The sequence below is a fragment of the Gigantopelta aegis genome, chromosome 3, assembly GCF_016097555.1.
Source record: "Gigantopelta aegis isolate Gae_Host chromosome 3, Gae_host_genome, whole genome shotgun sequence".
Lineage (NCBI taxonomy): Eukaryota > Metazoa > Mollusca > Gastropoda > Neomphalida > Peltospiridae > Gigantopelta > Gigantopelta aegis.
The window spans coordinates 26,192,925-26,753,875 of NC_054701.1; the positions used below are offsets into that span (position 1 = coordinate 26,192,925).

The window sequence follows — 560,951 nt, forward strand, 5'->3', positions numbered from 1 at the left end:
GTACACGTGTACAAAATACTGGGGGACAAAATCCACTTTGGGCTTCTTACAAACATTAGGACGATAAGAAACACAATGAATATTATACAGACACTGATTAATATTCTAAACAAGAAGCAATATTTAGTGTGTTATTTTAGACGTTAAAGGAGTTTTATTAGTCGGAAATATGTTACAATGGTCGCAAATTCGTGGCAGTCTCTTTAAAGGAGGCTTCGACAGAAAAGCCATTCACTTCAATGTGATATCCCGACTGTACAGAGGCGGATGCAGTATATTTCTAAGGAGGGGTTGAAACTTTAAAAAAGGGTCCTCTGTACAGAAGTCCTCTAACATGTAATATTTAGGAATCTTCCTCAGAAAATAATCGTTTTGTTTAACGAAACCACTAGAGCATATTGATATTAATCATCGGTTATTTGATGTCAAACTTTTGATAATTCTGGCACGTAGACATTAGAGGAAACCCGCTACATTTTTTCCATTAACAGCAAGGTATCTTTTATCTTTTATATGTACTTTCCCATAAACAGGACGACATATACCATGGCCTTTGATATACCAGTCGTGGGACAAGAAAAACCCAATACAGAGAATGAAGAAGGATATGTTTTATTTAACGACGCACTCAACACATTTTGTTATTTTACGGTTATATGGCGTCAGACATATTGTTAAGGACCACATAGATATTGAGAGAGGAAACCCGCTGTCACCACTTCATGGGCTACTCTTTTCGATTAGCAACAAAGGATCTTTTATATACACCATCCTACAGACAGGGTAGTACATACCACGGCCTTTGACATACCAGTCGTGGTGAACTGGCTGGGACGAGAAATAGCCCAATGGGCCCACCGACGAGGATCGATCCCAGACCGACCGCGCATCGAGCGGGCGCTTTACCACTGGGCTACGCCCGGCCCCTACAGAGAATGTGTCCAACAAGGAGGTCCGATCCTAGAACCAAAGCACCTCAAACGAGCGCTCTACCGACTGAGCTATAGTAATTCCCATAAGGAACGCCTTGTTTCATACTATGGAATTTACTACAAGTTATTTATTTATAAGCCGATTGTTTTCTAAATTGCATACAAAACTAGTATTTGTTTTTGGTATTTCCAAAACACTTTTACTTTTCTTCTTATGTCAAACAAAACTGAAATTATTTACACAAAAAAAAACATTTTTTTGTAGGAGGATGGGATTGACTATAGATCCCGTTATCTTTCTCAGAAATACCCAAATTGATCATGATATTACTATTTTTATCATCCAACCCCAACCTCCAACACCCCCACCCACTCTGAGCCTCGCCTGTTACACCGGTATTTAAACTTTGCCCAACAGCCACCATATCAAAACGTAGTAACGTGATATTCCATATATGTCTCTAGAATATTCAAATGCTATCATTCACGTCGTGCAAAACAGATTGATCTGACACATACAGTTAAAATGGCAAATGTATCTGACAGGCAGATAATATTTCACAAATATCACTCCTGCAGTTGGCTATGAAATAATTGATTTTATTCACAGCTGTACTTATTCTGAACTCTGTCCGGTGCTAGTTTTGATTTAGTACACTAGTCTGGAAGTGGCAGTCCTCTGTGTGGTATTCCTCTTTGTGGCATTCTTCTTTGTGGCTGTGCAAGAGTGATCAAATCTCCAGTAAAGGGTTTCATCGGAAGTGGTTGTCCTCCTATAGACGAGGCACGATATATAGATTCACGGAATCATCCACTATTTTACCAAATGTCCATTCGACTCTGCATTGTGCAGAGATACGGTCAGATTATGTTAAAAAAAATTCAATACTAACTATCAACTATAAAAATGACAAACTGCGGTAAGTAAAATCTTACTTCGTTCAGGTCAATGTGATATTATGTAATAAAGGCACATAATTAGGTGACAATGTGCTACTCCCATCTGAAGTTCATGATTAAAATCATCGATATGGCTGCAGCACAGTACTTGAATATCATAAATGTTGAATGATAGATTACATTCAAAAAAGCAAAATGCATACGTCATGGCATCTGATTCATTTCCCTTCTAAATTCCAGGACCATTGGTCAGTTACAAGGTATTTTATGTCTGAATGTTGAGACATGCTGCCCTCGTTGCAACTATAGAGTTGAACAATGTTGTGCATATCGTATATTTTGAATATTTTGAAAATTAGATCTAGTTGTATCTAGTGAACATAAAAAGTAGGTCAGGAAATGCACGTGTGTGAATGGTCACACTGTCTTCATTATCAGGTATATTAATATTTGCATTTTTAAACAGCAAGAATGCTAGGTTGTTATCAGATTGACCTGGACTGTTGTTAGAACTTAATAATTATGCAACATTCAAGGTAGGAGAATGACTATCCTTCAGCTTGACTGCTATATATTAGTATTTCAGTTCAGTCTTTTTCAGAACTACTTTAAATGACACTTTCGACACATCATCACCAGATTTAATAGCAATGTTTTCACAATTTTTAAAATGTGAATCTTCAGTTGAAGTGTAGTTCTCTCGTATTTCTGTCTTCAAGATTAATTGTCTATGTTTTCATGAGATCAGCAGCTCACAGTCAGATGTAGGTCCTTGTTGATGGAAAATAATATGAAGGATCCAAAGGAGTACTGTTCAACTGTATCGGCATTGAGACCAGCTTAGCTCAAATGAGACGAATATGTGTTTCTAAACTTTCCTGCATGTTGTACCTTGCCACTGTCTAATGGTCGTGCAATGCCAGAGGTTAACAACGCATCAAATGCCACCACACATTGATGTCTCCTTTTCTTAACGTTTGCACTTTGCTTTCATAATCTGGCATAGCAATACTTGCAATATGTAACTTTTGTTGTAACCTAGACCGGTCTGACTGCACTCATATCGTTAGCAGATCAACCATGGTGAGACACCGCATTTGAAAAGCAGAGCACAGGACTAGATTTTCATCCGGCAATCCTGGTAACTTAGTAACAGTATAACTCTATCATTGTGTTATGCTGGACTATCCTTTCTTTTATGTCATATGTGTTGTTCGAGTTAATATTTAATAGAGAAAATTTGAGATGCATATTTTGAAACCATTTGCTTAAATTAGTACCTAAATAGTTATAATATGTGGGATTCCAAAACATGTTTTTAAAACTGGATAATTCTGGCGTACATTTTGGATTTGATCACAAACAAGTATCTTCGCAGGGTGCCAACGTCCTGATATGTAATCACCAATGGTATATTCATCATAAAATACCCAGAAATTTAGGGGACCAAATGGTGTAGGGTAAAGTTATTAAAAACCAAGAGTTGTAATCAATGGACATAAACACATAAATTAATACTCAAAATGTTTATATTAAAACCCTCTACACACTAATATATAATATATTAAAATTGGTGTAATAATTAGGTCACCAGAGGTTAAAGGGTCATGACATTTTGTTGATTTTAAAAACCCGACACATTGGCAATAATGGTACTACTGCTTCATGTATGAGCGACATATTTAAAATCATCTGCCTAGACAACATGTTGTTTTTCTTTCTTTCTTTTTTTTCTTTTTTTTGAAACTTCTTTTCCTTGTACCTCTTGAAATTCTAATTGCACTCTCGCTATGGCCCTGACTGTGTGTTTGGGATCAGAGTAAATTAACGTGCACGATAATTTACGCACAGTAAACCGTGAAATGAGATCAGACAAAACATTGCATGTCGCCAGCCAATAACCACGAGACACGATGTAATGAGGGAACGACCCACACAGTAACTGTAAACTAATGCCAGGGTTGGCCAACTCCGTTATGACAGTTGATAGTCTGACACTAGCATTAGTTTACAGTCACTGCGTGATTCCCCCACTCCCAACTTAGTTTACGGGTGCGCTCAGATTAACAACTATTAAAATACACCTGTGACGTCACTGTATTGTCTCAACGCTCCATTATTTTTTCAGTAATGGAGCGATGATTCCATAACTCTCCATTACTAAGAGTAATATAGATAAAATATAGATACATATAGACAGACATAAAGTCATTATCTATTGGTGTATTTTTAGTAGGGGAATATCCTCATAACTCTCCATTCCTGAAAAATAATGGGACTCGGCCCTAGCGGGTCTCGTCTCCATTATTTTTCAGGAAATGGAGTTACTCAGACATTCCCCTATACATCGGATGTATATGACGAGAACGGAGTTGTAAGAGCGCCCAGACTAGCAACTGGGCAGTCGTAGTAATCATTTACTTCTAAATAAAAAGGAGTACGTTGTGTGTAAACAGCTGTGTTCCTATCTAACCCTAACTCATTAGTTTGTTTTGTTTAACGATACCACTAGAGAACATTGATTTATTAATCATAGGCTATTGGATATCAGACATTTGGTATTTTTGACTTGAAATTTGTCCATTAGCAAGAGGTATTTTATATGCAATTTCCAACAGATAGGACAGCACATTCCACGGCCTATCGTATACCAAACATGGTTGGGACGGGGGGGGGGGGAGGGGGGGCCTAATCAGGGAATGGGTTCTGTGAAGTGGTTCGATCTTACGACGCAACCATCTCAGCGAGCGCTCAACAGACTGAACTAAATCCCGACAATATATAATGTTAATACTTTATATGGAGATCAATCCATGAAGACAGAAACAACATTTTGAAACTGTTTTGTTGTTGTTATTGTTGTTGTTGTTGTTGTTGCTGCTGCTGTTGTTGTTGCTGCTGTTGCTGCTGTTGTTGTCTTGTTGATTTTGTTTTGATTTTTTTTTTTTTTTTGGTAGGGTAAATGTTGTACAGTTTTGTGTGTTGTTTTGTTTTGTTTTTTGTTGTATTTTTGTTATCGCTAAGGGCATTGCAAAAACAATTGTCGTGTGTAGAGTTCAATCAGATAATATTACGGGAACCTCCTCGGCGGACCTATTGGATTTGTTTCCGTCCCATCCAGTGCCCCACGACTCGTATGTCAAAGAACTTGATATGTGTTGTCATGTATGTGGAAAAATGCCTATAAATGTACCTTTACTTGTAATGGAAAACATTTTTATTTTTCGGCGCCCAATTTCCTTCATTCAATCTGCATACCTTTTCCCTTTGGCATTAATCCTACGGGACATTCCAAATTTGATAGCACCAAACCCAATCCCCCTCCTGTTACCGATTCCGGTCGGGCTGCTGGTGCTCTCTTGCACCTGCCAGTGCAGGCGGTCCCTTCTCCCACCCACCCCACCCTTTTCCTGCCTGGACGGAGGAACCGTCTGAGGCCGGCGCCTGCGCCCATGACGCCCATGACGCCCATGACAGGCGTACGCTACAACAACTTGCTCTGAATGTGCATGTATGAATGTGCACATATAGTGGGTTTACTCTGAAGACTTTGACAATAATAATAGACCGTCACATGGGAAAACCTACAATTTAGCACACACAAATAAATTGTCTTATTTTTTGGTAAATAACAGGTAATAACCTTACAAAATTAAATCTCAGGTATTTGGGCTCTATCTTAATTATATCTTGTAAAAATACAGCATTAATGACGTCACGTTTTCAAAATGTAAGTAAACGGCGTCAAAATGGGATAACCTTTATTTTTTTTAGATATCTTGAAATCTGTATTAAAATAATATTAAAACAAGGGGTATGTCTTTTCGCAAAATCGACCAATACACACCGATAGGCCTACACGTAGCCCATGTACTCGGGCTAGCCTATACAGTATCCATGCTTCCCACCCTTTTTTCCCCCCTTTTTCTCTTCTGGTTTCTTTTTTAGGGGGGGTGGAGGGGGGCTTCTGGGGCAGAAATTACTAAGATCAATTTTGAAATTAAGCCAATGAGGGGTATGGGGACTTTAAAACTATATTTTTGATGCGCCATTTCTAATAAAATTTAATAAATAAAATAAAATAAATTTTTGTTATAAATTTTGGTCGCCATTTTTTGATCGGACGTTTCTAAATTTAAAATTATATCATACAGAGTTCTCAAGGTTAGCCCTAAAATTTTGATGGAGGTTAATTTCCCAGGAGGTTGGGCCAAGGCCACAGGAAGTTTGATTAGTGGGGGGACAGAGTGTTATAAGGGGCGCCCATCGTATCGGGAACTTCAGTGTGGCCGGAACAGGGGAGAGCCCCGAGGGGGGAGGGGGCAGTCGCCCGGACATTCATATCTCCCCCATCGGCCGAAACCGGCTACGCCCTATGGCCCTAACCTATTTCCGGTGGCATACCACCTACCCCCCCCCCCACCCCCACCCCCACCCCCACCCCAGCCAACCCAACCGTCGTGCCCTCCCGTCTCGGTACCCCCTGAAGGTTGAGATCCAGCGGTTGGATCACTAGGAGAGTGATCCATTAAATCCGCTGGTAACTGGCAGAGGAAAGGAAAGTTTGCGTCTGGTGGGTCTGGCAGAGCGAAAACGTATTCCGATGATCCTGAAGTCCAGAGGCGCCTCTCCGTTGACCACGGGAAACAGAAGGTTATGTCATTCACCAGACGCTGGCACTCTTTAATTTAGAACACTAGAGGATGCAAACGGGGTATAGTACCAGGTTCCACCAACTAGGATAGGAGCAGCGCACCGCCCTATTGAGTTCCGACTTCTTTTTATTATCAATAGATTAAAACCTGTATAAAATAAATTAAAACAAATTAAAACGAGCACGCTTGTAAACTATTAAATTAAAAAAATATATATAACACCAAATAAGAATTTAAAAAAGTTATGTACAATATATTCGGTCGGCGAGTAGGGGGTTGTTACTGCCAAATAACAATCCCCATTATCAACCCGAAGTAAAATCACATTCATTCTTTAATACCAACACCACAAATAGAAAAATATACTAAAAACTTTATTTTTAATTTATTTACAACATTATTTGTTAAAAATATCTTTGATTCAACTACCAAACCTGGACCTGTTGCATACCAGTCTTTTCCTAGACTCCCGTTGTTTAGTGGTGAGCCAGGAAAAGATGCTGAATATGACATCTGGAGATACGAGGTGGATTGTCTCATTGAAGCTAGGACTCATTCCTATGAACAGACCTTGCAATCTGTAAGGAAGTCACTGAAAGGAGAAGCTGCAATGATGGCGATGAAGCTTGGTACCAAGGCATCCATGTCTGAACTTCTTGGAAAGATGAAAAGTGCTTTTGGGACACTTAGATGTACTTCTTCTCTTCTTTCCGAATTCTACAGCTCCAGTCAAGGTGAGGGTGAGGATGTCGCTGCTTGGAGTAGACGACTGGAACGTATTCTATTTCAGTTGTCAGAACAGAAATCCATTTCCTCTTATGAACAGAACGAAATGTTGATAACAAGATTGTGGGATGGACTTAATCCATCATTGAAAAGTTTAGCAGGTTTTAAGTATGAGACTCTTCATGATTTTGATGAGTTGAGACTTTACTTGCGTGAGGTTGAGTTTGATTTAGATAGAAGCAAGGCACAGAGAGCAAAGGGTAACACCAGATCTGCATCAGTAAAGATGGCTGCGACTCCTGATGGCACACATTCAGAAGTTTCAGAACTGAAGTCTATGATCCGAGACATGCGCACCGAGATATCCGACATGAAACAGAATCAGCAGTGGGTCATGGGACAAGTTTGTCAACATACAGCTGCTCCGTTTCATCAGAGGTCATCACGTGATGAAAATCGTGGCCATTTCACAGGCAGAAGTCATTATCGTGTCCGTGGACAAGGTTTTCAAAATTTGTCAACTGATTTTTCTGGTAGAGGTGACAGATCCTTTGGAAGATTCCAACAGAACATGGATGAACATCATCAACGTGCTGCATCAGCTCAACGGGAAACACCGACAACTCAGATTGATCATCCTGCCTCTGATACTGAACCTGTTTGTTGGAGATGTGGCTATCCCGGCCATTTATCTTATGGATGTCGTGTTAGATTGGATCATCGCAGACGTCCTTTAAACTATCACAGGCCTATGGGAAGGGGGCTTCCATAGGTGAATGTCAGCGCCCCACGGAGATTCCTGACGGTTTAGTTGGTGATCCCAATGAAGTATATATTCAGGTGGAGAATATTTCTGTTTGTGCTTTGTTGGACACTGGTGCTAATGTTTCAATCATGTCTAAATCGTTTTATGATCAAAACCTGTCACACATACCTCTAGAGCCTTTGGATAACTTGTTGAATATTGAAAGTGCTGGTGGTGATTTCTTACCATATTCAGGATTTGTGAAAGTTCACATTTCATTATCAGGCTGTGGAATAGATGATCAAGGAAAGTGTTGTTTACTCCTAGTCGTTCCTGACACAAGGTACAACGCAAGAGTTCCAGTTCTTCTAGGTACGAATATCTTATCTCGTTTCTTGGATGACTGCAGAACGACGAATGGGACCAGATTCTTACAGAAAGCAGATTTACACACACCTTGGTATTTAGCTTTCAGAAGTATTGTGCTACAGGAGAGGGAACTGATCAAGAATGATGGACGATTAGCTTTAGTCAGGAGTGCCGAGTTGCAGAACATCATTATACCTGTTAACAGCACTGCAGTGATCAAAGGACAGTTGAGCAGACATATTGATTATCATCGAGTTTGTGCCATACTTCAATCAACCCCACGTTCAACTTTGACAGGTAATTTGGACATCACACCAACTGTAGTGAGTTACAACTGTACAAATGTAGATGAAGTTGAGGTTCATGTATCCAATGTCACCACCCACACTGTTGTTGTTGCTCCCAAAGCTTTACTGTGTGAACTTCAGCCTGTTACTATTCATGATTTGCCGGTTGGTGAATCAATGGATTCGCAAAGTATCTTGGAGCAGGTTGAAGTTGACACTGACGATCTTTCCACAGAACAAGTACAAGAAGGAGTTGATGTCATTCTGAAGTACCAGGATTTGTTTTCGAAGAGTGACAGTGATCTTGGTCACACAACCCAGGTGAAGCACCAAATTAACTTGGAATACGATTTACCATTTAAGCAACGACATCGACGTATTCCACCGGCAATGTATGAAGAAGTCCGAAGTCATCTTAGAGATCTTCTTTCTGCAGGGGTGATCCGACCTTCACATAGCCCCTGGGCATCCAACGTTGTTCTTGCTAAGAAGAAAGATGGTTCTCTTCGGATGTGCATAGACTACCGCCAGCTCAACAGCCGAACCATCAAGGACTCTTATGCACTTCCTCGAATTGAAGAGTTACTTGACTGCTTAGGTGGTAACACTTATTTTTCAGTTTTAGTTTTAGACATGAAGAGTGGATATCACCAGGTGGAACTTTAGGTTTCTTCGAATACAACAGAATGCCATTCGGATTGTCAAATGCACCTGCTACCTACCAACGTTTGATGGAACAGTGTTTGGAAGGACTAAATCTGAATATCTGTCTGGTGTATATTGATGATTTGATAGTTTTCTCAAAGTCTTTTGAGGAGCATACAGAGAGACTACAGCAAGTATTCAAGCGACTTACTGAATGTGGCCTGAAACTAGCTCCGAAGAAGTGTAAGTTCTTCAAACGCAAGGTAAAGTATGTTGGTCATGTCGTTTCTGCTCAAGGTATTGAAGCAGACCCAGCAAAGATAGAGAAGATTCAACACTGGCCAACACCCACTACACCAGAACAGGTACGACAGTTTCTTGGGTTTGCTGGTTATTACCGGAAGTTTGTCAAGGATTTTTCCAAAATAGCCAGACCTTTATCACAGCTGATGCCCAAGACTGCATCCAGGAAATACAGACACAAGAAGCCCGTACATAGCACCACGTGGACATGGGGCTCTCAACAAGATGAAGCTTTCAGGACTTTGATAACCTGTTTATCAACACCACCTGTTTTGGGCTATCCAGATTATTCCATGCCGTTTGAATTGCATACTGATGCTAGCAACCATGGACTTGGTGCCGTTCTATATCAGAAACAAGATGGTAAGATGAGGGTTATTTCTTATGCCAGCAGGGGTTTGAATTCTTCTGAAAAGAATTATTCTGCCCATAAGTTGGAATTTTTGTGTCTAAAGTGGTCAATTTCTGAGAAATTCCACGATTATTTGTATGGTCATAACTTTGTGGTCATGACTGACAATAACCCGTTAACCTATGTTTTGACAAGTGCTCGTCTTGATGCTACAGGTCATCGGTGGTTAGCTTCTTTAGCTTGTTACAACTTTTCAGTTGAGTACAGACCTGGCAGAGCTAATACAGATGCAGATGTTCTGTCTAGGTTGCCCAATGACCAGGATGGAATACAGATGGAGCAGATACCCCTGGAATCCGTGACTGCTATCTGCAATTTGGTCCATGTATCCAACCATGTAGAGAGCTTGTGTTTGTCAGAAGCTGTTGTTGATACACACGACGTGGAATTAACCGATGAAAGGTGTACCATGAATGCCAACGAATGGATACAGTCACAAAATAGAGATCCAGATCTGAAAGTAGTCGTTACAAATCTGCAGAACAACACCAGACCCGACAGAACCCAGTATATTGGAAATGGAGAAATAACAGCACTCTTGAAGAACTTCAGCCATTTCCAGTTGAGACATGGAGTGTTATATAGGATTACCAAACATGATGGTAATGAAGTTGCACAGTTGGTGTTACCTTCTGCAAGTCGATCCTCAGCATTATACAGTCTTCACAACAATGTTGGTCATCCAGGAAGGGATCGGACACTTTCACTGTTAAAGGAGAGATTTTACTGGCCTGGTATGACGAAAGATGTCCAGAACCATATAGAGTCATGTGATCGATGTGTGAAGCGCAAGACATCAACTGCATCAAGAGCACCACTGGTAAGTATTGAGACATCACAACCACTTGAACTCGTCTGCATGGATTTTCTTGCTCTTGAGCCATCCAAAGGAGGTCAACAGTATGTACTTGTTGTGACAGACCATTTTACCCGGTATGCACAGGCTTATCCGAGTAAGAACATGTCAGCAAAGACTACTGCTGAATTGTTTTTCAATAACTATGTTGTCCACTACGGCCTTCCAAAGAGAATTCACTCGGACAAGGGAGCCAATTTTGTTGGAAAACTTATGACGGAACTGTGTAACCTGTTGAACATCGACAAGTCATCTACGACACCTTACCATCCAATGGGCAATGGCATGTGCGAACGGTTCAACAGGACACTTTGTGATATGCTAGGAACTTTGGATTCCAACTCCAAGAAAGACTGGAAAACTCATATTGGACCACTGGTACATGCTTACAATTGTACCCGACATGAAACCACTGGTTGGTCTCCATATTTTCTTATGTTTGGCAGGCATCCAAGACTTCCTGTTGACTTAGCTTTTGGACTTGACATTGAACCAAGCAAGCCAAGGTCGGTATTGAAGTACACCAAGTCACTACAGAACAGATTGAAGAGTGCCTATAACCTAGCTGCGGAACAGGTCAAGAGGTCACAGTCCCGTCAAAAGAAGTACTATGACCATAAAGCCAGAGCTGCTATTTTATCCATAGCTGATAGGGTTTTGGTTAAAGTTGTAGCTTTTGACGGGAGACATAAGTTGGCAAATAAGTGGGAAGACGATGTATATGTTATCCTTGACCAACCCAATCCTTCAATTCCAGTTTTTGTTGTTGGTAAAGAGAATGGGGAGGGGAGGAAAAGGACATTACATCGTAATCTTTTACTTCCCATAGGTGCTATCTTAGGTCACGACTTACCTACACCTAAGCCACGACGGAACATCCAGAATCCGACACCTGTTCCAAGGACACGACAACGACGTCAAACCCATTTTTCGGGGTCAGAGAGTGAAGATGAAGAATTTATTCTGATACCTGTTGCTTCATCAGGATATCCGTCAGATTCAGCTGCTCATTCAGCTGATGGGCCATCTGAGGATAATGATAATGATGATCATAAGGAAGATGAAGATGATGATGATGATGAGGTAGAACAGGATACTGAAGAAGGATCTGATGAGAATAGTTCAGAGGATGAACAGGAAGAACTTTCTTCAAACCCAATATCTCTGACCAGACTTCCCTGAAGACCGTCAATCCGACTGATGTTTTGGATGAACTCCCAGAACCAGATCCAGTTGAGCTTGATGAGACGTCTCGACATTCACTTTCACCACCTTCTCCAGCTCCAAGGAGATCAAACCGAGACCGGCGGAAACCAAGGTGGATGACAAGTGAAGACTATGTTATGTCAGCAACAGTTCAGCAAGACTGGGTTGCTAGAGCTGATTATGTAACTTCACTTATTTCCCAGGGTCTACTTCCCAATGAAACTGTGGTACATGATGCACTTCTTCAGCATATTTTAGGTAAATGATGAGGACATCATTTCACGATGGTGGGAAGTATGTAGTACACGTGTATTTTAAGCATATAGGTTTTATGTAATTAATGTTTAATTTCAGGTTCTTAGAGGAGTATGTACCTTTAAGTATGGTATTTAGTATGTATTTCATTAATGTTTATTTTCAGGCTGTAACAACTACAGGTTGAACAACATATCACTATAATTAACATTTTATCACCTTTTTCTAGTATTGCCCTGTACCTGTGATATGTTCGTGTATGCTGGTCAACCACGCGTGACCACATCAGTGCAGTCAGTGTGAGCTCTTTTGGTAGCCATAGCTACAATACAAACACCCAAGCTATCTTAAAACTTTGACCCTTGTCTCTTTCTCTCCCATTGGATAATTAACACTCACATGTATCTGCATGCTTTCTTTGGACTGACAAGACAGGACAGAATTATTTAGTATTTGAAGAAACAAGTTCAGATAAGAGAGAAATAGTAGAAGTTTAATTTAAAGGTTAGTATTAATTTGTTATAGAAGATAAACTTAAATAATAATAGTAAATGCCTAATTTTCTATTCCTGGTAATGATTAATGAATAATTCAACATATAATATTTAATAATAAATCTGCCTTTTAATTATTATGGATTACAGGGCGTGACATAATGAATGTCAGCCATCTTTGTTTTCTGCTGTCAAAACTATATATTTTATGATTTAAGTGAAGTTTCTGTTTTAGTTGTTAGCTTATCTGAGTTAATAATTTAGCTACGTTTAATCAATTGTTTTTATGACGAACTACACCAAAGCATTGGTTTTGGAATGAATTAGTTTAAATGTTTTAGTTCTGAATGTATAATAGATATATGGAAACCATATACTAAACAATTGATATTATGAATTTATTTTTATGCAGGTTTCCCCAGTTGTTATGGAATATATCAACACAATGCCTACGTGTAATTCATATGGTATGTTAAGCTACAGGTTAAGTCTAATATTTATATATTTGTAATTTTAAATATACTCTTGTAATTTATATCCTTTCTTTCATAAACTCATTAATGATAAAGCTTTATTACGTCAAATAATAATTATAATTACAATCATTTAAATAACCCTATTTACTATAAATTATCTCCCCTTTGCTATAATCAATGATTATAATTGGTGGTCACGAAATGATTATTATATATATATATACATGTATGTTAACATGATTAATAATCGTGATGACAGTATTTAGGATAAAAAGGATGATGATTCATAATCATCAGAATGATAATTAATGATTAATGACGGTTTTCTATGATTTGCAATGTGTTTCATTAATATATGCCTGAATGTTTGTTTTACCTCGATAGGGATATATTTGTATTGTTTTTACCATATTGTTAACGTTTGTGTTTTTAATTCTTGCAGGGTGTGTCTTGTGTATTATGTTTACATGAATAAAAGATGATGCCCTAACCCGTAGCTGGTGTTGTGAACTTTGTTGAACCAAGCTTCACGCACAAAATACTGACTGCTACAACTATTATCTTGAGCGCCCTACCATACACACTATCAAGTTTTCTCAGCAGAGTCTGGGATGCACATCCAAAGGCCTGGGCACCATACTGCAATCTGGACACAATAAAGGCCTCAAAGACCATGAGCAGCGTTATTCTATCAGCGCCCCACGGTGTGCCTGATAGTGCCCTAAGTAAATTACTATAGATGGTACAATTACCAGTCACCTCAGTTATGTGTTCTCCAAAACTAAGATTGTGGTCAAAGATTACTCCTAGAAATTTGACCGATTGCACTTGGTTAATAATAACCTCATTAAATTTAAGTTTTAGATCACAAACTGATTTAAACTGTATTTTTTATGAAAAATAATGCTTTTAGTTTTAGATTTAGAAATGGTAACTCCCCAAGCTCTGGACCACAAAGCCAAATTATTAACATCCGACTGGAGATATTTTTGAAGGTCATCATAATTATTTCCAACTCTCCAGAAGGCAGTATCGTCTGCAAAAAGACCGATACTTAATTTAGTTTTAATACTTTTGTTTGTAGTGATAAGTGCCTCCGCCAAATCATTAATAAAAATTGCAAATAAAGTGGGCGCTATCACTGAGCCTTGTGGGATACCATTTTCTAAAGTCAAAATGGGGGGAAAACTGTTATTAACGTTAACAGCGAATGTTCTATCTTCCAAAACATTATAAATAAAAGTGAACATCGCTCCTCTGATCCCCATTTGATATGTTTTAATTAACAGGCCACGTCGCCAGACCATGTCGTACGCATTTTCTATATCTACAAACACCCCACCTACCCTGTGTCCATTCCGTAAGGCATCTTTTGCCTCGGTTTGAAGACGAACAAGGTGTTCTATGGTGGAGTGATGTTTTCTAAAACCACTCTGGAAAGTAGACAATAATTTATTTACCTCCAGAAAGTGGATAAGGCGATTGTTTACCATGCACTCCATGGTCTTGCAGACGCTTGATATTAATGATATGGGTCTGTAATTAGTAGGGAGTGAGAGATCTTTACCCATATTTGGGAGCGCAAACACTCTATGGGCAAGTAACCCTCACTCCAAATTAAATTAAATAATTAGAGGAAGAGTTGAAGTGTTTTGGTGGGCATATTTTTTAGAAATATATATCTGAAATTATCTGGGCCAGGAGCTGTGGCCTTACGGCCACCAAAAGCACCAACCAATTCCTGTAATGTAAAAGGTGCATTATACGGCAGGTCATCTTTCACTGAGCAGGGTTCTTGGGGGATGGGACTATCTTTTTCAATTTTAATTTTTTTGTTTGAAAATCTCTAGTATAATTAGTAGTAGCCGAATTGTTTTTAAAAGTAGCTCCTAATAAATTAGCTTTGTCCTGATTAGATTTACAGGACTTATCATTTTTAAGTAACACTTTATTATTACCAGGTTTCCCCTTCACCCTTTTGATCTTTGACCACACCTCGCTAACCTTTGAGTTCTTGTTTAGAGAACCACAAAACTGAATCCATGAGGCCTGTTTAGTTTTACTAATACTGAGTTTTAATTTATACTTTATATCTTTAAAATTTCTAATGTTTTCCTCAGTATTAGATTTTTGTAATAGCTTTCTAGCTTTATTTCTTTCTTTTTTTTTAATTTTGAAAGTTCGTCAGTCCACCAAGGGACTGGGTTATAATTATTTTTCATAGAGTGAGTCGGATTTGACTCTTTAGCAATATTGATAATAGCCGAAACTAAATTTTTATTAAAGGTGTCAATATTGTTATCTCTTATCTGCTCATGATCCAATCTAGCACAAAGGTGTCCAAATTTAGACCAGTTTGCTGTATTAAAATTCCACTTATTCTTATACTTTACTTTGTCTATCCAAATATTTGAAATGTTGTAAGTGGTCTTAACTGGGAGGTGGTCGCTACCCAGGTCATCCAGGACCTCCCACTCACAGCCCGCCGCCATATTACTAGAGACCAACGTAATATCCAGACAGGACCAAGTATGGTAGCAGTCAGATAAAAAAAAATTGAACTTCCGTCATTTAAACAGACCAACTCTAATTTTTCAATAAAAGTATCTATGGTACGGCCTTGTAAATTGGTAACTTTAGATCCCCATAATTTATTTTTACAATTAAAATCCCCTACAATAATTAAATTTTTTGAATAGTTACCAATTGGTGTCAAAAAGTTATTTAAATTTAGTTTTTTTACCGGAAGTCATAGGGTGAACATAATAATTAAAAATATTACTATCCCCTGTTTTAGCATGTATTGAGACTCCTACTGACTCGATACCTGGATGGGTACTAGTGGTCCCAATCTGAGAGTGGGATATACCATTCCTGACAAAGGTAGCCACCCCTCCCCTAATTGTATTGTCATTCGTAAAAAAAGAGTCCAGTATAACCGGATGGCAATAACATCTATATCTTTATTTACTTCCAATTTGTGTTTAACTCTGGTCCATTGGTACGCAGGCCTGATGTACAACCTTCTTATTATTACCTTTATGACGATATTTGATTTTATTATTATATACTACTATGTATCTGATGTATAGGTTATTATTATTACTACTATGTATCTGATGTATAGGCGTGATGAGAGACGGGGCAGTACTAGTTAGAAGAACTACTAGGAGTTAATCCACGCTAGTATTTGTCCTGTTCTCAGTAATAACAAGATCCCTGGCGTTATACCATGAAACACTACGTGTTTCAATGGCATTAGCATTGACTTTAATAGCCGGGTGATCATTCAGAACCCTGCACGCATCTCTAGAAGCCTCAATAATGTCATATAGAAACATATTTTGAATTAGGGGCTTTTGGAACCTCTCGTGTCAAACATATTCCTGAAATGACCCTAACCAAATCGAGAGCTGTAATTGGTTGATCTGAATTCAATTTATTTGATCCTGAGTAGCGCCGGCATAAGAAATGCGGTTGGTAGACTGTGTTCCAATGTTGACATTCGGAGACTCAGTCTTTCTAGCTCTGTTTGCACCAGCTGCCGAGACGGTGTGGTGCGGTGGTATCGCTTGTCTGCCCGCCGGTCGACCTGTGGGAGGACCCCTATCCGCCATCATGAGTGCAATGGGGCCCCCGGCAGTTCGCGCAGGAGACAGGTCTAGTGCACGGACTGTCTGGGGTCCTCCTGGGGTGAGCCATCCCATACCTAAAGCAGATGGGGTGCTCCCTTGTCGATCTACATTTCCTTTGGGTATGCCCCCATCTCTGGCACCTGGCGCATTTTATAGGCTTACCCTGATACGGATGCAGAGTGTGTTCCACCCCTTTCACCTTTATGGTCCCCACCCCCGGGGGGCGGGCGAGCAGGACATCCAGGTAGCCGTTATTCCATACCGTTATGTTGGTAATGGACAGATCTGGTTGGCTAATTTGACTGATTGGAGTAGGGTCCCCCCTAAAACTCCTCTCAGATCAGTCTTATCGATTTTCCTCATAGACGAGGGGTGGGGGGGGGGGGGGGCTTGGCTCTTCCCTGTTGAGTCGACCCTCCTCTGTACACAGTGTGATAGGGGACTGGATTTTCTTGAGTAGCAGGGGGTGGCCGTACTTGGCTCACACCCCCACCCTCTCTAGTAGGCCTGATATTTTTGTAAAGCTGGGAAACCTGACCCGGCACCAAAATTACCAAATGTTTGATATTCAGTAGACGATGATTAATTAATCAATTTGCTTTTGTGGTGTCGTTAAACAAAACCTTTTTTCTTCAGATATTACTAACGTTTTAGACATACATACAGCTTCTGAATAATGGGTCACTAGAATGTTCATTGTTGATCAAAAGATGGTAAAACTTGATATTTCATCTAATTTTGATGCAACTGTAGGAAGGCTAAGAGTGATTTGAAGTGAAATCGTTAGTTTGATTTCGATATTCTTCATTTTGATTCACAAACCAATAACAAAGCATGCAGCTTCTGTTTTCCGGGACTGTGAAAAGTTTGTTTTGTTTAACGACACCATTAGATCACATTGATTTATTCATTATCGGCTATTGGATGTCAAACATTTGGTAATTGTTTTACATATAGTCTTAGAGAGGAAACCTGCTACATTTTTCCATTAGTAGCAAGGGGTCTTTTATATGCACCATCCCACACACAGGATAGCACATACCACGGCCTTTTGTTATGCCAGCTGTCGTGCACTGGCTAGAACGAAAAATAGCTCAATGGGCCCACAGACGGGGATCGATCCTAGACCGACCGTACAATAAGTGAGCGCTTTACCCCTGGGTTACGTCCCGCCCCTAGGCTTGCAAAGGAGTTTTGGTGCTCGGCTGTCTTCAAAAAGGCACCTTGATAAAAAAAAAAGGCTTACTGTGCAGATGAATCGAAACAGTTTGACATAGTTTTAATCGTAACGATCTTCTAAGCGCTAAGATCAACTTAAGTGCATACGGTGGCTATGTATTTAAGGTAATCTTAGCTCTAAGATCGCTTCGTACAACGCGACCCAGGTTTGTGTTTCTCAGCAACTAAATGTGACTTACAATTGCTTCTTTATCTTCCTTTTATCTATTTTTAAAACCGACAGCGGAGTTACGCTGAAGAAAATTAGGTTCCTAAGATAACGCTGTAACTGTTGTTGAAGACATTTTAGGTTGCCAGGTCTGAGGACGCAACATTCTAGATATATAATGATGGGACAGCGAAACTGGAGTAGCCCGGGATAAAATGCACTGACAGGAATGTAAACAGGTTTTAAAGGGACATTCCTGAGTTTCTGCATTGTAAGATGTTTCCGACTAATAAAATATTTCTACGATTACACTTACAAATATATTTTCTTGTTTAGAATATCAGTGTCTGTATATTCAACGTGTTTCGGGTCGTCTTAATATTTGTAAGACGCCCAAACTGGATTCTGTCTTCAAATAATTTCGAACGTACGAAAAATAAAATGAACTTTAACCTTGTACAAATAGAAGGATCAGAAACACGTTTAATAAAAGCCACTAAAGTTTTATGCAGAAAAAATATATTTGATATGTAATTACAATCGTTAAAAAATCTCTGTTAGTCGATAACATCTTAAAAATTGCAGCAAACTCAGGAATGTCTCTTTAAAAAAGTACAACTAATCCCATGTGTTATAAAGTATATTGAACATAGGTAAAAGAAATGCGTACTCAGTTCAGTACATTAAGTACATAGATACTCCCGTAAGTACAAGGTGACCAAATTGATAAAAAAAATGAGGATGAAGAAATTGACATGGTTGAAGTAAATATAGTTCCGGCTATGCTCTTTTGAGTAGGCATCGGTTCCTGTACCTGTATACCCTGGACACAGCCACTGGTGTTCCCGTCTTGGAATCATCCGTCGGGAAATTCGGAGGATGTGCCTAAGACAGGCGAGCTTGAACCTTCAGTGGGTGTAAGCGTGTGTAAAATGGTTGATTGATAGTCACTGGTAAGGCAGTGACTGGATCCAGGGTGGACGTGCCTGAACCGTATTAGATATGGGCACGTTAAAGGGGATTAGGATCTAGGCATGTACCTATATCACAATATTTAGCGATATCTTTGCATCAGTGAATCTCTTCAGAAGTGAAAATTGCATCACCCCTATGTTGTATCTACCATGTTTATCACGTAGCTGCCAGTGACTTGACACTAAATTAATAGGTGAATGTGGGTAACCTACAATTTTTTCCTTTTCGTCTTTGTAGGTGTTACACCAAGACACATAGTGTGTTTACAGAGAGTCTGGCCCAATCAGAACGGAGATCACGTAGACCAAACCTAGCCCGATACACGACTTGTATAAAGGCGCTGTGGTGACCCCATTCAGTGCTGTCTTTACTTAGCTATTTTTATCTACATGTGCAATATCGACTAGTTGATATACATATATTATATTGTCTGTCTTCGCCGAGCCCATTCCTCAACGACATAAAAATATCCGATAGATAACCACCAGGCAACGTGAATATTACAGGTAGGAAATTTATTTTAATTAAAATGGTTTATTTTTGTTTAGAGAATTTAACATTTTGATATATATTTATTTTTTGTTTTATTTTTGTGTAGTTCGGAAGTTGGGAGATATCTGATTTAACTGTTAGTTTATATATGCGATGTGTTGTCCCACTTCAGCTACTATTTCCATACTCAAATAGGTTTATTATCGATTTAGTCTTAGAAGTGGCCCGAGTTGTTTTATCATTTTCACGAGTAGATAAACTAGCAGTGTTTGGAAAGTGGATGTCCTTGGATTTTACACCTTTAAAAGTTGTTAATTAATTAATTCGTTCGTTCAGTCGGTCGTTCGTCCATTCATTCATTCATTACATTCAAAGTAAATTTTAAAAATATTTCACAATGTGTCGCAGTATTTGATGCTCCTGCCTTCATATTGTTTACTAATCAATGAAAGGTTCGATGTAATACCTTATTGTGATGTAGCTGTGTACTTCATTTTTGCGGGTAAAACGTCGGAGCTGTCGTGTGGCATTTTTTAAAAAGCTAAAGCGAGATTTTTTTTAATGAATTTTTTTTCTGTTAATTTTTGTATATAGCAATATTAATACATTCAGTGTGTAGGTACAGCAATAAACAATTTAAAAACAAATGTGACGTGACTCCCATTTCATCTCTCCTAAAGAGACGTTCACATACGGTATCACAACCGTGTTAACTGTGGCTCGTGAGACGTTGATTTATCATAATATCTCTTGGCCATTGTTATATACAAAGATATGGTTTAAAATACACCCCTTTGGGATTTGTTGCATCCTCATTTGAAAAATCACATACAGATGTACAACATATGTTGAGAGTCGACTTAAAGATGCATTACTGGCTGCTCCAAAGTGATAACGTGCATGTCAAATCCACACCGTCCACTGAAATTAACACAGATTTCTACTTTTTAACTATGTCAGAGCAAGGACCGTACATAGCTTAGAGAGAACGGACGTTTTAAAAAAAAAAAACCTATCCTGTTTCTTTCTAGGATGTTCTTTTAAGACATGAACTCTATAGATATTCGTTGTTTAAAATATAGCCAACTTGTTTTCGCTAGTTAGATCCGTCTTGTAAATGGTATTCAACAGTCTCTCAATCAGTTAGTCATTCACTTATTCAAGAACGAACGAGCGAATGAATAAATGAAATAACGAACGAACGAACGAATGAATGGACGCAAGAATAAAATAAATGAATGTATGAACGAACGAATAAATGAATGAACGAACGAACGAACGAATTAATGAATGAACGAACGGACGGACGAACGAATGAATGAATGAATGCATGAATGAATGAATGAATGAAAGAACGAACGAATGGACGAGTGAATGAATGGCTTAACAACACCCTAGCATGAAATAGACCGGCTATCGGGTGTCACTCAAAGTTAAGTTAATGAATAAACCGATATCGTGCGGAGAGACCTCATAGTTTGTAACTCGTTATCGTAGCCATTAACACTCTTTGTTATAGAGGGTTAAATTTACCTCTCTTGTTAGTCAAGTACCTGTATACGTATATACATGTATGTGTGTATTGCGTTTTGTGTTTACGCATTCTGCCATGTAGTATTTTATAGTACGACTACAATAACAATTTAAATGAAGCCTTGACTACTCACAGGAATAAATAGTTGTACCGACGGATAGCTGCTGACTAGACAAAGAAGCGTTACAGTACAACAGGGTGTTTTTGTGAACCGCCTGCCAACGAGAACTTAACCTGTTTATAAAACCAGCCAACTGGAGCACAGTGACCACTAGGGCTATTACTGTTATTATTAATGATTATATACCATGGTGAAAATCATGTGGCGCATTTGATATGTACTCCCTCAGAATACCCCCCCGCCCTCCCCGTTCATTGTGTTACAATCATTATAAATCGCCAATTACTATTATAATACAAATTCTCTTTGAATTATTTGCACTCCCAGGGACGGAAACAATTTACGCTGACGATATTGAATATCCTCCAATTTTCACATACATATGTAACAGAAAAAAACAACAACGTTGAACAAAGAAATCATCGTATATGTGTTGGGAGATGGGTGGAAAGAGGTATGATATGGGATGGCCCTTCCTCTGTAGGGGCGGAAACATGTACGCTGACTACTTTGAGTACCCTCCAATTTTCATATGCATATGTGGCAGAAAAAGAAAAAGAAAAAGAAAGAAAGAAATGTTTTATTTAACGACGCACTCAATACATTTTATTTACGGTTATATGGCGTCAGACATATGGTTACGGATCACACAGATTTTGAGAGGAAACCCGCTGTCGCCACTACATGGGCTACTCTTTCCGATTACCAGCAAGAGATCTTTTATTTGACCTTCCCACAGACAGGATAGCACAAACCATGGCCTTTGTTGAACCAGTTATGGATCACTGGTCGGTGCAAGTGGTTTACACTTATCCACTGAGCCTTGCGGAGCACTCACTCAGGGTTTGGAGTCGGTATCTGGATTAAAAATCCCATGCCTCGACTGGGTTCCGAACCCAGTACCTACCAGCCTGTAGACCGATGGCCTAACCACGACGCCACCGAGGCCGGCCAGAAAAAGAAAAAGGAAACCATTAAAGAAAGCAATAATTATCTATTATATTACTTCACAATATTAGCTCACTCATCAAACAGAATGAATCACAGGCAACTATAAAAGGTGGTGGCGGAAAAAGAGGTGTGATTAAGGGGGTCACCTTTTATATTTGTCTGTCGTCCCATAACGCGACTCGTGGGCAGCGTGGGTGCCTAGGAAGGGTTGATACAATACGTACAATACGTATGTCAAGTTTATTGCAATGGAAATGGATTTGGTATATAGAGACATAATGTCGACAGCGTCTAGATAACCTGTCATATTAACCCATTAGCCCATTTTCTGTGCAGATAGTCCAAGCAGCTTAGGGCGTGCCCAGGACAACGTGCTTGAAGCGTAATTGAATATATACACACGATAAACACAAATATATAAAATTCATATCATCATCATCATCATCATAATCTTCATTAACTGGGTTTCTGTCACTGCTAGCTATTATGGATGTTCTCTGGTTTAAATGATGGTCAAAGTAATTATAACATGGCCAAACTGGAACAGCGTCCGTTTTGTCAGTACTCAGATGTTTCTGATAAGGGTACATTTACACTGTACAACTTGCAGGTATGAGTGGCATAATAATATTCTTCTTCTTTAATAAAGTCCAGACTTTAACGTCATGACAACGCCATTCAAATAGCACTATGTTAAAGTCTGGACTTTATTAAAGTCTAGACTTTAAGTTTTATCAGCACGTGTCCTGATTACGAACTCGATACCCTATGCGCCAATAATCACAGCACAGGGGTTAGTCTACATCAAAGTTTGTGTTGTGGACTTTAAAAAAAAAACCCACCTTAAAATATGCAAATAATTTCTTCTCATGGTCGTTAATGGTATTCACACCGTGATATGAGAAACTCGGTCTAAACGCGTTTGAGAGAATTTATAAACTACGTATTGCTGAACTTTTAGTTATACAGCTATCAACAGGAGAGGATCCGGAATTATGTGAAGAGGGGGACATGAAGGAATGCTGGCAGGACGTGCTGGATGGAAGAAAGGAAGGAAGCAGGAAAGTTTTATTCAACAACTCGCTCAACATGTTTTATTTACGGTTATATGGTGTCGGGTATATGGTTAAGGACCACGCAGATAATGAGACAGGAAACCGTCCGCCGCTCAATAGACTACATTAAGCTGAATGGTATAATGGTACCAAACAATGTAAACAAAAAACATACTGTTAGAGTGCAGTTTGCTCTTTGAATGCACGTACCATTGAAAATGTGCAAGTAATGGTGATGTATCAAGATATGCGTCTCCACAGGCTGGTGCTGGGGGGGGGGGGGGGGGGGGGGGCGTCAGGTAAACCCTGTGATTACAGGTAAGACGATCAGGGAGTAATTCGAGAATGTATAATCAATACCATAATATATGCAGATACGCACGTATGCAAGCACACGCATATACGAATTCTGTGACGCGATTTCAAAATCAGTTAAAATCTGTTTGTGCTTGTCAATGTGTCTTGGTTCCTCTTTTGTCGGACTTCGGGGAATTGAGAACGGCCGCACGTTTGAACACTGCAGTCTCGACTGACAACACAATAATGTGCACACATGCAGCATTAAGTCGTGACATGATACAAATGTATATAAAGTACTTGCATTAACAAAAACAAATAGTTTACTTTTTCATTGCGTAACTAGCAACATCAATGAGTAAAGTGGTGGCGAGATTTGCTTGGCATTTTGTAAACAGTTTGACTTGAGACTAAATACTGAATCATCAAGAACTGTCCTGGATGTATAGGCATTGTAACATGTGTTTGGCTAATTTCTAATTATTAAAACTTTAACATACAGTCAAACTCCGATCTTTCAAAAAGTTCGATCTTGTAAACTAATGTCCTGGAGCCTAATTCACAAAGGTCTCTTAGACTCTGCTAAACAACAAAGCATCCTCTTTGTAAGTCTTTTAGCATTGCACTGCGATATCGCAAAGTTGCGAGAGTTTAGTGAATTAGGCCCCTGGTCTCGGTCGAATTACTACGTAAACAAGTAAAAACAGTTTTGTGAAACTCGAAATTCGAAAATTAAAAAACTTCAACCTCTCAAAATAATTTCTTGTTCCAGTATACAGATTTAATAGGTACTTATATTTTGTACTTTTTCTTAGAAACAAATGTCTGAATATTTGATGCATTTCTGGTTAAACTTGTTAGTAATGATCGATCCCTAAGGTGGGCCCATTTGGTTATTTTTCGTCCAAGCTGGGATATCAAAGGCCGTGGTAAGTGCAATCCTGTGTCTGTGATGGTGCATATAGATCCCTTGCTACTAATGGGAAAATGTAGCAGGTTTTCTCTCCAACACTATATATCAAAATTACCAAATTTTTGACATCCAAAAGCCGATGAATAGTAAATCAACGTGCTCTAGTGGTGTCGTTAAATAAAAACAAATGTTACCTTTTATGTTTGTAACACTCTAATATGGATATTTGCCTACAATTTTGAACCTTCCAGGAAATCCCAAATGTATTTATATTTCAAATTTTGCCGAGGTTTTGTGACCTTGATGTATTAGATGAGATGCAAGTGAATAGACCTGCTGTCTACTTTCATGGCAACGAACTCCGAAGAATCTCTTTTAATCTAGAACCACTTAAAAATAATGAGCTTTCCTACGTGATTATCCACAATTTGTTGTAATTATTTTGTGCGCTGATTCACGAATGAACTAATTCGCTTTATGGCAACAACAAAATAAACTGTTTTAATTAACATCACATCGGGTATTGCGAGTTACGAAAACATTGACAACTCCATTATAGGTGAAGTTCGTACTTTATATTGATTTATGTGACGGTACATGCTCTTAATTTTTGTTTTCGCCTGTGGCGATATTAATTGTTTAAAGGGCCGTGTGCAGTTTCTAATACACACCCAGTCAGGTGCGGAGGCCATGTGGCGAGTAGTTACGTAATACCTCTGCGAGTGCGGTTTCGACCACCGTGATTTTGGCGACCAAGGCGTCAGTAAGTCTGGCGATCAAAGAGAAAAATGCGTCTCTGGGAGTTGGGGATATATCACTTGATAGGGGAGGACCGCCTTGTACCCCCAGGCGATATTCTGATTTTTATAATAAATAGCTAGGGTTTAGAGATATCTAGGAGAACTGGGAAGGCTCCAGGGGATCACGGACGTCGTCCACTGAACGATCTATATTAGTTCAGACGGGACTTTGGTAAATATATATTTCTGCTCTGTTGTATAACCTTGATGTGATTGATGTGACTTTAAATATTTTAATACTGTATTATACCAATATTCTTTAGACAGTGTCTTCGGTCATCTGACGAAGTAAATCGTAGTCTTACTGTTCTATATTTATACGAGTATTTGGTAATATAAAGCTTAGCCAGTCATCCTAGAAGACCTAGGTAAACTGTAGGTTATTGTCTTTATTGTGATAGGTACCAGTATTAATTCTGTGTTACAAGGTTACTGAATGAGTAGTTAGGGTTAATTAAAAATTAACCAGTTAGGAATAGAGCTGTAATTCCTTTATTAATTAAGTTCCCCTGGAAGCGTTTTTCAATTATCACACGTGTGGGTGTTGTGTCACGATGAAGTGATTAGCATATTGTGTAAACTAGATACCTAGAGATTAACTAATTAAGTGATCAGTTCTGGGTTGTTATTATTGTTGTTATTAATTAACTACTGCGGCAGTACATTTGTCAGCGTAGGTTAATACAGATTCCAAAGTGTATTGTGTTTTTGTTGTGTTTTCTAGTGAACTAAACGTGCTATAATAATATATACTTTATATAAGATCGTATCTCTGATCATACCTAGACGAGCCACACTCGGGTAAATACTGCTCGATACAGAGAGATCTAATAGATATACAGTTAGGAGAGATATTTATTCGGTTACGGGTATTATAGAATCCCCGTGACAATTTATAACAAGGTATTGGGAAGCACTAATGTCTTTGTACTGGACCCAAGGATGTCTAAATCTACAACCTTAATGGGTATATTAATATCATTTTAAGATAATTATCATGAATATATCTAATTAAAGTTCAAGTACGTTGTCCCTGGCACACACACATGCAGAGAGAGAGAGAGAGAGAGAGAGAGAGAGAGAGAGAGAGAGAGAGAGAGAGAGAGAGAGAGAGAGAGAGAGACCTCAGTTATCTGTCCCGGCGACTGTGTTAATTATTAATTATCTGTAAACTCGGTGTAGTGGCCTTAAACTCCCCATTAAGCCGGTACCGGGATGCGAAACCAGTTACTTACGAAAGAGCGGGGACAGAACGTAGTCCTGTAGTAAAGAGATCGCCTGGTGCCCGGTCGGTCTAGGATCGATCCTCGTCGATAGGCCCTTTGGGCTATTTCTCGTTCCAGCCAGTGCGCCACGATTGGTATATCAAAGACCATAGTATGTGCTATAAAAGATCTTTTGCTATAATGAAAAAATGTAGCAGTTTTCCTCTCTAAGACTAAATGTCAAAATCAACAAATGTTTGGCATCCAGTAACTGATGATAAATAAATAAATGTGCTTTAGTGGTTTCGTTAAACAAAACAAACATATTTTGACGAAAGAGCCTTTTATTAAGATCGTTGGTTTAATCACTAGGTTTACACGATATAGGTCGGTAATTGGTAGATACATCAACTATTGAGTAAATATTTCTAATGTGTTTTCTGCAAACACACTCAGACGTAAGTTAATGATGAATATGAAAATAAATCACAAGATTTAAGATAAAAATAAAATATTATTTAGTCGTCAATGCGAGAGACAGCTGCTAGTATAGGCCTACGTGATCCCGAACACTTAGGCCAACAAAAATGCTGACCTAATTGATTCAGAACTACTGACGATCCCAGAAATTGTATAAGAGTTATTATAGTAAACATTTAGTTTACCGTACTTCGCGGGGTTGTTAACGACGTAAAATTTATGATGAAACGTGCAGACCCGGTTGCACTACCCCGTTCCGCCCCAGTGGTAATAATAGCACTTGACGATGTCATGATATAGCAGGCTGATTGTCAAGTAGTCATTTAGAGAGAAAAATTATTTGAGAAATTGCGCGTTTCACTGAGCAAATAAACATTATAAACAAGGCATCAAATACTTTTTGTATCACACGTGGGTGGATAAATAGATGGTTGGATATAATGGCTGGAGAGAAAGAGTTGTTTGTGTTACGTCGGATTTTTAGGTGTATAACAAAGGTTAATCGCAACACTCGGTACATGTTTAAGTGAGTGATGGAGTGCGTGAGTGAGTGATGGAGTGCGTGAGTGAGTGATGGAGTGAGTGAGTCCGGACGTACGTAAGGACATGTCAGAATGAGGGAACGAGTGCATGATTATTTCAGTGAGTACATGATTGATTTATTGAAGGTCTGATTGATTGATTGATTGCCTTAGTGAGTGAGGGAGGGAGAGAGGGAGTGAGTGTTTTAATTAGCAACGCCCTCCCATCCCCCATTTTTTTTTTAATCAACCACCAAACAAACAAACAAACAAAAACAAAACAAAACAAAACAAAACAAAACAAAAACAAAAACAAAAACAAAAACAAAAATAAACAAAACAAAAACAAAAACAAAAACAAAACAAAACAAAAACAAAACAAAACAGAACGAACTAACGAACGAACGAACGAACAAACAAAAACAAACAACAACAACAAAAACCATGCTGTTGGTAAATAAAAGCTTTAGTTCTCTCTCAATCATTTGACCAATTGCAAGTGTCATCATTCAGTATTGCATTCTGAAATTCAGACCCACGTACGCACCCACCATTCTACATGAAAAGAAACCAAACCCCCAGCATATTTGATATACAGCTTCATCATTTTCAATGTCCGATGTAACTGAACTATTTCCTTCTTTCACACCTTATTTCGTTCAAAATAGGAAATACAACTGGGATGGGTATTATGCAAGTTATTACGTAGCTGTATATCACGATATGGGTTCTCTGTACCACGATACGTATTATAATATACTTATATACGAGTACAGCGTTAACAGTTGTTTGATGAAGGCTTCTCCAAAAATAAGGAGCTAAAAACAAGACACATTATGTAGTTTATTCATCTCGAAATTCGTTCCAGCCAGTGCTCCGCGACTGGTGTAAAAAAAGCCGTGGGGTGGTGCATATAAAAGATCTCTTGCTGCTAATCAAAAACAGTAGCCCATGTAGTGGCGACAGCGGGTTTCCTCCCTCAATATATGTGTGGTCTTTAACCATATGTCCGACGCCATATAACCGTAAACAAAATGTGTTGAGTGCGTCGTTAAATAAAACGTTTCCTTCTGTCATCTCGAAATATGTAGGCCTGCTCAGTGTATAAATACTGTTTATTGACCTCGGTGCACTACACAGTGTTTAGTAATGTCAGACACACCTATTTTACAATTACGGACACAGCACCAACGAGAACAAATCGCGGCCAAGAACTCGCGATATTCGACTGACAATGAACCGTAATACCAGTTGTAGTGCATTGGCTAAAACAGGAAATACCCTATTTGTGCCCACCGACCGATTTAGTACTATGAAGACCTATTTTGATTTTTCAAAAATTCCCTCGGTACAGATATGAGGTAGAGTGTGTGATTTATCCACTGAATCATAACACACCGATATTCTGGTAATACCACCCATCACCGTTTTCATGAACAAATAGAACACATATATGTAAATACAATATATATATATATATATATATATATATATATATATATATATATATATATATATATATATATATATATATAAGTAAAGGTAAATTGACGCAGTCTTCGACACACGAGTCAACTATCTGAACTGCCTTTCCAGGACAGTGGGTTAATGGTCAATCAGTTCTCAGTGGGTAATGAGACTGACGTCGGTGCAGTTGTCTTTCGCCTCTCATTACTGCTAATTTGGTTGGAAGCCGGTATCGGGGTGCGAACCCAATAACCACAAACAGATGGTTTAACCACTACGTAATCTAGACGGCAGCTGCAGACTACACAGTGTTCTGATCTGTCAAACAAATATTTATTTTCTGTTTTCTTCCTTGTGGTAGTGAATACAAGGTCATGTAAGGTTATTCTCAAGTCCTGGCACTTCACTTTTATCAGCGGCAAACAACAAAAGCGCTTGGTTACTAAAGTAGCGCACGTACGCGTGAAAACAGCGTGAATTAAAGGTGTTAACACACTATGTGCTTTTTCACTGACGCAGTAAAACAAGTGAGGCATATCGGTCACGGTATTGGTGTGGTGGAACTGTAACCTACATAATAACAGTAATACGCAAATGACTTGTCGAATGTGTCCAGAAGCACGTTTTACAAAAACATTTTATCGGAGTATCTAAATACGTGTTTTCAGTCAAAAGGAAGGAAACATGTTTTATGTATTGACGCTCCGGCTCATTTTCATGTACGGTTATATCCGGGTGCGAGGACATATGGTTAAGAAAACGAAAACAGATAATGAAATTTGGTACCGCTATATAGCGAGGAATTTGTCAAAATGTACCATCCGACGGACAGGATAGTACATCCCACGGCCTTTGTTATACCAGTTGTGAAGCACTGGCTGGGAAGAAAATTGACCCAATAGGCTCACTGACGGAATATATATATTAAAAATACCTTTTTTCTTCTTTTTTTAAAAAGTAATTCCATGGAATTACCGAGTTGGAAATGTTTTTACAATAAATAATGATTGAGACGTTTTTTTCAGTATTTAAAGACTGTCCTCAGTCTACTGACTACAAAACTTTTATGAGTACTGTATATTCAATGTGTTTCTCGTCGTCCTGCGTGTCATATTTGCAGTGGCCCAAGAGTCATTTTATTTACTGATATATATTAAACAAAATTTAAAAAAATAAATTCGTACGTATGCAATTATTAGGAGGTAAAATTGAGTTTGTACTACTGCAAATATTAGGATAACAAAAAGACATTAAAATTAAATACTCATACATTGATATTTTGAACAAGAAAATCTATCTAATGTGTAATTTTAATAATTAAAAATGCTATATTAGTCAGAAACATGTTACAGTGCAAGACTTTTTCAAATCAACACAACGACATGGCGCAATACTTATTTGCATACGCGTCAGACGAGTTTGTTGTGTTAAACTCGTCACATCCAATCAGATGGTAGTTCTACTTTGTATAGTATACATGTACAAGTAGTTAGTATACAGGAAGATGTTTTTGCGACGTTTTCACGTTTTACAGCAGTATCTTGTTATTTCCTTTTTAACTTATGTTCGTGCTCATATCCAATTAAGGTTCAAGCACGTTGTCCTAGACACACATATCAGCCAATCTAATTAAAATTAGCTCCACTATTACATGTGGATCTAAAGACAGCCAGTTGGAGCTCATGTCCACCAATCAAAACCTCACTTGCAGAATCCTGCCAGTGATTTAAAACTAACAACACTGCGTAGTCCCCAATGTCCAGGTAACATTTCGTCTGTAAATAATAATTTAAATATTGACCAATCACACTTCGCCTTTTATAACGTTATTTGGGAGCATACAAATTCAAAAAATATCGGGCGAGTCTATTTTAGTGGCCGCAGTACAGCGAACCATACCAATACGTACGGGGTGGGTTATCAGTCTTCAATTTTACATTAAAAATTATTTATTTATTTATAAAATTTAAAAAAACTAAATCAGTCTTCAGTTTTACATTAAAAATTATTTATTTTATAAAATAAAACAAGTTTTAAGGCATTCGTAATTCACACGAAACATGTCGTATACCCTCAGGATAATTCGGAATGTTTTCAAATTATTTTTAAATCACTGGCAGGATTCTGCAAGTAAGGTTTTGATTGGTGGACTTGAGCTCCAACTGGCTGTCTTTAGATCCACATGTAATAGTGGAGCTAATTTTAATTAGATTGACATATCAGCTATCTGGGCTGTCTGTCCAAGGCAATGGGTTAGTTGTTAGTTGGTTAGTAAGAGACAAGAGGGTGTAGCGGCCTTACACCTACCCATTGGGTTGGAGCCGATACCGGACTGCGAACCCTGTACCTACCAGCCTGTAGTCCGATGGCTTAACCACTACGCCACCGAGGTTGTATCTTGTTAAATGTGTTACGTTCTTCATTGATTGGTATCGCTACACTGACTTAGTGAATATATTAACTATCTAGATAACCCCACTCGTGTTCACACCTGTGCCAGTAAACATGTCACGTCATTTATCATGTCATTTATCTGACTTATCTACTTGTTGTTATTGTGTGTTTAAGCAGAATGAAAACATGTGCATAGGCATTATTTGAAACTATTGCTATTTGGATTCTATCATAACATTATTTTGACACTTGAGAGAGAGAGAGAGAGAGAGAGAGAGAGAGAGAGAGAGAGAGAGAGAGAGAGAGAGAGAGAGAGAGAGAGAGAGAGAGAGAGAGAGAGACAGACAGACAGACAGACAGACAGAGAGAGAGAGAGAGAGAGACAGAGACAGAGACAGAGACAGAGAGAGAGAGAGAGGAGAGAGAGGCAGAGAGAGACAGAGAGAGAGAGAGACAGAGACAGAGAGAGCGAGACAGAGAGAGAGAGAGAGAGAGAGAGAGAGAGAGAGAGAGAGAGAGAGAGAGAGAGAGAGAGACCCGCTGCCGCCACCACACAGGCGGCTCCTAATGAAAAAGCACTTTCCCACAAGCATAATGGTACAACCCATTGTTTAATATACCTGTCGTGGAGCACTTAGACGAGCGCTTGCTACTGAGCTACATCCAGCCTCCACTAAAAGAAGCCAAATCTTCCTGTTTCAATTACTTCTACCCATTACATGTAACATATAATTTTCTTTCTACTAATTCTGTTGCTACATAGATATATTTAAATATACACAGGTGGCAAACAACGAAATGCGTGTTTCAATGCTCGATTAGAATATGGATCGTTGTTCTGGAGTCTGAGGCCCGTAAAAGAGCGATGAGTAGTTACTTTTCTTTGATATCCTAATATAATAAAGCCTGGCTCTTTGATATCCAAGTGCGTCTTTTTAAAGAGCTGTTGGACAAAATCTGTTTCCACGGATAATGATAACAAAGGCAACAACAAAGGCAGGCAGGATGACACCTTACATTTAATTTACCTGCAGAAAAAAGGGTGTCACAAAGGGTTTCGTTTTTTGTATATAACAACCACTTAGACCTGCGCTGGTTTTAACTTCTAATATATGCTGCATGCTGCATACTCCGTACATATTTGATGGAGTACTTTGAAATTTGACACGGAACTGATTTGGTACAGTGCCACCTTCAAAGATCGTAATCCCTAAAACTTATCGATGGTGTGTTACAATATGTAAAATATGTTGTTATCGCCTGTCAAACAATGCCGACACAGTTCATGGCAGCTCTATACTATAATAATCTCGTCATTATTATCGTCTCCGTGAGGTTACTTTCGATGGGAATGTTCGACGGTTACGTAGCTAGAAAATTGTGCTTAATCATCGCCTGTTAGACGTTTTGCATAGTCATTACGACAAGTGGTCCAAAAATGAGTCCAAAACCCGTCTTTGTCAGTGGCAAGGTCTTCAATACACGTTCACATATTGCACATACTATTGAAATGTCTTTCTTTTGGAATTTTAGCTTAGGGTGTGGCGTCTTTATAAAAGAAAGAAACAAACCACATCTGGTAGTCTGTTTACCAGTGCATTAAACCTTGCAGTTCGGTTCTAAAATTGTTCTTTGTAGGGTGTTTTGGTGGTGGGGTGGGGTTTTTTGGTGGTGGGTTTTTTTTTCTTTTTCGTTTCGTTTTGTTTTGTTGTTGTTGTTATTTTTGGTTTTCTGTTGTTGATTTTGTTTTTGTTGGTGGTTTGTTTTTGGTTTTTGGTTTGGGGTTTTTCATTTTTGGAAGGTGCTGATTGACAATCGGGGGGGGGGGGGGGGACTTGGCACCTAATAGCGATTGATTAAACAATGTGTTAGAGCGCCTCTTTAGTTTCCTTTCCTTTTTCATTTAAAACTCGAACGTGAAGTTTTTGACGCTCATGAAAGTATGAATCACAGAACCGCTTTACACACTGTACGAAGGCCTTTTATACTAGCCGAATGAAAAAAGTCTCACATTTTTACGACAAATAACATGTTTTTAATTAGACTTTTTTTTTCAATAAACATTAACATTGTCTAATTCAGCATTAAAGTTTTAAATTTAATTTGATTAATTTTAAACAATAAAGAAATCAGCAAAAACTATTTATGGTGTTTTTTTAAGCATTGCTGAAAATAGTGCCAAACTGATGTTTATGATGTTTATGCAATTATAAACGTCAGTTTTCAAAGTCACATGATATTATTTGCACCAATCCCAATCTGATTAAAATTGGCTCTACTGGATCTACGAGTAAATCTAACAGCATTGCGTGGACTCCCATGTCCAGGTGACATTTCATCTATAAATAACAATTTAAATATCGACCAATTACACTTCGCCTTTTATAGCGTTATTAGGGAGTACTGTATACAAATTCTAAAAATATCGGGCGAGACTATTTATGCAATAGGCGAACTTGTTGGTCTATTTCAACACTGAAAAAAACAGAGGGGAAAGTGTAGTAATAAACTCTGGATTGTATACTAGTATAAACAGATTTTATGGCTATAATATCATGGGTTTTTTTTTTGTCTTGATGATGATGATGATGATAACTAGTTTAACGTGCCCATATACCACTAGGGTTTCAAACACGCCCATCCCGAGTCCGACCTCCGATAATATCGGTGGCCTGACTCGGGATGGAGGGGGGGGGCGGGGGGGGGGGGGGGGGGGGGGGGGAAATGGGCAGAATTTTGAAAATAGCAATTAGTAAAAAAGTTAATAGAATAAAATAAAAAGAATTGACTGCTCGGCCGAATATTTATATAATTTGGAGCATTTTAGAAGGACAGTCCAAAATTAAATAAGAGAAAGAAGAGAGGATCGGACTATTTAATAATATTAAAAGTAATTTCGACATAAAATTTTGAACGCATATCTAAAAGTTTAAAGTCCGATCGATATGTCCACGCGAGTGGCCTCGTTACGGCCGTTTTGGGTGCACAGCTTAAAGGGACGAGATGGGTTGCATCCCGTCAAGAAAACCCCTAGATTGACAGTCGATAGACGTTGAAGGTGTAGTGCTGTGCTGAAATACAGATATTGAGAAGCCGGATCCGTCTGAACGAGAGAGAGTATCAGACTAGGGTATAGTCCAGTCGTCATGGGTTGGTATAGTGGTGCGGACGGGCCCGACTCCGGAGGATACGAGATGGTATCACTATAAAGCAAGGTAAAGTCTAGAAAAAGAGTAGTAGGGGCCGACTCCGCTTCCTATTTCTTCTTAGAGTGGGGCGGTCAATCTTCCAGTGCTGCTAGGACCGGTTCGGACATGTAGAGACTAAACGCGAACAACCGTGGCGTTCTGCAGAATAGCCGTCATACGAGTCACAAAAAAACCAAGTCGACAGTCAGACGGAGAAATGACGTGGAGGCGAGGAATCTCGCTAAAAAAGAATCCAACCTGGTGGTGCAGGCTGCCGAAACGAGAAGCGTTCCAGCGTTCGATCAGTTCCAATGGCCGCATACATCCCAGTAGAAAACTTCATTTCGCTGACAAAAACAACGAAATGAAGGACCCCCAAGTCGAGCACACGAAAGCACGTGCAGTGTGCACAAGCGAAACAAACACGTCTTACCGCGTGGAGCTCCAGCTGGGAATGTTTTGTCTTGAAACGAATTTTATATAAAAATTTTAATTGTAATTAGTTTCCGGCATACTTCGTAATTCACCCGAATCATTTCGTATATCCTCGGCATAATTCCGAATGTTTTCAAATTCTTTTCAAATCACTAGCATGATTTTGCAAGTAAGGTTTTCATTGGTCGAATGAAAGGTCAACTGGACATGAGATCCAATGTGCTGCTGTTAGATCCACATGTAATTGGACCAATCCGAGCATTTGTAACAATAAAGTATTTACAGGTTGGAATTATATACTGTTAGGTAAAATTAACAACCTCAGCTTTAATCTAATTTAAACTGAACGCTGTTGCTGACGTCTGTAAACGAACATCCATCTGGGTCAAGTTAGTCTACTCTTAAAAACGTAGTCTACGCACTTCATATGCCCTCGCATGCACGTTAATCTGTTTATTCAAGTCACTGAAGTGAAATATTAAATCCATTTAAGCGGGTAAATAAGAGGTGATTGAGACTAATAAAAAAGTCCAAAGTCTAACGTCCTGAATGCCGGACAGGTTTTGGTCAGTGCTTTTACTCAAGGTCCGTAATGATTACAAAAATAAAATAGTTCCTATTCACGGCGGTGTAACTGTGGGCAATGTTTTACTTCGACAGGTCAGACCCCTCGAATATGCAGATAAGAAATATTAGCATTGGTATGGGCAAGGTAAAGGGCACTTCACCTTTAACTGTTCCAAGAATGGGCTTATAATCTCCAAATATACATTGCATACCATAAATAAGACATTGTACAGAACAAACTCATGTAAACCATACAGCTCATGCTCAGATAACATGTAGACCATTATTTATTCCGTTGATATATTCAGCAGTAAATGTGAAGTCTTGGACTTCACCGAACGATTGTTTTAACTGTCCGAATAAAAATAAAATGGGTATCACCAATAGCGTGATTCAGACTTTAGGTTATGGAGAAGCAGACAGTAACCTTGACCTTGCCACTGGAATGACGAGGCGTCAAAAGAACCTCGTCAAGAAGAGCTGGGTGTTGATGCGATCACATCAAAAAGAAAATGGCGTCGCCCTGTTCGTCCTGCTGTTTACAAGGTACCCACACCAACAGGACTATTTCCAGTTGTTTAGATGCGCGAGACTGGAAGATCTGGAAGTTAGCCCTGCGATGCGTGCGCATGGGACCACTGTAATGGCGACGATTGGTTCGTTCGTAGACAATCTTGATGACGCGGAGTGTCTGGTGGATCTGGTGCAGAAGATGGCAAAGAATCATTTGGGAAGGGGAATACCAATCACAAGTTTCGAGGTAATTAATTTTCATTTAATACCATAGACAAATATGCAAAAGTAGAATCGAATCGTTGTGTCAGTACTATTAGAACATAAGAAACTGTATCTCATATTCTGGATCACGAACTACGTGTTAGCTATTTTACTAAATTGGTTTGTAACATTATATAATGTATAAGGTGTTTAATAAAGTTTTAGACTGGTAATAGAGACATATGTAAAGTGCAGAGTTTAAATTTGAAATTGATTGTTACTCTTTGAATACGCAGGCCTACGTTGTCCTGTACAGACATACGATTTTGAATGCTGTAATGGTTTTGTCAGTTTTCCTTTGATTTAATACATACATTTTATTTTTATTACAAGAAGACATTACTACCCGTGTTTGCAATTCATCACCTCTTCTGTACTGATTTGTTTTTTCATTGTTTGTTTGCAGTATTTGCGTTCGTTGTTTAGTTATTTCCTGGAGGAGCGATTAGGGGAACAGGCGACACCGGAAATCAAAGAATCTTGGGACAGATTTCTGTTAGTGATGAACTCGCTGGTTGAGATGGAAGCGCAGAGACTTGCAGCGATGGGAGAATGCGTGTACTTCTCACAGACATAGCAGTCTTGCCGAACAATACCCCTTAGATTCGTGCAGAGATACGTCTTAGGTTATGCTAAAACCGTGCAACTAAGGTACCGCAGATGTAGCAGTCTGTTCGATTAATCTCTCCTGGACCCCGTCTTGTAGACAAATTCGACTTTGGATTTGCTATCGATTTTGTCGTGCAGACAAAAATCTTTCAGACTTTGTTATTAAAAATAACCAGAAATTCTGAATTCCACGGACATGTTACCGGAAACTTTTTTAAGAACTCGACTGTTCATCTAGACTTTCAGATGGTGCACTACAATAAATGGTTTTATGTTCGTCTTCAGTCGCCTCGCGATCTAGCCCGGCCACCTCCATAGTAACAATGCTGGATCCAGTATTATCTTTCTGATAAGATAAAACGTTAACAACCGTGTGCCATCTTTCATCTCCACAACTATTTCAAAACAAGACGTCGCTTAAGTTAAAGTTTAAAGTTTATTTTGTTTAACGACACCTCTAGAGCGCATTGATTTATTAATAATCGGCTATTGGATGTCAAACAGTCAGGATAGCACATAAAACGGCCTTTGATATACCAGTTGTGGTGCACTGGCTGGAACGATCCTAGACCGACCACTGAGCTACGTCCCACCCCTCGCTTAACAAAGCCTAGACGCTAGGACTGAGAATTGAAGGGAAATGGATAATCATTAATTGAAAGGGCATTTATTGTTTTTGTTAATACCAATACATATTATATAGACGAGCTTTTTTCTATTAATGTATTTATCAGTGTTATGGCTGCAGGATTATGTTATGGAGATAGCTGCTGTTTTTCTCTTCTGGACGGAAGACGGTCGGATGACTGTATTGTAAATATGTTCACTGTGACTGTACAGCTGTCTCTTCCCACGACTCAGTGTAGCTATGACGACAATCCATTAAATATTTCTATTTTTTATGTTAAAATAAATTTTAAATGTTTATGGCACATACTTTGTTTGTTATATTTTATCAGTGTTATTTATGCATAGCAATAATAGCTAACCTTTCTGAAAGTTTCTATATTGACTGAAATAAAATAAAAATTAAAATACAATAAAGGATGTTTTTTGTTTGTGGGTTTGGTGGAGGGTGAGCAGTTTTCTTTTGGGTTCGTATTTTGTTTTTTGTTGGGGGGGGGGGGGGCTTTCTCTATAAGACTCTAAACCGAGAATCACAACTCCCGTAAGTTTGACACGGGTCTAACAGCTACTGTTTACAAGCAATGTTCTCAAGAGTCCTTGACCAGACATTCCTTTCCCTTTTCTCCAGTTACTGAAGATTTGGGACTTAGTGCCTATCCATTCGTGCAATTTCTTCTTTTCATACTAACGTCTGTTTATTCTATTCCCCTTACTTATCTTCCTGTTGATCTGACAGGTGTTTCTAAATGTGTTATTACCATAGTACAGGGTACATGGAAACACCATGGTATTAAAGGAAGCAAAAAGTTAAAAATAAACATCAACGAAAGCTTCAGAATTTTGTCCATAGAATATTTGACATGCAAATTAATTTTCTCCAAATTTTTATTAAAATATCACCTTTTCTTTCACTTATTAAAACAGATCACAACATTCAGAAGGGACGTAAAATAGATTTCTGTAAACATTCACTTCCGTTTAGCATGCTGTGAAGTATAATATTCTATAGACCAGTGCCAGTAGGAATTTGTGTCTTTTCCTCGTTTTATTGAGGCGAACTCAAATGGTGACAGTCACGCATCAGTGAGCCCCCGTCCATTGTCAACATGTTGACACATAATTAAACCTACCTGGTTTGAAGCTTTGAAACTCAATCGAGTCGACTGCTGGGCCGTCTGCATTTGTTGTACGCGCGGCTATGCATTCAATGCGCCATTATTCCCTCTGGGCGTGTGTGTATACTTGTTAAAGTGAATGTTAAGAGGACCCCATACCGCTCGTTTGAAAGCATTTAGATTTATTACTGTCGTTGAAAACTATTGAAAGCTTTAAACCTGTATTCGCATTTGTATAAAGGTATAAAAATCAAACATTACGAAATGCTTTTCTTCTTCTTCTTCTTCTTCCTTCTTTAGAGCTTTCTCGTCTCTCACATTGTGTGGGCGGGATTCAGCTCAGTCGGTTGAGTGCTCGCTTGAGGGGCTTGCGTCGCAAGATCGAACCACCTCGTTGGATTCATTCAGCCAATTAGATTTTTTTTTCTCGTTCCAACCAGTGCACCACAGCTGGACAAAGGCCGTGGTATGTGTTTTCCTGTCTGTGGAAAAGTTCATATAAAAGATCCCTTGCTACATTAGAATTTTTTTTAGCGGGTTTCCTCTATTGACAACGAGTCAGAATTACCAAATGTTTTTTGTCTCAAAGTATAAGCGTCGGGAAATGCCAACAGCTTTGGAGGGGGTGGAGGCAATTATATATATTTAAAAATCACTTTTCAAACCAGGGGGTGGGGTGAGTAAATGTATAGTCATCCGAGTTGGGAGCCAGTGTCTCCTGCCCCCCCCCCCCCCCCCCCCCTTAGGGCACTTTCACAGATACAAAGTTGTAGCTAGGGATCAGTTAAATATGCGCTTTTAAAAATCCTACACCGCTGGGACCGTGACTGTTCGATGTTATAAGAGTAAGACGCATTGAGGTAGTCAGAGGGGTCATGCCCCCACCCCAGTGACACACCTTACATATTGACATGTCATACTTAGAACTTACTAGAATAGCAGGACTCATTAGAATACTGCGTTTGTGTGCGCCTCCCCTTCCCACCCCATATAAAATCGTGGCTGCGCCAGATATATGTCTTCTTTGAACAATACAGTAGTAAAAAGAATGGATTTTTGGAGTGACACTTAAAAGACGCACCACAATACATACAATGCATGTTAGTGTACTTTGAATATGTTATCTGTCTTCCCAACGTACATGTAAGCTGCACCCCGTTTATCTTGAAATATGTGGGTCGCGAGTACACCCATGTGAAGTATGTCCTAGCGACAAGTAGTGTCTAGATAACGAAATTTGCATTCTTAATGCCAAGACAAACACTCATATGTGGATCAGTTTATTCAGCCTACGTGTTCAAATGATGAAATTAAATAGAGTCGAATTAAATAGACTGAAGTACTAGTAGTAGTACTTTATAACGAGGGCTCACAACCACGTGTTACGAAATTGACAGTATTCACTGCTTTAATTTCTTTCTTCTCTCCCTCTCTCCCCCTCTCTCTCCCTCCCTCCCCCTCTCTCTCTATCTCTCTCGCTCTCCCTCTCCCCCCTCTCTCTCTATCTCTCTCTCTTTTAAAGGTAGGGATAAATAAATAAAATTGCAATCTTTTAGAATGTTTAAGATTTAAAAAAAAACCCATTAAAACTTGTTAATAAAAAAAAAAATCACGATTTTACATTTCGACATAACCCGTTCTCGATATGTGATGATGTTTTACATGAAGAATATACGATTTACTTGTACTTAAAGCCGCTGACCATAGCTCCAGAGGAACGTACCGTTTCTGGTTGGCTTATAATGCATTTGGAACTATCCATTAGGCCTACAAACACAGAACTAGAAACATAATACTTAATGTGATTAAAATCAGCTCCACTGGTCTTTAACTATAACCTATGGACAATAGGGCTGATTGTAAACAAAGTGTAATTTAGTGGTACGTAAAATGTATAAGGTAAAACTTATTTTACTGCCTAATATCTATGAATCAAGGCCCAATTTCACTAACACCGTAAACCTAGTTTTGCACATAAACGTAAATCTACGACTAAACCACAATTCTTATTACTGTTATAGTACATCAAATATAGTTAGAAGTATACATATTTCATTTCATTTCGTCCTTAAAATGCTTCATTTTACGTAATGATGTAATTTTCTTCATGAAATAGATGCGGAACATTTGTAAATATATTCGCGGTATAACTGCTAGTCGCAGACGTAAACTTACGATGTTTTGTGAAATTGGCCCCAGTGCTTTTAATGGTATTTTTAAAATGGATGCGCGATGCAGGTGTGGGTACCTGTGTATTCTCGTCTGCTTACCAGGATCGCTACAACTAATCTCTAAAGTGCAAATACAGTCAATTTTACTATATGAACTGCCAAGGTCAAAAGATAGAATTTCAAAATGAGTACGCAGTAACGGGTGTTAATGCGCAAATGAACCTCATTAGAGGAATTGGAGGGGGGATGCAGATTTCTGTAAGTAAAATTATTTTGCAAACGCATCAGGTTCATTATCATATTTCACTTCGTTAACACTTATTTATTTTTGAATAGCTACAAATATAATGCATAGTTAACTCATGAACATCGAAATTGTAGTGCGCTGCCAGTGGGCGTAAACAATACTTTCTCCAAAAACCCTCAACCAAAAATAGAAATGCATTGAAGAATGTACGTCACATTATGGGACTAAATCTATGGCAGTGTTTAGCTTCAGGGTCACTAATGATTTATGCATTCATTTTATTCTTCTTTTGGTTGATCTTGAGTTCGGTATAGCCTATAGACTATATATCAACCAGTCTTTGCGCCCTGCATCTTGGTGAACTGTGACTTTGTATCCATCCTCATAATAGTCCAGGATTTCGCATCTGGGCGCCCTAGCCATCAAACCACACCTATTTCCCTTCAGTTTTATACAAGAAGGTGATGAACACACATGCTCACGACGCTCAGGAAGCTAACATTCATCAATCAGGGCCCGTGCTTATAAAGATTGAGTCCAGACTCGGTCTCAAATGACGTCACACGCATGCAATTTGTATGACGTTGTCATGACATTCGTGTCTCAGACTTTATTAGAGTCTCCAGTTTAGACTCTAAACGTTTTATAAGCACGGGTTAAATCTTTTGGAGGACTGAATATATTTACACATATTTAAAATTTGTTTTTATTTTAACAGGAGTTACTTTGGTCGTCGACAAGTAATCAACAATGGGTTCTGCATCAAGCTGGTTTTGGTACATGCTGGGTTACGAGGATAACACCACGCCCGACCCCGCCACTGGGCTGACCCAGTATCAGAAGTCTCTGATCAGGAAGAGCTGGAAACTTCTCACCGAAAATCAGAAAGAAAATGGCGTCGCCTTCTTTATAGCTCTGTTCAAAGAATACCCATACACCCAGGACTATTTTGAGCAGTTCAAAGGCAAGAGTTTAGAGGAACTGAAAACCAGCACCACGATGCGCGCGCATGCCACGACTGTGATGTATTCCATTGGTTCGTTAGTGGAGAATCTCGATGACGCAGAATGTCTTGTCCAGTTGTGTCAAAAGATTGGCAGAAATCACTTCCACAGAGAGGTTTCTCTCAGGAGCTTTGTGGTAAGTAAAGATTAACGACACCATTAGAGCACATTGATTTATTAATCATCGGCTATTGGATGTCAAACATTAGGTAATTTTGACATATAGTCTTATAGAGGAAACCTGCTATATTTTTCATTAGTAGCACGGAATATTTTTATACACCATTCTACAGACAGGGTAGTACATACCACGACCTTTGATATACCAGTCCTGCTGCATTGGCTGGAACGAAGAATGGCTAAATGGGCCCACCGACAGGAGTGGATGCTAGACCAACTGCGCTTCAAGCGGACGCTTTACCACTGGGCTATGTCCCGCACCTCGGTACATCTATCAATACATACGCACACATACACGAATGCATACATGTATGCCTACATACATTTACATACATACATCAATACATCCATACATACATACTCGATAGGTGAAACATCGTATCGTGGCAAATCTGAAAGGTGCGGGCGATTCGGTGCCACAGGTTTGAGACCCGAGCAACGGCATGATACAATTTGTGAAAGGCCAGAAAGCATTTAATTATCTCTTGCCCAAAAGCGTTAATATCTATGTATGTAATAATCAAACCCGACATCAATACATACATACATACATACATACATCAATACATCAATACATACATACATACATACATACATGTATCGGTGCCACAGGTTCGAGTCCCAGCAACGGCATGGGACAATTTGTGAAAGGCCAGAAAGCATTTAATTATCTCTTGCCCAAAAGCGTTAATATCTATGTATGTAATAATCAAATCCGACATCAATACATACATACATGCATACATGCATACATCAATACATACATACATTTTATAGATGCATCAATAACTCAGAGCGCATTGTGGTTAGTCTGCAATTTGCGGGCGATTCGGTGCCACGGGTTCGAGTCCCAGCAACGGCATGGGACAATTTGTGAGGCCAGAAAGGATTTAATTATCCCCTGTGCCAGTGCGTTAATATCTATGTATGTAACAGTCAACCTCGACATACATAAATACAATATATATACATACATACATACATACATACATACACAATAAATATTAATACATACTGGTACTAGTAAATAGATACATACATACATATACGTACATACATATTATTTTAATGTCATTGCAGGATCTACAAAAAATGTTTGGGCCCTTCCTGAAGGAATCGTTCAAGAAAGAGGCAACCGATGACGTTGTGAAGGCCTGGGACCAGCTTTTAGGGGTGTTGAACTCGCTCCTTAAGAACTTAGCTACCGACCTCAAATACAACAAGTAGATGGTGTCAGCTAAGCTGAACTTTGCGCTTGCCGTTCAGATTGTCTATACAGGGTGTTTTGTACAGAACGTGTCCAGTCCATTAAAACACGGAGCTCAAGAACAGTGCAATGGTCTTTAATAGGGATGAATTTGAGAGTGTCTGGCATCAAACATTCATGTACATTGACAGTATGCAAAGCAAAAATGCAAACAATTGTGATCAAACAAAATTATGGTGGGGTTTTTTTTTTAAATAATTTATAAAATAATACATCTTTAAAGGAATATTACAGTTTGCTGGGCCACTATGCACTTTCAAGGATATTTAATGGATATTTATTTTTTAAATTTATAATAGCTAACAAGTTTATTTATTTCATCAAATTAGATCAAAATAATACCAATTGTTGTACAAACGGTAATCAGGAACTTTCACACTTAAGAGGGTCCTAGAATTTCATCTTTTCATCAATTCATGCAAATCCAAACCTCTTGGAGGCTTCATATCTTTGTTGCTTATAGTTCCAAGAACTCTAATGCCATGTTTTATACGACAACATAAAAATTATATTAACGTTTTATTATTCGAAATTAGGGGTCGTTCGTATGCTCACCAAAAAAAAAGGCATTATCACCAATATATATGGATACACCATGCAATCATTCTTTGCTCGCAACGAGTTCTGAAGGCGGGAAACGGGTAACACGTGTCTGGCCACGGTGTCATCTTCGCGTCTAGCTCCGCTTCGCACAAACTGTAGGTCTTAAAACTTAAATCATATTTTACATAGTAATTTGAATGGTTATTTATTCATTTCTTTAAATAGAACTAGGTTACTCATAACCGGTACATAAAAAGAAAATAGTCATTTAATCACATCAATCCTGTTTATGGTAGACGAGACATTTAGCTACACACAATTCTCGCTTCATTAGAAACTTCATTCTTTCTAGGGCATGTTGTTATTAAATGCAGGAGCAGATGGAATATTATTGTTTGTAGACCCGGGATAATTACATTCTTTTTTTAGGTTTCAAATAAATAATTAGTTTACAGAATATTATGTCATTCTAGTGCCAGAATTGACCTTCATTATAATATATGTACGTATACTTGAACATAAAATATATTATAGTGTTTTGTTACTGTACTTTCTATATATTGGTTATATATGTTGACTAGTGTTAACTAACAATGCACATGGTCTGTCACCATTAGTTGACTAGTGTTAACTAATAAAGAATATTATTCATCTTTATTTATGTACTTTATATGAAAAATAAAGAATACCTTTTTTCTCTATACATGTGGTTGGGAATGTTTTTATATAGATATATGAAAAACTTAATTATATGTTTAGGCATGTACATATCTGAACCTTGATATAAACACAGATATGAAACAATCATGTTGTCTAAACTTTCAGCAATCGAACAGTAACATACATTCCATTACATGTTGGATAGATCCCCTACCGTTAAACAATATATATAGTGGGGGGGTGGGGGCGATTTTTTACAACACAAATTGCACTTAATGTGTTTGTTTTAGCGTGGGCGGGCGATTTTTTAAGTCTTGTTTTATTTTAAATTAAGCTATATATCTATTTAACGCTGAAATATGGGATTTTGTTGCTTTAGATTTTAAAAATTAAAATTATAAAAACTTAATTTCTCCTGGAAGCACAATAACATTACCGATATATTTAGGAAATGATATTGTTTCAAATGTCTGGTACCATTTGTTAAAATACTGCTCCGCAAGGCTCAATGGGTAAGTGTAAACCACTTGCTTCGACCAGTGATCCATAACTGGTTCAACAAAGGCCATGGTTTGTGCTATCCTGCCCGTTCGAAACGCAAATAGAAGATCCCTTGCTGCTAATCGGAAAGAGTAGCCCATGTAGTGGCGACAGCGGGTTTCCTCTCAAAATCTGTGTGGTCCTTAACCATATGTCTGACGCAAATATAACCGTAAATAAAAAATGTGTTGAGTGCGTCGTTAAATAAAACATTTCTTTCTTTCTTTCTTTTTTATTTTTTTGGTAAAAATACAACCAGACTGTGTCGATATCATACCAGCATTATTCTGTGTTGTTATTAAGCCGACGTTATGCATGTATACTACTCAAAAGAATTTAAGGGTCAGACGATATTTTCGACATTATTTTCTGAATGTCAATTATATTAGCTAGACCATAATGTCACGCATGGTATTGTTCCATTTTGACGAAAGTGGGTCTAAGCAACCCATAACTGAATTAAAATCCACTGTCATTGACACTGTCGACTAGTTCTAATGGCGAAAACATGCTTACATTTGCACGTAAATTAGGGCGAAAGCGAAAGGTCTGCTAAGTGCCCATAACTTGCTTTTTTATAAAGCGCTTCATTTGCACGCTTTGCATGTGTATTCCATGTTCCCAATGCTGAATTTCCGTATAATTGGAGCTTGCGTTCGTGTACGGTGCACACTCCAAATTCGACAATAGTACGACGTCAACTGACTATCGAAGATCGAGGAAGGGCTATTGCTTGGCTTCAGGATAGCAATACGCAAAGAAATGTTGCTCTGAGACTTGGTGTCAGTCAGAGTGTCGTTGGCCGACTGTGGCAACGGTACCAAGCAACGAATTCTGTTCGAAATCGTCCACGTTCGGGAAGACCCCGAAGCACTACAAATAGAGAGGACCGCTACATCACCAATATGGCTCTACGTCAACGCACAACCACTGCACGCCGATTACGTGACAATCTGCGGACTGCGACTGGAACTCGAGTGTCTGATCAAACCATACGCAATCGTCTGAGAGCCAATAATCTACGCTGCCGTCGCCAGGCTGTTCGACCACCACTCCTACCACGTCACAGAACGGCCAGACGTCACTGGTGCACGCTTCATCTGCGGTGGCAACGTGTTCAGTGGGGTCGAGTGATGTTCACTGATGAGTCCAGGTTTAGTCTCCAGTTCAACGACGGTCGGGTTCGTGTCTACAGACGTCCTGAGGAGCGCTTCGCTGACGTTAACGTTAGACAACGTCACCGGTTCGGTGGTGGCAGCGTCATGGTGTGGGGCGGCATCTCTATCCACCACAGGACCCCTCTCTATGTGGTGGATGGCAATCTGAATGGAATCCGCTATCTGAATGAGATTATCCGGCCGTTGGTTCTCCCAGGCCTTCAGCAGATTGGCGGCGGGGCAGTTCTGCAGGATGACAATGCCAGACCCCACCGCGCCAGGGTGGTAACGGACTTTCTCAGACAACAAGGTATCGCCAGGATGGATTGGCCAGCATATTCGCCTGACTTGGCCCCAATAGAGAACGCCTGGGACGAATTAGGCAGGAGAGTTCGGGATAACCATGCCCCTCCGGCCAACCTTCATGATCTGGGTCAACTTCTTATGGCAGAGTGGCAGGCAATTCCCCAAGAGTTCTTCAGACGTCTGATCAACAGCATGAGGCAACGATGTGTCGAGTGTATTCGCGCCAGGGGTGGATTCACACACTATTAAACGAATGTTGTAATGTGTAAAATCCATGTTTGACAACCTTCAACTTTGACAGCATGTCATGTGACTTTCTTGTATACAGTGACGTTTATTTGTGGGTTTTTGTAAATATGGAACAATAAATTAAATTTTTGGTGTAGTTTACATCATCAATCTAATACTCTGAAACTTATTTGGTTATAAATTTTTGACCCTTAAATTCTTTTTGAGTAGTATATTTTACATGCCCGTTTCAGAGGATTCTGAGGGCTGCCTTCGTTAGTAGACTACAACAGCAACATCTGTGTGTTAGACAAATAGGCCTGTTAATAGATGTGCCATAACATTCTTTTCCTTGTAGAATTATAATAAAATTTAAAACTCAGTTTTGAGTTTACCCATGAATAGGTTAATCATGTCTTGGAAGCTACCTCCAAGACTAGAAGGAAGAAGGAAATGTTTAACGATGCACTCGACACATTTTTACGGTTATATGGCGTCGGACATATGGGTTAAGGACCACACAGATATCGAGAGTGGAAACCCGCTGTCGCCACTTCACAGACTACTCTTTTTGAACTGCAGCAAGGGATGGTTTATATGCACCATCCCACACACAGGATAGCACATACCACGGCCTTTGGTGTACCAGTCGTGGTGCAATGGATGGAGCAAGAAATAGCCCAATGGGCCCACTGACGGGGATCGATCCTAGACTGACCGCGCATCAATGGAGCGCTGTACCACTGGGCTACGTCCCGCCCCTACAAGACTAGAATGACGGATATACACTAATAAAACTCAGCCGGTAATAAGTAAAACTTTGGGAGATTTATGCATACAATACAATTACACATACATGTACATGTTTTTGCAGCTATCTGCGATTTTTGCGTCCTGAAATGTTATGCAATACCCAACCCACAACAGTAAAACATGGAATCATCTGGTCTAAATAATCCATGACGAACTCTTGAACACACTAGTACTCAACTTGATTTATTGTTCACCATTAGTCTCGAGTCGATCCCAGTTGCCCTAAGCATGTTTAACACATGTAGGTCAACCAAGGATATATCTTGCCTGAAACACTAGGGGTGGTGTGGGGTAAGGTACTAAAAAACCCTAATCATGGTACAGTAATAGTTACACACACGGTCTTTTCTAGCCAGGAGCCTTTTTATTTTCAGGTCTGAAGTTGGGACATCATGTGTCACAGGCTACACAAAAAAAAAGAAGTTTGTTTTTATAACAACATCACTAAAGCACATTCATTTATTAATCATTGGCTATTGGATGTCAAACACATGGTCATATTTGACAGTCATAGTGAGGAAACCCGCTACATTTTTTTCATTAGTAGCAACGGATGCACAATCCCACAGACAGGATAGTATATACTACAGCCTTTGATATACCAGTCATGATGCACTGGCTGGAACGAGAAATAGACCAATGGGCCCACCGACGGGATCAATCCCAAAACGACCGTGTATCAAGCGAGCGCTTTACTACTGGGCTACGTCCTGCCTCCTCACATGCTACAAATGCTGTCTAATCTTACATGCACAGAGCCTTTATATACATGATAAAATTATTTGAAAATGATGTCATTTCTTTGCTGCTTTTATTTCATTTAAAACTACAGATTAAGATATGAAACTGAACATTCCATCTCAGATGTTACTTTTAACAAAACAAGACAAATAAGCATTTTCAAACACATTTATTCTTGCTGTAAAAATTCACATGGATATGCGTACACCTCATCATTCAAAAATAATAATTTAGTGTGCAGTCACACAATGACAGTTCTATAACCAGAGCATCAGCCACTCACGGCAAACTACGAGTACAGACACTTACAGAAAAACATACACTGATGGAAAGAATTAAGGAACACATGACATTTTACATCAAAGTTAATTCACGACTAGGTATGTCTGTATAAAACACAAACGTATGTGGGACTGAATGCAACTAATATATGCTGAAAGTCAGCAATATGATCAGCTTCCTGACTATGGATGAGGATTTTGGTTTCAGCCAATATTTGCTGTTATTATTTATGTGCTCCCTTATTTCTTTCTTTCAGTATAATTTTTAAGCAAAAATCTGCTGGAAATCGTAAACAAAATATTATTCACTGGAGAAGTTATAGCTGACATGTTGTAGCCATTATTGTTAACTTATTTCAATACAAGATGTTATTAATGCAGTAAAGGGAATGCTTTCCTGAATTCACAGTGACTACAAAGTTACATTGAACTGCCAAAACCAAATATTCAATTCTTATTAGGAACCTGCTGGGTATACATGTGAAGATTTAATACTTTAAGTAAGAAATGGAGATGTTCTATTTCTAAAGCTATAAAGTCAATACTGCCCATGAATACACCAGAATATTGAACTGAGGAATAACTGACTTTAATATGTAAATCAAATCTGAAAAAAGAAAAATAAGCTAAGTTGATATAGCCAATAGTTTACACAGTGAGTGATTTACTCTGATCGCAAAGTCTGCTGATGAAATTCAAGTCTATGATGCCTTCAGTGATAACAGCTTCCATGATATACAGTTAGTGAAATACAGTTTCAATGTGGGTTTTCAGATATCACTTATTACACTCTCTAACTCTTCTTTTGAGAACATATGGAATTTTTGTCCTGGTGTCACCGTGGCCATCTAAAAAAACAAAAAACAAATGTAATAAAATACTGAAGCTGAAAATAAAGTAGTAAATAGGTCAATATAACTAGGGGGTTCATTTTTGTACTTTACTGGAGGGGGATTGCAAGTGATTTTGCACCAAAAGGGCTAACGTGATGCTAATTTATTTCAACATAAGTCATTTGTATTTGTTGTAATTTGAAATGATCTATTCTGAATTCATGTGATATCAATTCAGAACATGCAACAATAGTGACATTAATTGAATGTCTCTCAGCTGATCATTGAGACGGAATCAGTTCAGCGCTTGCCAGCATGCCATGACTGGTATATCAAAAGACAACCCTGTCCACAGGAAAAAGTATTTAAAGCTTTTACACCACTAGAGCAATTGATTTATTAATCATCGGCTATTGGATATCTAACATTTGGTAATTTTAACAGTCTTTGAGGAGAAACCTGCTACATTTTCCCCATGAATAGCAAGGGATCTTTTATATGCACCACCCCACAGACAGGATAGCACATATCACGGCCTTTGATATACCAGTCGTGGTGCACTGAATGGAATGAAAAATAGCCCAATGAGCCCATCGACAGGGATTGATCTCATACAGATCATGCATCAGGCGAGCGCTTTACAACTGGACTATGTTTAACCTCCAATTTGATAGTAACCTAATTATTGGGAGTTAGATTATTCTCTTATTATCTTATCCAAGTGTCTAAATAACCATGTTACGAGACCAAATATCTGGTTATAAATCTCCTGAGGTGTAGTTCACTGATCACAATGGATATGTTGAGATCAGTGATATAGAAAACAGAAACAAGCTTTACTACTGGTAAATATCCCTAATCCCATTTGTTAGGGACAAATAACGGCAACAAAATGCATTTTTACCTCAACATTCGTAGAACTGAGTTTTTCTTCCATGACTTGCTTCAATATAGTCAATGCAGATTTGCAGGCTGCCTTCAGTGTCATTGACTGTAAGAAAATTATTTTAAAATTTACAAAACAACAATTATCTAACACAAACTACATTCACTTGCTCCTGGACATGGCCAGATCATTTATTTCTCTAGTCAAAATGTAAAAACACACAGCTCAGGTTATTCTAGCTCTAAGATAAGATTTGAAAATACAGGCCTAGGTTAATTTCTATGACCCAGTTGACACAATATACTAGTATTATTAAAGGTTGGACATATTAACAATTGAATGAACTGCAAACCTTATGGTAAACTTCCTGTAGAGAATGCTGGGCACCTTCTGACCCTGACCCTATTGCCTTTGCATCGTATTGGATGAACGTCCCTGAGGGATCCATGTGAAATCTGGAAAACAATTCAAAAACATATTGGTCCGAATTTACGAAGCCTGGTTTTTTTTTACAGCAGGTGTTTAAGCATAGTAAATGTACGTAGTCACACTCGTGTAAGTCTAAAACAGGTGTTGAAGCATAGTAAATGTACGTAGTCACACGCGTGTAAGTCTATAACAGGTGTTGAAGCATAGTAAATGGACGTAGTCACACGCGTGTAAGTCTATAACAGGTGTTGAAGCATAGTAAATGGACGTAGTCACACGCGTGTAAGTCTAAAACAGGTGTTTAAGCATAGTAAATGGACGTAGTCACACGCGTGTAAGTCTAAAACAGGTGTTTAAGCATAGTAAATGTACGTAGTCACACGCGTGTAAGTCTAAAACAGGTGTTTAAGCATAGTAAATGTACGTAGTCACACGCGTGTAAGTCTAAAACAGGTGTTTAAGCATAGTAAATGTACGTAGTCACACGCGTGTAAGTCTAAAACAGGTGTTTAAGCATAGTAAATGTACGTAGTCACCCGCGTGTAAGTCTAAAACAGGTGTTTAAGCATAGTAAATGTACGTAGTCACACGCGTGTAAGTCTAAAACAGGTGTTTAAGCATAGTAAATATACGTAGTCACACGCGTGTAAGTCTAAAACAGGTGTTTAAGCATAGTAAATGTACGTAGTCACCCGCGTGTAAGTCTAATACAGGCTTTGTGAATTTGGCCCATTGTGTTTGGTTATATTAGTCCCCGAGACCAGCAAGCATTAATACAGCACATTTATACTGCTTACAGACTGACATAGAAGGGGAAAACAAAAACACCAAGACACCACATTTATACAGCTAATGAGGCCTGAAAAAAGGATTTCAGTATTGATTTAGTAATTTAAAAAATTATAAATGTGGTATACAATTAAGGATTGTTTGTTATTTTTTTCATGTTCATCGGGGTATATAAAAAAATATATATCCGCAAACTGTGTGAATTGACAAAGTCATTAACAACAGAAGTTTGCAGATGATTTCTTTTATTCATACCCAGATAAACGTTAAAAAAATAACAGACAATACATTAAATCTGAAACATACTTAATAATAATAATACTAGTTTGGTTCGTAAACAGTAACGTTCAATAAGACAAAGTACCGATATAAAGTGAATTCATCAGGTACTCGCATTGCCACAGTTGGACCAATGGGATATTAAATTATAATGAATGCAACGGAAATTTAATTTTTACAAAGAAAATGTAAGACTGAAAAACTAAGGTTTGGTTGCGACTAATTAGAAATACAAAAAAGAAAAATTGGCATCTTGCCTATGGCATCTTGCCTATTTTAAAAGATATGACATTCAACATCTGCAAAAAAAATACAGTCAGCACAAAATGCAATTGTATGGTAACAGATCAAAAATAATATAAATACTTACAACTGTGGTCCTTTAGAATCGATACCAGCAAATAACAAAGCAACACCAAATGGTCGACTCTAAAAAAGAAAACATTTAATTTTAATTGTAAACAATAGTCACATACCAATTAATACAGTTCAAAAAGCAGTGTTCACTTTAACCCATTTGAAATAACCCCAGAAGAGTTACTTCCCTTTAACATGTTGATTTCGTCCCCAATTAACACACAAAAGCAAGTTTATTTTAGAAAAGCATGGCTGTTAATATTCATAATTATATTAGTTGAATTTATAGGAACTTGTTTAATAAATGAATGAATTGTAGAATATTTAACGACACCACAGCATGAAAAATGCATCAGCTATTGGGAATGAATGAATGAATGAAGGAATGTTTAACAACAGGCACAGCGATTAGGTGTCAAAGGTAATGGTGACCAGCATCAGTCTATAATAACACATACTGGCCTTGACGGTGCAGTGGTCTAAGCCGTCGGTCTCAAAAGGCTGGTAGGTACAGAGTTCACATCCCCGTACTGCCTCCCACCCAGAGCGAGTACTTAAAGAGCTCAATGGGTAGATGTAAGGCCACTACATCTTCTTTTCTCTCATTAACACTCTCACCAACATCTACTAACAATTAACCAGTCATGGACAGATAGCTGAGATGTGTGCCCATGATAGCGTGCTTGAACCTTAATTGGATATAAGCACGAAAATGAAGTTGAAATGAAAAAGAATGCATGTAAATTTGTGAACTGAACACCATATATCATTACAGTTGAAGTTTGTTTTGTTTAAGGACACCACTAGAGCACATTGATTTATTAATCATCGGCCATTGGATGTCAAACATTTGGCAATTCTGATACATAGTCTTAGAGAAGAAACCCGCAACAATAGAGAAGAGACCCGCAACATTTTGCCATTAGTAGCAAGGGATCTTTCCACAGACAGGATAGCACATACCACAGCCTTTGATATACCAGTTGTGGTGAATATAATACAAGACGAACAGCTAGAAATAAAACATAAATTACCATGGCTGCAGGATCTGCATCATCATCTCCGAACGCTAGAGCTAAATTACTGACAGCCTGTGCGACACTCTCAATAGACATCTTCTCATTGTATGTAAACCAGTGATTCTGAAACATAAAACATACTAACATTAAATCTAGGTAATTATTAAAGGGACATTCCTGAGTTTGCTGCATTGTAAGATGATTCCGACTCATAAAATATTTCTATTATTAAACTTAACATATTAAATATATTTTCTGGTTTAGAATATCAGTGTCTGTATATTAAATGTGTTTCTGGTCGTTTTAATATTTGTAAGAAACCCAAACTGGATTTTGTCTTCAAATAATTTCATATATATGAAAAAATTATATTTTTGGAAATAAAATGAAATTTTACCTAGTACAAATATTAGAACGATCAGAAACACATTTAATATACAACCCCTAATATTTTATGCAGAAAAATATATTTGATATGTGAATACAATCGCTATAAAGTCTTTGTTGGTCGACAACATCTTAAAAAGTGCAGCAAACTCAGGAATGTCCCTTTAAGACCAAAAAACTGAAATCTAAAAATGGTAAACTATAAAATAAGTCTGCCTTCAAATGAAAGGGTGGTATTAAAATAACATTTTCATCACAACTTTCAACAATGAACCGTTTTGATGTTCTTATTTAAAACAATCCATGTTTATTTACTTCAGGTTTTTTTTAATATAGCATAACTGTACAATTTAGTATTTGATATACCAGTCAAACGATTAAACTTATATTAACAGTAAGCTTAACAGTAAGTAAGCTTAAACAAAGGGCATTTTGTTTTACATCCCTCTCAATAAGTTTGCTGTACCATAATATAACAGACCTGTGCCTCAGTTCTTGCTCTGTCAATCAGTGTCCTAGAATCTGCTATCAGACCACTCATAGCACACCCTACAATAAGAGATACACATGTATATCATTAACATATCACTGAAAACACACCAGTTCCCGGATAACAAGTGCATATAATCTTAAATAAATATCAAAATACAGTTGCACTGATTATTTCAACTTAAAACTAGTAATTAACAAAGCAAAAATAAAAGCCAAATATCATGACATCTTCGACTTTTATTAACTGTAGCTATTTCAATGTCAGGCATCAGGTATTGAAATAGGAAGGAAGGAAATGTTTTATTTAACAACGCACTCAACACATTTTATTTACGGTTATATGGCGTCAGACATATGGGTAAGGACTACACATATATATAGAAGAAGGATGGAAGAAAATGTTTTATTTAACGATGCACTCAACACATTTTATTTGTGGTTATATGGCGTCAGACATATGGTTACGGATCACACAGATATGGAAAGAGGAAACCAGCTGTCGCCACTTTATGGGCTACTCTTTTCGATTAGCAGCATGGGATCTTTTATATGCACCATCCCACAGACAGGATAGTACATACCACGGCCTTTGTTACACCAGTTGTGGAGCATTGGCTGGAACAAGAAATAGCCCAATGGGTCCACCGACGGGGATTGATCCTAGATTGACCATGCATCAGGTGAGCGCTGTACCACCGAGCTAAAGAAAAAGTGGAGAAAAGTACTTCTTTCAACACAAAATCTTCTGGACTCGCACTGGAACAAATTTTGGTTTAACCAATTTTCAGATATATGGGATTTTCTTCAAAATTATTAAAATGTCATTAATTTAAGGAATATTTCATTAGCCAAAAACCAAATGTTGTAGCAATTTTGTATAAAAATTAACAATTGGCTAATTTGGCAATGGACAGGGTGAGCCCTGAATCTTATTAAACATTTCATTTCAACTTATTTTCATGCTTATATTCAATTACGGTTCAAACATGCTGTCCTGGGCACACACCTCAGCTATCTGGGGTTGTCTGTCCAGGACAGTGAGTTAGTTCTTAGTGGTTAGTGAGAGGGAAGAGGGTAAAGTGGTCTTACACCTACTCATTGAGTCGTTAAAACTCAACTCTGGTTGGGAGCTGGTACTGGGCTGCAAACCCTTAACTACCAGCCTTATTTCTGATGGCTTACGACACCACCACGTAAATGTACATAACTTGGGTGTTAATGTGTTCTTATCATGTATGTTATCTATGTTCTCTTGTTAAATTAATTTATAGCTATGACAAAAACAATATACAAAACAAACCGATGTGACTATCCACTTCCATGATTTTCTCTATGCTGGAAGGTTCTATCAAAGTGGAGGTAACTCTCTTTTCAACTGCCAGAACAACTCCCTCACTTGTCTGAATTCCAATGGCAGTGGATCCAAGCTGAAACATCAAAAGTACACTCCATGCTGACGGACTAGTGCTAGAGGATGTTAAATATATTTTTCTGGTTGATTAACTGATTAGGCAAGAGAGATAACTCTAAAGGTAAGTGGAAATTAACAATAAATATAAAATATAATTGTTCTTACTAAACCAAAAATCTAAATATATTGTAATTTTTGGTGGATCTGGCAGATAAGTATTTCATCTTTAACTTAACTGCATTAAGTTTTTTTATGTTTTATTGACACAATTCAAGTAAATTCAACTTAAAAATTATACTTTTCAAAACATTCTCGTTACTATCTTGTTGAGGTGACCTGAAGTTAGTCAAAAAATCCTTTTGTAAAGCCTGGGTTTTAGTACAAAATGTGGTACTGTTATATAAGAAAGTAGTAAATGAGGAATACCTTGATTGCTTCAATTGCATATTCAACTTGAAATAATCGACCTTCAGGTGAAAATGTGTTCACACCACGGTCATATTCAGAGCGAGTGAGAAACATTTTTGAACTGTCTTCCAAATATCAACTAGAATTATACCTGAAATGTAAAGAAAAACTAATCAATATACACGTATCTACAGTTTCTTAATCTTATACACCAATACATATGTTTACAACCATAATGAAAATTTTATACATGTTAGTACAGGCCTTGACCTTAAAGTTTTTCAGTGATAGCCCACCGGGCTTCCAGGTTATGAAATCTGGTAGTCCTCAGTAAAATTGGTAGCCCATAGTTTTAATAAACTTTTAAAAAAGGAGAGAAAATAGCAAAATCATTTAATTTTATTCAAACGTTGTTTTAGGTTGCCTTTTTAGGTGTTTAATTATCTTGTTGATTGCAGAGTATTTGGATGTGCAAAACAGAATCTAGTAGCCCGGCGGACTACCAGGTTTAGACATCTGGTAGTCCGAGTGAGAAATTGATAGCCAAAACATCCCGGGCTATGCTAAGGTCGAGCCCTGTAGTAGGAATAGTTAGCCGTGTTGTTAGCAGATGACAAATGAAATTGCATTTTGTGCATTTGTTATTTACCCGGTAGTCATCGTTTCTAATGGGTTTTTTATTTCTCCGATGAGAGAGTTACAATTGTAGATTTACGTCCAACTAGGTTACGTTTACGTTTATAAATACAAGTCTTTGAGAATAAGGTGCTTCTTGCACATAAACGTAAATCTACGGCAGACGCAAGTGCTAGTCGTAGACGTAACTTGAATGCCAGACAACTCGGCCCCAAGGACAACTCGGCCCCGAGTTCTGAGACAACCCGGCCCACGTCGAGACAACTCGGCCCGGAGTCCAGAGACAACTCAGCACAGGGACAATCTTGTCTATTGTTATTTCTATAGTACAATACTTCTAGAAACTACGATATGCGTGTACGACATGCACAATTGTCATTCTTAATGGTGACCATATAGTTAGCGGTATCTATCAGTATAATGCATTAGTACAATACTACGACATGGCCAACTATCATACTTAACAAGCATATAATGTGTCACAGCTTGCCCCGTCTATCAGTTGTCCCCGGGCAGAGTTGTCTGGTCATCACGTAACTTTACACTTTTTTGTGAATATGGGTCCAGGTGTATATATGCCAAACAACCACCCATCAAAATGATCAATCATTATTCAATGTTGAATGTTATCATTCATTATTTTCTACCAGCCAGTCCAGGACCTTCTTTTTTGTAATATGCGAGAGTGAACACCATATAATAATGTACTATAAAAACACTAGAACTTACTGACAATAAATCAAATAATACAACTACGAGATAGTCTTTCAAATGGCATACACGAATGAAACTAAATGCATTCCGCGTGACACAGCAAAGCAAGTTTACATATGGCGGTCGATTGTACTAAACTCCACATTATGACAAAGTAACTTCCGGTTTAACAGACAGGTAGAAAACAGCGGGGAGTGGGGGGTGGCCCGTCGGAACAGGTTTTTTTTTCAATGTGTGTGTGTGTGGGGGGGGGGGGGGGGGACGACATTTAAAAAAAATATTATACGAATATTTTGCTTGGTATTTTAACCCATTAATCTTTAAATTTAGATGGTCTTAAGCGCACTAGTCCTCCACCGGTTAAGTGCGTGTGTGTGTGTTGGGGGGGGGGGGGGGGAGTCATCAGGTTCTGAGACGTCTAGGGGGTCCTCCGTGAATGTTTTTAATTGGATGGCTTTAAACGTGATTTCTTGCCATCTGAATCACATTAGCAATTTTTAGAAAAGAAACTATTTTAAGGATTATTTTGCATATAGTAATATCATTTTTGTTTTTAACTTTTTATTTAGATGGGGCAACTTTATAATTGGATGGTATTAAACGTCTTTTCTTGGCATCTAAATAGCAAAATTAGCCATTTTTAAACAACAATTTTAAAACTACATGTATTTTAAGGATTATTTTACATAGTATTTTAATTTTACCCCAAGAATGTTTTTCATTTAGATGGACTTAAACGCACAAGACCTCACCGGTTAAGTGAGGGGTGGGGGTAGTGATCAGAGTCCGGGGGTAGTGATCAGAGTCCGGGGGTAGTGATCAGAGTCCGGGGGTAGTGATCAGAGTCCGGGGGTAGTGATCAGAGTCCGGGGGTAGTGATCAGAGTCCGGGGGTAGTGATCAGAGTCCGGGGGTAGTGATCAGAGTCCGGGGGTAGTGATCAGAGTCCGGGGGTAGTGATCAGAGTCCGGGGGTAGTGATCAGAGTCCGGGGGTAGTGATCAGAGTCCGGGGGTAGTGATCAGAGTCCGGGGGTAGTGATCAGAGTCCGGGGGTAGTGATCAGAGTCCGGGGGTAGTGATCAGAGTCCGGGGGTAGTGATCAGAGTCCGGGGGTAGTGATCAGAGTCCGGGGGTAGTGATCAGAGTCCGGGGGTATGTTACCCCGGGGAATTGTTAATATCGAATGGCTCTAAGCATGGTTTCTTGACATCTGAATCGCAAAATTAGCCATTTTTAAACAATAATTTATTAACTATTTTAAGGATTATTTTGCGTAGTTTATGGGGTTTTATTTAGATAGTCTTAGACGCAATTTCTTGGCATCTTCATAGCAAAATTATACATTTTCAGACAGTGATCAGTTGCTCTTTTGGAGTTTTATAACTAAAAAATATTATTTAGAAGAATTAAAACCCGTTACTCTTAGATCTCAATCACTAAATAGTGAATTATAACGTTGACCGCCATCACTTAACACAGCATTGGAACGGCTACCGTTGTGTTTTGGCTGAAAGCGTTTTGTTTCTGTGACTTTTGTTTTTTACTTGGAAGGGAAACGTCGTCTGGATGGAGACAGCAGGCACGAGTGCATGCGAGGGGATTCGGGGGTCGAACTCCCCCTGCTGAAACAAATTTTCTGTTTCTTTTCAATACATTTTGTTGGAGAACATGTTTCAACCCGCCCACTCTCAATAAACTTCGCTCACAAGTCTAGACAGCTGTAACTCACCTCATTGAAATACTTATATATTATTGTGTATTACCAAGTGAAGTTATTGAACACCTTGTGTCATCATTTATATATGCAAATGGTAATTTTTCAATAGTGTACTTGATCACTATATTGCACTAGTCGAATTAAACACTCAGAGGCTTTAAATACAATGCTCAACGTACCTTATTGGTTTGGTAAAAACAAACAATACAAACAAACATACATACAATAACAACCAAAACAGAATACACCCTGTTGAATATAATGTTTCTTGGCACTAGGAGCTCAGATTCTAAGTGTCATTTGTTCGTTAAGCATTGCGGTTCTATATTTCGTGCGGTAGTTCTGACGACGGTTTAAAAGGAGGAGAGGAAATTATTTATTTGATGACGCACTACTCAACACAATTTATTATGGTTATACTGACATCGAACATTATGGTTAGAACCCACAAAGATAAGATTGGAAACCGATTGCCGCTATACCTACTACCGAAAAAAACCCCTAGCATTCAGGGGTCTTTTATATACACTTTGATATACCAGTCGTGGGGCACTGGTTGTGATGAAAAAAGATCGTAATCTACACAGTGATGATACAATTATAGATTATGCACTAATAGGTTTGATTTTGTTCCTAGTGTCTTCATAGACATTATAGATTACGTATGTTTGAATGTGATAGTATGTGGGGGAAAAACAAGCCCAAAACAACAGCAAACCTTACGGCCCTATAGCAGAGCTATTATCAAGGCAACAAATAATACGTGACGCACATTGTTAATAACAAATATCTTATATAGCCTATGTTTGCTTATTTTGAGTTTTACATGAAATATTTATACTTCCAGTTTGCGTCAAAAGGAAAATAATAATACATTGGAATATAACTCATTAATATTTTAGTAATTAGGTTTGTTTGTTTGTTCTTTTTTTTTAAATTTAACGACACCACTAGAGGACATTGATTTATTAATCATCGGCACTTGGATATGAAACATTTGGTAACTTTGATATATAGTCTTAGAGAGAAAACCATAGGAAAGGAAAGCACATGCCACGGTCTTTGGTATACCAGTCGTGATATACTGGCTGAAACGAAAAATAGCCCAATGGGCCCACTGACGTGGATCGATCGCAGACCGACCGTGCAACAGGAAAGCGCTCTACGACAGAGCCACGTCCCGACCCTTTAAATTAATTAGCTCTAATAAATTACCACTAATAAAAATGTATGTCTATTAAATTTCAACTCGTAAAGCATAATAAACAAATGTGATGTAAATAAACAGTTTCTTAACAAATTACCATAAAAATGTAAGAATTAAATTTATTTTTAATATGGATGAAAGAAAATGCTACATGCAACAGCCAAGGTCGATATGCAACACACATTTCATATTTCATTCCTGTATCAAAAAGACGATCTCCAATATGCAATTTGATAGTAATTTGGTTTAAACAATATAATATTATAAGCTAATACAGTGGTTTGGGATCGGCCAACGGGCTATATGCCTATATTAAGGACACACACATATTTGATAAATCAAGATGACGGAAACAAAAGAATAAAACTATTTTCACTATAGCTGTCAAGAGGAACAGACAGAAACACAGAAAAGTAAATATGAAGATTAGGAGGAAAGAAGGAAAGAAAAGAGGAAAAAACAGAAGTTTGTTTGTTTTGTTTAACGACACCATTGGAGTACATTGATTAATTAATCATCGGCTACTGGATGTCAAACATTTGGTAATTCTGAGACGTAGTCATCAGAGGAAACCAGCTACATTTTTTCTAATGCAGCAAGGGATTTTTTATATGCACTTTCCCGCAGACAGGAAAACATATACCACGGCCTTTGTCCAGTTGTGGTGTACTGGTTGGAACGAGAAAAAACCCAGTCGGTTGAATGGATCCACCGATGTGTTTCGATCCTGCGAAGCAAGCACCTCAATCGAGTATACCCAACCGACTGAGTCATACTCGTACCTAGAAGCAAACAGATGATGAATAGTTAACTATTCTCGAAACGTTTGCTATTTATAAGGAATTTCTGCACCGATTTAAATATAAAAAAATTATAGTTTCTTGAACATTGAATTAAAACTTAATGATATTTATACTTGAATTTTTAGCATTTTCTCATTGTTCATTATGATGTTACACGCGAGTTCATCTTTTGATAGCATATTGAGGAAGATTTATACAAGTTTAGGAATACAATACCATGAAGGTGACCAGGTGCTTGTGCAAGGGCCGGGTTTGCGATTGAAGCCCCTACCCCTAACTGCGGGCGAGCATGACTCGACTCCCAATAGATACTTCACTACCTCCAGTCTAGACCCTCTGTTTGGGACACAATGCCAGTATTGCTACACTTACAAAGTTGTTTATATTTGTATACATTAATTTGGTCTGGTAATATAATAGTTATGAGTATATTTACATCTTCCTTGTTTCAATAAACTTAGTACATATATGTATATAAGTATTGAAATTCAACACCAACGTCATTTTAGTAGCACAATAAATTCATTTTGTGTTTTCATGTAATATAAATTGTCCAGCTTCCTATTTCAGTAGGTAAAAATGCTTAACTATACAATATTTAAAAAAAAAAAAACTTTAAAAAACCACCCCACAAAATTGCACATGGTTAAAATAGGTTGCAAAACTTAAATTGTCTTTTAATATTCCATAAATTAAACCTTTATTTGCTAATTCTGCAAACGGACTGTATACACTAGCGTAACCAAAAAAAAAAAAAAACGGGGGCGGGAGGGGGCATGGGGCCATACCGCTCCTCACACCTTTTTTTTCATACAGTATTTTATATTAATGCCGAATATGAACACACACACCCCGACAACTTCAACATCAGAAAAACAAGCTGGATTAACCCGTCAGAGCCGCTATTTCAGGCTGAAATAAATATACGGAAATAGAACTATAATTATAATAATATAATATTGTTCGTTCGTGTGATGTTCACTTCCCCGTTTTCAAGTTCAGTTTCTAGTATGATCAAAAAAGGCAATGGCGGCGTTTTCGTTTGTGTGACGAACGTGATTTTATTTGTGCTATTTATCACATTTTCTTCAACTCAGTAATTGACAACATATTTTTAATATACTAATTTTTAAAATGGCTTCAGCACTTGAGAGTTACATAAACAGTATCCTTTTATATGTTAATACCACTTTACAGCGTGCAGGTGCTTTAAAGTTTAGTAACAATGTATGTGTTACCAAGCATGATGTTATGCCGTATATATGTCTTTGTATTAGGGACAGGGGACATGATTATAGTTTGTTTTGTTTAACGACACCACTGGGCTATTGGATGTCAACTTTGTAATTCTGACATAGTCCATTAGAGGAAACCTAGTCCAAATGGATATAGAAAGTGTGATTCCTTCTTAGTTTGTGTTACATTACCCTATATTATATATATAGCTGGTATTCAAAATTTGTAGCACCATGTTTCAACTGTTTCTCAACCAAAATAGTGCAACAAATAAAAAATGTATAACCGACATTACTCGCTAAATCCCGATTGAAGTCCAGTTTTGAGGGGTATCCGGTTTACAGAGGTTTCAGTATTGAGGTAAACCGTTTATTGGTTGGTGTTCTCTACTGATATAGTAACTAATAAAACTGCCAATAAACAGGTACACTTTCAAAATTTCGAATTATTTTAAGTTTATCATCAAGCGATAATTCAACATGGCGGCGTTTTGCTGAACATTCCGACATATCCAAAGTAGATAGTAAAATGAAGCACTGTTGACAGATTTTCCCCCAAACCAAGCCAAACAATTTTACTCTTGGTTACTCTTTATTTTGTTGTTTTTTCTCCTTTTTTTGACATTGCCAGTGATCTGGGGTAATAAAGGTTTAAAAAAACAAGAAAAAAAGAAAGAAAAAAAAAGAACCCATTATTACATTGAAATCTGTTTGTAGGATAATTGTGACATTTGCAGTTTGGACATTTGAAATTCTTTGTAAGTAGATTTAATTTGTGACAGACACCATTCAATTGCCTGTAATTCAGTTTCTAACTCTTTATGTTTAATGAACAGAGTATAAAATTCATGGTACATACTAACATAGGTCTACGTGAAAATTTAAACTTTTTAAGCCAAAATCTCCCTAGCAACAAAATTCTAGCCAACTCAGAGGGGTTGGGGTTAAATCCATTGGGTGATTTTACACAAAATGACCCATTTTCTTCTGTTAGTTCAACACTTGGTCCCTCTTATCAGTTTTTTTTTTTCAATGGTGGGGTGGCACATCTATCTAAAATGGGGCAGTCAGACCACAGCTACATGTAACATTCATTTTTAATTTGTATATATCTGTCTCCGTGTGTGAATTTCAAATAGACTTGTGAATTTTGTTGCCTATGTCTTTAAAATAGTTAATGATGAAAGTAATTGAAAGTGTTTTTCTTAATGGTTCAACAGAAACAGTTTCTGTGGTTACAGCAGATGGTCGTATCATAGTGGTAAGTACTAGTACCTGTACAACATTCTATAGTCCGTCACATCATTCTGTATATAAAAAAAATTGTAAATAATTTCAGTTTGGTTTGACGTAAGAAGAAAAGAAAAAGTGTTTTGGAAATAACCAAAAAACCCAACTGTTTTTGTGTGCAATTTACAAATCAATTGGCTCAGAAATAAATAACTTGTAGTAAATTCCATAGTATGAAAAAAAGGTGTTCCCTGTTGGACAGACTATAGATATATACCAGAGTCTAGTATCCAACAAAATTTTATATTAAACAAATATATGAAGTTAGTATTTTCTTTTTCAGTTTTTAGTTGCCCTTTGTTTTGTTTTTACCTTGGTAACCAAATAACATATGTACATACATCAATTAAATGTTTTACCGTGTACAGGCTTTATCTAGAATTGAAAAAGTAAGAGAAGTGACTTCTCCCTTCAAATGAAAAGGGGTAGAAGTTTGATAAGAATAGGCAAAGAGAACATTTTAGTAAAATTTGTAATGTTTTGTCCTTTGCTGTTTTCAGGGGACGCTCAAGGGCTTTGACCAGACAATCAACCTGATTTTGGATGAGAGTCATGAACGTGTGTTCAGTCTGACTCAGGGCATGGAGCAAGTTGTACTGGGACTGTACATTGTCAGGGGAGATAATGTGTAAGTACAGTAGTCAGGGGAGATAATGTGTAAGTACAGTGGTCAGGGGAGATAATGCGTAAGTACAGTGGTCAGGGGAGATAATGTGTAAGTACAGTAGTCGGGGGAGATGATGTGTATACATGTACAGTATTGTAAACAGTGGATGGAGCAAGTTGTACTGGGTCTGTACATTGTCAGGGGAGATAAATGTGAAAGTACAGTGGTCAGGGGAGATAATGTGTAGGTACAGTGGTCAGGGGAGATAATGTGTAGGTACAGTGGTCAGGGGAGATAATGTGTAAGTACAGTAGTCGGGGGAGATGATGTGTATACATGTACAGTATTGTAAACAGTGGATGGAGCAAGTTGTACTGGGTCTGTACATTGTCAGGGGAGATACTGTGAAAGTACAGTGGTCAGGGGAGATAATGTGTAGGTACAGTGGTCAGGGGAGATAATGTGTAGGTACAGTGGTCATATGAGATAATATGTAGGTACAGTGGTCAGGGGAGATAATGTATAAGTACAGTGGTCAGGGGAGATGATGTGTATACATGTACAGTATTGTAAACAGTGGATGGAGCAAGTTGTACTGGGTCTGTACATTGTCAGGGGAGATAATGTGAAAGTACAGTGGTCAGGGGAGATAATGTGTAAGTACAGTGGTCAGGGGAGATAATGTGTAGGTACAGTGGTCAGGGGAGATAATGTGTAAGTATAGTAGTCAGGGGAGATGATGTGTATACATGTACAGTATTGTAAACAGTGGATGGAGCAAGTTGTACTGGGTCTGTACATTGTCAGGGGAGATAATGTGTAAGTACAGTAGTCAGGGGAGATGATGTGTATACATGTACAGTATTGTAAACAGTGGATGGAGCAAGTTGTACTGGGTCTGTACATTGTCAGGGGAGATAATGTGTAAGTACAGTGGTCAGGGGAGATGATGTGTATTCATGTACAGTATTATAAACAGTGGATGGAGCATGTTGTACTGGGACTGTACATTGTCAGGGGAGATAATGTGTAAGTACATTGTCAGGGGAGATGATGTGTATTCATGTACAGTATTATAATTGATATAAACAGTGGATGGAGCTGGTTGTACTGGCTTTGTATATCAAGGACCACGCTGTAGCTTAGGGTTAGAGCTCTTGTCTGAGGTGCGATAGGTAATAGGATATATTTTTCTCTATAGACATTTTTCTTTCTTTTCCATCTCAACCAATGTCCCATGACTGTTACATCAAGGCCATGATACATGTATGTACTGTGTTATCTATGGTAAACTGCATATAGATGATCTCTTGTTGCCTTATACAGTAAAACCCCACCTAACGACCACCTCGGTTCTAAGACCACCCCACTATAAAGACCATTATTTTAAAGACCGGAATATTTCGTTATTATTTTATGGTAAAACCACCCCAGTATTAAGACCACCCTGCTATTACGGATTACGACCTGTAAAGTCAGCCCAATGGTAGTTTTTAGTGTATTTGTACACCACAAATGCGACCATAGTATTTATATGTCACATCACATAAGCGACAAACAATAAATAACATGATAAAATTTTACCTAGTTGTACACGCTATGGTGTTAAAGTTAAGGGCAGGTATATGTGTTGCTCTAACTAGCAATTAAATAATCTAATATTTATTTAGTTTGAAAGACAAAGGTATTACTTTCGAATTAGCAAGTCATAGTTAATTTCTGGAAGGTACTGCGCACAGTCATTTTGCACACAATAATGTTGAAAAGTAACAGTTACACAGAGTAACATGGTTTTTTTTTATGAAAGCAAATGACATACTAGTATCATCCTAGTCCTTTATTGTTCACAGAAACTGACAACAAATGCAGTGATTGGCTGCAGTCAAGTGAGATGGAAGGAATGTTTTATTTAATGACGCACTCAACACATTTTAATTACAGTTATATGGTGTCGGACATATGGTTAAGGACCACACAGATATTGAGACAGGAAACCCACTGTCACCACTTCATGGGCTACTCTTTTCGATTAGCAGCAAGGGATGTTTGATATGAACCATCCCACAGACAGGATAACACATACCATGGCCTTTGATATACCAATTGTGGTGCACTGGCTGGAGCAAGAAATAGCCCAATGAGCCCACTGATGGGGATCAATCCCAAACCGACCGCGCATCAAGCAAAACGCTTTACGACTGGACTACGTGCCGCCCCTAAAGTGAGACGGAATTCACGTTTTTATTACCTTTGGGAAAGTCAACATCCTAAAACATCGGGAAGGTGTCATTTGTCTACACAGTTGTTAATTCCTATTGTGTAATAATTAAGAAAAAGACCAGGGTTCACGCTTACAAATAACTGAAGCACTTGACACTTGATTATTCTTGCATTTCAACCGAAAAGGAGGTGGAACGTAAAATTCACAATCAATATTTACCAAACGATCATCATTTTGAATGTTGGTAATTCGGTTTTAGGACCACCCCATTATTAAGACCATTTTTAATAACTCCCACCGATGGTCACAATAGTGGTGTTTCACTGTAGTAGCAAATGTGGTGGCAGCAGGTTTGTCTTGTGTTCCTTTTGACCATGTGTTAAAATAACTATGCAAAACATTAAATAGCTATAGTTTAAAAAAGTGTTGAGGTATGGTTGCTAAACAAATATTGCCTTTGCTGTACATCATCAGGGAAGGTAACATGTAAGCACAGATGTCAGGGGAGATAATGTGGATGTTTAGCATTATAAACAGGGATGTTAGTACAGCTTTATTAACGGATGTAAATATAGCAATATAAACTGGGATGTAAGAATAATACTATAAATAGGGCATGGAGCAATTTGTACTGAAATTAATTATTTTTCTGTTTCAGGGCAATTATTGGTGAAATCGACGATGATACAGATTCTTCCATGGATTTTAATAACATCAAAGCAGAACCACTGAACTCAGTAGTTCACTGAGACACCACTCACAGACTTACATCTTTGGTTGAAAGGCAAAAAACTTGGTGCAGCTGGTTCTTTTGGAAGGGATTGGGTTAAATTTGCATATATACAATGTTTTCTATGTCCTTATTATTAGGGTTTTTTATACGCCCATCTATGGGTCGTATTATGGTATGGTATTGTACGTCCGTCCATCCATCTGTTCGTATGTCCGTTCATAATTCCACCTGTTAACTTTTTCTTGTCCGGACCATATTTTGCATACAGGACCATCAAACATCACGTGTAGGAACAACTTGGGATGGCGTTTGTCGCATGCTGTTGCTAGGTCACTGTGACCTACTTTTCATGGTCTACTGCACATAACAGTAAATCCTTGTCCGGACCATATCTTGCATACAGGACCCTGAAACCTCACATGTAGGAACAACTTGGGATGGTGGTGTGTCGTGTACTATTATTAGGTCACAGTGACCTACTTTTCATGGTCTACTGCACATAACAGTAAATCCTTGTCCGGACCATAGCTTGTATACAGATGCATACAGGACCATCAAACCACTTGGGATGGTTGGTCCAAAACAAACTGTTCATCCATCCCATTGCAAAAATTTCACATAATTAGAATTATTCATATCCATAACATTCATTAATATAGATATGGTTTTCCATCAAACTCCTGATGGGCGATCATGTACCTCACCGGTACCCTTGTTTTTAAAAACCATGGATGGTAAATTAATGCAGAAACTATTCAAAATCATAACTCACCTATTTATTAGCAAGAAAACTTGGTGCAAGTTTCACAGAGATGAAAATCTGAAAACTACTCGTCTAGGTTCTTTGATGAAAAAACATCACAGCAGCCTTCTACTGTTCATGTTTTATGGATTTTTGACCAATATCATTTTCATCCTTAGTGTTGTGTACAAATCTTGAACAGACTTATGTACAGTGTTTCAGATGGTTTTTATGTTTTATATGGAGTTGAGTACGGTAACTTGTATTGAAAACTCCCAGACACAAGACATTATTACTTACAGTGTCTCCAAGTGGTGGTATCGATTATGACCGTATTAGTATTGAATGTTATTGTTTGTGGAGACTACTGTCAAATACTAAAATATAAATCATGAGGAGAACAAGTTGAAATTGGATGTACATGTATTATTCATTGTGAAACTACATGTAGGTAAAACTTCACAGTAATTATCTTTTTATTAAATTTCTTTGTTTTAGGATTGAATGATGTATTATGGAATATTACACATCAATAATATCAGTGACCACCAGTAATATACAAATGGATGTGGACAGCTAATAGCTTCTCTGGATTAAAAATAAATATTGTGTACATTTTAAAATAATCATGCATTTGTAAATAAGCCATGTTTTTAGAAATAAAATAGTTTCACATGTGAACCTGGGTTTTTTTTTTGGGGGGGGGGGGGGTTTAATGTCACTGCCCCCTTTCCTTTCTGTCCTTTGAATTCCATCTCATTGCTTCCCAATCTGGCAACTCTTATCTTTCATCTTCTTTCACTGTCCACCTTCACATCCCAGTCTCTCCAACCACGACAGGTTCTTGTCTCTTGTGGCCATCTGTGCCACACACCTGTCATTCCCCATCAGCTTTTAGCTGTGGGCTGTCTGACCACTTCGGGGAGTGTTCAGTAGTTACTTCTGTCATTGTTAAGAGGCACTTGTAACCAACTATGCACCCCTACTACCGAACCTGGTTTGTTTTAGACTAGACTGAAGGCAAAGATAAAAACTTAACATTCAACCCCTTACTCAGTCTATTGGCATACAATTTAAATGGTGGGCGGAACATAGTCCAGTGGTAAAGCACTCTCCGGATGTATGGTCAGTTTGGATCGATCCCCATCGGTGGGCCCCTTGGGTTATTTCTCATTCTAGCCATTGCACCACGACTGGTATATTGAAGGCCGTGGTATGTGCTATCCTGTCTGGGATGGTGCATATAAAAGATCCCTTGCTACTAATGGGGAAAAAGTTAGCAGGTTTCCTCTCTAAAGTCTGTCAAAATTACCAAATGTTTGACATTCAGTAGTTTTGTTTTGTTTAACGACATTACTAGAGCACATTGATTTATTAATCATTGGCTGTTGAATGTCAAACATTTGGTAATTCTGACACGCATGTCATCAGAGGATACCCACTACATTTTCCCCATTAGCAGCAAGGAATCGTTTATATGCACTTTCCCACAGACAGGAAACCACATACCATGGTCATTGACCAGTTGTGGTGCACTGGTTGGAATGAGTGAAAACAAATTAGTTGAATGGATCCTCTGAGGTGGTTCAAGCCTGCGTGCTCAACCAGAGCTAAATCCTACCCCATGAAAGCCAATAGCTGATGATTAATAACGCACTGTGCTCTAGTGGTGGTGTTAAACAATTAATTTTTTTCCCGTTAGGATGAAAAAAAAGCCCCCCAAGGGTTATTGATCCTTTGAATCGCTGTACCCCAGGTGAATGCTTTCCACAGAGTTACATCCAACCCTTCTTCACTTATGAGCTAAGACAAAACTAACGAAAGAAAGAAAAGCACAACACTTCAGTCCATGTAAACATTTATTTATATCTTCAGTTTCACTGACAATTCCACCCACCTAGCACCTATTGATGTCTGACAATACATGTATTGTGATGAAACAAGTTGTGGGAATATACAGAACACAGACATGGAAAAACATTCAACTTTTCTTATCAGGTGATCTTCAGTAGAATTCTTTCTTTGTTCTTGACAGAATCTTAAGTGAATTCTTCGCAAGATCAAACTTTGTGCTTGCAAAATCTTGGAAGAATTTATTACATTTCAAGGTAATAGTATAGGTTAATTAACAAAAATATTTTGACATTAATTGGTCCAATTGTCAATATATATTTTTAAAATGAACCTATACATTAATCTTGATAGCAGACTTTCAGTCCAAGAAACAAATACAGTCTGGTTAGTGGAGGGGTGGGAGAGGGAGAATTTTAATGTAACAAAACTAACAAATGTTTTTTAAAAAAGCAAGAAAAAAAAGTACCAGTATATAAATAATGTGTGGCTTGTTCACATTGAAGATGTGTCCAAGCTTAAAAGTTCATCCAGTCTTAACAATTTTTCATCTAATTAAAATAAAGAGAGGAACAAACTTTCATTAAACATGCACTATGCAGCAGCAATTAACTATTACCTAAGCACATAAGGTGGAAAACTGTTAATCGAGATTAAATGAAAAGGCATTCAAACAAGATATTACTAAATACACTTGTCATGTTAATATTTATTATACATCTGTATATCTGTTCAAATTAAATTGCTTCATTTATACCATGTGACCAGGGCCATAGCTAGGATTTTTTGTTGGGGGGGGGGGGGCAACTGAGTAGTTAATCTAAAACTCCTTTTCTTTAACTTTTTATGCTTTCCGAATTTTTTCGGGGGGGGGGGGGTAACTGCCCCCCTGCTAGCTACGGCCCTGGTGACTGAACAATAATTACCAGTTATGTACACTAAAAGACACACTAGATGCATAAGCCATATTGTTTGTGCATGTACAAATCAAAATTTACTACTGTGAAATTAATAATTTACTTGTGAGAAGTGTAATAAAAAGGTTACTGTACAATGTTGTTTACAGTATGAATTTTCACAACATGAACTCGTACAATAAAATTATATTTTGCAAACAACATTGTAAAATATAATAACCTTATAATACCATATTATCAAGGTTTGTTATCAAGTAAATTGGCATTGGCTGCGTTTAAGAAAAACAGACTTCGTAAATTTAGCACTGAATTTTTGTTAAATATGTCTTTAATATATTCAAGAGTTGAGCATTTAAAACATCATTCATTACATATTAAGTAACAAGTACTGGCATTACACAATTAATAGCGCTAATATCTCTACTCCCGATTTTGGTGAAATAAACTGATTCAAATATTATACCATGCATCTCTCCAACTGGATTTATTAAATTTTGATATGTATGGGGGGCTGAACAAATACATAGATTGGCCCTTTATCAGAAACAGCTGGACATAAACAGAAAGCAAAGGTTTTATTTGTGTGTCTATCATTGTACACAAATCACTGTAGGCTATTTTCATTCAGCAGAGACCACTGTCTGCAACAGAAAGCATTAAAAGACTAGGTTAACAAATTACATATGTACATAATTGTGAATGCATAAGAAAAAATGACTGTTTGTCCTATACAAGTTTATAACAATTAAAATTTACATTTTTTTTTAATTACATACTGAAATTTACATTTTAAAAAACCTTTTTAAAAGGATGCACTATTGAGAAAAATAAATTAGTTTTTAACAAAAAAATAAATTGGAGCTCTATGAATTGTATATCTGAGCAACAATCTGGTAACATAATACAGTACATAACAACTCCAGCACATTCCCCAGTTTCCCCAACCCCTCCAGTGTACAGTGCACAATTTTAATATAAGAAAATGCTGGAAAGATGTTTTATAACGAATAACATGTTCATCATTTGATTACCATGAAATATACTGTGGTTTAAAACAAATATGTGAATAGCAATGTAAAGAAACCAATCATACTATCATAGTAACAGTCATTTGTTGTCTTGGATCATGCATAGATACTAGGGCACTGGACACGAGAGAAAACAATCGATGTGTTACAACATGAGATTACCAGATATATATACATGTACCAACAAAGAAATAAATAATTAAAAAATTAATAATAATAATAATAATGTATGTTAGCTTATTTTCAGTCTCAAAAAACACCACCCACATCCGTAACCCACCCCCCCCCCCCCCCCCCAAAAACCCCTCAAACAAACCTAGATTAATAAAACAAGAAATCAAATTCGACAACAGACTGGCAAGTGCTTCATGTAAGACCACATGACATTTCAAAGCAATATTCTGAAACAAATGGTCCATTACAGTCTCATGGAGCTGGTTAATCAAGTGATAAAGAAATTTACTGAATTTCAAAGAAAAATTAACTACGATGAATGTAAAACAAAACCAAAAATAATTCATTAAGAGGGATTTTTAGTTTATATCTATCTATCCATACAGATTTTCATAATGTTTAAATGATTCAGTTGTCGATTACCAGAGTAGCAGCTGCTGATTTGAATGCTCGAGTTATGTACCTTTTTTGTTTTCGATGAAAATTTTAATTACTATAACACCAATTTAACAAAAAAAAATGGATTTGCCAAAATTTATAATTTAAACAATTTTTTAAAACTAATGTGTATATTAATAGCAAAAAAACGAGGTTAGCAGTTTAATACTTTTGAATATATGTATTGATAGAAATTAACTCAAGATCATTATTATTTAGGTTTATTTTAATGTTCACATCAGTTAAAAAAAAAAAAAAAATTCTAAACAAATAGTCCACATGTTCAACAAATCAATTTATTAATCCTTTGCTTAAATTGTGTTTGTTATATTTTTGTTTTACACTTGACAAATTTAAATTTAATTTACTGGTACAAGCTCTTAAAATATACTGACAAATAATTATTTATTTATTTTATTTCAGTTTTACTTAAAAGAAGGTCACAAAGTTTTAAAACATGTTGAGCTATCTGTGTAAGTTTTGTTGAAATCTGGTTATAAATTCACAATCTTGTTACACATCTGCAGAAACATATTGTACAAATATTGAAGTGGGACAAATAAAAATTTGGGATGATGTATAAATAGTGCCCATAAGTAAAAAAAAAAACCAGCCTAATAATTGCTCAGTACAGCTTATACAGTTTAATTTTTAACATAAATGACCATCTATATAAGATTTAGAATATTTGAATTGTGTGGTACAAACAAAAACATTTTCAATAGCCATTTCAGAAATGATCATAAAAGTGTGAGCAATCAACCAATGATGGATTAATAACTGACTTACTATAGTTCTGGGGAACTCAAATCTATTCTGAGGCGTCATTTTTTTTCTTTTCTATATATAAACTATTAAATAATAAAGAACTCACAGATAAATTGGGATTTACTTTAGTTTAATTTTTTTCCAGCTTTTGTTGAACACATAATTTAAAGTTTTATATTTATTACAAAGTATCATTGCCTCACATAAATATGTATTACTAATAAAATGTGCATAAGTTGTGTATGAACTAAATATTTCATTATCAGCCTTAGAATAAAGAATAAATGAACTGAATACATGTACAACAGTTAATTTATACATGTTGAACCAAGAACCACAGTTACAGAAGGGAGGTAAGTTTATCTTAGACAGCATTTCCTTGGTTTCTCTCCAATTCAACCAATCGGATATCAGCATTTTGATTGTCTTACTCGTGAAGAAACACCAAAAAGTCGTCTTTAATAACAAGTCAAGTGATCGAAATTACTTCGACACAACTGGCCATACATCATCGCCAAGAGCTGTATGAATGATGTCTGAACAACTGGCGTGAACATGCAAGGACGCTTGCCCAACCCATATCAAGTAATCAACCTATGAAATGCCATCTAAATTGTTTAAAAGGCTCAAGATGTTTCTTCAGAAATAAGAAACATCTTAATCAAGTTAATGCCTTCTAACCTATACATGGATCTCTTACTCGATAACTTCGTCAAGAGAACAATGCTTGTTGAATTTTATTAATCAGAAGTTGAACACCATTAGTTCCCACCAATAAAACTGCAATGGCTGCAATGCCTGAACAAAAACTGGCATGTGTTGTTCAAGATCCTTTATGACTTGGGCCTCTGGTAATTGTGAGAACGATCATGTAAATCTAATTTTGTAGAACACGTTTTTTATTCACATTAAATTTACATCATTTACATGGATGCAATGGGTTACATATTTCAAAAAAAAAAAATTAACAGCCTGTGGCTAATCAAAGAGTAACTTGTGGAAGTAGCAGGGTTTTTCTTTTCATTTTCTTTTACTTCATTTTATTTTTTTCTTAATTATCTGGATCGAATGTCTTGATATATATTTTCCGACGCCATATAACCGTATATAAAATGCATTGAATGCGTTGTTAAATAAACCATTTCCTTCCTTTCCTAATTGATATAAATCTGAAACAATAACAGCGAACTGATTAAAAAAATGTGCTGGGATGTCATTAAAGAGATTTCTTTCCTTTTACCCCACCATCCAACTAGTCAAAAAATTGAGCAAACCTATTATACACACTAAATGAATTGCTTCCCACAACCCATTTGATCATTTCTGAAACTTCCAGGCTGGTTAATCCAATACACTGACTGTATGGTCCCATCTAAAAGGTCCCTAAAAGTAACACTTAACCCTTTTCAGACACAGTAACCGTTGTAACATACATGTTGGATGGATACAAGTGAAGACTTGTGCACAATTTAAAAAATCTTCACATACCTTTCTACTTCCGCTGATAATACGAAACAACAGCTTTCTTTTTTCATTTGTGAAGGTATCAAAATTAAATTAATAAATATTTGCTTTGAAAGAGTAACATGTTTAAAAACACAAAAACAAATCTTCAATAAAACATGAAACATTACTGAAATCAGTTTATTTAATGATGATCTGCAAGTGTTTGACCATGTGAAATAAATATTATGAAGGTATCAAATAACAATATTGGATGAAACAACTAAAATCAAAAATGAAAAATGTATAATTTTCAATAATCTGTACATTCATCATTTTCTAAACTTGAGAATATGTAAGGTAAAATTAAATAACTCAACACCAGATATAAGTTATTGTGTAAATATATTTCTAAAAATTTACATCATTCAATCATGTTTTATATCGTCCAATTAAAAAAAAAAAAAAAATCATAGAAATGCTTGTCATGGATAAAATAACAAAAGAAAACAATTTCCTGAATAAATGCCTCATTCATGGTACTTCAGTGAAAATGTTTTGTCCAGTTCATGCTGTTGTTTTTATTTTGTGTATGAATGAGAATAAGGTGTATAATCTTAAATCACATGTTTGATTCTGCACTATCAACCCACAGATTATAATGCAGCGTAAGTAGGATTCTGCTTTAGAGGCACAAGTACATGTACTTTATCATACACTCTGTTCTACCAAATCAAGAACATGTTTGGTGTTGTGACAGTTAAAAACAAGTCATTCATCCCCACAAAGTATAAAATTCCTGAGATTCTGCTAAGCAAGATCAATTTTTTTGCATTCTGTCACTGTGGGACATAATCTTCAATTTTTCTCATTATGGGACAGAATCTGTTACTGCAAAACGAAACATTGCATTTTTCCATTATAAGACACATTTTATTAATGCAATACAAAACTTACTTTTGGCATTACAGGTCAAATTTTATGATCCTAAAACAGCAAAACAAAGTTTCTTACTTTGCTATTACAGGACTAATTCTAAGATCCGAAGATTGTAGGTGAACGACTATAAGACTCCATTACTTACAGTCATTTAGGACAGAAAAAGTCCATCCGAGGTGGAGGAAATTTCGAAAGACATAGATGGCTAAAAAAGTAACTTTTTTACTTGACCATTTTATTATAAATAAACTGCACTATCATATTTATTGTGCGTAAATAAAATTTAACACTACAAATTAACAAGTTAGCTTTTGTAATGGAGAGTTTAAAAAAAAATATCTGATCACCAACTTGCATTAATATGACATACATTACAATCGGCATAATACTCTCCATGTTAAATGCAATGATGTCATACATATACCATATGAAAGATAGAAACATCTTTATAGCTTGCTTTCATGGGTTAGCTCTATCCTATATACATGTACCTAGGAATGAGATAAAAAAAAAATTGTGAATTACACTTGCACTAGATCAAGTCATATTGTTTGTTAATGCAAAGAAGTCTTTAACTCTGTAACTGCAGAAAACATTCCAGGATTTTATTAATTTTTGGCTTCTGCCAGTGCTAGGCAAATTATTGAGTTCTAGCACTGTTGAGCAAATTGCTCTAATCTGACAAAACAGCAACAGCAATAAAAGAACAAATTACAGCTGTATGAATAACTGAACATCTGTTTTTTACTCTGGAAAAGAATAATGACGCAATACAAATATTAACAGCATGACTAGTAAATGCCAAAAACAAAACCCACCTAATTTCTTGGAACTGGCTACATAGTTTTTTTGCAATAAATATATGGTAATAACTTGGGGGGGGGGGGATGTGTGTTTCCAATGGTTACGGATCTATGTAACACTCCAGTCTATTGGCTAGCAAAGGCTATAAAGCACACAGGCATTTTGCTACACGTAACACATTAGAAAAGCCCACGACTCGGTTATTATCACATAGCACACATTAGCTCAGGCACACTAGGCTATCTATCTACAACACACAACACCATACAACAAATTATCTTTACTCAAAACAAAGCCAAAAATGCTAGACAGGATAACCGGCTTTACAAACCAATTAAGACTTTTAAAAAAATATTTATTATTTATTTCTCTGAAGAGACCAGACATGAATTTTAAATCATTTTATAGGATTATTGCTTTTGATGTATAAAATAATTTCCACTAAGTAGACTGAATTTGATCTGAAATGCTGAAAAAAAACTTTGTTTAACTATAGTATAGTTTCAGATTTTTAAAGCTTATTTCATCTTTTATTTTTAAATAGATATCACGATCTAATAGACAATAACTCTCCACACACTAACATTGTATTTTAAATTCTAAATTCTCAGTCACTTTTTAATGCTGTCTAATATTAGTACTGAAAGTATCACCATAGATTCTGGATAGAACAGCTACCAAAAATGCCCACCTACACAACCTACTAATGCCCCTACTATATTAGAATGAAAATCATGTGTTTTATGTATTTGACGATCACAGAATACCCTGTTATTGTGACTACATGGTTGTATGAATACATCACAATGAATAGGGCGTGGAAAAAATAATAAAATAATAATCATTTGTATACAATCTTCAACAAGAGCTGTTTACACATTTTAATTAAAATTAATTATCACTCATCTTCATGCATGTTGCTTATCTGAATAGAAATCTAATTTTATATTCCACCACTTTCATGACAAATCTTGATGTCCTGTAGTTTCTCGTAACTTCCCATGTGACAGCACCACCTTTGACAGCCAATCAAAACACTTACAAATAGCCATGTATTTATAGTCTAATCAGTCATAACAGGCACCTTGTATAACAACCAATTAAACATAAAGGGCACTTTAGAATAGTTCTTTCTGTATACAGCTGCATATCTTTTACTTTTACATAAAGGCTACCTTCCTTTTCAAGATCACGTTTTTGTAGGTAAATTGAATAAAACTAAAAGACATGAGAGCTGATCAGAGCCAGTGGAAGAGTGGAAAGTAATATTAGATTTCGGTCATACTAGCTTGTTCTAGGTTACATAGTCCTTAATAATTCATTTCTGCCAGCAGAAGTTTGGTCAAGTCACAGAGTTGTCTCCCTTTATCAGTCATATTGTTGTTTTTCAATATATCACAATGTATTTTTCATGTGTTTTTTTTTTATAAAAATAAATTACAAAGGAATCACTTTAAATAAATACACTATCATACATATTAAGTATAGTAACTGAACATCAGAAGTTAGTTGTTCACATGACTTGTTATCATATAGAATATTTCTGAACTGTTGTGGTTGAGTTAAAAAAAAAAAATCAAAACACAAAAATTAGAGTTGTTCCCCTTGGCAACTAGAAAATGCAATGTAAGCTGATGATGCTAGAGAAGTCAGAGTCTGTTTCTGCCCGCTAACATCAGCCAAGAGAGACTGGTGTGGTCCTTGTATAGTTACTGCCTTCCATTTCCATTATCTAATTAATGGCCAACTACCGGTAATCTGGTCCTTGTGTATTCAGTGCAGTCCACTTCTATCTCCTAATGGCACTAAGTTTGTCTTGTACAGTCATTGCAGTCCATTTCCATCTCTTCAATGCACTAAGCTTGTTTTGTACAGTCATTGCAGTCCATTTCCATCTGCTCATAGCACTAAGCTTGTCTCCAGTAGTCTCGGCAGTTCAGTTCCATTAGCTAATAGGAAAATAAGCTCATCATTTCCATTAGCTCATGGCCAACTAAGTCGGTCTGGTATTTGAAGACTTGGGAGAAAATGTTCACCAATGACATCATATCATCCACACTACGGAGAGTCCTACGTGAGTGTATGCGAGTGTGGGTGTGACACAACCATTCAGTTCTGCAGTCCCGTGTATACAAGTCGGTGTGCGCGTGGACAACCACCCAGATCTACAGTGTGTGCACATGGGTCACCGGTAAAAGTGACACAATACTGCGAGGTGGCCCCCCACTTCTCACCGGTATACAGCTTGGTCAGCCCTCTGTACAGGCAGTAGCAGCATCTAAATATAGTGTTCCTGTTGGACCCCCTTAAGATCCACTCTCGTCAAAACAACATACTCTGTCTCCTGAGCTTTCCTGAAAGAAAGAAAAACACAAATTAGATGCATTAATGCTATAACTAGAGCTGCAATGACTCACTCGGGTATTAAGTGAGCGAATACAAGCTACCTGTGATATGTATTCAGTACCTAAAGAACCAAGTTTTTAATTTTAATTTTTCTAAAATTATTATTACCACAATCATACTAATTTCATTTGTTAAGACATAATTGATAATTCGGGTTATTTATTAAATCATTTTAGAAAACTTATGTACACTCTATAAGAATAACACCAGGTGATAATGTTTTTGAAATGTCTGACTGATTCGGACTCTGGAATATTTTACTGCCAATACAACAAAAGAAAACACTTGCCGGCTACTGTAATTGGTCATTTTATGAAATAAAATAAAATATTATGCAATAACACACCAGAATAAAGAATGCTTAAATTATCAAAAATGTTAATTTATGCTCCACTCCAAAAAGTACATGGCAAAGGACATGCAAGGCCATATTCTCGAAAATATGTAATTCTGTAAAGGTTGTTTTATATCAAACGTAAACAAGATAAATGCAATAATACTGGGTTTTAGTCATTTAATAATCCAGCCACGATGATCCCGTTTTTAAGGCAAATGATATTTCTACTATTAGAGTTGAAGACAAGCACTGTTACTTGAGTTGATGCTAAACATATAAGAGTTTGGTAAATTATAAGTAATGAAGAAGGTATTCACAGATTACAATTACTTTAGCAATGTAGTCAATTATCACTGCAATTACACGGCATTCTCAAACATTGTAAGCAATTACAATTACATGAAAACATACAACTGATTACAATTACCGATTACAATTATTCCATCTCTGAATTGCATGTGTGTGTGTATGTGTGTGTGTACGCATATATACAAATATTAAACTGTTATACTAGTAATACAACTTAGAATGTTAATAATCAACTGTTTATAATCAACACTAGTCATATTAAAAAAGTATAATTATATTCATTCAATTCCATATTTAGATTGCCTTTCAACCTAGCCCCTCCAGTTTCAAAGTTGGGGGCCAGTGTCTCCCCCCTCCACCCCACTTCCGACTCCTATGTTTTATCCACATAATATACTAAAAACAAATGTTACTGATATAAATGGACTTTTGTAATCAAATATGAAGCCAGCATATTTAACAAGAAGCTCAAATCAACAAGCAGGCCCTCCAGTAGGAACTGGGGGGAGGGGGAGGGGAGGCAGAGGGCATGTGCTCCTCCACTTAAGGATGCAAATGAACAATATTTGTTCAACTCTATCTAAGTAAAGATAAAAATGTGGCTTGTGCCAACCCACACTAGACTGTGGCCCCCTCACTTAGAGATTGTACACACCCTCCCACCCCTCCCCATTCCAGGTATTGTTCCTATGGGCCTGACAACAGCAATGACATGGCTGAATAAAATAGATGCAAACCACGAAATTGGCGCGGTTAGTTTTTATAAAAACCACACATAAAGAATGCTATTTGAAAAAGTACCAGCTCTCAAATTCCTATTTGGAAAAAAAAGAGAAAAGGAATGAAAAACAACACCCTCCACAAACATCCATCCAGTCCCATATTTCTGTAGTTTGCTGATTTAGTCATAGGTATTGGAAGTGGCGAGTGGTGGTTGTAGGGGCCACTGGCATCCAACTCCGAAGATAATGCATTGTAAACCTTCACCCCCACCCCCCATTGACAATCAAAACAATATATATATATATATATATATATATATATATATATATATATATATATATATATATATATATGCCTCCCCACACATCCATTTGCAGTCATTTTTAGATGCCTATGCAGTTCTGACTGCAATTGATCTACCGTATGTAGATTTTAAATTAAGTTAAATTTATAAAGAAATAATAGCATGAGCATTTTTTACATCTAAATTTACATTTAAAACAGCTGGGGTTGACCACGACCCCAACCTTTCCTCCATATACTCTGTGTATTACTGGTCAAATTAATTTTGGCCAAAATATTTAGATTTTTCCTAATAAAAATCACAATTGGCAAATATTTTGGCTATAGATATTTGTTTTATCCAGAGTGAGCCCTCTATAGTACTTATCTGATACAGCACTTATGTAGGGAAACCGATGGGGGCAGCAGACCATCATTCCAAAGTGGACCAAACATTTTTTAATTATTTTTTTGAAGGGTGTGTTTTAATAAACAAGAACAAACAAGAACAACAAACAGAACGCCACCTTATTGTTTGGTCCCTTCCCCCTCATCCCACCTGGTTTTCTATATGGATCCTTCAACACTAACTCTGAGCTGAACTCCTGCACAATAAAAAAAAAATTCTATGATTTTATTAACAGTGAAAATTTCACAAATCCAATTTTTTTTTCGGTTTTGGAGAGACTGCTCATTCAGCAGATGTGGTCACTGCCTAAAGGTCCTCTTTTTATATTACATAATGTGCACATGCTCATTTTGGTTTTGCGTCTTGTTTATTTTCTTTTTATTATTATTTTTTTTTAATTGATATTTAATTATTTAATTTTCAACACATTCAACTATTTAAATGTTATTTCTGATTTTTTTTCACTGGTAGGTTGCTTCATTCAGCAAGTCATTTTGTATAGTATTGGTAGATTCACTGAAATTATTGGTGTTTGTGAATACTTAGTCATATTCGAGACCCCATATTTGTGATATGTATCGTATTCTCCACTTAGTGTATTTGTTGCAGCTTTAGCTATAATCAACATCAAATATAAAAATAACCTTGGACATCAAGTACAGACATATTAGCAGTCTGGGTGTAGAAACGAAGGCCATGGGTAAAGTACTGCAAGCTCTTCATCAAAGAGTAAGGACAAAATCAGCTGTCGTCAGAGATACAATACTTCTATCTCACCATTTGACTTCGTCAAGGTGAGGCAAAAATGATAAATGACCCGGTTACTTTTGACAAAATTTTAACACGACAGTATCAGGACAGATATCAGAAAAACTGTTAGGAAAGAAAGAAATGTTTTATTTAACGACGTACTCAACATGTTTTATTTACTGTTATATGGCGTCATACATATGGATAAGGACCATACAGATATTGAGAGAGAAAACCCGCTGTCGCCACTTCATGGGCTACTCTTTTCGATTAACACCAAGGGATCTTTTATATGCACCATCCCACAGACAGGGTAGTACATACCACGGCCTTTGATATACCAGTCATGGTGCACTGGCTGAATGAGAAATAGCACAATGGGGCCACTAACGGGGATCGATCTCACACTGACCACGCAGCAAGCGAGCGCTGTACCAATGGGCTACGTCACACCCCAAATTGTAAGGATTTCTCAAAATAATGCTATCCTTATATACTCATAAGTTAGTAGATATTTTTGTGTCACATTACCTGTTGTTGCTAGAGTGGCCGACCTCATGCCTGGGTCACGGTGTAGTGAGATACCAGGAATGGTAAATATTGAGACAGCTGCAATAAGAGAAATACGTCTTTAACATCAGGTGAAACAAATATTTTAATCTTACAGAATCCATCATCATGCTTCTTTGGCTTTAAAAAAAATTCTATGATTAAATACAAATTTACGAAAACAAATTATTAGTTAAATTATTAACTGATTTGCAGGTACATGTATGACTTACTATCTGGCAACATATGAACGCTTGGACCGAGTGAGTTGAAAAACAAATGTTTTACTTATTAACAGGTATGACTTACTATCTGGCAACATGTGAACGCTTGGACCGAGTGAGTTGAAAAACAAATGTTTTACTTATTAACAGGTATGACTTACTATCTGGCAATATGTGAACGCTTGGACCGAGTGAGTTGAAAAACTAATGTTTTACTTATTAACAGGTATGACTTACTATCTGGCAACATGTGAACGTTTGGACAGTGAGTTGAAAAACTAATGTTTTACTTATTAACAGGTATAACTTACTATCTGGCAACATGTGAACGCTTGGACCGAGTTGAAAAACAAATGTTTTACTTATTAACAGGTATCACTTACTATCTGGCAACATGTGAACGCTTGGACCGAGTGAGTTGAAAAACAAATGTTTTACTTATTAACAGGTATGACTTACTATCTGGCAATATGTGAACGCTTGGACCGAATGAGTTGAAAAACGAATGTTTTACTTATTAACAGGTATGACTTACTATTTGGCAACATGTGAACGTTTGGACCGAGTGAGTTGAAAAACTAATGTTTTACTTATTAACAGGTATAACTTACTATCTGGCAACATGTGAACGCTTGGACCGAGTTGAAAAACAAATGTTTTACTTATTAACAGGTATCACTTACTATCTGGCAACATGTGAACGCTTGGACCGAGTGAGTTGAAAAACAAATGTTTTACTTATCAACAGGTATGACTTACTATCTGGCAACATGTGAACGTTTGGACCGAATGAGTTGAAAAACGAATGTTTTACTTATTAACAGGTATGACTTACCATCTGGCAACATGTGAACGCTTGGACCGAGTGAGTTGAAAAACAAATGTTTTACTTATTAACAGGTATGACTTACTATCTGGCAACATGTGAACGTTTGGACCGAGTGAGTTGAAAAACTAATGTTTTACTTATTAACAGGTATCACTTACTATCTGGCAACATGTGAACGCTTGGACCGAGTGAGTTGAAAAACGAATGTTTTACTTATTAACAGGTATGACTTACTATCTGGCAACATGTGAACGCTTGGACCGAGTGAGTTGAAAAACGAATGTTTTAGAGCACTGGCTGCTGATATTCGACATTTGCCTTCAAACTGAAAAAGAAATTGTAATAAATAATAAACATGTTATTTATAAGTGAAAAGCAGATTCAGACCAACTGTCAAATACAATTTTGATGTTAAGGAAAAGCAATCAGATAATTCGTCCTTACAAATCACAAACTAAAACGAAAATAATATTTGGAAAACCCCCCAACCCACCTTCACAATTGACAAATGGGTCTGTTTATTGTACAGTGATACCTGTCTACACTGGATAATACTGGAGATATAATATCACAAGTGACAAATGGGTCTGTTTGTTGTACAGTGATACCGGTATACGCTGGATCATACTGGAGATATAATATCACAAGTGACAAATGGGTCTGTTTGTTGTACAGTGATACCTGTCTACGCTGGATCATACTGGAGATATAATATCACAAGTGACAAATGGGTCTGTTTGTTGTACAGTGATACCTGTCTACACTGGATCATACTGGAGATATAATATCACAAGTGACAAATGGGTGTGTTTGTTGTACAGTGATACCTGTCTACGCTGGATCATACTGGAGATATAATATCACAATTGACAAATGGGTCTGTTTGTTGTACAGTGATACCGGTCTACGCTGGATCATACTGGAGATATAATATCACAAGTGACAAATGGGACTGTTTGTTGTACAGTGATACCTGTCTACACTGGATCATACTGGAGATATAATATCACAAGTGACAAATGGGTGTGTTTGTTGTACATTGATACCTGTCTACACTGGATCATACTGGAGATATAATATCACAATTGACAAATGGGTCTGTTTGTTGTACAGTGATACCTGTCTACACTGGATCTGTTTGTTGTACAGTGATACCTGTCTACACTGTATCATACTGGAGATATAATATTTATTCCATTTAGACAGGATCCAGTGTTTAGAGGGTCGCATTTTACAATTTTAAAAATTCAGGACCATGAAACTTGGCTTATTTCAACATGATTCCGGTTTGTTCAGGGTCTGGTTTAGACAGGTTTCACTGTACAAATGTTTCTAGTCATATTATATCTGTTAAAGCCGCACACCCTAGTTCCATCCAGCGAAAATAAATTATAATTTGGTTAATCTACAAACCTGTAACACACTTAGATCACGTTTTTATCAAATGGAGTGAAAAAGCAGGTTTTATATCGATAAATACCATGGGAATCCCTATGTCCCAATTGCTTGAAATAATTTTGAAAGTTAGTATTCTGATGTCACCGGTAGATGTCGCTCGAAGCATAACAATGCCTATGTCACGACAAATTTCACAGACTTGGGGTGCGTTCGTTTCACCTCTCCTGGACATGTTCCAACTGTTCTGTCCTGGTTGTATCCCCTCTCCAGATATCGTAAGACTTAGCAAAATTATTGGTTTTAAGGGTTTGTAACGTTTTGTATTGAGACACTTACTTGTCTGAACTTTATTGTTACTGAAAATGTTCACGAACTGTGAAGAAAAATCTCACAAATGAACAACAAATCGGATGTTGATTGCGCAAACCGTGCACGAGAAAACAAACCGAACCAAAATGATAACGGTCACGTGATATACCAACGTCTGTGACATTGAAATGGAAATATCCCCTCTAAAAATAGATTGGACCTCGCTTGCTTAACGTTTTTTTCTCGACAACACGTCTTGTGAAAAAATGCAAAAAATGCACTTCGTGGTTTTACAAACATCAGGATTACCAAAAAGCACTTCAGGTGCATGGAAATGTGTATTCTAAATAATAAAATGTAAGTAAAGTGCAATTTTATTTGTGAAAAATGGGGTTTAATAGTGAAAAACAACGCCGTAATGGTTAACAAATAAACGTAACTAGGGTGTGTCCCTTTAAGACTTTATTTTATTTAATGGTTACAAAAAGAGGTTAATAAAACAAACCTAACATACACCAGGGATAAAAATTAAATTACATACATTAGAAATTCAGTTAATACAGATTTATACTCTGAATATACAGAGATTTATCCAGGCATTCTGAACATTCGCAATTTCTATGCTGAAAATTCTCAATATATATATATATATATATATATATATATATTTAATTATGTATGTTCTATAAAGTAATTTAGTAGTGCTGTACTGTATCATAAAACATATCACAAGTATGATTTACTTGCACTAATTCTCCAAATTCCATCAAACAAGGGACCCTGGCAAAAAAAACATCCTGGATTAATCCCTGATATAACAATCTCATTTCTTCACCTGTTATATAAAGAAAAGAAATTTTCTTGCACCTACCTTTAAAAATTTGGCAAGTAAATCCAGTCCATCTGGATCTAGTCTGAAATAATAATTCACAGTACATCAGTATATTACTTGCACAGTATTTTTCAATGTCATAAAGTACACTGTCATAATGCCACATAACATTACATTGTTAAAAAATTCTACATGTAGCAATGTTAAGATCAATTCAACACTATAAAATAAATAACTGAAACATAAAATGTTCAAATGGTAATCATCTACAAATGTGAACATACTGGGTTAGTGGAAGAGAGGGAATTAAAACATTAACAAGAAACCTAGTAAAGGCTTGTGAAATGCTCTTTTTTCCAAAACAATTTCTTTTCCAGTTATTATTTTATATACAAATGTTTTTGCATAAATGAAATCAAGCCAATTTTTATATATGTGCACCATCTGTCTACTTTAAATTACAAATTTAAGAAACACACAAACCCAAAGACATCAGAAACATCACTGGGTAGATTATTTCCACTTTGTTGCAATGATACACTGTTACCATTAAAATAAATTTTGTCTGGAAAGGAAAGGAATATTTGTTAAACAACATCTCAGCAGACTATAAATGACTTACCTAGGAGCTATATTGAAGAGTGATTCAGGTTCCATGTGTGAGAAGTTGAAAGCGATGAAGTCCTCGTTTTGTGTTATTCCCGGGAATGTGTCCTCGGTGGGAGTCCCCAGTGTTTTGAATATCAACTGAAGTTCATCCTCAACCGTCGAGCCTGGAAACAGCGGCCTGCCGCATGCCATTTCATAAAATATACAACCCACTCCCCTGAAACAAAACACAAACACATTAAAAACAAGACATATTTTCAAAAACCTCAAACACATTTTACATTCTACACAATTAAAAGTCCAAACTATATTATAAACAACTATGAAATTTTACAATTTCAGTCTGGACAAAATTTGGGGGAAATCTATTGGTAATTAAAGGTAGGAGAGTAATTTATCTTAGTTGTTAACAATGTGGTTCAGAATTTAGTTTTGTCCGAATATTCCACTTTTCTTCAAATTTGATTGTTCTGTTAATTATTGTCAAAATATAATTATTTATGTGATGACACATTTTCAGACTTATTTTGGAATCCAGTCAACATTAGTTCTGGACTTTTTGTCTTTTGATTTATATATGTACTGTCTGGCAAATAACACTATCAAATTGATAATAGTATCTTTTAAAAAAACCTTTTACATGCTTAACCAACCAGTGTAATTGTATGACTACTTAAGAACAGATTTTAAACATTATGCAGGTATTTAAAAAGTAGTGTATTATATCCCCATTCTCTGTAAAAATAGTTTTTGATCTGATCAGACAGCCCAAGTAGCTAAATTGTATGCCCAGGTCAGTTTGTTGAATTGTTACTGGATAAGACAATGTAATGGAAGGAATAACTGAATACTGAAGAAGAGGTAACAGGTTTAACACCTCACCACATATCGATATGTGTAGAGTATTCTGTTGAGCCTAATAACACATCTGGAGGTCTGTACCTGAAGGAAAATGAAAAACAAACTTACATTCATTTACAACAGTTACTATATATGATTTGCTAACATAAATACAATCTTAAAACAAGGATTAACAGATATCATGTTCAAAACAGTGTGCAGAATAACCATTAAAAAAATAAAATCCACGAAAATAGATACATGTATTTTAATCAGAACCAAATTAAAAAAATAACTGTTATTGTCCGAACCAAATTGTTAACAACTACGAAAAATTACTCTCCTACCTTTAATTGCCGTTAGATTTCCTCCAAAGTTTGTTCAGACACAAATCTTGAAAAAACCATTACAATGACACAGATTCCACATACCAGATGATAACCATGTCACCTGTATCGACTTCGCTGAGAGCGCATAGGGGAAAAAGCATGTCATTTTGTATCAGCTGCCATTTTGACTTTTTATGGAATATTCTTCAAGAGGGGTGAAAGGATAGGACTTAATCTAACAATGTCATAACATGTTGTGATATAAAAGCAAACGTGATGACGTCATATTTTTTTATTTTTTATTATTATTATTTTAATGATACCACTAGAGATCATCGATTTCACAGTAATTGTGTCACATACTTTGGAGGCTTTCACCCCTCTTGAAGAGTATTCCATAAACAAGCAACATGGCAGACGGCAGAAAACTGCATGTATTTTTCCCTATGCAATCTCAGCAAACACAATATCGGCGACATCGTTGCAGTCTCATGTGGAATCTGTATATTTGTAGTGGGTTTTTTGCGATTTGTGTTTGGACAAACTTTGGAGGAATCTAATGGCAATTAAAGGTAGGAGAGTAATTTTTTGTAGTTGTTAACAATTTGGTTCGGACAATAGGCTGTGTATATTGCAGATATGATAAAAAAAACAAATTTAAACTTGTTTTACTATGAAAGGTTGCTTGGACCATTCTTATAAAAAATAAAGGACAATACACTTTTGTTAAAAAGTGAAAATGACAGAAAACTAAGAAAAGTGACTTCAAATTTAGAAGGTGCTAAAAAGACTTTAAAAATTAATCACAAGTCAAAACTATCAATGTTAAAGAACAAACAAGAAGTGGGTAAACATATTCCACTAAAGATAAAAAGCACAATCCAGTGCCGGAGTACAAGCTGGTTTGAAGGAAGAATTTTTTATTTATTTAACAATGTACTCAACACATTTTGTTTATAGTTATATGGTATTGGATATGTTTAAGGACCATAAAGATAATCGAAAAGGAAATTCGCTGCCACCACCACCCTATGGGCTACTCTTTTCAATAAGTGGCAAGGGTCTTTTAAATGCACTAACCAATAGACAGGATAGTACATACCACGGGCCTTCTATAAACCAGCTGTACAGCACCGGTTTGGACAAAAAATATCCCAATGGGCATAAAGACTGGGATCGATCCTACTTTACACCTGAGTTAATTATGTCCCACTCCCTCGGTTAATATGAATGCATTTGCTGAGATGTCTGGTTAATGTATGACAAGAGATGTTTCGTTGTCTGTAAGTTGGTCCATCAGTTAATGGTATTAAAATGGAATCAGTCAACACCACTTCACGTAATTTGTTAAATATTATATTGGAAAAACAGGATCAAGAAATAACTTAAGCAATGATGACAGAAAAATGCAGTGGTGCTCAATCTTCTGCACATCCCAGGTTGGCGTTATATAAAAATACTTAACCTGCTGCCAACTTACAAGATTTAACAAACATAAACAGATTATTATGATACATACCATAATGTTACTACTTCATTTGAATATGTTTTGGTGGGTATTGATTTAGCTCTGGCTAAACCTGTGAAGAAACAAAATCATTCTTAAAAACGAGCATATTAGATATTAGATAGATTTCCATATACATGTATGCAGAGAATATGACACAATTTCAGTTTACATTTAATTTATAATGTGTTCTTAACATTCCAATAATTCATAAATGAATACAAAAGTACTAATGAAAAAGCAAAATGCCTTGCAGTGTCAAAGAATCATGAACTCTCATGTACATTTTATGTATGTTTTAAATACAGTATATAAATGAATGTTTTAATATATAAATGACCTGCCATATATATATGTATGTATGTATGTATATATGTATGTATGTATGTATGTATGTATATATGTATGACCTTTGCTGTTCTAAAGTATATCAAGCAGTGTGATAAAAATGTTTCCTCACCAAAATCTGCTAGTTTGAGTTCTCCCCTCTCGTTTATAAGAAGGTTTTGTGGTTTCAGGTCCCGATGTAGAACCCGTCGTGCATGGCAGTAGGCCAGGCCCCTAAGTAATTGGTACAAAAATATCTGAAAGAAAACCAGTACATAAAAATTAGTGTCAGTCCAAGAAATACTGGGGGGGGGGGGAGAGAGAGAGAGAGAGAGAGAGAGAGAGAGAGAGAGAGAGAGAGAGAGAGAGAGAGAGAGAGAGAGAGAGAGACAGAGACAGAGACTCAACAAATAGTGATACCAGCAATCATAAAATATAAAAATAATATCACAAAATTGTGACAGTAAACAAATTGTGTAAAGTATATATAGTAAGTAAAAACGGCTTTATTAATTAGCATCTTTATCATTATGCATACCATTTACTTAAATGGATTTTGTAATGCATTAATGTATTGAACAGCTGTCATTATTCCACAGTAACTGTCGACAGCCATTGGTTATTTTAATATTAATCAATAACTAAATTTCCATTATATTCATTACAATTTAAAGCCATCCCACTGTTTCAGCCGTAGCGTTTTACGTTTGTTCATTTCTCGATGAACGTAAAAATAACATTGTATCCAATGACATCACTTTGTATTGGTACTTTGTCTTCTGCGTGGTTAAAGAACCCAAAAATCATTAAAAAGTAAAATATGAACTTTCAATTAATTTTGTTTGTTTGTTAATACTTCAATGCACGTAACTATAGGATATTAAATAAACTTCCATTTCTTATCATGTTTATGTCCAGAGTGAAATAATTTTCAATTGTCACAAGCTTTAGCAAGTGCCAATGAAAATTATTTTACAAAGACATAAACATGATACGAAATGGTAGTTAGTTTAATATCCTATTTATTACTCATAATCGATATTAATTTATCACTCAACTTGTTTAGTTTGTTGTAATGTGCCAATCAACGTTATTGTGTGACGTCAAAGTGTTATGTCACACTTGATGTTCTAGTACCAAGATATTTTTAACCATATGGATAATAAAAGATATAACAGACCATCCTTAATTTAACCATTTTGACAATTGTATTTTGCAACAAATACTGTACATCAAGGAACGTTAGCGAGCATAAAAAGTTAGCAAATTTAACAAGGTAATATGCTAAATTAAAAGAGACATAAAACAGACTATTCTGAAAAACTGTTGATTTGTCGATGATCAACTGTACATTCAACAATGGTTGCATGCTATTGATTAAAGTACAAGCATAGCAAACAACAATAGTTAGTTAGCATGAACATCATTACCAGTTTCTACTAAATTTAAGTTTCCCATAAGCTGCATAATGTCAAAATGTATCAGAAGTATTCTTTCAGATTTGTTTTTCATTATTTGATATGCCAACCTCGCCGAAATGTTATGTCGCTAATATGTCACTTATTTGTATTTTGCTAAATTTCAAAATTGTTAATATTTTATAATTTGCAGTAACATGCATATTTCGTAAGAATCTGAACCTACTTTTACATTGTTCATGCTCATAATATTTCCACAGTCATCCATATACTGCTTGAGATCCTTTTCCTTAAAAGAAAAACAGCAATCAATTCATTCATTGGTGTATTACAGCACAAAACCCCAAATGTTGAATACTTGCAATTGGCAAGACTTCTGAAATCTGGAGTTATCATATAGCACTTTGTGAAATCTTTGAAAATATATATCAGTAAAAATAGAGATTATACAAGTTATTGTGTTGTACTGATTTTACGAAACCAGTGTCAGGATGCGTGTATTGCCCGAGTAAGAGCGAGGGTAATACATGACTCCAAACACGAGTTTCGTAAAATCAGTACTATTCACACACTAGTGTAATTATTACAGTATAATATCCCGGGAGAAATGTTTTTCCCGCGGGAGACTTGATCAAATACCGGGAATCTCCCGCAGAATCCGGGAGGGTTGACAGGTCTGGTGTAATAATTTCTTTATTATCCACAAAATTATTTTTTATGAATAACAAAGACCATGTCAAAAATATTTTAAATGTAACTACAAGACGATGACGAAATGACATTATTTTAGTAAGCGAGTACAACATTTCACATGAACAGATATACATATAAGACTGGGTTAGCCATAGCTTCCCAAAATTACATCATTCATTGGTGGTGTGAATCGTTATGACATACGTGTGTCATACTGGTTATATTTCCCTGTATATCTCAAACTATGTGGATATTATGTAATTAGTGAAGATACCACCTTTATTATTAGAAAATGTGTTATTGTCACATACAACACCTGAAGATCAATATGCAAAGCTGCTTATGTTACTCTTTTCATATTTTCACCACTGTTCCATTTAAAAAAAAAAAATAATAATATTTTTCAACTCAGAAAATCACAAGAAAAAACATATATGACACAAAACCAATAATGAACAGAATTTTTTTAAAATGACAAAACTTATAAATAATAAATAGAAAATTTGATGCTGTAAGTCAAGTATGATTGATACCTCATCTCACAAAAACTGCCATTTCATATGACATTCATCACGCTTGCAGTCTTAACTCAATGAGATAAATCATAATTGACAGAAAACATGAAAATCTTTTAGTTACACAGAGATAACATGTCTGTCACGGATATCTGAGCGGATAAATACATTTAACGTTTCTCTTATTTTATTCTATGTACACACAAATGTATGTGAATATAAATCATACAACAACTTATCATTATTAGTTTGTAAAATTAAGTTTAAAAAAAAGTTTGACATTTATATATTCAAACTGGGACTTTTTGATTTTTTAACTGGGATAAAGTAAAAACTTATTTTTGGTTGTGACTCACAAAATACACTGAATTAGAATTTCAAAGCCTGGCAAGACATACATAATTAATAAGTAACAACAGTCATTGACAATATTAACTTAAAAACAAAATAATAACATACCATGTGAAATGAATAATGCACTTATATACATATATTACAGACAACCGGCCTCAGTGGTATCGTGGTTAAGCCATCGGACTACAGGCTGGTAGGTACAGAGTTCGCATCCCGGTACCAACTCCAACCTAGAGCGAGTTCCTAAAGGCTCAATGGTTAGCTGTAAGGCCACTACGCCCTCTTCTCTCTCACTAACCACTCACCAACTAACAATCAACCCACTGTCCTGGACAGACAACACAGATAGTTGAGAAGTGTGTACCATGGACAGCATGCTTGAACCTTAATTGGATATAAGCATGAAAATAAGTTGAAATGAAATGAATTACAGACAGCTGTAATTGCTTCAATGACCAGGAAGTAAATGACCAAGTAAATAGCGCTGCTGCTTACCAGATACTCAAATACCAGTGTCAGAGACTTGACTGTGTGAATGATGTCATGCAATGTGACCACATTGGCATGTTTGAGATCTCGTAACAAGGAAACTGGAAACAAAGAAAACAGCTTTAATTAAAATAAGTGATGAGATGCATGATGACATCATGTAATAAGACAAATTATGTGATCATTAGTGTTGGACTGCCTTCTAGTATTTTTGCTCATGTACATGTATCATTCTCTGCATGCTCCAGCCTTAATTTCGTTCAAGGCTACCACAATCTTACCAGCACCTCCCACCCCCATCCATGTGAATAATTGTGGACCAGCACTTAATTTGTCCATTTAGTTACTAATGGGCTAACAGCTCCTTCTCTATTGCTGTACATGGTGCACTATCTTCATGCTTCAGTATTTTGATTCATTTCAAGACTACAATTGTATATCCACATTCAGCCCACCTCCCCAGTATGATTTGATCTAGAACTACATGTACCCTTATTTGTCACTTTAGTTAGTAGGGAACTAATGGTCCCTTCTGGAAATAATACATATGGAGCAGCCTTTTCGTGCTTCGGTGGTTTGATTACTTTCAAGACTACGATGTTATCCACACCTATCACATTCACCCACCTCCCTACCTACTATGATTTCTATGGAAGTCCCCCCCCCCCCCCGACCCCAATTATTGTCCATTCAGATACTAGGGAACTAATAGTACCTTCTGGAAATACTGTATCCGAAGTACCCTCTTTGTGTGTCAGTATGATGATTCCTTTCAAGACTACAATATTAATAACCTCTCACATTCACCCACCTCCCTACCTAATTAAAAAAAAATTCTGGAAGGCCCCCCCCCCCACCCCCATAAATTGTCCATTCAGTTAGTAGGGAACTAATGGTATCTTCTTCTTGAAATGCTGTTATATTCATGTTTGAGTATTTTGATTCCTTTCAAGACTACAATGTAACACCTCTTACCTTCAGCCCTCGATGCACTCCGTTAATTTTATTTTGGAACAACCCTTATTTGTCCATTTTATTGCTAGAGAGGTAAGAATACAGCATACCTTCTCGAATTGCTGTACAAGGAGCACCCTCTTCGTGTTCCAGTCTGATTTCCTTCAAGGCCACAATATTATCAGTTAGACGACTTTTCCCTTTAAAAACGGTTGCGTAGGTACCCTGCAAAGAAAAGAACATACATATAACTTATAATACTAACATGTGTTGTAATAACCAAAGAAGAGGAAAATAAAAGCAGGATTTTTGTTTTCCTTTGACCAAAATAAATAAATAAAATTTCAAGCCCTGCAGTTGCCCATGGCAATCGGCAATGACATGGAGGTTTTAGTTCTCCACGGCACTTTTTTGCCTTGGACTATTTAGGGTTTTTTTCAATAGCATGGTTTTTTTTGGCCGTGGACATTTTCTTAATTGCAGGGGTTGAATTTGCACATCAACTACCAGTATGTACCCTTGCCGTGGCAACTTTATGAAGAAGCAAGTATTTGAAAATTAACACAGTGACAGAGCTTCAATATGTTTTTTTAAATATACACATAATAAAACTTACTCCCACACGTTGGAAAAATAAACAAAATCAAAGTTAATATGATGAAACCTGTTCAGCTGAGCATCTCTAAAAAACAACCTTACCACTATCCCAAATAAGATAATTAAATTAGACAATCTATTCCAGTCATTGAAATTCAGATTATTTTGCAATGGCAATTTAGTACAGATAATAAACTAAATAACTGACAATTGAAAAAAGTGCCATTGCAGATCAATTTTGCTAAAGTTTTTTGTGACACATTGCTGATTGCCATCACAAATTTTAAAGGCTGCTATTTCAACACATTAAATATTTCTAAATATACTTGAGACTACCGCTTTAAGCGTATAATAAAGTCCATTATAATCAAATGCATGTAATGGAGAGAAATGACTATCTAAAGTAAAACATAAATATTAACTACTGTCATACTTACTTCTCCTAACTTGTCTAACTTGGTGTAGGATTCAATTTTTCCAAAACCTATCTCAGACTGAAAGAGAAAATACAATATGTAAACTTATGCTCAATCAACATACATTTGTGTACATGTATGTATAAAGGGAATGTGTGTAGGTAGGTGGTTTTTTTTAAAACATAATTTGTTTATCTGAGAATTTTTAAATCTAGACACATTGTGCCCTTTTCAAAGTGTTAGATATCAAAGTAGGTTCGCAAAAGGATATTGTTCATCTACTGTAGAACAATCTGGATATATTAGAACATGTTTATTCATTACGGAATAATTTGATCATATTAAAACATGTCTACTTATTACTAAATAGTCTGATCTGATCAGAACTTGCTCATCCATTACTGCGCAGTCTGTATAAAAATTAATCATCGGCTATTGGATGTCAAACATTTGGTCATTCTGACTCATAGTCATCAGAGAAAACCTGCTACATTTGTTTCTAAGGCAGCAAGGGATCTTTTATATGCACTTTCTCACAGACAGGAAAACACATACCACAGGTCCATGGCCTTTGCCGAGTTGTGGTGCACTGGTTGGAATGAGAAAAAAACCCATTCAGCTGAATGGATTCACCGAGGTGGTTCGATCCTGCGATGCAAGCACCTTAAGCGAGCACTCAACCAACTGAGCTAAATCCCGCCAGTCCGTATAAGAACATGTTCATCCACTGTGGAACAGTCTAGTCTTAATAAATGTACATCCATTGCAGAACATTCTGATCTTTACAGAACAATTTTTTCATATTAGAACATGTTTATATCCATTACTGAACAGGCTGGTTGAATTAGAACATGATCTTCTACTACAGATCAGTCTAATCATATAAGAACATTGATCATCCATTACTAGTCTGGTCATATTAAAATATGTTCATCCATAACAGACCATCTGGTCATATTAAAACATGTTTATCCATTATAGAACAGCCTGATCATATTAAAACATGTTCATCCATTATAGAACAGTCTGGTCATATTAAAATATGTTCATCCATTGCAAACTGTCTGGTCATATTAAAATATGTTCATCCATGACAGACCATCTGGTCATATTAAAACGTGTTTATCCATTATAGAACAGTCTGATCATATTAAAACATGTTCATCCATTACAGAGCAGTCTGGTCTTATTAAAACATGTTCATCCATTATAAAACAGTCTGATCATATTAAAACATGTTCATCCAGCTAAGAACTGTCTGATCATATTAAAACATGTTCATCCATTACAGAACTGTTTGATCATATTAAAACAGGTTCATTCATTACAGAATTGTCTGGTCTTATTAAAACATGTTCATCCATTATAGAACAGTCTGATCATATTAAAACATGTTCATCCATTACAGAACAGTCTGGTCTCATTAAAATATGTTCATCCATTACATAACAGTCTGGTCATATTAAAATATGTTTATCCATGACAGACCGTCTGGTCTTATTAAAACATGTTCATCCATTATAAAACAGTCTGATCATATTAAAACATGTTCATCCAGTATAGAACTGTCTGATCATATTAAAACATGTTCATTCATTACAGAACTGTTTGATCATATTAAAACAGGTTCATCCATTACAGAATTGTCTGATCTTATTAAAACATGTTCATCAATTACAGAACAGTCTGGTCTCATTAAAACATGTTCATCCATTACAGAACAGTCTGGTCATATTAAAACATATTTATCCATTTCAGAACAGTCTATGGGTGCAACGATATGGTCAAAACCGTATTGCGATATATTGCAACATAAGAAACCATATGGGTTGGGTTTTTTAATGAAAGCAGAAGGCATAAACATTTTAATGATCTTTACTAGTTTCAGCTGTCAGGCTAAATGTTTTAGGCCATATTTTTCTCCAAGAAAATCAGCATATCTACTACTTCAGGATTGAGTATGGCCCTCTGTGCTGGTACAATGTCCCCAGCTGTACTGAATACACAACATGTATTAGCATAATGTTCTTCTTGGTCATTTTTAGTTTTTAACACAATACTAGTCTACTAGAACACCAGTGTGACGGTGTCAAACTATTTAAAAATTGTCACATTCGGAAATGCTCACTACCTGGCTTTTCTGTTGCTGCTCGCTTGACACAGAAATGTACGTATTAAGTCGCAATGTTTTGGCAGATCGACCGAACCAGAGGTCATTGGCCGAGGTGTTTTGAATGATCGGCCAAAGTATTCCGAGTTCAAGGAAAAACAGCGAAGTGCGATTTTCATTTGTTGGTTTATTTCTTTGAAGATGATGGCCGTAGCCGTATTCGAACATAAATGAACAATGAATAATAATGTGTAAGTAACAAATTTGTAATTATCGTTAACTGGTTATTTTTAATGGACTTTTAACATATTTTGTTTAGAAGTTAGAACCAAGTATAACCGACTTAGATCACTTCGTATGACAACAAGTAAGCCGACTACGCTTGACGTGATTGTTACATTTCCTGTCATCACCAATTAATAAAATTATGAGGTTTTTGCTTGTTTGTCTGTTTGCCTATTTCAAGTCAAATAAGATACAAGGCAAAAATAGCATGTAAAAATCGTGATACGTAAAACTGTACTGCAGTTCATATCGAGTTGATCAATTATTACGGTATGCTGGTATACCGGTTTATCATTGCAGCACTAGAACAGTCTGTTCATATTAAAACATTTTCATCCATTTCAGAACTGTTTGGTCATATTAAAACATGTTCATCTATTTCAGGACTGTTTGGTCATATTAAAACATGTTCATCCATTTCAGAATAGTTTGGTTACATTAGAATATTCCTGAATTTCAACTCACCAGAGATTTTCTTCTTGATCTCCTTGACATTGATCCATCTGGACTCAGTGTTAAATTCTGTCTTGCCAAGAAGTTCTCGGGAAGACGAATGTCTGCTGGTAATGACAATCGTTTTGTTACTTCCTGAAAATGTAATAAAACCAATCATGTTTTAAACCAGTGAGATAATTTTTAAAAACCTGCAAAATAGGGGGGTGGGGGGAAAACCCACCCTGATAATAAATGGTGTGACAAGTCTTAACAATTTTCCTGATTTTATGACTTGACAGTTGGATAATATTGGTTATTAGCCCAACAATGTCTAGTTTTTATCTTTTATTAGACTATGGATGCAGTTCCTTTTTGTTTTTTCTACGAATAACACTTACACTTTTCCTTTTCATACAACTACGCACAAAAATCTTCAAAACTGACCTCGGAAATTATATTGGTTGTCAACAAGGATTTCTCAAACTAATTTCTGCAATTATCAGGTTATTTCTGCATTTCTAACAACATATTTCACCCACTGGACACACCTTTTTGAAACAAATGAAACTTGACCATCAACTAAAACTCACACAACTTGGTGCCTCAGTGTAAGGCTCCTCCTCCGACATGCTGCTATCGCCTTGCGTACATACACGTATAATGACAAACGCTCGTCTCTCGACACAAATGCGCATGTCTGTGCACAGCGTCGCAAAAGTTAATCTCGTTTGACGTCAACTGTGAATATTTTTTCACGCGTTCTCAAACTAATAAAACAAGATGACGGTGATCATCTCTGCCGAGGCAGTACAATCAAACATGTTGTTTACCCCAAGTACAGGCCGTGATCAAAACACCAGGGCCTTCTGCATTCACACCGTATTAACTTAATTAAAGATAATAATCAAAATGTAGTGTTAGCTCGTACCACCACCCACCCCCACCCACCCAAAAAAAAGACCATGCATTGACATAATCACATGAAATTACATTTTCAAACACTGTAAACCTGATAACAATGCATTATAATAGACGGGTGGGAATTGATTAACTGTGAAAAAAAAAAAATCTAGAGGAGTCCCGGAAATTCTTGAAATCCAAGGTTAAAATCGGTGCCATCTGACACATTTGGGACGAAAGGACAATTAAAATGTGATGAAATGGAATGTTCCATGAGAGGAAAACCACGGATCCGAGAATTTCCACCCCTGAATAGAATATGATGAAAGTTTAAAGTTTGATTTTTGTTTAACGACATCACTAAAGCACATTTATTTATTAATCATCGGCTACTGGATGTCAAACATTTGGTCATTCTGACATATAGTCTCAGAGAGGAAACCTGCTACATTTTTCCATTAGTAGCAAGGGATCTTTTATATGCACCATTTCAAAGACAGGATAGCACATACCATGGCCTTTGATATACCAGTCGTACACTGGCTGGAACGAGAAATAGCCTAATGGGCCTACCGACGGGGATCGATCCAAGAGAGCACTTTACCACGGGGCTACGTCCCGCCCCATGCATTTTCAAGTCCAGTAGATGGTAATGGGTTTGAAATCTTTTTAAATTGGGCAGTGCACTTAATCATCTACTTGGACAGCAGTTTTCCCAACTAAGTTTTTATTTTATAAAAGTAATCAAAATGTATTCATTAATTTCCAAGATTTTAGGGTACATCATTTTACCCTCCATACCCTTTAGTAGAAACTGTGTACAAGTAAAGATTGGGAACTGCAACTTCCTTTTTATTAACAAAACAAGATAAGCTTACCTCGCTGAACCTACGCTGTTTGTTCCTCATTCTCACGGAGCCGAGTGAAATAATGTCCTCCTTCTCATCAGACGTCACTGACAATTCACTCTCGCCATCAGATCCTATTCTTGGATTTTCATGCACAATTCCTGCAAGGTCAAAATACACATTATCAGCAACAGTTACATCATTAAACTACACATACCAGGTAGGTGCTGCTGGATCATAATGGCAGGCTGGAAAATATTTGTTCTTTCATGGTCTTCCACAGACAATGCTGCAGAACAAAGCATTGAAGGATCTATGTTAGAGAAGCAGTGACCCAATATAGTACAACCTGGCCTGTAATAACGAGTCACCTTCTTTAAAAGACCACAGATTGGCCTTCCCTGGGATGTCTGCTAAATACTAATCCTTGCCATATAGGGGTGTCAGGGGGGTGGGGGGTGATCTGGCTCCTGATCTCGCCCCTGACATTAGAGTGATTTTTAGTTTCTCTTAACATGCATGTCAGGGGTGGGGAAAAGCCCTTTTTTCCCGGTCTGGGACCGATTCTCGATCTCTGAGACCGAAATTATTTTTTAAAAACGCGCATTTGCCGGTCCCACTTTTGTCATTCTTGTCGGTCCGAAGCACCTGTCCATTTCTATTACTGGAACAAATTCCTATCGGTCAAGCGGACCGGCCAGCCCAGACATCGGTATCTCGTGCATGATTTAAAATAATAAATAAATAGTGGTCAATAGTGGTCTGGTGTTTCAGACGTTTGTGATTTTAAAGTCTGCCTAAGTATATCGCCAGTCACTAAAGTCGGACCTACAGTAGTGTCAATCGACTGCCACTAGGCTAGACATTTGTCAAAGTCGCTGAGTCGGTCAAGAGATTACACAGACATTAACGATAGCACCATTCTTGGTTTAGAGAGCCATCAATGTATTACACTCCAATTAAAACAAAGGTCCCAGAATTTGCAACTGGTTACAATCAACATCTGTCAACACCTGGGTACGGAGCTCTGTCGGGTCAAGTGTCCTAGTCCGAAGCAAGAGGCTTTTGTGCAATACAAACTGCTTAAAATAGCATAAAATAAAATGAAATAATCTATAAATGTATTTATTGTTGACTGTTCAATGTAGTGTATCCAATAATTATAAAGGATTTTAAAATTAACAAAAGGTTTCCACCTTTTTTTTAACAAGTGGGAGTAAGCAGAACAGCTACATGTACTGTTATCTCAAGAGCCAGTAGAGGTCAGATTTCATCCAATCAGTGATGACGTTATTACTCTCTTTGTCTAAACATGTGCTAGCTCAGGCTGTCAAACGCTTCAACGCTTTTATTAATTTTCAAGATACAGTACTGAATACTCGTACTTTTTATACTTATATGGGAATTAAAATTCGTAACTTTTATTCCTTTTTTATATTATTTATTCTATTATGTAAAATATATACAATTTGTGGGGGTTTTCACTGATCATGTGTGATTTTTTTTTTCATGTTAATTGTTTTGCTTTCATGATTCAAGATAAAACTATACAAATATCACTATGATTTTTTTAAAAACTATTTGGTAAATATTCTTCTTCTTTTTTTTTTAATTCCCCCCCCCCCCGTTGTGCCGACATCAAGTGGGACCGATTGACAATTTTATTTTTCACCACCCCTGATGCATGTACATGTGAAGTTATAAATATTACTACAAAATGGTTGTCAGGGCTTTAGATCTCAATAATTTGGACACTACTGGAGGGTTTTTTTTTCGGTTCTGAACACAGCGAGGTCTTTTTAATGCGGTAATGTTTTTAATAGATGCTGAAGAGTTGTGGATATTCAGAAAAGCATTTCATGTTATTTCAATCTAATTACAGCCTAATATTTCAGGTTTTTTTTTTTTTAGATGCAATGTTTTGAGCAGGTTTGTACTGAATTTAGGCGTAATTATGTTTGGCATATGTGTTTTGAGCACAACTTTTATCACCTCGACTTTGATAAAATCTAAAGCCCGGGTTAAATAATCTAAGTTAGGGGAGTAATGAATCCTCTCTTATTTGTTTATGTCAAGTTCTGAAACACAGGGTTGACTCATTGTGCAAGGGCTAGGTGTTTACATTAATTGGCAGCCTAATGGTTACTATCTGATCTGTGGTAACTGCCAATAACCTCATGGGGTCATGACAACTGCAGGCTGCCGGCTCTATTAGGCACCATGTGCCAGATAAATGAGCACCGACTTGGTTCTGTAATCCTCGGCATCAATGATGGTCTGTTCAGATTACTCCCATTACCCAAGCAATTACAACATCTGGTGTTCATGTACACAACACTCAAACCCAATGGCTTACATCTGTCTCACGTACACATGCATGTATGCATACCATAACAATATAGACAGCCTTTCTAACTTTGAAATTAAGTGCAAGGAAGAGTAATGAATGTAGAAAACATTAGCCATCTTCTCATGTCAAAAACAATTTTTAAAGTTTGTAATGAGTCTAAATCTGGATCTGCTAAGATTTTATGAAAACTAGATGGCTGAGCTGGGTACTGTGGGCAGACATTTTTACTAGCATTTATAACTTAATTATACTGAGACGTAAGCGGGTACACATGTATGTACAAAAATGACATGTCATTGGAGGAAAGCAGAACCAAGAGGTCTATTCTAAAAGCTTAAGTCGCAAGACATAGCAGTGTGACATACAAATGTAGATATCCTTCGAGAATTTGTCACTCTGGCAGACTGCAATGTCATAACATAGTTTAAAGTAAATAGTACAAATGTTGCTGGCTGGGGGGAAAAAATCAGCATGTATCAGTATTTACTTGGTAAAAATATAAAAACTAAAACTACGTGAAGGTCTGCTAACCTTAACTACTAAATCAGAAAATAGGGAGGTTTCTCTACACAGAGACCAAGCAGAAAAACATTTGCAAACCAGGTTTATGCGCTTCACAGTAAACCAAATGACCATGTCGGGAACCAATAAAATAGTTTGTAAATGCTAGCGAAATGTTAGCTGGCTGAACTTGGGGCTGGTACTTCATTTTCTCCACCTGATACAAATATTATATTAATCTTTCTTTTTCATCTATTCTAAATGACAAGCTGTCTTTTAAGTTGTTTTATTAACTTGAGTATAATATGCATATCTATACGTGACCATTATTACAACTCAATTACTGTAATAAAGTAAGTTTCTCATCACACTGCTGCTAGCCAAATGACAGTAAGTAAGTTAATATAAAACCATAAAATATGTGTTAAAAGGAATCAGTCATGCATATTCCATATGAAATATATGGGTCCGGGGGATGGGTGGGTGTGTCGGTTTGTTTGCCTTTTTTTCTTTCTTTTTTTCATTTACAAACACGTACATGTGAATTAAAACTGTTTAAACCTTGTTAGTTTTTTAAATAAATTTTATACATGAATGAAAACAAAACTGTTATACATCAGATGTAAAAGGTATTGTTTTGTTTTTCTTATGTATATCTTTGTGACAATAAAAGTTGGATGGATCAAACACCATTTAGTTTAATTGTATGAATTAAGGCGCATATAATTTTAGCAACAATACCAAAATTGAAGATCACAAATATACAAGTACAATTTTAATGTAGCTAATATATTAAAATAGCAGAATTGTATTTATTTCTTTAAAATGCAACTGCATAAAAATGTTAACCAGAATTCAGAATATGATATCCATTTAGAAATAAGTACCCCCCCCCCCCCACACACACACACACAAAAAACAAAACAAAAAACAAATAAAATCTCCACAAAAAAACTACTTAAGACTCAAATACATGTATGTATATGTAATTTTTCATCATTTGAAATCAAATGTAATCTATTTTGTGAAAATCATTTCATGCATAAAACATTAAAAGGCTGAAATCCTTTTTTTTTTTTTTTTTAAATAGAAAAACACACCCCTCATAAATTCAGTACTTTGAAAAATACCAATTCATAGAGACGGCATTAACTGGAGCTAGGTTTCCACATGGAATTGGACACCCATTGTGTGGAATCGAATGAAAGAAAAAAACCAACCCAAAGCAACCTCAACATTTTACCAGAATGGAGAACACAGCACCTTCTCACCTTTACATCCCAACCAGTAAAGACCGCAAGATAAAACTTTACTAAAGTAGTTAAACATGATGCAGTGAAGATGTTTGAAAACAAAGCAAGCATGACTGGATGCTGTTAGAGACAGTGCGATTCTATCTACCAACACGGTCCCAGCTTGCTCTGCCCAGCTTGCAGCATTCTGCTGCTTACTTCCTGTGATGTGTTCTTGGCACAAGCCCGGAACCCAGATGTTTTTTATCAGTTTGGTGCCAAACATGGAGTTTCAAAAACTGGACAGACATTGTAGCAAAATAAATCAGGGAGGTTATTCTAGAGCGCTGCATATGTCAGAGGAACAAGATGCAGCAGGGGCCGAAATATCTGGACACTATCTCATTAATTAACACTGATATATATCTGGATGGAGGCCATGGTATATATGGGGAGTGATGTTACAGCTTATTACAATTACTGGCACTGCTACCATCACTGTTTGTAAACTAAATTGCTTTTTGTTACTGTCATATTTCAATCAAAAACAGGCCTTTAGGAACAACAGTGCAACTAGGAAGGGGGTGGAGGGGAGCAGCCTATTTAGGGTCCTTAAACATGGTTTCCCAGAACAAAATAGTAATGTTTAGGATGTCACTTTTCAGCTGTTTTAAAAGTTAGTTTAGTTTATTTATACAGGACAAAAAAAGTTAATTTTATGGTCCTCAATTGGAAGTATTGCCCCCACCCACCCACCCCAAGTTCTTAAAGGTCTGAAAAGGGATGCTGCCATGTAATAAAGCACTTAGTCGAGGTACGACTAGGCCTAATGCCATTATGGGTCATTTCACATTACAACCAGTGCTCATGAATGTTTCATGTAACTGTACATTAAAGGCTCTGGTATTTGCTGGCTATATAGGCTTTCACACAAACCTACACATTGTTAACTTAAAAAAGATAATAATTCATGCACATGAATGTGATGGTTTTCAGATTTCTTTTATTTACCTTCTAAAACAAATGTGCAAATTCTGTTTGATACATATAATAGAAATCACCTGGGTTTCATTATACCATAATGACCAGGATGCAACTGCACCGTAACTCGACTGACAGCAGCAGTAATTAATAGCTTCTTTTTGTAAAAACAAGCCAATAATCATGCAGGCGAGAAAACAACAACTCAGCATCATTCATAGAGCTTACTCCTGTTAGAAAATGAAACATTCAACTAAACACCTCAACCACCATTTAGCAAGTGACAAACCGAAATCAACTCTGCTTTTCAATAACTTTGCAACAAATATAATAATTTATAGAGTTGGGTTGCAAATTTATACAACAAAATCACATCATTAGATGGCAGTTGGTGTTTATACAACAAAATCACATCATTAGATGGTAATTGGTATTTACGCACAATGACAAAGTCATTAATCGATAAGGATACAACTGTTGTGTCTGAAAGCTTTGGCAGTAATCAACACAGATTTTTCACAGGTTTAGCGGTCTCTATCTATTTAACAATAATCACAGGTAAATATTTATCAACTCTGTAGCCAGCCATTAAGGCAACAACCAACACGAATCTAATACGTTTGGAGAACTTGCCGGGTCATCGGTATTGCATGTGTGATCCCATGGAGAATTCCTGCTAAAAGCCTGTACTTTACCATCTTGTTTTTAAAAAGAAAATAATACCCAAGAAATCCCCAAAGCGGCCATTTTGGTTGTTTGTACATGGAAAACAGATACTGAACTGACATCGGCTTGACATGCAACACTTGACAGTGAGGGTGAAGATGTACAAAATAATGCAATAACATAATACCATGTATGTTCCTGGCCTACCGCCAGGCAATTTTGTAAACAGTTTTATATAATTATGTACAATTTATTACTATGTAACTACAGGTCTGTCTATAAAGATTCTGGAATGGTATCTTGGGAGCACAACTCAAGAACTGCGACAAAGCTTCTTAGAGGGTTATATAATGTGGGATACTAAATCCACATAAGCAGCAATTTTTTTTTTAAATGCTGCTCATTAGTCTCTGCACAGATGACATTGCTTTGCCAAAATGATGTAATTTCTTTGATTGTTTGTTACAATGTAAAAATTAGAAATGTTATTACACTGAACTCGATTTTTCGCACTGCAGTGTAGTAAAACAATATTTAATACACTAGCAAGGCAATCATTATGCTTAACAGAAGAGAGCTCTGCCTGTCCTGTCCTGGTTTTTGGTATGGTGCGGGTGTGGCTATCAAAAATTGTGCCACACATAAGAAAATTGTGCCACACATATGAAAACTGTGCCACACATATGAAAACTGTGCCACACATATGAAAACATGGCTACTGCAACCCTAGCAATTAAAAAAATGTCCAAGGTAAAAAACAATGATGGGGGTGGGGGGGGGGGGGGGGATTTAATATATCATTCACATCCAAAAAATGCTGAGGACAAAAAAAAATCTTCATGGCATTGCTCCTGCTGTTGAAAATTGCAGGGGTTGTACTGATAAGAACCATATGTTTTATGTGTCTGTTTTCAACGATCTGTGCCTGCACCACGCCAAAAACAGTTAACATAGAATTTGGTTCTAAGACCGGCTTCAGTGGCATCGTGGTTAGGCCATCGGTCTACAGGCTGGTAGGTACTGGGTTCGGATCCCAATCGAGGCATGGGATTTTTAATCCAGATACCGACTCCAAACCCCCACGGCTCAATGGATAGGTGTAAACCACTTGCACCGACCAGTGATCCATAACTGGTTCAACAAAGGCCATGGTTTGTGCTATCCTGCCTGTGGGAAGTGCAAATAAAAGATCCCTTGCTGCTAATCAGAAAGAGTAGCCCATGTAGTGGCAACACCGGGTTTCCTCTTAAAATCTGTGTGGTCCTTAACCATATGTCTGACGCCATATAACCGTAAGTAAAATGTGTTGAGTGCATCGTTAAATAAAACATTTCTTTCTTTGGTCCTAAGAAGATAGCTATGTAAAATAATGCAATTAATCTGTAATGAATCAAAACATTTGACTCTACTGCACTGCCAGTTTAGACATAACAGCCGATGAAATGTGTCAGCTGTCAGCTTACTGTGACAAGCTACATGTACATGTAGGCTGCACCAGTCAGTGCATATAGAGGTATTGTACCTGCAACCCTGGGGCCTAATTCATTAAACTCTCGCAACTTTGCGATGTCGTAGTGCAATGCTAAAAGACTTAAAAAGAGGATGCTTTGTTGTCTAACAAAGCCTAAGAGACCTTTTTAAATTAGGCCACTGGAATCCAAAAGGTATTTTATTTGTATATGGGGATTGATCCTAGGACCAATTGCATCTCAGGTGAATTTTTCATCAGTATTGAATAATCAAGCTAGTACATCACACCTATGAAGACACTGCATACAGGTAATATCCCCTGACATAATACATCAAGTTCAAAGGCTAAACATTTTGGCATTGTTGCCAACCAGACTAATAGGCCAGCAGGTTTAAATGGCATTACACACGACTGCCCTACAATGTATGTAGACAGACACGCACGTTAACATATATACACGCTGTACCAGCCTCTGTGGCTTAGTGGTTAAAGCTTATAGGTGCTGGGTTCACATCTCAGTAGCGGCTTCCACTTAAAGTAGGTTTTAATGATTAAATGGGGAGGTGTTAGACCATTACACCAACTTGTATGTCACTAACCAGTGCTATTAACGTCTGTCCGGGGACAGACAACCCAGACAGCTACTGGTTTATGCCCAAGACAACATGCCACAAGAATCCTGCAGAATTAAATGTCTTGCCTACCATAAACTTATTTGGTGTTATTGATAGTTGCATCCATATGATGTTCATCAGTGCATGTACAAAAAATATACATAAAAATTAAAATTAACTTCAAAAAATTTAAACAAACAATTTATTTTAATTTTTAAAAATTTAATATGCACTGTGAAGAAGATCAATAGGTGTAAAAGTAAAAAAAACCCCACCTATACCTCGCTTTTTTATTTTGCGAAGGTGAGATAAAAATCAAGTTGCAATAAATTAATGTTCACGTACTGAAATCCCACTCTTCATACTGGAGGATGCAACAGGAATTATGCTAATCAATAAACTTCATTGACAGCTATTTGTAATAACCAACAGGACGTCAATAATAATATTCCAAACCATTAATACGGAGATATTAAGCAATCAATATCACACCACCAAGGGGCTGTACAAAATTATCAATATTTTTACAAATGTATAAACCGTACTATTTTGGTACTCCTTTTTCCAACATGTACCTCGTAAAAACATCAATTAAAAACATTTTATTTTGTACGGAATATTTTTATCTTCTTTCTTTTTTTTCTCTTTTTTTTTTTAAAAGTTATATACTGGAATTATACCCCCATCCCATTTACAGTTCATACACTTGCAAATATAAACAATTGTGAACGGCCCCCAATGTTGGCTTGTGGTTATCGTCATACATTAATTCATGAAACAGGTGTACGTGAGTGATAAGCAGGCCTTTTATACAGTGATACTGCATGTATGTAGGTATGTATGTGTATGTATATATATATATATATATATATATATATATATATATATATATATATATTCATACAATTGTTTTAATTAACATTAAGTTACAGATTATACAGTTTCCATACATATACCTGTAGGAATATTTAGGGACGAATTTACAAAGCCTGTTTTTCTTAAATGCAGGTGTTTAAGCATTGTAAATTTATGTAGTTACACGTGTGTAAGACACAAACAGGATATGTAAATTAGGCCCTATATGAATACATGTAGTAGTTGAAAATAAAGTAAATGCAAAACACAAGAATAATAGAAAGTGTTAGGATTGTTTTAGAACTGATCGTATAATACACAGAGGCAGAGGTGGGGTCAGATGCATTTTCTTTGATAATATACACGTTTTATGTTTTAGGTGTACATGTAGATATGTGCCATGCACAAAATAAAATAAATAATTGTGGTTTGCAAGTACACTCAAAATTCCACGAAACTCAGCAAGAATAAACATTATCCTTTCCATAAACTCTTACAATGTCATTTCTAGAACAGTTGTGTAACACAAGAGAGTACAATCATTCCAATTTAAGTAATATCATGAACGGTACACAACAGTACTGTTTGTTATTAAAATTAATTAATAATGTTATTATATGTCTTAAAAATTAGTAAAAAGTGTTTAAGTGTTGCCAATAAAGTTCTGTTATTTTTTCAAAGTGTCAAAACAAAAACCAGCTGAAAAGTGATTTGTAAAAACATAGCATGGCTTACCTTCCCTTTAAACATAGCATGGCTTATCTGCCCTTTAAACATAGCATGGCTTATCTACCCTGTGATATTACATATCGATTTGCAATAGACCTCTTTCTCATTCCACTGCGCATGTGCCCGTTGCGGAGTTACTCGAGGACGCAAACCGCGAGATTTCGCGAGATCTCGCCAAAATAGATCTATCTGCAAATTGGGGGCAAAAGCAATGGGAGGCCACGACCATTGTTCAATTATTAACTGTTCCAATCGCATATGTCCGGGAAATTCGTTATCCTTCCATCGATATCCAGCCAATGGATATCGGAAACGTTTGTGGGTAATCGTTTCACGTAGAAAACGATTTTAATGTTACTCTAAGTACAAGGGTTTGTTCGGTACATTTTGTAGGAGGGAAGCCAGTGAACGCATAAGGGACCAAAACCTTACCGGTTCTGTACAGGACGTTCCTACACAGGGCGGTCTAGTATACTTAGATATGGTGGAAAACACATTAACAATAAAGAAAATAAATATATATTTTGTATATAAAGAAAATATATGTATATTTCGAATTATACTCAATAAAATATATAAAGTGGCGTGTGTAAATATATAAAAAATATATGTAGTCAGGACAGCTATGTACAGAACGTTCCTATACAGGGCGGTCTAGTATTCTCTACTTATATATGGTAGTAAACAGTAAATAAATAAATAAATATATATTTTGTATATACAGAAAATATATGTATATTTCGGACAATACTCAACAGAATATATATATATGAACTTTTAATGTTATTATTACTCAGTGTGTTTCAAATTTAATTATAAGTATTGTCTGTTATTACTTTTACGTTCATCTAGGTATGAACAAAAAAATCATCCGCAAACTATGTGAGAACGGCTTCGCCGATTCACACAATTTACGGATGATTTATTTTGTTCATACCCCGATGAACGTAAAAGAAATAACAGACACTCCTTAAATAATAATAATAATAATAATGATATATGAATATATATAGAGTGATGACGGCTGTGTACAGGACATTCCTACACAGGTCCGTCTAGTATTTTATATACTTAGATATGGTGGAAAACACATTAACAGTAAAGAAAATAAATATATTTTGTATAATACCCAATGCGTTCATGTTGACACTGTATAAAAATGTGTGTATGGGTAAACAGAACGGCACCTACCTTCAACCCCCCCCACCCCTCCCCTCAAATCCCCCTTTTTTTAAATTCCCACTTTATGGATATACATGTAACAGCATAAAATCAATTCCTTTTTTTAACTTTTCCCAATTAGATAGACACTAACAAAAATGCAACAAAACACCTTCTGATATATATATATATATATATATATATATATATATATATATATACATACACAGTCAAACCTGTCCTAGCGGCCACCTGTACTCAGCGGTCACCTGCCTTAAGTGGCCACTTTTTTCCTCCCAAAAGATTTATAATGTAAATGCACCTGTAATAAACGGCCACCTAAATCGGATCCCAAATCGCTAAAATACCTGCATTAAGCGGCCACAGTAAAGTTTTACTCTTATATAAAAGGGATATTTTAACAACAGCGATAAGGTGCAGCAAATAACTGATCTTCACACCTTCAGGAATACTAGTACCCATTCAGTCCCGACATCTCCACTGTGTATCAATTAAGGAAGTATTTTTAAATAGTTCAAGTTCCTTTTATTGCCTTAAGTTTTACAACTCATCAGCATCATACAAACAATATAGCATATATTATACAGATATGTACACAATAATGTACAGGATAATGAATCTGACATGCATCTAATTGCCTCTGGGCAGGCTACGCTTGACATTTGTAGATTCACTTACTATAACAATACATCGCATGAAGTTGGAATTAAATAATTAAATGGAAAAAGAAAACAAAATTGTGGAGAACGGTTAATTTAATATATTCTATTTGCATTATTTCTGAAGGAGACAACATGTCAAAAGTTGATTTATAGTCAACTATGAAGCACAAATCCGTTAATTAGCAGTACAGACGGTAAAACAAGAAACAACAACAAATGTTTTAAAGACTATATATGTGGCAACCTGTACTCAGCGGCCACCTGTCTTAATCGGCCACGTTTATCTACTCCCTTGTGTGGCCGCTTAAGACAGGTTTGACTATGTATATATATATATATATATATATATATATATATATATATATATGTGTGTGTGTGTGTGTGTGTGTGTGTGTGTATACTCTCTCTCTCTCTCTCTCTCTCTCTCTCTCTCTAATATATATATCGATCGATGCCATAACCTGTCGATGCCATAACCTATGGAATCTGTCAACTGTTTTGTTTATACTTTTTACGAGATAGTCTTTTAATCTGGCGTTATCAAAACCCTCGGGTACGAGTCGCAGAGACTTTGTCCAAGTTGTTGCACTGCTTTTTAAAGGGACATTCCCGAGTTTGCTGCAATTTTTAAGATGTTATCGACTAACAAAGACTTTTTAACGATTGTAATTACATATCAAATATATTTTTCTGCATAAAATATCAGTGGCTGTATATTAAACGTGTTTCTGATCGTTCTAATATTTGTACTATGTTAAATTTCATCTTATTTCCTAAAATATTGTTTTTTCTTATACATGTACGAAGTTATTTGAAGACAAAATCCAGTCTGGGCTTCTTACAAATATTAAGACGATCAGAAACACATTGAATATACAGACACTGGTATTCTAAACAAGAAAATATATTTAATATGTAAATTTAATCATAGAAATATTTTATTAGTCGGAAACATCTTACAATGCAGCAAACTCAGGAATGTCCCTTTAATTTGAACCATTCCGCTGTAAATTTCAGCGGACCGTTTTCTACGGCCATTATACCATCTAATTCGAAATATGTACATGTTAGTTGCCAAAGTTTAAAAGTCTCCTACGAAGCTACTCAAGTCACCCATAACAACCTGTCTGTCACGCCCCCCAATTTGTAAATAGACTAGTTTCAGTCTATTTTGTCAAGGGACGTTACTCTTCGCACGCATGCGCAATAGGAATGCGAAATACCTCTATTGGCAGAAAAGCCATACTCTGGTTTTTCAGATAAGTTTTTTTTTAAATTTAATTTAATTAAAATCAATATATGAAGTTATCTACATGTGCATGTAGTTAGCAAAAGTAATTTACAATCACTTTCCGTTGACACAAAACTCCGTTACATGTACATGTATGTATCATAGATTACTGTGTCCAGTATAACTACCTGGAATAACATCTTTATTCCTTTATAGCAGCATTCTCATTGTGTGATTAGTACTAATTACGTCACACCGACTTGTTACAAGTGATTGAATCGTACTGTGAGAACACCTAAATTGGAATGACTTTAGTCTTATACGTTGCGATTTTTGTGTGACTAATTACATAATGAGAACGCGCTTTATGCAAAATAAAGATCTCAACCTATAATTTTGCATAAATAATACATATGAAATGTTAACACCACCACCATAATAAAAAACATTTTATATTTTGTTTTCTAAATTATCAAAAATAAAAATCATGTAAGAATTTTGATTAATTTAAATGGAAAATGAAAAAGATAATTGTATTAAATCCCACAACAGTTAACAAAAAATTAATTACCAGAACATTGTAGAGGCAATTAAATAACTGATCCTAAGCAAAGTAGAAGATGAGCAAAGTATTTTGTATGATATGGAATTAAAAATTATATATATATTTTTTTAATCAAATGGAAAGGAAATTAAGGTTCAGGAACTGTTAAAAATCAACAAGCATTGAAGGTCAATAAATGTATTTTAAATACATGTTTTCAAAATAACTTGGGCTCTACCACATGTTCAATATTTCTTTACTACTGCTTAACATTTTTAGTCTGATCCAACAACTTTTAAATGTACAATGAAGAAATGTCTAATGTACCATGTATAAAATTTTACTAAACAATAAACCAAAAGTCGTTCTTAAAACAGAACATGTTTAACTTATTGAACTGTACTTACTACACTTGGTCCTGCTATTACAATACGACTTCTTGCTGCATCCTAAAGAGAACAAAATGTGTCCTGAATAAAATAAACAATGACCAAACTGGTTTTGAAAACGATATTTCTTTGAAAACACATGGCACTACATGCCATACTGAAAAACACATAGTCCACAGGTTACAGCTGGTGGTAGATTATGACAAAACATTTAATTTATTATTATGGTTATTCATACTAATAATCAGCTAGTAGAAACCAGATCTACCTGTATACTATGTACATGTATATGATATATTTTTAAAGATTATATAGATTATATAATTTTTGTCAAGATTTGTTAGAAAGAATGAATGAATGAGAGTTTAACAACACCCCAGCACAAAAATATATCGCCTATTGGGTGAGAAAGAATGAATAAATGAATGTTTAATGACACCCCAGCACGAAAACATACATCAGCTATTAGGTGTCAAACTATGGTAAATGCAAACAGTAAATGATGAACATCATCAAAATAAAAATACAACAGTTAAATTAAAACACAGTGTAAAGAACTGTGTGTTAGAAAGGCAGGCAGGGTGAGCTACTATTCCCATATTTGTTTATTAAATGCACACAAATCTTTTAGCTGCAGTATTGCAATAGACTTTAATGAATCATACAATTAGATGGTAAGTAGTATTTACAGGGTTCCTACCCTTTGGAGCATGTGAAATTCCATAACTTTCCACAATCTTTTCCATGTCCATTTCCTGGTTTTCCATGACTTATTTTTCACATATTTTACAAAGGTTCTGGCACTAAGCTTTCCAATATTATATTCATTATTATTACATTTACTGAGCACCAAGGACCCTCTCCCCAAAAACCCCAAACAAACAACAACAAAAAACAACAACAAAAAATAAAAAACAAAAACAAAAAACAAACAAAAAACAAAAAACAAAAAACCCAAACCCAAACCCAAACAATAGAGTAAATTCTTCTGAAAATGTGCAGTTCTTTCTTGCCACTTTCATCAATGGCAAACTCAGTAGTGTGTGGTGTATTTAAAATCAGCTAACTATTAGTTTTATGATGTCACCTCACAGTCTAAAAATATAGAAATGTTTTGTTTGACCAAGGTCAGGATCCCAACTATGTGCACAAAATCAAAGACTGAAATACGTACACAAAACTACAATTAAATATTCACTGATGCAAACACTAGTGAATTTCACAAATTTACATTAAAATTTACTTGTGTGATAACAGCATTTAATCTGTGTGGCTGTGTCTCGACTTAAGACTATACTGTGGAATCTCAGATGACCATGGAGCGTGACCCATATTCACTGCTTGGGACACTTGCAATCTCAGTCCTAAACGAGCATGCCTACTGAAACGTCATGCCATGTGATAAACGATTCATTTTCGGATAGTTTAGGAATCATTTTTAAAAATCAGCAAAAACAGAAAGTCAATAAATATTTGAAAATAACTTAGACGCTTGATTATTCTTCTACTGAATGTTTAATGTTTCTTTACTAATGTTTATTATTATCCACATGGTTCAGCATAACCGAGTTAATAATAATCATACAAAGCACACATGTAATAACAAGTGTGATGACGTAATTTTGGAAAGCGACATCATAACATGACATTATTTTCTCCAGTACTAGTTCAGACTTTGCATGTGAAATATGACGTCATTTCGTCTCTCCTTCTAATTGTAATTGAAAGATTTTGAAACGGTCCTTCTTATTCATAAAAAATAACAATAATATGATTGATAAAGAAATTATTACACTCGAGTGTGTGTCGTACTGATTTTACGAAATGAGTGTCAGGATTTATGTATTACCCTTGCTCTCGCTCAGGCAATACAAAAATCCTGACACTCATTTCGTAAAATCAGTAAGACACACAAGCTCATATAATAATCTTTATGCATTTCACGTCCGATTCATCATCCTTAAATATACATGTAGCTATTCCTTTGAAGAAATTATGTATAATGTACAAAAATGTAATAAAACAGTAAATCAAAACTTTCTTAAAATTGAACATGGTTAATTCTGTGAACTGTACTTACTCCTAATGTTACAACATGGAATCATGCAGCACCGACAACATAAAACGTGCCCTGAATAAAATAAACAGTGACCAAACTGGTTTTGTAAATTACTAAAAGATATTTCTGAAAAAAACACATGGCATTATATATTACACCATACTGAAACACACATGGTCCTTAGGTTACTATTGGTGGTAGATTAAGAAGAAAAAAGAAGATTTATTATTATGGTTGTTCACATTTTTAATCAGGTATTAGAAACTGGATCTGCATATAAACTATGTACATGTACTTAACATCAGGGATCACACAAGGGGGCGATGTTTCATACTAAACTTCGCCTAACTTTTCAGCTATGGCGAAGTTCTAAGTCGCCTTCTTTAAAAAAAAAAATATCACAATGATTCAGGCTTTTATCGGTACATTTCGCCTCCATTTTCTCCAAAGATCACGTGATCACATTTTGCAATCAGCCAGTGGACTCTGTTATTTCCGTCAAATTATATTTATTAATGATACTCTTGGGAACAACATAATAATTTATTACTATTCTTCATTTGTTACATACTGTTTTATAAACACAAGGGAACTGAATAAATAAATCGCAAACAAAAATACCTTGTTGAAAATAATGTTCAGTGTTAAACATAGCTGTTAAGATTACATCTGTAAAACGTCTGATTTTGAGGGAATTCCGGTTTACAGAGGGTCCGATCTTGAGAGGTTTTACTGTACATAACTGTGCACCTTGGCAAGTTTTAAATGATTATTTAAAATGGCACAAGTACAGTATTCAATTTTTATGTATTTATAGTTTAATTCAAACAGAGTTAAACCTAATGAAGAGGCTACCGTTGTGAAGCAGACAGCTGTCTTAAGAGGCCACTTTACTCATCTCCCGAGTCATCAGTCGGTAGAGCACTCACCTGAGATACCTGGGTCAGTGGACTGAACCTGCTTAGTAGACCCTTTATTTGGCTTTGCCCATCCCATCCAGTGCTCCACAATTGATATATTTAAGGCTGCAGTATGTACTGTCCTGTCTGTGAGAAAGAGCATTTAAAAGATTCCCTGTTGCTAATGGAAACATTTTGCAGGGTTTTTTTATGACGACTACATGTATGTGTTAAAACTGTTAAATGTTTGACATCCAATAGTTAATGATTAAATAATCAATGTGACATAGTGGTGTCGTCCAAAAAAAAAACCACAACCTTTTTTTAATAAACTGACCTGCACTGAGCAGATACCCGTCTTAAGAGGCCTCATTTTCATACTCACTTAGATACATGCTTAACACACATGTACCTGAAGGTCTGTTTTACTCACCTTTGTAGTAACTACTGTGTGGGCTGAGTGGGTTGGATGTAATTTTTTGTTTTATTTTAACATCTATAATTCACTGGTGTAGAAATGTGCCAATAAAAAAAACCCCAAAAACCCCAACCCAAAACAAACCCCCAATATTTAAGTTTTGACAGAGGTACACATATACGGATTAATAGGCTTTGACATTTTGGAAATTTTACTTAACCCAAAACCCATTCTGGTGAAAAGCGATTTACTGGATGACTATTTTGCTCCTTCTTATCAAAGGATGACCCAGTGGAGCTGACAGCTGAGACCTATTAACACAGATCAAGTGGAAGATGTTCTGTCATGGCTGATTAGTAACTTCCACAGTAGAATGTGAGTAAGTAAGTAAATTGCAGGTAGACCACCACCACAAACGAAAGCTGATCCACTCAGTAAGCAGCCTTGTTGAGAAGTATGTGTATATTATCGTCCATAACTTTCAGATGGTTGGCAGCTTTCAATGTAAGAAATTACCTGCTTGGTAAACACAAAATATAGACGTTCTTGATGGAAAAAAAGTTTTTTCTCGTTGATTGATTGATTGAAAGATATTTTATTGCTTTTTAAAAAGAACAAATGGATTAGGCACAAGTTTTTCTGTATAGGAGTTATTTTTATTTGTTACGTTTAACAGATTTTTATTTTTTAATAGTTACATAAGATAAAAAAATTGAAGTGTTTACATATTTGTTATTTTTATTTTATATAAAAATTGGTGAAATTATGAAGATTAAAATTTTTTTTATAGTAAAATCACTGTCATGAAAGACTAAATGAATACATAATATCCAGAACTTCATTAACAATTGTAAATGTTCTGAGATTAATTATTCCATCCACCATTTTTACTTTCTCTTATTTTAACTGAAGTTCTTAATAATGTTTTAAGACAAATTATATCTATCCATTGTTTTCACTTTGTTATTTCATCTCAGGTTTTTAATGATGTTTGAATAATTAGCCATTTCACTCTCTCTACTTCTGTTTTTTTTCTGGTATCAATTCAGAAATATATACTTACCCGGTATTACATTTCTTTCATTTTGGCGTATAAAATATATATTTGTATTTCACTCTTTGTACAATGTAGGGAGAGGCCTTAATACAGGTTTTTGCATGCTGGCCAATCCTAGTACTGCTTATTTCGTATTTGACAGTGTATTACAAATTTATTCACGTGGCCACTACTATTAAACATCAACTTAGGTACATAAATCAAATGTAAGCAAGAGAGGTCACATTCGTAATGAACTGCTGTTTCTAGTGGGAAGTGAATGAACTACAAAGAAACTAGTTTAGAGCATGTTTATTTGTTAACTAGAACAAATTGCTCAAACGATTTCAACAAAAACTGAACGCTAAACATTCACTGTTTTTTGTAAAATCTCATTAACGAGAGACTCGAAAGTCGAGGAAACCAAATCAAACTAACCTCATGACGTCAGCGGAGAAAGATAGATTCTATCTTTCCCAAGAGAAAGATGGAAAATATATTCACCCGCATCTCACTGCCCATATGGGTAATAATAATTAATCTTTAACATTTAATTGTAATCAAATTGAGATCATGGTGGCCATAAACTATCAATTATTTTTTTAATTATTATTATTATTAGATGTACATTCACATGTACATGTATAAAATACTTCGATACATCAAAGTCCTACATGTAAATCTGCTGCAGGTGAGACTAAGTATTTCAGTTCATTTCAACTTATTTTCATGCTCATATCACGCAGTCCTAGACACACACCTCAGCTATCTGGGCTGTCTGTCCAGGACAGTGGGTTAGTTGTTAGTGGTTAATGTGAGAGAAGAGGGTGTAGTGGTCTTACACCTACCCATCGAATCATTGAAACCCACTCTGGGTAGGAACCAGTACCGGATTGCGAACCCTGTACCTACCAGCCTTATGTCCAATGGCTTAACCACGACACCACCGTGGCCATTGACTCTGTAAGTAAAATGTATTTTCCATTAAATCCAACATGCAACCATGGTAACGCATTTACCTTTATTTCAGTATTGTGCATCATTAACACACTCGTTTACATGTTTATGGCAGATGCAATGAACGATAGGCCACCTCAAAGTTATCTGGTGTAACAAACCAAATTAATCACTCCGGGAGAGAAACAGCAGTGTCATCCCCGTATCACTCTGCAGTGTGTTTCACATTTACGAATACCTGTGTGTACAGGTAATAAACAGACTGCACCTTGCCTTTCTACATAGATTGTCATGCAACAGTGTCAGCTACACGAGCATACATGTCAATTAATGTATGGCATGGCCATGCATGGAGGTGTATCCATAGAGTACTGCAGTGACTGGGTGTAACATTCACGCTCTGGTTATTTTTTTTGATTGATAATGCAAATTTTATTGTACATTTGTACTCAATGAAACATTTCATCTAACTGAAGTCAACCTGATGTGAGGGGCTGGGGAATTTAATACAAACATCTATAAACTTGTAGCTTTATTGATGACTTCATTAGCATAAAAGAGAAAAAAAATTCACCTCTTTGGCAACTGATTTTGAAATGATCGATCTACTGCAGCAAATCACACAACAAAATGAATGCATCTTATACCACTGTCTGTTAATACAACATTATGCATTTAACACACACACACACACACACACACACACACACACACACACAAAAAAACACACACACATGAACAAACACTTTTCTTTTTAATGTCGTTTTTCCTTCCTGGCCCTACTTTTTGTAGGTTTGTTTGAAGAAGGGGAAAAATGTATCTGATGAACTTTTTGAATAATTTATGTATTATTCCTCATAATGAATGGAATTCAATTATGAAATTAAAAACACTTGAAAAGCACAATGTGCTTAACTCAAATTGGTTCTGTGTGTGAGGGTGGGGGTGGTATTAGGTGGGTGTATAAGTCAGTGTTTCTGCCAGAAAGACATTTTTGGGTATGGCACTATGGAATTGAATATTTACAATGTGTGTGCTGAATGCAACCACAGTCGATGGGGGTATGGGGAGACTCCCTCAGAAAGAAAATGGGTTTGGGTTAGGGTTTGGGTTTTTAAAAATCATAATTGTATCAAAAGATTAACTTTAAAAAATAAAATCTGCAAAAAATTTGGGTATGGCGCCATACCCGTTTTACCCTCTGGCAGAAACCCAGTAAGTGTATATGTGTATGTGTGTGGTAAACAAAGGCCAAAGCTTGCAAATTATATCTTCAATCATGCATTTTGGAAAAGTGCCATTTTAAAACTGCTTATTAAAATAGAACATGTATTCTGACAAGCAATTCCTACAAAAGATGCTCATAAAATATGAAAACTAGATTGCCAGTGATCATGTCTTTCATGCAGACCTATACGGCAATCAAGAACCTCAGAACAAAGATGTATTGTTGTAAAGCAGTCAAGATGTACAAAACTTCAGGTGATTAGTCCCGAATTAACTACTCTGAACTGCAGTGATAAAATTGTTGGAATAAGCTTTAAAAATATCTACTCATTTTTATCAAATTAGGTCATTAGTTGCGTCATGAGCCCTAACAGCTGATATAAACACCTGCTTTATCAAATGTAGAAACTGGGGGAAAATATAATGACATCTGAAACCTAGCTTCAAGCTTGCCAGCAACTATCAGAAGTGACATGATCCAGGATTAAAATAACACATATACATGCATCTTCGCAGGGAAAAAACGCAGTACGTGCAGCCTATCTCTGTGGCTCAAGTAATGAAGCGTTGCATATGGTATACAAAGCAAACAAAGCCAGAAGGAACAACTGTTATCAAATTTAAATAACTACATACTTGTTGCAAAAAAGCACTTCTAAAAAGGCAGATGAGGTACCAGAAAACAGAATTGCAATGTTAAATGAAACCAAAAAAAAGAAGAATTGTTTGCATTATAATGTAAAGGACCATTCACATGTAACATCTTTACAAGCATTCAAACTGTGTGTGCAACAGAACATAACATTGATAAAAATAACGCTTGAAAACTTGACATTTTTAATTACTGTTTTTAGCAGGGGAGGGTGTAATTGAATGGGTGTAGGGTAGAAAAGCTTATAAAAAAAGTCAATAACTGTAAACCAATGATAAATGGATAAATAAATTTTAAAGTTTAATAACCCAATATGTGAACAAATCATTGGCAAAGTTTGCGAATTAATACATATATCTGGTGTAGACTTTCATTAAATATGAAAACCCAGGAACATGAAAGATCACACTACTGTAAATGTCAGAGTGGAAAATCACTGTTCCCAAAATAACCCAAACATCACTAAGTGTCTCAAGTGATACTGACTTATAATGTACATATTAATTATTCAACAGTTGTTTTTAACACTGCCAAATGGATATGAAAAATTACACACTTGGTAAAGTGGGACAGAACTACAGGTACAACAAAGTACATGTAGAAATGCTGTTGTATTGAAACAGTTGCAGTGTTTTGCACCCCATTAGATAAAATCGACAGGTGCATGGGTGTGCATGCAAATATAAACATCTTATTGTCATTACCACAAAATATAAAATTATGTCATTTTGGTTTACATGAAATGAAATAAAACTCAGAAGACAGAAAAGTAAAGATCAAGTGCTACAATTTGAACATGTACTCATGAAGTAGACCATGACATGAACAAAAATGAGGGGAGTGATTAATTACTCCCATGACTTACATTGTGAGGAGTCATTTAAGATATATCACATCAATACTACATAAATTCACAAGTTACAGAGAGCTAAAATTACTCCTTGAACTAATCTCAGGAGAGTGATGGGGAGCGAGACTGACAGCTCCCATTTAATAAATTCACATGCTAAGGGGAGCTAAAATTACTTTCCTTGGACTAATCACAGGAGAGTTAGACTGACAGCTCCCATTTAATAAATTCACACGCTAAGGGGAGCTCAAATTACTTTCCTTGTACTAATCTCAGGGGAGTTAGACTGACAGCTCCCATTTAATAAATTCACATGCTAAGGGGAGCTCAAATTACTTTCCTTGGACTAATTACAGGAGAGTTAGACTGACAGCTCCCATTTAATAAATTCACATGCTAAGGGGAGCTAAAATTACTTTCCTTGTACTAATCTCAGGGGAGTTAGACTGATAGCTCCCATTTAATAAATTCACATGCTAAGGGGAGCTCAAATTACTTTCCTTGTACTAATCTCAGGGGAGTTAGACTGACAGCTCCCATTACACAGCAAGGTTTGATGAAGAACCAGTAGCACAATGGAGGACTGTAGGCATTCATTAAACTTTTACTTCAACATTCTTGGTGGTCAGTCTGGTCCACTGAAACTCTTTCATTTAATGGATGTAAATTAGGAAACTTAAAATGGGTTTAGCCAATAAACCAAAATATTAACTGTTAACCACTTATAGTTGCTAAGAAGCGAGCTGTATATTAAAAGTTCCTCCGGCAGCCACATTTCCAGTGTCTGGAGGTAGACGTAGTGTGACCACGATGGTCTTTCATCTAAGTCTGATAGTGGCCTGGTTAGGTGATTACCTGTAAATTCAATTACATAGCATGCAATCAAGTCAACAACAGCTGGTCAGCACCATCAGCTCCTCGCAGGCACCCCCCCCTCCCCCCCCCCTCCGCAAACAAAACAGGGGCCATCTCAACAGTCAAAATTCTGATCTAGTACTACTACTACTTTGTACTAGAACCCTCGAATAATTTTTTGCCATCAAAAGTTAAAGTTTGTTTTGTTTAATGACACCACTAGAGTATATTGATTTATTAATCATAGGCTATTGGATGTCACACATTTGGTAATTCTGATATATAGTCTTAGAGAGGAAACCCGCTACATTTTTTCCGTTAGTATCATGGGAGTATTTATATGCACCATACCACAGACAGGAAAGCAAATACCACCACCGTTGATATGTCAGTTCTAGTGCACTGGCTGGAACAAGATTTCTGGCATCAAAAAGAATTGTTAATGGAACAGGATTATAGAACATGTTAATCTGTCTATGATACGGTGCCATATAAGAGACCCAGAAATACTCCTTGATGATAGGACAATCATACACAGTAGGTTTTTCCTCTCAACTACAATGCAACTGAAATTTGTTACTTCATTTTTATAGTCATATTCAAGATTTGACAGCTAAACAAAATAGCAAAACCGCAATGGTTCACAATGTTATAATTTACAGTACCAGCGAAATGTTGTTAACTACATGTAGAACAGCAAAACTATGGTTGCCCACAATCTTATTGTACTTTATAGTCAAAAGATAAATATTTCCACATCTTGGAAAAAATTTTCATAGGTCGGTATACAACTAAAACCACATGCCTAATAATATTTGTAAAGTATTCCATAACCTCACTACACGTACCTGTAAAGCACATTACATAACTACTAAATGAAATTCCTTTACCCCAGTAGTATAAAGCTTTCTTCTTTTTCAAAAGAATAAAAACTGGCTTTGGTGGTGCAGTGCTCTAAATGTAACTCAAAGGCCAGCAAGTCAACATCTCTCATTAACCATTGACTACAAACAGTCCAGAGAGATGAAGTGTGTGCTCAGGACAGCATTCTTGAACCTTTATTTTATTTAAACATAAAAATAATTACATGTATATATGAAATGAAATTATTTGAAGCGAGAGAAAAAGCTCTTTTTGTTTTACGAGAAGGAGGTAAATAAATTATGTTATGTTCAGAGAATCCTCGAAACATCATTCTCAGAACATCACGCAAGTGATTGTAAGGCGCAAACACGAGTTTGAGAGAAGAAACTCGCTAAGAATATCATCACATGTTGTTGTTTTTTTACTAGCACAAGTCTTTAGAATTATACATGTACTTCCTCACAACAGAACAGCTTCATTACCCATCTGTAGAGTTATATATGTAGTTTGACTTTTTGACCTCACGAAAACAAAAAAACACACATGTAAGTATATATACATCTGTCTCCTTTATCTATGGAATGTCTATGAATTAAAAAAACAGTCACATTAAACAAACCATGCCAGAGGAATGCATGCATTTTCAATATTAAATTGGATGTTTCTGAAAGATTTATGGATATTGTGATTTTGTAGAAGACTCAAGGAGAAAACAACATAAAGACAAAGTCCAGACAATACAATAAAAATTGAAGCTTAGGTACAACTTGTGTAGACCTCCACAACTAATCTGATTCTGAAACACATCTACAGAGAAACTTAGTACCTGCTAAGTGGAAAGCCTTGTTATAATGAATCGGTCAGTGCTGCAAATCATAAATGGTAATTGGAGAAGTAATTTACTAGCACCTCCTGAACTAATAAAAAATAGGTTTTCCTTCGCACTAACAAATGATGTAGTACAATGTTTACAAGTTTGTTGCTGTCGGGACACAAAATTTCACATGAACCATCGTTCTGTTCGTGTGTTGGATACGCAAATTTAAATTCTTGTGAACTGCCAATTAGATACGTGATGAATTAATACTCACTCTGATGTCACATTACCAAGTATCACAGAAACGGTTAATTAAACATTTTCAATATTGAAATTTTTGTTGTTTTTGATTACAATGGAAATACTGTCGTCAAAATGTAAATGATTACGGTTCACAACAGTAATTTTTCGTACCCTAATTTTGGCTTCGTACATAATAAATATAACATATCTTATGATAATTTCACTTCAAATCCATATTTCGTAAACAGTACAATTGTTTAATTACAACATTTTCTTCAAGCACAGTCAGGTGCATTAGTAATTTAATAATTGTCAAATAGTTTATTGTTATTGTAAGGAGATGTAAAGTGATGGAATACTGACATTATTCAAATTCCAAATTAACTATATATTAATTATTACAGTGTTTTGCGATATTAAAATAAAAAACAATTTACTTACCTTGTCCCCTGTTAAAATAGTTCCGAGTTCTATATTGAGCAGAGAACACTGTTTACATGTCGGTATGTTTTTATTTTTCATAATTTTATACAACATTGCAAGTTTATGTTTTAAAAGAAGAAAGAAAGAAAAAGTACAATTCATCAAATATATACTGAACAAAATAAGAAACTTCCGCTAACTTTGCTTGAACATAACTTGATGAAAACAAACCGGGGGAATAATTGTTATATATGCGTTTAAAGAGTGTTCCATGATGCATCGTCTGGTGCAAAAATCATGGCCATAGGTTAACAGAAACTGGGAGAAATTTTGACCAAATGTGGTAGGGGTTAAAAAACAAAAAACACTTAATAACGGGTATCACCACCTCTTGAATTGACCACTGCAGTGCATCGCAGGCGCATAGAATTGACTAAAGTGTTGATTTCTGCCTGTGGAATATTGTTCCATTCCTGAATGAGCGCTTGACGAAGTTCGTTGACGTTAGTGGGTGGGTTGGGACGATCTTCAATCGTCTGTCCAGACTATCCCAGACATATTCAATGGGGTTGAGATCAGGACTTTTAGCGGGCCAGTCATCAATGAAATCAATGTTATTTGTCCTAAGAAAATGTACAGTGTCTCTAGCTGTATGAGAGGTGGCATTATCATGCTGAAAAATCGAGATGTTGGCGTTGTTATGGAACAGAGGAATGACGTGATGAGTGAGAATGTCATCGCGGTAACGTTGAGCATTTAAATTGCCATCAATGACGACTAGTGGTGAACGATAACCATGGGCAGTGGCTGCCCAGACCATGACACAACTCCCACCCCCGAAACGATCTTGTTCAAGAACACAACAGTCAGCATAGCGTTCATTTCTCCTATGGTAGACGCGCACCCTGCCATCACCACGTTGTAAAGAAAATCTGGATTCATCCGAAAAAACAGTATTCCAGCGTCGCCGTATCCAACGAGTGTGTACACGTGCCCAATTAAGACGATTTAGACGATGACATTGCGTTAAAACGCATCTGACGTAAGGACGTCGTGCATGTAAACCGTTCTCCCGCAGACGATTACGAACAGTTTGCCCACTGATTTGGTTATTATGAAGCCCAGGTGTGTTAGCAGCAGTAAAGTGGCAGTTCGGAATCGATTGCGCAAATACGTGTTCATGATATAGCAGACTTGACCACGCGTTGTAACACGCGGACGTCCACGACGTGGCAAGTCGTTGGTGCTTCCTGTTGTTCGAAATCTTACGCGAAGATTTCGTATCGCTCGACTAGAACTTCCAACATGCCTTGCAACGTCTTCTGTCGAAATGCCAGCATGAAGCATGCCAATCGTCCGTTGGGGTAAATTATTGGGTATTCTTGGCATATTAAAAATGCTACAATGTAAAAAACTTTAATTTTTTTACAATTTTTTAAGCGTTTTCGTTCACTTGACAACAATGTCAGTAAGACAAGTAAAACAAATTGACCGAATACTACACGGGACATATCGAATCATGCATGCACGTGCAAATTGAATATCACGTTGTCGACGATTAACAGTGCAAAAATAATCAATAAAATTCATGGATCCTGATAATACAGCTCAAGGCTAATACTACCTATATAATTTCATTACACAATGAATTCTTTAACACAACAAATACTATATGTACAAATTGGAAGTTTCTTTTTTTGTACAGTATATATCATATAAAATAATTACCACGGGATATGTTACATTTATTGTATACAAAGCTAAAACAAGCCAGGGTTTCTGCCAGAGGATATGTAGGGTGAAATTATGTACCCTAAAATCTTGGAAATTAATGGATTTTTATTTTTTATTTTTACACAGATAATAGTAAGAGAACTGCTGTTTAAAATTTGTTTAAAAAACATGAAATGACTATCCGGTTTCAAAGCATTTCGAACTCATAACTACTAACATGTACATACGGTACATATAGTAAGTCCTGAAACTTATAGTCTGCTTTATTTTCATTACATACCATTCAATTATTTTTTGGCAGAAAGCCTGCAATGATGTGAACAGTTACTGTCATGGACCTTAATACAATGTATGCAACTGAAAAATAAGTTACCTTGGTAACAATCATATGAACTAACTTCCAGTCACCTAACACTTTTAAATTTTGTATCCAATTTTACAACTTTATAAATCAAGTGTAAAACTCAATCTTATTGTGTGGAATTTTAACACCATACAAATTCTATGTTGCCGAGTCCAAGTTCATTAATTCATTTATACATATTTTCAAGCTTATATTCAATTAAGGTGCAAGAACGCTGTCCTGGGCACACACACCACGTGATAGCTACATGTATCTGGGATGTTAGTCCAGGACAGTGGGTTAGTGGTTTGTGAGATAGAAGCCAATGTAGTGGTCTTACCCTTATCCATTAAATCATTAAACTCACTCTAGGTGGGAGCTGGTACTGGGATATGAACCCACTACCTATCAGCCTTAAATCCAATTGAACCACTACAATACCAAGGCCGGTAGTTATGGTTGTATAGGTTAGAGCCTTATGTGTCCTTATTTTAAGAGCCAGTTTCTCATTCATTGTTCAGATATGCATGTTTATCAAACATTGATCTTCATGTATGAATAGTATGATGATCATGTACTTGTATATTCAGTTTAAAATTACACAGACCTGTCATATCTCAGAAACATCCAGTGAACTATCTGGCATTTTGACTTCGATCAATATCTTAATGTACCATACAAAGACCAATTAAATTTAGCCTGAATTGGAGCTGGGATCAGGGTCTGATTGGCAATAGGAAATACAAATTCCAGTTGATCCTTACTCAGACCAAGATTAAATTGAATCATCGACAAAGGCTCTTACATGTACTTATTATAGCTACATGTACATACAAGGCAACTACAAAATTATGGAAATTACTGGATGGTTTAAGAAAGTAACTGGTAAAAAGCAAAATGCATGCATTTCTTCCATGTCGAACTTGTTTGGTGCAGATTAAATCACACACTAAAGCCAAGTATAAATTGTGCTCAACGGTTAATGTTTTGGAAGCTCTGTATCTGTGACCAGTCATGAGTGCTAATATACCCTCGAGAATTCCTTTCCAGTCTTAAGCACTGCCAAATCTAGTGCCAAATCAAGATTCATGCAAGCGTAGCTGTTAGTTGTTGGGGTTTTTTAATCACATAAATTATCAATTTGACCAATCTAAGTGTTTATTAAAAAAAATTTTATATAGACTGAAATATTATTTACATAGAAGTACATGTATTTCATGTGAAGAAAACATGTACATTTGTTAGTACTAATAGCACTACTAAAATAGTATAGTGGAATTGAAGTATTTACATTTAAAAGAACAGCTAATATTTTGGTCACGGTAAAATGATGAGTATATCATAAAACAGTTGTAAGTAAATCTAAAGAACATAAAAACATTTTTAATAAATAATTCACCATTACATGAACATACACACACACACACACACACACACACACACACACACACACACACAAGAAGAAAATATATATATATACAAACAGGAATGTGAAATGTGAAAAAATAATTAAGACCTGGGCCCCTGCTTATAAAACTTTAATGGCCAAATTTACAAAGCCTGTTTATTTCTTACATACAGTGTAACTACAAACATTTACAATGTTTAAACACCTGTTTATATCTTACACATAGTGTAACTACAAACATTTACAATGTTTAAACACCTGTTTATATCTTACACATAGTGTAACTACAAACATTTACAAGTTTAAACACCTGTTTATATCTTACACATAGTGTAACTACAAACATTTACAATGTTTAAACACCTGTTTATTTCTTACATACAGTGTAACTACAAACATTTACAATGTTTAAACACCTGTTTATTTCTTACACACAGTGTAACTACAAACATTTACAATGTTTAAACACCTGTTTATATCTTACACACAGTGTAACTACAAACATTTACAATGTTTAAACACCTGTTTATATCTTACACATAGTGTAACTACAAACATTTACAATGTTTAAACACCTGTTTATATCTTACACATAGTGTAACTACAAACATTTACAATGTTTAAACACCTGTTTATTTCTTACACACAGTGTAACTACAAACATTTACAATGTTTAAACACCTGTTTATATCTTACACACAGTGTAACTACAAACATTTACAGTGTTTAAACACCTGTTTATCTTACACACAGTGTAACTACAAACATTTACAATGTTTAAACACCTGTTTATATCTTACACATAGTGTAACTACAAACATTTACAATGTTTAAACACCTGTTTATTTCTTACATACAGTGTATCTACAAACATTTACAATGTTTAAACACCTGTTTATATCTTACACAGTGTAACTACAAACATTTACAATGTTTAAACACCTGTTTATATCTTACACAGTGTAACTACAAACATTTACAGTGTTTAAACACCTGTTTATATCTTACTCAGTGTAACTACAAACATTTACAGTGTTTAAACACCTGTTTATCTTACACACAGTGTAACTACAAACATTTACAGTGTTTAAACACCTGTTTATATCTTACTCAGTGTAACTACAAACATTTACAGTGTTTAAACACCTGTTTATCTTACACACAGTGTAACTACAAACATTTACAGTGTTTAAACACCTGTTTATATCTTACACAAAGTGTAACTACAAACATTTACAATGTTTAAACACCTGTTTATATCTTACACACAGTGTAACTACAAACATTTACAAGTTTAAACACCTGTTTATATCTTACACAGTGTAACTACAAACATTTACAATGTTTAAACACCTGTTTATATCTTACACAGTGTAACTACAAACATTTACATTGTTTAAACACCTGTTTATATCTTACACAGTGTAACTACAAACATTTACAGTGTTTAAACACCTGTTTATCTTACACACAGTGTAACTACAAACATTTACAGTGTTTAAACACCTGTTTATATCTTACACAAAGTGTAACTACAAACATTTACAATGTTTAAACACCTGCGTTTAAGAAAAACAGGCTTCATAAATTCGGCCCTAAGAGCCTAGACTAAAATTGCTAAAGACTTCACACCGAGGCAGTCTGTATGGTGTTGCCATGACGTTGAAGTCTTAGATGTTTAATAAAGTCCAGACTCAGTTTTATAAGCATGGTTTCCTGGACCTCAATGTTACAGCACATTTCTGTTTTGCAACGATTACCTTTTGATATATTCATCTTCAAGTGACAGTATTGACTGTTTTTCTTCTTTACAGTGTACGTCTATGCACACTGCATGGTAATTGGCCATTTAAGTCATTACTCTGCATTTTAATAAAAAATTAAAATACTGACTGCCGATGACCATTTCTTTACTGACACCATGGCAACAGTAAAAACAGAACCTCATACTTTCTTACAGCCTAAACAAAAATTAGTTTATACAAATAAATATTTATTTTATCATATATAAAACGAAGCATTGCATGTAAGCACCATTAGTAACTTCTCTGTGAGAAATTGTAATGTTTATTTCCCCGGTTATGAGTGCCAGCTGGGGTAATAAACATGTATATCACATACATTATGTACAAGTAATCAATCATTAACCCTATTGAAACAGAGCTATTAACAGCTTATGTGTATTAAATCAAAACCACAATGGCCACAGAATACATTACCATTAATGTGAACAAGCTAATGCATTACAATTAGAAAAAAACAACAAGAAAGTTAATTGAATGATTAATAATAATTAATATGATATACCTGGTGAATCTGCTGTACTATTGTTTGAAAACCAAAAAATTGATGGCAGCAGTGCTTATGACTTGAAAATCGATGATGATCAATAAACTGTTCTCCTGAAATTATCAGTCAACTATTTTACACATGCTAACATCCATTGAAAGTTCAAGCACATCTGTCTTGGGCACATTCTCCGAATTTCCCGGCAGACATGTCCAAGACAGCCTGAAATTATGTAGATGAACAATTGGTCTGTTTAAATTTATAGTAAACTTATGATTAAAATAAATCAGCGATATTAGCATGTGATGAAGTTTGTTTGCCAACATCTATGAAATAAATTCTGGAATAACTCACACTGATTTTCTTGAGTGGGCCAGGTTACAGCAAAGAAACATTTTTAAGTTTGGCCTATTAGAAAACAAGAATGGAACTGGAGATGCCTGTATCTGTACATATATATATATACATGTAATGTACACATGCTCTTATTACAACTAATATATTAATGTGCTCACCGAGAAGTTTCGAATCCCTTGGTAGTGTGGAACTACTTCTCTGTGATGCATCTTTGTAGAACGAGCTATTGCACACTTGCAGGGTTGAGTTTGATGACGATTTCATAGAATACTTTTTCGACTCCTTGCATTTCAAGCCTGACAACGAATTTGGTGATTTTGATGCAGTAGAATGAACATTGTTAGAACTTTTAGCAGAGCTCCGCAAATCAGAGCAGTATTTTGACTCCAGTTTAGAATATCTTAACTCTATGTCGGCATTTGACAATTCCACAAACGAATGTCTGTATTCACCGCCTGGATACTTCTTCAACTCACCCATACTGAATCTCGATTTCGTCTTGTGGTGATCAGTAGCTCCACCAGTATACCTGAATTCTGATGAATGGAATATTGAGTTTCCATTCATGTGCCTGAACTCTGTATTAGAATACCCCATTTCTCCACTGCTATACCTTGAGTTGACGTCAGAGTATCGCATTTCCCCACTGGGGTATTTACATTCGGCACTGACATGTTGAGTTTCCTCAACAGGGTATCTCGATTCTATAGCACACCTGGCCTCCCCATTTGGGTACCTGGCCTCCACATTTGGATACCTGGCCTCCACATTTGTGTACCTGGCCTCTCCATTTGGGTACCTGGCCTCCCCATCTGGATACCTGGCTTCCCCATTTGGATACCTGGTCTCCCCATTTGGATACCTGGTCTCACCATTTGAATACCTGGCCTCTTCATTGGGGTATCTGGCCTCTTCGTTAAAATACCTGGCCTCTTCTCTGATATATCCTGATTCCACTCTCGATGAATGTCCAATCTCAAAGAGACGAGAACTGGAAGAATATTTTCTAGAATGCTTCGACTCGGGTAGATGGGAAGAAGAACCCAGTCTGTTTTTAGTCCACGGTTTTAAGTTGCGCAGCCACGACAGTGTCTTGTTGTACAGCGATTCTTTACAAGGCCGAACATCCGGATTATTGTGCTGAAACTTTTCTGTATGGTGCATGGTTCTGCCTTGCGGTCTCTCCATACTTTCCTGCCTGCCCAGAAGTAATCAAGTGATGACGGTAGTTGATTCAACATACGTGTACAGATGCCAGACCTGACAAGAGCTGTGAGGTGCACTGCTCACACCGAGGTGTAAGAACTGTTCTGGCTTCTTATCAACAAGCCAACTCTGAGCAACTTATCTTCAGGCAATCACCTATAGCCTGTTCCAGAAACTCCAAAGAAACAACGCCAGCTTCCATTCAATAATGGTCATCTCAAAAGTATTAATCCGATTCAGAGTTCCATAGTAATGTATGCTCCGTTTCATAAAATGGTAAAGGAACACTATGGTTTGTTTTTGATGTAAGAGCTTCTTTTCAACTTCCTTTTATAACTTTCACGTTTAAATTAAATCACACATATAATCACATAATAAAAACGGCATCAACATTAATACTGCAATCTCCATACAGTTTCTCTTTGTACGTTCAGGTCATGTTAAACTTTAGCAATGCAATTTACATAACTGGTTAATCTTGTGCTGCATACATGTTTATCCCTGTTTTAAGTAGTAGCCAAATGACTACCAGAATAAATAATATAATCCAATATGTAACAGGCCAAAGTGAACTATGTTAATTATGCAATACAATTACATGCAGATCAATGATTAGTACTTTGTATTATGTTGTTAGGTGAGCAGGATTAAGTGCATGAGAAGGGTGGTGAGGCTGGTAAAACGTAAACAAAGGGGTGTTAATTTTAGCAATATGGTTCATATAGCAAGGAAAACAATCAAATAAATTCATATACCTCATTTAACTAGTATGAATATTGTGTGCATGATTGCAAACGTATGTGCTTAACTGCGAACATACACACATTTTTGTAAAAGTGAAGAAACTTATGAAAATTTTCAAAAACTTTAAATGACATAAAAGGTAAAGCGCAAGTTTCAATGTTTTCATAGATATGTGACAGACATTTTTCTTCTATTTCGTTTTTAACCTAGCACATATTTACATATTCTCATATTACCGTATCTTAGGCAGAGATTACGTGTGGAACAGATTAATTCGTAGTTATTTATAAAACATATATGTAAATACAGAGAAATATGACATTTTCAGCTATGATAATGTATTGTTAATATGCTAGTGTAGTTATTAAAAAAAAAAAAAGATAACAAACCTGGAACCAAAAGAGTATTTCAGTAGATTGTTTGAATTAGTTTTGTTTAACGACACCACTGGAGCACATCGATTACTTAATCATCGGCTATTGGATGTCAAACGTTTGGTAATTCTGACTCATAGTCAACAGAGAAAACCCACTATATTTTTTCTAATGCAGCAAGGGATCTTTTATATGCACTTTCCCACAAACAGAAAAATACATACCATGGCCTTTGTCCAGTTGTGGTGCACTGGTTGAAATGAGAAAAAACCTAATCAGCTGAATGGATTCACCGAGGTGGTTCGATCCTGCTTGTTTGAATTAGCAACAAGGCATCTACGTGCACATTCTGACACATACAGAATGGCACATAACACATTTGATTATATGGCTTCAACAATGCTTGGCATATGTGGCTTACATCTCCCATCAAGTTTAGCCTTTATTGTGGAAGGTTTTTTTAAAGAAATAAACTCTTTTAAAAAAAAAAATTATAATAATAATAAAAAAAAAGAGGAAAAAGAAGAGTTTTAGTTGCACCCACTTCGACCCGTGTAAAGGACGTACTTCACCTGATATAAGTGATGAGATGTAGCCCAGTGGCAAAGTACTCAAAGGCTGTGGTATGTACTACCCTGTCGGTGGGATAGTGCATATAAAAGAACCCTTGCTGCTAATCGAAAAGAGTAGCCCATGAAGTGGTGACAGTTGGTTTCCTCTCTCAATATCTGTGTGGTCTTTAACCATATGTCTGACACCATATAACCGTACATAAAATGTGTTGTGTGTGTCGTTAAATAAAACATTTCTTTCTTTCTTTCACCCGATATAACCAGGCATCGAAATAAGTCGAGAACGGTTGTTCAGGTTACCGGGAGGTTCCCACATGTTAGAGAAGTCGAGAACGGTGTTTCGTTCTCGACAAAAATTTCAACGAACAGTAGTTTCGTTTCCGAACATAAACCAGGCAATGCATTCAGGACTTCTGCGTTTCATTATCTCGTCAGGAATTGCATCGATGTTCGCGCGCAAGTCACTCCGCGTTTAAGCAGCGTCCACTAGATGAATTTACGTCCGGTTTTGTTTTCTCGTACAAAATTGCACCGATGTTCGTGCGCACTTGTGGAATTGCAAAGCAAATTTTGGCAATCCGCGTTTAAGCAGCGCCCACTAGATAAATTTACTTCCGGATTTCGTTTCTCATACTGATGTTCGCGCACACCGGTACAATTTCAGAACGACCGCGTAGTAGTAACAGGAATTCAATTCTAACTTTCATATAGTTGTGGAAACCTATAGGTTACCAGGTTATATTTTGTGGTAACCTGTAAATGGGTTACCAGACACAATGCTTATTTCGATGCCTGTATAACAACCGATTGCCTCAGTGTTCAGGTCAGGTTTTTAATCCCATCCCAACCAGTGTCTGAAGACTGAAATGCATGTTTTTGCTATGGACAGGTGCATAAAAAATGTATTTTATTAATTAACTCAGCCTCTATCATAGCAGCAAGTTTCCTACCTCTTTATCTAGCCAAAGTATTAAAATAACCACATGTGAGACATTACATACAGTTAAAAGTTTGTTTTGTTTAATGACACCTCTAGAGCACATTGATTTTTTTAATCATCGGATATTGATGTCAAACATTTGGTAATTCTGACATATAGTCTTAGATAGGAAACCTGCTACATTTTTCCGTTAGTAGCAAGGGAACTTTTATATACCAGGGGTGGGAATTGGTGAACTGTAAAAAAGATGAAATCTAGAGGGGTCCCGGAAATTCTTGAAATCCTAGGCTAAAATCTGTGCCATCTGACACATTTTGGAAAGGACAATTAAAATGTGAGGAAACGCAATGTTCCGTGAGAGGAAAACAGCTGATCCAAGGAGAATTTCCACCCCTGATATGCACCATCCAACAGGCAGGATAGCACATACCACAGTCTTTGATATACCAGTCGTTCTGCACTGGCTGGAACGAGAAATAGCCTATGGGCCCACCGACAAGGATCGATCCCAAACCAACTGTGCATCAAGCAAGCATTTTGCTACTGGGCTACATCCCACCCAACATTACATACAGCGTTTAGGCTAGATCCAAAAACAATATTAGTGATTTGGTAAATCTGATAACCAAATTTGTAGCCAAATTTAATTTTCCATTGGCTACACAAAAATGCATCAAAAACAAAGCTCCTTAAAGAATTGTATTTATTTAATTTTCCAATTAGCTTTTTGGCAATTCACTAATGAAATATATTTGCCTAATCTGGCTATAACCTGCATTTGAGGATTTGATTACATGTAGTTTTGTCTGAAACCCAATAGCCAATGTGTATTTTTGTGCTGGGGTGTCTTTAAACTAAAGCGCTCGCTTAATGTGCAGTTGGTCTAGGATCGATCCTATTTTGGTGGGCTCAGTGGGTTATTTCTCATTCCAGCCAGTGCACCACAACTGGTATGTCAAACGCTGTGGTGATTGTCATCCTGTCTGTATAAAAGATCCCTACTTGTTACTAATGGAAAAATGGAGCGTGTTTCCTCTCTAAGAGTAAGATCATATGTCATCATTACCAAATGTTTGACATCAAAAAGCCGAAATGTGTTCTAGTGGTGTCGTTAAACAAAACAAACTTTAACTTTTTGACAGCTTAGATCCTGTAAAATAACTGTAATTTAAAATATGCTGAGATGTCATTAAACAAACATTCCTTTCTTTTCTCCCGACCAAATTGAATGTTGCACTGGGTCTGGAGGTCTATGTATCAGCCTTGGACCCAGTGACATGAGATCCAGCGGGCCATCAATGTGTGTAGTAGCAGATTCCAGCCCATCAACACCAGTGCTGTAAGTTTTGATATCCTCCCCGGCAGTTATCTGCAGGAAATATCTTATAGTATGTTTCAGAGACCCACTAGGCTAGCTGGGCAGATTGGATTACATTTCCAATGTAGATAACATACATACAGGCAGGAATAAATGAGCAAAAACTTGTATACATGGTCTACGAAATGGCTTCTGAAAGGACTGAACAGAGAAAGAAAATGCTGTAAAAAGCTTTGCATACAGGTACATGTACATGTACCATGCATACAGATTTAAAAAAACAACAACATAAAAACATTTTTCTTTTAAATGCCAGGAATGTATTGTATTGGAAATTACTATGTGTATAGAAGTATGTACCAATAAATAAAATTAAAATTAAAATTAAAACTAGAAAATTGAGATAGATAATTTAACTTTATCATAAAGTTATAAGTAAAATATTCTGAATTAAGTAAACTCGATTCTAAAAAGATTTAACATAAAAAGACAGTGAATAATTTTTGTGTTAGGCGTACCTAATATAGTATTTTATATTTTATATTTGTTATCCACATAGAATCTTTCTTTCATGATTACAAGTAGATGGACCACTATAGTATTTAATTAACCCACTGATTTAAAGTGACTTGCTATATTTAATACTAACTGATAAAAAATCTGCAATTTGGTCGGGAGAAAAGAAAGGAATGTTTGTTTAATGACATCTCAGCATATTTTAAATTACAGTTATTTTACAGGATCTAAGCTGTCAAAAAGTTAAAGTTTGTTTTGTTTAACGACACCACTAGAACACATTTCGGCTTTTTGATGTCAAACATTTGGTAATGATGACATATGATCTTACTCTTAGAGAGGAAACACGCTCCATTTTTCCATTAGTAACAAGTAGGGATCTTTTATACAGACAGGATGACACACACCACAGCCTTTGACGTACCAGTTGTGGTGCACTGGCTGGAATGAGAAATAACCCACTGAGCCCACCAAAATAGGATCGATCCTAGACCAAGTGCACATTAAGCGAGCGCTTTAGTTTAAAGACACCCCAGCACAAAAATACACATTGGCTATTGGGTTTCAGACAAAACTACATGTAATCAAATCCTCAAATGCAGGTTATAGCCAGATTAGGCAAATATATTTCATTAGTGAATTGCCAAAAAGCTAATTGGAAAATTAAATAAATACAATTCTTTAAGGAGCTTTGTTTTTGATGCATTTTTGTGTAGCCAATGGAAAATTAAATTTGGCTACAAATTTGGTTATCAGATTTACCAAATCACTAATATTGTTTTTGGATCTAGCCTAAACGCTATATGTAATGCTGAGTGGGATGTAGCCCAGTAGCAAAATGCTTGCTTGATGCACAGTTGGTTTGGGATCGATCCTTGTCGGTGGGCCCATTGGGCTATTTCTCGTTCTAGCCAATGCAGCATGACTGGTATATCAAAGACTGTGGTATGTGCTATCCTGCCTGTTGGATGGTGCATATCAGGGGTGGAAATTCTCCTTGGATCAGCTGTTTTCCTCTCACGGAACATTTCGTTTTCTCACATTTTTTGCCACTTGTATAACATCAACATGAGGCAGTACTCTAGCTTGAGTGTGACTAACTGAACATTTTCATGGTAGACTGATGATGACTTTTTTGCAAGGTAGTTGTCAAGGGAAAGTACTCCCTAAAACTAGTAGTCACAGGACACTTGATATTGATGTATTTTTCATAGAATATATTCTGACAAAAATTGTATGTAACTACCGACCTCAGTGGCGCAGTGGTTAAGCCATCGGACTACAGGCTGGTAGGTACAGGGTTTGCAGTCTGGTACCAGCTCCAACCCAGAGCGAGTTCTCAAGGGCTTAATGGGTAGGTGTAAGGTCACTACACCCTCTTCTCTCTCACTCACCACTAACCAACTAACAACTAACCCACTGTCCTAACAGACAGCCCAGATAGCTGAGGTGTGTGCCCAGGACAGTGTGCTTGAACCTTAATTGGATATAAGCATGAAAATCAGTTGAAAAAAAATGAAATGAATGTATTGAACTGCATGAAGTAATTAATGGTGTGTTCAACATGCACAGACTAAATCAGTGATGGCCAGTCTTTGGATCAGATAAATCAAGATCTAAAGAATCTCCACAACCAAGCTGGTTCTGTATTTGACCCCCTTATGCCACATCCACAAGTTTAGCATGGTTGGATGGGTAGATGGCATTGGCATAGCCAGGATTTTATATTGGTAAAGGGACACCCATATTGTCTATTAGGTATGTTATGTGGTGATGGTGAAATATAAAAGGTGGTGGTAGTAAAAAATGGCATGATTGGATGGATGGATGGATGGATAGATGTATGATGTTAAAACTGATCAAACGAACTAATCAAGAGTGTTGTAAGAACACAAATAGGTGAAGAAAGCTATAATTGTTTAGCAGCTTAACATGTCAGATGGTATCAGTTTGAACGGGCAGCTAATGAAAAGCCACAATCCTCTTACCACTGGGAAATAAAGAAGAAATCCACTCCATAGTGATGTTCTATAGGTCATCCCAGGCTTGATCAGTCTTAGCTACAATCATATAATAATTGCACAGTGGTATGTTTCTCAGGTGTTATATTAATCGATCTTGATCAGAAAAATTCTCATCAGAAAAAAAATGTTCTAAATATCACTCTTTAAGCAACTATCGATTAAACATTTGGAACCTCTTTGTACATGTACAGTATTTATTTATATTATTGTTTTGTTAGCATTACTGGAACAATGTATACCCACCGAATTTATTTCAGTGAATTTGTTATATGTGGTCATGGTAATAACAGGCTGCATATTACCATTCTCTCTTACATGCATTTCAATACAATTTCTGTTGGAGAACTGTGAAAAACGGGGCAATGTGACACCTATTATTACGAGGTACAGTCACTTGGTAACTACAAGGGGCAGGACGTAGCTTAGTGGTAAAGCGCTCACCTGATGCGCGATTGGTCTGGGATCGATCCCCATTGGTGGCCCATTGGGCTATTTCTCATTCCATGGAGCACACCACAACTGGTATATTAAAGGCCATGATGTGTGTTACCCTGTCTGTGGGATGGTGCATATAAAAGATCCCTTGCTACTAATGGAAAAAATGTAGTGGGTTTCCTCTCTAAGACTATATGTCAAAATTACCAAATGTTTGACATCCAATAGACAATGATTAACAAATCTATGTGCTCTAGTGGTGTTGTTAAACAAAATTAACTTTTGGTAACTACAATGCAAAAAAATCCTATATAGATTGACAACAAATATTTTAGAGTTATCCACCCTTAAGACAGAGCAACATGTCATGTTATAAAAGAGGCAGCATATCACTTGCACAGTTGTTGTTTAGTAATAAAAACAAGCATTATGAGAGTACTGCTAAAGAAATACATGTCCCCTACTGGGCCCAACAATTTTTCGTATCTCCTAAATTCATGGGCCATAACTCTGTGAAAAGTGGGTAAATCACCATGAAAGTTAAACTTGCTCTGTAACAGTATGTGATAAAGCTATATACAAAATTATATCTCAATATCTTCAGGTACTGCAAAACAAAAGTCAAGAACACAAAACTTTCATATTCAAGGGCCATAACCTCAACAAATATTGGTAAATAGCTATGACAGCCAAACCTGATCTGTAACAGTACATGATAAAGCTATACACACAATTTCAGCTCAATATCTTAAAGCCTTCTAAAAACAAGTCTGGAAAACAAATTTTCACATCTTCCAAGTTGAAGGGCCATTACTCTGTCAAAAATGGGTAAATCACTATAAAATTGAAACTTGATCTGTGACAGTATATGATACAGCTACATGTATACACAAAATTTCAGCTCAATATCTCAAGGAATTCGAAGAAAAAAACCCATCCAGAAAGCTATATGTGGGACAGACAGACATAGACAGACAGAAGGACAGCGATGAAACCGGTAGGGGACTAGTAATAAATGCATGTAACTTCAAATTATTAGTTGTTTATTTAAATACCACAGACGTCAACCTACATGTACCTGTATTTATCAAGACAACATTAGTCTGCTACATATATATATCAAGTATCGACACAAGGAATGGCGATGTGGTGTGGTGCCTTCAGGGAGTAGAGGAAAGAATGTATCTTTACAGACCTACAGCATTCGTAGGTATGGGATCAGAGTAAAGAGTGTATCTTTACAGACCTACAGCATTCGTAGATATGGGAGTAGAGTAAAGAGTGTATCTTTACAGACCTACAGAATTCTTAGGTATGGAGCAGAGTAAAGAGTGTATCTTTATAGACCTACAACATTCTTAGGTATTTGAGCAGGGAAAAGAGTGTATCTTTACAGACCTACAACATTCTTAGGTATTTGAGCAGGGAAAAGAGTGTATCTTTATAGACCTACAGCATTCTTAGGTATTTGAGTAGGAAAAAGAGTGTATCTTTACAGACCTACAACATTCTTAGGTATTTGAGTAGGAAAAAGAGTGTATCTTTACAGACCTACAGCATTCTTAGGTATTTGAGCAGGGAAAAGAGTGTATCTTTATAGACCTACAGCATTCTTAGGTATTTGAGTAGGAAAAAGAGTGTATCTTTACAGACCTACAACATTCTTAGGTATTTGAGTAGGAAAAAGAGTGTATCTTTACAGACCTACAGCATTCTTAGGTATTTGAGCAGGGAAAAGAGTGTATCTTTACAGACCTACAACATTCTTAGGTATTTGAGCAGGGAAAAGAGTGTATCTTTATAGACCTACAGCATTCTTAGGTATTTGAGTAGGAAAAAGAGTGTATCTTTACAGACCTACAGCATTCTTAGGTATTTGAGTAGGAAAAAGAGTGTATCTTTACAGACCTACAGCATTCTTAGGTATTTGAGCAGGGAAAAGAGTGTATCTTTATAGACCTACAGCATTCTTAGGTATTTGAGTAGGAAAAAGAGTGTATTTTTACAGACCTACAACATTCTTAGGTATTTGAGTAGGAAAAAGAGTGTATCTTTATAGACCTACAGCATTCTTAGGTATTTGAGCAGGGAAAAGAGTATCTTTACAGACCTACAGCATTCTTAGGTATGGGAGCAGAGAAAAAAGTGTATCTTCACAGACCTACAGCATTCTTAGATATGGGAGCAGAGAAAAGAGTGTATCTTCACAGACCTACAGCATTCTTAGGCATGGGAGCAGAGTAAAGAGTGTATCTTTACAGGACTGCAGAGTTATAGGGCATGGAAGCTGGGGGGGAAAGTATCTTTACCGTATTGCAACATTCTAGGGCATTTAAGCAGAAAAAAGAGAGTATCTTTACAGAACTACAGCATTATAGCGCATGTGTGTATCTTTACAGAAATGCAGCATTGTAGAAAATGGAACAAGGTGAATGAGTGTGTCTTTACAGAATTAAGTTCTGCAGCATTCTAGAATGATGATGAGAAAAGAGCAGTCAGAAACAGGATGTATGTGTACATGTAGCTCAGTGATAAGAGTTCTGAGTTGCAATGAAGCCATTTGGCCAATTTGAGAACAACTGCATGAAGACTGTATTACACAGCATACATGTGTGAAGTCAAACTGCTAATCAAAGTTCTAATATTTCATGAAGGAAATGATTAACCAAGATGACATAATCACCCCTTAAAATCGCATATGATTTATTATGGTTTTTAACTAGTGATGTAGATAAAGTCGAGTAGACATGTAGTGTACACCAGGTACAGCTAAGAGCGCAAATAAAATGCACACGTATATATATATAAACAAGTTAAAAATAAAATAAAGTAAAATAAATGATGCCATAAACATCGTCATAACAAGTGGTGTGAAGCTTTTATGTGTGCTTACTAAGTCATAAACATATCTTGGATGTTTCTGTGGTTTTGTTAATTTAACAAACTTAGTGTAACTTATGGTATGTGAAGGCATTCACAGTCACTGAAATAACATTTAACACGTTATGCACATCCATGTTCTAATAATAAGTAGATGATCACCGAGACATGCATGTCTTTAAAAAAAAAAAAATTAGAACTTATTTAAGATGGTTTGTTCAATGTAAACATAGCTGATACTTGTAATAACCTCTTTAAAATGTTTAAGGTGTGTGGGAAATTTCTATAGAATTAGTTACAGCAGCCTGTGTGTATATATATATATATATATATATATATATATATATATATATATATATATATATATATAGCTCTAAGGTAGGGCCCTTCACCTGAGGTATGCCAGGTTAATACCCTTAAGGTCAATTCATACTTTGATTGCCGACCTCATGCGCAACTGAAATTTTTTTATTTATTAGGGAAACTAAAATGTGTTGAACCAACGTGCACTAAAATTTAATATGAACTGTGTTAAAATTGTACTGAATTGACAGGAAAAAAATGAGGGTTAGGTTTGAACAGAAGCAGAACTAGGCGAGTCAACTACTCGTCGACAAGAGTCAGCGGTGAAGTATAAATCTAGCTTTAGCTCCTGTATCATTTTTCATTCCTATCAATGCTCCACACAATTGATATATCAAACGTTGTTGTGGTATGTGCTATCCTGTCTGCTAACAGTACCACCACAAAGACTACTAGCCCAGATCAGCAGCAAGGAATCTTTTAAAACACATTTCCACAGACAGAACAGAGAATATGGTACAGTGATTTCGAGGGTTGCTATACAAATATGTAACGCAAATCAAAATCTAGCTTCTTTTTACTCCCCTCTCCCCATATATTTGGTTATCCTAAGACCAATCCTCATCTAAACTAACAGTCTTGTTATTACTCCAGTTTCACTTTACTATCACTGTCACAGTGTGACATAATTTAACAATCATTAGGTTCTTTATTTTTTTCTCTTTTTTTTTTCTTTGGTAATAATACTGCTTGGGTTTTTTTTTACTAAGTTTTAAAAAATCATCTGTAACAGAGAACAACTTGGCCATGACTGGAATTACTGAATGTTTAAGAATGAAAAAAGAGAGACCTTTTAAAAACATTATTTATCTCTGGACAAACACCCCCTTTGTTTCCTCATGTTGTTTTATAATGTATTCCATGACACTCCCTCCTATTAGAGCATTGTTTAACATAGGTGAGGAAGGAGGTGGATGCTTCTAAGCATAGTGAAATGCTGCATCTGCATTGTTCTATGCTTCATATTTACACTTACAGGTAATAAAAACTATATACACACAGACACAGAAAAACAGACACATACATACACAGACACACACGTATGTACACAGACACACACACACATGTACACACACACACACACACACACACAGTGTTTAACTCATTCCGCCCATGGCAATAAACCAACTGTTAAAATTACACACACACACACACACACACACACACACACACACACCAACCACACTGTAACCATAAAATATGTTCACCACAGCATGTACATCCATCATTTTAAACACTCCCTAACAGTAACAGCCCGTACAAATTAGCCTATTTCAGATCTTCCAGTAGTATTAGTACACTACTATATTAAACTGTTCCTGTTTGCTCTGTGTTAGAGTGAAGGTTTAATTTTGATTACTGTAAACACAGAATCACTCAACGGACTTGGGTTTCTATTTCCTACCACACTGATGTCATTATACACCACTTAAATCAATAGACATCTTCATTGCAAACATGTTATTACATCACTCTAGGTTAAAAGCCTTCCTACAGTATATTCTCTTCAAAGCAATTTTACACTTATACGCATACAACTGAGTTAGTACTTTATAAAACCCCATATCTAATTATAGGATTAAAGAATTAAAAATAATTGTCAATTTTTTTTTTTTAAATGTCACAATTAACCACTGAAGATTCAGCTAAGACTATTCTGGTGGGAAATGGCAGGTGAATTGCATGGATGGCCACAAGAGACAAGTATTTGTGTTGTGGTTGAAGAGACAAGGACTGGGATTTAGAGGTGGACAGCAGAAGAAGTTTCAAACTTAACTGTTGTCAACTGGAAAGAAATGACATGAGAATCAAGAGGAGAAAACAAAAAGCAGACAGTAAGATTTTAAAAAACCCAAATAATTATTTAAAAAAACACACCAGTTGATACCAGTTTGTATCCCAATGCTGCCGCCAATACAAAGTTCTAATATCTCATTGCACGCTCATCACAATGATTCCTTTACCACTAACCACTAACCACTAACCATTAACCCATATGAGACACATAGTCCAGAATCTTAATAAGTTAATTTGATATGAGCATGAAAATAGATGAAATTGAAAATATAAACATTTCTAATTCACTTAACTTTAACTATGTTTCAAAATTATCTTCACCATGATTTTGGGACACATTTACCCAGAGTGTTAATTCATTGTATTGTAAAGTAGGACGCTACTTATTCCAAAGTATAAATGTTTTATTTAATGATGCTCTCAACTTGTTTTAATTATGGCTATATAGCATCAGACCATACAGATAATAAGAGAGAAAACCCGCTGTCACCATTTGATGGGCTATTCTTTTCAATTAGTAACAAGCGTTCTTTTATAAATATCATCTGACAGATAGAATAGTACATACCACAGTCTGTTACATCATTAACAGAGAACTGGATGGAACAAAAAAATAGCCCAACCGGCCCATCGATTTGGATAGCTCCTAGGCCAACCATGCATCAGGAGAGTGCTTTACAATTGGGCTACATCCTACCCTTTGAAAGTAAGAAGCTACATTACGTACCTTTCTACAATGTATTATTAATTAATGTGTAATGTAATCTGCAAAATGTAGCCAGAGTCATGAAATTTACCAGTTGCCAACTAATTTGGACGAAACTGCACATTCCAGGATGCAGTGCATGCATTAGAAACCCTATCAGAGCCAGAAATCCAGTGATATGACCAATGTGCATCATTGCTCGTAGCTGAACCCGTTCAAAGGCTAGTGATATTTTTCTCATAAAAGAGGCGAGTTCATCTGTCCCATGTCAGTAATCAGGTTTTTATCCTACATGTACGTTGATGTCATGAATGATTTGTGTACAGGAAGAAAACAGATGTGGTAGTGAGTAACAAGCCAGATGCTCTCAACTGTGCACAAAGGAGAATCTCTACATGTACACCTTCATGCAGAAGTGGTGTACCTGGATGACTCTGTACATACACGTACATGTAAGAAAACAAAGGAATACTTGTTTGATGACAACACAGCACATTTTACACTATCGCTATTTTGTGGTTTATTTATAGTCATATCGATACCTCGTTGAGATAGACAAGACAAAGTTAAAAGTTTGTTTTGTTTAATAAAACCACTAGAGCACACTATTGGATGTCAAACATTTGGTAATTCTGGTATAGTCTTAGATAAAACCCACTACATTTTTCTTCAATTAGCAGCAAGGCATCTTTTATATGTATTTTCCCAGACAAAACAGCACATACCATGGCCTTTCAAATACCAGTAATGGGGCACTGGATGGGATCAAAGAATTGGTCCATGGAGGGGATTCGATCCTATGACTGAAGCACCTCATTTACCAACTGAACTACATTCCATCACCAGAAAGAGAAGACATAGAAAAACTGCTGCTGCCACAAAGGGTACTCCTACTGAAAAAACGAGGGATCTTTTAAATGAAGTTTTCCTCCATAGACTGGACAGTACAGGCTAGAGTCTTTGCTGTACATGTACCAGTCATGGGGCACTGGTTGGGATGGAAAACATTCCTGTGGCCATCGAAGATCATCAATCCTACAGTGTGCCATTCCTGATAAGAACCATCTTTCATTTCTTACCCAGCCTTACAGCAAACAACTCTAATGGAGCACACGATTTCTCAATGATGTACATTCCTACCAATATTAGAATTTAGATTTGATGGAGTCATTTCTTGTCTATTAGTATGCAAGCAGCAAAAACAATACTATAGGAATTAAAACAGGAATTTTTAATGAAACCTCAGCACTTTATGTAATCAACAGCTATTCCTATCAATCAGCATCAACACATTTCTTAAATGAATCTACTTTGTGACACACAGCAGCATATACCATGGCTTTTGGTATTGCAGTTACAAGGCACTTATGGAAGAATGAATTCTATACTGTAATACACTACCTATCATGCAAGTGCTCTATTACTGAACTACATCTCCTCCACAAACCACTGATAACAGAATTCTCTGATAGATGTAAACTTAGAAGTAAAACAGGTCAAGCTATTCAACTAAATTAAACTTTAAGCTGCCAGCTTTAGGATTTGAATTAACGAGTACAACAGAAGTGTGTGCGTGCACACACACGTTTTTCTACCAGTGTGCCAAGAACAGCATACTACAGACCTGTAAGTGTAAGCAGATACTAGTAGTGTGTGTGCTAGCCAAGGTGGTTCGATGTTTGCCTGAATTTACACTGGACCTGCCAGCTGGCAGTAAACAAGACAGCTGCAATACCGGAAGTTACTGATGGGCAAATAATCAAAGCACAGGTGACCTGATAAAGATTACCCCTATTTTATGTTCCACACTGTTAACAGTAGTCCTCAGTGTCAGCTCTTGCTACTGCTACAAGTGCTTGTAATAAACACTGGTGCAAGTTGGTGCTTTCAAAAATGTAACCATACCTGACATGGGGCAATGATTCAGAGTCGGGGCTCGCCTGATGCGCAATCCATCTAGGATCGATTCCCATCAGTGGACCCATTAGGCTATTTCTCGTTCCAGCCAGTGCTCCACAACTGGTGTAACAAAGGTCATGGTATGTACTATCCTGTCTGTGGGATGGTGCATATAAAAGATCCCTTGCTGTTGATCGGAAAGATTAGCCCATGAAGTGGCGACAGCGGGTTTCCTCTCTCAATATCTGTGTGGTCCTTAACCATATGTCTGACGCTATATAACAGTAAATAAAATGTGTTGCGTGCATCGTCAAGTAAAAAATTTCCTTTCTTCCTTACTTCGGAGTGGGGGAGGAGGGAGTAGAAAAACGATCCTGCGACTAATTGCACATCAGATGAGTGCTCTGCCACTCCATCTTACTACTACTATATAAAACAGAACAACTACATTACCCCGGTAAATGTTAAATGTATGGCAACAGGTTTCCAGATTTCAGGGGTAATGATCATTTTCAGCAGCATGTCTACCGACAGGTGGGAAAAATCACAGAACCAAAAGTCTGTTGCCGTAAGTCATTATCATGTAACAGAATCCCCCATTACATTAGACCCACATCCAAACCCACCTGTCTCAAAATTGTATTTGGTAAAACTATTGTAAAAGAAAGCAGTTGAATTAACAATACATGCAATGGATAGTTAGCCGGCTGAAAGTCAAAAATAAAAAAAGACTGTAAAACTATCCCGTTTTCTTTGGTACCTCATCTGATGTATGTACAATGTAAATGGAATGTGGTTTTGAATACTGAAACAACACATCAACTCATCAGGCCTTGGTAAAAATATATCGGGCGACTTTATTTAAAAATGTTAGGTAACCTGAACTTGGTTCATGTAATTTTCATACAGGTAAATGATTGTTTGATTACAACAGTTATATTTACATTGCAAATAAAATTATGATATTCTTGGCACTTTTAAAGTTATGTAACCATCAAGCGAACAGAATGATGGCTTGTATGAAATATTGTGTCCTGTATATTAAAGTGATTCAATAGTATCTTGGGAAAAGTATTCACAACGACGGAATATGCAGTTAAATCAGAACAAATACAAAAATTAAATAATCACCAATATCAGGGTTATCTTTTAGAAAACCATTTACATGCTATACGTTTCTAGGGCACTATGCATAACAATAATATATAACATGCAAATTAGGTAGCTTTTTAAAGTTAACCCACAGAACAAATGAAAATGAACACAATGTGACAGTACATGTATGCAATTAAAAACAAATAAATATTTATTAATTTCAGTCAAAACAAGTTGTTAGCTTACAGTAATTACAATAGCAATTTGACAAATTTTGCTTGAATATGGTACATCATTGTTGTTTTTTCCAGGTAAACTAAGTATTTTTAAAATTAAACACAAATAATCAAACAGGAGGCTTATGGTTAATGTCATTTTTTTCTTTTTCCAGCCAAACAAAATACATACATTGAAAAAATAAAACAGAAACAATCAATCTGATGGTATGTGCTTATTGAATATTATTCCTTTTTGGTGAATTCATTAAAAGATATATCCACCAAATTCCATTTTAATTTTGTTAACTGACAAAATTTAATGACAGTTTAAACCTTGAAATTTAGCTTTCTTTTAAGACTAAGAACAAGATGAATCTGAACAACAAAACCATTATATAAATGATCAAGACCGTATCTCTGCACAATATAGTCAAATGGGCATTTGGCAAAGTAGTGGTTGATTCCATGAATCTAGTGCCTCGTCTATAGGACAGCCACTCCCGAGGAGATCCTTTACTGGACAATGCACCATTTTGACTGCCATAAAGAGGACGGTCACAAAGAGGACTGCCATAAAGAAGACTGCCACTCCCAGACAAGTTTACTAAATCTCCACCAATCTCTAGTGCTTTAATGATGAATCAAGACTTCACTGTACAATCAGATACTGACCACAAAAAAAATATACAAAAGAAATTGTTGCTATTCATTAAAGCAAAGTGGCTAAAAAATTACATACCATTTTCCTTTATGCAAGAATTGTTTGAATCGTCAATTGTCAGATGTTCTGAAAGTTCTGAAAGACTTTCATCAATAGAACGGCCTCCACGGATCGTCTGAGAAAGCCGCCGTTTTATTTTTTTCATCATCGTTGGAGCTGGAGTTGTCTCCCTTCCCACCAACGTGGTGTCAGTGTGGCTGCAAAGTATATTCCATTAGCCTGCAATCAAAACCAAACAGTCAAGTACAAAGAATTAAATGTTTCAATATATATTTTGGGAGAAAAAGAACAAAACCTGAAAACAACTTACACATATGTAAATAATGCTGAACACAGGAATCACATGTACGAAGTCACTGAACCATGAACAAAATGTAGGTCAGGCTTAATTACATATGTACATCCAGAAAAATACTTAATGCACACACAGACACAAGAAACAACAAGTGGAGTAATAGTAAATATGTTTCTATTCCTTCCAATAACCAACAATGGGTCTTTTATAGATATGTTCCCATAGACAAGACATCATGCCAGTAGGCCTATATAATTATAGATATACCAGTCATTAAGCCTGTTTTTTTTATAGCAGCTTTGGTACTGTTTGGGCAAGTAAAACTATATACTTTATAAATCAACCAATCAGTTTACTTATTTCATCCATCAATTTATGCATCTTATACCTGTATGCATGCAAACACCAAAAACATCTTCCAACAATTGTCAAAATTATACAATTGGACAGTCATACCTTGTTTATGAAACCGTCCTTAAAAATCCTAATTATTAGTATTTTTGTAATAAACTAGTGTTTAGATACATTAATACATACATTACTGTAATCCTATAATCCTTGTACAATGTATTTACTTTACCTTGTTGGCTTTCACAGGCACATACCGGTATTCTTTTTTTATACTTCATTAGCGAAATGTCAACTAAACATTGATGATTCATAATAACGTTTCCTTACAGATTAATCCTTCCAAAGATAACATGAAGTAGGCACCAACTCCTTGGGGAATATTGCAAATACTCTTACCCACACTGACAATGTATATTTTAAACTAAACAATGGTGGCTGCCTACTAATTATCGCCTTAGCTTTATAAAAACAAAATGCAGACAGACTCATGACCATTCTACACCTGGTTTGTGGGAAGATCCTTGGAGCCTTATTAATAAATGTAGCATTAGTTTTGAAACAATATGTACAGATTACTGGAGAAGGCCATTAATAACCACTCTGACCAAAAGGATAGCTAGAAGGCTGTGCCAAACCATCTTGTTATTCACTTCAAAGTGGCTCTGACCTTTAAATATACAAAATAATCATCTGCTTTCTACAGGCAAATTTCTGCCAGCTATATACGTCTGCATTTGGACAGTTATTGATCAGTGCAAATAAGAATTCCATTTTCTTTCTTTTTTCATACACGGGTACATTATATTTCGCTTCCAAACATGCACTATTATTATTAATGTCAAGGTAGTATCATTTTTTTAAAATTACTATTACTTTAGACGAATAAAGTAGGTTACGTTAAGAGTGAAGGCAACTTGTTACTCAGATGGTAATTTGACTCCCTAAATAACCCATATTTATAAGATCTTGTTCAGAGTCTTGTCTGCAAATCATAACTCAAATTTGTTTTAAATAAAGCTTAGTAATTTCAAACACAGGGAAAATCAATAACAGTAGTGTCTTATTTTCCTAAATGTACAGGAATATGGAAGTAATGTTTTCCCTAAGGTATATCTCAAATGTAAAGAGTTGTAAAACTAAAAAAATTAATACATACATGTACAGAGTAAAATTCACCAAAGACTATATTATGTATAATTACAAAATGTCCACTGTTATATGTTTATTCTATTCTGATTGGACGACGTCAAAGAAAAACTAAATGTTATCCTTCAATAAACCTCGGAAAATGATGCCATTATGCCAGCCGGGACGTCATTACATAAAATTGGTCATGGAAAGGACATCAGAAGCTGATTTATATTAATTATATGTATTTTAACTAAATACGGTGTGTTCAAGCACTTGTGCATAAATTTTAGAAAGGGGGGGCTAAATTGTGATTAGTGAAATTCATAAGGGGTTAAGATATGTTCCCCCAGAAAAAGTACTGCAAAAACAATGAAATTTGCTTGATCAAGGAGAGGTTTTGACTACCAAAATCCACCCTCTGCACACGCTCCTGTGTTTGTAATTATATAAGGACTGTTTGTCAATATTTAATGAATTTATCGATGTACAACTGTCACAAAATGCATAAAATTGCATAGTGTAGTGAAAGATTTTTAGCTATAAACCACAAAAAATTATGTCATTATGTCAAATGGGGCGTCATTACATAAAACAGATAATGGGAAGAACATTAGAAACTGATTTAAGAATAAGAATTGTGTAGTTTTTACTAAATAAGCTGTGCTGTTTGTAATTATAAGAATTGTTTGTCATTTTGCTGTGAATTTATCAATGTATAACAGTCACAAATTTAGTATAAAATCACTATACAAATTAAAGGTAATTTAGGAAAATGTGTTAGTTAAATATATACACATGTACTATTAAAGTTGAATATATAACATGTATATGTACATGTATATGTTTTAAATTGTACTGTAGTATTTTAACTGCGTAAGAAAAGTTACATATACATTTGTACATTTTAAATGTGGCATTAACCACTCGAGAACAGTTACAATTTAGCATCAAAATGATAATACTGAATTTATGAAATTTAGTCAAATACTACGGTATGTCACATTGTAAAACATGTTACATGTAACACTTAACTGCAATATAGCATGAACATTTATTTAATTACCTACTAGTATTAAATGTATTAATTTAAAAAAATCACTAATTGCAATTTATAAAATAAAATATAAACACCAATTTAGGACTTATACTATATCAATAGCTAATAATTAATTAATCAATGTACTCTAGTGGTGTCATTAAACAAAATACTCTTTGTTTTCCCTGACTGTAATTCTTACTATAGATTGTAGAACAAGTACAATGTATATATATGTGTTTAATTTCAGGTCAAATCACACTCATGCAGGAAATGCCACAAGCATCCACTTAACAGTATAACAAAACAACAGCAGCAGCAGCAAAATTATGACATACATTTGCGATGTCATACTGTTATGTTAAGTGATTCCTCGGGTGTCAAATTACATTAGATTGAACAACCGTATTCGTTTTAAACAATAACTGCTGTCAGGTTTTTAGGTGAAATTAATTAAAATATAGAAATACATGGATTGTAATAGGTGTATTAACTTACTCTAAAAATATTCCACTTCATTGACATAAAAAATAAAATAAAACAAGTAATACCTTTAAAATGTATGGATTCTACATTGGAATGAATAATGAAAAACAAACAAAGAAAAGAAAGAAAGAAAGAAAGAAAGAAAGAAAGAAAGAAAGAAAGAAAGAAAAGAAAGAATTTATGGTATAGGTAGGATGTAGCTCAGTGGTAAAGTGCTCGCTTGATGCACGGTCAGTCTACAATCAATCCCTGTCGGTGGGCCAAATGGGTTACATGTATTTCTCATTCCAGCCAGTGCACCATGACTAGCATATCTAAGGCCATGATATGTGCTATCCTGTCTGTGGGATGGTGCATATAATAGATCCCTTGCTACTAATGAAAAAATGTAGCAGGTTTCCTCTCAGAGAATTTTAACAAATATATGACATGCAATAGCTGATGATTAATAAATCAATGTGCTCTAGTGGTGTCGTTAACAAAATAATCTTTAACTTTGACTTTTTCTAATCTAACATGGTTTTATAGGCACTTGGTCAAGAAAGAAAAAATACATCTACCTACTAGCATGACAAAGTCTACTACTGTATATTATGTATTTTCAATGACAGGACAGTACATACCTCAGCCTTTTACATACCAGTCATGAGGCAGTGTTTATGCCAGAAATAAATTTTTGGGTATGGCACTATGGAATTAGATATTTACAATGTGTGTGATGAATGCAACTGCAGTCGACAGGGGATATGGGGGGCCTCCCCCAGAAAGAAAATAGGTTAGGGTTAAGAAAATCATACAGTACATATCATAAGAGTAATTAATTTTGACAAAAGGTTAACTTAAAAAATAAAATCTGCCAGAAAAATTGGGTATGGCGCCACACCCATTTAACCTTCTGGCAGAAATGCTGTGAGGCACTGGTTAGATTGGTGGAAGAGGGGCACCAAATCCATCAAAAGCAATACATCTTATGACTCATCGCACCTCAGACGAGTGCTCACCCATGAGCTATTTTCCACGACCACACATCTCCCACCCCATCCCACATACAAGGTATATTAAGAATAAAAAGCCAATCTAATATTGCATGTACAAGTCTGAATATGAGAAATCCAATTCATTATGAATCCACAGCTTAATGTGGCAAGATCCTCATTACGGTAGTGACATATACACATTCGGAGAGGTCAGTCTAACTGGAAACAGTGCATGCATGGCTTAGCAAGATCTCAATATAAAACAAATCAATAAACTAATAACTTATAAGAGATTACAGATTAGACAGGCATACATGTACAAATACATTGGACAAAACTAATAACAATGAATACTGACGTACAGTGGAGATAGTCTAAATGAAACAAATTTCTCAATCATCCGTTTTTTTCAGAAAGGCAGTGAAAAGTCTACCGGTACACCACCAAAAATGTATACACCGGACTCTCCTCTTCAAGAAAGTATTTTTAGACTTTAAAACTTGGCTTATAAGTGAAAATAATGTAAAACATTTCTTCAATTTTGATGATTGTGACAATGTCCTGCAAACTTGAGACAATCTCTTTAATATTCTAACCAAGAAAATGACATTTATATATAATTTTAATCATAAAAAAGCCAACGCCAAAAACCCCCACCCTGTTAGTTGGAAACATGTTACAATGGCTGCAAAGTGAGGAATTCATGTCTCGTTAAGCAATCTAGACATAGTAAAATAATACAGTGCAACCTCTTTAAACCAGACACCCTATATGCACAAGTAAAAACTCTGGTTTTAAAGGGTATCCGGTTCAGAAAGAATTTCTGTTTTCTACTGATATTAAAAAAGGGACTGTGAGGAATTCTAGTTTACTGAGGGTCCACTGTAATTAAATTACAGTTTGAAGGAAGGAAATGTTTTACTTAACGATGCACTCAACACATTCATTTACGGTTATATGGCATCGGATACAATTTGATAACACTAACATGTAAAGTGATACTGGGCTGGTAATGATAAATGCTAATTAAGAACAACAGTGGTCATGGACATCAAAAATACTGATTTGCAATTGTATCTAAATATATAAAACATTTTCAGGTCCCCAGGTCTGCTACTTGCCAAATTTGCAGTTGCAAATTTTAATTTGTTTTTGTAAATTTGATTTTAATTTGTGAAAAAAAAAATTCATGTAATAATAGATTTTTGTTGGAACATAATTAAGTTAGAGGTTTTTTTTCAATTTTTTATTTAAAATAGATAATAAAATATGGCAAAATGTTTTGCTCGGCCACAGCTTGCCGTGCTTGTTAAAATTTCTAAAGAAACAAGGTAACAGAGCATGCAGTGTTATTCCTTGTTTTAAGGATCCTTCAATAACCCTCACGATACAAGGTATATTATCAGACACCACACATCAACACCAGGCCAAATGGTCAACTCTGTTGGTCTTATCATACACAGCACTCCAACACAAATGATAACATGCAAGATATACATGATGTATAGCTCAACATACACAGCATGGTCTGGTGCTGGATTCACACAATGAAATCCCCATGTCAGTTGGTCTTCTAATGTCTGTCAAGTTGATCCTAGTATCCAAGATGCGGACCTTTTCTGTTTTGCATAAAATGCATTTTAAGCTTCCTCAAACACCAGCATTACCAAAAACACATTGGATTTGCCAAACTTCATAATTTAAGCAAGATGTTTTAAAAGGACAGACCCTAGTTTTGAAACACTAAGGTACATTTTTCACCTAAGACTCTAGATTCAACCCATAAAAATTTACACAAAATCTGTTAATTTACAAACCTGTAACAAAGTTGGATATTACAGAGTGAAACAAGAGTCTGTGACATTGTTACTTCTCAGACACATACATGTGTTTTAAAAATATGAAAAATGCATTTTGTGGTATTAGAAACACCAGGATGACCAGAAACACTGCGGTTGTATGGAAATGGATAATCTAAACAATAAAATATAAGTAATGTTTTATTTCAGTGATCATAAATGGCTCTAATAGTGAGAAATATGCCTTAGTGTTTAAAAACTAGGGTCTGTCCCTTTAAGCAAATTAATGTAAAATATAACTTCAAAAAATGTAACAGCTAAATGCATTTTACACTGCCTAATAACTAGACTAAGTGTCTTTAAAAGAATTTTGGTTTCTTTATAGCCAACCTTGTATTTCAAACTTAGGTCAGTCAGTAGGTAGGATTTTTCTTTCTTTAAACCACTGAAGCTGATAATTTTTTCATTGTTATTTGTTTTAAAAAAACACATTTTGCCATTGTAACAGACCATAAATTATTTGACATGAACATTTGTACAAATCAACCAGGTATGGGGAAATATAGATGTCTGAAAAAAAATCACAAAAAAAATCACAGAAAAAAGAACCCCATTATTAACAGATAGATCAATGACTCAGTCTTTATATGACATTTGTTGATGTACCACAAATGCTAACTAAAAGTTAACATTGTATACATATATTCATTTAACTGTATCCTAGTGAGCTACAAAATATACAATATATTTACATACATGTACAGTTTACATGCAGATAATTACTCAATTTGAAAATAACCTACACTGATTATCCAGATGTCAATTTTAACAGAAATCTGCAATCACTGTTGGGCAAGTATTAATGTGTTTATATATCCCAAGATTTCAAACACACTATGGATATCAAGAAATGTTCCCATAGTAAAAAAGTGAGGGTAAGAAAAAAACTTCCCACTGTAACTGAGGGTTGTGCTTTATTGACATTGACAGTAGCCATGTCATTGGAATCAGCTGATTAGGCTTACACCTGGCAAATATTAATTCTTATCTCAATAACAAATCCAAACCAAAGTGTGTACACAGCTTAATGCAAATGTATAACTTGCACTACACCAACTTTCTCTAGGTAATGACTAACCATCAACTCAGGCTTTAAGCAGGACAAAAAAAAAAATATTGAACAATTTGACAAATTTTCTCCGGAACTGTGTAGCAAAATTCAATTTGTCTTAGCCAAAGAAAATGCCACAAACTAAAGGCTCAGTGAAAAACTTAATACAAGAAGTTACTTTCTGGCTGGTAGTTGAAAACTTAATGACAGTTCTGGACAGTCTAGATAGTTGAATTGTGCCAATGACAGAATGCTTGTATACATGTAAAGTTCTAAAAGAAATTAAATTAAATGGATATTAATGGACTAGTGATTATCTTAAAAATGTCATAATTAATAAATTGGTAAAAGTAAAAACATTAATCCTAGCTGAAAAATAACACTTTTTATTGACAGTGAAACCCCCCCCCCCCCCCCAACAAAACACCAGTTTCCATTTTGTATATATGCTAACTTAATCCAATAATATCATGCCATATATTAAGTGTGAATAATAATTAAAAGGACATCCATGTCTTAGCTATCTCAATCAGCCTCGTGGAAATAATTACAAACAGAACAACAATAACAACTTAAATACTAAAACAACAGATACATATGCATTAATAGTATGCAAATTTATTAATTTACTGATGAGTAATAGTTGCAGTCTTTTCTATACTGATGGAAAGAAATAAGGGAACACACAAGAAATAACATCAAATATTACCTGCAACCAAAACTAACCAGAAAACTAACCATGTGTAGTGACATTCAGTCCCACTTTATATCTTTGTAGTTTATACCTGTAGACAATACTATACTACTCTCGTAATGAATTAAGTTTGAGTTACCTTATTTCTTTTCATCAGTATGGTTCTAGGTATTACGTTCAGTGATTTCATCAGAGCCAATGCAATTTATGCTTTTCACCAAGGCATAATACACCGGTGGCAAGATTAACCTGCACAGACAGCTATAAAATAATCATTGAACCCATAGACATATTTTGATGAATGTCATCAGAGTAATTAGACTTTCTGGTAAAAGAAAATAATTTTTAGATTCTTGACTCCTTGCATGTCAATTTTCATCACTCATGCCACAGGCGTTTGCGGATTTTTGTGAGTGGGAGGTGGGGGGGTGAAAAACATTTCTTAGTTCTATTAATTAATTCAATTTGAATTATGTATATATATACTAGAATCTGGACTGCTTCATAACTAGCACTATAAATAGTATAATAAACTATCAAAATCAAAGATATTTTGTTGTAAGATAATTAAAACAAATTTATAACTAAACTATTATGCACACATAACATCAATTTCCAGAATTCGATAAATACACTAGCCCTATGCTAGTGCTTTTTTAAGTCTGGCTAGTCACAACAATCAACTTGGTAGCCAGACATTCATAAAATGTTTAGTACACTGCGCCAGGGGTTCAAAAATTTTCAAAAAAATTACTTGCCATAGGGCAAGTGCCAATCAGATATTCACTTGCCGTATATATTTTTCCACTTGCCCATACTTCTTAAGGTAACCAATTGTGTTACTCCTATTTAATTTAATACAGTGCTTAATAGTGTAATAATCTTGAAAGTAATTGGTTCAATTGCACAAATAAAGAATTTTGCCAATAGGTTACAACACTTAACCAGGAAGTACTAAATGTATATGTCTGTCCAGTGGTATCAACTGTCTTCTTTATTTGTTGATTTAAACTTTATTTTTTTAAATAGTGTCCATTTGTTGATTTAAAGTTTGTTATTTGTTTGGTAGTGTCCACTTGTTCATCTAAATATAATTATTGTGTTGATGTATGTCTTGGTGACCACTTGTATGGCCGTGGATGTTGTGAGATCCCTTTCCACTCGTGAGCCATTCTTTTATGGCTGGCATTGGTTCAAATTTTTTTAGGGATTTTGGCCCATGTGTCATTGTGTATATATTATTTAATTTTTTTTTGCCCCAAAACACTTCTCTGAGGTGTTTTTACCCTGTTCATAGCTGAGAAAAGTCTCTCTCAAACAGTCGTAGCTGGGCTCAAAGTATACATGAGCTCTTACTTTGGAAATGTTTTTAAATAGTGCAGGCTTAGTAAACAACAGCCGGGGATGGGGTGTACATCGATTGCAGCCTTGTATTTTTAACTTATTGAGCATAATTTATTTGTTAAAAACTATTAATAAAGCAGAAACAATGAATATATTCATGTATGCTTAGAGGACATCGCACCATCACGATTATGATGTAGGACTAATGAAATCTGACTTGTCACTATTATTATGTAGGGCTAATGAAAAATAACTTCACCTACACGAACGTAGATTTAAATTTATAAAGTACTGAAAAAAACCATTACGTATGTTCTGCTACAAGGTTTATTATATCTAAACTAAAATGTCTTGCAACTTTTATAAGAATACAGTTCATAATATGTATGCTCTGTTCAAGTGAACTTGGAAATTATAAATTTGCTTTACGTTCCCATTCATTTGCAAAGAGCAGATTCCGGAACCACGTTAATATCTAATTTAATTTGAATATAACAATTTTAAAATGTATCCCACCTCATTACCATGTTTGCAAGGATTAAACATTATGATTGCACACACACGGCATGTATACTTTTATTTTTATATATATGCTGTAAAGTGTATTGAACGCTATTTCTCTGAAGATCATCAAACCGATTATTTGTATGAATTCAGTCGAACGTTCAGTTGCTGAAATTACCGATCTTAGTCGATAGTAAAAGGGGAATAACTTTAAAGTTGTTATCGAACTTTTCAACACATTGTTTTTCGTTTTGGTGTGTCAACACATTGGCAAGAGTTCCGATCATTCCAGCATTTAGGGTTAGGGCTAGTTCTCTTCAGAGCTATATATATGCTCGTACGGTCGGAACTCTTTCCAAAGTTTTTACCAAGATTTGTAACAAATTTTTTAAAATGTTTTAGGTGTTACATTAGTCACTTGTCATCGGGCATATGCAGTTAACATAATTACTTGCCCAGCATGGAAATTCCACTTGGCACGGGCGATGGGATTTTTTAACCCCTGTGCGTGGTGTCATATATAATGCAAAGTCGTCACCGTTTTAACTTTGCCAACATTGCGATAACAAGGCTAAGTTCAGAAATCCCCCCTTGTCTATGACATGGCTTAATGTTAAGAACATTTTATATCTAATTACAGTTGTTAATATTTTTGTCCTTTTTTTTCAGTTGCAAAGGAACACTGCTAACAAATAGTTGGGGTTTTTTTAATGTGGCAAATGAAAGTGGTGATAATATCTGTGGACTAGTGGATTTTTATTTACTAGCCCGGCTGGCTATTAAAAAAAAATTGAATTAAACAGGCCTGTATTATATATATTCATATGCCAATTCATTGGTGAATTCTGAATGAGAAAAATCTTTCCTCCTTTTTTTTAACCTCATTTGAAAAATTTTACCTTCAAAAATAGCTTCATATAATTAATTAATTAATCAGACTAGAAATGTAATCTACTTGGTCACAACATGCAAATGTTGAAATAATGCATGTAATATTTGTTTAAAATTCACAACTAAAACAAAACGGTGAAAAATGTCCAACAAAATAGAGTAGGGGGTTGGGATGAAATATTAGCATTTATAAAAAAAAAATATTGTATATTATTTGCTTTCTTTTTATGTCAGTAAATTTTGGGATTAGGTTCCATAAAATTAATGTGTGCATAGGTAAAATTTTGTCAACTCATGCTGTGATGATCATATAGTGATCATTATCATACACTGAAAGTACATAAAATAATGTGCCAGATCATATATTTTTTAAATGATGGTACATAATGATTCTGTTGGACTATGGTGCTACAATCTGAAATAATGACTTTGTTGACATAAAAGCATAGTTTTCTTTGTTATCGAAACATCTTACCCTAAATCACCAGCTGTAAATGGAACATTACCAGCTCAGCAGCTGTAAGTGGAAGAGTAAAGGTGTGCTCTCTTCGGCAAAGCCACAAACTTTATTTTTTTAGTTCAAAATAATTAAACTCCATAAATATAAACAAATGCAATACACGCAAATAATAACCAAGAATATTTTAATTTAAACTGATGATTATTTCATCAAAAAGTGACAAATCAAATATTGTTTGTCGTGAGTGATATGCGGAAGTCAAAGCTGCCCTCTAGGAACCACCGGCAAAACTAACGCTGTAGTAAATGTCTAATGTAAATCCTGCTTTGGACTATCTCCTGTTGTGAAAATGTGGATATGAAAGTTTACTAATAGTCTTGGTTCTCGGTCGTAGTCCAGTGGTAAAGTGCTCGCTCGATACGCGTTCGGTTTGAGATTGATTCCCATCGGTGGGACCATTGGGCTATTTCTAATTCCAGCCAGTGCACCACGACTGGCATATCAAAGGTTGTGGTATGTACTACCCTATCTGTGGGTATGGTGCATATAAAAGATCACTTGCTGCTAATCGAAAAGAGTAGCCCATGAAGTGGTGACAGCAGGTTTCCTTTCTCAATATTATCAGGGCTCGCGCTGTCGGTAGCCAAATTAGCCATTGGCTAATTTTTACAAAAAATGGCTAATAAAATTTGCAAGTGGCTAAAATTCTGGCTAAGCCATTTTCTGTCTTCTGATGTGAACAAACGGTTACATAATCTATCCGACACCTCAAACATAATAATACTACCAAATATTCAATTAGCGTAATAGCGATCTCGTGCCCGGTAACGAGAAACGGTGTCATGCAGAATACAGCGTAGGCCTTATAATGTTTGCTTATTTTAATAATCATGGTTATTAATTTTAACGGCATGCATTCAACATGTATGACAGCAATGTCTGGAAAATCTGTAACTTGTTATTTTTACGTTGTAAAATCTTTGAACAAAAGTAGGCTAATAAAAACAGACCGACAATGCGTGTCAATTTGAATACACATGTCAGTTCAGGGCCGAAAGACATGTAGGCCATCTCAAGGTCCGTGTTCAGCCAGACTGAGCGAAAACAAAACGTTGCCCTAGATTGGTTTGTACACTTCATGTTAAACCAAATGGACACGACGACAACCAATCAAATAGTTCGCGAACGTTAGGAAGAACGTTTGTTGGCTGAACTGAACAGCTCTCGGTGGAATATACGTCACGCCTCAGTCAGCTGACACCCGTGTGTCAAGAGACGTCGTTGCGGACATTAAACAGTACAATTACGCAAAAGTAAATCTTATTGTAAATTTGTAGAAAAACAATAGTTATACCTAACAATAGAATACCTAACTGCAGTTTTTGTTTATTCCTTTGTCTTTGTTAATTTCGTACCCATGGTATTTAGTTTACAATAATCATATTTGTTAGATAATTTTAGATATAAATTGTAAGACTGTTAGGTGACATTTAATAAGTTAGACGGATTTTAAAAAGACCGTAAATTTGTATTTTATTAAAGTTTTTTTTTTTTTTTTTTTTTTTTTTTTTTTTATTTTTTTTTTTTTTTTTTAATAAATGGAGTCGGCATTCTTAGCCGAGGTATTTTGTAAGCAGAAATCACAACAAGAATTTAACACGACGCTGAAATCAACCGCAACAACATGGCACAAATTATGAAATTGTTTGTGGTGGGGAATTGATGGGTCACTTAAAAAAAAGAGAGAGAAAAAAAGCAATTCAAACTAACATAAATATTGCTATTTAAAGAAATAATTAGCTGTATATATATGAAAAAAAAAGCTCTCGAAATTTTATTTGGAAAAAAAAGGAAGAAAAAAACAACAACATCCATAAACATCCTAACCCACCCCCATATTTCTGTATGTTTGTTAATTTAATGCCATAGACCTTAGAAGTGGGGGTGGGTGTATGGGGTACTATCTGTGTGGTCCTTAACCATATCTGACGCAATATAACCGTAAATAAAATGTGTGGAGAGTGTCGTTAAATAAAACGTTTCCTTGGTTCTCAGTATTTCTTCGGGCCTACCTCTGGCCAATACAGATTGTCCCCAGACCTATAACAAGGCCAATTATATGAAAACACCCATTTAACATTTCATTAAGTTAAAAATTCAAGATCTCTTTGTATAATAATAATAATATATTTGGGGGAAAAAAGTTGTTTGTGTATAATGCAAAAAATGTGTTGCATTAGTCACTATTTTTAGCTGCAATAAAAGATAATATGTAGACTATATTTTAACGGGCTCAGATTTTATTTTTAAACTACAAAAGAGAGATTTTTAAATCAACCTCATGTTGTACCTCTTTCCAAATTTCTTAGATATGCCCATGTATTAGTCACCTACAAGATGACTTATATATACAGTGTATATACTCTTCACAAATAGTAGATGAACCTGAAATATTAATGTTAATATCAACTATTCGACCGAACATACGTTTTGACCACAGACATCCTAGTAAAGAACGTTCAGGTCTGTTTATCAACACACCGAAACACATTCCATAGTTTGCACATGCATCACGCAGTTGCCCCGTACACGTGCGTAGGGTCATTCTCGATTTTGATCATTTCCAGGAAGGTCTATTAATCACTGTGGAACATTATTTCTGTCAATGTTTTTTGGGGTTTTTTTTCTTAATAAAGTTTATTGACCCCAGAAAACAAATATAGTAGTGCCAGGGTCGGGGCCCTAGTATCGCTACTTTACAATCATTTAATATGTTAAACATTGTACATATATGTTTTATGTATAAAAGACCAGGATATCGAATCAAAAGCTTTTTCAAAATCAATTAATAGTAGTAGTCCCGGAATGTCATTCATTTCGGCGTAAAACATGATATCGTATATTAATCTTGTATTTTCGCCTATGTATCTACCCTTTATAAACCCAGTTTGATCTTTGTTAATTATTTTATCAAGAACCCTTTTAATTATATTTGCAATACAGCCAGAGGCCATTTTATAAGTACAATTTAGAAGAGTTATAGGCCGCCAATTTTTAAAGAATTCTTTAGGTTTATTTGGTTTAGGAATACATGTTATAATACCTAACTTTTGTACGTTAGACATTTCTTTAATACTGTAACCATAATTAATAGACCGAACTATAAACTGTCCAATATCACTCCAGAAAAATTCAAAAAAAATTCAGCTGTAAACCCATCCGAACAGGGACTCTTGTCATTTTTCATATATTTAAGAAAAGTTAATACTTCTAAATATGTTATTTCACCCTCTAGCTCGCTCCTCTGCTTCCATGTCTCTCAAGATATTAAATTTAAATTGAGACACTATTTCTGTGATGTCCTTATTATTTTTTTGCAGATGATGCGGAGTATCAATTTTGATAAAAATTATTTGTTTCTTTTAGAATCTCATCTTGATCATTAATTTCTGTTCCATTTTCTAACTGTAATTTTGATATCTGTCAATCGTTTTCATTCTGTTGATCATACAGTTGTTATTATTTTATTTTTAGTCATTTTTATTGTTTGAATTTGCGATTTACTGATAAAAAACCGTCAACTTTCGAATTTCTCTTCTGACCCCAATCGTCCTTCAAGATCTTTGTGGTCATAAAACCTACTGTAATATTGAACTACCGGTTGTAATGTTTGCCCAATTAATTCACTATTATCATATAACATTCCCCACAACAACATACCGTATAATTTTGGCAATTGTAAATTCTTATTAGAGTTCCCCTACTTTTTTTTGAAGAGTGTGTGTATATGTGTGTGTATATATATATATATATATATATATATATATATATATATATATATATATATATATATATATATATATATAATTCTTTAAAACATTTTTTAGATTGATTGTTTTTATTATTGTCATTACAAAATCTAGGATAAGATTTATGAATAGTGGACTTTGGAGGTGGGATAATGTTTTATGTTTATCTCTGTCTTTCAAATAATCTTCCAAAAACAAAAGGGGCAGCTCGATTTAGTAGAGCACTCGCCTGAGGTACCTGCATCATTGAATCGAACTACTTGAGGGGACCCATTCTCTGATTGGATTTTTTCCATCCCAACCTGTGCCCCACGACTGGTATATCAGAAAGTGCACACAAACCCATGTTTGTAATAGAAAAATGTTGTGGGTTTCCACTATGACTGTTTGTTTAAAAAAAAAGGTTGACAGCCAATAGCTGATGATTACTAAATCAATGTGTTCTAGTGGTGTGATTAAACAAAAACAAACTTTCCAAATACAAAATGCTGGGGTCCATGTTTCCAATATGAGTATCAGTCCTAAGTTGAATACAGTTTTGCATTTCATGAAAAAGTCCGACTACATCTACAGCTGAGTGGTTCGGGTCGTAGAACGTGACAGTGATGAAACCTGCGATAGCCATCACATTGGTTTTTCTGGCATGTTGCAGTAATGTAGTATTCTTAGAATTCATGGTCAGGTATACAGAGTTACCATAAATGGTCTTGTTTATGTTGCTTGGAATTTTCTGCTCTATCATCTATGCTCTGGTTTTTTTTTTTTTTTTTTTTTTTTTTTTTTTTTTTTTTTTTTTACCGGCCTCGGTGGCGTCGTGGCAGGCCATCTGTCTACAGGCTGGTAGGTACTGGGTTCGGATCCCAGTCGAGGCATGGGATTTTTAATCCAGATACTGACTCCAAATCCCGAGTGAGTGCTCCGCAAGGCTCAATGGGTAGGTGTAAACCACTTGCACCTACCAGTGATCCATAACTGGTTCAACAAAGGCCATGGTTTGTGCTATCCTGCCTGTGGGAAGCGCAAATAAAACATCCCTTGCTGCCAATCGGAAGAGTAGCCCATGTAGTGGCGACAGCGGGTTTCCTCTCAAAATCTGTGTGGTCCATAACCATATGTCTGACGCCATATAACCGTAAATAAAATGTGTTGAGTGCGTCGTTAAATAAAACACTTCTTTCTTTCTTTTTTCTGTTTTTTTTCTCGTTCCAACCAATTCACCACAACTGGTTAAAGGCCGTACGTGGCATGTGCTTTCCTGCCTGTGGGAAAGCAAAGGCCGTGGCATGTGCTTTCATGCCTGTGGGAAGGTGCATATAAAAGATCCCTTGCAACTATTGGAAAAATGTAGCAGGTTTCGTCTTAGCCCGAGTACTCTGACTGTAAGAGAGCTAGATCAGTAGATGGACATTTGGACATAAATACGCTCTCATTACAGTCAGAGACCAAGCTATGTATTTTTTTGGCAATTCCCGACAACCAAAAAGTTGGCAAAGATTTCCGCTCTAATACCACGATAATCCTATGTTTGATGTTAAATACTTTTACATCGATAATTTTCGAGTTAATTGATTAAAAGAAATCCACATATTAATCACTAATACACACACTACAGAAAGAAACCCGACAGCACCCACATTCAACTAAGCTTCGGCAAACTCCGGACAGCAGAATTCTAAGTTTGCCAACCTATATTGTGACGTTGCGTCACATGATCGTCCACTCAGCCATTCCGTCTACTAGGCGGAATCGCCCAGTGGGCGACAACGTGATCTATGTCACGAAATAGGTCACCGTGCTTTGTAATTCTTGCGACGGAGTGTCACGAAGCGTAGCTGAATGTGGGTGCTGTCGGATTTCTTTCTGTACTATGTGTATTAGTGATTAATATGTGGATTTCTTTTAATCAGTTAACTCGAAAATGATCGATGTAAAGGTATTTTGACGTCAAACATAGGATTGTGTGGTATTAGTGTGGAAATCTTTGCCAACTTTTTTGGTTGTTGGGAATTACCTTAAAAAATACATAGCTTGGTCTCTGACTGTAATGAGAGCGTATTTATGTCCAAATGTCCGTCTAGCTCTCTTACAGTCCGAGTACTCGGGCTAGTTTCGTCTGATGACTTCGAGTCAAAATAACCAAATGTTTGACATCCAATAGCCGATGATTAATATATGTGCTCCAAAACAAATTAAAATTCTTACCCGGTACCATATTTAACTCATTAAAGAACACTTCTATGAACTTCCAATGTCAATAAAGTTTGCAAAAAATAATAATTTTATTGACATTCACATTGACCGGTCTATTTATTGTCAATGAAAATTGATCAATTACTATATCGTACCGTCATATAAATTTAAACATCATATGTTTTCGAACAGCTCATTTATACGCGATTTTTCCACCAGCATACTGAAGGTGTGACGTCAACAAACATCGAAGATTGACAAGAAGAAGTTGTGCATCGTTCGCTACAAAAATGTTGCATATAAAACTTGTGTAATTATGGCAATTAATTTATTGAAAAATAATGTTAATGAATCGCTGTCCAAGTTTTGGGTATATACCATCATGTAAATACAAACGTAGCACTTTACTGCATCGGCTACATCTGCATTCGATGTGCCGTCTGCTTTGTTTATATAAATATTGAATACGTCATTCACTTTAAAGGGAAATAAATCTGATTCTTTTAGATAAATATGGAAGCCTGGTTAGACCATTTCTTATTAACGTCTGCGAGACTTTACAATATTCCTTTTCTGAAGGTAAGGTTTTCTTTTTTAGACTACTCGCACTGAGAGATCCAGAGCATGTCAATACACCCAAGAACATCTTTCTAAGGCACATTCTGCTATAATAAACAATCGCGTAGACATCTGTAAGGCTGCCAAAAGGTTTTCAGGCCCAGTTACAACACTGTATGACCGCTGTAGAGGGAGATTGACGTGTCATGTAGCAAATCTGAACCTCAAACCTTTTTATCTAAAAATGAGGAAGCTAAACATCTTGGTCACATCCAAGACATGGCATACCATACATACACATTCTTGTGCTGCTACGGAACATTGTTTATTTGTAGAAACTATTACGTGTTCGAAAACATATGACGTAACTTCCTCACAATATATCCAGACACGGTGTCGGGGGAAAAACGTTTCTACTGCAACCATTATTGTGTTTAACATCTATAATTATGTCTGTTTCGTGGATTATATTGCAGTGAACAGTTAAGAAAGATTGTTTAGCTTTTAATTCAGAATTCATTACAGAATTTTGCAATATTTGCTTATTTGTTCGAAAACATATTATGGGAGGATACTTTAACTCAGGTGGTGTGATCCTATGCTGCAGGTACCTCAAACAAATGCTCTAACAGAGGATGGGTGCGGATATAGGGATTGGTGGATCCGACTATTTACCCCAAGACGCCCCAAGATACCCCAAGACATCCCAAGATATCCCAAAACACCACCAAGACACCATCGAGATACCCCAAGACTCCATAAATATTTTTAAAAATGAATTAAAATGTACTATTTTATAAAATATTTAGTGGAAAATGACGTAAAAGAATTAATTTTAAAGTGCTTTTCCAGACCATACACTAAAATTTCAAATTCCACAATTAAATGCCTTCTTAATTCATTGCAATAATATTTTACACCGATATGTAAATCAATAATTACGAAAATGCCCCATAAAAGTATTGAAACATCACTCCTATAGAACACTGCCGGAAACGACCGAGTAAAATTCTTGGTAAAAACATTTGCCTGTAAATTGCCGTGATGTCATGAAGGGAATTCGCTTCACAGAAACCTACCACGAGATGACTTCCAGCGCAAGTGAAAGTGGGACCAACAGTGACTGCCAAGCTCAATTATTATGCGATTCTTCTTTCGATGATGGATAGTGTAGTAATGACGACTGGACTAATATTTGTGCAGCACAACAAATAATGTTGTATCAGTTTGAACCTGGAACATTTTCCGAAGAACCACCGGCCTGACAGATGACGACGAAAATGGTCGTGGAGACAGCTTACCACTAAAATTTACAACTTTTATTCTTGTTTTGTTCTTTAGCTTTTCGTGCGAATTATTTTGCTACACTGTATGTTCTAGTACTTGTGATGTAGCAGAAAAGACTATAAATAACACTTGAATTCTACGAGTCAAGTGGACCCGATATTGGTAATTTTAAGAAATAAACAAAAACGACTTTTAGTCTATCCTATCCTTCTATAAAGATGTTTTTTTGTGAATAATTTCAGTTTGATTTGATTTGGAAACAACAAAAAAACTAACTATTTTTGTGTGCAGTTGTGAAATAAATAACTTATAGTACATTTCATAGTACGAAAAAAGGTGTTCTCTGTGGGAAGGTATAGTAAAATTAATTTAATGTATTTATAGTCTTTCTCACCGGGAAAGCCTTTTTGTCATACTATAGAATTTACAAGTGATTTATTTCTGAGCCGATTGTTTTCTAAGTTGCATACAAAAATAGCATTTAAAAAAAAAAAAAATTATTTACCAAAAAAAACGAAAAACATTTTTGTAGGATGGGACAGACTAGGCTTTAGATACTTGTCTGAACTTTATTGTTAATGAAAATATTCTCGAACTGTAAAGAAAAACCTCACAAATGAACGAGATGCAAACAACAACAAATCTGATCTGGTTGATTGCACGAACCGTGCATAAGAAAACAAACTGGCCGGAGTTGGAAGCATAACGCAGTTTGGGACGTTGACGATATGTACCCCAAGGTCGTTTCGATGTGGATGGCGTCGGCTTGTTGTCATTTGTTTTGTGTCGCAGAAAAATTGTTGGTACAGCATCTTTTTTAAAAACAATAACACATGGTATTCCCATATCTCACTTAAGCCAACAAGCCAGTTCGGACGAATTGAAACTAAAGTGTGTGCTATTGCAATGGTCTCCGGCATTTTCTTCCTGTCCAGTCTTTCCACGTTGTTTTAATCAAATTCACACACAGCTTTCTCACAGCAACATTACTAGGAAATGCATGAAGACTAAATTTATCGGCTCTTGCATTGCTACAGCCACCAACAACACGCCGTTTAACCATAATAAACACACAAGAAGCAATGAACAATGGCGCTGACTATCGAAAGGAGTTCCCTTTGTGACGTCACAGATCAAATCTTACGGAAATTACCGAAACGAATTCAGCTGGTTCTGTTTTTCAGGGGAATATATATATTTTTTTCTAATCATATTAAATAATATGTTGATTGATATGTTGATAATACACCATACATCTGGAACAGCACTTTAAGCCTTAATGACAGCTGATTGCTAAGGGAGATAATCAACTATTTACTCCCAAGACACCACAATCTGTGTGTGTGTGTATCTCTTTGTGTGTGTGTGTATATATATAATATATATGTGTGTGTGTGTGTGTATCTATATAAACCAACAACAGCAAGAAAACGTGTACCTCTTTTAAAAATTAAAAATTATATACATTTTAATGCCTGGGGTATATATGGGGTATTGTGTATGTTTTTGGGGTATCGTGTATGTTTTTGGGGTATTGTGTGTGTCTTGGGGTAAATAAGCGGTGTCTTGGGGGTATCTTATGGTGTCTTGGGGTAAATAGTCGATTATCTCCCTTAGCAATCAGCTGTCATTAACTTCATCATTAAGGCTTAAAATTAATTCTTTTACTTCATTTTCCACTAAATATTTTATAAAATAGTACTTTTTAATTAATTTTTTAAAATATTTATGGAGTCTTGGGGTATCTTGGTGGTGTCTTGGTGGTATCTTGGTGGTGTCTTGGGGTATCTTGGTGGTGTCTTAGTGGTGTCTTGGTGTGTCTTGGGGTAAATGGGCAGACCGGGGATTGGCACCACGGGGAACACCACCACCCTTTTTTGGACAGAAAAAGGAGGAAAAAGCATGTTCAAACACCTTTCTTTGCATCTGTACACTTTACGGCAATCTGATTGGTCCAGAGGTGCTTACTTTTTTTTAAATTCAGATCTTGATGAATAAAAAAAATTTAAGCCACGCCTACCCTCGGCTAACTCGCACTACTTTTGTGCAACAAGCCGGATTATTCAGGCAACCATATACAACATGCAATGATATTGTGACACAGATACCACATAATAGTACATTTTTTTTTTTATAAGATAAATTAATGGAAAATGATTTAGCAGAGTAGACATATCTACACATTGATTGGGAAAAAGACCTGTTCGCTAATGAAATGAGACTTGGTCGGTTGCCATAGAAATGTAGGAAACTTCACATCTGAAATTTACTTGTAAGCATTGTTCTACAGCTGTTGACGAAAATTAAATGGTTCCCTCGACAGTGTAAATATTTGACACGTTCCCTTAATTCACATTCATAAAATATAAACTAAACACAAATTGTTCCAATATAACTAAATGATCCGTAAAAAATGCACACAGCAGCTAGAGGAAATGGCATCGCTTATCAAAATGATGTCATTTACCAAATGAAGTTATTTAAAAAATCAACTGATTCAAATAATAGTGAATGAACGTTTGCCTTTTTACGCGATATAAGTATTAATGAAGTTTACACAAACAATACTACAGGTGTATTTGAAGCTAAACAAGATAACTGAATTTATGTATTGTTAAAGTATGCATATAAATTTAATTATAAGAATTGACCGCAATTATATTTTGGTTCTTGCAAGTATGAACCGAAAAAACAATGTGCACTTTTTTTGTATGACCCCCTACACAGAGTCATACAGTGTGCACATAATTTTTTCGGTTTATACTTGCATGAACCAAAAAATAATTGCTGTCATTCTTAACTAATTTTTGGTCAAAACGTACCTTGTACACATTAGTTTGTGGAGAGTAAATAATTAGATCACACTTGCTTTAGTACTGCATGAAAAGTTTTGAACAAGTTTGAGAATTGTTTATAAAACAAAACAAAAACATTTGCTAAATTGCCATCTTCCCTAAAATATTCATCAAGGGCCTTTTTTTTCCTTTCCTATTGTGATGACCTTTTGATGATTTGGTTCATTTGCCCTTTTCCCATCAGTCCCAGCCCAACCCCCTGTAAACAGTGATGTCATTAAAAATAAAAATAGCAAGTAAAAATCAAATTATAGGCGGCCATTAATCAACAAAAAGTCGACAAGCATTGTTTATTGGAAGTTCGATACCCGGCAACAATTTTTTTGAGAGCCGGCGAAAAATCGCTGGGGGCCGGCTATTAATGACATTCCTGGTAAAATAGTTCCTGGATGCACCTCTATCCTTGTGGAGAATAATCCAAAAATTATGCTTTATTCACTTTTCAGAGTTTATTTTGTTTAACAACACTACTAGAGCACATTCATCAGCTATTAGATTTCAAACATTTGGTAATTCTGACACGTAGTCATCAGAGGAAACCTGCTACATTTTTCCTAATGCAGCAAAGGATCTTTTACATGCACTTTCCCACACACAGGAAAGCGCATATCATGGCCTTTGTCCAGTTGTGGTGCACTGGTTGGAACGAGAAAATTCCCAATCAGTTGGATCCACTGAGGTGGTTTGATCCTGTGACGCAAGCACCTCAAGCGAGCACTCAACCAACTGAGCTAAATCCAGCCCCTATTCACTGATTTGGTATGATGAGCTCCACATGACATCATTTTGAAAATGGCATAATTTTTGTAAGCATGTCATGTCATGTCATGTCATAGGGTTTTACGTGCACATTCAGAGCAAGCTGTTGTAGCGCACGCCTGTCGTGGGCGCAAGAGGCGGCCTTGGCTGGCTCTTCCGTCCATGACAGGAAAGGTGGGGGGAGGGGAAGGAGGTACGGCCTGCACTGGCAGGTGCAAGGCAGCACCAGCAGCCCGATTTAATCGGTAGCAGGCGGGTGGGGGTGGTGGTAGTGCTATGGAATTTGAATGGAGCCGTTGATGCCAAAGAGAAAGTGGTGCGCAATTTTGTTGAGGAAATTTTGGCGCAATTTTGAATGGTCGGTCGAATGGTAAATGGCCGAGCTAATATAGGTTTTGATATTAGTGAATCGAGAGTAGCTCGTTTTTTGTAAGCAATGTTATCTGTGCATTTGTAGGATGGGTCGTAGCCCAGTGGTAAAGCACTTGTCTGATCATGGGCTGTTTTTCGCACCAACCAGTGCACCATGACTGGTATATCAAAGGCCGTGGTATGTGCTGTTCTGTCAGTGGAATGGTGCATATAAAAATCCCTTGCAACTAATGAAAAAATTTAGCGGTTTTCTTCTCTAAGACTATATGTCAAAATTACCAAATGTTTTACATCAAATAGCTGATGATTAATAAATCAATGTGTTCTAATGGTGTTGTTAAACAAAACAAACTTTTTAACTGTGCATTTGTACAACTTGTTGGGGCAGGATTTAGCTTGGTCAGCAGGGTACTTATTTCATGTGTGCACCACTACTGGTATATTAAAGATCATGGTATATGCTATCTTGTCTATGGGATGGTGCATTTATAAGATCCCTTGCAACTAATGGAAAAATGTACCAGGTTTCTTCTCTAAGACTATATGTCAAAATTACCAAATGTTTAACATCCAGATTAATAAATCAACATGTTCTTAGGTATCATTAAATAAAATATACTTTAACTTTACTGATTGATTTGTGATGGGTTGCAGGATCGATCACCCACTGTGGACTGAAAACATTTTTTTCCTGTCCCAACCAGTGCTCCACAACTGATACATCAAAGGTCATGGTATGTACTGTCCTGTCAGTGGAAAAGGGCATATAAAAGATATCTTACTGGTTTAATTGAAGGAGTAACCTATGTTGTGACTGTGGGTTTCCTCTCTCAACAAGGTATTTAAATAACTAGTGCTGCAACGATAAACCGGTATACTGCAATGATTGATCAGCTCGATACAAACCGTGGTACTGTTTGCATATCGCAATTTTTACACACTATTTTTTCCTTGTATCTTATTTGACTTGAAATAGGCAAACAAACAAACAAACAAAAAACCCATCATGTTATTAATTTGTGATGACAGGAAATGTAACAATCATGCCGATCGGTCTTTACATTGTTTGCATTTGTTACCGAGATGTGTTCATGACTTGTTGTGCCAGTCAGAACGGATGACAGATAATGAAATTAAATGACAGAATTAGATGACAGATAATGGAATTAATCCATAAATATTAAATTTAGATAATATCAACTATATTGCAATACATATTGCAATACGGTTTCTTATATCGCATTTTTTGAACCAGTTATGGATCACTGGTCGGTGCAAGTGGTTTACACCTACCCATTGAGTCTTGCGGAGCACTCACTCAGGGTTTGGAGTCGGTATCTGGATTAAAAATCCCATGCCTCGACTGAGATCCGAACCTAGTACCTACCAGCCTATAGACCGATGGCCTGCCAAAACGCCACCGAGGCCGGTGGTATCCTATGCCATCTGACTTAATATTTCTTGCTAGACTACCTAAAGTCTGTAGATTAGATCAACTGAAATGTGGGTGTTTTTTTTACATCTGGAACATTTTAAATAGGTGTATCATAAAGCTTGAATCCATTATTTATGATCTTTACATTCAAATTGAGTTGTTGTTTTTTTTGTTTTTTTAATAACAGCATCTTTTGATAGCTAGTCCTTATATCACAAACCAAATAATGAGATTTATAATTTATTACAAAGACAATTTTAGGAGAGTGATCTTAAAAATTCGCCTTCATTATACTCATGGTGAAGACTGTCTTATAACTTCTGTATTAAATTCCTCTTAGGAACCACAAGGATTTAGGTTAATAATTTGTATGTAACAATTGAATAATTTTTGTACTTGTATTAAATATACAGGGGAATATATGTATGTGTGTGTGTATATATATAGATATATAGATATACAAACGTATATAGATAGATAGATATAGATATATATATCTATAGATCTTGGTGTACACATTGACCCAACACTGACATGGGCTAACCACATAAATGCCATTATTAAAAAATCTTCTTATTTATTATACATTTTGCGACAAAACAGAAAATATCTTGACCAAAAGACCAGATTAATATTCTACAGCTCTTACATATTACCTCACTTAGACTATTGCTCCACAATTTGGGGAAATTCACTCCTTAAATCTGAGGTCAACTCAACATAATCACCTTTATGAATTAAAACCAAGAACAGAATTTTATCGCCATAGTTTTTCATGCAGGGGAGCTAAACTGTGGAACACACTACCTTCAAAGATAAAATATTCTCAATCCCTCGCCTCATTCAAATCCAGTTATTTTAAGCACTATTCAAATAATAATCAATTTTAAGATATACCTTTGTTGTTGATTTTGTGTTTGTTAAAATAATTATGATGTATTGAGTTATCACTGACTCAAGTTTCTTAACAAATTGATTTAAATATTATTTATATATTCATAATATGTGCTATTGTTCCTCATGCTATACATATTACATGTATGTTGATGTTGTTTCTTTGAATGTATGTATGTATAATATCATGTATAGATTAGAGAGGGCCTCATGGGAGACCAGTCACCTTGTACTGAATGTGTTTACCCTCTGAAAATAAAGAATTTATATTATTATAGATATCTATAGATATAGATAGATATATAGATAGATATAGATATATACATAGATATATATAGATATATATAGATAGATATATATAGATATATATATATAGATATATATATAGATATAGATATAGATATATATATATAGATATATATAGATATATACACATATACACATATACATACACATACACATACACATACACACATATATATATATGTATATATATATTTTTTTTCCAGTGAATTTCCAGGAAGTGGTAATCTCATAACATTTTCTCAGTTTCTTCTCATCAGTATTGAAGGTTTTGTCTTCACAGCAAAATGTGGAACCAAAGCACCAGTAATACCATTCAGGTATTTTTCTTATTATGTTTTTGTTTCCTTGTCTGTTTCCAATAGATGTACTAGTATTCATTTGGGGAACCTCAACGGGATGCGTATTTAAATATATTAAAACATATAAACATATATATATATATATTTCTTGGCTAAAACAAAACCCAAAGTGTAGGTAGGAAAAACGTTTACCGTTTGTTTTAGTATATGTGTATGCAGATGGAAAGTTATAGTTATAGTTAGAAATGTATATGTGATTGTCATTTGTATAGGGTGTTCCAAGTCAGAATAATAGTCCAGTCTAGGCATTTTTGAAGCCATCTTAGGGCTACAAAATCAATACAGCACATGCCATTGTGATATAACCTACAATGGTTTTACAACACACATCATAACATTAAGATAGCTTCGAAAATATGGCTCAGGAATAAATTGCTTTATGGATGTTTCTTGAAAACTGGCTGTAATAAAACTCAAACTGTTTAATGCTTGTTTTTAATTGTTATTTTGTTGTTAATTTTTTTTTTTTAATTCAAAAGAGAGGAAATTATATGCAGGATGTTATTTTTCAAAAAGCCAAAACAGGTGATTATGAATGTACTTCAGGTGATATGTACGTTCAATTAATGGAAAATAATTATCAAATCATGGAAATGAGGCAGATGAAATCTTAGTGATAGCCAGTAACAAGAGCTGGGTATCAGAAATGAACCCAGGGAGGGATGGGGGGTGGGGAATGACATGAGTTGGTATAATATATTTTCAGTCTCTCATTTATGGCTTGGCTTAATACACCTTGTTTTTCATGCCATGAAAATGTTTCTACTTCCAGATATTACCTGTTCATGGTGACCTTGTTTTTTGCTATTCAAGTGGGTTCTAATGCCGTCTTCAGCTTTAACATCTCCATGCCTCTCCAGATGATATTTCGATCAGTAAGTAATGACAGGCATATTCTTGATGGTCTGTCATCTACAGTTTCTACAATGACACGTCTTGTATATATTTATTTTACACCATGTTAGCATATTAAATAGGGGTGTGATGTAGCCAGTGGTAAAGCACCCCGATGCACAATCAATCTTGATTCAATCCCCGTCAGTGGGCTTATTGGGCTGTGTCTTGTTCCAGCCAGTGTTCCAGTGCCATGGTATGTACTATACATGTACCTCTGTGGGATTCTGCATATAAAAGTCTAAGATTCCTTGCTGCTAATCAGAAAGTGAGTTTCCTCTCTCATTATCTGAGTGGTTCTTAACCATATATCTGACACCATTTAACAGTAAATAAAATATCTTGAGTGCATCGTTAAATAAAACATTCCTTCCATCTATAAATTTCTACTATAACATGTGAATATTCAGTTTGCACCATGTTACCATATTAAATAATGTATGGAATCATTGATGTGATTAAAAATGCATGTACTTGATTCAGGTAAAATGATGTGTTTCTGAAAAGTGCTATATTCTGTTGCACCTTTTCGTGTCACAAACTTGTTATATTTTAACAAATATCTGTATCCTCGAAGGATCGTGAAGCGTCCTATTAACAGGAAAATGGCTACAACGCACACGCATTGTAATCGCACGATCAGTTTGATTATTTGATCTATTACCTTATTCAATTAAGTACAAATATCAATTAATAAAATGCTTATGACCATACAAGTGTATTGCGTCGATAGATAAAACACATGCCACAGTTGAATGTGTACATTCCAAGGTCTGGATCAGAAAGCGTTCTATAGGTAAAGATGGGCTTCTATAATTTGTTTTTGTTGAAATAATACATACGTCACGTGACCTGACCGAAAGATGAAAGCAGATGTGACAGCGACAGGATTCTTTCGCTGTTGACAAGTTCTGATTATTTAGATGCAGATAGGTATTAATATAGCATATGATTTTAATTGATGCTACTATTTAAAATAACAATCGTGTATAATGTATTTTGTATAAAAATTACTTTTTACCTGTTTTTTCCTCAATTGTTTTTCTTTATTGGTAGCAAGTACTTCCTGGTTCATAATTATTGTGTTGTCAAAGTTCACCCGCGCACAGATTCAGAATAAACAAGCCGTACGTAAAATAGGACGCTTCTTGACTTAGGACGCCTTTTGATCTTTAGCGATACATAATCTGTCTTCATTCCTTGTGATATATTTCACTGGACCATATTGATTGAAACATCATTATTGAGTAATAAACAGAATGATACTACCATTTCATATCAAATTTATCCTTCGTGAAGTAGTTTTTATCAGTATCGGTCACTCACTAAAGGTCTAGACAAATGAAAATAATTATGCTCAGGACATACCGGTAAGCATGATATGAAAGAAAGAATCATTTAATGAATGGGTTATTTTACAGTAAACATGCTACATGTTTTTCTACATCTTATGACATTCATACACCCAGTGTAGATTTAGAGCAGTAGTTTAAATGCAAGCCACTGGTGATAGATTACTTTAACATTATGATTGTAAAGTTTGTTTTATTTAACACAGCCATTAGAACACATTGATTTTTTATCTTATCATTGGCTATTGGACGTCAAATATATGGTCATTCTGACACTGTTTTTTAGAGGAAACCTGCTGTTGCCACATAGGCTACTCTTTTACAACAGGCAGCAAGGGATCTTTTGTTTGCACTTCCCACAGGCAGGATAGCACAAACCATGGCCTTTGTTGAACCAGTTATGGATCACTGGTAGGTGCAAGTGGTTTACACCTACCCATATCGGAGGCCCGACTCGGGGCAGGCGTGTTCGAAACCATAGAGGTATACGAGCATGTTAAAACTGTATCTAAGTTCTACTGGTAGGTGCAAGTGGTTTACACCTACCCATTGAGCCTTGCGTAGTATTCACTCAGGGTTTGGAGTCAGTATCTGGATTAAAAATCCCATGCCTCGACTGGGATCCAAACCCAGTACCTACCAGCCTGTAGACTGATGGCATAACCATGACGCCACCGAGGCCGGTCATTATGACTGAATACATGTAATAAAATATGTACTACATGTGATATATTGCTACAAATTAATGTTTATTTTCTTGTTGTAGGGTTCTCTTGTGGCCAACCTGATTATGGGAATGATCATATTGAAGAGAAGGTAGGATATGATGACCAGTCATTATCACATAATCATCCTTTGGTCAGGGTCTGTATATCTAGGTTATTCTTCAGTGACTTTGAGTAAGGATAAAATATTCACTGTTATTCAGTTTTAATCGAGTAATAAAAAGTACTGTCATACAATTTATGTCATTTTTAATACAGTTATATTTCCTGTTAACAAACTTTGACCAAAAAGGAGGAAGGGAAGTAACTGGTAAAATTAGTTATATAAACTATCCAGTAAAACTTCTTGGGTGAAATAACTTCTTAATATGCAAATCAGTAAGTATATGAGTACATATTTCTTCCATTATTACACTAAGAAGAACTAAATTTCTCTTAATTAACTAACTGATATGAGTTAGATAGTGTTAGGTATTTTTAGGTGTTTTTTGCTCTGTGAACTATTTTTTTTTTTTTTTTTTTTTTTTTTTTTCTTCCTTTTTTTTTTCAGGGCGAGACGTAGCCCAGTGGTAAAGCGCTCACTTGATGCGCAGTCGGTTTGGAATCGATCCCTGTCAGTGGGCCCATTGGGCTATTTCTTGCTCCAACCAGTGCAACACGACTGGTACATCAAAGGCTGTGGTATGTGCTATCCTGTCTATGGGATGTTGCATATAAAAGATCCCTTGCTACTAATCGAAAAGAGTAGTCCATGAAGTGGCGACAGCAGGTTTCCGCCCTCAATATCTGTGTGGTCCTTAACCGTATGTCCGATGCCATATAACCGTAAATATAATGTGTTGTGTGCGTCGTTAAATAAAACATTTCCTTCGTTCCTTTTTTTTCAGCTACAAAATGAGCAAGTTTGTATCGGTGGCTCTGATTACATGTGGGATCATCATATGCACTCTGTCATCAGCATCTCAAGTAGTGAGTCATGTTTTAATAGTATTTTAATGGCTAAACTATTCTACAACATGCCAGGTCTACTGCTAGGTTAGGTAACAGTAGGGTGGAGGCATGGACATAATGGTCACAGATCCTGTTAGTTGGCTTTTGTAATGATTGACATTCCTATATAGGTCTGGTGCTCAAAGTCATAAGGAGAGAGATGGAAAACAATATATGACATGGTCAGAACTATGAATAAGCATTGTATCAACACTCGCCATTAATATTAAACTTAGTCTTTAATAGTGACTTTGTAATTTATGACAACAATTAGGATTATGTAAAATCAAGTTCTTTGAATCACAGATATCTCCTTGATATCAGTATATTATCAAGGAAATCATCATCAAGGAAATAATTAGGATTAAAAATAGAAGAGATGAACTGAATATACCCAACCTCGATGAAACTGTTCCAACTTACATCAACTTTCAATCATATGATCTAGATGAATATTCTGTATTAATTATCTGTGTATTCTTGCATTGTCTTTATATATTTTTTCTTTCTTTTTTTTCTTTTTTTAAGAAGTTTATTGACCCCAGACACAAGTATGGTAGTGTCAGGGTTGGGGGGGCTGATTTCACTACCTTACATCCATGTTATAAGTACATATGAACATTATATATATATATATACAGTGAAACCCCTCAAAACCGGACCCTCGGTAAACCAGAATTCCCTCAAAACCGGACATTTTACACGGTCCTGTGATTTGCATATCTTTTAACACTAAAATTTACCTCTCTAAACCGGAAACACTCTAAACTGCACCGGATGAAATTATCCGGTCCCAGCATGTTCCTTTAATGCAAATTTTACCTCAGAAAACCCGGACAGTCACACTGACGTCAATCATAACTGCATTACTTATACTTTGAATACCCACTCCGCCGATAACGTGATTGCGTACGCAGAGCTAATTACATGCTCCAGTGTCACTGTTGTACAGTTAAAAAAATACCAATTAAGGGATTAATTAACAGCTTTGATGTTTAACTCACTGGAGGAAACACATGTACTCCCTTTATTCTGAGCTCGATTGTTAAAAAGTTAGATTAACTTACGAATTTGATTGAGCTCCTTTTCATACCCTATGTGTCCGTCTCACAATGAACGGCAAAGCAACTAGGAATTTAAATAATTTTTCCAATTGTTTGAACCCTTTTTTTTTTTTTCTTCTTTTTTTATCTTTGCAAAGTTTATTTAACAAAGTAAAGAGTAACAAGAGTAAAATTGTTTGGCTTGGTTTGGCGGAAAATTTATCAACAGTTTCATTTTAGTATTTACTTTGAACATGTCGGAACATCCAACGAAATGCCGCCATGTTGAATTAATGCTTCATGATAAACTTAAAATAATTCAAAAGTTGGAAAGTGTGATGATGATAACTAGTTTAACGTGCCCATATACCACTAGGGTTTCGAACACGCCCATCCCGAGTCCGACCTCCGATAAGATCGGTGGCCTGACTCAGGATGGGGGGGGGCGGTAGGGTGGTAGAAACTGGGCAGAATTTTGAAAATAGCAATTAGTAAAGAAGTTAATAGATAAAAAAATTAAAAGGTTACAAGCCAAAAATAAAAAAGAATTGACTGCTCGGTCGAATATTTATATAATTTGGAGCATTTTAGAAGGACAGTCCAAAATTAAATAAGAGAAAGAAGAGAAGATCGGACTATTTAATAATATTAAAAAAAGAAGAAGTAATTTCGACATAAAATTTTGAACGCAGATCTAAAAGTTTAAAGTCCGATCGATATGTCCACGCGAGTGGCCTCGTTAAGGCCGTTTGGGTGCACAGCATCTACGGGGAGGTGATGTTGTTCCTCTCCTCAAAGTGAGGCACCAGTCTCCTGTAGCTGTGGGTGCTAAGGCAGTGGACCATCTGTGGGTACTGGGCGCCGGTGACGATCTTCATGATTCTGTGGATGGTGTTGTTATCCATGTCATGGCTGAGGAATCCCTGTCGGTAAAGATCATCCCGGTGCGACGTCACTACTATAGCTTCCACTCCCCGTAGTTTGACCGTGTGGATGGCGACCTGGTGGCCATCGGGAAACGTCTTGAAGTTTTCTTCGTAGACCCCGCCTGGCAGTCTGTCGGGGTCCGTGACGTCTCCCACCAAGTACTTAGAGTACTGGCCTTTGATTTTCCGCACTGCCACTCTCCAGTCACCCGAAGAGGAAGTAGAAGGCCGTGTCTTGGCTGGTTGGTCCTCCGGGGGGGTCACGGCCTTCCTCTTGACAGCCCCAACATCTAGAGTCGCCGTCGCGGAGTCCCCCGTGGGTGGGGGTCTCGACGCAGACGAACGACGAGCGGGAACAGGTGACGCTGGTCGCGGTGCACTGGTTGGCTGCTCCACTTCCCGCATCTGAACAGTCGGTCCGGCTGGTTGGCGAGTCGCCTCCTGTCGATCCGTCCGGTTTGGTCGTGGTGGGGGCGGCGACGCAGACGGGACCGCCACTGGCGATTGAGCCGCCAGCTTTGTCCCCGCCTGAGCCGCCCCTGGCGCACGTTTCCTCTTCCTAGTTCCCTTCCTCTTGGCTGTAGCCGCGTCGCCATACACCAAGGTCACGGTTGCCCGTGACCCGGTGTACGCGACGCGGTACTCCAACAGCGATCCATAACTAGCGATCAGTCCCCCCAGGTGGGGGGGGGGGGTAAGTTGAGAGCGCATGAAACCACGTCTAACTTCATCGCTGGCCAAACTGAGAGTCCTCAGGGATATTGGACTTCCAAAACTCCTTGGAAAGTGTACCTGCTTTTTGGCAGTTTTATTAGTTACTATATCAGTAGAGAACACCAACCAACGGTTTACCTCAATACTGAAACCTCTGTAAACCGGATACCCCTCAAAACCGGACTTTTTCCTTGGTCCCATGACTGTCCGGTTTTGAGGGTTTCACTATGTCTATGTCTATGTCTATATATATATACAGTCGACCTTCGATAACTCAAACTTCGATCTTTCGTAAATGTCGATCTTTCGAAGTGAAACGGCGGTCCCGGCCGAACTGCTATACAAACTAGTAATAACAGACTTCGAACACTCAAACTTCGAACATTCGAAAAACTCTATCTCTCAAAGTAATTTTGTGGTCCCACCATAAAAAAATAAGGGATATTGCACTTCCAAAACTCGAAGTTTGTGGAGTGACTGAGCCTTTTAACTGTACCGGTAATACTTTAAAAAAAAATGAATTGTCACCCAAGCCAAGCGTGAGTGTCCCGACTGGTCTCGGCTATCGATAATACATGCGGTAATTACAGAATAATAAATCGCCGACTATGCGGAATGACATGATCCTACATGCCTACATTGGGTTGTCGGAGTTTGTACACGGCAGCAGGCCTCATTACACAAAGTACGGATAGTCTTGTAATCTTCAAAGAACTGTTGTAATAACAATTAACGCTGTTTGTTTTTTCTCTTAAATGAGTGCATCATGTCAAATTTGTTATTTGCTATTTAAGTGTGAATTCAAAATGATTCATTACTAGTCATTTAGTTATGTTAGAAACTGATACATCAGAGATCAAGCAATCTGGAGAAGGACCCGGTAACGGGGGGATAGCCAGATCGGTCAATAGTCACGCTTTCTTGTCATCCAAGCAATCTGTCGAAGGGCCCAGAAATTGGGGGATAGCCAAATTGGAGACAGAAAGAAAGGGTGTGAAGAGAAAATTAACAGTGAAAGACATTGAGACGAATTACAAAGTGGTAATGGAGGTAGAGGCAGGTAAAAAGACAAAAAAACAAATTGCTATTGACTTTAGTATCCCCCAAAGTAACTTTCAACCTGGGTTAAAAACAAAATTTCTATTCAAAGGGTTATTTAAAGTTTGGGCCAAAACGTAAGAACATGAGATCAGGAATGTTTGAAGATGTAGAGGCCGCAACTTTGAAATGGCTTAAAAATGCTAGAGATAAAAATCTTCCCATTTCTGGCCCTGTATTACTTACAAAAGCGGAAGAATTTGCAAAAGATTTTGACTGTGTAAATTTTAAGGCTTCAACAGAGTGGCTTTATAAATTTAAAGAAAGAAATGGGATAACATTTAAAAAGGTGTGTGGGGAGGAAAAAGCTGTGGACACACAATCAACAGAAATGTTAGAATGGCATGAGAGATTACAGCTAATTCTCAGGAAATATGATGCCGACGATATATACAACGCAGATGAAACGAGGATATTTTTTCGCCTTCTGCCAGACAAAACCCTTGAATTTAAAGATGTTGATTGTCACGGGGGGAAAAAAGAGTAAAGAACGGCTTACTGCCCTAGTTACTGCCAACATGTCAGGCAACGACAAACTGCCATTGCTTATCATAGGGAAGTCAGTAAAACCACGTTGTTTTAAAAATATCAAAACACTACCAACTGAATACCTAGCTAACAAAAAGGCCTGGATGAATTCAGATATTTTCACTAACTGGGTAAAAAAAATAGACAAACAAATGTCCCGCAAAAAGAGAAAAATCGCCCTTGTAGTTGATAACTGCCCTGCCCATCCCAAGAGAGCTATAAATTATTTTGTACTGTTGTGAATGTTTTATATGTAAAAAAAAAATGTACATAACCTAGTGCTATTTGGCATACAGCGTTTTGATTTGTTATGTTATGTCTCGCTATGTTAGTGAGGGTTTTTAAAATGATTTTTGTGATTTACAATAATTTTGCTATTTATATTGTGTATTTTTTATTTGGTAAACAAACATACTTAGTGCTAATCGACATTCAGTATTTTAATTTATTACAACATTACGTTCCGCCTTGTTTTGACATTTGAAAAATATATCAACTTTAATTTATTGCTTACTTCTGGTTATATGTAAGTACGTGCTTTCAGTTTTCGGTTTTTTTTTACTTTACTGTCAATTAATACAATAAAAGTACATAGAGATATACGTCAAATTGATCGGATTTATCTCGTTTGTGTTAATATTTACTTATACACAGAAGAAATGTGCTAACATCCCATATCAACGAAATGATAATACTGCAATGCAGTTTCACTTTGAGGTCTGCTGTACGAATTTCGAACACTCGAACTCCCTGAAACTCTAACTATTTCGTCGTCCCCTTCAACTTCGAGTTAACGAAGTTTGACTGTATATATATATATATATATATATATATATATATATATATATATATATACATACATACATGTCTAAACCGGATTCTGTGTAATCCGGATCTCTGCGTAAACCGGTCCATTTCTAAAGCCCCGTCCAGCTATCTCTTAGATATAAATCTCTGCCTAATCCGTAATCTGTCTACTCCGGACTCCGGATCAGAAATCAAGAACGAAAGAACTGTTCATGTATTAATTACCTCTGTCTACACCGGATTGGGATTTGACTGAACGACGGGCTGCTTAATTACCGGTAGTTGAACAATGATAGTCAATTGTCAAGTAAACAGGACGCCGTTGCAAGATCAAATACAAAATGTAATCGCACTCGTGTGAAGTTCACTCTTATTGCGATAGGCCGTTAAATCAATTGGATTAATATTAGTGTGTGTGTATATATTTTGTGTTGTCTTATTTCATTTATAATGGCAGAGCGACCCAAAAAACGGCAACGTATCGAACTTTCGTTAGAAACTAAAGTCAAATTAATACAAGATTCAAATCCATAGTCAAAACAGAAAGATTTAGCACAAACATTTTAATTCGTACGTACAAATAAATAATGTTTTAGGAAATAAAATGAAATTTAACCAAGTACAAATAATAGAACGATCAAAAACATGTTTAAAGTTCTGCCACTAATATTTTATGCAGAAAAATATATTTGATATGTAATTACAATCATTAAAAAGTCTGTTAGTCGATAACATCTTAAAAATTACAGGAAACTCAGGAATGTCCCTTTAAGTATTTTTTTATGTCTGTGAAATAATCGATTGCAAGTCTGGCTTGTATGACTCTGTTTCCCAACCATCCATTATCAAGTCGAGTTGAGTTGTCGATCATTCAAGAACCATAACTCTGGATGAACTCTGTCTAAACCGGTCCTCTATGTAAACCAGACTATTTCGACGGTACGAAGTGAGTCTGGTTTAGACAGTGCACTGTATATATATATATATATATATATAGTGTAATTAGAATCAATATAATAATATTAATAAGCATGAATACATGTAAACACGGAGTACACTAATACATGTTAACAGTGACAATAGAGATAGAGGAAATATTTAAAGGGAATAGTAAAGGGAAAAGAGAGAAGATAAGGAAGGAAGGAAGAAATTGAATACTTTAATTTCGAAAGAGAAAACATATTTGTATTGCAATACCTTTAGAACATTGTATTGCCATGTCTTGTTTCTAGGTATCTGGACCAAGGTGCCCAATATTCCTCAAATTCTTGAAATTGACAATTTTTGAGAAGTATATATTTTTCAATTTCTATTTTATTTTTTAAAATATTTTAAAAAGCATATATGTTAGGTCCATGTTTCTGCAGTTTAGATCTATACTCTGTCAAAAAAGAAATGCATAGGTGATAGGGAAAGAAGAAAAGTTTTTTTTTTACAATGTTGCTGAATGACCATGTTTGTTAATGTTCCTGGAATGGGACAGCATGCTCAAATGCATCCTAAAACAAATCTAATGCATGTTATGTGACAGTTGCATGAAATCGACGTGAAATGGTCAGATTTTTGCAAATGCACGTGAAACTCGAGGAAAAGATTGGGGTAGTGATTAGTATTTAAAGCTGCAATGCTCACAATGATGCCTCATTTCCATTTCGACGTAGACGAGTTACAAGATGCCAAGACTAAGCCTGCCGAATCGAAACATTGCAATAGGCCGCCTCCAGTTAGGTGAATCGCAGTCAGCAGTCGCACGCCACATGAACATCCATCAGAGAAGCAGTTCACGTCTCTGGGACAGGTACCAGCAGTTTCAATCAGCTGAAGACCAGCCCAGAAATGGAAGACCTCGCATAACAACTGCAGCACAAGATCGCTACATCCGGGTTCTGCACTTGCGTCACCGAACTGCCACAGCAACGAACACTGCTGGACGCATACCTGGTTTGAGAAGGGTGTCTGCACAAACCATTTGGAACCGACTTCGAGAAGCTGGTTTACGGGCTAGGAGACTATATGTTGGCCCCGTCCTGTGTCATTATCATCAACATTTACGTGTTCGCTGGTGCACGAATGTACAGGGGTGGAACTTGGGGAAACTGGTGGCGAGTATGGTTCAGCGATGAGTCATGTTTCCTTCTACAGCAACGTGATGGACAACAACATGTTTACAGACGCCACAATAAACGTTTTGCCAACAACTGCGTTGCCTAAGTTGACAGATTCGGTGGAGGGAGTGTCATGATGTGGGGAGCCATCTCATAAACCGGCAGAAGTGAACTTGTGTTCGTACAAGGCAACCTGACAGCTGTACGCTACCGGGATCAAATTCTTTACTGTCACGTGCTTCCAATTTTGGATCAACAGAGAGAACTCTTTCAGCAGGACAATGCCAGGCCGCATACGGCATGTGTAACGATGGATTTCCCACAGAATGAGAACATTAATATGCTGTCATGGCCATCAAGATCGCCAGATCTCAACCCCAATGAACATCTATGGAACGAACATGACAGACGTGTATGCCAGGGTGACCCGGAGCCTTTTACGCAACTGTCGCACGCGCTGCAGGAAGAATGGGCTAGGATTCCACGTGCCCGGATTCAGAGACTCATTCAGTCTATGCCAAGGAAATGTCACGCAGTGTTTGCTGCTGCTGGTGGCCATACAAGGTACTGATTTCAGCGCCTTCGTGTGGCGCTGTTTGGTGACAAAAACGCCTCCACTGCTGTCAGTCCATAGTGAGAACATTGTCACATACTCAAGTCAAATTTGACTGTCATACGATCATAAATAATGAAATTATGCCACTTTGTATTAAAGAGATAATTCCATGAATATTTTGACAGTATATATACTGAACAAAATAAGAAACTTCCGCTAACTTTGCTTGAACATAACTTGATGAAAACAAACCGGGGGAATAATTGTTATATATGCGTTTAAAGAGTGTTCCATGATGCATCGTTTGGTGCAAAAATCATGGCCATAGGTTAACAGAAACTGGGCGAAATTTTGACCAAGTGTGGTAGGGGTTAAAAAAAAATACACCCAGTTAATAACGGGTATGACCACCTCTTGAATTGACCACTGCAGTGCATCGCAGGTGCATAGAATTGACTAAAGTGTTGATTTCTGTCTGTGGAATATTGTTCCATTCCTGAATGAGCGCTTGACGAAGTTCGTTGACGTTAGCGGGTGGGTTGGGACGACGCCTCAATCGTCTGTTCAGACTATCCCAGACATGCTCGATGGGGTTGAGATCAGGACTTTTAGCAGGCCAGTCATCAATGAAATCAATGTTATTTGTCCTACAAAAATTTACATTGTCTCTAGCTGTATGAGAGGTGGCATTATCATGCTGAAAAATCGAAATGTTGGCGTTGTTATGGAACAGAGGAATGACGTGATGAGCGAGAATGTCATCGCAGTAACGTTGAGCATTTAAATTGCCATCAATGACGACTAGTGGTGAACGATAACCATGGGCAATGGCTGCCCAGACCATGACAGAACCCCCACCCCACCAGCACAGCGTTCATTTCTCCTATGGTAGACGCGCACCCTGCCATCACCACGTTGTAAAGAAAATCTGGATTCATCCGAAAAAATAACGGTATTCCAGCATCGCCGTATCCAACGAGTGTGTACATGTGCCCAATTAAGACGATTTAGACGATGACGTTGCGTTAAAACACATCCGACATAAGGACGTCGTGCATGTAAACCGTTCTCTCGCAGACGATTACGAACAGTTTGCCCACTGATTCGGTTATTATGAAGCCCAGGTGTGTTAGCAGCAGTAGCAGTGGCAGTTTGGAATCGCAAATGCATGTTCATGATATAGCGGTCTTGACCACGCGTTGTAACACGCGGACGTCCATGACGTGGCAAGTCGTTGGTGCTTCCTGTTGTTCGAAATCTTACGCGAAGATTTCGTATCACTCGACTAGAACTCCCAACATGCCTTGCAACGTCTTCTGTCGACATGCCAGCATCAAGCATGCCAATCGCCCGTTCGCGTAAATTATTGGGTATTCTTGGCATACTAAAAATGCTACAATGTAAAATTTTACAAATTTTGAAGCGTTTTCCTTCACTTGACAACAATGTCAGTAAGACAAGTAAAACAAATTGACCGAATACTACACGGGACATGTCGAACCATGCATGCACGTGCAAATTGAAATTCATGTTGTCGACGATTAACAGTGCAAAAATAATCGATAAACTTCATGAATCCTGATAATACAGCTCAAGGCTAATCCTACCTATATAATTTCATTACACAATGAATTCTTTAAAACAACAAATACTATATGTACAAATCGGAAGTTTCTTTTTTTGTTCAGTATATATATATAGTATTTTACATTAATAATGAGCCAATTAATAAATACCATCTTGCTTTTTTCCCTCTTTATGATTCCAAACAAGACTGTCTGTTTATTGAGTTGTGTATGTTCATAGCAGAGCAGTCATAGAACAAATGTTCCAATGTTTTGGGTTATTTATGACAAAAATCGTAGATATTTGATTCTATGTATTTTATTTTATATAAAAATGTGTTTGTCGTGATTATTCGATGTAGAATTCTATATTGAAACCACTGTAAAGTTGTATCTTTTAAACATATAAATGGTAAATTATACACCTTTTCCCACTCCTGTAACGATAGTATGAAACCTAAATTGAAGAAGTTTCTTTGGGAAGTTGGCACTATTGTCGATTTGTTTACAATATTATACATTTCTTTGCATTCTTTAGTAGTTTTAAAAAATAACTCCAATTTAAAAGGAAATATAGGATTTGAGGTGTTAACCTGTTGATTGTTGATACTTGACAATGTGCAATGCATAAATGTTTTAACTGCTTTGATTAAAGATGCATGTTCTAAGAAGTTTGATTGTATGTGAAATTTAAATCTGTTTCATAGGTTAAAAATCTACCCTGTTCATCCATTAAATCTTGAATAAATATAACTCCATTTTTAATATAGTTTTTATAATATATAGGTTTGTGGTCAATAGTTATTTTACTATTATACCAAATATTAATTCTAATTATTTCACTTTTACATTGAGGAATTGACCACCAGCTATGTAAAACATTTTCCTAGAAAGAGTTACTTATTTTTTTAATTTGTATTTTGATAAAATAATCCCCACACGTAATAAGTTTTTGCACAGATATTTCTTTTCACATTACCTGTCCTCAAACAAGTGCACCTCCCCCCCCCCCCCCCCCCCCCCCTCCACGCAAGTGGTCTGGTCCGAACATCCCAACAGCCAATGGGATGGCCTAAATTCTTCTACTGCATACTGCTCTCTAGTTCCGGTCACATGACTGTAACTTCCTTCTTTTTCTCTTCGCTAAAGGGTCTGGACGTCTTTTCTTTGGCTCTGTTTGGAGTCAAATGTTTTTCATCGACCTTTGGTTTTGTATTCGTGTATTTGGGTGGAATGTTTTCACCTTCGTATTCGTTATCTTTCTTGTGTCGTTTTGCGTATTTCACTTGGTTTTCCAAGTGTTTAATTACATGAAATGTTTGTTTTATGTTGTCGGTTAACCTCGTGTCGGCCGCCATTTGCAATATGGCATCTTTTGTTGACCGGCTTTGTGTTTGTGTCATGGTTGGATTTTTTTTTCTCTTTCACAGATTGAAAATTGTTATCATGTCTGATGCTATTGTTCAACGACTTGTGCATATGTGTTTACGCTGTAAGAAGTTTACAGCCAGCGACGACCCATACAACTTATGTCCGGGCTGTCGTGTTCCGTGTGCTCTTGACTCGAGATGCGACCTTTGTTCGGGGTTATCGGAAGTTGAGTTTGCTGCGTACCTGAAGGTGGAATCCTCACCTTCCATCGCAGACTCCTTGGCGGATGTGTTACGCTCCATTTTGCCGTCTATGCTTCAAGAAACAATGCCGTTGATGGGTACTTTATCCAAACCGGCGGATTCGGGGTCAGGTCCGGTTCCAGTCCCCTTTTCGGGGGGTTCGGCTCCTTTGGCTCCACCTGATAAGACTTCAGATGACAGGGGTCCTGCTGCTTCTACTCAGCCCTCTTAAGAAGCCTACTCATTCCAGTAGATGCTCTACGGAATCCACGGCTCGCCGATCTTTGGTACCATCACGGGATAAGAAGAAGTCATCTTCGGCGCATCGGATTCGGGACCGTAGCCATTCTCCATAGCCTGTACAGCTTCCACGGATCGTCATCACAGATCTTCAGTTGATGTGGCCTCCAAGGCCTCCGAGGGGTCTAAACGGGACCGTACACGGTCCGGTTCACCTGCGGCCTCCGTTACGGTGGATCAGTTTTCCTGTGCACAAGTTCAACGAGACTTTGGAGATGACACTCCAGCGGCTTCTGTCATTGATGAGCCTGACTCTACGGACCATATGACGATGAGGGATTGTTTGGCGGCCGTCTACAACATGTTGCCGTCTTTGCCGCATCCACCGACACCGTCCAAGAAGGGACCGACACTGATGATCGCAACTGATGTCCCACCGGAGGATGTGGTCATCTGTTCCTTGGCAGCCGATACCTTAATATCTGAGGTGGCGATGGATTTAGACTGCACCTTTAAGGAGACGGCGTCCTTTGTAGCTTTACCATCTTGGACTCACCGTATGTATCCGGTTTTTGATATGCCATTTAAAGATGTGGCTCCATCGTTAAATGAGGATGTTCACCATCTTGGGAAATCATCAACAGTGGATTTGACGGACAAGCAGGTTCAAGCTATGGATACCGCCCAAAGACGTTGCCTATATGTCTTATCTTACTTGGACGTTTTCATTGCGGCTATGGCCTCTCAGGCAAAGGATGCACGTTGCTATGCGCTGTTTCAGCAATCGGCGCAGATGCTGGTCTTTTTAACTTCATCGGTTACCTCCATGTCCACGATGTTAATGCAGTATCGCCGTCAAGCCTATCTTAAGAAGTCTACGTCGGATTTCCAGCATAAGAAACAACTGCTATCACAACCGTGGTCTGCGACGAAGTTGTTTGCGGGCAAAGTTTCTGACGTTGTTGCAGCCAATGATAAGGACCAACAATCGACGGCAACTGTTAAGGCATTGCAACTCATTTCGACTTTTAAACGTTGGAGAGGTTCATTTCGCGGTCAATCTTCTCGACGTTTCCCGGACAGATGACCATGCGGTCCACCCACTCGGACCCAAGGGAAACCCGGCTGATGTTGACGCTAGCCAGCCAATGTTGGACTTCTCAGATTTTCTCGACCTTCGCCCACCCTGACCATGATTCAGAACAACGACTCGGTTTTGACGCTTCCGGTGTGCAACACACCGGTCAAAACATCCATTGTCGGAAGTCGACTTCGCCGTTATTGGCGGAATTGGGAGACTCTTTGCCATGGTCCATTTGTCACGTCAGTCTTGAAGACCGGGTATCGTCTGCAATTGTCTTCCGTACCTCCCTTGACCACTTCACCTTGAGAACCCTGCATTCCGTGTCACACGTCAAGGTACTGCAGGATTCTGTCGACAAACTTCTGGAGAAGGGGGCCGTTCGCAGCATTCCTGGAGTCACACCTCACACCGGGCTTTTACTCAGACATCTTTCTCGTTCCGAAGAAAGATTCCCCGGATCTGCGGATGATTCACAACATGGCGTTTTTCAACGACTACTACCTGCGAGATGTCCTTGCTGTAGTAAAACCAGAGGATTGGCTTGCTTCACTGGATCTCAAGGATGCCTATCTTCATGTCCCGATACATGTTGATTACCATCGCTACCTGAGGTTTGTGCTACAGGGTCGTCATTACGAATGGACAGTCCTGCCTTTTGGAATATCCGTTCACCAGAATTATGGCTCCGATGTCCCGCTTCCTGCATTACAGAGATATCTCCTTTTACCCGTACCTCAACGATTGCCTGATGAAGTGTCAGAGCAAGACACGGCTTACTGCACACATTGCCTTCATCATGGACTTTCTCAAGCGTCTAGGTTGGATCATCAACATCGAGAAATCTCGGCTGACTCCCACGCAGTCTCTACAATTCATAGGAGCCTGTCTTCGACCCGACCTGGGCCTAGTTCAAGTTCCTCTCGACCGTTGGGAGAAGATCCAAACCATGGTTTCCAGGGCCTTAACCGCTCCGAACCGCTCCACAGTTGGCAGTCTCCTGAGTCTCCTCACTTCAGCCCAGGATTTGACACTCAGAGGTCGTCTACAGCTCCGGCGGTTGCAGATGTTTCTCAATCCATTTTTTCCGCTTCAACAATTCGGACTTGATCATCTCTCTCCCAGACGATCTCCGGTCCAGCCTGCAGTGGTGGCAACTCCGATCGAACGTCTTAGAAGGAGTCTCTATGCGGCCCTTCCAAGCCACTCATCACCTGTTTGTCGATGCGTCACTAGAATGTTGGGGAGCCCATCTCAACGACCAGACTACCTCGGGGCTGTGGTCTCCCGGCGAAGTCGGACTCCACATCAATCTGTTGGGAGTTGTTGGCAGTCTACAACGCAATCCTTTATTGGTGACAGATGTTGACAGGAGCCTCTCTCATGGTAGCCACAGACAGTATCACCGCAGCGGCTTACATCAGTCGCCAGGGCAGAACACACTCCAGCAGTCTGCTGCAGTTGACTTATCGTCTTTACAAGTTGGTCAACGACATTCCTCTTCAACTTCGGGCTCGCCATATTCCAGGGGTCTCCAATGTGTTAGCCGATACGCTGTCTCGCCCGTCATCTCCACAGTCGACGGAATGGATGCTCCATCTGGAAGCGTTTTGATGGGTGTGCGACAAACTTTGGACACCAAACATCGACCTCTTTGCAACACGATTCAACCATCAGTTGAGGGTTTACGTGTCTCTGGTGCCAGATCCCGACGCCATGGATCTCGACACCTTGGCCATCAGCTGGGAACGGATGGATGCGTACACTTTTCCTCCACCCATCCTCCTTCCCAGGGTGCTACAGAGGTTTCAGCTGTACTCTTGTCATCTGCTACTCATTGCTCTGATGTGGCCATCCAAGGTGTGGTATCCAGATCTCATCTGTCTTGCCGATCCGCATCCACTACCTCTGCCAGACTGGGATCATCTGTTGCTGCATCCCATGTCCAGACTACACCATCCACATGCTCAGTTGTTCAAACTGCACGCGTGGACATTATCTCCAAGAGTTTGAGGAAGAAAGGCTTTTCTTCTCAGTCCACGGCAGCCATTTTTGCGGCTTACAATATCAGATGGCTTTGTTTTCACCGATGGTGTGTCTGGCAGAAACTCAAACCTCAGACGATTCGAATACCTCGTCTTTGCTGTATCTACATAACTCCTTAAAATTGAATGTCTACCATTGCTGGATACGTTTCCATCGCTCGTTCGTGATGTCACTATCTGAACGGATTATCGAGTATTCCTGAGATCCATAAAATGTCAAGGGTTTCGCCTTGAAGATCAGGTGACCGTTTTCGCCCACCAAAATGGGACTTCTTTGTGTACAGCATTGTGGACCGCACCTTATGAGTGATCGAATCACTTCCTTGCAAGTGACTCGGAAGAAACTTTGCCACCCTGCCCGTGCTCAGAACTCCATGCTCTTGATCTGGACTTGGTGCGTTTTTGAGATCATCATGCAGTTCACCTTGGGGTACTCATGAACTTTGTGGCAAAAAACCAGTTACTCAGGCCTCGTTCGTATTTCGTACCCATTCAGCACATTCTAATGTTTCTGGGCTACCATATTTGCTAACTCATTGAGGATATCTCCACAGAAGACGTTGAGGGTGTTCCATCATCTGGGTCCAGTTGTTGCTGCGGAGAACACTGCAATCCTGTAGGGTCGTTGATATCTAACATTCTGGGCTGCTACCGCATGTCCAAAGAATTGACAGGTGAGGATTGCTTAAACTTTAGTTTTTTGCACAGTTACGCATTGGTCCGGAACCAGATAACTTTTACCCCTGACTGCATGTGTTATGTTGTCGTTATTGAACTAACTGACAAAAAAAACCTCAGGGGTTTGGTCAGTTCAATGTTTTGACCGAAGTACCTCATTAAGTTGTCGCTTGTTATTACTAACACTTCAATATGTAGGGGGTTACCTAACACCTGCATCCCTGGTGGCTACGTCTTCCTACCCTGTCAGAACCAGCATGAGATGTGGCATTCTGCCTCCTGGTCCATGTGTTCTAGGAGCCGTACCTGCCACTGCTGACAGATGCCACCATTCTTGTTGTTGTTACTAACATCACCTGCATTGGTCTGTGACGGGCATCCCCATGAGGAGGGCTTACCATGGTTGGCCTAATTCTTCCATTAGTCAGCCTCTATCCGGGGAGTTATCAGAAGCATCTACAGATCTCGGCACCCACCACCATCTGTTGAATGCTGCACTTGTTCGAGGACAGGTAATGTGAAAAGAAATGGAGAAAACTTGGAGTGTTTTCTCTTTTATGGATACATTACCTGTCCTCAAGATTTCATCCTGCTCGAGCCTCCCCACTTCCTGTTCTCCATGCGATGCGCTCAGGGAAAAAGAAGGAAGTTACAGTCATGTGACCGGAACTAGAGAGCAGTATGCAGTAGAAGAATTTAGGCCATCCCATTGGCTGTTGGGATGTTCGGACCAGAACACTTGCGTTGGGGGGGGGGGGGGGGGGGGGGGGGGGGGGGTGCACTTGTTTGAGGACAGGTAATGTATCCATAAAAGAGAAAACACTCCAAGTTTCCCCCAATTTTGTAGTAACTTCAAAAAATATTTTTCATTTTGCGTTAGTTGAAAATAGTCTGCAAAACCTAATTATTCTGTCTGGTTTATTTTGCCAGATAAAGTTAAAAAACATTTTATCTGTTTGTTTTATCATTTTGTCTGGTGGGTTAGGCAGTGAAATTAGTAAGTGTGTTAATTTGGGAATAATTAAGGATTTTAAAACAACTATTCTACCAAACACAGTCAGTTTTCTATAGTCCAAAGTTTTATTAAATTTTTTATTTCATTAATTTTTATTTCAAAATTGATTGCAGTAATTTGTTTCAGGTCAACTGAAAATTTTATTCCTAACAATTCAAAATGTTCTGCACCCCATTCTAATTTCCATCTTACTTGATGATAAACCTCTTTTGAGAACTTTTTACTGCCTATCCAAATGACTTTCGATTTCGAATAGTTTATCTTCAAACCAGAAGCATTAGCATGTACATGTAGGATTTTTAAGGTATTCTCAAGGGATTTGGGACATCCATCTAGAATGAAAGTTGTGTCGTCTGCATATTGAGATAAGAGGAATTCCTCTCCACTAATTTTTAAACCATTTATATTTTTAGAATTTCTGATTAATATTGCGAGGATTTCTGCACATAAAATAAAAAATATATGGTGAGAGAGGGTCACCTTGTCTACATCCATGTTCTAAGTTGAAGCTTTCTGATAAAAGTCCATTTTGAAGTACTCTTGAAGTTGAATTGTTATAGAGGGGTTTTATCCAGGGGTTTTTTGGTTTTTTAGGCATGGGATTTTTAATCCAGATACCGACTCCAAACCCTGAGTGAGTGCTTCGCAAGACTCAATGGGTAGGTGTAAACCACTTGTACCGACCAGTGATCCATAACTGGTTCAACAAAGGCCATGGTTTGTGCTATCCTGCCTGTGGGAAGCACAGATAAATGATCCCTTGCTGCTAATCGGAAGAGTAGCCCATGTAGTGGCGACAGCGGGTTTCCTCTCAAAATCTGTGTGGTCCTTAACCATATGTCTGACACCATATAACCGTAAATAAAATGTGTTGAGTGCGTCGTTAAATAAAACATTTCTTTCTTTTTATCCAGTTTTTAATATCTATTAATAATAACATACCAGGTATATTTTGTTCTTCTGTGTACTGCAATATATCATATTAATAATAACATACCAGGTATATTTTGTTCTTCTGTGTACTGCAATATATCGTATATTAATCTTATATTTTCCCCAATATATCTACCTTTTATGAAACCAGTTTGATCACTTGCAATAAGTTTGTCTAATACATTTTTTATTCGATTTGCTGTGCATCCAGAGTACAATTCAACAGAGTAATTGGTCTCCCAATTCTTAAAAAATAGTTTTGGTTTATTTGGCTTTGAGATACAAGTGATCACGCCTAATTTTTTTAGCATTTGACTTTTCGCTTATACTGTAACTAATTAATTGACCATATAATAAAATAATATCGTTCCAGAAAAATTAAAAAAACTCTGCTGTAAACCCATCTGAACCAGGGCTTTTGTAATTTTTAATATTTTTTTAGAAAAACTAATGCTTCAGAATCACTAATTTCACCTTCTAGTTCTTCTGCTTCATCATTACTGAGTTTGTTAAAATTGATGTGTGTTATAGTTTCCATAAAGTTATCATCAATTTGCTTATTTCCTTTGGCAGGCCTTCTAGAATACGGTGGCCCGATGCCCGAGGCCAGTGTTTTTTGGATTCGGGCCAGTAAAAGTTACTTTGTGTAATCCCGATGGCAAGTGGTAAAGTAAAAAAAAATAAAAAAATCTACAACGCTACCTCCTACGATCTTACGAAAACAAAAGAAACATCTACAAGTCACTTCTTTCGATTTGCTATCACATGTATGCAGTATTTCACTAACAAATAGTTGGCTGCCAGCAATCTCTGATCCAGCCATGACATCAATATACCTACTGATATAACTTTATTAAAGTTATAAAGTGTAAACATTGGAAAAACAAAAGTTCATTGTTTTGCTGCCATTTTGTTTTTTACACTGGAATCCAAAGATTTGTTACTCTAATACTAATAATATGCAAAACGGTAACCAGTCTTCTATTAGTTTTAAAGGTTGCATGTCACTATTTACAAATACTTTAAATGTGTAAATTATTAATTTAATTTATAAAATATGACATAAATTGCAATTTTTTTTTTTTTAAAAAGCTTAGGAACACAGTAACATGAAATAGATAAATTTAACAAAGTACCCAAATTGAAAAATTACTAATATGGTGTGTGTGTTGTTGGGGGGAGTGTGGGGGGGTGGGGGTGGGGGTAAGCCTTAAACTGCAATACATGTACACTTTATGCTAATAAAGGTTCTTAATTGTTTCTTTTCTCTTTTTGTTTTTTGAGGGGGGTGGGGGGGGGGCGAGTTCCCATTCATAAGTAAATAAATAATGCTGTTAATTGTTGTAATATATCGGTAACATGGATTATTTTTTATAACTTAGGTGGTTTTAGTGGAAACAATTATTTTAAAATTAGGTACCGTAACTTTATTCTAAACTGATGAAAATTATTTGCATATTTTTCTAAACAAACCATAAAGCATGCCCAATGAGTATATCTGTTGTGTAAATTGACAAATTGATTAAACATGATCTCAGTATGAAAAATGGACATTAAAAAGTTAATTATTTTAATTTACTGGGTTGTTTTTTTGTTTTATCAACAGTTAAAATTGGGCAAGTGAATTTTTCACCATGGCCAGTGAATTTTCAAATCCACTGGCCCTATGGCAAGTGAATTTTAAAAATATTCTAGAACCCCTGCCTTCTGAGTAGAGAGTTTGGTAAAATAGTTTTGTTTCTTCTAAGATATCTTTTTGAATGGTTATTATTTGTCCATTACCTAACTCTATTCTAGAAATTAGCTTACTAGTATAGTTACGTGATTCCATGTTACAAAAGTATTTAGTAGGTTTTTCTCCTTCTTCGATCCATTTTAGTGGGGTTTTTTCTTAATTCTATTAATTTGTTTCATTTTAGTTAATCTTGTTTTCATCTTCTTGTAATTGTTTAATTTCTTCAATTAATTTAGTCTTTAGTATATTTTCTGTTTTCTTTTTAAAAACTAAATATGATATTGTTTTCCTGCATATTTCCATAACCCTCTACCTCTTTGAAAATGACAGAACTTTAATTGCAGTACTACACCTGAATGATCAGATCGATAACTATTTTCAAACATTATCTCATGTATGTTAGCCATTAGATTTTCAGATAAAAGATAAAAATCCAACCTCGCTTGTTTAAGTGGATTTGTTTTAGTCCAAGTATATTTCCTGAAGTTAGGGTGTAGTTCTCTGAATGGATCTTTAAAACCAAATTTTTGTTTGTTTCATTTTTTAAGGAGCTTACTTCAAATGTGTTGTTGTAAAATGTTGCCCAAAAGAGGCAGGGCTTTAAATTAAGGTATGTTTGTTTGCCATGAACAAGTGATTTTTTTTAATGTAGGACAAGTAAATTGATCTAAAAACTTGTCTGTACATTTTAACTGAAAATTATAATATACTCTGTCAAAAAAGAAATGCATAGGTGATGGGGAAAGAAGAAAAGTGTTTTTTTGTAATGCATAGGTGATAGGGAAAGAAGAAAAGTGTTTGATTTTACAAAATATCGGGGGGGGTTTTGTACAATGTTGCTGAATGACCATGTTTGTTAATGTTCCTGGAATGGGACAGCATGCCCAAATGCACCCTAAAACAAATTTAACGCACATTGTGTGTCAATTGCTGGAAATCGGCGTGAAATGGTTAGATTTTGGCAAATGCACATGAAACTCGGAGAAAAGATTGGGGTAGTGATGGGTATTTAAAGCTGCAATGCTCGCAATGATGCCTCATTTCCATTTCAACGTAGGCAAGTTACAAGATGCCAAGACTAAGCCTGCTGAATCGAAACATTGCAATAGACCACCTCCAGTTAGGTGAATCGCAGTCAGCAGTCGCACACCACATGAACGTCCATCAGAGCACCATTTCACGTCTCTGGGACAGGTACCAGCAGTTTCAATCAGCTGAAGACCGGCCCAGAAGTGAAAGACCTCGCATAACAACTGCAGGACAAAATCGCTACATCCGGGTTCTGCACTTGCGTCACCGAACTGCCACAGCAACAAACACTGCTGGATGCATACCTGGTTTGAGACGGGTGTCTGCACAAACCATTCGGAACCGACTTCGAGAAGCTGGTTTACAGGCTAGGAGACTATATGTTGACCCTGTTCTGTGACATCAACATCGACATTTGTGTGTTCGCTGGTGCACGAATGTACAGGGGTTGAACTTAGGAAATATTTCCTTCTACAGCGACGTGATGGATGACAACATGTTTACAGATGCCGCAATGAACGTTTTGCCAACAACTAGGAGTGTCAGGATGTGGGAGCCATCTCATACACCGGCAGACATGAACTTGTGTTCATACAAGGCAACCCGACAGCTGTATGCTACCGGGATGAAATTCTTCGCCATCACATGCTTCCCATTTTGGATCGACAGAGAGGACTCTTTCAGCAGGACAATGCCAGGCCTCATACAGCACGTGTAACAATGAATTTCCTACAGAATGAGAACATTAATGTGCTGCCATGGCCATCAAGATCGCCAGATCTCAACCCGAAATAAGCGAAATATTAATGGAATTATCTCTTTAATACAAAGTGGCATAATTTTGTTATTTATGATCGTAACACAGTCAAATTTGACATGAATATGTGACAATGTTCTTGCTATGGGATGATGGCAGTGGAGGCATTTTCGTCAACAAACAGCGTCACGCGAGGGCGCTGAAATCAGTACCTTGTGTGGCCACCAGCAGCAGCAATCACTGTGCGACATCTCCTTGGCATAGACTGAATGAGTCTCTGAATCTGGGCACGTGGATTCCTAGCCCATTCTTCCTGCAGTGCATGTGACAGTTGCGGAAGTGTCTGAGGCTCCTGGTCGCGCTGGCGTACACATGCCACTTTGTATTAAAGAAATAATTCCATGAATATTTCGCCTATGCGTTTCTTTTTTGACAGAGTGTATTATATTGACAAAAATATCATTTATTCATGGATTCGTGTTTTGTGGCTTACATATAATGAGACCATTGAAATAGTGCTTGATTCTTTTAACAGAAACATTCAGGTAGGACCAGCACCTTTCAGAATGGACAAGTAAAAAGTAAGAGGAACTTTCCCAACAGAACAAGAGACTTGATGTAGAAGTCTGATGTGTGTACTTTATGTTTTGCTGTTGTTATTTATATCACACTTCACCATTTAACATTATTGATAAACATTTGGGTTTTTTTATCTTTAAGGAATCTCATCCAAACCACACTGGAGATGTAATGTATGATTTTCTCATATGGCTTGTTGGTAAGTTTATTTGTTGGTATTTGAAAAATAATAATTTAGGGATTAAAATGGTTTTAAAATATTGTTAAAAATATGTATGAATTGTGTTAAAAAAATATGCTGCCAAATTTTGCTTTTTGTAGCCAAACAAAATAAATGATGTTTTAAAATAGTGACCGTCAAATTATTTTTGCAGAAAATTTATTTCTCCTAATTTATTTTCACCATCGGGTTCAGTTTGTATATACTGAATCCTGTAATCAAGTTAGGTTCCAGCCACTAAGAATTGAAATTTTGCATAGTCCATTTTTGGGTTACTTTTTCCAAACTGTTTTTATGTAACACATTTCATTTTACATAGCCTGTTATGAGCATGTAAATTATGTCCTAAATTTAATCTGTCAACAAAAATGTATTGTTCTTGCAATTTTTCCCATCCCAGTAACTGGTACATCAAAGGCTGTGGTATGTATTGTCCTGTCTATGAAAAAGTACATATAAAATGTTTCTTACTGGTTATTTGTTAAAAGTAATAACCATTTGTTAGATACCAAATAGCCATGCTTTAATATGTGCTAATGTGTCATTAAAGATTTATTTTCCCCCAGGATTAGGTATGCTAGTGTTTTGCCTCATGATGACCGCATGGATGGGAATATTTCAAGAACAGACATACCAGAAGTTTGGAAAACACCCTAGTGAGGCCTTATTCTACAATGTGAGTATTGCTGCTGATGCATACACTTTACATGTTGATGGACTTTTCCATTTTCACCATCCATTTGTACCTAATTTACAAATTCTCTTAAGAATGTCTTAAACAACATCACATGTTCCTTGCTGGTCTTTTACCATTGCACTGTCAGATTGCAAAGTTGCAAGAGTTTAATGAATTAGTCCCCAGCTGAACACTGGGTTGTAGGTTCGATTCCCAATCAGTGGACTTATAGCCTTGTTTGACCTGCAAATCATACAGCAGGCTTTAAAGTTAAAAATATGTATCTGAAAGAAAATTTAACTGCTTTAGCATAAACTGATATTTGACAAATCTTTAGGTAGTACTAAACCAAATAACTTCCAGCTGGGTCAAAGTTTGATGTGCACCTAACTTTTGATAGAGAAGTGAACACCACAAGTCCTGTGATTGGTGATAAATGTGAGTGTGTTGGTTGTAAAAACAAATAGTTTCATCTGGGCAAAAAATGTATGTAATTTTATTTCATCTAGTACCACTGTGTCAAGTAGCCGTATGCTTAAAACATGTACGGGGTACCTGTGAAAAAAAGTACTCAAATTTTGTGCAGGACTAGGGTAGTCATAAACACTACCCGTTATCTCAGAAATGAGCAGCATGACCCACAATGTTTTCTGATTCACTTTAATGGTGAGGGGTTTGTAGTATTTATATCCATGGTGTTTATGTCGATTGATACGCTGCAGATACGAGTTTTAGCCACATATGTTACTATTGTCTTCTATGGGATTTGATTTGGTAGTATACACCCTTTACTGCTACTTCAAGTTCTTGTGCAGGGGTGGTGGGTAACTAGACTGTCAAGAGCAGAGTTTTTAGGTGTTGGTCATGCTCCTCTGGGAAAATACATTTGAAAAAAAAAGAAAATTTGTTTTGACTCAGTGCGGGGGGGGGAGAAGGAAAGGGTTGCATTTGTCATTGTGTTAATTTTAATTTGGTGTAAGTTACAGTCCTTTAAACTGTATTTTTTATTTACTTTCAGCACTGTTTACCACTTCCACTTTTTTTGTTCCTTGCCAAAGATATTTACAATCACGTAATACTCTTAAACAGCTCAGGTAATAATACTTATTTTCTTATAAAACGTTTTATTTCTCAAAACTAGAAACAAGTCATATTCCCCTATTACTTTTCTGTAGTAGTGAAAAATAATTTTTGTAGTGCAATATATCAAGAAAGGAAATAACTCCTGAGGCTATGTTTTGGAGAGATTTGATACATATTATTGATGGTCTTTGTTCATTCAATAAATAGCGAGATAACAGACCACTTTGCATTGATATAGCCATCAGGTGGGCCCATTCGGCTATTTCCTGTTCCAGCCAGTGCACCATTACTGTTATATCAACGGCTATGGTATGTGCTATCCTATCTGTGGGATTGTGCATATAAAAGATCCCTTATTGCTAATCAAAAAGAGTAGCCCATGAAGTGGCGACAGCGGGTTTCCTGTCTCAATACCTGTGTGGTCCTTAACCATATGTCTGATACCATATAACCATAAATAAAATATGTTGAGTGCATCGTTAAATAAAAACATTTCTTTCTTTGAGAAAGGACTTTTGAATATGTGTTTTTGAAATGTTTATGATATATAAAAGCTGTTTGGTTATTTTTCAGATCCTGTGTTAATACCCATTCTGGAGTTTAGTATACCAAAAATGTGGATTTTCCTCATCTTCAATAATATTACACAGTATCCTTTTAAATATTAACTTTTACATGCTTAAGGTTCGTAAACAGGGCAAGTGCGTTGAGCGTGTAAGTATCCATGTCATCATTCAAGGCAAAGTTCATCGTTTTAGAAACAATTATCAGTAAGAGGCACTTATCGGTAATGTTCATTGTGGTTTTAATTTGACAAGTTCATGGAAGGAGATTTGAATAAGAATGTGCCAAGCTGAAGGTCCTAAAATAATTGTCTATTTTTCATGGGTCAGCTAATAAACTGGTAAACAAAGATTTCATTTTCAGGGCTTGAAATGAGGGATTTGACTTATAGCCAAGATCAACAGGCAAAGAAGCCAATAAACCATACCTAGTTGCAAAACCTTTCGAGTCCTCCCATGAAATATTTCAGTGTTTAACTACCATTATTGTCACCAAACTAGTGTTTTTGTGTAATTTTATTACCCTCTTATAAGTCAACCCACCAAGTTATGAAATATTTTGTTGAAAAAAAAACCTTTTAGGCAGTTGAAAAAGTATATCATATTTAGTTTTTCTAAATGTTTGGTAATTATCAAACATGTTAAGGAAGAATTCAAAAGGCACTGTATATTTTATGCTGAACAGTTAAAAATCAGAACATCATATTCAGTTTTCTTAATCATTTGGTGATTGATGTACCCCAGGACCATAATTTTTAGATGTTTCGTTCCAGCCAGTGCACCATGACTGGTATATCAAAGGTCGTGGTATGTACTACCCTGTCTATGGGATGGTGCATATAAAAGATCCCTTGCTGCTAATTGAAAAGAGTAGCCCATGAAGTGGCGCCAGTGGGTTTCCTCTCTCAATATCTGTGTGGTCCTTAACCATATGTCTGATGCCATATAACCGTAAATAAAATGTGTTGAGTGTGTCGTTAAATAAAACTAGTCTTATTCAACTTACCGTACTAGCACAACAACAATGCTATACGACCCTGAGTTATAACCTCCACTGCAGAATTATCTCCCCTTGCCGGATGTATAACCTACACCCGCGAATGGGTAGACCGTATATCCTCGTTTTTTTATTCTGCAGTCCTCCATTGCAGTCGTGTTCGAGTTCTGTAGTATTTTTTTTTTGTCAAATTGTCAAATTGTTTATTAATTTGTAATTTTGTTTTACTCTGTCATACGAGGTCTTTTGGGTGATTTACACGGGGGGTTAATGTCTGACACGGCTTCCTTGAGCTCCAACCGGTTGGTTTGTGTGTGCCGAGGGGGGTTGTCTGAAACGACTGCCCCAGTTTGATCAGCATTTGTTATGTTGGGCATGTCGTTCTTGTTGTTTTGAACGCCAGTGTCATATCTGTGTAAATTGGTCCCCCGCCATGTGGGGTAAGGCTAAGAACCTGTCAAAAGACGCCGAGCATAAGAGGATGATTAGACATGAACGGGACGGGCGGAACACAGTGGCAACCTCCGGGGTCGTGCTCCATACCGATTTGCCGTCGGTCGGCAAGTCGGTGTCCAGTTCAAAGAGCTCGCGGACAAGTGGTAGGCGCAAGGGCACCACCTCGTCTGTTCGCCATCTTCATGCTGATACCAGTAAACCCGAACCGCCGCTTGGCGCGGAAGGGGTGCTATTGCTCCCTGCTTCAGCCGAAGGTTTCTTCTAGGTCGGGCTCCGTTCCACCTGGGCATTTGCTTTTGCCTCCGTCGGTGGAGGCGGCGCCTGTTACGGTTGTAACGGGGGCGTCAGTCGGAGGGAGTGCAGTCGTGGCAGGAACGACTGTGTCTCTCAGTTCTGACTCCCATCTTGCAGATGGGGGCAGGGTTATCAGTCCTTCTGTGGAGGGGTCGATTAGCTCTAGAATGAAGTCCGCTTCGCGGCGCCGTTCGTCTCACCAGACTTTTGGTGGAGGGTTGGTCATGGCGTCCGAGGGCGCCGTTTCGGCCAACGCTTCTTTCGGCGGTACTTCGGTGATCGAGTGATCGAGTCTCACAACGTTGTCTCAGTCACGGAGCTGGATGGCGTTGTTTCGGGTGCGACGCCAGTGGGCGTCCCTTCTGTTGTTGGGGCGCCTGTACAGCGTCATCAACTTTTAGATCGTTCGCATGTGGCTACATCAACTGGGTTGGCTAATCCACACGTGGTATTTTGGGTTCAGAATTCAGTGCAGGATTCGTACGTGTACGAATTTCCTGACGGTCCGGTTCAACCGACACCACCAGTCCCGTTGTCTGCTTCGGCAGGGATCAGGGAAACTGCAGCTTTCTTGGGTGCGCCTGTGTCTACACCGATGGTCAATCCGGACCTGTCAGATCGGGGTAGAGGTTCCAGGCGTTATCCCTCGACTGCGTGGGCGGAACCTTTCGTTCAGGGTCCGGTGGTTTCAGGTCGCCCTCAGGGGCGGACTCTCGGGGTGGGGGGACTATGTTTCTCTTTTTGAGAATTTCATGGCCTGGCTAGGGGAATCGCCTATACCAGTCCCTCCACCGCCGGGGTTGGACCAGTTCGCGGATTCGGCCGGTCCGCATCGTCCTGCCCATGCAGTTTCGTTTCTGTTACGGTCAGCGCATGGCGCGTCTTTTGAGAAAATTTCTTCTTCGGAAGAGGATTTTCCCCTCGAATCAGTGTGTGGTTCGGGGGAAGGGTCGGCACCAGGTTCGGTGCTCGATGAGATTCCCATTTTTGCTGATGATACGCCAGACGGCTATTATGATTACCAGGTGGTTCTTGGTTTTGTACGGGAACAGGTCCGACTGGTGTGCGCGGATGCAATTCCGTCGGAGGAGGCTGTTCAGTCTTACAAGGGTGTTTCGTTTGGAAACCGGCCTTTAGCGACGGACGCTCTGCGGCAGGATTTCAGCTTGCCGTTAGCGCACGAGGCACATGAATCTCTTGCGGAGATTAGATTGATGCTTTGATTGCAGGTAGCAATCGTATTTTGGGGGGCGGTAATGGAAGAGTTTCCGGCAGCGTTGGCTACCGGGAAACTGTTATCTGCGGCGAAGGTTTTGTCTTCGTATAAGACATTGGGAGGTCCTTCCTTTCACATCCAGCGGTCGTTTCCGCTAGGGTGAAGGCAGACTGCCACCCATCTACTAATGTCAGTGTGCCACTCACGGATTTAGAGACTTTGGAGAGGTTATCTAAACTTCTTTTTCAAGTCAATAATCATTTAGGTATGTTCCTATTTGGGTTAGATAAAGCAGTCATGGGTCTTCCGCTGATGGTTAAGGGTTGTTTGTTGGTGGCTTCTAAAGCCTCTCATCACGTCGCTCAGCTTGCTGGGCATGTTTTTGCCAACAGTCTACTTCTGCGTCGGGATCACTACCTAGCGGGACTGAGAGTGATGGGTGTGGTTAAAACCTACTTTCGTAGTCGCTCAGTAAGGGAAACCTTACTTTTTGGGACCAATTTTAACTTGGTCATGGACCAAGAAGCGGCGAAATTCGTCCCTGCTGCTCAGTCCCGAACTGCTCGTAAGCGCCAGGCGGCGTCTACTTTTAAGCCGCCACCTGTTAAGAAATCGACTTTTCTTGACAGTTATCAGATCCCTGTGGTGTCTGTCGACAAACGAGTACTGGTGGAGAAGATGGTTGTCGAGTTTCTCGACAAGAAAGCCATCCAGGAGGTAGATTTGGGCACTCCTGGATTTTATTCCCATCTGTTCTTTGCCCAGAAGAAGAATGGCGAGTGGCGACCAATTCCAAACCTGAAGCCGCTGAATTCTTACGTCATTATTCCATCTATGAAGATGGAGACGGTTCAGTCTGTTCGCACTTTGCTTCAGGTGGGGGAATGGGCGGCGTCCATCGATTTGAAGGACGCTTACTGCATGTTCCAATCCATCGGGATTTTTGGAAGTACTTACAGTTCCTCTACGACGGCAGAGCTTACGAGTTTCAAGTTCTGCCGTTCGGATTGGCCACAAGTCCTCACGTCTTTCCTCGGGTAGTAAAGGCAGTGGTGGGGCGTGTACATCTGTTGGGTATACAGATGCACAATTACCTGGACGATTGGTTAATTCCGGCGGCGTCACAGACGGCATGTCTCATGGGCGTGGAGTTCGTGATCGACATGATTCTCCGATTGGGGTTTATTCCCAATTGGGTCAAGTCGGAATTAGTGCCAACGCAGGTTTTCACTTATTTCGGGGTGGTTTTTAACCTTGTGGAGGCCTCTTCTGGTGGAGCAAAGTGTGTCAGTGCGCATGCTCCATGTGTTGATAGGCCATCTCGAATCGCTGGTGGCACTGAATGTGCGGTTCAGACGGTTCAAGAGACCGCTTCAATGGCATTTGTCCCGAGTGTGGGATGGTCTCATTTGGGATTTGGTGATACCATTGGGGCCTTGGTTCATTCTTCCGATCCAAGAGTGTCTAGTGGACAAGTGTATGTCCCAGGCCGTTCCTTTACACCCACTTTCTCCAGAGTTGGTCCTGTTTACCGATGCTTCCCTCGAGGGGTTCGGTGCACACCTTTTGGATCAACATCTGTCAGGGGTGTGGACTCCTTCAGAGAGGAGTCGTCACATCAACCTGTTGGAGATGGAAGCTGTGCGTCGCGCTTGTCTCCATTTCAAGACTGTTATTCGACATCGTCGAATTTTGTTGAGGTCAGACAACACGTCGGTTGTTGTGTACCTCAATCGGTGGGGAGGCACCAAATCCCTGTCATTGAGGCTTGCGGCTTTGGAGATTCTGGAATGGTGCGACAATTGGGGAGTGGTGTTATCGGCCAAACACATTCCTTCGTCCGTGAACATCTTGGCGGACGCTTTGAGTCGTCGTTCCCCGGTTCAGACGGAGTGGATGTTGCACCGGACGGTGGCTTATCGAGTTCTTCAGTTGTGGGGGAGTCCTCAACTCGATATGTTTGCCACTCGCCTGAACAGTCAGTTGCCAGTGTTTGTATCGCCGGTACCAGACCCACTGGCACTGGAGTACGATGCGTTGAGCATGGACTGGACGGGACTGGATTTTTACGCCTTTCTCCCTCCGGTTCTGTTTGGCAAGGTTCTGGCAAAGATCAGACAGCAACCTTGTCGTGTCACGCTTGTAGCCCTGAATTGGGCAGCTCAAGCCTGGTTTCCTCCGCTCCTATCACTTTTAGTGCAGGAGCCGGTGCAGTTGCCGTTGATACCCGATCTGCTCATTCAGAGACTGTGTCGGACAGAGTGGCATCCAAAGCCGGAGGTTTTGCGACTTCACGCGTGGCGGTTGTCGGGGTTTCCCTCCAAAACCGAGGCTTTTCTAAACAGGTTGCTGAGCTCGTCTCCTCTTCGAAGCGCCAGTCTACGGAGAGGGTCTACCAGTGTCACTGGCGCGCTTGGGTTCGTTGGGCGACTGAGAGGGACATGGATTCCTTGTCGCCTACTGTTAATGACTTAGCTGAGTACTTTCTGGTTCTTGTCCAAGAAAGACAGCTGAAGGTTCAAACAGTGAGAAGTCACCGGTCGTCCATTTTCACTACTTGAGGCAGTGTGGACGTCAAGATTTCTCAACGAATCTTGTGTTGCATGACTTGCTTAAGTCGTTGCAAAACACGGTTGAGAAGCCTTCCATTTTGCCTAAATGGAATGTTTTTCTGGTTCTGCATGCACTCAAAGGCAAGCCCCACGAGCCTCTGAAACTCGCCAGTCTTCGTCATTTGATGTGGAAAATTTTGTTTCTGGTCTCACTAGCGGCTTGCCGTCGTATTAGTGAGATTCATGCTTTTTTGCATGATTTGGTGGATTACAATACGGACGGGTCAGTTACATTACGTACTGATCCTGTTTTCATGGCTAAGAACCAGTTGCCATGGGAAGAGTTTCCTCCGGCCATCATTCAGTGTTTATCTCGTACGCTTTTTGCGGATAATTATGATAGACTTCTTTGTCCGGTGCGGGCTTTGAAATTCTATTTGGAGCGTACTAGAAATCTCCGGCAAAACACTAAGAGACTGTTTTATCTCTTTCACGCGCTAGTACTACGGTAGGTAAGTATGAATAATAATGAAAATTAGAAACAAATTTTCTAAATTTCTTTCTATTTCTTTTTTTTAGATGTTTGTTGTTATGGATGCACATCCCATTTTCTTTATGTAGAGATCTATAATTGTCTATAATTTTCATTTCTTTTCACATAATAATATATAAAGACATTTTTGATACTTTTTTTTTTTTTTTTAATATAAATCATCACTATACACTAGTTTTGGTTTCCTTGACCTTGTTTCAGATATATTTGTATTCGATCAGTGTTCATCCTAACCACAGAATGTCAGTCATTGACTGTCACGTTGGTTGTCACTCTCAGGAAATTCATCAGTTTAATATTTTCAGTCCTTTATTTCCAAAATCCTTTTACAGTTTACCACACTATAGGTGCCATTTTGGTTTTCTTCGGTACTCTCTTATTTACCGAGATTATACCATTGGGTAAAGCTAAAATTAAAGAACATTGATGGCAGTTATATTACATGTGTTATACACTTTATTTATTGATAGTGTACTGATACAGTAAATCAAAATATTAGTGTCTGTAAGATGTTTGTGAATTGCACAATTGTATGCCTCCAGTCGTATTTTATTCTGTTATGATATATAGAGATTATTTTCAGAGCTTGTGTGTCATACTGATTTTACGAAACGAGTGTCAGGATTTGTATGATTATTATTAACCTACTTATTTTGAACCATGTGGATAATAAAGTTTACTTATACTGGCTTGCAAATTTTGCATTAAAATGTTGCTAAATAAATAACATTTAACATCACAAACAACAAAATATATTTGGTTTCTGTGGTTTTATTTTAATTTGGTAAAGTTTTAGAACCTTTGATTTTAAGTGATTACATAAGGAATGTGTACAAACTGTCATCACAATAGACAATGTACTCGGCTGGTCTTGTCTGCAACAAAATATATTTGATTTTTGTGGGTTTATTTTAACATGGTAAACTTTTAAAACCTTAAGTTTTGAAGTGATCACATGAGAATTATGTACACAGTATAATCACAATAGGCAATATATACAGTACTAAGCTGGTCTTGTGTGCATCAAAACATTTCATTTGAATTTTCATAGAGTATGTACACCAATAAAACACTCAACATTCACTAAAGTTTTACATAACATTTCATTTGAATTTTCATAGAGTATGTACACCAATAAAACACTCACATTCACTAAAGGTTTACATAACATTTTCTCCGCCATTATGTTTGTTACCATACTCGCTTTGCTGTATTTATTTTCAAATTGTCACATCAGTTATAATTCATTTGAATGGAGAGGTTATTCAATGCTTTAAAAAAAAAAAAAAATCATTTATCATATAAATATCTTACATTTTTCAGTGCAATCAAAGTATGTGATATTTTTGCAAATTAGATGTAAATTAGTGGAGGTCTCGGCACTAGGTTTATTGACATTTAAGCAATCGTACTTGGGTGACACTCCATGACTGACGTATGCATTCATAGTCGTCAAATAAAAACATTTCAATGGCAATTTGACACTGAAAGCTGTGGCGTATTGCATGTATACTGAGGTTTAATGAGAGTTACTTCCCTTTTTGGATCCTTCGAGGTAAAGATTGGTAATATTTTAATCTCCAGTTGGTGAACTTATTTGTTACAAGGGCAGAATTTTGTCTTATTCTAAGGTTGCAAGTTAAACATTGTTTTTTCCGGTTTAATTTCTACAGTGTCTAATGTTTGTACCTGTATGCTTGGCTATGTAAAAACAATGATTTTGAGATACCAAAAGAAATCCACGTTAATTTGAGACTGGTCATAATTACGTACTGGGTATTTGCTTGTTAATTCTTTAGTGCTAAAATATTACAGCAACTGTGTTATTTTGTTGTTAATTAATTGATGACCACAATTGTCGAGTTTGCTAAATTTGTTTACTGTTAATAAATCATGTATGTAAAATGATATTAGACTGTTCAGTATTTTGTTTGATATAAAAATAAACAGTTCCTGTAGTAACAAGTATACCTTATGCGTATCTGGTAATTCAAAGCATGAACTTACTTGAAAGTGAATCTGATAGTGAAGACTGCTGCCCACTGTAATCAGACCTGTCAACCTTTAGTCAAGAGAAAGCAGGAGGTGTGTGTTGAAAAAGCAGGAGATTTGGTCAAAAAGCAGGAGATTTATTAAATTCACACAATTTAACCCAAAATCGCAAGATTTAAAAAAAACATTATTACAATAAGTTATATGAATACTTTATAATGTCATATATACTTCTTAACTTTAGATCTTGGCATTAAAAAAAAAAAAAAAAAAATATTATTATTATTATTTTTTTTTTTTAAGTTTAAATATTATTATGATTTAATACATATTTAAACAAAAAAAATATTTTATCCAAAAATGTTAAGAACATGAACAAGAAATAAAAAATTTAATTAGTACATTTACGGTATTACACTTACAGCCTTACAGGTTGCGTTACATTATCATTTGTGGTTAGTGTACCTAATACCAAAGACAAATTTATATAAATCTTATAAATTAATATTCAGTTTTTACTATAATGAGGAACGGTGGCGTGGTACTGATTTAAAATCATTATAATGATGCAATAAACATTGTATTTTCATTAATCATAAGTAAAACCTCTTTACGGACATCGTGTGAAATATACCGGAATTATACCCATTTCCGTGAGTAACTTTATGTCAATGTCAAACAACATTTTTTAATTGTACAAAAATAATTTCTTGAAGTGTACCCTTATAACCAACATTTTGGCGCATATAAAAGATCTCTTGCTGCGCACACAAACATACAAAATTCACTGACACAAGTATGTTTATACAGCTAATTGGTCTTTTCGTTGTCTTGCTGTGACATGTGATTTTAACATGCATCGTGTGTATCGCTGTCAACTCAGATTTGTCATAGTTGCATTATGTAATCCAGTGGGAAGACATTTTACAATTCAGAGGTGTTATTAAAAGTAAAGTTTGTTTTATTTAACGACGCCACTAGAGCACATTGATTTTTAATCTTATCATCGGCTATTGGAACTAAATTGGATAGTTTTTTTTTTTTATATGGCAACACTGAATGTCAATACACAGCCTGTTTAATTAGCGGCAACACGCTTCGTAGCCATTACGATGACAACAAACATTATAATAACACATCATTTTATAAACTCCATGTGCTTTTTTAACAATATAAATAGGCTATCCCACAATTCTCACTTCGGCAAAGGTTAAACAGTCGGGACAATTCGGCCTGTTACATTCTCGGAAACCGAAAGTAGTCGACATTTTCCGAATGAGAAAAAAAGGCAGAGTTACTTCCCTTCTGTTATTTTGACAAAAGAGGATCGATTTTTTTTTTATGCTTACAAAAATGTCATTTAACAGGAGAAACTGTCTCCCGCACAGGAGATAGGAAATTTGATCAAATACCGGGAGACTCCCGCGGAATCCGGGAGGGTTGACAGGTCTGACTGTAATATCGAATCACACAAATAAAAGTACAATCTTGGGAATAAAGAAATTGTTAACTAAATTGTTTCAGTCTTGTCAGTGTTCTATTCATGTATCTATTACCTGAGATACTGGCCTCAGTGGCGCCATGGTAGGCCATCGGTCTACAGGCTGGTAGGTACTGGGTTTGGATCCCAGTCGAGGCATCCAGATTTAATCCTCCACAAGGCTCAATGGGTAGGTGTAAACCACTTGCACCGACCAGCGATCCATAACTGGTTCAACAAAGGCCATGGTTTGTGCTGTCCTGCCTGTGGGAAGTGCAAATAAAAGATCCTTTGCTGCTAATCGAAAGAGTAGCCCATGTAGTGGTGACAGCGGGTTTCCTCTCAAAATCTGTATGGTCCTTAACCATATGTCTGACGCCATATAACCGTAAAATAAAATGTGTTGAGTGCGTCATTAAATAAAACATTTATTTCTTTTTTTTATTGCCTGAGAATGAAAATTGCATTGCCATCAGGCCCCATGCTGATAAAATGTTCAGTCTAGACTCTTAGACTTGAAATAGAGATCGAGACCGCAATATCAAGGGCGGGACGTAGCCCAGTGGTAAACCGTTCACTTGATGCGCAGTCAGTCTGGGACCGATCCCTGTACACCAAAGGCCATGGTATGTGTTATCCTGTCTGTGGGATGGCGCATATAAAAGATCTCTTGCTGCTAATCGAAAAAAAAAAGAGTAGCCCATGAAGTGACAACAGCGAATTTCCTCTCTCAATATTTGTTTGGTCCTTAACCATATGTTCGATGCCATATAACCGTAAATAAAATGTGTTGAGTGTGTCGTTAAAACATTTCCTTCTGTAACATCATGGCCACACCATACAAATTGCATGTGACATCATTATAGATTTGTGTCTAGACTCTTTTAGTTGTATAAGCACAGGCCAAGGTTTTGTTTTAACTAAACAAACTTGGAAAATTACTTGAGCACATATATAATATTTATGACCAGCTACTGGTAAAAATTTGATTTTTTTTTTATCCTATAAAGTGTACATTTTCATGCTATGGGTGTCAGTACTAACTTGGCCTCTGTAAACAAAATTTCATACTCAAAATTGCAACTAACTACTTTTATGGTTTTTAAAATATATTTTCAATAATGACTACAAAGTAATCAATCCCAAATATACTTACTACAAGAATATCAAAATTGTAATGGCATTTTCACTCTGTGGACAGCGGTTTCCTTGAAAATTCTGGATTAAAAAAGATATATAGTACGGTACATTGAAAATATTCCATCACAGCAACTGCTGGTTCTTTCTCCATGCTGTAATGCAATCAAATTAAAACATTAATGCCACATATTACCTTGTCTATCAACCTTATTGGATTTTGCAAATTTATAAAATCATAGTAAACGAAATTATTTTGGTGTAATTTTTTGTAAGCATCCAATTCAAAGTTCCTAGAGAAAAATAATTAAATATTGGCCATTGGATCCAGCATACAAGTACTCTCTTTTATAGCATTTATATTGGCAGGTTTTTCTTCTCAAATGTTTAACTGCCACAAAGTAATAGTGACTGAGATTTTAATTTTTGTTTATTGTGACATTTCAAACATGCATCCATAATCATGAGGAATGGTGAAGTGCCAATATTTCCATTTTGCTATGGTACTACTTAACAGTCATGCTTCATGTTGGCAGAGGCGGGATGTAGGTCAGTGGTACAGCGCTCGCCTGATGCGCGATCTATCTAGGATCGATTCCCGTCGGTGGGCTATTTCTCGTTCCAGCCAGTGCTCCACAGCTGGTGTAACAAAGGCCATGGTATGTACTATCCTGTCTATGGGATGGTGCATATAAAAAATCCCTTGCTCCTAATCAAAAAAGAATAGCCCATGAAGTGGCGACAGCGGGTTTCCTCTCTCAATATCTGTGGTCCTCAACCACAAGTCCAACACCATTTAACCATAAGTAAAATGTGTTAAGTGTGTCGTTAAATAAAACATTTAATGTCTGCTGGGTAATATTTCAGTGGGGTGATACACTTGGTAGATGTAACCATAAGTTGGTGAAACCGTGTGTACGTCATCCCTTCCCATTGATGCTAGCGGTGCTCTCATTCTGGATTGGAGCCAGCACTGGAATGAATTTGGAATACATACTCAAGAACCTGCCAGATTTGTAACTAAGTCCAATATGCCACTGAAGCCTATATTTTGGATACAAATTAGTAAGTTAGATTTTTACAATGTTGCAAACCGTGATTCACTATGTATGAAATGCTGTGTTACACATTGTGCTATCCATGAAAAACTATATGTAAAATTCATCCACATGAAAATAGTATGCTAGTTGCAATATAATTTTTTCTTTCATGCTTTAGATCATCCTATATTATGTTCAGTAAATATTTTACTAACAAATAATAATTAAAAAAATTACATAAAAAAAGGATCACTTTATTATCAATATGTAACAATAACATGTATTTATTAACAAACAGCGAATGTTAATTTAACTCTTTTTTAAATATGTGACAAATGTACAGATACAATTTTCATTTAAGAATAATCGTAATCAAATAAAATGCATTTAAAATCTGCTTTGATTCACATGGCAGTGGTACAAACAATCCAGTCTTGGCCACTAGGACATTCACCAAAATTAACATTTCAATAATAAAAACTAAAACATCTATTCTTGAAGGAAACATCTACCAGGGAGTACAAATTTCATTTGTAGGAAAATATATTGGAGATTAACATTATTTCTCAAGTCACAAGCTCCAGTATTTGCTGTTACATTTTGGACTGAAGATCTCAAATGACCAATGTCCATTTACTGGCAGGTCAATATATGTTTTTAATAATGACATATTGTTGACAGGATTTCAGAGTGATTACAGTTATTATCTAGAATTAATTATAATTATATGATGTGGTATCAAGACTGAAACACTGCACTTTATTGTACATTTTGTAGCAGTCTTCATTGATTACATAGTACATATATTTGTTTGCGACTTTGTTGTATACATTATGGTATAACAGGAGTCATAAGAATAATAATAAGAAGTTTGTTTTGTTTAACAACACCACTAGAGCACATTGATTGGCTATTGCATGTCAAACATTTGGTAATTTTGACATAGTCTTAGAGAGGAAATCCGCTACATTTTTCCATTAGTAGCAAGGGATCTTTTATATGCACCATCCCAAAGACAGGATAGCACATACCACAGCCTTTGATATACCAGTCGTGGTGCACTGGCTGGAATAAGAAATAGCCCAGTGGGGCCCACCACTGGGGATTGATAAACTGACTATACATCAAGCAAACGCTTTACCACTGGGCTATGTCCTGCCTTCTCATGAAAATAATGTCATTTGTTAGAGCAGCAATAGACATCTCTTAAAACTAGTTCCATCAACCAGTCCCATACTAACGTGTCCCATACTAACGTGTCCTAGGAGATGAAAACTTGTATTCGCAAGAGCGGATGTTAAATGAGACTACATGTACATGTATATGTCATTTGTTAGAGCAGCAATAGACATCTCTTAAAACTAGTTCCATCAACCAGTCCCATACTAACGTGTCCCATACTAACGTGTCCTAGGAGATGAAAACTTGTATTCGCAAGAGCGGATGTTAAATGAGACTACATGTACATGTATATGTCATTTGTTAGAGCAGCAATAGACATCTCTTAAAACTAGTTCCATCAACCAGTCCCATACTAACGTGTCCCATACTAACGTGTCCTAGGAGATGAAAACTTGTATTCGCAAGAGCGCATGTTAAATGAGACTACATGTACATGTATATGTAATTTGTTTCATCCGTTCAAAAATGTATGTAATCTGTATGAAATTTAAACAACTTTAAATGTCACATGTCCAAGGGTTTGCCAGTTTTAGTTTAAGTATGCCAGTAACACCTAAGAGTTGACTAAGGATAGACTTTGCCATTGGATCCATTTTAGATATTTTTGTGCATTGTTTTTACGATCATAAGTACTAATAAACTGAATGATTATTCTCAAGAAGTCAACTACTCTGATTTCTACCACACAAGAAAAATATCGCAAAACAAAAATTAATAAGAAGAAAAACAGAGTACAATGGTATATAATTCTGCTATACAATTAATGAATTTAATGCATGCATGCTAAAAATCCAAAGGTGCAAGTTGAGATAAATTACGGATATATATTTCTGATTGAATGAATCGCTACCAGCTGCCCAGAATTCATTTCATTTCAACTTATTTTTGTGCTTATATCCAATTAATGTTGGATTATCTGATCTGTCTGTCCAGGACAGTGGGTTAGTGGTTAATGAGAAAGAAGAGGTGGTCGTTAAAACTCGCTCTGGGTGAGTCTGTACCGGGCTGTGAACCCAGTACCTACCAGCCTTATGTCCAATGGCTTAACCACGACACCACCGAGGCCGGTTGCCCAGAATTAATTTTGCTGAGAGAGCAATCTTTGGGAATGTCGATACGGTGGACACTAAACTGAAAAAGATTCAAGTGGGTGATTAAATCTGCAGCAGTTGCAGCAAATATGCTAAACGGTGATTCAGCACAAATCCTATCTGTCAAAGCCTTTCTTTGGCATGTCGTTTGACAATGGAATGGGGATGCACAACTGTATTTTATTATGACTATCACCAACAAAATAAAATAAAAAAATAAATTGTGGAGGAGGGCATGTTTGCATTTTTTATTTTTTTCTCAGTCTTTAGTGTTGGCAACAAGTTCAGACTTGGTAGCCAGGTTATAGCCAAAGGTTCCAAATTACTTTTAATACAGGGGGAATTGCTTGTGAAAAAACTGCTGTCAATGCTTGCTTATTATTATTAATTTATTTTCAAATATGAAATATTATTTATTTGTTATTTACTTTTTATTATTAGGTTTGTTTTAAATTATTTTTTTCTTTCTGTTTATTTCTGTCTTTTGTAATCTTCAAAACAAAAACATATCCTAGCCGAATTACTGTAGTGTGTATTTTCTGCCATTTTTATTTCCTTCTTGACGATGAAAGCAGAAGCCACTTGTCCGAAAGAAAACAGAGAAACACGAGTGGTGCGATGGTAATGAACATTATGGGTTCACGTCATTAAAATCACTGGCATGTTTGTTTGATTGATGCCATGATAGAAAATTCTGGCAGAGAAAATTAATTTAAAGAAGCTTCTTCCGCCAGAACCTGGGATATTAATTGGGAATCCTCTGACTTTCTCACACTGAAAAGCAGCCTTTAAGACACCGATTGAGAGACAACAAATCCCACTATCTGAGCATATCCATTACAAGAAACGATATCTAGATAGTGCTGCAAAAGAATCTGTGGAAGGGTATATTATCTTGAGTACATATTAGCATATAAGTAAGTCAAAGCCTTATTTGACATATGATTTCGAAATTCATTCATCATCCCCAATGCCTTTCATTCATCATCCCCAATGCCTTTCCCCGACAAACTGGAATGAAAAAGACTTACGCCAATTGGAATGAGGATTTCTTGTTTGGCATATTAAGATAAACACTAATGAAACACAAATCCATTCAATGATCATTCTTTGGAACTGACAAGAGGCAAGAAAATATAAGGTAACTTTTCAGGGTGTGCTGTGCTCGTGTGTGGGCATGTGAGTTTTGAAAAATCAGAATCAGACAGTTAAAGTTCAAGTCACTGCCCACTATCGTGCTAAAGATTATCCTGATACTTGTGAAAGAATCTTCAGTATTGTGAGGAAGAACTAGACAGACTCTCACTCTTCAATAGGCCAGACACAGTGGAGGCCCTGATGATTCTGAAGACCAAGGCAGGAAAATGCTATGATACAGAGCTGTCCAATGCCCTTCTTAAGAAGTGCAAGGGGGCGACATCCTGTTCTCCGGTTTGTGAAAGTTGAAATTGACATTTTATTTTTATTTCATTGACAAAAATTTAATTAATATGTCCATTTTTTTTTTTTTCATTTCATGGATAATATTGTTGATTTGAAAAAATATATATATATACTTTGTATCAGTTGATGGGTGCACTGATGGGTTAGCAGCTCAGCATTTGCATTGGTAAGTCTATTATTTTGTTCAAGGGATGACTGGGATTCACACTGTATATCCGTACCAAAAGGTCACACTTTTTCACGTATACTCGCTCTACCTTAAATGGCATTAATTTGGACAGTATAATCTACACAGGCAATATTGATACCGACGTAGAAGATCACGATAGTTATCTGGTTACTGAAAATATCCCTATACTGTTTTTATACATAGATATTTTTTATACAATACCAAAACTTGCTAAATATTTCCTTGAAAAGAAAACCCAGGTATTTGTAGATGATCATGTTAATACCCGGGACAGATAGTCAGCAGGTAATTGCTGTGTAATGATACCTTTTATACAACACCAAAGCTTGCAAAATATTTCCTTGAAAAGAAAACCCAGGTATTTGTAGATGATCATGTTAATACCCGGGACAGAGGTCAGCAGGTAATTGCTGTGTAATGATACCTTTTATACAACACCAAAGCTTGCAAAATATTTCCTTGAAAAGAAAACCCAGGTATTTGTAGATGATCATGTTAATACCCGGGACAGAGGTCAGCAGGTAATTGCTGTGTAATGATACCTTTTATACAACACCAAAGCTTGCAAAATATTTCCTTGAAAAGAAAACCCAGGTATTTGTAGATGATCATGTTAATAGCCTGGACGTGTGTAATGATAAACAATAAGCTTGCTTTCAGCAAGGAAGATAAGAGAAAGATTTAAGCACTCAATTTGGGAAGGCTCAGAAAGCACCACTGAGGGGAATTGGGCATCAAAATGTACCAGCAAAGCATAGCTGGTTGCTGGAAAAACTTTCTTTTCCAAGTTCATTTATATCGATCAGGCCAACATTTTTCATCTTGATGTAAGTTTGAGATACACATTTATCTCTGTCATATAGTATTCATCACATACGTGATTATAGACAACATATTAAGCAATCACCAGGACACACCACCAAAAGAACTGCATTATTTTGTCAATGAGTACTGCTGTAGTTTTGCTTTGCAACTTACATTTCAACTACTGGTTGGTTGCATTGGAAGCAAACTATGTTGCTTAGCTGACCATTTATGGAATTGTGATTTTCATCTTCATGATCAATCAAATGTGATGGGGTATAATGTGATGGCTGGATTCCGATAAGAAAAGTTATGTAAAGTGCAAGCTTGCAGAATGACACTGTCCACATGTTCAGCGTAAAGGGAATTTGTTGTTAAAAAATACTCTAAATCAATTGGCCAATATGCCAAAGGCATTTTAGACAACTCTTCTGGCCCTAGAAGTTATACAGTTAAAGATTCATACAGACTCTGCCACACTTCTATGGAAAAAAAAGAGTTCTGGACGTCTTCTCTAAGTGGGAAAGTGTTATCCCTGACAATGTGGTAGTGTAATCTGGTTATGTTGTTATGAAAAACAGGCACCCCTAAATTTTTTTATAAATAATGTTCACTCGAACTCGATCCCAGAATATGTTTTCGCTTGAACACAATCGAGATTTTGAGAGCATCTACATCCATCTTGTCCGACACCATGTTGTAGAGTACAGAGATTAAAAAGAATCTCATCCATCATATTCTTTATTTTCTTTTCTTCAATTCTTCAGTTCACCACAATGAACCTTGGGGCAACAATTTGGGGGCTCATCCAGGATGGATGCTTCATTCTAATGGATACTTGGCCAGCTGCCACATCCAGTCATGATAACATTTATTACCCATATGGGCAGGGAGAAGTGAGGAAAGAAAAATGATCTTTCCCTAGGGAAAGAAAAAAACATTTCTTCCACCAGATACAATTTTCAAGTCATGTTAACAACTAATTTACTTCATCAGCGATATGTACGTCACAGCTATGACGCAACGCTGTCTCTTGTTCTTAACTTGCAAACTTGTTTTCAACAACAGTATCGTTCGAAAATCTTCCATAAAATGATAAATATTGAAAAAGGTAATAAATAGAATACCCAACTCGCTACTGGGTAATACCGTTTATCATGCACGAGTGAATTGAATTTGTCCTTCACTTGCCAAAGGCAAAGGCTAGGGAAGGACAACATCAATTCACTCGTGCAAGATAGACAGTATTGCCTCATAGCTTGTTAGTATTCTCCAAATCTTAACCAGGAAGGCTGGACTGTCCAAAAGACAGAGTTCCAGACAGCGACAAAACTGAAGTACATGCGGAAAACTCTACAGCGCCACAATCAAGAAGCTTCTTCAGGTCACTAATCTTTCACTTTCAACAAAGGATATCCAGTCACTCGGTCAACTGGATGTGATATGGTTGATTGAAAAGTATCTTGACTTGGGAGATAACTAAAGACGATTGTGGCAGTACAGCAGTTCTTCTGATTGAAGATATGCTGAAAGAAGACAGTTCCAAGGAAAAGCCCAAAGATAAGTCAGAAGATATCAGTATGGACAATCAAGTGGAAGAACAAAGGTTTAAATTTCGAAAAGTGTTCAATTCTGAGAAAGAATTTTAGATAATGGGTCAGATCAGTGATGGGAAAAATGATATTTCATTCAGTAGCCTGGTACATCAAATGGAGAGTGGACTTGAAAATAGGTAGTAACGGTCAACTGTTTGTGGGACAAAACTGAAAACTTATTTAGAAGGTAGAACTGATTTAACTGTTGTTCAGTTTTGAGGAATTTTGCATCCTCATTTCCATGAAAAAAAAGCAAAAAAGCAACAGAGTTGTATTAAGAGCTTTGCAACCTAACCCAGGGTCTCTGAAAGGATCCGTAGGAGTTTTTCTTACAGGCGCTGGATCTTCGACAGCATGTGGAATTTGCAGCACAAGAAAATCACACTGAACTGAGTTACAATCCAAAGTTAATGCAATCCATCTTTTTACATAGTGTGCAGACTGAACTTGCAAATGATGTGGTTCATCAGAAAATTCATCAGTTCACAGATGAAAAGAATATTTCTGATGAAAAGTTGCTACAAATAATGAACAAGATAGTTTCACAGGAAACCAAAAGGCAAATGAAACGGAAAAATGTTCAAGTATATGTACAACTGCCAAAGATTCACTTTTCTGAGTTACAAGAACTTAAAAAAGAAAAAGCTAAGTTTAAGAATAGGCGTAAACAAATGTTGACCAATCAAGGGTCTCTCGGCACTTGAGAGGGGAGGTTTCAAAAGTGTGCAGGTATGAACAGATACCGCACAATTTTGTCAATGGAAAAACACCAAAACATGGTACAAGATGTTACATTTGTGTTTAATATTTGCATTTTTGTTGTATTTACTGTGATAAGAGGATGAGGGAGGGGGGCTTATTTACAGATAAGGGCCTAATTTCTTAAACGCTGTTAAAAAGACATGGGCTAACTTCTGGTCAAATACGGTATATTCAAAAGAAATGGCTCTGTGTTTTACTTATATTGAACCTAAAGTTTTAAATTTCTGTATGTACAGGACTGGTTAGTAGAATTTACCAGTTAAATGAGATTTATCTGTAAGGTAAGTTACAGTAATTAGTATAAATTCTTAAGACACCGAAACTATCAACATGGTACATGTATCTCTAATATTAAAGAGTCCACATTCTTATCAGCAGCCATTCTTTCATATATATTACAAGATCAATTAACTCAAGCAAATGAGATTCACACATGCAGTCTTAATTCACACAAACAGTCATAAGTCAGTCATTCATAATGTCTAGTTGATACACACTGTGATATCTGTAATGTCCAGATAACTTGTCAAAAGTATTTTAATGTTGGAAAATCCATGTTCATACAAGCAGTTTAATATCTGCTATCAATGTTTGTAATGTCCCAGAATCTATGTTCATATAAACAGTTTAGTATCTGCTAGAAATTATCAATCTCAGTGGTGTCCAGGATTTCATGTTCACACAGGATTTCATGTTCACACAAACGGTTTAATATCTGCTAAAAACCATCATCTCTGAAGTGTCCAAGAATCCACATTCATACAGTTTAGTATCTGCTACAAACTATCAATCTTTAAAGTGTTCAAGAATTCATGTTCACACAAGCAGTTTAATATCTGCTACAAACTATCAATCTCTGTAGTGTCCACGAATTCATGTTTATACAAGCGATCACAGGTCTCTATGACATCCAGCTTCTGCCATCGTCTTGGTGGCCACACAATGTGGGAAGCCTTGGCACTGATGATTCCAAGAGCAACCTGAAACAAAATAAAAAAACAAAAAAATCAGACGATGTATGGTAGTTCATGCTATGACTTCCACAATAAACTGCAGTCAGGAGGCTGCCATTTTGATATTCCTTATCTATCAGTTACAAAACTATAAATAAAATATCCCGACTAATAAGGAAAAGGATATTTGTTTGATCACAATTAATTAATTTTAAACAAGGCTTTTTATGTCTAACATATGACACTTTGTGGAAGCGAACACCGGCTTCCAGCATAAAAGCTATTATTACTGAAAAGCAACAAGGAATCTTTTATGAGCACTTTCCCATAGACAGGACAATACATACCATCACCTTTGATAGGGCACTAATTGGGGTGATAAACATACATCATTTGTTAGACATCTAACTGCCTCTGACTAAACATTGTGCAGAGGTGTCATTAAAACATACATTCCTTTCATTGTCAGATTCAAAGAGGATGGGTTTATCTTGGTGATTTTAATATCTATAACAAAGATATAATATTAAATTTAATATTTGAAAACAGAATTTCCAAATGTCTAGCACTAATTTAGTATGGTACATAAAAAAGTTTAAATAAAAAAAAAGATACAGAATAAAAGGCCATCAAGAGTAAGAATTGGTATAACCATGTGGCTGGAGGGACTAGGGGAGGATCCATGTCCCTTGCAAATTCTGGACAATTAGATATGTTACTCTTCTAATTAAATACAAAGTCTAAGCAAATTATATATTCATGACCTTCTCCCTACCACCCCACCCCCACCTCTATCAATTCTGCATAAACCTGTGAATATAAGGAATTATTTTCTAGCAGGCCAAGGTTACAGGTCTTGTTTAAAACAAAGTAATGTTAGAATATAGATATACTGATGAAGACCTACAATTATCCTTATAAACCTTTTATTTTGATGAAGCTACAATAATGATTTATTTAATAGTACTAATAAAGTGAGCAATTTAATTGATATGCTATGGATAAAACATTTAACTTGAACTCCATTTATTCTGGTCTATCTGATTATCTGTGTTGTTTTTCCAAATTCATTCTTGTGGGTCAGTCACCTTTTCACCCAGAATATTTTAGCACTTTTTAATGTGAGATGAAAATAATCCAATATGATAAAACATTAACCCAAACTCATTCTTTCTGGTGTATCTGATTATCTGTGTAGTGTTTGCAAATTCTAATTGTGGGTCAGTCACTTTTTTTCACACAGAATATCTTTATTGCTTTATAATGTGATATGAAAATAATCAAGGCCAACTGATCAGGTTTTGAGGGATCATGCAGCATACAACATCTGTCCTGATGCAAAATTCCCACGACCCAGTTCTCAGATGAACTCATCAGGTCTCTGCACAATTGTTTTTAATCAAAACAACAGAGAATCTCACGTGATGTATTGATCCACACCAGAATAACCCAGTGCAAATGAGTCCACAGAGTTATTTTAATTATTATTAAAAAAAATAAAATTAAAAAAAGACCAATAATGTGTCTTAGATAGTATTTGACTCAGTTATTGGTTTTCATAGAATTAACTCCACAAACACAACATCCTCAGTATCTTTTGAGAAAAGCAGTAATGTTTGGTGTTAGCAGAACATTATTTTGTTTTAGCTTGGTCATACATCTGTACTGGTTATCAGACACATGATGCACCGAGAAAAGGTGAGCAACTAATCTAACTGTTAGATAAGATACCAAGGCAGTGACGTCAGCAAGGCAAGAGGTGACTAAGCTAAAAGAAAACTCATTTCGTCAAACACATGGATTAAAGAGAATTGGTCGAGGTCTTGGGTTTGAGAGAGAAATTTATTAGTCTTTGCATGTTAGGGTTACCTCAACAAGATTTTTTTTTTTTTTAAAGTTTCTTTTTCAGCTAAGTTAATTTTAGAATATATGTAATACAGTTACGCTTGTGCTAAGTAGCCACTAAAGGCAGTATGACAACGTGGTATCTAAAGACAGATGATTGCATGAAGAGGTTTGTACATACACTTGATTACATACACTAATAATTCCAATCTGTAAATATGCTTTTGCTATAAATAATGGGATTGGTCCAAAAAATATAAAGTGAATTAAAAAAAAAACTATGATCATAACTGCATAAATCTCAATTCTGCACTATTTTCGGCAATGCTAAGAAAACAAAAGAAATTGTTTGAGCTATTTTCTTTATTTCAGACTAATAAAATGACTGTTTATAAGTTAGTCATTAATGTTGAACTAGTAAGTTGAATTAGTAAATGTATTAGTGTATGAAAGAATGTGAAAATTCCCTCATTCAGCTACTGACGGGAAAAGCTAACCTGCTAAGAAATTCAGTATGTAAAGCACTTTTTTTAAAGGCACACTTTCTTTATTGGATTACGAAAACATGAAAGCACAAACCGGTCCAAAGAAGTTGCTGTCCATGCTGTATTCATGGTGGTCTCCTTCCACCCAGCAGTGTCCTGTTGGCACATTTAGCACAGAACGTCGATACGACCGAGTTCTGGAAGAGAAAAAAAACAAAACTTTAAAGATTGCAAGATTTATGGCTTCATTTAGAAGGAAAACTGAAGGGTTTCTATAAAAATCATATTTATTGCAAAAATAACAAACAGCAGGAAAATTGGTTGCAAAAAAAAAAAAAAATCCACTTTTGACTTGGTTTCCATAGCTGGCATATCAAAGGCTTCAGCATGTATTGTCCTAAGGGATGGCTGCTGCTAATCTATTTGGTGGCAGCCATGTGCTTTTTCATCAAATCACAATGACTATGTTCAACATCTAATAGCCATGATTAAACAAGTCTTTGCCTTAGGATATACGAGTCCCAAAATTTTGGGTTGAGAAGTTATGGGTTTTAATTATATCTTTTTCTTTTAATTTTTAAATAAATCTAATTTAAACTTGTAAAAGGGGGCCTCAAAGAATTTGGTCCAGAGTTTTAAGAATCTTAAAGTTTACTAAAAAAAAAATATATATTCTGTTTACATCTGTAAACTTGTAATTCTGTAATTCTGAATTCTTCTGCAAACTTGGAAAGATTAGTGTTGTCTGAAATATTTAATAAAACATTTAAATGGGATGGACAAATGTATATAATACAGTCAATATCACTGCTTGGACATTAAAATCTTTATTTGTTTAATGTTTGATCCCCTTAACATCAAAACTCATACTGTATATACTCTGATATATTAATATCCACAATAGTTTATTAATGTTAAAAAAGACCACCCTGTCAAAGCATTCTTGCCATCCTGTCAACCAAATTGATTCCAAATAAATTCATATTCACCTCACTGTATCACCTTCAAGGGCAATTATTCTTTTAATTAATTTCTGTTTTGGGTTGGATGGTGATCTGAAAATAAATACAATTTAATTTTGTAGAGGTCTGTGAAAAACAACCTTGAACCGACATAAAATTACGTAGCATTTTAGCTGAGTAAAATTACTCAGAAAGACTGAGTTTATGGTTGCCTTTGGCAAAGCCTCTGACCTACGGCAATTCATATCCTGGCTACGTCAATTGTCATCGTTAAGTTTGAGCCTTGTCACTTCACAATATTTTAGTTTTATAGTGAGTAGTACAAATTTTATATCTTAAAACTATGAGTGATCCCACCCACCAGGGCCCGTATTTTCGAAACAATCATAAAATCATAACAAAATCATAAATCATTGTAAGCTTTGACGTCACTATGGCGTGTGCTGTAGTGACATCACACCCTATGATGGTTTTTCGATTTTGTAGGCTAAGATAGCTTTGAAAATATGAGTCCTGCACCTTTTCATCAGAATCCTTGATTCAGTCACTAAGACTAACAAACATTGCAATGATCAGATCGGGAATCAAGCTACAACATAACTTTGAAACTATCTTCATATTTTATTTGGAAAATTTAAAAGAAATTTCTTTGCATAAAATATAAAAAATATAATACACAAGATAAAACTGTAGTTATTGGGGAAAAAAGCTGCCGTGATAGACAATCAATCAAGTAAATCCTCAAACAAAATGAAAATCTCCCAAACAAAGTAATTATCTAGCAAATCTTCTCACACTGTCTGTCCACATCAAATATTTATGTGTGAACTAAGTTATAAAAAGATCACAAAGCCTGCTGGCTACATATCAGATTGTGGTCAGTGCCAACAGTACAAGTTGTATTTAGATTTAAACTTCACATTAAAACATTAAATTAATTATATCAAAAACATGACTCTATACACACAAATCTGGGGGGCCCAGTGGTACAGCGCTCACCTGATGCGCGATCAATCTAGGATTGATTCCCGTCGTTGGTCCCATTGGGCTATTTTTTGTTGCAACCAGTGCTTCACAACTGGTGTAATAAAGGCTGTGGTATGTACTATCCTGTCTGTGGAATGGTGCATATAAAAGATCCCTTGCTGCTAATCGAAAAGAGTAGACCATGAAGTGGAGACAGTGGGTTTCCTCACTCAATATCTGTGTGGTCCTTAACCATATAACCATAAACAAAATGTGTTCAGTGTGTCATTAAATAAAACATTTCCTTCCTTTCATACACAAATCTGAAATTTTATGTGTGGTTAACATTACACATATTAAATACCGGTATGACACAGTGTACATGTAGGGGTCTGTATATACTTATAACAAAGTAATTAAGGGCTGGTAGACATTTTAGTCATTCTTTTCCGATGTCGTATGATATTATATTAGTAAGTTTTGATACAGACGACTTTTAAATATTGTTTCAGTAAAATTTTACCAATGATGCAGGCAAAAATATTGCACACAGTAATATTTTTCGGTCATTTATGAAAACTGTCGAAATGTACATTCACTTCAGATTTATTACTCATCATAAAGAATACTTCACATATCAATTTGTCACACATAACCTAAACAATACAAATAAAAATAATCCAGGAGCAAAGAACCTGAAAAAGACCCAATGAATTGGTTTGATTATGCAAAGGTTGGTTGTTGATTTTAAATTTACTAATGGGTGGCAGTGAGATGTTTGAGGTGATTAAAGTTAGAAAGGTAACCAATTACCTACCAAACAAAATAGCCCCTTCCCCGGCCACCTGTAATCAGTGGTCACCTGCCTTAAGCGGCCACTTGTTTCCCTCCCAAACAATTTATAATGTAAATGCACCTGTAATAAGCGGTTACCTGTCTTAACGCGGCCAGCGGCCACCTAAATTGGATTCCAAATCGCTAAAATACCTGTATTAAGCGACCACAGTAAATGTTTACTGTTATATAAAAGAGATATTTTAACAACAGCGATAAGGTGCAGCAAATAACCGATTTTCACACCTTCAGGAATAATTGTACCCATTCAGTCCCAATATCTCAATTGTGTATCAATTGAGAAAGTATACTCTGGAATGCATCTAACTGCCTCTTGGCAGGCTACATTTGATACATGTAGATTTACTTTCTATAACAATACACTGCATGAAGTAGAAATTAAATAATTAAATTGAAAAAGAAAACAAACTTGTTGAGAATTGTTAATTTAATACATTCCATTTGCATTATTTCTGGAGGCGACATGTCAAAAGTTGATTTATCGTCAACTGTGAAGCACACATTCGTAAATTAGCAGTACAGATGGTAAAACAAGAAACAACTACAAACATTTTAAAGACTCTATATGTGGCAACCTGTAATTAGCGGCCACCTGTCTTAAGTGGCCACTTTTATTTATTCCAATGTGTGACTGCTTAAGACAGGTTTGACTGTATGTATGTATGTATGTATATTGAGTTCAATCTTTATAATACACGTGTTGGTCATGAGATTGTTCTAACTCTGCAGTCCATTCACAACTGAAACTGCTGTGAAATCTTTCACAGAGCAAATTATAATTATGTTATCACAGGATTTCTAGACACAGATGTTTCTGTATTACAGTGACACCTGGATGTGTTATATGGCGTCTCTCAGTAGGAAGACAAAATAATTTGCTGCAATACTTGGTGTTGTGACTGACTAGGTATATACCAAGGTTCTATGTTAAGGCTTGTCTGCAACAAATGGTTTGGGTGGAGGTTGACTAAATTATTCTAACAATTTGCCTGATTGGACTGAAGTCAACTGAAAATTACAACAAAAAAGAAAGAAAAATGTTTGGTTTGTTTAACATCACCACTAGAGCACATTGACTTATTAATCATAGGTATTGGATGTTAAACATTTGATAATTCTGACATGTAGTTATCAGAGGAAACATGCTGAATTTTTCCTAATGCAGAAATGGATCTTTTATATGCACTTTCCCACAGACAGGAAAGCACATACCATGACCTTTGACCAGTTGTGATGCACTGGTTGGAACAAGAAAAAAAAACCAATCAGTTGAATGGATTCACCGAGGTGGTCCGATCCTGCGATGCAAGCACCTCAAACGAGCACTCAGCCGACCGAGCTGAATCCCTCCCCTCACTCAACAGACTGAAGTCTGTTGCTGGAATCTGAACCCATCAACTGTAAATCCAGTAGTCTAACCATTGTATCACTGGTGCCAGACTGATCATACTGTTTCGGGTTATGCCGATGCATATAGTTAAATTTATCACCTACTCTGTTGAGATGAGATAGGCAGCTTGTTATTAAAGGCAATGCCACACTTAACCAGTGCCTCATATGAGAATAACCAACTGCATAGCGAACAGATGAAATCGTAATGTTTGTCTTGTCACAGTCAGCTATTCTTGTGGCTATTCTCATGTCATGTGGTGTTGCCTTAAGTGTTTTTATTCTACCCCTCTTTCTTAGTATTAACAGTTATGTTAAGGGAAGCCTGTTGTTTTCAACAAAGCATTTACATTAAAATATCTTATAAAATTTAGCTTTATTCAATATGATGTGCTTGGATTAAAATATGGAACAACATGTTATTAAAAATTGTTGTATGTGTACACACAAAATAAGACTTCGTCAAGATGGTAATGCATTATTGTGTTTTGTCAAAAATTAGGTTAATACTAAAAAATCATTACCATTGGAGTAAATCGAACTCAAATTCAGGGAACCAGCTTTCTGCTTAACATAAAGCCATATCAATAAAATATAAATTCAGAAAAAACATTTAGTATGGTTTTAATATTAATTATTACAGAGAAGATGGACTTCATTTTCATAACATAATGCAAACTTGGACAATTGTTTTATTGTTTTAATTGTTTTATTGCATTGACTATCAGGTAATAAATAGAAGGCATTGACTATCAGGTGATAAACAAATAGAAGGCATTGACTATCGGGTGATAAATAAATAGAAGGCATTGACTATCAGGTGATAAACAAATAGAAGGCTTCACTTAACCACAAACAACAAATATTAAGACTATATATGTACATTCTTAAACCTAGTGTGTTACTTTCTAAAATATACAATTTGTTGTCCTAATGATCTTACAAGAAGACTCACTTGGAAACTAATTACAGATTTCAAAAGGGTCTTGGTCTTCCTCATTAGAAAGCTAGTCTGGACATTAACCCATCAATCATTGGCAATCAAAGCAACAAATTTCGGATAATAGACAAATTCTGAGACCATAAAATAGAGAAAATTGGAAAGTGAACAAAAAGTTTAACGCAAGACTGGATTAATATTGCTGTAATAAAGTGTGGCACACATGAAACACACATTAGTATTGAGCCAGTGCTGATCAATAAAAGTGCTGCGATGAAACTAATCCAATAAAAATGTTGCATGATCACACTAAGCGATCGTTATGCTTCAGTGCTATCAATCACTATACGCTTATGGCAAACTCTTGTGCAATAAAGCTTTTACTGTTTACAACTTTCACATAAAAGGAAGTGCTGATTATGTTTTTGTATAATATTACTGAACAAACTGATGTTGATGACGATGAATATTTTCATTTCATGAAAAACATCAGGTGTCCTAGGCAGAATGGAAAAAATTGATAACAATATTGAAAACTAACAAAAACCTTATTAAATCTCTTTGATCACTGCAGACAATAAAACTTCAAAGGGTATGCCTGTACCAAACGTGAAATTAATTAGCAGTTAGTCTCTTTAGTTAGAAGAGGGCGGGACGTAGCCCAGTGCTCGCTCGATGCGTGGTCGGTCTGGGATCGATCTCAGTCGGTGGACCCACTGGGCTATTTCTCGTTCCAGCCAGTGCGCCACGACTGGTATATCAAAGGCCATGGTATGTACTACCCTGTCTGTGGATAGTGCATATAAAAGATCCCTTGCTGCTAATCGAAAAGAGTAGCCCATGAAGTGGTGACAGCGGGTTTCCTTCCTTGATATCTGTGTGGTCCTTAACCATATGTCTGACGCCATATAACTGTAAATAAAATGTGTTGAGTGCGTCGTTAAATAAACCATTTCCTTCCTTCCTTCTTTCTTCAGTTAGAACAGCATTCTGGTTAAGGTCTATTGGGTTATGTAGCATTTGTTCAGTCTACTGGGATAACTATTACAATATAGTACAGCACAATTACTCAGGCAATGTCCCCAACAACACCAATAAAAAACAATATATGCCCCAGTAAAAAGCAAAAGAACTCTTAGCATATAAAAAGTCTAACCTTTGTACAAGACAAAGCTGAGACTATCAGTATATACAAATGATTGGAACTGTGTACATCAGGTCCCTTCAAAAGACAAAATATTGGCTGTTTCACCCATTTCAACTAGTAGAAATAATCATGGCAGATCATCTTCAGTTACGTAATTGACAAGAAAACTTATCTGAGATGCATCATCTTTTGTATAAAAGTTTGCACTATTATTAAGATTAAAAATTGTTCTTTCAAGGATAGTCCATGTTAAATTGAGATAACTAATTACATTGTTTGTATTCTTATCCCTGTCAGTTTCCCAATTTTGCTTCAAATATTCTAACACTACAAGTATGGTCCTGTCGATGGGTATAAATGATCCTTTCCTGCTTTATTAGTAAAGGTTAGCCTATACGTGGCAGAAGTGAGTTTCCTCTATTTTCCTCTATTAACCAAATATTGAAATAACCCTATGTTAGACACTACATAGCCATAGTTTAAGTTGAGGTGTTCTTAACAATTCTTTCTTTTCCTTTTTGATACCACAAGTTTTATTTTTTTTTTTTTTTTTTTAGATCGACCAAATATGTCGCAAGAATTTCAACCAATTTGATGCAACCTAACCACAATATATCTTGAATGATCAAAGTGGATTTATCAACAAGAAAAATGCCATTATAAATGAGTATAATGCAACCAGGGTTTTATCACCTATGTTTCTAGACTCCGATAATGGACACCATTCCCCACCATTTTACAGAGGTTATGTCGTTTTTCATTCCCAATTTTAGAGTAAAAAATTCCCAATCTGAATATAAATCTCATTCACTTGACAAACCTTCCCTCCCCAATAACATTTTGTAATGCACAATAGATATATTTATTTGAATAAACACATGTACATGCATATACATATATATAGCATTAGTTTTTTAATTCTAACTTGGCTTAATAAGATGTTTTTGAAATGAAACAGAAAATTCCCAATTTTTGTTAAAACGATGCTAAAATTCCCAATTTCAAAGCCATGGGTGTCAAGTCAAATTTTAGAAATAAAACCCTGGCAACTGAATGCCATTTTTTAAATTTGTTATTAAACATATGATTCATACCCGAAATTACTGTCCTTTAACATTTTCCAACACATACATGTACAGTAGCTAAAGCCTTTCATGAAGCTTTTTATAGACTGTCAACAATCATATCCGTGTTTATACAAACTGTCCATTGATCAACCTACTGTTACCTAATCGTGCTATAAACAAATTCCATCTTGCATAAGAAATAAACTTATTTACTTATGGCACACAGAGTTCGAAAATAAATGCAGGCAGTTTGCCTCAAGGCAGCTACATGTCACGCAACCATTAACAGTTGATCAATAGACCCGGTTCCATTAGATTAATGACTTGTCAGTTTATTGCATCTTTTGTCATGCGGCTTTCAGACAGAGCAAATATTGGTCCAAGAGTTTTAATCTGAATTGGCCTGCACAAGCCCATCTGTCAGCCATGGAATTGGATGAACCAGCATGTTCATTTGCATCCCATCAAAATATTTTATTCCTCAGGAAACACACTCAATCTGGTCATTTTTCTATTAACGACAAAGTGGAAGAAAGTGGTGACAATACAAGAATAATCCAAAAAATATGACCACCAATAGAGAGTAATATTAAAAACAGCCATCAGAAAAAAAACCCATAGCTGTGTGCTAATCACTGGAATAATTATATAATTAACATTTGAAAACTTTGTTTGCAGGAAATTAGTGTATGATTAGAAGCTTATAAAGTAAAGAAATGTTTTGAAATATACAAGTATTTTAAATTTACGTCTGTAACAATTTCTCTGTCACTGTTTTATTTCCCACAGGTTTACATTTCTCAGTTTAAAACCTGTCACCTAACCTAAAAAATCTGTGATGCTGTCTCCTCTCTATTGGAAATCATAATCATAATAATTGGTTTCATCTTTCTGTAGTTAGGTGTTGCAATGATTGATTTGATTTCAACTTATTTTCGTGCTTATATCGAATTAAGGTTCAAGCACGCCATCCTGGGCACACACACCTCAGCTCTCTGGGCTGTCTGTCCAGGACAGTGGGTTAGTTTTAGTTGGTTAGTGGTTAGTGAGATAGAAGAGGGTGTAGTGGCCGTACACCTACCCATTGAGCCCTTAAGACCTCACTCTGGGTTGGAGCTGGTATCGGGCTGCGAACCCTGTACCTACCAACCTGTAGTCCGATGGCTTAACCACTGCGCCACCGAGGCCGGTTGTTGCAATGATCACTTTAAAAGACTTGGTAGTAGCTGCTCATAAACAATATGTAGCAGTGCCATTAAAACAATTATTTCTTTGCTTTCTAGAATTTGATAGATACATGCATGTACATGTAGGTACATGTACATGTAGGTACATGTACATGTAGATAGCGTATACATATAGATGTTCAAAATTACTGGATCCCAGTAAGATATAACATTTTCTTACATGTGAGATTCACCATGTTTAGTAGTTGTTGTTTTTTTAGGATTTTTTTTATTTGTTTGTTGGGTTTTTTTTTTTTTGTTCAGGGTTTTTTTGTGGGGGGGGGGGTTGTTTTTGTTTGGGTTTTTTTTTTTGGGGGGGGGGGGGGGGGGGGTAGGTTTTTGTATGACTTTCATAGTTATTTGGTTTTTGTTCGGGTTTTTTAGGGCAGTGGGAGGGGACTGGTTGTTGTAAAGAATGTATATTTTCTGCCAGGATACAAGGATATACTTCTAACATTTTAAAACAAAATAATGGCTAGTAAAATAAACATTAAGTCCAAGGTACATTATTTGACAAGAAAGCAGGTCAGTCTGTTTTGACTCTTGTACTAGCTGTTAACAACATTTAATTACCAAAATTTGTTTAGTTTAATAGCACCACTAGAGCACTGTGACTAATTAATTATCAGCTGTTGGATGCCTAACACAGTTTCCGTTATCAGTAAGAGATCTTTTATATGCATTTTTCCACAGACAGGAAAACACATACCACAGCCATTGAGATACCAGTTAAAGGACACTGGCTGGGAAGGAAAAACCTATTGGATTCACTGATAAGTTTCTATTATATGACCCATATATTCTCAACCGAGCGCTCTACCATTAAGCTAAATCCCACCATTACCAATCTTGGTGGAATATCGTTAGCTTGTCAGCAAGCAAGTGCATGCAACGATTTTAATTCAATAACTCAACCGAGCGCTCTACCATTAAGCTAAATCCCACCATTACCAATCTTGGTGGAATATCGTTAGCTTGTCAGCAAGCAAGTGCATGCAACGATTTTAATTCAATAACTCAACCGAGCGCTCTACCATTAAGCTAAATCCCACCATTACCAATCTTGGTGGAATATCGTTAGCTTGTCAGCAAGCAAGTGCATGCAACGATTTTAATTCAATAACTCAACCGAGCGCTCTACCATTAAGCTAAATCCCACCATTACCAATCTTGGTGGAATATCGTTAGCTTGTCAGCAAGCAAGTGCATGCAACGATTTTAATTCAATAACTCAACCGAGTGCTCTACTATTAAGCTAAATCCCACCATTACCAATCTTGGTGGAATATCGTTAGCTTGTCAGCAAGCAAGTGCATGCAACGATTTTAATTCAATAAATCAAAGAAAAGTCTGAATAAAACACTCTCTTTTTTCTACTATCGCAACAATAATTCTCATTTCATTTCACCCGATTGAACAATGAATGCAATAGAGAGAATACTAAGTATTTTCACGATACCAGGCACAACTGGGAGTCAAATCTATAGATTAACAGTACCAGCCGCACACCCTGCCCATCTTCACAGAATACAAACTGCTCATGAAACTCCAAATGAGATGGCATTGATTAGTCAAACACTGAAGTCTAATGGGACCAGTATAAAAAGCTGCTTCAATGGACACCAGAGAAACGCAGGAGGCACAAGGTCAAAGCTACAAGTTTTAATGGTTTGACAACTTGTGTGTGATATTCAGCAGAGTTCTGGAGACCAATTTACCAAGCTCTTTTAAGCTCTTTTAAGCTCTCTTATGATCTCTTAACCAACATCACATCTACTTTGCAAGTCTTTTTGTATTGCACTGCAAGATTGTAAAGTTGCAAGACTTTTGTGTATTAGGCCACTGGTGTTTGATCTGGATAAGTGGGATGTGACTCAGTGATTAGAATGCTTGACTGAGGTGTGCAAGAGATTTAAAAAAAAAAAAAAGTTCTTACTTCCAGCCCTCCCACCTTGATACTGGTGGAACCAATGGGTTATTTTCCATTCCCTCCAGTGCTCTTTGAAAAGTGATATATGTATACAGAATATCTCTTGCTGCTAATTGGTAACAGAAGTAGCATATCTAGTGGTAGCTGTTTTCTTATCACAAGTGGCAAACAACCATGTATCTAATAATAACTGACAAAACAATTTGATGGGTTATCATTAAAAATTCCTTACCTTGTTACTGCAGTACAAGGAAATCAACTACATGTATAAAGAAAACCCACATTGTTTAGATCTCTCACAAGATTGAAGATCCCATTACTTTTTCTGGAATTTTACATTCTACTTTTGTATTGGTTTATTACCTCAAAAACAACAAAATGTATATGAAAGAGAAAAAGAAAGAAAGAAATGTTTTATTTAACGACGCACTCAACACATTTTATTTACGATTATATGGCGTTGGAAATATGGTCAATGACCACGCAGATACTGAAAATAAAATATAAAATGTTGCCACTTCATGGGCTACTCTTTTCGATTAGCAGCATCCCACAGACAGGGTAGTATATACCACGGCCTTTGATATACCAGTTGTGATGCACTGGCTGGAATGAAAAAGAGCCCAATGGGCCCACCGACGGGGATCGATCCCACACCGACCGTGCATCGAGTTAGCACCTTACCACTGGGCTACGTCCCGCTCACAAAATGTGTATGAAGTCATTGGAACATGAATAAAAAGTATGTATTATAATACAGTCAAATGTCATTATCTCAATGATGAAGGCACTGAACCAAATGACCATTAATCTACCTATCATGGAACAGTGGTTAAAACTGGGGAAATGCAAAGCAGATCAGACTCACAAGTATGATAACATCTTAATTGTGACCCATGCAGATGCTCTACTAATGGACTAACTTTCGTTCCCAAGAAATGGCAATACAAAAACACCAAAATGCTTAGTAATGCAAGGCAGTAACAATAGATGTTGCTATTTGGGTTAATGGGAAATGTGATGGAATTTGTGAAGAAAACATCCGTCAGTACCCCGAGACTTTAGATACCCATGACTTGACCTTTGTGTGAGGTGGTGATGAAGTAAGAAGCCATCTGAGTTGATGAGGCAGCTAATGCATTCACCATGCTTGATATATAGCTTTACCTACACCTCAGACTTGTAGCCAATTTGCCAGCAACCGTACCTTTTCAGACCAAGCAAATCACATTTAAAGGTGTTGCCCAATAATGTGCCGTTACATTGGTGCAAAGAAAACACCAGTACAAATATGAAATACAGTCAAACCTGTCGATAAAGGCCACCTCAGTTTACTTACTAATTATAGCATTTAAGAGCAGGTGGCTATAAGTAGAGGGAAAATATGTTTGTTTCCATGCATGCATACATAAAGAAAACAGATAATGAACAATTAACAGTAAGTTGTAGTCAATTCTGGTAAACATGACCACAGGTGTATATAGTCATAATAATTAAAATTCTTCATAAGTATTAGCTCATATGTATTCTGACCGACTGTGTAATTAAAAAAATGGGTCATTTGATGTAATCTGATCATAACCAATGATCAGTGAGGAAATATTAACAGGAAAGGAAATGTTTTCTTTAACGATGCACTCAACACATTTTATTTATGGTTATATGGCGTCGGACATATGGCTAAGGACCACACAGATACTGAGAGAGGAAACCCACTGTGGCCACTTCGTGGGCTATTTTTTTTCAATTGGCAGCAAAGGATCTTTTATATGCACCATCCCATCCAAGATAGTGCCTTTGTTACACCAATTGTGGAGCACTAGCTGGAACGAGAATAGCCCAATGGGCCCACCGACGGGAATCGATCCTAGATCGATCGCGCATCAGGTGAGCACCGTACCACTGAGCTACATCCCACCCCAAAATATTAAAAGATTCCCAACACTACAAGAAACGATGTTATTATACCTGTGATGTTTTAAAAATATTAAAAGATTCCCAACACTACAAGGAACGATGTTATTATACCTGTGATGTTTTAAAAACATTAAAAGATTCCCAACACTACAAGGAACGACGTTATTATATCTGTGATGTTTTAAAAACATTAAAAGATTCCCAACACTACAAGGAACGACGTTATTATATCTGTGATGTTTTAAAAACATTAAAAGATTCCCAACACTACAAGGAACGACGTTATTATATCTGTGATGTTTTAAAAACATTAAAAGATTCCCAACACTACAAGGAACGACGTTATTATATGTGTGATGTTTTAAAAACATTAAAAGATTCCCAACACTACAAGGAACGATGTTATTATATCTGTGATGTTTTAAAAACATTAAAAGATTCCCAACACTACAAGGAACGATGTTATTATATCTGTGATGTTTTAAAAACATTAAAAGATTCCCAACACTACAAGGAACGACGTTATTATATGTGTGATGTTTTAAAAACATTAAAAGATTCCCAACACTACAAGGAACGATGTTATTATATCTGTGATGTTTTAAAAACATTAAAAGATTCCCAACACTACAAGGAACGATGTTATTATATCTGTGATGTTTTAAAAACATTAAAAGATTCCCAACACTACAAGGAACGATGTTATTATATCTGTGATGTTTTAAAAACATTAAAAGATTCCCAACACTACAAGGAACGATGTTATTATATCTGTGATGTTTTAAAAATATTAAAAGATTCCCAACACTACAAGGAACGATGTTATTATATGTGTGATGTTTTAAAAACTTTTACATTCATATGAATATCATATGGTTTTTTAAAATGATCACTGCTACATAGGTATTATTAATTCAACTGTGATAAATTTATTTTAATACTGTGCAATAAAGAAATATTATGTTATACTTATAATTAAATTATAAAAGAACCATAATGTATACATTTTAAAAGGATTAAAGACTTAATAAAGATATATACAATATTTTGTAAAAAATAATTTACACCAAGTCAAGAAATGTAAGTACCTTTGTTTTGGCCAAGGTATTTAACTTCTAACAGATATAAGTTTCCCCAAGTTGTTTACGGCTTGTAAATTAAGGAGAAGAATTTAGGAGCCTACAAAAACACATAAACAACACTAATTTTATCAACTGTTTTTTTCTGTTTTGAAGACACCCCAACATGTTCGAACAAGAATGTTGATAGGCTGAGGTGAATGCATTAACTTCATACCATGAACTGTTGACCACCTGGAAAATATTTTTAAGATTCGAGAGTTTCGTATTCCTTTTTTGTTAACAAACAGACATTCACAACATTCTATTAAGACACTTTCTTTTCTTTCCTTTTTCACAATATTAATACATGTACTTCAGAACATAAACAAATTTTTTTCTCAGACTGGAAAGTCAAAAATAGGGTAAAACACAGAAATTGTTCAATTTATATATTTTCTGAAAAATATTTATAACAGATTAAGACACAACAATTTTTCAATAATTTATACATTTTGAATGGATGATTTGAGAATTATAATTAAGCACTGTTAAATATCATTTTATTCCTTTGTTAATTTATACTTTAAAAATTACAACAAACTAAATTAAGGTATTTAAAAAATATATACATTTCTTACACACCCGTTGGTGAGAACATCATGTACTATTTTTGGTAACACATGGGTTGTTAACACACACGTGTTAACAATTTCAAGACATATGACTGGCTGCTCTTAGGTGATGACCAGGGGCCATGTTCCCAAAGCTATCGTTGTACATAACGACATCGTTAAGGCGTCTTGGAGGACAGTTGATGTGCCAGAAAGTGTCATTCCGGGTGTCAGTTACTAGCGATATCGTTATATTAACAACAGTTCCTACCCTGTTGTTAGAGTGTCGTAAAGTGAAATGTTTGTCGTAGATGAGTATGAAAAACACGAAATATTGTTTTAATCGTACAATTTGGTGTCAACATTCGACATCCTGCAAAATAATAACTGCGATGGTTGTAATGCTACGGAATGGCCCTTATAGAAGAAGACATTGATGACATTGAATTACAAAACAGATACAGAATGGATAGGAGAAGAATAATGTATCTATGTAGTACATTGCAAGTGGATCTCGAGAGACAGACACGCAGAAGTGGTACGTTACCGGTATCGATACAAATTGTAGCAGCCCTACGTTATTATTAGGTTTTCAGGCAGTAACAGGTGATGTACATGGTATTAGCCGGTACTCCATTTCTAGGTGCATACACGCAGTTTCAAAGTCTATTGTCAACAAATTGCAGAACGTACATGTAAAATTCCCTTACACAGATGCTGAAATGAGAAACACAAAAGAAGATTTCTTTAAATTGGCAAATTTCCCCAACGTTCTCGGGGCTTTAGATGGAACTCTCATTCCAGTGCAAGGCCCTTCACGCCACGAACATTTGTATTTCAGCCACGAAGGATACCATGCTATCAACGTTCAGTGCATAGTGTCAGCTAATGGCATTTTCTTGGACGTCGTGGCAAAATGGCCTGGTGCGACACATGATGCATTGATATGAAGAAATAGTGGGATTGCGGAATTGTTTGAGAATGGTCAAGTTGATGGCGATATGTTATTAGGGGATTCAGGACCATGGCTAATGGCTCCGTTCTTGCAGCCGGCATCACGACACAAAAGAGAATACAACAGAGCCCACAAAACCACTAGAAGCTCCTGCGAGAGGGCATTTAGTGTGTGGAAATCAAGATGGCTCTGCCTACATAAGTCTGGAGAATGTACGATGTTTATTCCAGAGCGATGTGTTCTTGTCATCGTTGCAACTGCTGTTCTTGAGAATATTTGCAAAGATATTTTGATCCCAGATCTCCCAAATGACATCATCGATGACACAAGTGACGTACAAGATGAGGTGGTAGATCACGAAGTGAACGATGCTAGAGACGATCAACTGCGAAGAAATGGAGTAGCTACCCGGAGGCAACTGTTATTGACGCACTTCAACAACTAAGGTGGCTTTGTCTGAACATTTTATTAGTTATCATAAATACAAGTAGCATGTACATTGTGATAACGAATCGAGATTACAATAGACAAAGCTGTTTAAGAATCACTCCCAGCATCTGCCAAGGCCTCTAATTCATTTGAGGTGAATTTTGGTCTTCTTTTAGGATCACCATCACTTGCCATGCTTAATGTGTCAGCCATGTACAGATAATGTGAATACACAAATCCGAACAACACCTAGGCCTGTTAGAAAGCACGCCTTGCACAAGAATCACACTTTTGTCGCACATTTCTGTTGTTTGCTAAAAGTGCTAAATATGCAGACCTACGCGTCGCAGTTAGATTTAAGGGACGGTGGTGTACATGAATGTTATGGTACACACTACACTGCGACATACAGTTTATGTGCAGTTTTAACGAAATATCTACTGAAGTAAATATTTATGTTATGTTCTGTAAACATGTACATTTACATAATATAGTACACAATATGACTTTATCATGTTTAACCTAGCCACTAAAAGCAGACTAGAAGTACGATAAAAAGTGAAAATAATATAATAGGTCATATAAAATTTAATTTCTGAGATGCGTTTGGTATCTATTTCACACCATTGTACCAAACGACACAGGAATTTCCCATGTTACGACATGCTTCCAACGACGGTATAACAATACTGTAACTGCACGTTCGACTAACTGTCGCTCAACGTATCGTTATGGTGTTGTTATTGTACTTTTGCAACGTCGCTAAGGCATAACGACCGACAGCTTCGGAAACATGGCTCCAGGTCACCAGTGTCATGCAGCCAATGAAAAACAACACGGCAGAACTAAATTACATTGACGTATAGTTAACCTGACTTTCATGTGTCTGTGTCGTGTAAGTTGGCTATAAGTGTAACGGTTGTAAATAACTTTTAGTTGAAAAAGATGTTAAATTTGCTTAAAACCTGTTTTTTGAGGATATGTAAGAAATAGAATAATATATTTATGTCTGTTAAGATACCATTTATCTCACAACTCAGTTGTTTAAAAAGGTATCAAACTCGCTTTGTTACACACCCATTGGTGAGAACACCATGCATTATTTTTAATAACACATGGGTTATTAACAATTTCGAGACATACGACTGGTGATGACCAGGTCACTAGTGCCATGCAGCCAATGAAAAACAACACAGGGGAAATGGATTACACTGTGACGTATAGTTACCCTGACAATCATGTGTCTGTGACACGTAAGTTAGCTACAAGTGCAATGGCTGTAAATAACCTTTCGACTAAAAAAATGTAAAAATTTGCTTAAAACCTGGTTTTTGAGGATATGTAAGAAATAAAGTCAGTTAGATACCATTTATCTCACAACTCGTTTAAAAACGTATCAAACTCATGTATTATTCTATATCTTGCTCGTTAGATACATTTTAAAACAACTTGTGAGATAAATGGTATCTAACGGCCACTCATGTATTATTCTCTATGTATATATATATTACACATAAACGTAGTTATAAATATTTACACGTTTGAGAATTCCATATATGTGCATTCCATATTATTGTACTTAAAAGACACAACTTTGGATCTTTCTACGAGTTCTGTATATGAAGCCAATGACTAACAACCAGTTTTCTAAACAAATCAAGGTGTGAAAGTGTTACTTCTGAGATAGCCCGACTTGACATGCTTGCCAACTTAATGTCAAGAACTTTATCTGTACAACCAATATCTGATAAGGAATCAACTGAATGTACATGGGACGAATTCTTTCATCAATGCAAAGTCAATAATCAAAAAAAATTTGATGTCTTTAAAAAAAAATACATTTACTAATAAGCTAACAGGTTAAAAATAATAAGCATAGCAATTCATTAATGAAAGAAATTAATAATGTTCCCTGATGACTGTTAAGATCAGCAACAAGTATTTTTAGACCATATTTAGCTGGAACACCTCCACATGATACTGAGTGTATGTACATTGTGAAATTGTAACTGCACTATATGCATTAAAACCGTACAATTTTAATAAGTGGCATCAGTTGTCAATTATAGCATTACTGAACATGTTACGTTTTTTATTCAAATAAGCTTTACTTTTGTTTATATTGTATTTATACATTCTACTGCAATAACATGAAGAAGAAAAAATCACCAACTTTCATGTGTGCAATATGTACTGACATTCAAAAAGAAACTTTACATACATAAAATTTGAATAATTTGATAAATACTGTTGCTAATCGTAAAGAATCAAGCATGTATCACAAAGTGCATTATGTGATGTTCAGATGTTGAACTTCATGATACTTTTATATCCCACCATATTGTTTGTTGGTTTTCTATAATATAATTTCAAGCCTAATTTCTTTTGGATGTCAGTATAGTTGCTTTTTTAATCTGAAAAACAATTTCCAATAATATGGACCAATGGAAGAGCTCAAAAGATCTACATTTAAAAAAAAAAAAAATTTATTTTAAATTTAATTATCTTCAAGTATGATATAAGAATAATATCATTAAAGCATTTTGTTGTGAACATTTTTTTAAGCCTCGAGGAACTACTGCTTCATTTTAGTTATATTTGAACAGCTGAACACATGAACAACGATCTTATTTAACTTGGTCCTTATCACATCAGGCAAACTGACAAGAACAACTTATTTATCCACTAATCAAATACTGTTGCAAAAAACATACATTTTAAAGAACCTAACAACATCTGAATGCCACCTATATATAGATTTTGTGCTAAAAAAAAGAGCCTAAAATATGTTCGCATTAATCAATATCGCTTAGTACAACAAAAGAAGCACACTTGTTCTTGTGTAAGGCTGTCAGTAACTGGAGGTAAATTACCTGATAATTGGCAAGTGGCAAATTGAAACAGGTTAAGTGATTTGTTAATTTTGGCAAAGATCGAGTGAAAAACTTAAAGTGTCTGTAACTGAAGAAGAAACTTTCAATGTCTTTTTTATCTAATTACCAGTATCAGCCATTCCAGTGAAAGTTCAGCTGGATGCGTTTAGTAATAAAAGAATTGTTATCAGAAGATGTCACTGTAAGTCTCGAGGAGAAAAAAAGTGAAGAAGAAATGGTATTTCTGAAAGGTGAATAATGGCTAAGCACAATACAAATACAACACATCCCTTCTGATTACCATATCTTCCCTGTTATTTGCCATTTTCTCTGTTCTCGTTTAAATGTCGGATCATAAAGATATATATAGTTATATTATAGATCACTGTCCATGTCCAACTATATGCATGTGTTGAACTTCAGTCTGAATCAGTTTCTATTAGTTTTTGTTATTTTTAACATATTTTGTTGTTGCTTAGAACATGGATATATATGTAAAGCAGTGATTCGGGGCTCCCAACCTCGACACTGCTATATGATCTGGGACAATATGTATTTTTTTTTTTAAATACAGCACAGTTAAGTGTGGGTACTGTGCCCACTATTTCAAACTTGGACAAAGTTTCTTGCTCAGTGGGTTTCTAGAATGCTGAAGGTTATAAAAAAAACCCTAACATTTTCAACTTCTTTGTAAATACAATTTCAGGAAGACCTAGAATGCTATGCCAAATGAAACTTGCACATATAATTTTATTCAAAACCCCAGAAAAAAGTATGCAATGGAAGCACTCTGCTCACCCTTCCGAAGAAATTCAAATGGATTTATGTGTATGTGTATGTGAGGAAATTCCAAAGAAATTTAGATGATCGATTACTTTTAGAAAGAAATGTTTTGAAAAGGATGTGAAAAGCTATTAAAAATAAATACTTTAAAAAGCTGCAGAGGTGTTATGCAGCAACATAATGTGACTTCAAGTTGCTTCCAAATTCTCTTTAAATTATTCACTTGACCGCGCACCCTCAGATCTATCTGACTGTTGAGTATGAGGATGAATGAAGATGTCACAGCGGACGTTGAAGATATTTTGGGTTAAAAAAATAAAACATTTCATAGCAAATTTAGAGTACCTACTGCTGCATTAAAAACATTTAAGGTAAATGTTGACATGGCTCAGATACAAGAAATGTTTTATTTTAACGACGCACTAAACATATTTTATTTACGGTTATATGGCGTCAGACATATGGTTAAGGACCACACAGATTTTGAGAGGAAACCCGCTGTTGCCACTACATGGGGTACTCTTTCCGATTAGCAGCAAGGGATCTTTTATTTGTGCTTCCCACAGGCAGGATAACACAAATCATTGCCTTTGTTGACCAGTTATGGATCACTGGTCGGTGTAAGTGGTTTACACATACCCACTGAGCCTTGCGGAGCACTCACTCAGGGTTTGGAGTCGGTATCCGGATTAAAAATTCCATGCCTCGACTGGGATCTGAACCCAGTACCTACCAGCCTGTAGACCGATGGCCTAACCACGACGCCACCGAGGCCGGTCTGGCTCAGATACAAGTAAGTTGGACTACAAATCTGTTTAATAATCCCTCATAACGTGTTTTAATTGTAACAAAAGTTATAATATCCAAGGAATTGTTAACTTCTTTCACTCATTTTATTGTTCATCAGAAATCTTTTCACTGTTATAGGTAATATCAACAAGATCTACATTTTCATGTTCAGTTCATGCTCCTTTTGTTGTTTTATAGCCACAGTAAAATAACTAGGCATTGTCAAATAAAATAATTAAAATTGTGTAAATCAGGTTAATCAAGTGCTTGATCAAAAATTCCATAAAAACTACAAATCACTCTAGAAACAATATATTGCTACTTAAACATAACAATAAGCAATTCAGTTTACATTATTTGCATTTCTCAAGTATTTGCTTACAGACGTGCCATCAAACATCAAATAGTGACCAAACACCCTGAATGACCACAATGAGTACAAAAAACGACAACACTGATGTGAACATAATGAATCAATCGAGAAGTATCCCTGAACAATCAAGCTTTAATGTCAAACAACAAGAGCCCAGTTAGCTCATATTCAGCTCTTCAACAAGGAAATCCAATGACCATTTCCGGGCTGATCTATAATCCATTTGCTTATGCTAACATCTCACTCACCACCAATTAATAACGGCTTACGATCACAAATTATACTCTACTGACATGTACGCTCTGATTGTCATCTTTTATGACACACGACCTCAACCATACAGATCGAAGAATTCAGCTTTGTGGTGTGTGTATTGTGTTCAGATCATCATGTAATGATTAGTAAAGATTTGTGATTACGACTTTGAAAATACATGTACCTGCAATTAACCATTACTATGAACCTTTTCAATTAAAATAGGTCACGGAAAAGTTAACATTCCTGTACATTTCTCACTATTATACACAGGAGGACAATTTTAAATTGATTTCTAATGATTGTTCTTCAAACACAGTATAGAAAAAAAAAAGATTGAAAATAATTAATAGTCAAGTTTTTTGCATCTCAATTTCTATTCTTTCTGCTCTTGTCTTTTAACAACTTCTATATGTTAATAATTAAAATTAACATAATGTCATATTAGTTTTAGACTAATCGTAATGTCACAGAAGATTAAAGGTGCATTATCATATTCATAATGACAAATGCTAATTTTATTAATTGTACATTTATTTGTTATAAATAATCTCACATAAATGTTTGCATAAATAACTCGGAGAATATAAAAAATATTGTGTGATTGCATGCTGTGTAAACAGATTCACATTCAGTGCTAGATTCCTGTGTCCTCAAATCTTGTGAAAATAATGAATCCACAAAATCTGGCACTTGACTATTGGCAGCTGGATATGGTTTGCAGAGACAGATGTGTTGATCAAAAAACATAGCCTGGCACACATTACTAAGTGTTTACTTCAGTTTACTCCAGTAATGTGTTGGGGGTTTTTGTGTGGGTTTTTTGTTGTTTTTTTCTACTAGTAAATAAAATTATTTGGTTGTGATTTTTTACATGGGCATATAGTTTACAGTATAATGTTTACATTTCAAAGAAAAATGTTAATGAACAATTTTAGCAGGAAGCTGGCAGTATGTAACTTTGATATAGCATGTTTAATGGTTAACTTAAATTCATTGACATTTTAAACTTATTCAGCATGGAGCATTATGTATCTCAGCGTAACCTACTAAAATAACAAAGGTTTTAAGGTTTGGTTTTGTTTCCATTTGCATCTAGGGATCTTTTGAATGTACTTTTCCGGACAGGACAGCACATACCACACCTTTCATATACTGTAGATCCTGAAATTAATGCGATCATAATATTAATGCAAAAAATGCGAGTTCGTGTTATTCGCATTAATAATATGACACATTTATTTTTATGTTTTGTCTATGTGTCTGAAGTTATTAAAAAATATATATATATCCAAAACAAAGCTTAAAATTCTAATATATTTATAAAACACAACTGGAACACAATTCATCATAGGCGAGACAGAAACTATTGTTCAGCCAGGCATGATGATTGCAGGGTCTTGGCCACCCTGTCAAAAGCACATGGATGGGTTTTAGCATGCTAATTAATCCTGAGGCAGGGTTGAAAATTAACATGAAAACCATGGTCGCCAGCAGGGCCAGTTAAAGAAAAATCTTACTGGCCCTTCTCAAATTCAACTAGCCCTCCAATTATCAAATTGAAATTTAACTGCACAGCCAAAATCAAACCTAGAATGTTCTTTGTTGAATAATGATATGTGCTCACCGTATATAGTCTGTTTGCTTCAAAGGAAACCGATGAATTGACATGTAACTCCATAATGAATAAAGTTCAAATTTATATAAAAACATGTTCTTAAGTTTTAACCCCATACTAATTTAAATAACATTTTTTGAAGAAAAAAAAAGAAATCCAGTATAAATTAAAATGTTTCTTTACAAATTACCATTAATAAAAACAGATTAAATGTCTTTTTTAATACAGGAGTGAAAGTAAAGTTTGTTTTATTTAACGACGCCACAAGAGCACATTGATTTTTTATCTTATCATCGGCTATTGAACGTCAAACATATAGTCATTCTGATACTGTTTTGTAGAGGAAACCCGCTGTTGCCACATAGGCTACTCTTTTACAACAGTCAGCAAGGGATCTTATATTTGCGCTTCCCACAGGCAGGACAGCACAAACCATGGCCTTTGTTGAACCAGTTATGGATCACTGGTCTCCATTGAGCCTTGCGGAGCACTTACTCAGGGTTTGGAGTCGATATTTGGATTAAAAATCCCATGCCTCGACTGGGATCCGAACCCAGTACCTACCAGCCTGTAATACAGGAGTGAAGACAAAATGCTAGAACAGCCATGGTATGCAGCTTGACTTGCATTGCCTCTGAAGTAAAAAAATAATAATGCAGTACAACAAGAATAAAGGTAGAACTGTGCGTGCTGTAGTATATAAACTAGTATGGGATGGCAGTCCTCTATATGGTGATGCAAGCGGGATGAAGAAAATGATTTCCTCTGGAGTGGCTGTCCTCCTATAGACGAAGCACCTTCACGTGTACGTTTGACATCAATATTGTAAATGCTACTGTAGAAGGTTCCTAATAAAATAAATATCGAAAGAAAAATAAATTGGTGGGGAAAAAAACAACCTTTTTTTTTTTTACCACAATACATGATGTACTTAGTTATCATATTACAAAGCACAAAACATGAACTTATTGTTTACTATATTAATATGTTGACGGTTATGTCATCAGGTAAGTCTTGGTGTCACTTTAGATCAGTTCTGATTTCATGCTTAAACTTAAAAGAATACCAACAACGACAATCATGTTAACTGACATTTGGAATAAGCCATGTAGTAATGAAAAAATTCATTATTTGTATATGTGCGCATGCGCTCACGTAAGTGTGTTAAAACTACAAGATTTTGATTTTGTACCAGAATAATATAAGCTTAGTAAATTTGATTCCTCTTTACCATAACATTAAATAACGATTGTCAAATAGTAGCTCTACTAGATAATTATGGTGTATCTAGTCCATTCTAGATTTTAGAAATACATGCAGCGTCTTCAATATGTTTTGAGCTCTATTTTTAGAAAGATCCGGCCCAAAGCCACAGAAGCCAGTCTGGTGCTGTCAAAATATAAAGCATGTGCTATGTATTCTGCTACCAGATCTGTAGTTCGAGTCAACACAGACGTGGTGTGTTTTGTCAATATTCAATTCAGTTTCAGTGTCTTTTTTTTCTAACTGGTACCATACTCGCCAGACCCTAAAATCAATGGCTGCCCAACGGACTACCTTTGTAAAATTGTTAATCGCCCTTAGCTAATAAAGGTCGCCACAGGCGACCAGGTGACTGCTAATTATCAACCCTGCTGAGGTTGACCATTTCTTTGATTTACTGTTCAAGTTCGCTGTAACTTTGTTGGCATACCACTTTGTGAATTGTTCTTTCATTATGACTTTGAAATCGACGTTTACAGATAAGGAAGATACAGTTGTAATGGTACATGTATGCTAAGTTTAGCCAGATTTAGAAAGAAAGAAAGAAGTGTTTTATTTAACGACGCACTCAACACATTTTATTTACGGTTATATGGCGTCAGACATATGGTTAAGGACCACACAGATTTTGAGAAGAAACCCGCTGTCGCCATTACATGGGCTACTCTTCCGATTGGCAGCAAGGGATCTTTCATTTGCGCTCCCCACAGGCAGGATAGCACAAACCATGGCCTTTGTTGAACCAGTTATGGATCACTGGTCGGTGCAAGTGGTTTACACCTACCCATTGAGCCTTGCGGAGCACTCACTCAGGGTTTGGAGTCGGTATCTGGATTAAAAATCCCATGCCTCGACTGGGATCCGAACCCAGTACCTACCAGCCTGTAGACCGATGGCCTGCCACGACGCCACCGAGGCCGGTAGCCAGATTTAGGTAACTATACACTTTACATAAATTATTACAAAAATATGTTGATATCACCAAAAATACTAGGGACTAAACAGGTCAACTGATGTGTACACAGACATGTTAGTTAGTTGATCTCATTGAAGACACCTGTAACTCGGATTTAACTGAAAAGTACACAGACGTGTGTTGTTAGAAAGTAATATTTCAAAGGGAGGCCACTGTCACATTTTAGTCTGCCCACCAGCATTAATTTAGGGATGCATTAATTTCAGGATCTACAGTACTAATCATGGGACACAGGTTCGGATGGGTCCACTGAGAAGGTTTGATCCTACAACCTAAGCAACTCAAGCAAGTACTGTACCAACTGGACTAAATCTTGTACTTTACCATACAATCAAAGATAGATGTTCATAAAAAAAATACACTGATACTGTCACCATATATGCCCATCAGATTACTAGATCAGTCTGTAAGTATGATGGAAGGGTAATATCTAGGATATATTTATTTTTTAATTAACATTAACACAGAACACAGAAATATTTTGATAACCTCTCATTTATCAAATGTACATTCTGATCATAAAAATACTACCACAGTTAAATATTTATGAATTAGGTGAAGTTCTCTGATTATTCATGATTTTAAATGTTTTCCACTATCTAGTCTGCGAAAGAAAAGAAAAATTGTTCTCAAATGGTAATTTATACAATTAGAAAACAATGACAATGCCCATTTAATTGTACTAAATAATAAATGACACAACTGAAAACACTGTCTAGACTAGCCACATAATGTGCTCTAGTTTTGATCACTGCAGTTATCAACAGTTTTGTATGATACCGATAGAAATTTCATTATACACAAATGAAACTAAAAACATATTTCCTATTGTATAGTTCAGTAATCATTTGAAGATGCAGCAACTTAGTATTATTTTATTTTCACAAACCAACAGAAAGGAAAGAAAAGTATTTATTTAATTATTTTTACAAACCAACAGAAAGGAAAGAAAAGTATTTATTTAATGACACTTTAATTCATTTTAAAATTTGACTAACTTATAATTTCAACACTTGTTCTAGAGAATGAGTGGGAGTGGGAGGGACCTGCAGTCACTACAAAAGTTACCTCTATTGAAAAGCAGCAAAGATCATTTATATGTACTTTCCTATAAACAGGATAGTATATGCCATAGCTTTTAATGTTCCAGGTGCCAAGCACTGGTTGGGATGGGGTAAAAAAGGTTTATTTGAAGGAAGGAAGGAAATGTTTTATTTAACAACACACTCAACACATTTTATTTACAGTCATATGGTGTCGGACATATAGTTAAGGACCACACAGACATTGAGAGAGGAATCCCGCTGTTGCCACTTCATGGGCTATTCTTTTCGATTAGCAGCAAGGGATCTTTTATATGCGCCATCTCACACACAGGATAGTATATACCACAGCCTTTATTACACCAGTTATATGGAGCACTAGCTGGAACAAAAATTAGCCCGAAGGTCTCACTGACGGGAATCAATCCTACATCGATCACGCATCAGGCGAGTGCTGTACCACTGAGCTATGTCCCGCACCCAAGATTTATTTGAAAGCATAGTTTGCATTGTCAACAAGATACAGTTATAATTTCACTCTGTACATACTTCCAAACATGTTGAATCAAGCATTTGGATCTGTTAATACATGTTCCATGATGATTTTTTTCTGTAAATTATTTTATTATTCTGCTTACATTTTTACAAACAATGTAAGAAAAGTTATGAATTAAAAAAAAAAAAAATTAATAAATCTTTCATCTCATATACACATTGTGGATTCATGAAAAATAAGTAACTTGTCCCTAAGGGGCTTGTGAATCCATACTTCTTCATACATTCTCCACTACCGAAACTGCAGCATTTTGATGCACCAAACCTAGTGTCTTGTGCTACAGAAATTATACCTCACAGTCACAGTGCAGGAAAAAGGTGGCATCATCAAGTGTCTTTCAATCAATCAGTACGGTCTGCAAGTTGTGATTAACATGGTGGTGATTCAACGGCTTCCCCAATAATCAATAAAGAGGCTGTTATCTCTGACATGGTTATCGTGAACATTAAAATACCGCGACCCTCACCACAGGCAGATTACACTGCTGACATATAATCCACATTTATACTCTCTCATGGTTTTATCTTCAAATCTCATTGACTTTGGTAAATACTACAAACCAAAATCTCACAGACTTTGGTAAATACTACAACAGTAATTATAGCATCAACATATAATCCACATTTACAATTTTTATGGTTTTATCTTCAAATCTCATTGACTTCGGTAAATACTACAAACCAAAATCTCACTGACTTTGGTAAATACTACAAACCAAAATCTCACCGACTTTGGTAAATACTACAACGCAGTTGCAACATTAATTACACTGTTAATGTATCGTCTATACAATTTTAATTATTTTATGGTTTTATTACTGCAAGTTTTATTTATATCGATGAATACTATAACTCCTACTACACGGACATCCTGTGTGCTCAACAACTATTATATGTACATATATAGTCTAGGATAATACATTTTACAATGTCTATTTACATGCACTGTCATTGTCGAACAAGACAGCTTTCAAGTTGGGGTTTCATCACTTTCATGCTTTCTGTCATGACTCATCAGTCGGCATTATTGAAAGAAAAAGGATGTTCCTTAATTGAATGTTTGTATGTTTACCTCTAAAAGCCAAATGTCATGTACTTCGGTACCAATTGAGTTTAAGCCTATAAATATTGAAGTTCATAATTTTGGCCTTTTGGAGACTCAACTTTTACAACAGGCATTTACATAATCTATGTATCGTCTACATTTAAATTTTATTTTATTATTTTATTTTTGAAATCTCAATGATGTACATAATACTGTTTTTGAAAAACACTTGAGCAGCGATTCATCTAATTAGAAATGTTCAGTTACTTTGAAAAACGTATTTAACAGAATTTAAAAATTCTAAATAGATTTTGCTAGATAAATAAATATAATTATTTGGATCAGGTGTATTTTTAACTTACCATATTTATTATGATAGTAAATATTATATACATGTGTACATATGTTTGTTTTCAAATTATAAACATAATGAACGTAGCTTTTTGTTGTTGCATAGAAAACTCTGTTCTGTTTTGACAGTAACTGATCTTTAATCAATAAGCAAAGTATGTCAAGGACAGGTTTTTCTGACATTTTTTGCCTGATTAAATCACAAAAGAAAGTAAACCTCAAACTTTCCAATACAATAAGGATGTAATTAATCCTTCTGTAATTCTACAAAAATAATTTCAGTAGTATGGTTTTGGTAAAAGTACAAATTATTTGTATTTTCAAGGATGGAAAGAAAGACATGTTTTATTTAACGATGCACTCAACACATTTTATTTACTGTTATATGGCGTCAGACATATGGTTAAGAACCACACAGATTTTGAGAGGAAACCCGCTGTCGCCACTACATGGGCTACTCTTTCCGATTAGCAGCAAGGGATCTTTTATTTGCACTTCTCACAGGTAGGATAACACAAACCATGGCCTTTGTTGAACCAGTTATGGATCACTGGTCGGTGCAAGTGGTTTACACCTACCCATTGAGCCTTGCGGAGCACTCACTCAGGGTTTGGAGTCGGTATCTGGATATAGTAACTTGAGTAAGTTGAAAAGGAACAGAATTATGACATTAACAGGTATATAATGTAAAAAAAAAAAAAAAAGAGTGCCTATCCCCTGCACCCTCAACCTATAACAGCCCATGCATGCATTCAACAAACCCTTGTTTAATACTGACAGACTATTAATTAAATATTGATGCAAAACTGATGTACTTTATATAAAGAGAAAATGTAGCAAGGTACAGACAGACTCCACAATATAAGAGAAGAAACCTGCTGTTGCATATTACTCTGTATCAATTATCGGGTAATAGCCAGAAACCTTTCAAATGCACTTTCTCAGACAGGACAGCACATGCCATGGTCTTTGGCAAAAGTGTTGTGGGGATTACAGTGTTAAATATCCAAATGTCTTTTGAAAGTACCAATGCCACTGAATGATTTGCCTCCATTTTTTATTTCAATTCAAATTTTTTTTTTTCCATACAGAGATTCAGAGACCCAGCCTAATCAAGTAATCTGCGTAACAGAGAGAGAACTGAGACTGGGGCAAATAAAAGAGAAGAAAATGACCTTGAACAAAAAAATCTGTGAAACCTTGCTGGGTGTTGTGAAGTACAATAAGCAATTCCTATCAGCTATTCACCAAGGACACAAGAATAGGAACAGTTTTGGGTGGAATAAAAATCTGGAATTCTAGAAAAATATGCAGTATGCTTTTCATCTCTGAAATAAGTGGATGTAACCTGACAACCAGAGCATTTCAATACTTATAGTACAGACAAATGCACCAGCTACATTTACACAACAAAATTTCATTATAGACAGCTTTTCGCATTCAATGACAATTCGCTTTAAGACGCTGACACTGGGCAAAAGAGGAAATCCAAGATGACAGCTATTTAAAAACACAGCTCGAGTTGTTAATAGAAGTTGGATGGATGAAATGGAAAATGGGACAATAGACATCATAGCAACAGATTAACATTTTTACAAAGCAATTAAAGATAAAATGGAAAAATATTGCTTGTAAGTTGTAATTCAAAGAAACATTAGAGAAATCAATATCATCTGCTGATAAGAAATTGTTTAATTATCTTGGAAATACTGAAATCACAGGAGTAGAAACCTCTTTAGCCAGTATCTAACCACTACATCTATCACTCTAGCATGAAATTTCAAGTATTACACTTCATCATCAAACAAGTTAACAGAACTATTTACTATATACGGTATGCATAAAGGTAATTAATTTTCTAAATCCAAGTGAGAATAATAAAATATATGAAAGAATATATTAAACCATTTCAATAATTTTAGATATAATAAATTTAAAAGTTGGAACTTGTAATATGTGCTTACACTAGCAACAGGGATGGGTGTTATCATTTGAATTTGTATTGCAATATGGATGTGTGAAAACCATTGGATATATTAAAGACATTTTTATATAATAACCTATTACTATTGTCATATTGAACTTTTGGAAAAAAAAATTAAGGATTCCGCCAGAATCACAAACATGATTTAATATAAATATTTTAGCATTCCTTCTTATAATCTTATGCTTCTGACCCAAAATGTGGTATTTACAGAAGTCCACAAATGTGATAAATTCGCAGCTTGGTGTCTGGGCTTTCGTACTGTATGGTGTGGGATCTAGCTCAGTCGATAGTACTAACTTCAGCTACTTTGGCCAGAGGATTGAATCTACTCAGTAGACCCAGCTCAACCAGTGTCCCACAACTAGTATATCAAAGCCCTTGGAATGTGCTGACCTGTCTGTGGGAAAGTGAATATAAAAGATTCCTTGCTAAAAGAAAAATATAGCAGGTTTCCTCTGAAGACTATGTGTCAGAATTACCAACAGCTAATGCTTCATTAATTAATTAATGTTCTCTGGTGTCGTTAAACAAAATAAACTTTCATATTGCAGTTAACCAGTAGACTGGTAATATCATCCATCCTTAGTTAACTACATCAACTGTCAGGATGGGGTTAACAGACAACCCATGGTCCTTATTCAAAACTAGGGGCAGGATGTAGCCCAGTGGTAAAGCACTCGCTTGATGGGCGGGCGGTCTAGGATTGATCCCTGTCGGTGGACCCATTGGGCCATTTCTCATTCTAGCCAGTGCACCACAACTGGTATATCAAAGGCTGTGGTATGTGCTATCCTGTCTGTGGGATGGTGTATATAAAAGATCCCTTGTTGCTAATCGAAAAGAATTGCCCATGAAGTGGCGACAGCGGGTTTCCTCTCGTAATATCTGTGTGGTCCTTAACCACATGTCCCATGCCATATAACCATAAATAAAATGTGTTGAGTGCAATGTTAAATAAAACATTTCCTTCCTTTATTCGAAGTTAATTTAAAATGTTTCTGTAAGATTTAAGAGTATCAATTATGCAAAAGTAATATAGCAATCATACCCCAGCAACCCCTTTAAGTAGATTGTAGACTTTCATTGCCAATATCAATCAACTTTATATGTATGGCACCCACTTCAAAAATTACACTGATGGTTTTCAATACAGAAATTTATATCACTGTATGTTAATTACATCATCAACAAAATTGACTTTTAAAAAACAACACTTGTTTTTCCTTCACATTTGAAAAAAGGTTGTTTATGCTTGTATTAAGACCCAATAACGGGGTTAGTGTTTCTTGTAGTGGGAATGCTCACAGCTGTGGCTTATAGATTAACTGCCACTGTACAGTGGAGTAAAAAGTCCACTCTTACGAAAGGCTTGCTTCCCGGGCAGCATTTGGTTACCTCTTGCAAGTGGCACCAGCACAGCAGAAACCTGCTCCAAGCACTAAATACCTTAAATAAACGGCATTCGAGTCTGCACAACTTACACATTTGCTAATATTTATCTCTTTTTTTTTTTAAATAAAAAAAATAAAAAATAATAATCAACATTTGCTGAGCTTACCAGCTGCAGCCAAAGAGGACAGTGTCGATTAGTACTGGTTAATGCATTCATGGCAGAACTGTATTTATTATGGGAAGGGAACAGCCACCGAAGAGCTATTGCGAATGATTGAGTTTTGACATAAAGAATCGTTGATTGCCTTTCAAAACGGTCTTGAGCTGGGAAGCTGGGTTTTCTGAACGTGGACCGTTTGAGCAGAGGAATAGGGAGAATCTGTTTTCAACGGCACCATTAGATGGGGGTTACTTATGGACACTGATAAAAGCTGATCTGTGCTTAATTAAGCGGAAAAGTGTTCACAGCTACTGGGATGATGTACAGATAGGAGAACCAAATATGTGTGTTTAAGGTATGTACATTTCTCACTGTTAATATTTACTCGTATGTCTACAATATTCATTTGTTCCAAAGAAATTTACAAACAACATTCTAGCATGAACTAACAAAAACATCTGACTGTTAGTTAGACACATACACACACATATTAGCATGTGCATTTATGCACATATGCACTCATGCATGCATGCACACTCATTTGTTAAACATATTTTTTCTTTAAAATATTTTACCTCATGGTGATGACCCAAAAATAAAGATACAATCATTATTTTTAATCAATGTGTGATATATTATTTTTATATTTTCATATTAAAGCTCCACATTTGTTGAATTAGTTTCTCTAAAAAAAGAAAGAAAAGAATACAATAGTACAATAAAAGTTAAAAAATAAGTTTTATTACCAATACATTAATATTTCATTCATTGTTAACTCTTGTTAATTAAGTGCACAACAGGTAATGTGCTATGTACTCAACATGTTGATTAATAATTAGAAGCTATCATAATTAATAGCAGCATTTAGCAATGATGATGAAATATTTATTACCTGTTAAGCTTTACAGTCTTACTAGTATGAGCATTTTTGATGTAAGAAATAAATCTAGTTTATCAAAGACCATGCATGTATCATTGTATGTGTGGTCCTGTTTCTGATGCACATAAAATATATACTATTAATGATGAAATATTTATTATCTGTTAAGCTTTATAGTCTTACTAGTATGAGCATTTTTGATGTAAGAAATAAATCTAGTTTATCAAAGACCATGCATGTATCATTGTATGTGTGGTCCTGTTTCTGATGCACATAAAATATATACTATTAATTTGAAAAATGTATACCAGAGACATATCAAAGGAGTTTTGAATAGACATTTAATGACAGTATAGAGACAGGATTTTTAGGAAAAAGGGTGCTATAGTTTAATTGTAGAGCATTTTTAACATGAATATCATATTTTGTTGGCAAGTGCAGGATATGATCAAATGTTTAACATTTAAAAAAAAAATGTATACATACCTTGTATATGTATAAGATATTAAACGACCTTTCATTCTGTGTCATGCTATGTCCCGCATGAAATCATTTTCATTTTTCACAAGCTTTAGCAATTGCCAATGAAAATTACTTCACGAGGGACATAAACATGATATCAAATGATAGCAAGTTTAATATCCTACTTATTACCTATAATCAATTTTAATTTATATTGTTGAAATGGTTTGGTTAATTTTCTCCTACGGTCGCAGTGAACCAACCATACAATGCCATCATATGACACTGAGATGTTACATCCCACTTTACATTCTAATGGAACGTAATACTTTTACATAAACCAAGATTATTTTACCAAATGGATAATAAAGATATGTAAACACAAATTATTAATTTCATGCATGTTTCCATTTAGAAAGTAAAAGTTATACCAATTCATTGGTTGGAATTATTTTTGCTTTTGTTTCTAATTTTGAATTTTGGATTTTTTAGGTGTTTTGGGGTTGTTGGTGAGGGTTTTGGGGTTGTTGGGTTTTTTTTAATTAATGGATAGAGATTTGAAAAACATAATAATATTATACAACAGCAACTTAAATAAAATAACTATGTTTGGAAAACATAATAATCTTTTGTCACAGCAACTGAAATAAAATTACTTTTATTGGAGCATCCTAATATCAATTTTAATTTTAAAAGCTTTATCAAAACATTAGGTAAAACATAACACAAAAACAATGCTTCACTGCATTTCCTTATATTCTGTATCTCAAATGTACACAGCCAGGGGGTGAAATCAATACAATTCCTACATTAATTTTTCCATTTCATTTAAGATGCATAAAGGATGTGTATTTGCTCAACCCAGATTTCAGACTACAATTAACCATTCTTCTTTAATGATCGAATCTGAACAGCAACTAGGATTCTACATTTATTATTTTGTTCAGTGATTGTGATCTTTGAAATGAAATTAATCCAGTCACACCTCATGCTCAACAAAGAGGCATACAATTTTAGAAGGAACAAAACAACAACATTTAACATTATAAGACACAGATTCCAAATGAACTGCTTTTAAAATGGTTTCTCTTTTCATGAATACTTAACATAACCTCTGACATAAGTGTATTACCCCCCACACACTCCCCCCCCCCCCCACTACTGGCCTATTGTAATGTTTTAGCCCAAACATCTAATGTATACAAGAATTCTGTGAAATTAAATGTCTCGCCTACTATAAACATTTTCAGTGCACTATGATGAACATCCATAGGTGCAATTATAAACCAAGGACTTATAGTTTGTAAGGAACTGATTTTGAACTGAAGAAGTTTGTTTTGTTTAACGACATCACTAGAGCACATTGATTTACTAATCATCAGCTTTTGGATGTCAAACATTTGGTCATTTTGACATGTAGTCTTAAAGAGGAAACCCGCTACATTTTTCCATTAGTAGCAAGGGATCTTTTATATACACCATCCCAAAGACAGGATAGCACATATACATACCATGGCCACCAGTCGTGGTGCACTGGCTGGATCGAGAAATAGCCCAAAAGGCACACCGACGGGGATTGATCCCAAACTTACCATGCATCAAGAGAGTGCTTTACCACTGGGCTACATCTCGCCTCAGAACTGATTTAAATGCAAAACTTCAATGTTAAATTTTAACGACTGAAACTTTTAACAACTTCGGAACTGATTTAAATGAAAAACTTTAATTTTAAACTTTAAAGACTTTGCTGCTGTCAAAAAAAGAGAAAACCTATATCAAACCACTTATGTTTTCAAAAACTTTTTTATTCAATTATGCAACTTAATTTAATTATAAGGATTGGCTGTAACTATATTTTCATGTATCAAGTGTGAACAGAAAATAAAGACGTTATATCAGTTAATGTTCAGGCACATTCCTGGCAACAGCAAACATGCACGGAACTCTTTTACATTATAAATCTGTGTGATCCTTGGCCATATGTCTGATGTCATATAACCGTAAATAAAATGTGTTGAGTGCGTCGTTAAATAAAATATTTCTTTCTTTCTTTTATATTATAATACACTGCAGTCATACAGTGTACATAGGGGTTTGTAGAGGGTGTTTTTTTTTGTGGTTTTTTGTGGGGTGGGGGTGGGTGGGGAGTTTTGTGTGGGTTTTTTGTGGGTTTTTCTTGAGGGTGGGGGGGGTTCTGTTCATATATGTTTAAATAGAAAAATATACACATTGAATGCTTAAATAAATTGTAAAATATTCACTCAAACTAGACAGGTAAAACAAACACAGATGGTTAATGGCTTAAATTGAGATGCAGATTTTTGTTTAATAATACCATTAGAGGACAAAGATTTATTAATGTGGTCATTCTGACACAAAGTCTTCAGAGGAAAACCACTACATTTTTCCAAGGGACTTTTCATATACACTTTTCCAAACACAGGACAGCATATACCGTGGCCTTTTAGGTGAAGTTTGTATGTTCAGTGAAATAGAGAGCAAATATAGCAAAAACAAAAATGTAAAATTAGTTAACTGGTTCATGTCAGAATGATAAAACTTTAGATAAAATCAACATGATTTTCCAATAATAAAAATCTTCTGCACTAGTTCACACCTATTTTATGCCCTGCTGGTTGCAGAAACTTCATCTAACCCTATCAAGTTTCAATCAATACATATTACTACTAACCAAATGGAAGAATAAACTGTATCATTTCAGTACATGCGAGTTCTGCATGATCCAATCAAAACGCTTTGTTCCCATGACCTGTTGTGGTAAGAATATTAAAGTTACAGTGCAAGGCTAAATTCCCAGTAGATGCACATTACCTCATAATCCAAGCTGTGACAAACACAAGCGATCAATATACTACAATATACTACGACCGTGTGTTTTGATATCAACCTATATCAACGCAGGCCGATTAAAAAACATTACACCTACTACACCCAATCGTATTGATCTACTATCAAAAGAGTTGTATGCTGATAAACATTGATTTTTCTTTCTATTGTTTTGCTCCGACATGACCCACAACCTCCGTTACTATGCATACTAATAATTACTACGCTATCACCTAGTTTCGATTTCGTAGTAAACACTGCTACAACCACGAGATTTCTCAGTTAACAATCAAAAGCAGATTGTAGTTTCTCATCACTTGATGTAATAGTAAGCAACAAGGTAAGTTTCTGTTATAATTGTACACATAATATCCTTTCATATGATGAGGGCAGGACGTAGCCAACGGTAAAGCATCCACCTGATGCGTGATCGATCTAGGATCGATCCCCATTGGTGGGCCCATTTGGTTATTTCTCGTTCTAGCCAGTGCACCACAACTGGTTTATGAAAGGCCATGGTATGTACTATCCTGTCTGTGAGATGGTGCATATAAAGATCCCTTGCTAATAATGGAAAAATGTAGCAGGTTTCCTCTGAAAGACTATGTCAAAATTACCAAATGTTTGACATCCAATAGCCAATGATTAGTAAATCAATGTGCTGTAGTGCTGTTGTTAAACAAAACAAACTTTTTTTTAACTTTCACATGACAATTAAAGGTTTTGTTCTGTTTAAAGACACAGGACCATACTGATACATGCATCAATGATCGGCTACTAGATGTCAAACATTTGGTAATGTTTTACAGTCTTATGGGTAATCCACTACATTCTTCCATTAGCAGCAAGGGATCTTTTATATCCACTTTGTCACTGACAAGACAACACATACCAGCCTTTGATATACCAGTTGATATACTATTGATTGGGACAGGAAAATGCCAATCAGAGAATGGTTCCACCAAGGTGATTTGATCTTATGATGCAAGCACCTTTGGCAAATGCTCTACCAACTGAGCTACACTAATAAGACAGATGTAGAAGTGATTTAAGAGCTGTGTTTTTGTGTTTTTTAAATGTAAGTATTTAGTATACAGCCTTAAGCAGTCACTTAAGGTAATATTAAAGAGTTAACTACTAGATTAAATGCATGTATGATTTAAAGAATTTAAATGCTGTCCTCTGAAAACAGATGTCTGTTGTTGTGTTAATCAGGGGTGGGGATTTCAGCACATTTGACAGTGTGTGGAATTGTATTTTCTGCTTGCCTAAGATAAAAAACCCACAAAAAAACCTTGCTCGAAGTCTGTTTAAAGCATAAAGTTTTAAATTTAGTTTAAGTACATATATAATAAGAAAAAAATATATACGCTTGGCACCTATTTAAAGAAAGGCACATGTTAAAGATGTATAGCTGGTGAAAAAACCAGCAACCCTATAAGCCTAACACTGCTTACAAGGGTAATTAACATTATTGTATTCTCTTTCCAACCAAACTTATGTGGCATCAAATCCCTATCCATACATTAGGTGAATTCATACAAAACAAACTGATATCAGAAAATGGGTCTTTAACTACCCTTATCTAAACCATTCTGATAAGCAGTGCTGCAATGTATGACAAAAAAATAGTGTAGTCAATTTAAGAGAATTGCCAAAAAAAAGAAGAGATGAAATGTACAGTAAGTAAGTGCTCAGATGAGAAATGGATTTGTCCAGAGTAACGCTTGCAGAAGCTAAACATCTGTGACAGATGCAGACTACCTGTGCAGATCATTCAGTTATTTTAATTTTAATTTACTTTCATGACTATCTAAAGATTCATGCAGGCTGTTCCTGGCACATTATCAGCATAAACAGGGCTGTCTTGTCTGTCCGGATAAACTGGTCTTTGGTGAGTGGTTAGTGATAGTGCAGTTGGTATAGTGACACTACATCTGTCTATTAAGCTATGCACTTACTCTGGGTTGGAGCTGGTACGAAGCCACTAACCCAGCACATCTCAGCCTCAAACCTACAGCACAACCGGAACAGGTTGTAAAGATCAGCCTTACTGAACTGAAATCATGATAATGCAATTGCCATACTTGATGGCTTTTTCACATGTTAGTAATATGCATTATATGCTCTTAGAAACGCAAGATAAATGAGCTGATGAAATTTAACACATTAATAGCCAACACCTCTAGGTATTCACAATATTTAAACAAGAGAATACAGTTCATCATCAATACACATGAAAGAAAACTTACCACAAAGATGATGCATGAAATACACTTTATTGTTGTACTTGTAGTATAAATATGACCCATTTGATCCAAAGTTAAAAAGGAAAAGGTTATTGTGTGATCCTTTATTTTTCCATTTGGCACCAGCATCACTACAATCATATATAAATAAAAGCCAAAAGTGGTTCACAATAATAGTATCAATTAGGTTTGTTTTGTATTGTTTGTGATATGATTTTTTTTTTCAAAATGGAAAAGATACATGCTAATTAACTTCATAATAAATACTGATTTTTCCAATCATTTGTCGACTTTGTAATTTGATCTTTGACAATTTTCATTACGACACCAGCATCTCTACAATGTCCATAAATTAAAAAAAGCTAAGATCATTTATACCCACAATAACACACAGATTGGCAGGGGGGGTGGGGGGGGGGGGGGGGGGGGGGGGGGGTGGGGGGGGGGGGGGGGGGGGGGGGGGGGGAGTAGGGGAGCATTTTGCGTGTTATATCAAGCTGATCATATTTTCTAAACCAGTACTTCCTGGTTTGACAAGCTGCTGTTGTCAGGTAACAAGAGAAGGCCTGCACATGTCGGGAACAGTTGGTCCTCACAGCCTTATCTCTGATCAGCAGGACATGCTGCAGATCATGTAACAATTTATGTGCCATTCCTACCTGGCTGGTGCATGTGCAAACAAATGCCATAAATCAATTTTCTCAACAAAAATAGCTTTCTCAAAAATCTTTTGAGGATCAGAAACACAACATATTACTACAAACAAAATTTCACTCGTATACAATTTTTGGTCCTAATAGTGACTTTTCTTAAAATACCTTAGCTTCAATAGCAAATTTGTGAAAGTTACTTGTGAAAAATGCGTTAAATCCGAAATAAATGTAGTTTTAGTTGACCTTGATCTTTGAGCATAAAAATAATAAGCATGGACTCTTCTTAAAATTTCTTAGCTTCAACATCAAATTTGGGAATGTTACTTGTGAAAAATGCGTAAAAAATCACAAATAAAATGTATTTTTAGTTGACCTTGATCTTGGACAATAAAAACAATAAGTATTTTCCACCAATGACATGGCCAAAACACAAAACTATGACTAAACACATATAAATCTCTGATATGTCAATCATTTGAGTACAAGTTACATGTTTTTTTGTACCGGTAGTCATTTGACAAGGAGCAATCTCACAAACAACAATGTCAGAAAGCATGATGATGATGATTTGTTTACGCTGTAAACCTGGCCCACATGCTTTAAAAACTTTATGGAGCTGAATTCATAAAGCCTGTTTTTGTCTTACACTTGTATACAGGTAATAATTTTTTTTTTTTTTTTAAACGACGCCACTAGAGCACATTGATTTTTTATCTTATCATCGACTATTGGACGTCAAACATATGGTCATTCTGACAATGTTTTTTAAAGGAAACCCACTGTCACCACATAGGCTACTCTTTTACAACAGGCAGCAAAGGATCTTTTATTTGCGCTTCCCACAGGCAGAATAGCACAGACCATGGCCTTTATTGAACCAGTTATGGATCACTGGTCGGTGCAAGTGGTTTACACCTACCCATTGAGCCTTGCGGAGCACTCACTCAGGGTTTGGAGTCGGTATCTGGATTAAAAATCCCATGCCTCGACTGGGATCCGAATCCAGTACCAACCAGCCTGTAGACCGATGGTCTAACCACGGCACCACCGAGGCTGGTTACACATGTATAACTACATATTTTTACAATTCTTAAATACCTACATGTTTAAGAAAAATGGGCTTTGCAAATTTAGTCCAAATATTTTACTTCAAAGGCATGAACAAAGTCTTGAGTCTGGTCTTATTAAAGTTTTATATAGTACTTGTGCCCAACTAATACCATATAGGCTACTTCTACATACCACAGTTATAGATGCACCAATAACCTGATGAATCAACTAGTAAAATCCATGGCCCACAAACTAAAAGGACAATAGGAAAGTATTTGTAGCAGCAATATTATGAGAAATATGGCAAGGCTTAACTAGGCAATCAAGACATAAAATAAAAGGTTACATTTGTGAAAATCTAGTGTCAGTTTATCTTGACACGTGCATTATCTCTAATCTCCAACCGATATTGATCCTGGTCCTGTTACTCCAAGGGTAAATTTAAGGTGTAAATTATCCAGCTCGGCTGTAAAAATCAATATTCTGTGCGTAACACTTACTGGACTAAGTGATGCTATTTTGATTTATGGTCTTGTTTGTGATTCAATGTGCTTCCACCAGCTGACAGGCTCTCCAACAATTAAATGTTTATCAACAATATTTGGCTCACTTCCAATTTCTAGCTGCAATAATACAATATATCTTAATTTCTTTTTAAATAACCTCTTTTCCTGTCCTTTATCCATAATCCCTTAATATGGACAGGTCCTGGGGGGTTTTCTTCTGTTTTTTCTCCATTAATAAAGACTATTTTGTAAAAACAGGTCAAATAGTAAAACCTTATGAGAAGTAAGAAGTCAATATTATTTGTTCTGATACATTTAACTACAAAATTTTAAAAAGTTACAGAAATATTATCCAGATATTTTTGAAGCTCTTCTAGCTGTCCTAATATTTAAACTGATATGGTTCGGACAACTTGATACAAAAACTGCAATCTTTAAGATGAGCATTACCAAATATCTTAAAAGCAGTAAAAAACTACAAAAACAAAAAAGACATAAGATCAAAAATAGAACATTACTCTCACCCCTACTTGTTCGCCAGTATGATTTAAGAATTAAATTTGAAACCAGACTCACAGGAACAGCTTTTAAACTGCAGTACTCAAAACAGTAGCCTGCAACAAGTGAAAAGCAGTCCAGTTTTTAGACCTAGCAGGTGAAATAGATTATTTTTTAAAATCAAAGTCATTTTTTTAAAGAGAGAGACGTTTGTATGATTATCTCATCTGCTATTTAGTTCATAATGCTGTTATATTTTAATTCCATAATGCTCTAAAATCCATCTCAGAGGCCACAAGTTTTCACACACTATGGTCTAAATAAACGCTCACCTCACCCCGTGCTACATATATATATATATCTATATATATATTTTTTTTTTCTAGCAGGTTATAACTTTTTTCTACCACGAACATATCTCTTTTGACCTGGTATCTTTAAAAAATACAGGCCATATTTTGCTTACTGGTGCTAATAGTGCTAGGATCAGACTACCAACTGCCAGCATAAAGTTGGCCAACTTTCTGCTGTTACGACTTCTACGACTGTCCAGTTGCTAGTCTGAGTGCACTTACAATTCAATTCTCGTTATTTAACCCATTAGTTGTTAATCTAAGTGCACCCAGTCAAGAGTTGGGAAACTTATGCAACCGTCGAGTTGGCCAACTTCATGGTAACAGTTGACAGTCTGAGCCTAGCATTAGGTCTACACTGCTGCTACATGATTACCTCTAGTATGGATGTGAAATAACAATAATTAGTTAAGCATGTTACTATTAAGTAACTGAAAATTCACCTGTTGCAAGATTAGCATTTCATTTCAGTTTCATAACAGACCGAACAGAAATGCAATGTCATGACCAAGGCTCATGCTATTAGGGACAAATTACTTAATCAATAAATTCAATTTGCCATCATGAAACCATACAAAAACAAACTCAGGAACTGTACTTTGTAGTTCAATTGAGGAAATATCTTTTCTAATTAAGTAGCAATCTTAAAAAGGAAACATATCAATTTAGAAGACGTGATTGATATATACTTACAGAAACATATTAACTTTAATGCAAAAAAGATCATAGGCTCATAACATGCACAGCATCTTTACTTTCATACCGGCCTCGGTGGCATCGTGGTTAGGCCATCGGTCTACAGGCTGGTAGGTACTGGGTTCGGATCCCAGTCGAGGCATGGTATTTTTAATCCAGATACCGACTCCAAACCCTGAGTGAGTGCTCGGTGAGGCTCAATGGGTAGGTGTAAACCACTTGCACCGACCAGTGATCCATAACTGGTTCAACAAAGGCCATGGTTTGTGCTATCCTGCCTGTGGGAAGCGCAAATAAAAGATCCCTTGCTGCTAATCGGAAAGAGTAGCCCATGTAGTGGCGACAGCAGGTTTTCTCTCAAAATCTGTGTGGTCCTTAATCATATGTTTGATGCCATATAACCATAAATAAAATGTGTTGAGTGCGTTGTTAAATAAAACATTTCTTTATTTCTTTACTTTCATGCATGTGTAAAAATCGTTTCATGGAATGCCCAAGTATTTGTTAACACTTCGATCCAATATTTTGGAATAGTTGAAAGGATGTGGTGTGAAGCACACCCACACAAGTAATACAATAAATCAAATTGTTTAAAAATATCAAGACATTTCAGGACAATATTTTAACATGCATAAATCTAATCATATGGTACCTTAGATGCACTTATTATTTTGTTGAATAACAATGAAATAATTAAATTTTCAGCACAAATATATCTTGGTGTAAACCCCTATTCAATGTATTAGACCAACCTCTGTGAGATAGGTCATTGTTCACTAAATTGTAAAATTACTTTTTAATGTTCTAATTGTAAAAATGTAATTAAACTTTTTAAAATTTACAGAATCGCTAAGGAATAAAGACAAGAATAAGAACACATCAATGACAAACTGGGAATAAATCTTCTATCTTCAGGGAAATATATGGAAAACATAAATATCTTTACAGATCACTTCATAACCTTTTGTGTTTACCATAAAATCAACATTGGCACTTTTTGTTTGTTATAAAACCATGTTTTTCTTTCTATTTGCCATAAAACTAACTTTAACCCTTCATCATGTTTGTCATAAACTTTATTAACTACTGCTTTTCTTTTTTTCACTTCTACTTGTGATTTTCAAAAAAACTAACTTTTCCTCCATTCAACATAACACTACAATAGATTTATCATTCATTTACTTCAGAATGGAACATTTTGCAGCAGTTCTTATCTCCCATATAACAGGTCCATTATTTTATTTTTATTTTAGGGTAGATATAATCTTAAAGGTTGTTTTGTTTAAAGACACCACAACAGCGCATTGATTAATTAATCATCAGCTACTGGATATCAAACAAACATTTTTGGTAATTCTGATATGTAGAATTTTAGAGGAAAGTTCCGAAACCCACCATATTTTTTCATCAGCAGCAAGGGACCTTTTACATGCACTTTCCCACACAGGATAGCACACACTGGTGACATATTTTGACAACACTGGTTGGGATGGGAAAACACACAGTGGGTTCACTGAGGTGGTTTGACACACAGGTAATCATACAGATAAATAAATTAATAATATTCAATGAAAGACGGTAAACCTACATAGTAGAAAGTTTAAAGTTTGTTTTGTTTAACGACACTACTAGAGCACATTGATTTATTAATCATCGGTTATTTGGTGTCAGGCCTACACAGAAGAGACAAGGAGGCAAACTTTCTTTCAAGACTTTCTCACAGATATGGTTATTTTTGTTTTGTTTTTTGTTGTTGTGGGTTGTTTGTTTGGGGGTTTTTGTTTGGGTTTTTTGTTGGGGGTTTTTAGTGGGTAGAGGAAGGCATACTCTCAAGTGTTCTTTGAAACATTTTAATCAGTTTTGTGTCTTTTTTACAACTGGGATGGGGCATGATTCCTAGCCCACCCACCACATATATAACCATAAGCTGTTTAGCTGATTCAGATGTTTAACTACAAATATAACTACAGTACCTGTAACTGGAGTTACATACATGATGTACTTTCACACGATGTGATCGGTAATTAAGAGCAGCCAACAATAAATGATTAAACATTGATGACCGTGAAATGCATCACTCTGTACGACCAAAATAAAGCAAAAAGCTTGTAGCTGTACTAGGTGACCACCAATCAATATTTGATACACATATTATGACCGACGTGCATGTAATCAAAGAGTGCATCGCATGCAGTAGTCATGAATAAAATACGAGAGAAAACAATTTCAGTTTATCAACACTGTAGTATCTGCCTGCTCACTCATGTAATAATAAGGCAAACGAGTACAGCGTGTGACAATTCATCCGTTTACAATGAGTATTTGCGTCATCATGGTTAGAAGGATAATATAACACCTTTTTTTCTTTTCTTTTTTTTTTTGGGGGGGGGGGGGGAATCCAGTTCTATGGTAGAGTGCTCACCTAAGTTACAATAGATCAAAGGATCAATCACCCTTGATGGACATGAGTTTAGCCGTAGTTTAAAAATTAATTCAGGTATGAATTCAGCTAGACTGGCCTCGGTGGTGTCATGGGTTAAGTCATCGGACATAAGGCTGGTAGGTACATGGTTTGCAGCCAGGTACTGACTCTTACCCATAGCGAGTTTTACGACTCACTAGGTAGGTTTAAGACCACTATACCATCTTCTCTCTCACTAACCACTAACAACTAACCCACTGTCCTGGACAGACAGCCCAGATAGCTGAGGTGTGTGCCCAGGACAGCATGCTCGACCTTATTGGATATAAGCAAGAAAATAATTTGAAATAAAAAGGAATGAAATTCAGCTAGATATTGTTAAACAAACATTCTTTTCATTCCCTAACACCATTTTGTTAAAAACAAAAAAAATTAGTCTGACCGTATATTAAGTTGAATTTTTTGACAAAATGACAATATTTTTAGTTGGGTAAATGTATTAGTTAAGTTGAATTTCTTGGCAAAATTATCATATTTTATTATGCTTCCATGCAAATTTTATTATATTTTTAATCATTTCTATGCACAGTACTAGATATAATGGGGGGAACTCAATATATGTATCTCCACTAATCAATTACCCTTGTGGACCTCTGGGCTTTTTTCCCATCCCAACCAGTGCTTTATGACTGATATATCCAACCCCTACAATAAAGAAAATGTCCACAGCAAAAAACATGTCATAGTAAACAAATATAGGCCATAGCAAACTAAAGTTTGAAGAAAATTAAAAACTCTGGCAATCTCCATAGCACTGCTGATTGATGTGGGTAATTGCAGGGTTTGTATATGATACATGGGCAGGATTTAGCTCAGTCGGTTGAGTGCTCGCTTGAGGTGCTTGCATCCCAGCATCAAACCACCTCGGTGGATCGATTCAGCTGATTAGGGTTTTTCTCGTTCCAACCAATGCACGACAACTTTGTGCTTTCGTGTTTGTGGGAAAGTGCATATAAAAGATGTAGCAGTTTTTCTCTGAAGACAGAATTATCAAATGTTTGACATCCAATAGCCGATGATTAATTAATCTAGTGGTGTTGTTAAACAAAATAAACTTTAACAACAACAGGTGTATAGTCCTAATAATTCAAATCCTTCTTAAGTTCATGTATGTTCCAGCCAACTGTCAATGTGTAATTATAAGTTGATCGGTTGGTACAAACCAATTATAACCGATAGTCGATGATGACATTCCAACCAATTCCCAACACTACCCATTGCAACTGAGGTGGAATCTCCACCACTGAACTACACGCATTCCACTCATAACTGGCAAACAATATTGTAGAGAACATGAATCTATATGCATCACTTTCATACAAACTGACAATGCATCACTATCAGCACATCAGATTTCTCTATAGGGGATATAAAATGTCTCAAAGAACAAGCACATTGTCAGACAGCCGATAGATAATTAAAACTTTTCATCAGAACAAGGGCATCTCTCCTTCCCATGGGACAGGTGTGAAAGCACCACCTGTAAAAGACACATCTCCTGACAGCTAACAATCATATCAGGTTTTAAACACTGATTAGGTGAACTTGAAAGTCATAAACAAGAAAACAGCAAAACATTCAGGATTAAAAATTAAAAACAAAATTGGTGACTGCCTTAAGATACATCTATATTTAACAATGCTATTAGGCTTTAACACTGTAATAATGAAAAACAAAACATTCAGGATTAGAAAGTTAATGAAGGAAGGAAATGTTTTATTTAACGACGTACTCAACACATTTTATTTACAGTTATATGGTGTCGGACATATGGTTAAGGACCACACAGATATTGAGAGAGGAAGCCCGCTGTCGCCACTTCATAGGCTACTCTTTTCGATTAGCAGCAAGGGATATTTTATATGCATCATCCCAGACAGGATAGCACATACCACAGCCTTTGTTACACCAGTTGTGGAGCACTGGCTGGAATGAGAAATAGTCAGAAAGTTAATGATTAAAAATAGATATCTGGCTACAGATGTTTGAAGCTATCTTAGTGTTATATCGTAAAACAGTTGTAGACTATGACATCACTATGACACACGCCTACAATGGTTTTACAATATCATAGTGATAAGATAGTTTAAAAAATACGGGCCCTGGTTACTGCCTGAAGATACAACTATATGTACATGTATATTTAAATGGAAAAATTAAAATGGTAAATATGAATAACTACCATTTGATTCTGATATGAGTTTGATCTTTTAACTAATATTGTTATTTGCATTTTTTGCAAATAAATAATGCTAAAAAAAAGCAGAAAAAAAAAAGCAGCTGAATAAAATTAAATCAGGTAAAATAATCAAGCATCAAACATTACAATGAACAGCATGTGATATGCTTTACACTTCCAGGAACCTAAACAAGATAGCATTTTAACAAGAAAATATGATTACATTAACATCCAAACCATCTTTCATTTCTAACCAGTTTTCTTTTCAAAAATAAGTGTTTGTCCTGCTTTTCCTTGTTGATTTTTCTGAAGAGAATTGGTCACTGATTTTTCAAGTCAACTTTATAGGCTCTAAGCTGCAATGCCTTAAGATAATTTAAAATATTCAATCTCCATCCCTACTCCTTCCCCCCAAATAGTTACAGTATTATATTTGGAACATAACACATAGAGGATTCGTCACGAGTATTTTTTCATATGGAAAATATCAAGCAAGTCTATGTTAATCAGTATTTGTCGAGGCTCTGCCGATACAAATACCGATTGACTAGACGAGGTTGATATTTTACATATTAGAAAACACGAGTAGTGAATTCTATTTATCCTATAACACTTCTAAAACAACATTTTAATTAATTGTTTAGTAAATCACAGTACTGAAGTCTCCACCATCGATAATATGACGTCATTACGATTAGCACAGATTAGTTTTTTTAGTAAATCACAGTACTGAAGTCGCCACCATCGATAATATGACGTCATTACGATTAGCACAGATTAGTTTTTTTAGTAAATCACAGTACTGAAGTCTCCACCATCGATAATATGACGTCATCACGATTAGCACAGATTAGTTTTTTTAGTAAATCACAGTACTGAAGTCGCCACCATCTATAATATGACGTCATTACGATTAGCACAGATTAGTTTGACGTCACGCATTTTAAACAAATCTTTGAAAACGTTACGCTCAGGTACACGGGTCTTGTTGGCTTGTAAGCAACTGACCCATCCACAACAACACATTACCTAGAGACCTTGCAAATTTGCATAAGATTATTAACTGAGTCAATAAAGTAAATTATCATATGGGTTTATGACATGGATATCATGGGTAAGTTATAGGATAAATGTATTTATACAATACTTATAAACAATATACTTATTTCAATACTTGCACATGTCAAAGTAAACAGATTACAATACAAGGTCAGGATTCTGGAGCTTCTAGCCACCTATCACTTAGTACTTGTTGATCCCAATTATAATTCTTGAAACAAAATTATTAATCCCATGACCTAATTATATTCAAATACATGCATAACACAGCTGGAAAAGATATAATAGCTATTGGTAGCGGAAAAGTCAAGTAATACATAAAATATGCAGCGTTATTTAAATGTGTAATAATGCCAAGAAACCTAATCTATATTTAATACATTTAATATTAAATAAGTTACCACTGAACAAATATGTTACATGCAGATGAAGTTATGGATCGAATGAGCAAATAATAAAAAATATTTTTTTCCTAGTAACGTTATTGAAATTACCATTTTCAACAGTGTTATGACTACATTTAATTTAATGGAAGGATGTGTGCTACCATCAGCAGAATAGCAGAATTATTTTACATTTTATGCTCCAAAGACTGTCATTATTTTTCATATAAATACTGCCTTATTTTTATGTTGGTGACACTAGAATGACAGTTTAAATTTTTTACCTAATGTGTTAACAATTAGGCATTAGAAGTCTTCAGATGGTAATTTGTACTAGTCACAGGATCTTTCAAATACTATCAATCACAATTACTTATTTAAGTTTAAGTAATAATGTAATATGGCTATCAATACATACTTTGTGGGGGTTTTTATTATACAACTTGTGTATGCAGTTGTTCTCTTTCGCCAAAACTCTGCCTTAAACAATATTTTCCCATTTTACTTTAAGCCCTGTTTTCTGCATGGCTGAATAAAACAACAACCTATTTCATATCACAGTTCAGAAGATCTCAATTCTTGCCAAAGGTAATCATATCACCGTGTACAGAGATCTAAGAACTCTCAAAGAGGCATGCGAACTCCAGAGTAACATAAAACTAAGACATTCTGACAAGCTCTGAATGACAGTATGGGAACCTCTCCAAATAGTCAATGAGGCACATGTACACAAGTGCAAGTAAGCTTCACCAGCATCCAAACAACACAGCCATTTGAACGATTGCCAAATATTTGTGTATTCCATGGATTTACAGTTGCATACACTAAGTGCAGAACTAACAGTATAGTAAATATCCTAAGTAGCACACGTACAATCCTGAAGGCACTACTGTTAACAATACATGCTGCTCTGCCCATCTGAAACTACGGTAGAAGAATATTGGTTGGGGCATCTAGCCGAGTTGGTTGCAATAATGGGTCGAAGGAAGGAAATGTTTTATTTAACGACACACTCAACACATTTTATTTATGGTTATATGGCGTCAGACATATGGTCAAGGACCACAGATATAAAGAGAGGAAACCCGCTGTCGCCACTTCATTGGGCTACTCTTTTCAATTAGCAGCAAGGCAATAATGTGTCGAGGACAGGAACTGAAGTAAGTTGAGAATGGTCATTCAGCCTAGGGATTTTCTCAGCTATCTTAGCGCTTCATGCTGGGGTTGTCATTAAACATTCATTCATTCATCTTAGTGCTTAAAATCATAAAACCATTGTAGGTCATGATGTCACTATAGCACCCGCCATAGTGACATCATAGCTTACAATGGGTTTATGATTTCGTAGTGCTAAGGTAGCTTCAAAAATTATGTGCCCAGGTTACTAAGAGTCAGTTTAACATATGTCAATAAAGTTTAACATATGCCAATATTTGTCAACAAAATTCTCAAACAAACAACATTTCATTCACACTTTCTCTTTTTGTTTCCATATAAAACATGGCAATTTGTTCATGATTTTGCATTCCGTTTTCACACAAATTGTACCTATTAAATTCTCATCCACTGAAATGAATAAAAAAGATAAAAAGTGCAGATCCATGTGTCTCATCTGCTGTACATGGCTTAAATTCAAATTCAGCCCCTCAAATATATACTACTCAAAAGAATTTAAGGGTAAAAAATTTATAACAAAATAAGTTTCAGAGTGTATTAGATTGATGATGTAAACTACACCAAAAATTTAATTTATTGTTCCATATTTACAAAAAAACACAAATAAACGTCACTGTATACAAGAAAGTCACATGACATGCTGTCAAAGTTGAAGGTTGTCAAACATGGATTTTACACATTAGAACATTCGTTTAATAGTGTGTGAATCCACCCCTGGCGCGAATACACTCGACACATCGTTGCCTCATGCTGTTGATCAGACGTCTGAAGAACTCTTGGGGAATGGCCTGCCACTCTGCCATAAGAAGTTGACCCAGGTCATGAAGGTTGGCCGGAGGGGCATGGTTATCCCGAACTCTCCTGCCTAATTCGTCCCTGGCGTGCTCTATTGGGGCCAAGTCTGGCGAATATGCTGGCCAATCCATCCTGGCGATACCTTGTTGTCTGAGAAAGTCCGTTACCACCCTGGCGCAGTGGGGTCTGGCATTGTCATCCTGCAGAACTGCCCCGCCGCCAATCTGCTGAAGGCCTGGGAGAACCAACGGCCGGATAATCTCATTCAGATAGCGGATTCCATTCAGATTGCCATCCACCACATAGAGGGGGGTCCTGTGGTGGATAGAGATGCCGCCCCACACCATGACGCTGCCACCACAGAACCGGTGACGTTGTCTAACGTTAACGTCAGCGAAGCGCTCCCCAGGACGTCTGTAGACACGAACCCGACCGTCGTTGAACTGGAGACTAAACCTGGACTCATCAGTGAACATCACTCGACCCCACTGAACACGTTGCCACCGCAGATGAAGTGTGCACCAGTGACGTCTGGCCGTTCTGTGACGTGGTAGGAGTGGTGGTCGAACAGCCTGGCAACGGCAGCGTAGATTATTGGCTCTCAGACGATTGCGTATGGTTTGATCAGACACTCGAGTTCCAGTCGCAGTCCGCAGATTGTCACGTAATCGGCGTGGAGTGGTTGTGCGTTGACGTAGAGCCATATTGGTGATGTAGCGGTCCTCTCTATTTGTAGTGCTTCGGGGTCTTCCCGAACGTGGACGATTTCGAACAGAATTCGTTGCTTGGTACCGTTGCCACAGTCGGCCAACGACACTCTGACTGACATCAAGTCTCAGAGCAACATTTCTTTGCGTATTGGCATCCTGAAGCCAAGCAATAGCCCTTCCTCGATCTTCGATGTACACGAACGCAAGCTCCAATTATACGGAAATTCAGCATTGGGAACATGGAATACACATGCAAAGCGTGCAAATGAAGCGCTTTGTGAAAAAGCAAGTTATGGGCACTTAGCAGACCTTTCGCTTTCGCCCTAATTTACGTGCAAATGTAAGCATGTTTTCGTCATTAGAACTAGTCGACAGTGTCAATGACAGTGGTTTTTTAATTCATTTATGGGTTGCTTAGACCCACTTTCGTCAAAATGGAACAATACCATGCGTGACATTATGGTCTAGCTAATATAATTGACATTCAGAAAATAATGTCGAAAATATCGTCTGACCCTTAAATTCTTTTGAGTAGTATATATTAAATGATATCCATACAAGATTTTTAACACACCTGTTTATATAGCAACCACATATGAACCTTGTAAATGTTTGTCTGGTTTAGAGAAGTTTCACTGTATATCCAATGTAAATACATGTATATTTATTTATTAAATTTGTAAACTCTACAATTTTTCTAAAATGTTCCCGAGGATATGTTGTCTTTTCATGCCAAATTGTTTTTAATCATAAACGGCACAACACTTCTGTAAGTTGTATTAAATTGTAACAAAGAAAGGGAAAAAAATGCTGAATCCTCAGATGGCAAAGAAGTGAATGTCACTTCAGTATGTGTACATTAAGTCCCAGGGAGCTTTTGGTCTACACTTTTAGCTGGGCATGAGTGGTTGAAGCATCATTAAACAAACAAAAAAGATAAACAAAAAGAGGCTACTTCCTGCTCATGGTTTTTATTTACTTCTAAAATCATGTGGATGTCTTGGTTATACATATTTCCAAGACTTAAGTGTTATATTTTAAGATTTTACCCCTTTAAACAGTCCTTCTCTTTTTATTATTAATTTCAAGATGCTCGAGTGTTAATGGTGGTTGAAGTATAAATGTCTTTTAATGAACTCCTTGACTGAAATTTGTTTTTAAGTAACCTTTGATATGGTCGAAATAATGATAAATCAAGTGTTATTTTGCCTTAGATAAGTTAACTTCATACAGATGAACTGTAAGTAGGACCTAGATTCAACAGGTCTGTTTTGCCAATTGAAAACCCCCATTTCATGTGCAGTACTGTAGGACCAAATTACAGCAGCCAGAATCAATTCTAATGGACTCTCAGACATTAGCATGCAATGACAGCAAAACTCTAGCGGCTCCACTTTAATGGTTAATGAAAAGTCAGTCAGCTGAACGCAGGTAACAGCAAATGTCAAGTAGATTTCTCGATGGGGCAGCTTTTGGCATAAATGACTGTCTGGCCATATCTTGTTAAGACTTCAGTTCAAAGGAATAATCAATGCAGTAACACATCACTTGGTAAGGGACTAGCACTGGCACAAGAAGCAGTCATCACTTGTAGGCCATGGCCTCCAGGGAAATGAAGACATGGTAATGGAAAGAGTCAAAGTTGTTGTAATTTAATAGTGTGGTTATGCAAATACGAATTATGTCTTGTCCTTTCTTTAGCTGTATGGAATTTAGTATTACCACTTGACTAAAATTATTATATATATTAGGTTTATATCTTTGATAATAATCAAATCTAGCATCCATTCCCACAACTCATAACTTCATTACCTGCACCCATGGACTGTTAAAGAACCATTGAGTGTAAAGATACTCTTTTCATCTTAACTTAAAAGTCTTACCAATTTAGTGGGATTTTTTTCAAGACATCTTCACTTAATGGTTATTTTGGTATACTCTGCCTCCTTTTAAATATAGTACAGTGTTCGAGATTAACGGTATCCCAATATCCCGAGGATACCAGAATTTAATTTTGGATACCAGATTTCAAGAACCCAGTATCCCACCGGAATACCATATAATGTTGTTCATTTTTTAATCCTGCGTTTTTATTTTTCACTAAAACAATGAAAGTCATCATTTAATGGTGAAGTTAAGTAACTGTATTTTCGAGCTCGTACCCAGTCTAATGCTATGCCGTAACAATATCTCCCCCAACTCGTACCCAGTCTAATGCTACACTGGAGCAATAGCAACGTAGCAATGAACTGGGAACGAGAACAGTGTCATCCAAGTTTGTTACGATGTGGGTTTTTTTTATGAATTTCATACAAGTGGGATACTACATTCTCAGGTGGGATACCAGATTTTTAAATGTTAGTATCCAACTGGGATACTGCCCAAAATGTTTAATCTCGAACACTGTAGTGCCAGCATTACATTTGATTTTTCTTTTACTGCATACTGAATGGCCAATATAATTTGACCTAAAATTCAGCTTGAATTGCAATTATGAATTTCATTTATATTAAGTACAAAACACAAAGCTGACAAAGAAATATGTTATTTCTTTCTAACTGTTAACCTAAACACATCACCAAGATTTAAACAAATACTATTTGTTTAAACCTAACCAACTTATATAACAGGATCAATACTTTTGAATACTGAAGATGCCGTGTTTAAATGTTGCATCCCCTCCCTGAACACTGAAGGTATTCTTTTTAAATGTTGAACACCCTAACTAGAAAAATCCTACATTAATTCAATCCTGTAAAACATTCAACTCATTCCAACAAAGCATCATCCAACTCCTTTTGTGTCAGCCATATATTTGATTTCCTCTTTTGTTTTAAAGCTATGATAAAATGGTATTAAAACATTTTTAAAGCTATGATAAAATGGTATTAAAACATTTTTAAAGCCATGATAAAATGGTATTAAAACATTTGTAAAGCCATGATAAAATGGTATTAAAACATTTTTAAAGCCATGATAAAATGGTATTAAATTTTTTTTAAAGCCATGATAATATGGTATTAAAACATTTTTGAAGCTATGATAAAACTACCTATTTGTCAAACCACTGAACATTACAATTGTGATGGGCTGGGTAACCAAGCTGTATGAAGGTTAATGAGCAGTAATACCAGTAATCCGATTTGTTGACAGAATCAATGTATTAATCATTTTGACCATTCTGAACACAAGTTGATGCATCCAACCAAAATCATGATTCAAGCATTCCAGCATTTTAACAATAAAACAGCAACTGTTGTGAAGCCATCGTACACCAACTAACTTGAGATATACATGTAGGCAGAATCTGACAAGACATCAGTGATGCTGTACAGATAATCACCCTTAAAGGAGCTATATTTCCAAGTTAATTTCCATCAAAATTAGTTAACTATTTCCAGAACGTTCAACTAAATACAGCTGCTGTCATGATCTGGGGTGCTTTTTTGTTAAAAGAGTAAGACATTTTGTTATTGCAAATAAGCAAACAAAAGTCAAGAACATAAAGTGAAACATTGAAGACGAATACACTTAATGCAAGACTACTTAAATTATGTGAACTTTACCAGGGATTCACATTGCTGGACCAAACAAAGTACAAATTCAAAAATAATTGCCAGTCAAATGGGACAGCAGGCAAATATAACTCACATCCCATGGTGATTTTGACTGGCAAAAAGCGGTCGGGACAGAAACTTGCAGTATTTTGACCATTGTAAATTTATGTATTGAATTTATTAACTTGAAGTCAAATTCATATTGAAATAAAGCATCATTTTATTCTATTTTAGTCAAACATAATAGACACAATTTTTAAATGCCCGTTTCTATTACAAGTTGGTGTATTTCTCTCAGCTACTAACTTATGAAAAGTTAACTAAAACAAATTGATCAATTTTTCACACACGAAAAGAAATTTCCTGTAACACTGACAGCTGAATACTGATTGCCATTACCATTATCGTTTACACACAAAAAAGGCAATATTGTAAATGCATCACAGTGATGAATACATAGTCCGGACCCTTTGATGAAAAAACTCAATTTCTGCCTTGTGAAAATAGATCCAAGGCAAACAGAGTAAAGATCTGCTCATGGATGATAACTCATCCAATAGTGTCATTGATTTAATCATCAATGTACATGACAGATTCTCAAGTTGTATAATGTCATCATAACCTTTAAAAGCATGAACAATAAAATGGTTTGGTGTATGTATTATACAGAAAAGTGTTAATCTGCCTATATGACAAAGGAATCATAACATTCCTTATTCACTGATATCTATATATCCAATTTAAAAACTAAATTTGAAACACTTAAAACTATGGCTTTAATAATACATGTCCAAAGCAAAAATATATATATATACTGCCTGTTTGCACCTCCAAAACACAATACAATTTTAATGCACAAAATTCATACCAAATGGTCTTCCATTTGAATGACTTAAATTTTAAAAATTCGAGTTTTTCTTCTCTAAATTATGATTTAAGATTTAATCTGTTAAAAAAAAAAATAGATGCAAAATAATAGGCACATGTAAACATGTATTTGTTGTTTGTTATGTTGTAAACTACAGTTAAAGAAATATTTGAAACAAACATTACTAATAATAGCATACTTCAAAATGTATTGAAGAAATGCACTGAAGACAGAGATACATTATATTCATTTTAGTGAATTTTCCAATCTGAGTGTTGTTTTCCCATCTGAGTGTTATTTTCCCATCTGAGTGTTATTTACCATGAAAATAGTTTTCCAGACATGTCAAGAAAGTGTACGGCATTCCATTAAGTTAATTTCACATTTCTGTCTTCGTGTTAGACATGGCAAAATTCTTTTTAATTTCGACTGCCTTCGGTCTCGTCTAAAGCCACCAAATTGGATTTCAGACCTTCAAGTTAGTTTGTCATTTGTAAATCAATACTCATAATGGATAAAGTGGAAAACAAATCATTCCATTCGTTTCTGGAAACACAAAGGTTCAAACAATTTGTGGAATCCAGGCGAGCCTGAATTCTTATTACATGACATGCAAACCAAAGATAGTTTCATCAAACCTTAAATTTCTGTCTACTCTGATTAACTTTGGGGTAACATGGAGACTTGAATAATAATGTGATAAAATGGTAGACCAAAGGAATTCTCATCAAATTTTATTATTTTGTGGAGAGTAGTGTCAAATGCCAGAATTGTCTGGGGGGTAACCAAATGTGAATTTAACTGTTATCAATAACTGGAACACAAAAGGAGTTGAAGCCATGTACTATAAAACATCTGTATTGATAACAATAACAGTCAATGCATATGTTAATAGTAATAACTTTCCTTCTTAGAGTAGTAGGACAAAGGGTCAACTTGTGTCATTTGTATACGTGACATTTGTGATCATGTGATCATAAATTAAAATAATATGTTCTTAATGTTTATAACAGATGGTTCATTGTGTTTTTGATTCATGTATAGTTAATTCAAGATCATAGTGATTTTATGTTCAAAACCCGATGTTGCCCATTATCATTTTATGTACTACAACAATTAAAACTCGTTTTATTTCTCTACTGTCAGTAAATTAAATGCGATCAATTGTTGCAAGTTGAATTGTCTGATCGCACCTTAATAATGCTTGGTGCATGTGTATAACAATACAAGAACTTGATGTGTGCATGATTGTGCTAGAACGATCTACTGATTACATGCATCCTTGACTGAAGTAATGTCTTCTACTGTAAAACTCCCTACCAACATCTGTATTTTTAAACCAATAAGCTGTAAACGGTTTATTTGGCTCTCAACAGTAAATGTCAGTCTGCTCTGCAGAGTATAAACCAAAATTACTTTCCTTAATCATCACATCAACTTTTTAGCATGGTACTACTAAAACCAAGATAGAAGATCTTAGCAATTAGTGGAGGTGTTTTGGAGGGGTTTTTGGTGTTTTTTTATATAAACACTTTTGTGTGTGATATTATATTACTCTCCAATTATTTAAGTACCCACACACTTAAAACAGAAAGGAGAGGGGAAAATGGATCCACACTTCTATCTGGATGCATTAGATCTCTCTCAGACTATCTTCCTTTTTTTCTTCTTCCTTCTTTTGGCATGGACTTTTTTCTTCTTCTTTTTTTTATTGTCCCCAGACGAATGATCACTAAGGCAACTCAGCTAATACAGCTATATTTTGCCAGGCCAGACCCAAAACTAACCCTACTTTTTAGATCTGTGGGGTGGGGTGGAGGCAGGACATAGCTCAGTGGTAAAGCGCTCGCTCGATTCCAGGTTGGTCTGGGATCGATCCCCGTCAATGGGCCCATTGGGTTATTTCTCGTTCCAGCCAGTACACCACAAGTGGTATAACAAAGGCCGTGGTATGTGTTATCCTATCTGTGGGATAGTGCATATGAAAGATTGACTGCGAATCAAGCGAGCGCTTTGATGATTTGTAAGTAATAGAATAATACAATCATATCCATTTGATACCATTTATTTATATAGTTTAGTTTAGAAATTTGCTTCCACTCATTAAATAATTGTGTTTTCAAACAACTTGTAAGATAAATGGTATCTAATGGTCACTCATGTAGTATTCTTCATCTTTTCAACAGTATACAATACCAGTTCCATGTATACAATGGTAATTTTTTCTTATTTAAAATTTCGCAAAGTTATTAAAATAAAGACACCGTTCATATAATAAAACATAATTTATTTGCCAGTGTCATGGATAAGAAATAGATAGACAAGAAAGACATATTTTGAGTATATCAATTTTAGAGTTAACATTTTAGAATATCAACAAGTGTATTGATTTATTAAAGTAAAACCATTACAAAGGTAATTATTGAGTAATGTGAACATATGGTGCTGCATTTTATTACTTTGTACTTGCAAGTGGCATATAATAGTATACATGTACTGCATCACACTGGTAGTGATGGCTTTATGACACACTCCATTAGTGATATTGTGTAACATCATACTACATTACAATTGGTAGTCACAGCCTATCATCATCCCTGCTGTGTGTCATACTAACCTGCTATATTAGTGATGTTATATAACATACCTTATCACAACTGGTAGTTACAGTATAAATGTATATACGTTATTGACATGATTTATATAAAATGCTGTACTGGAATAGTGTATATATTAATGTCAATGCCCTGTCTATGTATTAAAGAATGTCATACTGGTATAGTGTATAAATTAATGTCAATGCCCTGCCAATGTATTAAACAATCTGTTGCTTTATTTATGTGGAATGACAGTTTGATATAGGTCAAGCCCGTAACCAACGTATCAAGTGTGTGTGTGGGGGGGGGGGGGGGGTCAATATTGAATCAGACAAACTTTGTGGGGAGGGCGTAACCCGACAAGGGAAGTGCCGAACAAGCGAAGCCTGTGATGGGAGGTATGCCCCCCACCCCCTCAAATATTTTGGAATATTTATCTTTAGTGCTATCCTGGCATGTTTTCTGCTGCTTTCGAAAGATTTTTTAAATTACGCTTTTTGGTTTCATTAATAACATTTATTTGATCCATCACGTGAAATAAACTGCAGACAATATAACCATTTCAAATAAACAAATGCCCCACACACTTTGGTTTCAAATTCACTTGAAATTTATACAAAATATTCCTCAGTCATCTACATAAATCTGAAATATTGACAAGGCGCCATCTTTTTTATCCTAGGTTTCAAGTCCCATTATCCCAGCAAATAATGTACATAAATTTATAACAATATGGATGGAAACTAAGAAGGTTATAAAGGTCTGATAGTTTTCAATTGTCATACTGAATGCCTAGAGACAAATCTTAAATATTACAACTATGTAACAATTAATTACGGAATACCATCCTTCTGAAATCGGAAAACAAAATTGGAGGGCTTTTTCGATGACCCCCCCCCCCCCCCCCCCAAAACAATGTGGGTATACTGTTAAAATCATGAAACATCTCATTTTATAGCTAATGGTATGTAGTTTATCTGTACCAAATTTCATTATTCATATATAAGTCTTTCTTAGGAAATTTATTTTTTAATTATGCATGATTTTAGCACTCACTAAGCATTGGAGTGGACTTTACAGAGAAACTTTTTTTTTTTTAAATGAATGTGTGTAATATTGAATGTAAGACAGTACTTGTTTTTGGTGTCTCAAAAATGGCTGCTCGTAAGATCAAATGGCATTTTAAAGATTTGTTAGTTTTATCTAAGTATTCAGTGTAACTACTGAAAGCTACCAGTCTGCTATAATACTCTTACAAAATTTAATCTTTCTATGTACATTATTTCCTAAGATAATGGACTTAAAATACAACAGGGAAATGACGATGGCCATTTTCTAGATAAATTTAACACCTACCATGGACAGCAAATATCTAAGCAAACAGACCATTTCTCAAAAAGTATTTGGAATACAGAACTCAAATTTCAGATTTATTCATGTGAATGAGTTAGGAATATCTGATACAAATTTCAAATGAATTTAAGACCTAAACGCGTTGGCAACCCTAAATATTAGCTGATTTGAGATGGATTGACCCTATAAATGTTATTTGGACATGTTAAATGTTGTAACAGAATATTGCTATTCTTCATAGCTTCATCTTTACAAGATATCTGACCTATTATGTGTATATACCGCATTATTTTTACCCTTTAGAGTGGAACTCTCTTTCCCACGGGGAGAATTATCCCAATCTCCTCCTGGTTATGGGCCAGTAGGCTGTATCTTGAAACAAGGAATAAAAAAACCAAAGCATTAAACAATGCTACCTATGCTCCAATAAACATTTATATGTATAAGAATGACATATTTATACTTTATGAATTTAGGTTAACATCCAATAAATATTCATATACGTAACTATATTTCCATATTTCTACATAATTTTAGGTTTAGTATGCTCCAATAAACATCCATATGCATAACAAATGTATTTCCATATTTCTACTTTATGATTTTGGGTTATGCTCTAATAAATATCTATATGCAACATTAAATCTGCATACTCCAATTATGAAGATATATATATACATAAGAACTATATTTGTATATATATTTATACACTATGGTTTTAGGTTATGAGTAGGTCACATTTGAATAATCCTAATTTTCAAATGTTATATGTATTAAAGATTAAAGAATGCTAGTAAAAAAAATAAAAAAAATAAATAATAATAATAATAATAATAATAATAATACAATTTAAAAAACCCAATTGAAATACCATTTTGTTTTCTACTGAAACAAGCACATTAAAATTATCTGTATATGGGCAGCAAAACAATGACATCTTCATGAGAAATTACCAAATTAAATCTTAAAATGAAATGCAATTATGTACTACCTTCTGAAAGACAAATAACACCAATACATAATATTTTTGTTATTTATGGAAATTAACAGCATACATGTACAAACTGATAAAAAAAGAAGAAGAAAAAGGTGCTTTAAGATGCTTTATTGATGGATAAATCAATCCAAAATAAAGTGCAAACAGTATCAATATAATGCAGATACAGTTGTATAATGTGAATTTGTTTATTTAGCTTGTAAGATGGAGAACATATTTAAACAGCAGGCCATTTATCATAGTTAAACACATGAATAATGCAAGGAACAGGACAAGAAGATCTGCTTTTGGTGTCTACATTGAATTATAATTTAATAGAATGTAAGAGTACATGCAGTTATTTGTCAATGGTGCTAGAGGCATCTGATAGTGCTTTCATTAACAATGCATTGTCCTAGCTCATAATTAGTGTCAGTGCCTTTACCAACCTTGTCCATTCCATCACCACCTTGCATTTCAATAGCATCATGTTTGTTTAGTCAAACTCAGCTTTTCCCCAGCAATGCTTTGCCTATTATAGCAATGTTTTACCTTTCCCACTAATGCTCTATCCTTTCCAGCACTGATCTGCCCTTTCCAGTAATGCTATGTATTTCTCCAGTAGCATCCTGATCATTCCATTAACACCTTCTGTCATTTCAGTCACCACAAAACCACAAATAATTCAATTTCATTAATAGGTATTGATAAATATATCAAAATAAACAACTGTTTACCCATTTTCTGTCACTTTTAAGCATTGTAAAATTGAATTAGGAAAGGAATATGGCAATGAACAGGTTTAAAAAATAAAAATAAAACTTAATTTAGTAAGATATTTTCTTCTCTTAAAACAGATCAAAATAATATAACAATTTGTTAATGTTCAATAGGGAAAAGATGGGATGTAGCTCAATAGTACAATATTCATCTGCGGTCTGATGGATCAGTGGATCAATACCTATAAATGGACCTATTTCTTCTCCTAAAAATAAAATTCTGTTGATACTGTTATTTTATCATATGCTAGTCCTACTCATCGAACACATCTATTAAATATTGTCAGTATTTCTCTCTATCTTTTGGTGAAAAGAAACTTTTTGTTTTCTTTTTTCTTTTCTTTTTTTGAAATAGATATAATGCACTTTATTGTTTAATAGGGGGGCGGGACATAGCCCAGTGGTAAAGCGCTCACTTGATGCGCAGTCGGTTTAGGATCGATCCCCGTCGGTGGCCCTATTGGGCTATTTCTCGTTCCATCCAGTGCTTCACAACTGGTGTGACAAAGGCGTGGTATGTACTATCTTGTCTGTGGGATGGTGCATATAAAAGATCCCTTGCTGTTAATTGAAAAGAATAGCCCATGAAGTGGCGACAGCGGGTTTCCTCTCTCTATATCTATGTGATCCGTAACCATATGCCTGACGCCACATAACCGTAAATAAAATGTGTTGAATGCGTCGTTAAATAAAACATTTCCTTCCTTTCTTATTGTTTAATAGACAAGTTTGGGTTTTGGGAATTTTCGGGGGGTTTTCTTTTAATAAAGGAGAAAAGACACTTGAAGCTGCCAAAACCAGCCTCGGTGGTGTCGTGGTTAAGCCAATGGATATAAGGTACAGGGTTCGCAGCCCGGTACCGGTTCCCACCAAGAGTGTATATTAATGACTTAATGGGTAGATGTAAGACCACTACACCCTCCTCTCTCACTAACAACTAACCCACTGTCCTGGACAGACAACCCAGATAGCTGAGATGTGTGCCCAGAACAGAGTGCTTGAACCTTAATTGGATATAAGCACGAAAATAAGTTCAAATGAAATGAATGCTGCCACATAGACTAATCCTTCTGACTAGTAACAAGGTGCCTTTAATGCTGGAATGTAATTTTCACACAGACAGGAAGTACGTATATAGCTTTAACACAGCAGCTTTAATTACAGGCAATAACTGAAAATAACTCCATATATCTACTAAGGAAGGCTGTAGGATCTACCTCAGAACTAAAGGATTTGTTTGAAGTGTAGTGGGTTTAGGATAGATCACCCTCAATGAGTCCTGTGAGGATTTTTTTCCCCATATCCCAACCAGCTAAGGTCTCACAACTAATATATCAAAGACAATAGAATGTGTTGTTTTGTCTGTAAGAAAGTGCACATAAAACGATTCCATGCTGCTGTTCAGTAAGAGAATCCTATGTGGTTTTAGTGTGTTCCCCTTACTTTTGTTCAATGTGAATAAACTATTTGTTGCTTATGGCAAATAATTTTAACCAGTGTCATAAACAGATTTTTTTTTAAAGTTTAGTGTATTTACAGAAATAATTTGAATATATTCAGAAAAGCAAAATCTTAACTTTCATAATGCTTACAGTTGCTAAATTGTTTTGATTCCACTTCCCAATGCAGGCCCCTTATAATTCTACTTCCCAGACTGACACTTTAAATTGTTAAATATAGGACACATTTACGCACAACCAGCTATTAACACCATCTGTTTACTACGATAGTAAAGTTATAGTAAAGCCTGCAACTGCACTCTACACAAGTTCACAACAAAGCTATCATAAATATTGCATAAAGGTCTGTGGACACACACAAAACAAGCCAGTAAAGTAATTAAAGGGAATGGAATGTTTATCAATACCTCAGTCCTGTATTGAGGAAACCTGTTGCTACTATATACTATAGGCAACTAATCTAAATTATCAGCAAGGGATTTTTCATATGTACTTTCCTTAATTAGACTGCACATACCATCAACCTTGATCTGCCAGTTCCAGAGGCCTTTTTTTTTTTTTTTAAAGTTTGTATGTGCTTTAATCCAATTAAGGTTCAAGCATGCTGTCCTGGGCACACATCTCAGCTATCTGGGCTGTCTCTCCAGGGCCGTCTGTCCAGGACAGTGAGTTACTTGTTAGTTGGTTAGTGGTTAGTGAGAGAGAAGAGGGTGTAGTGGCTTCACACCTACCCATTGAGCTCTTAAGAACTTGCTCTGGGTTGGAGTCAGTACCAGGCTGCGAACCCTGTACCTACCAGCCTGTAGTCTGATGGTTTAACCACTGCACCACCGAGGTCAGTCAGCCTATTTTACAAAACACCGTAAGTTTATGTCTGCAACTATAGTAGTTATACAGGGCCTTCATTTATATGTGTTTGAAATCTATTTCAAGCAGAAAATTACATCATTACGAAAGATGGAGCATTTTAAGAACAAACCAAATGCAATGTGTGTTCTTCAAACTATACTTGTTGTACTATAATAAGAAGAATTGTGGTTTAGTCATAGATTTACGTTTACGTGCAAAACTAGGCTTACAGTGTTTTGTGAAATTGGTCTCAGGGTGCAGGAAATAATGGGGTCACTAAGGAAGATCTGTGCTAATGGCACATCACATCTTAGGTGAGCAGTCTACCACTCAGTGAAATCCGGCTCTTAAATAATGCCCCAGGTAAGGATCTAGCTAATGAGATATGATACAATCACTCATCCTATAATAGCCACGGCTGGTTGACTGCATTCACAGCTTTATTGATTAATACCTTTAAAAGTACAGTAATAACATGTAAGCTTTGGGTGGGGGAAACGGCCCTGTTACAGCATATATACTGTAATTTAAACAAACAAAAAATAATTAAAAAATAATAAAAACTTTCTAGGAATTTTAGTAAAATGTGTAATGTTTAATTTAATAATTTTAAAATACATTATATATATATATATATATATATATATATATATATATATGACTGTTTTATCAGCATATTTGGTTCACTTTGAGCAGCATTTGCTGCCTGTCTCCTGTTAAGTTGGAGACTAGAGGTGTTTATTTTAAAGTTATGAAATGAGTTGTGAATTGTTTTATCATACCATATATTTTGTTGGGTTTTTCCTTGTTTATTTTTTTTGTTGTTGGTTTTTTTTGGGGGGGTGATGTCATGGCAATATAATATTTACTATACTATTAAAACACCATAGGGATATTACATTATTGCAACTGTTTCAATAAAATAGAACATTTGGGATTTATTAGCTTTCACATGAATACCATTTCTGGAAATGTTATAAATAATTCTTAATTCTGTGCTCTATCGGAAAAGAATTAAAACATGATTGCAGCCTAATTTTATTGTTTCTAATTATTTTGTTATAAATATTTAAAGTACGAGCTCAACTACACAAAAAGTATGACTGTCTAGTGTTCATAAAAACAACCCAATCAGAAACCTATAAATAATGCACAACTATTGTTATGTGGTGTGAAACAGTGTGTTTACTGGATTCATTTTAATTAGATGTACATGTCTGATGAAAAAATTAAATTTTAATATATATCAGAACAAAAGCACATCATTTGTAAAATAATACACTTAAAGGGACACACCCTAGGTTTTAAACACTAAGACATATTTTTCACAATTAGAGCCATTTATAATCACTTAAATCAAACATTACTTATAGTTTATTGTTTAGTTTATTCATTTCCGCAGAACCAAAGTATTTCTGATCACCCTGATGTTTCTAACATCACAAAATGCATTTTTCATATTTTTAAAAACACACGTGCGTTTGAAAAACAACAGTTATGTCACAAACTCGTTTCACTCTGTTATATCCAAATGTGTTACAGGTTTGTAAATTAACCAAACTTTGTGTCCATTATTATGGGTTCAAACTAGTGTCTTTGTAAAAAATGTGCCTCAGTGTTTAAAAACTAGGGTCTGTCCCTTTATCAACAAAAGAAATGCAAACGTTAATTTAGTTTTCTTTAATTTATTTTAAATTATTCAGTTTGAATCCCAATAGTTTTTGTGCCTATTAAAACTTTTAATGTCTTGTGAACATTACAGGCCCATTTTGACGGAAAAAAATATATACATTTTAAAATATTTGAATTTCTTTTGTGATTCAGTGTATGATACCAGGTACATTGTACTCATGACATTTTAACAGCCTATTTACTGAATTGAAAATAATAATAAATATATTGAAATATTTGCTTTTTTTTTTTTTTTTGTTCAGTGTATGGTACCAGGTACATTGTACTTCTAATAAAATTATTCAAAGAACTTTTAAACCTAAATTAGGTATAAGCACAAGTACATGCAAATAAGCAGGCTGCACTACCAAGTGGGGACAGGCAGATATGGTAGTCACTTCCACCCACAGACAAAAATACCAAAATGTGCATTATTGATTTAAATGTAACTTCTTCATCTAGCTGGAGAAGACCCTTCCATTACTCACGGGTATCCCCAAACAATAACGTCGGATATGTCATACATGTACTTACATTACATAATATTTACTCTTTATATATACTGTAGGATTTGAACCAGGAGTTTCTGTTTGGGGGTATCTGTGGCATTACTGTGCTCTAATTTTGGTTGGGGGGGGGGGGGGGGGTTCTGCCACCTTCCTCACTTCACCTCCATCCCATTAAGTCAGGATGATCAGTGTGAAAGACATAGACAAAACTAAATAAAATGTAAAATACATTTAGTCGGAGGTGAATAATTTTTTCAGAAACACAAAACCAAATTTTTGTTCGTGGACAGTTACTGTCCCCACAGGCCAGTTTACATCCATTTTGATGTTGGAAAATAATTAAAATGTACAATGCAAAAGGTTGGGAGTTTTTTTAAATGTAAAAATGCTTTTTTTTTTGTCCAGCTGAAGAACAAAAACAAACTGAAATAATGCATCACAAAGAACAATTTATTTACAATACTGTACACTATACAGCTAACCCTTGATGATAGTAAAAGGATTTGTGAGCAATGATTGGCTGAATCTTTACTACAACAGATCAATAAATGTGTTAATCATGGTTATGGTAAAACAAAGTTTATGCTTCGACGACCAAATGCATTATACCTGATCTCTTTCATCAATTAATGGTAATTGATAGAGCAACTTGAAACACAAATCACAGACCGCAGTGGTTACTCATGGTGTCTCTCAAGTATCTAACCAATACAGTCACACGATTCCATCATCATTCCACTGTGGTACTACAATACACAGGCTGTGGGATAATAATGGCTTCGAAAGGTGAGATAGAAGTGTTTTGAATAAGTTTTCCAGTATTTTAAAAGATCTGTGTAAAAAAAAATGTGTTACATTTCCTTAATGTATAAAATACAATGTATTATCTTATAAAAATCGTAATTAATAAAACAAAAAAAATGAAAGAATACTTCATAAAATATTCACTGCTATAACCACATTTGATGTGGAAACTGCAGCCGCAGGTGAGAGAAAATTGTTTTTTAAATTGTTATCAGTATCCAACATGATTTATTTTGAAAGTATTTTGTTACCTTTTCCTATCATACATCTTATTAATAATAGAAATTTAATAAAACCAACTAAAAAGATAGAAACTTTATAAAATATTCACATATGGTTATTGTTAAAAAAAAAAAAAATCTGTTACTTGACCCAACCTTTTTATTAATGGCCTTGTCACATGATATTTTATTTTATCATATAATATCTTAAATTTTCAGTGCAATCAAAGTATGTGATTTTTTTAAGATCACATACTTTAAGAATTTGATAACTTTGCAAATTAGATGTAAATTAATCGAGGTCATGTCACTAGGTTTATTAACATTTAAGCAAACATACTTGTGTGACACTCCATAATTGACGTATGCATTCATAGTCATTGAATAAAAACATTTCAATGGCAATTTGACACTGAAAGCTGTCCAGAATTCAAAAAACAAAAAATATTAAGCCCTAGTTTGTTTTGATGTAAGGACATCCAAAATGACGTCATTCGAGTTTGACGTCATTTCCATTCAAAAATACACCACGCCACATATTCTTACGTCATTTGAATATCTAGTAATGGCGGACTGGAATTAAAGTTGCGTGTACAGTTTACAAAAACACGTTGTATTAAGCTTGAGATTATATGATAAAGAGATTATTACCCTCGTGTATTTCGGTATCGTCAATATATATTAGGATTAAAAATAATGTACTATGCTCGCCAGAGGCTCGCATGATACAATTTGTATTCCTAATATATGATATTGACGATACCGAAAAACACTCTGGTAGTAACCTCTATTTATCTACTTGTTTTTTAATATTATAAGGAAAGAAAAGGAAGGAAAAAAACAAACACTGCAGATATAATAATGGTATAAAATAAATTAAGTTCAGACAATTTGTTTAATCAGCTGGTTTGAAGCAAAGAACATTGGTCAATTTATAAAGCCTGTTTTTTTAAAAGAAATAGATAAAAAATAAAAGAATAATGTATTATCTAAAAAAAACAAAAACAATTTTGGCACCCAATCCTACCTAGAAAAATAGGCCAAGAGTAAATAGTGATAGATATTAAGGACAGTGGGAAAATATTAAATTGGTGATGGCAAACTATATCTGACTATACATTTGTACACACAATTTTATCAACTTGATAACCATATTTTTGGTTGAGCGTAAACACTTTAACTGGGTGGGCCATAAACACAGCAAGGGGGATGCCATGCCATTCTGCATTAGAGGAAACACCACATTAAGGATATGCCATTATAACAAAACAACACAAAACACAATACAACACATAGAGCAATGAGAAACTGGAGAGAGCTGAGAACCTAGAGACTACCAAACTATGCAGAATGCACCATGTCATAAACATGACACTCTGGTGTTCTAAATTACACTAAAACAAGGGATCAATGGACTTAGCGTTTGAAACTAACCATTCTGTTTGTCCTAATACAAACAATAACAAATGCATTTTGGTTATCAGTGATGGACAATTATAAGAAAACAAGTCTATTAAGTTCAATCAATGGGCAGCTGACAGATATAGACAGCCAATTGTGTTTACACTAGGTTTACGGAAGGCCGGCTTACACACACATCTGTTACTTTCCAACAGAGATAAGCGAAAACTAGACTTCAAGTCAACCAGTGTGGCAGTCTAAATCACTGGATAGTGGGACAATTTATACTTTAACATTGTAAGTTAATTAAACTGTTGGATTTTCACAAATATAAATTTACTGAACTTGATGTATACAGATTTCATGATGATACTGGAGAGAAAACATCAAAGTATTTATTGGATATTCAATTATAAATGGCTGTGATTATAAACTATTCAGAAGGAAAGGAATACAAGTTCAATAATGTGTTTATTAGGTGTGACAATAACCGATGTGTATTTTAGTGCTGAGGTGTCATTAAACATTCATTCATTCATTCATTCATTTGTTTGATCATTCCATTATATGTGAAATATACTGTAATATGTGACATTTGGTCGAGACAGCAAGATAAGAAACCAATAACTGTTGCATACCTATAGAATAATATGTGAGTGGCCGTTAGATACCATTTATCTTACAAGTTCTTTTAAAATGTATCTAATGAGCGAAAATGAGTTTAATACATTTTTAAACAACGAGTTATAACATAAATGGTATTTAACAGACACAAATGTATTATTCTAGTTTTTACATATCAAAAACCAGGTTTTAAGCAAATTTTAACATCTTTTTCAACTAAATGTGCTTTACAACCCTTGTAATTGTAGCTAACTTACGCATCACAGACAAATGATTGTCAAGTTAACTATATGTCACAGTGTAATCGATTTCGATTGTGCTGTTTTTTCATTGGATGTATAGCATTGGTGACCTGGTCATCAACTAGAAGCAGCCAATTGTATGTCTTAAAATTGTTAACTGACATACATGTGTAAACAAGGATGTGTTATCAAAAATAACGAATAATGTTCTCACCAACAGGTATGTAATAAAATCACATTGGGTACTCTTACTAATTAACAGTAAGGTATATTTTACATGCACATTCCTAAAAAATGACAGCACAACTATTGTGATTGATATTTCAGTCATGGAACACTGTTTGGAATGTTCAGGAAATAACCTAAAGGGTCCACTGATGAAAAACAATTGTACAAATCACTGAAGCTCAGACAAAGACCCAAGCACTTTACAGTGGAAATTTCAACCAATTACTTCGGAGTAACATGTTACAGTGATCATTTAGCAAATATATTGTAATATGTATACTGCAGACTATCCGGTTGCAACATCAATAAACTGCTGAAGCTCATCATCATAACAAAGCAGTAGTTACTGATGTGAGATAAATACCAATGAAAAACATATGCATTATGTAGACTACTAAAACACGCTTGTGAAAAAATAATATTACAGACCTCACAGCATGAACAGAAAGATTAGCTGTTGTGGTTATTGATTTCTCTAAACATGCATGTTTCACAGCAAATCTTTTCAAACATGGTGGACAATGCTATTTTTTTGCTGTGTTTTCAGTAAAGTTTTACAAAATGGGTAAGTAAACTATCATTAACTGTGAGTATGGATATAACAACAGGTAAGTTACAGAAAAATGAAGTTTTCAATGACTGGTCCATCAAGAAAATCACATTTCTTTATCAGCATAGTTTATAACGAATACACAGTTTCTGTATTTTAAAAAAAAATTGAGTTGCAATTTTCCTTGCTATTTATTGTGCTTCTGACACAAGAATATCAATAAACAAAATTATTATAATTAATTTTCTCATTTTGCTTTATTTTACAGATGCAACACAATAGACATCACTGCCATAACCAATCAGGATTAAAAAAGGAAAAACAACTTTGTGAAGTTGTGAAGGAACTGTCTGGATAAAAGCTGAACATACTGCAAGTTCTGTAAATGCAAAGGACATGTCAAACCTGTCAATATTTTGGAATAAACAGAGAACAATGGGAAATGGACCAATTCAAAACAACCCTACAAAAGGAAGAAATATACAGCAATGAAATTCCATGGTGACAGATGAAAAAACCCAAAGCATAATTTGTTTTTAGATTCAAAAAAAAAAAAATGTTATGACAAAGTGATAACATGAATTCTTCGAAGAGAAATAATTTTTATGTTAGCCTTGGTGTTGGATAAATAAATATTTCCACCATGATAAACCTTTCTAGTTACCAATGCCAGAGTCAAGACTGAATTAGAAAAATGAACAGCAAGGAAAGGAACATTTGACATTATTCTTACAGAATACAATGACAAATTTCACAGCATGAGCCTACAGGGGTTTGTGCTCGTCTTTTTCCTTCTGTCTACCTCATGTAGTGTTGATGTCACTCGAAATCAATCAGTCAGCTCCAAGTGTCCAGAGAGATGCATATGCTCAGAGGCAACCTTTGCCAATTTTAATGGTCATTTACAAACTGTCAACTGCAGCAAGCAAGGATTAAGAGAATTTCCATCAGATATTCCATTTCGCACCGAGGCATTAATTCTATCAAAGAACATGTTCCAAAATTTATCTAGCCTTCCAGTCTTACCCCACCTAAGAATTCTCGACTTGTCACACAACAGAATTCATTCTCTTGACAACCGAAGAATTTATGATAATATCGGCAGACTTCAAAACTTGTATCTGAATGGTAATGCGATTAGAATACTTCAACATGGAAGTTTCAGTGGTTTGAAATACCTGGACGTTTTAGACCTCTCACAAAATGCACTACAGAAGATTGAAATTCATGCTTTTGGAGGTTTAAACCATCTCCAAGAACTTAATCTTAATCATAACTTTCTGAGAGAGTTGAAAAGAATATGGCTACTGTCTGTTTCATCTATCATAAAGCTTGAACTGGCTGAAAATTTCCTCTATGCCATTGACAAGCAAGTGTTTGATTCCTTATCTAATCTTGTTCACCTTGATTTATCAGCAAATACTATTGCTAAAATTGATTCAGAGGGTTTCAAAGGACTACATGCACTCAAGTTTCTTAATTTATCTCACAATAATCTGAAAACTGTGCCATCAAGTATAATGAGTATCCCAGAGCTGAATATTCTGTTGTTAGATTTCAACAATTTCAACAGAATAGAAACCAATGCATTTGTTAACTCAAACATCACAGAAATATCACTGAGCTTCCAACCATATCTTAGAGTTATTGAAAAAGGTGCTTTTACTAACTTGCCGAAACTTGTGACGTTACAAATTCATGATAACAAAAAGCTGATCTTCATCCATCCAAATACATTTATAAACACATCTCATATTCACCAGCTTTTTCTTCATAACAATGCTCTGATGTCACTGCCAATGGCTGTCAAGAACAGTTTGACTGATCTAAATGAACTCCACTTGTACAACAACCCACTGCACTGTGATTGCAATGTGTACTGGATTAAACAAGAACTCATCATGTTTGCTGAAGCCAACATAACAGACATCTACATAAAATCGTCAGATAAACTTCTTTGCGATACACCCACAAGTCAGTTCCAGGTGCCACTCAGACAAATATCAGTAGAGCAAATACCACCTCTTTGTCCACCAACCACCCTGGCACTGTTTTCTGATAGTCTTAACCTTACTATTGGTGATGATCTTTACCTTGAATGCCAGGCCATTGGTGTGCCAGAGCCTCAATTGTACTGGCTTTTACCTAAAGGTAAAGTGCTTAATTCCTCTGTGGAAAACAAAAGGGTTGTTCTTTTAGACGAGACAGCCATTTTCTTAAGTGGATTAAGACAATCGGATGAAGGAACGTATGGTTGCGAAGCCTGGAATCAAATGGGCTATGATGTAAGTTCTGCACAACTGCATGTCATGCAAAAAGATCTCAAACTTGTTCCTCTCAGAATTTCTAAAAACTTCATAACAGTTGAGTGGAGAGGTTCAATTCCACGTCTTCATTTACAAGACTTTCAACTTCATTATCGTGAAAGCAGTCAAAGCGATTCACAAACTTTGTATCTGAACAGTGCCATACACAGATGCACCATTGGAGGACTCAAACCATTAACTACATATGAAATCTGCATTGTGTACATGCATGACTATGTTGTTCATTGTTTAAACATTACCACCGAGCATGAAATAACAGTCAAAAAGGGCATCACTACCATCACCACACCCAAAATCATCGCTGGGGTGGCCACAGTTGTTGGGGCAACCTTGGTGCTGTGCTTCGTTATTGTATTTGTGAGAAAGTTCCGTAAGAGAAAAGGATACTGTGAGCCACCTATTGAGAAAGGCGATACTACTGCGCAGATACCCCTGGAAAATCTTTACCAACCTTCAAATCCACAACTTTGCTCCTCAAGGACTGCTCTACTGCCAAATTCACAAATTTAAGAGAAAAATAACATAATTGCACAAATATGTTAAGTGCTGCACAAAATTGAACATTTGCCTCATCTGTAGTTTTCTTATGTGTAGAGAACATATAACAGCATTTAAGAAATTGTTCACTAAATCACCAAATATAAATAAAAGTTGAATTTGGTGAATAAATCTTAACAAATCTGCCAAAAAGCCAATTTAAACCTTAGCAAATTTAATGTCTATATTTTGTTACATTGTGTTTAGCTAGGACAAACTGTCCAGTTACCTACAAAAGTAGCCACATTGCTAGCAATAGTTATTGTCCAGCTCACATCCTGCACAACCCATTTACAAAGCAAAAATATTGGTAAAATTAACACCTTTACTCCTGTGACTATATAAATACTACAGATTGACTATTAATATAGTTCAGACGAAACAAACTAACTTTTCCCTAAAACAAAACCATAGATTACATGTATGTGAAAGCAAAACGTTTGTTCTTCAATTCTATTAAGCACAAAAACTAACAAATACTGGTACATAGATTTAAAGAGTAATATATGACATGACTTTAAAACTAAAGATAGTTTAATGTTCTTTCTAGACTAGGGATAATTTCTGAGCTTATCTCGAAGCTATTTATCTGTTTTTATATGACCATATGTTATAAAAACTGTAAAATGTAACCATTTTCAATACATGTATGCATTTTATGTGCTTTCCATAAGGGGCCATTCACAACCATCAACATTTTCATAAACATACAAAGCTGTACTCTTTTTTTGCTACACAGCTTATAACTGTACATCAAGACTGCTGATTGTGTGTGTGTGTGTGTGTGTGTGTGTGTGCGTGCGTGCGCATGAGTTTGTGTGTGCGTGCATGTGCACGCACGCTTATGTGTGTGTTTTTAAAAAGTATATGCTGGCATTATCATCTCTCCAAAATAAAGTTTGTATGCTCATGAAAATGTTGGCATTTGTGAATGATCCCTAAGAATATCTAAATGTTTGATTAACATTGGATTTTATTTCTTTTTAAAAAATTAACAAGAATAAGTTTCTTTTTGGGGGTTAATGATTAACTGGGGAATTGTTAATTTAAAAAGTATTTCACTGTAGTTTTAATTTTACGCAGTAACTGCACATTTTACAAATAATAAAAATAGATAAAATTAATTAATTCAACAAGAATGTGTCTTTGTTTTTGACACGAAAACATAAGATAAATGGCTACATGGAAAACAACAGATTAGCATTAATTGTCAGGATGTATATAAGCCAAATATGTACATATATGATACTAGTTTGAGCTTTATCCCACTGAATGTATTCTTGATTATATTTGATGATTTAATCTGTTATTAATTATGTAAATATATAACTTTTTTTTACATATATGTACACTGTTATTTGCATACTTGTTTACTTTCAGCAATAATTTGTTACATTTAGTATTAAAGGTATGCATGGCACAGAATTAGGGCACTGCTTTGAAATATAGATTTTTTTACATACAGTATATCAATTATTTGTTTTGTTTTTTTAATATAATTTGTTTTTAAATTTTTAAATAATTTTTTTAATCTGGTTTAAATCCTGCTGTAAATAAATGTAAATTTAAAAAAATAATTATAATCTATGAAAAATGCACTAATCATTTTCTATTTCTGCTGTTTCATACTTATATTGCTGTTTGCCAAAATAATTCAAAACAAAGCCATGTTTGATTCAGGATTCACAAAAACGACCCTAAAATCAGTTTTAGAAACAACTCATACATAAATGTAACTACCATTTTCATTGTCATATTGAACATACTGCTGTATTGAGACAATGATCTGAAACTATCTAAAATTTTATATCAAATTTGAAAAAAAGCAAAAACAATATTTTTTGTATTTGTATATAATACATTTGCTATGTACAGTGTATGTTGTGTAATACTTGTATTTTTTAATTTTAATTTTTACAAAATCTTCCATGGACAACAAAATGGCAATTCTTTAAAAAAATTGCTTCAATAAACTAATGAAGTCGGAGCTTGCTCATTCTATTTTCATTTTATTCCAACTTATTTTTGTGCTTATATCCATTTAAGGTTCAAGCACGCTATCCTGGGCACACACCTCAGCTATCTGGGCTGTCTGTCCACGACAGTGAGTTAGTGGTTAGTGTGAGAGAAAAGGGTGTAGTGGTCTTACACCTACCCATTGAGTCGTTAAAACTCGTTCTGTGTGGGAGCCGGTAGCAGGCTAAGAACCCTGTACCTACCAGCCTTATGTCCAATGACTTAACCATGACACCAGCGAGGCCGGCTGCTCAAACTAAATTAGGTTCTGCATAAAAAGGGACATAACTGCTGCAAGTATGATTACACAAGATTAGATGTACTGGTTCTCTGGCAACACAGCTTAAATGTTTAAAATAAATATTTATTATATAACATTTAGTGAAATATCTTAAAATGTCAGTGAAATAAAATTGTTATCAGTCACTCAGTGACATTAACATATTTTAGAGTGAAAATTTCACTATTTCACTCTAAAATGTGTTATAGGAAAGCTGGAACTATTTTGCTACTGGCATTTTAAAAATAACGGTAAATTGCCAAAAGTTATATAATAAATAGCAAATTTCATGTTTTTTGTCAATATAAATCTTATTTGACAAAAAACATGAAAGATCTTGTATTTATCTAATTTTAATTCTGCTACAAAAATGTTAAACAGGAAATGTTTGTATATCTGGTTTAAAAAGTTAATAGTACTTGAGTGGCTGATAACATTTATTGTATACAAGTCGTAAAATTAATGCTATCTAGTGGACACAAATTATATATTCCATTTCTTACATATCTTCAAAAACTATATTTTAAAAAAAGTTTGTTTTGTTTAACGACACTACTAGAGCACATTGATTTATTAATCATTAGCTATTGGATGTAAAAAATTTGGTAATTTTTATATAGTCTTAGAGAGGAAACCTGCTACCTTCATTCCATTAGTAGCACGGGATCTTTTATATGCACCATCCCACAGTCCAATGGGCCCACCGATGGGGATTGATCCCACATTGACCGCACACCAAGTAAATGCTTTTACCACTGGACTACGCCTAAACTATGTTTAATACATATTTAAATGGGTTTCTCAAATAAAACTTATTTACAGCACTTGCAGTTAGCTTATGCACCACAGAGCAATCAGTTTCAAGTTAATTTATATGTAAGAGAACAATCACTTTTGATTGTGCTTTTTTATCACCTAGGAAATCTGCTATTTGTCTATAAATCAATAACATGTAACACCAAAAATTACTCAAGGTTTTATCACATATAGGTACGTAAAAAATATTTTATCACATATCATTATCATTACAAATACCAAATGCACACCTATAAATCAGTTCTCCTCTGTGTATCTAACAACACTAGTGTTTGAAAGAGGAAAGGAATGTTTGTTTAACAACACCTCTGTTCATTTTAAACTGCATCTATTTTGTGGCAAGTTTAAAAGAGTCAACCTTGCTTCTTCTAAATGAGATTGATAGGCAGCCCGTCAACTCAGCAAAAAAACACAACCAGAAATAGTTTTTGAAGATGTTTCATCACAATTCAAAAGTAAACAAGCATTCTGAAAGTACTGCTAAAGCAATATACATGTCCCTTACTGGGTCCAACAAATTTTCATATCTCTTAAATTCAAGGGTCATAATTCTGTGAAAAATGGGTAAATCCCCATGAAAGTTAACCTTGACCTGCAACAGTACATAATCAAGCTAAATACAAAATTTATTGAAAACAAGTCTGGAAAATTAATTTTCATATCTCCAAAAATTAAGGGCCATAACTCTATAAAATAAAATAGGTAAATCACTATGAAAGTCAAACTTGATCTGTAACAATACATGATAAAGCTATACACATAATGTCAGTTCAATATCTTGAGGCACTGTGAAAAAAATATCCAGGAAACTATATCTTGGATAGACAGACAGACAGACAGACAGACAGATAGACAGACAGAAGGGCAGATATGAATCCTATAGTTAGGTAGTGGACTAATAATATATGCTGAAACAAGTAAACTTCAACTTTTACAATAGTACTAAACAGTCTGATGTTGATTTTGTCAACAATGTACATAAAAATGTACATGTACATATAATTAAGAAGTACTTTAATATTTGATTGCTAATCACTACACCATTAAATCACAATCATGATTTTAATTACAAGTAATCAAAATCATTGCTGACAAATTGTCAGTTTTCATAATTGTGTGCCGAGAATGAATAATAAATCATTGATAATCATTTTCTTTAAATATATTCCATTTTAATTTTCAAAATCATTGCTGATCATTTTAATTTTCTAAAAGTATGCAATGAATGCAATTAAATAAATCTCTGCTGAATGAATCATTGCTGGGAGAAGAAAAAATCAGTCAATGCTGCTAGCTTCCATTTATACAGATGTGTAAAAAATAAAATCAATAACTGTTGATTATTTTTTTTCAACTGATCAATACATAATGTACAATAACAAATAAACTGTGTGATCCATTGATTATAAAATAGTTTTATTCACAATGCTGAGCCTGAATGTATTTGTTCACCACATCTACATATATGCTGACATCCATATAACAATGATTTGTGAGAAGAAGAAAATTTTCGTTGTTAATTTAAATTTTTCTATTATTGTGCATTTCAGTGAATAAATGTTGCTTTTATTCTAATATGAGTGATGTTATTTTTCACCTGTCTGTCACCAACAATAAACCTTCTGAAGATGGTTACACATGTACTAGAGTTCTCAGATCATTTTCTGGGGTAACTCAGTCTTTGTAGATATTTTAAACTACGTGAAATTCATTCCTGTAAGGTCACCGCAGACATTTGCAACTTTGTCGCATGCTGAAATTGCATGATTGCAAGCAACTTTTTTTCTCATTGCACTGATCCGCACACACCTGCGACAACCAGCAATTTTAGTCTAGCAGTGATCATGTGACAGTCAAAATGGCATTTTTTCCCCCATATTTGTTTCGACGGTGGTCATCGAGATATGTTCTACAACATATTTGTTATGACGTAGAAGACTGAATTTACGTAAAGTTGCACTGAATTCGTCACACACACTTTTTGGTCCTTTAGGATATAACCACACAATTTGTGTAGAAAACCTATATAAACATAGCCTATCTTGTATTCCAAGCGCAGAGTCCATCTGTGCAAGACACAACTTCCTTTTAGCCCTATTGCTATATTCATGCTGTGTCAAAACGACATGGCATTGTCTGCCACATTACCACTAATTCATCCTCTTTTTCTGTAGACCACATGCTGCTGGAGGCTGCCATTTTGAGTCATGTGATCACTATCACATTGGCAGTTTAAATTACTGCGTCAACGTTTTGTTGCATTGAAGGCGTACACGTTTGTGACAGCGTGCAATTAGATGCAATTACATGCAATAAAATCAAACATGTTTGATCGGAGCAATTTTATTTGCATACAACAAAAATTGCATCGCAGGCTAGCGCACACAATGCAATGACGTACGATTTTTGTTGCATGTAACAAAAATTGCACCTTGTTGCAAAGGTCTGCGGTAGCCTTAATGCAACGGTCTTAAAGAATTCCATCAGATGCTAATTAACAGTCCTCTCTGACAAATCCATAGATTTGCCTTTTATTACATACCTATTCAATCTTACTATAGAGATAAAGACATTTTGAAACTGTGTGATAAATGTATTTTGTATTACACATATGTGCGATCTGGACTGAAACTTTTAAATGGGGAATTCCCTTTTTGTTTTTACTGAAGTTATCCCCTTTTATTTACCCACATCATATACGATTTACAAATTACGTCACATCATATTTGAAACATTACACAAGGCTGTCGCAGAGTATAATTCTTAACATTTAGTAAATCTATGAAAGGAGTTTTGATCATAGATTTAACAAATTAAAAACATTTTAACTGATTCTGTTTATGTGATACATATATAGAACTTCACATACATTGTTTTCGCTTCCTATTTATTGCACTTGTTTATTTTGCGAACGCAGTCTCGTGGTATATATTCTTGCACAAAATAAACTTGTGCAATAGATAGGAAACAGAAACAATGTATGTGAAGTTCTGTATATGTATCACATAAACAGAATCAATTAAAATGCTCCATGTCAAATAAATATAATCAATTAAAATGCTCTGTACCACATAAATATAATCAATTAAAATGCTCTGTATCACATAAATATAATAAATTATTTTAGCTCTTAAAAAATTAAAAGAAATTAAAATTTGAAAAAGTCTCTAATGAATTATTTAATAAATTACAAGTAGTTAAACCTGCTACCTGGATCACAGTATCATCTCTCTATGAAGCACACCTCCTGAAGACATTCTCTTCACACACATAAACACTGTTGAAGTCTATATTTAGCAGGTCCCTATTGTGGTTGCTAATTTTATACCTGCCTGTCACCAACAATAAATCTTCTAAAGATAAAACTGTAGTTCGTTACATGATGCTTAAGCAAGGAATCCATGTGTATGTAGTACGTTGTGTGGAATGTGTAGTGCATGATGCATAAACAAGTTTGTATAGAAATCAATTGAAGTGCTTCCATATTACGCAATACATGATGCATGTTGAATAATACATTAATTCCTAAACTCCTCAGTGATCGTTCAATATGCATTAGGCCAAGAATTTTTTTTTAACTTGTTTCCTATTACATGCTGGAAAAATATAGGGTAGGTAGGTAGGAAAAACATTTTATTTTGGAAAATAATTTTATTTATGGATATTAAATAAAGGTGTTGACTACCGGTATCCAAAATAACCTCTGCATGTATAGAAATGCATTATGCAAACCAACAATATCATTCATCACAGTGTTTTCCCTAGAAATGAAGTAAGGCATGGTAAAGTGATGTTTTGGTGGCATATTTTATCTGCAGTTTTTAAATATAAGGGCTTTTTTTCCATTATACAATTTTCAAAAGGAAAAAAACCGTATGGCCATTTTATTTTCTATATCTATTTCATAACTTAATTTTTAAAACAAAGAAATATGTAGTAATATCCACATAGGTGTGTTTAAAGGCTTCTTTTTACATTGGCAACTTATAAATTTATAAAAGGCAAGGCATTTTGATTTTGAGGGCAACATGGTGCTAACCTATCTGTGGGAGAGTATATACCGTACAAAAGACCCCTTGCTGTTTAATAATAGGCAGAAGGTTTACTCTCATACTAACACTTAACTTCTGCACTGGTCCAGGACAGACTTGGTTGAACTTTAATTGGATAGAAACTAGTAAATAAGTTATAACATTTTAAAGAAAACTGAAAAGAAGGGTTCTATATTTATCTGTCCAACAATAACATTTAAAAAAAATGTTATGAATATTATCTTTCCTAGTGTATCTAAGAAAGGGTAGACTTACCAATTTTATAATTTGCAATGTTAGTTTTATTCTGTATGCATCTAGTATTAAAGTACACACTTGGTTTGAAGCAATCAATTGGTCCAATGAATAGAAATCAAGTACAAATGCTCAGGATGCTCAAACGAATGTTGAAAAGTAAAGTTTGTTTTATTTAACGACGCCACTAGAGCACACTGATTTTTATCTTTAATATCATCGGCTATTGGACGTCAAACACATGGTCATTCTGACAGTTTTTTAGTGGAAACCCACGAAGTTCCCAGTGACCACTTACAAAAAATAACGAAACGCATCGAGATCTTACTGACATATTTAATCATTTGATTTGGCAGTAAACTCCATCAGTATCGGTAAACATTCCCTCCCCTAGTTTATCAGAAGGTCACTAAATTTCTACAAGGCCAGTTTGTCGCTGGAGTAAATAATTAAATATAGTTATTATTATTATTATTATTATTATTATTATTATTTGGAACACCTCGCTACGCTAAATGTAGAGTAAATCGGAAAAGATCGTATATATTCGTGAAAACAATTTTCCGACTCTTCGCCCGATATCTCACGAAAGTTACCGAACTTCAGTTTGAAGGGAAGAAACTCCATCAATCAATTGTTAGAAGAAAACATTTCGTGGCTAACGAATCACCAATAAAACTAAATTTGTGACAGTAAAACCACTGATATACATCCGCAAACACAGTAGGGTTATCCCCCTAAATGACACCAAATTAGTGCTTGTGATAGTTTTGGAATGTGTTCGTGGAAATTGTTGTTATATTAAAAAAACATTTTTGGATATACAAAAAAAGTTTTAGGGTCGGCAGGTTCAAATTAGGGTCGGTCAGGTAACCGGAAACAAACAATATTTTATGATACGGCTTACGCATCACGTGCACAATACGTACACATGGATTCCTAGATTTATACTATAATTCTTAAGACTTATTACAGGGGTAACTCAATCTTTATAGATAATTCTAAACAACACTATTAGCATCATGGAATGAACTACAGTTTTATAAATAAAGTTTGTTTGGTTTAACGACACCACTAGAGCACATTGATTTATTAATCATCAGTTATTGGATGTCAAACATTTTGTAATTCTGACGTATAGTCTTCGAGATAAAACCTGTTACATTTTTTTTATTAGTAGCAAGGGTTCTTTTATAGGCACCATCCCAGGGACAGGATAAATTAGTTTTATCTTTAGGTTTATTGTTGGTGATAGGCAGATGTAGAACAAGCTAGACTATATAACACGGTATTAACAACCAGTATGACTTACTTGAATGAGACAACCTCGCCTCGTTTAAACTCAAATGACCTGGCAGCCCATCGACTCAAAAACACCCAGTCTGTGCAGGCTTTTCCATCAGGGTTCAAAACAGGCTACAAAGGAAAGGAATATTTGTTAATAATAGTTACACTTCAGAACATTTATACAACAACTGGTTGGTGTTATTTTGACACTTCATCTAGAAAACACATTTAGCTCCAAAAGCCGAACTGAGACAACAGCTAAAGCTGAAGGGAAATGGCAGATTTGCCAAGGATGGCCATAATAAACAAGCACCTATCAATATTTATCATTATTAAAAGACAAGGCCTGGGATAAGGAGTTGGCCAGCAAATATTACAAAAGATAGAAGTTGCTAGATTGAGAAGAAATAAAATCAAATTAAAAAAAAGACAAAAAGAAAAAGGGACAATAGAATAAAATTAAAAATCCAAAAAATCACCATGCACTCTTTCACTATTGACAAGATGATACTTACCTGCATTGATGATCCTTCTACCTTGGCAACATACCCAACAACATCACAGAAGGCTGCAGTCACAGGAACAACGAATGTCACTGTCCCCAAAATCACTCTGAGCATCCCCATTACTAGCGAATATTACCGGTACATCATCTAGAACAAAGGCAAAACCTGGAAAAAAGCAATAGAGTACTGATAACTTTCATAAAGTAGGCTAATGACTTAATTATTTAAAGACAATTTTTAAAACACATAGGTACCAGTAATTGTTTCTTCGAAAAGATACTTCACAGGGGTTGGAAAATTATTTTAATACTCACTTGTCACAATAGTTTTTACTTACTCACCCAAAAAACATAAACATTGTTTGTTTACAAGCATACCCCAACTCTCGATTTCAGATGTAATGTAACATTAAATTAAATTATGTGTAATGATTTCAGCAGGTTCCAAAAGAAGACCCTCTCAAATTCAATACTATGACAGGCAAGTTAAAGTTGATGTCGGACAATTACCCTACCAATGATTTGGCTTCCACAATAAATATAACATATATTATCGTAATTTGACTTCTTGTTCTTATTTCATAAATGGTATAATGTTTTTAATTAAACTATTTTCTACAAACACAGTTAAATACATTATTATATTTGCATTTAATTTATTGTTATTGAATGCAGATGTAAAGTGGCGTCATTCAAACATACTGTTGTGCCCAATCAACACATCCACCAAGACGGGCCCCTTACAAGGCAATGGACTTTTAAAAAATTCTTACACACCCATTTGTATGATTTTTAGAAACATTAGAGTAATGCTACAGTCATATATCCACCGACTCGGGAAAAGGCACCCGTACGGGCCCAAATTTGGGGGAAAATATGCAAAATCTCACAGCAGCCGCAAGGGTGCCGTGGCTATCCTGCGGGTGCCTTGGCGTTCTTTCCTCACCATAGGCACATTGGAAGCTTTTAGCATGGAGTTAAAAGTTCCTGATGTGTCATAGAAATTTTTATTGGCCGTAAATCTGTAGACGCATTGTATACAGTATCGCACAGGCACCAGACGGGCCCAATACGGCCTCCGCAACATTCGTACGGATGCCGTACAATTTTGGTACAGAATTTCGGGCCCCTCAAATCGTATGGCACCTGTACGATTTCCAAGATCATCGAACAAGTATCTTACGATGTCCATGCGAGTCCCTCACCAGCCCTATACAAAATCGTACAGGTATCTCGCAGCTCCCGTCCGACTGCCATGCAGCTTACCCATGGGCGCCTCATGTTTGGAGTTGAGAAAACTTCAAAGGGCACAGCGCGGGCCCCGCTGAATATGTGACTGCTACACATGGATGCCACAGACCCCAATATTCCCAAAATCATAGAAATCCACAGTAGCAGGGTTTCTGCCAGAGGGTAAAATGGGTATGGTGCCATACCCAAAATTTTTTTTTTTTAAGTTAGCATTTTTACCAAATTAATGACTCTTTATCATTACTGTATGATTTTCTTAAGCCTAACCCTAAATGTAACCCAATTTCTTTGTGGAGGAGACCCCCTATAGACGGCCTCAGACCACAATTAATTTCGCTATATGTTTCTATATAGCCTTAGTGGCTATAACATTTTTATTAATATCAGCAGGCCTGTGAAGTTTTGTATGTACCTTTGCCTGCATGGGGGACACATACCCTGAAAAGGACAACCCCTGTTGTCCAGCTCTTTCTCCCAGCATATTGGTTTAAACAGACACACCCTCTAAACCAGGCCGGAGTACACCCATTTTACACAAAAAGCACTACTTTTGCATGGGCCGGAATTACCACAAACAAGTCTTCAATGTCAACAAGTTACACATGTTTACAAACTACATGCTATCCCCTGTCACTTCAGTCAAACAGTTGCCACTTCATAGCTGTCTGCTATGAAATAATCACAGTCAAACAGCAGACTACTTGCGCGGTGAAACTTCCGGATTTTGGACAACCAAATGGGAAGATAACTGTAATCTGAGGCCAGACCCTGTTGACTGTGGTTGCATTCAGTAACATAGAGGCCATACCCAAAAATTTCTTTCTAGCAGAAACACTGCATAGGTAGAAAAATTTGTACGGGGCCCGATGGAGATGTGACTGTAGCATAAGAGAAGTGTTGTTTACAATTTGTCAAAAGTGTTCAATTTCAAAAAATTTCAAACCCTTATATCTTAGAGGGGCACTTATGATCTGTTTTGTTTTTATTACGTACCCTCAAATTATTTTGTAGCAGAAAGCCTGATTGATGAAAAATTTATATTACACACCAATAAAGACATGACTGACTGCTCCTAGGTGATGACCCGGTCATCACAGCCATACCATTCAGTCAAATAGATATGCTTAAACTAATTGTTTGGTCCCATCAGAGATATTTAATACATAATGCACTTCAAAAACTGGACGTGTGGATTAATCAAGCTACCGTTGTCAGTAGTATGTTTAGGAAAAATGAACTGTCAGTCGAGAGAAGCACAAGTCTGGACTGGTCGCGGCAATCGAGGATTCAGGTGTTAATTACAGAATAATAGATTGGCGACCAAGTGGAACAAATGCTATATAATTGGTTGTTGATGTTTGTACATGGTGGATGCACTTGTTATGTAATACATAATTACAGACAGTCTAGTTACTGCCATGGAACAATAGTAATAATAGTTGCTTGTTTTTGTTCTTAAACAAGTGGATCCATTGTGATTTTTTTAAATGTGAAAAAAACAAAAACATATACTTAGTGCTATTTGGCATTCAGTGATTTAATTTGTTCATTACGTTCTGCGAACTTTCATTATATCACTTGCTTATGGTTACTTATATTGTACATGCCTTCTTCTATTCGTTGTTAATTTTATTCTGTCAATAAATACATTACAGGTAGTATTTCAAATTCATCTGAGTCAGCTCTTTTCTTTTGTTATGTACTTAGTTTTAAAATAGACACAAAAGGAATGTCCCATAGGCATCAGAAGATGCAGGCAGCTGGGGGTGGGATAAACTGGTGGCACATCACTTGCCCAACTATAATATTACACGTCTTACACTTCTAGTAAAATTGTTGGGGTTTTTTTAACCCATCTCCGAAAACTAGGCTATACCCAGGTATATTGCTCGCCTGATGCACGGTTGGTCTAGGATCAATACCCGTTGGTGGGCCCACTGGGCTATTTTTCATTCTAACCAGTGCACTATGACTGGTATATCAAAGACCATTGAAGCATGTGCTATCCTGTCTGTGTGGTGGTACATTAATAGAATCTACTACCGTTGTAAATATGGCAATTACAACCCGAGGGTTGGAATTGCCTTATCTATACCTCACAACGGTGATCGATTCTTTTTCTTGCCCATTTAATTACAGTAACAAAACATTAATTTTGTAAGCTACGGTTTGTTTATTCATTTAATCATAAGTGGAAAAATATAGTCCACTTTATGCAACGACATAAAAATGTAATAACTTACCAATAAATATAAAGTTGAAAATATTAATTTGTTAAACAATGATACAATGTGAAATGGCAAACAGAATTCTGAAAACAGGAGTTATGACGTCAATCATCTTAAAGCATGATGTGCTCTTGTGATGTCATTAAACAAAAAGCAGTGGCGGATCCTGAAAATCCATGATTTAGGGGGACTCCAATAACATGAGGCAGAATGCCAAGGGAACTTTGGTTGAGGTTTGGTGGGGGATCATAAAAAAAAATTAAAAAATTAATATATAATAAAATTATAACTGTCTTAAAATTTCGGGGGGTCCCGGGTTCCTGGGCCGACGCCCCCCCCCCCCCCCCCCCCCCCCCCCAGATCCGACTGCAAACTTTAACGGCCTAATCATGATAATGATGAAATAAATTCAATGACCAAGTCTGACTGCCGGTACTTTTTTTAAAACAAGCAACAAAATATGTGAAAATTAATACGTCGAATATAATAACACTTTTGCATCATGTAATCACATTGATTAATAAAAGTAAATAAACATTGCATAACACTGATAATTTCACCTTTCTTCTCTTCTGCTCATTCGAAGAGTTCTTCAAATGAATACTGACTATAAGAGTTATCTCCCATTGCTTAGGTTTGTACGTTCACCCGAGTTGAAACCGGCCTCGGTGGTGTCGTGGTTACGCCATCGGACATAAGGCTGATAGGTACAGGGTTCGCAGCCTGGTACCGGCTCCCACCCAGAGCGAGTTTTAACGACTCAATGGATAGGTGTAACACCACTACGCCCTCTTCTCTCTCACTACGTTACAAACAAACTTAGATGCTGTAAACTCTTGGTGCATCAATAATAATATGTCTATAAACCCATCTAAAACTACATGTATGTTAATTGGTACACGGCAAAAATTGGGCTAAACTGGTCAGTTGCAACTAAATATCAATAATAACCCTATATCACCTGCTCATTGTCAAAAACATTTAGGACTCTGTGTTGATCAAAATCTTAGTTGGAACACACAAATTGATCACATTTGTTTACAAGTTTCACCTAAACTGGCTCTTTTGCGACGAATTAGCAAATTTCTCACCCCAGAATCAAAATCTCTATTCTATAATGCACATATTCTTCTCATATTTGATTATGGGTCAGTAACATGGGGTCGTTGCAATAAAACATACGTTGACAGATTAATAAAGCTACAAAAAAGAGCGGCTAGGCTAATCCTTGATAAACCACTGCTAACTCCTTCAGCAGATCTCTTTAAGGAATTACAGTGGTTGCCTTTTGATTATAGGTGCACATACCATACGGGTACATTAGTATATAAGGCGTTGAACAATCTGACACCTGCGTATATAAGTGATTATTTCATACCATCATCAGGCTCAAATAAATATAACCTGAGATCAGCAACACACAATAATCTTGTATTGCCAAGACCCAACACTGAATTGTATAAACACTCCTTCAGATATTCCGGTGTTGAAACATGGAATACAATCTCAGATTCTATTAAAAAAGTGTATCCTTACTTTCATTTAAAAGACAATATAAAAAAAACCTCATAACAACACTGGCTCTTGGTAATGTTCAGTAAAATCTTTACTCAGGAGTCTGTACGTTTAAATTATATTTGTTTATGATTATGAGCAGAAGAAATATGGTTTGATGTGGGGGGAAATTGATTATTTGGAAAGATAAAGTCATTCTTTTTGTCATACCCCTTACGTTTGTCCAGATCGAGATACGAAACTGCTCGTCTGTGATGTAATGTTACCATTGAGAGAAAGAGAAGTGTTTTATTTAACGACGCACTCAACACATTTTATTTACGGTTATATGGCGTCAGACATATGGTTAAGGACCACACAGATTTTTTTAGAGGAAACCCGCTGTCGCCACATAGGCTACTCTTTTACGACAGGCAGCAAGGGATCTTTTATTTGCGCTTCCCACAGGCAGGATAGCACAAACCATGGCCTTTGTTGAACCAGTTATGGATCACTGGTCGGTGCAAGTGGTTTACACCTACCCATTGAGCCTTGCGGAGCACTCACTCAGGGTTTGGAGTCGGTATCTGGATTAAAAATTCCATGCCTCGACTGGGACCCGAACCCAGTACCTACCAGCCTGTAGACCGATGGCCTGCCACGACGCCACCGAGGCCGGTGTTACCATTGAAGACATGTACATAGCTCTAGGTTTTCTCACATAAACACTGATATCTCTCAACACCATTACGCTGTCGTCACAGGCATGTGTGCATGGGGGAAGGTTTTGGGGGTCGAAACCCCTTACCCTGCTCAAACAGATTTTCTTCTTTTTTCCCCAATATATTTTTTGAGGAAGTATGGCTGGACCCTCCCCGTCCCACTCGCCCCCAACAAACTTAAATCTACACAGTCTAAAGCCACACACACACACATACACACCAACACACTGCATAAATCCCTGCACACGCGCCTGCATTACCTCAGGAGTTACCTGATGAACACAGTCCGCGTAATCTTCATGTCGCCATCAGATACGGACTCTGGCACCTACATGATGGAGGTGAAACCACGGCTCATCTGTAAACAGAACCTCTTCCCCCACTGTTTCTGCATCCATCTTTGATATGTCGGTTCGCAATACTGGACTGGTGTAGGATATAGGGGTAAATAATCCTGTATTATGTAAGATCACCGTTGATGAAATATATTGTTCTATTTTTCTTTTAATTTTTGTCTGTTTTGCATCTTCTCCTAGCCTTGGTAGGTCTATCATTCCGTATAATATAGTATAGTATAGTATGAAATTCAGTATACTACTAGTATACAGAATGACACTTTATATTAACTTGTGAAGATGATGTGTCTGAAACCGGCCCCTCAAATGCGTCAGATAAATATAAATATTTTGGACTGGGGTCGTGATACGTGTCTGTCGTGATCGTGGACGGGACTGCTGGTTTGCTGAAATACTTATGAGAGTCTGACAGTTGTGTATGTGTGACAAGGAAACAACTTTTGGCCATTTTGCCTGTGGACATTAGACAATCTGTTCATTTATAAAGTTTTCCAAACAGTCTTTACTTCGTACTATCCCCACCGCAGTATCCTTAAGCTTCGCAACATAGTTATTTTCAGCACAATTTGGGCTGAAACTTTATTTTGTATACAATATACCACATGATCAGAGGATAATACGTTATAATAAAATTCGGTGGAATGTTTTATTTAGCACGCAGGTATGAACGCACATGCGCGTTTTGATTGGTTTTGTTATTTATTCTTATGGAGAGGGGTTTTGGGGGTTTTGTTTTGTTAAAACAATTAACAAAAATAAAAAAAATAAAAAATAAAAAATTAAATTAAATTAAATTTATGTTGTGTTGAAAGCTTGCTTGCTTTGGACTATACAATCTACAGATACCACGTTTATTCATACTTAGATTTTAAAAGGAAGGTGGCGAAAAATGTTTAAGTAGGGTAAGTCAGCTTTAAAAAATAATATTATATATTCATCTATACAGGTCCATATCAGGTTGTTATATATATATATACTTTTCATCTACATGAAAAAAAGAATTAATCGAAAAAACCCATTTAGGGTTTGTTAGAGTCAATTCTTTTATTTAAAGTCCGCCCCATCCTCCTAAAAAAAATGTGGGTGGGGTTTTTTTGTGGGTTTTTTTGTGGTTTTTTTTAAATAATTTTAGTTTGGTTTGACGTAAGAAGAAAAGTAAAGGTATTTTGGAAATTAAAAAAATATATAGTTTATTTTAGCAATTTAGAAATCAATCGGCTCAGAAATAAATAGCTTGTAGTAAATTCTATAGTATAAAAAAGGCGTTGCCTGTGGGAAGGACTATAGATAGGACCAGCCTGGAAAAACGTTTTTCTTTCTTTCTTTTAGGCCTTATTGTCTTCATAATTCAAGAGCAGCTGCAAAATGTAAGTCTTGCGACTTTAACAAATAATCTAAAATTTCAAACTGAATTTTTTATTTTACCTAAATTAGCGAGCATGAATTCAAAATAATATTTATATATTTATACAATCTCATGGTCCAAATGAATTGATATCAGAAGACTTTTGACCTTCAACTGTGCATTGAATGGATTGTATTTATTGTGTCTAGGCCACACTTTCATTGATCAGCTCCATTTTGTATACAACGACAGCTGCTGACATCCAGTTAGACTACGCACAAAGCCAGCACGTGATCCGTCCATCACGCACAGTAGACACATGCACGTATACACCCAAATGACATGCATATAAACGTCAAAATACAGTCCACCTGTTCTAAAGTCCACTTTGTATAACAACCACTTGTGTATAAGCGTACGTTACTTTACAATTCTTCTTTACATAAATAAATGTATTTCACCTCAGTATAAACGCAACCTTAGCAAAAACGCCACATGCAGGAGATTACAGAGAGTCTTTTATGGACAGGTTTACCTGTATCATGAATGTGAACGGCAGGTCATGCGTGAAGCAACATGTGGACGGCGTTTACAAAGTGCCTGTCCACAGGTTAACAGACCGGTTAGTGGTTTGACGTGTGGAATACTAGTCCCATCCATGGAAAACGTAAACACAGGCGTGTTGTACGTACTCCAAGATACATAGTGTGATGTCTAGACGAAAGCTAGATGGAACCACCGGCAAGTCCAGTTCCCAATTTCTGTTCTTGTTCCAGTTTTCAAAAAACGTTTGACAGTATTTATTCTTGGCTGCCATTCGGCGGGGAAAGTACATCCGTCAAAACAGAGGAAGTTAATTACAAGGTGAGATTTCCATTCATTCATTCATTCAATCATTGATTCATCCACCACCCCACCCATCCATTCATTCATCTTTTCCTCCATCCATCCATCTATCCATACATACATCCATCCAAAACTAAACCACCCTAAACACCCACCCATCCATCCATCCATCCATCTACCCATCCATCCGTCCATCTATCCATCCATCAATCAATTAATTATTCCATCCATCAATTCATCCACTAAAGCACATACTCAAATGACCAACAAACGAATTATTCATTCATTTGACCCAACCTGACCGTATAAATGAATGAATGAACGGACGAACAAACAGATGAACGAATGAATGTATAACGACACACCAATTCGGAAATCATGGTGACCGAAGGCTGACAAGAAATATTTTATTTTGGTCAAATATGTAAATAGAATTATACTAAACACTGGATTCGGTTAATAGAGTAGACAATGCCTTTTTTCTGTTCGACGTGAATATTATTATTGTCATGAAAACTGTATGCTAGCGATTTAATAGATTTTATGGTAGTGATTTAATGGGTCACAATTCACCAGTTAACAGTAAGCTCACACAATTATACACTGTTAAAGATGACAGATTTTACCGTTAACATGTATGTACGTGTTCAGCAGAGGCTGTTTCCGTGAATGTACATGGGTATAATCAGTCATATTGCATATAACGATCAATCGTTTTGCTTCAGATCTGTCAAAAATAATCCTTCGTGATATAGAGTAAATTTATCGTGAGTAGGCCAACTTTGAAAACGTTTTTTTTTCTGGGAATTATAAGATAAATTAATTATAAAGATTAGTTATAGAACTTCTGAGATTTATTATTCGTTCCAATGTTACGTGATTGCATATTTCATTTAAGACTAGATGAAGGCAATCACGGAGGTGGGGAGGGGGGTTAAATACGAGAAAATATACACTTTAAAACTTTTGTTTCTCTTTCTTCGATATTAATTCAGTGTTCTAAAAGGAACAACCCTAAATACATATTTTGGATGTACATGGTATTGATGTCAGCCACGCAATTGATTTTAAGTTGGACAGTTAAATTTTACATTTTGATCATAATGTGAATGTCCCATTTAATATCAAGTAAATTCCTCACAAACAACTTAAAGGCAGGGAATATAATGGCAATGAAGACTTGTTGTCTACTTGTCTACCTGTTATGCAGATGATTTCATTATCTATTTAAATACTTTTGTTAATACTTTTATGTCAAATATTTAATGAATCGAAATTTGATTAATAATTAATTAATGTGAGTCGTTTTCTCTAAAAGTGAACAAGATCTGTGAAAACAGGTAAGTCTATCTCCAGACAACATCGTCCGACATATGAGTGAATGTGTCTGAGTCACAGTCGATTTCTTAATCTGTCATAGTTTGGCTATATTTCTGCTAATTAATAAGGTGCTTATTTAAAACTAAATAGACAAAATGAAGTCTAAGTAATGCCAGCCATTGTATAGTAATCGTCGAATGCATCAAAGATAATAAGCAAGCATTAACTGTGATGTAAAACACCAATTAAAATTATCTATGCCTTCTACTCACGACCAATTTACCCTATCTGAATAGACACGCCTCTCGGTAAATGTGGCCTATAAAAGCAGATAGCCTGAATACAGATCTAAAGTACATTTAATTATATGCAGGAGAGGTCATTCTGAGGTGCTCGTTATAAACTGGTGGTTGTTATATAAGACACCATGTAGTACGTTCGAATATAATTTGTTGATTATAATGTATTAAATGTCTGGATTAGAGGCTTTACAAGTATGAATACTACTAGTATATGTTTAATAACTTTAAATATATATTTTTCTTCTCGTTTTTTTATTCCAGAAATTTGTCTTATCAGAAGCCATCAATACGTATCCATTTTCGTCGACATATATTTACTGTCGGTTTTCGAATCGCGAAACGGATACAAGAATGAAAGACTCGTCAAAAAGAATGGCTCAGTCGGAGATAAAAACCGAAGATGACCCTTTAAGGAATGGTTTACCGTCTGTAAGAAGTCTGTTGACATTAGGAATATGTGTTATATACACCACAGTGCTCTTTATAGCGGCAGCAGCTGGGTCAAGGCTACTTTCATCGCTTAAAACAATAGGTAGGTTTCAGGGATATGTTGGGGTTTTTAAAAATAAAAATAACTTTCAAAACGTACCCCCAAAAATCAAAAACGTAAATATTTTTAACGACTCGAATACATTTTTAAAATTAAATAAAAAATATATTTCTGTATCCATGTATCGGTTCCACTAGCATAGCCGGTGTGGGGTGGTGGCGGTGGTGGTGGGTTATGCTCCCAATCACACTTATTTTTTATATCTCACATATATTTTATATTTTCCTGTCGCCTCATAACACGACGCATAGTGTGGTTGGCCCCTTCTCAATTTCTCTCTTATTAACCACCAACCATAAACCTGCTCTTCGTATGCAGTGTATAAAATAGTGCTACAACAATAGTGGCACCAACCGTTATGTCCGGACAAAAACAACATACATGTATCACTACACGAAGTCCGGTACTATACCGAGCAACAAAAGAAACGCAAATATTAATTTAGTTTTCTTTAATTTATTTTAATTTATTTTAATTTATTCAGTTTGAATATCATTAGTTTTTGTTTCTATTAAAATTATCTATGCCTTGTGAACATTTTAGGCACATTTTGACCGTCAATATACCGAATTAATTTAATTGCGTTTATTTAGTTTTTGAGTATATAAGTAATTATAATGTTATGGTATACTCGATCAATATTACCCTTATCTTCTGTACAGTTGATATACCACGGTATTAAGAAAATAACTTTTGGCAAACTCGTTAGATGTAGACGGTGATACAACGTGTTATATAAAGTACTGAAATAGTGGTCAGTGGTACTTATTCCCTAACAATATGTAAAATTATGTCCACCCTCTGGCATTGTTTGCCATTATGATTTAAGAGTACATTTTGATTGATATACAATACAAATACTACATCATAACGATGTAGTCAAAAGGTCAATACTGGTCAAAGAAAAACACGACCCATTCAGGCATAATAATAAATAATAGTATCATCAATAATCATCAGTAGTTACGTACTCAAAATATATTTATAAGAAATAATTTTGATAGCGCAGATGTTATCAAGAGGTGATAAGACTTTAATGAAGTCTTTGTGTTGAGAGTCATTTACACTAAATATTTTGATGACGATTGTGAACTTTGAGAATAAAAACCAACTATTGTTTACAAATGAAATTTTATTCTAATAAAACTTGTAATTCCGTAATAGTAGGTTCACAGCTGTCTGGCTCGTTTGAGGGTGTATTTTCAAAAGAGGTAACAGGGCCGTAGCTAGCGGGAGATTGGGGGAGGGGGGGGGGTAGCAATTGCCACCCAAAACAATTTACTGGTTATTGATATCGACGTTTTAAGTATGTAACTTTCCTGAAATGGCTGCAAAATGGTATTTGTGAGCCTCTAGATTTCAAAATGTCCTGGGGGGCATACCCCGGACCCCCCTAGTGTATTGTCCTTTCCATGCTCGTTCGTTCCAAAAATTCATCTCGCACACACACACACACACACACACACACACACACACACACACACACACACACACACACACACACACACACGCACACACAAATCCTAACTACGGCCCACCTCAAATTCAGTAATAGATCATTTCTTCTAACTATTCATCATTTCAGTTATAGTAATTTACAAACTTCTATTGCCAACAATTATTATTTTGATAATGTTACCCAATCCCACTACTAGAATTTGCATACGGCGATAAACAGCCATTTGTAATTAGTTCGTTTTGATTAGAAGTAGAACCGCTTTATACACCAAACAAATTTAAAAGTAATGAATTAGACAAAATCGCCCCCCCCCCCCCCCTCTCTCTCTCTCTCTCTCTCTCTCTCTCTCTCTCTCTCTCTCTCTCTCTCTCTCTCTCTCTTGGGAGGGATGGGTCAAGTTCTCTTGTATAATGTAATGTTTTCATTGTGTTTTTCTTTCTCTTTTTTTTCCAGTAAAATACAGCTTACGGTTCATACTTTCAACAAGATTAAAATCCACAAGACAGATTAAAGAATTTGCTCCAAGACATTCTGGAACTTAAGCCATGATGTTTCATGAATGGAGTATAAGATTAAGAATCTTAGTATTAAAACGAAGACTCGAAGTTTCACAATCTGACCTCCTACACGAACCTGTGGAGCTTTAGAATCTAAACCTTTAAACGAACACTTGCACAAGTTTTCAAAACGAACCTTTATATGCACAGGGAATTTCAGAACTTGAGCCTTTACACGAACATATGACATTCCAAACTGGAGCAGTTACACAAATGTGAACTATTGAAAATGACAATTGCACAGACATTTACGTTTTTACTTAAAACTTGCGTTTGTTTATTTTTTGGTACAATTCGAGTTTGTACGTGAACCTACGGTGACAATACATTATAGTGCAATACTTAATATATCTTTAGAACTGTTAAAAACAAAGAATGAACAAATGAGTTTTTTAACTGACAATTTTAAGTTCTGGGACATTCGCTAAGTTGCATTTGTTTGTTTTGTTTTAATACAACTTGAGTTTGTACGTGAACCTACGGTGACAATGAATTATAGTGCAATACTTAACATATCCTTAGAACTTCTAAAGAAGGGAAGGGGGTGAAAAACGAGTGCTTTAACTGACAAATTTAAGTTCTGAGACATTCGCTAACTGAATTTTTTAAGATAATGAAATTTTAATACCATAACATTTTTCTTATTTGAGACAACAATATGGCATGGGAAAGGGATTACTCTGTACATGTCCGAAACAGTATATCTGGGAATCCACCTGAAACATGTACACGGGCATATGTGTGACATAGGGGTGGGCAAAATGTCAGTATCGGTTATGACCACTACGAGCTCTGATGACAGCTTGACGACAACGGCGACGCATGGAAGCTATCAAACGTTGCACAACACTTTGTGGAATGTTCTGCCACTCATGCTGCAGTGCTGTAAGACGTTGCGGAAGAGTCTGGGGTGGTGGATTCCTCTGGCGGACACGCTGATCCAGTACATCCCATATATGTTTATTGGGTTTAAATCCGGCGAACGGACAAGGTAATGTCTGGACATTGTGGCGCTGCAGAAATTCCTGACAAACACGTGCAACATGTGGTCTGGCATTGTCATGCTGAAACATTCCACCGTTAATGTTCATGTGCGGAATGACGTGATGCTGCAGGATCTAGTCTTGATAACTGATGCCCGTCAGCGCACCTGCCACATGCACAATATCCGTCCTACCACCATGGTGAATTCCTGCCCACACCATGACACTGTCACCACCAAAACCGTCGGCTTGTTGCACGCAATTTGGAGGATAACGTTCCACGCAACGTCTACAGACACGTGTGCGTCCATTAGCAACATAGGAGAAAACGATTCATCTGAGAACCAAACCGTCTTCCACCTGGCACGTGTCCATCTCGCCCTCTGCTGGCACCACTGCAGACGCTCCGCTAAGTGACGTGGGGTCAAAACGTTACGTTGCACTGGTCTTCTTGGGGAAATTCCTGCCTCCCTCAGCCAATTACGAACTGTCTGGTCAGAACTTCTGTGTAGTCCAGGGATGAGTGTCGCTGTGGTTGTTGCTGTTGTGGTTCGATTTTGAAGATGACACACCCGGATTTATCGATCTTGAGCGGCGGTGGTTACTTTAGGACGACCTGGCCTTGGCCTGTCATTAACACTTTGTGTCCTGTTGTACCGTGCCCATAAAGCAGAGATGGTCTGTCTGGAGACGCCAAAGTGCCTTGTCGCATCTTGTCGAGTTGCCCGTGCTTGCAATCTTCCAGTGGCATTGTTGCGTTGAGCTGATGTCAATCTTGGCATTATTGCGTTACCTACAGTGTCATTAATGCGGTCTGTTTGAATCGCTGCTGATGTGGCTTTTTATGCCCCACAAACGGAGGGTTCGGCATGCAAAGTTACAGAACTTCATGATGCACGTGCCTCTCTGAGGATTGCGCTTTTGCGTTTCAGTACAAACGTTGACTATGGCAACGTTTATGCGAAATTGAACGTGTTTTGTAGTGTTTTTGTATCGCCATTCGCTCACTTACTTGATTGTCTTTACGATGTCTTTCATTCTTTAAAGCTATCCTTTAAAAATAGTCTTTAAAAATAGTGGGATGGTGCATATAAAAGATCTCTTGCTGCTAATCGGAAAGAGTAGCCCATGAAGTGGCGACAGCGGGTTTCCTTTGTCAATATCTGTGTGATCCTTAACCATATGTCCGACGCCATATAACCGAAAATAAAATGTGTTGAGTTCGTCGTTAAATAAAACACTTCCTTCCTTCACCTACTACTGTATTAGAAAAGATCCCTTTCTGCATTAGAAAAAAAAACATGTAGCGGGTTTCCTCTGATGACTATGTGTCAGATTTACCAAATGTTTGACATCCAATAGCCGATGATTAATTAATCAATGTGTTCTGTAGTGTCGTTAAACAACAAAAACTTTAACGAACTCGAATTCATTGCACTTTTTAGAATTTTGTGATCCCATACTAAAAAAGTCTGGATCCATCTTATTTTCGTGCTTATATCAAGCACGCTGCCCTGGGCACACACTTCAGCTATCTGGACTGTGTGTCCAGGACAGTGGGTTAGTTGTTAGTGAAAGAAAAGAGGGTGTAGTGGCCTTACGCCTACCCAGAGTCACCGGGTGAAAGCCGGTACCGGGTTGCGAACCCAGTACCTACCAGCCTTATGTCCGATGGCTTAACCACGACACCACCGAGGCCGGTGATCCGTCCTTGTCTCCACCCGCCCATAAATACTTTAACTGGGTTGGAACCGGCACTAAGATTCGAACCAACTACCTTCCATCCCAAAAGCTGGTAACTTAACAACTATGTATCATTGTATGTCACCGAGATATAGTTCTCATTAAAATCTCACTGTGGACAGTATCGCAATAATATACGGAAGATTATGGGCATGGTTTGAAACCACCAGAGATAAAGCTAATATAGTGATATTGTCATTATGTAATAAACAATGGTATCCAATCAAACAGTGCTAACACGCGGCTTTAGATTACAGTAATAATCACATTTTAGTACTCTGTAGTAACTTGGGTAAGTCACATGATCTACAAAATGGCAGCCGCTGTGGTCTGGGTGACTGCTTTCAGTTTACTTTTAGTGGCTAGCGGTAAAAGATACGAACCAAACTGGAATTCTCTGCAGAGTCGACCACTACCTCCGTGGTACGATGAGGCAAAATATGGTATTTTCATCCACTGGAGTGTATTTTCGGTACCGAGCTATGTGTCAGCTTGGTTTTGGTACGCCTGGGAAGTGCAGAAAAACCCAGCCATTGTCAAGTATATGGAGGACAACTTTCCACCAGGTTTCACTTATGCAGACTTCGCTCCAATGTTTACAACGGAGTTTTTCAATGCAGACGAATGGGTGGATTTGTTTAAAGATGCTGGTGCAAAGTATGTTGGAACATTGTCAACTGGGATTAGCAGAGCTTGAGGGATGTGGGTGAGGGAGTTACTCCCTCCCCCCCCCAAAAAAAAAAGAAAGAAAATGAATTTTAATTTTTTTTTTTTTTTTTAAAGAAAGAAAAAAGAGACATTTTTATAGGTCTATTTCTATCTAGCAGAACATCCCTATATTACTGTGTCTGGTTCTTGTTTCACTATTATCCACTCCCCCACCTCACCACCAAAAGTTATACCTATCTGTAAATAACAATGTCAGTATATTATTTATCTTACAACTTTTCTGTCAAATCCATGCTTTTGAACAAAAAAGAAAAAAGAGAGGACCCCCCACACCCCCCCCCCCCCCCCACACACACACCAAAAAAACTCCACCCAACAACAAGAAAACACAAGACCAAATCAATTTGATCTGACCAGATATTTAAATACCTTATATATAGTTTTGGTCTTTATGTTAGCTACTAGATATACTCATATTTTAACATTATAATTTAGTAGTTTTTATGTTTTTTTCCCCCTTGTTTTTGTTTCATTCTGTTATTATTTAACAGTGGTGTAGGAAAGTCCCCAAAAGTGGGGGGAGGGGGCACACTTTTATATTTACACACTTTTACACTATTATTAAGCAAATATAAAGCAAAATATCTGAAAAGTGGGGAGGCACATGCCCCCCCCCCCCACTACCTATGCCAATGTTTAATTGCAGTGATTTAAAATCACTTAAAATATATTTTGTATCTATTACCCCCCCCCCCCAAAAAAAAAAACCCCACCTCCCCCAAAAACCAAAACATTTGGAAGCACCATAAAAAGAAAGATTTTTTTTTTTTATTTAACAACGCACTGGAAGCACCAAAAATACATTTTGGACTCGAGTCTACCTGTGTTAAATGTTTTGCTGTATATTCTGACTACGGTACATACTATTTCAGATTTATAGTGTTTGTGACGAAGCACCATGAAGGGTACTGCAACTGGCCGTCCAAATACTGCTGGAACTGGAACTCTGCTGATGTTGGTCCCAGGCGAGATCTTGTTGGCAAGTATTATACAGACAAACATCCAATCTAATTAAAATGAGCTCCACTGGTTAATTACTATTACCTGTGGATCTAACAGCAGCCCGTTGGAGCTCATGTCCAGTTGACCTTTAATTCGACCAGTCAAAACCTTGCTTGCAAAATCATGCCAGTGATTTGAAAAGAATTTGAAAACATTCGGGATTATGTCGAGGATATACGAAATGATTTGGGTGAATTACAAAGTATGCCGGAAACTAATTTCAATATAAAATGTTATATAAAATTTGTTTCAAGACGAAAAAACCAAACTCTGATGGTATAGCCATAAAATTTGTTTATACTAGTATACAATCCAGAGTTTATTACTGCACTTTTCCCCCCTGTTTTTTAATGTTGAAATAGACCAACAAGCTCGCCTATTGCATAAATAGTCACACCCGATATTTTTAGAATTTGTATGCTCCCGAATAATTCTATAAAAGGCGAAGTGTAATTGGTTGATATTTAAATTGTTATTTATAGATGAAATGTCACCTGGACATGGGAGTCCACACAATGCTGTTAGATCTACTGACCAGTAGACCAGTAGAGCTAATTTTAATCAGATTGACAAACATCCAGTACAGTGAAGAGTTCCTAAAAATGTTGCTATAATTCTTAATACAGTATAAGCTTTATACATGAAGACGAAATATCTCTAATAACTTAACTGATGGGGAAAAATATTGTATATGTGCAGGGCTTCTAGATTATGGTAGCTCCACTCCCATGGCTAGTGATATTCAATGCTGGGCTAGTAAATAATTACTATTGCCATGCCCGATGGCTAGAGGAAAAAAAAAGAGATCAGATGTCTATTTTGTAAATATGAATATCCTGACCCCACCCTAACTCCCCAATGTTAGTGTTTTTAAGCTCTATCTCCCTCTTTAGGTGACATATCTGATTATTATTATTTAGAAAAATTGTTAAATAAAATATTTCCTTCCTTCCTCCCAAGAGGATGGCCTTGACCCTTAGAAAGGTGCCTATAATCAAAAAAGAAAGAAGGAAAGAAAGAAGTGTTTTATTTAACGACGCACTCAACACATTTTATTTACTGTTATATGGCGTCAGACATATGGTTAAGGACCACACAGATTTTTTTACAGGAAACCCGCTGTCGCCACATATGCTACTCTTTTACGACAGGCAGCAAGGGATCTTTTATTTGCGCTTTCCACAGGCAGGATAGCACAAACCATGGCCTTTGTTGAACCAGTTATGGATCACTGGTCGGTGCAAGTGGTTTACACCTACCCACTGAGCCTTGCGGGGCACTCACTCAGGGTTTGGAGTCGGTATCTGGATTAAAAATTCCATGCCTCGACTGGGATCCGAACCCAGTACCTACCAGCCTGTAGACCGATGGCCTGCCACCGAGGCCGATTTGCCTATAATCAAGTGTGAATAATGTTTTACCCACTCATTTAAATAAAACTGTTTCTCATATATGTCCAGCATTGTGGCCTATTAACTTTTAAAAAGAAGATGATAAACTAATTTTTGTTGTGAAAAGAAATTCTTTTATTTTGTAGGTGAACTTGCCTCATCTGTGCGGAAAAGAAGTGACATTCATCTAGGACTGTATCACTCACTGTTTGAGTTCATGAACCCTCTCTTCATTAAGGATCAAGCCAACAACTTTACAACCAATGACTTTGTTGTTGTAAGATTCACCTCAAACTTTGAACATGTCTTTGTTAACATTGGATATCATATGACTGTTTAATGTACCAGTAGCTTAACCCTAGGTGTATACATTTTCAATGTCATGTGACAGACCAGTAATGAACAAAATGTGTGTCTCTCTCTCTCTCTCTCTCTCTCTCTCTCTCTCTCACACACACACACACACACACATACACACACACACACACACACACACAGTGTTTATGTCATTTAACAATAGAAATAGCAGATGGAAATAAAATTATACCTATTGCCCTCTGCTATGAAATCCAAATAACATTAATCAAGTTGAAACCAAAGCATTAGAAAGCCACAGTTTTATACAAACAGATTTATTACCAAAATAAGTTTTCAAATGCAGATGATGGGTTATTGACATGTATAAATTAGATTGTATAAATATCAACATCCAACATTAATTTTATGCTTTGAAATTCAAAACCATGCTAACATCACTGTTTTCTGCTTATTAATGACATCCACCCACCCACACATACCTGGAGGGGGCCGGGGCACTTCAGGTTCAGGGTCCCCTCAACAGAGAAATTAAATTACATGACAAATAAAAAAATAAACTAATTTTATTATTATTACATATTTTTTATAACGGAAGTCCTTAGTCTGGGGGCCCCTCTTGCAGGGGGGCCCGGGACAATTGCCCCCTTATAAATCCGGCACTGACCATCATCCACCCCCCACATACACAGTTTAAAATTCTTTTCAACATAACCTGACTTCCAATTAATTACCTATTCTGCCTACGGTAGTAGACTGGTTCGAACATCCCAACAGCCAATGTGATGGCTTAAAAATCTTCCAGTGAGTCCTCTTGGACATAGCCCAATGGTAAAGCATTCGCTTGATGCGTGGTCGGTCTAGGATCAATCCACGTCGGTGGACCCATTGGGCTATTTCTCGTTCCAGCAAATGCTCCACAACTGGTGTAACAAAAGCTGTGGTATATACTATCCTGTCTGTGGGATGGTGCATATAAAAGATCCCTTGTTGCTAATCGAAAAGAGTAGCCCATGAAGTGGTGACAGCGGGTTTCCTCTCTCAATACCTGTGTGGTCTGATGCTATATAACCATAAATAAAACTTTGTCTCACATCAAGTACTTTTTAAAATTAAAAATGTATAATAAAAATCCACATTATTATATATGTAAATTTTTGATTTTGTAAATATTTGTATTTTTTACACTAAAATAAAATAAAAGTAATGTCTCTGTTTAAAACCACAAGTTCAAAATCTCAACGTTTCGCCAGCTAAATGTTGACATCGTCAGGAGAAAACTAAACTTAACATCAGGAGTATTTTTTTACACTGTAATTTTATCTGCAGACCAAGACGATGCCTGAACTGTATGAGTTGGTGAACAAGTACAAGCCAGACATCGTCCACTCGGATGGGGACTGGATGGCACCTGACACATACTGGAACTCCACGGGCTTCCTCGCATGGTTGTACAATGACAGGTTCGTGCACCACAGGCCTCTCACAATTTAACATTTGCCTAAACCATTTTTGAATTCTGCAAAAAAACAAATTTGAGTAACCCATTTAATTTTTGCACAATCCATTATGAATTAATCATGTAAATGATGTCAGCAGAGGGATTTTTATATTAAAAACCAGTTAAAAGTGACATTGAGTGATAAAGAGAATAAGCAAATCACTGAGGATTTATGAATTATCTATCTCTCATCAGGGAATACAACTTACTTAATCATTTCTTACGATGTTTGTTTCAGCCATCAAAACAATGAGGTTTTTCTTCAATAATTTTTTTCTGGTTTAACAAAATTGAGAATGAAGTAAACAGGTGGATAGAGTATTAATTCTAGACCTGTATCATAGTTTTATTTGAATCAAAAAGTCATTCAGCATGCAGGTGTAAGACACAATGTACTCATCATCAGGTAGTGATTTGGATATGGTATCCGAAGTTCAAGCACGTCATGCAGTTTATGATGGACCGCCTGCTTATGAATGAATTTTGTCAAACCTTTGCCAAAGGCTTGATATTTATTCTCTAAATACATGGGGGTTTTTCATCCATGAATTCTGTTTGTGTTGGTGTTTCAGCCCAGTGAAAGATACTGTGCTAGTGAGTGATGCTTGGGGCATTGGCTGTGGATGCAAACATGGAGGATACTTCACCTGTGGGGATAACTTCAACCCTAGTATGTATGAAGCACAGTTCTGTTATGTCATCATTTCTAAATTTAACCTTTTTCAGCCCGGTGAAAGACACTGTTCTTGTGAGCGATGCGTGGGGTATCGGTTGCTCATGCAAACATGGAGGATACTTAACCTGTGGGGATAACTTCAATCCCAGTATGTATAACATACAGTTTTTAATGTGGTGTAATGATTAAGCTATCAGACGACTTAAGACGGATAGGTACTGGGCTCGCTTCCCAGTACTGGCTCTCACCCAGAATGAATATTAATGGCACACTAACCTCTAACAATTAACCCCTGTCCTGGACAGAGAGTCAAGATAGTTGAGGTTTCCCACAACAAGACAGGTATGTGTTGTCCTGTTTGTAGGAAAAGGGAATATAAAAGATCCCTTGCTGCCAGTGGAAAAATGTAGTGGATTTTTTTATGGACTTTCAGAATTACCAAATATTTGACATCCAATAGTTGATTATTAATAAATGAATGTGCTCTAGTGGTGTCGTTAAACAAAACTGACTTTACACCTCACCGAGCTGTGAAAACAAAGTTGGAAGCAGTACTGGGATATGAACCCAGTGCCTACCAGCCTTAAAGTTGATCGTCTCACCACTATACTATTGAGGCTGGTTGAAATGTTGTCAATCAGTAGTGTCAGTCATTCTAAAGATTTCAAATTACAGGGCTTCTAGAATTTTTATATAAATCCACTATCCATGGGTTCAGTGATTTAAAAAATGTACAAGCCACGATTGAAAATTAACTAGCCCTACTTTAAGTAAATACAATTTTACTAATACATGTAATTGGATGTGTTACCTAAAAAGGGTGAATATCACTAGCCATGTGAGTGGGGCGATCATAATCTAGAAGCCCTGTAAATTAATAAAGTTAATGCACAGAGACATGTTACAAATACCATAACAGAATTTGAGGTTTAATTTCCAGTGCAGTGCACAACCCTAGTGTAAACAAAGATATCTTAGACAAATTTTATTTATTATTTCATTTCATGATTTTATGAGTTGCAGAGCTGTAACTAGTGATTGTGGTTACCCCTCCAAGAAGAAAAAAAAGATCTTTTAGTCTAGCTGTAGAAAGTCCATTTCTGTGCCCTGATTTCTTTTAAGTCACTACCATACTAGCTGTTTTAGGCTAGACTATTAGACAAACACTTCTGCTGACTGTACAAAGATGTGTAGCCTGTACCATAGACAGAGTTGTTAGTTATTGTTATATATTTTTTTAATTAAAGAAACACTTCAGAAGTTCAAGTTTCAGAACCAGATGTCGATAGACAAATCTGGGTGGACTTGGAGACGGACTGCACAAGTTGGTGACTTTCACACAGTGGAGGAGCTGATCACACAGCTAGTTCAGACTGTCAGGTGAGAGAGATAGAAGGGAGGGTGGTAGAGAGAAGGGGAGGGTGGTACAAAGAAGGTGAGGGTGGTAGAGAGAAGGGGAGGAGGAGAAAGTGGATGGAGGGAAAATTTGGCTGGATGTGGAGACCGACAGCTCAAGCAGGTGACTTTCACACAGCTAGTTCTGACTGTTAGGTGAGAGAGATAGAGGGGAGAGGGATGGAAGAGAGGGAAAGAAAGAAAGATGTTTTCTTTAACGACGCACTCAACACATTTTATTTATGGTTTTATGGCGTCGGACATATGGTTAAGGACCACACAGATTTTGAGAGGAAACCCGCTGTCGCCACTACATGGGCTACTCTTCTGATTAGCAGCAAGGGATCTTTTATTTGCACTTCCCACAGGCAGGATAGCACAAACCATGGCCTTTGTTGAACCAGTTATGGATCACTGGTCGGTGCAAGTGGTTTACACCTACCCATTGAGCCTTGTGGGGCACTCACTCAGGGTTTGGAGTCGGTATCTGGATTAAAAATGTGGAAGAGATGGATGGAGGTATGGGTGGACCTGGAGACGGACTGCGCAAGTTGGTGACTTTCACACAGTGGACGAACTCATCACACAGGTGGTTCAGACTGTCAGATGAGAGAGAGGGGAGGGGAGTGGAAGAGGGCAGGAAGGAAGGGGATGGGAGGGAGGAGATGGAGGGAGATGTGACTGAACCTAAAGATGGACAGCTCAAGCTGGTGACATTCACACAGTAAGTTCAGACTGTCAGGTGAGAGAGGAGGGAACGATGGGGATGGGTGGATGTGGAGACTGCTCAAGCTGGTGACTTTCACACAGTAAAGGAGCTCATCACACAGCTAGTACAGACTGTCGGGTTTGAGAGGGAGAGAGAGAGAGAGGGAGGGAGGAGGGGGAGAGAGGGAAAAGATGGAGGAATATGTGGCTGGATGTGGAGACAGACTGCTCATGTTGGTAACTTTCATACAGTGGTGGAATTTATCACACAACTAGTTCAAACTGTCAGGTGAGAGAGATGGGGGGGGGAGAGAGAAGGGAGGGTGGTATGGGTGGAGTAATGAGAGTGGACATGGAGACCGACTGCTCATATTCAGTACGTCAGGTGAGAAATGGAATTAGGAGACCGGGGTTGGAGGTGTGGGGTTGGAAGGCAGCTCTGTACTATACCTAAATAAATTAAACGTCATTTTTGAGTATTTCAGATCAAAATCTACTTTATGAAAATAATTTTACACAAAAAAGAAAAAAAACCCTGAAATTCAATAAAAAGCTGAAAAATCACATCCCTGAGAAAGAGGGGTATGATTGGACTTGAAGATAAGACTTTTACAGTGGTGGAGCTCATTACAGCTATAGTCCATCACATCATTCTCAGAGGCATCGGAAGCAATTAAACGTTTGTACGGCCATGAAAGCAATGTATATACTATGCAAGCACCAAGCGAAGAGAACAAAATCGTTCCTGGCCCTGCTCCTACAAAAAAAAATGTTTGTTAATACTTTCAGTTTGGTTTGACATAAGAAGGAAAGTAAAAGTATTTTCGAAATAACAAACAAACCCAACTATTTTTGTGTGCAATTTAGAAAACAGTCGACTTAGAAATAAATAACTTGTAGTAAATTCCATAGTATGAAAAAAGATGTTCCCGTGGGAAGGTCTATAGTTCATCCTGTCAGATGAGAGGGAGGGAAGAGGTAGAGGGTGTAGAAAGAAAATGAGGAGTATGATGACATTGAGTTGTTGAATGTGTATTTGTGTATTTTCTTCCATTTGTGTGTCAAAGGGTCCAGCTTCCACAAATTAAAAACAAGGTTAAGAAATGGTTCCAGGACATAATTTATACCAAAAAACTACCATGGTTATCTTGACCCAACCACTGTTGTTTCAAGCTGTTTAGTTTGGTACTTTAAGCATAGAGATAACAACATTTAACTCTAAATTATGTTTATGTATTAAAATTTGTGACTGAATAGGATGCAAAAATATATCACCACCTTTCACGCACCCACCCTGCACAAATAATTCCTGTATGCAAGTGAGAATTGGTCATCCATGAAGATCTATCATAATTATAGTTGCCTCCATAATGTATTATATATGAAAAATAAGCTTTGGGTTTAATTTTAATATTTAAACATTTAGAATATAATTTAAAAAACAGCCAAAATGTGTATGTTTTATTAAAATTAACACATAATTAACTTAATTGTTGTTTCAGCAATTATTATATGGCTGCAATGTGTAATGGAGGTTTCGAAGGCAATTTTCTCCAATATCCATTTCCCACAGAATGAAATAAAATCATTGTTTTATTTTCATTATAATCTTTTTAGAAAATACAGCTGGCTTGTAATTATATCTACAACAATTATTATATGGCTGCAATGTGTAATGGAGGTTTCGAAGGCAATTTTCTCCAATATCCATTTCCCACAGAAAGAAATAAAATCATTGTTTTATTTTCATTATAATCTTTTTAGAAAATACAGCTGGCTTGTAATTATATCTAAAGTGTCATTTATAAAACTATCCAAACTTGACTTGTATAATATTTTAATATAAATTCCAGTTGTGGTGGAAACTTTTTGATGAATATCGGACCAGAAAAGGATGGGACAATTAATCCAATATACCAGGAGAGACTGCAGCAGATGGGTCAGTGGTTGAGAGTGAATGGAGAAGCCATCTATGCCACAAAACCATGGTTATTTCAAAATGACACAGTAACGCCAGATATTTGGTAAGAAAGGGTCATTTGTAGACAAATTTTCACAGGTTCGTCAGTTGCAAATTTTGGAAACAATTGGTAAATTTTCTTTTAAATTTGGTGAAAGTTTCATTTAATGATTGCTGTTTAAGTTGAAAAATAACTAGCTTTCTGCAATCTGTAACATTAAGTCGATGGTTTGGTGAGTTTCTTTGTGTTTCCACCCAGAGCTAGCACTGTTTGTATCGTTTTCCCATTGTCAAAAATGAAATCTTTGGCAGTTTGAGCATCAATTTTGTACAAGTAAAACATTAATAATTTACCTTACTGTACCTTTATTTTATTTTGTTTTAATCACATGGACCATTCTCAAAATTATCATGATTTACTGTGAGCACACCAAAAAACCCACAATGCAATTTAAAAAAAAAACAAATAATTGAATAACTGGAAGATTAGAAACGGCCCTAATAAATAAATGCTGATGACGAACATCTTTGTTTTTTATCTTTAGGTACACAGCGAAAAATATGTCTGATGGAAATGTGGCAGTGTATGCAATTAGCCTCACCTGGCCAGAAGGTGGAATTCTGTCAATGAAGGACCCAATCCCATCGTCATCAACAACCGTATCCATGCTCGGTTACCAGGGCAACTTTGACTGGACACCTCAACCGCTTGGTGGAATGAATATCTATATACCTCCCATACCTTTTAATAAATTACCAAGCAAATGGGCATGGGTCTTCAAGATGGAGAATCTTAAAAACATGAGATAAACATTTTGATAATGGTTCAGTTTCATTGATACTTACTTACTTTGTAGTAAATCATGTAAAATTATTTTTATAGACATTTATGGTTGTACATTTCAACAATTACTCTTGATTTAGTTTATTCATTGATTGGTATTTTATATGTATAAAAATATAAATAATATATTGATGAATCCAAAATGTGTGTATTTAATTAAGGATTGTCTGTTGTTTCTTTTACGTTCATCGAGGTATGAACAACAAAAAATCATCCGCAAACTGTGTGAATCGGCGAAGCCGTTCTCACATAAGTTTGCGGATGATTTTTTTTGTTCATACCCAGATGAACGTAAAAGAAATAACAGACAATACTTATAATTAAATTTGAATGATACATGCTAATAATAACACTAAAACATCATACTTTATTTTGAATTATTTTTTATCCATAAACAATAATGCTCATTAAGACAACTTGCACATATAAAATGACGTCATCACATATGACGTTCCCTGACGACGTAATTTTTACGTTCATCGAAAAATTAACAAACTCCTGTTGCTACGTCTGGACCAATCGGATGACGTTACGTTGTAATGAATGTAACAAATTTAATTATTTAAACTATGATTGTTACAACAATAAATTAGAGTTGTGCATTTGAAATTCTTTAGTTGATATTTTTTGGTATTTTAGAGTGAGAAAAATATTCTAAAGAATCAAAAATTTGTACATCTAATTTAACAATGAATTAAATGGGAAGTGAAGTGCTTTGAACTAAAGTAGAAGCACAGTTAATACTACCAGTTCTACCATTGGTGATAAAAATGTATCAACATTACCACTATGGGCATTTATTTGGTATAGTACAACCTGGATACTTAATCAGACTTTCTCTTAGAAGAGTTGAGGTTAATATATGAACACAAAAATGAGGAGCTACAAGAAAGGAACTTGATCATTAGTTGAGGATTTGATACCCAATGAAACAAATGTTTATGAGAAATTTCAATGATTCATTTCATTTAAGATCTGTCCCAGGTCAAGTCCCTGGCTATCCAAAGACAGGACCCGGGATAGACATGCTCGAAACCGTAGTGGTATATGAGCATCTTAAAATTATCTGCTCTGCTTCATTTAAGAATGCACAAACTGATTTTTCTTTAAGAATTGATTTAGATCTGTAGTGACATTGCTGAAATAGTGAAATGTTTTTAGTCCACCTGACTACATAAATATATTATATTTCATTTCAAATTACTTTTGTGCTTATATCCAATTAAGATTCAAGCACGCTGTCCTGGGTACACCTATCTGGGCTGTCTGCCCAGGACTGGATTACTGGATAGTGAGAGAGAAGAGAGTGTAGTAGTCTTACACCTACCCATTGAGTCATTAAAACTCGCTCTGGGTGGGAGCCAGTACTGAGCTACAAACCCTGTACCTACCAGCCTCATGTCCGATGGATTAACTACGACACCACAGAGGCCAATAATAGATTATAAAAAAAGAAAAAAGCAATTTATGACTGATATATTTTTTTAATTGCAAATACAATGAGATAATGTCCATTTTTGTTCAATTTATGGTACTTACATTTTGAAATGGGTATACATGTATATGTGTGTAATAATATTGTATTTAGAATATATTATGGATATGGGTAAAATAAATCAACATACATTTGGAAAGATTATTTATGACAAAACCAATAGTTGCTTAATTTTTTGTGGACAGTACAGGGAACATTTTATTCAGTAATGTATCACAATTTTTAAGTTTTAGAGATTGCTACACAATTTTAACAGTAATTGCCAATCAATTTTTAACGGACTAGAAATGTGGCTAATCAAAATTTTGAAAATAAAATGTTCCTTGGAGTCTCTTGGTAACATTAAAGGAACTAACCTTAGTTATTAGGAAATGTAACATACTTTTAACCGTTTTCCAACTTTTTCAGTTAAAATATATATCACATAATAATTAATTTCTTATCAGTCTGGCTAATTCAAATTCTCTAATCGTCCTGGGCCACATTTTATGAAGCAGTCTTAGCGCTAAGACCGGCCTCGGTGGCGTAGTGGTTAGGCCATCCGTCTACAGACCAGTAGGTACTGGGTTCGGATCCCAGTCGAGGCATGGGATTTTTAATCCAGATACAGACTCCAAACCCTGAGTGAGTTCTTTCTTAGCGCTAAGATCACCTTAAGGTTCTAATAGACCAAATCATTCCTCATATAAGCAGTTTATCAACACACCCAAGAAGTACAGCAATAAAAAGTGTGGCACCTCACATCTAATCTACCTGCAAAAAAATGGGGGGTCGGAGGGTTACATACCATTTAAGAGATTTAATGTTTTTAATAGCAACCGTCATTTTTGCTGAAAATTGCAGTTCCATTTTTAGGGGTATCCCACATTAGTTTCAATATCTGGTGTATACTGCATAACAACGTTACTGTATAACAAATAAGTGTATTTATTTATTGTCTGTGGATAATAGTATTTGCACAAATAATCAATGTCACATATTACTACCAATCACACCCACATCTGCTTTTACTCTGTAAATATTTGATGGTGCACCTCAAACTTTGACCCGGAACTCTCTTCTCTGGTACTATGCAACCTTAAATACATAGCTACCTAATGTACTTAAGATGATCTGAGAACAGTGATCTTAACACTAAGATTGCTGGTAAAACAGTGTCCTGGTGTTTGTAGTAGCACAAATTAAATTTTATGTTAAATAGCAAACTTTTGTACTTCAAGAACTATGTTCTGTGACTTTAAAACATGGAAAATGAAAAACAAATTGCATACAATTTGGCTGAAATGAAGTTTATTGAATAAGTTAGAAAATTTCATTAAAATATATGTTTAATAAATTCATTAACTACTGGTACATTATACAATAACGTAAATCTTGAAGCATCATATTACTGTTTGCATGTTCATGTAAATAAAATACAACACAAATTATCCCAATACAGAAATCAAAACGAAATCTGCCTTAAACTGAATAATGAAGGAAATAACTTAATAATAATGTAGCACTATTACATAATTAAAGTTTGTTTTGTTAATGACACCACTAAAGCACATTTGATTTACTCATCATCAGCTATTGGATGTCAAACATTTGATAATTCTAAGCCTTATTACATAGAGAATTCTAAACAAGTGCCACGAGAGACCATTTATATCACAATGAAGGCATTTTTAATGATACATCATGATACGATCGATAACACAAAAGCTGCAATATCGGCAGTCTTTTAGGGGAACACATACAGTATGTTGCAATGTCAAATCAGCTGATCAGAGGTCATGACCTCTCAAAAGGCTTAACTCACATTGGGGTTTATATCCCATGTGTAATTCATCCACTGTAGTGTAATAAATATACAATTAGTTTATTTCCTCAAGATAAACAGATACATTACATGTATGTCCAGCAAAATTAACTATTCTATTCCATAAAAGTATGAATGTGTATGTGCGCACTCAAATTCATTACAAGGACATACCCTAGTTTTTAAACACTAAGGCATATTTTTTACTATTGGAGCTGTTTTTGGTAACTGAAATCATACTTTACTTATATTTTATTATTTAGATTATCCATTTCAGCATATTCGAAGTGTTTTTAATATCACAAAATACATTTCTCATATTTTTAAAAATACATGTGTGTCTGAGAAGTAACCGTTATGGAGTAAAATTTTAGTCTATTTTTAGAGGGTATTTCACCGTTTCAAAGTCAAACACTCAGGTTTTACTCAATTGTAACTTTATCCAAATATGTTGCAGGTTTGTAGATTAACTGAACTTGGTGTTAGTTTTCAAGGGATGAAACTAGGGCGTGTCCCTTTAATAAATTCGTTTAGTGTTTTTCTGTTGTACACAATAATCTTCTATCTTTGTTTGATCACTACAATGAGTGTGATTTTTACATTATGATAATCTTGTTACACTGAAACCTTTTTAATAAAATCATTTAAAAATAAAATTAATTTGTTGGGCGTTTTTGTCGTACAATATTACCCGTATATATTGCTAGTGTATAATATATATTCTATATATTACAGTGATTCCATCTAAATTTAGTGTAGCCATGGTATGAACAACTGAAATTAGACTGATGTAATTCACCAGAGTATATAAAGCCTAAATCACCCGACAGCAAATGATTTACTGTTGCAATACTACTGTCATTATATCTTTATACAATAGTTTATCATTAGCTTCGAACAGTATTCTGAAAAGAAATTACATCACATTATTGCTAAAAGTTAACAAGTCATTTTTGACAACACAGCACATGTCAAATGTCTAATGGAAGAACAATTTAACACACTTAAGCCTTATTATTGAGCGGTATAGCACGAAACACAACTATTGTTATACCCTATTGGGAGTGATGGTTTGAAAGAAAAAAACAAATTGGTCCACTTCAAAGTAGAATATTTTGGAAGAGCACTTTAAAAAAAAAAGATCCCTTCTCACCCCAACATCATGCACTGCATATTGGTGAAAATATTGAGTCTATCTACTTCTTAATGTTATAAACTCAGTACTCGTATTTACAGTGCTAAGAAAGCCATAAAAAAATCATGATAAGAGGCACGTATGTATCACTGAAAGATCATAATATAATAACTGAATCGGAGAACATAAGCATTTCAATGAAAAAATTCTGATCTAATGTAATGGGGTCTATTTTCTTCTTTTTCTCTTGGGAGTAGCATTTTCTGTAGCATGTTCGTGAATTCTTTTATTGCATCTAGCACTGCGTCTTAAAGAAGATGTCCTGAAACACAAAGTGATGAAATATTTTGAAATTATTAAAATGTTTTATCTGATGGAAGAAACAGAACCGTAGGAAAAACCCAAGTAGAAAACATATTTATCCTGATCTGGCAGCAAATCGCCACTACTTTCATTATCATATAGAGATGAAAGTGGGTTACAAAAAATACAGAAATTTTAAAACTGGTGGCCAGACACTGAGATTGGCCCAAGGGACATGGCTGCCAAAATTTTCTCAAATAGTACCCCCATTCAGAACGTATGCAAAATAGGATCAGCTAAAACCATATACTGTAAATCAGGGTTTCTGCCAGAGGGAAAACGGGTATGGTACCATACCCAAATGTTTTTGCCAGATTTTAGTTGTTTAAGTTAACTTTTTGACAAAATTAATTACTCATATCATTACTGTAAGATTTTCTTAAAGGAAATATGTCACGTGACCTATATTTGGCACCAACCATGTACAATTAATTATAAATTGAATCACCTAAAAAAAATAAAAAATAATAAAATTAATTACTTAAAATATCTCCGTAAAAAACCCTGAGATATGAACTCTTAGCGGAAATTGCCGATCTTTAATGAGCAGGGCAATCACTAGGTCCGTGACGTACGTCAGAGACGCGTTGCTTGATCTGAAGCCTTACACTTAAAAGCATTAGTCCGTACCATTCATAAAGAATCTAAGACTTGCACAGAGTGTTCATTCGCAAAAGTTTTGCCGTATCAATTTGAGCTGTTAGTAAATGAAGAAAGACACACATTTACTTACAACAGTGATACTTAAGAAAAAACGGATAGCGAGTCGGAGGGTGGAGAAACCGATGGTGCCAGACCAGACCGGTCGACCACTTTACAGCCCGGAGCCCGAAAGTAACCCGGAGACAAAACCAAAACCTGGATGCTAATGCCGAGATGTATACTGTTCATATTTAGCATAAAGATACACCTCGGTATGATGTATTTAAATATGTAAAAAATATAAATGTAGGACAAACATTTTTTTTTTTTTTTTTGAAAATATCGCATTTTTCATGTTCGGGCTGTACATAATGAAATCTGTATGCACAGTGTAAACAAACGCTCTAATTTACGACAAGACGCTTCACTTTCATTAACCTGACTTGTAAAACAACATAAATGACTTGAGAGTATAATCAACTTTTAAACTAAATATATTTCAATTTGCATCAATAGAACGAAATGGGGTTATAGTATTTTTCTCTCATAAAAAAAAAGTAGCATATTATTAGGCCTATTGGTAGGGTGCGTTAGAGTAAAAACGACCACTCACGATACCCAAGTGATAATTTTCTTTTCTTTGGTACTACGTAATTGGTCAGTTTTGTAATTTTAGATGGGGAAAGTACTTAATCAAGGGTTTTACAGCATTATTTACAGTAATGAAGCAGGGCGGCTGATGATGTCCATTAACATTGTACTATAGTTGCGACAGGTTACACCACAATACCCTGTGATCTTAAAAAAACTGGCACGTATTTTGTACGTATGTCTAGACCGTGGTAATCACTTACCTGGTCGATACCCTGCAATATACACCTGCCAATCAGGAATCACATGTGCAGGCCACGGAAAGAAAGGACCAATTAACTAAAACAACACTCTGATTCTCAAGTCAGCCCGTGGATGAAACATAACAATTATTTCGACATCGACAGTAGTGGTTTATTTTGTATTGAACTTCGTGATACTTTGGGGCTTCGGGCGATGAGGAACGTTTTTGTGACGTATTCCGCCCGAAGATTAAAAACATTATTTAAAATTATTATTGTTTTCTACACGTTTTTTTTAAAACATATTTAAATACATCGTACTGAGATATATCCTCATGCCAAATCCCATGTTTGCATATGCCATATTTAATTACTTATTGACGTTTTCTTCTTCGGACGGTGAATACAGATTTTGTTATGTAGGCCTACAGCCCTAACATGAATTTGGGGGTTTTTCCAAAAAAATAAAACAAATAAAAATTGCTACATTTTTGTTTTAACATATACTCTTCAAAAGAAGAAACGCAAAACCACATTGTCGTAACATTTGGAGAATTGATTTAATTATTGAATGGTGAGTCCGATAATTACCAAATGTTGCAGGATTGTTCACAATTCACTCTAGTCCATTGTGAGTAAGTGATAGGACACACCACCAAGGTCAAGGTCATCTGGAGTCAATACCGGGTGTGGCCTCCGCGTGTGTTGACAACTGCCTGGCACCGCCTGCCCATTGAAGCAACCAGAGTACGGATGACGTCCCGGGGGATGGTGGCCCACTCGGCCTGCAAGGCTGCTGCCAGCTCGGGCAGGGTCTGGGGCTGTGGTTATCGCTGTCGGAGGCGTCGGTCCAACTCGTCCCATAGATGCTCAATTGGGTTCAAATCCGGTGATATCGATGGCCAAGGAAGGACATTAATGTTGTTGTTCTGTAGGAAAGCCGTTGTGAGACGTGCTGTGTGAGGCCTGGCGTTGTCATGTTGGAACACTGCGTTGGCGTTGGCCATAACTGGAACGATGTGTGGCCGGAGGATCTGGTCAATGTAGCCCTGTGCATTCAGGTTGCCCTGCACGTGGACCAGGTCAGTTCTGCCAGTGTGTGAGATGGCTGCCCACACCATGACACTACCCCCGCCGAATCTGTCCACTTCCTGCACGCAGTTTGCCGCATAACGTTCACCACGACGCCTATACACGCGACATCTTCCATCATGACGTCGGAGCAGAAATCGGGACTCGTCACTGAACCACACCCGTCTCCATTGCAGTTGAGGCCATTGTCGATGAATCTGGCACCACTGCAGTCGGAGTCGACGGTGTTGTGGTGTTAAGATGACACCTCGAACTGGACGTCTGGCACGAATTCCTACCTCACGTAGGCGGTTCCGTACGGTCTGGTCGGATATCCTGCGCAAACCTGGTATTGCTGCGGCTGTGGAGGTGGCAGTAGTCAATCGTTCCCGAAGGTGGCGTACCCGGATGTTGCGGTCCTGCCCGGGGGTAGTGACCCGTGGTCGACCGGATCTAGGGAGGTCACGTGTTGATCCATGTTGCTGGTAACGGTCCCACAGTCTGGAGATGGTGCTTGGGGACACATGGAATGCCCTGGCAACGGCCGTTCTGGATTCGCCTGCGTCTAGTCGGCCGATGGCATTGTTTCTCTGCGGTTCACTGAGACGTGGCATGTCCTGATTGTCAACTGTCGGCCAGATACAGAGGCCAGGCAAGCGAACACCCTGCACTTTTATACTGTCAGTGTTCATGTTGCACGTGCAGACAACGCACGTGCAGTGGTGACATGGTTTGCACGTGGCTGCGTTTTTGCGAATATTCACATTTTGGAACTTTATTGTACAGTAGCTGCGTTTTATCGAATGTAACCATGGGAATGTGTTTGGGACATGCAATGACCTTATATTCACAAAGCATGAACCGGTAGGAAACATAAAATCGGAGTTATAACCCATTTGTACCCTTTTGCGTTTCTTTTTTTGAAGAGTATATATAAATACATCATGCTGAGGTGTATCTTTGTGCCAAATATGTACAATGTACACCTCGGCATTCGCAACCGAGTAATGTTTTTGTCTCCGGGTAACGTTCGGGCTCCAGGCTGTAAATAGGCTGACACCAAAGTACTATGCGGTGTTGGTGTCCAATCTTTTCTTTTGCGATAAAATACACGCGTCATTCTTCGGATACAATCCTTTGGAAAACCATAAAAAGAAAATCCCGATCGTTTAAACTGTTTATTTTTACACCCACCCAAAGGCCGCGCAGTACGGCACTGTTGGACTGAAAAGATCGTAAGCCCCTTACTCCATATATAAATAGTTAACAACAATGGAAGAGTACAGTGGCTCTGACGTCACTTCCCTTTTTTCCCGAACGCTCACGAATAAATATGCATAAATCGTACTTTGATACTGATTATCGTAATTTCTTCATTTTAAGTTAACTACACGTATTTTATTGTTATAAAGTTATTTGTATATTATTTTTATATCATTTTGCTTTTAAAATGAGCTATAATATGGTCTCGTGTCATGTTTCCTTTAACCCTAACCCTAAATAATTTAACTCATTTTCTTTCTGGGGGAGACCACCATACCCCGAGTTGACTGTAGTTGCATTCAATTCCATAGTGCCGTACCCAAATATTTCTTTCTGGCAGAAACACTGGAAATATTAGCAAGCATAAATTTTAACGAGGCTACACAGGATGATATTTCATAATGCTAAACTTATATAGATGTTCTGAAAATACTGTTCTGAAACACCTTTGTGCAACTGTTTTGTCAGTGATTAACTGAACACACAACATACAACATTTGTTATATGTTAATGATTAAACCAAAACGAATAGCCAACATTCATGCAGTTTGTTTTACTAATGTAAGTTGTCTGTAAGCTACATAACGTCAAAATACATCAAAGCTTATTTTAGCTCATCTTGTCATTTAAGTTTAAGTTTTTTGTTTAGTGTCTTATATAATGACCTTGCTAAAGTTTTGTTGCTAATATTTCACTTATTTGTATTTAACTAAATGTTAAGATCGCTATTATTTTATCATTTACACTAGTAAATTTTGGACGAAAGTTGGTTTTGTTTACCGATACCACTAGAGCACAATGATTTGTTAATCATTGGCTATTGGATGTGAAACATATGGTAATTTTGATATATAGTCTTAGAAAGGAAACCTGCTACAGTTATCCATTAGTAGCAAGGGATCTTTTAGATATATGCACTATCACACAGACATGATAACACATGCCACTGCCTTTGATACACCAGTCGTGATGCACTGGCTGGAACGAAATTTTGGACGAAGAAAATGGGAACTTTTGGACAAACAGTGGAAAACCCGGAAATACAAATGATTAAAATTTCAGAATTTCGAACAAATTGGAAAATCTTCATTCTTGTATGTGAATAGCTATAAATATTCATTAATTAGAACCAATTATTTACATGAGCAATCAAATATTTTAGGTATTATATTCAAACTAGTTATTTATTATAGACATTGACATGAACATAATATGAACTACTGTATATTGCCGTGTATTAGCCAACTTTTCAAGCCTCTAAATACCATCACGAGAAGAGGGGTTGGCCAATACAAAGTCAACAAAAAATGTCTAAGAAAATACAACAAAATATTGGCGTTAACAGAATTAAGACATGTTTAGTTATTTGACAAACAAGGTGCATTTACTTGTGTAGTGACTTGTGGAGTGGCTTTTAAAAAAATATTTTAATTTTTATTATTATGTATTAAAAACAAATTCTAATTTGATTAAAAGAAAAAGCAAACACTAAAATGAAATAAATCACCTGCTTTCAGCCTTTTGTCGACGGGTGGATATACCTAAATCACTGGTTACCTGGAACATCAGAAAATAAAAAAACATTTATACTGGTAATAAATTAATGAAATCTATAGATTCAAGTTGGTTAAAACAAATTGTTAGTAGTCAGATTAATTTTGTTTAAATATTTTAAGAAAATAAGATAAAACGGTAGCACTTTAATTTAAATAGTATATTTGCTACACATCTTTGATTGCAATGTAAACATTTGTAAGATATTAGGTATGTAAAAAAAAAATGTGGCAAATGAATTTAGAATGGATTTCCAACTTTGTTCAACTTTCCCACTTGATATAAGATGAACTAAATGAAATATAATACTTTATAAATTCAGCAGTGTTAACACAAGATGAATTAAACAAAATATTATACTTACTTAACAGTGTTCACAACAATTGTTATCCCCAGAAATATAAGTTATGTCAGGCCCATCCATGTTAAGTGAAAATTCAGAAACTCTCTTTTTGGATATTTTACGAAATTCCAGGTTATCCTAGAATACATGTGTGTGTGTGTTTGTGTGGTGGGGGGAATTTAGCTCAGTTGGTAGAACACTTGTCTGAGCTTATTGGATCATAGGATCAAACTTCCTGGATGATCCCATTGGGCTTTTTTATATCCATGTCAGTCCCCACAATTGGTATATCAAAGGCCATGGTATGTGCTGGCCTGTGTGTGGGTAAGTGCATATAGAAGATCACGTTCTGCTAATGGACAAATGTAGCGGGTTTCCTCTAAAGACTATATATCAGAACTAACTTTCAAAAAACTCTTATGTCAGCTCTTATAAACATTGTGTGTCATCGTGTAACAAAGAAAAGGAAAATTTCCAGGTCTTACTAATATTTTGTTTGATAAATGCTTTATTTCACTCATAATAATCATGAAAAAGGCAATTTTGTTCAGACAGTATAAAGTTAAAGTTTGTTTTGTGTAACAATGCCACTAGAGCACATTGATTTATTAATCATCTGCTATTGGATGTTAAACATGTGGTATTGGATGTTAAACATGTGGTATTGGATGTTAAACATGTGGTATTTCTGAAAGTCTTAGAGAGGAAACCCTCTATATTTTTCTATTACCGGTACTAATTTAATAGCATGGTTTATTTTATATGCACCATCCCACAGACAGGATAGCACATACCACAGCCTCTGATATACCAGTCGTGGTGCACTGGCTGGAATGAAAAATAACCCAATGACAGCGATTGATCTCAGACAGTAAACCCAACAGGCCAGCACTTTACCACTGGGCTATGCCCAACCCCTTCAGCCAGTATAAAGACATTTACCTGTATTTCTTCATTCACGCAGTCTAGTATGTCCGAGTCTGAACTACATATACTCATAGCATCATTCTGCTTTTGACCATTTCTAACCATCAATCCATCTGGTTCCAGATCTGATTGGCTGAGAGGGTCATGTGATTTGAATTTGGAAGTCTGGGATAATGCTGGCCATAGATCTTTGCAGACAGATGAACTGTCCAAGATTGATTCAGAACCAAACATATCTGAAACAGATGAGACAAAATGAAATGAAAGGAGTATATATTATTACGCTATTATTAACAATAAATTACCTTAAAGTCAGCATTTGACAAATGTTTGAGAAAGTCACTAGCCCTCACAGAAGCTTTGGCTAGTGCCCAATGTATTATAGTAATACAGTTGGTAATTTTCACTAGCCCAGACAAAAAAAAGTCACTAGATGGGATTGAGGGCTAGTGGATTTGTGGAACCCTGTTAGTTTTATACAATTACTGGAAATAACTCACTCACTCAAATATTTGTAAACTAAAGTCGATGTTATATCATCAGCAAATATGAACTAGATGATCAGATGATGATCAGTCACAATATAGTGAGATTAACTCTAAACTGCTACAGCACCTACAGACATGGATCCTCGGGTGATGCTAAGAGTGCACTTCCACTAGAAGTCAGAATTTTAGATCTCACTAATATGGGCACAGAAGTCTTTTTAGTGTAATAATGTTATTAACAGCTGCTAGAGTTGCGAATATTCAGAAATGCATTTTAAATTATAATGTATTTAAAGCTTTAACATTTCAGTGGTTTTGAGATGAAGTGTTTTGAGGTTAGCATGTTTGTATTTTATTGGGGCATGACTAGTTTGGGCACATTTATTGCCTTGACTTTCAGGGTTCCAGCTGCCGTTCGCCATTGTCGCCAATTGGCGAATTATCACAAGTTTGGCTATAATCTGGTCAATCAGGCGATACAAAATGGCAATTTATTTTTTCAACCAATGTTTCCCGAAATTCAGATTATCTTATTATCTTGTCGCCGCCATTCCAAAGAAAATATACGCGCAAAACCCTTGCCCTTAATAAAATAAAATGTGGATGCAGTGAATTTTTAACCAATCAAATCGTTAACGATTCCTCACGAACAAAATCTACATACAGGGCTCTGTTCGATTGAGTACTTCATTCTTATGAATATATTTATTTCAGTTTGCGTAAGCTCGGTATAACCTATTAAAACACCAGATATGCGGGTCCACAATTTTTTATTTAAGTTTCAGACCGAATTATATTCTTATGTTTTATCTACCAAGATAATTTGCATTTTGTATCATTGTTTAGGTTTAATTTTAAAACATTGTTCTAGTAAATCAAACACTCGTTCAAATGCGATCTTTAATCACAGTTATCACGTGGTGACGCTAAGCGTTGCGGGACCACCAGTGATTACAACACAATGCTGTGACCAACAAAGTACAAACGGGATCGCGATTTGAAATCTCAAGTACAAATAACAGATATGCTTCTACCCGTTTGGGAAGTCCACATGACTGATGTTCCATCACAGGTAATATAGCTTTCTGACACAAATAAAATTTAAACATATACACTTTACCTCGGGTTGTTTTTATTTCATAATTATAGTTTGTTAACAATCTGAATGGGCCATTTAAAAAGCAGTTCAAGGAAACCTGAAAAGAATCACAAATGTATTGCTCACTAGGACAAATACACCACATGAATTTGAGAATAAATTACACAAATATAAATATTAAAATTTTCAATCTGCTCTTTTGGCTATAAAATTTATATCGTGGCTATAAAAGAAAACATTTGGCTACAACTATTAATGAAAATTTTCCAGCTGGAACCCTGACTTTGGTGCAATTTACAGCATGAAATTCTATTTTTACCAAAAATTAAATTTCTGTAACGACTCCACTAGAGCACATCGATTAATTAATCATCAGCAAACATTTAGTAATTGTGAGTCTTCATAGAACACCCACTACATTTTTTTTATTAGCAGCAAATGATCTTTTATATGTACTTTCCAACAGGCAGTACAGCACATACTATAGCCTTTGAATATACCAGTCAGGGGGCACTCATTGGAATGGGGGGGGGGGGGGGGAATCAGAGAATGGGTCCCATCGGAGATTTCTTGGAAAGACTGTCATGTATTTGAATCCATATTATTGTACTTTGGAATACTAATGGCGACCTTTCAAAGATTTTAAAATTAGTATACTTTTTACCTATTGACTCTGCAATAGCATCCATGAAACTAATTTCATTGGATTCTTCAGGATCACTGTCTTCAACATAGGTCTGTCGTGGACTACCAAGGTGTGCTACAGTTGGTGTAATGATGTTACAAGCAATGCCAGCCGTATTGGGAGAAAATAGCTGTTTCCTGGGTGACGACCGAATGGGAGACTCAGAAGATGGAACAGCAGACATAGCTAACAGATTGACAGAATTTGTTATTTTATTGTTTAACTGCTTGTTCATCATGTAGTTCCTTGGAGATCCTCCATTTAGAATTAGGCCAGACTCTTTGGTTGGGGACATTTTTTTATTTAGCCGTTCCTTTCCTGAAGAACTTGATTTCTTGTCTGGGAAATCATCAGTTAAACAAATAGTAGCTGTATTGTCTTTTGTAATGGCATCTTCTGGAGGCTTCTTTGATGCTGTCACTTTCAAAGATGACTGATTTATTTTAGAGGAAGATTGAACATTTGTTGAAGAATGTAAACTATTCTCTGTATCAATCATCGTTTTACCTTTATCATGTCCAATGATTAAGTTTGAACATTGTTGTTTTCTTGGAGATGTACTTTTATGCAGTTCTTTTTCAGATGATGGATTTCGTCTTACATTTTCTAGACTTTTACTTGCAGATTTGATGGAACTATGGCCTGTCAAGTCGGTCATGTCTTTGCTGTTATCTTCAACACATGATACTTCACTGGTCACTGGTGACTTTTCATCGAGTGAACCTGTAAGACCTGTCGACTCAACATTACAGCTGCTTATTGGACACGGATCTTCAGAAAAGGAAGATTTTACAGCATCTGCATCATTCAAGTCAACATCACCATCAGTTTTATTTCTGGAACCGGTTCTTGAACGTTTTGTCTCAGCCAATCGTTTTTTCACATCTGCCATCAGTATACTGTATTGACTGTTGTGCTTCTTTGCTGTACCAAAAAACAACAAGAGGTTTAAAACTAATTTGTAACTGACATAGCAGATAAGACACAAACAAGAATTAACAATTTAATAATTGGAACACTCATTAATATATAAGGCAATACTGTTTCTCTTGCATGAATGAACAGATGTTGTCCTTAGATTTGCATAAGACAATCAATTTACGAATGAATGAACGAGTGTATAACGACACCCCAGTATAATCAATTTATGAATGCAAGACAAACAGTATTGCTGCGTAGTGTGATGAATATTTCAATTTTACCTATCATCATTCTGATTTCATAGAAGATTGTCAAGCGATATTGAAATGCACAAGTTTGCCAAGCTTCACCATAGATATAAATTTCAAAAATGTTAATAGTTAGAATATTAAAGAAACAAAAAACCCTGACAAAGCATGCATTGGTTACATGGCAAATATGTGGCCATGTTTAGCTCATCACCCTAGGTGCATTTAGTACGACCGCATTTTCTAGCTTTTTGCAAAATCTAGATAATTCTGTCTATTGCATAACAATAAACATTACAAAAGGAAATTTATGATAATTAATATTATATTACCTATTAACAATATAATTCAAAGCAGTTTAACATTACCATACTGGTTCTGGGCTTTTCTAATTTCTTCAGGCTTGTAACCTTTCTTAACAGCAACACTCTATAAAATGAGAAGAATATATATTTAAATACATTTTTATAATTTTAGATAGAGATGATAGTAAGTGAACTGCTGTTTAAAATTTGTCAAAGCACCTGAAATGCAGTGTCCAATTTTAGAACATTTCAAATCCATAATCACTTAGTAGTGGTACTTATGGTCTGTTTTGTTTTTATTACTTACTCTCAAATTATTTTCTGGCTAGAGCAACATAATAACAAAAATAAATGAAAAAAATAAGTGAAAATACAGCTTTAATTCTAAAGTTTGTTTTGTTTAACGACACCACTAAAGCACATTGATTTATTAATCATCGGCTATTGGATGTCAAACATTTGGTAATTTTGACATAGTCTTAGAGAGAAAACCCACTACATTTTTTCCATTAAATAGCAAGGGATCTTTTATATGCACCATCCCACAGACAGGGTAGTACATACCACAGCCTTTGATATACCAATCGTGGTGCACTGGCTGGAACGAGAAATAGCCCAATCAATCCCAAACCGACTGTGCATTAAGTGAGCGCTTTACCACTGGGCCACATCTCGACCCCTGTAATTCTATGTTATAACATTTACTTTCCTACTTTTATCAAGGTTTTCCAATTATAATTTTGCTTCAACTGAGCTGATTTCAGTTTTACACAATAATGTACCTTTTAAATGGAACCATGATATTAATAGAATCTATCACCTTTGTGAAGTATAGATAAGGCAATTATGACCTCACGCGAATGTAGAAATCATCTAGTCCTCGGGTCAGACAGATTTTTCTAACACTGTGCAAAAGCTGAATAACCCTGTCCAGTGAGCAAGAAAATGGTATATCAAGCATCCCAAGACATAATACTGTGGAAACAGAAACTCACTGAATCTTTGGATCTTTTAGTCATCTTATTTTTCATATTTTCCATTTTCTCAAACTCTTGTATCAAGACAGATACTGAAAACAAAACAAGGTCACCCTATCAAAATCTTATAATCTTCCCCAACAATCAGAGAAAACATTTTAAATGTAATACAAAACAATTTAGTTAAATATTTCAACCCATTATTTAATCAGTTGGTGTTAGGAATCAAAATATGTTACGAGACATGGTCTAGATTTGAAGAAAGCCTGATTATACAAGATTGCGGAATATTTAATACATATCTGAGGTTTAGACCCATGATGTAGTTTCTAGTTTTATAACCTTAAAGAACACAGAACTGAAATACTATGCGGCATAAAAAAATTAAGACATATTTAATACAAAGAGCCAATTATTTTTGCCACCCATAATTTTCTTTTAACATCAGGCAAGTCTTTTTAATAAAAATTTATTTATGTTTAAGTGTCTATTGGTCTATCAGTCTATCACATAAAACTTACATGATTTGGGATTAAGAGAGTCACCATCAGCATTGTAGAACATGAGAAATTCACGATGACGTTTTATTAGAATGTGAAATATATTAATACATATAAATGTTAAAACCTAACGATCAGTGGGATTTGCAGACTGAAAGAAAAGGAAAGGTTATTTATATGCATCACTGTATTCCTTGATCAGAAGCTATTAGGTGTCAAATATTTAATATTTGTAACACAAAAGAGAAAAACGTTCGAACCACATGGGTTACTTTTTGCTTTTAGCAGCAAAAGGTCTTCTTATATCACTTTCCAGGGACAATAAAATTCACACCATAACCAACAGGAAATGTCACTCAAAATGCACAATATGCTCTTGAATAACTAGTTTCACAAGCAGAATTTGGTTTCCTATCTTATTTTAAAAGGACTATCTTGAGTTTGCAGCCATTTGAAGACTAAAATTACATATCAAATATATTGTTTGGAATATCAGTGTCTGTATATCAAATGTGTTTGCAGTCATGTGCTAATGTTTATAGCAGTAACTATTCATTTCCCTCATATATATTTTTTCATAAGTAATTATTGGCAGGTAAAATCTTGTTTGAGTTACTACAAATATTAGGACATGAACAGACATCTTGTTTATATGGACATTGATATTTTCAACAACAAAATATCTTTAATATGTAATTTTAGTTGTAAATATATGTTACAATGGCAACAAACCCGGGACATTCCCTTTGACAGTGAGTGATAATATAAATCATGCTTTTATCTACATTTGTTCATATTTAGTACCGACAAGGTGATTGGTTTGTAAGCTTGTAAGTTTGTAAATAGTAGTGTAAATTAAACCAATGCAGAATATTTATCACTGAGAAAATATGAAAAATATTTTCCCGATTATGAGTAACTGCGAGTAATACTACTACTTACAACATTTTGCTCTCAAAGTTAATAAAGATTATTTCAAAACAGCTAATTTTCAAGTACATTGAAACCCCTCTAAACCGGACACCCTCTTGACCATGTAAAATGTCCTTTTTTAAGAGGTATCTGGTTTATTGAAGTTAAGTTCTTTACTGATTTTTTAAAAAGGACTGTGAAAAATGTCCGGTTTCGAGGGAATTCTGGTTTACAGAGGGTCCTGTTTTGAGAGGTTTCACTGTATACACTTTATAAACCAATCCTTTTTCTTTCTCAATTAATCAGGTATATATATTAAAACTGTACAAGTTTTGTAATAAAGCTTGAAGTTTTTGACATGATGTAAAACCGTACCTGTCGGTCTCCTTGTACAGAAAGACCAAGCTCTTTCAATTTCTTCTTAAGCTCTTTATCCGACATAAGATTGTAAACAACCTTGGTTAAAGGTTTCCTGAAATAAAACAAAACATGATGACATTTGTCACAAGATAAAGAAAGTTATGCATTACAAATTAAATGAACAAACTGTTTTGTGTAACCTAATTAATAAACATTTTTATTTTTAAATATGGATTTAATTCTCTGGTAAAGGTCAGTTTAAAAGCAAGCAGAATCAATAAGCTGTATCAAAAGCATGTCATTATCCTCGAGTCATCCATAAGTATGTACGCACACATTTAAAAAAAAACCTCCTCTATGTATACCTAAATGATTGATAATTATACCCTCCCCCCAAATTAAGCAGTCCTTTACATCTAACGTATGCCTTTTTAGCATCCACCTAAAATATGATAACAGTGCACCTTCCGCTGGTTGTTTGATTACAAGCTAGTTTAACCCCAATCGACCCCAGTGTTTGATACAAGCTTGAGTTCATTTGCATTTGTTTACGCTTGTGCTGTTCAAAAGATATCTTTCACTATATATGCATCCTATACTCAACATGTTTCCTATAGAACACAAATCACTCACTTAAAGAGTTTATGAGGTGAGGGAATTACCACTCACCTGATATTTTCAAAAGTGAATGACTGACTAAGAGCTTGACATTATTATGTACTGTCAGCAATCTCTCCCCCTGTACTTTCTTCCTACGTAATGACCGAATTGGCGAATTTTATTTTAATTTGACGAAATAATTTCATGCAATTATTGCTGTTTTGTTAAGAAATAACTGGGTTTTTACAATTTTTAAAGTTTAATCAATAATTTGGCAAACTTTTCTGCTCACCCAGAGCGAGCCCTGCCTCAAAGTGTATGTACTTTATGGATGACCTCAATTTCAAATGCACACAAACAATTTAAAAGTTAACACAATGATAAAATTATTAACTATGAGCCATATGTTTTTAATTAATATTTCTGCATATTTTGTATTCCCACTAAAGAGTAAAGTGTTATTCCTAATTTTGCTTTCATGTAAACACTGTAAAGAGTTTTATAAAATTTCTATGCTAAACATTCTGAACTTTATTAAAAAAACATGTACGACATTCTTCTGTAACGTCATTCTTGATAATTTTTTGTATGTCATTACACAGTTGCAATTGGGGGAAAAACATATTCAATTAAGGTTCAAGCACGCTATCTGGGCTGTCTGTCCAGGACAGTTGGTTAGTCGTTAGATGTTAAGTGGTTAGTGAAAGAGAAGCAGGTGTAGTGGTCTTACACCTACCAATTAAGTCATTAAAACTTACTCTGTGTGGGAGCCGGTACCCAGCTGCGAACCCTATACCTACCAGCCTTATGTCCGATGGCTTAACCACGACCCCACAGAGGCATTCTTCTGTGAGGTTATTCTTGATAATTTTTTGTATGTCATTACACAGTTGCAGTTGGAAAACACCATATGAATTATGTCACTTTTCAAGGGAGTTAACTAAAGATTTTATGCAGACTTTTAAAACAAAATCTTGTCTTCATCTCTCTTTATAATACCGTTTAGTTACTTTCTGCTGGCACTCGTTTCGTAGACACCTGTCAAGGTGTAGATTGACATAGCACTCTTTGACTGGTACCCCACACACAGGACAAGCAACTACAACATATACACAACAAAACATTACAGTAAACAGTTCAAACAATAAGTCAAAAACATAAACCCGAAGAAAGAAAGGTATAAAAACTAAAAGAAAATTTCACATGTCAATCCTTCTTGTTTGACATGTGCAAATTCACAAAATTTCAGCTCAATATCTCGAGGCATTGCAAAAAAAAATAAAGTCTAGAAAACTCTATGTGAGACAGATGAACAGACTGATGGACGGACAGAAGGACAGATGTATTTGCACAATAAGACTATGATCCATTGGAGAAAACTTTATGTGTTTTCTCTTTTATAGAGATATTACCTGTCCTCAAAACAAGTGCATTCCCCCCCCCCCCCCCCCCCACACACACAAGTGGACTGGTCTGAGCATCCCAACAGATAATGGAATGGCCTAAATCTTCTACAGTATGCTCCCTTGTAGTTCCGGTCATGTGACGATAGCTTCCTTCTTTTTCACTGAGCGCATCACACGGATGCCAGGAAGCGGCATCACACGGATGCCGGGGAATAAACCCTTGAGGACAGGTAATATCTCTATAAAAGAGAAAACACTTAAAGTTTTCTCCATTTCTTTTCAATATTACCTGTCCTTAAAACAATTGCAGCATTCAACAGATGGTGGTGGATACCAAATCCGAAGATGCTCTTAAAAACTCCCAGAGACCGGAGGAAGACATATCAGTGGAAGAATTAGGCCAAAGGAAAGACCGCTCTTCCAAGGGATGCCCATCACAGCCTAGTGCAGGTTAAGTGAAAAAACTAACCAACCCAGGCGGCATCCATCACAACCGTTCTGACAGGGTGGGAAATCGTAGCCACCAGGGATGCAGGTATTAGGTAACCTCCCAACGTATTGGAGTGTTATGAAAACATAACAAGCAACAACATTGTATGGGTGCATCCGTCAGAACACCTAACTAAACAAGCCCCTGAGTGTTTTCTGTCCAGTACACCAAAAACATGTTAGTTCAGTGAGACAACAATTGGCCGAGAAAAGTACAAGGCAAATGTTATCCAGACAAAAAATTCTAGCACCAGTGCATGTGAAAAGTACAAAGAATAAAAAGTCTTAGCAATCCTCACCTGTGGATTCAGTAGACATCTCTGTGTGCAGTCTAGAATCCAACAGCAAACCTCAACAGCAATGAGGACGGCTAGTGTTCACCAGTGTCTGCGCAGCCACCACAGGACCCAGATGATGGAAGCCCTCGACATCCTCAGTGGAGACGTCCCTCAGATAATAATTCGCTAATATGGAGTCCGTCGCCCAGTAACAGCCAGTAATAATGTGCTGGATAGGAGTGTTGCAGTGCAAAGACATGGTGGCGGTCAGTGCACGCAGTTCATGTGGATTGGAGGCAGTGGAAGCAGGTAAACCTTCCTTCTGGTATGCAAACAGAATAGTCAATCTAATCCACGTAGCCACAGTGTTCTTAGTAATGTCTTTTAAATGAGACTGGTGACACGAAAGGAACCATCTCGACTGGTGTTGTCGAAACGAGCGAGTCCTTTCAATATAGTGGTACAAAGCACGAACCGGACACAAAGTCAAGTCTTCAGTATCGGCCGGACCCAGTATAAATGATAATGCATGAACCACATACGTTCATGGCTGTTGATCAGGTAACTGATTTTTAGCCACAAAGTTCATTAGAAGCCCCAAGGAAACCGAGTAACAATCACGATGAAATCTAACACGGTCGACATCCAAGGCATGAATTTCCGAGACTCGAGCAGCCGTTGCAAACCCCAACAGAAAAACTGTTTTCCGAGTTAAAAGTTCTAATGAGGACTCTTCAATCGGCTCATATGGTGCAACCACCAAGGACCTCAAAACCAGAGTCAGGTCCCACTTCGGAGGATGAAAGCGACGAACTAGATCCTCCAATTTAAAGCTCTTAACCATCTTATTAATTTCAGGGATGATGGAGAGCTTCGTTCCAGTAGCCGGATTACGAACAGTAGCAATGACCGAGACGTAACCCGCAATCGTCGAGCCTTTCAACTTCAGTGACGTCCGAAGGTACATCAGAAAGTCTGCCAAATGATGGACTGGAATTTTCTGAGGCTTAATGTGTTGTCGCAGACACCATCTATAAAAACACAGCCATCAGACATTATAGACCGCTGTAGTAGATGATCGATGAGCCTTCAAAATTGCTGCAGTAGACTATGAAGAAAACCCCTTCTTCTTCAGACCTCTGGCAATACGGTCCACGCGTGTAGCCGGAACAAGCGTGGATTTGGATGGTAGAGCCGAGATGTGGGGTGCCGCAGTAGATGGCCCACTCGGGCAGAGGCAACGGATGTGGATCAGCGAGACTGATTAGATCTGGAAACCACACCCTTGATGGCCACATGGGTGCGATCAGCAACAGGCAACATCGGTATTGTTGAAACCGCTGTAACACCCGAGGCAGCAGGATCGGCGGTGGAAAGGCGTATGCATCCATCTGATCCCAGCTGATGGTGAGAGCATCGAGATCGAACGCATCTGGATCTGGAACTGGCGATACATAAACCTGAAGCTGATGGTTGAACTTCGTGGCGAACAGATCGATGTTCGGAGACCAAAGACGCTCGCACACCCAACGAAAGGCGTCTGGATGTAGCATCCACTCGGTTGACTGCGGCGATGACGGACGAGATAGACTGTCGGCTAGGACATTGGACACCCCTGGAATATGTTTTGCTCGCAGCTGCAGAGGTACATCATCCACCAGATCGTACAGGTAATAAGGCATCTGGAGAAGACTGTCTGAGTGTGTGCCGCCCTGACAATTGATGTAAGCCGCCACCGTCACGCTGTCGGTTGCCACCATGAGAAACGCTCCAATCAACTGGTGACGCCAGTGAAGGATCGCAATGTAGACCGCCAACATCTCGAGAAGATTGATGTGTAGCACCGATTCTTCTGCAGACCACTGCCCCGACGACGTCTGGCCATTGAGGTGTGCTCCCCAACCCTCGAGTGACGCATCTGCAAACAGATGATGAGTCGCTTAAAACGGCCGCAAAGAGATGCCTTCTAAGACGTTCGATTGGCGTTGCCACCACTGAAGACTGGACCGCAGGTCAATCGGCAATGGAATCATCAAGGCTTGGTTGTGGTAAAGAATGTAAGGATACAGGAACATCTGGATCCGTCGTAGCTGTAGGCGTCGTCTGAGAGTCAAGTCTTGCGCCGACGTCAACAGCCCCAGCAGACTCTGCCATTCTTGAAACACCTTCCTGATGATGGACTGGATTTTCATCCAACGGTCGAGTGGAACTTGCACAAGACCGCGATCTGAGCGGAGACGTGCACCGATGAATTGCAGATCTTGTGTAGGCTGCAACTGGGATTTGTCGTGGTTGACAATCCACCCCAGAGACTGTAGGAACTGCAGGACAAACTGGACATGATGGATGAGCCGAGCTTGACTGGGATGTTTCAACAGGCAGTCGTCCAGGTAGGGGTAAAAGTAAATACCCTTGCTGTGAAGGACCCGCGATATTGGAGCAGTGATCCTTGTAAACAGCCATGGAGCAATTGATATCCCAAAGGGTAGCACCATCCATTCGTAATGGATTCCTTGCAGTATAAATCTCAGGTACCAATGACAGGTGGCATAGATTGGTACATGAAGATAAGCGTCCTTCAGGTCTAGCGAAGCGAGCCAATCTTCCAGATGAACCACAGCAACGACATCTCTGACCGTCAACATCTTGAACGATGGTGGAGACTGGAGATAATGTTTGTTGAAAAAAGCCATGTTGTGGATCATCCGTAAATCCGCCGAGTCTTTCTTGGGCACCAGAAGTATGTCGGAATAAAATCCTGGCGTGAGGTCTGACAGCGGAATGCTGCAAACAGCCCCCTTCTCTAAGAGCTTGTTGACGGAATTTTGTAGAACCCATACATGTGCGGCGGAGTGCAGACGCTCTCGGGGCGTACGTGTTAAGGGAGGGTCGACAGACAATATCCGTATCTCAGGACTGTGATGACGTACTGATCGTCGCACAAAGTCTCCCATGTTTTCCAAAACTGGCGTAGTCGGCCTCCGGCAATAGTCCTTTCGACCGGTGTAACAGACACCGGAAGCGTCAATTGAAATTCGTTGATCTGTGTCAAAGTGTGGGGCAGACGAAGGTCTTGGTAGCCGGAGCAATCCAAAATCTACTGGTTGGTGTCAACGCCGGAAAGGCTTCCCTCTGGCAGGAGGCCCTGACGATTTCTTGTCTGGTACCCGTCAGGAAGAGTTTCCCCGAAAGGAACCTCTCCAGCGCTTGAAGGCAGGTTGAGCCACAAAACTGTTTTTGCGCTTATTGGGACTCCAGCATAAAGCCTTCACAGTTGCCGAAGATTGTTGATCTTTCTCGTTGGCGGTGACGACATCAGATACCTTGCCCGCAAATAATTTAGAGGAAGACCATGGCTGCGCTAACAGTTCCTTCTTGCATTGGGAATCTAATGTTGATTTCTTCAAGAAGGCTTGCCGTCTATGGTGCGTAATCATCGTTGACATGAATGTGATGGACGACGTCAAGTATGACAACATCTGGGCTGACTGTTGGAACAAGGAGTAACACCTGGAGTCCTTCACTTGGGTAGCCATCGCCGCTAAAAAGACGTCTAAGTACGATAGAACGTACAAACAGCGCCGTTGAGCCGTATACATAGACATGGCTTGCTGATCTGTCAACTCTACAGAGGAAGATTTTCCTAAATGCTGGACATCATCATCAAGCACCGGAGCCGTATCCCGAAACGGCATGTTAAACACTGGATAAGCTCGAGTTGACCAGTGTGGAAAAGCCACGAAAGATGCTGTATCAAGAAAAGTCTTGTCCAAGACCGAGGCCACATCTGACACCAAGGTTCCCGCTGCCAAAGAACGAATGACGACATCCTCCGGAAGCACGTCTGTAGAAATCATCGGCACTGGTCCCTTCTTGGATGGAGCCAGTGGATGAGGCAGCGACGGAAGCAAGTCATATACAACTGCTAGGCAATCCCTCAAGGACAATTGATCAGTCGCCTCTGGGTAATCCGCCACCGATGGACCCGACCCTTCATCTGGAAAATCTCGGAGAACTCGAGAGCAGGCATGTCTGTCTGGTAGATCATGGGCCGTTGTAGTACCGGACTGTGGACGGTCCCTCGAGGATACTGAAGAGCCAGACCGTGGGCAGTCCCGCCTGGAAACCATAGAGACCGCATCAGCCGACAGCGGCCTCCTTGGATGAACCGATGGAGCCGCTGGAGTCCGTGGTGAATGACTTCTACTACGTCTGGCACGGTGACCCATGGACCCGTGCGCCCGCACCTTCAAGGATGGATCAGACCGGTGATCAGAAGATGATATCTGCTTTGACGACGAAGTACCCTTCTCGGCCTGTACACCGGATCCTGCAGGCACCCGTGATGAATGTTTGGCCGCCGCCGGAGACTTCCGTGGAGCCATAGATCCCGGTTTAGTACTTGGAACCGCTGTCACAGAAGAGGGAGGGTAACCCCTCCGCCTCAGGTTGTGGATCTGCTGACATCGCTGCCAAGGTCTCTTGTAACATTGCAGGCAACATCAACTTCAAAGCATCGGCCACTGAGTCGGCTATGGACGGCGCCGAAGACCCCGCCAGGGTTGACTCTGCCTTCTTGGCCCTAGTAGACAGCAAAGTCAAGTAATTCCCAAACTCCAAGTCGGACAATTTGGAACAAACATCGCATCTCGTCTCTGCCGAACAAGGCACACGGCATGAAGGACAAAACTCATGAGGACCATCACGCGATAGGAACTTCCGACAGCGAGAAAAAGAACGTTGTCGGCATGTACTAGCATCTGACATGATAGAATTTCTACAAAGAGAAATAATAATAAACCATTAGACATAACCGGTAACATGGCCGCCATCTTTGCAAATGGCGACCACGCAACGTTTACCGGTAACAACAATTTTGGAAGTAAAAACACACTTGAAAAAAGTGTTTACGCCAAAATAATACAACTAGAAACAATTACAACAAAGACAGAAACGAATCTGTCAATTATCAACAATAGTATCACATAAAAAAACCCAGAGCCAAAAGAAAACACACCCAACCAGTATAGCAAAGAGAAAAAGAAGGAAGCTATAGTCACATGACCGGAATTACAAGGGAGCATACTGTAGAAGATTTAGGCCATCCCATTATCTGTTGGGATGCTCGGACCAGTCCACTTGCGTGCGAGGGAAATGCATTTGTTTTGAGGACAGGTAATATTGAAAAGAAATGACTTTTTTTACTGTCAAAATATATCCATACCCTTATTAGATGAGCTACTAGGAGTTGAATCAGGTACACATATCGATGTATTTCTTTCCGCTGGTTTGGTTTCAACCGACATATTTTCTGGTTGACCACATCTCCCAATGTTTTTTTCATTAACTTCTGGTGTATCTGTGTCAGCTGCTTGCTTTGAGAGCTGAGCAGACTTAGATTTTAATTCCACCGTCAATGACTCTGTGCATGTAGGTAGTTTGCTATTATCAATACACATTTTCAACTCATCCTCTTGAACACTTAAATCGTCATCGTCATCATCACTTATTTCAATCTCAATCTCTGTGGGGAAAGTATTTTTGGATGATGCCTTTGAGTTTGAAGACTTATTTTCAAATTTCTAAAAAAAAATAAAAAAATTAAGAACATATCCTTTTATTAAAGCCACACACCCTAGTTCCATCCAGCGAAAATAAATTATAATTTGGTTAATCTACAAACCTGTAACACACTTAGATCACGTTTTTATCAAATGGAGTGAAAAAGCAGGTTTTATATCGATAAATACCATGGGAATCCCCATGTCCCAATTGCTTGAAATAACTTTGAAAGTTAGTATTCTGATGTCACCGGTAGATGTCGCTCGAAGCACAACAATGCCTACGTCACGACAAATTTCACAGACTTGGGGTGCGTTTCTTTCACCTCTCCTGGACATGTTCCAACTGTTCTGTCATGGTTGTATCCCCTCTCCAGATATCGTAAGACTTAGCAAAATTATTGGTTTTAAGGGTTTGTAACGTTTTGTATTGAGACACTTACTTGTCTGAACTTTATTGTTACTGAAAATGTTCACGAACTGTGAAGAAAAATCTCACAAATGAACAACAACAAATCGGATGTTGATTGCGCGAACCGTGCACGAGAAAACAAACCGAACCAAAATGATAACGGTCACGTGATATACCAATGTCTGTGACATTGAAATGAAAATATCCCCTCTAAAAATAGATTAGACCTTGTCTGCTCAACGTTTTTTTCTCAGACATGCGTGTGATTTATGAAATACGAAAAATGCATTTTGTGGTATTACAAAAAACAGGATTACCAAAAAAAACTTCAGGTGATTGGAAATGTATATTCTAAATAATAAACGGTAAGTAAAGTGCAATTTTATTTGTGAAAAAATGGGTTTAATAGCAAAAAACAACGCTGTAATGGTTAACAACTAGCCGTAACTAGGGTGTGTACCCTTTAAAAGCTTTGATTATTGGGAATTTTTTGCTTTGAACATTTTATATAAAGTTGTTTCAGCCAACAGGTCCATATATTTTCCTGGAGGTGGAAAAGAATCTAGACTTGGGTTATTGCTAAAACAATTTGTTTACTCTATTACCACCCAACATTTGATAATTATTTTTTGTAATAACAAAAGGGACAGAAATGACCGAGTGGTGATTTTTATAAAATACATAAAATAATGCAACCAATATTAGTTTTAAGATTTACCAACTACAGTTTATAAACACTAATACAATGTATACCAAAGTATTTTTAATCTGTCGACAAAAGTAGATTGTTATTATATTAAAGAAAATATTTTATTTTTCAAGTATTCTAATATTTTAAAAATAATTACAGGGGTGCAGAAATGGAACATATTTCACTAGCCCGCCAGACCAGAACCAACTACAATTTACTAGCCCGCAATAATTTCTACTAGTCCGCCAGTCTATAGAATAATATATTATTAATAATATTATAATATACAGTGTCTTTACTTCAAATGATATAAATAAATATACCGAAAAAACATTATTAAGAACACCTAGTAAGTGATCAACATCACATGGTAAACAAAATCAAAAAGACAGATCGCCCATCAGACTGGTAGTTGCATTTTTTAGCTCGTCCGTCAGAATTTTTACTTGCATTTGGCGAGTGGACGAGTACTTTCTGCACCGCTAATTTCAGAAAAAACTTATTATACAAACCGTATGTATAGTATGCTTTGAGGATGAAGAAAAGGCCTTGTTACCAGGACAAGATACAGGACTGGTTAACGTTACACCAGATTGCAACTGATCTGCTGGCTTCTTATTCAGTATCAATACAACCTTTTTCCTGTTTTAATAATAAAAACAAAATCATTAATATATGGACTGCATTAGATGCCATTCATATATAGGTCCATATGAGAAATTATTGTGCTTGTGCCAGTTTTAAAAGTTTAGTGAAAATTTAATAAAAACTCAGTATTTATTAGTCAGTCTGTTTTAAAATTATAAACGTGTTCCAAAACGATCCTATCAGTAAAAAAATTAAAAATATATCTAATTCCTCATGAAAAACATGGAGTTATCGTTGCATAAAAATTCACATGAGATGTATTGTATTTTATTATTACTGATTTCAAACCTTTTGCAACTAAGTTTTGAACTAAAACTGAGCAACAAAAAATAAAAAATCATAAAAATAGTCTAAACATTAAACATCAGCAAAGGTCTAATAAGTAGGAAGCAAGCCTTAGTGTGGATCAAAATGTGTTGCTAAATTATGCACAAAAGGGGTTTTTTTACAGAAAGAAAGATGGAATTTTATTAGGATTTCTTTTTTAAAGATATATTTATTTATGTCTGGCAAACCTGAATTCGAGAAACTGTTTCACAATGCTGTCCAATATTCTATTATTTCTAAGGTCAGGGTCAGCTGCAGGCTGAAAAACGAGAGCATACAGAATAATTATGTACATGTACCTGATATGTGCCAAGCTTTTTAGAAATGAGTAAAAGCTTATATATTTAAAACTAAGAACTCATAATGGAAGTATACTAAGACAGAAACGTTTTGCAATTTTGTAAATTCGCTTAAATAAAAGAATTTTTTTTACTTTCAACGTCAAATCAGACACTGGGGAAAACCAATTTTCACATTGCCTAAGTTCAAGGGCCATAACTCCATCAAAAACGAGTAAATCGCCATGAAAGTCAAACTTGATCTGTAACAGTACATAATAAAGCTATACACAAAATTTTAGCCTTCTGCACAAAACATCCGGAAAACATGTGGGACAGACGAACAATAAAAATTACCTACCATACCACACATAGGACACTTTGTCTTGAACTGAAAATATTTCCTGATGCACAAGGAACAGTCTATAAAAGAAATGCTATATTCAGCAGAATATTTCAGCTGTATACATTTAGCACAAGACACTATTTCAAAATCTTAAGTAACAGTAGCCTAGGGCAGTTCACATGATTTTTAACTAGATAATTGATGTTTAATGTTAATTATATTTGTGTAATGGGCCTGGTAACCTAGTCCTAACACGTACTTTGATTATGTACTATGTTGACATTTCAACTTTATTTTAAACACACTGATGTTGCAATGCGATAGCATTTATTTGACTATGAAAATGTTGTGCAACTACTAGATGAACTAGTCAGAAAGTCTGTCTGAAAAATAAAAAAAAAGGCAATAATTTGGAACTTTTTTTTCAAAACATAACTGTTCATCATGTAACAGATAGGCGGTTCTATTAATTTAAATTCATGTAGAGAATGTTGCTCTGCCTGAAATATTGTAGACTGGTTTGATATTTATGATAACTTAATGTAACTTAATCACTCTGCAAAAATAATAAATCTACCACCGGTACTTAACTTTAAATCCCCTAGAAAGAAAAGAAAGAAAGAAGTGTTTTATTTAACGATGCACTCAACACATTTTATTTACGGTTATATGGCGTCAGACATATGGTTAAGGACCACACAGATTTTGAGAGGAAACCTGCTGTCGCCACTACATGGGCTACTCTTCCGATTGGCAGCAAGGGATCTTTTATTTGTGCTTCCCACAGGCAGGATAGCACAAACCATGGCCTTTGTTGAACCAGTTATGGATCACTGGTCGGTGTAAGTGGTTTACACCAACCCATTGAGCCTTGCGGAGCACTCACTCAGGGTTTGGAGTCGGTATCTGGATTAAAAATCCCATGCCTCGACTGGGATCCGAACCCAGTACCTACTAGCCTGTAGACCGATGGCCTGCCACGACGCCACCGAGGCCGGTAAATCCCCTAGAAGTCAGGTGACAATGTCAGTCAATAGCTTAATAAAGAGATTACTCATGATCATGACATGTATATCACACAACACAACAGTTAACTAACCACAGTGCCCATTGGGCTATTTCTCGCTCCAGCCAGTGCACCACGACTGAAACATCAAAGGCAGTGGTATGTGCTATCCTGTCTATGGGATGGTTCATATAAAAGATCCCATGCTGCTAATCCAAAAGTGTAGCCCGTGAAGTGGCAATAGCGGGTTTTCTTGCTCAATATCTGTTTGGTCCTTAGCCATATGTTCTTAGCCATATAACCGTAAATAAAATGTGTTGAGTGCATTGTTAAATAAAACATTTCTTTCCTTCCTTTTTCACTTGAAACTTAAGAATTTCAAAGGTTTTTGCCATAGGCAAAATGCTCACCTACAGCAATTTTGAGCAACAAATAAACACAAAATTAAAACACAAACCGTGTCCCTTAATTCAACCAACAGCAATATTTTTTATTCAATCGCAAAAAATGCCCATAGCTAAAGCCCTTGACCTACAGCAATGCACAGGCCATAGGATTTCAAACTTCATGGAACACTTTTTCAGTTCCGTGCCTTGTGATCATGGGAACCCATCGGAAACTGAATTGGAATCGGAAATTCGTTTAATAGTCGTACTCGATATAATAATCATGGAAAACTAAATATTGGTTCCGAGATTTTACCAACACGGTACCGGAAACGATCGTTACTGTGAAATCAAAAGGGCTGAATGCATATTGCAGAGCTACAATAGTTGCCATCAGTTCAGCAAAGTTGGACCCTGTGGCATCTTATAATTTAAAAAAAAAAAAGACCTGAATTATCCCATCTAAATACAACAGTTATTACCTAGTCCTTTTATTAAAACTATAATATGTACATCAATACATCTTACAATTATGTGAACAACTTGGTAGGATCATGGCTGTATTGAAGTGATCAAAACATATTGGACATCTCATCAGGTTATCCAGCTCCTGAAACAAGCAAAATGTTTATTTTTATAAACTAACAAGGTTGTTGCAGTGCAGTAATGTTAATAATAGTTGGTAAAATGTTGTACATATTCAAAAATGCATTTCAAGTTATTTTAATCTAATTCCATTGATTTAGAGGTGAACTGTTTTGAGGTTAGCATGTTTGTACTTAATTTGGGCACTCCCCTTACCACCTCAGCTTTGGTGCAATCCAGGGCATAATATTACGTGAAAATTACCATAGTGTTTTAGGATTTGGTAGGCCTAATGCATTGGTTACAAGAACTATATTCACGTAACTGAACAATAGGTTACCTAAGTAAAACTCACTTGAACTGACTTCGGGTTACCTAAAATTTTGAAATGTTATCCCCTGCAATCTACATTACTGGTAGAGTAACTGGCTGTCAAGAGACAAACCCTGAAAGGTCCATCACAGGCACTGAAATAAGCATATTGCCTGGTAAACCATGTACATGTTACTGGTACTATACATTATGGGACTGAGCACCATTTTACAAAGCGATCTTAGCACTAAAGATCACTTAAATGCTTAAAATAATCTTAGCACTAAGATCACTTTGTAAAATCGGGCCCTGTTGAAAACTTGGTTACGACACATTTAACAAGTTTATAATTCCCTTTTCAACCCTTCACAAACACATTTTTTGTCATTCATTCATATCACCAAGTCCTAATCTAGAATTGAAAAAGTGACTTCTCCCTTCCTAGAAGAAAAGAGAGCTTTTTGATAAAAAAATAAACGAAGTAAACATTTATTTACATTTTGTAACATTTTGCCATGTTCAGTGCTCATTTGGAAAAATTCCAAATGATAAAATCGGTTCTAATTGTACTTCCTGTAATAAAATTTAAACAAAACAATTTTATGTTTCATTTTAAAACGTGATATTATTAAGTAGTTGATAATGTGTCATTATGTTAAAATAAAAGTATTTTCTGGCATTATTGAAATGAATGTGGCTGAGAATGAATACTGTACGACTGATCACTGCAAACAAGGTGACATGTGTCGATGTAAAGTTTTGCGCCAAAGTGAAAACAAGGACCAACAATTTTAGGTACCAAAGTTTGTTTTATTTAACGACGCCGCTAGAGCACATTGATTTTTTATCTTATCATCGGCTATTGGACGTCAAACATATGGTCATTCTGACACTGTTTTTAGAGGAAACCCGCTGTCGCCACATAGGCTACTCTTTTTACGACAGGCAGCAAGGGATCTTTTATTTGCGCTTCCCACAGGCAGGATAGCACAAACCATGGCCTTTGTTGAACCAGTTATGGATCACTGGTCGGTGCAAGTGGTTTACACCTACCCATTGAGCCTTGCGGAGCACTCACTCAGGGTTTGGAGTCGGTATCTCGATTAAAAATCCCATGCCTCGACTGGGATCCGAACCCAGTACCTACCAGCCTGTAGACCGATGGCCTGCCACGACGCCACCGAGGCCGGTAATTTTAGGTACCAAGTGAATTATGACACTAAAAAAGTCGGGGTCTTGATGTCTGTTGTGTGATTTTGTCGTTAAAATCGGATTAGGTCCAAAATAATACAGCAACCGACTTCTCACTACTGCTGATAACTTGACGACTTAACCAGTTTTTTGGCAAAGAAAATATTAATTTAGCCAGCTAGATTAGAACCTGATCACTGTACGTTAAAAAAAAAAAAAAATCCTGCTCCTGGAAGGACTTTCCTTTGGCACTGTCAGTGTTACTAACTCTAACCCTAACTATTTATTATAAGTATTTATAATGTTCTTTATACCGGACAGTGCCAAAGGAAAGTCCTACCCTGCTCCCCCACCCATCCACAATTCCCTGTATATGTGCCTGTCAACATGTCTTCCTAGAGCCTCTAGTAGATGTTTATCACCATTTAGTTCCAACTTCTTGTCCCAGTGACAGCATTTGCAACTTCAACTTCAAGAGTGACTGAACCACTAACAGAACTACAACCCCCTCCCCAAGATTATCATCAGTGACACTGTACCTATTTAAAAATAAGTCCAACTGATCTTTAAAAAAATGAAAACTGTATATTAATCTTTAATGACCATTTTCCATCATTTTATAAAAAAAATAATTATGAAATATAATAAAAGATAAATGTGTTATTGGAGTGTTGATTAGTCTAATTTGCGGGGCCGAAATGAAACTACTGACACAAAATTATTTAAATTACCATTGCTTCGGGCAATGTTCCTGGCCCACTGTTAATAACATTCATTTTTAATTTATCAAATGGCATTCGATTTCACAACACAACCATGTTTGGTACATTGGTGGGGGTTTTCGCGCCAAAATTTCTTTGTTACATGGTTTATATAAACAGATCCAAAATACGTAGGAGTCCAACAAACTCTAGGCCAGCTATAACAAAGAATCCATATTAATTAATATCGAAAGTGTGTGTGTATGTACATATGTGTGTGTTTGTGTTACCGCAAGTTATTTATTTCTGAGTCGATTGATTTGTAAACTGCATGCAAAAATAATATATTTTTTAATTTTCAAAACACTTTTACTTTTCTTCTTACGTCAAACCAAACTAAAATTATTTACAAAAAAACAACAAACAAAAAAACAAAAACAAAAAAACAACAACAGTTTTATAGAATGATGAGACAGACTATAATATGAAAGCAAAAAATGTAGTTGAATTGGTATTTTGTACCGATTTAGGGAAAATTTTATCAAATTGGGAAAATGTTATCAAAATTATAGGGACGCAAATCTGCATCTACAGATTCATGTTCATATACTACTCAAAAGAATTTAAGGGTCAGACGATATTTTCGACATTATTTTCTGAATGTCAATTATATTAGCTAGACCATAATGTCACGCATGGTATTGTTCCATTTTGACGAAAGTGGGTCTAAGCAACCCATAAATGAATTAAAATCCACTGTCATTGACACTGTCGACTAGTTCTAATGGCGAAAACATGCTTACATTTGCACGTAAATTAGGGCGAAAGCGAAAGGTCTGCTAAGTGCCCATAACTTGCTTTTTCACAAAGCACTTCATTTGCACGCTTTGCATACATGTGTATTCCATGTTCCCAATGCTGAATTTCCGTATAATTGGAGCTTGCGTTCGTGTACGGTGCACACTCCAAATTCGACAATGGTACGACGTCAACTGACTATCGAAGATCGAGGAAGGGCTATTGCTTGGCTTCAGGATGGCAATACGCAAAGAAATGTTGCTCTGAGACTTGGTGTCAGTCAGAGTGTCGTTGGCCGACTGTGGCAACGGTACCAAGCAACGAATTCTGTTCGAAATCGTCCACGTTCGGGAAGACCCCGAAGCACTACAAATAGAGAGGACCGCTACATCACCAATATGGCTCTACGTCAACGCACAACCACTCCACGCCGATTACGTGACAATCTGCGGACTGCGACTGGAACTCGAGTGTCTGATCAAACCATACGCAATCGTCTGAGAGCCAATAATCTACGCTGCCGTCGCCAGGCTGTTCGACCACCACTCCTACCACGTCACAGAACGGCCAGACGTCACTGGTGCACACTTCATCTGCGGTGGCAACGTGTTCAGTGGGGTCGAGTGATGTTCACTGATGAGTCCAGGTTTAGTCTCTAGTTCAACGACGGTCGGGTTCGTGTCTACAGACGTCCTGGGGAGCGCTTCGCTGACGTTAACGTTAGACAACGTCACCGGTTCTGTGGTGGCAGCGTCATGGTGTGGGGCGGCATTTCTATCCACCACAGGACCCCCCTCTATGTGGTGGATGGCAATCTGAATGGAATCCGCTATCTGAATGAGATTATCCGGCCGTTGGTTCTCCCAGGCCTTCAGCAGATTGGCGGCGGGGCAGTTCTGCAGGATGACAATGCCAGACCCCACCGCGCCAGGGTGGTAACGGACTTTCTCAGACAACAAGGTATCGCCAGGATGGATTGGCCAGCATATTCGCCTGACTTGGCCCCAATAGAGTACGCCTGGGACGAATTAGGCAGGAGAGTTCGGGATAACCATGCCCCTCCGGCCAACCTTCATGTCCTGGGTCAACTTCTTATGGCAGAGTGGCAGGCCATTCCCCAAGAGTTCTTCAGACGTCTGATCAACAGCATGAGGCAACGATGTGTCGAGTGTATTCGCGACAGGGGTGGATTCACACACTATTAAACGAATGTTCTAATGTGTAAAATCCATGTTTGACAACCTTCAACTTTGACAGCATGTCATGTGACTTTCTTGTATACAGTGACGTTTATTTGTGTTTTTTTGTAAATATGGAACAATAAATTAAATTTTTGGTGTAATACACTCTGAAACTTATTTGGTTATAAATTTTTGACCCTTAAATTCTTTTGAGTAGTATACTTCGAATCTATGGAATCTATGAAGTGGTACGTTTGAGATACCTGAGGAGTAGTCAGGACCGTACCCTCCGGGGGGGCAGGGGAGAGGCAGCTGCCCCCCCCCCCCGAGAATCTTGTCCTTTTTTTTTTTTATATATATCTCCAGTAATAGCATAGAAATGTTTAATCTTTATAGTATGTTAAAAATTATTTATAAAATTTAGTGCCCCCCCATGGATTTTGGTCAGGGTACGGCCCTGGTAGTCAATCAAAGTAAGCTGCAATGTTCACTGAATTCATTAAATACACATTTTACAGCATGGGCGTATGGGGACTCTTTGATTTAGGGGGGCTGGAGGGGTTGATTTGCCCGAAATTTTACCCAGATAAAAACTGCCCGAATTTTCCCCACTGTTTTGCCCGAATTGGGGGGGGGGGGGCAATTGCCCCCCCCCTCCCTGCCTCACCGGGTCGTACGCCCATGTTTTACAGTACCGTAGGTTGGTATGTGTACACACGTTTTCAGAATAGCAAGACTAATATCCCAGTTCGGAACCATAAACTGCCAATGTTATAATCATTATTATATATACTCTTCAAAAAAAGTAGGGGAACTCTAATAAGAATTTACAATTGTCAAAATTGTAAGGTATATTAGCTGTGGGGAATGGTTATATGATAATAGGGAATTAATTGGGCAAACATTACAACCGGTAGTTCAGTATTACGGTAGGTTTTATGACCACCAAAGATCTTAAAAGACGATTGGGGTCAGAAGTGAAATTTGAAAGTTGACGGGTTTTTTTTATCAGTAAATCGCAAATTCAAACAATAAAAATTACTAAAAACAAAACAATAACAACTGTATGATCAACAGAATGAACAAGATTGACACCCCACGCATGTGTAGGCCTACGGGGCAACTGCGTGATGCATGTGCAAACTATGGAATGTGTTTCGGTGTGCTGATAAACAGACCTGAACGTTCTTTACTAAGCTGTCTGTGGTCAAAACGTATGTTCGGTCTAATAGTTGATGTTAACAGGTTCCCCATCTTTTTTGAAGACTGTACATAACAGAATATATGTTTAACGATACCCCAGCACTAAAAATACATCGGCTATTGGGTGTCAAACTATGGTAAATGCAAAAATAATGTGATGATAAACATCAATGTACAAATTCAAAAGTTAAATAAAAACAGTGTAAAGAACTGTGCGGAAATTACATATCACAGATAGGTAAAATTAAAATTTAGAATAAAAGTTGGTATCTCAAAGAAATTGTAATATAAGTTTTGGATGGAATCGAAAGGATTCCATCACATTTCGTTGTCCAAATATATCTTTTCTACTTTCCTTGAGATGCTTACACTCCATGGATTATGAAAGGCCACTCCCCATCAAAATCATCTCCGACAAGCATCAAGATTATATCCGAAGTCAAGATTTCTTTTAACTAATGCCATTTATTTATTCATCATCGACTGAAGATTTCCTTTCCATTAGCAGCAAAGAATTTTCAACTTTTTCATAGGATATGGCGCATACCATAGCCTTTGACATACCGGTTGTGGGGCACTGGTTGGGATGGAAAAACGCCCACTGAGATAATTTTATCTTACCTCACATGCACCTCAGGCAGGTGCTCTACCAGGTAAGATCCCAGCCCTGAAGATTATATTTGGGTAAAGGAAGGAAGGAAGGAAATGTTTTATTTAACGACACAGTCAACACATTTTATTTACGGTTATATGGCATCGGACATATGGTTAAGGACCACACAGATATTGGGAGAGGAAAGCCGCGGTCACCAATTCATGGCCTACCCTTTTAGATTAGCAGCAAGGGATCTTTTATATGCACCATCCCACAGACAGTATAGCACATAACACAACCTTTGATATACCAGTCGTGGTGCACTGGATGGACTGAGAAATAGCCCAATGGACATATCTGGGTAACATCATCCACATAGGGCATACATGTATCTGGGTAACATCTTCCACATAATAAATTGTAGTTTCATTAAAACTTATTTTTGTGCTTATATTAAATTGTGGTTCAATCATGGCTGTCATTGGCATACACCTCAGCTGCCTGTTCTGACAGTGGGTTAATGGTTAGTGAGAAAGCAGTTGGTGTAGTGGCCCTAAATAGGCCTACATCTGGAAATTAATTAATCACCACCTGAATTGTTTTACAGCGTGGTTTTAATCAGATTTTGAGTTTTTGTATACTATGTATCTACTAGACATTTATCGAGATGTCAAAAATAAATTGTTTATGAGTTGCACGGGTGATTCCAGCTCCATAGTTAATTACCATAAATTTTCATACATATTTAGGGTTTTTCCCCCCCTAGAATACATTATATAATTATGGAATACCAATGATAATTGCCATCTATTTCAATATCCTCTGTATAAACAGAACGTTAATGTCAGCGTTTTGTATCCATGAAATGGTCACAATTACTTGTGATGTGCAAATCACATTATTAAAACATGGTGGTGGACAATTAACTTCCAGGTGTATACATACTCATTGTCATTACAACTCTGGGAGGGTGCCACTATTGGGGTACAAACCCAGTATCCATGAGCCTCAAGTCTGATGGCTTAAGCACTGTATTACCGAGGCTGGAATTCTGCTAATGGTAGTACTAGACCAAATAACTTCCGGCTGGGTCAAAGTTGGTCAAAGTTGGAGGTGCACCGATCTTTTGATAGAGAAGTGAACACCACAAGTCCTGTGATTGGTTATAAATGTGAGTGTGTTGGTTGTAAAAAATAATAGTTTTATCTGGGTTAAAAAAAAATGCAATTTTATTTCATCTAGTACCAATGTGTCAAGTAGCCTTGTGCTTGAAACATGTATGGGGTACCTGTAAAAAAAAGTACTCGAATTTTGTGCGGAACTAGGGTAGTCATAGACGCTACCCGTCATCTCAGAAACGAGCAGCTCGACCCCCATTTTTTTCTGATTCACTTTAAGTGTGAGGGGTGGTAGTATTTATATCCGTGGCGTTTATGTCGGTTGATACGTTGCAGGTAGGAGTTTTAGCCACATATGTTACTATTGTCGTCTATGGGATTTGATTTGGTAGTATACACCCTAATGGGTCTCTACAGCCCTTTCAATCTTCCACCTTTGGCAATGTGACAATAAAAATCATAAATGTGTAGTATTAAACAACCCGTTATCATCTTCAAATATACTCAACGTTGGTCCATCTTTCCAAATACCCTCAGTTCTTTTTTAAGTTTTTATAATCACAATTTACCCGTACTCTAATCATTTAATACACAAGTACACAAACACAACTACAATGTTAAGAAGATATTTTTTTAATTACTTGTTTATATATACCAAACATATAACATCATGTGCTTCTGTTATAAAGCACTGAAACCAGTCATATGAGAACTGACTAAATTTATTTCATTATTAATAAATATTAGATGTAGAGGTTATTTTAAGTAATATTTGGTCACAGAAAAAAATATTATCGCTGCCCTGAAGATCAACATTAAAAATATTAATCGTTTAGTGAGACACAAAACCACAAATAAAAAGTCACACCAAAATGTTATATGTACAATAGAATACTAAAACCATGTACAAAACAGACAGATGTGTTAACAAATGTAACTGGATAACAATATTAACAAATACTGACATTATTCCATCTTTTAATTGTAGCATTAATATTTATCAAAGTGAATGTTTGGAACTTAGTAGTAAACTGCAAGGGTAATAAAAATTTGCATTAAAATTACAGATTTAATAGCAGTTGAGTTGGATATAAGACGATTTTGACTATTAGTGTAAGCACAGTAAGCACAGAGACTTACAGCTACTCTACAACACACCCTAAACCCAATCAATGTAAAGTAAAAGATGTATATGAAATATTCATTATCTGTCTCTACTTTTACATTTGGCACACCAATACAAGGTAACATGTTACAGTAACTTACACAAGGGAGCTCTACAAAGGAATTTAACAATTCATAATTTAAAATGGATGACAAAGCACACAGATATATGACCAAACAGTAGCAAGAAGAAACCCTTAAGCACAGAATATTAAAAAAACAAAACAATGAATGCACCAAACACTTTGAATAAATCAGAATCAATATACCAAGAAATGATCTGTCACAACTTGTCCATTAAATATGAATAGTAATTGTGAGACACAAATACTGTAAAAAGTAACATCGTAAACATAAAACAAATGACTATGTTAGTATGAAAATGAGCAAGTCACCCTACATGGCATGTGAAACTGAAGATGTGAGAAGACTACATTTTGATATAGTGATAAAAATAAGTGTTAACACTGGCTAAACAATAATATGTGACGATCCATATTCAAATATCAGCTATCACCTGACCATCCCCCACCAAATCCTACCAACTGGTCCCAAAATAAACACATTCAGAACAGAGAAAACCCCACCTTACCATTAAACTATACATTGTTCACAAGATTCTGAATTGCACACTAACCAACATGTAAAAACAAAATCTATGCAACAATTTCACAACAGTCTTGATATTTGTTCAATTGTACTGGAAATTCTTTATTTGGGATATTCATGTTCAACGTGAAAATCATAATTTTACGTTTACAAACTGGACAATCGTGGTGGACAACTTTCAAATACTATAATAAAAACATCAATTTCCAACACAATAATCAACTTACAGAACGCACAATTCCTTAGTCTAAGAGTTGTTTAGTACTGTGTTTGTGTGTATGCATGTTAGGTAGTAAAACGTCAAAGTTAGTGCAGGTCTGGTCAGAACGTTACTTATTACTGAAGCCATTTCATGTCAGTCTCTTTACAAGGTTGGTGTTTTGCCGATTGATTTGAACATACCCAGAAGCGTATGTGACGGGGGCGGGGCAAATGTCTTCACATTGAGTCAGTTGCGTCATCTTTATTACTGACAGACTGTGATCCATGCTTGTTAGGATTCATTACTCAAGTATGCAACAGTATTCCCTGCATTGTTTTAAAAAATCAGGCACTATGCTAATAAAATTATTAAAGTCTGAATTTCTTTAACATATATGGTCTGGCTATGATGTTAAAGGTCTCCACACTTTAATAAAGCCTTGAGTTTAGGTTTCTTTTAGAAGTACGGGGCCTGGTATTGCAGAAAACACAAGTAAATAGCAGGCTCACACCATAACAGCCATTACAATCAAGTGTTGCTATTTACTACAGAGACCACTTGGTGTCCTACTTGCAGTAAGTTATAATCCCTGAGAGATGTGTATATAATGTTCAGCAAGGCACTGATCAAAACACATACTGTAGAGAAAAGTAAAAGACTGAATTTGGTTGGCCTGCTTTTCACAAGTTTACATGTCGACATGAACAACTATACAGTGTAAAGTATTAATGAACTTATGTACAATGTGTTAAAGAGTCTTTATGTCGCAGGTGAGTTTAACCCTCTTCTTCTTTTGATTTGGAATCACCCTTCGTGTTGGATTCACTCTTTGTCATGGATTCGTCCGCCTTCTCGCCCTGTGTTTCAGATGCAATCTTTTCTTCAGACTCGTCACCTTCCTCGTCATCATCCAAGATTTCTACACCAGCTACAAAACCAAAAGTAGGCAGTATTTAAATAAACCATCCATCCAAGTTAGTTGCCATTTAAGATTTCCACACCAGCTACAAAACCAAGAATAGCCAGAATTTAATACACCATCCAACTACTTACTTGTGCTCTAAGATTTCTACACCAGCTACAAAACCAAGAACAGCCAGCATTTTATACCCTACTATACCAAGTTAGTTGTGCTCTATGATTTCTATACCAGCTACAAAAACAAGAACAGCCAGCATTTTATACCCTACTATACCAAGTTAGTTGTGCTCTATGATTTCTACACCAGCTACAAAACCAAGAACAGCCAGCATTTTATACCCTACTATACCAAGTTAGTTGTGCTCTATGATTTCTATACCAGCTACAAAAACAAGAACAGCCAGCATTTTATACCCTACTATACCAAGTTAGTTGTGCTCTATGATTTCTACACCAGCTACAAAACCAAGAACAGCCAGCATTTTATACCCTACTATACCAAGTTAGTTGTGCTCTATGATTTCTATACCAGCTACATTTTAAAAACCAAGAACAGCCAGCATTTTATACCCTACTATACCAAGTTAGTTGTGCTCTATGATTTCTACACCAGCTACAAAACCAAGAACAGCCAGCATTTTATACCCTACTATACCAAGTTAGTTGTGCTCTATGATTTCTATACCAGCTACAAAAACAAGAACAGCCAGCATTTTATACCCTACTATACCAAGTTAGTTGTGCTCTATGATTTCTATACCAGCTACAAAACCAAGGATAGCCAGCATTTAATTACTATACCAAGTTAGTTGTGCTCTATCATTACTATACCAGCTACAAAACCAAGGATAGCCAGCATTTAATACCCTATCCAATAAGTTAAGTTCTATATCGGATGTAAAAATAAAAACTATCCGGCTTTTAAAACCCCACCCAATTAAGTTATTTGCTATCTAAGATTTCTACATCAGCTGTAAAAAAAACTCCACCAAAAATATCTGGTGACTTCTCAATAATGCCATAACAGAATGGGCTGCAGAAAACAAACATTTTATAAAAAGTGCCATGAAAATAAAGTTGGAAATGAAATGACTAATAGGATTTCACCACACTACTGCCCAGTCCCAGTATAATGGAAAGTGAACTTAAATACACTGAAGCAGTGAAAGAAACACATTCCCAGGGCTCAATGCAGAAGTTTTAATTCACTTGCTGCTAGCTAGTAAATGACATGTTCACTAGCCAAATCTTTGTACACTCACCAGTTTTACCTAATATATAATTTTATAAAATAAATGTATGGCAATGCCCCCAGTATTCGACCACTTCAGAAAGAAAGAAATGGATCCGAGTTTGCACTGGTTAAAGCATATCTGAGTACAACAATGAACAGTATGCAATAATTGACCAGATGACCCAGTATTCAACCATTTTCTAATTATAAGCAAGTTAAACCTAAAGTCTGAAGTTAGGACAAGTTACTTAAGTTTATCGTCTGCTAAATAGCGCTGTTGAAAGAAAGATTGTTTACCCTACTGTGCATGTTCAAAATATATATACTGGTCAAAAATTGATGCTGTTGTGCTAACATCCGTTTTATTTTGTACAAAGTTTAATAATTCCGAGTCATATTCTGCTCCATATCTGTGCTAATAAAGTGCTTATTGAAAATAATAAACACAACCTAAAAGTCTAAGGAATACTAGCTATTGTATAGTAATCGTTTAATGCACCAAAGACAAAAACGGGCATTATAGCTATCCGGCTGCTCATGTGCAGACAACAAAGAATAAAAATAAATGTGTCTATATAACAAATTCAGACGATGTAAGGGAGTTTGGGAAGTAATATAGGACGTAAACATGATTTGTTTCAAAATTCTGTTGTAATCATTACTAAGATACTAATAACTGATGATTTCGGTGGCACGTTTAACTTGTTTTGTGCTTACTAGGCCCAATATTCTGTACTCACCAATTGGCTACTACATTTTAACAAACAGTCCGCTGTAAACAAATGTTACTTGCAAATGCGAGTGTTTTACTCGCCATGTAGAGCCATGATTCCTGTTATTATGTCCAATATAATTTTAACCAACCTGAACATTCCAAATCATCTTCTTCGTCATCATCATCCACATCATAAATCTCATCGTCCTCTTCATCATCGTCATCTGTGAACAGAACAGAGTCCTTCCCCATTTAATTTCATGAAACATGTAGCACATTCATTAGTACATGAAATTTATTTATTATCTATACAATTGGTCAAAAGACATTTAGCATTGGGTTTTTCCACAAGAATTTTAGCATCTTCGCTGAAATTTCTAGATTTGTTCAGGGTACCTCTCCCCTATTTCAAAAATATAAGAAACTTTATGATCTAACTAGCTCAGTCACTTGCCAAATTTGCAATTGCAAATTTTAAAAACTGACCTTAAAGGGACATACCCTAGTTTCAACCCGTGAAAATTAACACGAAGTTTAGTTGATCTACAAACCAGTAACACATTTGAATAGTTACAATTGAGTGAAACACGAATCTGTGACTTTGAAATGGTGAAATACCCTCTAAAACTCGACTCTATAACTGTTAATTCTCAGATGCAAATGCGTTTGTAAAAATATGAGAAATGCATTTTGTGATATTAAAAACACCAGGATAACCAAAAACACTTTGAATGTACTGAAATTGATAATCTAAATAATAAAAACTAAGTAAAGTATGATTTAAGTTACCAAAGACGGTTATAATAGTCAAAAATATGTGCAAGTGTTTAAAAACTAAGGTATGTCCCTTTAAATTGTTTTTTAAGATTTGCGCTACTCAAAAATATATTCACCCTTTATTAAAAAAAACCAAGATAATTTATGGTCTCTTTATCTGTAAATACAGGAAATGTTCAATCTGAACTATTTTAATTACCATCATCCTCTTCATCTTCAACAAGGACCACAGAATCATCAAAGTCGTCTTCATCATCACTGAAATAAATGACAGCATGTCAGGAAAATTGTTCTAGATTATGCTAAATATGTATCCAAAAACAAATGGTTCACATTTTTATTCAATATCCATTCTATTACAGTGCTAATGCAACAATATTTTTTAATATCAATATAAATTAGCCGCTACTTCAAGAATTTGTAAAGAATGAAAGAACAGGAGGTGGATGTGAGATGTAGGTCAATAATCAGATACTTTTTTTGTGACGCAACTGCTCATAGGATTGATTCCCCTCCCTCAGTAGACTTACCATGTTTTCCCTATCCCAATACATGGTACACAATCAGTGTTGGAGATTAACGGTATCCCGATATCCAAAAATTTAATTTTGGATACCAGACTTCAAGAACCAAGTACTCCACTGGGATACCATATAATGTTTTGTTTTTGGTTTTTTTCCTGCGTTTTTATTTTTCGCTAAACAATAAAAGTTGTCATTTACTGGTGAAGTTAAGTAACAGTAATTTCGAGCTCGTACCCAGTCTAATGTTATGTCATAACAATATCTCCCCCAACTCATACCCAGTCTAATGCTGCACTGTAGCGATAGCGGCGTAGCAATAGACTGGGAACTGCTAAGTCACTATTGTTCTTGTTGGATGTTTCCTCCATTCAAATTTTATTTGAAATATTGATCCCACATCTGCAGAAAATTGATACAGGTAGGTTTATCATTAATAATGTCAAAATCACTTATAAATTACTGTTAAATATTAATTTATGTCAGTATTATTAAAAAAATAGATTTCGTTTGATTTCAAATTTCACAGTTTGTGACGATGTTATTTATGAATTTCATTTAAATGGAATACTAAATTCTCAGATGGGATACCAGATTTTGAAATGTTAATATCCAACTGGGATCCTGTCCCAAATTTTTAATCTGAAACACTAACAATTAGTATGGGAAAATCCATCTACAAGATACCTCACTGAAATTTGGCATGCATATTAAAATTAAAATTAGCTCCACTATTACATGTGGATCTAACAGCAGCCAGTTAGAGCCCATGTCCACCAATCAAAACCGTACTTGCAGAATCATGCCAGTGATTTAAAAATAACTTAAAAATATTCTGAATTATCCTTAAGGTATACGACATGTTTCGTGTGAATTAAGAATGCCTTAAAACATGTTTTATTTTATAAAATAAATAATTTGTAATGTAAAACTGAAGACTGATTTAGTTGGGGTTTTTTTAATAAATAAATAATTTGTAATGTAAAATAGACTTGCCCGATATTTTTAGAATTTGTATGCTCCCAAATAACCTTATAAAAGGCGAAGTGTGATTGGTCAATATTTAAGTTATTATTTACAGACGAAATGTTACCTGGACATTGGCGACTAGGCAGTGTTGTTAGCAATCTGATTAAAATTAGTTCTACTGGTCTAAATAAGGCATTCGTAATTCACATGAAACATGTCGTATACCATCAGAATAATTCGGAATTTTTTCAAATTATTTTCAAATCACTGGCATAATTCTGCAAGTAAGGTTTTGATTGGTGGACATGAGCTCCAACTGGCTGCTGTCAGATCCACATGTAATAGTGGAGCTAATTTTAATTAAATTAGGATAGCCTATATTGTGGCAACAGATCATCTATCTAAATAGATAGTTCAAACGTAAAAGGTACTGAGGTGTCATTATACAAATATTCCTTTCTCTTTCTTTCACTTAGAAGGAAATTCAAAACGTGACAGTAAAAATATTCAACACAAAACCTGATGCCATTCTCTTCCACTTCAATGTCAGGTGCCAGGTAGTACTGTAATGGATTGGGCCACATGTCATCCTTAATTACCTGCAATCAACAATATATACATTAATCAACAAACACAGAAAGTGGTAAAACAAATACTGTAGTTCCATGTTATTAATGAACAACCTACATCAATACAAATATTAAATTAACCTGTTAATAAATTGTAAAGACTCCCAATCTATTTCATCACAATACCATAAACTTTGATGTTGAGAAACATCATTAGTTTGTAAAAGATAAAAAGAAAACCTTCTTATTCAATTATATTTACTGTCTGTGCATAGACAAATCAATGTTATTATTAACTTTTTTCTAGCAGCTAATTTTTAAAAATTTCCCTGATTAGTAAAAGGTGAACAGTGTGGTCAATACCTCAGCAATGTCGTCAGCTGATGGGTCAGTGTTATCGAGAAACCACGAGAAGAAATTCCGAGCAAATCCCATCTTACGTTTCCGCCCATTCTTTTCTGCATTTTGTTGTGCTTTCTTGCACAGGTTCATCCCATCTTTCCACTCTACTTTTGTTGATTTGGAAGCAGGATCACCTGAAGAAATATCAAAATACACCAATTTATAAAACATTCAGACTGTCAGTTGATAGTACATCATTAACTGATTAATATAAGGAATAATAAAAAAAAAAAATTAATTTGTAAAAAAAAGTCTTGAAATAGTAACAGATTTCTGTCAAGAAGTGGAAAAATATCATGTGTTTGTGTGTAATTTGTCATTTTAAAATTTAGTTCACAAAAGATGAACAGAAAAAGACTTAGGTGAATAGGTTAAAAATTAATTTTCGTAATTTGTTTTACCTGTTGTTGCAAGATGAAACTCTTTACACAATTCTTCATTTGTGAAATATGGATTCTGTGAAAAGTGGAACTTAATGTTGTAGCCAGATTTAATGTCCTCAAACTCTTCAACTTCAACCTGAAATAATAAATAACAGAATATGGTTATTTTTTCAACAGTTTGTCAACTAAAAACAAATGTGATCTTCAATTTAGTGCCACTAGTGAATTGATTTTGTGTTTATTTTGGAAATACCTCCACTAAACACATCAGCCCATGATAAAAAAACACAGTACTTGAACTGATTTAGTGGGCTAGGATGTAGGTCACTGATGGTAAACTCTGCTGAGATGTGATGGATCGTAGGATCAAGTCACCTCTATGAACCACTATTTTGTCCCCAGCATCAAACCCACAGCTGGCAGCCCTTGCAATTCAAAAAAGTTTGCTTCAGTTAAAGTATACTTTGTCTTAGCATTAGAAATTAAAATATCTAAATCTGTGTACTATTTTCTTCACCGAAGTTGTACAAGCAAAAAAACCCCAAAAAACTTTACTTATTTAACATGAACATTTAATATCAGTAATTCTGAAAAACGATGCAAATTTTACCATGACCAGTCTTCATAGGTGGTGTGTGCGACCGTGTATGCACAAACCTTAATTTTATCCCAGAATTTTTTTTGGAAAAATCGTCCATCAAAAAATATGGTAACAGTTTGAACAAAAGTTGCATATTCCAATGTTTGAATATTATTATTCTTTTTGTCAATACTAATTATATATATATATATATATATATATATATATTATATATATATATATATATATATATTATATATATATATATTATATATATATATATATATACATGTATATATATATATATATATATATATATATAGCTATAAAGTTAAATACCATGAACTGTTTCAAATAAATTTATATTTAGTGTACTATTAAAAACGTCAAAACTGGTGGTTGCTAATATATATTTATACCCCCCCCCCCCCCCCCCCCCCCTAAAACCCCAAACATATTCACATTATTTAATTATATCAAATTCCAAATGCTATCCTATTTTTTGCAGGTAAATAAAATATCAGGAACAACATTTTTTGTATGTACTGCCCAAGAAGATACATTGTTTAGATCAGTTCCATTACAAAATGTTAATATTATCAGCAATGGAAACTAATTTGATGTACAGTCTATGACCTCGTTTCTGATTGCATTACGCCTACAGTATAGTACTTAGAATAGCAAATCATTGAGTACCAGTGTAAACAGCATGAAATAATTTTTGTTTGTTCAGCTTAGATGTGAATAAAATTTAATTGTTAAGTAGATTAATTATTAGATGGTATATATTGATGATGATTAGATTTTGATACGAGACTGGAGAATAATTGGGAATTTATAGCCAAGAAATTGGGAATTTTCTGTGACATTTGCTTTTGGGAAGGTGTCGATGTTCAGTACCGTACAACGCCTCGATAAATCCATGTACTATCAATTACCATCTTTCTAAAAATTAAAAAAAAATATTGATCAATTAATTTACAAGATTTTAAGGTATGTAATTTTACTAGATCCAGTGGTTTTCCAATTAAATAAAACCACTATTTTCTCTTTCATGTTTTTGTAAATTCTGATACATTTTCTTTCATCTCTGGAATACAATATGTAATTAACAATTTAACAAACACAAGTTGTGACACATTAAAAGAGATAAAGTTATTTATTCACGATACTTTTGGTACATATACTCTTCAAAAGAAGAAACGCAAAACCACATTGTCGTAACATTTGGAGAATTGATTTAATTATTGAATGGTGAGTCCGATAATTACCAAATGTTGCAGGATTGTTCACAATTCACTCTAGTCCATTGTGAGTAAGTGATAGGACACACCACCAAGGTCAAGGTCATCTGGAGTCAATACCGGGTGTGGCCTCCGCGTGTGTTGACAACTGCCTGGCACCGCCTGCCCATTGAAGCAACCAGAGTACGGATGACGTCCCGGGGGATGGTGGCCCACTCGGCCTGCAAGGCTGCTGCCAGCTCGGGCAGGGTCTGGGGCTGTGGTTGTCGCTGTCGGAGGCGTCGGTCCAACTCGTCCCATAGATGCTCAATTGGGTTCAAATCCGGTGATATCGATGGCCAAGGAAGGACATTAATGTTGTTGTTCTGTAGGAAAGCCGTTGTGAGACGTGCTGTGTGAGGCCTGGCGTTGTCATGTTGGAACACTGCGTTGGCGTTGGCCATAACTGGAACGATGCGTGGCCGGAGGATCTGGTCAATGTAGCCCTGTGCATTCAGGTTGCCCTGCACGTGGACCAGGTCAGTTCTGCCAGTGTGTGAGATGGCTGCCCACACCATGACACTACCCCCGCCGAATCTGTCCACTTCCTGCACGCAGTTTGCCGCATAACGTTCACCACGACGCCTATACACGCGACATCTTCCATCATGACGTCGGAGCAGAAATCGGGACTCGTCACTGAACCACACCTGTCTCCATCGCAGTTGAGGCCATTGTCGATGAATCTGGCACCACTGCAGTCGGAGTCGTCGGTGTTGTGGTGTTAAGATGACACCTCGAACTGGACGTCTGGCACGAATTCCTACCTCACGTAGGCGGTTCCGTACGGTCTGGTCGGATATCCTGCGCAAACCTGGTATTGCTGCGGCTGTGGAGGTGGCAGTAGTCAATCGTTCCCGAAGGTGGCGTACCCGGATGTAGCGGTCCTGCCCGGGGGTAGTGACCCGTGGTCGACCGGATCTAGGGAGGTCACGTGTTGATCCATGTTCCTGGTAACGGTCCCCACAGTCTGGAGATGGTGCTTGGGGACACATGGAATGCCCTGGCAACGGCCGTTCTGGATTCGCCTGCGTCTAGTCGGCCGATGGCATTGTTTCTCTGCGGTTCACTGAGACGTGGCATGTCCTGGATTGTCAACTGTTGGCCAGATACAGAGGCCAGGCAAGCGAACACCCTGCACTTTTATACTGTCGGTGTTCATGTTGCACGTGCAGACAACGCACGTGCAGTGGTGACATGGTTTGCACGTGGCTGCGTTTTTGCGAATATTCACATTTTGGAACTTTATTGTACAGTAGCTGCGTTTTATCGAATGTAACCGTGGGAATGTGTTTGGGACATGCAATGACCTTATATTCACAAAGCATGAACCGGTAGGAAACATAAAATCGGAGTTATAACCCATTTGTACCCTTTTGCGTTTCTTTTTTTGAAGAGTATATTATAATTGTAGTAACTTGAACCAACCAACCAACTTCATTGAAAGTGATACTATAACAAGGCGTAGCTATTTGTTGTTAAATCAAAGTACACGTTAGCAGCGAAAAATCGCATCAGGAGCAATGGTCACAATTATGAAGCATATAATTGCCCAACAACTAAGTGCACTGTTTTATTCAACGGGGCTCAATGTTGACAAACCGTAAACATTAATTTTTATCAGCACTTTGACAGGCTAACGTCATGAAGAATCTGCATGCGATAGCGGAAATAATGTAACATTGCTACATCCAGCCTGTCGCTTTTCGCTAAACGTTTGCAAACTATTTCGACAGTTCCCAAAGTTCAGTATAATGTGTCGCGTAAAAAAATCAGTCGGTCAAGACAAGCGTTTGCGACAAACTAAGCAGTAAACCCGGTAAATACGACCCTATGCATTTACCAACAGTACTCTAATGGGACTAACCGCTAGTTTTACAGTATGTTACAACAGTAAAACGGTAAGTTTTCTAAATATCACTGAAAGTTGTAATTCACAATCGTTTTGTGATCGTGGGAAAGTATGGGGTCCATTTTACCCTCTGGCAGAATGCCTGCTAAAACTGTCATAATTACCAAATGTTTGACATCCAATAGCTGATGATTAATAAATCAATGTGCTCTAGTGGTGTCGTAAACAAAACAAATTAAAAATAACCATCAAATTAAGTTTATGAGTGTACAGGCAGTTGTGCTCCTTAAAACAAAGTCTATTTCATGATATATTCAGTGAAAGAAAAAAGAAGCTTACCTTATTTAAATAATGTAAACATTCCTCTTCTTCTTCATCCAGGATAGCTGAAATTTGTGGATGATTGACAAACTGATTCTAGTTGAGGAACAATTTACTAATTTTTTTTAAATGTATATATATCAGCTTTAAAAACACTAATCAGTGGGGTTTTCTTCAATTTGTTAACAATTTCAAGTCATCTGGAATTTCATCATCCGTTTAATCCTATTTCTCGCTCCAGCCAGTGCATAAAAGACCATGGTATGTGCCATCCTGTCTATGCGATGGTGCGTATAAAAGATCCCTTGCTGCTAATCGAAAAGAGTAGCCCATGAAGTGGTGACAGCCCCCCCCCCCCACCCCCACAATATCTGTGTGGTCCTTAAGTAAACATATAACTGTAAATATAAAGTGTTGAGTGTGTCGTTAAATAAAACATTTCCTGTTATAATCAGTTTGCACCAACTGATCAAATTTCGACCATCAGTTAGAAGTATGTGATTTTAAAATTGATTAGAATTATTTGGACCATCTCTCTATTGCTGTGAGACCCTACATTTTGCTAATTACATACATACATGTACAAGTATATACATTTGTTATCCATTTTCTTCATGTACATATACAAATAAATCCACACACCAGCAGTTACACCAGAAAGAAAGAAAGAAGTGTTTTATTTAACGACGCACTCAACACATTTTATTTACGGTTATATGGCGTCAGACATATGGTTAAGGACAACACAGATTTTTTTTTAGAGGAAACCCGCTGTCGCCACATAGGCTACTCTTTTATGACAGGCAGCAAGGGATCTTTTATTTGCGCTTCCCACAGGCAGGATAACACAAACCATGGCCTTTGTTCAACCAGTTATGGATCACTGGTCGGTGCAAGCCTTGCGGAGCACTCACTCAGGGTTTGGAGTCGGTATCTGGATTAAAAATTCCATGCCTCGACTGGGATCCAAACCCAGTACCTACTAGCCTGTAGACCGATGGCCTGCCACGACGCCACCGAGGCTGGTCCCAGTTACACCAATTCCAGGGTTGAAAATTAGCAGTCACCCAGTCACCTATAACAACCTTTATTGGCTGAGGGCAACTAAGAATTTTACAAAGGTAGTCCATGTTCGACCATCGATTTTAGTGTCTGGCAAGTATAGTACCAGTTAAAAAAAGAAACACACTGATAATGAATCGGATGTGACAATGTTGAAACAATAAAAATAAGTTTCTACACAAATGTTTATGCACAACATTATGCTCTATCAATTAGCCAGCTAATTCGATTGGGAATGTCGACTTATAATAAAAACATTACAGGTACTCCTATTATGTGATTTTAATTTGCAAGCTTTGTATTGAAGTTAAATTGTACATACATTACAAACAGGAGTTAAAGAAATCAAGAAACTGTTGTGATGTCATTGTTACGGTCCGCCTTTTACAATTAGCCGTAAGTGGCCATGACACTGTAAATTTTGTGTCACCGATATCGACTTTGCTGAGATTACATAAGACAAAATACATGCAATTTTCTGCCATTTTGATGGTTTATAATGGAATACTCTTCAAAAGGGGTTGGTCCATATGACGTAATCTAACTGCTACGGTATAACACACTCATCATGACGTCAGATTAATTACGTCACATACTTAGGAGACTTCCGCCCCTTTTGAGTAAAATGGCAGACGGTAGAAAACTGCAGGTATTTAGCCCATGCAATCTCAGTGACATCGATATCCGTGAAACTCTTAGTCTCGTATGTGTGATTTTGGGTCACTGTAATGTTTTTTTTTTACAATTTGTGTCTGGATAAAACATGGGGGAAATCTACAGTAATTAAAGGTAGGACAGTAATTTATCGTAGTTGTTAACAATTTGGTTCAGACTTCAGTTTTTGACACGCATGTGGTAACCGTTGCTACGTAGCAGCCAGATTAGTGGTCATTTAAGCGTAGAAATACTAATAAAAAGGTAGCTATTTGAATAATAACTGTCTGTTTATAAATATTGATATGCTTTAGAACCGAATGCTGATGCTCACCGAAACTGGTTCATGCATGATAATGGTAACAGGTCGTTTCACCCTTAGTACTAGATTGCCCAGAATCCATTCATACCACAGTCGTTTCATCACCATGTAGGGTTATTGCGCCCTAATTTTTATTTTTTTATAAAAATATTTATATCTTTTTTTCTTTTCTTTTTTTCAGCGTTTGAGATAAATGGTACCCCGATATCCCGGGGATAGCAGACTTCAATAACCCAGTATCCCACCGAAATACCATATAAAGTTTTTTGTTTTTTTAATCCTATGTTGTTGTTTTTTGCTGAAACAATGAAAGTTGTCATTTAAGTAACATTATTTTCAAGCTTGTACCCAGTCTATTGCTGTGCCGTGACAATATCTCCTACAACTCGTCCACTACAAAAAATCAGTTCCGGACGATTCATCCAGTGGGTTTTTATTTCCCCAGTACATTTCATCGACGGACTAAATGTGTACTACATGTACGTGGGGACTAAATAAATTATTATATATATTATACCCCATATTTTTTTTGCTGTCATAAATTTACAAAAGTGAAAATAAATTATATTACATTAGATTACGCTTGGTAGATGTTTTTGTAACAATGCTCTGCAGACATAATTCTTTGGCGTTTCTATTTATTCGGTTATTGTTTGTTTCTATAATGTACTCCTTTCACGCTACATGTCGTAGGATGTTTTTAGTACAATATGCCCAGTAAAAATAATCTTTAGCCCTTCCCTTTCAACTTGTTTGGTTTCTGTTTGCTTTACCAATTAAGTGTACAGGTGTCCTCTATTGTGTTGGTGAATATGACAATGGAACGAGTGAGCGATGGAAGAGTTGGACGGATGCAATGGCTGAAGCATAGGACCTGGCAGGGAGAAGTCTTTGCCATTTGGAGATGCTACACCAATGACGAAATTACTACCAAAGAACTGATTTGTGCTGTTGCGAGATTATCCATTCATTAGTCGGTCGACTGTGGGACGTTTCTCTTCCAGTGATATTTGAATGGATAATCTCCTACAGTGATTTGTGCAGTTAACAATGACGAAATACCATTCATCGATTCTACACCGATTTAACTGACCAAAAACATTCGCTTGTTCATTTCTACTAATGTCAAATATGTTAACTTTTGAATTATTTTTTAATGTACATTTAATTAAATTGGAATTGAAGACGAGTTTTTATTTTATTTCGAGGTTATTAGGCATATGGGGATAATGTGATAAGGGAGGGTACAGTGGATAGAATTTACGCCATTGAAGGAGAACATGACATGCAGGGGGGGGGGTAATAAAGTCTTCCGACGCGGAGGCTTGCATTACCTATTTACCACATCGTGACGTGAGATAATGTACGAATCGTCCACATAATGAATACAAACAGTTATTAAAAACTGGATATTAATGTTGAATTCTAACTCTATTTTACTTTTTTGGTTATAGTATACCACAAAATAATGTTAAGAAATTATTACAATGTCAAAGAAATAACTATTAATATGTTTGAACAAAATGCAGTCATCAAGTGGACGAATTGTCCGAGGTGAGTGGACGAATCGTCTGGAAAGCCTTTTTTCTAAGGGGTTGGGAAAGTACGAGGTTAATAGTGATAAATTGAAGAGTTAAGGGACGGCAGTTCTTTAGAAAATATCGTAAGCAGTTTATTACCAATAAGATCAGGACAGTTTGATTTTGAAGTGTCAAGGGAATTTAAAATTTCTTCCATTTCTGTTCTTATGTTCAAAAGCTTTACAAGTCTACAGATAATTGGGGGGGGGGGGGAAGAAATCAAATCACTTTGAGGGCGAAACGACTCTATACAAATAAGATTTATTGTCCGAACCAAATTGTTAACAACTACAAAAAATTACTCTCCTACCTTTAATTGCCGTTAGATTTCCTCCAAAGTTTGTCCAGACACAAATCGTAAAAAAACCCACTACAAATATATAGATTCCACACATGAGACTGCAACGATGTCGCCGATATTGTGTTTGCCGAGATTGAATAGGGAAAAATACATGCAGTTTTTTGCCGTCTGCCATGTTGCTTGTTTATGGAATACTCTTCAAGAGGGGTGAAAGCCTCCAAAGTATGTGACACAATTAATATGAAATCGATGATCTCTAGTGGTATCATTAAAATAATAATAATATAAAAAACTAATAATATGATGTCATCATGTTTGCTTTTATATCAAAACATGTTGTTAGATTAAGTCTATCCTTTCACCCATCTTGAAGAATATTCCATAAAAAGTCAAAATAGCAGCCGATACAAAATTACATGCTTTTTTCCCTATGTGCTCCCAGCGAAGGCGATATAGGTGACATAGTTATCATCTGGTATGTGGAATCTGTGTCAATGGGTTTTTCAAGATTTGTGTCTGGAGAAACTTTGGAGGAAATCTAACGGCAATTAAAGGTAGGAGAGTAATTTTTCGTAGTTGTTAACAATTTGGTTCGGACAATAGAATGAAACGACTCTATACAAATAAGATTTAGGACGAACCAACCAACCCTGGGTAACGGTACTAAGGGCGAAACAACACAGTGTTCGAAATAGTTTCGATTTTTAGGGCGAAACAACCGGATTGATAATAATTGATAATGCTGCACCTTTAAGTTAGATGACCATCTGATTGTATAAAAGATACTGCAGTAACCCAAAAGTTGGGAATTTGCTGGATCAGTTTGTTTCTTGTATCAAAATGTGGTTGTCTGAGTTTGTTATACTTCTGTTCCACCTTCAAAATCTCTTCACTCGCTTTTTCATTTAAAAAGTCAATTTCATTTTGGCACAAATCGATGTCCTCAAGTGTTTTTTGCATCTTAGATTCCGTATCAAAATCTCCGCCGCCATTACTTTCCGATCCAGGGTCAAGCTTCTGCACCTTAGTTGAACTTGTTGTATCTGATGCCATTTCCTGTGTTTTCGATCGATGTGTACAGTAACAAGATGCGTGCACTCCAACACGTTTGAAAAGTTTGCAAATGGCAAAACCTCGAATGTACGCATGCGTATAAAATTAACTAGTGACTAAATAAAACGTTCTATCATTCGATGAAAACCGGATTTTTATGAACTTCCGGTGTTTTTCACCCAATCACTAGCAGTCTTATTGTAGAAAGGAATCCTTCTTTTCAGGTCAAGGCAAAACAAAGATGGCGGAGAAAGAGTCGTACGAAGCACGACTTGAGAGTTCAAATGATAATATTTTTGAAATATTGCAAAAAGAAGCAGCGATAACACCTGACAGTATAAGCACTAAGGACAAAAAGGTAGCTGACACAATTGAAAATATTATTGATTTTGGAAGAGATCAACTTGGATATCGGAATTTGCCAGGTTCACATTCGCAGTGTTTGCCTGCAACAACTAATGACAATGATGAAATTGAAGGTTCACTTGATGATACATCTCCTAATTCAAAAAGACCAAAGTTAATAATATCTTCTCCAAACTCTGTAATTACAGCTGATGCTTGTGTGAGTCCAGAGAATAGCAAGAGGAGGCGAATTCAGCACGATTATAGACGTTTGTCCAGCTCCGGTTATGTTGATGATTATGAAGCAGGAAAAGCACAGATATTCAACACTGAAGATCCTTCTGTAATAGTAGCCCCAAATGTTTCTCCACGTTTGAAAGTCAACAGTACCTCACCAAAAGCAAAATCTCCGAATATGCCATTTAATATGGTTAAAAGTCCACCTTTAACAGATGGTAAGGGGAAAAAGAACTCATGACACATGTCCATTACATAAACTTACAACCTGTTAATAGTATAAATTATAATACTGAAGAAATTTGTTAGGCTACCTCCCGCTATTGTTAATATTATTTAAGATTATTCACTGTCGGTTATTGACGTAACAGAAGAAATCGGTAATGTTCTTGGGGTACCAGACATTTCGCCCCCAAGCCAGTTCGCTCCAGGTCTCTTTGCCCCCAGTCAGTTCACCCCCAAATAGTATGTCAGTTCGCCCCCCATAAATATACCACTGTGTCCATATGATTCGTGAATGTGTGGTCTGGACCCGTCTGTGTGTGCCAAGCTTCCTCTAGTGCAACCCTATATGTATAAAAGTGATCTTTTTAGTTTTATATGTTAATTAAACTGGTGATTATATCATTGGTGCCAGGACTGACTCATATCCGTCAAATCGTGGAAAGACAAAATCCCTCCCCTCTCAGAAAAGAAACGCACACACACACACATACACTAAAGAAACATTACAATAATTGTTTAAAAGTAACAAATAATTGGGAGTTGGGGGCAACTGACTAAAAGTTTGGGGGCGAATTGGTACATGGGGCGAACTGCCGTGGGGGAAAAATGTCGTGGATTCATGTTCTTGCATAATCATCCATTCGCAACAATTTATATTAAGAATTCTAAACAATTGCGAAACAAACACAGCTCATTTATATTACATATGCTCTAATTTTTAAATTGCATCATTTACGGGCACTGCAGACTGACGTCACAAGTCGCAGAATATGAAAGATGAACAAACAATGGTACAAGCAAAAATACAGGACCAAAGGTTGAAATGAAGTATTTTTTAGGGGGTCATGGCAAGTGTTGATTTCAGTTTAGCAACACAAAAAAGTCATATTCACTTTGTACCATCCATTTTGTTTAATACTGCCAGGTCATTTCGTACCATAATAACATTGTAAAAAGTCATTTCGTACCCTAGTTATTTTGTACCAGTATATAGCAAGCGAATTGACCATATCATAAAAGCAGTTGTACTGCATAATTTTTGTCACAAAGATGCAATGATTTTTAAAAACTATTTTGACAGTTGAAAATTCAGAACCCGCTATTGTGCATCAAAAGTTACATATAGTTATTGACATCCATAATACCCATCAACTGAACATTATTCAGTCTTCTATGTTGCAACCAAAATGCTTGCCAATGTGACCAAAATGTTGACTGATTGAATTTATTATCGTCGCCGTCTGGTGACTGACTCCCAAAAACGTCTAAGTATTAAATTATTTGCCATGTGCGTTCAGAGTCCTAACAGTGATATCAAATGAAATTTGTTGACATCATTGTGCAGTCGGAACACTTTGTTATTTACGAAGTTGTCCGTTTGATCACTGTGAATTCCGTATTAATTTTCGGTACCGTTCGGAACTCATTGTTGATTTTAGTGATTTGGCGAAAACAATCCAGATACTTGCAAAAACAATCCAAATATTTCGATTGATGTGTTATTTTAATGCAGACAACCATTTGGAATCTCTCAATTGATATCGATTTCTGGATCATGTATGTAATAAAGATGTTCCGAATACTGTATTGTACTATACATAACCGATTCACTATGGCACATTACTGGTGGTTGCATTCGATTGAAGAACAAGAGTACAAAATCAAGTAAAGGTTGCTCACTCACTGTTCATACTATACATACCGGTATTGTAATCAAACGTGCAAAATGGAGACTGATATTTAAACAATGCATTACAAAAAGAGCATTTCAAAAGTTACGTAACGTTCTTTGATGTGCGATGCATTACAAACGTTATGGGGGAGAGGAGGGGTTGTTTGTCCAGATTTACTTAACGACAACGTCTTTAAAACAAAGTGATTTTTTTTAAAGCATAAACTAAATACCGGCAACCATTCATGGTCATATTTTCTGTTAGATGATTTTTTTATCAATTGTTTATTTAAAATAATAAATTCAAAAACAAAAAAATGCAAACCGAATAATGTTCGTTAAATTGCATAACTCTGGCAGTGAAAAGTGGAGGGGGTGACAAAGTGTTACATAATTTTAAAAGGGATGGTGGTTTTAATGTTACAAAATGTTATGTGGAGCAGGGTAAAAAATAAACCTGCCAAAGTTTCCACTATGTAATTATTGAACAGACACAAGTGTTGGGTTTGATCTGCTAACCCATTATGCATGTTGCTACAATTGTTCAAATCGAATGCAGCCCCAGTTAGCGGGGTGTGTGTGTGGGTTTTTTTCTTGCTGTGTAGACCTATGTATGCGCTGTTTCCGCCCACCATATAGAAGCACAGTGAAAACTTTCTAAGCGGCATAATGTTAAAATATTACAATTCTTTAAGAAAATGAAAATCTAAAACTTCAAATGCTAATCAAGAAGACGAGACAGGTGAAACAAGTAGCTTAGTACTGAAGAGTCAAATGAATTAAGGCCAATCTGAGAAATCTGCAGCTGAAACCGAAACAGAGCCAGCCAAAAAACTTACAAAATTTCATGAAACTTCGCTTTCAGTTTCTGTGGTTTCAACATGATGATAATACTGATACAATGCACTATACCTGTTGAAGAAAAATTAGCAAGCATATTGCTGGCATAAATCAAATGAGGGGAGACAGGTTTTTTTTGTATACCCACAAAATAATAATTTAGTTAAACGGTAGGATACGTAGGAAAAAAATAATAGCAGTCATGTGAGGCATATAATTATAATTGTAGTCCCTCCCACCTCCCTCGTACGATCAATTCTGAAATGGACCTCATTTCAAATTCATGATTGAGTGAAAACTAAACAATTTCACTGTTTCAAACTATTTATTTAATCCAGCAGCATAAGTCATGTATAATGTTATGATGGTTACAACACATGCATAAATGATACAAAAAGAGTAGTGTGGCCAGTAATATTTTAAGCTTGGCGGGTAAAATTTTTTTGTCCACTAGTCAAAGAAGAGTAAGTTATAAAACCGAGTGTAGAACACTGTTATTTCCATTTTACCTGACCAGAGCCTCATTTGGTAATTACTACTAACTGCCAATTTCTACGGGTTGTCATTACTTACGTCAATCAATGTAGTGCTCAATGTCCTGGTTATTAATCTAACTGTCAAAAACAACATAATGGACCAAGAAAATATATTATTTAGGCTATTAGGCCATCTTTTAAAAAATTTGACTTGTTTCTTTTTTGTTAACAGTTACTATTTTCAAGTAGTCACACGTAAAAATCCAAGAACTAAAACAATATGGCATAACGAAAAAAACAAGTTATATATGTGTATACAGTCAGACCTATGTTTGCATCTTACAGAGGTTTATAATGTAATGTTATTTTGTAAAAGCCACGACCTGGATGATGTCATGTCTGACTTTTAAATGTATGGTATGAAATTACTTACAGTTATGGTACGAAATGACCAAGATACGAAATGACTAGGGTACGAAATGACTAGGGTATGAATTTAAACTTTACACAATAGTACGAAATTACTTTTTGCGATTGTAAGAAATTACCAGGTACGAAACAATTAAATTAGGTACAAACTGACTATGGTACAAATGGACTAGCAGCCAAAAGAAATTAGGGCACCATGTGACCAAGTGAAATGTTTTCTTCAAAAGAGGAGCAAATCTTTTAAGCACCAGGCATGGTCCACAAACATGACATCACTAGTTGTTGCATAATGTCATCATATAGAGTTCAATAAACATTAGTGAAGTGTCATAAATTAAGTTTATTGTTCAGACATTAAAGTGCTCATAAATTATTCATATTTTCCCACTTCAGTCACACAGTGTGCCCTCGTGTAGTTCAGAATGTTAACTTCAAACCCAGATGCTGTTTGAAATTCTCATTTGCAGCAAATGTGTTATATGGTAAACCATTGCACATTCTGAAATAAAAAGTTGCAAAGTTCAGAAGGTAACTAAGTTTGAGATGATTGAAATAAAAATTAAAAAAATCTCATAACTGACCAATCCCGTGATCTGATTTTCAGTTGTAGGATTTTGAAATGTATTGAATTAAGAATTGTGAAGTAACAAAGAATGGTATATTTATCAGTTTTTTTCTTCTAAATCTAAGTACTACTGTAGTACTTATTTTTAAAAAGCAAACATTTTGTAAAATATACTTATTGTCATTATTATTATTATTTTTAGGTGACACACGTCATGTTGTTAAAAAGGAAAAACAAGACTTGAAAACATCACCAAAAGATTTGAATGAGAGAGCTGTGGATGATGCAGAAGAGCAACCAGCTGTTGGTCACAACTCTCACCAGTTGTCACAGAATCCAGCAGAGACAAACAACGCTGCATCACCACGGAAATCAAGAATTGTGAAAACCGACATTGCTGTGTCCAGTTCAAAGATACCGTATCAGAATGGATGCCTTCATTCTGAGCAGAAGGCAAACGGTGGAATTGAAGGCAGGTCCAATGAGAGAGTCCCTTTAGAGAAGATCGGTGTAAAGGGAATTTCTACTGCTGATCAGCTTCCATCCAAGGTTGATATTAATGCCAGCAGTTTAAGAATCAATTCTCCAAGAACACCGACAAAAAAGCGAATCGTCAGCAATTGTGGGGTTCAGGTTAACTTGCGTCGCAGAACAGAAAACAAAGGATCGCAGACGTCAAGCCAGGTTTTGTTTCCACATGGTGTGTACCACAAGTTTGATTCAGGATCTCAGAATTATGCACCAGAAGCCCACAGCCACAAATCTCAAGTTCACACACAGTCACAAGCAACACAGACTGCTGATGTTCAGTCCACTACTCCAATTAAAGTCCGACACCACACGTCCAAATTTGATGTCTCATCTATACCATTTTATCCCAATTCTGATGATCGAATTCATAACTTTAAAAGCCAAGAAAAAACTGATTTTGTGTCAAAATATAGCAAGTATATTCATATTGACAAACACCCTAACGGGGGTTCTGTCGTGGTGCATTCTTACCAGGACGAGTTGTGCGATCTTTCTCCGGAAGAAATGGAAGAGTTTGTGCAGGGATATTTTGATATTGTGTATGGGGAGGAGACTGAGGGCGTCTCAGACTGTGTGATGGGCATTGTTCATGGAGCAGCTAAATATTTACCCGATTTCATTGACTATTTTGGTGAGTGTTACCCCAACATGCTTGTCAAGGCAGGCATGCTGGGAAGGTCTGACGTAGATTCCACCTCGATGGGTGCCTACAAGAAACAGTTGCAAAACACATATCAAAATGGAACCTTCCGCACAGGGCCTCTGTTGCAAATTAGCCTGGTTGGGACGGTCCACGAAGAGGTTGGAGACTTTTTCCCAGAGTTTCTATCTCTGTTGGAGAAAGACCCATTCCTGAAGGCTACAATACCGTGGGGCACCTTGTCCACACTGCAGATCAGTCCTAGAGAAAGTAACGATGGGCCGATTCTGTGGGCCAGACCAGGAGAGCAGTTGATTCCAACTGCTGAGATGGCAAAATCCCCCATGAAGAGGAAAAGGTACGTTCTAAAACACTTATACTTTTCTTCTTACGTCAAATCAAACTGAAATTATTAAAGAAAAAACACTTTGGTAGAAGGATTGGACAGACTATAGGTCACCGCGACCTACGTTTCACGCATTACTGCATATTAATGGAAATCCGTGTCCGGGCCATATCTTTCTTATTAATTCATATAGGATCATCAAACCTTGCATTCAAATACAACTTGGGATGATGGTGTATCACATACCATAACTAGGTCACTGCGTCCTACTTTTCACACATTGCACATTAATCAAATCATAAAACCTTGCATAAAACTTCACTAATAGTAATACAAGTACAACTTGGGATGGCGGAGTGTTGCAAACCATAACTAGGTTACTGCGATCTACTTTAGTAGGTCATCATGTACATCACTAGTTCTCATTTTAAATGATGTTATACAACGAGAATAATACCGTAGTGATGACTGGTAGTAAGAATGGGTTTAATCTCACCATGATTCATTAATGTCTGCTAGAACATGTAGATCTGCCGTACTCCTAAACAGCAACTGAGGTTGTGTGTTCAGAAGAATATTCTTTTATTCTTATAGGATATAACACAGGGTGAGCAAAACATTTCGCCATAATTGTGTATTAAACTTAAAAAATTGCAGAAATTGTCAGTTATTTTCTTTAAAATGTCAATTATTACATGAAATTATTTCGCCAAACTAAACTAAAATTTGCCGACTGCTTTCAAAATTTGCATTTGGCGAATTTGGTAAGTGCCAGAGCTAGGTCTGTAATGTATGTAAATAATCCTTCTGAATGGTAACACCTGCATGCATTGTATGATTCTATTTCTTTGTCTTTGTTTCAGGGGTGCCAATGAATTGAAAAACTTGCAATATTTGCCACGTGCCTTAGAACCAAGAGAGATATTGATTGAAGACCGCACCCGTTGTCATGCGGATCATGTGGGCCATGGCTTCGATCGTGTCACTACAGCAGCAGTCGGTGTTCTGAAGGCAGTGCATTATGGAGATACAAAGTAAGTATGTACATTATGTGTACGTAACAGTTTATATTGATTTATTATTCCACATTCATAAAATGTGAAACAAAGCCTCGTTATTTTTATATCGGATAATAGAAATGAAATGCTCTATAATATTTATCACAGATGTTTGAGAATTGAAACTTGTGTAAATATGTATGGGTTACCCAAAAACAAATTCAGGTCACTTAAATTTTGTGTTTGGATTTAACCTGTAATGACTATATAAATGACAGAGTATGACAAATATTTTGCAAAGTCACTAGCCACGGGGCTAGTGGGTTTGTGAAAACCACTAGCCCACCAAGATAAAGCACTAGCCCAAATTCCTGATCAATTATAACTGGATTTTTATACAATTTTTTGTAACATTACACATTTACGAGTATAACAGTAAAATAAAACAAACACTTAAATCATGTTGTAACTTTCAGTTTTTTGTCGTGTTGTACATTTGTTTTTTTGGTCAAGTGTGATCCATCGTCATTCGCGTTTTCGCGTTTGCCCTCCCCCAGGGGAAAAATAATTGAGCAAACTCATGGTTGATATCTAAACCCACTATCAAAATAATTAAATTTAAATGAGGGTACGACAGTGTGACACACAGTAATAGTGGGTTATACATTGCATGTGCGTTACCATTAAAGTAAATTGTTTTCCTGATTGCCGATAACCACATGTCAGCGAAGTGTAAAATTAGAAAACAACAGGTAAATAAAACAAACACTGAAATTCAAAGCATGACGGGATTTACTTGATTGAGATTAACCTGTCGTCGCAATTGGTTATTTCCAAGTTCTTAAGTGCGAGATTTCCAAGTTCATATGTGCGAGATTTCCAAGTTCATATGTGCGAGATTAACTACCACGTGACGTGTCCAACCAATCAAAACATGCATGTCATTAAACTTATTTCCTGTGCCAGAAACTTGAAAGGGAAAAGTAAACAATGCATGCTGTAACTGGCGATGTAGAGATAGCATGTTACTGCAGTTTGCAGACCTAGTTCAAGTGGATTATCATTATATACTGATTGCGTTGTTGATATTATTCGATGACAAACGTCACAATCAAATTTATTAAACGAAATTTCAGCCGAGAGAAAAACAAAAAACCACAAAAAACCCACGATCGAGCGATAAGGAGGGGGTTCTCACTAGCCCGAACTAAAAACCACTAGCCACGGGCATCGGGCTAGCGAATTTGTCGAACTCTGTAAATGATATCCTAAATTTAAAGTGTGACCAAAAAATCACTTACTGAAAACAAGACTTGCATGAGCAACGTGCAAACAAAACTATTGTTCTCGAAGTTTTCAAAAGCCTGTATCATTCTGGAATAAAAACGGATCAAACCTTTTATTTTGGTGAGTGCTCAATATTCACTGTAAACCATAGGGTGGCTCATTTTGAAAATATTTGTCTCTTATGTTCAGAAGGCTTGATTTGGTTTTAATATTGTGTGTACTAAGTTTGAATTGTTTTTCATTGCAGACCGGGATATAATCGTATTGTGAAGGAAGTTGTTTGTTTTCATGCTGGGGACTTCCTCACCCTCACTCAGAAACTTCAGCTTGATCTTCACGAACCTCCCGTCTCACAGGTGCATTTCAACTAAAACGTATCATCATTTCTCCCACCCCTAGCCATGCAAGACAGGCGTATTCCATGACGTCAGCCGATGCGGAATAAATCGGTCTTGCGTGATCGCGTGACTTTTACTGTTTGAGCTGATATTAACATTGGGTGACGTCACGTAAACAGAAAAGTAATGCAACAAATGCTTTCTATATTTCGTAAAGACGAGGAAGCCTGCTGTCATAATGAAATTATACTATCATTTTCGATTTATACTTTTAGTATTAACCATTTTTGGATACGATCTTTTCAATGGTTATGATTATTTTATTGTAAGATTAAAAAAATGTAGGTTTTTTATGTTTTCCAAAATTGCTTGTTTTTCATCTACAGGATGGGAGAAATATAATCCTCCATTATGTATCCATGTGGGACAGGGCTATTCCATCCTCGGGAACATAATATGATGTCAGGGACTCTGCAAGCCTTGTCCCTGACAACAAATTATGTACCCTCGGGTGGAATAGCCCTGTCCCACATGGACACATATGAAGGATTCTTTTATTCATATTCCACTCATCACCAGAGAACATCATATAAACTTAATTAAAGAGGCTGAAAAAAGTTCCTGGTTTGGGTTAATTTTTCAAGATCACTAGCTTCCAAAGTAGGTGAATTGCTTTTGCTTTTTGGGTTCACAGTTATATATTTGGTTATGTATCAGACCTCTTGGCAAAAATTAAACTCATCTGACATAGAACCATCATGTGTCTATTAAATAAAAGGTTTAATGATTAAAATTCAAACTTCCACCAACAAACTCAACACGGAGCATATTATTATCGTCAACTGCACTAATTCTGGTATCTCTCTCATCAATTGTGATGCACTGGTTGGAACGAGAAAAACTCCAAGCAGTTGAATGGATCCACTAAGGTAGTTTGATCCTGTGATGCAAGCACCTCAGGCAAGCACTCAACTGACTGAGCTAAATTCCACCCACCTCTAAACCAGATACAATCTGCTATCAGTTCCTCAAATTGACCACAATTTTTTGCCATTGTAAAGTGAAAGTACTTGCTAAAAATCACTTTATGAACTCAAAATGTTCATTTATTTTGTGCAGAAAAGTGAAAAAGTAAATTGATCAAAATCTCAATCAAAGTTAATTCCAGTTTTATTATTATTTCATACCAGTAGTTTTTATTTCTGGCCAGTAGTGTGCAGAATGGCAGGAAATAAGAACTGATTAATGTACTGCATTCGATATACAGAATATCGCCTTACACAGCATTGTGTGAGATATCTTGCCTGAGGTATTCTAAAAATGAAAAATAACCTGTAAAGGATTCAGAAACATTTTTCAATGCCTGAGTTTGACTCCTGATTTACATTATTTTGTTACTGCCGTTTCAGTGTGTCACTTGGGTAGAAGATGCCAAATTGAACCAGCTGGCCAGGGAAGGCATACGCTATGCAAAGATTTCTCTGAGTCACGATGATATCTACTTCATTCCGCGCAACATCATCCACCAGTTCAAGACGGTATCGGCCGTCTCCAGCATCGCTTGGCACATCCGCTTGAAGCAGTATTACCCAGAGATCCATGCTCCCAGCTCCGAAAACTCTGACACGGAGAACACAAATAACAACAACAACAGCAGCAGCAGCATTAGCCCCAAGCACGAAGCCAGTGTTGAAGTGAGTATGCAGGTCGAAGAACCGGCTGTTGTAGATGCTGTTGTAAAGACTGATGATGTCGTCAAGGTGAAAACGGAGGAAGAGATTTCAAAAGTGAATGAAGTAGACACAGATCTGACAGAACAGAGGTAGCATGTTACAGTGTTAAGATGATGCGTCAGTAGGACAGTTTTTATCACACTTCATGAGGCCATCCTTTTGTATAGAAAAGATGAGAGAGGGGTTGGTATAACATGGGCATCTATTTTGTTTAGAAGGACTGTATATTTTAAAGAGATTGCCCTGAGTTTGTTGCCATTGTAATATGTTTCCGATTAATAGAGCATTTTAAGTGACTAAAATTGCATATTAAATACATTTTCTTGTTTAAAACATCTATGTATGTATAACTAATGTGTTTCTGTCTTGATGTTTGTAATAGTCCAGCAATCCCTACAGTTAAGAAAATGTCCACAGCAGAAAAAAATGTCACTGAAAACAAAACCTGAATATAGTGCCATGGAGAACTAAAATCACAGCATTGCAGATTGCCGTGGGCAATTTGGGGATTGTCCATATGATTTTTACTTGACAATAATTTTGTACATATGAAACAAAATTTAAATTAGAAAGTAAATAAAGTCTGAGCTTTCAGGGCTATAGATTGCATCAAAGTTGAGGTGATAAACGATGTGCTCAAAATACATACGTGCCTGAAATAATCACGCCCAAATTAAGTACAAAGATGCTGACTGCAAAAGATTGCACCTCAAAACCACTGAAATGTTCAGTTTAATTAAATTAAAATGATATCTCTACAGCACCTGTTAATTACAGTATTGAACTGAACTGACCTTCCTGCTCTCAGTAAAGACAAAAGTGAGATCTAATGTCCTGGCTGTTATAAATATATTAGGCTGAACAGAAGCACACCAGCTTTATACAGACACTTATATTCTAAAAAAACCTGTGTAATATGTAATTTAAATCTTTGAAAAATATCTGTTAGTTGGAAGTATCTTACAATGGCAACAAACTCAGGACAGTCCCCATAAACTTTTATTATTATTTTAAATTTAATATATTGAGGCACTGGTGGTTAAAATGTATATATATTATCAACATCGTAATAAGATTTTTCATAGATTTCTCAGGTTTATATTCGATTGACCTGATAGTTTACCCAACTGTTTGTTTCTGTTTTCTGGATCTTATTTGTCTTGAACGCATTATGATATATATTTATTTATATATCTGTTACCTAGTCTGACCAATTAAGGTATATGGTATTAAAAACAAATTTATACAATTTAAGCTTGACAAAATACATTTTTGACAGTTTGACAAATTACAATAAAACTGAAAGAAAATATTATGGTTGTTGAAATCACTTTTTGGTGAATTCTTTACAAAATGTATGGCCAAATTCATCTTTAGCATATACTTGGCATTTGCAAGTAAGAGCTTAAACCCAACCCTTTGTTGATATGTAGTATTGTTACCAAACAGTGATTATTTCTCCTACTATACACTTGATAGCATCCATACATGGCATCTAAGACATTTGAGAGGTATTTTTACTGTTAATGAATATATTGTAAAGTAAAATCTGTTATGTTGTATCAACATATCTGTTTACAATTCAGTGAAATTCCCTCCGAGCCAAAATGTAAGACTATATATATATATATATATATATATATATATATATGTGAATGTTTTTCATAGTTTAATGTTATTGAAATCCATTAAATTAACTAAACTTGGAGATTTAACTTATTTGCGTAAGTGTCCAGTTTAAGGGTATTATGTATTGTAAGAAAGAACAGATCTGTTCAGAATATGAACAATGTATAGATCTTTGACAGGGCTAGTTCTAGAAGAGTAGATAATAGGGCCAAATTATCTTTGAAACTTCCAAAATTGCAGAAACCCAGTTATTTTTCATCAACATATCAATCATTACAGAACTAGCCATGAATTTTTTGTTGTTGAGGTGAGCCATTAATTGCTCCCCTAAATTAGATTGATTGTAGGGCTCTACTGAAGATGATACCATATTGAGCATTGATATTTAATACTTTTGTAGTACTGGTACTATTTTCTTTTTTGAACTATCCCTGAATTTTTTGTTGTTGAGGAGAGCGATTAATTGCTCCCCTAAATTAGATTGTAGGGATCTATTGAATATGTTACCATATTGAGCATTGGTATTTAATACTTTTGTAGTACTGGTACTATTTTTCTTAAAAATTACATGTAAGGGGAGCTAAAAATTGCTGTCCTTGAACTAATCTTACGAGAGTGATGAGGAGCTAAAGTGATAGAACCACTTAAATGGAGAGGTCTGCAATTCATGAAATTGTTTTATCAAATTAACATAAAATTAGCCTAAAAATTAGCCAAAATTTGCAAATCGCAGAGCTGGTCTAGCTGATTAAAGCTATGTTAAGAAAAGATATTACGTTATTAAACACTGAAATCACATACAACAACCATTCCTTCTCTACTGACTTGCAGGGAACATTTTGTTCTCAAAATCTTGATTAGCGATATTTTTAGTCATTTGAAAATCGATTAGCTGTTAAATGTTTTAAAATTTTGTAGTGATGTCTCAAATTTACGTAGCGAGATACTGAACATGTTCCCTGCCTTGATTCAGGAAGAACATGACTCTGTGGGTGAGGGTACTGAGTACTTTGAATAAAGCTAGTAATGTCATATCAAACTTTCTCATTTTAGCTATCATGAAGTGTTATTTTTGCATTCTGTATCTTTGTGTATATTTACTCATTTTTTTGTCATTGAGTGTAAATTTAATGGATATAATCTCACATTCATCAGCAATTTGGTTTCCAAAAGATATCGCTTATTGCAAGACCTATCTTAGAATATATCTTAGAATTTTAATTTTTATATCATTTATATTTTAAAAATATAAGTACCAGTAGTTGGTCAGTATAATAAAACTGCTTAATTTATACAGTTTTATTAGCTAATGTATTTGCCAACTGCTTAACAAGTTCAAAATAATTGTGAATATTTACAGTTGATCAGTTTCTTTACACATATTTGTAAAATAGTTATGTTTTGATAGAAGCTCTAACAAACACAAATGTCTTACATTGATAAGTTTCATTAACTCTGTGATCTATATAAAGATTGTCTATTGTGTATCAAAAGTTCTTGGTTCAAGTTTCAGCTTTTCTTTTCTCTTGGTTTACATTTATTATTTAACTGCAGTAATTAAAGTATGTACCTAAAATCTGACATTAAATGCAAGAATCATTGTAGCTTATTTAAAGGAATATTTTAATAGTCTGCGTTGCATTGTCAAGTTCATATTAATTTAGTTTATTTGTTGTGTTATTTTAATGATCGGAGTTGCATTTTCAAGTTCATATGAATTTAGTTTGTCTATTGTAATATTAACCACTGTGAAAATGTGTTGTTGCAGAGCTGTGATAGTCATTTAAAAATACTACATCCTTCATAAAATATTGTCTTGTTATGAACTGACCCACAGTGTAAGCAATGTATTGTTCTGACCATTCTGTGACTTGTATTTTAAAAATACAAATTATATGCATGCACTTTATTGGGAAAAATGAAGAAATGTGTTGGCTCAATAATTGTTTGGGCAATTTGTTTGAGTCAGTCGGCTATAAACAGAAATAAATGTTCTTAAGTTTGGCCGTGTACTAGTCTGTTATACACAGATGTTGAATATTCACATTTAGTAGGAAGTACATTTAAATTCATCCAACATGGCACTTATTAGTCCCCTACTGGTCCAATTGGAGGGGACTATAGGTTTTGTCTTTGTCCTTTTGCCGAATTGTCTGTCTGTCAGTTTTCATGACTTTTTTTTTTTTTTTTTTTTTTTTTTTATTATTAACAATGCCTCGATAATGAGTTACAATTTTGTGTATTGGTTTATCATGTACAGTTACAGATTGTTTCACTTGCATGTGGATTTACTCATTATGACAGTATGGCCAGATCAAGTGTGACTCGTGGGAATTTATTCAAGAATCATAACTCTTGTCAAATATGGAATTTATCCATGTTTGACAGAGTTATGGCCCTTGACCGTAGGTATGTGAGGCCGGGTAGGGGACATATATTGCTTTAGCAGTACTCTCAGAATGCTTGTTTATGTTACTCATATAACCTACATATATGATATATTTGAATTTGTTACTATACTTGTTACATGTTATTTATCTTCACAATGCTTGCACTGCCATTGCCTGCTTAATTTCTCTTTTTAATAGAAATATACTTTGAACTAAAATTGAACTATGCATAAAACCAAAAACTAAGATTAACAGGGGTGCAGAAAGTACTCACCCAGTCACCAAATTAAAGTAGAAATTCTGACGGATGAGTTTTAAAAATGGAACTATAACTCTGATGGGCGATGTCTCTTTTTCTGACTGACTAATTTTAATATATATATATCAGTGTTCTCGCTGGGTGAAAATTAAAGGAGAGCGGCCGCTCGGCACCACATCCTTCAAACCCCCCCCCCCCCCCCCCCCCCCCAAAAAAAAAACCCCAATAAACGAAAAGCAAAAAAACAAACAAACAAAAACAAGGGGGGGAGGGGAGTAGTTTGGTTACCATATTTTTGTGTGTTGGTAGACTTTGTGAAAAGACATACTCCTTATTTTGCCTACAAAAAAGTGCAAAAAGTGTTATAAAAAAAAAAGACTCGTCTTTTAATTGAACCGAAGACGATATCGGTCTGACATTCACAGGCAGTTCCGGTTTTGCTGGACCGATCAAAGTTTTAATATTATTTTTAATAAGGATTTCAAGATAGACGAAAAACAATAAAGATGTTTGTAAAGTGATCTCCTAATGTCAGATACATTTTTGTTATTTCCATCTTCATAGAATGAATCGATCGCTGTGATAAAATATTATCGCCAGCTGATAAAAAGTAGTTTCGTTTTTGTAAAGGCGGTGTATATATTATTTGGCACTCAAGATAAATGATTTTAATGATAAACACTACCACTTCCGTTGTTTTTATAAGTGTTCATATCCCCCCAAAATGAAAAGTTTACAATATTTGATAAAGAACTGCTGAATAAACAGAATAACAGAAAGTAAAAATCATCAGTTACAACCAATTATATATGCAACTGAGGACAAAATATCAAATGATAGTTAGTGGAAACAAAAGACAGAATGACCATTCTGATCACGTGACAAATTTGGCGCCAAATAAGAGGGGTTTTTTCAATCGGAGATTGCTGAATCCGTAAAAAATAAAAATAAATTTCATTGCTTACATAAAATATAGCTTTTATTGTGTCTATCAAACATACAAATGGATACAGATATTGGACAAAATAGAGGCTGTTAAAAATACTGTTAAATTACGTTACGGTAACTGTCGTAAATGTTTCGTCAGTTGCTTTTTCGTACACAACGCGGCTTGTTTCTTTGATGTCCAGTGTGCAGACTGATCGTTGTTTTTTGTGTGGAAAAAAGTGTGCATTTGGAAATAGCGGAGATAGGTGCTGGAAAATAAAAAGGGGCGCTCAAAAATAAAGGAGGGCGGGGAACGTGAAAGGAGGGCGGGGAACGTGAAAGGAGGGCGGCAGAATGGAATAGCGGGGCGGGGCGCCCCGCTTAAATGGAACAGCGAGAACACTGTATATATATATATATATGGTCATTATTTGACCATACGAAACAGCTGTAGCAATAAAACGATGAAGAACTACTGAAGTCTGGAATTATTTAATATTATTTAATATATATATATTGGTCCATTGAATCCGCGACTCCGCATCAAACATGCCAGAATTCCAAACCATTCAATGGAATGTTTACATTGAAAGTATATTAGCGATATGTTTTAAATAGATTGTTCTGTTAAATACTTGCAGGATGTCAATTGAATTTTGTAAATCTATATGAAAGAAATGTTAATAACAGTCTTTACCAGAATATTTCAAAATGTATTGATGTTTCAATCAAGTTTGGGGCTTTATTTGCTACATAATATTGATCACTTACCAAGTGTCCTTAATGATGTTTTTGTTATTAAAAATAATAATAATGTATATATATATGTAATTAGAAGTGAAGACAGAGTATATTATAATATTGTTAAACAGTAATATATTCTATAGGCTGGCGGACTAGTAGAAATTCTGGCGGACTAGTACATTTTAGTTGGTTGGTTGGCTAGTGAAATATTTTCCATTTCTGCACCCCTGAATTAAGATGATCATCTTTGCTTCTTTTTAAGTTACAGGATTACTGATTTTTTAAAAATTATCAATAGTTAAATTATAAAACAACAGTGCAAAATGTTTGAATATAAGTCCCAGTTTAGTTTTTCTCTTTAATATACATTTTGTCTGTTTAAAAAAAAACCTATTACCTCTTGTATATACAATATTAACATTAATACATTAATAATATATTTATGTTCATTGTTTAAAAGGGATATTTTATTTGTTAAAATAATAATGTAATGCTTTCCTGTAGTATTTAGTAATAATTAAACTCTTAAGCAATATATTTGTTTTTTGATGATCCTAAACTAGGATTTTGAATAAAGTGTGATCTTACTTCTAGTAAAACATATTTATAATTTGCATGCAAGTCCTTATTTTTAAATACTTAGTCCTTAAAATAAAAAATCCATCACAATATTCATAAAAATATTCGAAAGAAAGGAAAACCACAATCAGAAAACCTAGACATTCAACACAAAAAAATCCCAATCAGAACAACCCAGATACATTTTGCACAATTATATGTTACAGACATTGAACACACAGAAATTCTAAATACATTTTATATGTAGATGCAGATAAACATACCGCTGGTAGAATGTCAAGGTAATTGACTAATTCCTGACCTAGCCAATACATATTGAGAAAAATACTAGTAAGCCATGTAGAGACCGAAATACAAAACTACCTCATGGAAAGCTCCACTACATCCCATCCAGTCCAGTGCTTTTTTATGTGGGGCAAAAAAAAAAAAAAAGCTTACATCAATCCATGCACAGACATGTGTTTAGTGAAAAGAATATGCACATTCATATGTGAATTTTATGAAAGTCGATCATCACGCATTTGTTGTAGAAGTGTTTAAGTCTTAAATGCATACAAAGGTAAGACTGTGTACATGAGCCTAATCACGAGCACTTATCATGAAGTATTTACTATACATGGTTGTTTAAGAAGCTTAAAAATGAATATGCAATACCCGTTTATAAGTTTGTCTATATCGATATGGTGGGTTTTTTAAATCCAGATAAAACATTCTAATATTCCATATATGAAAAAGTTAAAACCATACATTATCACCTTATTTCAGTGTACTCTATAGAAACATCCTCTCTCTCTCTCTCTCTCTCTCTCTCTCTCCCTCTCCATCTCCCTCTCCCTCTCCCTCTCGCCCTCCCTCTCCCTCTCCCTCTCCCTCCCTCTCATACATGTAAACCTACAATCTACAATACAAATGATATTGGAATTAAAGACTAAAATTTAGTTGTAGCTTTCTTTTCAAATTATTTATTGTTTATGCAAATGGCTGTAAATACATAGATAAGTGTAATTATATATTTTAAGATACACATGTATGTACTGGTAATCAATTGTTTTATCGTGAAGTCTGTTAACTGTGTGTGTATGTACGTGTATATATATATATATATATATATATATGTTACAAATTGCTGATAATGTAACAAAGCTGTTTTGTGTTGTGTCACTACATTTCCATTGATATCTTTAGTTTTATGAGTTATCACCTGTATGATTGCATGAACTTGTAATTAGTTAATGTATTTTAATGTTAGATTCCCATATTATCGTATTTTGGCTCTTGCTTTGAGAAATCATTCCTTTTAAGAAACTAGTCACCAAAATTGATGCTCAGATATGACAGATATAATCACCAGTCCAAGATTCATCATAGTGTAATTAAACATTTATTTTTATGCATTTTATTTTTGCTCTATATGATGAGAAATTAATGTTAAACTGAGATGTTTTTTTGTGCCAAATTCTTCTTTTATATATATTTTATATATATATAATTCTATTTCAAATATATTTTAGCGATATTAGATTAATGGGTCTTATGATTTTTCTTGGAGGAAACTACATGTCACTAATTCAGTTGAACATACGGAAAAGTTGTTTTAAAAATAAAGACATAACCAGAGCCATTTATGTATAAATGTTTAGACTTTTTCTCATATTCCATAGAATTTGTATTGTGTTAGAGTTTAAACATGGGTTTTGAGTCTAGATTTTGAACATTCTATAAGAATTTATTTGGGTTGTCTTTGTACATGGCCAGAGAAAGTCCATAGTCATTAAACAAAAAGTTAAAGTTTGTTTTGTTTAACGACACCACTAGAGTACATTGATTCATTAATTAACGGCTATTGGATGGCAAACATTTGGTGATTTTGAACATATAGTCTTAGAGAGGAAATTGCTATATTTTTCCATTAGTAGCATGTGATCTTTTATATGCAACATCCCATAGAAAGGATAGCACATACCACGGTCTTTGAAATACCAGTCGTGGTGCACTGGCTGGAACGAGAAATAGCCCAATAGCACTGATGGGGATCGATCCCAGACCGACTGCGTATCAAGTGAGCGCATTACCACTGGGCAACATCCTGCCCCCATGTCATTAAATATTTAATTTTCTTAAGAAACATATCGATACTAAGAGGTGTAAAAGACTAAAGAAGATCTTTATTCAGATGTATATTGACCATGTTATATGCATTGACCTTAGTTATTAGGCAGTTAAAAATATTTTTAGAGAATTTGTTATTTTTCAGTTACACATCACTTACAATTTCTTCCTTAAGCAATCAAATCTGTTGTGTTTTCCATTCATCTTGGTGTTTGTACATAGTCACTCAAAATACATGTACTGGTACATCTTAACAACAGTGATGGTATGTACCAGAGAAATGGGGGTCAGTGATTTTAAGCTTGACAAAAGTATTGCTATTTGTTCAGTTATGTTGCTTTCTGGTCCATCTAGTTAGTTTAATACATTAAAGTCTACATGTGTATGTATGACCATATCTTATCTAAACTGACTTAAATATTAAATTAAATGAGCTTTTCAGTGTTAATATGTTGTTGTCTTTTCTTTCTTTTTTCTTTTTTTTTATCATTTAATATATTGAAGAACTTAATTAATTGGCCCCACCTTATTGTTTTAAATAATGAATCTCAGAACTTGAAAGTACCTTTTAAATATTTTACAACAATTTAATATTCTGATTCAAGGCATTTGTAACAACAAATCTGATTGGATCTCTACTAAAATTTTAGGTTATTAAACCTGCATTTTATCAGCTGCCTATTTTTAAGTCACAGTTTGTCACATTTAGCAATCTTTATAGCACTTCAGCAAGTCTGCCATATATGATGCATAAACAGAAACTATTAATACATATTGTACCAATAAAATTGCTAAAGTGATTAGACCAGAAAATGTAAATCAAAATGTTATTCTATCCAGTTCATGGTTAGTAAAACTAAATGTCACTTACCAGAAGCAGTTTGAAGTCTGATTCAATCAGTCCATGTGCACAGTTACGACATACAGTAAATAAAATCATATGACATGGCTGTTTTAAAAACGAATGCTTAGACAATATCACAGGTCATTTGTCATTCATTGTTTAAGTGTTTTATATTATTTTCTACCATTGTTGTTGTTATTAATATTTAGTTAGAACACCATTCAGTTCAGACTAGGATTCAGGGCTAGCTCTGCCACTCGACAATTGCACATTTTAGGATCAATTGGCGAAATTTATTTTAATTTGGCGAGAAAAAAAAAGGTGCATTAATTGATATTTTGTAGGAAAATAGCTCTAGGTTTTGTATTTTTGAGATAATTTAGCGAAATGTTTTGATCACCCAGAGCTAGCCCTGTGATTCATGAAGAAAAGAAATTTGAAATTAAACATTGCGGAATTAGAAAACGGTACCTGTGTGTTGATCATTTGCTCTTTAAGAGTGATTGCATGTTAAGTATGCTTTTGTGACACATTTGTTTCTTAGTTGTGCCATATTGTAGACATTCTGAAATGTTTTTTACTTTTTTATGTTCTACATTGTACATTTAGACTGAAGTTATTCTTAGTACTGACGTTATTCTTACTGTCATTAAACTGTTGAATTACACAAAAATTGCTTGTGTTTTAATAAGTATGTATATAGTTGTGTTCCTTATAAAAATTATGTTGTATGATCATAAATGACACTCTTTTTTTAAATTATTAATTTTAACTTAAATTTTTTTTTAATGTATTGTAGGAAAATGTATGACATTTTAAAAATTGAAAACTTAATATAACCAATATGTTCATTGCTAAGAGAAACATGGTTAAGTACTTATGTTAATTTTTTGGTGATACTGGTACAATACCAGTTCATGATATTCTTTGAAACATTATCTCAATTTTATCTTAATATGTAATTTGAATTAACCACGGCAGTTGTCAATGCCGTGGTGAATGCCACAGCGTTTTATATTTTCCCTGGCATTTATTTTGCCTTTAAACTTCAACTTTATATGTCACTTTTCTTAGTTAATAATTTTTTAAGGGCATTATGTTTTTGCCATGGGTTTTTTCTTAATTGCCAGGGTTGAAGAGTAAATATGTTTGAAGTAAATTATAAACCTTTTCAAACTGCTTTAATAAGACTGATATATCATCATCATTTTATAAGAATGTGAACAGAACTATATTACAGTTACGTAAGTCTACAACTTGATTTGCTTTGTGTCATTATTTCACATACGTTTTTAACCTCATGTTCATATATTTTTTATTGAGGATATGTATTTTTATTCATATGTGTATAATTATGTACATGTATATATGTATAATATAGCTGTTAATCATCTTAATCACTTGAATATTTAAATTTTAAAACCATAGTGCTGAACATTTGTTGATAGATTCACAGATTTCCTCGATACGTCATGCCTTGGTTTATTCTTAACTTTTTGTGCAGGCACATGTTATATCAACTGTAGTTTTTTTTCTTGTATATATTGTTTTAATTGTTTTATATTTATAAAACGATATCCACATTCTTTTTCTAGACATCACAATAATTTTTATTGTAAATCACACACAGTTCTTTATCAAGAATGTGTCCATATATATATTTATATATATATATTTATGTGTAAAATTAGTTTTTCTTGATTATATTTGTTTTTATTACTTTATAAACATTATCTAATGTTTAGCTCACTTATGAGTATGATATTGAAAATTACTGGATGTTGATACAAGAAGAAGGAATTGTTTGGTTAGTTGACCATGGCTGTTCATTTCATTCTCATCTTTGTTGTTACACATTTAAAACAAAATTAAATAGCTTCCCACATTAGCTGTTATTCCTTGTATAAATGTTTTTGTCTTTGACAAACAACACTAATCTCTGTCCTGAATAGGTAAGCCAAAAAGATGAGGTGGCAGTATGCTTGAACAAATAAGACAAAATGTTTTTAATTAAAACATTAAAAAAAACCCTAACCACAGCCTATTTAAAATACCAAGGTTGTGTGACTGTAGTGTGTACTGTAAAGTGAGTTTATGGAAGTTATAATCCATCTTGCGATGGAATATCATTTTAACACCTCCGCCCTACCCTCTTTGTATCATATCATTATTGTCTAGTCATTTTCTGGAACATACTATTTTAAACACAGATTCTTTTTGTGTCCTTTAAATTTCACTCACCTCCAAATGATGCAAGTCCATAATAAATTGACAATGATAGTGAATTTATAAAAAATATAATATAACTTTTAGAACAAAATGGACTTGTATACTTCTGTTTTGTGTTATATATCTGGAGGTACCCACAATCTAAAGAAAAAGTTTTTTTGTAGCCATTTGGTTTTCTATTTTATTTTCATCACTGGTATATGCACATGTCAAACATTTATGGCAGCACTGTTGTTGGTAACATACATTTACATATTTAGTTCCTCACTTAACCTTGAAGCAAGTTGATTTGTGCATAACAGTTGTAATATTGGTTTCAATAAATAGGAACAGTCTTTGAAAGTTACAGCTATGTACGTAATGTCTACATTTTATTCATAAATTACTACAAATACTTGAAACAGTTGACAACTGGTGTGATTTCAGATTTTTGTTTTAATTTCAGACTTTTTAAAGGGACATATCTTAGTTTCAGCCCATGAAAATGCACACTAAGTTTGGTTAATCTACAAACCTGTAACACATTTGGATAAAGTTACTATTGAGTGAAAAATGAGTCTGTGACTTTGAAATCGTGAAATAACCTCTAAAAATAGACTGAAACTCGACTCCATAACTGTTACTTGTCAGACGCACGTGCGTTTTTAAAAATATGAGAAATGCATTTTGTGATATTAAAAACACCGGGATGACCAAAAACACTTTGAATGTACGGAAATGAATAATCTAAACAATAAAATCTAAATAAAGTATGATTTCAGTTATCAAAAACGGATCTAATAGTAAAAAATATGCATTAAGCTAGGATTCCATAGACACGACAAACCTATCCGTCAGACTTACACGTTATGCGTAAAAAAAATCGAAACCGTTCAAATAAATATGTATGATTCCATAGGTCCGGTGACTTACGCGTTTTCTTATGCGTTAGCTTATCCGACAAGTCTGATCACACCTTGTAGCGATTCCAGTCGGATAAGCTTACAAATTGTGCGCTTACGTCAACAAATGGCACGAAATAACTAAAAAAACGTTTATATTTTCGTATGTATGGAATCTTACAAGACGCATACGTGTAAGCTTGTCGTGTAAGCTTGACGAGTAAGCTCGCCGCGATCGTGACTATGGAATCCTAGCTTTAATGTTTAAAAACTCGGGTATGTCTTTTTAAAATAAAATAGTTTAATTAAAGAGACTAAATTTAATCTGAAATGTTGAAAAATAATCCTTATTAACCCCACTATGATGTTCAAAAGCAGAGCTTTTCCAATACTGATTTGTTCAGCATCCGTCCATCCATCTGTCTTGTCTGTCCGTCAACTTTTCCTTTTAATTCTATGTTCCCCATCTGTTTTGATTGAATTGTTCTGAAACTTGGTATAATGATCCTCAGGAGCACCCTTCACAAAATTTTAACATTGAAAATTTAAAAGTCTATCTTCTGGAGTTTTGATTTAATAGTTCTGAAATTTGGTATAGTGATTCTCTGTGGCAGTCTTCACAAACTAATATGTATTTAAATTTTTTTAATGATAAAAATTTTAATAAAAATTTATCTTTGAAAATTGTCTGTTTTAAATTTAAAATCTTTAAATATAAATTTACCAATGCTGTGACATTCATCAGTAGAGCTTTTCTAATATTGATTTGTCTGTTGTCTGTTCAGTGTCTGTCCATCAACATTTGCTGTGATGTCTATCTTCTTATAGACTTTCTATGGGATTATTCTGAAACTTGGTACAATGATCCACAAACTAATAGAGATATTTGAGAAAATATAATTTTTTGACATAAATAATAAAATAGTGCTATACTTGGTTAAAATGTTGGCTTTTTGTGAATATATAGCATTCTGCTAATGCTGCTAATGAAAAAATGTGACGGGTTTCCTGTGATGTCTGTGTGCCAGAATGACCAAATATTGATATACAATAGCTCATGATTATTTAATCATGTGCTCCAGTGGAGTTGTTAAACAAAGCAAAATTAAAATTTTTAATCTAGCAAAAAAAGATGGATGACTATAGACAAACATTTTGCAATGCAATGTTGCTTGTACATGTATAAATCGTATTCTGTTTCTTACACATTTTCTTGCATCCTGTTAATAAGTTATACTGCCAAGAACTTACACCATTTTATTCTGCACCTTATTATACAGTGTATATACATGTTATTATACAGTGTATATACATGTTATTATACAGTGTATATACATGTTATTATACAGTGTATATACATGTTTTACCACATTTTATTTATCGTGGTTTATAGTATTTATACTAAGGATGGAGACAGTCTTCATTACTGTTCAACACTTGTGGTGTACATTGCATTCACAGCTTATATACATTTATCATTTAAACACATGCTATTTTCTACATTTGTCATTTAAACACATGCTGTTTTCTACATTTGTTATTTAAACACGTGCGGTATTCTACATTTGTCATTTAAACACATGCTGTTTTCTACATTTGTCATTTAAACACATTCTGTTGTCAAAAAGACAAATTACTGTTGATAAATAAATCACAACTATTCAATATATATATTGAATATTTTTTTAATTTGAGCCAAACTGGATTCATTTTACCACATACATGTAGTTACTCTTCACAACATGAATGGCTAACGCCTAGGTTATCTACCTTTGTCAACAATAATAATGCAATATTTGGGCAGTACACCTGTAGGAGAAGCTTGTAGTAAGTCGTCTTTTGTGAGGCTATAAAAAGGAATTTCGAAGGTTTGTTAGATTAAACATGATTAGAGCCATAAATGTTAGCTACCATTACTTTCATTACTTTAACAATTATGTAGTAAAAGAAAACAACAAAAATTTATATATATATTTACATCCATATATACATGTAAATGTATAAATAAAATTGTAGCTTATACTTCCTGCACCTGTTAGCTATGAAACCTTTGATGTAATGTGCTGGATTTAACATAACATTCATGTTTACATTTTGTCTCATTCCAGTGTAGCTTGTGATAACTACGTACACGGTAGTTCTACATCACTACACTAGTCTTGGCTATAGTGGTTGTTGTATCTTACAAATAGTAGATTGTGTGTCGTATGAATATTATCTCAGATTAACATATGCTAATGTATAATACATTGGAATATGCAGTATAACTACAACCCATATATAAAATATTTTCTCTGGTAACACATTTTGTTTTTCATATATTGCATGTATAATACACATATTGGTTAGGATTCAATTCTATTGCTTTGCAATTGCAAAGGGTGGGGAAGTTGTAATTATATCATCACAACATTTCAGACAGCATGATACAAAGTTATTATCCTATTGAACGTTTCTTCACGTTGGCAGCTGAATAAATTGTTTTGCACTGTCATAACCTGCATTTTGCTTTCTTGTTGATCTTACAAGTGTCTGTTTGCCAGTTCTGTTTTATTGTTTTGTTGTATATTTGTACATAAAAGACAATAAATATCTAGCATTTGTTGTGAAGATTTTAACATGTTTTGTCTGCTTCTTCGTCTTTCTCTTTTTAAATGGACTGTTATATGGACTTGTTTAGTTATATTTTGTGTTGAATTGTGCACACCTTTAAATGTATGGTGATGTTTTTTGTGTTTTTTATTATTATTTTTTTATGTTTTTTTTTTTTTTTTTACATACATAACAATTAAATTATATGGGGAATGGGTACACGAGTCAACATTTTGTTAGTTGTTTCCCTTTAAACGTGCGGCACCCCCAACCCCCCCCAAAAACACAACAACAACCCAACAAAACAAAAGAAAAACAAAGCAAAAAACAACAACAAAAAAACACAAAACAAAACAAAACAAACAAAAAAACAAAAAAACACCCCCAAAAACAACCAACAACAGTAAAAAAAACAACCCCAAAAACACACAAAACCCCCCAGCACAACAACAGAAACAAACGACAATGCACTAAACATCTTCTTTGGGGCGAGGCTGAAAAACCATAGGTTGACATTCAGTTGCCGATGATTGATCAATGTGCTCCATTTATCTTCTTTTTTTTTGGGGGGGGGGGGGGGGGGCATGATATATCGGACAAACTAATAACGTATTGGAGACACCATATTTTGTTTTATTGGTGTGTCGGACCACCCAAAACTATCTGATTTTGTGCATCTGGGAAAAGAGATTGCACAGATCCAGTTGTTTATATAAACAGCACTTCATGGTAATTAATGACAGGTACCATGATTACGTAATGGAGAATGTACGAGGGTGTGTAGATTTGTGAACAATAATTCACGAGCCCCGTAGGGGCGAGTTAAAAATTCCTTCATGAATCTACACATCCAAGTGCATTCTCCAACTTAATCCATTATTCATTGCTAAATTAACTTCTATTTTATTCTTTTTAATGACAGTATTGCTTAAAATGGCAAAGAATATTTATGGACAGAACTCTCTGGCGAAGTCAGAAATTGTGCCCACGACAGGCGTGCTTGAACAGTTATCTGATGGAAGCATGCAAAAAATTACCCACACCCACATATTTGTTGATGATGCGTATGTTTGGCCTCGTGGGCCGCGTTTACAATGAATACGTTCTGTCAATAATGAGTTCGAATCCCAGACCTGAATGCATACAATTGTCAATTTGCATTGTTTCGCTGGTGTTGCATTTACTGTTTTGAATTACCATAGTTTGACACCCAATAGCCGATGTCTTTTTCTTGCTGGGGTGTCGTTAAACATCCATTCATTCATTCATTCATTCGCTGGTGTTGATTGTTGAAACTGGCCTCGGTGGTGTCGTAGTTAAGCATTCGGACATAAGGCTGGTAGGTACAGGGTTCGCAGATCTAACGTTTCCCACCCAGAGCGAATGTTAACGACTGAATCGGTAGGTGTAAGACCACTGCACCCTCCTCTAACACTAACAGACGGCCCAGATAGCTGAGGTGTGCCCAGGACAGCGTGTTTGAACCTTAATTGGAAATAAGTTGAAATGATTCTTGAAAAGTAATGTACACCTAGAACAATAGTGTGACGTCACATGTAGGGATTAAATTTTGTGTATTGTTTTTCAGCGAGATAAATAATTTCCATGAGATTACCTGACTTGGCATCTATTTTTTTCTGCTGAAACCTGGGCGATCATAAAAGCCCTAGAATTTTTTTAGATTCTATGACCTCAACACACTCCCTTTTGTATCTGCAAGGATCACAAAATATGCAACTGGAACATCCCTTAATTGTGATGTTGATACAAAAGTGTATCTTTTTATTCATTGCCAATAAAGATATTGTATTTGGTTGGGTTCCCAGCCATACTGGCATCAGAGGTAATTAAAAGGTAGATATAAGCGTTAGAAACGAGGTGGCGGACAGCGCAACTGCCCCCTCCCCAGTGCTGGAGCAAAACCTTCAATTCGGGCAAAAATGATGGAGATATTCGGGCAAAATGTGCTAATATGATACCTTTTTACCATGTATTTCCATCAATCTACTCTAAAGAATTGTACGGTAATCCGAGTAAAAATGCGTAGTGATTCGTTTGCAGCCATATATAGCAGTTTGGTAGTAATGCTAATCTGAGTAAATGTACATATTCGGGCATTTTCGTTTAATTCGGGCAAAAGCCAGCCTACCCCCTACAAAAATGGGAGCCCGTACGCTTATGGTAGATATAGCTGCCAAGTCTGCTTTTAAATTGTGTCATGTCGGGTTTGGTATGCCGTACACTGATCTGAAATATGATGTCAACCAATATATCTTCTCAACTTGGCAAGATAACTGGAATGGTGCTGTTACAAACAAGCTTCATTCTGTCACGCCAGTCCTGGGAGAGTGGCGGTGTTATAGGCGGTGTCGGAAGAAAGTTTTGTTTTGTTTAACGAGACCACTAGAGCACATTGATTTATTAAACATAGGATAATTTTGACTTCAGAAAACTACATTTTTCCATTAGTAGCAAGAGATCTTTGTATGCACTTTCCCACAGAGGACAGTACATACCACGGCCTTTTATATACCAGTCGTAGGGCATTGGTTGGGATGGATGAAACAAAATCAGAATTGGTCCACTAAGGTAATGCAGAAAGAATGAAATGGTCTTGTGTCGTGCATTCTGAAGTACACTGACAGTTCTCCGGATTTTGATTAGAGTTTAATGATCTTGGACCGAAGAGGAAAGATAAATTTTACAGACTAAATGTGATAGAATCGTTTCAATTCCATCATGAACTTACCTTAATATTTTTACAAGAATCTGACATTGAAATTTATTCGAAATGTTATTAATATACTTACGTTATTAATATTGATCATCAATTCAATATATATATATATATATATATATATATACTCTTCAAAAAAAGAAACGCAAAAAGGGTACAAATGGGTTATAACTCCGATTTTATGTTTCCTACCGGTTCATGCTTTGTGAATATAAGGTCATTGCATGTCCCAAACACATTCCCACGGTTACATTCGATAAAACGCAGCTACTGTAAAATAAAGTTTCAAAATGTGAATATTCGCAAAAACGCAGCCACGTGCAAACCATGTCACCACTGCACGTGCGTTGTCTGCACGTGCAGCATGAACACCGACAGTATAAAAGTGCAGGGTGTTCGCTTGCCTGGCCTCTGTATCTGGCCGACAGTTGACAATCCAGGACATGCCACGTCTCAGTGAACCGCAGAGAAACAATGCCATCGGCCGACTAGACGCAGGCGAATCCAGAACGGCCGTTGCCAGGGCATTCCATGTGTCCCCAACCACCATCTCCAGACTGTGGGACCGTTACCAGCAACATGGATCAACACGTGACCTCCCTAGATCCAGTCGACCACGGGTCACTACCCCCGGGCAGGACCGCTACATCCGGGTACGCCACCTTCGGGAACGATTGACTACTGCCACCTCCACAGCCGCAGCAATACCAGGTTTGCGCAGGATATCCGACCAGACCGTACGGAACCGCCTACGTGAGGTAGGAATTCGTGCCAGACGTCCAGTTCGAGGTGTCATCTTAACACCACAACACCGTCGACTCCGACTGCAGTGGTGCCAGATTCATCGACAATGGCCTCAACTGCGATGGAGACAGGTGTGGTTCAGTGACGAGTCCCGATTTCTGCTCCGACGTCATGATGGAAGATGTCGCGTGTATAGGCGTGGTGAACGTTATGCGGCAAACTGCGTGCAGGAAGTGGACATATTCGGCGGGGGTAGTGTCATGGTGTGGGCAGCCATCTCACACACTGGCAGAACTGACCTGGTCCACGTGCAGGGCAACCTGAATGCACAGGGCTACATTGACCAGATCCTCCGGCCACACATCGTTCGTTATGGCCAACGCCAACGCAGTGTTCCAACATGACAACGCCAGGCCTCACACAGCACGTCTCACAACGGCTTTCCTACAGAACAACAACATTAATGTCCTTCCTTGGCCATCGATATCACCGGATTTGAACCCAATTGAGCATCTATGGGACGAGTTGGACCGACGCCTCCGACAGCGACAACCACAGCCCCAGACCCTGCCCGAGCTGGCAGCAGCCTTGCAGGCCGAGTGGGCCACCATCCCCCGGGACGTCATCCGTACTCTGGTTGCTTCAATGGGCAGGCGGTGCCAGGCAGTTGTCAACACACGCGGAGGCCACACCCGGTATTGACTCCAGATGACCTTGACCTTGGTGGTGTGTCCTATCACTTACAATGGACTAGAGTGAATTGTGAACAATCCTGCAACATTTGGTAATTATCGGACTCACCATTCAGTAATTAAATCAATTCTCCAAATGTTACGACAATGTGGTTTTGCGTTTCTTCTTTTGAAGAGTATATATATATATATATATATATATATATATATATATATATATATATATATATATATACACACACACCCCATTGTTTGACACCCAATAGCTAATGTATTTTTCGTGCTGGAGTGTCGTTAAACATTCCTTCCTTCATTGTTTTCTTGTAAAATTACTTATGAAATAGTAATATGTCGCCCCGTAAAAGTATTTGAATATTTTTTACAAATGAAAGTACATCTTTTGTTTCACATTTTTATCTTTGTAACATGGGCTCTTACACAAAACGTGAGATAAAAAGAAAATTAACACCCATCCCATGATTTAATAAAACTACTCGGTGAATTCAGACACATTTGGAGTTGCGCAACTTAAATAACCTAAATCTCTTCTAAATGTTTCTTTTAACTAAACGGATGGAACAAAGTGTTATTAACGGAATTAGAAAATTATGTAATAAGTTGTTTGTTAAACAGATTCGTATCCCCTATTATCCTTGATCAAATATGATAATATAACCCCAGTAATTCCGTGTACAGCAACTGCTGGCGTTCAATCATAATCGATCACACGTGCACTTTAGTAGATTGGGGTCAAAGTGTCGAGGTTGGCGGTCTAATGTGGTCTTATGTTGGTTACTCTGGGTTTACGCTATCTTTGTTGACTTGCCAAACACAGGTGAATATATTCAATAGAAACACGCAAAATGGTGCCCACTCTACCCCCACTCGAGTTGGAGTGAACAAGGTTGGAGATAACAGCTGCGACAAGAAAATTTGTCTCAATATTTAATATCAATGTCAGGGCCGTCATGTTTTTCACATGCATATGTGTTTCATAACGGAATTACAGGTATAGTTTTCTAAATGACATGACATGGCAAAACGGCGAAATTGCTCAATATTTTACTCAGCTTCCTGGACGGTCTGTCCAGGACATGGGGTTAGTGATTAGTTGTAAGTGGTTAGTAAGAAAAGTCGTTGTACTGACCGTACACCTAACCATTCACTTGTTAAAGGGACATTCCTGAGTTTGCTGCAATTTTTAAGATGTTATCGACTAACGGAGACTTTTTAACGATTGTAATTACATATCAAATATATTTTCCTGCATAACATATCAGTGGCTGTAAATTAAACGTGCTTCAGATCGTTATAATATTTGTACTAGCGTAAATTTTATTTTATTTCCTAAAATATGTTTTTGTCGTACGTATGAAATTATTTGAAGACAAAATCCAGTTTGGGCTTTTTACAAATATTAAGACGACCAGAAACACATTGAATATACAGACACCGATATTCTAAACAAGAAAATATATTTAATGTAAGTTTAATCGTAGAAATATTTTATTAGTCGGAAACATCTTACAATGCAGCACACTCAGGAATGTCCCTTTAAACTCCCCTCTTTGGTGGGAGCCGGTGCTAGGAGGCGAACCCAGTACCTATCGACCGTATTGCCGACGGTTTAGCCAGTACACCACTGAGACCGGTACAGAGTTATTTGGTGCATTTTTTTTATATCGTTTTCCTTTCTTTTCTTCTAGGTTCTGTAGTCCACGTTATCGGCAAATTCACATGTAATCTGTTTCAAGGAAATCTGGCAGTTTGGCGTTCGATTATTGGTGATCTGTTGATAACAGAACATAGAGACATAAATATTTTTAATAACGTCGATTGTGAACACACGGATTATGTTCTATGTGAAATTCAAATCTTGAAGCATATTGGGTTTAGCTTCACAAGTCTGATAAATTGGTATTGAGCCTATACAGATAAAAACGGGTTATATGGAATGTTGTTCACTGATTGAAGTTAGAACATGCTTGAAGCATATGCAGGCTCAAATGGTGTTAAGATTTCAGTGTCATTTCACTGTTTTCATTAAAAGAGTAAATATATATATTTTTTTTTAACATTTTAAGGTTCGAGTATTCTGTTAAAAAATCCATCGTTTTGTATGTTAGACGTGTTTTAATCAGTTTTGGGGTTAATTTCTTCGAATCGAGTGTTTTCTTGCTTGGCTCGAAGATGGGAAATTACAAAGTGTTGTTTCACTTTGGGCAACATTAAACAAACCCTTATCTCATTTTTTGTATTCGCATACTTTTTAACATCCAGTATCTATTGGAGTGACGTATCATACCGATTACCCCAAGGAGAAAAGGCCTATAGCTACGTGCCAGTTGTCGGGTAATACATTATTGTTGTTTTTGTTGTTTTTTAATCCCGAGAAGTCTTGAACGACTATAAAGAAAACATTAAGTACATGTAATGCTTTTCACTTTCAGACTGGATCCATACGTCCTGTTCGTCATTGTGTGTATGTCATATAGGTGAACGTGCATTAAGCTTGAATAGTTAATACTGTGGTAACAGGACACAACAGACGTAGTGCTCACAAGTAATGTGAAGGCGAGAGTATTTATAAATATCTTAAATGATGGTATTGTACCGAGTACATAGCGGGATTAATTCACAGAGCAACAACCAAACATGTAATATACGGGTGTATACATAATCATGGGTGTTTATTCAACTACCAGGTTTACCCAGCGGGTTTGTTTTGCTGCTTGTGACAAGTGCCACTGATAGGGCAGAATATGATCACCTTTCGTGAATACTTTGGCTGAGTTCAGCCATACTGAGCAGAGCCATACCATGACCAAAATCCTATTTTTTTTTGGGGGGGGGGGGGGGGGGGGGCACTAATTTAAAAATAAAATAAATTTGTGACTAGTTCGAGGACGCGAAGGCCTTAAACATGATTTCCTGGCATCTGAATTTCAAAAATAGCCATTTTCATACAATAATGTTCAACAATTTTAACCTGAGAATGTTTTGTTTTGTTTTCTTATTTAGACGACTTGCAAAGTTAACCATTTTCAAACAGTAACTTTAGGTATCTTGTAGGAATTTATAAACCAAAAATTATGTAGATGATTTGGAACATGACGTTCTTGGATCTGAATAACCATATTGATTATTGCGGGACATTATTAGGACGGCACCTGATTGGGTCAAGTTTTAAGATGTTTTGTTTTTAAGCTGCACTCTTAAGCTAAACGGACAAAAATCCGTCAAGCTGAATAGACTAGTGGCTGTATTACGTCATGAACTCAAATTCCAAAGGTATATCAGTTTTTGAGAGCATGATATAGCAATTGTTTTTTTGCGGGTTTTTTTTTTTATCCAAATAAGCGCAGGTTTGTTTGAGGTAGTTGACATCTCGGATCCGTATAGTAATGTAAGACATGCCTGTAGATGTGTAGGACATTCCTGTAAAATATGTCGGGTAGTTACAGCTCTTGTTTCGTAATGTCACATCTCGAGTGTGTGGTATATGTGGCATTGAAGCACATTGTGTTTTTATTACAGTTCACTATTGTATATTTGTTACCGCTGAAGACTTGACAAATGCTAAAGAAGAAAGGTATTTTGGCAAGTATGAATTCTGAGGACATTAATTTAATGGGTTAATTATTGTCTCCAGACAGATTTTGTTGAGTATATGTGTTCTAGGCTAAGAATGTATGGCGTGTTCCGATGGCAAAGAAACATAGCCAGTCCACTAAGGCGATCCTGGGCCTACTAATATAAAGCACTCGTAACAGTTACGTCAGACGTACACCATACATAATGTGTGGTGTACGTCTGACGTAAGTGTTACGAGTGCTTTGTGTTACCGGGCCCTGGGCCATACTTGCTCTGGTCCACACTTTCAAGCGCCGTAGTGCTGAAAGGACCTTTCACATGCCACACTGCCAACAGGAGTAGTGATGAATATCACCAGAATTCGATAAATTACTAGGAAATAATCTTTGTTGCAGGGTGCCAAAGTGGTACAACAATCCGCTGGTCTGGACTCTACTGGAGTATGTTGGAACAGGTGTTTCCACTTCTCTACTTCAGCTTGAATATACTCTCCCCGTTTCAGAAATTCCGTATAACATATTATAGCCTCTAGAATATGACCTGAGCGTGCGACATAGAAATACACGGAATGAGACATACTATAAAGATTAAACCTTGACATTTCTATGCTTCTTTTTGGAGTAAAAAAAAAAAAAAAAAAAAATTGAGATTTACAGAGATTCCCCCTCCCCCTCTCCCCCCCCCCCCACACACACACTCGGAGGTACGGCCCTGCTGAGTTGAAAAACGTCCGCTAGACTGGTTTATGCGCTTCACGGTAAACCAAATGGCCACGCCAGGAACCAATCGAATAAGTCGCGAACATGAGCGAAACGTTAGCTGGCTGAATTTGGTTCTGGCTTTATCAAGTTTTGATGGTGACGCATGGGTGCATGACATTGACAACTATCAACATAGCCATTCGGACCCACTCTTTATTTTCTGCAGGTTGAGATTTGTCAAACTAATCTTTTTTCTTTATGTCGATCAATGTTCCTTCTGCTCCAGCTTTAAATTGTGTGTCTACATATTACTTCTGGGACGCCTTGGGGCATACTCATTACATGTCAATTTCAATACAAACGACACCATATTGGTTAGCCCGAGTACTCTGACTGTAAGGGAGCTAGGCGGTCATTTAGCGATTGAGAAACAATTACATAGCTTGGTCTCCGACTGTAATGAGAGCGCCATAACCGTCCAAATGCCCGTCTAGCTCTCCCGGAGTACTCGGGCTACATATTGGTCTGGAACAGAGGTGTTTTTTCGGAGTTATGACTCCTAGGGAGCTTTCAAGGACCGTTGTGATTTCCCGATATGACGGGGGGGGGGGGGGGGGGGGGGGAATTGAGGGAATTCATTAAAGGGACATACCCTAGTTTTTAAACACTAAGGCATATTATTGACTGTTATAGCCGTTTTTGATAACTAAAATCATACTTTACTTAAATTTTATGGTTTATATTATCAATTTCCGTACATTCGAAGTGTTTTTAATCATCCTGGTGTTTTTAATATCACTAAATGCATTTCTCATATTTTTTAAAAACGCACGTGCGTCTGAAAAATAACAGTTATGGAGTCGAGTTTTAGTCTATTTTTAGAGGGTATTTCACCATTTCAAAGTCACAGACTCATGTTTCACTCAGTTGTAACTTTATCCAAATGTGTTACAGGTTTGTAGATTAATTAAACTTAGTGTTAATTTTCACGGGTTGAAACTAGGGTCTGTTCCTTTAATTGCTCCCCTAAGTAAATTATGGGGAGCCATTTTAGATATTGCCATATTGATATATAAATTCTCATGTTAAAGGGAGCTAAAATTACTCTCCTTGAACTAGTCTCCGGGGAGTGATGAGTAGTGTGAGTCATAGCTCTCCTTAAACGTCAAGGTCTGATACATTGTTCTATTTTCGTATTGTTCATGATCTTTTGTCTTTCTTTTATACTGTTTTTGTTTGAACCTTGAATTTTTGTATTGATGTTGATCATCACTTTATTTATTTGCATTACCATAGTTTGACACCCAATAGCCGATGTATTTTTCGTGCTGGGGTGTCGTTAAACATTCATTCATTCATTCTTTCTTTTCTTTTTGGTGGTAGTAATTATTTTCACCATTTGTTCTCGTGGTGTGTGAGGCTGGTTGAGCGGCATGTGCTCACCCGTCGTGGATGTCTGGTGGTGTCGCTGTTTGAACGGTGATTCATGGGTGCGTGCCATCTCAGCTGTTTAAATATCCACTGAGCTTTGTCTTTGCATTTGTAAAAGTTAAAGTCAGTCTTAGGAATGACAATCTTCTTCCTACATGCAAAGTAGAAAGGATGGACAGGCGTGTGTACAGGAATTTTAGCGGGGTAGTGATTTGTGTGTGTGGGGGGGGGGGGGGAGGGGGGGGGGAGGGGGGCGGGGGGTCTAGACTGCCGAGCGAAGGTTTTAGAGGATCCAGTCATAAAATATATTGGGGAAAAAAAGGAAAACATTTGCTTTAGCAGGGACGGGTTTCGACCTTCCGAAACCCTCCCTCTGCACATGCGCTTAATACCTAACCTAGTCTTCAGAAGTGGCAGTCCAACCATTGAAGAAACACCTAACAGTGGTTCACGGGAGCAATCACACGATCTTGTCAATGCATGATTTTGGTCTTCCTTTTGCAGACATACGATTTTGAAAATACTGTTTGTTTTTTTGTTTGTTTTTTGTTTGTTTTTGTTTGTTCTTTGGATATTTTTTCGTTTGGAATAGAAGTGGCAGTCCTATTAAAGACGACGACATAGGAAACATATATTGTCCTATGGAGTGGGTTTTCTGTAGACGAAATATTTGACATTGATTAACAAGAGCACACTGTCAAAATAATTGTCGAAACTTCCCTTGGCCTCTACCTTGTACCGAGAAATAAGCTTTAAATGAATATGTTAATGAATAGATCATTCAGTGGACTAGGGCTTGGTGATGGGCTACGACGTATTTGTTGGACTGAGAAATAAACTTTAAATGAGTATGTTAATGAATAGATCATTCAGTGGACTAGGGCTTGGTGATGGGCTACTAATTGGTTCCGCCTCGAGTTTGTTGGTGGAACTCGACATGTATGTGTGCTGATGTTTGCTGACAGACATAGGCCTTTTGGGTTTAAGCTTGGGCTTATTAGTGGGCTAAGGCTTCTTGGTGGGCTTAAGCTTCTTGGTGGACTGATCCTATTGTTGATATCTGTCTGTCTACATAACAATGTGTTGAGACATTTGAAATTAACCTGTGCAGACGAGTTTAGACTAACGTATTCCTATATATCGTGTATGCCGCTTGACTGGGTTTCGTATGTTTATTATGACAGGGCCGTGTGTCACCGTCGATCAAACCCGTATTCACTCCCGACATATATCGATACTTTGCCATTGTGCAATGGCTTAACGAACACTTTCATTACCGTCAGCACTCCTTGCTGTTTATTCACTTGTTTATTATAACAGTGTATTGTGCGCTGTAAATACTCTCTTTTGAAAATGTCATTTAACTCTCGCATGTAGCTTCAGTCCGACCGACAAACATAATTCAACAGGCAAAAAAAACACCCCAACAACAACAACAAAAAAACCCACCATTTTATTTTTAAAAGATTTTTTTTCACCAGTCGTTTCAAACTATTAGTTTCCAATAACAAATGCGTGTGTGTCAGTTCGTTCCGTCATACAAACATATATTTCATTGGGAGAAAACCAATACCGATATGTCTGGATTGATTTTTCCTGTAAAGCCGCCGTTGACTTGTGTAGAAGGCCATATCGCGTTTGGCACGAGTCGGTGGAGTTCGCTTGAACCGTCTGCCGACGCTATTCATTAAGAAGCGTTGATTGTAGTTTACCGGGACTTTGTGTTGTTGGCAATTACGATTATTTTTAAAGAGTTGTGGTGGCCGAGTTTAGCGAGATACAGGTAAAGTATGTGTTATAAAGACAGGTAAAGTTGTTTTACAATGCTGTTACAAAAAATAAGGATAACATTATATGACAACTGAGAAATTAGGTGCGAGTGCAGGAAATTGGGGGGGGGGGGGGGGGCTAGAGTGTGGCAATTTGGGGGATGGGGAGGGGAGCTCGGGTCATGCTCCTTCTAAAAATAAATTTAAAAAAATGTTAGGGCAGAGTGAAGATCGATCCCAACTCCTGCCCTGTACACGAGCCTGAATTCCTGCCATTTCATTGCGATGAACTTAATATTTATGTAATTGGTGTGTGTGTGTGTGTGTGTGTATGCGCGCGCACGCGCGCGCGTGTATGTGTTATTGGTGTTGTTTGTATTGGATTTTGTATTTTTTTGTTTAAATACTTGACATTATTAATAAGGGATAAACAACCCGAATTCCGGTGGTTTTGTGGACGAAGAATTGAGAATAAGCGTAAGAGACGCAGCAAGTTCAACTGTCCCCCTAATGGTTGAGTATATCTTAACGTAAACGTTGTTATCCAGATTCGGGCATTTTTGTTTAATTCGGGCAAAAATCAACCTCCCCTCTCCTAAAAATGGGTAGAAAAAGATTGAAATTAATGTATGCTTAAGAGTTTAATAAAATCACATGCAAAAGGAACTTTATATATTAATACCCGTCAAAAAAAAGGAAAAAAAGTCATGTTTTGTTTAATATTCATGTGCGAGGCTATTCTGTTCTAACCTGAATATATATTGTTGCTTCAAAAACTGTATAGCGAAATTTTATGCACCGTTCTTCAACGAATGTGGCATACATACAAATACAATTTAATGACAATGGGTGATTTAAAAAAAATTATATTACATTTGTCATTATTCATCATTAGTACATTTGACTTGATAAAAATTCATGTTCGGCAAATACTGTGACGGGACATAGTCCAGTGGTAAAGCGCCCGCTTGATGCGCGGTCGGTATGGGATGGATTCCCGTCGGTGTGCCCATTTGGCTATTTTTCGTTCCAGCCAGTGCACCACGACTGGTATTTCAAAGGCCGTGGTATGTGCTATCCTGTCTGTGGGATGGTGCATGTAAAAGATCCCTTGCTACTAACAAAAGAAATGTAGTGGGTTTCCTCTCTATGTATCAAAATTACTAAATGTTTGACATCCAATAGCCGATGATTAATAAATGAATGTGCTCTAGTGTTATCATTAAACAAAACAAACTTTAACGTTACTGTTTTTGTTTTTTGTAATGGAAAAATGTAGCAGATTTCTTCTCTAAGACTATATGTCAAAATTACCAAATGTTTGACATCTAACAGTCGATGATTAATACGTCAATGTGTTCTAGTGGTGTCGTTAAACAAAATAATGTTTAACTTTCTACATCTAGAAGAAGGGCGGGGCGTAGCACTCGCAATCTCGAACTACATCACCTACTACAGATAAGAGGGGTGTTTGGAAGTCTTTGTACACACCGTGATACGAAACTCGTCTTGAACAATTACACTTCGTGTTAATTTACTGTTTGAATAGTTGCCTTATTTAATCCTATGTTTATGTTGGTCATGGAATGCTATTATACTAAAGTGTCAAAGAATATTGAAAGCTGCGTGGGGTGTCACGTAACGTATTTATCGACTTTTAAATAGACAAATTTGTTCACCATTTATATTCTGGGTGGCATTGAATATGACATAAGCAAACTCGTTTATAAAATTAATTCTTATTTCTGTCAAATACAAACGCTTAAAATAAACATTAGGCTTAAGTTCAATAACAGAATTGTTAGGTTTTTCACAGTATTATATTTATTCTTACCATACAGATGCACACGTATATTGTATGTACATGTGTGTACATGTGTATATGTGTAATACACGTTGCCATATGTGTTTATGTTGGTGTATGGTGTGTGAGAATGATACATACAGACACATACATACATACACACAAACACACACACACAGAGAGAGAGAGAGAGAGAGAGAGAGAGAGAGAGAGAGAGAGAGAGAGAGAGAGAGAGAGAGAGAGAGAGAGAGAATCTTCTTCTTCTTGTAGTTTTGATATGTGTGTGTATGTGTTGTTTGTTTTCCGTGTGTTGTTTTCTTTTTGTAAGGTATTTGTTGACTTTTTATTTTGCAGAAACTGAATGACGTCTGCTGTTACAAGAGGCAGACGACAATGTGACATTATGGATATGATATCCGAAGTGTTTGATCTGTCCAGTGAGTTGAATAAACACAACGACAAAGATGATTTGGAAATCTTTGACACAAAACGTGATGATGAAGTCCACCAACGAACAAATGTGGTAAGTTTGCTTTCAGTGTTCATTCACATTTATTATAAAGGGCATATTATATAACAACCACTTGGGCAGTCAAATAAATTGTACTGCACCCTAAGGTATATATGTGGTTTTAAAGATCGCTTACTCACGAAGGCTTTAAAAGACAGGTTCAATGTTAATGCAATACATAAATATTAAAAAGTTCGAGGTCATCTGAGCACCGAAAAAGCCACTTCTAAGAAATAACAATATCTATTGTAATGAATGCGGTGTGCGAGTTGAGGGTTAGTGAGTGCTTCGGTGATATGAAGAATTCAGTTTAGGCAAGCTCTCGCCGCCAAGACACGCGTCTGTTAAAGGGACATTCCTGAGTTTGCTGCAATTTTAAGATGTTATCGATTAACAACGACTTTTTAACGAATGTAATTACATATCAAATATATTTTTCTGCATAAAATATTAGTGGCTGTATATTAAACGTGTTTCTGATCGTTCTAATATTTGTACTAGGTTAAATTTTATTTTATTTCCCAAAATATAATTTTTTCGTACGTACAAAATTATTTGAAGACAAAATCTAGTTTGGGCTTCTTACAAATATTAAGACGACCAGAAACACATTGAATATACAGACACGGATATTCTAAACAAGAAAATATATTTAATATGTAAGTTTAATCGTAGTAATATTTTAATAGTCGGAAACATCTTATAATGCAGAAAACTCGGGAATGTCCCTTTAACGTTTCTACTTTTCTTTCCTTCTTTTTGTTGTGTGTATGTGATATATAAATCAAGACCATGTTTTGCGGTAGAACAAAGCAATCTACATTCATAAGTCTTCAAACGCGATTTTCTTTGCCAGATAGTGATAAATTAGAGTACTCAATACCTTACATTATCTTACATTGTACATGCAGTATCGAATGTTACAACTTGTCCAAATCTTAAACATTGTACATGCGGTATCGAATGTTGCAACTTGTCCAAACTAAATTAACAATAGAATATGTTCACTCATTGATCCCTGAATGTGTTGTAGACAATACAAATAGTCACAGCGTGCTAAAGGTGTTGTAGACAATATAAATAGTCACAGCGTGCTGAATGTGTTGTAAACAATACAAATAGTCACAGCGTGCTAAAGGTGTTGTAGACAATACAAATAGTCACAGCGTGCTGAAGGTGTTGTAGACAATACAGATAGTCACAGCGTGCTGAATGTGTTGTAGACAATACAAATAGTCACAGCGTGCTAAAGGTGTTGTAGACAATACAAATAGTCACAGCGTGCTAAAGGTGTTGTAGACAATACAAATAGTCACAGCGTGCTGAATGTGTTGTAGACAATACAAATAGTCACAGCGTGCTGAATGTGTTGTAGACAATACAAATAGTCACAGCGTGCTAAAGGTGCGATTTTTTTTTACACAAATTGAAAGTGTGGGGAATCAGTTTAAAGGGACAGACCCTTGTTTTTAAACACTACAGCATATTTTTCACTATTAGAGCCGTTTATGATCACTGAAATCAAATATTACTTATATTTCATTGTTTAGATTGTCCATTTCCGTACATCCGAAGTGTTTCTGGTTATCCTGTTGTTTCTAATACCACAAAATCCATTTTTTAATACATGTATTTCTAAAAACGCACGTGCGTCTGAGAAGTAATGGTTATGGAGTCGCGTTTTAGTTTACTTTTAAGGGCATTTCAACATCACAGACTCTTGTTTCACTCTGTTGTATTTAAACGTGTTACAGGTTTCTAAATTAACCAAACTTAGTGTCCATTTTTACGGGTTGAAACTAGAGTCTTGGTGAAAAATGTGCCTAAGTGTTTAAAAACTAGGTTCTGTCCCACTAAAGTCATAAACATGCACGGTGAAATATGTATTGAAAAGATACCACATGGATTCACACAAACGAACTTTTACAGGTGAGGGGTGGGTGGTGGGGGTGGGGGTGGATGGGGTGTGGTGGTGGGGGGGGGGGGGGGTGTTGGGTGTGTGTGTGTGTGTGTGTGTGTGTTGGGTGGTTTCGCATCGTGAGACATTCGATCAGTCTTTTTTGTTTTGTTTTTTCTTATCGTGAGACAAATTCAGTCATCCGCCATGTCTTGAATAAAGACCTAGCGCTTATCAGTATCAGGTTTAGAATTCTACTAGCTTGCCGTATATTCAGTTCTGGTTTAACCAGGACCCGGTTCAAGAAACTGAAACAAAGCGTGACATGGAAAAATTTGTGTAGTACAGACAACCTTGATATACAAGTTAAAATGAATATAGGCCTACTTTTGTATTTGTGTGTGAGATATATCTTAAGTGACCTTTTTGAACAGGTGGTTGCTGTAAAAGCTGATCGTTGCCCTTAACTCGAGTACCTTGCTAGCCTCAAATATATATTAAAACGAGGTAGGGTCAGAGGATACCCAAAATATACATATTGTACTTAAAGTTATAGTTTGTTTTGTTTAACGACACCACTAGAGCACATTATTTATTAATCATTGGCTATTGGATGTCAAGCATTTGGTAATTCTGACAAGGAGAAATCCTGCTACATTGTTCCATTAATAGAAAGGGATCTGTTATATCCCAGACGCATACCACAGCCTTTTATATATACTATTCGTGGTATACTGGCAGGAACGAGAAATAGCCCAGGGGGGCCATCGGCGGAGATCGGTCCTAGGCGAGCGCTTTACCACTGGGCTACGACCTGCCGGTACATTGTACTTAAAGCTACAGTCTCACCGTAATCTTATCGTCACCAAACAATGTATAGCATACAAATACAACATAAAACAGCGGAATAGCGACCCGAGTCTTGAGTTTTTAAATGGAGAATAATCTGACATATATATATATATATATATATATTCTTCAAAAAAAGAAACGCAAAAGGGTACAAATGGGTTATAACTCCGATTTTATGTTTCCTACCGGTTCATGCTTTGTGAATATAAGGTCATTGCATGTCCCAAACACATTCCCACGGTTACATTCGATAAAACGCAGCTACTGTACAATAAAGTTCCAAAATGTGAATATTCGCAAAAACGCAGCCACGTGCAAACCATGTCACCACTGCACGTGCGTTGTCTGCACGTGCAACATGAACACCGACAGTATAAAAGTGCAGGATGTTCGCTTGCCTGGCCTCTGTATCTGGCCGACAGTTGACAATCCAGGACATGCCACGTCTCAGTGAACCGCAGAGAAACAATGCCATCGGCCGACTAGACGCAGGCGAATCCAGAACGGCCGTTGCCAGGGCATTCCATGTGTCCCCAAGCACCATCTCCAGACTGTGGGACCGTTACCAGCAACATGGATCAACACGTGACCTCCCTAGATCCGGTCGACCACGGGTCACTACCCCCGGGCAGGACCGCTACATCCGGGTACGCCACCTTCGGGAACGATTGACTACTGCCACCTCCACAGCCGCAGCAATACCAGGTTTGCGCAGGATATCCGACCAGACCGTACGGAACCGCCTACGTGAGGTAGGAATTCGTGCCAGACGTCCAGTTCGAGGTGTCATCTTAACACCACAACACCGTCGACTCCGACTGCAGTGGTGCCAGATTCATCGACAATGGCCTCAACTGCGATGGAGACAGGTGTGGTTCAGTGACGAGTCCCGATTTCTGCTCCGACGTCATGATGGAAGATGTCGCGTGTATAGGCGTCGTGGTGAACGTTATGCGGCAAACTGCGTGCAGGAAGTGGACAGATTCGGCGGGGGTAGTGTCATGGTGTGGGCAGCCATCTCACACACTGGCACAACTGACCTGGTCCACGTGCAGGGCAACCTGAATGCACAGGGCTACATTGACCAGATCCTCCGGCCACATATCGTTCCAGTTATGGCCAACGCCAACGCAGTGTTACAACATGACAACGCCAGGCCTCACACAGCACGTCTCACACCGGCTTTCCTACAGAACAACAACATTAATGTCCTTCCTTGGCCATCGACATCACCGGATTTGAACCCAATTGAGCATCTATGGGACGAGTTGGACCGACGCCTCCGACAGCGACAACCACAGCCCCAGACCCTGCCCGAGCTGGCAGCAGCCTTGCAGGCCGAGTGGGCCACCATCCCCCGGGACGTCATCCGTACTCTGGTTGCTTCAATGGGCAGGCGGTGCCAGGCAGTTGTCAACACACGCGGAGGCCACACCCGGTATTGACTCCAGATGACCTTGACCTTGGTGGTGTGTCCTATCACTTACTCACAATGGACTAGAGTGAATTGTGAACAATCCTGCAACATTTGGTAATTATCGGACTCACCATTCAATAATTAAATCAATTCTCCAAATGTTACGACAATGTGGTTTTGCGTTTCTTCTTTTGAAGAGTATATGTATTATATTATAAGCGATGTTGCCCAAAATACATGACGTGCGACAATAAGAAAAGTAACATGCATGGTCGAAATAGATAAGTAATACAACATACTCGATATTGGAACGAGCTTTAAGCTTCTCTTTGTTTACCTACACTGTAATCTCCTTTAACCTCTCCCCCAAACCACCACCTTAAATATCCTCCTTACAATATTTTAATCTTTATTGTCAAGTTTAAATCTTTCAATCTTTTAATCTGTATCGGCATGTTTGACTTTTATTATTCACTGGACTGTTCACTTGCATGTACATATATAATGTTGGTTTTGTAATTCCATCTTCTTCCTGACTATTTTATATCGTAAGATACATAACGTGACAACAAGGCAGAAAATCCCTGTTCATCAGATAGGTTGTATTTAGGTTGTCCACAGTATCGACCACATACCCAGCACTTAACGGTTTGGATATTCGATATCTCTTATCACATGAGAAATCGCTTCGATTCATTTGATGTCCGACTGGCTTTTGTTGATGGGACTATAAAGCCATCTATAATCTGAGCCAGGAGAATTAATTAAGATTTCTTCAAACGGACTGGTCGATGTAAAATGTTTACAAATGAGTCACGTAGGTTTGTTAAGTTATAGCAACCGCCATTGTTATGCGTAGACAACACGCGGTAATCGGGGTTTAGCGTCAAACGCTTCATAAATGAAACAGAACAGGACACCTTTACGCTAGTGATAGGGTCTTTAATTTGAAGCCAAAGGTGCACCCATAACGAGAGTGTTTGAACCTTTTGAATGTTTAAAACACGTTAAAGCTGCAATCTCAGCACCGGTATCGGTGCTCCAGCCAGTGCACCACGACTGGTACATCAAAGGGCGTGGTATGTGCTATCCTGTCTATGGGATGGTACATATAAAAGATCCCTTGCTGCTAATCGAAAAGAGTTTCCTCCCTCAATATCTGTGTGGTCCTTAACTATATGTCCAACGCCATATAACCGTAAATAAAATGTGTTGAGTGCGTCGTTAAATGTCTTGGTGGTGTAGGTACGTGGGAAAAAAATTAACACAGGTCGACCACGAATTTTTTTCAGTTAGCCACTCTCATGCCAGTACCGCCTCGTGTTACTGCTATACAAGTGACACTATACCACGTGTGCAGTTGCTATCAGTTAACCACTTTCATGCCAGAGCACCGCCTCGTGTTGCTGCTATACAAGTGACACTATACCACGTGTGCAGTTGCTATCAGTTAACCACTTTCATGCCAGAGCACCGCCTCGTGTTGCTGCTATACAAGTGACACTATACCACGTGTGCAGTTGCTATCAGTTAACCACTTTCATGCCAGAGCACCGCCTCGTGTTGCTGCTATACAAGTGACACTATACCACGTGTGCAGTTGCTATCAGTTAACCACTTTCATGCCAGAGCACCGCCTCGTGTTGCTGCTATACAAGTGACACTATACCACGTGTGCAGTTGCTATCAGTTAGCCACTCTCATGCCAGAGCACCGCCTCGTGTTGCTGCTATACAAGTGACACTACACCACGTGTGCAGTTGCTATCAGTTAACCACTTTCATGCCTGAGCACCGCCTCGTGTTGCTGCTATACAAGTGACACTATACCACGTGTGCAGTTGCTATCAGTTAACCACTTTCATGCCAGAGCACCGCCTCGTCTTGCTGCTATACAAGTGACACTATACCACATGTGCAGTTGTTATCAGTTAGTACTACATATAGTAACTAGTAACGTCAAACCAATGGGCTATTTAATTACTACAGAGGGCAACCTACTTGTAAGGCATATCAGAATTTTGTAGTATTTGTTTTTATGAGGAACTATTTCCTAAACTGGACTATATTAAGCTGCTACAACAAGTAACGATACGACAAAGTACTGGGTTAGCTTCCCAGTACCGGCTCCCCACTCCCCACCCCCCAGGGCGAGAACGACTCAGTGGGTAGGTGTACGGTCATTACACTGTCTTCTCTCTCACTAACCGTTAGAAACTAACGATACGAATTTAATATATAGTGGCAATAAAAACATGTGCCAGTAAATTCAAATACAAAAATTACGAGATAAAAATAATATACTTCAGAATTTCTTAAAATTGAAAATGAAAAATACAAAAAGTAACTAATAAATGTGCCAATGACCCGTTTGTCCATAAACATTTAATATATATATATATACAAGGGCAAGGAAGCATGTGCCCCCACTTTTCTTGATCCAGTAATGGTTCATATCTGGTATATGGTATCTCGATGTTGAAGGGACCGCACCACCAAGCTCGAAATATCCGTGGCTCGAGATAAACATAATAGTCGATGATACATTTCATGCCAAACACGTGTTTGCAAATTTAACAACAGTCAACGATATAGTCAGGGGCGATTTGAATATGAACTGTTTTGTCGATATTTTCGCTGGACATCTTGTGAATAGCCCGATATTGCATTGTTAGTTCGAACCACACACACCCTCCCCAGTCATGTCCATGAGTATACCAAAGATACTAATATACAAACATCAAACAATCACTTTGCGCCGGACAGTTATCAATTACCATTGCAACTTTTCTTTTTTGTCGATTGAAATTTTTTATCTAGGTTCTGTAAACATATCACTGGCTATCCAGGCCATTTTATTTGCCTCATACTGTGACGGCAGTGTCTTAACATTTTTGAAGCATCTAAGATTTTTAGATTTCCCGATTACAAATAAAGGCAGCTAAGTAGCTAAGTTAAAACTACATGAATTGCAGCAGCATGTTAAAACAGTTGTTGGCAATATCTGTATGACACTTCATTACCTGTTTTATTGTCTACACCAGTAGTCAGGTCAGGTCAGGTCATATAGTCCAGGCAATCTAGCTCATTTTTTCACTCAACTTGGAACAAATTGCAACATATTTTTTTTTACCACAGTGCATTTCTGTGAGGTCCCCAGAACACCATATTAAAAGTCCCAAGAAATCCCTGCAGGGGAAATACGTCTAATTTGCATAAATCCAATATGGCCGCCAAATATCAATAATATACCATATCTTTGCTCTCAGGTGACATATTTGAGAGTTTTAAAGTTCTAGAATGGGGTTATTTGCTTCAATGATGCATTTGGAGTACATTTGAATTTGATTGGATGAAAAGTTCATTTGCATAAATCCAATATGGCCGCCAAATATCAATAAGATACCATATATTTGGTCTCAGGTGACACATTTGAGTGATTTCAAGTTCTAAAACTGGTTTATTTGTCACAAGGATACATTTGGAGGACATTTGATTTTGACTGGATGAAAAGTTCATTTGCATAAATCCGAGATGGCTGACAAATTCACGTATTTTGCCATATTTGCTCTCAGGCGACATATTTGAGTGATTTAAAGTTCTAGGGCGGGGTTATTTATCACAATGATGCATTTGAAGGACATTTGAATATGATTGGATGACACCATTGGATGATCCCGGCAGTTTCTGGAGGCTACATGTATTATCTGACCTTCCATGTTGTACATGTGTTAATGCTATAGTTCACCAATGTTGCCTAGGTGTAACATTGTCCTACTCAAAAGCCATGTCAAGTTCATCGAGTTCATCAGTGAAATCTGGTTTCTGCGAGTTGGTACAGCATGTACCACGGCATACTCACACAGCAGTGCAAGGCAGATCATATTTTCGGCATAGAATAGGTTACGATACAAGCGATTTTGTGATAAGGTTGCTAAGAGTACATCTTATGTGGAACCACGGAATCTACCACCAACCTCAGCAGCTGCCAGGTTCCATAGTTTACGTGTATACTATCAGATGATGGAGTGGAAAGGGACAGCTACTGACATGAAGCCAGAAGATTGGGGATGGCACGTGTTAGATGGACGATATCTACCAATTCAGACTGACCAGCCTGCAGGGCCATCAGAACTACTGGATATCATCTGCTGCAGTTGTAAAGAAGACTGTAGTACAAGAAAGTGCACTTGCCGAAAATATGATCTGCCTTGTACTGCTGTGTGCAGAGTATGCCGTGGTACATGCTGTACTAACTCGCAGAAACCAGATTTCACTGATGAACTCGATGAACTTGACATGGCTTTTGAGTAGGACAATGTTACACCTAGGCAACATTGGTGAACTATAGCATTAACACATGTACAACATGGAAGGTCAGATAATACATGTAGCCTCTAGAAACTGCCGAGATCATCCAATGGTGTCATCCAATCATATTCAAATGTCCTTCAAATGCATCATTGTGATAAATAACCCCGCCCTAGAACTTTAAATCACTCAAATATGTCGCCTGAGAGCAAATATGGCAAAATACGTGAATTTGTCAGCCATCTCGGATTTATACAAATGAACTTTTCATCCAATCAAAATCAAATGTCCTCCAAATGTATCCTTGTGACAAATAAACCAGTTTTAGAAATTGAAATCACTCAAATGTGTCACCTGAGACCAAATATATGGTATCTTATTGATATTTGGCGGCCATATTGGATTTATGCAAATGAACTTTTCATCCAATCAAATTCAAATGTACTCCAAATGCATCCTTGAAGCAAATAACCCCATTCTAGAACTTTAAAACTCTCAAATATGTCACCTGAGAGCAAAGATATGGTATATTATTGATATTTGGCGGCCATATTGGATTTATGCAAATTAGACGTATTTCCCCTGCAGGGATTTCTTGGGACTTTTAATATGGTGTTCTGGGGACCCCACAGAAATGCATTGTTGTAAAAAAAATTATGTTGCAATTTTTCCATTTCAAACCTTACTTTGCCTGGACTAATAGGGTTTTACGTGCACATTCAGAACACGCTGTTGTAGCGCACGCCTGTCGTGGGCACAAGAGCCGGCCTTGGCCGGCTCCTCTGTCCATGACAGGAACACCGGTAGTATGTATGTATATATGTATGCCTACAAATGACTGTCAGGTCAGATGTCGGGAATTAACGTGCTTACATCAATTTAATGTTCAAGCACGCTCGTTGCGAGCACGATTTCTGACCAGGGCCAGAAACTGTGCTCACAACGAGAGGGGTGGGGGGAGAGTTAGTTAAAAAAATTAAAAATTAAAAACGTTTATGCAAATGATTAGATAAAAATACTAATTAATGGTTAAATAAACTTTATTTACAAGGAAGTTAAAAAGTGTTTATACAAAGGGTTAAAAAGGGTTTCTACAAATGATTACGTAAAAAGTAGAATATTGACAATAAAATATGTCTGGTTAATCTGGTATTTATGTCGGAGGAGAGTAGACGGGAAGGTCTGCCCCATTTTTAATTCATTTCCCTAGGCCGTCCCATCCACCACCTCTACCATGATGGAAATGTTAAGAATTGGAAAGTGGAGATTGATGAATGATATCTGCATATTAACCATAACATGAACCCGCATAAAACTGTGTGATTGGTGCTGTGACTTAACTTTTAACATCCATTTAAAACAATGAGAAGGATAATAAAAAATAAAAATAATAATAAAAGAAATAATTTTAAAAAGGGGGTGGGGGGGAGGTAAATAATAAAATAACAATAAAACAATAATAATAAGAAAATAAAATAATAATAAAAAAATTTTTAAATTTATATAAACATGTCATAGTAGTAAATTAAAAGGTGTTAATGTAAGTAGAAAGGGAAAAGGTGGATTATATTTTAGTGTCCAGTCGTGGGCAATATTAATGTTAAACCCCCTCTGGAATCCCAATAAGGATACCAATCCATACGAGATGTAGTTCCAATAGGAGTCACATAATTATTAAAATATCTAAAATAATTTTGTTTTTATTAATCACATACACCGGTAGTAATTTAAATAAGTTTTTATAGTCCTGATAATCTCCGCAATTGCTATCTAAACTGGTGATTAGTAATTAGAACTGACACGGCAACTTGAAAGTCCACATGGAGGCCATACTTGATTGGTTGATTAGGCATATCTAGCAGCCACATTATTTTCACCATATGGAACATTGGAACAGCTATCGTTACTAAGAACAATATTATTATTTTGTAACAGGCTCGGATCCGGGGGGGGGGGGGGGGGGTGTTGGCTGAGGAGTTCACCTTCAAACTGACATCTCCATTTCATAAACGCCTGTTTAATGTAATGTATACAGTGCTCTTTATTACTTGGGAGGAATTTAGGGAAGAACAAAAATGGCAAATAAAAGCGATAGTCAAAGCAGGTAATTTTGTGTTATACTTCGAGGAAAAAACCAACAAAGTGTACCTAGGGACACCAAAATGTGCTCGACATATGCCTGGTACTCGAGGTTAGCGTGCTCGAGATAACAGTGCTCAATTTGGTAACATTACATAGGGAAACAGGGCCGTACCCTGACCAAAATCCATGGGGGGGCACTAAATTTTATAAATAATTTTTAACATACTATAAAGATTAAACATTTCTATGCTATTACTGGAGATATATAAAATAAAAAAAGGACAAGATTCTCGGGGGGGGGGGGGGGGGGGCAGCTGTCCCCCCCCCCCCCCCCCCGGAGGGTACGGCACTGGGAAAATGCCGGGACCGCCAATGGACCTCGAGATATGTTGTGTACTCGAGGTTACCGAGGTCGAGATACCGACGTTTGACTATATATATATATATATATCTGTGTGTGTGTGTGTGTGTGTGTGTGTGTGTGTGTGTGTATATGTATGTATTCATATTCTAGTATCTATACATGTAATATATATTTTATTTTCGAAACCGTTTTCTTATTACGCTGCTACACCCAAAAGGAAATCATTTACTTCAAATATAAACGTATGTGTAATTTTCGTATGAGAATGCTAGCAACACCTGTAAATTCATAACAAAAATTATTGTAGTGGAAAATCTACCAGAATTTCCACCAGGAAGAGAAGCCTGCTTGTCACACGAATAATAACATCTATTGTAATCTTATGGTTATATTATTTTTGAGGCAGTGTGTACCCGGACTTATACTTGCCTCAGTGCACAAACATAAGCTGCTTGCCGGTCGATTTGATTTACAAATTAGGCTGGTACCTGACTTGTATAAATACATCAATAATCTTTGCTGACATACTTCAAACTTATAGATTAATTGATATTTGACGGCAAAGTAGTGACAATATTTTCTGTATTAAGAATGTGGTTGACAGTAGTGTTATATAGATGTACAATAGAACAACGAAGCTATAATAGTTTCGGACAGTATAGACGGGCAATATACAGGTTTTCTTTCAGAAAAGTATTAAGCTATAGTTACATCCTTGAAACATGGATTTGTGTATAACAAAACCTATAGAACTCGAATCGGTCATAATGTGGAAGAGATTATGGTCAGCATACAATACCGTATTTATCCTAAAATGACAGGGGAGGTAGTAAAAAAATACCATATAGACAAAAGGGGCACCTATTCTCTATACCACTCCCTCCATATCTCTCTCTATATATCTCCTTTCCTCTTTTTATCTATCTCTATACCCCCCTCTCTCTCTCTCTCTCTCTCTCTCTCTCTCTCTCTCTCTCTCTCTCTCTCTCTCTCTCTCTCTCTCTCTCTCTCTCTCACTGATTGATTTCTAATAAAAAAACCCACAGAAAACAATTTGACTGAAATGGAATCCTACTGATACTCCATCTTTATCAAAATATCGATGACATAGCCGTGCTAGTCAGCTAGTAGCTAAACATGTTTTAACTAATTGAAAATGATTGTTCACGTCAAAAGATCACTGGCTACGAAATGTGAGATCTACAAAAAAGAGACTTCCGAAGCACAACGGCACAGCAAGAGCTAAATTTCAGCCAATGAAAATCAAATCAACAAAATAGATGCAATTAATTTTCGATGAACATTTCAAATTATGCGTTAAATTACATCACGAAATTATGCGACCCATTTCATATTGGACTTAATCCTACGGGACATTTGCAAATTCAATAGCACCAAAACTACCCCCACGCCTGTTACCGACCCTGGTAGGGCTGCTGGTGCTCTGTTGCCCTTGCCGACGTTGGCGGTTTTTCCTCCCAACAACCCCAAACCCTTTCCTGTCCTGGACGGAGGAGCTGACTTGGGTCAACATCTGCGCCCATGACAGCTTCCTCTGAACGTACACGTTAAGTCTTGTGACCTGACATGACCAGCGTAACGGTCAGATTGTACTGAACAAAGGGGTCGATAGAGACCAGCAACTGGGGATAGGTAGTTATATAGCCTTCGACTTTCAACAGCTGGGGGCTGGCAGTCGGGGGAGGGAAATATTCCCCTTACCCCCACCCCGTACCGCTTGAAATGGCTATGGAGACCTCTCAGTAGGTCTAAGTGGTTCGAAACCGTAACCAGACGGAAGCCCACATTTTGTCTGTCTATAAGAGTGAAAAATCGGTTTACTGCCACTATTACTGATACTACCAAGAAAACGCGTATGAACTCGTTTAAAGATATAACTGTTCGTTTATTTATGGAAATTAATAATGTTGGTTGTAAGCTTAATAAAATGACAGTAATGTGTTTTATCAGTTATTAATTTAATACTCGAATCAGCAACCCCATACATAATTGTCATCTTCACACCATGGGAGGCGGGTAAAGCGTTCGCATGGTGTGCGGTCGGTTTGGGATCGATCCACGTTGGTGGGCCCCATTGAGCTATCTCTAGTTCCAGCCAGTGCACCACGACTGGTATATCAAAGACCGTGGTATGTGATATCCTGTCTATGGGATGGTGCATATAAAAGATCCTTTGCTACTAAAGAAAAAATGTAGTGGGTTTCCCCTTTAAGACTACAGGTCAAAATTACCAAATGTTTGAGACATTAACAACCGATGATTAATAAATGAATATGCTCTAGTGGTGTTGTTAAACAAAACAAACTTCTTCACGCCACAGTGGTTCGCAGCTCCCAGTTTGCGTATTTATGAAATCTAATTTGGGACACATTAGTCATACCAAACAAACATGAACTGATCTATAATGAGTCTTAGTTCTATACGAATGTCTCGGGATCCGATTTCAGTATTGTTGTCATATAGGATATATTCGGAGAGATAATTATGGAAATTCTTAAGTGCATGCATAGAAATTAAGATTGCCAATGCAAACTGTATACACTTAAGGAGAATATTACACGAGTGGATAGCATTTAATTTACAATGAGTTGTTTAAGAAACGCATCTAACGAGCGAAAGCATAAGCATTTGTATTTATATGTATTCTCCTCCCTCTCGCCGCCCTAACTAGTGCCCTACGACTATTATATCAAAGGCTATGGTATGTGATGTCCCGTCAGTGAGAAAATAGGGCCATACCTAACCCATGTGGTGACGGCGAGTATGCTCTCTATATTAGGTCAGCTCTGGACCAGGTATTGAAATACGGGGGATGGAGGGGGGAGGGGGGTGTCGAACGAACCCCTTGCTGAGGCTAAAAACGTATTATTATTATTATTATTATTGTTACAGTGCAATATTAAGCTGTTCAGGTAAAATGTAAACAAATGCGTCCGATTGGTTCATATTCGATCCCCACCCCCACCCCCATGGTCGAAACGACGCTACGCCCATAAAATACATGTCTATTAGTTACCGAATAGCCGTAGTTTAAAATGTGTTAAGTCATTTTAAAAGAGATATTCTATATCCGGACCAAAGCCATACAATAAATACCGCAGAGAACAATAAGATTGACGTCAGTGGTATTTTATACAACAGAGTTATGTCCCTTGATGAAAGATGTTACATATTGCACATATTTAAGCTTCAAACCAGCCATACAAATAAACATTGCTGTTGTGTGACAAGTCTAAGTGTAATCTTTCCAAGATACATGTTTATTGTGCGACACTTCAAAATCCCATGATATGGCGGAAACATGCGATGTTTAACACTAGACGAATTTTATCAACACTAACTACTGGCATATAGTAGCCAATTGAAGAGACTGTTTAAGACTGTTGAGACGGTTGAAGAGTTTGTATCAATGAATACTAACGCCACATAATGGGAAAGAATAAGGTAAATGTATGAAATGGACAACCATGCATTTACAGGGGCATATGCAGGATCTAGGTGTTTTTTTCAAGAACAGGGTACAACATTTAAAGCGGGAACTAGCAATATTAAAAACATATATTATATGTATGACAAAACACCAAGCCGTCAAAGATATTACACGTCCCCTACTTAACACAAATTACAAGTACCATAATATGCTAAACACTGGATTTTCCGGAGCACTTGGATCTACATTAGATGAACTAGCATAGAAATGATATTGGTCATATGTTAACTTATATTTTCGTTACTAGTATATCACTCGCGATGCAGGCACGGCAGAACGGGGGTGGGTGGGGGGGGGGGGGGGGGGGAGTTTGCTGATTGAAACATATTAATGGTAGTAAAGCTTAAGGCAGTGATGAATTTGACTTGTAGAACGCAGGAAATTGCAATTCTGGACATCTAGTTTTCAAAATATTACGAGGAGTATACCCCGAACACCCCCATGAAACTACTTTGCGCCCTCGATCTCAGTCAGCTCCCACCAATGTCTACTTACTTCCGCCGTACTTGCGATGTATTGTACTACTACTATGGTCGATCGCCTACACTGGTTCAACCAGTGATTCGCAGATGACATATCAAAGGGCGCGAATGACATGTACCGTCCTGTCTGTGGGAAAGTGTATGGTGTTGAAATTAGCGCTTTTTCACTTGATTTAAGTGTGTTAAGGTCAAGTGTATGGTGTATGGGTCTTCTGAGAGGAGCGAAATAGAACCTCAGATTGATATGAACATAAAAATATAATGTAAAACATATAGACCCCTGTCTGTAACTTTGGACATTTTCACAAAGCAATTACTCTAGGCTATGTTTTGGTCATGTTAAAAAATGAAACCGGTACATTCAAACTGGTATTTAGTGAGCCCTTTTATGTTCCATTCAATGCTACATTACTGTTACACCAGTACTGTTCGTTGGAACACTTCCATACAGAGGACCCCATGATGCAATAGTAGCAGTAGCATATGTGGCAATATCGGGTTTCTTCTCCAACACCAGACCCAGTGACATAAAAAGGCTGCTCGTAGACTTATTATATGTAACAATCAAATACGCCTTTCAGTGTTTGTGCCAGAAAGAAAGTTTTGGGTATGGCGCTGTAGAATTGAATGCAACCACAGTCAACAGGGGGGGGGGGGGGGGGGGGGGGGGGGGGGGGGGGGGGGGGGGGGGGGGGGGGGGGGGGGGGGGGGGGGGGGGCTCCCCCAGAAAGAAAATGGTTTAAGTTTATGGTTAGGGTTAAGAAAAACATACAGTAATGATAAGAGTAAAAAAGAAAAATCTGCAAAAATACTTGGGTATGGCGCCTTACCCATTTTACCCTCTGGCAGAAACCCTGGCTTTTCTTTGTTCCAGCAGTGGGTGGTAAATCGCTCGCTTGATGCGCGGTCGGTCTGGGATCGATCCCCGTCGGTGGCCCATTGGGCTATTTCTCGTTCAAGCCACTGTACCACGACTTGTATATAAAAGGTTGTGGTATGTGATATTCTGTATGTGGGATGGTGCATATAAAAGGTCCCTTGCTACTAATTGACAAATGTAACGAGTTTCCTCTAAGACTATACGTCAGAAAACCCAATGTTTGACATCCAATATCTGATGATTCAGAAATCAATGTGCTCTAGTAGTGTCGTTAAACAAATAACAAATAATATCTGCAAAAGGCACACAAGTTTACCTCACTTTAATATAGTGATGAATCATTAAACGCCGAACACAGATAATTGCGACATATCGTCTGGAACAGAAAAAGGAACAGAAACAACAAACGGCTTTTATACGGAATGTAATATATATTTTTGCGTAACAGTTTACTCCGACTGGCCAAGCAATGTGAAAATGCCGGAATGATTTGTACCACATGGTCAGTAACAATGCATTTCTTCTTTATCATTAAACCCCCTTGAGCTTATCCATATTATGTTATATCGAGAAAACAGATATTATGCGTGAGGCTAGCATTTAGTTACGAAGCTCTGGGAACGGGTGGTGGAAATATTACTCATTCATATTTGTCTGCTGGCATATGCGTATTTATTTACGAAACTGAGAACGGGTGGTGGAAATATTACTCATTCGTATTTGTTTGCAGGCAGGCGAGTCGAAATCCGAGACAGCAAAGTCTTCAGAGCCTGGTAAAGAATGCTGGAATGAAGAGATATCGGACGGGCATGTCTCTGATCCAAAGGAGAAAGAACAGGAGGCAGGCGAAGAGGTAGAACAGCAGGGAGCACAGACGGCAGAACAGGAGGAAGAACACAAAGAAAGACAGGCGAGAGAACACGAAGGAGAGGAGGAGGTAGAGCAGGAGAAGGGAGAACATGAGGCAGGCACAGCGGGAGAACACGAAGGAAGACGGGCGAGAGAACAAGGAGAGGAGGAGGTAGAACAGGAGAAGGGAGAACAAGAGAAGGCAGAACAGGAAGGAAGACGGGTGAGAGAACAAGGAGAAGAGGAACAGGAGGAGGAAGAACAGGCATATTACGACGATTACTACGAATACGGAGAGGAGGAAGAGGAGGAGGAGGAGGGGGAGGAGGAGGAGGAGGAGCCTACAATGAGTCCGAAGGACAAGCGTGTATGTTTTAAATACCATGTTATACCTAGACAAATTTCGTTTTTAACCCTCTCCCATGCCAGGGTTTCCGCCAGAGGGTACGAAGGGTAAACTTGCGTAACTCAAAATCCTTGAAATTAATGAATATATTTAAAAACATTTTTAAAGATAGATTATATTAAGAGAACTGTTGTTTAAAATTTGAATGCAGTGTCCAATTTCAAAAGATTTCAGACCCATAACCATCTAGTAGGAACACTTATTATCTGTTTTGTTTTAATACGTACCTTCAAATTATTTTCTGTATGCCGATTAAAGATTAAGACCCAAACTAAGCTGTTCAATCACTTGTGTACAGCAGAGACGAAGCCGGGTCTTTCCGCCATAACTCGATCTGCTCCTGAACGTTTCTTGATGATACACATTTCAAAGATCGCTAAAGGCGCCAAATAAACATCCTGCTACCAGCCCTGTACTTTATATTTTTATTACTAAACTTTGAATATATATGTAGAAATATGCACACAAAAAACAGTTTAATACCTTATACGAACTAAATGCACTTGAATAATATAAAAAAGAATAATAAATAAATAAATAATAATAATAATAATGATAATTATAATATATATACAATGTATATATACATATATATATATATATATATATATATATATATATATATCGCAGAGATAAGAGGCTATTATTATAAATTTATTTAATTTTAAAATAGCCTTTGAAACAAGCGGTATATTTTTGAAATGATACATTTTATCCTGGATACTAGTGGATGGTGTGTTTAATTTTCAGGATGCGTACCTTGCCGTGAAGGCAGGAGATATAGACTTGCTGGATGATATTCTTGATAGACCTAACGCTGACATCAACATGATATATGTAAGACACATTTTCTAGTGCAGCCAAATGATAAAATATAAACTGTTGGAAAGAAAACAAAGAAATACACAAATAGCAACAGAAAATATTAACTGTAGCCAAAACCCTCAGTCCATAGTGCCAGAACACGACAGAGTTTACTGACATTTAATCCCACATTACAATGTGTATGAAATACAGACATTACTACGCTAACAGTTTATTAGATTTGGTCTAAAATTTTACGTGTTCCCTTATTTCTTTTCATCAGTATATAACACACGCATACATGCACATACTTGCTCACACATATTGAAATAACTAGCTAAAATAATTTGCGTTGTATAGTTTCCAATTTCAGCCTATTGAGTGCATATCCTGTTGGCTTTGTGAGAAGTGTGTGTGTGTGTGTGGGGGGGGGGGGGGATGACAAAGTTTGTTTGTTTTGTTTCACGACACCACTAAAGCACATTGATTTATTAATCATCGGCTATAGGATATCAAACACATGGTTATTTTGACACAGTCATAGAGCGGAAACCCGTTACATTCTTTCCATTAGCAAGGGATATTTTATATGCACCATCTCATAGACATACCACAGCCTTTGATACACCAGTCGTGGTGCATTGGCTGGAACGAAAAATACCCCAATGGGTCCACCTGCGGGGATCGATCCCAAACCAACCGCGCATCAAGCGAGCGCTTTACCACTGGGCTACGTCCCGCCCCGGTGGGGGGGGGGGGGGGAGGCATGAAGACCATGCCCTCCTGTCATACCTTTTTCCCACCATCATTTTTTATATCTGCCTGTCTTCCCATAACACGACTGTTAGACAATGTGGGCAATTCCCCCCACCCCAAGCGGGTGCTCCCAATATACAATTCTGGCTACGTCAGTAGCATTATTTCTGTCAAAATGTCCACTGAGCTCAATATTGTGCAAATAAAGATTTGTCAAACCTGTCTTTTGAGTGACAGGTTAGAGTTTGAACAGTTTTTAATTAACAGGTGTCGAGTCTGCTGTAAATGTACTTAATAAAATAAAAATACCTTCAGACTTCACAGTGGACGACCCGGTCGACCTAGCTACTTCACGAATAAACAAACATTCGCGTCAATATAGATTTTCTCAACATTGTATGATATCTTCGGAGTGGGATCTAGCTGAGCTGATAGAGCTCTTACCTGGGGTGTTTAGGTCATAGGTTCAAACCCCCTCTCCCAACCAGTCTCACAACTGGTATTTCAATGGACGTGATATAATATGGTGTCCTGTGGAAAAGTGCTTATTATAAAAATCCCGTGCTCTTGAATTAAAGCCGGGGAGGGTTTCCCCCAGAAGACTATGTCATTGTTTAATCAGTGTGCTCTAATTATATTAGAAAACAAACTTTAATTAAATTGTATGTCATTTCATCATTCAGCCATTAACTATTGGTGTATAAACCACATGGTATTGTTAACAGTTCTCTCCATTTGTTACTTTTCTGTCAGTTTAACGAGAACCTGTTGATGGCGGCCATTAGGGCTAAAGAGCTGGAGATGGCGGAATTTCTCATCGACAATGGAATCAACTACAATTACAAAACGTCTCTTATTGTAAGTATCTCACATATAGTCTGAATATTTTATAAATCAATGTCATACCTTCTTAAATAAAATGCCTATTTAGTGCCATTAATTATAATGTTTCATATGATTAAGAGCAATATCCACTGAACACGAATTCACTTATTAGCTTCAGATCGCCTTGACGTGTCATATTAAATCTAGTGCCACTGGTTTTATTGACAATTTTCTCAGCTATCATCACTTCAATATATGTTGTTGTTTTTTTTTTGTCCTACTCTATATAAATAATCATAAACATTTGGCTCGTGCCACCCACCACTAGAAGCTATGGTCCCTGCACTAAAAAGTGTGCCCTCCTACAGATAACGTTTCTACAGTCCTGTCCTAGTAATATTTTCATTTAGTAATGTATCAGTTTACCTTTGTATAGGGTAGAATGATCGTGAGTCGGACACCCTTAGTGTTTCAGATCAAGGCCCATTCTCCACTAAGTGTGCATTTCAAAAATAGAAAAAATAAAAAATGAAGTTTGTAGAATGTAAATCATTGTTTGTTATGTTGATAGATACATGTCTTAATGAACGGAGTCTGACAGGGTTGCATCCTGACAGGGTTGCATCTTGGAAGCCATATTTTCTAAAATAACTTAATATACATGACAGCACTCATAACCGTAAACAATATATACGTTACATACTGTCTTTCAGTAACATAAAGAAGTATTCATGGTTGATATCTTTAGTACAAAACAGGCGTTTGTTTTGTTGAAAAATATGTCTAATTAGAACATAAATATACATATTTGAAACAGATCAACTTAATTACGAGTTTAATATAAGAAATGATCATTCTTCCACCTTAATCTGGATAAATTTTCCATTAAAATCAATGACACATTGTGTTGAATATAATATATTTTTATTGCAAAAAAGAAAAAAAAAGAGAAAGAAAAAAAAAGACAACAATTATTTTTTACCAAACGTTACTCGAAACTATTTTCTATGCTTCTGTAACATGTTCTCTGCAAGTGACAAACAAATAGCTGCTTTCACATGATAACATATCTGTATTAAAACTAAAACTGAAACAATTGTCAAAATTATTTTAACTAAACGATATATTTATAAGTGGTATAATTAACTCTTTAAATACAATCCATATTTCACCTGACATTTATGGCAGTTTTAAGATGATCTGAAAAGCTAATGTTCGTTTATTATATGTGATGCATTAAACGATTACTTTATACATTAGCTGGCATTCATTGGAGTTCATTTTGAATATTCTGTTTTAATTAAGCACATTATTAACAGAAATATGCTGTAAAATATGACATTTACCAAATTCGATTGTGACTCGAGACACATTCACTTTTAGGCCTAAATGGGACAGTATGTGTAAGACAGCATACCTATTATCACAGATCTTATTACTATTTAAGGCGACGCACACGATACGAGTGCCTCGTACGAGAATAGCCAAGAGAACAAAATGTATATAAATATCTTTTAAATATATTTATAAAAAATATTTAGTTTGTGTTGTTACACGTTTTCCTTTTATGACACTGAATAGGCGCGTGCTCAGTGGGGTTCGGGGAGGGGGGATGTGGAACCCTACTCTGCTCAAGCAACTTTCCCCCAATATGCCTGTATTTTTCGGGCATATCCTATAACCCCCCCCCCCCCCCCACACACACACACACACCAGTTAAAGTTCCTGCTCACACGCCAGCTGAACTAATTTACTGATTATTATCTAAGAAAAGGAAACAAAACTTTAAAAATATATCTTATCTCATATTCAAAATTCCCGACTTGGCAGCTTCATTCTAATGTTAAATGAAAAGACTGGACCGAGTTCAGTCAAACCGAGCAGAAAAACGTTTGGCAGATTTGGGTTATGCGCTTAACGTTAAAATGACCGCACTGGGGACCTGGGCCTCGTTCCACGAAGCGATCTTTGCGCTAAGATCACCTTAAGTGTATACAGTCGTTATACACTAAATGGTGATCTTAGGGCTAAGATCGCTTCGTGGAACAGGGCCCAGTCAGATAGTTACATAGCATCGCCGCTATCGCTAAACGGGGATCTGCAGTAGTGTAACGCTGGAACGAAGGACAAATCGCAGTTCTGTTACTATCTTTATAATTTATTTTTCTTTGAAACCAATAAATACAGCTTCAAACCTATCCGACTCACAATCATGTCCGACTCAAGATCACTTTACCTATCATTTATATATCAAACAAGTTTTAGTGTACTACTACTACTACTTTTTAAATCTAATAAACACAAGTTGTAAGTACACTATAGATACGTTTATTATGTTATTTATCGACACGCTTTCCATTCTAACCAGACTGCAGACGAAGTACGACAGAGTATAATCGAGTGGTCGACCTATTCGTGTCGCCAGATGGCGTATGACAGGGACATGACAGATATTGTCGAACTCATCGACTACAAGAACGACGATCTGTTCTTCTTCGTCAAGCTCCGCGAACGTGTCCCACGCTACCGTAAAGCTCCATCCATAACGTCGGACCTGTACGCCTGTTCGGCCTCGAGCATCGCGCTGAATGAGGACGAAGTCTACTACACACTGTCAGGAGAGGAGCTGCTAGTCGCGAAGAAAAAGAGCCCACCAGATGACGACAGTGTCGCCGAATTAATGCCCAGACGGAAGTCACGAAGGTCAACACTCTTGTTAAGAAAGTCATCAATGCCGAGGAGAAAGTCATCAATGGCGATGAGAAAGTCATCGGGTTCATTCAGGTCAAGCATAGCCGATGGCTCTGATTCCGGACTCCATTCAGCTATCAGGGGAAAAAGCAAACTCAGTTTACCATACATCGATAAAAATTGTTCATCAATGTTTCTTTTTCCCAGCATGGACGAAGGATATGGTACTGTGTCCATGAAAAGTTCCCCATCACTTTTCATTAAGAATAGACAGGAAAAGAAAAGGTTACAAATTCCGATTCGGGAAACTAAGGCTTTTAGCGATAGACAGAAATCCGTAGTGGACGGACAGTTGAATACTGCTAAGTCACGAAGTCATTATGAACAACCTCTGTCATGGCAAAAAGTTCAGACGTGTGGTAGTTACGTCACGGAAAGTCCAAGGTGGCACGTGAACAGGCTACACAGGGCTGGCAGAGAAACGACACCTGAAACTACCATTAGTATCAAAATAGAAAAACTTAAACCTGAACCTCAGAATACCAGACTGACTAAGAGTGCTTACACAAAGAGAAAACTGTACCCAACGTTCACCCGGGCGTACTCGGATCTGGGTTTTGCGGAACCATATGTTGAAAAGACTCGTAGTTCGTCTGCAAGTGCACGACTGTCATCACAAGCGTCACAGACATACAAGAACACTACTAAACCTACTAAACCGGCGAGCTATTCCACTGTGAGTAAAGAAGTGTCGAAAGTAGGACCAGCTAAACTGAAAACATACAGCATCACCCAGGCTGGGTTAGCAAAATTGGGAGTTTTAAAAACACAATACCTTAAACAATTACAGAAGAAAGTGGAAATAGCCATTGCTGCGCCAAATTACAGTTCCCCTAAAAACGATCAGATCATCAAAGTTTTGTGAATAGGATACAAATAATCACCGATTCATCAACAGACTATTCCCACATGAAGATTACGGAATTTCGAAAAATGTGAATATAGGGGAAATAATTAGAAAACAAAATTTGTATCATTAAAGGTCCATTATCATAGTTATAAGTATCGTATTTCGTTAATTTACATTTATTTTATGATAAACAGCTTCAAATCAATCGATTGAACACATGTATTTGTCTTACAGGTACATGTAAACGTATGACACCAAACCCATTACCAAAGCCGGTTTAAGGATCCGCGGAGCCTGTACACAAATAGCGGGATCACTTTCCCAGGGTATATATTTTGCAACCCCCACTGGATGAGGATAAACCGGCTCTGCATATAACCGATTTTAATAGAGATTTTAATTTAGTTTGGTTTTGGTTTTGGAATAATGTGGTTGTAATTTGTTATTATTTGACGATATACTTTTTACATTTTAAAACAAAAATTAAAGCAGTTGGCTCTATAGTTATTAGGCAGTGTAAAATATTTCCAGTTATTGCAACTTTTGTTCTTTTTTTACTGTTAACTTAGTAAATTTTTGGTCATTCCGGTGAATGGGAAACAGAAATTTAAGTACCTCGAAAAACAGGGTAAGAGGATTTATTAAATTACTTTTGGGTGGCGATGGTGGGAGTGTCGTAGCTCAGCGATAAATCGCTCTCCGTCGGTGAAAGAAATGTTTTATTTATAACGACACACTCAGCACATTTTATTTACGGTTATATGGCGTCAGACATATGGTTAAGGACCACACAAACATAGAGAGAAGAAACCAGCTGTCGCCACTTCATGAAATTCTGACATATAGTCTTAGAGAGGAAATCCGCTATAATTTTTCCATTAGTAGCAAGTGGTCTTTTATATGCACCATCCCACATACAGGATACATGTAGTACATACCACGGCCTTTGTTACACCAATTGTGGAGCACTAGCTGTAACGAGAAATAGTCCAATGGGGTCACCGACGGGGATCGATCCTAAACCGACCGCACAGCAAGCGAGCGCTTTACCACTGAGCTACGTCCCGCCCCTCCCCGTCGGTGGATCCATTGCTGAAATTGATTTTTAAAAATCGTCTACCCCTTCTAATTTAACCGATTTGTATATATATTCGACAAAACGGATTAATATGAAGAGTTATTCGTTTTGTAATATGGAGAGGAGATTTAGCGGCTATTGACAATGACGACCAACAAAATGTTAATTGTATAGGAACGCATTGTGAATGATTTATTGAATCAATAGAATTGTTAAACCAATTAACAATTTGTCTTACACACCCGTTGGTGAGAACACCATGCGTTATTTCTAATAACACGTACGTGTGTTAACAATTTTAAGAAATACCACTGGCAGCTCCTAGGTGATGACAATGTCACCAATGTCATATATCCAATGAAAAACAACACGATGGAAATCGATTAGTGTGACGTATAGTTAACCTGACAACCATGTGTCTGTGACTTGTAAGTCAGCTACAAGTGCAAAGGGTTGTAAATATTTTTAGTCGAAAAAGATGTTAAAATTTGTTTAACACTTTGGTTGTGAGGATATGTAAGAAATCGAATACTTTCGTCCGTTAGATACCATTTATCTCACAAAGTATCAAACTCGCTTTCGCTCGCTGGATACATTTTAAAACAACTCGTGAGATAAATGGTATCTAACGGCCACTCATTATTTTCTATTTAAAGAGTGCGTGAAAACATGAACTTTTTTTTAATGGTCACAAAAACATACCAGCGCGAACTCCCCTTCCTCTTTTCATCTGCACATGCACAGCAGAGCAAGAATAATTGAAATGTTTGAACCATTCATTGTTGAGAAAACATCCGTTTTTGAAGAGTTGAATTTCGAGCTTATTGCTTATGTATCCCAGCGCACCCTTATCATGTATCATATGCGGGAATGGGTATGTATACGTAGTTTTTACGGCTGTTCAAGATCATTAATGTCCCCCCTCGTTTTAAAGGCAGTTATACCTTATTTTTATAAAATACCAAGTCAAATGCATTTATAAATATTGCAACTGAAATTTGTATAAGCCCGAATACATACATATTCGTTCAGACTGAAGTAGACGGCGAGAAGAAAAATGCCCTCAATAACTTCCATAAAATGTCAAAAACGTATAGCCCTCTGAGAATTGAAAATTGGCGTAAACTATTTACGGGCTGTGCATAAACAAATTCTGGTAACCCATCACGACCACGTAAATGATGTAACATGTCTTAAATTTAATGTTCGAATGAAAACGCGATCGACGCGTGAACGAAATTATCGTTCCCGCAATCTCCAGAAGCCTGAAATAGTAAACGAAAATTACAAAGGTGAAACTCACAGTAGTACTAATGGAGAACTAGCTATACCCAAGGATTGCAAACAAATATAATGTATTTTAAGTATTTCTGATGCCGAGTGTGAACTTAAGGGTCGTCTAATGACCCCTAATTAGCCTACAGAAAATGTTCTTCAGCTACATTAACTATGTGTTGACGTGCACAATACTATATTTAGTGGAAAAATTTCTCATAGTAAAATTCCAACATATTATACAAGTATTTATTTCAGGGCCGGATTTAGACCTTTGGGGGCCCGGCGCACTTCAGGTTCGGGGGGCCCTCAAAATAAAAATTAAATTACATGACAAATAAAAAAAAAAAACCTAATTTTATAATTATTACATTTTTTATTATAAAGGAAGTCCTTAGTCTGGGGGGCCCTTCTGGCGGGGGGGGGGGGGGGGCGGCGATGCAGTTGCCCCCTTTTAAATCCGGCACCGATTTATTTGATTGTGTAGTATTTTCTCTCTCTCTCTCACACACACACACACACACACACACACGAATAGGCACACAAACACGTTGATATGTATGCTAGCCTAATTTACAAGTTCTGAAGTGATCAGGAACTACCGTATAATGTCTATACAAAAAACCAAAAAACAACCCACTAATAAACCATTTGTTCGTATACAAATTTCAATACTTAGAACTATATATCAGCAAAACTATGGAAGTCTAAAGGGCAACACCACACGATACGCGAGCCTCGGACAAGAATAGCCAACTGACTAGACAAACATTACTATTTCATCGGTTGCTATATGCAATCGGGTTATTCTCCTGGCTATTATTGTACAAAATATTCGGATCGTGTGACATACCATTTAGACTGAAATGAGCTTACAATAGGAGAAACAACCCAGTTATTATAATATAGGCCGAAACAACTGAGCGAACGGGAACAAGGGCGAAACAACTCGGATACGAAGAGGTTTTAGAGCGAAATAACTAACCTGGATTCGTCTTGGGGAATGCTTTTTATAATCAGGTTGTGTCCATTTTTTAATCCGTTTCAGGTGTTAATCAGTTAATCACAATGTGCTCCTACCCCATAACTAATTTGCTTCTTGTCGTTGAACGATCACCTGGGGCCTAATTCACAAAGGTCTCTTAGGCTCTGCTAGACAACAAAGCATCCTCTTTGCAAGTCTTTTAGAATTGCACTGCGAGATCGCAAAGTTGCGAGAGTTTAGTGAATTAGGCCCCTGAACTGTAACTCATTTGCAACTCATTTTACAGGCAGAGGCGGGGAGATGGAGGGGGATGGGGTCTAGAAAGGTGAAAAGTTTTTAGTGAGATTGAATGAATGAATGTTTAACGACACCCCAGCACGAAAAATACATCGGCTATTGGGTGTCAAACTATGGTAATGCAAACAAATAAGGTGATGATCAACATCAATATAAAAATTCAAGATTTAAGAAAAACAGTGTAAAGAACCGTGCAAAAATACAAATATCACAGATAAGATACTGACTTTTACTCAAAATTTAGTGAGGTTGAGCCATGCTCCTCCGGAAAATACATTGAAAACAAAATAGAAATTTTTTTGTTGGGGTGGGGGGGGGAGGGGGAGGGGGGGAGGGGAGGGCTTAAAGGCGCCTGTTTTATGACAATTTTGTACAGCATATGTACGTTCATGTTGTTAATTATCGGTATTTATACATTTATGTTAATATGCAACAAGTATCAAAACACTTCGGTCACTTTTAATTTCCGTGTACCGGTAATGACGATAGTTAGTGTAAGAATCCCCTAGTCCTACTGCCCTGCTAATACCTAGTACACGTAGGTCGAGATAAATGCATCGTGTCGTTGAACATTAAATCATTCATCAGTCACACGCGGTATTCAACACACAAGGCTTTATTTATCAGCTGTCATGAGCACAGAGTCTTAGCTGAAAGACTTGAATTCCCAGGCGCTAAGCTACTTTTATTATGACCGAATGATCAGAATGCATTTTTCATTTTTTTTTTTTTAAAGGCCGTTTTCTTTGTTGTGTTATACTCGAGTACTGGAAAGGTGCAAAATAAAAATATTCTAGTACCCTACCCACTGACCCACAAAACAAAGTTTACATTTGCCAGCAATTAATAATGTAACCTGCTGAGGGTTGGAGATTGTTTTTCCCAAACTGCCCAAGGCATTGTGGGCAGAGTAAAATGACTAACACCACAGATGGGTATTAACACTTTAAAAAAAAGAAGCATAAAATACTCAGTTTTACTTGTTTATTGCAAAATGTTTAAGGGACAGATGAATAGGTATATGATTATATAATAATAAATACAGCTAAAACATAATATTATATTAAATTTTAATCTCATACCAACTTTCATATTTTTTCCAAAACATTTCAATGTAAATCGAAAAATGTACCGGTTACCATAAAATGTCATAGGTTAAATTTCTTTTAATAAAGGGATGAAGCCAGCTGATGGAACAGCCAAGATAAAGAAGTTTGGTTTGTTTAACAACACCACTAGAGCACATTGATTTGTAGCCAGATGAAGACAAACCTGGTGCAGTTCTGCCTTTAGTGTTTGTGTACTACACATCACTTAAAGTTTGTTTTGTTTAATGACACCACTAGAGCACATTGATTTATTTTAATCATCGGCTATTGGATGTCAAGCATAAGGTAATTCTGACATAGTCATAGAGAGAAAACCCACTACAATTTTCCATTAGTAGCAAGGGATATTTTATATGCAACATACCACAGCCTTTGATATACCAGTTGTAGTGCATTGGCTGGAACAAAAATAGCCCAATGGGTCCACCGATAGGAATTGATCCCACACCAACTGCGAATCAGGCATACTGCATATCAATTACTATTAACTATGTGCAGTTGCCTATGGTGATTGTTCCAGCATTTTATCTCCATCCTAGAATTTGATGTTAATTTGTAAAGTCCTTCATTTACACCGATCTTTATTCAAATGTTTTTTTTATTAGAGGTGGTATGGGTTTAAAACTTATTAATGTATTTTATAAAAGTTTTCGCTGTATTCATAATAAAATTACATGCCAATTCATCGGTTTCCTTTTAACACAAACAGGCTCTATACATTTCTAATTAGTTCACAGTGAGGCACTTAATATTTCAACATATCACAATTTTATCAAAAGTAAAGAAAAACAAAAAACCCAGTACATTTCCCCAATTGTTGTAAAAATAAAGTGGAATGTAATTTATGCTCCAGCATAAGGTAAGATGCTAAATAGTGCAGGCACATGTACAGGGATTTTACCAGAGGGCAGGGTCTATATTCGGTGCTCCCCTGGAAAATATATTGAGAAAAAAGACAATTTGCTTGAGCGGGATAGGTTTCCATGGTCTCTGGTCTTATGATCATCAAAAGTAAAATCTTGTCAAAATTATGTTTATAAGTTTTATTTTTAAAAAGTGGATACAATATTAAGCTATTGAATAATGAGCCCTTCTTGTTAGGTATCTGGTCTCTAAGGCAAATGCTCTCAGACTGATAGTTTTAACACAAAATTAATACCGAAGTACGGTAAGTTGACTGTTGGAGCAGTCAGAATTCCAAAAGCAGATTTCTTATTAGGTTCAAATTTTATTCACAATTTAAACTAAGTTTTAGAAAAGATCAGCTGGAATATGCATTTCTCACTGTCAACTAAATTTCAATCTTCACTTAATCTAATCATCCATATAATAATATATTCAAGGACCCATGGCACATTCCATTGACCATTTAAAGCTGCACGCCCTAGTTCCATCCAGCGAAAATAAATTATAATTTGGTTAATCTACAAACCTGTAACACACTTAGATCACGTTTTTATCAAATGGAGTGAAAAAGCAGGTTTTATATCGATAAATACCATGGGAATCCCCATGTCCCAATTACTTGAAATAATTCTGAAAGTTAGTATTCTGATGTCACCGGTAGATGTCGCTCGAAGCACAACAATGCCTATGTCACAACAAATTTCACAGAGTGTACACAGACTTGGGGTGCGTTCCTTTCACCTCTCCTGGACATGTTCCAACTGTTCTGTCCTGGTTGTATCCCCTCTCCAGATATCGTAAGACTTAGCAAAATTATTGGTTTTAAGGGTTTGTAACGTTTTGTATTGAGATACTTACTTGTCTGAACTTTATTGTTACTGAAAATGTTCACGAACTGTGAAGAAAAATCTCACAAATGAACAACAAGCAAACGACAACAAATCGGATTTTGATTGTGCGAATCGTGCACGAGAAAACAAACTGAACCAAAATGATAACGGTCATGTGGTATACCAACGTCTGTGACATTGAAATGGGAATATCCCCTCTAAAAATAGATTAGACCGTGTCTGGTCAACGTTTTTTTCTCAGAGGCCTGTGGCATTTTATGAAATACGAAAAATGCAGTTTGTGGTATTACAACGGCGTAATGGTTAACAACTAGGGCGTGTCCCTTTAAAGCACATTTTCAGTTCAGTATAACCATCCACAGAATAAAATATTTAAGGAACTGTGGCACATTGCATCATCAGTTTAAAGCACATTTTCAGTTCAGTATAACCATCCACAGAATAAAATATTTAAGGAACTGTGGCACATTGCATCATCAGTTTAAAGCATATTTCAGTTCAGTATAACCATCCACAGTATGAAATATTCAAGCACCCGTGGCACATTCCATCAGCAGTTTAAAACACATTTTCATGATAACACAGGTTTGTAGCATTGAATGTCAATGAGAAATCAAATCCCCAAAAGAAACTGTTAGATACAGAATTTTTACATTAATTAAAATTAGTAAATTAATTTGCGACTGAGATACTGGGATGACATACAAACATCTGAAATGTGTCAACTGACAGCCACACACAGTGGCCTGCAAAATATCTTGCATGTACAGATTGTGCAGGGTCATGTAAAACGTGCAAATGGCAGGCCTTAGATCCTCCAGGTTCAAAGTTGAAAGTTCAGACTACCACTGCAGCTGATCTCAAGCCTCAACTAACCAGTGATCAACCTCACAAAGTCTGCCTGAATGTCTCACTATCTGATGGTGTTTCTGTGACCAGAACACAAGTACATCTCTTTTACAATGTCATGAACAAAACACAATGACCATCTTAGATGATCTATCAGAGGTTTCCTCAAAGGCATATGGCATAGGGGGCCACTACGCCTTAGGTGTGTAAGTCGGATCTTTGGCATCATGTAAGGACCTTAAATCCATTGCCTCTACGCTTTAATTGGCTATATGTGACAATCAACTGTTGGTTGTAACAACTTTAGAAACTTTACAGTACACAGGTATTCACACTTCTAATAAGTGAAGCATGTCCTTCATACCTAATTAGGTGCAGGGCCCTCAGCACCCTTTCATTTAACAACAGTCGATTACCAATTGTCATAGACAACAAAGTTGGCACTTGCATTTGCTTTAAACTGATAGTGAAAATGTAAGCTCCTTAAAAATATCCTGGGGAAAGGTCTGATCTATGTTCTGGACTTTCCCATGTAGCATGCTGAGGCAGGACCAACTGATAAGGTTGATCAATGCTCAGATCATCCCTAACCATAGATGGATGCACACCAACATCATCATCAACGGACCACATGACCATGGGCTACATGCAGAGCTAGCAAAGATTCATCCAATTTTAGTGCACACACATCTGCGTAGTGATATCACAGGCAACAGCATATTCTTGACACCAACATAATGTCCTGAAGTGGACCAACTGTTACAAAGTGTTAACTGTGGTAGCCACAATGAAATCATGAACTAATGTCTAATAAAGTCAGTTTTGTTTTGTGACTAGTATTATATAAGCCATCATACACAAAAGAATTGTAAGAAAGAGTCTACTAGCATATAAAATAAAATATATATTAAACAATAATTTTTTTTTATAATTATGTTGATGATAGAGAAAACACTCATTCTTTTAAGTTATAAATCTGTGCTTGGATAAACACATGCTGATAAACAGTATCCTGCATCATGATCTCTTGCTTGGTACTCTCCCATTAAAAATATCATATATGTCATCCAAACTGTGTTCGCAGCATTTGAGGAAATCATTGATATCTGTTGCGGGGGGATAGTTAGTGATATTGAATCCAAGTCGACCATCTTCGACAGCATAACCTAAAATACAGAGGTCAAAGTTAACAGAATAATGCAAACACATGAAGGACTTTTCAACATCAACAGCACTATATCTCTGTATATCTGTCTGTCTGTATCTGTCTGTCAGTGCATATGTCTGTCAATCTATTTCATCTAGGGATTTCTAGAAAGGATTTTGTTTGAGCCCATTTTCAAGAACTTGTAACCAACTGAAGTACTTTGACGGAACCCTGTATTCCAACATTAACTCACTATTGAAAGTTCCTTGCCTGACAAAAATGAAAAATAAACACAATTAACATCAATTTAAAAAGGTACGAGTCAGTTTAGAAAAACTGCCTTAATCATATATTATTATTATATATCAAGTGCACCACTGTATAACCTTCCCATTCTGGTTTTTTGACAAATGTTTGAGAAAGTCACTAGCCCTCTCAGAAGCCTTCGCTAGTGCCCTATGTATTATAGTAATACACTTGATAATTTCCACTAGACCAGACCAAAAATTCACTAGCCAGGACCAAGGGCTAATAGATTTGTCAAACCCTAGTACTAATAGAGGAATTACTGTACAAACTATAGTTAAAAGAAAACCTAGTCACAGCCTACCGATTCCATAGCCATCTGGAACGACCGCTCCAAAGCCTCCAATCAGAACAGATGGGTCAGAGAGTGTTGATGTTGATAAAATGATGTGGTTCAGTTTCTTGTAGGCCGGATCCTCAAACAAATCGAGAGCCTTTCCAGAGTCCTCAGCCAAGTGTCGCAAAGCAAACAAATGTCTGTCAAATCCCTTACCTAAAACATTGAAATAGCAATTAAAAAAAAGTTTGTTTTGTTTAACGACATCACTAGAGCACATTGATTAATTAATCATCGGTTACTGGATGTCAAATTTTTTTTAAAATTCTTACAAGTAGTTATCAGAGGAAACCCATTACATTTTCGTTATGCAGCAAGGGATCTTTTATATGCAGTTTCCCACAGACAGGATAGCACATACCATGGCCTTTGATATACCAGTTGTGGTGCACTGGATGGAACTGAAATAACAATAAATGAACAAGCACTTTGAGAGTACTTCTAAAGTGATACATGTTCCCTACCAAGCCCAACAATTTTTCTTATCTCCTAAATTCAAGAGCTATAACTCTGAAAAGTAGGTAAATCACCATGAAATTTCAACTTGATCTGTAAAGCTATATACAAATGATTTGACCGATTACTATTATATAACAAAGACTATTGCTTTTTGTTCCTGTAATTCTGATAGATTCACCAAATTTTGGCCAATTTGCCACAATTTATTTAAAATGTAGGTTTTGGTTTGGTTGTTGTTGGTTTTTTGTTGGTTTTTTTAGCCCGAATATTGAGTACATAATTGGCCTCTCTTGCTGAGTTATTGTTGTTGTTTTTTGTCTCTGTGGAGAGAAGAAAAGAAATTGATATATTAAATCTTCATGTAACTATGTACCGTATTATACTTGTCTCTCTTATTATGTATGTGGATATCATGTTAATAAAAATGGAAAAAAAAAAAAAAAAAAAAAAAATACAAATGATAAAGCTATTTACAAAATTTCATCTTGGTATTTCCAGGCATTACAAAAATCTTGATTTTTTTTTTCCACATCTCCTAAGTTTAAGGACCGTAACTCCGTTAAAATGGGTATATCACTATGAAAGTCAAACTTGATCTGTAACAGTATGTGATAAACTTATACACAAAATGACAGCTCAATATCTATAGGTCTTCTGAAAAAAAGTTTGGAACACTAATTTTCACATCTCCTAAGATCAAGGGCCATAACTCCATAAAAAATAGGTAAATTGTGATGAAAGTCAAACTTGATCTGTAACAGTACATGTTGAAGCTATAGACAACATTTCAGCTCAATATCTCAAAGATTTCTGAAAAACATGTGGGACAGACAGGCAGACGGACGGTGATGAAACCTATAGTCCCCTCCGGTTGGCCCTGTACGGGACTAAAAGTATACAAAAGAAAATTATAGACTCTTATTGTAGAGTAATGTATTATTCAAGTATTAAGACTACATCATCGTCACCTCAGGACAATCACTGTGGAACATGTTTTCTTCTTCCAACTATTACACTACTTTTTTATTTTTTCAAGATATCATGTGGAATTTTTTTTTTTAGTAAAAGATAAGTTTTAATATGCCAATAATGGCACTATTTCACAGTTGGTATTGTATTTGTTATTGGTGACCTAGTTGCACAAAACCAAACTTGTTTAATAAAAGAATAATAAATAAACCCAGCACTGAATTTAATTTAATGTTCTGACAAAGCAGCATTTTAATAAATATTTTTAAGGCTTGTATAATGGATGCATGGTTCAAACCTTTTATATCAGTAAATTATCATTTTGTGGATTCAGTAACCTGTAAACTGAAGTACACTATGTAACATTGTGTAACTTGTAATGAAACAGTATCAATGAAACAAATATAATTCATATTGATTCCCTATCATATTTCTTGACTAAACTCTCATCTCCAAATTTACACATAATTCAATCTTTTTTTCAATGGTATTTTTACAATACAGTGAAACCCCTCTAAACCAGAAACTCATGGAACCAAGGAAAAAAGTCTGGCTTTAAGGGGCATCCAGTTTAGAGAGGTTCTATAATATATTGATATTTAAAAAAGGGTAGTAAAAAAATGTCCTGTTTTAATGGAATTCCAGTTTACAGAGGGTTGGGTTTTGATGGGTTTCCCTTACCTTTGTTCAACACCCAATAGCCTATCTCTATTTTTGTGCTAGGGTGTCGTTAAACATATTCATTGATTGATGAGTTTCACTGTGTTACAAAGAGAAATGTACCCATTGCTGCTTCCCTTGTGAGCTGTTGGTGCATCTCTGAGCAGTTCTTCAGTCCCTGCTGAAGCTCCTCCACTGTGGGTGGAGTCTTTGAATTGAAGATCAGATCACACATCCTCTTTGTAGCTACCGTACACGGTCGCACCGTCTCCGTCCGGCCATGCTTAAAGGCTGCAGTACTACAGGACTCGTACGTTCCCACCGTTTTACCCGTTTGTCTGAAGTACGCGAGCTGTAAAGGAACAAGAATTCAGCGTAATTAAATGTCTCGCCTACCATAAACAGTTTAATACACAGAGATAAATATCCCTAGGTGGAACCATAAACCTAGGTCGTATATAGTTTGTGAGATACTGATTTAAATGCGAAACTTTAATGTTAAACTGTACAGTAACATAAAGGTTGCTACCATCGTAAATGAAAGGAACATTTTGTTTTCAAAATCTTGATTAGCGATATTTCTATTCAATTGAAAATTGATTAGCAACTACTGTTGTAATGTTTTGAAATTGTGTAGCGATCTATAAAACTTGCGCAGTGAATCGTGATGCGATACTGAACAAAATGTTCCCAGAAAAGTAATACATATATCAGACCTTTTTATTTCGTAAAGGTGAGACAAAAAACTTTTTGTTTGTTTGTTTTAAACCTCATAATGTGTCCACCCAATCTTTGTTAACTATCCCCACACTGAAAGGATTTAGAGAGATAGAAATAAAATATGGTAGTAATATTTCACTGAACTAATATAATGAAAGCTTAATTATTACAACAGCAAGTTAGTAACTATAAGGTAGAAGGAAGATAAAATCTAAGAGGCCATAACTTTTAGAAAGAAAAAAAAGAGGACTTGAAGATATGGAAATAAAACAAATATTGATCATAATCTGATAAATTATCCAACCTGTTGTACTTGTATTTGAAATTTGTAGGAACAATTGTTCTTGTAAATTTGTGGAAGGCAACAGTCAGATGTGGAAAAGAAGTATTTAATAATGTGTAAGTGACTAAAACCTGAATACTTAACCACACCAGTCCATTAAAACAGTATGGGAATACACTTGGTGATAGGTCAGGTTAATGTTTATAACACCAACACTGGTTGTGACGTGTGGGAGATGAATCGCACAGATTCCCTGTTCTTTAAAAAAGTCTGTCGGCACATCTCCCAACTTGCTCTAGGTGCACTTAATAACTCAACAGTAAAACTTAGCACTGTTAAGCTGATAACACACCACTGTTATTTTCATAAAGAGAAATAATAAGAAATCTGAACTATCATATAAATTAATAGCACATATACAAAAAAAACTTTTTATGTAGGAAGACATGTACCCGAATAGGTTAGGTTATAAGACAACTATACAAATGAATTATCTTATCTGTTGCAAACAAAAAATAATTCAAATGTATTAAAAATATATGTAAAATTGTAGATGGACAAGAAATTACTCTTCCTAAAATTGACTTGCATATTTGGCCATTTTATTTCATAAAGGTGAGACAAAAAACATCGAGAGTTTGTTTTAAAACATGTGTCCGCCCAACCTTTGATAACTGGCCCCACACTGCAAGGATGTAGATACATGTACAAAGAAATAAAATATGGTAATAATATTTCACTTTACCATACACTGAACTGATATAAGAAAAAGCTTAATAGTTGCAACAGCAAGTTAATAACTATACGGTAAAAGAAAAAGAAAATCTAACGGGTCATAACTCTAGAAAAAAAGTGGACTTTAAGAAATGGAAATAAAACAAATATTGATCATAATCTGATAAATTATTGAACCGGTTGTACATGCATTTGAAATTTGTAGGGCCAATTGTCCTTGTAAATTTATGGAACACAACAGTCGGATAAAATAAAAAGAATGAATGTGAAAAAGAAGTATTTAAATGTCATTTCAATAATGTGTAAGTGACTAAAACCTACACCCAAACTGAAGAAACCCTTTGATTGGTTTCTCTTTTCATGAATACTTAACCTGACCAGTCAATTAGTAAAGTAGGGGAATGTACTTGGTGATAGGTCAGGTTAATGTTTATAACACCAACACTGGTTGTAACATGTGGGAGATGAATCGCACAGATTCCCTGTTCTTTAAGAAAGTCTGTCGGCACATCTCCCAACTTGCTCTAGGTGCACTTAATAACTCAACAGTAAAACTTAGCACTGTTAAGCTGATAACACACCACTGTTATTTTCATAAAGACAAATGATAAGAAATCTTAATTATCATATACATCACTAGCACATATAAAAACATATATATGTAGGAAGACACTTACCTGAGTAGCCAGTTATGATTTGTACATTAATTTTTTTTTGTAAAACAATTAACCAAATAAACAGTTATGTTACCTACATATTTAGATTATAAGAGTTATCAAAATAGCTAGTTACGTTATCTGAATAGATAGGTCAAACAATAGTTACATGAATAGCTAATTACTGTGAAATCATTTATTTTTTAGTCTTAAATTTCTGTGGTTTTACTAAATTGCACATTTTACTGAAGTTAATGTATACAAGGTAGCAGGGTGGGGAAAAGCCCCCTTTTCCCGGTCTTGGACCGATTCTCGATATCTGAGACCGAAATTATTTTTTAAAAACGTGTGTTTGCCGGTCCCACTTTTGTCATTTTTGTCGGTCCGGAGCACCTGTCCTTTTCTATTATAGGAACAAATTCCCATCTGACAATTGGATCGGCCTGCCCAGGCATTGGTATCTTGTGCATGATTTAAAATAATAATAAATAAATAAATAGTGGTCAAACTGACTGGTGTTTCAGACGTCTGTGATTTTAAAGTCTGCCATAAGTCGGACCTACAATCAATCTACTGCCACTAGGCTAGACATTTGTCAAAGCCGCTGAGCTGGTAACGAGATAAAACAGACGTTAACAATAACAGCATTCTTGGTGAAAAAGCTACCAAGGTATTACAGCCCAATTAAAACAAAGGACCCAGAGTTTGCAACTGGTCACAATCAACACATGTCAACAACGCCTGTGTACGGAGCTCTGTCGCCAGTGTCGGGTCGAGTGTCCGAGTCCGACTCCCGAGGCAAGAGGCTGTTGTGAAATACAAAACTGCTTGAAATAGCATAAAATATTCTGAAATAATCTATAAATGTGTTTCTTGACTGTTCAATGTAGTGTATCAAATAATTATAAAAGACTTTAAAATTTAAAAAAAAGGTTTACACCTTTTTTTTTTTAAGTGGGAGTGAGCTGGAATAGCTAAACCGGTTATCTTTAGAGCCAGGAGAGGTCAAATGTCATCCAATCGGCGACAACGTTATTAATTGCTTTGTTTAAACGTGTGCTAGCTCAAGTTGTCATACGCTCCAACGGTGTTATTGTTTATTAATTTTCAGGATAGTACTGAATACTGGTTCTTTTTATACATATATGGGAGTTAAAATGCATAACTTTTATTCCTTTTTTATATTATTTATTCCATTATGAAAATATATATAATTAGTTTTTTTCACTGATGTGATCAAACATTTTGTTTTTCTTTCATGTTTTGATGTTTATCGTTTCGCGTTCATGATTCAAGATAAAAATATACAAATGTCACTATGATTTTGTTTTTAAAACACTATTTGGCAAATATCACCTTTTAAAAATGATTTTATAATTTTTATTTGTATTCCTTTCTTCTAATTCCCCACCCCTGGAAGGTAGTATCATAAATTTGGAGAAAACTTGACCACGAATTACATGAAAATTAGACTTGTGATTTCACAGTATATGTCATCTAGAGAACGACTTGTACGTTACCTGAATAGCTAATTGTAAGACTGAGTCGGGACTAAGCTTTTGCTGTTTGCATTTTTTGCGAGTGAATGTTTGGTACTCCAGATGTTGTAGATCTAGGCTGGCGGTCTTCTTGTCAAACTTTGTCTTAGCTTGTTTAATGGCTTCTTTTGTAGCTCCATCCAGCTTAAATTCTAAAGAAATAAACACAATTTTTTCTCTTACATCAGTTTTGGTGATATCACATTATTTCAGCTAACCAGGGAAAATTTTGTATGTATCACATCACGATTAAATAAGCAAGTTTCAAAGATCGCTAAACAATTACTAAAATGTTAAATATTAGCTGTTTATATATTTTCAAATTGTGACTAATAAAAACTAGGAAAGAAAATGTTCCCTGCTATCTCGTATGAATTTTTTTTTTATGTTCTGAAAGAGGAAATTAATGATATCTAATAACTCTAATAATAACTTTATTAAAGCCTTGCTTTTTTTTAAACAACATAATGCTCACAGCGTTTTTAAATTCAGACCAATTATACATGGTTTATGTTGACAGTTATATTTTAATTAGACTGTCATAATTTATTCATACCCAATCGCTGCACTCTCTGAGATGAATTTGCATCGCTCGGTTTGGTTGTGGGATGAACCTGTGGTTTTTCAGTCGAGTCTTTAAAAACTTCACGGAAATATCTTAGCACGGCAACTCCATCACCCCATGAATGCTCAAAGTTTACACAAGCTACTCCGTCATCTGACATGAGCAACTGGAAGCATTTGTCAAACCATCTGCAAAGATATATGGTTCAGGGGTGCTTGAAAAAAAATATAATTCCAAGTTGTAAACTTGTAATATAAACTTGTTTGTGTTTGAGGGGACTTGTAAGAAAGTAAGTTCTGGTTCCATCAAAATAGTCAACAACAATGTTTTTCAGTAACAAATCTAGCTATTTTCACTAATAATAAAACAAAGTATCCTAAAAATATAATAATAAATGTGTTCAAAATAATTCTGCTACACTTCCAATTAAATTTTATAATATTTTGCTATTTTATCAACTAAAATTTTTGAAACTTTATCAAGTACTGAATTGCGTCATTTTCCCACTTGAAATGGCACAAAAAAGTATTAAAATAGTCTCACACCACTTTTGCACCGATCGATTGTCATCGACGGAACATTTTAGGGATGTGCTTTATTTTTTTTATCATGAAAACGGAGTTCAGAGAAATACGAGCTCTAGAGCATTTCGGATGCTATTTTCATGTCAGAAGCTGTCGAAATGGTAACTCGAATGCAACATTAAATCATCCACCCCAACCACACAAAACTCAGGGTTGCAATACAACTCTGATAAAAATATAAAAACCAAAAACAGTGACAAAACACTGGTTGTAACATGTAGGAGACGAATCGCACAGATTCCCTGTTCTTTAAAAAAGTCTGTCGGCACATCTCCCAACTTGCTCTAGGTGCGCTTAATAACTCAACAGTAAAACTTAGCACTGTTAAGCTGATAACTCACCACTATTATTTTTGTCAACAGTATTAAGAAAACTTTTTAATGTATTTCAACAATATAATATTCCAAATGTACAAATTATGTTATATTTTCTGTAACAGTTAAAGTTTTCTAGTTATATACATTAATATAACTCAACATCAAGCTTGTGTCTCAATACACATCACTGGTTTCCTGTTGTCTACTCAGTTAATGACCGCCAGATGAAAGATGTGTTAAAGGTCTGGGGCCTAATTCACTACACTCTCGCAACTTTGCAATCTCGCAGTGCAATGCTAAAAGACTTACAAAGAGGATGCTTTGTTGTCTAGCAGAGTCTAAGAGACCTTTGTGAATTAGGCCCCTGGTCGATAATAGACATTAGTGATGTCATTACTGGAGAGAAATATAGAAAGCTTTTGTTTGACAAAAACATTATATGAAAGAGATGCCATGGCCTTTTATATACTAGTGATAGACCATTGGTTGAAATGTGGAAATAACCATAGGCATTTGTCCCATATTTACAGTACTCTAGTATTTAAATAAAAATGGGTTTAAATAAAATGACCCTCACCACAAACACCATCATCACAATCATCACCAGGTAAGTCAGTTCTACTTGATACTTAAATATCTTATTACGTGTGCTATGATTTGTGTCATAATCTGCACAAACCTGTTGATTCCATCGCTGTGAAGAAATGACCTGGAAATGTCGTTGGGGTCCGTCAAATGTTTATCATCCAGGGCCAAAGCAAACATCGCACCATCTATCAACTTAAGTAAATGCTCATTTCCTGAAAGATTTTAATATATAAATTTAAACAACTGAATTGAAAGCCATACATAATTCACTGTCCTGATACACAGATGTTCAGTTTGTTTTATAATTCATGCAGGCATTAATAATTCAAACCCAAACTGTGAATATATATATAAAATCAGGGCTAGCCCTGCCACTCGCCAAATTTGCCAATTGACGAATTTTAAGAACAATTGGTGAATTTTGTTAATTTGGTGGAAAAAATATTCATGCAATAATTGATATTTGCTTGAAAATAACTGAATTTTGCATTTTTGGACATAATTTGGCAAAATGTTTTGGACACTCAGAGCTAGCTTGTTGAATTTCACTTCTTTCTTACAATTGATTCCGTGCATGAAAACATGATCCTGATAGACGAGGTGTGTATGCCTTGGACAGCATTCTTGAACATTTAATTTGACATAAGCACAAAATAAAAAAACCAAATGAAGGTTATTTTTGCTATTAAATACTGGCTCTCTCACTCACTCACTCACTCACTCACTCACTCACTCAGTTTGATTCAAGACATAAAAAAGGCATATTGTTTTTAATAGTGAACTCTTTTATCTTACCTTGCATATGTGTCACAAAAGTTAGGAATTAAAATCATATGATGCACTCTATTCTTGTTTGATAACGTTAAGACAACACACCACCATGTGTCGTGTTGTTATTTGCTGCAGCAGCTTAATATAGTCTGGTATTAGGAAATAGTTCCTCATAAAAAACAAATACTACAAAATTCTGATATGCTTTTTAAAATCTTTCTTTTATGATTACACATTGGTTGACCTCTGAAGTATTTAAATAACCCATTTGTTTGAAGTTACTTGTTATATGTAGACCTAACTGATAACAATTGAGTGGTATTGTGCCACTTGTATAACAGCAACACGAGGCAGTGGTCAGGCATAGGTTAATTGAAAAATGATACCAGTAAAATTGTTAAAAAAGTAAAGAATTAATTAAAGCACACCTGAGTTAACGAGGTTGGTCCTCACATCTGCCCACACATCCCTGTTCTCCGTAGTCATGACTCCCACTGGGTATTCTGGTATTGGAGCCGAGTCCTCCAGAATGTATTTTATATGTGACATGATGTCTTCTGCTGGGTATATATTGCCTGGCAGAAACAAAGAAGAATTAGAGTACCGGTAAAATACATGATGTGCATTTCAAACAGTGTAGATTCTTTAAAAATATATACTAATTACAAATTACTATCAAACTTATTATAGGAAGCCATGACTTTTTGTGAGTAACAGGATCCCAGCCTCTCCTAAAAATTAAGTACAGTTCTGCTCAAATCCAAACACATTATTCTGTCTAGAAAATTGTGAGGGGTGAAAAAAACAAATTTGAAATGCTGGTCTGACAGGACAAGCACTGACCACTATGGGCAGAACCCTGTATACCTTAAAACAGACCTGTAGTTGTGGCCATTATTTTCAAAGATTAATCAATGCAGTCATGCATTTACCTAGATACATTTGACATTACATTCAGAATGTATAATTGTTACTGCACTGATAAAAATAATAGTCAGCACAGAATTTGACAACAATTTTTAGATTTTAGATTTTAAGATTTAATCTTTGAATATTTAAACTTAAATCTAAATACAAATGTACTGCAAATGCTACAACAAATAACTTTCCTAACTTTTTGGGATAGACAGGTAAGAGCTACTCAAGGGAGGGAAATACCGTTTGAATCCAGGACATCAAAAATATAGAAGTTTCCTTTCCTCAGCACTACAAGATGACGTGCAGTCTCGTCTGTGTACAACTCATCCTTGCTTTTTCTGTAATAAATCAGCACTTCATATGACTACATGGTATTGTGAAAACACAGCAACGTAGACCCTTGAAAAACTAGTGCTTACTACAATCATTGCACTGTGAACAAGTGTTTTAATAACTCTTAGTTATCCACAAATACATGTGACAATGTTTAAACATTAAGGAAAACCAAATCTGAAATTAAACCAATAACCAAACACACACCACCACCATCTCAATGACCATTTTACATCCATGTCAAGGCTAGCTCTGACACTGATCAAATACAGCAATTGGCATATTTTATTTTAATATAATAATTTTCGTAGAAAATAAGTGGGTTTCTGCAATTGTTGAAGTTTTATAGATAAATTGTCAAAATTTTATGATAACTAGAGCTTGCCCAGAGACTGACCAATAATTGATCAGATTCCTACATCTAGAATCACCAACAAATCTGAATTACATTAACTGTAACATGACAACTGCATCTACAGACCAACAATAACTTAAATTATTGAGTGCGAAACAAGAGTATGGTTCTACTTGAATGACATACAAAACTTGTTGGTATTTTACTCAATAACAAAAGGGGTAATATATTTTATCTGTATTTTCTTCAAGTTAAAATTAACAATCACCTTGGTATTCGTGTTGAATTGAACAGCCGCTTGTACTGACTCATGTCGAGAGGAAAGGCCTTGTACCAGTAAGCTCCATACCATGATATGGCTTGTGGAAGAAATCTGAAAATTAACAATATAAAACATATTAGAGTAATTATCTTGCATTTTCTTTTTGTTAAAATACATAACTGTATATGCCTAAACATACAGGTATTGCTATTTACTTGTAAGTTAGAGTTTAAAAACCATCTTGTTTATGTGAAAGGGATGTCATCATGTTTAAATATATAAACTGCTACAAAGTAAAACATTTGGTTACTTAAAATTATCCTAAAAGACATTGATGAAAACTAAGAAAAGTCCATGAATAAATTCTGAAATACAATCATTTTAATGAATATTATGCTGTAATTAAAATACAAATGAGATATCAAAGTTAAGTTACGTTTATGTCACGTGATAAGGAAATCACTTTTATTTATTCAGTAATAACATTCTGTCAATAAATATTTTTAATTTAAAATAAATCCTGATATCATGAAACTATAGCAATAACATTTTTCAGATACAACATTATGAAGAAAGGAAGGAAATGTATTATTTAACAACGCACCCAACACATTTTATTTATGGTTATATGGCGTCAGACATATGGTTAAAGACCACACAGATATTAACAGAGGAAACCCGCTGTCACCACTTCATGGGCTACTCTTTTTGATTAGCAGCAAGGGATCTTTTATATGCACCATCCCACAGACAGGATAGTACATACCACAGCCTTTGTTACACCAGTTGTGGAGCACTGGCTGGAACGAGAAATAGCCCAACAGTTCCACCGACTGGGATCGATCCTAGATCGACCGCACATCAAGCGAGTGCTTTACCACTGGGCTACGTTCCGCCCATACAACATCATGACCACTGTCCAATACAAACCTAACAAACTTCCTGAACTTCTCATTGTCACTTTTGGCTGGATTCAAGTGAAAGACCTCTGGTTCCAAGATTTCTTTATTAAGTGTTTTCATAAACCTTGCTGATGAAACAACCATATTAGTTGCTCGCAACAGCTAAAAGAAAAACATTTTGTTTCGCCACTTAATATATATATATATAAGAAAGAAAGAAAGAAAAAGCTCAACAAATATTTAAATTTTACATGTAACTGGATCAAAAGTTTAACTATCATCTTGAAAATGCAGGTTATTTTAAATTAAGGAAGAAAAACAATACCCTGCAAAGTTTGTTAGTGTTCTCACTGGTCCATTTTAGCAATGATTGCACACACCCTTTCATGTTTTATGACCCCCCGTTCACGATTTGCTGCAGCCCTTTATTTTTCCACGTCCCTCTTTATTTTTCCACAAACTACTATATTTTACTCCAGACAGCTTCATTTCACGCAGATGGCCCCTTTAATTTTCACCGAGCAAGAACACTGCTAGTATATGAGATACTTTCACTTGGTTTAATGACAGCAGACGTACCTGGTTGTTATATTCCGGTTTAGGGTCGTTATTGAACACCATGAACGGGTTGTGTGTTATCACAACAGGGGATCTGTCCTTCAGGTACATATCAAACCACAGGTCTGAAAAAAAACAGTTGCTTTATTTTATATTTACAACAGCTGTATGCAAAACATAAATCATTGATATCAAATATTAGTATTAAAAATATCTGTCTAAAACTAATACACAGGATTCAGATTTTGCTTTGGATGTGATTTTGTTCTAGTAAATTACCAAACTTTTCACAATTGGTAAAATGTAATAAAATCAGTTCACCCAAGAGCTAGCTGCATCAGCATTAAAACTCACAAATGTGTTTGGCAAAATAATTTCTATAATCATACAGCCCTCGGAATTTGTGCCTGCAATCAGCAAAAACGGTGTTGCAAAACTGATCTGCAACAGCATTTTTATAATTATCAGGATATTACTTTGTTATTATCTGTACTAAATTGCTTTTGCTTTATGATAAAAATTTTAAGGGCTGCATCATCTCAATTGTTTAGAAATAAAACATGCTGCATAAAACTGCTGCTCAAAACTGCCATCTGTAAAATTAGATAAAAACAGGTACTAACTACATATTAGTAAGTTAATGGAAAAATGGACGATGAACAAATGAATGAATGTTTAATGACACTCTAGCATGAAACATATACTGGCTATAGGATACTAAATAAAGGTTGACATGTGAAAAAATAGAAAACAATAAGTAGACGATGCACCGACAGTAACCTCTTGACAAGTATAATCTCAAAATGTTAATCACAGGGTTTTATTTCTCAAATTTGACATGAAACCCATGGCTTTCACTTTGGAAATTTTAACATCGTTTAAAAAAAAAGAGGGAATATTCAATTTTATTTCAAAAACATCTCATTATGTTAAGTTAGAATTTAAAAGAGTAATACTATACACGTGCTTGCATTTAATAACCAGGGCTTCTAGATTATGGTAGCCCCGCTCCCATGGCAAGTGATATTCAGTTTTGGGCTAGTAAATAACTACTATTGTCATGCCCGACGGCTAGTAAAATAAAAATGGTCAAATGTTGCACTTAAGTCTAGTTTGTAAATATGAATATCCTGACTCCACCCAAAACCCCAATGTTAGTATTTTTAAGCTCTATCTCCATCTTTAGGTGACATATCTGATTATTACTATTATTTAGTCACATTGTATTAACTTAAAGTAAAGTAGAGCTAGTGAATTTTTAATCGTGGCTAGTAAATTTCTAAAATCACTGATCCCATGGCTAATTGATTTTATATAAATTCTAGAAGCCCTGATAATAATAAAATTATTCAAATTAATATATTTATTTTGCATTATCAATCATAATAGGGAAGAGAACAGGTGCTAGTCAAGCATTACAAATGATTTTTAAAATATATCTTTATATAATAAAAAAAAAAGGGAATTATTTACATTCAGACTGGGAATTTTTTACTCCAAAATTGGGAATAAAAAATGACATAGCCTTTGGGGAATGGTGCCGATTAACTGAGTCTAGAAGCATAGCTGATAAAACTCATTATGTCTGGAATCATGTTCATTTGTTCAAAAAGTGTGTCACAGTATAAATATTTTAAGTATAGAATCATTAATATTACATCATATGAATATATCAACATGTTACAAGAAGACTGTTAAGTTACATGTGAAATAATCTTCATTCTTCAACAAATCAACAGTGTGTTACCTGAAATGTAGCTGGTGTGCTTATTGTTCTTGTCTTTAGCCACAAGTTCTTCATGCAGGACTGAAACACAACCAGTTTTCAGTTAATATTTTTATAGACATATTTTATTTTAACTTTTTAACTTTGTAGCTGAGTATTTCCTCAATAGCAATTCCTACACCCTTCACAGTGCTGCCACTCTGCATTGTCAAAAAAAGTTTGGAATCTTGCCCAAAAAATGTATCAAAATGGTCGTAAATTTTTTTTCCATCAACTTACCCCGATAGGTAACCATATAACATTCGCAACCTTTGTCCTACTAATGTTTGCTGCTTATGACCAACCTCAAGGAAGGAAAGAAATGTTTTATTTAACGACACACTCAACACATTTTATTTTTGGTTATACGGTGTCGGACATATGGTTAAGGACCACAAAGATATTGAGAGAGGAAATCTCCTGTCGCCACTTCATGTGCTACTCTTTTCGATTAGCAGCAAGACAGGATAGCACATACCATGGCCTTTGTTACACCAATTGTGGTGCACTGGCTGGAGCGAGAAATAGCCCAATGGGCCCACTGACTGGGATCAATCCCAAACACGACTGCGCATCAAGCAAGCGTTTTACCACTGGGCTACGTCTCGCCCCAAAACCTCAAGGAATGGTGTGTACCATGTTGTGAGGATTTGTGATTGTTGAACACTCTGTTCTGCATATTTCAGTACCCTGTCACTTGGTCACCGAGAGCAAACACTCCACCGAACAAAAAAACAAAACACTCCTGAAAAAAGACTAGCAAATCACAAATCTTATGATGGTCAAATTTGAAATTGGAATTCTTAAGTTATTTTTTGCAGAAAAAAGTATAAAAAAGTATTTAAAAAGTAGTATTTCCAAGAAAAAAGTATAATACTTTTAAAAAAGCACTTCCATCAGTACCTCCAGTAATCTGTTATTATTTTATGTTCTTTGAAAGGCATAGTATCACCAGTTTTGTCTAATTTGGATTTTAAATGAAGCACTAAGATAGCTTCATGGAACAGGTCCCAGGCCCATAGTAACCGGGGTGGTGGGTGGTGGGGGAGGACCTGTGCACTCCCACCCCAGATCAAAATGTATGTTTTTGTCCGACTCTATATACATAAAAATATGGTTTGTGCAACCCCACTAGAGTCTATGACCCCATCACTAGAGATTGTGTCCCCCCCCCACCCCACCCTCCAGATATCATTCCTTTGGACCTACAGTCCATGCCTTAAACTTAATGTATTCATATAAACCAGATGTAGGAAGTTCACTAAACAATGTAGCATTAGTAATAACTGTGCAATAAGCTTTTAAAAGCAAATTATGAAAATATTAATCTCGCCCAATATGACTGCATGAGAGTGCCAACCATCTTTTAGAAAGACTCCAGTGGATACTAATCACTGTATAATATTTACTGGTGTAGACTTGCAATTCAAAATATACATAGACATAAACCTCTCCTATTAGGTACGAATTTATGTAAATAAATTTATTTCTACACACATTTAGATTTTAAGAGATCACTGTATATGTAACTCGATAGCTGACAGTTTAGTATAGTAAACAGCATTTCAGCTTAGATAAACAAGCATTCTGAGAGTACTGCTAAAGCAATATATGTCCCCTACCAGGCCAAACACATTTTTGTATCTCCCAAGTTCAAGGGCATCAACTCTGTGACAAAGGAGTAAATCAACATGGAAGTCAATCTTGATCTGTAACAGTTATCCACTAAACTTCAGCTCAATATCTTGAGGCATTGTGAAAAAAGTCTGGAAAACTATACATGTATGAGTGAGAAACAGACAGATGGAAGGACAGATATGAAACATACAGTCCCCTCTGGTTGAACTGGTTAGGGACTAATAAAAACGATGAACCTACCAGTTCCATCTCCTTGTAAGAATCCCTTGACAATAGTTTCAGTGTTTGCGTATTCAGCAGATGACAGCAGAGGTAACTGAGCTTTGAGATATCTCTCGCAAGTCTTCTCCAGTTTAGGTATTGGCAGCCGTGGTAAGCTTTTTTGAAAATGGTATGTTGGAACAATACTTCTGTGAAGATACTCCCTTTCATCAGATGTTGCACTGTATATATAAAAAAAAGGAATGTTGTATATTACCCGTTAATATATTTTCAGTGAATAGACAGAAACTGAGCTCAACCTTTAAAATACATGCAGGGGTGCAGAAAGTACTCGCCCACTCGCCAAATGCGAGTAAATATTCTGACGGACGAGTTAAAAAATACAACTACTTGTCCGACGGGCGATCTGTCTTTTTCTGACAACTGTAAACTCCCCCTTCCCCCCATCAAATCTGCAACTCAGCCATGCCAGAATTCCAAACCAATCAAACAAACTGTTCAGAATTATGAAGAAATACACAATATTTACCGCACTGAGAATAAATGAGAATAAATGTGAAAAACTTAAGTCTTTTCCAGAATATTTTTTTATTTATAATTACCGGTATTGTTTTGTTAATCATGGTTTGTGGGGGGAGTATGGGCTTGATTTTGTTTACCACGTGATGTTGATCACTTGGCCAACCAAGTGTCATTAATAATATTTTTGTCAAATTTATATCTATCATTTGAAGTGCATATTATAATATTGTTAAACAATAATATATTGTTCTATAGGCAGGCGGACTAGTAGAAATACTGGCAGGCTAGTACGTTTTAGTTGGTTCTGGTCTGGAGGGCTAGTGAAATATTTTCCATTTCTACACCACTGTACATGTAATATGGTTTGTTGAAACTTTATTTATTTTTATATACAGTAAAACCCCTCTAAACCAAGTAAAATGTCTGGTTTTTAGGATATATCTGCTTTAAAGAGGTTAAGTTCTGTATTGATTTTTAAAAAAGGACCGTGAAAAATGTCTGGCTTTGGGTGGGAATTCCAATTTACAGAGGGTCTGGTTTTGAGAGATTTCAATGTACATATCCTCACATCTTTTACTAAAATAATATAAAGTAAAATGAAAATACACACCAACCAATCTGAACACTGATAAATGCAGCAAATCAAATTATCTATTTGGAATTCAGTTGTTTTACATATAAGTATAGTATACTTACAATTATCAAAAATGCTTACCTATAAAGGCGAACACCAGAGCAGCATTTTGACAATGTCTGGAAGACAAAAAAAAATAGAATTAACTGCAAGGAATTTTTTATATGCACAATCACACAAACAGAAAGGAATTGTTTTATTTAACGATGCACTCAACACATTTTATTTACGGTTATATGGCGTCAGACATGGTTAAGAACCACACAGATATAGAGAGAGGAAACGTGCTGTTGCCATTTCATGGGATACTCTTTTTTGAATCGCGGAAAGGGATCTTTTATATGCACCATCCCACAGACAGGGTAGTACATACCACAGCCTTTATGACACCAGCTGTAGAGCACTACTGGAACTAAAAAAAACAAAAATAAGAAAAAAGTTTGATTTGTTTAACACCACTAGAGCACATTAGTTTAGTAATCATTGGCTATTGGATGTCAAATATTAAACTGGGTAGCACATACCACAACCTTTGATATACCAGATGTAATGTACTGGCTGGAATGAGAAATAGCTCAATGGGCCACCGACGGGAATCGATCCAAAACCGACCGTGTTTCAGGTGAGTGATTTACCAATGAACTACATCCCACCCTCCCTTATAGCAAGGCTCTAAAGACTAACCCTAAAACTAGCCTTAACCTTAGCCTTAACCATAAAAAGGGGGGTACGGGTCGAATTCATGCCATAATTTACAAAAAAAACCCAACAACATTTTTATAGAATGATGGGACGGCCTATAAGTATAAGTAATCAAGGCAGGATGGTGTTCCACCATCGTGACCATGATCACTGTCACCATGCAGTCGGTTGCAATTTGTTTTCCTATATTAGAATAAGCATTAATGATTTATGACGTTTTAGTTTAAATATTGCATGTCATACTGGGATTTGTAGCTGAGAAGCAAACACCATGCAGTAACAACTCTGGTGTTTAGCTGATACTACTCTCCACATTTTTTTCAAAACAAAACGAACTTTGGACTGCGGGCACTGTGGTCACAGAGTGGAGAAAAACAACAAAAAAGCGCAACCCGTAGTTATCTCCCCTGCGATAAAATGTACATTATAGGAATGGGTCATTTTTTAAACGCTGCCCTCAGACCAGATGTGGCACAAAAAAAAGCTATGGCAGTAATAATTTACCAATTCTGCTACATTTTCAGTGATTCACCATCATTTCTGTGATTTATGTATGCTCTTTTGATAAGTCTCATGCCTATAAATTATTTAACTCAAATCTTGAATGACACCACACATTACATACAATTTGTTTCGAGTCTAGAGTAAAAGCACCAGGCCAGTTATGTACCTTTAATAGTCCAATCCATGCTTTATAACTGATAAATTAAAGGTAGTCCAGTCTGTGTAAAATGTACATTAAAAATATGTTACTTTTAATCAAAGTAGTAACTTATGTGGCACACACACACAATTATAAGCAGTTATGCAATAAGATCCAAAAGACAAATTCTAAAATACAGAATATATATCTAAATATATATAAATATAAATATATGTGTGTGTGTGTGTGTGTGTGTGTGTATTTAAATTTCTCTATGTTTGGTAAGGTACACATTATCTTTTATATTGGAATTCTGCTGAGGCATTCCAGAACTAGCTAGGTGCCAATTTGATTAAAACTGAATTCAATGTGACCTAGATTGTAATAATTATCGAAGGGCAAAAGAGGTATGGTGGTTCACTGGATATTGATATTGATGATGTAAACTATTTGGGATTAATGTAGGTACATCATATATAATGCAGTTGAATATATTTAACACAAACACTTATAATGCAAACAAATTTTATTAAAAATTAAAATAAAATTATCTAACAGTGCTATAAAATCACAACATATACATAAAAATATTAATATTGTTGCATGAAAATAATTTTACACAAGTACACCCAGTTTTGCTCTGGATAAATCAAAAACAAAGCACCCCTTCCATTTATCATGTTGTTAAATCAGTGTGTGACAACATGTATGCCTACTAAAACGGTCACTGTCTTAGAAACAATTATGACTCACTGGTAGATATTTGAGCAGTGCTATCATTAGGTTATTAAATTACAGCATGAACCCCTCAAAACTCGACCCTTGGTGAACTAGAGTTCGTTTAAAACCGGGTGGGTTTTTTAAGTCACTTTTTCAATAACAATACAGAACATAATCTCATTAAAACCCAGACGTTTTACTTGGTCCCATGGTTGTTCAGTTTAGAGTGTTTTCACTGTATTAACAAAATTACAACATGAAAATGAAAAGCTGAAAGGGTGTTTTCCCTCAGTACTCTAGTTTTTCTAAAATCACCCAAATGATATTTCTGAGTATTTCCAGGAATTAAATTTCACAGGACAAAATAATCAATTGGCAACCATTTTGATACATTTAGAAATATTTATCACAACACAACTTTAGGTAATGAAGACACAAATACAAGGAATTTGTTTTCAAAATACTGACCTTGCTAAATTTCATTTGTATGGAAATTAAGGCTTAACTAATGGAATGTACTGATGTTTTACAATATAATAAAACCCCAAAGACATACTGACCTATAGAGCTCAGCCATTTGATTTTTACATTTTTGTTTGGTAATAATATTAATATTAATAATAATAATAATAATAATAATAATAATAATAATAAAATGCTGAAATATATCTCTATTATTTTAGTTTGTGCAGAGTGCACCAGAGGACCATTGTACCAAGTTTCAGAACAATTCAACTGAAACTCTATAAGAATATAAACTTCAAAAGAAAAGTTGATGGACAGATGCCAGACAGACAGCACAAAAATCGGTGTTAGAAAAGTCGTCATAGCGAAGGTAAAATGTATTTAATGAAAATTCAAAAATATCTCTCTATTAATTTGTGAAGACTGCCCCAGAGGATCATTGTACCAAGTTTCAAAACACTTCAGTCAAATTGACCTCAATATACTGTAGCAGATGGACTTCAAGTGAAACGCTGATGGACGGACACTAGACAAATCGGTATTAGAAAAGATCTGCTGACAAACATCATAACAGAGCCAAAATTGCACAAAATATGGGACAAAAAGGTATATTTTAAATACAAAACAAAACAAATATTTTAAAATCAAGTGTCAATAGATTTTGAACTCAATTATTTTCATTTAAATAAATAAGTAAACTACAAAATATTTCTCTTAGTGAAGCTGAAAAAACCTGTGTGTTCTGTTTCCATACCGATAAACATGTATTGTATAACAATTTACTAAATGTCAAACAGTTTAAGTTCAAAACAAAATAATTTTCCAAAATTGCAAAATGCTGCCATGTGGACAGAATTAAACATGAAACAGAAAGCACCTGAAAATATAAAGCAAACCGTGCATAATATTTAATGACATTTTACCACATATTTACACCCTACTTATTCACCAAATTATATACACAATTGTAATGGTTTGCTGTGTTAGTCATTATCTGTATGCTCATATAGGGTTTAACCTGGACCACTAACAAGTAGCCTACATGTATTAAACATTTGGCAGCCATATTCAAGTTTCATTCAACCAAACAGCAAAAGTAGCAGTACATATATAAATGACAAATTATTTTCGAATTAGCCTTTTGGCAAAATAGTAGTGAAATCTATTCACCAAATTTGCATTTGATCATTTGGCGAATGACATAGTTTAGAACTTAAGAAGTAATATATGTACTATCAAAACTACATACAATATTAGTATAATACATTTTAACAAGCAAAACCGAAATAACATGGCTACACCTGCAATTAAGAAATGTCCACAGCTAAAAACATGGCATTGAATATACCCGATACATATACCTGGCAATAAAAGTGCCACAGAAAATTAAAAACTCCATGGCAATTTCCATTTTTGCATTGACAACTTCTGTAGGCAATTCAGGGATTGTCTATTGATGTAAACAGTCGTATACTATTAATTTAATTTAATATAATTACACAATATTATAGACAACTTTGAGCTTTCAGTTTTTATATTACATGAGATAATGATATTCAAGAGTAACATTTGGGTTTGTACTTATAAAATCTGTAAAGACTGAACATTTTATAAGCAAAGACACAGATGTTAGGTTACAGTACAACTCAACCAGTCAGTGTGAGAAACAAAATCAAACTGTGCATAGAATTCTAATCCACTAAACTAATTTATAATTTTTCTTAATAATTGTCAAAAAATTAACAAAGGAGTTCTAACATTTGATTCACATATAACTTGATTTGAAACTAGCACATACTATTTATAATTATGCCAAAAAAGTAACAAAACTAGTTCTAAAATTGTATTCAAATGTAACCCAATAGCAAAGTACATGAAATGTCTACTATACTACAAAATAAAATAATAATAACAAAAATAAAACTGTCCTTATCAGGACAAATGCTTTAGTTTTTTAGCACAAATGTAAAGAACCAGTGTAATTGTTTTTGTTGTGCTGGATTTCATTTTGTATTTTGTAATGTATGAAACTATTAATGGCAATATGAATATGAATCTCTATATCCTTGTTACATTCTGTTTTAAGTCTGCAATATCAACTTTATTTGACAATATCACGATAATGTACCAAATCTTCCACTACATTTCCTTCTGTAAAAATCGTCTGTTATTTTGAGACAAATTTTGAGGTTTTTAGTCCCAAAAATTAATTTGTTTCACATCTACCATTATAACAAAACAAAAACTACTCTTTATTGCATAATTATATTTATTTAATGTTTCAATAAAACAAATATTTGCATCATATTACAAAGTATTGTGTATAATGTGTGTCTTACAACTATATCACCATAAACAATTTGGTTACAAACACTGAAGATTTTACATTTAATGTCATGAGCATATCTGGAATGCAATAAAATATATCTTTCTCCAAGTTACTTAATTATTAAATTATTCATACAAACAGATGGTTAGTAATCCATAAATAAACATCAATGGCACATCCACGAATCCAAACACAAAGTGAAATCTGTACATTTTCAGATGGACCACATAATTATAAAAGTCTCACAAAGTAGTAATGTAAATGCTGCTTATATTGCACTGAGATATGATCTTTGGAGCAGTGGTCAGTGTTCCAAATAAGCACTTGTCCGTTTGTCCCGGCAAGTGAAAATCTATTCGGACAAGCAAAATGGTTGTCCAGTGGACAAGTAAACATTTTGAGTGCAGTTTCATTTTTAGCAATCACAATCATAATCCTGATACTTGAATAAAATAAACCATTTATTTGGACAAGTGAAAATATTGGCGGACAAGTAGATTTCTAGATGTATTTGTCCGGTGGACTAGTAAACAATTCTGCATATTTCTATCACTGGTGGTACTTGACAGTTATTAAGTGGGTGGAGGTCAAGGCCCAAAACATACCAAAGCTGGGTGTGTCTGGCACTGTCAAACTATAGTGCATGTTGAATACCGTCTGCTGCCAAATCTGTATTTCATGCCAGGTGTGTTTTTGTTGCATTCAACTCATGTCTTTTTCAACTGGTTCCACATTCACCAGACTCAGCTTTGGTGTGTTTTGGTCCTATGCCTATGGCACTAAGCTACTCTGTAACATACTTGCTCTGCTATTTGTGTAAATATAATAAGTACAAAATGATTAGGTAAAAATGGATTACAAATTCAATTGTATGATAACAAGTTGATCACAGTGCAGTCTCTATCTAGAAGAAATGTTTTGTGTTAATCAGTATGTCAGTCCAGTGAGCTTGAACACCCAGGCCCACTTACAGGGCATGTTGTTGATGGAGATGGGTGGGATATCGATCTGCATGCCTCCAGTTGAACCTTTCTTCCAGGTGAATTTACTCTGGTAACCAAGGAGACTGACTGTTGTCGATTCAGATGGAGTAGGAGCTCCAAGGACAAGAGTGTCCTCTGTGGGCCAGGATAGAACAATGGCATAGACATTATCTTTCTTTGAGGTGTACCTGCAACAAAAATTTATTAATTTACCTAAAGGATTACAAGAATTCCTGTTTGTGGTATATAAAGGAGGAAAACAATTATCAGAAGAAATAATTACTACCAATTTCCAACAAGACAAATTAGCAAACATACTACCTGACTGCCAAGACTTAATCATTTAGCAGTGAGGTTTTTTAAAAAGAAAAAATTTACATACTGGGTAGAAAGAAAAATAATTGCCAAAAAACAGACAATGAATTTTTAAGATAGAAAGGGGAGGAAAATAATTTACTTATAAAGATAGAAATTCAATTTGATCTGGCTTCTGTTTCATTTCAAGAATATGTTCCTAAGGAAATAATGTTTACTTGTCACTCACTAAAGATCAAGATAACTGAATATTACTTCACTTAGGGCATAAACTATATACAATGGAAGCTCATATAATAAGCTTGGTGAAAAACAAATGCTTAAAAGTTTATTTTTGTATATCTAGCATGACAAACAGTTGTAACATATTAAATCAATAACACTAACAGTACATACCATATATCCTTAGTGACTGTGTCATTTTGATGTGCCCATGGCCTGGTACTATAAATAGCTTCACCATTCACGTTCAGCCAAAGACCCATATTCTGCAGACGTTCTTCAAATATGGGAATAATGGTTCCCTCTTTGGTGGGTCCAACGTTCATCAACATGTTGCCACCACAACTGCAATACAAAACATTTCAAGAAAAATATTCAAACTAACCCGAAGTGTTACAAGCCAGCATGCTTAAAGGAGACCGGACACCAAACCATATATACGGCGTAATGAATTGTTTGCCGTCATAAACCACAACACGCAACTACCGCACTCCCCTTATTGACTAAGTTAAGCGTGCCAGTCTTGGTTGGGGGGGGTTTTTCCGCCTATTTCCGATGTTTGCAGGAAACTGTCGACAATTGATGAGCTAGACCCGTGACGTCATCGATGAGAGGAAAACTGAAGAAACTACCAAGCAGCATGGACGAAGTTAGCGATTCGAGTGACGAAGAATTGTGTCCAGCTTGTGCTAATGGCATCAAACCGTATCAGTTTGAACCACTTATCAGAGACTTTGTCCCTAATCCTGGAAATGTTGTCTTAGATGAAAATTCGGATGAATCAACTGCCGACGAAGACGAGGAAGCCACACGGTCATAGACTAGCATACAAGCATTTTTTAAAACATAATTTTTTATGACATTTTTAATGTAAACTGAAGCAAATGGTCCTAATTAGAAATTTAATAATATTTCATCATAAATCTTGTTCAGCATAGATGTAAATATGACACGTCAGTGGATATTCCATAGGCCGATTTCGCAAATTTGCAAAAAGCGTCCCCTCCTCACCAAAGCAAGATATAATAATTTAACAAAAACCTTTGTTCTCTTAACTAGTTACCCTCCAAGTTTTAATGTGTTTGGTTAAACCGTGTATTTTTAATTATTAAGAAAATGTGTTACCAGTCTGCCGAAACTGTCCACAGCCGGGTAAAGAAACACAGAAATTATGGAAAATCACTTTACAACTAATATGTCTTATCGACAATATTATTATGTAGTTTTTGCATTTATTAATATAAAATACAACAGACTCGTAGGAACTGGGGAGGGGCAGGCCTAGGGGCTTGTTCTCCACCACACACTCTAGGATAAAAATTTATGTTTTAAGTTTTCACTACTTTGCCCTCCACTTGTGAGCTTTTCTTTATCACATTAATTTTTGCCATTGTAACCAAAATCTGATGTAGAGTTTATACCCGGTCTGTCAGTGCCACCCCCCCCCCCCCCCCCCCCCCCCCCCCCCCCCCCCCAAAAGTCGTTCCTGCGGGCCTGTAAAAACTAAATATATTCAAAGGAGTATATTGGGTGGTTATAGGTTTGAAATGTTTTTTTTATTGAATATTTTATTTCATGCACTTTTGTAAATTTTAAACAGCAATTATGTTACTATAATCTATCGAAAAAATAAAACATATATTAAATACACATTAATTTCTGAGATTTTTTAGTACATACATGTAAGTTTACCCTCCGCAACCTCTGGCAGAAACCCAGGGTAGGTATTAAAATAATTATTTGGTGTAGAGTATTTTTAATATGTCATACAGAAAGCATTGAAAAGTATAATTTTATTATGCTTTAATAATCGACACTAGCTTTAAAACTATTTAACCATCATTCCTTCTGGCCACAGTACATATGTTGTTCCTGCCACAAGTGTTAGCATTTTAATTTTAATGACAATATACTGAACTAACTATAAACATTGTTAACTAACGTAATAATTCATGTTTTGAAGGTGTTTTGTTATAAGGTTAACAAACCAACTAGATCAAGAGACGTTAGTATGGAGTCGTTATGGGCTGTCGGTGAAAATTAATTTGGTAATTATAAGTAAATAAATGTGAAGTTTAAATATTCGTATGTGAACAAATTGCAATACCTTTATTTAATGTATATCTTAAGTACATACTTGTTTTAATTTTCACATTGTAAATGTACCATAACCTGCTGTATTTAGTTGGTGTAAAGCCCGTTCGACGACAATAATGCGTCCATGTTTTAAAACAACTTTAGTTTTTTTGGAAATTGAAACCATGATGTTGGCCATTTCTTGGGATGCATTGCTGTTACTGTTGCAGTTAAACACTGCGCAGTTAACCATCATATAATTACGTCGACAGTATATAATAACACTAATTATCTTGTAAATTAAATTTCCGATAAACCTGGAGACAAAAAAAAAAAAAAAAAAAGACTAAAAGGCACAACCAAAGAATCAACACGTGTACCGGTATTGCTTGGTAACTCTCACCGATGACATATTGCCTCGCTTTCGTTCAGATCTATGCATAATCCCGCCCACTTCTGTTTTTACCCCAAACCTAAGACGCGCAGCTGACCAGCGAGTAATGCGGTCTTTGACGCTAACTTAATCCATTACACACTACATGTCTTTTGGTGTCCGGTCTCCTTTAACTAGTTGCTAAATTGAAGTACAATGTATAGCATGGCCATGCCTAAATATTTGGGGGTGGGGTTTTTTTTGTTTTGGTTTTTTTTACATAGTTACTGAGTATCATCTTCTTTCCTTTAGTTTTATGGTCTTCAAAACTGAAGTAAATTCTACAGACCACTCCATCAATAATGCATTAGTAAGTTAAACAAATATTTTTGGCATACAGATTATTATGCTGATGTCACACAGAACAGAGTTCGACAAATCCACTAGCCCGACGCCCGTGGCTAGTGGTTTTGAAGTTCGGGCTAGTGAGAAACGCAAAACCACTAGCCCCGCGGGCTAGTGGTTTCCACCTCCCTCCTTATCGCTCGATCGTGTTGTTGTTTTTTTGTTTTGTTTTTTCTCTCGGCTGAAATTTCGTTTAATAAATTTGATTGTGATGTTTGTCATCGAATAATATCAACAACGCAATCAGTATATAATAATAATCCACTTGAACTAGGTCTGCAAACTGCAGTAACATGCTATCTCTACATCGCCACAGTTACAGCATGCATTGTTTACCTTTCCCTTTCAAGTTTCTGGCACAGGAAATAAGTCTAATGACATGCGTGTTTTGATTGGTTAGACACGTCACGTGGTAGTTAATCTCGCACATATGTTTTAGGCTAAGAACTTGGAAATCACCAATCACGACGACAGGTTAATCTCAATCGAGTAAACCCCAGTCATGCTTTGAATTTCAGTTTGTTTTATTTACCTATTGTTTTCTAATTTAACACTTCGCTGACATGTGGTTATCGGCAATCAGGAAAACAATTTACTTTAATGGTAACTGAACATGCAATGACTCTGCTTGGCCTATTACGTGTAGCGGTCTGGATAATGCGTCACAGCTGCCGATACAAGATGATACCTTTTTTGTTCATCAATTAACAACGGATTAGATGTCGCCGTTATATTCTTTTGATATCAGTCTGACACGGGATAATGCCCTGTATTTAAGCAATTGGTATCACCGTTCCTGGCGACATAAATAGTAGGGCCCTAAATGTATAACCCACTACCGAATACACTGAACCATCTATTACCGTGTGTCACACTGTCGTACCCTCATTTAAATTTAATTATTTTGATAGTGGTTTTAGATATCAACCATGAGTTTGCTCAATTATTGTTCCCCGGAGGGAGGGCAAAAGTGAAAATGGAACAATGACAATGGATCACACTTGACAAAAAACCAAATGTATAACATGACAAAAAACTGAAAGTTACAACATGATTTAAGTGTTTGTTTTATTTTACTGTTATACTCGAAAATGTGTTATGTTACAAAAATTATATAAAAGTCCAACTATAGTTGATCAGGAATTTGGGCTAGTGCTTTATCTTGGCGGGCTAGTGGTTTTCACAAAGCCACTAGCCCTGTGGCTAGTGACTTTTAAAAATATTTGTCATACTCTGACACAGAATGCAACATGACGTTCATAAGCCCACCTGTATTAAGCAAACACCTGTCTTAATATACCACTTTAATTACTATTCTCTCAAATCACGTATCAAAGTATAAAAAAAACTATATTAAGCACCATAAGGCCACCTGTATTAAGCAAACACCTGTCTTAATATGCTACTTTAATTACTATTCTCTCAAATCATGTATCAAAGTATAAACTAAACTATACTCTTCAAAAAAAGAAACGCAAAAGGGTACAAATGGGTTATAACTCCGATTTTATGTTTCCTACCGGTTCATGCTTTGTGAATATAAGGTCATTGCATGTCCCAAACACATTCCCACGGTTACATTCGATAAAACGCAGTTACTGTACAATAAAGTTCCAAAATGTGAATATTCGCAAAAACGCAGCCACGTGCAAACCATGTCACCACTGCACGTGCGTTGTCTGCACGTGCAACATGAACACCGACAGTATAAAAGTGCAGGGTGTTCGCTTGCCTGGCCTCTGTATCTGGCCGACAGTTGACAATCCAGGACATGCCACGTCTCAGTGAACCGCAGAGAAACAATGCCATCGGCCGACTAGACGCAGGCGAATCCAGAATGGCCGTTGCCAGGGCATTCCATGTGTCCCCAAGCACCATCTCCAGACTGTGGGACCGTTACCAGCAACATGGATCAACACGTGACCTCCCTAGATCCGGTCGACCACGGGTCACTACCCCCGGGCAGGACTGCTACATCCGGGTACGCCACCTTCGGGAACGATTGACTACTGCCACCTCCACAGCCGCAGCAATACCAGGTTTGCGCAGGATATCCGACCAGACCGCACGGAACCGCCTACGTGAGGTAGGAATTCGTGCCAGACGTCCAGTTCGAGGTGTCATCTTAACACCACAACACCGTCGACTCCGACTGCAGTGGTGCCAGATTCATCGACAATGGCCTCAACTGCGATGGAGACAGGTGTGGTTCAGTGACGAGTCCCAATTTCTGCTCCGACGTCATGATGGAAGATGTCGCGTGTATAGGCGTTGTGGTGAACGTTATGCGGCAAACTGCGTGCAGGAAGTGGACAGATTCGGCGGGGGTAGTGTCATGGTGTGGGCAGCCATCTCACACACTGGCAGAACTGACCTGGTCCACGTGCAGGGCAACCTGAATGCACAGGGCTACATTGACCAGATCCTCCGGCCACACATCGTTCCAGTTATGGCCAACGCCAACGCAGTGTTCCAACATGACAACGCCAGGCCTCACACAGCACGTCTCACAACGGCTTTCCTACAGAACAACAACATTAATGTCCTTCCTTGGCCATCGATATCACCGGATTTGAACCCAATTGAGCATCTATGGGACGAGTTGGACCGACGCCTCCGACAGCGACAACCACAGCCCCAGACCCTGCCCGAGCTGGCAGCAGCCTTGCAGGCCGAGTGGGCCACCATCCCCCGGGACGTCATCCGTCATACTCTGGTTGCTTCAATGGGCAGGCGGTGCCAGGCAGTTGTCAACACACGCGGAGGCCACACCCGGTATTGACTCCAGATGACCTTGACCTTGGTGGTGTGTCCTATCACTTACTCACAATGGACTAGAGTGAATTGTGAACAATCCTGCAACATTTGGTAATTATCGGACTCACCATTCAATAATTAAATCAATTCTCCAAATGTTACGACAATGTGGTTTTGCGTTTCTTCTTTTGAAGAGTATATATTAAGCACCATAAGCCCACCTGTATCAAGCAAACACCTGTCTTAATATACCACTTTAATTACTATTCTCTCAAATCATGTATCAAAGTATAAACTAAACTATATTAAGCACCATAAGGCCACCTGTATTAAGCAAACACCTGTCTTAATATACTACTTTAATTACTATTCTCTCAAATCATGTATCAAATTACTATTCTCTCAAATCATGTATCAAAGTATAAACTAAACTATATTAAGCATCCACCTGATGAAGTCGTAATCCTTCCATACAATAATGCACAGACAATGTCTTTTCTTCCCTTTGTTACACATTTATAAAGTCATTAACAATCGTTACCTGACAGTTTCAACAAATGTGCTAATAAGTTCTTCCATGGTCAGAAAGTCAGACAGTCTGGCATTTCGCCTGTAGCCCCATGAGTAATGATCAATTGTCATAGCATTCTCAAACTTATGTTTTTGAAGAGTTCCTGCAAAGTAAAACAAAATAAGTTTCTAGAAGCCAGTGTGCCACAACAGTTTTACTGTTTTGTATTTTTTAAATGCATAGTTCTTTTACACAATTATTACCGTATCTTTCATTGTTCTTCCAAATTTTAAGCTAGGGTGCCATAATCCACATTTCACCTATTTTTCTCAGGGTTGTTCCCAAACAAATTTGAGTGCCTAGTAAAGCTTTAAAGTTACATTCTCTGGTTACCATATTATAACATCATGTACAAATACGAAATACAAGCTCAAATGCACTTTTAAAAAAGTCTTGTGTGTTCGCTATGAACGGATATCGTCAAACGTATATGCTTGATTCGTTGCCTGTGCTGCCATAGCTCAGCAAAGCACAAATGACAGCCTGTTGTCAGTTTCAGTTAACACGTGCGTTTGCCGATTTCAAATTGTCTCAAAAAATTAAAAGAGAAATCTTGCGCTGTACGAAGAACGTTCGGTTGAGGATACAGTACTAGAGTCTTTAGTTAAAACCGGTTTGATCTTGACAACATATTATTGACAGTCGTACCTTCCTATTTCAGAACTGATATTTTATAAAGTGTTAGAACTTTCAAAGTTTAGTTTGTATACTAGTAACACATTAATCATTTATATATTTTAAAAATAAAATATACTAAAGTAGACAATGAACGTTTTCACTTCTTAATTTTACGTGTTAAAATCGACAAATTCAAATAAATATTAGTTCGTTTAGAAAGGGTAAAGTTGGGGGGGGGGGGGGGGGGGTTGTTTAACAACATCAAAGATAAAGCATATTGATTTAATAGTCATCCGACCCCATACAACCATAAATAAAATGTGCTGAGTGCATCGTTAAATAAAACATATCCTATCCTTCCTTCCATCTGCTGTTGGATGTCTAACATTTGGTAATTTTGACATATAATCTTAGAGAGGAATCGGGTGTATGTGCAGGGGGAGGGTATTGGAGGTTGAAACCCTTACTTGCCCAAGCTTAAAAAATATTGAAATGTATTTCGCTCAACAGTTTATAACCCCAACCCCGCTGAAATCCCTGCATACGCGCCTTGGAAACTCTCTACATTTTTTTTTAGCAAGGGATCGTTTATATGTACCATCCCACAGACAGGATATCACATACCATGGTCTTTTATATACCCGCCTTTTTTGGTCTAAGCAATGAATAAAAATTACATATAGTCTTGAAAAATGTTACGTAAATCAAACACAGTATCCTCTTCCTCTACCCCTAGAGCGTTACATAATTAGTACCTCCCCCTTACATGTAACGCGTATGCCAACAGCTGGCCACTGTCAAAATTTCAAGGCAAATCCCCCACCCACTGACCCCTGGAAAGGCATTATACCATACCTCTATAGATATAAATATGTTTTGGAGATATGAGATGACCCTCCAATCAAGACAGTTAAATTTGTTAAATGCGAAATCTCACGTGATCTCTTGTTGGGGAATTCTATGCTTGTGATAAGCCAGTGAAAACCGAGATCGGTACGAGCCCGTCAAAAATGTCCCACTTTCAAAATACTGGCTTTGTTTTTTACCTGGATAAGCCAGCGTAGTAAAATCAATGCGGAGTGCAGCATCATATATGCACCAAATGTAATTGGATTTTCTGTTCTATATGCTTAAATAATAAAAATATTCCGGATACTGCCGCTTTAAGAGGAATAATAGACTAGAAAGGAGAATACAAGTATCTGAGCAACAATTGAAGTTATAACAAATTGTCTGACAGAATCATCAATGTTGGGCAAAATTATACATTTGAACCTAATGTTTGATTAGTAGGCAGCTGCATCCAGCACTACATGGTATGGATACATCTCTGCTTGTTATCTACTCTATATAAAACATTCACTAATCCCCAGGATTACAAAAAAAGCATTCTTACCTGGATTATATCGGTCGGAACATGTGTAGAATCCACCATGGTGGCAAGCTGTGCCAATTCCCCATCTATCATTAGTAACAACTGTGTCTTTTACTGGACTGAAAGAAAAAAAGTCAAACATTTACATATAATTTCATCTCCAGTGACCGATCTGACCCTATCTGTATACCCCCAGCCTATAAGCCTACATTTAACCTAATAGAAAAGGAATGCTTTTGTCCCAGTGTGTGCAAAAGGAAACATGCTTCCACCACAAAGGCTCTATAATTGCAACAAGAATTTAATTTTTAAAAATATATTTATTACATTTTACTAAACAGTATTTGACAGAGAGTAACCGGCCTCGGTGGCGTCATGGTAGGCTATCGGTCTACAGGCTGGTAGGTACTGGGTTCGGATCCCAGTCAAGGCATGGGATTTTTAATCCAGATACCGACTCCAAACCCTGAGTGAGTGCTCCGCAAGGCTCAATGGGTAGGTGTAAACCACTTGCACCGACCAGAGATCCATAACTGGTTCAACAAAAGCCATGGTTTGTGCTATCCTGCCTGTGGGAAGCGCTAATAAAAGATCCCTTGCTGCTAATCGGAAGAGTAGCCCATGTAGTGGTGACAGCGGGTTTCCTCTTAAAATCTGTGTGGTCCTTAACCATATGTCGGACGCCATATAACCGTAAATAAAATGTGTTGAGTGCGTCGTTAAATAAAACATTTCTTTCTTTGACAGAGAGTAAGGGGCACTCAAAATACACAATATGCTTTCTGATAATCAGTTTAATAGACAGATTTTTCTTTCTATTTTAAAGTAGTGTACAACTATTCAAATTAAGAAACAAGTGCCAACTATCACGACATTAGGACAACCAGTAATACATTAAATATAAAAAAAGAGTTCCGGTGAGGTACATGATACGCCCGGCAGGAGTTTGATGGAAAACCACAGAGATTAATGAATATGTTACGGGTATGATTAAATTCTAATTATATGAAATTTTTGCAATTTGATGGATGAACAGTTTGTTTTGGACCAACTACTGATGATACTGTATCTATTGGAGAAGGTGCTGTCTGATTAATGGAGTCCTGACTTCTTCAAATGCTAAACAAGATTTTCCTATGATGTTCAGAGACAAATTATTTAATTTATTTGTGTCACATGACCTAGTAATTGTATGCAACACACCACCATCCCAAGTTGTTCCTACATGTGTGGTTGGATGGTCCTGTATGCACCTGTATGCAAGATATGATCCAGACAACAATGTGCAGTAGACCGTAAAAAAATAGGTCACAGTGACCTAGTAATAGTATGTGACACACCGCCATCTCAAGTTGTTCCTAATAACATGTGAGGTTTGATGGTCCTGTATGTATCTGTATGCAAGATATGGTCCGGACAACAAAAAGTTACAGACAGACGAACAAAATCATACCATAATACGACTCATCATAGACGTGTGTATAAAAACAAAAAAACCCAACAACTTACGGTTCACTTAAATTTACCTAAAATTAGAGTAAACTGTACAAGTGGTCTAGAACTGCTTCTCAATTTCTCACATTTTGTTCCAGATTAAAATCTCAGAAGCAGAGATTGCTTCCCATTTTACAGTTTATGAATTTCGAATCTTAAATAATTTTACCTGTCATTATAAAGCCAGGCCAGGAAGTCTGTGGACTGCCAGTAAGTGTCTGGTGCCTCCCAATCACCATCTGACCAGATTACATCAGGCTTATAGGTGTTAATCAATTCCTTAAGTTCAGGCATCGTCTTGTCCTGAAACAATACAACAAAAGATGAAAATGTTCAAGTTTTTAATATCTGTCTAATTATAGATTTTTTATCTTTAAAATAAAACATTTAAAACTACAGATGAATCAAATGGGTGTGGACCTGAAAATAAATTGTGACAACTGGTGTGACTTGAGGCTCAAAGCACACTGACGCTGGGTCTGGGTATGTCATGTATGGTACCAGTTGAAAAAATCTGGCAACAGACTACATGCAATATTGAAAAGATATCCAACGATCACATATAGCAGCAAATGTTTTTCGAAAAGTATCAAAAAACATGCCATAGCCTAGTTGTATAGACAATGGGTAGAACAGGAAATAAATAATTAAATCCAGCAAAGAAGATTAACCCAGCAACCCATCACATCCTCAGCAACACTTCTACCACTAACCTACATCCTATTTCCAACATACTGAAATTTACATAGAACATATACAATCAGGATGCTAAGTATGGTGGATTTTGGGTACAAAAATCTAACAATATAAGTCATTATAAATATATGAAACCCAACAATATACATATGTACTTATTGGACAGAAACTATGGGATGTTGATGAGTTTTTAAAAAATAAAGATAAAGTTATTTCCTGCATTAATCTGATTAAAGTATTTGTCTAGATTAATAAAAGTTTAAAGATATAATAATGATTTGGGTCCCTTCTTGGATTAAAGCAAAGTCTGAACATTCTTAATATGCCAACAAGACGTAAATATTTTACTGACTGTAACAAAGTTACATCATATGCCAACAAGATGTAAATATTTTACTGACTGTAACAAAGTTGCGTGTTGAGAAATTTCTGGCCTTGTCCTGCAAGTATAATGGGTGGAACCATTCAAACAATGAATGGTACAAGCCAAAATGCAACTTTGTTCTGGATCGGATAGCATCTGCCAGTTCACCTGTTAAATAGAATTACAAGCTGATTAGTTATTTACTAAACTGTAATCACACCTGCACATGTAGCTGCATGATCATTTTCCCTATAACTTATCTATATATATCCATGTCATATACCAATTTGATTTTTGTTTTTGCTATCAATGATTCATTTGTTTACAAGGCAACAAGACCTGTGCACCTGAGCATAACATATTGATAAGGTTTGTTAAAGAGTGTGACCTCAAACTATATTTGTTCCAATCGTGATGATGTCATATCACCGATAAAGGTGACTTCAGAATTGTGATTTACTAAATAGAATGTAATTTTACAAGTGTTATAGGTCAAATAGAATTGGTTACTTGTGTTTTTTAATATCTAAAATATTAACCTAGACATGCCTGGTTGATTTTTCCCTATTAAAAAATACTTGTGACAAATCAGTGTTATGTTTACACAATTATAATATGCAATGTTTTTACGTAACTGTAAACCATCTATAGTAACTGTTACAGATTGTAGCGAGGGCCATGTGTGACCACACATCAAGTGAGCGCTTTAATACCACATAGCTACATGTCCCGCTGCAAATTACTGTTATAGTCAATGAATTTGTATTTGATAATAGTAACTGAAGACTAAATAGCATTCAAGTTAGTAATGCATTGCAATTATTATTAAAAATAACAAATACACGTACATATAAATATGTTTTCAAAAAACATTATTATATAATAATAGTATTATTAATCAAGGCATATTCACCGTCAACCTAATCATTCCTTGAGTAAAGACATCTATGACTGGTACCTTTAATTGAATGACTGCAATATATGTCTACAGATTTAACCAACATCAGTTACTGGGACATCATGTGACACTGTCGATTTGCGACGAAATAAATCTATGCTAAGTGACTGTGTGTACACTGCTAATGTGCTACGACATCTCTGATTATGTAATGTCGTTGTAAAGAGGTGTTTTTAGACTTCAGATACACGTTTGTCCCTAATTTGCTTTGTTCGTGTCGGAAGGTGTGAATTCCGGTATAATGAATAGTATAGTGTTGATGTACGTTTGTTGACGACAATTTGTGGTCGGATGGTGTAAATGTCGTAGTAACGGCAGTCATTGTAACGAGGTCTAACTGTATTTAAATTACTTTTATGAATAGACTAACATCGAAATGAGTATACAGTTAATATTAAAATATGAAGACTAACCAACAATATCCCTCTTGGGTCCACAGGCCACAGAATTCCAGTTGAATGACACATTAGTGGCCCAGTTACAAAAGCCTTCATGGTGCTTGCTGACAAAGACCACATATCTAAAAAAAAAAGAAGAAAACAAGGGATGACAAATGATTTAATTATTAGCAATATAATTACCACTGGGCAGGCCTCTGAGAATTGAATATTGACGTAAACCATTTATCGGTTACGGAAAAATAAATTCAGGTAACCCAGTTTCTTTTTGCGTAACCTGTTATGTCCATGTAAATAGTGTCCCAAATTTAATGTGTGAACAGAAAATAGGTTACACTAACTTAGATTTGCGTGAATGACGACGCACGAACGAAACTATTGTTCTTGCAATTTTCAAGCATGTTGGGTACATTTACTAGTGTTGCTATAAAATGCTCCTTCTAGCAGTATAGCTAGTGGGATTTATTTTTTATATTGGTATTACTAAGATTATTAGATCAGTCAGTAGAGCATTGGATTCTTGCACAAAAGGCCCATGGCTCGAATCTCCTATGTGGAGGTTGATTTATCTGTTACATCTAAATGTAGTTTCATATCATTATCAAGCAGGCCTACGGACACTTTTTGCAATGGTACGAAATAACCAAATTAGGTACAGACTATGGTATGAAATGACCATGATATGAACTGACTAGCACCCAAATCATGTGTCAAAATGTTTTTTATTTTAGACATATGCTGTTAACAAACCTGGAAGTTTTAATTTATCATTTGTTGATAAATGTGATACCACTTGTTCGCTCGTGCTCTTTAGAAAAAAATATCTGCCACCTAAGTACAACCATTTACTGTATACTAAATAACAAATCTATAATTTTGAAATATTCTATAACTGCTCCAAAAAAATGTGATGTGCGTAACTATTGATTACTCTGCAGTAGTCTGGTTCATGTTTTTTCATGATATCGTCAACGTCCCTAACTGCTTTATGCTTCAAATTCCGTTCACTTTGTTTTCTCGTGCACGGTTCTCGCAATAAACATCCGATTTGTTGTCATCGGCATGTCGTTCTTTTATGAGGTTTTTCTTCAGTTCAGGAACATTTTAATACTAAAACAATAAAGTTGAGAAAAGTAAGTATCTAAATACAAAACTTTACAAGTTGTTTTTGTTTATTCCTTAAAATTACCGATATTGGGTCCACATAACTCATAGAAATTGACTTAAAATTGAGAAAGATGAATTAACATTCGGTGCGTGTCACATGACCTCACACATGCCAGATCAACAAGGCCAAAGAATTAAATTTTTACGATTTTTAAGACCCCTATTGTTAGAATTTGTTTTCAATTATTATATTCGATCTGCAAACGGTACCCTACATTTTTGTGCCTCTATTGTAGTGAATAGTATTCATAATCCATTCATAACAGTTGTAAATAATTTTGAGTATATAAATTTTATTAATTTAGAATCAATTCATTAAATTTTTTATATTTTACAAACTATTCGCAGGTATCAGTATTGACATCAAGTGTGAGCGATGTGTGTTGATAAAACACGGACCGGACCAGAACGATTGACAAATTGAATTTTTCCTTTAAATTTTGTTAATAAATTAAGTGTTCAGCAACTGTGCATAATGAAGAAACATATATTTTTTCATGTAGTTGTCATAAAAATTGAAAATGACGGACTGCACATGCACATTACAATACTTTTTGCAAACGCATGTGCCTAACTCAGTTAGAAACGTCACACTGTTTCCTGTAGGGTGTTTCACTTTTGTTTACTAGAATGGATTTGTTTTGCATCCAAATTGTTGATCTTTTTACGTTAAATGATTACAATCTATTTTGTTTCACGTATCGTAGCTGAAAAATGTTGAATAATATTTCCGTAAATATTGTATTAGTGTTTTTGCTGTTACTAGTGTTAGGTGAATGCAGTTTGGGACGTCGATGGTACATGTATTTTAACGTTTAGAATTGTGTAGCGATCTCTAAAACTCGCACATGGTACTGGATAAAATGTTTCCAATGTTCCAATTTAGTTATGTCATTCCGGCAAGAAAACGATGGTCCCAGTACTACAGTTGTCATGGAAACGGAAACAAAATAAAATTCTCTGCCATTATAATTCTGTATATTCCCCATTTTTACATACTTTGCTCCAGATCCAGCGAATAATTCTGCCCATCTTAAAGGATCGTAAAATTCAGCAGTAAACTGTGAGGCAAAGTCTGCATATGTAAAATCTGGTCTGTAGTTCTGCTTCATGAAATCGACAACAGCCGGCAAATGCTGACCTTGCCAAGTCCACCAAAACCATTCTGACGAGAAACTGGGCACGGAGAACACGCCCCAATGAATGAAGATGCCAAGTTTAGCTTCGTCATACCAAGAAGGCAAGGGCCTTGAATCAATCGAAGGCCAGTTAGGTTCATATCTATCACACTGCACGTGCAAAACGAGAAAACAAACCACAAAACAAAACTTAATTAAAGCAGCCATTTTAAAAGCATGTGATCAAAACAAATCACGTGATATATTTTGTAGCCTTTGTATTTGTTTGTATTTCCTCCATACTGGTTTGGAACACACGGAATAAAATTTAGAATGCTCGCTTAATGACGTCTACACCACCATTTAATAATATATTTTTAAATGTTAAAATATTTTATGTTTGTTTGTAAAATATTACAAGTAATAAAAAGAGAATGCATGTTTGAAACACTTGTAACAAAATATAACCACAAATAGTTTTGAGCTATGACATCTTGAAACAAATAGCCTATACTTATGTAAAGCAATGTTTAATTACGAATATATCCTTAAACGGGCTTTCTAAGTAGGTATTTAATTTTTCGACAACTCTAAAATGGATGGTCTAAAAAGATTTATATTAATTTATTTTTGTGTAATGACAGAAGTGAGATGTATTAAAGTTCACAACAATGTTAAATGGTAGGCCTACTTATGTACATGAAAATTCCCTTTAAAAAATGTTTTAATGAGAGTGGAATAGGACTGAGCAACAAATACTTCGTCTCTGACAAAATGCTTGCGCCCCATATTGTAGCCTAGATCCTATGTAAGAACTGTACAATATTAGATACGCCTTTCTGTCAGTTCCCGATCAGTTCTCGAAAGAACTCTCATAAGATTTAAGTAGACTTTGCATTTTGCAACAACACCTTCAATATGGGCTTTAAATTTTTAATTGCGGCCGAAAGTCCGCCTCCAAAACCCCCACAAAAAACCCCAAACAAACAACAAAATTTACTTTAACAACATGTGTTAGGGAAGTAGGCTATTTTTGAGGTTCAGGTTTAATCTTTGCGAGGCTGTAATTCTATGTTTAAAAAACATGCAAACAGTTTTTGTTTGTGAATGTTTTACTCCCCAGGTGTCAGCCCAGTTTTGTAAATGGTTTAGATCACACTGTACGGCTTTTTAAATATAAAAAAAATAATTCTTGAACGCCAAAAGGCTGAGTCATCTGCAAATAGCCCTAAGCTAAGTTTGGTACTCTTATACCTGGATTTTACTTCAAAAGCTTCCGCTAAGTCATTAATAAAATTAAAAAGAGTTGGAGCAATAACTGACCCCTGGGGGATGCCATTATTTAAGTTATTTTTCCGAAAAAATTAACATTAACTGAAAATGTGCGGTTAGAAATAAATGTTTCAATAAAATTAAACATATGACCTTTGATGCCGATGTCTCTCTCCATACCATATCATGGCGGGACGTAGCCCAGTGGTAAAGCGTCCGCTTGATGCGCAGTCGGTCTGGTATCGATCCTCGTCTGTGGGCCCATTGGGCTATTTCTCGTTCTAGCCAGTACAACGGTGGACGATTGGTATAGCAACGGCCATGGTATGTGCTACCCTGTCTGTGGGATGGTGCATATAAAATATCCCTTACTACTAATGGAAAAAAAATGTAGCGGGTTTCCTCTCTAAGACTATACGTAAAAATTACATAATGTTTGTCATCCAATAGCCGATGATTAAATACATGTGCTCTAGTGATGTCGTTAAACAAAATTAACTTCCATAATATATCGTAGGCTTTTTCTAAATCTACAAAGACGCCGACCACCTTGTGGCCACGGCTAAAAGCATCGTTGCTTTCAGACTGGTGTCGGACCAGATGGTTGGCGGTTGAATGATGCTTACGAAAACCGCTTTGGGTTTTTGCAAGGAGATTACTGACCTCTAGGAAGTGGCTAAGCTAGCTGGAGTTAACCATACTCTCCATTATTTTGCATATGTTGCAACTTTGATGCGAGGGAGATGGGTCTATAATTAATGGGATTGTTAAATCTTTACCGGCCTTTGGCAAACTGAAAACTTCAGCATGCTTCCAACATTGGGGTAGGTAGCCTCGACTCCAAACTAGATTAAATAAACCAAGAAAAAGGTTGAGGATAGAGTCTCGCACGTTTTAAAAATGTATAACTAAAGATGTCTACCATGGTAGCAGTGCCATTTTTAAAAACAAAAGCGTTAGTTTATTCTCTCTCTAAATGTAAAGGGGGCATTATATATTAGTGCTGGGTTAGAAAGTGTTGCATTCGGGGGAATGTTGATATCTTTTTAAAATTTTAATCTATTTTTGGAAAATGTTTGTTAAAATTTATATTTGTATATTTTTACTATTATTATCAAAAGTTTCGGCAAATATATATGCCTTATCTTGATGGATCCTATATTGTTTATTTGAATCTAGACTTATATAGGTGAAGTTGTTTTTGTTTTTTTACCCTGAATGCGTTTTATTTTCGACCACATTTATTTCCGCGTCGTTGATGTGTTTATGGTAGAGCAAAAAGTTTCCCACGATTCTTGTTTTTCTTGAAGAACTAAATGGGAAACTTGATTCTTTAAATCTATTTATATTAGTATCTGATTTATTATTTTTCATAGCTGCTCTATATCTGTTTCTTAGTTTAACTTAGGTGTCAATTTCATCGTTCCACTTAAGGACCGATCTGTATCTACTTACCTCCGGTGTTAGGTTTGGGAATAGTTTTATCCGCAATGTTCAAAATATCTTTAGTTAGATTAAAATTAAATGTATCAATATTCCCACTTCTAATCGTCTCAACATTTATATTATTACAGTTTCTTAAACTGGTTCCAATTGCCATTAGCGAAAATCCATTTCTTTTACAAGCACCCACAATTATAGGAATATATTTGTGGGGCCCTATAATTCTATTGAAATTATTATATTATATATTATGTTCTTTTGCATTCCACCCGGGTGAACGTAAAAAATGAATGCGTTAATATCTTCCTCTTTACCATATATAGTAATCCCAAGTGATTCTATATTTGAGTGATAGGCTATATGACATTTGGTATAGGGAATTGGGGAATACAATGTTTAACAAATATAGCGATTCCTCCTTTTGTGGTGTTATTATTATTGTAAAAATAGTCATCGTATCCAATTATACTATATTGTTCGAAGGGGGTTTTCTTCTTACGTTTTTTTGGTATCCACGTTTGAGGTCGAGTTGTGGATTACATTCATAAACAATTTATTTTTTAACTCATCCCCATGACTTCCCGATCTAAGTCCCATGGAATTCCATTGTAATAATTATTCTAAGACTATTAGTAGTTATGGTGTGTCCAGCAGTTTTAGTTATTCCTCTCATTATTTTTAGTTAAATTAGAATTTGTATTGCCCCCGGCGGGGGCGGGAATACATGCGGTGTGTGGAACCTTACTCCTCATAACCGAGACAGAGACAATTATATTATATGAACCTTCTGGTCAATCTAGAGCCAACTTTGGAATACGGACTGTCAAAATCGACTTAAAATGCCTAAATGACATTTTTTTTTTTAGGTCTAATACTAAAATAAACAAATTTAATTAAGAAAAAAAAAAACAAACACCGGTGCTTCTTTCTTCTGTTGCTCAAAATAGCATATTATCATTATATTATTCTACACTATTTTATGATCTCCTGTAAAGCCCGTCCTGTCACTGTAAAACAGTATTATTGTATGTTCCTCATATGCCGTTGTGCAACGGCCTAAGCGTAATAAAACATTCCCAGTCTGGAGCTTGTCGCGGTAAGACGTGTTTGTACACACTGCACGTGCTTTCGCGGCTCGACTTGGGGATCCTTCACTTTTGTTGTTTTTGTCAACGAAGTGAAGTTTTCTACTGGAATGTATGCGGCCATTGGAACTGATTGAACGCTGGAACGCTTCTCGTTTCGACAGTCTGCACCACCAGGTTGGATTCTTTTTTAGCGAGATTCCTTGCCTCCACGTCATTTCTCCGTCTGACTATGTTGACTTGTCTTTATCGTGACTCGTATGACGGCCATTCTGCAGAACGCCACGGTTGTTCGCGTTTAGTCTCTACATGTTCGAGCCTGTCCTAGCAGCACTGGAAGATTGACCGTCCCACTCTAAGAAGAAATAGGAAGCGGGGTCGGCCCCAACTACTCTTTTCTAGACTTTACTTTGTTTTATTGTGATACCATCTCGTATCCTTCGGAGTCGAGCCCGTCCGCCCGTCAGCACAGCACTACACCTTCAACGTCTATTGATTGTCAATCTAGGGGTTTTCTTGACGGGATGTAACCCATCTCGTCCCTACAAGCTGTGCACCCTAACGGCCTTAACGAGGCCACTCACGTGAACATATAGATCGGACTTTATGTCGAAATTACTTTCTTTTTTTAATATTATTAAATAGTCCGATCCTCTCTTCTTTCTCTTATTTATTTTTGGACTGTCCTTCTAAAATGCTTCGAATTATATAAATATTCGACCGAGCAGTCAATTCTTTTTATTTTTGGCTTGTAATTTTTTTTTTTTTTTTAAATTCTATTAACCTTTTTACTAATTGCTATTTTCAAAATTCTGCCCATTTTCAACTCTACCAACCCCCCCCCCCCCCCCCCCTTCCTCCATCCCGAGTCAGGCCACCGATCTTATCTAATTTCGTTTTGACCACCCGATCTAATCTAGAAAAGAAAGAAAGAAATGTTTTATTTAACGACGCACTCAACACATTTTTATTTACGGTTATATGGCGTCAGACATATGGTTAAGGACCACAAAGATCTTGAGAGGAAACCCGCTGTCGCCACTACATGGGCTACTCTTTCCGATTAGCAGCAAGGGATCTTTTATTTGCGCTTCCCACATGCAGGATAGCAAAAACCATGGCCTTTGATATACCAGTCGTAGTGCACTGGCTGGAGCGAGAAATAGCCCAATGGGCCCAGTTCAGTATCTACACAATAATTTTAAAACATTAAACATCCAGGCCCGACGGACGTGTTCCTCCAATTTATTATTATTATTACTTCTTTTTTTTTACACATTAATGTTTGCCATTGTAACCAAAATCTGATATAGAGTTTGTACCCGATCTGAGTGTTTAACGACACCCCAGCACAAAAAATACATCGGCTATTGGGCGTCAAACTATGATAAATGCAACCAAATAAAGTGATGATCAATATCAATATAAAAATGCAACAGGTAAATTAAAACACAGTGTAAAGAACTGTGTAAAAATACAAATATCAAATAAGTTATATTGAAATTTAGAATAAAAGTATCTCGTAAAAAATGTAATAAAAGTTCTGAATGGAATCGAAAGGATTCCATCACATTTCTTTGACCAAAGAATCTGATATCTTTTCGAGTTTCTTTGAGATGAGTACACTCCACCATCAGAGTACACTGACAGTGCACAGATTTAAGTGGAGGATCTTTCTTCAAGATAAATGAATGGGTCAAGTAAGTATGACCGATGCAAGCACGACACAATACTACTTCATCCTTCCTGCACTGTCTATAGGACTGCCACTCTCCCAAGACCGGCTTGATAGCATGTAGCGTGTTCGCAACTGCACCGTCCCAATCATGTTGCCAAGTCGAAAAGATAAATTTTTTGATACTATATTTAAAATCGGTACACCAAACCTGGCATGAGGCAAATCCAAAGCAGCCTTTTCATTACCCCTGATACCATCATGGCTGGGCACCCAACAACATACAATGGGGATGGTCAAGCTTCATATTACATAAAGCTTGCAGACACGTAAGTCGGTAAAGATTATAAATTTGGATGCAATCGAATCCTTAATATCTTCTAAGGCTTTAATGACTGCCCAAACGTCAGCACTAAAGACTGATTTTGAGTCAGGCAGTCTCCTGGAAAGTATTGTATCTGCAGGAAAAACTGTAGCACAAGCCACATAATTCCCATCCCGTGATCCGTCTGTATAAACAGGAATGTAATCACGATACCTGTCTTGAATTTCCATGAAAAACTGTTTATACACAACAGCACCTGTACGATCTTTCTTCAGATGCGCGAGATCAAACACATTTTAGGTGGTGTAATACAGCAAGGTGATAAAACAAAATATGAAGGAGTTTCCAAAGTGTCAGTTACATCAATGTTGGAAAGCGACAAAAACGCTGAATGCGAAGAGCAAATGTACGATGCTATTCGGCCTTGCATCAAACAACTTCATATATTTGTTATCAAACACCGCATCATGTGTAGGATGTTTCGGTAATGATTTAATCTTGGTAGCATACTGCAGAGCAAGCTTTGCACTTCTAGCACCCAAACAAGGTTCGTGTGCATCAACGTACAAGCTCTCAACAGGAGATGCACCAAGACAAAGCTTAAGTCCCTGGTTGTGTATAGGATATAACATCTGCAAGTAAGACTTGCGTGCCGACCTATGCACAATGAAGTTTTGACCTCACAAGTGGTAAAGCATAACCTTGCGGTCTGCTCCCAATTCCGTATTACCAATAACCTTTAAAATATTGAGAGCTTTTAAGCCCTTCTTTTTAAGATATTTAAGATGGGGCACAAAAGATGGCTTCCTGTCAAATATTACCCCCAGAAATTTGATTTCCTCCACAACTGGAATCGGATTTTTGTTCAGAAACAACTGTGTATCTAAGTGGAGACCTCTTTTCTGGCAAATATGCATACAAACCGTTTTTGCCTTTGAGAATCTAAACCCATTATCAATTGCCCATTGATGAAGTTTATTCAGACAAAGCTGTAACTTATGTTCAATGATACTCATATTGAACAATCTATAGCAAATCTGAAAAACATCGACATATAACGAGCAATCCACACCAGTTGTTAAACACTGGGTGATGCTGTTAATGTTCACAGAAATAAAGTTACAGACAGGATACTACCTTGAGGTACACCCATCTCTTGTGGGTGGATATCGGACAAAGTCGACCCCACTCGGAGTTTAAAATATCTATATTTTAAAAATTAAGAAATACAAACTGGAAATCGACCTCTTAGGCCCACGCCATGGAGGTCGTTTAAAATCCCATACTTCCACGTGGTATCGTAAGCTTTCTTTAAATCCCCCCCCCCCCCCCCCAAACACACACACACTGAAACAAAGTGTTGATTATGGATAAAAGCTTCCCTACAAAACGTTTCAAATATTCCATGATGATAATCGTGCTACGTCTAGATCTAAACCCACATTGCACGTTAGTAAGCAATTTGTGGGATTCAAGATACCAGATAAGTCTATGATTGATCATTCGTTCCATGGTTTTACAAATGCAACTTGTCAAAGCGATAGGGCGGTAACTAGTAGAATTAGTTGGATCCTTACCAGGCTTGGTAATAGGAATAATAATTGCTTTCCTCCAATCAGAAGGAAAGTCACCAGAAATCCAGATGTTATTAAATATATTCAAAAGAACCATCAAAGATGATTCCAGTAAATGTTTCAATAACTGATAATGAATTTCATCCGGTCGTACTGAAAAGCATCTATACTGAAAGCAGAAGATGAATTATGAGAAAAGTTGTCTGCCAACGCATTAGCAATGTCACGATGAGACGTAACTTCCGTATCATTGACAGACAAATGATGAACTGTATTACTGGAATCTTTACCTTTGATTTTACGGATCCTATTCCTGACAGATTTCATTGATGTTTGCGAATTCAACTTGAGGACAAAAGTTCTCCAAGATGTTTTCTTACGCTGTGTGATCTCTCTGCGAGCCGTAGCCCTCGATATACGAAATGCATCCAGGTTATCCGCTGTAGGTTCACGTTTGAACCGCTAAAGGAACCTGTTTTGCTCTTTGAATGCATCCTTGCACGCATCATTAAACAACTTTTTGTACTTACTGTCATCAGATGGCCAAGTAAGATCAGTATTGACAGCAACACTAATCATGGAAACCTTGACTACTACAGCATACGATTTATCTGCAGTAGCTGGAGATGTTGATGTTTCCACCACTTTCCTAGCTTCCTGAAATGACAAGCGCCTGTCAACCTTGACCTGCTGAAACTTCTTTCAAGCTTCCACTTTGCACACTCGCGAAAGTGATTCCCATTACAGCTGATATATTTAATGTCATTGTTACAGGTCAAACTGACCACAACAAGCACATGTAGTTTTGTTTCAGCATGTATTATGACCATGCCCAAATTTCTGACATTTAAAGCAACGTAAAGGGTTTTGGATGTAAGGCTCAACAGGTTCACTTGAGATACCCAGCCTTAATCGAGCTTGGAAGTATTGGTGTATTGGTGTATTGAAAGTTGAAAGTACGGTATTCGTCGAAATTAAATCATTGTTTCCACGGACCTAGCCTTGTGCCGACAAATTTTCAAGAATTTCTTCTTCACCAACTCCTGCCAAATCTCGACATTAATACCTACCAATCAATACCAAACAAACAAAATCCTCAATCCTGATTTTATTCAGAGGCTGAACCGATATAAAGTGTTTATGCCTGTCTATCTACCAACAAACAATAATTATCGAAAGGCCAAAGAGGTATGGTGGTTCACTGGATATTGATATTGATGATGTAAACTATATGGGATTAATGTAGGTACATCATATATCACGCAGTTGAATATATTTAACACAAACACTTATAATGAAAACCAATTGTATTAAAAATTAAAATAAAAGTATCTAACAGTGCTATAAAATCACAACATATATATAAAAATATTAATATTGTTGCATGAAAATATTTTTACACAAGTACACCCAGTTTTGCTCTGGATAAATCTAAAACAAAGCACAGTCTTAGAAACAGTTAAGACTCAATTTGGTGGAAAACTGAGCAGTGCGAACCCCTCAAAACTTGACCCTAAGTAAACTAGAATGATATTTCAGAGTATTTCCAGGAATTAAATTAAGATTTCATAGTACAAAATAATCAATTGGCAAGCATTTTGATACATTTAGAAATATTTATCACAAACCAACTTTAGGTAATGAAGACACAAGAAAGAAATGTTTTATTTAACGACGCACTCAACACATTTTAATTACGGTTATATGGCGTCAGACATATGGTTAAGGACCACACAGATATTGAGAGAGGAAACCCGCTGTCGCCACTTCATGGGCTACTCTTTCCGATTAGCAGCAAGAGATCTTTTATATGCACCATCCCACAGACAAGATAGCACATACCACGGCCTTTGTTATACCAGTCGTGGTGCACTGGCTGTGATGAGAATGAATGAATGAACGAATGTTTAACGACACCCCAGCACGAAAAATACATCGGCTATTGGGTGTCAAACTATGGTTAATGCAACCAAATGATGATCAATATCAATATAAAAAGATTTAAATAAAAACACAGTGTAAAGAACTGTCTAAAAATGCAAATATCACAGATAGATAATGAATTTTACTCAAAATTTCAATTTGTGCTGTATTGGCCATTCTCAAAGAGAATGTTACATCCCTGCACCACGGTGAGGTTACAGCAGGCGCAGGGGTGTTGAGAATGAAGACACAAATACAAGGAATTGGTTTTCAAAATACTGACCTTGCTAAATTTGATTTGTATGGAAATTAAGGCTTAACTAATGGAATGTACTGATGCTTCACGATATAAAAAAAACCCGAGGCATAATGAACTATAGAGCTCAGTCATTTTATTTTTAGTTTAAATTAAAAATGTTTGTTAAATAATAATAATAATAATTACATTTTGTTTTTAAATTCTGAAATATATCTCTATTAGTTTAGTTTGTCCAGAGTGCACCAGAGGACCACTGTGTTAAGTTTCAGAACAATCCAACTGAAACTCTATAAGCAAAAGTTCATGGACAGATGCCAGACAGACGGACACAGACAAATCGGTATTAGAAAAGTTGTAAAATTTATTTAATGGAAATTCCTAAATATCTCTCTATTAGTTTGTGAACACTGCCCCAAAGGATCATTGTACCAAGCTTCAAAACATTTCAGTCAAACTGACCTCAATATACTGTAGCAGATGGACTTCAAGTGAAACATTGACGGACGGACACTAGACAAATCGGTATTATAACCCCTGTAATTAAGAAAATGTCCACAACAAAAAACATGGTACTGAAATTGTCTATGTCCTATGTAAATTGAATCGTTTCTATATGGAACTAACTGTTTATTTGGTATTTCTTGAAAAAAATACCTGCCTACAATCTAACTGTAGAGCCTTGAATGGTCAACTTGGCCTGGCTAATGACATCACTTTCTGGGTGTTATTTTCACATAGGCCTCGGAAACGGGGGGGGGGGGGGGGGGGGGGGGGGGGGGGGGGGGGGGGGGGGGGGGGGAGAGGGGGCACTGACACCTAACTCTGAAACTGAAACAAAAACTTGGGGGGGGGGGGGGGGGTCACAATATGCATAATATGCATCTGCTGCCATCTTCCGACACCTATGTTTCATTTGATCCCAGAAAAATAATTTAATTAACCCATCACAATACAGAACACACTCGCCATCAGTTTACAATGTACCTCATATTACAAAAAAATGTGTATAATGTGTGTCTTACAATAACATGACCATAAACTATTTGATTACAAACACTAAAGATTTTATATATCTGGAATACAATAAAATATATCTTTTTCCAAGTTACTGAATTATTAAATTATTACAACAAACAAACGGTTAGTAATCCATAAATAAACATCAATGGCACATCCACGAATCCAACAACAAAATGGAATATGCATATTTTCAGGTGGACCACACAAATATAGAAGTCTCACAAAGCAGTAATATAAATGCTATTAATATTGCACAGAGATATTATATTTGGAGCAGTGACAGGGCCTACTTGACAGTTGTACCACGCGTTGGTGTTGGTCCGTTTGATTTTACCCGTGGTGTATCCCATAGTTAGACCACGGGCGTGTCTGACCTAAATTATAGCGATTGCTGAATGGCTGAAGAAAGTTACGCCTACAGGTCGTATATAGTTCAGCAGGAAGTAAATAAGAACATTGTTTTAAAAAGTAACAATTTCACTAACATTAGTAATAAAGTTACAATATAAATCAGTAAATATAAAATAATTATTTTCTTTAAAAGAAAAAAAGAAAAAAAGGAGAAAAAAAATTCCAAACAAACAAAAATTAAATATTAAATAGTTTTGATTTCTTTTCCATTCCATTACTTTATCAGTTGCAACATTTAAAAAGACACCTCCTATATTGAGGGCGCTAGCCTACCTATGTGAATTAATGTTTAATTACGGATATACCCGTAAACAGGCTTTCTAAATAGGTCTTTAATTTTTCGACAAATCTAAAATGGATGGACTAAAAATATTTATATTAATTTATATTTTGTGTAATGACAGAAGTGAGATGTATTATAGTTCACAATAATGTTTAATGGTACGTACATGAGAATTCCCTGAAAACTAATGAGAGTGGAATAGGACTGAGCAACAAAATTAATACTTCGCCTCTGACTAGACGGTCACAAACTATCCAAATATTGGTGCTTTAAAGCATCCGTAGAAGTTACAAACATCCATTTATTAGGAAGTACTGGTATTTACATCTGATTCGCCATACTAAGAACATCGAAATAAATGTTCAGTGACCAGTCTATTCCGGCGTGTGCGTTCTCGTCTGAAATAGCAAAATTGTTTTGAATTAAAGGTGATTTTATTCATAGACGTGCAATCATGTTGAATGACGGATCACAGGTGCTACTTTCTGTGGAAGCGGAAGCTTATTTGGAAGCCCTTGAGAAATTTACAGTCAAAGATGTAGGCAATATCAGGTTTGTTACCATGGCAATTAGCACGCTAAGTTGGTAAGCAATGCAAATAGTTAAACATACCTTTCATTCCAATTACTTTACCAAGACGATCTTGCCATATGTAACTTGACCAGTACTGTTTTAATATTTGAAATTTTGTCCTAAATATTGCTAGTGAAATAGAAACACTTGTATTTGGATAAATTTATAATTTTAACAATAAAATTGTGAGCATGTTAAAAATGTTACTGCATTTCCATTAATTGATAGTTGGTTCTCACATTTGTTCCATCTCAGAACTGAAGCACAGCTCATTATGACTTCTTGAACTCAATCGAAACAATGTATATATGAAATTAACTACTATACAGAGAATATAAAAAATACTCCTGATCTTTCAGTTATTAATTATCAATAAAAATGGTCTGGTTTGGCTCTACCAATGTGATGACTGATTTAAGTGTAATTATAAATATCCATAATCGATTGTGTAGGAAACTGTTAACTGTAATTGTTCCCCTAGTTTTCATGATAGAATTAATGTCAATATGTTTGGATTGGTGTTTGGTTTAATGGATACATATTTTTTAAAATTATATTAAATAGTTATTAATAATAAAATTAGCAATTTGTTGAGTCTACTCTATTGAACACTACAATAGGTGCACAGTCCTTATAGTTCAAATCTGTCATATAATTCTAACCAACTATGTAATTGAAAGTTGATTGTTTGGTGCAAACTGAGTATAACCAATATTGATCATGAAATTCCAACCTATTCCTAATACTAGTAATTACTTATTCATCCATCAAATGAAACAGAGCTTGGATGTGTTCAATACCAGTACCTCTTATAATTGAACCTGACCATACCACTGTGTTAACAGTTATATGATGTTAATGGTTCAACGTAACCCTGTCTGGGAAAGAGTAATGGTTTAACCTGATCCTACCACTGTCACAGTGTTAAAATGTAACCTGACCCTGTCACTGTGTTAATGGTTTAACCTGTTACTGTGTCAGTGTCACTATATTAACTGTTTAACCTGATCTTGTCATGGAAGTAATGGTTTAAGATGAAGTCAGTAATAAATGCATACAGTAATATTACAGCAGGTCCTAGTCTATAATTAAAAAAGTAGGAGAAGTGACATCTTCCTTCTCAGAAGAAATGGAAAAAGAAAGAAATGTTTTATTTAATGACGCACTCAACACATTTTATTTACGGTTATATGGCGTCAGACATATGGTTAAGGACCACACAGATTTTGAGAGGAAACTCGCTGTTGCCACTTCATGGGCTACTCTTTCTGATTAGCAGCAAGGGATCTTTTATTTGCGCTTCCTTCAGGCAGGATAGCACAAACCATGGCCTTTGTTGAACCAGTTATAGATCACTGGTCGGTGCAAGTGGTTTACACCTACCCATTGAGCCTTGCGGAGCACTCACTCAGGGTTTGGAGTCGGTATCTGGATTAAAAATTCCATACCTCGACTGGGATCCGAACCCTGTACCTACCAGCCTGTAGACCGATGGCCTAACCACAACGCCACTGAGGCCGGTCAGAAGAAATGGAAAAAGTTTGATAAAAATAGGCAAAGTGAACATTTATTAATACATTTTGTAACGTTTTGCCATGTTCTGCATTCAATTGGAAACATTTCTAATTACGATATATATTGTGTTTTAATCATAACATTCGATATAAAATACTACTTCCGGTAATAAAATTTAAACAAAACAATTGTTTCATTAAAAACATGATATTATTAAGTAGTGTGTCATTATATTAAAATGAAAGAAATAATTAGTATTTTTTTACATTACTTAAATGAATGTGACTGAGGATTAACAACGATTGACTAGTCACAGCAAACGGCACGACATGCATCCATGTACATTCTCGTGCCAAAGTAAAAACACGAACCTACCTACAGTGACACGGTGCCAAGTAAGCTATGACACTAAAGAAGTAGGGATTTTGACATCTGTTGTGTGATTTCAGACCTAATCCGATTTGGTCTGAAATATTAAGGTGACTACTGCTTCTCACTACTGCTAATAACTCAACGACTTGAGATGACTTTTGGCGAAGAAACCATTCATTTTGGCCGCAGGATTAAGGTCTGATTACAAGCAAGGACATAATTACAATGTAATCTTAATATTGTAATTAAACAGTTTTACTAATGACTTTTTTTTACCTTATTTTTTTAAGCTGGACGAGGCAACATGAACACATCGAGAAGTTGAACATGCAGGCAGCTATTAGTGCTTCAGCACACGAAGATGAATTTGTTAAAGAGAGTTTAATTAGTCTGGGAAAGGTTTGACTGTTATTTGCATCTGCTGTTTAAAAAATTGTTTTTGTTAAATATAGGCATGTATGCTTTGCCTGAAAATGTCATTTATTAATAATGATATTTATTTTATACACCATATGATGTTAATTGGTTGGTTTTTTTAATACAACTTAATTGTTTGAGATGAAGAGAAACACTGCCTTATTGAACAATAGACCATATCAATTGATTAGTTCTATATTTTAAAATGTTTTCACAGTAATATTTAAATCTGTTAAACACCTAGACAGTTTTTACAGTATTTGTATTACTGAAGTTTGTCTTAAATATTAACAGGTGACTGTTTTTATAATGATATAACATCATTGTTCTTTTGTTGTAGATTCCCGTTTTAATTCATGATCTGTTGGTGACAGAGGTATGGAAAGAAAAAGTATTTCCAGAACTGCTTGAAATGGAATTCAATCCTAAGACTACATTTCCTTTGTATATGGTTGTAAGTTTTCACATACATGTCTAATACTTGTTCTTTTTAGTATTATAAGAGTTGAGTCATGAATTATTCAAGTGATTACTGCCTAGTTTTCCTAACAATTTTAATAATATTTTAACAGTCTTTTCCTTATAAAACGAAGTTGGCCTATAAGGAAAAGTAGATGGCATACCCTCCCCCTCACAATTAAAATTAGTTTTCACTAACATTGTATACTAAGAATATGAAAGAAAAAATAGGCAGGTTAATTAGTAAATTATTAAGTTTTAAGAAGTCCATCTGTGTGACATCAACCTTTTGAGCATTACAGTTTTATTAGGTTCTTTGGTCATGTTATGATGCCATTCTGAGTGATAGAATCTTTATTCTCTTTTATTAGTCCATACTCTGTTGCAAACCGTTATTGATGTCATAAGATTTTACACATTTGTCATGTTAGAATTGTAAATTGACAGTTTTGTTTTCTTGCAGCTGTATCATGAAGCCACTGTGGCTAACTTGTTGGAAACTGTCATGTTTCATTGTGAAGTCTGCGAATCTGCAGATGATGCAATTCTCGATCTTGTTGACTATTGCAACAGAAAGCTGGTGTACCTTGTTACACAGTAAGTATATCTCATGTAATAAAGAGATGATTGTAAAATAGGAAATTTCTTTCATGTTGTTGAATATATGGAACAATTTTGGCCAAAGTAGATGACCATGGCTTAAATAATTATTAGATGTCCGTATGTGGAGAAAAAAACCTCTTTAACGATTTCAAGAAAAAACTTATTTTTGAAAAGAAAAGCTTTACCGATATATGATCTAAAGTTTTTTTTTTAACTAATAGATGCTAATATGCTCATACACACAAAAATGCATAATACTGATCTGTTAAATTTTGCATTTGTTTTAAACTTACACTTCAGAACTATATAGATGTAAGTTACCTAACTAAAATGCAACTTGAGCTATTAATATGGCTGATGGATTCTAAACACTCCTAAATAAATCTGCTTCTTGCACATATTTAAAGGTGTTCTGTTTATTATTTTATTTTCTTGTGATGTTTAATGTTGTAATGAGTTTAAAAGACTAACAAAAACAAAATATATATATATATTTGTTTAGAACTGCAGAATCTGATGATGAAGCTGACATTACAGAGGAAGTGGTCACATCGGCTACCTCGGCCTCTACAATGGAAGTAAGTTCTTTCTGTTTTATCTTTAACTGACCTTTGTCTGTCTCACAGGTTCAGCGACGTGAGTCACATTTTATGCATGTCAGTAAAATGAGATGGATTAATGTTCTCATTTATGTTTGCTTTTAGGAATTGGAGAGGCTATCCAAGAAATTAGATTTTGACATCAGCATCAAAGCCTTGTCGTTGTTGAGATATGTTACAGATCATTTTGATGTGTAAGTATGAACTAATAATAAGTATTTTTTATTGACTACAGTCTTAATAACAGTTTCATTTTAGTATACTATTCAGAAAACCCCCCGACTAAATGACATCTTAATATTTATTCATAAAATATATGAACAATAATATATATTTAATGAAAAAAGGTTTAAATATATTTCTATTTGTAGACTTCCGCTGAGTATTATGACACGAATCCTGAACACTCACGACATTCCTATTATATTGGTGGAGTTGGTGCAAAATCCACCATGGACTCGCAGAAAAGAAGGTGGGGGCTCAAGTTGTACTAAAAATCAAAAGGCATTTCTAATCTACAACTTTATTTCTGCATTTATATTTACAAGTGTTTTAATTTACATTTTTAATTTTTAATATTACTTGTTTATTTTATTATTTCTAATGTTAGTGTTGATTACCATCATTGTTGGTGCTATACCTTTAAGAAAAAGCATATGTTCAACTAAATATATGACATTATTCCATGATCAATTAAAACACTTCAGTTTCACAATCAATGTTAAAAAAAGATTTCAGTTTTTATTTTCATTGCTAGCTATATTTAAGCATAAATATAGATTCCATTTGACCGTGTTATTTTCAGGTCAACTTTACAAGTATATTGAGAATAAGTGGCAACAAGTCTCCAATGAAGACCGGTTCAAAGTGACTAAAATAGAAGGACAGGTAAAGAAAAAAAAGCTTTTATTTAATGTGAAAATATTACTATTAACATTTTAGGAATCTTTGGTAAGCCTTTATTTATAAAAGCCAACATTTGAAATAATTCAGTTGAATTGATGGACACCTTGCACATTAGAAAAAATAAATAGGATCCAAAATGTTTTTTATTTTTAAGGCAAACGGGGGGGGGGGGGGGGGGGGGGGGGGGGGGGGGGGGGGAGAGAGAAAGATTTAAACTGAATGTTCTTTTGTTTGTTTGTTGGTAATTTTCTGGATATAAAATCAAAGCATTTATTTTTGTTAACCGGCCTCGGTGGCCTTGTGGTTAGGCCATCGGTCTACAGGCTGGTAGGTACAGGGTTCGGATCCCAGTCGAGGTATGGAATTTTTAATCCAGATACCGACTCCAAACCCTGAGTGAGTGCTCCGCAAGGCTCAATGGGTAGGTGTAAACCACTTGCACCGACCAGTGATCCATAACTGGTTCAACAAAGGCCATGGTTTGTGCTATCCTGCCTGTAGGAAGCGCAAATAAAAGATCCCTTGCTGCTAATTGGAAAGAGTAGCCCATGTAGTGGCGACAGCGGGTTTCCTCTCAAAATATGTGTGGTCCGTAACCATATGTCTGACGCCATATAACCGTAAATAAAATGTGTTGAGTGCGTCGTTAAATAAAACATTTCTTTCTTTCTTTATCTTTGTTAAGAATATCAAGAACATTTTTATATTAACTCAGTACAGTTTAATTGTTAGAATTTGAATCTTTTCAGATCTGGATAGCGTTATTTCATTTGCTGATGGAACAGAACTGCCAGCAGAAATATGATCTGAATTCCCACAGAAAAAATACATTACTGAAGGTATGATGATGTACAAAATTTTGAGCTCAACCAGCTATTATTATGAAATAAATTATGTTGTGTCAAAATGACAGTTAATTTAATACTTGATATGGAAGTACATGTTGTATTTATTATTAGAAGCGAAGTACAGTCAAATATTTTTGGTACAGACAAATTACCAACTATCAAAAATGTTGTCTTAAAGATCATTTGTGTTCAGTATATATGAGACGATCTGGGAGTACAGAGAAGGTGGCTAATTAACAGAGTTGGCTGCTTATGCATGTTTGACTTTATTTTACAACTGAAAACAAGGGCCAAATTTGGGAAGACCATTTTTCTTAAACACAGGTGCTTAAGCATTGTAATTGTATGTAGTTACAAGCATGTAAATCAAAAACAGTCTTTGTAACTTCGGTCCAATATTTACGGTACAGCTTAAGCACATGCGATTGTAGAATACATGTTTATGATGGACCATTTGGATGGTAATGATGCAGTGTAATATTTCTCTTACTTAACTAGCTGCGGTCCCACCTGACTGAGGTGATGCTAGACCAGCTTCCTATCTTGGCAGAAATGCAGAGATACCTTGAACAGCTGTCAATGGTGGAACCCCCTCCATTCAAAAAGGATCTGGTGCTGGAACAGGTGGGTGTATTAAATTGTAGTCAGGACTTGGGGTTCTTGGGTCTGGGGGTTTTGGGTGATTTAGCGATTTCAATTTGATGAAACTAGATGTTTTTGTAAATTTTTGTTTATAGCAGTTAAAAATTGTATTAATTTGTTAGTCATATAAAATATTTTCATAATTGCTTAATTTGACCTAGAGATCATCAGTTATTTTTATTGACATTACACCGTTATCATTTTTGCACAGATAGTAATGCTGGGTGAGTAAATATGAGATAATAAAAATGTACTGTCACCGACTTTTTAACAGTCAGAGCTTGAAATACCTCATACACAGATAAAAATTCATTAAAATTCCACCATAAATTGTTTGAGCAAATTTGTTTTAAAAACAGCTTCATTGGAGTAATCAGTGATGTTCTTAAAAACATAAACGGTACAAATAACATTATTTTCCATCAAAATTTCCATTGTGGGTGTGGGTGGGACTGGGGTCGGGTTGAAGAATTGGAGGCAGGGGTCATTATTCCCACATATCTGTATGTACTGATACTATTGTCATGATTGCCTGGCAAACGTGACAAACTAGTCAATCAAATTACACTAAAATATGTGATATTTTATTGAATACGAAGACATAATAACAGTCCTGTGATTGCCATCTATTTTAGGACCAACATGGAATAACACCACAATCTCCTTAAAGGGACACACCCTAGTTACGTTTATTTGTTAACCATTACGGCATTGTTTTTCGCTATTAAACCCAATTTTTCACAAATAAAATTGCACTTTACTTACATTTATTATTTAGAATACACATTTCCATTCACCTGAAGTGCTTTTTGGTAATCCTGATGTTTGTAAAACCACGAAATACATTTTTTGCATTTTTTCACAAAACATGTTGTCGAAAAAAAAACGTTAAGCAAGCGAGGTCCAATCTATTTTTAGAGGGGATATTTCCATTTCAATGTCAGACGTTGGTATATCACGTTATCATTTTTGTTCGGTTTGTTTTCTCGTGCACGGTTCGCGCAATCAACATCCGATTTGTTGTTGTTCATTTGTGAGATTTTTCTTCACAGTTCGTGAACATTTTCAGTAACAATAAAGTTCAGACCAGTAAGTGTCTCAATACAAAACGTTACAAACCCTTAAAACCAATAATTTTGCTAAGTCTTACGATATCTGGAGAGGGGATACAACCAGGACAGAACAGTTGGAACATGTCCAGGAGAGGTGAAACGAACGCACCCCAAGTCTGTGAAATTTGTCGAGATGTAGGCATTGTTGTGCTTCTACCGGTGACATCAGAATGCTAATTTTCAAAATTATTTCAAGCAATTGGGACATGGGGATTCCCATGGTATTTATCGATATAAAACCTGCTTTTTCACTCCATTTGATAAAAACGTGATCTAAGTGTGTTACAGGTTTGTAGATTAACCAAATTATAATTTATTTTCGCTGGATTTCACAGAACACATCATCTCTTTTTGACAAAACTGTTTTCTTTTTTTCCTTACACTGACGCAAACCAAAATTATATATGAAAAACATGTTTTGAAAACTAAATGGCTACTATTCTATATAGATGGACAGTATTTTGTTACGTCACTGTGTATGTTTCAGCACTAAGCCAATCCTTAGTGATGTCACACCACTTTCATTCTGCTAGTTAACGAGTCTACCGCTGCCAAATATAGTGGCGCTGCGTGATATAGTATAATTTCCCCATAACAAATACCCATATTTATCACTAGGATTCAGGGGTACACAACATAAAACTATTAGACAAAGATATGCTTTTTTTTCAAAAAAGGTTATAAGATAAAAACAAAAATTTTGTCAGGTTCCAGAAATCCGTGATGGCATACTCAGACAGTTTGATGGTCGATGGAGCAAGCTTGCAAAGCATCAAGCGAAGACAACGTTCAACCCTACTGACGACATGATTAAAGAACAAGCTAAGAGGTTGTACTTAATACCATTTATTTAGATTGTCCACTCCAGTTGTTGTATCACATATATTTTCATTCATTGTTTCAATATATAACCAGTGATGAAAATGGTTTCATAACATGATGGTGTGATCAACATACAATGGATTTTGTCTGAACCAGATAGACTTGGGGTTATTAATACATGCTGATTTAGACAAATTGCAAAATGATTAGAGATGATGTAAATGAATTTCCTCATTTTGAGTAATTTCTGATGAGTCAAATGAAAGGAAATGTTTTTTTATTTAACGATGCACTCAATGCATTTACGGTTATATGGCGTCGGACCACACAGATACTGAGGGAGGAAACCTGCTGTCGCCACTTCATGGGCTACTCTTTTCGATTAGCAGCAAGGGATCTTTTATCTGCACCATCCCATAGACAGGATAGCACATACCACAGCCTTTGATCTACCAGTCGTGGTGCACTGGCTGTAACGAGAAATAGCCCTATGGGCTTCTGACAGGGGTCGATCTCAGACAGACCGCACATCAAGCGAAACTGATGAGTCAAATGCTGGATTAAACAAAGCAGATCAAGACTACCATGTTTTATATAGTTTTATATTCTTTAAAAGTTTATAAAGTTAATAGTTTAGTAGTAGTGTGTTTGTTTTCTTTTGTTTCAGATTTGTCGACACCTACAACTTTGATATCTTGGAAGGTCTTCTCACAGATCCTCCCAAGTGTGCAGTGTGTGGGGAGCCAGCCAGTAAGAGATGCTCCAGGTGCCAGAATGAATGGTATTGTCGAAGGTATACACTTGTTATAACGTTGTCACGGAATGATAATAAAAGAAGTGGCTAGTGGTTTTTAAGTTCGGGCTAGTGAGAAACACAAAACCCCTCCTCTCGTTATTGCTCGATCGTGGTTTTTTTGTTTTTTCTTTCTTTCTTTTTTTCTTTTTCTCTCGACTGAAATTTCGTTTAATAAATTTGATTGTGACGATTGTCATCGAATAATATCAACAACGCAATCAGTATATAATAATAATCCACTTGAGCTAGGTCTGCAAACTGCAGTAACATGCTATCTCTACATCGTCACAGTTACAGCATGCATTGTTTACCTTTCCCTTTCAAGTTTCTGGCACAGGAAATAAGTCTAATGACATGCGTGTTTTGATTGGTTAGACACGTCACGTGGTAGTTAATCTCGCACATATGTTTTAGGCTAAGAACTTGGAAATCACCAATCACGACGACAGGTTAATCTCAATCAAGTAAACCCCAGCCATGCTTTGAATTTCAGTGTTTGTTTTATTTACCTATTGTTTTCTAATTTAACACTTCGCTGACATGTGGTTATCAGCAATCAGGAAAACAATTTACTTTAATGGTAACCGCATATGCAATGACTCAGCTTGGCCTATTACTTGTAGCGGTTTGGATAATACGTTACAGCTGCCGATACAAGATAATACCTTTTTTGTTCATCAATTAACAACGGATTAGATGTCGCCGTTATATTCTTTTGATATCGGTCTGACACTGGATAATGCCCTGTATTTGAGCAATTGGCATCACCGTTTCTGGCGACATAAATAGAAGGTCCTAAATATATAACCAACTACCAAATACACTGAACCATCTATTACCGTGTGTCACACTGTCGTACCCTCATTTAAATTTAATTATTTTGATAGTGTCTTTAGATACCAACCAAGAGTTTGCTCAATTATTTTTTCCCTGGGGGGAGGGCAAAAGCGAAAATGGGACAATGACGATGGATCACACTTGACAAAAGACCAAACGTACAACACAACAAAAAACTACAAGTTACAACATGATTTAAGTGTTTGTTTTATTTTACTGTTATACTCGTAAATGTGTATTTGAGGCCAGTTCATGTATAGGACATCAAAACAGTTTTATTGAAAAATAAGTTATTTCAAAGGGGGACAGACACTAGTTTTTAAACACTAAGGCATATTGTTCACTATTATAGCCATTTATGATCGCTGAAATCAAACATTACTTATATTTTATTGTTTAGATGATCCATTTCCGTACAACCAAAGTGTTTCCTGTCATCTTGGTGTTTCCTGTCATCTTGGTGTTTCTAATACCACAAAATGCATTTTTCATATTTTTAAAAATTCACATGCATCTGAGAAGTTGTTAATGGTTAAGGAGTCACGTTTTAGTCTATTTTTAAGGGTATTTCAATGTCACAGACTCTTGTTTCACTCTGTTGTATCCACATTTATTACAGGTTTGTAAATTAATCAATAAAACTGAGTGTCCATTTTTACGGGTTGAAAATACAGATTAGGTGAAAAATATTCCTTAGTGTTTAAAAACTAGAGTCTGTCCCTTTAACACATAATTTTAAATATAAATATAGTATGAAAATTTCCACAATTTTGTTTGAGTTAGGTAACTCACTGGGTAAACAAGTATAATCCATTTAACCAAACTCGATATGAAGCAACTTCCGGTTATTTAAACATAGAAATATTGTTCCTTGTCATTTTAACACTAGGTCTAAATAGCAAAATGAGAACCTATGACCAATGAATAGGCTACTCCTTTTCAATAGCAGCAAAGGATCTTTTATATAACATTCATAGTTCTACTTAGGGAAATCCATCCTATGACTCATCGCACCTTAGTGGAGCAATCTACTGCTGAGCCACACCCTGTTCCACATTAAGTGTTGCTCTAAGATAGAAAAATATGAAGTGCTTTTACGTTACCCATTCGGGTCTAGCACTGGATGAACAGAACATTTTGCCATATTATCTATTAAACTTCAAAAATTGCTAAAATTCTGTTATTTTCAAGCAAAATATCAATTACTACATGAAAATATTTATCAGAATTAAAATAAAATTTGTCAGTTGATTTTAAAATTCAAATACAAATGTTCATCAGCATTAATTAACATAACTGTATAGTTTAGATGAACAGCCTTTTTTTTTTATCATCATTGTTTAACTATTTTTAAGTTAAAATCAATTTTTTTTTTTCAGGGAGTGTCAGGTGAATCACTGGAAAAGGCACAAGAAGGCCTGTGACCTTCTGTTTGAATCAGAAAAGAACTCGAAACAAGCAGCAGACAAATCTTCACAGCCGACATCATGACGGAAAAACTGAATCAATTATTTATAGATCACCAAGGATCCAGAACAATTCCATCGAGTTGCTTCCTTTAGCTATTTGTTTTTCTCTAAGAAAGACAAAATATGCCAAAACTTGTCGACCACTTAATATACTTAATTCATATTTGAGGTTGTCCATTTTTTAATGCTTTGAATGGGACTACAAGATAATGTCAGCTGTTAAACTAATACAAATAATACAAGATTTAAGAAACATTCTAAGGTATTCTTGTGAACAGTAAGGTAATCCATGAACTGTCAAAAACATTCCATTAAGTCGAGCCTTATCTCATCCATTCCAATAACTCAAACACTAACTTTGACATTCCCAGTACATTATGATAATTGCAAAGTCATCCGTAGCCATTGACAAACATTCCATTAATTTATTTCAGACCTCAAATATTCCAGTAATTAATTCATCACCTTTAAAATTCCAAGTACTTCTAAAGATCAATAATTCATGATTGGTTATGTCTTTTTCTCACTTGGCTTGTTGGTAACACCTCCATGGTTTAATGAAGGAAGGAAATGTTTTATTTAACGATGCACTCAACACATTTTATTTACAGTTATATGGCATCAGACATATGATTTAGACAAATTGCAAAATGATTAGAGATGATGTAAATGAATTTCCTCATTTTGAGTAATTTCTGATGAATCAAATGAAAGGAAATGTTTTTTTATTTAACGATGCACTCAACACATTTGTTATTTACAGTTATATGGCATCAGACATATGGTTAAAGACCACACAGATATTGGGAGAGAAAACCTGCTGTCGCTACTTCATGGGCTACTCTTTTCCATTAGCAGCAAGGGATCTTTTATATGCACCATCCAACAGACAGGATAGCACATACCACAGCCTTTGTTGCACCAATTGTGGAGCACTGGTTGGAACGAGAAATAGCCCAATGCGTCCACTGACAGGGTCCGTGGTTTAAGGAAATATACAATGTTGTGGATATTGCATGCATGTTTTAGAGACAAGATGCCTGTAAATCAAGTATGTCATATCCAAAATATTATATTACTAAGATTAATGTATAATGCATTATATATATGCTGGTAAAAATGTTATAATTTGTTTTAATGGAATAAAAAACCAAATGTGAGTTATTTTCCTGAATTTGTTGACCAGTATCCCCAAACCAGTAGATCTTAATATATCAAATTCCAGTAGTCAAATCTACATTTTGGTGATTATTTCTGCATTGGCGTATGTTAACAAAAATCAATATACAGTATACTGAATCGGTGTGTTTCTGTATTAATTTTTGTATACATTGATTTTTAAAATTGTATTTATTAATCGTTTACAGAGTTGTTGGTGTGTTCCGTCCATTTGAATAAATAAAACATTTGTTTTAGACATGGTTATTATTATGTCATCTTTGTTCCATTATTTTTATACTTTATATTTTTGATGTGTCGTATTATGGTATAGCATTGTCTGTCCATACATACTTTTTGTTTCAGTGGCATATCTTTCTTATCAATTCATACAGGATCATCAAACCTTTTATGCAAGTACAACTTGTGATAGCGTTGTGTTGCGTACAATATCTAGGTCACCAAAACCTACTTTTCACACGTTACTGCACATTAAAGAAAATCTTTGTCCAGGCCACATCTTCCTTATCAATTCATATAAGATCATCAAGCCTTGCATGCATATTTAACTTGGGATGACAGTGTCATATCTCATAACTACCTACTTTTCATTCATTACTGCATTTTAAAGTAAATCCTTGTCTGGGCAATATCGTCCTTATCAGTTCGTAATTTGTGTGCTTTTCCATCAAACACCTGATTAGTGTATCATATACCTCACCAGTACTCATGTTTGTCTTTAGTTAAATATATTTTGTAGTTTAGCGTTGAGTAAGATTTCATAAAGAAAAACCCCCACAAATACTACCATGTTATTAATCTTAGTGATACTTATTTTTTGTTCTCTTACTATTTATATTTCAAAGTTTGCATACAAATAGTATAAACATTATTGCAACTATTAATTTAATTTTGTTTTTTTTAAATCAACATTCAAGTCGTATTTTTAAAAAGAAAGTTACAATGAGGATTAATCGTGTGAAGATGTTTAAATTTTAATCTGATGGTTAGTTAAAGCAACCCAATTTAGGTCTGGCATTGTTTGCAGGGAATGGTTAGTTAAAAGCAACCCAATTTGTGGCCGGCATTGTTGGCAGGGAATGGTTAGTTAAAGCAACCCAATTTGGGTCTGGCATTGTTGGCAGGGAATGGTTAGTTAAAGCAACCCAATTTGTGGCTGGCATTGTTGGCAGGGAATGGTTAGTTAAAGCAACCCAATTTGGGTCTGGCATTGTTGGCAGGGAATGGTTAGTTAAAGCAACCCAATTTGTGGCCGGCATTGTTGGTAGGGAGGTTTCAGTTGCAAGGTGATGGTAATCGTTATATGTGTGACATTTTACCAATCATGACTGTTTTTCTTGCCTCCAGTAGTGAAAATATGTTTGGAAATGGCTGAGGGTATGCCCAGAAGAAGGTGGTGGTTTGAACACGACATAGAGAGTACAAGGGGACGAGCATAGCTGATTGAGTACATACTCTCCCAAATATGTACCAGCGTTGTTTTTCTTTACATAAGATTATTGTTGCGGGGGCATGAGGAAATTTCTGGGGAGATACTTATTTTTTTATTTTATTATTATTATTATTAGAGCGTTAACTTTTGGGTTTTTTGTTCTACATGTCATGTTTTTCAACTAAAGTTTTGGTAAAAACTTCCAGGTTACGTAAGCCTAAAGGGCTAAAAAGAAGATTTTAGAATTTGATGCAATAAATCATTACACACCCATAGATTATTTATTTTGATTATTTCAGTTGTTTGGGGTGTTACTGACAGTGTGTTAGCATTATTCATTGTCAAAGCCAGAGTTCGGTGTACAAAAAGACGCATATGCAGGACATTTTGAATGTGGGGGGGGGGGGGGAGGGGGCATATTGGCGAGCTAAGTTTTTAAGGGGTGGTGGATTGCTCCCCACAGGCATGGCGGAAGCAAGTAGACTTTGTTGGCGGGGAGCTGACTGAGATCGAGGGCGCAAAGCAAAGTTTCTAGAGGGTATACTCCCCCATAACATTTCCTGCATGCTACAAGTAAAAGTCATCCCTGCCTTAAGATTTGCTACCAATAATATTTTCGATTCAGAATTATTAGGGGGTGAGCTAGAGACCGCCAGCTCCACCCTCTGCTCCGCCGTGCCTGCCCCAGAAAACATATGTATTTAAAAGATTCGCTTAGAATAGGGGGAGGGGTTATTTGGACTATGAAAATCGAATGTACGCCCTCCGTAACGAATTTATTTAAAGAAAAGTTTCAGAACCCAAAGCCTCATTGCTCCGCCACTGCACTAATTCAGTTACTCATAGTCTATCGTGACACACACACACACACAGTGCACCCCTCCCCCCTCCCACACACGCATAATGTATTTATGGCTGGTTTATTTTAGGTTCAATAAGGGAAAATGAGATTATTTGTCTATGAATATTTATTATGTGAGAAATGACATATTGTCATAGTAAAGCTTTTCATTTCACAAAATAAGCTATTTATGGAGTTTCCTCAAACTGGATGTTTCTCTGAATACGAGTAGGCCTATGGTGTGTAATAGGGTTTCTCAAGGTGAAAAAAAAACCCATTCCCTGTGAAACGGATCAATATCGTTATACAGCTTGTCATGAACTGAACAGTATTGGCAAACTATGATCTGTGATATTTATTATCATCTGGTGTTTCTTGTCAAAAACGTAGGAGAAAGGGATGTTTTTTTAACGACATCCTAGCGCAGTGTTGAATCATTAGAGGCGGAACGTAGGCCAGTGGTAGGTTTACAGCGCTCGCTCGATGCGCGGTCGGTTTGGGATCGATCCCCGTCGGTGGGCCTATTAGGCTATTTCTCGTTCCAGCCAGTGCACCACGACTGGTGTATCAAAGGCCGTGGTATGTATAACCCTGTGGTCGTGATCTAGCTCAGTAGGTAGAGCGCTCGCCTGAGGAATAAACAAACTGATGAAATCACCTCAGTGGACCCATTCTCTGATCAGATTGGATTTCACCCCGTCCCAACTAGTGTACCAGTCAACTACTGGTATATTAAAGGCAATGTGTGTGCTGTCCTGTATACAAATAAAATATTCCTTGCTACTAATGAACAAATGTAGCCGCTTTCCTCTATATGACAGAATTATCAAATCCTTGACATTCAATAGCCGATGATTAATAAATCAATGAGCTCTAAAGGTGTTAAACAAAAACTAAATTTTAACTTGATTCGCAATAGAGCAATGCCATGTTTCCTTGTCGAATTCTATCGATAATGCCATATTTAATTTCAATTTACTTTAATCCAAATCTCAACCTCCGCCATTTCTCCGTTATTTGATCTGAGCAAAGCATCGCTGGCATGAACCCGTATATAATTTAATGCATTCAGAATGATTGTTCACACTGGAAGGTCAAGTGACTATAAAATCGTATTGGCTCATGTCAGATCTACTACCGGAGAGTAAATGGAGTGTAAATGAATTTTGTGTCCGGTAAAATTTAAGCAATCAAATATCAGTAATCTTAGCTGCCAGAGCTCTGTTCAAGACTAAGATATAATTACGTTAATCGCTAGAAAAAGAGAAGCTAATAGGCTCCTATATTGGCCCCGGTAAGATGTGCACTGGACTGGAACCGGTTGTAAGATACGAACTCGATAGCTATTAGCGATGATCTCGATGGTCTGTAATCACTACCACAGATGGATTTGTATTTTACCACCAAGCTTCCAACGAGCCAAGACGGGGAATTCGCGTTTCGTAAAGTCAGGATGCAGTAGGGACACGAAGCGATTGTCATCACCGTTCGCCGTACGGGTCGCTACCAACAAGGACTGCTCATGAGAGAGATGGACAGCCCGACTATTCACCGCATCATGAAGACAGTCGCGGAGGCAGACTACCGTCCACTCACCAGACAACTAGCGTCCGACCCGTACCGGAAGTACCTCCCGCAACTTGACAGCGCCAACTTCATCGGGACTCCCTAGACGACAACCTCCTACCAACCTCCTTTGCCTTCGTGAGTATGGACTTATTCAGACTTTAACTTTTAGGCCGCCATTTCAAAAACTTTGTTTATTTTTTTGTAAACAGTCTGTAACCTTTTATTTTTGGCAGTCCGTCTAAATTGCTCAAATCACCTTAAAACCTTTTAGGCCGAGCAGTCAAAACTACTTTTGGAGTCCAGACATGTTTGGATGCAGTTATTCTATGTAGACGTAGGTTTTTGACAGGTTTAACCAAGGAATCGAACTTCAGCCAATTACAGCTTGGCCTCCACTTGGTGTCTACTAGTCGGTCCGCGCTCTCGCTGGACTTCACTAAATGGCTTTTTTCCTAATTCTGTCCACCTCAAACTTACTCCCCCCCCCCCCCCCCCCCCATCCTGCCCCGGAATTGGTCACTGGCGAAGTCAGAGGCTAAGTCCGGGGTGGGCGTGCCTGAACCTCTGTGGATATGGGCACGTTAATAGAGTTTCCCATCCCATCACCAAGCTAACTAACATTCCTTGATACTGTGAAAGCCTGTTCACAACGAAATGAATTTCCAAAGTATTTTATGTAGGCATGCCGTCATCTCCAAGATTTCATTTATATGTCATATATTCTTTAGAATATTTCACAGCCTGTGTTTATAAACGTTTAAAATTCAAACTAAGTCTCCATAAGTTAGCCTAAGCCGCAAAATACTCAAATTGCCTATGTCTCTTCAGATCATCTATGTGTTTTAGGAATATTTATCAGTTATTTTTCATTTTTAAGGTTATGCCAAATTGCCAATTGTATACAATATGATGGCTATTGCTGTTTCTCATGTTTTTTATTGATTAATTTGATTAATTATGAAATGAGTGCTTTAAAAGTTACCGTTGAATCACTCACACTTCTTCTGAAACAGTATATATATATATATATATATATATATATATATATATATATATATATATATATATATATATATATATATTACGAATGTATTGATATAAGATCAGGCTAGAGGACAATGTCATCAGAAGGTTGATGTATGCATGCCATGTATTCAAGGATCAAGAATATTATCAGTCGGCCCATGCATTATAATCAAATGAGGCTAGTGGAATATCGCTCAATCACTGACTAATCACTGTAAAAACAAAACAATCGAGAGAAGAACAACAATTCAGTATGGAGTGCACACTTGTAATCATTCTCACAGATAAGGTGGGAGATAAGTCTTAACACTTCCAATCTTCATACTAGTTGCTACAGCCACGCATACACCCGTGCTTATTTCACGTACTCGTTCGACAAGAGCGGCATTCGCACACTAACACTGCCTGACAACGGAGGCAGCGCTGTGTTGATGGGTCATTAGAACTATATCCACATTCCATTTTCATATCAGAATTCTAGCCCAGAACTTAACGCATGTATACAAACCACTGTTTTCTATCTTCTTCTTTTTTTATCATCTATACGTCGTCGGTTACTAAGGTCATATGATGTTCAGTAATTCGCTCGTGTACGCTCTTTGCGGTGACGTATGTAGCTGTTTTATTGCCGATACAGAATGTTTTCTTTACTCTTAATAAAGCCATCATTCGTTGGCGATATCTATCTTGCTGTTTTATTGTTGGTACAACAGAACCGTACGCCCAAAGCCGTAATTCGGCATTTTAAAATTAGTACAATTTTATAATCAAAAGTTAAGTATAAATTTAGATAACGTATATTGACGATATCTTTTCCGATTATTCATATGCTTCTTTGGATATTCGTATATTAGCATAGAATCTGAAATATTATTTCTTCAACGTATTTTATTCTTGGAAGATTACTGTGTTTATTCTAAGCGAAGGGAATTGACAGCTGCAGAAATTTACCAGTGCTACCAGAGTAAGCTTAAACAACGACTATCATGGAAGCGAAAGATTGTCACAATAAAGGGGGCAATGGTGATACGATGAACTCGAACTCAAACATCACAACAGATACAAAACGGGAAAATACCAAATTTGTGTACTTCCTGTCATGCTTCGCGACTATTGGAGGTCTGATATTTGGATACGACACAGGAATCGTGTCCGGTGCCATGCTGCTAATAAAACCTTTCTTCGACTTGAACACAATATGGACAGAGATAATAGTTAGTGGTTTTTTTTTTTTTTTTTTTTTTTTTTTTTTTTTTTTTTTTTGTGACCATCGGTGCGGCCGCGCTGTTTTCTCTTGTAGCTGGTTTCACCACGGATTTCTTTGGCCGAAAGAAAACCATCATGGCTGCCAGTTTTGTGTTTACGGGAGGAGCTATTCTCATGGCACTTTCACCATCCAAAGAGATATTGCTGGTGGGCAGGATAATTGTGGGAATGGGCATAGGTGAGTTTATATGGTGATATTAATGTGTGTTGCAAATGGCAAAGGAATAGATAAATACTACAACTAGACTACTAGACTAGGTGCGAATTCGGAGGGCGGGTATAGCACGTACAACCCCACCCCCGTTTTGTTTGGAAAATTATTTTAGATATGTTTAGATAGCATGATTTTTAAACAAAGTTATATATATATATATATATATGATATATATATATATATATATAATATATAGATATATATAAAGATATCTTGCTACTTTATCGGTATGAGTAGTCTAAATGATGGCAGCGGCACCTAACCACACTATTTAATTAGCGTGTATTAGTTAGCAAGAAGTTAATTAGATTCATTGCTAAAATGGACCACGTGGCGACTATTTATCACATTCAGAGATATTCAAACGCCCCAGCGATGTTTTTTCTAGTATGCTTACTGGATATCACACTTATAACACGTTTAAAAACCATACTCCAGACAGAGATAGGAAGAGAGAATGAGAGATAGAGATCAAGATTAATGAGAGAAAGACAGACCAGACAGGATAGAACAGAGATAGATATTGTGTCTGTGTTGTGTGTGTGTTTGTGTCTGTGGTGTGGAGAGGTGGCGAATATATAATATATATATATTATATATAGAGAGGGAGAGAGAGAGAGAGAGAGATGGAGAGAGACGAGAGGAGAGAGAGAGAGAAGGAGAGAGGGAGAGACAAGACAGACACGACACAGCACAGACATAATATTGTGTGTTTGTCTGTGTGTGTGTGTGTGAGAGAGAGAGCGAGAGGAGAGAGGAAGAGGAGAGATAATGAGAGAGAGGTAAAGATAAGTACATAAGATTATTGTTTGCGGGGGCATGAGAGAAAATTTCTGGGGAGATACTTATTTTTTTATTTTATTATTATTATTATTAGAGCGTTAACTTTTTGGGGTTTTTTGGTTCTACATGTCATGTTTTTCAACTAAAGTTTTGGTAAAAACTTCCAGGTTACGGGTAAGCCTAAAGGCTCTACAAAGAAGAGTTTTAGAATTTGATGCAATATAATCATTACACACCCCATAGATTATTTTATTTTGATTATTTCAGTTGTTTGGGGTGTTACTGACAGTGTGTTAGCATTATTCATTTGTCAAAGCCAGAGTTCTGGTGTACAAAAGACGCATATTCAGGACATTTTTTGGGGGGGGGGGGGTGGGGGGGGGGGGGGGGGGGGTAGGGGGCATATTGGGCGAGCTAAGTTTTTTAAGGGGTGGTGGATTGCTCCCCACAGGCATGGCGGAAGCAAGTAGACTTTGTTGGCGGGGAGCTGACTGAGATCGAGGGCGCAAAGCAAAGTTTCTAGAGGGTATACTCCCCCATAACATTTCCTGCATGCTACAAGTAAAAGTCATCCCTGCCTTAAAGATTTGCTACCAATAATATTTTCGATTCAGAATTATTAGGGGGTGAGTCTAGAGACCGCCAGCTCCACCCTCTGGTGCTCTCCGCCGTGCCTGCCCCAGAAAACATATGTGCGTTTGTAAAGATTCGCTTAGAATAGGGGGAGGGGGTTTTTGGACTATGAAAATCGAATGTACGCCCTCCGTAAACGAATTTATTTAAAGAAAAGTTTTCAGAACCCAAAGCCTCATTGCTCCGCCACTGCACTAATTCAGTTACTCATAGTCTATCGTGGACACACACACACACACAGTGCACCCCTCCCCCCTCCCACACACGCATAATGTATTTATGGCTGGTTTATTTTAGGTTCAATAAAGGAAAATGAGATTATTTGTCTATGAATATTTATTATGTGAGAAATGACATATTGTCATAGTAAAGCTTTTCATTTCACAAAATAAGCTATTTATGGAGTTTCCTCAAACTGGATGTTTCTCTGAATACGAGTAGGCCTATGGGTGTGTAATAGGGTTTCTCAAGGTGAAAAAAAAACCCATTCCCTGTGAAACGGATCAATATCGTTATACAGCTTGTCATGAACTGAACAGTATTGGCAAACTATGATCTGTGATATTTATTATCATCTGGTGTTTCTTGTCAAAAACGTAGGAGAAAGGGATGTTTTTTTTAACGACATCCTAGCGCAGTGTTTGAATCATTAGAGGCGGAACGTAGGCCAGTGGTAGGTTTACAGCGCTCGCTCGATGCGCGGTCGGTTTGGGATCGATCCCCGTCGGTGGGCCTATTAGGCTATTTCCTCGTTCCAGCCAGTGCACCACGACTGGGGTATCAAAGGCCGTGGTATGTATAACCCTGTGGTCGTGATCTAGCTCAGTAGGTAGAGCGCTCGCCTGAGGAATAAACAAACTGATGAAATCACCTCAGTGGACCCATTCTCTGATCAGATTGGATTTCACCCCGTCCCAACTAGTGTACCAGTCAACTACTGGTATATTAAAGGCAATGTGTGTGCTGTCCCTGTATACAAATAAAATATTCCTTGCTACTAATGAACAAATGTAGCGGCGCTTTCCTCTATATGACAGAATTATCAAATCCTTGACATTCTTGGAAGAAAATAGCCGATGATTAATAAATCAATGAGCTCTAAAGGTGTTAAACAAAAACTAAATTTTAACTTGATTCGCAATAGAGCAATGCCATGTTTCCTTGTCGAATTCTATCGATAATGCCATATTTAATTTCAATTTACTTTAATCCAAATCTCAACCTCCGCCATTTCTCCGTTATTTGATCTGAGCAAAGCATCGCTGGCATGAACCCGTATATAATTTAATGCATTCAGAATGATTGTTCACACTGGAAGGTCAAGTGACTATAAAATCGTATTGGCTCATGTCAGATCTACTACCGGAGAGTAAATGGAGTGTAAATGAATTTTGTGTCCGGTAAAATTTAAGCAATCAATATCAGTAATCTTAGCTGCCAGAGCTCTGTTCAAGACTAAGATATAATTACGTTAATCGCTAGAAAAAGAGAAGCTAATAGGCTCCTATATTGGCCCCGGTAAGATGTGCACTGGACTGGAACCGGTTGTAAGATACGAACTCGATAGCTATTAGCGATGATCTCGATGGTCTGTAATCACTACCACAGATGGATTTGTATTTTACCACCAAGCTTCCAACGAGCCAAGACGGGGAATTCGCGTTTTCGTAAAGTCAGGATGCAGTAGGGACACGAAGCGATTGTCATCACCGTTCGCCGTACGGGTCGCTACCAACAAGGACTGCTCATGAGAGAGATGGACAGCCCGACTATTCACCGCATCATGAAGACAGTCGCGGAGGCAGACTACCGTCCACTCACCAGACAACTAGCGTCCGACCCGTACCGGAAGTACCTCCCGCAACTTGACAGCGCCAACTTCATCGGGACTCCCTAGACGACAACCTCCTACCAACCTCCTTTGCCTTCGTGAGTATGGACTTATTCAGACTTTAACTTTTAGGCCGCCATTTCAAAAACTTTGTTTATTTTTTTGTAAACAGTCTGTAACCTTTTATTTTTGGCAGTCCGTCTAAATTGCTCAAATCACCTTAAAACCTTTTAGGCCGAGCAGTCAAAACTACTTTTGGAGTCCAGACATGTTTGGATGCAGTTATTCTATGTAGACGTAGGTTTTTGACAGGTTTTAACCAAGGAATCGAACTTCAGCCAATTACAGCTTGGCCTCCACTTGGTGTCTACTAGTCGGTCCGCGCTCTCGCTGGACTTCACTAAATGGCTTTTTTTCCTAATTCTGTCCACCTCAAACTTACTTCCCCTCCCCCCCCCCCCCATCCTGCCCCGGAATTGGTCACTGGCGAAGTCAGAGGCTAAGTCCGGGGTGGGCGTGCCTGAACCTCTGTGGATATGGGCACGTTAATAGAGTTTCCCATCCCATCACCAAGCTAACTAACATTCCTTGATACTGTGAAAGCCTGTTCACAACGAAATGAATTTCCAAAGTATTTTATGTAGGCATGCCGTCATCTCCAAGATTTCATTTATATGTCATATATTCTTTAGAATATTTCACAGCCTGTGTTTATAAACGTTTAAAATTCAAACTAAGTCTCCATAAGTTAGCCTAAGCCGCAAAATACTCAAATTGCCTATGTCTCTTCAGATCATCTATGTGTTTTAGGAATATTTATCAGTTATTTTTCATTTTTAAGGTTATGCCAAATTGCCAATTGTATACAATATGATGGCTATTGCTGTTTCTCATTTTTTATTGATTAATTTGATTAATTATGAAATGAGTGCTTTAAAAGTTACCGTTGAATCACTCACACTTCTTCTGAAACAGTATATATATATATATATATATATATATATATATATATATATATATATATATATATATATATATATATATTACGAATGTATTGATATAAGATCGGCTAGAGGACAATGTCATCAGAAGGTTGATGTATGCATGCCATGTATTCAAGGATCAAGAATATTATCAGTCGGCCCATGCATTATAATCAAATGAGGCTAGTGGAATATCGCTCAATCACTGACTAATCACTGTAAAAACAAAACAATCGAGAGAAGAACAAACAATTCAGTATGGAGTGCACACTTGTAATCATTCTCACAGATAAGGTGGGAGATAAGTCTTAACACTTCCAATCTTCATACTAGTTGCTACAGCCACGCATACACCCGTGCTTATTTCACGTACTCGTTCGACAAGAGCGGCATTCGCACACTAACACTGCCTGACAACGGAGGCAGCGCTGTGTTGATGGGTCATTAGAACTATATCCACATTCCATTTTCATATCAGAATTCTAGCCCAGAACTTAACGCATGTATACAAACCACTGTTTTCTATCTTCTTCTTTTTTTATCATCTATACGTCGTCGGTTACTAAGGTCATATGATGTTCAGTAATTCGCTCGTGTACGCTCTTTGCGGTGACGTATGTAGCTGTTTTATTGCCGATACAGAATGTTTTCTTTACTCTTAATAAAGCCATCATTCGTTGGCGATATCTATCTTGCTGTTTTATTGTTGGTACAACAGAACCGTACGCCCAAAGCCGTAATTCGGCATTTTAAAATTAGTACAATTTTATAATCAAAAGTTAAGTATAAATTTAGATAACGTATATTGACGATATCTTTTCCGATTATTCATATGCTTCTTTGGATATTCGTATATTAGCATAGAATCTGAAATATTATTTCTTCAACGTATTTTATTCTTGGAAGATTACTGTGTTTATTCTAAGCGAAGGGGATTGACAGCTGCAGAAATTTACCAGTGCTACCAGAGTAAGCTTAAACAACGACTATCATGGAAGCGAAAGATCGTCACAATAAAGGGGGCAATGGTGATACGATGAACTCGAACTCAAACATCACAACAGATACAAAACGGGAAAATACCAAATTTGTGTACTTCCTGTCATGCTTCGCGACTATTGGAGGTCTGATATTTGGATACGACACAGGAATCGTGTCCGGTGCCATGCTGCTAATAAAACCTTTCTTCGACTTGAACACAATATGGACAGAGATAATAGTTAGTGGCACCATCGGTGCGGCCGCGCTGTTTTCTCTTGTAGCTGGTTTCACCACGGATTTCTTTGGCCGAAAGAAAACCATCATGGCTGCCAGTTTTGTGTTTACGGGAGGAGCTATTCTCATGGCACTTTCACCATCCAAAGAGATATTGCTGGTGGGCAGGATAATTGTGGGAATGGGCATAGGTGAGTTTATATGGTGATATTAATGTGTGTTGCAAATGGCAAAGGAATAGATAAATACTACAACTAGACTACTAGACTAGGTGCGAATTCGGAGGGCGGGTATAGCACGTACAACCCCACCCCCGTTTTGTTTGGAAATATTATTTTAGATATGTTTAGATAGCATGATTTTAAACAAAGTTATATATATATATATATATATATATATATATATATATATATATATATATATATAGATATATATAAAGATATCTTGCTACTTTATCGGTATGAGTAGTCTAAATGATGGCAGCGGCACCTAACCACACTATTTAATTAGCGTGTATTAGTTAGCAAGAAGTTAATTAGATTCATTGCTAAAATGGACCACGTGGCGACTATTTATCACATTCAGAGATATTCAAACGCCCAGCGATGTTTTTCTAGTATGCTTACTGGATATCACACTTATAACACGTTTAAAAACCATACTCCAGACAGAGATAGGAAGAGAGAATGAGAGATAGAGATAAAGATAATGAGAGAAAGACAGACAGACAGATAGACAGAGATAGATATTGTGTCTGTGTGTGTTGTGTTTGTGTGTGTGAGAGAGCGATATATATATATATATATATATATATATAGAGAGAGAGAGAGAGAGAGAGAGAGAGAGAGAGAGAGAGAGAGAGAGAGAGAGAGAGAGAGAGAGACAGACAGACAGACACAGACAGACATATATATTGTGTGTTGTGTGTGTGTGTGTGTGAGAGAGAGAGAGAGAGAGAGAGAGAGAGAGAGATAATGAGAGAGAGGTAAAGATAATGAAAAACAGACGGACAGATATGTTGTGTGTGTGTGAGAGAGAGAGAGAGAGAGAGAGAGAGAGAGAGAGAGAGACAGACAGACAGACAGACAGACATAGATATTGTGTGTGTGTTGTGTATGTGTGTGTGGGGGGGAGGGGGAGAGAGATAATGAGAGATAAAGATAACGAGAGAAAGACAGACAGACAAACATATATATTGTATGTGTGTGTGTGTGAGAGAGAGAGAGAGAGAGAGAGAGAGAGAGAGAGAGAGAGAGAGGGGGGGGGGCACAGATAGATATTGTGTCCGTGTTGTGTGTGTGTGAGAGAGAGAGAGGGAGGGAGAGATAAAAATAATGAAAGACAGACAGATATTGTGTCTGTGTGTGTTGGAGAGAGAGAGAGAGAGAGAGAGAGAGAGAGAGAGAGAGAGAGAGAGAGAGAGAGAGTTAAAAAAGCTAGAGGAACCCCGCTTCTACCATAAAGCAAACACGTTGTGAAAAGTAGCAAGATATCTTCTATACACATCCCCAAAAGCAGGACAGTACATACACCGGTCTTTGAGGTATCAGTCGTGGTGAACGAGTCTGACGTCAGCGATCGATCCTGCAAAGCCGCTGGCCCACAATATTGTACAGTAACTCTCTTGTATGGAAAAATATATACGTAACACTCAGAATGCGAACCTGTGTCAAAGTATTTCTAAATGATTTTCACGGAATAATGGCCACAAACAGGCGCAGATCCAGTAGGAGGGTACTGGGGATGTGCACGTCCTCCCCCGAACTCAAAGTTCAATGAAAATCGTCTGTACATAATGCATGTTAATGTACTTAGGAATACTGTATTTGAACTTTTTGAACGTAGTAAAAAAAAGAAGCTTTGTTTAACGACTAGAGCACATTGATTATTAATCATTAGGCTATTGGATGTCAAACATTAGGTAATTTTGACATTTAGTCTTAGAGAGGAAACCCACTACATTGTTCTATTAGTAGCAAGGACTCTTTTTATATGCACCATATTACAGACAGGATAGCACATACCACGGCCTTTGATATACCAGTCGGAGATCGATCCCAAACCGACCGCGCATCAAGCGATCGCTTTACCACTGGGCTACGTCCAGCTCCTTTGAACGTAGTACTTAATGTAAACTCTCCCTAGAAGAATTCTGCATCCGCTTTTGTGTCTATATAGCTTCAAACGAAAGCGATCATGCATTATATCCTTTTCGTAAAGATGGTGAAAATAACAGAAAATTTAATTCGTAAGATATCGAAAGGTAAAATTGATACGGAATGATTAGGAAACATTGATTTTTAACACAACAGGATTTCGCGTGTTTGGTTGTGAACAAATCATGTTTTGTATCAGAGAGGGGAAAATATATTAAACCATATAATTTTGAGCACAAAACGAGACATTTATAACTCTCGTTTCTCTAACAATGCACCTTTGTTTACCCAATCGATTGCCTTGATGAAATAATATTATATTGCTTTCCGTTGGTAAGAACACCATTCGTTATTTATGATAACACACACACGAATAACACACATATGTCTGGTATCACACATATACCCGCGTGTTATCAATTTAAAGATATATACGATTAGCTGTTCATAGGTGATGGCCCGGTTGATACAGCCATATCGTCCAGTGAAATAAGACGCAGTCGAAATTGACTGCCCTGTTAACCTGAAACATAAGATATTGCAAGCGCACTGGTGATAAATACCTTTTAGTTGGAGAAGACGTTTATAATTTTAAAGCTGGTTTTTGGGGGTGGTTTTTTTTTTAGAATATATGAGATAGAATAGATATATTTTTATCCTACAACTCGTTGTTTAAAAGCGCATCAAATTCGCTCCTTATATACGTTTTAAAACAACTTGTTTTAAGATAAGTGTCTAACGGATACTCATGTGGTATTTTTTTAAAATAAAAAACTTGTTTCAACAATAAAGATAAGATATATTCATTTTATACACATGATTTGTATTCATATTAACTAAAATATTTCGGTTAGATCACCCAGGTTTTTCACTTTCTAATTCATATAATAATGGTTTTGCCTACGTTTCCTTTTGTTTTGTATGTATTTATGTAATACATGCGTAGGCTCTCTCGCTCGCTCGCTCGCTCTCTCTCTCTCTCTCTCTCTCTCTCTCTCTCTCTTATATTTTCTTTTCTTTAGGATTTGCCTCCATGACAGTTCCAATGTATGTAGCGGAAGTTGCGCCAGCTCAGATCAGAGGTCGTCTGGTGACCTTGAATCAGCTTTTCATCACCATTGGTATCGTCATCTCGGCACTCATTGCTGGGGGATTCAGTGAAATGAAACCAGACGGCTGGAGGTAGACACACGTTATTACTGATGAGAAAAAATATCCATATTAATTAAATATAGCAAAACACTTGTGCTGCAAAAAGGAAAATTAGTCCGACACGCTCCACGTGCACGCACGTCCCCCACCCTCCACACACAGACATTTAGTAGTAGGAATCTGGTGAAGACGACATAAGCGTTAAAGAAAAATCTAGAATATTCATCGAAAGTATACAAATAAAAATTGAACATAAATATGAAATGAAATGAAATGGAAGTCACTTTAGAGATTAGACATCCCACCCTTCTTGTAACTAGCAACTATCAGTCTACACCGGCTCTACATTTATGACGTCATTCGTGTTTTATACGCAGGTATATGCTTGGGTTAGCAGGCGCACCTTCACTGATCCAGTTCTGTGGATTTTTCTTCCTCCCAGAAAGTCCTCGTTGGCTTGTGAGCAAGGGACGAGATGTCGAGGCGCGTACTGTGCTCGTGAAGATACGTGGAACCGATGACGTCACGAGAGAACTCGACGACATAAGAACAGTCATAAATCGTGATAAGCAATTAGATCAGGGTAACAAAGTTAAAGAAGTAGCAAGTTGTATTAGAAAGCAGGCGCGTGTGCAGGAACGTATGCAGGGAGGGGTCTAGACTGTTGTCGAGCGAAATGTATGGGGGAGGGGGTCGAGGTCGCGTAATGCTCCTCCGAGAAATATACTGAAAAAAACAAAGAAAATTTGTTAGAGCAGGCGGGTGTGTTTTTAATCCCCCGAAGCCCTCCCCTCTACACACGTGCCTGAGAAATCAATAAAAACCATTAAGACCACTATGGCTTCTCTGTACAAGACAATAAAATGGGTACAAAATGAATATTTCAAAAACAATTTGACAATGTGACATATGTGTAAAGATGTACATGTATCGATTTATAATATTCGAGTATGCAAAGTTTTATTCTGGGTAAAAGTATATGAATATTTTGTGCAAGAGGTAACATAAACATTATTTGATATTGGGGATTGTGACATCCATATATGACCACTGGGGTTTTGGGATGGTTTGCTGTTCATCCAACATTGTCATCTTGCAATCCTCGGCTACGCCAGTGTGTTTTTGTTGCATGTGCGTGTTTTGTTGTAGGTTGCGTTCTTGGTAAAGTGTGTGGTACTCCACACGTGATGAAGGCGCTCTTCGTTGGGGCAGGACTGCAGCTCTTTCAGCAGCTCTGTGGGATAAACACTGTCATGTAAGATTTACATCCGCAAAAAAAAAAAAAAATTACATTCAACATTTTTTACTGGACACGGCCAAGCGAACTGTAAAGGCCAACATCATTTGTCAGACTATTCCATCACTTTACATTGACGTAAATTGCTGATCAATAATTATGGCATGTACTCATAGACGTACGGGCTCCCATTTTGGTGGTGGTGGTGGTGGTGGTGGTGGTGGGGGGGGGGGGGGGGGTTGGGGGGGGGTTTTTGGGGGGGGGCAGGCTGGTTTTTGTTAATTCATATTATCATTACAACCAAAAAGTTATATTGGGTTGCAAACGAATCACTACGCATTTTTACATGGATTCCAACTAATGTTGAGGGTAGAATGATGGAAATACATGGTAAAAAGGTCTCATTTTAGCACATTTTCCCAAATATCTGTATAATGTTTGCCCGAATTTGAGGTTTTGATGCTGCCCCTCCTCCCCCCCCCCCCCCCCCCCTTCCATCTCGTACGCTTATGCACGTACTGCTATAACTCGGGGATATTAATAATAACTATACTATACTATACTATACTATACTATACTATATTATACCATACTATTTTTCATCAATGTTTTGTTTCAAGAAAAACAGGCTTCATAAATTCGGACCATGTTACTATTCGAGTATTTTAATGTTATATTTTATATTGTATGGCCTTGTGTACAAACAGAATCTGTTATTTCTTGTTCAAATAATTTTACTAGTTGGATGCACACGTTTCAATGTTCAATTGCCCACTTGGTCTACTATTTCAGTTACTACAGCGCTTCTATTATCAAAATGTCGGGATTTCCGGTTGAATATGCAATCTGGCTGGTTATGGTTCCAAACACGGTCAACTTTCTTTCAACGTTCATTGGTCTTTGGGCCGTAGAAAAATTCGGTCGTAAACGGTTGACCGTGATTAGTTTTTCAGGTGAGCCCATTCTTAATCAGCATTAAATGGATGAAGTAAAAAAGCCAGCAAAAAAAACAAAAAACACAACAAAAAAACACAATCCCACACACACCCACCCCTACCCCAAAAAACAACCAAAAAAACCACCACAAAAAAACAACAACAACCCACCACCACTCAACAACAAAATACAAAAACAAAAAAACAACAAACAAAACAAAACAAAAAGCATACAAAAGTAAGCTCTATTTGTCAAATTATTTGTCCTTTCCATTGTTAATTTTCAGGTGTGATTATGTCCCTTGCCGTTTTAGCAATCGGTTTTCAGCTGTCTGCGATATATTCTCCTGAAATTAATCGTAATATCACGGAAACCTACGACGGAAATGGAACGGTCATCACCGATAGTTGCTACGTCAAATATACGTTAGTGTTTGGGTTTTTCTCTCTTTCTTTGTTTTTCTTTCTAACTCTGTCTCTCTTTCACATTTTTTTCTTCTTCTTTTATGCTCTTTCCATTAATTTCAATAATACATTAAATATACTTCCTTGAAATCAATTTTGAAGTTTGTATTTCTTCACTGGGTTGGGATGGGCGGGGGGGGGGGGGGGGGGGGGGGGGGGGGGGGGGGGGGGGGGGGGGGGGGCATTTAGCCCAGTGGTAGAGTTCGCCTGATGCGCGGTCAGGTTAGGATCGATCACTGTCAGTGTGCCCATTGGACTATTTTTCGTTCCAGCCAGTGCACAACGACTGGTATATCAAAGGTCGCGATATGTGCTATCTTGTTTGTAAGATGGTTAATATAAAAGATTCGTAGCTAATGAAAAAAATTTAGACTATACATCAACATTTCAAAATATTTGACATCCAATAGCCGATGATTAATAAAACAACGTGTTCTCGTACCACGGGGCTACGTACCGCCTCTGCGGGGAAATTACGGCCTACGACTTCGCTAGCCAGTGACGATTTTAACTACTAATAACAGGCTGAAAGTTTCAAACAATGGCCCCAGGTACTAGACTAGTAACCACATGTTTGATAATTAAAAGACATTGCAATCTGTAAGCCTACATTATAATAAACACTGCTTTCAATAATTACCAAATTATGAAACTTGAAAATCCTTATTTACAGGTGGTTTTTATAGACAAGTTTAACTGTTCACAATAAACGTCATTGTCAGAATGTACTACTGTTGTAGCGTCTGCAGTGACTGCATCAAAGACAGTCGCTGCGGCTTCTGTTACGACGACATTGCCAATGGAACGTGTCTACAGGCGCAACCTAGCCACAAAGAGGAACGAGCACAATATGGCCGCTGCAACGCAACTAACGTTTCCACTACCGGCATGCACTGGGCCCAAGGGTACTGTCCAACAGACTATTCCTGGATGGCTATTCTAGGGCTGGTTCTGTTTGTCATTAGTTTTGCACCAGGTATGTGACTGAGTAAATAATCAAGTTTAAAAATGTTTAAAAGATTTTTCCTCCTTGTGTAAAACGTTCTGTTGGCCTATCTGAATGACAAAACTGTTTACGTATTCAAAATTGTATTTCTGCCTAAAGCAGTCTAAAGGATAAGTTGACAAAGTCCTTACTGCTTCCGTAAATCACTACCAGGTGCTTCGTCTGTAATATGACGGTCATTCCCCGGGATGATATGCCATTCCGATTTCGTGTTTAGGAAGACTTCTACCCCCAAGGCTACCCCCCCCCCCCCCCCCCCCCACAAACACACACAAAAGAAAAAGGGAAAGATGCGTTATTGGTTTTGTCGTTTTTAGTTCATATGGCATAGCCAGAAACTAATTATATGATGAATACTACAAAACGTCAGCAGGCCACTCTATTTACTTCAAAAGATCAAAATAATTTATCATATATATATATATATATATATATATATATATATATATATATATATATATATATATATATGAATCATACAAAATTGCATATATTTGACAACATAATAAGTACATATAATGGTTACATCAGATATATAATAAGAGTGTTTCTTGTTGTGAACAGTTCATTTCTTGGCGTCGTTTCAAATTTGTCATTAAAAGAGCTAGTCTAACAGTGAACATTACATTTGTCTAGGTATGTTTACCCTTTAAACTCTAACCTTACTATGTGCGTTTTGCATCTAATGCAGGTTTGGGACCAATGCCATGGACCATAAACTCTGAAATCTACCCTTTGTGGGCGCGTGGGACGTGCATTGCCATGGCAACTGCTGTTAACTGGATTTTTAACCTTATAGTGTCCTTCAGTTTTCTCACATTGACAGAAACAATCACAACATACGGTAAGTAATTACGGGGGATTTTGAAATCTCGTTTAAAATCCGTAAAGGTGTAACGATACGGCGATACAGTATCGCATTCCGATATGACATGGGCGTACATAGGATTTTGAATAAATAGGATGTTGAGTAAATATGATAATGTCAGATATATTAAATTATGAAAAAAGCGATTTCAGGGGGGGTTCGGTCGAACCCATCGAACCCCCCCCCCCCCCCCCCCCCCCCCCCCCCGCCATGTACGCCCATGTATGAGGTCCACGATACGATGTGTCGATATAGGACAGCTGTAAGATATATACGTCTTAAAAACATTGACCTTAGTTTCCGTGGTACATACGTTTTATTGATTTCCATAAAATTACTTTTAAATTACCATCAGGACAATGAAAAACACTTTGGAATTGATCATTACATTTTAAGCAAGGCGTTGTAATACTAGTATGTAATTTAGTGGTAAATGTTTTATAAAAGCAGAACATATTTTTCACTGCCTACCTCACAGTATCGCCATCCACTTATCGGGATACGTACAGTATCGCGACACACCAGTTCGTTAGAACTCGCCGTACACATATAGACAGTATAAACGTCTGTTAATGATAATTGTTTAGGGGAGAGGACTAGGACATAAATATAACTAATGATTTACACGTACAGAATATTGAAAATGACGCCCTAAAAGTTACTGGTGGTGTTTTAACTGTATCACCAGCTTTCATTTTATATACATAAATGGCAACACTTTGGAAGTCAGTCTGTAGTTTGGCTTGTTTTTAACATATCGGGTGGCTGTAAAACGAAAATGGATTCTTGGTATTCCTATATACTAAAGCTGATGATTGCAGACCTACATACTTCTTTCGAAGCGAAAACATGCAGTCTCTTATTTCCGATTCAGTGTTCTGATCAAGTCTCGGCTACCAATTATTGCGAATAAGGTAATTCTGCACATCCAAAAGTCGTTCTCGATGGTCATAAGCTTAGGAGCAAAACCTCTAATTCGGGCAAAAATTATACCGATATCTGGGCAAAATAGGCTAAACTAAGACGTTTCTACCACGCATTTCCATCATTCTACACTCAAACTTAGATGTAATCCATGTCAAAATGCGTAGTGATTCGTTTGGCAGTAATGCTAATATGAATAAATGTTGTAATCCAGATTCGGGCATTTTTGTTTTTATTCTGACAAAACTTGTCTGCCCCCCCCCCCCCACCCCTTACAGAAATGGGAGCCCATACGCCTGTGTGAACAGTTTTCCGTGTTGACGCCACTTATTCTCCACAGTATACAACTCTGTTCACTCGACAGTTCATAATATGTTTGTTTTTTATTTTTATTATTATTATTATTATTATTTTATTTTTATTTTTTTCCTAAACCTTTATAACCGGCCTCGGTGGCGTCGTGGTGAGGTCATCGGTCTACAGGCTGGTAGGTACTGGGTTCGGATCCCAGTCGAGGCATGGGATTTTTAATCCAGATACCGACTCCAAACCCTGAGTGAGTGCTCCACAAGGCTCAATGGGTAGGTGTAAACCACTTGCACCGACCAGTGATCCATAACTGGTTCAACAAAGGCCATGGTTTGTGCTATCTTGCCTGTGGGAAGCGCAAATAAAAGATCCCTTGCTGCTAACCGGAAAGAGTAGCCCATGTAGTGGCGACAGCGGGTTTCCTCTCAAAATCTGTGTGGTCCTTAACCATATGTGTGACGCCATATAACCGTAAATAAAATGTGTTGAGTGCGTCGTTAAATAAAACATTTCTTTCTTTTTTCTTAAACCTTTATTACCCCCAGATCACTGGCAATGTCAAAGTTGGGGTGCCTTGAATCATCGTCTTACAATATACAACAATAATAAAATTATAACATGATTATGTGTATAACGGTACGGTAAAGGTTTTATATTTCATATTATGTATATAAACAATATGTGATATGTATGGGAGTTATATCCATTACATTTCTTGTCATATACTGCACAACCGTATTCATATACATACATATACATACACACATGCATACATACATACATACATACATACATATATGTAATATGTTTGTAATGCTTTATCTATAACTAATTTTCGCCTTCTCACTTTAGATCAAGTGTTAAAATAATCATATTATGTTGAAATAGCCTTAATTTAAAACATGCTAATGCGTCGTTAAACAAACATTCATTTTCTTTTCCAGTTGGTGCATGTTCATATAGTTGTTAAAAAATCAATTTATAATTACTTCGATTGAAAACATATTTTATTGCATAAACAACACAAGGATTGGACAAAAGTTGTCAACTTATAAGGCCCTCTCCTATGTAATTAGTAACACCTATGATATCACTTTTCGATATCACAACCTGATTTCAACGCATTTCAACCATCTGTACAAAGTACCACTAATTGTATTGTCTTTCAGGTACGTTTTGGCTGTTCGCATGCATTTGTTTAGTTGGGATGATCTTCACGTTGATCTTCGTGCCCGAGACGAAGAACAAGACTCTGGAGGAAGTCCAGTTACTGTTCATGACAAAGACAGCCCGCGAGAGTCGGCAGGGACTCAGTGTGTACGATGTGGAGGTAGACAATGTCGTTCACGACCATGTGGCTCACAGTGATGTCCACAAGTCGGAAGATACCAGAATGTAACATATACCATGTAACATATACCATGTAACATATACCATGTAACACACTAGTATATAAGACAATAATGTCCACAAGTCGGAAGATACCAGAATGTAACATATACCATGTAACATATACCATGTAACACACTAGTATATAAAACAATAATGTTTTGCAATTTGGTACCACTGCATTGTACTGCATTCAATGACGTATCTTTGCAAGCCAAGGTCCAATTCCGTATGGTATTCTGCATTGTACTGCATTCAATGACGTATCTTTGCAAGCCTAGGTCCAATTCCGTATGGTACCACTGCATTCAATGACGTATCTTTGCAAGCCAAGGTCCAATTCCGTATGGTACCACTGCATTGTACTGCATTCAATGACGTATCTTTGCAAGCCACGATCCAATTCCGTATGGTATTCTGCATTGTACTGCATTCAATGACGTATCTTTGCAAGCCAAGGTCCAATTCCGTATATAGTACAGTAAAACTTCGATAACTCGATCTTGAACGGGATGAGGAAATATACTTAACTCCAAAAGAAACGCGAATACGTAGATTGGAGGTTTTGAGTGCACTCATTGAAATACGTCCCAAAGTTCTTAAAATAATCGTTTCTATGAAAAACTTAAACAATTCGTAAAGATGAGATTTCATGTTATTGACATGTTAAAAATCGAGGTCGCATTGTCATTTGAAATGTCAAGGCCATGGCGCTTCTTCAATGGCGTCACATGCCACTCAAACATGTCCACTAATAGCGGGTGTGTCCGCCATTGCTGGCCATGACCGCCGCACACCTCCTACCCATGGAGAGGAAGAGGTTCCTGATGAAGGCCCCTACGTTGTTGTAGGGTGTCCACGACGGCCTGGCGGAGCTGCTGCTGTGTCACCACGGGAGCAGGGCGTTGGTTTCAATGCGCTGAACCTCGTCCCACAAGTGCTCGATGGGGTTCAGATCCGGGCTTAAAGCTGGCCAGTCCATTGTGATGGTGTTGTGCTGTGCCAGGAATGCCTGGGTGGCCCGTGCCGTGTGTGGCCTGGCGTTGTCGTGCTGGTAAACCATCTGACGGTGCGACCCGCGAAAAAAAAAAAGGCACCACCACAGGCGTGAGCACTTCGTCGATGTAGCGCTGTGCTGTGACGCCCCTGCCGCGTCCTCGGCCGTTGTTGTCGAAGATGACAGGTTGTACACGACGTCCCCAGGATATGGCACCCCACAGCATGACGGAAGGCCCTCCCCAACGGTCCCTCTCCATAACACACGCATCTGTGAAGCGCTCACCTCGACGCCTCCACACCCTCATACGACCGTCGGCCCTATCTAAGCAGTAGCGGCTTTCGTCGGAGAAGACGATGTTCTGCCACTGTCGGTTCCGCCACTGTCGATGCAGAACAGCCCAGTTGTTGTGTCGTGCAAGGCGGTGTCGCTGTGTGAGACGTTGTCCAGTGTACGGTCGACGACAGTTCAGATGGATGGCGATCAGACGACGTCGTACCGTGGGTGTAGGAAACGGGGCGGTTGTGGGTTCCCACTGTCTGCCGGGCTGTTGTGGTGGCTGGTACGACCCGATCACGCATGTGAGTTCGGACGATGTAACGGTCCTGGCGCTGTGACGTCACTCTGGGACGGCCGCTACGTGGACGGTCGACGACGTTGTTGTTCTGTAGAAATCGGTCTATGAGACGGTAGATTGTCGAGACATGGACACCGAAAGCACGTGCAACCTGCCTGGCATCCATTCCGGCCTCCAAATTCCCCAAAGCTCTATGTCTGGAATCAGCGTTAAGTCGTGGCATCGTTGTATCGCTACTCGTAAAATGAGCTTGAACATTGCTGTCTGGCGTTTCTTTTATACCCAGGCCTGGTAGTGTTTCACGTGCAATTCGCATCTTTCATGATCCACCCGTTTTGCATTCCAGATCGATTTTGGTCGTCAATTTCAGCACGTGCGTGACGTCACACTGTACTCGTTTTTTTCATGCGTTATGTGGAATTGGATACGCTGACAAGATGGCTATTGGTCAACTTAATCGATTTGTACATAGTTTATTCAAATGTGGGTTTTTTAATATTTTAAAATTTTCGCGTTTCTTTTGGAGTTAAGTATAGTTCGAGTTTCAGGGAGTTCGAGTTTTCGAAATTAATATATAAGAGTTCGAATTTGAAACTGCATTGCAGCTGGTTGATTTTGCTTAATATTGCAAGAAACGTGCGCTTCGCTGCCTACCTCTGCACTCTGAAAACTATATATCCCCAGTTGAAAGGAGAATTAATACATCAGTCACCTCACCACATGCCACCCCGTCTCATCCCATCCCACCCCACCCCAACTGTTGACATCTTCGACGCCACAAAAAAAAAAACCCATAAAAAAACAACTAGGCATTTACATACATATATAAATAACAGAAAGTAACGTTTACGTATTTTACAGATGTCAAAACATGGCGGAACGTAACTAACAAATAAAACACTGAATGCCGAATAACACTATGAGTACATTTATTTATACAAAATTATTACGCTTCGCACCTCTATTTTCTTTCTCTAATCTGACCACCCACCCCCATTTCTGGGCCCTACGCAAGATTGCTTGGATGACAAGAAAGCAGAACGTTTTAAAACCGATCTGGCAAACCCCACGTTACCGGGTCCTTCCCAAGATTGCTCGATCTGTGATGTATCAATTTTTAACATAACTAATGACTGATAATTGATAATTGATAAACAGTAACTGATATATAAATAGAAAAGCTAAAGTTTGACACGATTCACGCCTTTGAGAGCAAAAACAAACAACGCTGACAATTATTACAAATGCTCTTTAAAGTTAACCAGACTGTGTCTGTAATTAAGTATTACGTAGCGAGGCTCTCCACCACGGACGAACACCGACTACCAAACACAGGATCATTTCGCTATGCTTGGTCGGCGATCTATTATTCTGTAATTATCACCTTAATCCTCGACAGCCAAGACCACCCGAGACAGGCGCGCTTCGCTTGATTGACATGATTGACAATACATTCGTCTTTCAAATACTATCAGCAACGACAGTTTGATCAATCCACACGCATCGAGTTTTAGAGGTGCATTCTCTATTAAATCGTTATGGCGGGAGATCGAGTTTATCGAGTTTTCGAAGTTTGAGTTTTCGAAGGTCGTTATTACTAGATTGTATAGCAACTCGGCCGGGACCGTCGCTTCAGATCGAGAGATCGAAGTTTTCTAGAGATCGAAGGTGGTGTGATCGAAGTTTGTATATTGCATTACGAAATGCAGTATAGTTAAAGGAATGGTACCTCAACTTGCAAAGATGTCACTGACGCAAAGGTTATGCATTTCATTTTGTACTGAAAATGTACTGTTACTTTTAGTGACAAATGATGCATCCTGTGTTTGATTTCACTGAAAAAATCATGAGTTTTCTTTTATTTAAGCACATTTACCACATTGCTAAAAGTAATAGAGGTGGTACTTGAGCACTGTGTGCAAATGAGCTAGGTCATGTGACCTGTCTAACTGGCTGACCTTTAAGCGTGGGGACATGCCTGATGACGTCACGGCGTGGGGACGCTGACCTCCAAGCGTCGGTGCCAACTAGGTCAATGGCTTTTGCAGCTGTAGATGTCAGAGGAAAGCGTCATGACGCTGACCTCTGTGTGGCGTCGGTGTGAAATGGGTTAATGGGTTTGGTAGCTGTCAGCATGGGTATCCGAACAACTAGGCTGTCAGTAACAGCTGTGCTGACGTCACAGCGAGGCGTCGCTTTTAACTGGGTTAATGGTTTTTGCAACTGTCAGGGGGAAATTCCACAAAGTGGGTTGCCCCGAAATCATGTCCATATGGTGCCGACCCCGAGGTATTATGGGTACGCTATGGATGGCGTGAGTTGTGACGCCAGGGGGAAAACCTAGAACGTGTTCAGACACGTTCGTGTGCTGACCCGAGTTCGCATGGGTAAGCAAAGATTGATTGGGAAGTTGAACGCAATAAGTTAGAAAACTCACTTTAATTTGATTGTGACACCGCCGCTGACGTAGCCAGGGGTGGGATTGGGGATGATATAGTCATATTTGCAGTTATAAACAAGAAAAAAAACGTTTTGTAACCCTAATCTGATTGTAGTTATAAAACATAAACAGGGGTAGAATTTTTTTTTTTTCGGGGCAAGGTGATTTTGGCCTTGGGTTTGAGGAAATGTTTGGGGGGAGGGGCACTAAAACAATTGGACAGCGCACCCAGATCCAACATTTCTACACATTGATCACACGTGCTTAATGTCCAAAATTAAAAACAAAGCACATGCTGGCATTGTCTTTGTCTTTTGGTTTGTGAAATCAACAAATGTAAAGTAGTGTTTTTGGACAGCTTATATAAAAGTTTCTTTACAATTCAAGAGGGATATAAATTTAGCCAAACGTTTAGCACTAGACTGAAACTATAACGATATCCATATAGCCAGTTACCTTCATCGGGCATCGAAATAAGCATTGTGTTTGGTAACCCATTTACAGGTTACCACAAAATATAGCCTGGTAACCTATAGGTTACCACAACTACATGAAAGTTGGAATTGATTTTCTGTTCCTACTACTACTTTTAAGGCTAAAACGCGGACGTTCTAAAATTGTATCGGTGCGCGTGAACATTGGTACGAGAAACAAACTCCGGAAGTAAATTTATCTAGTGGGCACTGCTTAAACGCGGATTGACTATATTTGCTTGCAATTGCACAAGTGTGCACGAACATTGGTGCAATTTCGTACGAGAAAACGAAACGCGGAAGTAAATCCATCTAGTGGACGCTGCTTAAACGCGGATTGCCTATAATTGCTTGCAATTGCACAAGTGCGCGCGAACATCGATGCAATTCCTTACGAGAAAATGAAACGCGGAAGTCCGGAATGCATAGCCTGGTATACGTTCAGAAACGAAACTACCGTTATGTTGAAATTTTTGTCGAGAACGAAACACCGTTCTCGACTTTTCTTACGGTAACCTGAACGACCGTTCTCGACTTATTTCGATGCCTGCTTCATGCTAAGTGATAATGCCATGCAATTAATATTACATTGTTAATAAAAGATAACTAACACCATAAAACTTCAGCTATGACAGATACACATTTTGACCAGTATATGACCAGGCTTTTTCGACTTAAATGATAAGGGTTCCAAGTACCAAGGGCCGTATTTACCAAACAATTTAATTTTGGCTTACGTTTCTGAAATTGATTTAACTTACCAAGACAAAAACTTAATTAGGTATTTATCAAATAACTTCTAGGATAAAACGTTTTAAACAAGTCACTGTGAAAAACGCTGTGGACATAATCACGTAACTACTACTATCTGAGGATTCCTATAGATTCCTATTTTATTTTTTAATTATATGATTTTTAAACACTGAAATTCCATAATGTTCTAAAATACACCTCAGAGGTCCTACCTTTTCACACACCAACATTCCTATATATAGCAGGGCATATTGTACTTTTTAGCAAGTCATATTTCCTTTTGCCTGCTATTTAAAAAAGGTCATATTTTACTCACTTATTTCAAGTCCTGCCTTTATCAGATTTGATTTTAAACTTTTTTTTTCAATGAACAAATTATGTTATTTTAGTGTTATCATAATATTACAGTACAGTACAGTACAGTACAGTACAGTACAGTATTAGTCTTAGTGTAGTGTAGTGTAGTGTAGTGTAGTGTAGTGTAGTGTAGTGTAGTGTAGTGTAGTGTAGTGTAGTGTGTAGTGTAGTGTCTTGGGTGGTGTTTAAATTACAGATTGTGGTAGAACGAGATTTTGACATTTTTAGTCTAGAAAATAATTAATCATTCTGATTAGAGTATATTATATTGTAACACAAAGAAACAGCTTTTAAAATAGTAATCTGGAATATTATTCAGCAAATACCGTATTAGCTTGAAAAAGAATTTAAAAACAAAAGAAAAACGTTTTTCTTTTCCTACAGTACCCTATTTGGGGGGGGGGGGGGGGAGGGCATGTAGCAGGAACCAGACGTTTTTTTAAACTTGGCCTTTGTAGTATTATGACTGTTATAATAATACTATTATTATTATAAAAACATTTTACCATACTACTGAATGTACAAGTCATGCACTTAAAGCCCCGGTCACACAGGCAAGGATCCACGACGGATAAAAACCTCACGGATGACTCCGGATATAGATCTATCCGCGGTCTCCCACGGATGCACTACGGTTTTCGACGGATTTATAAACCAAGGATTATTAAGGTCTCACTACACAGATCACTTCCGGGTGCGAGTTGATTGATGACGGTCCACTATAGTTCCTAATTGTGACACAAGTTATGGTTCACATATTTACTTCTAGGAAATGGTGAAGAATTAAAACAATATGTATGTTTAATGATAAGCCTTCTGGCTGTATTTTGTCCATGTTGTGTAATATTGTGCATTGACCTTTTGGGATATGGCTATATAGCGCAGGAGACAGCCGGAGTGAATCGGTTAATGAACCACCTGTTCGGACCGGTACTTCAGTCAGAGGCGATCATATAGCAAAAAACTGAGACGAAAATGTTCTCAATTTTGGAGTGAAAATAAATGCTTATACAATGTATGTTTGCAATGGTGTATGTTGTTAGTGCCAATGAGAACCCGTTCTATTGGCAATCCTCAATGGCAATAATAATAATAATAATTTAAATAAAACTTTTCTTTCAAAGGCAGGGCGGGGAGGGGGGAGGGTTGGCAAATGCTCCCTAGTGCTCAAGGTAATCCTCAAAATCGATAGAAACATTTTGGTAAAATGTGCTAACCTGAGACCATTTTAACATGTATTTCCATCATTCTACCAGCAAAATGAACTGCAATCCATGTCAAATTGCGCAGTGCTTAGTTTCCACCCTTATATAGCTGTTAGGCAGTAATGCTAATATAAATAAATGTTATCCAGATTCGGGCATTTTCGTTCAATTCAGGCAACAACCAAAAATGGGAGCCGTACGCCTATGAGAATACCAAGACCACTTTTGGTCAAAGGCTTGAACACCTGTAGGTCTATCTCGCCATGTGTTGCCTGTTAAGACAAGACAAAAACGAAAGCACGCCATTGTGAGACTGCGGTCTGTGACAGACGTTTATTGTTTTAGAAACCGGTGGTAACCGATCAACTTCCAATACTTCCCATTTTCGTGCAGTTCACACATCATTAAAAAAAATGCTTATTTTTACTAATTAATTTTAGTAAATAACTATTTATATTTCGCTTTGTTGTTTGTTCGTTACGAACATGGTGCATAATTCTTTTGTAAAGTGATGGATCTAATTATACAGTCGTGCTTAAAACATAAGAAGATTTTGTTGAAAGGGGCATCTTATCTGAAAAAGGAGTCGAACCCCAGAACGCCCAGTCCCCCCCCCCCCCACCCCGTATCCGTTACTGGAGTATCACTTGTTTTTTGTGTTACAGAGTGATAAAACGCATCCCACCAAACCACCCTCTTTTTATAATTATTATTAATGGGGGTTTTTAAGAATACAATAAAAAAAATATACAAAAAGTTTTAAAATGTACATTAATCGTAAGAAAAGTATTCTATTTACTAATACTAATAAAAAATAATTTGTTTTTTTTCTTTTTTCTTTGTTTTCGTATCTTATGACATGGCGTGTGTCTCGACGGTATGGGGTCTCGGATTCTGAAAAGATACAAACATGCAAAACTGAATAATGTTTGTTTACTTTTACAGGCAGCTAAAAGAAGAATGAAACTTGTCTTTCTTTATTAACAAACTTTACTATTTAAATTATATAGTTATAAATACGTTTTGATGTGGGTTCTTTTATGTTGGACTCCGAGTAATATACGGTTATTATAGGTTGGGAATCCATCATTACCGCTTGCGGTTTTTATTTATTATTTTGTTTATATTTATTTATTATTTTTAATTATTATTATTACGTGAAAATAATGTTAAAAAAAAAATGCTATCGCACAGAATACTTAAAAAAAAAAATTTATACCCCCCCCCCCCACACACACACACACACACACACACACACACAAATAAAATAAACAAACACAAAAAAAACATGTTTATGAGGACTGGTAAATGTTTCACAGGTTTATCGAACTTTAATATATTTGAGAAAGGTGAAAATATAATAATTAAAAACAAAAATACTTACAGAGCACAAAAACCACAAATCAGGGAATATAAATCGCTTTGTCGGTTGTTGTTGTTTAAAACTTTTTCATGCTCCCATACCACTAGGGTTTCGAGCATGTCCCCCCCCCCCCGGGCTCGATCTCTGGAAGCCAGTGGCCCAGTCCGGGGCAGAATTACAGGGTCAATTTTGACTTTACTCTAAATAGGGAAAGGGACTTTTTAATTAACTTACTTTAAATTTGTTACGTCAGTTCAAAAAATATAAAATAAAATTATATTATATCTATACTTAATTTATTTCCGACGTTATTTTAGACGGGTGTTCTAAAGGATTAAAAAGTACTAAGGAGAAATAATTAATTAGCCCGTAGTCTCATTAGGATGTTGACTAGGAGGTAGGGTTCGCGCCACAGAAAGTTTATTAGAAATTGTATATGAATCTTACATATATTTAGTATTTATTCTGTACAGTAATCAGGGGGGTACATCTGTCCTATTGGGAACTTCAGTGTGGCCAAAACCAGGGGAAAGGCGAAGCGGGCCGGAGGGAGAGGGACCGTCCCCCGGACAAACCTAACTCACCCTACGGCCTAAACCGCTTACGCCCTATAGCCTACCAATTTCCGGTGGACCCCCCCCCCCCCCCCCCCCCCCCCAGGCACAGCCCAACCGTTGTGCCCTCCATTCCGGATGCACCCCCTTTATTGTTGAGGAGTCTCTAGTAGAGAGATTCTCTTAAATTATTCAGAGACCTCTAGTAGAAAGGCTCTATTAGTCAGGGTCAGCCTATTTTAGTAACAAGGTTAAGTTGCGTCTGGTGTGTCCTGGCGGAGTGAAACGTGTTCCGATGATCCCGAAGTCCAAAGGTGCCTCTCTGTAACCAAGAGAATCATAATGTTAAGTCATTCATCAGACGCTGGCACCCTTTAATATATAAAACTAGCGAATACAAACCGGGTACACAACCAGGCTGTACTCACTAGCACAGGAGCAGATCACCGCCCTGTCAAATTAAAATTTCTTTTTATTAAAATATTAAAACATAATAAAATAGACATAAACAAATTTAAAAAGAGCACGCTGGTAACCTATTAGTTTTTAAAAAATATAACACCAAATAAGAATTAAAACGTTTTTTACAGTATATTGCGGCCGGCGAGCAAGGAGCTGTTACTGCCAGATAACGGTCCCCACCAACCTGAAGCAAAAAACCATTCATCCCTCTTTCATTCACATTCAGACATCACATATTACATAACATGAAAATAAAAAATAAAAATAAGAGTATTAAATTAATCCATTTATTTACAATTATTTAAAAACGTTAAAATATTTAAAAGTAAAGTTAAAAATATCGGTTCATCTTTGATGTCTGTTATTTGCCAGGCGCGAAAACCGAAAAAGGAATGAGACCGGGCCAAAGGAGGGCGAGACTAACCTTCCAACTCTCTAGGGAGTTGAGGAGTAGTCAGACTACGTGCCTCACCGACCAGCGACAACCACAGTCTTATAAATTAAAGTTTACCGGGAGTGTCGTCTTTACATTATCTAACAATGGCTTTGTCGGTGACCTGACATATCTGACAGCACTGCGTGGATTCCGATGTCCAGGTGACAGTTCGTCTGTAAATAATTATTATATCGACCAATCACATTTAACGTAGGCAGACATCTGTTTTTGTGCCACAAAAGTAGATTCCCACACTCACACCTGCATCTATTATAAATAAAAACTACGTTGTTGTATCAAGAATTTATTGTCAACCAATGAAACAATTGTGTCTGAAAAGTTTTATTTTAATCTAGAAATGTTCTTTTTGTTTAACTGGTGAATATTACCTTGCATTGTTTTTTTTACTGCACCCCAAGTTGTTAAAGAGACTATCCTGTATTTTCGATTATGATGATGTCGATCAATAGAAAGAAAGAAATGTTTTATTTAACGACGCACCCAACACATTTTATTTACGGTTATTATAACCGTTATATGGCTTCAGACATATGGTTAAGAACCACACAGATATTCAGATAGGAAACCCGCTGTCGCCACTTCGTGGGTTACTCTTTTCGATTAGCAGCAAGGGATCTTTTATATGCACCATCCCACAGACAGGGTAGTACATACCACGGCCTTTGATATACCAGTCGTGGTGCATTGGCTGGAAAGACAAATAGCCCAATGGACCCACCGACGGGGATCGATTCCACACTGACAGCGCATCGAGCGAGCGCCTTACCACTGGGCTACGTCCCGTCTCTCGACAAACAGAGACCTATTAACGACTGTAAATAGAAATCTTTTTTTTGTATGTGTATAAAATATTAGTGGTTGTATATTAAACGTGTTTCTTAGCATCCTAGGTCAAACTTCATTTAATTCCTAATATATACTAAAAAGCAAAAGTTATTGTGACACAAAAAAGACAAAGATAATTGATGATAAGTTTTTACTGCCATGTATGAAACGTTATAACATGGAAAGAGAAGTGTCCAAAGGTATGGAAACGAGCAATAGTCCATGAAAAGGGCGCACCTGCCATATGCAAATGAACCACATCACTAGAGGGGGTCCAGAGCGAAGTTAACAGTCAGTAGCGAGTGTGTCCACCTTGAGCATTGATATAGGCCTGGCAACGTCGTCTCAATGAGGCCACTAAACGCTGGAGAAAGGGATGGTACGGGCTGTGAGGGTTGCTGGCTGGAGCATTATAATTTATACCTATAGTACGGATACGACTATATGATATCATATTAACAATATAATTTTGAATGTAACAAAAGTTTTGTTGTACACTGGATTTAATAATAATATAAAATAATTTTGATATATTGTTCAGATTAAATTATCAACATATAAACTGCATATAGAAATGAAGTAAAACAGGATCAATTTTTAAAGAGACTTTCTCGGGTGTCCTGTCATTGTATCACGTCTCCTATCATATATACACATATATTTTCAATACATTTTCATTATTAGAATATCAGTATCTGTACACACAACGTGATTTAACGTGGGGGTTTTTGGTCCTAATAGTAGTTTCCCAAACTGCATTACACCTACCAATAATTTCGTTGGAATAAAAATAAAAATTGACCGACTACACACTAGAACGGCCCGAGACGAGTATACACCGACACCAATATTCTAATCAAGGAAATGTATTTAAGATGTAATTTTAATTCTTAATAAGGAGCTATTTGTCAAAAACATGTTACAGGGTGTATACTACCAAATCAAATCCCATAAACGACAATAGTAACATATGTGGCTAAAACTCCTACCTGCAGCGTATCAATCGACATAAACGCCACGGATATAAATACTACCACCCCTCACCTTTAAAGTAAATCAGAAAAAAATGGGGGTCAAGCTGCTCATTTCTGAGATAACGGGTAGCGTCTATGACTACCCTAGGTCCACACAAAATTCGAGTACTTTTTTTTACAGGTACCCCATACATGCTTCAAGCACCAGGCTACTTGACACAGTGGTAGTAGATGAAATAAAATACATCTTTTACCCAAATGAAACTATTTATTTTTTACAACAAACACATTCACATTTATGACCAATCACAGGACTTGTGGTGTTCACTTCTCTATCAAAAGTTTGGTGCACCTCGAACTTTGACCCAGCCGGAAGTTATTTGGCTTAGTACTACCTACAATGGCAGCAGACTTGGTGTAGTGTCTTTGAGAGTGCGTGGTTTACCAGAATGATCTGCTACTATACGTACACACCTGTCCGCAGTTAAATCTTAGGTGACATAGGTGTACGGGCGCCCATTTTTGTAGGGGGGGGGGGGGGGGCAGGCTAGCTTTTGCCCGAATTAAACGAAAATTCCCGAACTAGATAACATTTATTCATATTAGCATTTCTGCCAAACAGCTATATAGGGTTGGAAACGAATCATTACGCATTTGTACATGGATTACAACTAATTTTGAGGGTAGAACGATGGAAATACAAAAAGGTTTCAAGTTAGCACATTTTGCCTGAATTTGAGGTTTTGCTCCAGCATTAGGTGGGCAGTTATTACACCCCCCCCCCCCCCCCCCCCGGGCCCCTATCTCGTACGCTTATGTCAGATGATATGCTGCACTAGTTGTTTTACAAATGATTAGTGTAAAACATGATTGATATATATTATGTTATCATAAATGTATCTGTGTATATGTATGACTACATATTATGTTATAGATGTTTAATAATGATTATATGTTATTATCATTTGTATTGCCAGTTTGTTGCTTGTATATGTATATGTGTATATATGACAGAGCCTGAATAATATCAATGCATGGCAATTTCATTTATTTCATTTCAACTTATTTTCGTGCTTATATCCAATTAAGGTTCAAACACGCTGTCCTGGGCACACACCTCAGCTATCTGGGCTGTCTGTCCAGGACAGTGGGTTAGTTGTTAGTTGTTAGTGGTTAGTGAGAGAGAAGAGGGTGTAGTGGCCTTACACCTACACATTGAGTCGTTAAAACTCTCTCTGGGTGGGAACCGGTACCGGGCTGCGAACCCTGTACCTACCAGTCTTATATCCAATGGCTTAACCACGACACCACCGAGGCCTGTTCAGTGCATGTATTATTTTGTGTTGGTTGTCTTGCGTAACAGACGGATGTTCATCTTTGCATTGAATGTATGGTCATTGTGCAGAAAAATCCCCTAAATCCTACTTTAGATATAGATATACTTTAACCATTTTAATTATTCACACTTTAGAGGGCCAGCATAAATTTAAAATACCAGCCGCAGAACACCAGATGGAACGGATGAAGACCATGTTTGCTGAGAAGAATTGGTTCTTTGATCTTTTGCAATTGAAATGGACGTTTAAATTCCATTTGTCCGTAATACGTATGCATTTGCATATGGTAATGATCAGATACGCATACGCGTACAGCTCTTACGATATGATATAAATATAAAATAGACAAATCATTAAAAAATAAATATGAAACATGAAATAAATCTTTACAGAGACAATATATTCGGTCAGTGATTGATGCGGATTACGGGTTACGGATACGCATAAGCATGCGAATTGGGTTACGGTTGGGTTATATCGCACTAATTGTAAGTATTGCGTAAAAAAAACCAAGGGGAAGAAAAAAGAATGTTTCTTTAACGACATTTCAGCACAAACAGACAAATCTGCGGTCATTTGCTGGTTGACATTTGGTTATTGCGATACTTGGTCCAGAATGTGAGAGACAAACCCGCTATCGTCGCATATCCCACTTATTTGGAAGAGTTTAAAGTGTGTTTTGTTTAACAACACCACTAGAGCATACTGATTTATTAATCATGGGCTATTGGATGTCAAACATTTGGTAAATTTGACATTTAGTCTTAGAGGAAACCCGCTACATTTTTTTTTCATTAGTAGCAAAGGATCTTTTACATGCACCACCCCACAGACAGGATAGTACATACCATGGCCTTTGATATATCAGTCGTGGTGCACTGGTTGGATCGAGAAATAGCCCAATGGGCCCACCGACGGGGATCGATCCCAAACTGATCTCGCATCAAGCGAGCGCTAAATACCACTGGGCTACGTTCTGTCCCTTTATCAATTCCAATCTGATTAAAATTAGCTCTACTGGTCTCACCAGTAGATCTAACAGCATTGCGTGGACTCCCATGTCAAGGTGACATTTCATCTATAAATAACAATTTAAATGTCGACCAATTACACTTCGTCTTTTATAACGTTATTCGGGAGCATACAAATTCTAAAAATAACGGTCGAGACTATTTATGCAATAGGCGAACTTGTTGGTCTATTTCAACAGTGAAAAAAACGGGGGGGGGGGGGGGGGGGTGCAATAATAAACTCTGTATTGTATACTAGTATAAACTGATTTTATGGGTATACCATCACGGTAATTAGTTTCCGGCATACTTCGTAATTCACCCGAATCATTTCGTATATCCTCGGCATAATCCCGAATGTTTTCAAATTCTTTTCAAATCACTGGCATGATTTTGCAAGTAAGGTTTTGATTGGACGAATGAAAGGTCAACTGGACATGAGCTCCAACGGGCTGCTGTTAGATCCACATGTAGTAGTGGAACTAATTTTAATTAGATTGTATCAATTCATTTGGAAGAGCAGCAAGGGATGTTTTATATGACATTTTACATAAATAAAACAGCATATACCGCGGCCTTTGGTTGTAGGATATTGGTTTGGTTGAACCCCCTCCCCCGCCTAAAAACAACAACAAAACAACAAAAAAAAACAAAAAAAACAAACAAACCCAAACACACACACACACACACACAAAACCCCACACAAATCAACACAAACAAACAAAAGAACAACAGCAAAAAACCCAACCCACCCCACAATAACAACCAAAACAAGCCTGTTTATGCCTTACACGCGTGTAACTGCATTCTTAAACACGCCTTCGTAAATTTGCCATTGTGTCCACAGAAGGGGAGCGATCGACTGTATCTGAAACATTCTCTACTGACCTATAAATATAACCCGCCGCTGCATGTGAACAAAGATCTTACTAAACGCAGTAATTACACGCCAGTTCCAAAGCTTGTTAAAGTAGGTCACCAACAATCACAAAGAGTTGGAAACATGATCTTGAATCATTTGAGAACTACTGCACTGCAATCGCAAGAATTCTACTTAGTAATGTTCCTACACTATCATTTGTAAGTTTGCAATGTCTGGCCAACCTGTGTTTGTCTATGTCCTGGCAGGATGCGCCACTCTGGGAGGTCTTTTGTTTGGCTACGACACAGGCATTGTCTCTGGTTCCATGCTGTTGATCCAGCCATTTTTCAACCTCCACTCACTTTGGCACGAGCTCATAGTGAGCGGCACCATTGCTGCCGCGGCCGTGGCCTCGCTCTGTTCCGGTCATGTCGGGGATTTACTGGGACGCAAGAAAACCATCATGATTTCAAGTGTCATATTCGTAATCGGTTCCGTTGTCATGGCAGCGGCGCCGTCCAAAGAAATCTTGTTTACAGGACGCGTAGTTGTTGGCGTAGGCATAGGTGAGTTTGTCTATGCATGTCCCTTTGAAAGTTAAAGTTTTGTTTGAATTAACGACACCACTAGAGCACATTGGTAATTTTGACACGTATTTTTTTTAGAGCAGTGGTAAAGCGCTCGCTTGATGCGCGGTCGGTCTAAGATCGATCCCCGTCGCTGGGCTCATTTGGGCTATTTCTCGTTCCAGCCAGTGCACCACGACTGGTATATCAAAGGCCGTGGTGTGTGCTATCCTGTATGTGGGATAGTGAATATAAAAGATCCCTTGCTGCTAATAGAAAAATGTAGCGGGTTTCGTCTCTAAGATTATGTCAAAATTACCAAATGTTTGACATCCAATAGTCGATAAATCAATGTGCTCTAGTGGTGTCGTTAAACAAAACAAACTTCTTTAGGATTTAATAGATATCAGTGTCAAACTGGTTGTTTGCTAAAATAATGACCTCAGGTCATTCTGACCAGTTCCCAGTGCCTTGTTCTCTTGGGGTAATACTTACTGGATATCATACTTATAAAACGTTTAAAGTCCATACTCAAGACTATAGCAGTGTTCATTTGCAGATGTTATCTTTACACATTGCTGACGCTACACTGTACCCCGCCTACACTAGTCTGTCTTGTCAATAACGTAAGTAAAGCGAGAACTAATCGTCTAAACCCACTAGTGATGTTCCAATGATCGATCATAATCGAAAATTGATTGATTGGGTTCTACTGATGTGATATTATAATAAAGAATATATCAACGATAGTCGCGATGAAATTGGTCTTTCATTTTAGATGACGGGATTGATATGCTGGGGTTTGGGTAGGTTTCCATGTGTACTTAAAGATATCACTTTAAATCCTCCAAGCCTTCAAATCGATAATAACCGATGATTGATGATGAAATCAGTATTACAGCCGATCCCCAGCATTACCATTGTGTTATATTTCACACTCCATATAATCTGTTTTAAATGCTGTTACAAATATAAATAAAGTTAATGCTTCTTTTTCAAAATTTGAAATATGTCATTGCATAAACTTAAATCGCCTACAATTTTATCAATGGGAGGTTAGAGAGAAAAAAAAAGCTAATTATAAACACAACGTGCATGCTGACATGTGTTGTTGAGTTAGATAAGAGATATTTGGGTCTTGATTTTGAATGCCCTCCGCAAGATAATGACATTTATGAACGTAATCATCGGCTATTGGACGTAACATATTTAGTAATTTGTCACAAGCAGACAGACAGAAAGAGAGAGAGAGAGAGAGAAAGAGAAAAATACAGATAGACAGACAGACAGACAGACAGACAGACAGAAAGATAGATAGACAGATAGACAGACAGATATAGAGATATAGAGAGAGATGTGAGAGAGAGAGAGAGAGAGAGAGAGAGAGAGAGAGAGAGAGAGAGAGAGAGAGAGAGAGAGAGAGAGAGAGAGAGAGAGAGAGGGGGGGGGGGGGGTGCTAAATGCTAACTGTTCCCTTGCAGTAATCGTTTACGTATGTGATCATTTGGTGATAAAACATATTTTGCTCAGTAACTCTTTCCTTTCAATACTAAAAATGTCTTCAACATATTTTATCCCAACATAAAACATTTATAATATTATAATCATAATGTTGCATTTCTACATAAAGAGTCTGTAAAATACAATTATTTGTGTTACATAACTTAATCCAAAATGTAAAAATTCTCAATTTCCTCACTATTTGGATCGGAAAGCGCTATAGTTCACTATATATAAAATCGTTACACGTGCCTTTACGTACTCCTAGTTTGTTTGTTTTTACAGAACTGTACATGCAATGTCTCTATATCCTTAGCTTTATGAAATCCAAATATTACACAACCATTATTTAAAACACTATTTACATATGTATCGAATACTGATAACATTGTTTCAATATTAAAATCATTTTAATGCAAATACCTAATACTACAAACAGTGCATTCAGACCTTGTTCTGCAATTATTTTCTGTGTGCGGTTAAACTTACCATTGTAGAAAAACAATAAACCAAGATAATTAAACTCATTAACAACTTCTAAATGATTTTCGTTGTAAAATCATACTTAATTTTTTCATATTTCCCCTCTGTCTCGAAAAATAACAATCTTTGTTTTATCCGTATTAACAGTTAAATTAATTTTAAGGTATAATTTGATAGTGCAGTGAGCATTGTTTATAGCCCTTCTGGCGTTTCTGCTAAAAATATCATATCACCGGCATACATTAATAAAAATATATTTAGCATCTGTGTTTCAATATATGGACAGTTATCAGATAAGAATTGCATTTCGCAATCATTAACATACATAAAAAAAAAGTGTCGGTGATAAAACTTCAACTAGGAGCGGATTGCTCCTAGTTGAAGTTTTATCACCGACACCTACATAAGATAAAATCAGAGAGTATATTGTTATATTTCACACATCATTTTACACTGGCATACAACAGCGTATAATCGCATGCATTTCCCCTCCACATCCTGTTTAATTAATTTATACCATAGGTTTTTACTATTTACATAATTAAGCGCTTTCATGTAATCTACAAAACAGCAGTACAGTCGTTTACCTTTTTTCAGTGTTCTGTTAACTAGGGTTTGAAAAATAAAAACGGCGTCAATAGTTAACATATTTAAAAAAAAACTAAATTGTGCATCCGTGATAATATATTTTTTCTCAGAATAATCGAACAATCTTTCATTCAAGACAGAAGTAAAAAGTTTGTCTAAGCAGCTGTCTGTAAACGTTAAAATTAAAAAATATCACATTTTATAGGCCAGACATTTGACATTTAACATTTAACATCACAGGTTATTCCTGTGTAAATATAGATATAGATATAGATAAAGATATCGATATACACACTCATACACACACACACACACACACACACACACACACAAGATGTGGCGCACTGAAAAACCAGTGTACCGCCGAGGGGGTTCGATCCTACTACCCATGCATCCCAGTCGCACTGAGCTAATTAAATCCCAGCCCGTGCCATTCAAAGATGCTTTTATGTGGAAAATTAACGACCCACAGTGATCATACATGTGATGACATGTGATGCAAAATAATTGGTAAAAAACAGATGATTATAAACGTTCTGTTGTCTGCCTTACAACATGTGTTGTTCCTATCAAGTTACAGTTCATCAGTATTCTCCGACGTATTTATGGCATTAAGTAAGTAGTTATGTATTTATGTATTGATCAGTGGGCCCATTTGGGTTATTTCTCGTTCCAGGCAGTGCACGACGACTGGTATATCAAAGGCCGTGGTATGTGCTATCCTGTCTGTGGGATGGTGCATATAAAAGATCCCTTGCTACTAATGGACAAATGTAGCGGATTTCCTCTCTGACTGTGTCAAAATGACCATATATTTCACATCCAATAGCTCATGATTAATAAATCAATGTTCTCTAGTGGTGTCGTTAAACAAAACAAACTTTATTTATTTTTATATAGTTATTACCAGTTATGTAGGTTATCAATATGCCCTGTATGAAATAATGTTCAAAAATATTCGCACGTAACAATTTAAAACAAATATTTTACGAGGATAAGAAACTTAATATTTACTGGCCACAGTTTTATTATTCTGTTTATTACCCAACTATTGTCTGGGTGATACAGTCAAATTGGTTTAAAAAAAATACACGTTGTAGGCCTTCCCAGATAATGGAAAACGTTAATCAAACTTGTTAGCTTGATAGATTAATACGTGTATATTATTATATAACCAGACAGAATAGATCATCCACATACCCCTAATTCATGATACCGTGCTTCAATATCCTTTTGATGCATTTGCTAATCTACACCTCGCCGTTAAAGGGACAATCAGGTTAAATATGAGCCTTATATGTTGGAAAGATGCACACCCGGACCACCTACAC

At 36.5% G+C, this 560,951-nt stretch overlaps 19 protein-coding genes across 26 annotated transcripts; 11 read left to right on the top strand and 8 right to left on the bottom strand.

Annotated features, from left to right (window-relative positions):
- The first annotated feature begins 19,597 nt into the window (after window positions 1-19,597).
- On the top strand, window positions 19,598-44,919 carry LOC121367771 (globin-like). The gene is made up of 3 exons (XM_041492133.1): window positions 19,598-19,764; window positions 41,943-42,364; window positions 43,489-44,919. The coding sequence occupies exons 2-3, from the start codon at window positions 41,975-41,977 to the stop codon at window positions 43,633-43,635; spliced, it is 537 nt and encodes a 178-aa protein (XP_041348067.1). The 5' UTR covers window positions 19,598-19,764; window positions 41,943-41,974; the 3' UTR covers window positions 43,636-44,919.
- On the top strand, window positions 36,049-37,032 carry LOC121368567 (globin-like). The gene is made up of 2 exons (XM_041493305.1): window positions 36,049-36,438; window positions 36,862-37,032. Exons 1-2 carry the CDS (start codon window positions 36,049-36,051, stop codon window positions 37,030-37,032), a joined length of 561 nt encoding a protein of 186 aa, XP_041349239.1.
- Window positions 44,920-48,817: 3,898 nt separating the features above from the next.
- Window positions 48,818-57,723, bottom strand: LOC121367772 (proteasome subunit alpha type-5). The gene is made up of 9 exons (XM_041492134.1): window positions 57,600-57,723; window positions 56,253-56,385; window positions 55,716-55,842; window positions 54,405-54,472; window positions 53,552-53,659; window positions 52,531-52,589; window positions 51,016-51,118; window positions 50,682-50,768; window positions 48,818-49,792 (listed from the first exon to the last, which is right to left on the bottom strand). Exons 2-9 carry the CDS (start codon window positions 56,346-56,348, stop codon window positions 49,715-49,717), a joined length of 726 nt encoding a protein of 241 aa, XP_041348068.1. The 5' UTR covers window positions 56,349-56,385; window positions 57,600-57,723; the 3' UTR covers window positions 48,818-49,714.
- A 4,610-nt stretch (window positions 57,724-62,333) lies between these two features.
- LOC121389551 (U6 snRNA-associated Sm-like protein LSm8) lies at window positions 62,334-67,751 on the top strand. The gene is made up of 4 exons (XM_041521223.1): window positions 62,334-62,476; window positions 63,767-63,807; window positions 64,337-64,464; window positions 67,323-67,751. Exons 1-4 carry the CDS (start codon window positions 62,446-62,448, stop codon window positions 67,411-67,413), a joined length of 291 nt encoding a protein of 96 aa, XP_041377157.1. The 5' UTR covers window positions 62,334-62,445; the 3' UTR covers window positions 67,414-67,751.
- A 2,234-nt stretch (window positions 67,752-69,985) lies between these two features.
- LOC121367773 (cyclin-dependent kinase 17-like) lies at window positions 69,986-159,453 on the bottom strand. Of its 2 annotated transcripts, XM_041492136.1 has the most exons (16): window positions 159,225-159,453; window positions 148,149-148,349; window positions 99,515-99,645; window positions 97,767-97,889; window positions 94,928-94,984; window positions 94,004-94,118; window positions 92,946-93,040; window positions 91,115-91,177; window positions 89,604-89,727; window positions 89,156-89,216; window positions 87,350-87,409; window positions 86,481-86,684; window positions 85,898-85,940; window positions 83,554-83,644; window positions 82,249-82,326; window positions 69,986-78,855 (listed from the first exon to the last, which is right to left on the bottom strand). In XM_041492136.1, the coding sequence occupies exons 2-16, from the start codon at window positions 148,276-148,278 to the stop codon at window positions 78,824-78,826; spliced, it is 1,407 nt and encodes a 468-aa protein (XP_041348070.1). In that variant the 5' UTR covers window positions 148,279-148,349; window positions 159,225-159,453; the 3' UTR covers window positions 69,986-78,823. The 2 variants fall into 2 exon arrangements, with proteins under 2 accessions (XP_041348070.1, XP_041348069.1); XM_041492135.1 differs by lacking the exons at window positions 148,149-148,349; window positions 159,225-159,453 and adding an exon at window positions 130,481-131,844.
- A 4,091-nt stretch (window positions 159,454-163,544) lies between these two features.
- Window positions 163,545-209,561, top strand: LOC121367775 (UDP-xylose and UDP-N-acetylglucosamine transporter-like). Its single transcript, XM_041492137.1, has 10 exons — window positions 163,545-163,700; window positions 173,878-173,991; window positions 174,806-174,908; window positions 177,046-177,095; window positions 177,892-177,973; window positions 199,183-199,240; window positions 199,828-199,937; window positions 200,956-201,031; window positions 201,594-201,669; window positions 207,853-209,561. The coding sequence occupies exons 1-10, from the start codon at window positions 163,624-163,626 to the stop codon at window positions 208,076-208,078; spliced, it is 972 nt and encodes a 323-aa protein (XP_041348071.1). The 5' UTR covers window positions 163,545-163,623; the 3' UTR covers window positions 208,079-209,561.
- Window positions 209,562-213,538: 3,977 nt separating this feature from the next.
- Window positions 213,539-304,451, bottom strand: LOC121367777 (mitochondrial inner membrane protease subunit 2-like). Of its 2 annotated transcripts, XM_041492141.1 has the most exons (5): window positions 304,300-304,451; window positions 303,810-303,913; window positions 224,640-224,705; window positions 223,745-223,847; window positions 213,539-221,347 (listed from the first exon to the last, which is right to left on the bottom strand). In XM_041492141.1, the coding sequence occupies exons 1-5, from the start codon at window positions 304,408-304,410 to the stop codon at window positions 221,207-221,209; spliced, it is 525 nt and encodes a 174-aa protein (XP_041348075.1). In that variant the 5' UTR covers window positions 304,411-304,451; the 3' UTR covers window positions 213,539-221,206. The 2 variants fall into 2 exon arrangements, with proteins under 2 accessions (XP_041348075.1, XP_041348076.1); XM_041492142.1 differs by lacking the exon at window positions 224,640-224,705.
- Window positions 254,625-296,524, top strand: LOC121367776 (leucine-rich repeat neuronal protein 1-like). Of its 2 annotated transcripts, none has more exons than XM_041492138.1 (2): window positions 254,625-254,923; window positions 292,504-296,524. In XM_041492138.1, the coding sequence occupies exon 2, from the start codon at window positions 292,994-292,996 to the stop codon at window positions 295,070-295,072; it is 2,079 nt and encodes a 692-aa protein (XP_041348072.1). In that variant the 5' UTR covers window positions 254,625-254,923; window positions 292,504-292,993; the 3' UTR covers window positions 295,073-296,524. The 2 variants fall into 2 exon arrangements, with proteins under 2 accessions (XP_041348072.1, XP_041348073.1); XM_041492139.1 differs by lacking the exon at window positions 254,625-254,923 and adding an exon at window positions 288,142-288,951.
- Window positions 304,452-312,193: 7,742 nt separating the features above from the next.
- LOC121389560 lies at window positions 312,194-317,372 on the top strand. Its single transcript, XM_041521236.1, has 3 exons — window positions 312,194-312,549; window positions 314,415-314,685; window positions 316,616-317,372. Exons 1-3 carry the CDS (start codon window positions 312,415-312,417, stop codon window positions 316,702-316,704), a joined length of 495 nt encoding a protein of 164 aa, XP_041377170.1. The 5' UTR covers window positions 312,194-312,414; the 3' UTR covers window positions 316,705-317,372.
- A 2,386-nt stretch (window positions 317,373-319,758) lies between these two features.
- LOC121368568 (alpha-L-fucosidase-like) lies at window positions 319,759-330,102 on the top strand. The gene is made up of 8 exons (XM_041493307.1): window positions 319,759-320,102; window positions 321,047-321,153; window positions 322,714-322,844; window positions 324,212-324,345; window positions 324,956-325,053; window positions 326,307-326,439; window positions 329,016-329,186; window positions 329,668-330,102. Exons 1-8 carry the CDS (start codon window positions 319,759-319,761, stop codon window positions 329,930-329,932), a joined length of 1,383 nt encoding a protein of 460 aa, XP_041349241.1. The 3' UTR covers window positions 329,933-330,102.
- Window positions 330,103-333,799: 3,697 nt separating this feature from the next.
- Window positions 333,800-356,245, bottom strand: LOC121367778. 4 transcript variants are annotated; one of them, XM_041492144.1, is made up of 9 exons: window positions 355,889-356,245; window positions 349,491-349,590; window positions 347,907-348,003; window positions 346,138-346,211; window positions 345,206-345,266; window positions 343,648-344,592; window positions 341,412-341,632; window positions 340,080-340,129; window positions 333,800-334,722 (listed from the first exon to the last, which is right to left on the bottom strand). In XM_041492144.1, exons 4-9 carry the CDS (start codon window positions 346,180-346,182, stop codon window positions 334,629-334,631), a joined length of 1,416 nt encoding a protein of 471 aa, XP_041348078.1. In that variant the 5' UTR covers window positions 346,183-346,211; window positions 347,907-348,003; window positions 349,491-349,590; window positions 355,889-356,245; the 3' UTR covers window positions 333,800-334,628. The 4 variants fall into 4 exon arrangements, 3 of the variants coding, with proteins under 3 accessions (XP_041348078.1, XP_041348079.1, XP_041348077.1); XM_041492145.1 differs by lacking the exon at window positions 355,889-356,245 and adding an exon at window positions 350,686-355,671; XM_041492143.1 differs by lacking the exons at window positions 347,907-348,003; window positions 349,491-349,590; window positions 355,889-356,245 and adding an exon at window positions 346,641-346,707.
- Window positions 356,246-357,735: 1,490 nt separating this feature from the next.
- On the bottom strand, window positions 357,736-363,232 carry LOC121367321 (E3 ubiquitin-protein ligase RAD18-like). The gene is made up of 5 exons (XM_041491430.1): window positions 363,139-363,232; window positions 360,848-360,929; window positions 358,943-359,004; window positions 358,492-358,562; window positions 357,736-357,970 (listed from the first exon to the last, which is right to left on the bottom strand). The coding sequence occupies exons 1-5, from the start codon at window positions 363,202-363,204 to the stop codon at window positions 357,817-357,819; spliced, it is 435 nt and encodes a 144-aa protein (XP_041347364.1). The 5' UTR covers window positions 363,205-363,232; the 3' UTR covers window positions 357,736-357,816.
- A 5,388-nt stretch (window positions 363,233-368,620) lies between these two features.
- On the bottom strand, window positions 368,621-385,569 carry LOC121367779 (protein SET-like). The gene is made up of 8 exons (XM_041492146.1): window positions 385,211-385,569; window positions 380,524-380,595; window positions 376,488-376,605; window positions 376,048-376,220; window positions 375,635-375,714; window positions 373,825-373,883; window positions 372,998-373,072; window positions 368,621-370,906 (listed from the first exon to the last, which is right to left on the bottom strand). Exons 1-8 carry the CDS (start codon window positions 385,475-385,477, stop codon window positions 370,755-370,757), a joined length of 996 nt encoding a protein of 331 aa, XP_041348080.1. The 5' UTR covers window positions 385,478-385,569; the 3' UTR covers window positions 368,621-370,754.
- A 149-nt stretch (window positions 385,570-385,718) lies between these two features.
- LOC121367780 (lysine-specific demethylase RSBN1L-like) lies at window positions 385,719-400,613 on the top strand. The gene is made up of 5 exons (XM_041492147.1): window positions 385,719-386,277; window positions 390,469-391,795; window positions 392,647-392,817; window positions 394,316-394,424; window positions 395,816-400,613. The coding sequence occupies exons 1-5, from the start codon at window positions 385,719-385,721 to the stop codon at window positions 396,230-396,232; spliced, it is 2,583 nt and encodes an 860-aa protein (XP_041348081.1). The 3' UTR covers window positions 396,233-400,613.
- Window positions 400,614-422,877: 22,264 nt separating this feature from the next.
- Window positions 422,878-448,487, top strand: LOC121367782. Of its 2 annotated transcripts, XM_041492148.1 has the most exons (6): window positions 422,878-423,004; window positions 425,149-425,317; window positions 441,831-442,316; window positions 443,106-443,192; window positions 444,669-444,773; window positions 447,109-448,487. In XM_041492148.1, the coding sequence occupies exons 2-6, from the start codon at window positions 425,156-425,158 to the stop codon at window positions 448,354-448,356; spliced, it is 2,088 nt and encodes a 695-aa protein (XP_041348082.1). In that variant the 5' UTR covers window positions 422,878-423,004; window positions 425,149-425,155; the 3' UTR covers window positions 448,357-448,487. The 2 variants fall into 2 exon arrangements, with proteins under 2 accessions (XP_041348082.1, XP_041348083.1); XM_041492149.1 differs by lacking the exons at window positions 422,878-423,004; window positions 425,149-425,317 and adding an exon at window positions 439,412-439,692.
- Window positions 448,488-456,598: 8,111 nt separating this feature from the next.
- Window positions 456,599-475,491, bottom strand: LOC121367783 (carnitine O-palmitoyltransferase 2, mitochondrial-like). Its single transcript, XM_041492150.1, has 15 exons — window positions 475,381-475,491; window positions 474,517-474,554; window positions 473,298-473,500; window positions 471,402-471,461; window positions 469,676-469,779; window positions 469,125-469,258; window positions 468,201-468,305; window positions 467,485-467,582; window positions 466,755-466,901; window positions 465,647-465,767; window positions 464,058-464,254; window positions 463,484-463,653; window positions 459,693-459,921; window positions 457,449-457,637; window positions 456,599-456,857 (listed from the first exon to the last, which is right to left on the bottom strand). Exons 1-15 carry the CDS (start codon window positions 475,450-475,452, stop codon window positions 456,709-456,711), a joined length of 2,016 nt encoding a protein of 671 aa, XP_041348084.1. The 5' UTR covers window positions 475,453-475,491; the 3' UTR covers window positions 456,599-456,708.
- An 803-nt stretch (window positions 475,492-476,294) lies between these two features.
- LOC121367784 (alpha-L-fucosidase-like) lies at window positions 476,295-495,421 on the bottom strand. The gene is made up of 8 exons (XM_041492151.1): window positions 495,066-495,421; window positions 492,915-493,021; window positions 491,581-491,711; window positions 490,653-490,786; window positions 489,011-489,108; window positions 486,967-487,099; window positions 480,989-481,159; window positions 476,295-480,465 (listed from the first exon to the last, which is right to left on the bottom strand). Exons 1-8 carry the CDS (start codon window positions 495,410-495,412, stop codon window positions 480,222-480,224), a joined length of 1,365 nt encoding a protein of 454 aa, XP_041348085.1. The 5' UTR covers window positions 495,413-495,421; the 3' UTR covers window positions 476,295-480,221.
- An 11,395-nt stretch (window positions 495,422-506,816) lies between these two features.
- LOC121367785 (zinc finger MYND domain-containing protein 10-like) lies at window positions 506,817-519,256 on the top strand. Its single transcript, XM_041492153.1, has 13 exons — window positions 506,817-507,006; window positions 509,205-509,313; window positions 509,672-509,785; window positions 510,254-510,387; window positions 510,896-510,971; window positions 511,098-511,186; window positions 511,364-511,464; window positions 511,798-511,880; window positions 512,648-512,737; window positions 513,245-513,370; window positions 515,208-515,329; window positions 515,990-516,115; window positions 518,335-519,256. Exons 1-13 carry the CDS (start codon window positions 506,909-506,911, stop codon window positions 518,444-518,446), a joined length of 1,380 nt encoding a protein of 459 aa, XP_041348087.1. The 5' UTR covers window positions 506,817-506,908; the 3' UTR covers window positions 518,447-519,256.
- An 11,916-nt stretch (window positions 519,257-531,172) lies between these two features.
- Window positions 531,173-541,847, top strand: LOC121368569 (proton myo-inositol cotransporter-like). The gene is made up of 9 exons (XM_041493308.1): window positions 531,173-531,587; window positions 534,575-534,734; window positions 535,082-535,314; window positions 535,872-535,959; window positions 536,734-536,894; window positions 537,164-537,302; window positions 538,082-538,317; window positions 539,039-539,191; window positions 541,618-541,847. The coding sequence occupies exons 1-9, from the start codon at window positions 531,173-531,175 to the stop codon at window positions 541,845-541,847; spliced, it is 1,815 nt and encodes a 604-aa protein (XP_041349242.1).
- The last annotated feature ends 19,104 nt before the right edge of the window (window positions 541,848-560,951 follow it).

Excerpts from the sequence above, each read along its gene's own strand:
- LOC121368567 (XM_041493305.1), top strand. The coding sequence starts at position 36,049 with ATGGGTATCACCAATAGCGTGATTCAGACTTTAGGTTATGGAGAAGCA. Across the intron at positions 36,439-36,861 it reads TACCAATCACAAGTTTCGAG|TATTTGCGTTCGTTGTTTAG; the intron begins GTAATTAATTTT and ends GTTTGTTTGCAG.
- LOC121367771 (XM_041492133.1), top strand. The coding sequence starts at position 41,975 with ATGGGTTCTGCATCAAGCTGGTTTTGGTACATGCTGGGTTACGAGGAT. Across the intron at positions 42,365-43,488 it reads TTTCTCTCAGGAGCTTTGTG|GATCTACAAAAAATGTTTGG; the intron begins GTAAGTAAAGAT and ends ATGTCATTGCAG.
- LOC121367772 (XM_041492134.1), bottom strand. The coding sequence starts at position 56,348 with ATGTTTCTCACTCGCTCTGAATATGACCGTGGTGTGAACACATTTTCA. Across the intron at positions 53,660-54,404 it reads GAGCAAGAACTGAGGCACAG|AATCACTGGTTTACATACAA; the intron begins GTCTGTTATATT and ends TTTATGTTTCAG. Across the intron at positions 52,590-53,551 it reads ATGCAGATCCTGCAGCCATG|AGTCGACCATTTGGTGTTGC; the intron begins GTAATTTATGTT and ends TTTCTTTTTTAG.
- LOC121389551 (XM_041521223.1), top strand. The coding sequence starts at position 62,446 with ATGGCTTCAGCACTTGAGAGTTACATAAACA. Across the intron at positions 63,808-64,336 it reads CAGATGGTCGTATCATAGTG|GGGACGCTCAAGGGCTTTGA; the intron begins GTAAGTACTAGT and ends TGCTGTTTTCAG. Across the intron at positions 64,465-67,322 it reads ATTGTCAGGGGAGATAATGT|GGCAATTATTGGTGAAATCG; the intron begins GTAAGTACAGTA and ends TTTCTGTTTCAG.
- LOC121367773 (XM_041492135.1), bottom strand. The coding sequence starts at position 131,510 with ATGGAGAGACCGCAAGGCAGAACCATGCACCATACAGAAAAGTTTCAG. Across the intron at positions 93,041-94,003 it reads TTGTACAGCAATTCGAGAAG|TTTCCTTGTTACGAGATCTC; the intron begins GTATGCTGTATT and ends CTTTGTTTCCAG. Across the intron at positions 89,728-91,114 it reads TGAGCATGAACAATGTAAAA|ATATTTTTGTACCAATTACT; the intron begins GTAGGTTCAGAT and ends GTTTTCTTTCAG.
- LOC121367775 (XM_041492137.1), top strand. The coding sequence starts at position 163,624 with ATGAAACCTGCGATAGCCATCACATTGGTTTTTCTGGCATGTTGCAGT. Across the intron at positions 177,096-177,891 it reads ATGATCATATTGAAGAGAAG|CTACAAAATGAGCAAGTTTG; the intron begins GTAGGATATGAT and ends CTTTTTTTTCAG. Across the intron at positions 177,974-199,182 it reads TGTCATCAGCATCTCAAGTA|GAATCTCATCCAAACCACAC; the intron begins GTGAGTCATGTT and ends TTTATCTTTAAG.
- LOC121367776 (XM_041492138.1), top strand. The coding sequence starts at position 292,994 with ATGAGCCTACAGGGGTTTGTGCTCGTCTTTTTCCTTCTGTCTACCTCA.
- LOC121367777 (XM_041492141.1), bottom strand. The coding sequence starts at position 304,410 with ATGGGGATGCTCAGAGTGATTTTGGGGACAGTGACATTCGTTGTTCCT. Across the intron at positions 224,706-303,809 it reads GGCGAGGTTGTCTCATTCAA|ATCACCATCCAACCCAAAAC; the intron begins GTAAGTCATACT and ends ATTTATTTTCAG. Across the intron at positions 221,348-223,744 it reads ACAGCAACTTCTTTGGACCG|GTTGCTCTTGGAATCATCAG; the intron begins GTTTGTGCTTTC and ends ATTTTGTTTCAG.
- LOC121389560 (XM_041521236.1), top strand. The coding sequence starts at position 312,415 with ATGGAACCACCGGCAAGTCCAGTTCCCAATTTCTGTTCTTGTTCCAGT. Across the intron at positions 312,550-314,414 it reads CAGAGGAAGTTAATTACAAG|AAATTTGTCTTATCAGAAGC; the intron begins GTGAGATTTCCA and ends TTTTTATTCCAG. Across the intron at positions 314,686-316,615 it reads TTCATCGCTTAAAACAATAG|TAAAATACAGCTTACGGTTC; the intron begins GTAGGTTTCAGG and ends TTTTTTTTCCAG.
- LOC121368568 (XM_041493307.1), top strand. The coding sequence starts at position 319,759 with ATGGCAGCCGCTGTGGTCTGGGTGACTGCTTTCAGTTTACTTTTAGTG. Across the intron at positions 322,845-324,211 it reads CAACCAATGACTTTGTTGTT|ACCAAGACGATGCCTGAACT; the intron begins GTAAGATTCACC and ends TTTTATCTGCAG. Across the intron at positions 326,440-329,015 it reads CAGCTAGTTCAGACTGTCAG|TTGTGGTGGAAACTTTTTGA; the intron begins GTGAGAGAGATA and ends TATAAATTCCAG.
- LOC121367778 (XM_041492143.1), bottom strand. The coding sequence starts at position 346,683 with ATGTTCTACAATGCTGATGGTGACTCTCTTAATCCCAAATCAT. Across the intron at positions 345,267-346,137 it reads CTAAAAGATCCAAAGATTCA|AGTGTTGCTGTTAAGAAAGG; the intron begins GTGAGTTTCTGT and ends CTCATTTTATAG. Across the intron at positions 334,723-340,079 it reads CGACAAAAGGCTGAAAGCAG|GACATCTTCTTTAAGACGCA; the intron begins GTGATTTATTTC and ends TTTGTGTTTCAG.
- LOC121367321 (XM_041491430.1), bottom strand. The coding sequence starts at position 363,204 with ATGCCATTTGATAAATTAAAAATGAATGTTATTAACAGTGGGCCAGGA. Across the intron at positions 359,005-360,847 it reads ACCAAGTTGTTCACATAATT|ACTGTTCCTTGTGCATCAGG; the intron begins GTAAGATGTATT and ends TTTCTTTTATAG. Across the intron at positions 357,971-358,491 it reads AAACAGTTTCTCGAATTCAG|GAAAAAGGTTGTATTGATAC; the intron begins GTTTGCCAGACA and ends TTATTAAAACAG.
- LOC121367779 (XM_041492146.1), bottom strand. The coding sequence starts at position 385,477 with ATGGCATCAGATACAACAAGTTCAACTAAGGTGCAGAAGCTTGACCCT. Across the intron at positions 376,221-376,487 it reads GTTTCATCTTGCAACAACAG|GTGATCCTGCTTCCAAATCA; the intron begins GTAAAACAAATT and ends ATATTTCTTCAG. Across the intron at positions 373,884-375,634 it reads GTGGAAGAGAATGGCATCAG|TGATGATGAAGACGACTTTG; the intron begins GTTTTGTGTTGA and ends CATTTATTTCAG.
- LOC121367780 (XM_041492147.1), top strand. The coding sequence starts at position 385,719 with ATGGCGGAGAAAGAGTCGTACGAAGCACGACTTGAGAGTTCAAATGAT. Across the intron at positions 386,278-390,468 it reads AAGTCCACCTTTAACAGATG|GTGACACACGTCATGTTGTT; the intron begins GTAAGGGGAAAA and ends TATTATTTTTAG. Across the intron at positions 392,818-394,315 it reads GTGCATTATGGAGATACAAA|ACCGGGATATAATCGTATTG; the intron begins GTAAGTATGTAC and ends TTTTCATTGCAG.
- LOC121367782 (XM_041492148.1), top strand. The coding sequence starts at position 425,156 with ATGACGTCTGCTGTTACAAGAGGCAGACGACAATGTGACATTATGGAT. Across the intron at positions 425,318-441,830 it reads TCCACCAACGAACAAATGTG|GCAGGCGAGTCGAAATCCGA; the intron begins GTAAGTTTGCTT and ends ATTTGTTTGCAG. Across the intron at positions 442,317-443,105 it reads TGAGTCCGAAGGACAAGCGT|GATGCGTACCTTGCCGTGAA; the intron begins GTATGTTTTAAA and ends TTTAATTTTCAG.
- LOC121367783 (XM_041492150.1), bottom strand. The coding sequence starts at position 475,452 with ATGTGGAGAGTAGTATCAGCTAAACACCAGAGTTGTTACTGCATGGTG. Across the intron at positions 466,902-467,484 it reads TGATGTCCTGGATTCAAACG|GCAATATATACCCAGCAGAA; the intron begins GTATTTCCCTCC and ends TGTTTCTGCCAG. Across the intron at positions 463,654-464,057 it reads TCAGAGAGTGCAGCGATTGG|AATTTAAGCTGGATGGAGCT; the intron begins GTATGAATAAAT and ends TTATTTCTTTAG.
- LOC121367784 (XM_041492151.1), bottom strand. The coding sequence starts at position 495,412 with ATGGCTGCTTTAATTAAGTTTTGTTTTGTGGTTTGTTTTCTCGTTTTG. Across the intron at positions 490,787-491,580 it reads CAACACGCAACTTTGTTACA|GACAAGACGATGCCTGAACT; the intron begins GTCAGTAAAATA and ends GTATTGTTTCAG. Across the intron at positions 487,100-489,010 it reads TTCCGACCGATATAATCCAG|GAACTCTTCAAAAACATAAG; the intron begins GTAAGAATGCTT and ends TTTACTTTGCAG.
- LOC121367785 (XM_041492153.1), top strand. The coding sequence starts at position 506,909 with ATGTTGAATGACGGATCACAGGTGCTACTTTCTGTGGAAGCGGAAGCT. Across the intron at positions 510,388-510,895 it reads CTGGTGTACCTTGTTACACA|AACTGCAGAATCTGATGATG; the intron begins GTAAGTATATCT and ends ATATTTGTTTAG. Across the intron at positions 511,465-511,797 it reads ATGGACTCGCAGAAAAGAAG|GTCAACTTTACAAGTATATT; the intron begins GTGGGGGCTCAA and ends TGTTATTTTCAG.
- LOC121368569 (XM_041493308.1), top strand. The coding sequence starts at position 531,173 with ATGGAAGCGAAAGATCGTCACAATAAAGGGGGCAATGGTGATACGATG. Across the intron at positions 535,315-535,871 it reads AGTTAAAGAAGTAGCAAGTT|TGTGTGGTACTCCACACGTG; the intron begins GTATTAGAAAGC and ends TTCTTGGTAAAG. Across the intron at positions 536,895-537,163 it reads GACCGTGATTAGTTTTTCAG|GTGTGATTATGTCCCTTGCC; the intron begins GTGAGCCCATTC and ends GTTAATTTTCAG.